This window comes from Mustela erminea, chromosome 3 (assembly GCF_009829155.1).
Source record: "Mustela erminea isolate mMusErm1 chromosome 3, mMusErm1.Pri, whole genome shotgun sequence".
In the NCBI taxonomy this organism is placed as follows: Eukaryota; Metazoa; Chordata; class Mammalia; order Carnivora; family Mustelidae; genus Mustela; species Mustela erminea.
This window is the reverse complement of record NC_045616.1, coordinates 51,807,313-52,384,028: the sequence shown is the minus strand read 5'-3', so window position 1 is coordinate 52,384,028 and position 576,716 is coordinate 51,807,313. Positions and strand designations below refer to the sequence as shown.

General features: G+C 37.5%; 2 protein-coding genes and 1 long non-coding RNA gene across 24 annotated transcripts; 2 read left to right on the top strand and 1 right to left on the bottom strand.

The window, feature by feature from the left end:
* Nucleotides 1-116,873: 116,873 nt before the first annotated feature.
* On the bottom strand, nucleotides 116,874-291,465 carry MEF2C (myocyte enhancer factor 2C). Of its 22 annotated transcripts, none has more exons than XM_032335773.1 (12): nucleotides 291,283-291,465; nucleotides 275,493-275,579; nucleotides 214,515-214,710; nucleotides 194,743-194,946; nucleotides 157,763-157,906; nucleotides 148,189-148,375; nucleotides 145,145-145,192; nucleotides 127,820-127,992; nucleotides 126,231-126,254; nucleotides 125,217-125,346; nucleotides 124,476-124,611; nucleotides 118,668-118,989 (listed from the first exon to the last, which is right to left on the bottom strand). In XM_032335773.1, exons 3-12 carry the CDS (start codon nucleotides 214,566-214,568, stop codon nucleotides 118,668-118,670), a joined length of 1,422 nt encoding a protein of 473 aa, XP_032191664.1. In that variant the 5' UTR covers nucleotides 214,569-214,710; nucleotides 275,493-275,579; nucleotides 291,283-291,465. The 22 variants fall into 22 exon arrangements, with proteins under 22 accessions (XP_032191670.1, XP_032191683.1, XP_032191686.1 ...); XM_032335774.1 differs by having other exon boundaries at nucleotides 214,515-214,707; XM_032335778.1 differs by lacking the exon at nucleotides 291,283-291,465 and adding an exon at nucleotides 277,944-277,960.
* Nucleotides 291,466-292,004: 539 nt separating this feature from the next.
* LOC116586162 lies at nucleotides 292,005-426,715 on the top strand. Its single transcript, XR_004283918.1, has 5 exons — nucleotides 292,005-292,169; nucleotides 292,564-292,625; nucleotides 414,599-414,741; nucleotides 424,574-424,662; nucleotides 425,646-426,715. It is a non-coding gene; the product is annotated as an uncharacterized LOC116586162 (long non-coding RNA).
* Nucleotides 309,613-310,416, top strand: LOC116586160 (UPF0235 protein C15orf40 homolog). Its single transcript, XM_032335796.1, has one exon. It carries the CDS (start codon nucleotides 309,626-309,628, stop codon nucleotides 310,088-310,090), a length of 465 nt encoding a protein of 154 aa, XP_032191687.1. The 5' UTR covers nucleotides 309,613-309,625; the 3' UTR covers nucleotides 310,091-310,416.
* Nucleotides 426,716-576,716: the final 150,001 nt, after the last annotated feature.

Below are 576,716 nucleotides of genomic sequence, written 5' to 3'. Positions count from 1 at the left end.
GAGTAACAGTAGGAATAATAATAATTATATCTTTTGAAGTTCAAAATACCTCTTAAGCAAAAAAAAAAAAAAAAAAGTAAAAGTTCTACTTGTTCTTTCAACCAAAATATAATTACATCTATGACAAAGTAAGAATCACCACCCCCATATTTATTTCCTAGGGCTGCCATAACCAATTACCACAAATCTGATAGCTTCAAACAACAGAAATATTTATTTTCTCACAATTCTGGAGGCAGAGTCTGAAATCAAGATGTCCATAAGGCTATGCTTCCTCTATAGGCCCCAGGAGGGAATCTGTTCCTCGTCCTTTCCTTCTGATGACTGTCAGCATTTCTTGATTTGTAGTTTCTCACTCCAATCGCTGGCTTCATCTTCTTGTGGCCCTCTCCTTTGGGGTTTTTCTCTTTTGTTTCTTTCGAGGACAGGTCATTGGATTTAGAGCCCTCTGGAATAATCTCAACATGACCTCATCTCAAGATCCTTTATTACATTTACAAGGCCCTTTTTTCCAAATAAGGTTACATTCACATGTTCCAAGGGTTATGTCTTAGACATATCTTTTTTTTCCTTAAGATTTTATTTATTTATTTGACAGAGAGAGAGATCACAAGTAGGCAGAGAGGCAGGCAGAGAGAGAGGAGGAAGAAGGCTCCCCACCGAGCAGAGAGCCCGATGTGGGGCTCGATCCCAGGACCCTGGGATCATGACCTGAGCTGAAGGCAGAGGCTTTAACCCACTGAGCCACCCAGGCACCCCTCAGACATATCTTTATGAGATCTAGAGTTAGCCTCATTGCACTCTCTTTCTCAAAACATTTCCATGATTTCCATTTGCTTTTAGGATTAAGATAAAGTTTATAAAGGGCCTAAAAATTCCTGAGTGGTTTGGCCCATTACTCATCTTGTGCTTCTCTCTCCTTTACTATCTGAATACCTGAAATGCTGGCCTTCTTTCAGTTTCTCCAGCTCCTCTTATCTGGGATCACTGTAAATGTTTTTGTCTTCTCTCAATAGAAAGCTCCCTCATACTCCACCCTACACAAACCAGCAGAGCCATTTTTTCACCCATACCTCACCCACAGACAAATTGTTTTATTATACTGAGTATCGGGTTATTTTCCATAAAAGAATATACTTTGTAATTATACTTTCATTAGTATGCCCATGTGATTAATGCCTATCTCCTCCTCTTGTCTGAAACTTCATAAAAGCACAGATCATACCTATTTATTTAATTTGTTTTTTTTTTTCCACTTGCTGATGTGTTTTCGGGATGGACCTAACACACACTAGGAAGACAACAAGTTTGTTTAATGAATTAAAGAGAGAACAGATTAGTGGCTCAATGAATATGTTTAGATATAATCCTCCTCTGACCCTTTGGGGTCATTCTAATAAAATGGATTAATTAGCACTGATACAATATTGCTCTAAGTTTCTATAAAGAAATAGTAAGATTACAATACACTGGACTGATACAGTAACTAACATTAAGTGGAGAATCGAGTCTTCAACACGAGGGGGGAAAAGAAACCACACTCGTATCGATCAAATTTTTTTTTTAAGATTTTATTTATTTATCTGACAGAGTGAGATCACAAGCAGACGGAGAGGCAGGCAGAGAGGGAGATAGAGGGAAGCAGGCTCCCCACTGAGCAGAGAGCCCGATGCGGGACTCGATCCCAGGACCCTGAGATCATGACCCGAGCCGAAGGCAGCGGCTTAATCCACTGAGCCATCCAGGAGCCCCCATATCGATCAAATTTACAAATAACTGTCCTAACTTCGTTTCTTAGTGTAGGCACAGGCCACTAGGCAAGTCTGTCACTAATCTGTCTCTACGAGGTCCCACTCTCTTGTAATCCACTATGAGAGAGCAAGCCGCTTCCTCCACTGTAGAAATAGTAACAGACTTCATATTAAATACAGTTCTCAGCTTTTGTATTTCTGTGGGAACTCCATTCTAACAATGGTGTTAGCTGAGAGAAGACAGGCTCACGTTAAATCCAAAGGCATGCAATATCCATGCTATAGCAGGGGCACCTTTTATTTTATGACTTAAATAAAAACATTTCTAAAATCACATATTCTATGATAACAAGATTCAAAAAGAGCCTAGGGTTATTGGAACACAGGAAATTCAAGCTTGAAAAGAATTTAGTTGGTTTAAAATTATTTGAAGATCATATGAAAGTAAGGAATTTCCTTTCAGCTTCAGTTTAATACCTACTATCACTATGGGGATACACGTAGCTAACAAAAAATCTTTCTACTACATGATTCATATTCCTACATAGAAAGTTGCCTAAACTCTATGTTCACTGAATGAAAGACTATGACTAAAGGATATTTAGTTATTCACTAGTTCATATGTAACAAAAATCCGACAGAATTTTCAAAGTTACAATAAACTAAAGCTGCATGTATTATAGCCCCTCTTAAAATGAGGAAATAAATCTACTAGTATATTATATATCATTACTTTTGCATCGTGAAAATTATTAGAATGATTTGTCTAGTCACTATGTGTATGCTACCAGTTATCTGATATATTTAACTCCAAATACTCTTAAAATGAAAGTCATTTAAAATGCTAAAATCAAAGAAGTAATCAGTGAAAGTTATTTTCACGTTAAAAATACACTGGAAGTTGAAATTTATTTAAAATTTAAAATATTAATATTTCCTTGCTAAAAATTCTATTTGTCAATGGAGCCCATGAGAGAAATCAGGAATTTATATCTTACTTCTGACCCCATTGATTAAAATGCCCTTTAAAATGTTGGTGTTTACTTCCTGACACTGCCTCAGGGAATTTCTGAACTCAGTTCCTCAATCAACAATTCTCACTTATATGTGCAACAGGCTCTTAGAAAACTATTAACTGCCTCTGAATATTGACTTTACTTTGTCAGTGGATACCAAGAAACTATTTCTGCACCAAACTTTTAATCTGCACTTGCATTAATCTAGTCTTAATATCAAGTCCATTTCATAAGAAGGAAATTAATTCATCATTGAAACCAAGCCTTTACATAATTTTGTTACTTTCTAAAAGCAGGACAGTGTAAAGATTAATAAAGCTTAATTAATAAAACTAATTAATAAAGTAAAATTAATTAATAAAAGCTTAATTCTGTCCAGCTGTATCGTTAACTTAGTTTTCATACAATGATTCCACCGACTTGAGAACCATGAGGAAGTCTCCAAGATATTAGCCATTATTAACAGATACATATTTTCGGGGCACCTGGGTGGCTCAGTGGGTTAAAGCTTTTGCTTTCAGCTCAGGTCATGATCCCAGGGTCCTGGGATGGAGCCCCACATCGGGCTCTCTGCTCAGCAAGGAGCCTGCTTCCCTTCCTCTCTCTGCCTGCCTCTCTGCCTACTTGTGATCTCTGTCAAATAAATAAATAAAATCTTTAAAATAAATAAATAAATAAACAGATAAATAAATAAATAAATAAATGTTTTCGAGTCAGTAACTTAAAGCACTAGAGGTACTCCACATCAAAACATGCTAAAATAAAGCCAAATGATTTCTCAATTAACTTATATTCCCAGATGTGTATAAATGAGAGTCAAATTAAGCTAGAAATACAAAAATGCTAACAGTGACACAAACTATGAAAGGAATATTCAGTATCTTTATCTTCTAATCTGGATCTTTTCCTCCCAGCTTCTAACCACAAGCATAGTTCAAAATTCATTTATCTATCTTTTCCAGAACTCACTAGTCACAAAGCTTTAACTAACTCTTTTCTGCATATGACTCCAGAGTTTAGAACTTCAACTCTCAGCTCATGTCTTTGTTCCAGTAAATTTTCTGTCTGCCTAATAAGCATTTTCATCACTCCAAATATAGACTGGTTTCTCCATATAACTTCTCTTCTAATGAATGGTACTACAATTTTTCTAATCATCCAAGCTCAAATTCTCCATATGTAACTTCTCTCCTTTCCTCACACCCCCTATATATTCGGCCCTCCAAGTGCTTTGTTTGAATTGGTGGCCCCCATAAACCAAGTGTTCATGAGTTGCTCAGTATTCACTGCATCCCACAGTGATTTTGGCACTGGGATATTAACAGGTGGAAAGTAAGTAAGGACTGAAGTACTCGCACATTGGGGGTTATTACTCTTGAAATGCTCTCTGTTGGAACCTTAAGGCACCTTGCAAAGAAGTTCAGCTACTCTCCTGGGGAGACCTTACAGAGAGAGATGTCCATTTGTTCTGGCCATTTAGATGAGATGCCAGGTGCTTCAGAAGGTGGGAAGCCATCTTGCAATTCTAATACCAGAAGATACCAGGTGAAGCAGAAGACAACTGGGCCCAGCCCAGATGGTACAATTAAGACAAGTTATTATTTTAGTCACTACATTTTGGGATACTTCTTGCCCAGCAATAGATTAAAGGAAGTGTTTTTATAAAGCCATCCTCAAAAACACCAGTTCCATAGGGATCTCTCTTCCCACTGAATGCTTACTGCACCTCCTGTACTGTTTTCTTGTTTCATCACATAATGTGTCATCTTGAACTATGGAACTTCTTTATGTTTATATTATATGTTCTCTTCTCCAGCATGACTCTAAGTATCTTCCTTTCTCAATCTAGAACATCATGGACCCAATAATTATCCACTGAAAGAGGAGAGAGAACAGAAAAGGACAGAGGGAGGAAAAAAGAGAAGGGGACTAAAGACAAAAAAGAAAGAAACAAGTGAAGTCAAATTGAACAAAACTGAACAGGAGGCCAAAGGCAAAGGACAGGGAGGAAATGTATTGACATTTTTGCACACTGAGCAAAGACAAAAGAAAAATTCTGCATAGATAACTATGACTATGAAATATAGGTCAAGGTAAATGCCTGGAACATTTTCTATTTTGCTTATAAGATGATGGGCAATAAAACAGAAATAACTGTCTTATAGAAACCTGGTTATTATGTGCTGACATTACTCCTTTTTCAGCACACGCTTTTATAAGTGAAGAGAATGCCATCAATGTAAGCACTATCAATATATTTCCACATATATTTCTCACATGCACTGGATTAAAGGAGACTGAGTTTGTGTTGAAGAGAAGTTACCAACAAAGTCTCACGTTAGGGATGTGGTGAGTGATTATAATTGATGACAGTTTTAGCACTGTAGTAATGAGAACAAGGTAGATTTTTACCATTTCCCACTCCTATCTTTATCACTAAAATAGATCCAGGGTATGCCATTTTCTCTTCTTATTAGTCTTTGTCATAAGAATATGGCATCGGAATGTTAATGCCTGAAAGAATCCAAGGAAAACAAAGTTTTATAGCTTCTAGTCTCTAGTGTGTGGTAGGGCTGCGAGCTAAGAAAAAAAATTCAAGTACTTCAGAAATTTAGTCAAAATTGTAAGATTTTTTAAAAACTTTTTTTTAGAACAAGTATCATTTATAGAAGAACTAAATTATGAACATTAAATTATAATTTTTAGTAAATAGTCTTGAATCTCTTATTTGTTTTGCAAGAAAGCTTCTTTAACAGTAATGAGCCAGAGAAACCTCACTTACAATGCTGTCATATGTCTCTGTTTTAAACAAAAAGGGAAAGTGGTTGGATCATATTTATGGCAGGTCTAAATTAGAATGAAAATAAATTTTGGCCAAGTCAGCTCGTGTAGAAAGCATCTTGGTTACTCAGATTAATTAAGCTGAAACAGAGTAGAAGATGTAAGTTCCTTCTGTTCCCATGGGGTTCCTCTGTTTATCTGCCAAATTCATGAAGTCTTTACAATTTTCCTACTGAAGTAACATTTTAAAAAATTTAGTGCCACAGAGAGGCCTGTTAGGGCAATGCCAAGAGCACTGATTTAGAGCCAAACGAGTCCAAACAATTTTTCTATTCACTCCCTCCTCTGTGGTCATCAGAAGTCCAGTTAACTTTTCTGAGCCTCAGTTTCCTTAACTACAAAAGTGGGCATGATCATGGGTAATGGGAATATGGATATTACAATAAATAATGTGAGAAATGCTCTGTGAACTCTACTGCACTGATTTTCAGAAGGCGGTTCCTGAACCAGCAGCAACAACATTCTTTGGGAACTTACTAGAAATGACAACTCTTAGGTCTCATCCCATATCTGCTGAACCAAAAATGCTGAAGTGGGGGCCCAGCAACTTCGGTTGCAACAAACCCCTCAGAAGATTCTGATGGTACTGATGTCTAAGAAGCACTTCCACTCACCAGTTTAGGCAAGAGTCTTAATGACCTAAGTCAGTGCATTGTTTTCCTTACCTGTAAATTGTGCCTACCTTATAGAATTGATGTGAAAATTTACTAAGTTAATATTTGTAAAGTGTTAAAAACAGTGCTGGGCAAGTGGCAAACATAAGAGTTAGCCATTATCCCATACTCTATTCACTGCTCTAGGCTCTGGGACCAAAGTAAACAAGATAGACAGAGTTCCTGTTCTCATGGGAAAGATAGAGGATGTGAGAAAACGAATAGGCAATGTCATTTCAAAAAGTGCTAAGAACACAGAGGACATGGGGAGATGGAGAAGAGAAGGGAGTTGAAGGAAATTAGAGGGGGAGATGAACCATGAGAGACTATGGACTCTGAAAAACAACCTAAGGATGGGGCACCTGGGTGGCTCAGTGGGTTAAGCCGCTGCCTTCGGCTCGGGTCATGATCTCGGGGTCCTGGGATCGAGGTCTCTGCCTGCCTCTCTGTCTACTTGTGATTTCTCTCTGTCAAATAAATAAATAAAATCTTTAAAGAACAAAAACAAAAACAAAAAAACAACCTGAGGGTTTTGAAGGGGCGGGGCGTGGGAGGTTGGGGGAACCAGGTGGTGGGTATTATGGAGGGCATGCATTGCATGGAACACTGGGTGTGGTGCAAAAACAATGAATTCTGTTACCCTGAAAAGAATTTTTTTTTTAAAAAGTGCTAAGAAATGCTTTAGATTTTGTGATAGTGAAGACTGAATTGGAAGGGGGGTTAAGGGAGGTTGTTTTAGTTAGGCTGAGAAGGAAAACTCTAAGGAGATGACATCTGAGCTGAGACCTAAATGAAGACAAAGAGGCAGCCACATGGGAATTTGGGGAAAGAGCATCAGGGAGGCCACAGAAATGTAAAGGCTGTGGGGCATGAACATATTGCCTTGTTTAAGGAACAGAAAAAAGGATGGCATATGGAACAATAATGGGACAGAAAGTGGAGCGTGACATGGTCCAAAAGGTAGACAACAGTTATGGTATATGAGGCCTTGTTGAGCATTTAAAGAATTTGGGTTTCACGCTCAGTGCTATTGGAAACCTTCTGGCATGTTTTAAGCAACGCAGTGGCATGATCTTATTTTTAAAGACAATTTTAGCTGCTCTGTTGAAAATGGACTATGGAGCAGGCGTAAGTGGAAGCATCAGGAAAAGTCAGGAGGCTCCTGCAGTAATACTGAGAAGAGCTGATGGAGGCTGGACCGAGTTGCAATGGTAGAAGTGGGGAAAGGTGATCAGAATGGAGATCCACTTTTGAGGTAGACTAAACAGGACTTGCCAACGAACTGGATATGGTCAGGGGAGGAAAAGAGGAAACATGGATGAGTCTAATTACTAAATCTATTAGGCCCGGTTTACAAGGACCTTTCAAATATCTAAAAATTTAGTCCTAAGTCAAAGAAGAAGTACTGCAAAGAGCATTTTAGCTCAATTCTGCTACTAATTATTTGTGTGATCCTGAACATGTCTGGATTCCTCAGCATCTCAGGTCACAGTCTTTGAATCAGGATTTCAGAACATCTCTAACTCTGGGTAAGTAAAATGAAGTTCACTCTTCCTGCAGTCCCTAACAAAATACTACAAGTCAAATCCACTGGCTGCTTCCCCAGCTCATGATTTCCACATAGAATATGATGTGTTGAACCCTTGACACTCTCTCTTCTCTTCAGCCTTCACAGATCCATTTCTCCTTCTTTATCCTGGATTGTGTCTTCTCTTTTTTCTAACCAGATTTTATCTTTTCTCTTCCCAATCCCAGTATGTGATTTTATAGGTTTCCCTTTCCAGCCTCTTTCTCATCTTACATACATAGCTTTAACTACCCTTAAAGGTTAACGATTTCCCCAATCTACTGACCCAGGCCTATGCATTGATAGACTTACTGGGTATTCACATCCAGGAGTTTCACAGTCACTTCAACTCAATCATGTGTCTTCCTCCTGTTTTACCTACTTTGGTAAATAGAATCAAGAATCATTCAGTGACTAAAATTATAATAGTAATAACAAATTGTTCAAAATAAAATGGCAAACTTTCATTTTGAATCTTCTAGAGTCTTCCCCACAGTTAGTATGTCACTGTCACTTCCTCTGCATTCTCACTGCTTTCGCCTAAGTTCAGACTGTTACCATCTCTCACCTGGACTATTTCATCAGCATTTTACCTTCTCTGTCCACCTCCACATTACAGTCACAGTAATATTTCTAAAATACAATTCATCTGATTGTCTCAATCTCCTGCTTATAATCCTTCAGTGGCCTACACACTATGAGGTCAAACCCATTAGAATGGCTTTAAGAGTCTTTCATGATCTGGCCCTGTGTTAATCCATTCAGCTGCTATATCAAAACACCACACACTAGGGAGCGTTAAAAACAACAGACATTGCTCACAGTTCTGGGGCCTGGATGTCTGATATCAGGGGTTCAGCATGATTCGTGGGGGCCTTTTCCAGGTCGTACACTTCTTGTGTCCCCACAAGTACAGAACTCTGTGGGGCTCTTTTATAAGGGCACTAATCCCAAACATGAGTGTTCTACCCTTGTGACCCTTGTGACCTAATTACTTACCAAAAGCCCCACCTTCTAATATCATCTCCTTGGGGATTAGGACTTCAATATATAAATGTGGGGACTTGTGATGGTTAATATTATGTGTTAACTTGACAAGGTAAGAGATGCCCACATAGCTAGTAAAACATTATTTCTGGATGTATCTGTAAAGGCATTTCTGAAAAAGATAACCACCTGAACTGGTGAACTGAGTAAAGCAGATGGATGTAGGTGGGTGCAGTAATTTGGAGGGTCCAAATAGAACAAAAAGGTGGAGGAGGGGCTAATTTGCTCTCTCTGCTTGAGCTAAGACATCTGTCTTCCGCCTTCAGATGTTGGCATTCCTGGCTTTCAGACTTTTGGACTCAAATCAGGACATACACCACCATGTCTACTGGTGCCATGATCTTTGACTTCCCAGTCTCCAGAACCCTGAAAAATATCTGTTGCATATAAACTACCCAGCTTGTGACATCTTTGTATAGTAGTCTAAAGCACTCAGACGTAAAATTGATACCAAGTATGGGGTGCTGCTGTATTGAATACCAAAAATGTGAAAGCAGTTTTGGAAGTGGGTAACAGGTAGAGAGACATGTTCTTCAGTGCATGCTAGAAAAAAACCTACAATGCTGTGAAAAAACTGCTAAAAGCACATCTGGTGAAGGTCTTAGGAGAAGAAGAGGACATTGAGAACAGCCTCAATCTTCTTAGGGCATATCTAAATGGTCATAAACAGAATGTTGTTAGAAATATGGACGGGGGGCGCCTGGGTGGCTCAGTGGGTTAAGCCACTGCCTTCGGCTCAGGTCATGATCTCAGGGTCCTGGGATCGAGTCCCGCATCGGGCTCTCTGCTCAGCAGGGAGCCTGCTTCCCTCTCTCTCTCTCTCTGCCTGCCTCTCCATCTACTTGTGATTTCTCTCTGTCAAATAAATAAATAATAAATTTAAAAAAAAAAAGAAAAAAAAGAAATATGGACGGTAAAAGCCAGTTTGATGAGGTCTCAGATGGAAATGAGTTCCACATATTCTGGCATCACATTCCTCAGCCCCCAGGTACAGCTCCAGTAGGTCCTAGAATGTACAGCAAAGCCCAAGCCATGGCCATCTCCACCTAGATTTTAAAGAATGGAGCCACCCACAGGAGTGGCATCATCAGTTGAGCATCAGACTCTTGGTTTTGGCTCCAGTCTGAGCTCAGGGTTTTGAGATCAAGCCCCACATCAAGCTCCAAGCTCAGCAGAGAGTCTGCTTGGATTTCTCACTCCATCTCTCACTACCCTCTCCCCTTGTACTCACACTCTGTCTGTCCCTCTCTCTCTCACTCTCTTCTCTAAAATAAATAAATAAATAGTTCTTAAAAATGGAGCCACCAAGCACCCAACTCTGGCAAAGGGCCATTGCTGGGGTAGTACTACCAGAGTCCCCACTAGGCCAATTCCCAGGAGAGCCTTGGGACCTGTCACCCCCATTATCCCAGACCAGTAAAACACTAGCATATGATTCTAACCTGGGAAAGTTGCATCATGAGCTGCACTCAGCAAAACTGCGAGGGTGGGAGCACCCAGAGGCTTGCCAGCCTACTTTTTACCCCAGTCTGTCTAGAAGACAGAGCACTGAGACAAGAATTGTTTTCAAGCCTTGAGATTTAATGTTGTTTGACCTATGAGGTTTAAGATTACCCTGGATTTGTTACTACTTCTTTCTTTTCTATTTCTCCCTTTTAGAATGGGAATGTATATCTTAACCCTATCCTACCACTATACTTTGGAAATATGTAATATGATTGATTTCACAGGTTCACAGCTGCAGAGTATTTACAGCCTTCCAAAAAAGCCTGCTCTAGTGCCGCAAAGCCCTGACCCCTAACTGACACTGTAACTGAGTCTTCAAAAGGTCATTCTGCTATTCTATCAAGCCAACTGCTTTAGGATGGAAGCAATATGATAGAACCAGAGAATTTCATCAATATGGGCCCAATGCTGCTCTTCTTCTGCTAGGAGTTCCTTGATCTGAAGTAATGCTATGTAGAATATCATGATGATAGATGAGGTATTCTATAAGTCCACAGATGGTAGTTTTGGCAGAAACATTATATCTGGAATAGGCAAGTCTTCAACCAGAGGAAGTATCTCTCGCAATAAGAACAAAATGCTAACCCTTCCACAAAAAAGCAGTCCAAGGTAATCAACTTGTCACCAGGTAGCAGACTGATTACTCTAGACAATGGTACCACACTGAGGGATCAGTGCTGATCTCTGTGGCTGACACACTGGGCACTCAGTGGTGGCCATAGTCAGGTTTGCCGTGGTGAGTGAAAGTCGATGTTGCTGAAGCCATGTATAACCTCCACTCCTGCCACCATGACCATCTGCCTGATAAGCCCTTGAGAGATGACAGGGGTGGTTAGGGAAGAAGAATGACTGGAATCCACAGAATGGGTCTTCCCATTCCTTTAGTTACTAAAATCCTCCTTTACTGAACGCCTGCATAGTTCAGCCGGTTAAGTGTCTCCCTTAACTCAGGTCAACTGCTCACTTCAGCAGCATATATATTTCAGCTCAGGTCACAATCCCAGGGTCCTGGGATGGAGTCCCTGCATCAGGCTCCCTGTTCAGCAGGGAGTCTGCTTCTCCCTCTGCCCCTCCCCACCCTGCTCATGCTCACTCTCTCTCTCTTGCTCACTCTCGCCCTCACAAAAATAAACAAATAAAATTTTTATTAAAATAAATAAAATAAAATCCTCCTCTACCAAGGTTACCTGTTGGTGAGCATTCACATGGAAGTGAGCATGTGAGCATTCACATGCAAGTATCTTCATGTTTTCTGTATAGTCTATTCACATACCTCTCTCCCAAATTTGTCACCACTGTTCCAATCAAGTTTCTTCCAAGTCCTTGACCATCCAGCCAATACAACAGTATAGTCACACACCTGGTCATTCCTCCTTCCAAGCAAAGTGAGCAACGAGATATACTAAAGTTCTGTCCACTGAGAGCATTTCTCTTCACCACTGTCCTTCAGGGATATTTCAAAAGGCGGCTGTAGTGCTACAGCTGCCCCCTTTCAGACGCTGCCTACTTATCATGCAGAACCATCTGTAAATTAGGCCTGGTCTTTTCTTCCTCTTTCGGTTGACTGTAAGGAACTCTCCATGAGACCACAGGTGCACACTGGAAAAGAAAAGGCAGTGTAGTTGTGGGACGGGGCGGGGAGAAGGACATTTAAGCCACTTCTTCATGTAACTTCCTATGTTTTCAGGGCCTGCTCAGGGCCTCATCATGTATAAACACTTCTTTGATAATGGGAGTGCTGCAGTGCATACTCAACTGCTTGGCTTGGTGGGCAGGATAACACCCAATTCATGATGGGCAGCTCAGGTTACATGATAACTTTGTGGCCTGTGGTCAAACATTCAGTCTCTCCTAAGCTCAGTAACAGGCCAGGAACTGTTTCTCAGAAAGAGAGCACTTAATAGAGGATGGCAGGGCCTTACTTCAAAAAAATCCTAAAGACCTACACTGTTATTAATTTACAGAAGCCTGTAAAACACTCCAAATAGCATCTCTATCTGCCACTGACCCTTCAAGTACTATTGAATCTGCTGGATCATATGGCCCAAATCACAGAGCAGCTTGTACAGCAGTCTGAACCTATTAGAGAGTTTTTTCTTGTTTGGAGATCTACTTAAAACCAGCAGTTTTCAGATTACTCAGTAAATGGGCCAGTGTAACACACTCAAATGAGGAATATGTTGCCTCCAAAATTCAGAGGGGCCAGATGTAACCACTTATCCTTCACCTAAGAAGGGATATCTCAACATACACCACTCCTGGTCCAAAATTTGTATTACTCAGGATCATCCAGAGAAAAAGAACAAGTAGGACATACAGAGAGAGAGATTAAGAGATATATTATAGCAATTGGTTTATGTGGGTTTTTTAAAAAGATTTTACTTATTTATTTATTTAACAGACAGAGATCACAAGTAGGCAGAGAGGCAGAAGCAGGCTCCCTGCCGAGCAGAGCCCGATGTGGGGCTTGATCCCAGGACCCTGGGATCATGACCTGAGCCGAAGGCAGAAGCTTAACCCACTGAGCCACCCAGGCGCCCCGGAATTGGTTTATGTGTTTATGGTGACCAAGACATTCCATGATCTGCTGCCTGTAAGCTGGAGAACTAGGAAAGCTGGTAGTATAATTCAATCCAAGTCCAAAAGCCTAAGAATCAAGGGGTCAATGGAGTAAGTTCTCAGCTGAGTCCAAAAGCCGAAGACAGGAGATCAACAGTTCAGTTCCAGCACAGACATCTTATTTACCCTTCCTTCATCTTTTTGTTCTATTTAGACTCCCAGTGAATTGGATGATGTCCATCCACACTGGAGAGGGTATCTACTTTATTCAGTTCACCAGTTTGAATATTAATCTCATCTGGAAACACCTTCAGAGACACACTCAGAAAATAAGGTGTACTAACTATCTAGACATTCCTCAGCCCAGTCAAGTTGACACATAAAATTAACCATCACTGGTCCCTTCTGACCTTTTCATCCTCCATAAATGGAATTTCAGCAAGACCAAACTATCTGCAGCTCTTGAAATAAACCATGCTATTTCTCATGGTCTTTCTTTCTTTCTTTTTTTTTTTTTTTAAGATTTTATTTACTTATTTGACACAGAGAGATGGATCAGAAGTAGGCAGAGAGGCAGGCAGAGAGAGGAAGGGAAGGGGGATCCCTGCTGAGCAGAGAGCCCGATGTGGGGCTCAATCCCAGAACCCTGGGATCATGACTTAAGCCGAAAGCAGAGACTTTCCAGTCTGAGATGAGACACCCAGGTGCCCCTCTCATGGTCTTTCTTAATACATCCTATTCCCTGTTTAGAATTCCCTGTTCCCTTATCTTTTTGGGTCTCCCTTAATTAGCTTCAAATACCAGCTCAACATCACCTGTCTGGAGGTCTCCCTAATGTACACCTCTAGGCAGGGTAAAGTAGCTACTCATGCTTCCAACAGTGCTGTGGCTTTTGAAAAGCTTTGCTTTTCCCAATGCACTGCTAATATAATCACATGTTGTCTGTATCAGTCATGAGACCAGGAAAAGTAAGGGAAAGTGTTTTATCTCTGCATCTCCAACATCCAGAACAGTACAGGTGGTGCTTAATATTCATTCATTCATTCAATAAATATTTATTGAATGCCGTATCTCATATAATTGAACAAAACAGACTAAGAGCCCTAACCCCATGGAGCTTACATTCTAGGGGGAGGGGGGACTGAGAGCACAGAGAAAATAAAAAATAGACATGTCAATTAAGTATCTAATATCTATTTCGGAAGTGATAAAGAGTTATGAAAAGTGAAGTGGAATAAAGGAAAAGGAGTGCCCTGAGGAGGCGGTGAAGAATAGGTTGCAGTACTGAATAGTAATAGCTAAGGATATTATTCACAATTGGTTAGTTATATTACAGTAGCAAACAACTCTCAAATCTCAGTAGCTTAAAACAACAAAGGTTTATTTCTAGCTCATGCAAAATATCCATTACAGGTTGGTGGGCATTCTGCCCATGTCATCTTCACTCAGGGATCCAGGCTAATAGAGACCCCACCATCTGAAAGGCTTGCAATTGCAAGGACACAGGGAAGTGAGCACTGTACACAAGAGAATGTACACAGGAGAATATACACAAGCTTTTAAAAACATCCACTTGGAAGTGACACATGTCACCTCTGCTCACATTTCTTTGGCCAGAACAAGTCAAATGCTCCTGTCTAACTTCAAGGGAGAAAGGAAGTGTGATCTGCCCAGTAGTAGAGGAGAGTTGGATATTAATGCATGGCAGTAGTGTCTATCAGAGTGTTCTGTTGAGAAGATGAGAGATGAGAGAGCTAAACAAGTAGAAACCTATGAGAAGAATGTTCCAGACAGAAGCAGCTAGTGAGAAAGAGCTAATTCAGAGCAAACCTGGGGTGTTTTACAAAAACCAAGGAAGCAGTGGAGATGGAGTGAAGTGCAAGAGGGACTAAGAGGTGAGACCATAGAGGTCATGGGGGGGGGTAGGGGTGCTATCACAGAGAGGGACGCCAAGGTAACTACCAACAGATGGGTCTGCCTGCTCTGAGAGTAAATCACAATCAACCCTTGGTTTAACTTGAACTGATTTTAGACGTGTTCTCATCTCAAACCAGCATAAAAAACACAAAATTACTTTTATCATTTTAGGTGGGATAATAACCATACATGGAGAATGAGGTAAGAAAAACTGACACAATGTGCATGAAATTGCTTCAAAGATATAAAATATTGTTATTTATTCATTATTTAAAATCCATATGGAGCACTTACTACATATTAAGTAAAATGCTCAGGATTCAAGTGAATAATAAACTGGTGGGTAACTATTGACCATCATTTGAGAGTGGAAGTTCAAAGCAAAATGATTTAATAAGGCAATGAGCTACAATGCAATAAAATTAAAGAATAAGAACAGTGGAATAAGTAAATTTACCCAGACGTCTCCTAGGAGGCAGGAAATTTATTTCTGTGATTTTTCCTACTTTTCCACTTCCATTTACTATTTACAAACCATACTCTATATAGTACCCATTTTTGAGGAGGGTAAAACTATAATAAATGCATTGGAAAACAATGCTCACAGCACTCACAGACCGGCTGGGGAAACATTTCTATAGATAAAGAAACTGTTTCTTTTTTTTTTTTTTAATATTTTATTTATTTATTTGACAGAGATCACAAGTAGGCAGAGAGGCAGGCAGAGAGAGAGAAGAGGAAGCAGGCTCCCTGCCAAGCAGAGAGCCCAATGCGGGGCTCAATCCCAGGACCCTGGAATCATGACCTGAGCTGAAGGCAGAGGCTTTAACCCACTGAGCCACCCAGGCGCCCCAAGAAACTGTTTCTTGACAAAATAGCAAAGACTGAGGATGAGTGTTCCTAGATTTTTCTTTTTGGACTTTTGGATTCTCTTTTGGACCACTCATATCATCTATTTTTCACTTCTTTGGAATTGTCTAGTATACTGAGGTTTAATTAACCTCTTTTCCATGATATTCTGAAATCTCCCCAAATTAGCTATTTCTTCAGTATTTGTTTTAATATTAACATTAGAAATACTATAATTTCTAGTACATATGTAATTAAGATCACCTGGAAGACAAAAAAAGACAAACTTGATTACCATAAAATTTCATTGATTTTCATATCCTTTAACAAGTACTTTGTATATGTATATATGTGTCCCCACATGTGCATCATGGTCCTCTTTAATATCTTTCTCAATTATATAGTTTCTCCCCTAAAAGTAAAGACAGCACAATATATGCTCTAATAGACAAACCACTTCATAAACTAGATTTCACCCTTGGCTTTCCATGAATAGTCTTGAGGGGTAACCTATAATCACATCTTTCTTCAAATGTACTGGTTTTAAATACTTATTAACAAAAATGGGTATAGGTAGAAGCACCCTTCTTTTGATTTGGGATGTTTTACTAATCTGATAGTTGACACTTTCAAATGGCTCAGCTTACAACATAAATTTTCTTTTTGAACTGTATACCTTAATTTCTTTAAACAAAAACTGTCTACTTCCTTGGTCTTTTGGTCATAGTGCCATCTCTGGGTAGTTATATTCTGCTGCTCCTTGTTTAATCTTCCTGTGCCCTTACTGCCAGTCCTTCCCTGCACCACAGTCAGTCTCATCCACCTGCCCTCCAACCAATACCTGTGAGCATGAATCTTCATGGATGGACAATGGAGAAAGATCCTCTTCAGATGGCTATACTCAAATGCCCCAAGAACATGTCCTAAGCATATCTTGATTATAACAAGACTAGATTACTGCATTACTTAATTGTCACAGAGACACAAATAGAAGAGCTAAATTATGCTACAGGTGATGCTTCTAATAAACTTAAAACAATCCTAAAATTTACATATATAATTTGTGAGAACACAAAAATCTGGTGTGTGCACTGCATATTTGAGCTTCATAAACATCTAGTTCTATTATCCTTCCTTAAAGATGAGGAAACTGGGACTCATAACTGAGACCTCCTAATCCACACTGTCTACCAGGCCAAACCCTCTTAAGGGGAGGATGAAAAAGAGGAGGGTTAGGTAAGCATGGCCCGGGCTGCAGTGCTGGAGGGACAGAGTAATTAGGTTGCCAAGACACAAATACCACCATTTGGCTCCAGACTTCCCTACTATCAAGTCAACAGAAAACAAATTTTCAAATTTAACTTACTTATAGGATTGCTGCTTTCCTGCTGATTACCAATGTCTACTAAGAAGGAAGAAAAGCTACTGCAAGTAAATTAGGAATCAAATGTCTATGTTGATGACAAGCTCTAATAAGACAAGTCAAATGATTTCATCATTCTCTTGACTGACCCTAATTTTTGCCTTTTGTAGAAATTCAACTGGGATTTTCCCCCATAGACAAATACAAATCAAAATTCCCAGAGCGCTTTACCAATGCATGTATTATTCAAGTTGAATTTAAGAGGAAATTAAGAATTAAGGTTACTTATTTAGATTGAAGACCATATTTCCACTTACTCAATGTAAAAGATAGTGACCAGGAAAACAAACAAAAAATGCCATAAGCACAAGCAAGAAATTGGCAAAGACAACAAAAGCACAAAAGACCATTCATTTATTTATTCATTCATTAATTCTTTTATTCTTTCAACAAATATTTACTCAGTATTCACCAAGGGTTAGGAACTGTGATAGAGAAAAAGATACATAAGCCATGGCTTCTGCTGCTGAAAAGCTCCATCTGGTAAGATGTACATCATTAAGTGAATAAATGACCAGAGAACACTTAGCAAATGCCACAACTAAGTTACAAACCAAGTTCCATGACTATATACGAGAATGGAACCATTAACTCCAGCTGAGGAGTTTGAGGAAAACTTCCTGAAGACAGGAACATTTTTAGCTACATCTGGAAGTTTACAGAAGTGACCATTTTAAGTGAATATGCTTGTTGAATGAGAGTAAATGAGTTTACAGTCAAGGATAAGAGAAAAGTAAGAATTTGTCTTTCCTCCTTGAAGAAGGTCTACACCCAGGAAGAAGTTTGCCATAGAATTTGTGTTGAGATTGGATTCAAAACCAGCAAGGAGAACAATAAGAAGAATTAACAATAAGAAAGCAGTTGAATGGATTAGGGCACAGAAATGTTCTAGATCAAAAGTCATCATAAAGTGGATTTGATCTTGAGGAAGAAAGTATCAACATCACACAGCTTCAAAAGTAGAAAGGCAAAGGGCAATTACCTGGAACCATGGAACTACAGAGCCCAAAGCCACTGATTTAATGTCTTAGCGTTGTTACAAACCTAAGCTAAAATGCATTGTCACACAAGAAGCTAAAGAGCTCTTGAGATTTTTTAAGACAATACCAAGTTCTAGGAAGCTTCTCCCTAAAAAGGGAGGACTTTAGAGGGTCCAGGGGGGTTGGCAGAAAACAGTGAAATCTTCACTCTCTCACATTTGAGTCTCCCCTTTTAATCCACTAATGCATAGCCTTCAAAGAAAATCATTCCACTGTTTCACTTAAAAGAAGCACCACTCTTCCAGTTATGGAATGAAAAAGTCCCAGGAATAAAAGGCACAGCATAAGGAATACAGTCAATGATATTCTAGTAGCAATGTATCTGGGAAGATGGTAGCTACACTTGTGATGATGTACACAGCAGGATGTATAAACTTGTTCAGTTACTTGTTGTATACTTGAAACTAATGTAACATTGTATGTCAACTATATTGAATTTTAAATATTTTAATAATAAAAAATAAAAATAGCACCACTAATTTTTAATTTAAGTACATCACTGAGAAGAATATTACTTAAGAAGTCCCTAAATGTTCCAAACTGATCTTATAGAATCCTGTAACCCCAGCCCAGGTACCATTACAATTGTGACAGATATAAAATGAATCTGGAATGCTAGGCATTGGTGGACAATGATAGGTGGTATTTTTAAATTTCTGAAATTTAAAAAATAGAATGTTTCTTTCTCGATTATTTACATTTATTGATCAATTTTCAGAGTAATGACTGAGATCCCAAAAATGACCAATAAAGTAGGATTTTACAAAATCATTAACTCAGAGACTTTAATGTAATTAATTTTTTAATCCAGTTAATTTTTAATCCATTGTAGTAATTTACATATATATGCATATATGTATTCATTATATACTTATGTATTAGTTACTGCTGACATAGCAACAATATCCAGAATATTCTAAAAATAATCACTTTTTATTCTCTACCTTAACATAGTTTTTTAAAATTTTTTATTTATTTTTATAAGCATAGATGCAAAAACAGGATTTGTTAATATTTTAATGATTTTACTGTTTGAAGTAATAAGATGTATGTTGAAGAAGTCCTTGAAAAATAAAGTTGGGTAACCACTGATATGAAATGAACCAAAAAAATACTAGGTAGTCTCAAAACTAAAGAACAAGGCCTGAATAATCAGAAATAGCCAAGGGCCATGTTGGTGATTGTGCTATTATAAAGGATAGTTCTTTATAGTGGTTATATTTTAATACTTTGGAAATGGATCAAAAGTAGAGGTCAAAGTTCAAAGATCAGAGGTGAAGTAACATGGAAAACATAATAATGAGCTTTACTTTAATCACTTAATACATAAGTTTAAGTCTGATTTTCTTTAAACAAAGGACTATTATTTGAAGAACACCAAAAGACCCTGTCAAAGAGAAGATTATTTGAAGTTTAAGTTCTAAACTCTTTCAAGGGTTGGGGACTCTGCAAAAGTGAAATGAGGAGAAACCTTATTTTTAATATCTTTGAAAAGGAGATTCTGCCTTCAGAAGAGTTCTCCAGAGTTCACAGGTTGGAAATCCGACCCATTATAACTAGTTTTGCATCTGGAAATTTTAATAATCCTTAGGATGACATGATGAACTAGATGAACCCTTACGGGCACTTCCACACCTGCATGCCTATGATGTCCTTTCCAAAATAAACCCTTGAAGTACCACAAAGATCAGTTTGAAGTATCTGAGAACAGCTGAAATCTATGCCCTCCTTTCAATATCTTTTGGGATATTCTTGGGTAAAATAAATGTCTACTATAGGTTTATAAGTGTGATAATATGTGCAATTGAATTAGGGGCAGTTGAAAGATAAATATATATTGATCTATTATATAAAATATTTTAAGGTAATTTCTTAATGTCTCAAAGCTGTATAATGGCTAAAAATCTACTTCCACTTACATATTTTAAAAAATCACTGATCTAGGAACTTCTCTTTGATCATTTAAAATCTCTTGCTCTCTTAAATAGAATATTAAAGTATTTTTAAGCTCCCAAGAAACTCCTCGGTTCAGCCACTTTCAGCATAGGCTGAGCTGTATTTCAAATAGATGTACAGTAGCTATACTTTCTCAAAGAGGTATATAATAGATGTTTACATAAACATTACTAGAAAAAGCAAACACTTCACACAAGATGGAATGAGGAAAACGAAAGGTTTTATTTTAATATGTGTAATGAAATCTCACTGAAGAATTTTTATTTAACTGTATTACTGTCACTTTGTTTAGAGCAACTCTTAAGAGATGCCTTAAAGATCTCTTTCACTTACCCACAGACAGATAAGGCCTTGAATGTGATAACATATATATATTGGGATTGGAACTGGAATTGGAAGCTATGGCTAGATAAGTGGATAAAACATTTTTCAGACATAAACATTTTTACAGAAGTATTTATGAGTGAAAAGATGTGCTATCTGGGATTTGCTTTAAATCATACAATAAAAATGAATGTCATTAAACCCATTAACATTTAACTGATTCTATTATCCTATCTTACCATTAACAATTGTACATTTTAAATTTTTTCTTGGCATTCTGGGTAAATGAGAACAGCTGAAATCTATGGTCAGAGATCTGGGTAACAGATCCAGGTAATTAGAGCTGACCCATAAATAACCTAGATTTGCATAAAGTATAAATCTCTCGATGTGAATGTAAATTCTAAATATTATAAAGAAATGTTTGCCAAGTCCTTTGTTACATTTTCTAGATCAAAAAATAAAATCTTCTGGAGCTCCCTTCTACTTCCTAGAGAGGATGCTGTCTGGTTCATGAATTGCTTAAAAATGCCAATTAAATCTTCAATAAATAAACAAAAAACAGTAAAATAAAATCTTCTGATAGGTGTTTTGGCCAAAACTGATAGAAAGTTACTGTATTTCAAGTCCCTAAGACTACTGACCTTTCACAGAGCCGTGTACAACAGATCTCAAGTCACAGTACTAGCAAAAGACAGTTAACCATGCTCTTAGCCAAATTTCTTATCTTCTACCCACCCATATTGCTCCTCTCAGAACCCCCACGTCTCAACAAATAGCAACTCCAATGTTACAATTGTTCAGTGGAAGAATCTTAGAGTTATTCTGGGCTCCTGTAGTTTTCTCAGTTCTCTCAGCTAATCCATTAGCAAATGGGTCAGCTCTAATTACCTGGATCTGTTACCCAGATCTCTGACCACTTTTCACCACTAGAGTTGCTACCAGTTTGCTTCAAGCCAGGATCATGGCTTACCTTATTGCAACAGCCTCATAACTGTCTGCCATCTCTCCCCCAGGAAAAAAAAAAGAGAGTATTTTCAAAATATCATTGATAATGTTCTTTTAAAAGTATATAACAGGGGCGCCAGAGTGGCTCAGTTGATTGAGCATCCCACTCAACTTCAGGTCAGGTCATGATCTCAGAGTCATGGGATCTATCCCTACACCGAGCTCTGTACTCAGCAGGGAGTCTGCTTGTGATTCTGTCTCTCTCAAATAAATAAATCGTTTTATAAAAAAAGTAGATGTCAGACCACATCACTCTCCTGCTCAAAATCCTTCAAGATTCTTCAAGATCTTCTCTTTCTGGAGGCCAACTTCAAATGATCTTTCCTCCCATATTCCCACTTTTAAAAAAATTCACTGACAATGAATCAGCATTACAATATCTACAAATCACTGTATTTCTCAAGCAAGAGCCAAGTTGAAAATTCCAATGTGGAAAACTGGTTTGGGGTGGACTATGTTCCAAAAATCCACAAGAAAAGGAAAAAAATTACTGAACACTCAAAATTCCAAGTATATCCACCAATTCCAACACTCGTAGGGTTATAGAACTCAATTCTGTTCCTATATACACTTAAGAGAAAACTGACTTCATAAAGAACATTTTTTACATTAAGAGGCTACAAATAATTTTGATTGTTTTACCCCAAATCTGTCCTTCCCTCGATTCTCAAGGCATGAGTTGCCACCATGCAATGAACATATATGTCTATCCTGGCAAAGATCAAATTGGGGCGCCTGAATGGCTCAGTCAGTTAATTGTCTGTCTTCAGCTCAGGTCATGATCTCAGTGTCCTAGGATTGAGCAAGGCACCCTGCTGAGCCCGGAATCTGCTTTTTCTCCCTCTCGCTCTGCCCCTCCTCCCCTGCCTTGTGTGCTCTCACACATGTGCACATATCTCTCTTTCTCAAATAAATAAATAATTTTTTTTTTTTTAAAGATCAAACTTGATTTGGGTCGCCCTGAGGACAGGAAAGGTAGCATCAACATTTGCATGTTTCATAGTTCACAGTCTCAAACACTGAGCTTATACTAGATACATAATGATCAGCTTCTAGTCTAGGTTTTACCACTAGCTGAGTGATCTTGAATGTCAGCCAACGTCTCTGGCCCTATTTTTTCCTCTTCAAACAAAAAACAAATAGGATTGAGCTAGTTGACCTCTGGGACTGTATCCTACTCTAATATTCCAAAAGGCACAAATCTAAATACTAAAGTTTTGTTCATTCCATCAGAGGTTATCACACTTGTCAAATGTGTGCTTTGTTCAACGCTTGTTTTTAAAATTATACAGTTTATTTTTTATCATAATTTACAAGTATTATATAACTGATAGCCATTCTTCTCTGTTGACAAAAAATGGTGTTTGCTGATAGTAATGAAATGAATTTTGTTAGTCCTTACTCTGGTATTCTGAGTACTGGGGATGCCTTGGGAAGAATCTTTTAAGTATTTTCACCTGTCTTATAACTCTCTTATTCACTCTGTGATTGCTAAGGTCCTAACTGGCTTCTTAGATTTATGATGCTACTGGACATTGGCGATGGTGCTCAAGAATTTGTGTTATATCAATAGAATAAACATATCAGAAAGAAAAGGAAAGATTGTGAGTTCTGGATAATGAAAAATTTCTGTGTAATACAATTTCATATTTATATTTGAAAGGTTGTATCTCCTATTTAATGAATTCTAAACTTTTCAAATTATTAGTGAAGTCATAATGTGAACTATTCTTTTGAGGTTGCTGAAAATTTACAGACTGTGAGAATGTTGGACTTGATGACATGTCAAGTCATTCATATACACTATCCCCACTCTTTTGACTGGTTTCTGGAAACATTTTCTAGCTTCCAACCCCACGCCTCTGAGAGAATCACTTAAAACTAATTTTTTAATCAACCTAAAATCATGCCTAATGCTACAATAATGACATCACATATTTCTTATATTATCAAGTAAGCTAGGAAGGTTTTGAAGCCCGTGGGGTTAAAAAGTAGCTCATGGATGAATTAGACCTGAGGCTATCCACATGAAAAATCCAGACATAGCCCATTGACATTTACCATGTAACAATAGTTAATACTAAACACTTACCAAAGGCCAAGAACTGGGGTTTTTTTTGTTGTTTTTTAAAGGTTTTATTTATTTATTTGACAGAGGGAGACACAGGGAGAGAGGGAACACAAGAAGAGGGAGCAGGAGAGGGAGAAGCAGGCTTCCCGCTGAGCAGGGAGCCTGATGCAGGGCTGGATCCCAGGACCCTGGAATCATGACTCGGTAGGCACTTAACCGACTGAGCCACCCAGGTGCCCTGAACTGGTTTTTTGTTCTTTTTTTTTTTTTTTTTTTTAAGATTTTATTTATCGGGGTGCCTAGATGGCTCAGTCGTTAAGCATCTGCCTTTTGCTCAGGTCATGATCCCAGGGTCCTGGGATCAAACCTCTGGTTGGGCTCCCTGCTCAGAGGGAAGCCTGCTTTTCCCTCTCCTGCTCCCTCTGCTTGTGTTCCCTCTCTTGCTATCCCTCTTAGTCAAATAAATTTTTAAAATCTTAATTTTTTTTTCAAAATAAAAAAGACTTTATTTGAGAGAGATAGTGAGTGGGAGAGACAGCATGAGCCAGGGGAAGGACAGAGGGGGAAACAGATTCTCCAGGGAGCAGGGAGCCCAATGTGGGGCTCAATCCCAAGATCTTAAGATCATTACCTAAGCTGAAGGCAGATGCTTAACTGACGGAGCCACCCAGGCGTGCCCAAGAATTGTTTTAAGAACAATTTTAAATAATGAAGAATACTGTAATGTTAAAGAAAATTAACATGTACAAAATTTAAAGCTCCATTTAAAGACTTTTTGAAAATACACTGAAATGTTGCCTTTGCAATTAATAGAATTACATGTTTTATACTTTTCTATATTTAATCAAAATTGACATGTATAATCACTTTTCCAGCTTTACGAAAATATAAAGGAAAAATAAAATTTGACATAATTTATACACATAAAAATAAATATAAAACAGCAATATTGGGGCACCTGGTGGCTCAGTCAGTTAAGCGTCTGACTTCAGCTCAGGTCATGATCTGGGAGTCCTGGGATCCAGCCCCATAACGGGCTGCCTGCTCAGCCCTCCCCACCATTCTAGCTCACTCTCTCTCTCAAATAAATAAAATCTTAAAAACAAATATTAATATTATAATTGTTAAAAGTACATGAGAACATGAAAGTATTTTACTAGTATTACTAAGTAAAAAATATTAAAATTTTGCTGACAGGGACGCCTGGGTGGCTCAGTTGGTTGGACAACTGCCTTCGGCTCAGGTCATGATCCTGGAGTCCCGGGATCGAGTCCCGCATTGGACTCCCAGCTCCATGGGGAGTCTGCTTCTCTCTCTGACCTTCTCCTCGTTCATGCTCTCTCTCACTGTCTCTCTCTCAAGTAAATAAATAAAATCTTTAAAAATAAATAAAATGAAATAAAATAAAATTTTACTGACAATGCTTCAAAAATTTATGCATCTATATGAAAATCTATACACAAATAAAATCTACCCTTTGTGTGAAAGTGGTGAGACTGTGTGCATGTGCGTGTATGTTTAACATTGTCTTTACAATGAACACTATTGAAATAAAAGGCCTAACCCAAGTTACTCATTCTCCTCACTAAGCTTTTCCTTACATACCTCAAGAGTGAATCACCTCCTCTACCAGCACACTGTTCTTTCCTTGCCCTACAGCTAACATATGATTCCAACAAATTAAAATCACAAATAATGAAATAAATATATTCTAGTATCTTATTTGATTAAAAGTAATTAATGCCATGTAAAGACAAATGAATCTTAAATGCATATTGCTAAGAGAAAAAATCCAGTTTGAAAAGGCTATATACTGTATAATTTCATTTATATGACATAAAAGGCAAAACTACTGAGATGATAAATAGATCAGCTGGTCACCAGGGGCTTTGGGCCAGGGAGGAGGATTAAGTAAAGAAGAGATTTTTTTTTTTTTTTAGGTTGGTTATGCTATCTATATGATACTGACATGGCAAATATATGGTATGCGCTTGTCAAAACCCACAGAACTTTGAAGCACAAAGAATGAACCTTAATACATGCAAATGTTAAAAAATCATCTAGAAGGAATGCAGACTGTGACAAAATTATCTAATCAAATCACAAATGTATAAAACAACCTCAATGAAGAGGATGGGAGGAAAAAGTTGCTGACCTAAAATTCAGAAATGAGTGAATTCTATAACTGCACATAAGTACTGTGCTCTAGTTGATAAAGTTATTAAAACTACTATACATGTATACTGGAATTGGAAAATTAAACAAAAGGATGGTAAATGGTAGTAGCCAGGTTTCCACTTTTGGAGTGAGCGATTATATACAGATAAGCAGAGAAAAAACTAGAATGATCTATGTGTTAATGGATTAACATTAAAGTCAGCATAAATTTGTTTAACTTAATATACATACAAATGGATTTATTTAGAAATATTATAGAGACTTTTATATACAAGGGTTAACATGTACACATAAATTTTCTTGCTTTTTCAGCTGAGAGGTTCTAGAAGCAAAGACATCCCAGGTGCAACAAGCACACCTAGTCCCCAGAACTTAATTTTCCAATAAAAGGAACCAGAGTTCCTTAAAGAAATGGCTGATTCTAGAACTCAAGTAGGAAATAAATAAGATGAGCCTGAAGCATCTTGCAGTGAAATAAAGTAAGAAAATATAACACACACACACACACACACACACACACACACACACACACACAGATAGGAATATGTCAAAGGAACATAGGAATCAAATTAAAAAGCTCCCAATGGCCAAAGCTGGAACAATTTGAGCAACCAAATAAAGTACTATTGAATTATAACTCCACCCAAGTATAAATTATTGAATAAATAAATGGGGGATAATAGACAAATTTCCCATGCAGAAAAACTCCAAATAACTTATGTAGATACTTTGCCCTCAAAGAGGTGGATTTAATAATTTAAAATCAAGTAATTAAATTTAAATTTAATTAATTAATTAAAGTTAATTAAATAACATTTAATAATTCTCCACTCCTTAAGTCTGGAGTGCAAGCACACATAGTGTCTTTCTTGCAAGTGGTACACTATGAAAGGGGGAGGGAAAATTAGCTCTATGGTTTAATTTTAATCCAAGCCAGCTTGTCAAAGTTAACATCAAGGTCAACAGTGATAGGTCGTGTTGACAGTACATAATTTTGATATTATGGGATGAAAAGGGTACTTTACGGTGTGGTCCTCCTTCCCAATACACACAACTACAGTCTAATTTAGAGAAAAACATCAGACCAATACAATTGAGGAACATTCTACAAAATACCTGACTAGTACTTCTCAAAGGTATTAAGGCCCTCCTCAAAACAAGGAAAGGGCACCTGGGTGGCTCAGTGGGTTAAGCCTCTGCCTTCATGATCTCAGGGTACTGGGATCGAGTCCCGCACAGGGCTCTCTGCTCAGCAGGGAGCCTGCTTCCCCTCTCTCTCTGCCTACCTGTGATCTCTCTCTGTCAAATAAATAAAATCTTAAAAAAAAAAAACAAAAAAAAAAACAAGGAAAGTATGAAAACCTGTCACAGCCAAAGGGAACCTAAGGAAACATGATAACTAAATTTAATGTGGTATTCTGGATAGGGTCCTGAGACAGAAAAAGGATATTAGGAAATTTGAATAAAGTTGGACATTAGTTAATACTAAGGTATCAGTTTTGGTTCATTACTTTGGCAAATGCAACATATTAACACAAGATGTTAATAACAGAGGGAATTGTGTGGGGTTTATGGGAAATCTCTGTACTATTTTCACAATTTTTCCATAAATCCATAACTACTCTAAAATTTAAAGCTTATTTTTTAAGAAGTGATTAACAGGGCACCTGGGTGGCTCAGTCCATTAAGCATCTGCCTTTGGCTCAGGTCATGATCCCAGGGTCCTGACTGAGTCCTGCATTGGGCTCCCTGCTCAGCAGGGGAGTCTCCTTCTCCCTCTCCCTTTACCCTCCCCCCTGCTCATGCTCTCTCTCTCTCTCTCAAATAAATAAAACCATTTTCAAAAAAGGAAGATGTGATTAGTAATTTCAGCCAACCATTCTGTCAGTTATTATACAGTTATTAATTTCTCATCAGTTTCTTACAAAGGTATTAAAAATTGAGAGAGAAAACATTTGGAAGCAAAACATAATCTGCAAAGCCTTAGCTCTATTCATAAAGACAACCAGTTGTGTCTGCACAAACTTTACTAAAGGATTATAAAATGAAAAAAGTAGTATTTTCCATGGGAAAGGAAAGAGACCAGATCTACTGCTTAATTGTGAATTTGAGGGCAAACAGGTTGATGGGAGAATTTCTACATGAAGTCTAGAGTAGTGAAAAGTAATGAAAATATTTATGTGTTACTGCAAATAATTCACTAAATCTATTTTAGATTTTGGCCTCTTGCGGTAACCTTAAAATGCATGGCTTGGATCAACCTCTTGCATCAAAATGGAAATAGGTGGCTGAGAAAAAGACTTCTGAACTTCACCCCTGACCTACTAAATCAGAATCTTAGGGTAAGAGGCCTGGTAATCTGCATTCTTAACAAGATTTCCCCCAGGTGATTTTAATGTAAAGCACTGGAGAACTGCTGCTTTAGTGAGTTGTGATAACCTACCCAGGGGGGAAAAATGCTTGTTTTTATCAGACATAGAACTACCTCAGACAATCAGGATGTAATTCAGCATCCTGGAAGAAATAAAGAGCAAAACACCTTCTGTAATTTCATGAGCACTGAAAAATAATTTAAAATAATAATATAGGTTAATTTGAGGTTAATTTAAGTTCACAGAGATAACAGGACATTCTACTTCAAGTTCACCATGAAAATAAATCATATTAATAAAGAAAATATAATTTTTACTAAGTTCTGACACATACGCCTTAAAATATTTAGTTCTAGTTTCAGTACATTGAAATTAACCACAAATTTGACTTGAATTCATCCATTCTTTAATTGTGATTACAAAAATATTTATTCCTTTAATGCTTTAATTCTAATGGTTGAATGGTTTAATTTTAGGGTCAGGTTGAGAAAAAAGTATGCTTGTAGTGGTATGTCTACATGTGCATTATTAATGAGCAGAGCACTCAGGGGACGTTCCTATAAAGGCAAACTGTTTCTAAAGAAAGTTCTAGTTACTTTTGGACTTTGTTTCATCTTATTATTTCTATATGCTATTGGCATATAAAATATGTTTAATTCATAAAAGTTTACTCTCTGTGATATCACTGAGTCTATTTACAATGAAGTAGTTGAAGGACTCAAATTTATCTAAAGAGCATTAATTTTGGAGACATATTTTTTGTTTTTATTTTTAAACCAATCCTCACAGTTTCTGCAAGCAGGTGAGGATAATTATACCAGTTTTAACAACAAAAAAACTATAAATCATAAGCTCCAAATTTCATAGGTATCCACTCAATCTTCTGATGATTCCCCAGAATATGCAAAATCTCCATGCCTCTGCTTTTTCTCACAGTGAACACACTCTTCTCATAATCAGAAGTACTTAAGTCCATAAAAGAATTAATTAGTGAACAATTTGTGTTAGTCTGGACCTCATGTTACCCTGAAAGAAAAAGCTTCCTGATTCTAACAGAAGGCTTCCAATGGATAGAAAGTGTAAGACAGGAACCATAAGTAGTTTGTCTTTATCTAAACATTGATCCAATCAACTTTATAACTTTTTATCTTAGTTAGAAAACTGCAGAAAAATATGTAACTGTTATCAACCTAGAAGAGAGACCAAAGTCTATCTTTTGACTGAACTGTAAGCTCCTTGAATTGCAGGGGATAGGTCTCATTTATTATTGAATTCAACAATACTTAATACAGTACCACATATGCAGAGCTCAATAAACGTTTGTGGATTTGAGATGATAAATTCATTTAATAAATCCTTATCCTTTCTATCTTCCTTGAAAACAACCAAAGAAGAGTTGACTCTTAAATTCTCTAAAAATAGGGCTCTCTTCACTTTAAAGCTGCCTAATTTTAAAATTTATAGTTATTTTTGTTTAATATAGTTTCTTAACATGACAAGAGTGATACATACTCATTTTTTAGAGCATTCCTCAGTAAGCAAATGTATTTTAATCAGTTTAAATTTTGGGGGTGCCTGGGTGGCTCAGTCCTTAAGCATCTACCTTCTGCTCAGGTCATGATTCCAGGATCCTGGGTCCGAGTCCCACATTGAGCTCCCTGCTCAGTGAGAAGCCTGCTTCTCCCTGTCCCACTCCCCTGCTTATGTTCCCTCTCTCGCTATGCCTCTCTGTCAAATAAATAAATAAAATATTTTAAAAAATAAAATCAGTTGAAATTTGATTCTAATTTGCTGAGTTTGAAATACAAATTTGTGTGTTTGACTAAATTCAACATTTCTATTGATTACGGAAATGAAATAGAAGCTGGAATTTCTGAAAAAAAAGAATTATGACCAAGGGAAAGATTTTTCATCCAGTGCCTAGAGGTTAAAAGGCTAGACTGGAATTATTCCAATTATAATAGTTAAGAAAAATCCTGTTTGCTATCTCCTATATTGCATAGTAATACCACATAAAAATACTTGGGGCGCCTGGGTGGCTCAGAGGGTTAAGCCTCTGCCTTCGGCTTAGGTCATGGTATCAGGATCCTAGGATCGAGTCCCGCATCGGGCTCTCTGCTTGGCAGGGTACCTGCTTCCCCCTCTCTATCTGCCTGCCTCTCTGCCTGCTTGTGATCTCTCTTTGTGTCAAATAAATAAATAAAATCTTAAAAAAAAAACATTTCACAGAGTGCAGATACAATAGTAGGTGCTAACAAAATATGCAAATGCAAACTATAGGCAGCAAACCTTTGGAACTAAATTTATTTGCTCATTTCAGAATATTTCTATCTCTGTAAAAAAAAAAATCTGAACTTAGGAGCTAGCAGACATCAACTTGAGGCACTGATAATAAAGTTATAAAGGTAAAACAGTGAGTAGTTCTGAGTTTAATAGTATCACTTTAGAAGTTTAATATAATTTTTCTAAAAATTGTCCTTTTACATTAAAATTCTGTTGTTTTTCATTCCTTATTATGTAAGTATACCATGTTCAAGAAGGGACCTCATCTGCATCCATTGTTGATGGTTAATGGTAATGTAAGCACAACCATTTTGTAAGAAAATTCTGCTGAGTCTCTCAAATTTTCAAATGCATATGCCCCTTGTTCCAAACATTCCACTTCTAGGCATTGACTTTTCATAACTAGTTTGTACACCTGCATAAATTTTAGGTGTTCAAATGTGCTATTCATTGCAACATTGTTTCTAATACTCAAGATCTAGCAATAATACATATTCCCATCAAGAGACATTTTGCTAAATATATGATGGAGCTGTGTGCTATGTGTTTACTAGTATTATTACTTTATTCTCTACTCTTGTCTGGATGCTGACTATTTATAACATAAACAATCTTAAAAGGCAAAAAATAATAATACATTATGAGGTATTCATTCTATGGAAATCTCTGCCATCCTAAGAGAATGGTATAAATCTATGTGTTTTGGGGTGCCTCGGTGGCCCAGTCAGTTAAGCGTCTGCCTATGGCTTAGGTCACGATCCCAGGGATCTGGTATCAAATCCTGTATCCAGCTCTTTGCTTGGTGAAAAGCCTGCTTCCCCCTCTGTCTGCCTCTCTCCCTGCTTGTGCTCTCTCTCTGACAAGTAAATATATAAAATCTTTAAAAAAAAAAATCTGTGCATATTAACTTGAAAATATATTGGTAATGGGCTGCTAAATGAGTCACAGAACACGCACAGTATGATTTATTCACATAAACAGAAAATTAAGCAACGCCTATCTATGGAGAAGGAAGGGGTAGAAGGAGGAAACAAGCTTCAAGATATATACCAAACTATTTCTGGTGACCCTCTGTGGTTTAGAATTGGAAAGGAGAAGGGGCAGTTTATCCAGATATTGACTTTTTATAAATTTCTGTAATTTTTTTCTTTTTCACAGGAATTTATTACTTGTTTTTTAAATAAAAAGAAGAAAAAAATTAAGGGGCTCTACTAATGTGTCAACCCACATTTGTCCTAAAACTAATCAGTTCTAGAAATTCAGAAGAAATTTTAAAATAATTACAGTCAGATTTTAAAAACAAAATATATGCCATTGCAACTGACAGGATATGTGGAAATCGTTTTATGAAACGGATTAAGGGGTGCCTGGGTGGCTCAGCGGGTTAAGCCTCTGCCTTCGGCTCAGGTTATGATCTCAGGGTCCAGGGATTGAGCCTCGCATTGGGCTCTCTGCTCAGCAGGGAGCCTGCTTCCCTCCATCTCTCTCTCTCTCTCTCTCTGCCTGCCTCTCTGTCTACTTGTGATTTCCCATCAAATAAATAAATAAAATCTTTTTTAAAAAAAAGAAATGGATTAAAAATTCTATATTATTACCTTACGTTCTATTACAATTACAGCACGGATGCAGTAATTGATACAAATAGAACATATTTAATCTCTCAGGTTTTATTAATAAAACTAAAAAATGACTAGTTAATAAGTACCCACAATATACAATTTACTTTGCTTAAATTTAAATTTGATTTCAAACAAACACAGTGGACAACAGACAAAAAGAGCTAATTGCAATTGAGCAGATACTTAAGTGCAGTTTCAGATACAAGGATAACTTCTGAGTTTGATTGATTTTTCATATATCTGACTGAGAAGTAATCGTTTTAACCTGCATTTTACCTCTCAGGAACTTCCTTAATGGCAGGATTATGCCTTATTCATACACCTACCTCCACCTAGCTCAGAGTCTGATACACAGAAGTACTCAATACTTCATTAAATGGATTTTTTCCTGTAACTTTAAGTTGAATTTTTTATCTCCTTCTCACATTAATTCTTATAAAAGGATATTTGATCCAAAATCTTATCTTATAGGTGAACACTGATTGACCTAAAAGTTTTAAATTCTGAATCCTGAAGTCACATCATTACAGCCAAATTATGAATTTGATTAAGTGAGGATAAAGGACCTCATCTCATACTAATGATGCTGTCACCTTGCACCCTATTCTCTGGCCACACTTGCCTTCTTCCTATTGCCCGCACACATCAAGCTCATTACCACAGTGGGGTCATTTCACTTGTTTTCCCTGCTTCCAGATGTCTAAATGGCTAGCTTCTTTACATCGTTGAAAACTAAACACAAATTTCACTTCCTCAGTAAAGGATCAACCAATTAAAAGCAGCTCTCATCAGTCCCAGCCCAACTCTGTCTCCCTTAGTCCCTCTTTTGTACATCACCCTATCTCACTATCTTCAAAGCATTATCCATTACCTGAAATTATCTTGTTCGTTTGTTTCTTTTCATGCTGACTCCCATTCTCCCTGACTGGATGTAAATTCTATAAAAACAAGGGCCTTTCCTGTATAGGTTCATCCTTGAATCCTCCATGCCTAGAACAGTGATCTATTCACAGAAGGCATTCAAAATTCCAAAATTTTGAAATTGGAAATTCAAAATTGAGGATGCATCATAGTAAATATGAAACTGCAAATATATGTCTGCACTGAGCCTTTCCTAGAGTCCCTGAATTATTCCTGTCATGGCTGATACTTGACATTTCCAAAGAATATACCTCAGTTCTTCTAGAAGCATTAGGAATTTATAATTAGAACACAGTACACAATTTTATCAGTTTTCTCATTTGTAAAACTGGTACATTAATATGCACCTACTTCAGAAGGTTATCATGAAACTTAAATAATAACCACAAATCCATGTTGATATATGAATTCAGGAGGCTTAGATTTCTCACTCCCTGGCCAACTACATGATTTAAATGTATACCCCAAAAAACATATCAATTATTCAAACTATATATATTTGGGGGTGGCTAGTTGAGTCAAAAGTGTGCTGGGTACCAAGAAGTATAAGACAAAATAAGTAGTAAGCTTCCTTTAATATATGGCCTCAAATATATAAATCTGAACTGCTGGGCAGCGTAGGCTTTAAGAAAGGCTTTAAGAAAGGTTTTAAGAAAGTCTGGGGATCCCCTCACTCAGGAAAACAGAAGTGGTTCATACTGGATAAGACTGAAGGTACACCAAAATCACTATCTCATTGTATTACCTATCTCATAGACTAAGTTTCTACCAACAGAAGAAACAATGAATACTGAGCCACTTCAAGATGAATGCCTTTTTAAAACTACATTTCCTAGATAATTCGAATAAAAGGATGATCTGGATCTTACTTTACTTGCATTATGTAGGCAAATCTGCAACTTTATAGTTTAAAAATAAATAAGTCAGAAAAATATTTTGATCTTGGCAATGTCAATCGAATGTGCCATCAAGCCCCAGAGGGAAGTAGGGAATGGTATTTAGAGCAAAATGGTAGACCAGGTTAAAAGGTGATTTGGTATCATAGGGCCTGGACAAGATGAATGTCAAAACAGTGTATCCTGGTAGTGTCCAACAGAAAAAAAATTAATGTCCATGCTCTGAAGACTCCACAGCCAAAATGGAATAGTCCATTTTAATTTTCAGAGGAATTTGGTGAACAAATGACTAGATATCCACCAAACCTTGGTACTAATGAAAAATACAGTGCATTCGGAGAAAATCAATATATAGTTTGCCTGAAGGTATCCCAAAGGAAACATTCAGTTATTGAGGTTTAAACTACGTTAGCCCCAGAATAATAAAATTCTTGAATTGCAGGCGTTTGCAAGAACAGCAAAGGGGTTAAAGACATTTTCTATTTTATCAAAGCTCTAAAACTGCTGTGCAGAGTTTTTATGCATTTCATATTTTTTCCTTGCTGCTTCTTCATGCAAAAGCCTTCACCAATTCCTCAGAGCACTGCTTCACTGTTTAGACCTACTTAATTTGCTCTTCAAATAAAATATCCTCATTCCCACTTCTACCTGGCCTCCACAGGTTCACACAGTCACTGAAGATTGGGTCGGGGGGCCTGGGAGCATATCTTGAGGAACAGATATTTGTCACAATGTCTCAGTACTATAGACAGTTACCAAACTCCTGGGGTCTTTTCGCTCCTTTCTGTTTCATTTTTGGAAAATGAGCACTTTTTTTTAGCCATGCCATATTTGGCTTTAATTTTCATTATGAATTTTTTTTTTAAGATTTTATTTATTAATTTGACAGAGAGAAATCACAAGTAGACGGAGAGGCAGCCAGAGAGAGAGAGGGAAGCTGGCTCTCTGCTGAGCAGAGAGCCCGATGCGGGACTCGATCCCAGGACTCTGAGATCATGACCTGAGCCGAAGGCAGCGGCTTAACCCACTGAGCCACCCAGGCGCCCCGATTCATTATGAATTTTTAGTTAAATAAAGAAAATGGGGAATTCTCTACTTTTAAAAATAAAATGAAAATGTCAAGATACACATATAAAGGGCTCAGACTATCTTTGCAGGAAAAGAAAACTGAACAATGGATTGGAAAATCAGCAACTCAGTCTGGACTCAATCATAAGACCAATTCAGATAATAATCTAATAGAATCCTAGAAGTCCATACTTATTAGATGATTCTTTTGTATTCGTTCAATAATCATGAGCTGAAGTCCTTCCTAGGGAGGAAAACAAATAGTTGGGAAATAAATCTGACAGGTGGTTTAATACGCACAGTATGCTATATTTCCCTTCTCTTACCAAATTATCAAACTATCCACAGTGAAAGGGATGATTGAAGATAAGCATTCATGGACAAACTAATTTCCTAAAAGCAATACTTAAATATTTTTAAATAGTGCCAATTTAATAATTTTCTTCTAGGGGCGCCTGGGTGGCTCAGGTCATGATCCCAGGGTCCTGGGATGGAGTCCTGCATCAGGCTCTCTGCTCAGCAGGGAGCCTGCTTCCTTCTCTCTCTCTCTCTCTCTCTCTCTCTCTCTGCCTGCTTCTCTGCTTACTTGTGATCTCTGTCAAATAAATAATAAAATAAAATCTTTAAAAGAAATAATTTTCTTCTAATTAAAAAAGTATTTGTGCATACTAACAAATACATTTTTGTTTTTTCCTACAAGTACAATTACACTTGCCATTAGTAAAAAAACCATTTAAAAAGGTGTTTACAAAGTTGGCTCATGATCCTCTTGTAGTTATCACTTACATAGTCTTAGGATCTATTGAATCAGTCAAGGTTGTCATATATAGAACTTATCACTAGGAAACTATTCATTATAATTGTCGTTGGCAGTGTGACTCTAAGCTACTTATTCCAATCTCTTATTTTTGAATTTTTTAAAATGTCCCAGTTAGATTTTATTACAAAAATTACTTATAATTTCCAAGCAAAATTTTTAGTTCATTTTTAATTTTTATGCAAAAAGAGTTTTAAGCAAAAACAAATAAACATATGGCACATTTAGTCATGGACTGTGACCACAAAGATAGAATGTTGTAACTACTCCAAGTATTGTTTGCACTATTTGCAAAACTAGACAGATGATGAGTTCTGAATATCAGCCCTGTGTTGGTCATTTGGCTTTGACCCAAAGAATTGAAAACATACCTAATGATCTGTTCATCAAACATCACTGAAAATGAAAATGCCTCTCCACCTTGGTCCCATCATTTAGACACATTTAAAGTTAACTAATCTATCCTCCAAGATGTCCACTACGCAATCATCTCCAGAAATTAAGGTAACTTTTTTTATACACAACACATTCTTAGTAGAGTGCTCTATGGCTGGGTAGAAATAGTTAACTTCATCAAGGGCTTTAAACCCAAGGAGTGAGAAAACATTTTCTATCCCCTGGTAGGTTTGATCAGTAAATCACCTTTAGATGACATAAAGAGTAAACTACTAAGACATACATGCCTGACATGAACTTTGTACTACTCTTTAGACACTATGACAGTGAAAAATAACACAAGACCCCCCAGTCTCACAAATCATTACAATTCATTTGAAAATCTTACTTGATATTAAATCCATCCACTGACTTGGTTTATTATTAGTGAATGAAATATAAAATATGCCAAGGGGTGGCCAGGTGGCTCAGCTGGTTGAGGGTCCAATTCCTGCTCTCCACTCAGGTGATGAACTCAGGGTCATGGGATTAAGCCCTGCATAGGGGTTCAGCACTTATTGTGGAGTCAGCTGGAGATTCTATTTCTCCCTCTGCCTCTCCCCCTACCTCCACTATAAATAAATAAATAATAAATAAATAAACAAAATATTTTTTTAAATGAAGATATGATGAATTCTTTGGCAGTTTCAAAAGAACTTCACTAAATACTAAGAAAGTTAATTAACAAGAGACTAAAATTACCATCATCAAAATATGCAACTTCTAACAGACTATCCAAGTTTCTGAATGGTTTCTTCATTGCATAAGAACTTACAATTTTACTTAGTCATTTGGGCTACATTTAGATATTTTATCCCAGTAAAATATATGACAAATTGAAGTTCATCAATGTTATGAAATATCAGCACTGAAAAATTATAAAAATGAACCCCGAAATAAACTTTAAAGCAGAAATTTAAATTTTAAAAAAGTCTACAACTGTATTTAAAAATATGGCATGAAATCTACATTAATACATTCCACAGAATTAAATAGCAAACTGGTTAAAAAGTTGTTGCTCCCATCAAATTAATGAATGAATATTACCTGTTACATATTTATGAGGTAACTATGTGTTGTGTAGAGAAAGCAGGCATTGAGAATAAATACCCCAGTGCTGGATGTGATACTTTCTAGCTGTATAACAACAGGTCAGCTGTTTAATTCTTAAGAGGCTGTGAGGAATAAATGAGATAATATGTGCAAAACCCGTCATTCAGAATTAGCTTTTAGTAATGAATAGTGCCTCTCTTTTTTGCAATTCCCTTTCCTTAAACTGTAATAGGTATTCCTTCCTTTTTTTAGATATTCAAAGATGACCAACATAGTTGGTGATTTTGGCAGCCATCTAGTTTTTAGAGCACTGTCCTGAATTCCTCACTGAATATCAAAATCCATGCATACACCTGGGCCATATCTATCCAAGATAAAGATTTTTATTCAGAGCATGTATAGACAAATACAAAGTTATGAAGACCTACTTATTAGTATTTCTTAGAATTAATGCTTTGATTTCTTTTTTTTTAAGATTTTATTTATTAATATGACAAAGAGACACAGCGAGAGAGGGAACACAAGCAGGGGGAGTAGGAGAGGGAGAAGAAGGCTTCCCTCTGAGCAGGGAACCCAACCAGAGGCTTGATCCCAGGACCCTGGTATCATGAGCTGAGCCGAAGGCAGACACTTAACAGTTGAGCCACCCAGGCGCCCCAATGCTTTGATTTCTGTCATTTTAATTTTTTACAAGTGTTCAATTTGTTTTTAAAATTCCATAAACAAAATTCAATGACAAATATAAAATATTGTGATTTTAATAATTTCTAGAAATATATTCATATGACTTAATATTTTCAGACTGTTACAAAAAAGTAAGTAAACTGTATTGAAAAACTCAGTAGTCTAAATTAAAATCATTTTAGAATTCAATATTTGACTTAAAATTCAAATATAAATAAAACTATTATAGAAATGTAGGTAAAGTTTCAAGTAAACCAATCTAAAAGAAACACTCAGATCCAAAAATATGGTGAACTCTAGGTCAATCTTATTTATTTACTACAAAAGTCCCTGGCTAGAACACTGAATTTGGAATAACTTCGTGGATGAAGTTCTCAGTGTCTGCTTATTTAAAAAAAAAAATGATGGATTTTTTCTGATCTTTCAGAGCCCCAATCATTTTTGCCCAAGCAATATTTTTCTAGTCTTTAAAATACTCTGTGGAATATAAAATAAGGTTAAAGGCAGCATTCTGTCTTTGAGGGCTTCCTTGGGCAAAAGAAGAAATATAAAAATGTTAGTTTTATATATTATGGCCTGAAGAAAGCCTAACAGCCAAAACATCACCTTTAACATGGTTTCTATTTCTGGGTAGTTTGTCAACCAACCCCTCCTTTATTCTTTGGTCTAAAAACTAGTATGGGATTCTCTCTCAATATTTTAAATGTATTCTGGCTCTTTGGGCCTCATTAGGAAGTCTGTCAATATTACTGACTTTTTTCCTACTCATTGTACAACAGCAAATGAACACTTAGTCAAGTTGCAAAAGAAACAGCACAATTGGCTATTTTATATATGTTTAAAATTTAAGAATAATTTTTAGGGTATGCATATTTTCAAACCATTAGCTTAAAGAGTAGTCTTTTTCATTAAATAAAAGGCTTGGTCATAACTATATAGATACTCATTAACTCACAATACACCCTAAACCTGGGACTGTTGTAAAAGAGAATGCACAAGCATCAATACAGCAAAAACTAGTTCTAGAACTACATCTCTTGAGCACAAAATGAGGTTTCAAGACAGATGACTGACTTTCTGAACTTAATGGTCATAAGGAAGGCTGAACTCTTTTCAGTGTGTACAGTTAGTTTATCCTGGAACTGTATCCTTATCCCTTGTACACCTTATCCTGGAAAGTTTAGTTGCCTAAGGGGTATAAATGTCACAGTAGCAACAAAATGTTTCATAGACTATGACTTAACCATTTAAATGAGCAATGATAAATTGAGTTGCACTACTTTTTTGGTCTGACTTAATTCTACCATTAATGTAATACAGTTTGATAATTACTATTACAGGCCTGTGTGTGTTGACCTTAATCAAAATGTACTATTTCTTCAAAGACTTCCTTTTTTTTAAAAGATTGATTGATTGATTGATTGATTTTAGATATGGGGGCTGTGAGTAGAAGGGGACAGGGCAGAGGGAGAGAGAATCTTAAGCAGACTCCATGCTGAGCACAGAGCCCAGTACAGGGCTGGATCTCACAACCCCGAGATCAGGACCTGAGCTGAAACCAAGACTCGAATGCACCACCATGGTGCCCCTCTCCAAAGACTGCTTTGAGAAATTAGCAGTTAAGAAATCAAATGACAACTGGAATTACTACACAAATAATAAGTTTCAGAGTGGACAAATTTGCTATCAGTTAATTCAACATGTAAGATTTGAAAAAATTAAACTATGATTGCAATTAAAATTGAAATTTGATACTTCTTAAAATCAATCTACTATTGTTATTACTTCTTCCTCTTTGTTGCCTTCATTGTTCATAAAATGTTTCTTGATGATTCTTTCACATATTCTAAAAAGCTAAGCAAAAATTCAATTAAAATGAATATTGTATGAATTATAATCCTTTAATTCTTTCCCATATTTATAAGGGATTTTTAGAGATTCCTAATAGATTATCATCATTCAGTAGTTAAAATGACAATGTATTTCACATTTAAATACTGTCACACATTAAAGTGTTAAGTAACTAAAATAAAAAACAATCTATGATATCCTTAGAACATATTTATACCTCTGTATAGCACTACTGCAAAAAAATACAATTCATTCTCATTCTTATGAAGAAGGGCTTCTCTAAGAAGACATGTTTTTTTTTTTTATTTAAATTCAATTAGCCAACATAGAGAACATCATTAGAGTTCAGTAATTCATCAGTTGCATGGAACAGCATTAGTTGCAGTGCTCATCAGAAGATGTATTTTTAAAAACCGAAAGCTATTATTGTTTATGGATAATTCATTTTAAAATTGGAATTATAATAAGACACTCCAAAGGTCAAAAAATAAACTTCTTAACATTTTAAAATAATAAACATAAAAGGTCAGTAACATTACACATAACAAAAAATTAACTTACATCTCAATTACAATAGTAAAATTTCAATGAGCAAATCTCTGCAAAACTTTTTAAACTTAGATGTGAACATTTCTACTTGTAGTATGAGCCCATAAAACTCCTGTCATGAAGGTCCAATTTAATCTAATCATTGGCTCTATCATCACTGCCCCACAGAGAACAAGACTGACCATAAGATTTTGTGCTTGATTTGCCTTGGTTCATGATTACTATCATAGGAGTAACAAACGAGGCAGGCCACACAAATAGAATTTCATATCGTGAAATGATTTCAAAGATAAAAGGATCAATTGCTTCCCAAGCTCTCCCTTACGGATCACCTGACATTTCACAATTAAAAACCTACCTAATAGGTTATTGTGAGAATTAAACAAGTTAAAATTTATAAAACACACAGAACAGCGAATTAATGTTTATAAACCAAAACAATTTTTATTCTTTTGATCTACACTGTGTTTTAAGAAATATTAAACCATATCAGTCATTTTCATCTCAGGAATTAGTTTCTTCCAATCTTATCCCCAGAGCAAAAATTAATAGTATAAAATTGGAGAAGACAAGAAAGCATTGGACATCTTTAAGGAGGAGTAAGTGTGTGGAAAGAAAAAACAACTGTGAAGAGAAAAGGCTCAGAACAAAGAGGATCTATTACTAAAACCCAAGTTACAAACGTCCCTTACTTCACAATTTTGTCCAGTATCAGGATACCTTCCATGCAGTCAGGCAATGTCAAACTGCAGCAATATAGCCTGCTCAGTTCTTCTGCAGAGCATGCAGAAGCATGAATTCAAGTGTGTGTTTAAATTCAGAGGCTTAGAGGGGTTAAAAAAAAAAAAAAACTTAGTATATATTTGACTCAAGCAATGCTTGAGTGACAAATGTGGGTTATGTGAATTTCAACTTTCTTTTGATCATCAAAGCCACCTCTCCTCACATACTTAGACATAAAGCAAAAACAAAACTGTCACTTATTTAACATTACAGTTAATATGTTTATACAATCTTAAGACCATATATGACAAATATAATTTCATGCCCACTTTCTTTCCATGAAATTAAAAATAAAAATATCACACATACACAAGCAATGAAACAAAAACAAACAAGAAGGACTACATCAAACCAGAAAGCATCTGTACAGGAAAGGTAATAACCAACAAAATGAAAGTAACCTACACAATAGGAGAAAATATTTGCAAACCACATATCTGTTAAGGGGCTAATATCCAAACTATATAAGGAATTCCTACAACTCAATAGCAAAAAACCTAATAGCACAATTTTTAAAAAGGCAAATATCCTAAATAGACATTCTTCCAAAGAAGACATACAAACCGCCAACAGGTACATGGAAAGGTACTCAGTACCACTAATTATCAGGAAAATGCAAATCAAAACCACGATAAGCTATTACCTCTCCCTATAAGATGGCTATTGTCAAAAACAAAGGTGGGGTGCCTGGATGACTCAGTTGTTAAGTATCTGCCTTCTGCTTGGGTCACGATCTCAGGGTCCTAGGATGGAGCCCCACATCAGACTCCCTGCTCAGTGGGAAGCCTGCTTCTCCCTTTCCCATTCCCTTTCCTTGTGTTCCCTCTCTTGTTCTCTCTCTCTCTCTCTCTCTCTGTGTGTGTGTGTCAAATAAATAAATAAATAAAATCTTAAAAAAAATAAAGGAAATCAGTTTGGACACAGGTGTGGAGAAAAGGGAATCCTTGTGCACTGTTAGCGGGAATGTTCACTGGTACAACTGCTATGGAAAACAGTATGGAGGTTCCTCAAAAAAAATTAAAAAAATAGGATATGGTCCAGCAATTCCACTTCTGGGTATATATATCCAAAGGAAATGAAATCGAGATCTTGAAGGGGTATCTGTACTCCCACGTTCACTGTAGTAATATGAACAATAACCAAGGTATGAAACAACCTTATGGACAGATAAATGGATATAGAATATGTGATATATATATCTAATGGAATATTATTCAGCATAAAAAAAGGAGGAAATCCTATCAATTGTGACAACATGGATGAACCCTGAGGGCATTAAGCTAAATGAAATAAGCAAGACACAGCAAGACAAATAGAAATATGATCTCACTTATATGTGGAATCTAAAAAAGTCAAACTCATTGAAACAAAGAGTAGAACAGTGGTTTCAAGGGGTTTGGGGTCAGGAAAATCAGGATGTCAGTCAAAGGGTAGAAACTTTCAGTTTAAGATGAACAAGCTCTGGGAATCTGATGTATACCATGGTGAGTATAGTTAGTAATGCTGTATTGTATACCTGGAAGTTTGCTAAGAGAGCAAATCTTAACTGTTCTCACCACACAGATGCAAAAAAAGAGAAATGTGACTATGTAAGGTTATGGATGTGTTAATTAACTTGATTGTGATAATTACTTCACAGTATATATGTATATTAAATCATCATGTTGTACACATTAAATATACACAATTTTTATTTTTCAATTATAACTCAATAAAGCTGGAAAAATTTTTCACACATAAAAATGGGTAATTTCTATTAAGAAATAAAAAAGTACTAAAATTATCATATAGATTTAATTTCTAAATGTATAAAGTTTATGTAATTTATAAATTATACCTACAAGATACCACAGCAACTGAATGCAAAATGAAATATATATTCAATTCATTTGGAAGATATTAGGTTTTTTTTTCTGTCAAATGCACTGTTTTTTCCTTAAACGACCTGATAATTTATGAATTCAAAGTGCTAAAGTTTTACTAACATGAAGCTTTTCTTAACTATTAAAAAATAAATAAATAATAAAATTCTCTAATAAGTTTTTATTTGTTTAAATATAAGTAATATCCTGGCCCTGATTATATAGCTATTCATTCCTCCTTTTGTCCCTTCCTTTCTTTACTTGCTTTAAGTAACCTTCCAAGCCTCAGTTTCTGGCTCTGAAAAATGAGGCTAATATAAACTACAAAGTTTTCCTGAAGATTAAATAAGACAATGTATGTAAAGCACCCAGCACAGTGTCTAATACAATAAGGTTTCTTTTCTTCTCACCTCTCTTTCCTTGTCAGTTCTAGAAGAGTCAGAGTAATTGTAATGGAGAGAAAGAAATGGTTGCTTACATCCTTGGTTTGTTCCCCAATTTAGGCACTGGTTAACAATATATCTGATGTTCGAAGTTTTCTTTATAATATGCGATCGGGAAAACCAAAGACATTTATTTATTCACCTAACTGCCTAATGCTGTCTCCATTCTACCAGGGAATGCTCTGTGCTACTGCTGCTGTGAAATTTGCCTTTGGCAGCCACAGTTACTCCAAGATGAAGGATCTGAACCGAAGCGCTACCTTTAGGACCACAGAGAAGCTGACATCTTCACAGAATATGTGAATCTAACTTAAACTCTGACGAAGTTATTAAGGACAAATAGAATTCAGGAGATGTCAGTAGAACAGACACATCAACCACTAATCTGCTAATGGAAGAAGAGACCGACTGGACATCAGACCTCTGCTGTGGCTTCTCTTGCGGTTGCAGGAGTCCACTGGATAGAGGGGAGGCATCAAACAGCATCTTCATCTGATTCTATGACCCTGTCCTGAAATTTTTCAATGATTCCTAAGTGTTTGGAAGTTGACAAGAAGATTACTGATGATGGTTTAAGCTAAAGTTTAGAGATTAGCTGATTCAAGGTCAGTAGAGAATCACTAACTACCTTGGCATTTTGAAAGCTGGTCAAGTACATGAGGTTGTGAGGGAGACTGCTTACAAATTAAACCCTAATTGTGAACTCCCTGTGTTCACAACAATGTTCATGAGATCCCTTGAGGCATAAATAAATACCTTTTGGAGGAAGGCTGTCCATAAATTTCCTTTAAGTCTCTGAAATACGAATTCAAAAAGAATAAACAATATGTACTCATTGAAGCCTAGCTTTTACCAAAGATACCCTCAACAATTGAGGCCCTTAATGATTTATGTTTAAATCCAATCTTGGCATATATTTGCCATTACATTTGAGAGAAAGTTGTGAAACAGCAGAAAAATGTTCCTAACTATAATCTGAGGAACTTTCTTATAAGCTAGGTAATTTCAATTTTAATTTTAGAACAGTTTCCAAACCTCAAGAAACTGCTAATTACATCTAGTTAGTGAAACTCAGGGAACAGGAGCCCAGTTTTTACCATATGTCTCTGTGTAACTTTTACTTTTTATTTATTTAATAAAAAATAGAACATACAGTGTAATATTAATGTAATATTAGTTTATTAGTTTCAAGTGTACAAATTAGTAATTCAACAATTCTCTACATTACTCAGTACTTCCCACAAGTATAGTCGCCACCTGTCTCTGAACATCATTATTACAACATTATTGACTATATTCCCTATGCTGTACTTTTCATCTCTGTGATATTTTATAACTGGAAATTTGTACCTCTTAATCCCCTTTATCTATTTCACCCATTCCTCCATCTTCCACCCCTCTGTCAACCACCAGTTTGTGCTTTGCATTTAAAAATCTGGTTTTTATTTGTTTATTCATTTGTTTTGTTTGTTAGACTCCACATATAAATGACATCATATGATATTTATCTTTCTCTAACTTATTTCACTAAGCATAAAACCTCCAAATTCCATCCATGTTGTTGCAAAAGGCAAGCTCCCATCTTTTTTATGGTCAAATAATATTCCAGTATATGTATACCACATCACCTTTATTCACTCATCTATTTATGGACTTTTGGGTTGCTTTCATATCTTGGCTATTATAAACAATGCTGCAATAGGGGATGTGTATCTTTTCAAATTAGTGTTTTCATTTTCTCTGGGCAAATGCCCAGTAGTGGAATTACGTTATTTCTTTTTTTGCTATTTTTAATTTTTTGAGGCAGGAGACCTGAATAGACATTTTTCCAAAGTTATCCAGAAGGCCAACAGACACATAAAGAGATGCTCAACATCACTAATCGTCAGAGAAACACAAATCAAAACCACAATGAGATGTCACCTTACACTTGTCAAAATGGCAAGAACTTTTAACTTGTAAAAGTATATGTATGCATGCCTATTTTTAAAAAGTTGGTTGAAACTGTTAAACAACAGATTCAAATCAGAGTGTGGATTCCCAAAACTACATTAAGCACACATAATTAGAAAACAAGATTTCTCAAAACTATGATATAGGCAGTTAAGAAATATCTTGAAAGGAAAACTTGAACTTGATAACTTCGGTAAGTTAAAAAACTCATAATACATTGAAATAGAAAAAGATCTTAACCTTTTTCTTTTTTTTTCAAAGATTTATTTATTTATTTGAGACAGAGAGTGCATGCAAGCAGAGAGAGGGGCAGAGGGAAGAATCTTCAAGCAGACTCTCTGAGCCTGTAGCCCAACTCGGAGCTCAATCTCACACCTGTGAAATCATGACCCATGGGATCATGACCTGACCCAAGAGTCAGACGCTTAACTGACTGGGCTACCAAGGTGTCCCAATCTTAATCTTTTTCTCGATCTCAAAAGAGATTATGTCAAAGTTTTTGTTGCTATTAAACCTAAATAGGATCATTAATCTTATGTAAACAACCAGACAAGTATATACACCTCTTCATAGACTTAGCGTAAGTATGCTTTCATTTGCCATTTTGAACACCACTTCCTCAAGTAAGCCTTGGCTGACCATCCAAACAAAAGTAAGCTCCATTACCCTATTTTATTTATCACAGCACTTATAAGTATCTGATTATTTTCTTCTATTTACTTGTTTATTGACTATCTCATCCCTTTAAAATGTAGATTCCAGGGGTACTTGGCTGGCTCAGCTGGTAGAGCACAAGACAATCTCAGAGTCATGAGCTCAAGCTCAAGTTTTTGCTTAAAAAATTGAAATTAAAATATAAATGAAATGTAGCTTCCATAATCAGAAGTAAAATCAGTAGGAGCAAGAACAGTACCAAACATGTAAGCTCTCAATAAATATTTACAGAATGAAAGAATAAGCTAACACTTTTTCTAAAAGAAATGTCTATGAACTTGAGCATGTACTGGATTACTTGGTAATCATTTTTAATTAAATGTTTATGAAGCATTACTTAAATTCCAATTACTTCTAAAATTATATGAACACTTTCCAACTAGTTTCTCCTCTCTTTCTCTCCTTATTTCAATGTAACATTTTTAAATGGGGCAAATTACAGATATTTTTGGGAGGATTCTTCTTAAACTGATACACACACTAAACAGTAAAATCTAAATTGCCTTCAAAAAAGAATTACTGAGCACAACTGTTTCCAGGTGTAAGCTAACCCATGGGAGACACCTGCTTACTTCTACCAATGTCAGAATCAGTACCTTGGCCTACTATTCTCTACTCTCTATAATGTGCCTTCAGCAGACTTCACACGTATTTTACAACTTTAATCCAATCACAAATTTCTACTGATGCCTTCCCAAATAGAATCATACTCCTATACCTGCCTACATAATTATCGAACCACAAACTCAACACTTTTCTCCTTGTCTTAATTCCTTCTTCTAGCCACTAAGGCCACTAAAATCATTTAAGGTTAAAATTTTTGAGTCAAAAAATCCTGTGTTGCCCTTTTAGAATGTTTCTAAATATGTCTGTTTTTCTCCATTCCCAGTTTCAGTTCTCATCACCTTCTCAGATTACTGCAACAGTCTCCAAGGCTTCCCTAAATCCATACTAGGCCCACTCTGGCCCACCTGAAAACTGATGACAGTGAACATTTCTCTAAATACCACTTTTGTCTGGGGCACCTCACTGCCTTAATCATTAGAGCACTCTTAATCTCAGTGTTGTGAGTTCAAGCCCCACACATGAACAGGGAGCCTACTTTAAAAATAAATAAATAAGAGGCACGTGGGTGGCTCAGTGGGTTGGGCCTCTGCCTTCAGCTCAGGTCATCCTCTCAGGGTCCTGGGATCAAGCCCCGCATGGGGCTCTCTGCTCAGCGGGGAGCCTGCTTCCCTCCCTCTCTCTGCCTGCCTCTCTGCCTACTTGTGATCTCTCTCTCTCTGTCAAATAAATAAAATCTTTTTTAAAAATAAATAAATAAATAAAGACTACTTTACTTTCCTCATTTTGTTTATGTGATCAGTTTTGCCTCATAAACACCTAATTCGTGTCCCTCCATTTTCACTACAACCACCCTAGTCCAAATCACCAACATCTCATATCTATTATTTCAGCTTCATTACAAGTTTCCCTTCCCTATCCTTCCTCCAATCCGTAGTACACATAGAATCATCTTTTAAAAATGTAAAGCCAAACATGCCACTCTCTTGCTTAAAAATATTTCAATAGCTTTTCACCACATTTTGTTCAAAGCCCAGTACCCTTCAAGGTCTGCAAGATCTTGTCCTCCTACCTCTCTAACCTCATCTTGGACCATTCTATATTGTTTTCTGTGTATTTCTGTAGTCTGGTCACACTGATCTTGCAGTTCTTCAAACATGGTAGGCTTCCCCCATCTATTGACCTTGACATGTATTGTCTCCTCTATCAAGTTCTGCTTACCCTCCTTCCCCTTAGTTCAGTCCTCTCTACTCCTTTAATTCAACTCAAACATCACTTCTTAAGGCAAATATCCCTAAAAGCACACCCCTGTTCTAGACTAGATAACCTGTCTTATGCTCTTTGTAGAACTAATTATAGCCATAATTAGTCAATTGTATAGCTACTTGTTCAAAGTCTAGCCTTTCTGCTAGAATACAATTTCATGAGGTTGGATAAGAATTGGTTTTAATTCACCACTATTCTCCCAGTGCTTAGCACAGTACTTTGCATATAGTAGATGCTCAATAAATATTTGTTGAATATATCAAAGAAGAAATCCACAATAACACCGTAAGTTTCATCATCGTCTCTCTCTCTCTAATGGCCAAGTTTCAAGAATGTAAGTAATCTGGCCTTATTCTACCTATCCACAAATATTACTCACCATTACTGAGTATAAAACCCTTCTTTCTCACTCTCAAAAATATGCTTTGTTCATTGATGCATTCAGGTCATCATAAATCATTTTGGTTTTCTGGGCCACAATGCTTTCCCTTCTGTCTTAATTCTGTAACTCTTTCAAAGCTCAAATACAAAGCTGCAAATATTACCTTCTTTACTAATCTTTCTTTTGGTATTGATAATGATTCATCTTTACTGTACATTCCTAATAATAGTATTAATGAGTATCCCAGAATTCAAGTCTTAACATTATTCACTAATTTTTCGTATTTATTAATCTAGTCTCTTCAACCAGATATTAGGTTTCTTAAAGTTAGCATCATTTCTTACACTTTTTTTTTTCCCGATTTTATTTATTTATTTGACAGACAGAGACACAGCGAGAGAGAGAACACAAGCAGGGGGAATGGAAGAGGGAGAAGCAGGCTTCCGCCCGCTGAGCTGAGAGCCTGATGCGGGGCTCCATCCGAGGTCCCTGGGATCATGACCTGAGGCAAAGGCAGATGCTTAACGACTGAGCCATCCAGGTGCTCTTCTTTTCTAATTTCAAATTAGAAGCATGAAAATGACCTAGATAAAACACATAACATGAATTCTCTGCTTTGCTTTATGATGAAGTCTGTCAACAACATGAGTCTGGATCCAGATTCCACAGTCAGTCACGATGTTCAAGACACATGACTTGCGAAGTATGTTTTATCTCCCAGGGAATCATTTGGTGGCTTTTTTGGCACCAATCTAAAATCCACTGTAGCTTCCAAAAATGCATTCGCAGACTAAAATAATACCTTAATAATACGAAAGAGTTAATGGGCTTAATCAAATGCAAATTGATTAAACTCCAAAATTCTAACATTTTTTCTTGGCAGTGCTCCCTGCTGCCTGTGGATCCACTGTAATTCAACAGTGTTTGGACGCCATTTACTACAGCCTCTGGCCACCCTTTAACCTCTTTTCCAGTAGCAACTTTGGGAGCCATCTTCTCAGACACCCCCTGTCCCCAAAATCAACCAACACAATTTTTTTTAAAGCTTTGCTCCTTATTGCCAGTCAACCGTCAGCAGCTTCCAGATTGGACAGAATTATTCCAGAGAGGAGGAGGCTGCCGTCAGCCGCCTGGCCAACATGCGTCTGCACGCCTCCTACACACCTACCTTTCTCGGGGCTTCTCTCTAGACCAGGATGATGTGGCTCCGGAGGGCATGGGCTACTTCCGCCCAGTCCGCTGAGAAGCGAGAGGGCCCAAGAGTCTCCCGAAGACGTAAAACCAGCGTGTTGGGGGCTGCTGCTGCTGCTCCGTCCTCTTTCCGGTAGTGCAGAAGCCGTCCGAAGAGGAGTGCGGTAAAACCCTGCACACCACGGAAGGGGCAGCTGTTCTGGAGAAGAACCCGAACCAGGTCCTTGGGGACCTGCCGGCCCTCGGTTCTACCTGCGCAGACGCCTTTCTCTGTGACTTTCTAAAGAACTACTTCCTGGGTCAGGAGGTGAACCTCATCTAGAACATGGCGACCACCTGTTTAACCTCAGAGAATAGGCTGGCCTGCAGGCTGGGCTGGGCCGGTTTGTCTTCGAAAGCCTCACCCTCAAGCATGACTAGGAACCTCCAGAGCCCAGCAGCCTTTAAGGGGCCCCTCTGGCAAACCCCTGATGCCTGGGCTTCTGCCTGAGCCACTAGGCAGCTCCCCCGCCCCCCACCCTTTTGATTTGAGAGAGAAAGAGAGAGTGCTAGAGAGCACAAGCAGGGGGAGTAGCAGAGGGAGAAGGAGAATCAGGCTCCCCAGGCTCCCCACTGAGCAGGGAGCCCCAAGTGGGGCCTCGGTCCTGAGCCAAAGGCAGATGCTTAACCCACCGGGCCACCCAGGCGCCCGGACTAGGCAGCTCTTTAACCACCCTGGAACCTTTGCCCAAACCATGGACCAAATGGAAACCAAAAAAGCTTTTTGCGGCGGTAGGGAAGGGGGAAAGAACATTCTTTCTTAATAGTATATAAATAGTAAAGGGCTGGGCTTTTTTGATGACTCACTTTTCTAACTACCTGGTCTTATGAATATGTTTAGTTGTTGCTTTATGAACTCAACAATCTACTACTGGTATTTTCTGAGAACCTTGGACCCTTATTGGTTAAGAGCCCAATAAACATTTCATTGATGGAAGTTTCACATATTACATGTTACTTGGAACCCATGTTGTGTGAAAATGTGAAAAGACAAATTTTCACTGATTATACCAAATATATTCCAATTTCTGCTCGAAATTATAATCAATGATTTAAATTCTCCATCTAACTATTGGATTGCAGGTTAGACACTCAGGTTAATTTTTAAGTCATAGGAGCACTGTTTAGTAACATAACCATATCTTTATTCATAATTCCCTAGTATTCTAAAGAAACTAATGGAAGTTTCAAAAATGGTCCTAACATAGTCAAGAAGAAGATCAGGTCCCAGGGAGACTGACTCACATCTAATTTTTCTATCATTAAAATTGTAAGCATTTCAGACCTTTTTACAAACAGCACACTTTTTTGAATTAGATATTTTAATCAAAATAAAATAAAAGTATTAAAATTTCTTGTAAAATATTTCTTTGGAATATGTTTTTAATAATTCTGTGCTCTAGAATTTAGTTCCCATGTGTCCAGTTAACTTGGTCCTGTTCTATGAACCATTTGATATTCCCTATATCAAAGATAAAATCTCAAATATATATGTAACTCTCCTACAACTGAACTTTGATATCTAGATTACAGGTTTCTTTGCGGTCATTACTAACCCCAAAACCAAACAGTGGTTTTGCCCTGTCCAGGAAGGATAATCTCATCAGAACTAGGCAGCTTCAAGAGGACTTCCACGTTGGGAAAACCAGTCTATCTAAACCAACTCCTTAGATGCACAGGCCAACAGCTATCTTAGAAAGATCAATCTCATATTTAAATGTACTCATTCTTTGATTAACAAATAGTCATTGAGCATCCATTTGTCCAACACTGTCCAGGTACAGAATATTCAGCAGTGAACAAGACCAATAAGTTTTCTGCTTACAAACCTTAAATTCAGAGTGTCTATGCAGGAGGGAAGTAGGGTGAGTATAAAAAGCAAATAAAGAATAATACTGGTTGTGAGGAAAATAAAATAAGTAATGGCGTGCCCGGGGGTCGCAGTGGGTTAAGTCTCTGCCTTTAGCTCAGGTCATGATCTCAGGGTCCTGGGATCGACCCCTGCATCGGGCTCTCTGCTCAGCGGGAGCTGAGCTTCTCCCTCTCTGTCTATGCCTGCTTCTCTGCCTACTTGCGATCTGTCAAATAAATAAATAAAATCATTAAGAAAAATTTGAAGTAAAAAAAATTTCAAATTAAAAAATATGCCACAGAAAAGGCACGTCAGGAACACACTTTCCTTACACAGTATATATACATACATATATTATACTAGGTAGATTATGTAACTAGATAAATAAGCTATACAGATAGAGATTCATAGCTACATATTTAATCCACACAATCCTTCTTAGACCAAACATTTCATGATCTAGTTCACTAGCCCACAGTGAATAAAGGAAATAGTATCACATTTTTTTAAATACTAGATTTCTCATAAAATCAAAATTTTATATGCTTAAAAGTAAGCAAGTTTTTTACTGTAAATGCTTTATAAGCCAGTTTCTAAAGATAATTAAACAGAATCAGTAAAATGTTTTAAATAAACTCAAAATATTTGTTCAATTTCACTTCAGAATACACACACACACACACACACACACACACACTCTACTCACTCATCTGTCTTGAGGTTTATGCAAATTCCAACTAAATTCGCTGTATAAATATATACAAAGCAAAATAGTACAATAAGCATAATTACTCATGATAAACACAAAATTTTATATAAATGATCCATTCCTATTTTCTATATGGTTTGTACACTTTCTAAAATGTATTTAGAATCACCTTTTTGGGGGCCAATTCTCTACTCACACAAATGTGATAGATAATATAAGCTTCTAAAAAATAATTTATTACTGTTACATTAAATATCAACCCACATTCCAAAAAATAATGTTACATTTCAAAATACACTAGTAAAGTCCACTTTTATTATTAATGCATCCATGCACATTTGTATACAAGGCTTCATAAATATACCACTGTATTAAAAAAATACCCTCTTAAAGACATTTAAATTGGGAAAAATGTTTTTTAAGAAGCATACAGTTAATCTGTGATCATGACAGGTATGTGTAGACTAGAGAATTAATGAAAAGCAAAGCATCTTAAACTAACAGGTTTTTAATGTTATCGATTTGATTTTTCAAGAAATATATGTCATTTACTTTCAAAATGAAATGACAGCAATACTTTCTACAGCCTATCAATTGTATTTAGAATAAGATACTCATAACTTTCAAACACAGCTTTTACTAGCCATCACTCGTCATTAAATGTAACTGTATATTCAAGAGCTTTCTAATAATAGCCTTTAATTAAACCAAGGACTGTTAGAGGGTTTCCGTTGCCCTTTGAAGTTCTTAATTATTACTTGTATCCAGCCTTTTATGGTACACTTAAGGTTAAATTAAATAATTTAAATATACCTTGAAGAGAAATATGAAGATTTTGCCTGTTTTAATTAAATCTCTGAATTTCAGGATTTGAAAATAATAACATATGTTTTGATTTTTTTCATGGCCGATGGTAAAATGCTTGCTATATTAAACAACAACAAAAAAATGGTAGCTTTTTATGGGACTAATCGCTAAGCAGATGCATGTAAATGAGCTATTTTCTATGCATGGTTTCCAAAAGTGCTAATTAAATAGTTGGTATTCAAGGCTATGCTCGCTCATTGTTTAGTGACACACAAATCCAGCGATGTGTGCCAGCAGACATTTTAAGTTGAATGTTTTCTCCTCTACGGCCTTTGTCATGAAATGGTGGCACCATGATGAGAACACTAGTGTAAGCAAAACATTGAAATATGCTTTAATAATGTTTTAACCATGTAGTGACACTAGTCTAGTTTTCTAATGAATTTTTAATTTCTTTTTTCTTATAAGGGTGGTATGAGTTATCGCTGATGCATATTAAATCATATACATGAGTCATTTTCTCTAAATTTGCATAAAATGGCTAAATGCTAATGCACCAAATGGAGCTTACTATATGTGGTACAGCAAATATTCCCTTGAAGATTTTCTGCAATCAATCTCCTGTATTTCATTAGCAACCAGATAAGGTGTGGTCTGCAGAATAAAAAAGAAAAGTGTGTAGCTCATGAACTTATGAGGCTTCAGATGATTTCTACATAGTGATTAAAGTGGATTCTGCAATTAGAATTTATGTAGGTAAAACGCGCGCACACACACACACACACACACACCCCATGCTTCTTTTAAAGGCACAGTACAAGAGTTCTGAATACACACTTGCGATGTTAAACAATGAAAAGGTACCATTCAGTTATTGTGATTTTCTATAGCTATAATTAAATGAAGGAAAGCCATACTTTACATTTAGTGTCATTTGATTGCATAACCCTTACTCAAATTTTATAACTCAAGATTACAATTTTCCTACTATGATTATAAAAGAACCTAAAAAAATACACATCGGTGTATTATTTTTTCCTGCTAACTTCTCCCTTTTTCTTTTGTCAAGGAGTGGTGAGGAATTTTCTACACTAATGTTCAACATTTAAACATAATTTCCTCTGTCACCAAAATACCCTTATTGAACTGGTATTAAAATCACATGCCATAAAAATCGCATCATGGTGATAGTATTATTGGCCAGACCAGAGATGTTTCCTTGAGGAATAGACTTGTTGTTTACTCTACTTATCAACCTTTTTCTCATCTCTCCATATTTTCACCATCTGGAATATTTTTTAATCTGGTGCAGAAAAAAATTGGGGAAGGGGATGGCTATTTAAAAATAAATGTATGCTTTACCCTACAGTTATTTTGAATTAGTCTTGATAAATAATTAAGGAATGCATAATATATTATTTAGATGCCATGGTCTTAAGAATTTGAGTGGTATTTCAAGTACAATTATAGTCATTTATTTATCAGTAGAAAATTTACATAATCACACTTCAAAATCCAGTGGACTGGAGAGATATCAGAAAGACACCCATGAATGTGGTAATGACTCTGAGCATTAGATTAAGTTAATAATGTATTGATGCACATGATATTCTAATATCTAGCACTGCAGTATTTGATCACTAAAAATGATAAAAGCATAAAATTTTTCTCTTTTCAAACTACATTTTATATAGAAGTGTTCTTCATAGTATAAAAAGCAATTTGAAAAATCAAAATTGAATTAGACACTCTCTAATAAAATGGATCTAGTGAAGTTGAACTTAAATAAAGCCAAATTTATTTTCTAAGATTTTTTTAAAGATTATTTATTTATTTATTTGACACAGAGAGAGAGAGAGATCACAAGTAGGCAGAGTAGCAGGCAGAGAGAGAGGGGGGAAGCAGGCTCCCTGCTGAGCAGAGAGCCTGATGTGGGACTCCATACCAAGGCCCTGAGATCATGACTTGAACTGAAGGCAGAGCTTAACCCACTGAGCCACCCAGGCACCCCCCAAATATCTATTTCTATTGGCCAAGAAAATAATTTTGTCTTAATAATAATTATTGGTTAGGGACGCCTGGGCGGCGCAGTGGGTTAAGCCTCTGCCTTCAGCTCAGGTCATGGTCTCAGGGTCCTGGAATCAAGCCCCACACTGAGCCTTCTGCTTGGCAGGGAGCCTGCTTCCCCCTCCCCCTCTGTCTGCCTCTCTGCCTACTTGTGACTTCTCTATCAAATAAATAAATAAAATCTTTAAAAATAATAATAATTATTATTATTATTGGTTAGCATAAATTACTGTTTGTTCTATTTTGAACTGACAATATAGACCTTAAGGCTGGTGTCCAGAAAAATGACAGAAATTCAAGTCTTCTCTCTTATCAGTGAACACCGCATGCAAATGGAGGTATTACCTATTGGAAAGGTAACACAGATTCTGTTAGCTCAGTCATGCTATGGATTCTTCCTTAGTAGCTAGTCCATCTGAGACAAATTTGGCAGAAATATATGCAGTATTTGTACTATGATGTTTGAATCACTAGAGTCCCATGTCATATCTGCAAACTCAGATTTTAGACTATAATTGAGCATGAAACTTAAGTGTGAAAATCTAAGCTACCCAGCAATTCTAACTTTATTTGGGGACAGCTAAACTTGTTATTTTTTGTATTAATCTAAGTACCTACAAATTGTCATATGAATTAGTTTATAAAACAATGCAAATATGAATTCATCCAATTAATCCCTATTTCCTTGCTGTCTAGATATTTTCACTACCAGAATCACACAAGAGGCATGTAGTACAGACCTTAAAGATGAAGACCTATCAAATTATTTTTCTTCCAGTCTTTTCAAAGCCACTTTTCATGAATTTGTCATGGTGATAACTTTATATTTAAAGCTCCTAAATAGTTTTCAAACTATTCCAGACTGCTCAACATCCCCAACTTCAGATTCTTGTCAGCCACTACTAACTTAACTTAGTACATAGATCATATAGTTCAAGAATAATTCAATACATTAAAATGATACATATTGAGCAGCTTCTATGTACAAACTATGTGCTTTCTAAAAATAAGGCCTAAAATCCATTATTAGAGCTCCTCTCAAAGACTGTTAAATTCATGTGACAGTATCAGGTACCCTCATAATGCTCACTGAATTAAAAATAAGGACTAAGTACACTTTTATTATTACTACACAAGAAATCTAGTCCTGACAGGAAGTAAGTGCATAGATTCTGAATTTCAATGATATTAAATCTATTATTGTCCTCATGAAGGCATTACCTCCAAATAAATTATAGTAAGTTTTTTTTCATTAGATCAGGGTCGATAAATGCATAAATTAATTACATTTGAAATATTTACTCAGGGAAAATATTTCTTAATCATACTTACTGAAATTCTTCAAATCCAGTACATTTCACTCATATTTATATATGTGTGCATATGATTATATATGTAGATTATATTTTTTCCCCTAAAAGGCAAAGATTTGAGAGATATTCTGGGTAATATTCTATAAATCATTTTTGTGGACTGATTCAGAGAAAGTGTTTATTATTATAATTATTATTATTTGCACATATTCCTTTTCCGAAGAGGTTCATTTACAAGTTTTCACCAATTGTTATAGTGATTAGCATCTATAGTTATTTCCAGTCTCCCACTAGCAATTATATAAGATATAAACATTTTAACCTTGTCAAATTTGAATCCAAAACTAAAAAAATAAAGTAAAATAAAATAAAATAATTCCAAGACCCAGGTTGTAGTTAAAATTCTCCTGATAGCTTGTTTTCCCAGGGCCAGTGACTATTAAAAGAAACTCTGAGAACACAAGGTATCCGTCAGACAGCTACTTAGTGACAGAACCAAATGAATATTGTTAGGTGAGTGTTTTAATAACGCAGCGTTTTCGAAGCATTTTCCCAAGATTATTTCTAATTGGCCCTGTCATAAAGTAGTCGAAAACTGCCTTAAAACAGTAATCAGTTTGAAACCAGTTGAGCAAGCCTATGACAGGAAGTTGTTAATAATATGCTTCGAAATTTACCTGTGAAATACTGAGCTTGACTACTTCTGTAAGAGAACTAAATGTAAACGGCCTTTGTAATGCAAATCGACCAGTAGCAAAAAGCCACCACCGTGGGAATCCCACAACCTCACCTGAGCTTGCTACAGACCTTGGTGCACCCTTTAGGGAATGAAATCAAACCTGCTTTACATGTAGGTAAGTGTCCTTTAGTGTCCCTAAAGCACAGCCCGTGGGCTATGGCGCATACATGTACACCAGGAAGCCTGTGCCCTCGTCCCGGTGCTCGTGCCCACCCAGCAGCAAGATCGCCCGCAACTTCCCAGGACCAGTGACCATCACCTGAAGCGAGGACCAGAGTGGCTCCTCCTGTTTCCGTCCTCCTCGCGCTGCTCCAAGACCCTCCTTTTTCCCCAACCTCACCCGAGGGCCGCAGAGCTGGACCTGCGCTGGACGAGGTGGATTTAGCCCGGTTAGAGTTAAGATGGTATCATTAGCTGCGCACAGCGTGACTTCCCACTAATCCTCTCTGCAACTTACAACAAGTTTAAATGTCCATGCATGATGTTATTAACTGGCTTTAGTAAGTGCTTAAGACCCAGATCTCTTTTTAAAGTAATCTCTGAACAAGTTCTACTGTATCCACCCAACAGGGAGATTAATATTTCCTACAAATCTGATAGGGGAAAGATGCGCGCTGAGTCCCGAATGGGTCTGGGGCAGAAGTGGAAGTTGATCCAGGGAAAGGCCCAGAGCCGTGTGGTCACCAACCCTGGTCCTGATTCTGAAAACTTTCTTCTCTAAGAGCTTCCCAGGGTGTGGGGTGAAGGCTGTTGGGGGGGAGGGTGAGGAAGGGGAGAGGGGAGGTGCTCTTTCCGTTAGCTTTTCACTAGGTTAAAAAATGGGGGGCGGGGGGAGCACGTGATATTGATCATAGCCACGGAAGATTCCTGGACAGAACTTGAGAAACAGTATCAGCAAAAGCAAGCCCCTTAAACACAAGTTGCCTGCTAGCTTGAGGAAGGGGCCCTGCGAAGGAGGTGGCCGCAGCTAGATCCCTCGCTCCAACCGACGTCCTGGCGTGACTAAACCCCGACGCCACCCCCATGCACCAGCCCAACTCAGATTCCTAAGCAACCGCAATCCGGAGCTGACGCAGAAGCAGGACCGAGGTCACCAGTGTGAGGGGCCGATGGGCGAGCAAATGAAAAACAAAACAAAACAAAACAAAACAGAGCAGCCCTAGCGGATGCAACTCAGCATGCCAGGCAGAAGAAGGCTGCCGGCCCCCCCTCTACGCTTCTCAAACCTTGGAGGGCGGGCGCGGGAACTTGAGCTCGCGCGAACTTAGGAGGCCTCCTAGCAGCCTACCTGGGCCGCAGCGCGCCCCCCGCGGCTCCGCCGCGCGCCAGTTAGGGGCGCGCGCCAGCCCCGGGAGCGCGCGCGCCGGCGCACCAGCTCCAGCCTCTCTGGCAGCTCTGGCAGCCGGTCTCCCGGGAAACACCAATCAGATGCCCGCTTCAGGAAAGGACTGCGAGCAGCCACAGCTGCAGGAGGACTCTGGCTGTTGGCGGTCACCGGGAGGCGTCGTGCTGCCCGGCGGCAAGCCTGCCGCCTTTGCCGCTGCCACTGCCTAGCCCAGCCAGTTCCGCAGCCAGTCACAGGGCCTGCTGTCTCCTCTGTGCACCGCCCACGCCAAGCACCTTGCAATGCGACTGCTAAGCCGGGCTATTTTTAGATCTCAAGAATGCGTTGTGCGGGAGCTCAGCTAAACCTCAGTCAAACCACCAAACACAGTGATGTGCTTCTCTTTGAACAAATATGGCTCTGAACTCCATATTTCCCTGAATAAAGTCGATTATCTTCACTTTTTAAAGTCCTACCCCCTGTGGTCTGGCAGTTGGCTGTAAAGCGGAAAGCCACATGCTCCCACCTCAAAGATGGTCATCACCTTTCTAAGGAAGTGCACTAACTCTCACGGCCCTGATTGAGGGCAAGCAGACATTCTTTGGGAGAAATCATAACTGTATACTTTCCATTTCCATTCACCATCTTTAGAATTAATTCCACTATAAAGTCGAACGATTCCCAAAAGGGGTGAGGTAGGTTCTCTAAGCAGATGAGTATGAAGGTTTCTGCTGATTTCTGTACTAGTTTAACTTGTGCTAAGAAACCGACGAACACAAAAACAGGATAACAAAGCCATCCATTAAAATCTGGAGACACTGAAGAACTACCTTACATGCCCCATCACTGTAGAACCCGTTTAGCCGTCTCCAAGTACTAACGTTAAAACAATTGGGACAGTATTATAGATGTCTTTTTCCTCATCAACTTCTAAAGGACATCTTGTCTCTGTTGCCCACCTCCTCCACCCCCAGCATCCATCCAAATGCAGCATCATATATAAGGTGTGTTTTACTTACCCTAACATATTAGGGAAAAGCTAAGTCATAGCAAGACAGAGTGGGAAAGGGGTATGAATATTCTTAAGCCACAAGGGCATTTCCAGAGGTATAAACCCATTGGGGGGGGAGGGGGCTAGATATACAGTTATACACTTTTTCATACATATTCTAGCTACATTAGAAAGTAAAACCTTTGGCTTTATCTCTCCATCTCTAAAAATTCAAAATTCTCAAAATGCTAAATGCTCTTATACCATTTAAATGTAGTCTACAAATAGGAAGGACATTTACGAACGTGAAATATATTTATCCTTATCTCTTATTCAAGTAGTTTCTTAATTTTCATCAAAGACTACACAGAATCAAATTATAATTCATATTTTTCCAAATGAGAAAATCATTTTAATTTAAAAACTAAACAGACTACTGGTAGAAATGTATTGTTTAAGAAGACTTAAAGAAAAGCCACTTTGAGAAAATAATTCATTTTGAATGTAAATAGTGCTTTTATCTCATTAGTATGCACTTTAATGGTAACTTCACTAGGGGGCTGATACTGGTGGATATGTCCACTCACATCCTGCAAGGATATTGCAGGAGTTTTCCTATGTATCTTTTTTACCTCTACCCAGTTTCCACTTTTGTTGTTGTTTTGGATTTTTCTGTATGACTTTGTTTTTTTGTTATATCCTTCATAATTCTGTTATTGAGTGACTTTTCATTGTTAATTTTCTAGTAGAAAGTAGGACAAGGAAAATTAGTTGGTTATATCTTTATATTTTCTTTCACAGGTGTCACTTTATTGGCCAATTTTTAAGTATTTCATGAAAAGATTCTAGATGTCAAAACCTGCAGTTAATGTTCCTGTTTAGAAATACACAAAATAATACCTTTGACGTTGGCAACTCAGATGTATTATTCAGCAAAACAGCAATTACTCATTGTTTTGCACTTACATTTTAAGAACTATGCGACACTTGGTGACACAATAACAAAATTGCAAAGTCAATTATATTTAAAATAGACATCCCAATAAAACATATACAACCAACTCCTTTTACTCTTTTTGAACTGTTTTGTTTTCTCTTCCTGACTGTTTACAGTTAAATCATAACGTGAATGTTAAATCCAAATATAATAACTGATTCACACACATCATGAGAAAAGGAAAGTTAGAAAATGGAGAGGAAGGGTAACACAAAGGGAGGTGTATTCCTGAGAGTACCAGAATCCAACTAGGGAGTTGCCAGAATGTTGCATATTTTTGGAAATGTACATCTATGATGTTCTTTTGCAATGTCAATCATAGTGGCAAACTCTGAAAGAGCAGTGTCTGCCAAAATTTCAAGCAAAATTTAGGTTGGATGCATACTAATAATTCTAAGCAGAGCTAAAGCAATAAAACCCAAGTAGAGTCAAGATCTTTATATCTAAGAAAGGAGGGCTTCAGGTGGGAGTAGTTGTTTGTTTTATTCTATTTTAAATTGCACAAGAAGCATTTTTGAAACTTGAACTTCCCAGTAATGAATTCTGCTTCTCAACCCAGCCTGCAGCCTGAACTGAAGTTCCCATCAGAAAATTAAAATGTTTGTCTGGATAAAATAACTTCTAAATGAACTCTCTATTTCTTTTCGTTTCTTTTTGTATTTTCTGCAATGTAGCCCCTCGCAATGATATTAGTTCTAGTGTGGGAAAATATTATAATTGAGATCTGGTAAGTTATTTGCAGACTTCAAGTTTTTCTTTACACTGTGCTGACATTTAGTACAGCCCTGGTGAGGAAAACAATACTACCATTCATAGCTCTAGACGTAGATTTCAATCGACTTAAGCGGGCACAATGAAACTTGGTCATTCACTGGTTACCCATATTGTGTTCTCAAATTTTCTCTCAGCAAAAGTATAATGACTCAGTATTGTATGGTTGCATAGACAAGGGCTCGGAACAAGAGACACTAGTTTTGTCTGACGGTGTGAGAAAGTCGTGAAGGGATCTTTTCTTCCAGATGGTGTTAAATTCAGCTGCCTTTTTAACATTGGCCTTGCACAGCAATCTGCTGCTCCCCTTTCACAAAGACTGCGCTTGGTTCCCACTAGTTAACATGCATACTCACGCAACCTGCAACTTCACTCCAACTGTTTTACAATGCAGTGGTATGCTAAATAAACTTGATCCGGTTTCTGCCAATGTTAAAACTAGCTTTCAAAGAACTACTTAACTGATATTTACACTTCTTTTGACTTATATGTACATGCCTTTGGAATATTTCAGATTTCAAAGAAATATCACCTTATTATAAGGTCATTGTAGAGATTACCTTGGACATCCTTCAGACCCATGCTCAGATACAATACCTCTCTTCAACACACACAAATAAAACAAAATGTCAGAAGTTTGATGTGCAATAGAAAAAAGAAAAATTGGGACATGTTGCAGCAGGAATAGTGGAACAGCAAAAAATAAAATGAAAATAATAACATTGAAATGTATTTTTATTGATCGATAAGTCATGTAACATTAGTATGGTACAAAGCAAGTTTGATATGACAATGGCAAACACATAATTATAATATTGTTTATTTTCCTTAGATGCTATATTTAACACATTTACATAAAAGACCAAGATGTAAGCAAAAGCTTCAGTAATTTGACTCCATTGAGTGCTTTCAGTAAACAATAGGTTTCCCTAGCAAACATCTTATTGCCTTAATTGAACCTCCTTGAGAAAGAAAACCACACACTTTGTAATGTAAATGTTAATTGTAGTAGACAATGGTCCTAGGTAAATAGCACCCCTGGACATGAAGTAAATGAAAGGAATACAGGCACTTAACAATGAAAGGTTGTTTGCACAAACAGTGCTTCAAATGTAAATAAACAAGGGTCTTCTCAACGGTCACTACAGTAGTAAAACTTTGGCACGTGTTCAGCAGCCATAATGAGAATTTACGTTAATAAAGTCTCTCAGAGTTTCTAACTGAAACTAACAGTGGGTTTACAGGGTTCTCCAGTCAAGAATCTTATAAGGTGCTGAAGCTACAAAGGAAAATGTAATGCTTTTGAAGAAAAATTCTGTATTTGGAATTTGAGATTGTCAGTAATCCAGGCCACATGGAAGAGAACAGGCCCTTTTAGGCATTTTCTTACTGCGATGTTTGTATTTACGTTTAATGCCTATACAAATGTTTGCTTTGACATGTGGGAAAATGTAAGAACTTTTATGAAAAGATTGCAGTGGGGACCTCCAAAGCCCCAAAGTTCCTGCTAAGTATAGTCATTTTTAGATTCAATAAAAATGGCTGTATAGAATGCATCCCACTGGGACCATACCAAAACAACCTTTTATCATATTACTACTGTAATTAGCTTTCTGTAGGCTGATGATTTTATAGTTTTACTTCAAGTGGGTGTCTACTAGCATAATTGGGCCAAGATCTTAGATATATCATGTTACGGGGTAAACAGCCTGATGAAGTGATGATAATGTCCATTATAGAGTATGTGTCGTCTAGATATAATCCACCCAAAACAAAAGCCAAAAGGTGGTCACAAGGCCAAAAGTACAGACTGAGAATCTGACGTGGAGAGCAGGCAGAAATGAGACTTTTGGTGAGCTGCTTTCCACTAGCTTTTCTTAAATACTGAAAATCTTAACCAAAGAAGAAAGCTGAACTTAAGTATGGCCAAATTAAACAGCGGTTTTAAAATTAACAGAAACAGACAGTATGCAGCAGCTACAGACCAGTTGGTGCTACCATTTGGGAGGCTGCAGATGGCTGTGGGTGGGAAATGCCTCTACTTTCTTAGGCGATGGAGATGAGTATGGTGTGTGCACTTGATGTTTTTTTCATACCCCCACCCCCCAACAGGGCTGTCTGTCATAGGCTGCCGGCCCGCTTTACCACTTGCCCCCGAGCGTGGGAATCGGAGCGTCCTGCCGTTCACATCTCCTGCATTCCGTTTATCGGAATCAATTAGGCAAGACAGACCCTCAGATTCCCCACCCCCTTTCCATTTTTGTCAGGTCTATATACGTCCTAATTATTTCAGTTTGGGATGCCAGAGCTGTTTCCTGGATAGACCTGATCATCCTTAAACAAAAAGAGAGGAGGCGCACACGTGGGTTGTGGCGTAAATGTCACTTTCATTTCCAATGCTAGGCGCAGAGTAAGACAGAACATTTTTTTAACACTTTGACAAGAGGGGAGGCGATCTCGTCTCCATCATGTCTTTCTGCTTCAGTAGCTTCCTCAAGGAAACCCTCTTGGAACAGAGAAGCATCTGTCCTTGTATTTTGAATAGAAGAATAAAAATCAGCCTTTGCTTTTTTTTTTTTTTTTTTTTGCATTTTCTCTGCTAGCTGTATGTCCTCAGAGATACAAATTATTAACCTTCCATTATAAACTTTTCTGAAAGTCTAGTTTAATATAATTTGATATACAACCCCAATACATACAATCCTCAAGCATAATCTTCAAATTTTTCAGGGGTGGGGAACCTCAGAAGGAAATAGCCTACGTCTATGTATTATGAAATCATTTTTAAACTAGATACCAGGCATCTCTACAACAGCTTTCTAAGGAAAAAAAAAAAAAAACCATAAAACAACCACCCTCATATAAACTTTTGTCTTAAAGTAGGACAAACTACACATGCATCTTTACTTATTAGCACCATACAAATCTCCTTTGCATTTGTAACAACCCCTCTCAAAGTATCTGGCACCTTCATAGTGTGGTATCTGTGTGTCACTTAATTTCCTCTAATCCCACCTTTAGTCATAAGGAAAAAGAACAAAAGCAAAAACAAAAACAAAGTTAGATTCAATAAGTATTCCTGACCTTTCTGGTTTTTACTGTCTCTTGGCTGTAGTCTTTCATTCTCACATGCTCCCCGGCGATCTTGAAGGAGTTTTTACTTTCGGTTATCTAGCTTTATGAAGACCAATACACTCATACAGCTAGATAACCAAAGATAACAACTCGCTTCCCTCACACGCCTCTGTCTTCCTCTGGCCAGACTCCAGATCCCGATCTCTCTGGCAGCACCGAAGAGTAGTCCTCCAGGACACTTGTACATAAGATTCCTTCTTGCATGTAAATATGACCTGGTTTCTGTTTGTGTGTGCAGCTAAAACATCCAAACGAGATCTGTTGCTTTCAAAGTTTATTCCGAACTTTTTTTTTTTCCTTTCAGCAAGTAATCTCCGGCAGCGTTAGCCAACAATTCATCTATTAATATCAGAAAATAAAACCAGCTATTAAGGTGCAGCAAGCGGTTACGAGTGAGCAGCAGCATCCGTCCCTCCACAGGCCTCTATTTGCATTGTAAATTGCTTCATTCTCACGCAAGACTCTTTAGCCTCCCTCTATAGAGATGTACAAAGCCAACGGCAATTTCCAGCGCAGGTTAAGGAGGAAGGAAAAAAAAACATCCCATCCTATAGAAGAGGTGACAGCTGATTCAAGGATCTGCTCCTGATCCTTTTGGGTTAGGCACCGTGAGCTTTTTACCAAGCGGTGGCAGCTTGATTGCACATATCTCGTGCGTGTGTGTTTTAGGGGGAAGATCCTCGATTTCACAGGGCTTCTAGGCTGGGGAGGAGAAGATGCCGTCTTGCTGGTGTGCTGCTGCCCCCGGTCTGAAAGAAGGAGAAAAGGGCCATCATTGGAGGGACTTTCACTGCCAAAATGTGGACCAGCCCGGCAAGGTCAAAGGTTCGAGACCGCGGGAGACCAAGGTAATGATGATGTCATGAGAAATCTCAAGTACACGGTTATTGATATGCATCAGTGATCAGCCAACTGCCCCACGCCTCCTGCCCGAGCAGCGGCTGCGGCGGCAGCGGCGGCGGCAGCCTTGCAACAAGCCCTATTTTCTCAATCAACATCTCTTCCGCTAGCACTACCGACCGCTCCAGGAAAAGCAACCCGCGGCCTTTTACCTCCTCGGTGCTAGTGTAGATCGCTCTAATATCCAAAGACTGGAAGAAATCTCTCTCTAAGGACAGATAAAAGCATTTCAGATCTGGGGAACGTCTTTGCCTGCATTTCTCTTCTGGCAGATTGCATGGGCAGACAGATGGAGGGCACTTTGCTATTGCTTAAAGCAGGGCCTTGCTTTCTGGGGCCGGGAATCAGATCTGTATTACGCAGTGAGTCGATGTGTGATTACATTGACAATTTGCTCTGGTGGTGTGTTTTTAATGGCTTCACGGCTCAGGCATGTTTTGTATCTATGTGCCATGGCGATAGGGCAGCGTATTTGGTTTGCTCTGTAAGTTCAAACGGAATGCTCTAAGCAGGCCGACTTCATCCTGATTTTTTAAAAAATGACTCTGCATGGGGTGTGTGCCTTCGAAGGTAGCACAGGTAAACACTGCAGCATTAGTTTCTACTGTTGTACGCAACTCTACTGTAATAAAAACGCTGAGCCTTTGTTTATCATTTCAAAAATCAGTTTTCATAAAGAAGGACAAAACGTACTAGTCTTCTTTATGAAATTATGAAAAAAGTATCCTTACCTCATGAAAACGACCAAACACCTGAGTGTTAAGAGCATAACTTTACCCCACCTTTCCCTTCCCCACCCCCACCTTTCTTCTATCTAGAGGGGGATATTATTTTATTAATTAGCCTTGTTCCTTTTCTTAGGACTTTTCAAAGTGTAAATATGTCACTTTGAAGAGCTCTTTTCTTCTTCTCCTTCATTAATGGGTGATCTATGTCTAATGCATCTATGATACGTAAAGTTCTAATCCCCAGCTGCCCCTCCACAGAATAGCTAAGGTGCAGTCCACGTAAGCTGCATATTCACCATGGGTGAACTTTATGGATGGTTTCCCAAAATTGGGAGTCATGTTTGGTGCTGTTGCTATTCTTTAAAATATATGCTACACGTGAATGGCATAAATCTTCATATTCATTTCACACATCACTAGTTTATCACAATACTCTCATTTCTTTAGGTGGACTATTTTGCCCAATGACTAAACACCTTCAGAATTAATATATTCTCTTTCATTAATTCAGTAATTTATTCTTATAAGACATGAGTGTGAATACGCTTACCAAGTTACATACAGAACACATATATGTAAATCTTATAAAAAAGACTGACAAGAGAACCAAAATTGCTAAGAAAAGCCCCCAATCTACAGTTCATACAATAATATCACACCAATTAAAGATACAATTTAGAAACACAGATGCCAACTTTCCCTTAGATTTTTTATTCACTTTTTTGGGTGAGCATTTGTGTTCTGATTATTTAAAAAAGACTCATCTACTTTTCTTATCAAATCTTGGTATAAGAAGAATGATCAGAAATGGCTGCATTGGGTTACATATAAAATGTACGTGCAGACTACAAACTAATTCAGAGAAACCACACCTCCCATGAGTTACTGTTCCTTCTTGAACTACGAGGTCACAACATAAACTAATGGACAGAACTGAACACATGACTGAGGCACATGCTACTCGGACATTATGTAAAACCGTAATGAGCTTTGCTGCATTGGAAGATTGAGAGTATTTTGGCCTTGCTTTCCAAGACCTAGAAGCAGAATCATTAGTGATTTGGCATGTACTACATAAAGCAAGCATATGATCAGGTGAATTCAATTCTTTAAGTCTAAACCCTAAGAAATGCCAGATATTTTTAGAATATTTTTTTGCTTTATATACATCTGGGTGGGGGTTGGTGAAAGTGGAGAGATGTGATACATGTATGTCTGTGTACGTGTGTCACGCCATATTTGTGTGAATTCGCATATTAATGTGGCTATATTCCCACATTTAACAATTAAATGCATTTTTAGAACCCAAGTGACTATCATGAAAGCCAAGACACTGAACATTTGAAGTGCTTCTACAATTAGAAGCTACAGAAAATACTGTCATAGAATAGTATCTTCTAAAGCAATGCCACATAGTCATATCACCTGACTCCAGGACTGGCCCTCATACATGTCACATATACCGTAGATTCATTGTGAGAGCCCCCAAAAGTGAAAATAGCCAACATAAAGATTAATTGGGCAGTCTGTTCACTAGCCATAGAGCCAATTAACACTTTACCCCTCCAACCCTTTTCAAGGTATGGAGAAATAAAAGATACACAGCACGGCTTAACACTGAAACACTGATTATTTGAATATTGCCAAGGTCCATGGCATGGTTTATCATATACATTTCAAGGACTTTATTATATAATCACTTAGGATGTGAGCCAGTTGAAACAATTGGGCTGATTTCTACCAATGCCTGCCATACATTGTTATGAGCAACTATTAACACCTACATGTTTTTATTTCAGATATTTTTGTTTTTCAGAAAGCCATTTCTGAGATACAGAATACCCTTTCTGAAATCTGCATATTGAAGGATATACTGAATTCAAATGGCTTGCTTGCTCATTCTCTAATAAATTCCCATTAATGGCTCATAGATTAGGACGTGATTGTCATGCTTGTTTTCTAATCTTTTTATAGGTCTCCAGATGGCTGAAACATGAATTGAAACATCCTGGTTTTCTTGGGAATAAACAATCTCTGCTTAAGTTAGAAGTGAAAAGTTATGATTTTCCACATATTTGGATCAGAATTATGCTATTCCATAAATGCAAATAATCAGGTTTGCCACTCATATATATTTAGAACACCTCTCTGAGTCCTATTCAGACTACTGCAGAGTGTATAAAGAATTGGCCTATCACTAAATCCTTTTTTAATACTGAGTTTGTAGATTCTTATGTAAGTAAACCACAGTTCACTAATACAGTCAAGACTACCATTTTCTACATAAAAGCCATTTAATTTACAGCAGTCTGTATAGTTCAGGCAAGGTACTTGACTGGCTTACTTTCTAGTAAAAGTGTCCTGGTATGTCTTCTGTATCCTGAAATTCATTTTTATAGGCATTTACAGGTTATGTTTGCATTATTGTTGATATATAGTATACAAAGGCTACACACAGGAAAAAAACCTGCACATATGGAAACTTAGATTTTTCTGGAATCGTATCTGTTGGATGAACTGGGACAGATGCAATACACAGGAGGCCTACCACCCAGCAAATGATATTCTATTTTGGCTTTGTATATCATTTTGATTTTTACCAAATATAAAATTTTAAATTACCTTTGGTTGGTTGTATTGTCTATTCATTTTATGCTTCTTTGTAGTCTCATCTGAAAAATAGTCAAGAAAACAAATAATCACAGTTTTAATATATACATATATCTATATAATCATGTTTAGATTTGGCTTCATTTTAAAGTATTGCAATTACCATGATCCTTTAAAATGCCAAGAGATTACAGAAAGCCCCAGTACAATGTATGCTGAGCTTCAGCACCCACAGGGTTAAATATGCTAATTTGCATTTAAATGGAGACATGCATGATAATAGGAATGCAAATATGCAGAATCTGGAGGGGTTTGGGAAATTAATTTTTTCTTTCTTCTTTTCTTTTATTTTTAGCTTGGAAGGAAGAGGGACCCTTAAAAAACATTAGGGATTTGAACACTGTAACCTGCCATACAAAAGACGAGGGAGAGTTCTTCCATGTAAGAATTTCAAGACTGGAACAAAGTCGTATTTTCTAAATGTTTAAGGAACTGGATTTCTAGGCCTTTCAAACAATGGGAATCCCTAGATAAATATCTAATCCATTAGAAAGATGCAAATAGTTTACTGTAAGGCCACAGCACGGTGAGATGTGCATTCATATCTATGGCTCCTGATTGGCTATTTCCTTCAGTAAATCAATGAATAATGTAAAACCTGATTGCTGTAAAGTGGTGGATTTTTTAATTCCCTTCCCCCATTCCTCCATGACTCGATATTCAAGAAGTCTTACTCTCTCAAAAATAGGTTGCTTTTCTTTTATGATTTTTTAAATGCTTATTGTTATTTTGGAGTAGTGGGGTGGGGCTACTGGTTTTGCAAAATGAAAGTACTGTGCTGGTTCAATTATGCTGACTATGGGGAGCTCCGTTTCCGAGACAGCGCCCTAATTACTGGTGGCAAGGTGGAGAAGGAGGGTGCTGGGAAGAGCTGGGCACCAGGAGAGGGAGGAAACTGGATCCGACCCTGCCATTCTGGGCCCAACGCAGCCACAGCCCCAAAAAAAGCCCCGGGCCATGGCCGTGACTTGACAGGGCCTCCGGTCTAACTTCTGATCAATACCATTGCTGCCCTGACCCCTCAAGACAGTCCCCCATTCAAGCAGCGCCGGTACATTTGCAAGAGAAAACGCGGCAGACACTAATGCAAATACAGCGCGTGGGTTCCCACCTCCCGGTGTTCCCTCAGACAATTCCAGGCCACGGAAGGAAGATCTTGCCTCCCTCAGCGGGGTCTGGGCTCCAAGCAAACTGCAGAGACCGGCTCCCCTCAGATACCAGAAGCATCTGAAGCTGAAATGTTCCAAGTCCCAATAACTAACCGCGATGGCTGTATCTTGATGAATCTGAACTTGGGATAACCCTGTAAAGCGGCCTCTCGCCTCCTAGAATCCAAAAGGCTAGAGAAAAGGGAAGTGGAAATCCACTACATCTAGTTAGCTAATGTACGTTAAGTTTCCACCAGAACCCAGTCAGATCGTCACTTCATTGCCAGATGATTGCAACTTTGAGGTGGTTAAAAGAAGCATTCAAAATGCAAATCTTGAATCCAGGAACGCAAAATACAATTGTATTTAGCCTCTCGTTTATAAGAAAAAAGTGCCGCGAAACAACAACACAAAACTAAATACAAAATCCCCCTTTTCCACGCTAAATTTTCCTGGCATCTCTCTGCAACTGGGGGTCAAACCGCTGGATAATTAACAGTTCTGGCTCAGACGACTCCAGAGATCAACAGGTTTAGCATCCGAGACTCAACAATCAATTAGCTGTAGCAAAGCCCCGGACTGGCCCTCGGAGCGGCCCGCAACGGGGCTCTGCGGTCACCGGCTCGGGGACGAGGTGAGGAGCGCCGGCGCGGGGTTTGCAGCGGTCACTGCTGGCCCGGTGCCGCCGACCGAGTTGCCGCCTGCGGGCCGCCACGATACTCACTTGCTCTCCTCCTGCGCCAGGCGGTGTTGCCCCCCAAATCCAGCTGGGCAGGAATCGAGGCGCCGGCCAGAAGACAAGATCCAGAGTCACAGAGCGGCCGCAGTACACAAACAGGCTCCTTTCGGCGTCTCAAAAAAAGAAAAAAAAAAAAATTCAGATCATTCCTCTCCACAGCACATTTAAAACTGCCGCTCAATTCCACACGGTGATTCTTGCTTGATTGCGTCTAAAATAGTTTAAACGGATCTTCCCTTCTGGGGAGAGAGAGAGAAGGGCGCAAAACACGAAAGAGGAAAAAAGCCAACTTTTCCCCCCCACGCCAGGCACTTGCTCCCTGAGCCTCGGAGTGGAGAGTGAAGTGGTGTGTGCGAGGCTTGGCAAGTTTTTGGGGGGGCTGTCCAAGGTCTAGTCCAGCCCCCTCTGCCGAGGAGGACGTGCTCTGAAACTCAACCAATTTCCCCACTGCTTTTGTTACTGATGAACTGAAGCCCTATTGTTCATCCATTGCCACGGTCTTTTCAGTCCCCACACTACGTTCTGCGTTGCCAGAGATAATGAATTTGCACCCAAACCTCTCATAGTCCCCTCCTGACAGACGGAACAAATTAGAAATGTCTCGTCTGAAGGAAGGCAATGGCTACATTTTCCTATTGTAGGATGTAAAGAACACATTTCTTTGGAAACTTCTCTTGCCTTTTCTACCTTTTATTTTCTCTTCCCTCTTTTTCTCTTTTCCTTCAGTTTTTTTCTCTTGATTTCTTTAGACTCTCTCCTGTTCTTCTTTTTCTTCTTCTTCTTTTTTTTTTTAAGAGATTAGGCCCGTCTTGTTTTTCCAATGCACCATTTTATGTAACTTGTGGATCTTTTCTACCTTCCTCCTCTCCTCTCCTTTTTTCCTTTAAGAACTCCCTTTGCAATTTTATTTACAAACTTGGAGAATGACCTTTTGACTTGCAGACTTTTTTTTAAAAAAAGAAAGGTCTTTTGGTTCAAGTCCCCTTCCTTACTCCTCCTCCTCTTTTTGTTGTGGTCGTCAAATGTGTTTGGCTAAAGACAAGCAATACGTTATAAGGATTTTTATTCTTTAAACTCCAGAGCTATTCAAAACGTACCAGGGACGCCCTATAGGGTTTTTTATTTGAGGGGGTAAGAAAAAGCGTGTGAGTGTGTGTGTGTGTGCGTGTGTTCCAGGCAAAGAGGCAGAGAGATGTGGGAGGGTGGGGGTGGGAGTGTGCAGGGAGAGAAGGGTGGGGGCCTTGAGGGACAGTGGGCTTCCTGGAACACGAGCCGGGAGGCTGTCAGGGGTGTAGGCGCAAGAGGGAGGGTGCAAGAATCCGTCTCGCCGAGGGCGGCTTGCACCCCTGGGCCTGCTCGCGCTCCCAGCCGGCCGCAACCTGGGCGCGGGTGTCTGCGCGCGCGGGCGCTTGTGCCGAGCCTGCGCGCGTGCGACCGGGGGCGGAACGGGGGCTATAAAAATTCAGGCGAGTGGCCCGTATGTAAATGCGGCCCGGGGGGAGCGGGGAGGTGGTAATGAGAGCCGCGGGCGCTCAGTCCCGCCGGCGGCCCCCAGCTTTCCCGCCAAGTGCAGCGGGAGGACAGACAGCCATGCGTGTCCTTGGCGGGAGGGCCCCCGCCCGCGCGCGCGCCCGCCCCCCGCGCACACGCATACACTCCCCTCGCAGGCGTGGGGCCCGGTGGCCACGAGCATGTCAGGAAAACAAAGCTAGGGTTGCGAGGTGGAACGAAGAAACCGCAGCCTTGGCGGCTAAGGGCAGGACTGGGAAGCCAACACCGCGGCCTCCGGCCCCCCTTCCTTGGCAACCCGCGGCTCGGCCCTCCGCCCCGGACTCCGCATGGCCCCGGCCCAGAAGAGGCCGAGGATCATTTCTTAGCTACCTAGGAGTGGGTGGCGAGCAGAAGCGGGGGCGGCTGTGCATTGGGAGGTGCCAGCGGCTCCCGCCCGGTGCGCAGGCACGCACACGCCGGCGCGCGGGGCTGGGTGGGGGGCGGGGGTGGGGAATAGTCTGAAGGCCTCCCTGCCGCGTAGCCGGGAGTCGCTACCTCTTCGCTGAGGCTGCTGAGCTCCGAGGTAAAAACACACCAGGCTGAATCCGCCAGGCAGCGCCCCGGGCTGCGACCAAGGAATGGCTCACACCTCAAAAGACCTCCTCCCACACGGTGTAAGAGGAAGGGCCTGGCTATTCAGAGAGAGCCTTCTCTGATAGACATACCCCGCCTTCCCAAATGGGTGAAACTCGAACTCCGGCCCAGGAGCTCTGGCCTAGATGGCCCTGAAAATAAGTCCCAGAGGTGGCCTTGGAGAAACACCGATCTCGCTCTCATCTCGCTCGCAGCATCTCCATCTCACACAGACACACACACACACGCACGAGACACCTCTCACATTGTAACACGGGTTTATAGCATGGCAGTTAATGAAGCCGACGGGCTTAATGAGTGCACAGGTAAACAGGTACCAAAACCGAGAAGCTCCCACCAGTCGGCTGGGCGATTTACCGCTCCCTACTGGAAACACGTGTAGCTTATCGTGTTTTAGGAATGATTTGCTGTTGTCTGCGGTCTCCCCCTCTTCTTGTAGAGAGAAGCCAAACAAACAAACAAACAAACAATCATGTTCCATTGTCAGAGTCGTCTCTCTGATAGCTACCCGAGCACTGGTCTAAAACATTTGGGGATCTGATTTGGTTTGGTCTCTGTTGATTTTGGTTTGTTGTTTTTGAGTGTTTTGTTTTTCTGGGGGAAGCAAAAGAACATGTATTTGGTGGCGCTGGAGGCGCAGGACAAGAGCTGGTGTGTACGGCCGGAAGGCTGGCGAGGCTGAAAGCCAGGCGGTGGCGAAAGAAGACGGCGGCTTGTCCTCCCCCGGGTCGGTATACGGGGCCCCCTGGCCTCTTCGGCCTGGTTTTGGCCGTTGCCGCTGCCGCCGCCCGCGCTAGCGGGCTCCGCCGGCTGCCGCTCCGTGTTTTCCCCCATCCCGGCTTCACGTTCAAGGTTTAGCTGCGAGGTCACGTCCATTGACGTCAGCTCCCTGTCTCCCTCTACGTCCGGCTACATTTACATACATCAAGGAAATTAGGGCATTAAAAAAATATGCAAATCCTGCGCGGAGAGGAGCCGGTGCATTCCTGGCGCGATCGCCTTTTATTGAAGCTTTTAATTAAAGGGGCCAGTTGGCGAGCCCCTGAAACAACCGCCAAAACCCCCAAAAGAGAAAAATAAACGCTGTAGCCTTCGGGAACGGTTGTTTCGGCTCCTGTTCTGTGGGCGGCTGAGGACCGCCGGCTGCCCGGCTCGGAGAAGAACAGGTTAGAGGAGGCAGCTCCAGCCCATGCATAATCAGGGCTCCGCGGCGCCTCCATTCTTTCCTCCTCCTCCTCCTCCTCCTCCTCCTTTCCTCCTCCTCCACCTCTCCTCCTCCTCCTCCTCCTCCTCCTCCTCCTGCTCCCGCTCCTGTTGGTTCCAGCGTGTATTATTTTTAATACTGATGCATATGTAAAGATATATTTGCATTTTTTTAATTCGCGAAAAGTTCAGGTTGTATCGTTTTATTGATTTCCTCCTTCCTTTTTTTGCTATCTTGTTATGTCTGTCTCTCTTGTCCCTTTCTGTCTGTATTTTTTGGCAAGTGTCTGCTGCTGTCTCTTGCTAGATAATATGCACAGTTGCTTCCCTGCTTCTGTGTATTTAAGGCTCCAAATATGCACATCTGTCATGTATGTAATGCCAGCTGTATAACCTCTTGGTTTGATTATAAAAGAAAAGACACTTTTTCCCCCCCCCCCTGACATACCCCCTTGGTTAGCTGTAATGTCCATCGCTCAAGGCTCAAAGTTTGATTATCTAATTAACTTCATATTAGCAAAAACTCAGTTCGGGCCAGCGCATTTGAGATAATGTATGTATAAAGGGAAGTGACTCCAAAGATATCTAAAGAATTTTTGTGCTGATTAACTGAGAGTTGCGGCATTTGCTACCTATTGCCTTATAGCATTTCTTATCGCAAAAAAAAAAATCCATTTTAAAATGTGTAGACACAGCAACGGACAGCCTTCTGCAAGGAAGACATTTTCAACCATGTTCTATGTTGTACCTTAACTGCTGCACTCAAAATTTACTGAGTTTCATTTTTACCTTATGTGACTGGAAACAGGCACATTATCTCGATTGAAAAGCATCCTTAATTCCTGTCTTTGAAATGAAAACAAATAAACAAAACAATTGACTATATTAAGCCAGTTGATTTACCCTAAACTGTGTAGGCCTTGAGTTAGATATCAAGCTATGGTAATCTTGTTTATAGGGTCAGATTTCCCTTTGGCAATACATCTATTCAACACAATGGCTTTTGGAAAATATATATGTATGAAGTCCACTTTTAAAATTCCCCCAAAGCTATCATTTTTAAAAGACTGATTCCATAATTGCATAGCCACAAAGAACAGCAAGTATGCACACATGCAGCTTATTCAATTAAACAAGTCCAAGTACATGCACAGGTAATTAGTTTTCTTATGAATGACTTACCTGCACAGATACTCAGGGCAAGATTCACCCCTCCCCAATGCCTTTCATGTATAAATATTCACATGTATTTTCTCCCATTTTAAACCTACAGCTGTATGCCATCTTTCATGCTGGACTATCCAGCATCCATTTTTAGCACCCTTAATTCTTATGGCATTTCCAGCCCTACCTCTGGCTGTAGTTTTCCCAAGCCTACACCAAAGTGCTCATATGATATGTCACCCAATAAAAAGTGGTCAGATGGCTACACGTAAAACATTAAAAAACGGAAACACACTCATCCTTTACGTTTGCCCTTACCTTGCCATACTTAGCAAGATTACCTTTCCTAAAGTACATTTTCAGCACATTTTATGAGTAGTTGCAGGATTTCACAACTGGCTGCAGAATTGCCGGTTTCTGGGGGGCACCTGGCTGAGCGAAACAATTCGGCAGGTTAAATGTCTCTTCGAGTTTGGCTGCAATTCAGTCGTGCGTGGCGGTTTGTTCCTGCCTAGACTCTGGAACATACCTGCCTGTCTTTATGCAGGGATCAGGACAAACACTCCCGCCACCATTCAGGGCGTAGAGTGGCGGTGCATATATTTAGATGGTACTAGCAAGGAATGTGTGCATGTACGGATGTCTGTGCATGCATGTGTGTACAGACGTGTGTGTGCGTGCGCGCGCGCGCTGTGTGACAAGGGACACAGAGAGGTACACCTCTTATCTCTGATCTCTCAGTAATCTCCTTTTCTGTTTCTAATCTCCCTTATTGGCTCATGGTAGTAACCTGAAGCATCTCAACCATCACCGTCACTGCCGTGTGCGCGCTGTGGCTTACCCCGGGGGCCGGTGGCTCGGTGGCTCGCTGGTTCAGTGGGTGTTGTGGCGGAGGGTGGGTAGCGCCGCTGCCGCCGCCGCCGCGGGTCCGGGTGCTCTGTCCCAGCCCGGCAGCCGAGCGCGCGGTGCCGGAGCCCCCTCCCACCCCGCCCTCACCCCCATCCTCCCCTCCTCTACCCTCTGCGCCTCCCCCCACTCCGCCCCGCATTACCATATGGAGGCCGAGTCCCTGCGAATCACAGCAGCAGCGGGCGGCATTTGAATAAGCCCCGCAACCCTGGGCAGACCCCAACTCCTCAACAAGATGCGTGCCCTGCATCAAAGGCCACCACTCCAGCCGGTAACCTGGCAGCGACCGACACCTCCCCGAAGTGTCCTGGGTGCGCGGGAGAGAGGTTCTGGGCCTCCCACTTGCTACTTTTATATTAACTTGACTGATAGGATCAGACAATAAATGGGGGAGAGAGGTGGAGAACGGGAGAGATACACACACGCACAGAGGAAGGGGAGCAGAATGGGGGGGGCGGAGAAGAGATGGGAAAGGAAAGAGGAAAGGCACTGCGGTGTGTGTTGGGGGGGGTGGCGCCACAAGGGAAAGGAAGACAGAGACTGAGGAAGTGGGGAGAGAGCAGAGAGGGGAGCCCAAAGGTTTGGGTGAAAAAGGGTAAAATAGGGAGGCAGTGGGGAAAAGACGGGAGGGGGAGAGATACCCAAATATCTGATTTTGGACTTTCCAAGCTAAAAATATCACCTCACTGAACTTCACAACCTCCAATTAGACACGTGTTTCTCCCCCCTCCCACATCAATGAATGATTAATTTGCTGTCTCAATCAGAAATAATTATTTAGAATTGTATAACAGATATAGGATTTAACATAAAGTCGCCAATTTTGTGAAACATAACAAAAGGCATGACATTTAAAGATGATGTTGGCCACCTCAAGGTAAAAATAAAGGCTTGCCTTGAACACTCAGGCATTTGCCCAGCCATGTCCCCCAAAACAGTGAGACCAAGGCCCAGAGTCAGGAACAAGACGTGTTTCGAAATATTTTGAATTTTAAGTAAGAATTTTTCTTTCATTCCCTTTGATATTTGATTGATACATTTTTCTTCTTCACCAACTGATCGTGTTTACCAAAATATATAGATCAAATGTGGGGTTTAAAAAATTTTTCCTGCAAAATATCCCCATGTTTTAAATGAAGATTTTGGCTTTTAAACGTTAGTTTAAATACAAAGCCAGTTTTGCAGCCTAACTCAGTAACTCGAAGTTCTGAATTTAGCATTTTCAGTGCGGTCCCCCCTCCCTATCTTCAAATCAGAACAGTGATTTCCCTGTATCAAACAATCAGAATTATAATAAAATCTCCAGTTACCTACTGGATGCACCCATTGTAAATATCCCTCTCAGTATTCATAAGCCAAACCTCCTTTTGAGACACACACAAAAAGAACGCTTCTGATTAATAATCTCTTACGCGGCACACCGAGGCCGAAGGCTGGGAGCCGCAGGACGCCAGAGAAGGGCGCAGAATTCTCAATACCTACAATTTCAATACAGATTCCAAAGGCGTGCTAACTGCTAAGTTTCCGAAAGGGGATGATATTTGGCAAGCAATGCTTTGGGAGAAGCCAACCACATCGAAATACCGAGTCCTTCCTGAGCCAGGGGAGAGGGGCGGTCGCGATTACCCGGCATTTCTGCGTGCAGACGTGCGCACAAGATGGTATGTAGCTCACGCAAGTGGCCAGGCCCAGGTTTCCTTCTTTTCCTAATTGTTTGGAGGCAAGAAGTTGAAACCAATCCACTCTTTGTGTGGCCAGCTCCCTCGAAGCTGGGATTTCAACCTCATTTTTAAAGCCACCGTGGAGCCGGGGTTGGAGCCTCGGTTGAATCCCCCAGCTCGGGATTTTACCAGGATACTCCCTGTGCCCGGCCGCTGCCCACGGCACGTGAAGAGAAGAGAAAGGAGGGAGAGTTTGTGGCTTCGAGCAGCTTCCGTCGGGGGCCCCGCTTTCGCCCCAACAGACCCCTCTCTTCCTTCTCTCCCCCAAGGCGCTCCCGTAGGCCGGCCATTGTCGCTACGGTCATGGCCAGGTGAGAGAGGGGACAGTCCCAGATGGGTAGCGGCCCTCTCTCGGGAGCTCTGGTGGGTCTGTGGACCTGCCTGGCGCGGAAGGCTGAGTGGCGCTGGGGGCCAGCGCGGGACTCCTGGCTCCGGCCAGCAGGGGAATAGCGACACCTACTGGCCGCGTGGGCACGGCATCGGGGCCGTCGGGGCGGCCCTGAGCTGGGGGTGCCCGGCAGCGTTGGATTTGGGAGGCCACAAGAATCTGCACCCAAGGCTCGGCCTGCCCCTCTAGGCCTCGCCTGCCTCCGGGAAGGCAAAGCCTGAGCTTCTAGAGACTCAAGGGGATTGTAGGATGGGACTGAACACTCAGGCGGGCACACAGGCTCCACCCCCCTGAGGTTCTTTCTTCTGGATACCGAAGGGACCTGCAGTGCAGTTGACTACGGTCTCCTGGTTTTATGAGAGACTCAGGCAGAGGCTGGAGAACCTGACCTCTTCGGATTCATGACCCAGGCCTCTTCTCCACCACCCCTATTTCAGTGCTGACTAAAGATGGTATCTTTGCAAATTAGGAGCCTAGGAGAGTTCATTTTCCTCCCTTAAGAGGGGAAATGTGCGAGTCAAGGACACAGACTCACACAGTCAGTGGCAGGCTCCCGGAACGCAGACCTGCCGAGCCTTCCTCCACGCCAGCCTCTTGCACCTTGAGAGCACCCTCACCGCTCCCGGGGATTGAGATTGGGTGGTTTTTCTTTAAGAATTACGATCTTCTTAATTACGCCGGAAGTAAAAGCAAATTTGGGGTGGTGGAGATATTTTCGAGACCTAAGGGTATTTATAGATCTTGCTACACATAAATAAATGTAAATGCTTCGATTGTTGGCTTTGGTGGGAAAGGGTGGGAGAGGATGCCAAGGGATGGCGGGGACTGAGGAAACCCTAGTAAGTATGAGGATGGGAAGATGCCAATTCACGTACTGCAGATTTACTTTCTCTTATCAATGTTTTCTGTTCCAGCAAATGGTCTTTTCTTATGAAAAGGAGGTGGTCCCAGCAGAGGGTGGAGGAAGGGGGTATCTTAGCCACTTCTCTCTTAGATACTGCTTGTTTCCTGCCTTTGGTTCTGAGCCTCACCTGGGCCTAAGAAACATGATTTAGTGTGATTCGGGTGTTAACTCACCTAAGTATTAAAATATATATTTCTTTTCCTAGAGAGACTGGGGTATTTGAACTAATATGCATCCTAGAATTTTTCTATTTAAAATATCGCTCATTAAAATTGCAGAATTAAAAAAAAAAACTTCCATAGAAAGTTCAAGTTCATCCTGAAAATTATTTTACTTAGCTTTAGATACTTGTTGAAACTAGGGTTTCTAAAGTGTTTTGAGGGGTGCCTGGCTGGCTCAGTTGTAGCACCTGTGACTCTTGATCTCAGGATCCTAAGTTCAAGCCCCATATTGGGTGTGGAGACTACTTTAAAAATAAATAAATAAATGAAGTTGAATAAAGTTTAAAATTTTAAAATAATAAAGTGTTTTGAGGAAAAGGGGGAAGAAGTCTTGTTAGGGCTAGATTTTTGTCTGCATTCTCTACCATTGCAAAGTTTTACTAATTCTGATTTATTTAAATAAGATTGGGATTTCTTAGTGCCTCTAATGGGAAGAGATTTAGATTTAATCTCTTTTTTTTATTTGAAAAACTCTAAAATGCTCAAGAAGGTCACTTTTCAACTGTTTGCAATATTTTCTTCTTATTTTTTATCCTGCAAATGTATCTGAATGTGTTCTGAAAACATATGAATTCACATCCCAGAGCAGGCCCTTAGCAGTTTGTATAATGTATGAACAAACCTGTATTACTAATAATGAATAAAATAGAACTATATTCTAAAGGTATTTCTCTCAATGAATTCTGCACCCCACTGCACATATCAAAGTCAACTTTCTTCTCCTAAAATGGAAACCTTCATAGGAAAAGAAAATGATCACAAGAAAAATTAAATTACACTGGGCACACGACAAGCACCCATCAACCAAATCCACTTCAGAGGTAGCTCTGGGTATTGAACGCATCATGAAAAATGTAGGGGTTGAAATGTTTCCCTTTCTTGGGAAGAATTAGGTTTCTAGAATGCAGCTTTATTTGTGACTTGAAAATCTTAGCTAGAATGAGTTCTCATTGTTGCTTGATATTCTTCAGTTTTATTGAATCTAAAAATCATTGGCTTATCATTAAGGAAAATAGAAAAATAGGACTTAAGTGTCAAAATGGTGGAAATTCTCTGTATACATAATTACAATCAAAGCATAAGCATATTAAACCCTAATTATATCGAGAACAGAAAATTAGGCCAGCGAAATTGTTTCTTATTCCACAACATGAATATCTACATAATAATATATATTACATATAAATATAAATTCTATATTCTATATATATGGAGATATATATATATATATATATATATATATATATATATATCCATCCATGGTTGTTACAGTGATGTGTGTGTGAACTAAAGGTGGAGACGAGGCTTTTCATTCTATTTAGGTCTTCCTTATATTTCTCTTTTAACTCCTCTTTCTTAGCTAGAAAATTAAGGAATGAAGACAGGCTAAGCTATCATTAGACTGTATCTATGTTCCTTTGTCACACCTGCCCTCCTCAGGGCTCGCCTAGGGAGGATGTGTGTGTGTGTGTGTGTGTGTGCACTTCCTTTCCTGCTTGTTGAGGAGCATGAAGGAAGAAAGGGATGCACAGATGAGAACATTGCTCAGAAAGGCACATCACTGTATGTGAAAAAGAGATGGATACATTAGAAACCCAGCTAAATCCCAGCTAGTTGGTTATCTGGGGAGGGGAGGCTTATGTGTTGTAGCTGGCAGGCTGATTGCAAAAATCGTTTGGGGAGAAAGGAGAGGCTCCCTGCCTCTGGAGTGGCCTCCCTTTCAGCTACGGTGAAATCCGCAGGGGCTCAATGACGTTTGGCTCCAGGGAGTAGAGCTCCAAGGACACCTGTGTGCATCTGGTGGGAGACAGGTGTTGTGTTTGTGTGTGTGTGTGTGTGAAGAAGGAGGTGCTTCATCAAAAATTCATCTGAAACTATATTGGTCCTAAAATTCTGCCATGTCATCAATTGGGGTCAGGCGCCAAGGTCAGTAACATATCCCAGGTTCACTCATGGACCGCGGTAACATTATTGCTTTTGATGATACGAATATGGCTTCTTTCATGTCTTTGGTTCTTTATGGTACCTCCTTAGAATGGGGCGAGGCTCCAGCCTCCCCCTCCTCCCTCCTTCATCCCCACAAACAAAACCATTCTACCACTTGAGCCATCTGCCGCAGGTGTAATGGATGGCAGGGGGCCGACCTAACCACACTTTAGTCTCTTCTAGGTCGTCACCGCTCTGCACTAAACAAATGAGTCCTGTTTCGCCACTAGGGTGCCGAGGTGGATGGTGGATGCCGGCCCCCGCCCCTGGCAGCGTTCAGCGCTTAGAAACCAAAGCCAGCTGACAACACACGAAACACACAGGCACAGAGAAAACGCCGAGCCAACGCGTGCTCCCTCTGCCCCCCTCCCTCTGCTCTCTGCACACATGGAGGACACGTACACAATCTTTACACGTTTAACAGCCCTCGCGACTCTGAATTCTTGGTTACTTATGATGGCCTTCCCGACCGCACATAGCCCCTGGTGTGTCTGTATGTGTGCGCACGAGAAGGTGCGTGTGTTTAAAACGCTTATTGGTAGGTAATCAGCACCTGATCAGGCATAGTAATCCAATAATCTTTTGAACACATACAATTTTTCGTTAAAGGTAATTTTTTTTAAACAGGGAAAAAAAAAGAAAGAAAACTATCAATGTCTTGCGCAAATCTCTGGTTCCCAATTTAGGTTCCAGGGAACCGCAGAGCTGCGCAGCCCCCGCCTTGCCAAACTTTCCCTTTCCGAGATTTGAACGAGGCGCAGATTGTCCCTTCATGGCAGAGCAGGATCTCATTTGCACGCGAATGTGTAAAAGAGGGGAGCTGTGGGAACGCGCAGCACAGAGAGGGAAATCGGGTAGCTGGCAGCCTCTCATAGTCGCTTGGAACCCTGGTAGGACGCACAGGGTGCCCCAGGGCAAGAACCCGGGGTTCAGCCTCCGAAGCGCACAGAATCCTCTTGGCCCCCGCCGTCGGGCTGGAACCCTGCCCGCCGCCCCCACCCTCCGCCCGCCCGCTCTCACCCCACCCCCATTTTCATCATTATTTGAGTAGCCCCAGGTAATGGTACCCATCTCTCCGGCCTGGGGCACGGGCGAAGGCTGGACCCTGCCAGGAATCGAACTCCGCTGTCCCCAGAGTACTTACCTCGAGCGAGGCCCTGGCAAATGGTGGCCCAGAAGCGTCAAGTTTCCTCTCCCAGCCGTTGTGCCGGATTCCCCTCCTGCCTGCAGCTCCTCTCGGCAGGCTCGTGTCTCTCTCTCTCTGTCACACACGAGGATTACTTGTGACTTTTAGAAGCAAAAGCTTGCTTATTCAGAAGAGAAAGGGAGGGGGAAGAGGGAAGGGAGGCGGGAGGGAGGAGAGGGGAGCGAGAAATAGGGAGGACGAGGAGGAGGTGGAGAATCAGAGGTAGTGAAGGCTTAGGTAGAGGAGGAGGAAGAGGAGGAGGAGGTGGAGGGATGGGAGGGGTCGGGTGGAGTAACCGAAGATGGGCTGGGACGGGGCGGCGAGGAATAAATTGCTCCCCACCCAGCTGCAGTGCGACGCCCCCAGCGTCCCGGGGGAGCCGGTGCGTCAGATCGCGGCTGGCCAAGGCGGGGCAGTACAAAAGCGCCGCGGGACCCCCTTCTCAGGCTTCTACCCAAGCCGACCGAGCGCCAGAGGCCGCTCCGCGTTTAAGCTCGGACTGTGGAGGGCTCGCCTCCGCCCGGACAGGGGTGGCTATCTAGGGATTCCAAGCTCCACGGAACTTTGATTTCCTTGCCGGGCACCTAGCCATCTTCGCCTGCGTCTCAGACAAGAGCTGGAAGCCCGCGCAGTCCCCGCGCGTCCTCACCCAGATCTCCGGCGCCCACCTTAGCCAGAGCCCCTGGTGCGGGCGACGCTCGCACGGGCTGCTTCCCCACCGCCCAGGCTCTGCCTCAGTCCCGCGTCTCTGTTCACATTTGGGGCACCCCCTCCGCTTGTTTTACGGAGAGGGGTGTGTGTGTGTGTGTGTGTGTGTGTGTGTGTGTGGCGCGCGTACACACTCCAGGCTAGGAAGAAGGTGAAATCCCGGCACGAAAAAGTAGCTTCGGTCTCCTGCAGCTTGGAGCCCACGACCAAGTCCGATCATATCCAGTATTTGAGATTCAGCAGCAAGGACCAAAGCGGGAGCTCACTGGATCATTTCAACCGAGTTTCTCATACAGCAAGGATTGTCTGTTACTATTATTAAACACGAAAATAGGCTTTAAAAATAAAGGAAAATTGCATAGAAAGAAGGGGGACGTTTTAGCAATAGTCAGGAACCAAAAGTTGTTGAAAGGGTGTTCTGGGACAAGAGCATCTATAATGGGTAAAGGTGGAAGTCTCAGACTGGTACAAAACCGTTTTATTACGTGACGGGATTAAAAAATAGGAGCATGCTTTTCGGCACAGACGACCCATTAGTTCTGTTAAATGCATTAAGCCCGCCCAATGGAATGATTACATGGCAGCATTTAATGTACAAACACAGGAATACTACAGAGGGTGTGCACAAGTGTTTATAGAATTCTCTGTGTATATACATACACATTTATAAAGAGAAAAGTTTGAACACCAGCACCCTAAACTAATTTAAAAAAGTGTATTTTCTCAAAGTATTCTTTAAAGAAAGTAATTATCCTCCACCATTTCTTTGCTGACCTGTAGACGCGACATTACAGTTACAGAACAGGCTACCAGGATCGACATAATTCTGCTTATATTTATCGTGAATGGCGCCTCATAAAATGCCAGAGGGGGAGGGGAAACCTTGAGGGGCGGGGAAAAGAAGGCTTTTATTAACAATTATATTCTACCATAGCAGTTTAATTTAAATAATAGCAATGATGTCACGGTAACCACCCTCCTTCTCCCACTGCAGTGAGACCGCTGGATGGTTGGGTGAACAATGCGTTTGTATAGTTAGTTAAGGGATTATTATTGCTATAGATCTATCTGCAGCATACAAAAATCTCTGAATGTTAAACTGCTCGATATTTGGCGTGTTTTAGAACCCATTTACCTGCCAAATCTTGTTCCAGAATAAGGATGATAAAATGTTGCTAGTTTGTTCCCACCATACTTTTGAAAGAAAATGGAGTAAACGAAGTGGCTCTTGAAAAACTGTTCTTTGTAGGCAAATGAAAATATTTCCCCTCAGCAAAAGGAGCCGGTGTGCAGTCTGAGTTTTAAAAATTCTTTTGCAGAGCGGTGATAGGAGAGGAAGTAGGAAGTACTCAGACCCCAGCCCAGCCTGCTCAAGTGGGTCGCTATGCTGCCAGCGCACACCGCATACATCAGCACCCCAGCTGTCGCGCACCGGCACGGTTTGGAGCTTGGTTTCTGAGGATGAGAGTACACTCTCCATGGATCAGCCGTGCATTTAGAAGTGGGTATTTGTATAAGGGCAACGTTCAGGCTGTAGCACAATGGTATGATGGAGAAAGAACTCATTTTTGCATTATTTAACAATTGCTTAATAATTAAAGTGCTCTGCTTGTTGAAGACAATTTTAGGGAATTTGCTTCTTTCTTTGAAATTATTAGCCACTGTTTGCTACTAATCCTGAGGCCTCAGGATTAGGGTCTCTGGAGGAGGGGGGAGCGGGTTCAACAAAGTACAGGTCTGAGATACGGAACAATTAATGTAAAAGAAAGTAATGGATTATCTGTTAGGTAGAAGATGACAGAGGAAATTTTGGTTATGCTTAAATAAGGCTTAACATTGTGTAAAAGTTTTCTTCTTTATATTTTAAGCAGTCAACTTTATAAATTACTTTTCTTTTTTCCCTACTAAATCTTTTCTGACGACCTTGAAGATTTCATCATACTTACTAGCAAAATGCCCCCAAGTGCCTGAATTCAACACCCAATAGCCACCGATGGCCCAACGATGTAAGGCCTGCCCCTTTCAAAGGTTTGGGACCCTTTAAGAGGACTCGAGGAAAACCCCAAAAGGAAACTGGTTCACTCGTGACCACACTGATGAGTTTGCTGTATGTTTATCAATTTTCTAACTACCATGCGGTTAGACCCGAAAGGTAACTTGAAAACACAACCTGATTCTGGGCAAAATCATTTTGTCCTTTTGGCATGAGATCATAGTTGTATCTCCAAGTTCCTCCCAGGAACAGCCGGCTGCGTGTCAGGGCTGGTCCCTTCCCAGATCACTACAGGATCTTCAGCTTGCAGATGAGATCCAGCAAAGACAATTCCTGAAGAAACTCCTGTGCCTTTCAAAAAAAGAGTGGGGGTGGGGGTGCTGTTTCCTGATTTTGCTAACAGCTCTTGTGGTAACAATCAGGGGCTTCTGCAGCACCAAGGAAAGCAAGAATTCACTACTAAATATTTTTGACCATGGCATGTTTAATGGAGCCAGGTTAAACTTTGTTCTAAAAATTTCCCTACAGATATTACTCTTCTCCCTGATTATTTTCACTAGATTAAAAAAAAAATCTCATTTATAGGTAGTCATGGCTGAGGTTATGCTACAATTAACACAGAGGCCATGGGACCTCCAGGGTCTGGTAAATATCACTGTAAAGGATTGGCCAGCTTTACCTGGCAGTTTGACCTCCGTATATGAGAGGTACTCTAGAGAAAGATTTTTATTTGTGTGCTTGGAACGCAAGTCTTTGTGAGTTTTCAGTTGGAACTCATGAGTCCAAATTAAGGAGTTGGGATATTTGCCCAAAACTCCTGTAAATAACCATTTGGACACCCAGCCCCTGGCCACTGTCTTCACAGTTACTGTCATAACTCTACCAGCCTTTGCTTTTAACCTTCACATCATCTTTAATGATATGAATTAGTCCTTTTGGTACCGAACACGGAGATTCAGATTTAACCTTGGAGCTGGTCACTTAAACATTATTTGCCATTTCATCATTCCCGGTGAAGTCCAATGCCCCAAATCTAGCATTTGGCTCTTTAAGGGGCAAACCCTCCTGAAGGTTTTTTTATAGTTCAAACCAGCCGTTGGCGTTAAATTCATTGAAGACAACTATTTAGGGTTCACAAGTAAACTGAAGGTTTGGAGAGGGAGATGCCACCTTTCCTAAATTTTCTTTCGTTTCTGTCTAGCAAAATGGAGTCTGTCATTCATTATATGCAATCCCCTTCTACAGCGTACCAAAATTGGTAGAATGTTTTCAAAATTCTATTGAGCAGGAGTCCTTATCAAGAATCCCGAACTGGCTGGCTTTGGTTTTTAGAGACCTGCTCCCGCCGAAATGGCTTTCAGGTGAAACTACCGACATGAAGGCGGGGCTCCCTGTCACCTGCGAGGGTATTTTACTTAGAATCCCCTGATATTCCGCCCTGTCTTACACTCAGCCTCACTCACAGGGGGATCTGTAAGCTAATAAAAGGCAAATAGTCATAGGTTGGACGCCCACAGTTTTTAACCAGAGGGGCTTGACCAGAAAACAGAGCGAGCAGAGGCAACCTCCCGCAGGCCCCTCGCGCCGGGACTTCAGCCAGCCCCCGCGGAGGCTGCGGAGGACCACCTCAGGTGAGCCGCTCTGGAAGGGGAGCTGGAGGCTGGGCACAGAGCCCCCAGGCCTGCCTCGGGCCCTTCTCTGGGAATGCTTTGACCAGGGCCGCCATTCCGCTTGGTCTTTTCCTGCAAAAAAACACCTGCTGCCACGGATCAAGTCCACCTGACACCAGATGTAGTCAAAAGAAAAAGGAAAAGAAAAGAGAAAACCCCACCCTTCTTAATTCCGTTTGGTAAGAGCCCCGGCTGCCAAATCCATTACATAATGTCAGCTCAAGCTGACACCTGTGTGGGTGCTGAGCTGGATCGGGTTCTGGCGGCGGATCGGGCCTGAAACGTTGGCTTGGCAGCGCCGGGCCAAAGGCCAAGGGGAAGAGGAACGAATTTGGGGCTGGAGGGCGGCGCCTTGGTGTGCGGCGGGGAGGGGGGAGAGTGGGCACTGTGTCCCGGAGGGAAGACTTCAAGGGTGACTCCCCATTACCTCGCGGACATAAAAATCAAAGCCGCGGTTTCTCGGTTCCAGAGTCCTCTCAAGGGACATCGGGTGTCCCTCGCAGCTCCAGGCTACAGTGGGCTCCTGAGGGCGCCCCCTCGAACCGTATTAAGGGCGGGCTACTCACCTGCTGCGGGCCCTCCGGGAGCCCTCACTAACGGGCCTTCTGGATGCTATTGATGCTGACCTTGGAGGTACCCACAGCGAGGCGTGACGGTATGCCCCTTCCCACTGAGGGCGTACCAGTGGCTTTATTAATCGGCCATTATTACAGCAACCCACGAGAAGCCCAATGCACAATGAGGGCACGTCAGGTATTTTTTGCCTGTAACTGAGCAGTTTGGATAAACGGTGGCTAATGCACTGCATCTCGCTCTCCCAAAGACCTGACTGTCCAGATCTTTGGGGTCTGCACCAATGACTGTGAAAAAAGGTCGGCCCTCCAAACTGCTAGGATACCCACAGTCCTCCCCAAACCTTCTACTCCCACGCTAAGGCAAAAGACCTCCGACCGCGTAAACTCCTCTATCAAAATCCGTATTTATATTTCCGAGATTTTTCTCCAAAAGAATTATGAGCTCCTCAGGTGACCCTTCCACACCCACCAGAACACCGTATCAAAGGAACTTGTCGTGGAGGTTTAAAAATATCATACATTTGGACAGCGCTATTGGAATAAACCTGGGCTCGGTTGCATGCAATTCTTAGGGATTTAGTTGAGGCCCTGAAGACATGACTCAATCTCCTCAGTCCCTAGCGGAAAATATTTTGAGGGCTTTAATTGGGAAAGGAAAAAAAAAAAAAAAAAAAAAAAAGCTAGACGTCAAGCTCTGTGTGTATCTTTAAAACAAAACAAAACAAACCACCACCAACAAAAAAAACCCACGCACACTCAGCAAGAGGTAAGGACCTTCCCTGGCCATTGGCAGACATCCCCTTCTCGCGGGTTAAAATCACGAGGGTCGATTTGATTTCCTAATGTCCTTCTCAACCACCCACCCCACCCCTTCCCCCAGATCACATCCATAGGCATGAGAAACGGCGTCGTTCCTGTTTCTTTGCTCTAACCATTTCAAAGCCATCTGGGCATTTTTACGTACTCCGAACTCTAAATAAATATTCTTTTATATACGTGTGCGCCTAGGACGGTGTGGACCTGGGCCCCTCTCCCCCGTGGCTACCGAGTTGGAGAAATCCGCCCGGGGGACCAGTGTGCTAAAGGGGCCAGAACCCGCGCTGCCCAGCCTCCGAAAGCTGGAGCGCAGAGCCGGGCCCCGCCGAACTTGCGCTAGCAGAGAACGTATCTTCACAGCAATTTAGCAAGCCCCACAGAACAAAAGTTAAAGCGTGACGGCACTATACCTTGCCCCGGGTTACTCAGGCGCCTGTCTCCCATTTTGGACATGCTGGAAGTGTTGGGTTTGGGGAGGTTTGCTTTGGCTGGGTTTGGGTTGCCTATATAAGCCCTGCCGGAGTACTGTACCGAAGAACGCGCCTTGATGGACTCGGGTGTTAATTAACGCGCGGCTAATTTGAGCTTAAGGAGCGGGGGGCGGCCGGCCGCGCCGCGAGCTGCGAGGGGCCAGTGACCTCTAGTGGACACCAGGGGATATGCAGCTCGAGCGAGTCTGCACGCGGGGCTCGGGAGCGGAGAAAACTTAAGCGTGCGCGGATGCCTGGCATCTCCTCTGAGCTCAGCGACAAGGAGGTACACGAGTCCCCGGTTTAAGGGGAAAAGGACCTTCAGCAAATGATGTTGACGAAGGGCTTTACCTCTTCCCATGTATCTGAAATGTAACACCAACCCAGTTTTTCGGTTTGGGGTTTTTTGTTTTGTTTTGTTTTTTAAACACAAGTCGTTGTTTACAGGTCTCTTCGGACAGGGAGGGAGAGCCTGTGCAAAGGGTTTTGAGAAGTGAGCTTCAAGAACTTTAGCTTCGGAACCTAAAGGAAAGCAGAGCTTTCGAAGCTCCGGGGTCTTTAGCTGGTCAGGGGAGGGAATCAGAATGTGCTTCAGAAAACAAAGTTCATCCGTACTCCCATGACCTGTTTTTGCTTTAAAGAATAAAAACTAAGGAAGACGCTTATTTGGCTAACAAGAGGAAAGCAAGAGAACAAATGATGTGTTGAACAGTCCAGATGCCTTTGAGTTCACACTCCTCAGGCAAATAGGAGACAAACACCACCAAAATAGTAGTTACGATAACACAAAAAGAGCCTTTTCACATATTAGAAGTAAAGAGAAAGGCCAGGAGAATAAAATGCCCTGTTTTTGTGTAACCTCCGTTTATTTAATCAGTTAGCTAAAGTAGTGCAGAAGTTTTGGGAAAGATGGTCCCAGCATCGTGGGGGTCAAAAGCAAAACATGGACCATAGTAATTTAACACCAAATGCTCGTTTTTAGGAATAAATATAATTCTGCATTTTATTCTTCCTCCTTCGCACACCTCAGTGGAACGCGGAAGCTGTCGAGGCCCTAATAAAATCCCACGACCCGCCGTCCGGAGCACAGAGCTCCGCCGTCTGACAGTGACTGAGGAAAGAAACCATGTGAACCAAACGTGCCGGCCCGGGCCCTGGCTCCTGGGTCCCGCCCTCAGGGCATTTCCTAGTCTCCCTTCCCCGCAGACGCTAATCCCCCCCCACCAGGGCCGTGGGGCGAAGCTCAGATTAGGAGCTGCTTGGAACAGGAACGTGGAGGTGACCCCCCTCCCCAGAGGTCTCCTTCAGCACGTCACCTGCCTCCTCCCTTTGTGCCAGGCTGTTTAGCAGGTGCCCGGATCTGTGGTTCAGGGCTGCGGGGTGAATACGGGGAACCAGAGGCATTTCCTCTTCCCACACCGGGAGCACCACCGGCTTGGGCATGGTTTCACATGGCCCGGGACTGAGGATCTGCGCCTGGAGAGCAGTAGTCGGGGTGCGCGGGCACGTACCGCAGGACGCGCGACTGGGGCCTGTGTCAGGGGACAGCCACGTCTGAGAAGGACAGCGGGGGCAGGGGGACTGTCTCCTCTGGTGGCAGAATAAAGTTTGAACCGTGGCGGAAGGAAGAGCAGAACTGGGCGCTGGCCGAGGGAGGAGGACTGTGTTATTTCGCGGGATTCCCTCCTCTCCGCTTTGCGCGTTCGGAAATGTCCTGGAAGTAAGGTGCGGAGGCCAGAAGGCTGCGGAAGGAGGAAGGCCTCGCCCTCCTACCCCCTTCTCAAGGCTGTGGCCCTGTTTCCGAGAGGACTCTGGGCCAGGGGGGCTCGGCTCTGCCGAGAGAGGGAGCTCCCACCCCCTCCTTTCTCGGACAAGAGACGTTGGGTTCCCAGTGAACTGGTCCCTGTGAATGGGACGGTCCAGAGTCGGAAGCAAGCCACAGGGTGCGGCTGTGTCTACCTCCCGAGCAAGGCTGTCAGATTGCATTGCGGGGGAGTGGGGTGGGGGGTACTGTACCCCAGCAGGGCGCGGAATGAGCGTTGGAAATGAACCCATGGGGACCGAAGGTTTCACAGAGCTGTATTTCACTGCAGACCAAAGAGGAAGGATTGAGAACTGCTTAAGTGAAGTATGAGCGTTTTAAGTCCCAAATATAAAATAGAAGTTACAACAAAAAAAGCAATAATAAAATAATAGATATTAATAGGTAAAAGCGAGTTGTAATGGTTTTAAAGATGCTCTCATCAGTAAATAACCAGGAAACAAAACAATTTTCAATTTTGAAACGCCCAGACGTGACCCGCATAGCAACAGGGCATCCGATGGTAGGCATTTTCCTTAACCTCCCCTCCACCGCAGAAGGAGCTCCCTGTAAGCTAGGAGTAGGAAACCCCATCAATTTAGGAATAAAAAACAAAACAAAACAAAACAAAAAACTTGTAGCGCCCAACCAAGGATCGACTCACGTTCCTGCCCTTTTTCCTTAAAATCCGTGCCCCCAGGAAGTGGCACAAATCATTCTTGGCACCACTTGGGGCGACTGTGCACACCTGGGTCCAGAGGTAGAGAATCCGTGCCTAGGTTCGAGCAGTTTCCAAACCGGACTCCTACCTGTTTGGGGTCCTTGGAAGCCTGAATCCTTACCTTTGACCACGTAGCACCCCTTTTGCCCTACCATCAAAGGCAAAATGAGTACTTTTCTTCACCCTGTAAGCTAGGACTTACCAAGGGCAACCCTGAGCCCATCGGGCCCCCAGGGACCCCTCTCAGGTCCGAGGGTCCCAATTTCACCTTTGTTGGTGGCGCTCACAGCAGCCTTCCTCAGGCAACTTAAAAGTGGGCGCCGATGAGGAGGAGCCCCACATTTGTCCTGGAGAGTCAAAATAGCGAGCTTTTGGCGCTTGGCAGGCCCTGGCACCCCAGGCCACTATCCCAGTTCTGGCACGTCTCCACCAGGGTAGCGGCGACAGGGCCGGTTTCCCTGTTGACAATATTCCGCAACCTGGCGGAAGGAAGAGGTCTCCTTCTTCTCAAATTGTTCATGTTCAGGACCTTTTCCCAGTAAGATTTAGAAAAGTCTGAACTCAAAGAGTTGGCCCCTAGACCTCTGAGAACTTGGCCAACGAGTGGCCACCATCTCCCTCCTCACATCCCGCCCCCCCCCAACACTCCACGGCGGCTGCTTGTGGGGGTGTAAAGACTCAAAGGCCGGGTGACACCCTCCTACCCAATTCCCGGGCGTCTTCGGGCCGCTCCTCTGAGAATCGGACCGATCACCTTTCCCAAACAGTTTATTTGGAAAATTTGCCAAAAAATAAAAATAAATCTGGAGTTCGAGAGAATTGGTGACCTGCGGCCCTGGAGTCGGTGTCGCAAGCTCAGGGTTCCCAAGGCCTGGCAAGTTCTGGGGCCCGGCTTGGTCGGCGACCGGTGGCCCCCAGCCCGCAGCCGCGTAGGAGCTTTGCTCAAGGATGGTGCTGGATCTTTCTCCCGGATCCCGGCTGTTACATTCCTATTTTTTTGGCGGGGGTGGGGGGGTTGGAGTTATAGATTTTATGTTTGAAGCAGTTTAGAAAATAAATCTGCAATTATTTAAGCCATTCCATATATATTTTTTTAAGGACCTGAAAAGCCTCGTTCTCTTTTTTTCTCCTGTCTTTTTCCTATTTTCTTTTTTCTCAAATTGCAACATTTTAGCGCTTGGGTGAAGAGTAGGGAAGAGGGAGGAAGACCAGCCCGGAGACTGAGGAGTGGGACCCAATGTCTGCCAGTGAATTTTTCACTACCTATTTTAGCCTCAATGTCTCATTCCACCTTAACGACGACCACCACGAGGGTGATCATCTGAGCGGTAACAAAAGTCTATTTTGCTGGTCCTCCTTGCAGTTGGGGGAAATCTTGGGAATCAAACCGCATGAACTTGGATTCCTGTCCTGAAACTTTTGAAGGAGGCAGGAGGGTACCGAATGCCTCGCTCAGCTTTTGGGGATGGCCCCTTGGGAACCTCTGTGAACTGCCTCAGAAACTCAGAAAGCATTTCACCCCCATCGTGGCGCTGCTTGCCGCACTGACCCTCCAACTTGGTCCCGTTCCATTTCCTCCGCGTGCTTTTTTCAGTCCATCCCTGGAGTTCGGGGCGGAGCGGAACTCCTCCGCGCGGTTCAAAGACGCGCCGGGGGAGACTGAGCTTTGGGCTGAGCCTCGGGGTAGACGAGGACAGCGGAGCTTGGGAGGGGAGCGGAGGATCAACACTCCTGCGCGCTCGGGCACCAGGGTCGAGAGGAGGGTGGGGCGGGTGTCCTGCACAGGCGAGGTCCTGAAGATCGGTGTTCTACCCGCCGCTGCTGACGTGGCCGAGTGATAATCTCCCCCTGGCCTCAGTTTCCCCATTTGTTTCAGAAGAACTTTAAGGAGTCTTATCTTTTCAAAGTGATTCTTCATACCGCCCTTTATCTCTTGGACGCTCGCACCGTCCAAAACATGGGAAATGTCTCTCTCTCTCTCTCGGGTTAATTTAAAAGAACCACAAAACTACGAGGAAGACAGAATTTACCTGCTCATCTACTTCTTTTGATGGGGAAAAAAAATGTATTTTTTAACTTAACTTTTATCTGTTGATTTTTTAAAAAGGAGATCTGGAAAGTATTTGGCTTATGAGTTAAGTAATTCAGTTAGCATTTATTTCATGATTTTAAAGCACAGGGGATTGACCTAAAGGTTTTAGATATTTTTCTCTCATGAAGTCTCCCAGCAACCATGTAAGATAGCTTTGCTTCTCTCTCTCCTTCCCTGTCCTTCCAGTTTGAAAACTGCAGTGCAGACAGCTGCGGGACTTTCACAAAGGTACACAGCTCGCACGTGGCAGACACAGAGTTCCAGCACCTCTCCTGGACCCTAGGTAGAAGCTCTTAGGAAAGGTCACCAAGGTTTTCAGGTGAGGCCATGTTTCCCCAGCCCTCCCCAGTACGCTTCAACCTGTGGTTCTTGGTTGTCCATTAAAAGGGAAAGCTGTGGCTAAAAAGCAGTGGAAGCAGTGGATAGCTGAGATGGCTTGCCTTCCAGTAAAGACAGCTAGAAACAGACTGGCATCCTACCCTGCTGCATTAGTGCTCTTCACAGGCAGAGCCAGACCTTGTGAGAGTTCATTCTGGCATCCTGGGTCTCTTCGTGGTCATTTCCACAGACGTTTGCAAGAAACCCAAACATTTTGCCACTTTCCTCGATGGTTTAATTTTAGAATTTGAGGTTAGAATTGTGGAAGATGTATTGGAATGATATAGAGAGGGAAAAACAAGTGCCAGGAATAAAGTTTATAAAGGAGGTAGTTAGTCCCACAAAGTTTGATGTAATAATGGCAACACATAGAGGAGCTTAAATGATAGCTCAATAAAATTTCATGCTTTTTTTGGGAAAAAGAGTTACTTTTAATTTTATTAGTTCTGATAGAGAACGTCTTTGTATTCAGAGATTTTTTGGTATTTAATATATCTGTATTTTTATATATCTCATTTAAGACAAATGAGATAAAACTATGAAGAGATTCACTCTCTGTTCATTATGACATGTGATAAAGGAAATTTTAAAAATTTTAAATAAATGTGTCAAAATATGCATGCAGAGTATTCATTTGCAGGTGATTATGTACTTATTTGAATAAAGTCACTTCCTACAATGTATTTGGATTCTTTTTCTTTTCCTCCTCTTCCTCCTTTTTTTTCTCCTTTTCCATCTCTTTTTCATCCTTTTTTTCTCCTCCTCCTCCTCTTCTCCGCTTCTTCTCCTCCGCATCTTCCCACCCCTGTTGTCCTTAGAATAGATTTCTGAGACACATGAGAAAATGAGCTGCTTTATTTTTCCTTCCAATGGCATTTTTGAAAAGAGAAAAAGAAATATTATCTTCTGATATGCCCACTTGAATACCATTCCTCATCATTGCAAGTATTTAGGACAGTATGTGGAATTCCAAAGAAGGTCTCCTATGGTCCCTGTTTTTTAAGATGTTGCTTTACAGTCACAATGGATTTACTATTAGGGTAACATTAAATTAAAATAGTTGCTACCATAATATTAAAAATTAACTTTTCAAAGCTACCATCGTGATGTGTTCAGTACTGCAGCCATTTTAAAAATTAAGGATAAAGCACAATGTCTAGTAAGACACACGTGGGCACAATCATAACGTTTGTGCACAGGGATGATGCAATGTGTCCTAGCTCTAGGAAAAAATGTTCCTCTGCTTGTTGTCTCCCACGTCGTATTGAAGTAAGGAAACGTTTGTACTTTCATGTAAAATACTCTAGAACCACAATTTAGGAGCCTAAAATAACTTTGTCTTCACGTGTTGAGCTTCCCTGTTTTTCTCCTTCATCTACCAAACTTAGCTCTCCTTTCTTCTAGTCTTTGAGAGTCCTGCTTTTTGTCTTCCAAGGCAATGATTAGATCACGTGGTAGAATGAATCCATGCTCATGTATTGATGATTAGCAATGTGTTAATGTCCAAATCAGCTCCCTAGTTCAGATGTAAATTCTAATAAGTGTGTTTGGAGGGAATATGCCTGCTTTTTCTTTTCTAACTTCAAGTCATGGCTGCATAATCACACCACAGAGACCCACTCTTTAAATTTTGGCCAGTCTTTATGCTTAAACTCATCACTGTAAATATGAAGAAAGCCCAACAGGGAAAGAACATACCTCTCTGGGATCTAAGACTGCTGAGTGAAAAATGGCAAAGACAGAATTAGGATTTAGAAACTGGTTTAGAAGATCCATTTCTAACTCCTACTCATTAATTTTTAAAGAGCATTCAGTGACGATTTAAATGATGGGGCTTGTGTTAGAAACTAGACTTCTCCTATACGAAAACCATGTTCACCTTTCTGTCCCTAGAGCATGTTCCTCACGCCCTTTGTAGTTGCTGGTTTCTGCCCTGGAACCTGGCCCCCAGAAATGAACACGGCTCTATCTTTCTCATTGCTTCCTCAGGAAGCATCTCCAGGACAAATCCACCACCCCACCAGTCTTTATCTGCCATCTTCTCTTCTCAAATAGAACCTGTAACATTCTGAACAAAAATATGTTCTGTATTTGTTTATACTTTTTTTGGTCTGCTTTCCATTCCTAGGATACGGACTCAAAGAGGTCAGAGATTTTGCCCCCCTTACTCATCACATGACAGGTACTCAGTAAATAGTAAGTAATTATGAAATATGTTTACCTGTAATATGGTTCATGTTTCTGATGTCTCTATCATTATCCACCTTTCATGAACACCTACCAAAAAAGTGCCTGTTCTGCTTTGCTTATCGAAAAACACAAGGAATTTTCTCACCAGAAACTGAAATGGAGTGGGGGAAAGGCAGAGTCCAGTTTAGAAATTAAAACAGAGGAGTAGCTCCTTGGAAAGAATGCTTGTTATGTAGGCCATGCCTCCAGAAGCAATTTTTTAGAGGCTAGCCATTACATGTAAGGATTATAGAAAATACCAAGAATATATTATCCATTAAATACTTGCATTCATTTGTCCATTAATTGAGTAGATATCCCTAGAATGGCTCTTTGGTTGGTGCTCTGCATACAAAGACAATGGACATGGTTCCTTCCTGATGGGTTAGAACAGCATAGTAATAGTCACCATCCTTTTTAGGCAAAACTGAGAAGTCAAGGAACACTAACTGCATGACATCTAGTCTTTTCTCCATTTGCTTTCAATTCTCTCACCTTCTTCAGGCACCCTTTGTATCTGGCTCTCCCTGTTCTTCAATCATTTGTAGAAAAGTATCTGATAAACTTTCATACTAAGGTGTAAAAGATATACATTAGCTATCTCCTAGAGATATTTACATTGTATCTAATTAGAAAGTTAAAAAAAAAACTCTCTAATCACAAACTTTCTAAACTGGAAAGGAGAGAGAATTATTTTTAAAGCCAGTGTCCTTGAAATCTTGCTACCTAGGATACTACTGCTTACTTTGCTTATTTGTAAACTTTGAGAACTTAACATTGAACAAAGGAGTTTTTCTGTAAGCTCTAACAGGTAAGACTGCATGGATATTTCTAAAACCAAGTAAAACCTTCCTCAAAACTTTTAACATTTGGGGCAAGGATATTTTTAGTATGAGATGTTGTAAAAAGTTGCTTCTGGGGAGACCTGGGTGGCTCAATGGGTTAAGCCTCTGCCTTCGGCTCAGGTCATGATCTCAGGGTCCTCGGATGAGCCCTGCATCACAACTGGCACATCTGGCTCTCTGCTCAGCAGGGAGCCTGCTTCCCCCTCTCTCTACCTGCCTCTCTGCCTACTTGTGATCTCTCTCTCCCTCTGTCAAATAAATAAAATCTTAAAAGAAAAAAAAAAGTTGCTTCTGCTAGGGGACCCTGGGTAGCTCAGTTGGTTGAGTGACCGACTCTTGATTTCGGCTCAGGTCATATCTTAGGGTCGTGGGATCAAGCCCCCGTTAGGCTCCATGCTCAGTGTGGCATCTGCTTGAGATTCTCTCTCCCCCTCTGCCCCTCCATAACCCCCAAATGAATAAGTGAATCATTGGGGGAAAAAAAGTTGCTTCTGTTGAAACAAACCCACTGCAAAAACAGACAAAGAAAGAGAAATGTTGTTTAGATGTTTCTATACCTTGAGCAAAGATATATTATGGAGAATTAATAGCTAATTTTTACTAAATTAATTTGTGAACATGCAATTAAAATATCACAGAGACCCTTCACTGAGGAAAATAAGAGATTTGGAAATACCACCCAAATATATTTAAAATGATAACTTTGAGCCCTGTCTTAGTCGCTTTAGGTTGATATAACAAAGTCTCATAAATAAGGTGGCCTTATTGCTATAAGGCAGAAGAGGCAAAAGATGTCTCTGGGGTCTCTTTCATAAAATCTCTTTCATATGGTGCTAACTTCCTTCATGAGAGTTCTGCCTTATGACCTCTTTACCTCCTAAAGGCCCACCTCCAAATCCCATCACATTGAGGATTAGGTTTCGAGGTAGGAATTTTGGGGGTGGGGGTGGGCACTCAAAGATTAAGACGATTAAGATGATAGCAGGCCTATTCCCCTTTTCTTTTTCTTTCTTTCTTTCTTTCTTTTTTTTTTTTTTTTTAAAGATTTTGTTTATTTATTTGACAGACAAAGATCACAAGTAGGCAGAGAGGCAGGTAGAGAGAGAGCAGAAAGCAGGCTCCCCGGTGAGCAGAGAGCCCGATGCGGGAGGAGGGGGGGCCTCAATCTTAGGACCCTGAGATCATGACCTGAGCTGAAAGCAGAGGCTTTAACCCACTGAGCCACCCAGGTGCCCCTCCCCTTTTCTTTAAATAATAGCTCTCTTCCTATCAGGATGATATCCTGACACCTCTCATTTGGGAAGATTGGTGATAGTAACTTCTCTGTTCCATTAATGTCTTTGTCAGTCTTAAAATAGTGTCTGTAACAGCACGCCTGATACATTTTATTTTTCAGAACATGAGTTTGCAGAGAAACAGAACGAAAACTTCTTTCTGAGAAGACCAAACAGATTATTCCTTTGTATGTTTCCTTCAAAAGGCTTACATGTGATATACACAAAACCTTTTAAGTGTCTGGAAACTTGGGGGTTACAAGCTCTTTGTTTGATTCAGACTTTGAAGACCAGCAAGATGAACAAAGCAGAGTGGGCGGGGGCTGGAGAGGGAGAGAAAGAAAGACGTTTGGGCCTCAGCAGGTGGGACGGGGCAGTCGGGGGCAATTGAAAAAATTGTTTGTGAGGGATAGGTAATTCTGGGGGGGGGGCTATTTAGTTGCAGCCCTGTCCCCTTGGCCCGACTAGAAAACTAGTTAGTGACAACAGCAGGGCCTGTCTTAAGCCTAGGAACTTGAATTATTCATCAGTCAAACGTAAATTACCATTTAGAGGCAGGTGACACACATGTTTTCTCGAACAATTATTATCACTAATCATCATTTTCCACAGTAATTTGTGTGCTCTCATTATTAGCCCTTGATTTCTATGTAAATCCCTTTCATAAAACTGCCACAAGATGGAAGTTTTTTTTATTGGCTCTCTTTACCTCTTGATATGTTTCTTGGCATTTTTGCACTCCTCATCTGGCACTTGATGGTTGGGTTTTCAGATCCGGCTGACTGTTGACATGCCCAAATAAAACATTCTTTCATTGAGCATATTGCGTTTGTAGGGGAGGCCACCTTCTTTCACCTTCTGCCATATTGTACCCATATTTTTTTATATAAATTGTCCAAACATTGACTCTCACATTTTCCCCTTTTTGATTTTCATTGTGCACCATATTTGACACTTTAACTACTTTTACTAGTTGTCCATGCCTTGTCACAAAGACCGAAACTGACACAGGCTTTGCCTAAACACTTGCCTGGAATCAGTACGTTTGCCATACGGATTTCCCCTTCAAATCCTGTAAAGCATCTTGGATATTTTCCTGTTTCTCTTTTATTACAATTATATGGGTTCTGGGATTAAACTACTTGCAAAGTTTGTAACATTTATTTCAAATGTCCTTGATTCAATTTTCAAACGAACTTCAGAAAGAGCTCTTGAAATTAGCTAGTTCATGGCAGCACGGGTCCCTGTCTGACTCATGAGGGGAACCATGGAGAGCTGCTTATAATTCTTCGGGCTTATAAAACTCCACCCTGATCTACTGTAATAGCTAAAATGCTTACCTTTAGAATGAACCTCATTATACTTCGATAAGGGGAGGGGCAGTCACCCCAGAAAGGATTCTCAGCTTTTACAGCTTAAGGGTGACAGACTCAGACCATCTCAGTCACATTCTGGCTTTCGGGTTTACCAGCTGGGGCACTTTGTTGCGATTTACCTAGCCTCCCTGTACTTCCTTGTTTCGTACCTGCAGAAGATGTTCACCGATTGGGCCTATCTCAGAGTCCTCACTGAGGCTTCAGTGAGTTCACACATGTAAAGCACTTAGCGTCTGGCATAAAATAAGCACTTATATAGTGTCAGCGGTGATTATAACAGTAATAATAGTTTTATTATTATGGTGGCATGAATTTGCTTCTTGCAGCATTAGAGGGAAATGGATACACATGTATATACCACCCAGAAGTTGGGTAAGAATGGCCTAAAGCACAGCAGTTCCTAAGGCATCAGGACAGATCTCCAAGAGAAAGTGCTGGGTGGCTTCAACACCATGACATCACTGCCCCCAAGGGCTTTGTGCCTGGCTGGTGACAAGTGTTTAGGACAAATATTTTGCCCAAGCTCCCCCATGAAGCGTTGCCTATTACAGATTTGGAGGAAAGGGAGGTTTAGTGAAGGGCTTAGTGAGTTTTACTAAAAGACATTTTGTGCCCTAATCAGTTATGTTATTCATTACTCTGTCCCGGGATCAATGCTGTAATTCCCCACTACAAATAGACATCTCCAATTGGCTTCCTACACTAAGGAAAAAAGAAAAAAATACTGTCCAGTTTCGGCTACCTTGAGGCGAGTCACACCAGGCTCTTGCCTGCTGCATTTTTTTAGTGCACAAATCCTGTATTTCAACTTACTGTTGAGTCTTGTCATTTTGGTAGGAAGCTGTAACGGCAGTCTCGTACATGGTCTTGAGGGTGTCTTTGCATAAAATACAATTTCCTTCCGCAAGGAAGAGAAGTAGCTGCAAGGTTAGTGATATTGAGAATGTAAAGTGAGGGTTTTAACTTCAAGACCTATCCAAACAGTGATCTGTGTCACCACACAATGTGTGTGCACACACACGCAGACTTCCGAGATCCAGGCAGAGGCAAACACAGCATAACATTCCACATTGTTATGGAGCTTCCAGAAACGTGAAGCCTAGGGACTCAATATTACATCATTGTAAAACAGTGTCACAATATCCAGCCTGCCCCTCCCCCTTTTGACATTTCTGAAGAAGAAAAGGAGGCTCCTGCTGTTCACCCAGCCTGAACTGAACGAGAGGAACGAATGTACATGAGGTGTGCCCAAAGGGATTCACAAAGCGGGCTTAGAATAACTTCTCTGCCTCCACTTGGCACCATTAGTTTTTTTCTACATAAAGTAAACACAGCAGAAAAACACGTCATCCCAGGAATGCAGTGTTTCGCAGACCCCTAAATCACCACCATCACAATTTATAAATTTTTTTAAAGATTTTATTTATTTATTTGACAAAGATCGCAAGTAGGCAGAGAGACAGGCAGAGGGAGAGGAAGGGAAACAGGCTCCCTGCTGAGCTGAGACCCTGATGCGGGGCTGGGATCATGACCTGAGCAGAAGGCAGAGGCTTTAACCCACTGAGCCACCCAGGTGCCCCTCACCATCACAATTTACAATTCCATTCTGGCCTGCTGAATTGAGAAAAAAACAAAAGCCCGAAAAAACAAAAACAAAAACAAAAACAAAACAAAACAAAAAAACCCTGGAACTAACTTATTAGAAATGGTACATAAATACAAAACCTAACGTAAGAAACAATAACAATATACGGCAGGTACGTTTTCCTAAATCAGAGGCCTTTGTTTTTGGAAAAGCTTCTTTGTTTAATCGATGCAAAAGAAAAGAGCTTGTAGTATTTTGTACGCTAAACAGCTTGGGGTTTGTAGTTTTTGTGTTTGTAGTTTTTGTGTTTCCTTGCTTGCTTCACTTAGTGGTATAATATATTTTATCTTCATCTAGAGATCCACATTGATTATCTTGCTTATATTACAACCCACGTGTTACCACTCCTGCCACCACACAAACCACTTGGTTCAGCTGGCAGAGGACAGCGGTGCACCAGCCAAAATCTCCGGTTGGATTCCTGTCCATTAGGGACTGGTTGGCTTGGCTCTTTGCCACAGCACCTGATGAGATTTCTAACCCTTTAGGACATTCTAGTTTCAAAATACTTTGACAACAGGGTTTATACTTTAGAAAGACTATTTTATTTTCCAAAGCACCTAAAATACCAGGGTTCTGCACTCTGTATTTAATAACTATTTGCTTAGTGAAGGGAAAAACACAGAGAGCATCGCAGCCATCTCTCAGTCATGTCCTTTGGCTATAAATGACCGAAAGACCATCCTTCCTTGCTCAGTCACCACTTCCTCCATAAAGAAAAAATACATGGTCAAAGTCTAAATGAATTGACCTACAGTTACCTGAGGATCTGTAGAAGTTACATCAAACTCTTCATTACCATGGCCCTATTTCCTGAATATATGTATTTTGTAATGGAAGAATAAGAAACGCACCAGCCCACTATTCAAAAATCCTTGTTGTTCACCATTGCAGGATGCTGATCTGTGGGGGAAAATGCAAATGAACCCATGATGATGTATCATTGTTTCTTCCTCTTATTCTTATTTAATCTTCACATTTCTTTGGAGTAAGAGTACAAAATTATAAGCTATCTAGACTGTACCTGGTCTTTTAAGACTACTGAAGATTCTAACTTGCTTTGATTAATTTTTTTTTAGTCAACTTAAAGAGCTCTGACTTCTTTCTGATTATAAATGTAAGTTCTTGTTGGTATAGCAGACTTATATTATTAAATTAGCTAGAATTCTTTCAGACAAGTCATGTCTCCAGAGGGGCTTGTATAAAACAAGGTACAATATACAGAAAACTGGGCAGTGCCTGTCTCTCCTAGTCAGTAGAGCATGTAAATCTTGATCTTGGGGCTCCACATTGGATATGGAGGTTACTTGAAAATAAAATCTAAAAAAAAAAACCAAAAAAAAAAAAACCCCAGGAGACTGGTTTTGTAAGTGAAATACAATCCCTCATACCTAAATAATTCAGGTCATGAGTAAAGTGTTAGTAAGGAGAAATATGTTTCTATGGAATTATTCATAATGAGAGGAGAAATCAGATCTCACAAAAATATATAGCCCTTAAATACTTATGTGTAATTAAGTTTATTTGGAAATCCTGCATAAACTAACTAAGAATGGGACATTACTAGCCACTCAAATTATAAGAAATTATACTAAGATGATGTATTTATAAAAATTCAAGACTATAGGGGTTCCTGGGTGGCTCAGTTGGTTAAGTGTCACCCTTCAGCTCAGGTCATGATCTCAGTGTCCTGGGATGGAGCCCAAGTCAGGCTCCCTGTTCAGTGGGGAAGCCTGCTTCTCCCTCTTCCTCTGCCCCTTGCTGCCGCCCCCCGCCCCCCTTGTGTTCTCTCTCTCAAATAAGTAAATAAAATCTTTAAAAAAAGAATACGAGACTATAAATATAATGAGAAAATGCGATGGCATTTCTCCCCAAAATTTTAACTTAATTATATTTTATTTCTATGCAACTAAAAATAAAAACTATTCTATCGGAAATCATTCATTTTGAGTATAAATTACGTTAGTATACTCTTCTTTGGTTGAGCTTAAGTTCTTATGTTTTAAGGAGTTGGTTAAAGCCAGAAAATATCATCTTTTTATTATTTGTTTATTTTTTTTTTTAAAGTAAGTTCTATGCCCAACTTGGGACTGGAACTCATGAACCCGATATCAAAAGTCCCCTGCTCTACCTGCTGAGCCAGCCTGGTGTCCCTAACACCTACTTAAAGTTTACTTTTTAGTTTTGAGTATAAGATATTTCAAATGTACAGAAAAATGCAAACAAAATAACAAAAATCCTTGTAACCACCATCCACATTTGAAAAATTTTTGCATAATCTCTCTTCTCTCTCTCTTTTAAAGAATAGAAATACAGGGGCACCTGGGTGGCTAAGTTGGTTAAGCACCTGACTCTTGATTTCACCTCAGGTCATGATCTAGGGTCCTGGGATCAAGTCCCACACTGGGCTCCCTGCTCAGCGGGGAGTCATCTTCTTCCTCTTCCATTCCCTCTCCCCCTGTTCTCTCTCTCTCTCTCTCTCTCTCACACATACACACACTCTCTCTCTCTCTCAATTAATAAAGAAATCTTTTAAAAAAATACAAAATTGTAAATTAGCTGTACCTCCATCCACTAATCCCTTTTCGTCTTTCTTTCCAGAAGAAATCACTATCCAGAAGTTAGTATGTTATTTCTTCTATTCATTATGAAAATCTTTCATTACATATTTGTATATTCAGAAATACGCTTTTCCCCCAAAAATTATGTTCTTAAGATCCTTCCATGCTGGTCCATGCAAACTAACTGTCCATCAGTAGAGGGAATCAAGAATCATTCTTACAAGGCATGGTAGTGGGAGTCAAAATGAACAAACTCCATTTAAATGTTAAGTATATTAATCATATTAAGTATCTTAAGCATATTAAGTATCTTAAACTAATTTAAGGAACTAAAAAGTTACAGAATACTTTGTGTTACTATTATCATTCATTTCCTAATTCAATAAATATTTGTCGACAGTTGATTCTATGTCAGGTACCTGTGTAGCAGCTTAGGATGTCACCATGAACAAAACAGATAAAACCCCATTTTGGCTAAGTTGCCATGTGGGGCATGTACCAGTTAGATCATCCTGTGGCTGCTGTCAGGGAAAGAAAGAAGTATCAGACCCAGTGATGGTCAGGGTGGAACTCTAAATTTCAAAATAGTATCGATACCCTCTCCAATTTTTCTGATCACTTCCCAGGAGTCAGCCAAAGGAAGATGAACCCTTCCTGTGGGCAGCTGCTGTCAGCGACCAACCTGCCTGATGAATGTGTGGGGAGTTGAACCTGATAGAGTCCGAAATCCTTTTGGGTTGATTTTTGCAAAGGCTGTACAAGCCGAATGTTTGCGAGTGGTTAGGTACATGGAATATTCATTGAATACCGTGGACTTTGACGTATTGTTGAGTGATCTTAATTTTAAAAAGACATAATTAATTTACAGTCAGGATGCTTTATTTTTATTTATTTTTTTTTTAAAAGATTTTATTTATTTGACAGACAGAGATCACAAGTAGGCAGAGAGAGCGGGAAGCAGGGTTCCCGCCGAGCAGAGAGCCCGATGCAGGACTGGATCCCAGAACCCTGGGATCATTACCCGAGCCGAAGGCAGAGGCTTTAACCCACTGAGCCACCCAGGCGCCCCAGTCAGGATGCTTTAATATCTAGTTCGTTACTCCTAGCGGCTGGTTCCAGATAAGGAAAACATGCATTTACTATGTCCACTTGCTTTCCAGAAACTTTCAGCTCATTTGGAAATATATTTATTTTTTACAAAGGTGCTGTGAATATGTATAACTCATAGTGCATTAAAAGAATCCAGTAAGTACTGAGCGCCTGATTGATCTGTATATATACATATATATATATATATATACTCAAATACACATGTGTAGCATATATGCACATACACATATATTTATATACGCACAAATACAATATATACACATATAACTATATATAAAAACTATAAATATATGTGCATATGAATATACAGTTATATGTGTAAGGAATTTTCAAATCCTGACATCTCTAAATATAGATATTATTATTTCCATTTACAAATGAGAAAACCAGCTCAAAGATTTTAAGTCATTTTTTTATAGCTCATGGTTGGCCAGGGAGGCAATTCAAACTCAGATTTGTTTTCTCCAAAGTTTATAATCTTTTGAACATATCATGCTACTGCTTTACCAATGTCCACAATACTGTAAATGAGGCAAAAAAGATTTAAGACACTTCTTCACACATAATAAATTACATCATTTTCCCAAGATAGTATTTATTATGTATTTATTATAATAAATAATATTTATTATGTAATAAAAACAGCACAAGACCAAGACTGGAGACTATTTTAATCTGTATGACAGTTTATAAAAACAGAAAGAGTGTTGGTGGTTTTGTGTGTCTGTGGGAGCCTTGCCTGTACCCCTTTTTTCCACATGCACTTTCACGTCCCCTCTTTCAGGACGGAGGAGCACCGAGAAATAATTCAGGAATCATTCTGATGTTACCCAGGAAAAATGGAGTAGTGAGCCAGCGACCCTATCACTTCCGTCCAAATATCTGCTTTGCAGAATGAGAGTTTCTTCGGCTCCTTCTGCTTGTCCTCCACCTTGGACAGGCTGCTTGGGGGTGCACAGTCCTTGCGGTGGTGCTGGACAAAAGGGGATGGGAAATAGTTTGTTCTCCTAGAGTTTATATTCTGAGACAGATATCCATGTTGACAAAATCAAGGCCTCTTTTCTGTTACTTTATTGTATCAATCTGATTCATGTCCCTGAGCTCTTTAAACTAATTCTTCATGTGTGTGGATGTGTGCAGTTGTGTGTGTGTAAATACTGCATGTTGATCCGTTGTACATCTGAGTTTGGTTAAATGCATTAAAAAAAATAGGCCTTAGTACCTTACGAAAAAAAATTTTTTAATGTTCATTTGATTTTAAGATTTTATTTATTATTTGACAGAGAGAGAGACAGCGAGAGGGTGAACGCAAGCAGGGGGAGTGGGAGAGGGAGAAGCAGGCTGCCCACTGAGCAGGGAGCTCGATCCCAGGACCTTGGGATCATGATCTGAGCTGAAGACAGACACTTAATGACTGAACCACCCAGGCGCCCTTTATGATAAATATTTAATGTTTTAAATGTTTAATTTTTAGGATCTTTAAAAAATATATATATATATATATTTAAGATTTTACTTTTGGGTAATCTCTACACCCAACATGGGGCTCGAACTTAACAACTGTGAGATCAAAAGTCACATTCTCCAACAATGGAGCCAGCCAGGGGCCCCAAGGATTATTATTTTTTTAATAAATAAGAGAAGAATGCAGTGTCGTTTTCACTATAGCTTCAGAGTACTTAAGTAGATAAGTCTAGCACTTAATTTCGTTAAGTGCACCTCACAATGCACCTGGGCCCTTTCTTTTCATTTGTGCTGACCTCTATTTAACCCTCAAGGGATGGGAAGATGGATGATAAATTTTATGGGGAAGTGGTTTAATATTACTGGTTGCATTGACTATCACTTTTGGTTCTACATGTATTGCAGCTTCAAATAGTTTCCCCGGGGGAAAAACAAATGAATTCTCTTTTTGGACAGTCTAGAGACAGAAGATAAACATTCTAGCTTTCTTATACTCTTTTCTGAGGTTTAACGTTATATTGAACAAGATTTGGTAAGAATATGGTATAAGACTCTCCGTAGCAAAATACTAAGTCGTTTAATATTCTGGAATACATAATGCCTTTGTCTTTGAACTAGTCCATTTATTTGATGTGTGTTGTTACATTACCTACCTCATCAGTTACAATGTAATCATACTAATCTACCTCAGACTGAACTAAAGCTTACCTTCCTTTACCCACAAATATTGTGAATCTTTGTGAATGACCATTGTGGAGGGTATGCTCAAGGCACTTAAGAGAATAAATAATTTTCAGCCTCTCATCTTGATTTGAATTGAGGCTTGATGGAAGCATGCGGATTATTTGCGGAGAAGTAGGCCCCACTAGACCTGGACAGGAAGCACTGTGGAGTGAAGTCTCTTACAATCCATTCTTACATAATATTCTGAATTTAAGATTTCTTTTCATATGAGGATATCTTAATGCTTTTTAAAAATATGTATATATTTTTTAAGACTTTACTTATTTATTTTGACAGAGAGAGAGATCACAAGTAAGCAGAGAGGCAGGCAGAGAGAGAGGGGGAAGCAGGCTCCCCGCTAGGCAGAGAGCCCAACTCCGGGCTCGATCGCAGGACCCTGAGATCACGACCTGAGCCGAAGGCAGACGCTTAACGCACTAAGCCACCCAGGCGCCCCACAAATAATATTTTTTGTGGGGCGCCTGGGTGGCTCAGTCGGTTAAGCAGCTGCCTTTGGCTTAGGTCATGATCCCAGAGTCCTGGGATCTGGTCTCACATCAGTATCCCTGCTTATTGAAGAGTCTGCTTCTCCCTCTGCCCGCTGCTCCCCTTGCCTGTGGTTTCCCTTTCTTTGTCCAAAACAACAACAACAACAACAACAACAACAACAAAACAAAAAACCCACCCATTTCCCCCCCTTTATTTGTTGTGAGAAGAGAGAGACCCTGAGCAAAGGGGAAGGGCAGAGGGAGAAGGAGAAGCAGCAGACTCCTTGCTGAGCAGAGAGCCTGACACAAGGCTCCATCCCAGGACCCTCGGATCATGACCCGAGCCGAAGGCAGATGCTTAACACACTGAGCCACCCAGGGGCCCCCACATAAAAACTTTTTAAAAGGTGAGATAAAATTTACCAAATAGAGTGCACATCTTTTTTTTTTTCCTATACAGATCTTATGTATGCCATTAGATGCATTTTGACAAAGTACCCCAATCAAGATAAAGAACATTTCTATCACCCCAGAAATTTTGTTGTGCCCCTTCCAGTCAATTTCCACCTTGCACAGTCTACCACTGTTCTGATTTCTGTGGATGTAGATGAGTTCTTTCTATTCTCAGGCTGCAGTACAAATAAAATTACACAACACGCTCTCTTCTGTGCTCGACATAATCCTTGCACACATTTTAAGGAGTAAGGTTTTGATAACTATGAATACGATGAACACCAATGTTGCTTATATTCTTTTTTTAAAAAAATTTAGAAAGATTTTATTTATTTATTTGACAGACAGAGATCACAAGTAGGCAGAGAGGCAGGCAGAGAGAGAGGGGAAGCAGGCTCCCCACTGAGCAGAGAGCCCGATGTGGGGCTCGGTCCCAGGACCCTGGGATCATGACCCGACCTGAAGGCAGAGGCTTTAACCCACTGAGCCACCCGGGCACCCCTGTTGCTTATATTCTTGTTTATCTAACTAGCCATATGTAATTTTCTATATGCAGACATTCAGTGTAATCTGTTTCCTATTTCTTGGTTCTGTATTTCACAGTAACTTTCTCTTCTATTCCTAGGTTTCATAAAACACGTTGTTAAAGGCAGGAAGAAAACTGGGTTTTATTAAGGTAGGTGAACTTTCAAAGGCTGTTGTATATGTTCTCACATGGTTGTCAGTATCTTTAAAGAGAATCCTGGAGATGATGCACTGTGTGGAAAAAGTAAACCATTTTTTCTGAATCCTTTCTTAATAATTGAACTCAGAGGACTCAGAGTTAGGACATCACTCACTGAGAGTTTAGGAGGAGAGGTAGCAGGAAGTGTTATCCTTTATTGTCAGTAGAACTCTGAAATAGAGAACATGTTTTTTGACTTGGCTGAGCCATTTCTTTAACCTGTTTTAATGGTAGAATTTTGTGCATGCAAAGAATGTAAACCAGGTTAGTAAATGCAGAGAACAAGAAGGTAGGGAATTGTGGAAAAGTTGTATTGTTTTTTTTTTGTTTGTTTGTTTTTGTTTTTTTAAAGATTTTATTTATTTCATTTGACAGAGATCACAAGTAGGCAGAGAGGCAGGCAGGGAGAGAGGAGGAAGCAGGTTCCCTGCTGAGCAGAGAGCCGGATGCGGGGCTTGATCCCAGGACCCTGGGATCATGACCCGAGCCGAAGGCAGAGGCTTTAACCCACTGAGCCACCCAGGTGCCCCAAAAGTTGTATTGTTTTGACCTTTCCACATTTTACTTGGAAATTTAGCTGACGAATTAGAAACTACCCCCAAAATGATATACTCTCCATGCTATTTCAGCTCGTTGTTATGGACACCGAAGTTGGTTAGGATAGCATGTTTTCTGCATCCTAGTACTACAGCTGGGTTGTTTACGTGTGTGAGCAGCTTACAATGACAATGAACAAGGCAGCTGTCAGTTCGACAGAAATCTAGCCTAGGTGTCTAGATTTTTTATTGTGAAAATTAGATGGCTCAGTAGGATATACAGAGTTTGATTAGGCAGAGTAAATTAAATATTATGGAATGAATTAAAATAAAGGTAGGCAATGACTCAGAAAATGACAGAGAAAATCCGAGTATTGTTAGAAGAGGATATTTGTGGTTTCACTATGGGAAACTGCTTGCTTTAGTAAGGCTTTTTGCTTACTTGCTTACTGTGGTCAATAGAAGCAAAGTCCTCATCTGAAGGTTTTGTTCCTGTCCTCTAGCTGAAGACGACAGTTGCAGAATCCTAAAGGCAAGCTCACCAGTACTGAAATTTGCTTTGTGCATGGCCATTTCCCACAGGCCTTTTTAGCTAAAGGAGAGATTTCTAAAAATCTGTTCTCTTGGCATTTATATCTGTTTGGAAAGCTTTTTTTCTAAACTAAAACTTTCTTCTTTTGAGTAAGTAAGCATATTTATATAGTTCAAGAATAAAAATAATATTAATAAGTATGTTCGGTCAAGTCTTGCTCTGGTCCTGTTCACTGCCCCTCCCCAATTCCTCATTATCTTGGAAACTTGATTGGTTTCTTTGTATATGTTTCCGGTGTTTCTTTATGAAATTATAAGAACATTCATTGTTTTTGCCTACATTTTTACCTGAAAGATAGCATATTATATACATAGTTCCATTATTATTGTTTTATCTAATAATATTTTCCAGAAAATGTCTGTGTCAGTACCTAGAGAGTGTTTCATTTTGTTTCTTTTAAACTGCTGCATAGTATTTCATTGTGTTGATATACCACGAACAGTTTAAACATTCCTTTATGAATGGACACCTTCTTGATATTTTAATCATAGTTATTGCACATATAAACTTTTAAATACAAACAGGTTTGCACATTCAAACAGGGTTCTTGTTTGTAAAGAGAAGCAAGCATATACCGTTTTGAATATTTATGGAATAAATGCTCGAGGACTTGGTCTCTTACAAAAACTACTTCTGGAAAGTTTCTCTGTGTTGATATATTTAGCATTGCTAGTGGGAATATTTAGGATGCATACTGAGAGCACGGCTTTCTTTGTAAGTAGATCATGTTCTTTGGGCATCAGCAAAGTAGGAGCATACCACATCGCCTTTTGGGAAAGAACGTGATGTTGCTAAGAAATAGAAAAGCCTGTTGCAGTCATCACAGGAAAAGTCAGAACTTTGTTACCTTCCTTTACCATTACTTTAGAGAGCAGAGTCATGTTTATTTTGAGTAACTTGTCGGGGAGTAGGGATTCTGATCTTTTCAGTGGTTAGCAACTATAAACATCTTAATTGGGCTTCCGAGCAACCCTGTGAGTATAGTGATAGGTGAGAAAATCAAGACTTAGGTAACTCGACAAATGCTTCTTAGCTTGGGATGGATAAAGCTGGTCTGATTCTCCATCAGGAGACTGGATGACCTCGGGAAAATTTGCACTGAGGGTCTCTGAGCAGGTAGATCTTGTAGGTCAAGCCCATGGCAGAAATGAACTCAATACTTCCCTCCCACACCAGCTTCAGCTTCTGTTTTCTCAAGTTGCCTGGGGTCACTGTGACCTTCCCCCCCCCCCCCCGCTGTCAGTGCTCTCTTCAAGGAAGGGAGGGCAGGGCAAGGGAAAAGACACAGACCCAGCAGTTCTGGTGGTAGAGTGTTGGGTCAAGGGTTTCTTAACTACTTTCTGCTCAATGTGGACTTGCCCCACTGGTTGTTCATGTTTCCACCCTTTCTGCCTGGTTCTTGCACGCGTTACCAGATTTAAGAGGTGATTGTCATTGCCATTTGGCCTAGAATAGAAGTTGGCTGCTGGGGTTGAGAATTTCAGAGCTGGAGATTCTTCCTCAATTCTGAGCCTATCAAGACTGGGTGTGATGGAGCTAGTGGTCAGACGAGGCTACCGCTAAAACCAGGAGCTACTCTAGGGCCAGAAACCATGAATATCTCCTTTGTGTTTTCCTAAGTGTAACCTCTGCCTGGGAGAGGAGAGGTGAAAAGAAGAACTGTATTTTTGCTGATAGAGACATTTGCTCTCAGGAAGCAAGAAGCGTGGGAGTTCAAGGGAAATAACCACAGGAAAGCCAGCTTGGCTTTCTTCTTTCATCACTGAATCTTGCTTCGAAGTTGATCTGTGAGGGTATGCGCAGCAAAGATGCCGTAGGAACACGCACACAGAATGCCAAAAGTACTTGATTCACAAAATGAAAGCTCACATACTCTGTGAGAACAATTTTCCTTTATCAGATTCAATAACTGTATTTAATCGAGCCTTTCAAACATCTCTGAAATGAAAGAACCACATAGGAATGGGGCCTGGGGGCACCCCATGTAGTCCTCTAGCTTTTGGTTAGGACGGTTCACGTCTGTGTTCTGCTCCCTTAGGTCTCCCCCGCCCCATAACCAGGCTCGGGTACCACCTGGCCTTTTCACAACCTTCCCCTTTCTCCTTGACTCTGCTGGCCTCTCACGCCCGCTCTTGTCTTTTAATTACCAACATTGTGAAAGATTTTTTCACACTTGCTGCCTGAAATTTCACCTCTGCTAGCAACCTCTCTCTCCCACACCACTTTATTGAAATGATTCTCAGATAATACCCAAGGCCAAAATCCCTTTCTCCATTTTCCTCCCTTGTGACCCCTATAAAACATCTGACACTGTTGCTTTTTTTTTTTTTTTTTTTTTAACCTTGAAACCTCTTCTGCCTCTTCTGGCCTTGACAACACACTTTGGTTTTTCCTTCTGTCTGAATGATCCTTGATTTCTTCACAGGTCCTTTCTTCCCTGTAGGCCTCCCCTCTTTCACATTCCCTTCTAAGCCTACTTCTTCCCTCACCCTTGACCTTCTCCTTGACAAGTTCATTTCATGGTTGTGGTGTTCACGATCACCTCCCTGTTAATAACACCCAAAGCTTTACCTTTAGCATTAACTGGTATCCTCAGTTCAAGTCTACATTTACAACATTCTCATATTCTACTTAAATATACAATTCAAGCCCATCATGTTGAGAAGTGACTTAGCTACCTTCCTCACATAGAATAAGCTCTTCTCCATTTCCTATCTGGACATTACTGTGATCCTAATCATTTAAGCTTAAAGCTGTAAACTTTTAACAATTCTATCATCACTCCTGCCAATAATCTCATCATTTGCTGAATTTTGACAGTTCCATCTCTTCTAAATCTTTCACTTAATTGCTTAAACCCCAGAGTTCTTAACTTGCAATGATATAATCAGATCCCAGCCAACTCTTCCAGGCTTGTCTCTTTTTGTGCCTCTGGCTGTTGGTTTGAAACCTTGGGAGCTTCCTGGGTGAAATCTGAAACTGGCTCCTGTACATGGAGGCAAGAAGAGACCGAAGAAAGAGGCAGGTGACTCCAGATTGGGAGATGGCAGGCTTAGGAAGCAAGGGAACTTACAGATGAGCCTGGTCTTTAGTGGCTACAAGACTAGTAAATCTCCACACCAGCCTGCCAGTCTTATAAGTTTTTTTAGAGGCCTTAACCGAGTTCAGTCCTGGAAACCATTCGGCTGGTCGCAATAATACATTGCTTTCTCAAGGTTGCATCCTTGAAAATGGCTCCCCCTGTGGGAACGGTCGGGGGGGGGGGTGCGGGGAGGAGTGTACCATGTACAGACAGGGGGAGGGGTGAGGAGGCTTCAGCTGTCCGGGTCCAGCTTGCAGGTCAGCTAGCAGTTACGTCCTCTTGATGATCTTCTCCAACACCTGTACATGGCTCTGCCTTATCTAAACAGGTTGGAACACCATTCCTGCACATTTTTCTCTTGTTTTCCCATCCCTGTACCTTGATACCTATTAGTTCCTCCTTGTAGAATGCCCTCATCCAGGACTAGTCATAAGAGGAGGGGCTCAGTATGAAATGAAAATGTCCCTTTTTCAACAAAGCAGGAAAAAGAGGGCTTTAAAGTTACCAGAATCAAAGCTTTCTACTTTTTTCTGTGTATCTCCTCTGCTCACACCCAATCAGACTTCACTTTCAAAATAAACTCAAAGATGAAATTATCAAGATGGTAACAGTAGAGAGTGAAACTAAGTGTGGGGCCGCGCATGTGACTGCAGAGGTCACATGCCCACTAATCAGTCCTGCCGTCATCCACCTGGGCCTTTCTCCATCCTCCCCTATACCCTCCAAAGACAAGTCCAAGGCTGTCTCTGCTGGGCAGATTAGGAACTGTCCACGTTCTGCTCTGCTTCAAAGATCTCTTTAGCGGCTTTCTCCTAGCACTTTGCAGAAGTCTCCGAGAACCATTTCTACTTCCTATTAGTCCTTTAATCTCCTACTAGTTTATAAGTTTCTTAAGAGAAGGGCTACATCTTGATGCATCCCTGTAGCATCAGTATTCAGTAATGTGAACTACACATAATAAGTGCTTAATAAGTGTTTGCTAACAATGAATAAAAAGAACAGAGAGATGAGCACTGCTATCTGGAAGCCACATGCAATGCTTCCTTTTTCCCTCAAAGCAGGAATCACCTCGTGCACTAGTTCAAGTTCTCCAGGTGGCTGGCCAGTGCCTTCATGTTTTCCTCTTCAGCTCCTAAATTAGTCCTCATGGTGCTCCTTTTAAGGACATTCCCTTTGGACATTATCATTGGATTTGGTAATACATATATTTTTTAGTTTCTTAAAACATATGCATTTACTCATTTTTTCTAGTATTTGGATAAAAGCCCATGTGTTTGGTTCGGTTTTTGGGTTTGTTTTTGTTTTTGTTTTGGTTAAATAAATTATTTTGATGAAGAAAAAATAAATCTGAAAATACTTTGTACACATCACTAAAAAATAACTTATTGTATGGTAGTGCTTTTCAGAATGACTTTGGGAAAATTCTCTGTGTTCAAGCAAGTTACCCAAGGTCTTCACGGAACTACTTTGATAAAGAAGTTGAACCACTTGATAAGAACCTTGAACTGCTACACTGGCTGAGTACATGTAGCATCCCAAGAAAAGAAATCAAGTTTATACCTTTCTTCCCTCCAAACACAAATATCCCCCTTTTGTAAATGTATTTTGAGCTGGAAATTCAAAATGCTCACTTGCACTTGTGGGAGAAGCTGCTTTTAACCAACACTATTAAGTGGAAAATATTTAAACAGCAAAACATTAATTAAAAAAATGCACCACAGACACTGCATCACTAAGAAAGCCAGTAACTTTACTGAATTGTCTGCAAAATACAAATTATACCTTATTTCCAGCAGGAGAAACTTTTGAAAATTCCCCACTTTTATTCACTACAGACAGCTGAATGAAGTCCCTTGAGATACACAGATGTGGTTTAACTTAGTTATAACATCTTGTCATCTAGTGGCGACAAAGTCCAGCTTATGCCGCTGTGAGCCTCTATTTGAATATTTGTTGCAAATGCTTGTATGCCCTCATTTACAAGCTATTTTAATTACTGTCATGTAATGGAAACAAGTCCCCAGAAAAAGAAAAGGAAGAAAAATGATACAGCAAACCATCTGAAGCAATCCAAGTCCTATGCCTACAGCGACCCAGGTCTGCGAGAGAACACTAGTACTGCGTTCAAACCACAACGGAATCCGTCACTTAGCTGACCTCTCTGAATTAAACTGAGGTATGAATCAATTTGAGGTATGACTAGGGAAGGCAAAATGCAATACCCGATTATGAAAATAACCAAAATGGACAAATTGAATGTAGAAGATATGTGGCTTGGATTGCTCCACATCTTTGGTTAAAACATATTAAGAAAAGCCTTTAATTACATCTGTAGTCCGAAGCATTCTAACAGACACCAGTATTCCGTCAATCTTCAAAAGATCTGTAGTGGCAGGAAATTAACGCCATGTAAGTGACGACATCACAGCAGATGGCACAAATGGGAACAGATGAAGTCTGCCATGCTCAGTTAACAGCCTTTACTGAGGGTTCAAGTGGCTGCTTCTTTAAAAAAAAAAAAAAAAAAAAAAGACAATTTTTTTTTTTTTTTTTTTTTAAAGAAAGAAATTACAAAGCATTTACCCTCTGGAAAAATGAACAAAAGCAAAAAGGGGGCAAAAAAAAAAAAAAACCACTAGCTCTAAATTAAAAGATGGGTATGTTAAGAAAAACAAATACATCAAAAGTGTGAGAGGGCAGACATTCTTTTAAAAAGTGTATTGGAATTCTTTCCTTTTCTCACTTTAGTCAACCTTAAAATGATCCGAGGATGATAGGTATTTTCATATTCATCATTACAAAATGCTAAATTCCACCTTTGGGAAAAAAATAAGCCATTTTACTAAAAAACACAATTTTAAAAAAGATTGAAATGACCAGCCTTCCCCTCACCAATGCATACAATATACAGGTTGTGCAGCTTCCCTATATTGCATCAGTGTTACCAGTATTTAAGCTTAATATTACCAAAAATCTTTCAAAATAGGATTAGCTATAACAATATTTGTAGCTGTGTAAAATGCTACTTAGGATTCTTTTACTTGCAATGAAGAATGTTGCCTAAAATGTTACTCTAGGATGGGTTATGTAAAATCATATACCCTCAGGGCTCTGCCCTAAACTCCTGAATACAAAGGATTTACTGTGATAAAAACCCAAAACCATACTAGCTTTGCAAATACAATAAATGGTAAGTTACAGATAAGGTAGAAGGGTAAAGAGAGACAGTGATTGTTTACAGAAAGTGACTCATCACAATCAAAATTGTGCTTTTCCTCGTTAAATCATCTTTAAAAAACTCTCAGATTATCCCTTCGCTATCTTGCCACCACTTTATATGAATTCGGTAGTGGGAACAAGAGATGACTGGCATCCGTTTTCAAGTGATTCTGTTCTTTTCATGTTCTTATAAAACTATTGTCAGAACTGCTATAAATAGCCAAGGCTTCTGCTGGTACTTTAGATTACTTTATCTTCAGCATTATAAATTCACTTTTCCTTTGTTGCTGAGGCAAATTGCAGGTAAAAAATTAATATGGCTATTTCTTCATAGTTTCACATAATGACCCTTTCCCACCCACTGGTAAATTTCTGTTGATATTGATAAAGTGTTTTGAAATGACAAAGAACATTTGTGACATGTTTGCATATTTTATACACATCAAGTTATAAGGATGGTTCTAAGGATGGAATCAAGTCTACGGTGAGGAAAATGATTTTCTTAGATTCCCCCCGCCACGTGTGAATAAGTGTGTGTGTGTGATTGTGTGTGTGTTTTCAAGGATGATTCTTTGTTTTTCCTCTAAATAAATGATTTTCTTTCATGTTCCATGAATATCTTAAGGAGTGGGATATATGGAAAGGTTGAAAGATGTTTTTTTCTTTTGTTTTTAATATAGAAAACATTCGTACAAGGCAGGCTAGCATCCTATATGGATATGACCAAAGGTGCGATGTGGTCTAATTGTGGATTTCAGATCAAGTTAAGAAAATACAGCTTAGTCAGTAAGGTCTCTTGGCTTTTGCCACCCAGCGGCAGCCTTTTACAGTGAGAAACACATAGCAACTATGCAAGTGAAAGAAAAGGATGGATAAGAAATGTCCTAGACGTGCTATAGCAGTGTCGATCTTACTGTCTGTATCTTTGTTGCTGTGTATGTCAATGCACATGAGTGGAGATGAATCGACAGATCTTCACATTCCAAGAGAAGGAAAATCATTCCTAGATTGAAATCTCTTTTAAAACAATATATATCAACTTTTTTTTATGGCACTCACTTTTTAAAGGGTCTGAAAATTAATCCCTTATAGACAAATATTAGACAAGAGTCATCGCTATTTTTTGAAAAATTAAAAAAAAAAGGGACATAGAGAGGTTCTTTAATGGGATTTCTTGAAATGGCTATTAAATCTCTTTATTGAAGAAAAAATAGATGACATACATGCTTTATGCAGAAGTGACATTTGGGGGTCCTGACACACCGGGATTGTTCAACAGTCCTATATTGCTGACAAGATTGTTGAGGGTCAGTTAAAATAATTAAAAATGGATGACGAAGCAACTATCCCTTTACCTGCTTCCTTCTTGTCTAGCACCCAGTCTTTCACATTTTTCTTCTGTGGGAATTTATGACTTGTGCGTTGAGTAAACGCCATATCACTGGTTTCTAGGGCCATATTTGCAGGACATGTGCCCCAACACAGCTTCTCTATTCCGGGCATGTTTCTAAAAAGTGTCTCAGATTCTAGGCTGAAAAACCAACCAGATAATTTAGGATCCGGGCAAGTTAGGGTACGCACTTACTGAATTCCAAGATGCATGGTGAAATGGTGAGATCGGAAAGGGGCCCTGCATTTGATAATAATGCAAAAACAAAAACAAAAAAATAGCATGAAAGAAACTCATTAGTATATACAATGGATGTCAGTTGACCCAGTAGATTGCTAATGTATTAAAAACAATTTAGGGTGTTGCAATGTGATATGTTCTAATCCCACAGGTTATCCTTTTGACAGCTGACCTTGAACTTATAAAACGTATGCAGAGTAAAAGAAAACAGAAAGAAAATAGTTACTCAAGTGTGCAACTGCACAAATATACCCCCCTCCCGCTATTAAGATAACAAAACTTCTGCTATTACCATAATATTATATATATTAGAAAGCTATACACAAGCATGTTAATTTCACAGATTTTTTAAAAGATTCTTAATATTTTATATAATTAGAAATACACATTTCAAAAACAAAACTTCTACAAAGAGAAAACAGTTATCTTGGTTAGCAAAGCATGGAGTTCCTCATGGCTTAGGGTAGTGCTTTCTATACAAAAAGTCCTTTTTGGTTTTTTACAGGACTGTTTAAAATATTAGCGAAGCTATCAAGGGGGAAAAAAACACATTTTGGCTTAAGTAAACTACAAAAAGCCACAAATGCTTTGCAAACTCTGTCTTACCTTTTATATGAAAATAAGCAAAATGTAATGTACATATTTTTATATTTTTATTTAATAAGAGATGCAGACCCAGATTTATTTATTTAATTAAATACGTTAGCCCTCAAACTCCACATTTTTTTTTTTTTTAAATAGGTATGGTCCTCTTTTAATGGTCGTTGATCCTTTTTAATGAGTGCCATACGCCAATGATATGCGTGCAGGTTTGTGAGCGCGTTCTCGGGATGTTAGGTGACCTGGTGCGTTCCTAACATTTACCAATGGCCACCCTTTGCCGGGTCTGTCCAAAACATCTATACATTTTTCTATATGTTGCATAACAGCTGCTCTCTCTTTCAGTAAAGATCTGCCGCTTTTGGCAAATGTTTCCTTTTGTCTATTTACATGTAAATAACGTTGAACCTGCAACATGACACTATCTATTGTAACATACATTTTGCAAAGGAGCACAACAGTGAAAAGAAGTTAGCCTTAAAATCTATTTTGTACAAGTGTTCTGTTGTACAACTCAAGTGCTAAGCTTATCTCAGCATTTCTGTTTATCTTTATACTGTATCACTGAGGCAATTTAAAAGTACTTTTACAAAACAGAGTACCTGACTTTTTTTTTTTTTTCCACACACAGCACATATAATGCATATCGACCCCCCTTCCCCATTAAGGTATAGCACACACACACACTGCAAGAAAAAAAAAAAACTATTAAGTAATAATCTGATCATGTTGCCCATCCTTCAGAGAGTCGCATGCGCTTGACTGAGGGACTTTCCCTTTCGTCCGGCGAAGGTCTGGTGAGTCCAATGGGGGAGTGGAATTCATTCCGGTGATCCTCTCGGTCGCTCCCGTCGTACGAACTGCTACAGCTGCTCAAGCTGTCAACAGGAGATCTCCCCGCCTCGTGGCGCGTGTGTTGTGGGTATCTCGAAGGGGTGGTGGTACGGTCTCTAGGAGGAGAAACAGGTTCTGACTTGATGTTGAGGCTTTGAGTAGAAGGCAGGGAGAGATTTGAACTCTGAGATAAATGAGTGCTAGTGCAAGCTCTGTAGGAGGAAAGGAAACCCAGTTACAGACGGAGGAGGCCTGGAGCCCCCAGGAACTCACAATCACATCAAACATCAGCTTCAAGACTCGCACAGACACCGGAGCATGCCCAGAGGGAGCAGAGCGTGCTCGGAAGCACTGGGGTGGGGGTGAGGGGCAGCGCCTGCTCAGAGCCACTGAGAATGCCTGGGAGTAATTACAGTATTTAACGGGGCCAGGCCTCGTGAATCATACCTCGAGTCTCTGACAGGCTCCCTACACATGCAGGTTACTGCCTCAGAGAGGCTTAACATGACACGCTAGAAAAAAGCATTTTCTGTGTCCGTGGAATTTCTCCCTAGACTAGTTCCGAAATCTAACCTAAGATTTAAGATACAACATGTAGCTTTTGAATGAGACGTCTCTGACTGAGTAACGCCTGTGTGTGGAAATTACTGCAAAAAGCCTGTGACGGATATAAATGGTTCCCTCCACGTAATAAGTGCGAACACATGAAGATGTACAGTCTTCAGAGCGAGGAATGAGAGTTCAAATTTCGAGTGAATAAATCCCCTAAAATGCTACACTTAACTGTATCTGGCGAAAGACTGGAGGGGGCGAAAGATGGGGAAGGAGGCTGAAGATTATTGGCCAAAAATTGAGTGTTGGTTTAAAAACACTTAGACTTCCTACCCCACTAACATTGCTCAAGGGCTGGCCCTTCTTCATCCTTTCTGTTACGTGGGACGCAAGGAGCGTCTATTTTCCACAAGAACCTCAACTTCATCACTGCCATCCTCTCCCTGCCGCCGTGTGTAGTAGGATATCGCTCAGCCTGTAGTTATAATTGGTATGAGCTGAGAAATGTGGATTTGTCTAAGGAAAAGCTTTTGTAAAGAAGGATCTAGTGTGCTTTTATTGTGTTTATAAGCCTTAATCCTCATTTATTCCAGGAGAGTATAACTTTCCCTTCTTCCCAAATGAGGAAGAATTCGGACACTTGGCACTCTGGAGGGAAAAGCATTAAGCCCTTGGGTGTCAGCTGGCAATCGCAATGACTTTGATCAGGATAAACTGGGAGAACACTGCCGACATCAATTTTAAGATGCTTGTCCTGCTCCTGCATTCTGATCGCACTGACATCCGTGGCTACAGTCAGCGTTACTTGCCCACGTTGTCAAGAGAGCACAGATATCTCCCTTAGTAGTCACGGTGAAGAATAATCCATACAGATACACCCATTCTAGACAAAGGAAAGTGAGCCTACCTACCCAGGGACGTGATTATGTTACTTTCAAATGGAGAGAATTAGGTGGCATTAAAAAGTCATTACGAGCAGTGAGAAAATGGGGATATATTTCAGAGGAAAAAGTGGAATAACTTGGGGTTGGCTTTTTGGGAGATGCAATTCAGGCTCAAGATGCATAGAGATATAAAATTAGTCAAAATGAGTTTATCTTTGAGTGATGTTTTATACAAAAGCACCACCTACTGGCAAAGAATTACTTTCCTTCTCTTAATAGATGAGCTAATGCCTAGAATGACCTAAAGGAGAATTATTTGTTTCCCTAATAAGCCTTTCTTTCTCCAGCTTTTATGTTATAGGATCAAAACAGTCCTAGCCTTTATATCGAGTTACCACATTCAGTGGTATGATTTTTCAATCGCCTGTTTATACTTGTCATTATTTACTTATAATTTTTACTTGACACTGCATCGGTTTATTAATTTTCTAAGAGTTTAATTAAATAATCTTTAAATCAAGAAGATATTAAGCCAGGGCTGTGGGGGGAGGGAACACCTGTATATCAAAAGGATCCATGATGGTGGACTGTTTTATCTGGGTTCAAAGTTACTTAATGATTCATTTTGATGTCAGAGGAAATCATCTTTTGATTTCTGGAAGAAAGAATTTTCCTGGCTCTCGATAAGAAAGGCTGTTTCACTAAAATTTAATTAAATGCTTCTACTATGAATCACACAACTCTTTAATAACGAACGTCAATTAGGAGCCTGTAAACAAAGTGGCGTCTCAACCAATACTTTGACTGCCCTTTGACATTTAGATTGCTTTTTCACAGGCAGGGAGACGTGGACAATTAGTAAAAAACTTTGGTGAGATGGACAAGTAGAAGCAGTTGATCTGGATGGATTAATTGATGCAAAAAATAGTGTAATCAAAATGCTGTTTCCCTTAATGCAGCTTTTAGAAACTGCATTATCTACGTATTTACGGTATCTTCCATTGTGAACTGGCTTGTACTGGTTTTGCGGCTTCTCTTCCCCATGGGAGATAACAACACTCACTGCTTGCTTATCCCTTCCTGTAAACAAATAAGCGAGCCCCTCGGTTTCCTTTCTAGTGGCATTTCCTGTGACACTGAAAGCACATATGAAGCATTTTGAGTAGTTCTGGGGACGCTAAACGCAGTCCTGAGATGTACGTGATGACTGAGACTCAGCTTCATTCTACTGTGGTGGAGGATTCCAAACAGAATGAAGTGTTATTGGCTAGTCTCTGTTATCAAATTATTATCTTGGAAAGAAAAAAAGCATTAAAAATCCCTTAGCTGTATACATGCTAGATTCAGATATAAGCATGTTGGTCTGCTTGTTCTTGAGAGCAAAATTTTTATAGACCCAGAGAATTGTGAAATACTCCATGTGTGTGGGTGAGAAAGAGGTGGGTGGGGAGACAGAAGCCAGATATGCAAGTTGCCCATCTCCACTCCTGCTGCAAGTTTTCATGTACTACAGATGCCTTCCAACTGGGAAAACACCTACCCTTCCCCATAATTGCTCAGAAATGAAACATGACTGGATAGTTTTATTCAAATTTCTTACTGCCTCCGCCTGGAAATTAGACTATCAAACTATATTTAACTTAACCTTTTAAAAGTTGTCTTTAAACACCCACATCAACAAAGATGGTGTATAGAAATGCTTCCAGAAAACAGGCTGCCCTTTTTTAAGGCGCTATGAGAAAAACGCTTAAAAATTTGAGGGTCATTTGCTCAAATATTCGTATCCAAAGGACTGTCACTAACCCCTGATGGCAAGTTCCTTCTGCCTGTCATTTCTGCTTCCTGCAACAAATCAATGAATGCCATTTATCTGACTTGGTTAGATAAAATCAAATACTATAGAGAGTTAAAAGTACTGCTTTTAAGAATTGAAGGTATTTCCATCAACAAAACATGAAGGGCTCTTTTATCCTCTTAATTTTGGGAAAGAACTATGGTGACCATCGTGGGCTGCTGGGAATACATGCTTTGGAAGAGCTGAAATATATTTTACTCTACTCTGAACACTATATCTCTACAGAGGAACGTGAACCCCTCACATAAGAACATGAGGAAACTGTAGCCTAAAAAAAATACTGATTTTTTTGAATTAATTCACACTGTAGGGAATTAAGAAACCTCATATAATTTATTTTACATAAATTTTACAACTTGGGATTTTCAAAAATAGTTTAACATTTAATTGTGTGAACAAGGGCTAGTCCCTCTGAAGGAACCTTTTTTTTTTTTGCAAAAGCTACCCTGTGTGTGTGTGTGTGTGAGTGTGTGTGTTTGTGTGTGTGTGTGTGAGAGAGAGAGAGAGGAAGGAAGAAAGGAAGGAAGGAAGGAGGCTGGCCAAAACCAGAAGGTGTGGAAGGGGTATCCTATCTATTTGAGGGATAAGGGAAGTGATTAAAAGTGCAATAAAAACTCATAGACCAAGTTCAGAGTCAAATACTGCACCATGAAAACCGTTGTTGAAAGAAACCGGAACTAAACAAAATGCTTCATCCCTGGCTGTGGTAATTTGGTTCCTCTGTAGGCCAGTTCTCTCCCTTCTCATTTACTGAAGCTTTTATTAAGGGAAGCAGAAAATTAGATTCTTCCCATGTAATAGAAGTGACTTTTAAGATTACAGTATAGTTAAAATACATACATTAATATGTAAAATGCAAATTGTCGGGTGTTTCAAAAAAACAAAAGAAAGCCACATTCAGATAAAATAATATGGCTTTTGACATCGATAATTTCTAAGGAAATCCAGTCCTCTAATGGATGAATTTTGTGAAACATGACATGTGAACAGCTGCCTTGATCCTTGCCAAGAAGCACGTACAGTGGATTCACTGCTTAGCCCCAGCGGTGCGACACCGCATGTATGTACTTCAAGACTGCCTGGATGGTATCGTGTACTCAGTCATAATTATCTCAAAAAGTTATTGCAGTAAATGTCTACTTGCATAGTTAACAATTCTGAGAAAATTTAAATGTCCTAAAAGGAGAAACTCTGTTGCTGATCAGTATTTAATATATCTAAATAGTTAACAATCTTTTAAGAAAGCACAGCAATAATATCATGTAAATTTATTTTATTGTTTACATGGAAGATTAGATTTTCAACAGTAATGATCAGTGAGCAGGATGCACATAAGCAAATAGTGAATGGGGGAAACTCTATTACTAGAGCACTCATCTATGTGAAATCAATTCCACAAGAAAGCTAGGAGGGCAGGGAGGATATGAGATGAAGTTGTGATGTCAGAGATTTTTATTCTAATCAGTGTTTTATTCTCATTATTTCTTTAGCGCAGAGCTAGCTAACCATTCTAACCACATGGCTCGGCAGAAAAGTAAAAACGAGGTAGGCATATAGAGTGTTTCTAAAATATAAGCTCTTATCTTTCAATATTTTATATCTTCCTAGTATTTTCTTGTGAAGATTAACTGCAGTGATGGAGTTATTAGTTAAACTTAAAGTCAGATCTTTGATTCACGTTTTAAGCTTAAAAAAACTATCTGTTTTACAAGGAGTGTGAATTATGAATTCAGGGCTTTTTAAAGGTTAGAACATTTCCATACATAAATGACAGGAGTCATTTCTATGATAAAGACATTTCTCAAAATTACCACAAGGGGGCAGAAATACACATATTCTGATTTCAGAAAACAACAGAAATTATTTTTATACCCAAATTTAGGTAATTAGTGTATGTGCATATACACATATATTTATATTTGTGCAATATCTATAAATATATAGCCATATGGTGAGTACACTATACATATATGAAATCGATGGTATAGGAGATCCTGTAGTACTAGGTTAAGGTTAGCATAAATTAGATGGTGTATGCTGAGTGATAAGGGTTCACAAATATATCTAAAATTTAAAGAACTTATAAGTATCTTCTTATGTCCCACGTGAGCTATATGAAAAGTCAACTAAATGAAAGTTTTTCATTGATCAAAGTGAAAACCAATATAGCCTAAAACAATAGGGAAGTAATGTATCTCATTATCACAGAGCTCCCCTTCTCTCAAAAAACAAGGAAAGGCATATCTAACCGACTTAAAAGATACTGATCTGATAATTACTTTCCCATTCTGATAAAGTAGAATTTTACATCCTTCAATGGGACACTAGAGCACAGTATCTAGAGACTGCTGTTGTCATCCAAGAACACATTCTCAAAGTGTTTTATAATAGAAATAACATTGCTTACCCCAGCTGACTGAGGGCGGATGGCGGCATGTTATGTAGGTGTTGCTGTTGCCAGCCAGTTACTGACCCAAGATGGAGAGCGCTGGCGGTGTTAAACCCAGACAGAGATGACAGGTCTGCACTACTCAGAGAGTACTCTAGACCAATAAATAAAACAATGAGGGAAAACACTTAATTTGAAAATTATCAAATGGTAAATACACATTTCCAATTCAAAAATACTCTTATTAGTATCATGTAATGATTATTATAAACTCTCTTACTCTCGGGGTAGAAGGAGATAAAGCATCGGGAGCAATTTCAATTTAAAAGAGATGTCTCGTTTACCAAAAAATAAATATTCCACAAAAGCTTTAAAGTAGCACAGCTTGCAATTTTAGTTTACTAGAACTACAATCTGGCATTACAGTATATACATCTTTGATGATCTAGAAATGTTTTTTAAACAATCCTGAGAAAGTGAGCTTTCTATTATATCCAAGAAATAATGGCTCATTTTCCTTGAAATTGGTCTTTTATATTGAATTCAGGTCAGGTCAATAAAACTTTCAGTCACTTAAGAAAGAAAAAATATGGATATTCACTTTGTCTTAGTAACATATAGGTAATGGTATAGTCTGTGGATGCCACAGGTACTAAATGAAGTTTCCTAATAGACTAAAGAGTGACATCTTTTTTTTTTAATCTTGCTTTTTAACAAAAAGTATTTAATGCACTATTTGAACATGGTAAAGCTACTCACCGGTACCATATGTTGTTGAAATGGCTGATGGATATCCTCCCATCCCTTGTCCTGGTAAAGTAGGAGTTGCTACGGAAACCACTGGGGTAGCCAATGACTGAGCAGACTGGGAGTTATTTATCCTTTGATTCTTTTAAAGTAAATAAAGAGACATTATTGATAGAATTTTTTTAAGTTAAAAATATTAGATTTCAGTATTAATTTTGTGTATAAAGAAATAACTTGGTACAAGTCTCATGAAATTAATCATTTAACATGTGTCTCTATGAACTCTGCCAACCCTATCATTTACAATCCTTCAAGAGACCAGCTGTTGCCATAGTAACCCATTACATCAGTATCTCCTAGGCAACTGAACTAGTAACAAGTACCATAAGCTTTATTATGGGTAAAAACAGACTATGTTGAAAACTGATGAAATATGTATACTGTACTCCATTGTTTCAGTTTTTATTCAAATGCAAATTAAAAAAAAAATTAAAATCAACCATGGTGGTTTTTATGCTCAGTTCTATACACAGCAGAGCAGATGGGCAGAATTTCATGCTACATTCTGACCAGCAGGTGGTGCTCTGACCACTTTTTTCAGATTCTTCTAAACTTCCCTCAGAACTAAATGGCAAAGCCCCTAACATGTATATTTAACTCCTTACAGCAAGCAGATTAAAGATTCACATACATTTAAAAATCATGACAGTTTGAATTCTTAGAAAAATAAGTATCTTCATGGTTTAAATAAGGAAATTATTTTTGTTAGAATTTTACAATAAATCAAGTCCTAAAATAAACTGAAAACATGGTCTTCTCTTGCAAAGGTTGAGACAGAAAAATAAATAACCTGACATTCTTCTCAGGTGTGTGATACCTGAAATTAATGGCATTTAAATATGATTCATTTGGACACACTATGGTAACTTCTGAAATCTTCCCATTTTACTAGAGCCACTCCACCTAAAAGTCACCTTGGGTTTCTCCTTGCAGGTGCCATTTAAGGGAAGTACTCTTACTACTTACCAAAAGCAGGTCGACATCCTCAGACTGAGAGCATGGGGAAGGAGTTTTATTAATTAGTGTCTGTAAATATTTATAATTGGGCAAAATCTTTTCAACAAAAGGCAAAGCATCTTCTGATAGACACAACAGTTTAAACAATTTTAAAACCTAGACTCTACAGATAACTCCTTACAAAGACATTCTTTGTTTCCCTTAATGAGCTGTTTGTCTCCAATGTGAAGACAATCTATCCAGTTTTCTGCACAGGTCAGTGTCTCAACCTTCATTATTTCAGCACCACGTTTTGAAAAAAAAAAGAAAAAAGATTATATTTTGAAACCCCACTTGCTGGAGGAGGTGGGGGGGTGCTGCACCTGGCTGCTGGTGAGAGGCTGGTTGTAGGACCACTCACAGGATCCCTATCCCTGGGAGAACATCAGTTTTAAGGAACTTAGAATAAATCTGCGGATAGAGACAGGCTGCCATGCATGGCCCACACCGCTTGGCTATGGCCCTGTGGGAGGTTTTATTTATTAGACCCAGTCTTTCCGAAGGGAATGTTGCATATTATGTGATTTTTTTTTTTTTGGTTGATATTCAAAATTAATCTGCACTGTGCCATAATAAACTAATCAGCTTGCAGGACTGTTTTACCCTGAAGCTTGCCACAGAGCACAGAATGAAAAAAAAGAAATGTGTTTGCAGAATGATCTAAATTTGTCTACTGAATCTTGGTTTTAAATGTTCTCGCTCTTAAGCAAAGCTAATTTGGAGAACACTGATGTAAGTCTCTTTGTTATTGAATTTGGTCCCACAGTTATTATCTTCGTCTTAGCCCTGCAGACCCAGGAGAAAGGAAAATGAGAGAGTCCAGGGATATTATTTATACTTCTTAATTATTTTTTTATTTATTTTTTCTTACAGGGCCAACTTTTTTTTTTAATGTAAAATACAACCTTTGTTCTCAGAATGCCTAGGATTTTAAAACTATTTGCTTTTCGGAGGTAGTTATTTGCATGAAGGGCATATATGGAAAGATGAACTGAGGCATTGTACAGGCATGTGCTATAGTAATCGTTGCAATATACCTAAGAAAAGAATGGCCAGCTACTAACATGAGAACATTCATTTAGAAATTATGGAAAAGATTTTTGGTTGTCAGCACCTTGAGGACATAACTAGTTCAGTATTATAAAAATCTGTTATGAAATTCCCTATTTTGTGAGTTTGATTCTACCGTTGGTCAAACTGTATGCACCATAAGCAGAGTAGTAAGTCATGATTTTTTTCTAATTATAAATTGCAGGTCTTAAAAAAAGGAAATGCTTTTTTTTTTGGTCCCAGAACACGAGTTTTATAGGGGAGTTTATTGGATGTTGGTTTTTTTGTTTTTGTTTTTGATTTTTTTTTTTTTTTTTTAACATGGAAAAGGGAAATGTGAACCAGTTACCAGAAATAATGGCTAAATACAAACAGGGCTCTAGCAATAGCATCAGTAGATTAATTTTCTGGGAGCCCCTAAGTAATTCAAAAATGTTAGAAAGATACAAAAACAGCAAAACATATACAAAACATGATCAACATTTATTTAAAACGTAGTCTCGCATTACCACTGATGGCATCGTATTCTTGCTGCCTGGTGGAATAAGAACTCGGAGATCTGGTTTACGGTTATTCATCCCTAAGTTCATGGGAGGAGGAGATTTTGCTTGCATATTCTTGTTCAAGTTACCAGGTGAGACCAGCAGACCTGGTGAGTTTCGGGGATTGCCATATCCGTTCCCTGTTAACACAAAACAATGAAAGTATTCAGGAAGAAATCTAGATTCAAGTACGTTTCTAGAGAAGACACTATGAGAGATTAAAAATCAAAGCTTAACAGGGTAAGACATACAACAAAGTCTGTAGGATGACTAACAGCCTCCATGTGAAGACTAACCCAGTCAGTTAGTTTTTAAATATTCTCTGAAGGAAGACGAAAGATGTTTTAACGAGAAGAGCTAATATATACCAACTCGCTCAGAAATCGACATATACTTTTATTCTATGAAAAAAAAAATTCAGGAAGAAAGTCAGACTGGTTGTTCAGGGCCTAAGAAAAGCACAGAATCGGTTCTGCACTTCAACTGACTAGCTTGGCAAAGGTCTGACTGGCGTGACTCACTCTTTCAGTTCAATGGTTTGGGTTTTATTTTGTGTGTCTGTGTGTCCTCAAGTGAAGAAAGGGCATACCAGTAAGACTATAATTTCTAGGAGCTGCAGGAGAGGTAGCCTCTTCCACAGTTTGCTGCTGAGTTCCCCTTTCCTTGGAGTGGTTTCTCCTTATGGTTTTCCTCTGGTCTGCCCTCCTCCCAAGTTCAGCCTATGACCCTGAAGTCTTGTTCTCCTTCAAAAGCAGGACTCCTTCTTAAGAGCTGAAATGAAGGCATGTTGCCTCCACTGTGGTGCCGATTCACCACGGCACAAGAAGAGTCATCTAATATGGACATTGAAAGGGTTCCTGTAGATAGGTAGCTGATGTTTAACCCGCCACTAACAGAACCGGCTATCTGAAGGATGCCATTTCTCATAATGCAAAATACATTGCTCCATGACAGGAAGAGCTATGGAGGGAGTTGGTACAACCATAGCTGAGGCAGAACATCATCTGTTGGTTTTTTTCTGCTGCCTCTCACTGCAGAGGAATAGAGACCTGCTCTCCAATTTGACAATCCTTGCTGGAAAACTAGACAGTTGTTTTCTGAAGTTCTCTAAAGGAGACAGTCAAACCTCACTGTTATGGTCAGTCATCATTATCATTATCTTAAAACACAAGTGTCTATTACCCCAGGACGAATGATACTGTGTGCTACCCTGTGGGGAGGCAAGGACTTGGCCCCAGTCCTCAAACGCCCTGCAATTCCTTTGTGGTAATCCAATACACACATGTGAAATGTCCAAACCAGGACAATGCGGCCTCGGGGCAGGTGCCTACAGAGAGGTGCCATCCAGACTAAGTGTTAGTGAGCTCCTAGGAGGGAAGAGATTATCCAGTGAAGATTCACCTAAGAGTCAGGAGTTGATGTGGGCCTTGAAAAAAGAGAAGAGATAGTAAGACATGCTGAGCTTATGATTGGGCTCGGGGAAAGGGCTGAGGTGGGAATTTACAGAGCACAATCAGGGACACTGTGAGCAAACTGGCTAGTAGGGAACTCATGAAAAGAGAGGAGAGTCGAAGACCTTAGAAGGACATGGAGAACTTGACTTCCAGGCTGATACATCTTGGATTTAAATGGTAGAAATGCAAACCCAAGAGGGTCACAGAGCAGAGGCCGTACACAGGCCTCTAAGGGGACAGAGAGATATACTGGCATTGGGATATCCTGTAATTTGGAAGGTCTGGGAGTATGAAGCAGTCTGGAAACTATGGTGATGGCCTGAGCTAAAGATGAGGAGGGAGTGGGAAGGCAAAGCACAGGTATATTTCAGGAAATATTTATGGAAACATCTTTTGAATTAAAATACATTTGAGGCAAACTGTGTAGAGCACATTTGTTCTTCATATCCCATTCATTTACCTGTCTCATTTTATGCATGAATAAACAGGCTGACTATATAACAAATAACTACAAGATTAAATCTGTCAATTGGGTCATCCGTAAAATTCTCTAAGTTACTGGGAGAAAAATAAAAATAAACGAACCCCCTCACCCCCAAAACATGTGTCAAGGACACAGTAGTTTCTTAGGAAATGTTGGCTGAATTTGAATATAAATTACTCTTCTATAATAAAACTTCACTGAAAGTCACTAAATTCTCTACAGCTGGCTAAATATGTCAAAAGCCAAAATTTTCTTTTCCAGTTAATTTGGACAGTTTTTGGTGGCAAAATTTGCTATGTGAAACAAATACATTTACCGAGTATCACTAGGAGAGGTACAAAGGATTTGCTTACTTAGAAAAATGCTTGAAAAAATAAATTTATATTTAATGTGTCTTAACTGAATCATTCTTGTGAATATGTTAAGGCTCTTGTTTTAATTAATAGATTCTACTGGATAGAAAGAGGCTGAGAAAACCAAGACAAAATTTGCCCTATACTTTCCTGTCAGCTGAAGTTCAGTCTGATACACTCAATACATATGTCACTTATCTCCTAAGCCTGCGTGAGATCTGGTTTAAATAAACAATTAAATGGAAAATTAGGTGGGTAATTTCAAAAGAAGGGGGGAAAGAGTCAGTTAAGCAGTGCAGTGAAGCTTGAATAGATCAGAGGAAACTAAAACTCTTGCTTGGTAGATGCCAATACTGGTTTGCATGGAGGAGTTATTTTGCTAAAAGGAAGTAAAACCGCTTTGTGAAATGTGTTGTCCTGTGATATGACAAGCACTGGGCCAGTGTGTGAAAATGGAAATGCTTCACGGATGCTCTGAGAAAAGGGGTTTTTTTGAAAATTAAAAAAAAAAATTTCTACAGTAAACTCTCTGAGAAATTCCAACAAAACCTACATCTTTCTGCCCACATTTTTAAACAATGATCTAGGGCAGCAGGAAAAAAAAAAAACAGTAAACATACATTATAGTTTTTCATCCAATAAATGTCTCAAAACTAAAAAAAAAAAAGGATTTGAAAGCATTCTCTTTTTCTCTTGGAATATTTCCTGTTATTTGGAAATTATGCCATTTTAGAAGATTAGTCACATATTTTAAGGTGTTTCCATATTGAACATAAAATATTTTGAACCACGATGACACTTCTTAAATTCATATTTTTAGAGCATAAAGTTATTTTTAAGAACAAATAAATTCTGCCTTTTACCGGTGAATTTCTGCTGTTTTTAGCATATTGTGCCAGCTAGCATTTTGGAGCCGTATAATAACCATTTCTGTTTCCAGCCACCAAGTTGTTATTCTTTTGGCATAATATAGATTCAGGAATGCAAGACTGTGGATCCTAAACCAGTGATATAGAAACCTATCATTTGAAAATCAATGATGAATACATGCGTGTGGTTTACTGCTAAGAAGAGCCTGCATTTAAACTGGCTTTGAAACCGCGGGCCTCCTCCTCACTTAGAACGCTGTGGCCTGCGTTGAGGCTGTTGTCCTACCTTAAGATAAATTCACCCAAGAGAATGGTCTCATTCAAAGTCAGGGGTCAGGGGGTGGGAAATGCCAGCTCTCAATAACCTTCTAATATACATATTCAACCTTTCTTCATGCTGTGTTTTAAAGTTACCCTCTGCCTGGACCATGATCAATTCAGATGTGACTTTATGCAGATGTCACAGTCCTCTGACCACTTAAAAGCACAAAAATTATAAAGCATGAGTGAATGGATTTCCTGATTATAGATTATAAGAAATGAAGAACAGACCGACTTTAGAGTCAGTTTGTTTTATAGTTTGATTTGATTAAAAATATTGTTTCACATAAAATAAAACAATTTAAGCATTCACAATATAATTTGTAGGAAGGATAACAGAATCGACCTGGATTGGTTACAAGTTTCTAAACATTCATATTAAAACTAGTGTAAATATACAAAACTTGAAATGTGGTGTTAGGAGAAAAAAATTTTTTTTCTCCCCAGTTAACTTGAAAACACTTGCTGCCTTTTTTTTTTTTTTTTTTATTGACTCCTATTTTAAGAAGTTGTAAATTCAAAGAACATATTCCTGGCTTAAGATGTTGTGAGAAGGACATTTTGCCTTGTCTCACAGAGCGCAATTGAGCATGTAGCTAGCTCTCTCTGAGCCCAAAGTTCTAAAACTTCCTCTTACTTGGATGTTTAGACATGAATCTCTTCACCTTCCCCCTAGGACTTCCATTATAAATACAAGCATACAAAACTAATAAGCACAAGACAGATACTAGTCTTTATGAACCACAGCTAATTTTTTTCACGGGCAACATTTTTTCTTCAGTCTCCTGAATTGTTCTCTTTGACTATCCCCGCTTCCTCTTCCAGCTCCCTGTCCAATCAGATACCAAATCTCTTTTTCTTCAGAAATGCCTCCCTCCATCCCCGCTGCCACCATCCTAAGGAAGGCTTTCATCGCCATTCGACTTGGTCTTTTATCAGGGTCCCTGGTCTCCAGTGGTAGGGTTCTTCACCAGACCGTACGACTGGCTTCACGAAAACCGTGAGCTCCTTAAAGCTGTATGCAGACTTCTGTGCACGTGTGTGACAATAAATCTAATGTACAGTCTCAAGAATTTCTCTAGTATTTTTTCTAAAGGGCTGTTTCTGTTATGTTACTTTTTCAGACCATACTTAACACTGTTGGGTTAGTGCCCTGCTTGGCTCTCAGAACTGCGCATAGTCTGACCCCCCTCTGTTTCACCTAATTCCCAATATCTACAATATCTACAGCCAAGCTCACAGCCCTCTGGATACGCCTGTGTCTTTGCTTTAGCAGTGTTTGCTCTCTTCTTGTTTTTGTTTTTTTAAAATATTTTATTTATTTGAGAGAGAGAGAGAGAGCAGGGGCGGGGGGTGGTGAGAGGGGGAGAGGGAGGGGGAGAAGCAGACTCCCTGCTGAGCAGGGAACCCAATGTGGGGCTTGATCCCAGGATCCCGGGATCATCACCTGAGCCAAAGGCAGACACTTAACTGAAGAGCCATCCAAGCACCCTGCTCTCCTGTTTAATTCAAATTCTTTTTTTTAGAAGATTTTATTTATTTGACAGAGAGAGAGAGGAGAGAGAGAGAGATCACAAGTAGCAGAGAGGCAGGCAGAGAGGGAGGGGGAAGCAGGCGCCCTGCTGAGCAGAGAGCCCCATGTGGGGCTCGATCCCAGGACCCTGAGATCATGACCTGAGCCAAAGGCAGAGGCTTAACACACTGAGCCACCTAGGTGCCCCTCAAATTCATTTTTAAGAATCAGTGAACACCTCAACTCTTTCATGAGAGTTCAGACAACTTTTCAGACAACTCATCCCACCTTGAACACACAGTCCCTTCTATCTCGTTGCAATTCGAAGCAGTGATACATGCAGAGGACTAGCTCTTTAAATGTTTCAGATGCTTGCAAAATGGATATACAGACTATGCTGGAAAAATTAGGAATTACTACTCAGGAATGGCACCAAAAGTTAAGTTACTGAGGGAACGTGAGATGAAAACTGAAAGTGTAATATGTTACTTGCTAATTTCAAATATCGAGGGTCTCTCTTCTACGCGCTACTTGAGAACATTTCTTATTTTAGATAATGATTACACACTGATGACCAAGTACACCATTGAGACAAACTGCTCATCAACCATATGATATTAAAGTCAGGAAATCACGCAAGTGCCCAACTACTAAATTTGTTTAGAGAGAGTTAATTGAAGCTTCTTTTTCACTTGTTGCACCTGTTAATCATTTCACAGCACATTACCTTAGCTAACTGCAAGTGGTAGAATCAAATAAAGTAGGAATTTTCCCTGATGAAAAAGAAAACTCTGAGGCACAGCCTCTTTTCTTCTTTACTGACGAGTGTTTACGCTTCCTGCCACAGGTTTTCTCTATACATCTCAACCATAATTTACTCATATGGAACATTCCACCAAGAGTCGGGCTGTGTGATATCCCAAGAAAAAGAATGCCAGAAGGGTGGTAAGTAAGAACGAGCAGGATTTTACTAGGTGGTCCAGAGAGAGAGACTTCCCAGAGACAGGGGATACATGAAAGATCTCAGAGTCATGACTGTATTGGGGAAGGACGAGTATTCCCATGAGAATGGAATACCAGTGGTTTTAGAGTATGCAGTTTTCAGAAGCTGGAGAAGCAAGTTTGACTAACACAGACCTCTCAGATCATGTTAACGTTACACCCTAGTCTTTACGCTAAACGTTTATTCAACTTCCTACACTAGAAATTAAGCAAAGTTAGAGTTTGTGAGTGGTAAGTGACATCCTTAACTGTGCTTTAGGAAAAGGGTGTCCATGGAAGTGGTAGATCAGAGGTTAGACTGCTATAGAAAAGCTAGTTAGGATGCATCTGCCACAGACCACCTGAGGAAGGAGGCGGCAGAGACAGGAAGACCTAGAAGGTAGAAGGAGTGAAGGAGTGATGGTCAAAGGAGGATTAAGTAGATAAATCCAAGTTCTGGTCTTGAGGTCTCCATTAGAGTTCCTCCAACCACACTGAGCCGTAGCTTTCTTAACCCTAAGCCATCATTTCATCGGTGGGAGAGAAGCATAAATGCAATCTGAATCAGAGCCTCTCATATACTTGTCTGAGACAGCCTTCCCCAACATGACCATGCAATAATATTAACAATATCAAACACTTTCTAGAGTACTATTTATCAGTAGAACCCACAACATCAAGCATACATTTTGAGGACCTTGAATAGTACCAGGCCCTTAGTGACCGCTATAGAATTGTTGGCTATTATACATGGATATAAAGCACCTTGAATCCTTGCATTGAGACCCTTGTCAGGTACGAATAGGATCCCTGTGTTACATAATGAAAAGCTTAACAACAGAGAGGTCCAGCATCTTGCTCAATGTCAAACAGATCTCAGAGGATGGAGCCATGATTTGAACCCAGCAGCGTGTCCAGATGCCATGCTCTGAAGGACGGCAGTTGACCTGCTCCCTGAGAACTGGCACACTCCGGAATTCTGAAAACCCCCTGTGTCAAATCTCATTCTAAAATTATAGGAATGTGAAGGAAGAGAGGAAAGGAGTAGAGGGTGAGACCAGGGATGTGAGAGACCCAAAGGGCCATCCTAAGCCAGAGGTGATGGGGTTTCTTCAGGAACACAGTCAGCGTGGCCGGCAGAAACGGCATTTCTGGTTGAGAAAAGGCTGAACTTAGACAAAGAGGCACAGAATGGTGATGTTCTAAACCGTATTTCTGGTCTCTGGGATAGATAAATATTTACAAATAGGAAATATTGGGTTCAGCAACACTAAATGCCAGAGCAACTGTTTAACTTTCAGTGTGCTATTTCGAGTGGATGATTAAATATGCTCTTAAAAGTAGATTCTGTAATATTTTAGTCGATAGCCTCTCCTGTAATGGAGGGTAAAGATGTTTACCTACCTATTGTCAATTTAAGAGAACAGCTTCCATCAGAGCCACTTAACACGATGGTGAAATGCTCAGTGTTTTAGAGTATCTGTTATTAGTTGTTACCTGGAGAATAATTTCTAATACATAGGTGTATAAACTGATTTTGTTTTGTAATTTGTTAATGGTATCTTATTTTTTGGAATTTGGGGCAAACTGCCACAGGAGAGCACCCAGTTGAACCTCTGATATATTGATTTTCTGTTTTTACTTTGGCAAAAGGTTTAACCAACTTAGGTTTTTTATTTCTTTCATTGGAACAATTTGAAAACATTTATAGCATACTTTCTCGTTAAACTAGAGGTGTCACATACATAATAATGCCCACTACCGTCAGTTAATTTTATATCTGAGTTAGTTTACGATAAGTTAGTTTCCAGTATTAGGACACTGTTTTGTATCTCAAACATACATCTTTTCACAGTCATTTGAAATCACTTTAAAATTGTATATAGTAAACTTGTTCCTCCTACCCTACTGGAAGCAATGCACTTTAAATAGTTTTTAGTAGAAAAATACTATGACCTTCTAGAATTCAGTTATATTCACTGAGGCTTGAATGTCTCAACCTTGTTAAAAGTGCAGAAACTATGTTATTTAGCTATTGTGAATCATGATCTTTTTTTTTTTTCTTTTGAGGGAAAAGGAGATCTTTTTCATGGGATGGCTCTAAGGCAAAAGGCAACCACAAAACATGTGGAGGTCAGAAATCTGGGAATGATGAAAACTTTAATATGCCTACTGTGGAATAGAGGCAGAGCAGATTTTCTGGTTCTTATTCTGGTAAAGACTCCTGATTACAGATTCTTAAACATAAAATCAAGTCTCCACTCTATCTGAGGGTTTCTTAGGGAAATAATACAATAATATATAATGTTAGACTATGAAGAAACTCCTGTGAAACCTCAGTGTCTTTTGTGGTGTATTCTTAGAAAAATACTCCAGGAATACACAAAAGCCAAGACTATTCTTGGCTGTACCAGTTAGAGGGCAGTAGACATTCTACAAAGAGCTTGCCTCTTCTACTTGACCATGTCACCCTGATGCTGAATCAGACCTTCACGGAGTTCATATCTACCCAACTTGTCCTTGATATTTCTTGGACCTGTTTTGTTTTATATCTTTTGTGAAATTAACAGTCTATCTGCCAACTAGACCCTGAACGTTGAACATTCAGCGTATACAATAGGCTCTGGATTGTGAGGCAGTTAAGAAAAGACATTTTACTTATTACTGACTTGTTTTTTCAAAGATTGAGAGTCTGTGTCACAAAGTAGGTTTGTTTTGGCAAACGAGTCTTTCATTTGTCCTAGCAGTCATGTGGGTCAGGCATTATCATCCTAATTTTTGACAGATAAGGAAACTGAGGTTCAGGGAGCTTCTGTGACTTGTCAGTAAGTGGGACAGTTTTGATTTGAATCCAAAACACAAGCTGCTTCTACTACTTTATTACAAAAGCCAGATGTTTCAGATTTAGAATGCATCCTTGTATTTCTTTGAATAAAAGCTCCATTTGCAAATAAGGAGGAATTTGACAACCTGATGTTTTCAATGCACAAAGGCACTCAAAATATCATTCTACTTTGAGTACTGATTTACTGAAGGGATAGTTTTTAATTGCACCATAAAAATGATACTGAACCTTGCTATCTTAAAAAAAAATTCCACTTAACAATGAATGATAGATTTATGACTCACTTAATTGTTCACTTCTTGAGATTTTGGGGCTGTCTCTTTGCTAAAAATGAGGGGGTGTCTTCATTATTGACACAATCGTTCATTCTCTCAGTCATTTTTATAAACAAAAATATTGAGACAGTACAAATTAGAGAGAACGTGACAGAAGAGAAGGAATAATTACTTGTGGTTTTAACATTTACACAACTGCTGCAAACACATCAGAAGATGATAATGTTCAAAGTGAAATGTGTTGCACTGTACTGCATCGCACTTCTGCTCTGCCTCGGGTTGATTCCTATACTCTATTTATCCCCACCCTTGAGGGTAGGGGCCGCAGCAGACATCTCTGTGAAGCCTACTAGTGCTCTACTTGCTTATTACACCTTTAATAAATATTACTAGGAGGGCATTAAGCTTCATTTTTTCCTTAGGAAATCAAGAATATAGATAATTATAATACTGACAATGCGAACATTTATTAATAAGCACTTACTCTGGTGAAAGAAACTGTGCAAGGTGCTGCCTTCTATCATTACTCATTTAATTTTCACAACAATCCTAAAAATGGGAATTCACGGCCTTTCCAAGGGCAATAATGTCATCCCTAGAATAACTTATATGTCATGTGTTTTCACTGGTTATTTTATTTTTCTAAATATCTGCCTCTGGATTATTTCTCCAAATTACTGCTTGTGCAAAAATTTTGCACCATGATTTTCTAGCTATCTCCAAGTTGCTTAGTGTTAAACTGAAAGTTCCTTTTTTCATGATTGTCATGTAAATTAATGTAATCATGTTTATGTAAATTGACCATAGATTTAGATTTGCTATTATTACTACATTAATAATAACCTATATTAATACAGCAGGCTGTTTTCTCCCCCACACTAATCAGTTCTTTACCATAACTGGAGGTTGTACATGGAGTGTAAGGTCAAGAAATTGTGAAAGGAGGGCATAGTGTTTAGCAAAACAGCTAACACGTAAATATTAAATTCAGTTAAAGCGATTAAAATGGAACAATAATAAGTAAACCCGGTGAATATTAAAGCATCCCATGGTCACAGCCATAGATTATAAATTAAAATTGTTTCTCCAGATTTTGGTACAATATAGTTTCCTTTAGTTGAAGATAAACTAAAGGGATATATTTTATTTACTCTTTCAAATATGAGACGTCATCATGACTTTAGTACTCTTTGGACTGAGATTTGAGTGAACACACCATGCAAGTCCAACTGTAAAATTTAAGTGACTGGCAAATGTTTGTCTAAAAACAGCAAATTATACTCTTGGCCAACAGCCTTGAAGCCCCAAAAAGTCCCTGGTAGGTAAAAAGTTTTATTTCCAAAAGAGGGGCTTTTTTAACCACATCCCTTCTTCAGCATCTACTGTCTATTGATGCACAATTTCATATCAGTAATGATTTTGAAAAGACCTGTTCTTTCTGTATTCTCTCCAAATAAAATCTTACGGTGATGCTAGAAGCAAGAAGAGAAACCACTTGTGTATGAGGAAAAAGAACTGCGAAGAGAAATAAAGAAAGTGCTGAGTAAAACTAATATTTTAGGAGAAAATATTAAACTGCTTGTATTAACATTAAAACAACCACAGTTTTGTTGGTCACACTCTCAAGTTAAGTCCATGGGATATGAGCAAAGAGACAAATTCTCACATTGCTTTACTGACTGTAATAGGAAGATGGGGATACAAAAGATATAAATTGTGAGGTCAGAAATACACAAGGCACTCTAAAGTCTGCTCAAACACTCCTGAGGGAGCTGTAATTTGAGATTTTGTTTTCCCCTGTGGAAATCAAACTCCTTAAGAATTAAGTTAAACTACAGGGGTCAAAACAGATTTTATTATACCTTGACCTAGCCTGTAACATTCTTCATTTACCTTCTCTTTGACCTGCCTCTCCTACTTCAATGTTGACCCCTAGGAAATGGCATCACAAGGTATTTATAATTTTCCAGGCTCTTGTGTATGGAAAGCAGACACTGATTTTTTTTTTTTTTTTGGCAATGGCTAATTATCATATGCTGTAGATCATCCAACTAAGAGGACTAAGTTTTTTTTTTTTCCTTTAATAAATCTAGATAATAACTTTGGTTTGGGTTAAAAATATCACTGTTACTTAATTTCATGGATAATAATAAAGCAATACTGATGGATCTCTATGTTTTGGGTGAACTCTCAAGGTAAAACTGCAAATGAATTCAAAATTTTTATTTAGAATAATTCAAACTAACAGAATAATACTTTCACCAAAACAAGAATCCGACTATTAATTTGGATTCTTTTCCACATGCTGCTTAACAGTATTTAAAAAAGCAGTAGCAAGTTGTATTTTATGCTAACAAAAATAGTTTTCTTGTCTCAGAGCAACTAAGCCATATCCATCTCTCTTTCTTGAATATTACACTGTCTGAATCTGTATATTGTTAGGTAACAAAAATGTAAACTTGTTAAAGCCAATCCTTTTAGATGGAATTTTTAACTACTTTACTGATACTTTAAATCAGTGAATGAGAACTGCAGAGAAGTCTTTCTGGCTGATAAGAAAGTCAGCCAAGAAACTTTTGATAAGTATCCTCAAAAACAAATACTTGCAAAACAATGGCACTGGTACAGAATAATTTAATATTGTATATCCTTTTCCTCTCCTCAGTTCTATTTTATAATATGCTAAATTTTTCTTTTCCAGTACTAAATGAATTATAAAAAAAAAGTCATGTAAGTGAAGTTCTATGATTATATAATCACGAAACGTTGCACGGAAAGCCTGTATCTTATCCGCAATGTGAGTACTGAGTTCAAAGGTTCAAAGTCACAGCCCAAGGTCGTGCTAGATGGAGTCCTTTCAGAGCCTGGAAGCTAGCGCTCCTTCTTTAAGTCACTGCTCAGTGATTTACCCGCAGCAGTACGCTGCCACCAAGTTTCCATGTATTTAGCTGATATAAATTAAGCATTCCAGAAGTGACAAAGCTTGACAACCAAACGCATAAAATAGTAAACAATTAACAATCAAAATAAGGAAACAGCTGTTAGTTTCTTTTTTATAAAATTATACCTAATTTACAATAAATGCCAATTAAAATTATTAACCAATATACATAAATCTCCTTTGCCTTATTGTCACATAGCTATGTAGATTGTAAAATTCTCTTAAATTTTCAAAGAGATTCCTAAAATGTTTTCCTTTCTTCGCCTCTCCATCCTTCCCTTTCTTTCTCTTCTTTGTCTCAGTCACGAATCCTTGAGCATACTGGCACTTCGTACTCCATAAAAAAGCAGCTACGTTATCAACGTGAAAACAAAGAGTTCTAATAGGATAGTGAAAAATCCAAAACAAGGCATAGCTCCGAGACTGGATGGGAAAGATGCTATACTTTATCATCAAGTGGAGCTGAAAAAGAGAGGGCCTACCTTTTATTTCTATTAAGTCTAATGATTACAAAAATCCACTTGAAATTGATCTTCAATTATCAATAACCACTAAGATTAGCATGTTAAAAGCTTTAATTACACAGCTATGACAAAATGTAATTTAAAAAGCGGGGACTTTCGATTTTGGCTGTTGAGAGGAAGGGACTAAGCACTGGATGAATAACTGTGAACTGAAACTTAGAAATGTCACCACTGCTAATGTCTTATAATGACTTGCTGTATACGTCCCTTAAATCAAGAGTACAACCTCATCCTGTTATTTTTTTGTTACTTTTTGCCTTCATCTTTGAAACCGCTTCAATTTAAGTGATAAGAGATTTATTGTTTTAAGAGGTGGTTTGTGATGGTCTGATGTATCAACCCACATTTCATTTACTGCTGTGTATCAGTTCTTCAGGATTTTAATTAAGTATGTTGGAAAAGTTAGTAAAGCTTTATTGGCCAATGTTTCTCAGTCATTTAACCGGATAATTTACTATTCTTTGTACGACTATCAAAAGAATATATTATTTTTGTGAATTATAAATCGAGGGTCTATTTTTTATATTTAAAATTACATTATTTCTTTGAAGTATTCTTTCTTTTCTCACATCAACATTATTAAAAATTCATGACGAGTAGATTAATTTTTCCTTTATTCAGCTAACAAACATAAACTGAGTATCTGCCATGTACTCTCTCTTATGTCTTGAGCTGGGAATATAACCTGTAAGAAAGACACAGTCCGCCCCTAGAGGGCTGAGTGTCCAGGAGAAAGATGTGTGCCCAGACAATGCAATAACAATGCAATGAGATAAGTGATGTGGGAGCAGGCTTCCATGGGCGAAAAAAGAAGAGATGCATAATTCCCCCTGAATGGCTGTACTGAATTCTGAGGGATGACAAGGAGGGCTCAGGAGCAGGAAGAAGCTGAGGGAAAGGAGCACTAGGAATGCATATGTAAAGGCAAGTGGCCTCAATACTGTTTGCAAAGTGGCAGCGCAATGAAGAGGTTAAGAGCATGAATGTTGGAGCCAGACCGCCTGGGTTCCACGTTGGGCAATTAACCTCTCTCTGTCTCAGTTTCCCCGTCTATGGAAAGGGTATAATATGCATATCTACTTTAAAGAACCATTATGAGAATAAATGAGTTCCTTTTTGTAAAGCACATAGTAAGGGCAATTTAAATGTTTGTGTTATTAGAGTGCAGGGTTCTTGCTGGCAGCAGGAGAAAAGAAGGTTTAAGAGTAGAGAGGAAGGCTGGGCCAGAGATAAGAGGCTCCTGGGTAATTCTGAGAGAGATGGGAAGCCATGTCTGGACTTAAGGCACATGAAGGATGACCTACAATTAGTGTAGGCCTTTGAGAAAGGCTAATCAGTCATGGGGAGACTGGAGGGGAACGCAATGTGAAGCAGGGAGACAAATCAGGGGGCTCTGGAAACAGTCCTGGAGCGTTGCTAGGAACCGGAACCAGGGCAATGGGATGGGAATGGAGAGAAAGGAGTGGATTTAAGAAGTACCTTGGAGGCAGAGTTGGTAAGACTTGATGATCCACTGGATGATGGGATTAGGGAGAACTATATAGTTCAAGGCTGGATGGGAAAGTTGCTTTACTATATCACTGAGCTGAACTGAAAAAGAGAATCCTTATCTCTTTGGTCTCTTGGTATTTATAAGTACACACTAATTGTTAAATTCACTTCCTTTCTGCATGGTTGTACCCGCCCCCCCTTTTTTTCTTTTTACTATTGAGAGGATCTGATTTTGAAAAAAATACAAAGATCGAAAAGTATTTAATTGTGTGTACATGGCCACAGACTTTCTAACTTGATCAGAGACGTTGAATTTCAATGACAATATTCGAAATTTGGAAGCTATCTTTTGGCCATTTTGCCTTAGTTTTCTTTTCTGAAAATGCAGAGACATTCTGGCTGGCCTCGCTTCCCCTGGTGTTATGTGATTCTCTGACATCAGCATAGATATATTCAGCTTTGACACATGATACTGGCGGGTTTGAGAAAGAAGGGGAAGACGGCTGAGCCTGCAGCAGGACCTGACAGCGAAGCTTGCTTCTACTAAGTGGCATCTGCAACAGGTGTTCTGTGGAGCCAGAGTTAGAAAGGGCTTCCTCTTCTATTTTTAAAAAGTAAGGAACTAACTCTCTCACAAATATATAGACACTGGAAAAGTTATATGTTCATGGCTACGAGATATATTCCTCTGGATATAATGTTTATTATCATCAAGGTGGACCAACTGAGTGTCTTTCTTTTTGTTTCCTTCTATTTTTGAAATAGAAGGTTTTTTTTTTTTTAAGATTTTATTTATTTATTTGACAGAGAGAGAGATCACAAGTAGGCAGAGAGGCAGGCAGAGAGAAAGGGGGAAGCAGGCTCCCCATTGAGCAGAGAGCCTGATGTGGGGCTCGATCCCTGGATACTGAGATCATGACCCAAGATGAAGGCAGAGGCTCAACCCAATGAGCCACCCAGGCATCCCTGAAGTAGAAGGTTCTTATGTCTGTGGTAGAGGTCTTGATGCAGGAAGATACATTTGCTAAGCTTGTAAGATTTTTTTAGTTCAATGACGCTATAGCCGGATATGTGGCTAACTTTTACACTTACAAGACCGTCTTCTCTGTCCCTGGAGGGCCATTAAACTTAGCGGGCTGTCAGAGAATTGACAATGACAGCATAACTGAACAACCAAACACTTCTTATTTTCAACAGAGAATCCTAAAGCATTCTAGCTATTAAGCAGAAACAAGAGTCTATTTCCATTAGGGCTGAGTAACCCATCCCCCCCCATTTTTTTTTTTTTTTTTACTACATATGATAACTTTTTTCACCACTACCAGCTGTTCCTATAAAAGCACTGAGATACTGGATAAAATATCATAACATCAAAACCATTTTTTAAAGTTATCTTTTTCTTGGTCTTTGTGACAATCCAGTTCTCAGTCCCTACCATTCTCTCTAACCGTAGTTATGGCAGAGACTTGAATCTGAGCAACACTGGTCTGGCTTTGATCTGGTTTTGTAATTTTCAGGCTGCAAGCCTCAGAGTATGTTTCGAGGGAAAAAATGAGCACTTTGTTTCAATGTCCAGAAAAATAGTATATTGAGTTTACTCATTAATTTGACTTTACCTAATTTTTAAAAGGTTGATAAAATAGGAAGCTAGTACCATTGATAGTGTTTGTTAATTCACTGTGTAGTCCAAATTCTTTTTCTTTATGACTCACTGAATTAGTGAAGAGCCAGTATCAAAAGGAGAAACATTTCCCCCAAATGGATATATTTATAAAAATGTTTTTGTATGCTGATTTTATCTTCTTTCTTATAATTAGCAGACTATTATATTTGACCTTGGCAAAATATTTTAATTAGTTGTCCATGGATATTTTAATAAGCTTGAATTTTTTTTTTTTGACATTTCAAACATAACCTTGTGTCATTCAGGCCTGTCTCCTACTATTTTAAATGTGTATCATGTTCCAGCGGCAGGAATTACCATGGTTACTTGTTAAGCCAATAGTGAACTGTGGTTTGCATTAAAAACTACTGTGCTGTCTTACGTCTGCTCTGAAAATGACATCAATATCTCAATAATCACAATAATATGAATTAATATGGAACCCTGGGGAAGTGTGCCTATAACATGATTGGATGTAGTGGAAGAAATCCTTAAGAGTTTATATGCATATATACATACATATATATATATATATATTTAAAGATTTTATTTATTTGTTTGACAGACAGAGAGAGAGAGAGAGAGAGAGAGATCACAAGTAGCAGAGAGGTGAGTAGAGGGGGAGGAGGAAGCAGGCTCCCCGCCGAGCAGAGAGCCCGATGCGGGGCTCGATCCCAGGACCCTGAGATCACGACCTGAGCCAAAGGCAGAGGCTTAACCCACTGAGCCACCCAGGTGCCCCAAGACTTAAAATATATTTAAATGGCTTTTTGGGAGTACACCATATTCATATTCTTTAAGAGCTAATTTTAATGTCAAAATTGGTTTTATTTTATTAACAATATTGTTGAATGGTTATACTCTCACTCCCTCCTTTTTATTTTTTTTAATTTAAAAAATTTTTAAAGATTTTTTAAATCTTTAAGGGAGGGTCAGCGGCAGAGGGAGAAGCACCCAATGCAGGGTTCGATGCGGAGCTCGATCCCCAAACCCGAGAATCAGGACCTGCACCAAAGGCAGATGCTAACCTGCTGAGCCACCCAGGTGCCCCTCCCTGCCACCTTTTAACTTATTTACTATTTTCTTACTTATTTACTTACTTATTATTTATTTTTAATTAAAATTCAATTAGTTAACACGTAAGGTATGATTCATTTCAGAGGAATACCCTCTCCTTTTCAACATGCATTCTACCAGGAGTTTGGTACTTCTTTGGGTGGAGAGAGATTCACATTTACTGTGAAATGATTCACAGAGAACTCAATAGGCAAGTCTTGCTAAAGGTACTTTTGTATCCAGAGATTGTGTCTAGGATTAAATGGGTTTGATCAGAGCCTTCACTTCTGGTTATGTGGACTAGCTGAAGTCTGATTAAGAGAAGTTCTAGTTAATAGTTTTCTTCTAAGTTACTAATCCATCCATTCCTGCTTCATAAAAATGTTTGAGAAGTTCTGGGGGCCATTTTCCATACAGCTCACACATCTCCCTACTTGGTTCAAAAGACTTACTTCCTGCAAATCGCCCAGCAAAGAAACCCTGAACAATGATCCATGCTGTGGCCCAGAAATCCCCGCTCACCTGCACTGGTGCCTGCACCGGATGTGAGGTCTCCACCCATCAGACCACCTACGGATTAAAGAGAAAGATCAGAAGAAGGAAAGGCCACAGGTCCACAGAACAACACACTTTACCTTTAGCAATCCCAGTATTCTGGCTCTCCCAAGGGTCCTGAATTTGTAAAATATTACCTAAGTTGGATGGCTGACATTTGTTTTATTATGACATGCTGAGCTCAAACATTAAGCCTACATTCAATCACTGACATTTTGCAGAATCTTCCGTTCTAAGAAAGGTTACATTTAAAAAATCCAGGGTTTAAATGGTCTCTGAATTTTCATTTTTGGATGTTTTATAGAAAGTGGAAAAAAAAAGGAGTAAGGTTGACTGTGTGTTGAAGTAAACTTACACTTGATGTTTAATTCTTTGTAAATGTATTTTTATATAATTAATTTTGTAAAATGCTAATTGTCCAGAACTTTGGTCATTTCATGAGTCTACTCACAGCGAATGACCTCACTGACTACCTGAATTTTCCTTACTGACACAACAGAGAAGATTTCATTTGCTACAAATTTAGAAAGGTATGCTTCTTCTCTGCTAACTTAAATTTGGCAATGTTAAAATATGACAGCTGGGAGAGTTCACTAAGATACTCGGTATAATAATTACTGTTAGTTTTAAGGAATATGATTTAGCCAAAAGAATAGAATATCAGCTGGATTCTTTTTTTTTCCCTCCCTCCCTCCCTTTGTTCGTTCCTTCCTTTCTACCTTTCTTCTTTCCTCCTTCCCCTTCTTTCTTTTTCTTTAGAGAGGAAGGTAGGGGACAGAAGGAAAGGGAGAGAGAGAGTCTCAAGCAGGCCCACACCCAGTGCAGAGCCCAAGGTGGGCCTCTATCTCACAAACCTTAGCCTGTGACCTGAGCTGAACTCAAGAGTCAGATGCTTAACCGACTGAGCCATCCAGATGTCCCTCGGCTGGATTATTTTCTAACTGATCCTAAGTGACAGTCTATAATTCTTAGTTGGTTCTGGTTTTGGAGTTTGAAGAATATGTTCATTACTTTTATTTTATTTTATTTTTAATATTTATTTATTTGACAGAGAGAGACACAGCGAGAGAGGGAACACAAGCAGAGGGAGAGGGAGAAGCAGGCCTCCCGCCAAGCAGGGAGCCTGATGCGGGGCTGGATCCCAGGACCCTGGGATCATGACCTGAGCCAAAGGCAGATGCCTAATGACTGAGCCACCCAGGTGCCCCTGTTCATTACTTTTAAAGAAATGTTTGTTATTTCCAATCAAATAATATTTTGGAGATAAAGGATGAAATTTTTTAAAAATAAACAAGCATGAATTTATCATGCAGGGAATTCAACTGTGTTTGAATGTGATCTGAAAGGAATAACATATGGTATTGAAAATTCTTATGAAAAATTTCAGTCATATTCAAAAGCAGAGAGAATGGCATAATGGCATCCTTTATACACATCTCTCGGACTCAAGATTTATCAAGATTTTATCATTTGGTTGATTTTGATTATATTTTCTATATGAAGTTTCTGTACTAAATAGGAATAAGGTTTAGTTTAGTTTTGTTTTTTTAAGATTTTATTTATTTGACAGAGAGAGACACAGTGAAAGAGGAAACACAAGTAGGGAGAATTGGGAAAGGGAAAAGCAGGCTTCCCATTGAGCAGGGAGCCTGATGCAGGGCTCAATCCCAGGACACTAGGATCATGACCTGAGCTGAAGGCAAATGCTTAATGACTGAGCCACCAAGGCACCCCACATGTTTAGTTTTAATTACAAGGCAGATATTGAAGTATTCTCAAGGAAAAATTATTTTGTGAATAAATTAAATTGCCTTTAATATAGTTATGTGTGCCTAAGACATACTAAAAATTTCCTATGGAGTGCTTTTTAAAAAAGTAAAATGTAATATACAATGCTTTGCTATCTATGATTTAGAAATATAATTATTTTTGGTGCTTCTTTTGGAGATATAAGGGGGTTGTTTGGTTATAGTCAGTATACATTTATTTAGTTCCAACTGTGAAGTTGGCAATCCAGGAGGACTGTCTTCCCTCCAAGATTCTTTAAATCCAGTGGGGAAATAGACACAAATTCAACATAGCACATCATATACTGTATTTTGCTTGATCTGAGTATGAAGAATGGTTGAACTTTTCCTGAGCAATAATTTCTTTTCTCTGGGACACCGCACATTGTACAACAGTGGGGATTTCTTAGAAATACTGAGACTAATTTGTGGCAGGTATATATGTTCTTATGATGTCCTCTTAATTTCATTTCTAAGTTTTGTTTTTATTTCACACTTCTTAAGTTACACTATTTTATTACATTTCTTTTCTGCTTTCAGTCCTCTGTGGTATAAGTTTCTGTATAAATAAATAAAAACCAACCACACTAAGAAATAACTAAATGGCACAAATGCTATCAGAGGACACAGGGGAAGATTTTATGGAAAAGGTGATAATCTGGCTAAGAGGAAGATGGGAAATGGCATCTTAGGCAGGAGGAGAGTAGTAGCAAAAAAATGAAGACTTTCTTTCTCCAAGGATGTTTGACTTTTTGTTAGGCTGTTTGAGAAATATAGTTGAAATATAGCCACATGAGAGGTAGGTGGGAGTCTAAATGGAAAAATAGCAGATTATGGGAGATTTCAAAATCAGGCTGATGGGGTTGAAGACCAAAAAGAAGGTGGATTTTTTTTTTTAAGATTTTATGTATTTATTTGACAGAGAGAAATCACAAGTAGATGGAGAGGCAGGCAGAGAGAGAGAGAGGGAAGCAGGCTTCCTGCTGAGCAGAGAGCCTGATGTGGGACTCGATCCCAGGACCCTGAGATCATGACCTGAGCCGAAGGCAGTGGCTTAACCCACTGAGCCACCCAGGTGCCCCAAGAAGGTGGATCTTAAGCAACGAGGAAACATAACAAATGGAAAACTGGAAAAGTCTACATCTTGGTGATAAAATACCCTTTGTGCCAAGAGTGGCTCCTTCCCGATTTGTTAACATTGCATGCATATGAGGACATACATACCTGTGTTACCTGCACTTGGAGGTCGATGTGTTACACCAGGAGACATACTGTTTCTCTGCAGAGAAGGGTGGGCCAGTGGCAAAAGGTTGGGGTTTCCCAGTGAGCTGACGGGGTTGCTGTATACCAAACTATTGTGGCTGGACACTGGGATGGAGACTGGCATCTCAAAGTTGGGAGGTGGAACAGCCTGTAGGAGCAGAGAAAAACGTGGGTAAAAGGAAGAAAAGAAACAGAAGTCCTCATGTACAGACAGCCTTTAGTTTTCCAAGAAAAATTTCAAATTCCAAGCTGCTTGGTGTCTAGAAGACCATTAAGGAGAGCTCTCAAGATGTTCAGATCATAAATTGATTTCTTTAATGTGCTTAGAACTCTTCCTTCGCAACTATTAGAAAACGTTTCACTTTTGTTTAAAACAAAGCCCCATTTCATTAGACTCCATTGTCTTCGAATTCCATTCTATTAAGTAATAATTGTTCATTTGTGATGTCTGAATCTGGTGCCAGAAATGACTGCAAGATCAAAGGTACATGATTGTGATGACTTCACAGAGAAAGAGGAGGATTAAAATGCAAACCAGAGTCTTCAGTTTAATTGCTTATTGAAGCATATTTATGCAGAAGTTTAATGATATAAAATCATCTCCAAGCATGTGAATAGCACCTGTACTTTAATTATTATTTTTAAAAGTCTGTCTTTTGAGAGTAATGCTAAAGATAATAGGCATTTCAAGAAACAGAATTCAACAGAGCATGTATCATTCAATAGTTCATATTTTAAAATGATAGTTCAGAATATAGGTTACACTTTACATTTTGGGGGATACATGGACACTGACAAACAACAAGATTTCTATCTCAAAGGAGAAAGCTGGCAAATATTTAGTGAAATGAAGTCGTGCGGGTACCTCATTAGAGTAATTAGGTCCCAATTATTGATATTTTGGTATTATTTTAGCAATTTAAGCAAAATCATGCTTATTTCCCTGCTTGTACTAACCAATCATACTTACAACTCCCCCCTTTTAAAAAAATGTTTTAACATTATAAATGAAAATACTGCTTGCACATATTGCCAGAGGACTTATGGTGTCAGAGCATACAGCATTCTTACTATAAAATGGATACATATGTGTGTGTGTGTGTGTGTGTGTGTATCTAATAGATCTGTTAGAGACAGGGTTTACATAGAACATTCCCTCAGGATTTCAGATAAGCCAGTGTGTAAGTTTAAATGCCTATGTGCATGTGACTCAAAGGTTTTCATTTTTATTTTTATCTTTTTTTTTTTTTCCTTCAGTGATCTTAACATCAACTTTCCTTTCCTCGTTGATTGACTAGCCTGTATCCTGTGTCATGCTCTGCAAAAGCTCTTTATCCTGGTGGTGATTTCAATATTACTCTCTATTCAGGCTTATGTTTTCTTACTCTTTATTTTTCCTATTTTCTTTTCTTCCATGATCTGGACATATTGATACGTACAGAAGCAAATATTTCATAACTCTTTTACAAATGTCTTTGATTCCTCACTGTTTTACAGCAAGATAAAAATGCTAAAGTGCTTTATTAAAACAGTCAGTCTTTATTAAGACTTTATCTATTTTAAGCAGAGTAACAAACAATAACTTTGGATCAACATCATGATACAATGAAACATAAATGTTGGATAAGACGTCAAAGAATGAATTTCCAGAGGCTCAAATTTTCAGAGTCTTTTAAACAACAAAAAGTATTAGTTTATGTTGTAAAATAAATGTCTGTAGACTGAATGAAATATTGCATTGTAGTAAAAGACCAAATAAGAATTACTTAGAATACCTAAGAAAACAAAGGTAAACAACTGTGGGAGGTTCTATTTGCCCCTCCAGATCCGCTCTCCAACCTCTTCATTGCTCTGGGCCTGGCAGGCTGAGTCTCCAGGCTGTATCCACCTGGCTCCTCCTGCCCTCTGGCTTCAGCTGGGCCAGGGGAGGCACCGGCAGAAGTACAGAGAGTAGGAGAGAAGTCAGGGTATTTGGCTACTATAGCATCCTCCCTGGGGAGCCACAGGTTGGCAGAGGCTGTATTCTGCTCATGAAGGTCATGCCTCATTTGGTGTCATGTCTTCTATATTCTCAGATCTTGCTGTGCCGCTGGTATCTTTTGTGTCCTCTTACTCCTTTAGGCCTGGTTAAAAGCTGGTAACAGCTTCCAGGTTGCAAGCTGTAATATACTTCACCATTCCTTTGGGTTTCACTGAACTCTAACCTATCTACCAACAGTTCTTCTACTAAACTCCCTTCAATGACCATGTTTCTCCCCAAAGCCATTATAGTGACTCTTTAGATCTAGAATAGTGGTACTCTACAAGGGTGAACTCCCTCCCTAGGGAACACTTTGGAAATCTGTGGTACAGTTTTGGGGTATCACAATAATTGGGGGTGTGGCTGGTATTTTCTGGGTAGGTAGGCAGGTGTTCTATATGCCGTCATATGTGGGACAGTTCAACACAACAAAGAATCATCTCTTGTCCTATTCAATTTTGAAAAGCCACCACTGGACAATTCATCTGTGTGAAAAAACCCATTGATAATGATGTGAATCAGAACTAACTCTGTTCTACAAACACAAGGTATTTTCATACATTGAAACATGGATTTTACTATATACTGAAATTTCCAGAAGTGCAATTACTGTGTGCATTGAGGGAATATTCTACTTTCTTATGTAAGGAACTTCATTAAAAATTGTTCACCATCTTGGAAAATCGTATCACCAATGGCAATTCTGTTTTGTAATTTTGGTTTTAAATATGGCATGCTGTTTTCTTTCAACTCATTCCATTAAAAAGTGTTCCTCCAACCATTCACTGAAAATCCTCTTGTCATGGTCCCTATTAACCTTCAGGGTGAGAAATCCAATGGGAGCTCCTCAATCCTTAACTTGGACACAGCTGTCACTCCTTCTTGATAAAACTTTTTTCCTTTCAAAACTCTGGACTCCCTCCTACCTCGATGGCTGCTCCTTTTCAGCTTTTGTTGCAGGTTCTCATTTCTCCCTGATCTTTGAATTTAAGAGTGGCATGGCTCTTTATCTGTGGCTCCGATCTCTCTCCTTATTCAGCCTTGCATATCCAACAGCAATCTCAATATTTCTACTTGAATGTCTAATAGACATCTCCAAAATCAGCTCCAATCTAGCTCCACTCATAGCTTTCTTCATCTCCAACTGATGACAATGCTTTCAATGGCATAGAATAAAATCCTTGGGAGTTCCCCCTGAAGAATCTTCACTGTTTCCCACACCTAGTCTACCCAGAAATCCTATTGGCTTAACTTCCATATATATCCACTCTCCAAACACCTCTCATTCGAATGGCCACCACTCTGATTCCAGCACCATCACCTCTTGCCTTGATAACTGCAGTCACCTCCTACAAGTTGCCTACTTCTAGCCTTGCCTTCCTTTTTATTTTCAATCTAGCAATCAAACTGATCCTTTAAAAGCACAGATCATGGGGCGCCTGGGTGGCTCAGTGGGTTAAGCCGCTGCCTTCGGCTCAGGTCATGATCTCAGGGTCCTGGGATCGAGTCCCGCATCGGGCTCTCTGCTCAGCAGGGAGCCTGCTTCCTCCTCTCTCTCTCTGCCTGCCTCTCTTCCTACCTGTGATCTCTCTCTGTCAAATAAATAAATAAAATCTTTAAAAAAAAAAAATAAAAAAAAAATAAAAGCACAGATCAGATGATGACACCCCTCTATTCCAAACCCTGTGAGAAGCTTCGACCTTGCTTAGAGAAAAGCCCAACTTCTTCCAATGTTCCATAAGGCCTCATAAATCCCAGCTTTCACGAGGCTTCATGATCTGATTTCCTACTGTCCTCTTCCTCACTCGCTCATTCTCGCCTCATTTCCATGGCTAACTCCAGCACTTCCTTCAATTTTCTGCTCAAAATCTGGCCTTCTCAAGGAAGCCCACCCTGTCTACCTTATTTAATTGTGCAGTTTGTCCTATCTCCATCCTTCTCCTGATCTCTTTCTCTTGCTTTTCTTTCCTTTGTAACATCACTTATGATGTTGGCCAAATAATGTTCCCTTTCATCAAGCTGCTAGAGCTCTTTTGTTGTCAGGAAATGCAGCACTTCATCTAATTTTTATCATATGAATTGAATATTTTTCATCAAAGAAGTTTTAGGAAGACACTGTACTAATATGAAAATACAAGCTTACAATTTACTGTATATTATTTACTGAGCAGGCGCCACACTATTTAATTCACATACATTATGTGAGCCAACCCTTTCAACATCCCTTCACTATGGATATAATCCTTTCCTTTTTAAATCTGTGAGATTAAGTGCCCCAAGGTCATCCAACTAGTAAGTGACTGAGTCTGTTGCTTTTTCCATTAAATCACTGTGTAACACAGTATAAGTTTTTGGACAGAAATAAAATACTGCAGTCAGAAATCATACTGTGATGTGAGTATGGGCTTCATGTTAGCAGCTTATTATTGTGAATCATGAAAATAATGAACTAAAAGGGTTCTCATGACATGTAGCTGAGGAACCATGTTAGAGGGAGCTCTGTGCTCCTAACTGCCAGGGTGTGACTGAGGTCTCGGGGAAAAAATAAGCCTTCAAGACCCCTTTCTTCCGTATTTACTCAGGTTTGGTATTTTAAAGCTATCTTTTAGCTACAAGTGTTTTTTATCTGTACTCATTATTACTACTTATAAATGTTTAACTATGACTGAATACTTAAGGATCTGCTATAAAACTATTTCTCCCCTGAATATTCTATGGAGTGTTGACTGTGTCTCAGTAGACAGCAAAGCCCATTTCCTCTGACTGCATGTACATCTAAAGTAAGAAAAATTATCAATAATTATTTCATAAAATCTGGACCACCCTAATAACTGGTTCAGTGAAAATCTCTCTACTCCTCTCTTCCTCTGACCATCATCCCAAATAATTATTCAGTTTCCAGCATTCTGGGCTGTAAACAATTTGGTAAGTATGAAATTCTCTTGTGATTGGTTAAATAGCAATTAGATATAACTCTGATACCAAAGCATATTTAAAAAATCACATTTAGGTGCGCCTGGGTGGCTCAGTGGGTTAAAGCCTCTGCCTTCGGCTCAGGTCGTGATCCCAGGGTCCTGGGATCAAGCCCCACATCAGGCTCTCCGCTTGGCAGGGAGCCTGCTTCCTCCTCTCTCTCTGCTTGTCTCCCTGCCTACTTGTGATCTGTCTGTCAAATAAATAAATAAAATCTTAAAAAAAATTTAAAAAATCGCATTTATAAAATATGCTAATATCTTTTGCATTCTATCTTTTGTTTTGTTTCTTTATCTGTATTAGGAACTGGCTAAATAATTTTAAAGTCGAATTATAAGTTTAAAAATGACCAACTGAGGAGGTAGCTCAGAGACTCAGAAAGAACAGGCTTTATATCAGAAATCTCAGTTGCAATCCTGTTGTGCAATAAATTGCCATTTAAACGGGCAAGTCATTTAATGTCCCTTGACCTGATCTGAGATATGAGCTGTTTGCAAACATAAAGAGATTAACCAGCTCTAAACATTTTAGGGAATGCAAAGGCTACAAAAGTGCATAAATGTTTAGAGGAATTTAGCATTGTTTGTTTTCTTCTTGATTTTTAAAAATTAGGGAACTTAAAAGCATCTTTTTAAAATATTTTTGTCTAAAAATTGGAAGCCAGAGAGTAGTTAAGAGCTCCCGACTTGCATATATCTCAGGGCCGGGCTCCAAATTTTAGAACATTCAAGACAGGTAGGAAGAGGGAATTTGGGGTGACTGAATAAAATGCTGTAGGCAGGACTACTATGTAATTTTCAGGGCCCAGGCTAAAATGAAAATGTGTGGCCCCTGTTAAAAAATTATGAAGAGGGGCGCCTGGGTGGCTCAGTCATTAAGTGTCTACCTTCGGCTCAGGTCATGATCCCAGGGTCCTGGGATCGAGCCCCCTCATCCGGCTCCCTGCCTCTCGGAAGACCTGCTTCTCCCTCTCTCACTACCCCTGCTTGTGTTCCTGCTCTTACTACCTCGCTCTCTGTCAAATAAATAAAGAAAACCTTAAAAAAAATTATGAAGAATTTCAAGATGGCGATGGCCAAGCCTACAAGAGCAGGGCCCTGTGTAACTGCACAGGTCACATGCCCGCAATGCCAGCCCTTCTTTCCCATACACAAGCAAAAGAGCTAAAAAGCTTTTAGTGTCTACCCTTGAACGAACTGATCATGGTTACTGAAGTGAGTCATCGTGGTCAGGAAAGTATCTGAACTCTTACCCAAAACCCACTATTTTCCTAAACTTACCACAAGGAAAAGTCCAATAAAAAGTTAAATAAAATATTTTTAATAAAATATTTTTAAGTTAATAGGCCCTCTTTCATTTAATGTGAATGACTGAACTGAATCCCCTTTTTGGGCCACTAATGATACTCCCTTTCAATCAACCATCACCAGGCTGCTAAGAACCGACTGAGAAAAGAAATCACACGACTCCAGTTGCTGATATCCGAATTTCCTCAAGGTTGTCTGACAACCCTGGCCTGTACTCGCTCTTTCCTTTCCCATCCCCAATTTCTCACAAGGTCTACACCTTCATCATTCTTGGTCTTCTCTCCAGCACCTACTCCCTCACCTTAATACCTATAGAAGCTAAGTTCAATAGGAAACACAGAAATCACTAGGTGGTCACATAGGTAACTTCTACCGTCTTAACTAGGTCATGGGTCTACCTACAACTCTGTCCTGCTCTGGCCCCCACCTCCTTCCCTTCTTTGAGTAGCTCACCATTGTGGCCCCATTTCACCAGTGCCTTTGATCTTTTCTTTCCTGCAAGCATTCCTCCTCAGTAGATAAATAATCTCCAGAGCTTTTCCTTTTAACTCTTTCCTTAATTCTATGTACAGCAGTATTTCTCTCTCCTCACAGGCTGTTATTTGAAGAAAACACATTTCCACTTCCTCCCTTCCCGTTCACTTTCAACTGGTCTTGCAACCACGCCTCCTTCCCTCAGCCCATTTCCTAATTCCTGGTTCCTCAAATGGAACTGTTTTTTTCTTGCTGTGAGGCCCAGCATGAACCGTGGCAAACCCCACATGAGGAAATGCTGGTCAACAAGATTCCAAATCATCCGTGAATTATTTCATGTAATTGAGGAATATGGGCATAAATTAAATTGTAACAGGTGATTGCAATATTAAATTTTCTATTTTAAAAGGGAAACTCTTCAAACTGGGTCTCTGAATTAGAAAAACAGTCTTGTAATGTTTTTAAAGAGGTGGAGACACTCTCTACATACAAAGGGCAGAGTGTCCTTGCCCTGCTGCAAATGTTTTAGCAGCTGTGGAAACTTTCAACAAAATTTACTTCCAGCAACTGAAAGCGATGTGCGAAAACTGGGCTTTTCATGGTGGAGCCTGAAGCACTTACTACAGAGACGAAGACTCAGAGGCACAGCTAGGAGCTGTGTAGTCCTTCTCACAGCCCGTCCTATAAACTCTCATGTGGTTTTTCATCCACCGCCACACACCACTGCACCTCTTAAGGAATCATGTATCCTGATTTTGAACTCTTTGTAGGACAGGATGAAATACTGTAAGGGAGTCCAGGTTATGCATCACACCTCCTTCTCCTAAAGCATGGGGAAAAGATCCAGTGTGCAAATACAGGCATTCTCCCAGAGCCTCCGGGGGTTAAAGCTTCACACGCATTTAGGATCACGGCCATGGAGCGTGATCTGCAGTATTGCATATACTGCCCTTCCTTAACTGGACAGGGGATTCCTTCCGTTTGAGACACCTACAGTCTCATCTTCACAAACATTTATGCCTAGCAGCTCTAAACCAGTGTATTCTATAGTAAGTGAAATTCAGCCCATAAGAATTAAAAATTGGCCCAAAGGAGAGGTTTCTTTGGGCAAGGGTTTCCTTCTTCTGGGCAGGATAAAATCTCAATGGGCATTTTATTGTTTAAGAATTCCGTATGCATAATGATGTATGCATCGCTGTGTCTGATAGGAAATGTTTTATTTTTGATCAAGTGCCCACTGTGGATGTGTTGTAGGTAACACTTGGTTTTATGAAACCTTTAAGAATTCGAGCCACTTAGCTAAGTGGCTCATACACGAATACTGGGTATTAGTAATTCTGATTCCACAAAAGCTCTATTGCTGACATTATTTCATTTAACAAAAGAAGCAGACATATTTATGAGGATAGAAAGTTTAATATTCATACATTTTATTAATGAGTTTTATTTTATTTTTTTATATAAATGAGTTTTAAAGTGTTCGATTTAATTCAACACAAGTTGGTTGTGCACTTCCTACGTGTAGGGCATTAATTTATCCTGTGAGTGCAAATGTGGACGTGGCCTAGAGCTCTCGTCCCCAAATATCTGCGCTTGTAATTTGCTGAGGCATATTTTCACTTGAGTTGAGGGTGTTTTGCTAACTTATGAAAAATGTTCTTTTTTGAGAAAGGAATTAATTACCTCCTGAGGAGCTGGTACACAATGAGGGTTTCAGACTCTAACATTATTCAGAAAGCACGTGAACCTCTGAGTTGCATCACTCGATGTCACAAAATTAACATCACTTGACTGATGACAGAGTATAAAAAAAGGTATGTACTTTTCCCCTCTCTATGTGGGCAAACAAAATAATACATGCGGAGTTATTTCTCTTAAATATCTGGCAAGGCATATGATTGATTGTTAGACATCCTTTGACTTGGTTAAGACAAAAACTTAGCCAAATGTTAAAGCATGGGAAACGTTGGTGTAGGCAAAGCGAATCTTCTGATAAAGCTTTCAAATCACCCCAGCACACAGATACGTTGAAATCTTACCATTAGGTTTTCATGCAGTCTGTTTCCCTGCAGCGAGCATTAGCTTTAACCCTTCAGTGCTGCTGTTGGATGTCATGTGTAGGGAGAGGGCAGAAGCTTTATTCAGAAACAAGCTTCCCTTTGGATGATGATCGTGGGAGAACTGTGGTTCTACTCATGTACCTGGGCTCAGGACGGATATGTGTATATGCTACAGTAAATCTTCCGGCTCGTTCAGGAGAGTCCAGCCTTTTACCAGCGCAGGTGCTTTGTGAAGCGTGTTAAAGACACCCTGTAAATTCAGGGTGTGTCTCTTCTGCCTGTATACCTTCTGCCTCCGGATGAACTTCTTGAGGGCAACTCTTAGATGACCTAAGTTCAGCACCCCTTAGGGTTTGCTTTCTAAACGCACTACCAGTGGGATGAGATGGCTATTTTATCGGTTTGACTTTCTAGGGCTTCGTAGAGAAAGTCATCACTGAAAGGGTTAAGGGATGTTACTGCAGCAGGTTATCAGCGGACCAGCCATCTACCTTCGGTACTTACAGGAATTTTATGACTCTTGATCATATTATCAAATTCTTCATTAATTTTTTTGTATTTTTCTTCAGTGCGTGGGGTGAGTGCATAAGAGGAGTCGGGATCGGGGCTTTCACAGCCTTTGTTTTCTTTCTTGTTCAAGGCCTGCCAGGTTCAGAGAAATATCAAGAGTAAAAAAAATGAAGGGTGTTCCGAGTACTTACACACAATCTTTGCCTGCTGATCATTAGATCAATATCTTCGTTAATTTTCCTGTACTTGTCCTCAGACTCAGGGCTGTGACCTACTGAATCGTCTGCATCGGGATCTGGGCTGTCACAGCCATTAAGGCCCTTCTTTCTCAACGTCTGAAATACATAATTTGGAAAGTTCAAACCTAGACAGAGGCTGTAAGAGACATTCAGGGGTGTTAGAGAAGTTCAAGCTGTCCAGTATTTCAGGTTGTTATTACATACGCTTTTTTTTAACATTAGGGTAAAGAAACCACAGAGGAAACCCCCCCGGGAGTGATTTCAATAGCATACCCATTACTAGGTACAGAAAAATAAAAGGGCAATATTCCCTTTACAACGAAATTCAATCAATGAACAAAGACGGAACAAGGGCTGAAATTTCATGGTACGAAAGTCTTATGTGCTTCAAATATCTAACGACAGACACTTATAGAGGAATACAAGTAAGGTGGCAAATTGCAACACCATCTTCCCACAGGAAAGTTAGAAGTCAGGGCGTTACACAATGATTTCGGAATTCGCGACTGCGACAAAAGCAGAAATGGAAACGGATCTCTAGTTTGAGTTTAACATAATGCTTGGTGCTCCTGGTGTCCTGGCACCCCTTTGGATGTGTGCGTGACAGCAAAAGGCTGTAAGAGAACCCAGGTGATATTCTTGCAAAGCACCCATTAACAACGTCCAGACACTGTGATCATAATGAGAATCGCCTTTGTCCAGTCTGGTTAGAAGTCTGTACTTGGGAAAATCCGTATCGAGACTGATAATACCAAGAAGCTATCTGCCTAAACACAGGCTGAAGGAAAAGTCAAAATGGCTGAGCTTAACTTTCTGTAAGCTGAGCAAGGAAGCCAGAGAACACTGAAAATAGGCAACCACGTCAATAACTACCCAAGTAGCAAAAGTTCCTTCTGGTTCCAGCTGAGTAGGATCACCCTGAGACTGTCTGCTGACACATGAAAGTGAAAAGTCAGTGCCTTTTCCTGAACCTCCTGTCTCCTGAACATAGGACTGGTCTAGTCTCAGTTGTCACAGAAGTATAAACACGAGTGTAACAATGTAACAGAAAAAGTATGAGTCAGGAGTACTGAGTTTTACTTTCCCCCTTTTTTTTCTTTTTCTCCCCTTTAACGGATGGTTGTCAAATTAATCGTACACCATCTGATTTACAGAGTTAACGTTATCTTTCAGATATCATAAAACTTCTGATTAATCACACGGCTTGCCATGTCAATTATTAAGAGACTAGCAACATTTCTGATTTTTCTTGGTACTACCACCGTTGTTTCTAAAGGGCTGGGTACCTATGTGTCTCTCATTAATGGAAAGCTCAGCAGAGCTCATCTTTATTAAAGACAGAATTCACGTACAAATAAAGCAAAAGCTGAGATAACACTCCATCTTTAATTCATGCAATTGGGGAAAATAAATAAAACAACATGAGTTAGAAAGGGGGTGTCAGTCTTAACAATTTAAACTCCTTGGCTCTTATCGATGTGTAACAAATGTAACATTTAAAATTAGTTTCTGAGGCATGGAAGATTTTCACTTAAAATCAAACTAAGAGAGCTACCACTTCTAATACATCTATGATACACGGCAGCTCTGTAAATATTTATTAATGTTATAGTGGTATAATATAACAAATAAACATATGGTTACAGCTTATTATGTGGTATAATGTTTGAATATTAAAAATGAATATTTTGACACAAGAGGATAATATATACATTTACAATCTTGGGGAATTTATAATTGGTGGGGCCACCTGTCCCCCTACCATGGATCTATGCCATCATTTTTACCCAGAATAAGTAACTGGGGGGGGGGTTCTTAAAATAATACTACAAAGAATGTTACAATACTTTACAATAATAATTTTATTCACTAACTTAATTTTCTGTTTTAGGCTGTTTTGTTAACATTATCTCAACCGTGAGATTATTCTTCCAAGTGATAACTATTTGCTGTATTATGATGTGTTTCTGCTTTGATCTCCACATATCCTTGAGAATAATTCCTGAGTGTCTTGCATCATAATCCACATATTTTTCATAAAAATTCACTTATGTAGAGAAAGATGTCAGATCAAGAAAATATTATCGATGATTTTCAAAATTTACCTGCCTATATTTCTACAAGGCATGATAGGAATATTCTTACATAAACCCTTAATTTAAAGTCTTATCTTATATAACGTTAATTTATAGTCTAATCTAGACAGTAGATTTTTCAATGTGCACCCAGATCTTTTAGCCAATTAATCATATTGTAAAAATTATAGTTGTTTTGATGTGCAGATTTTTGACAACAGAACGCAAGGGCTAGGAGAGGCCTATCAACTGTCATTACAATCCATCTGGCACCTACATGTGTGCTAAATATTCTTAGGAAGCTTTCGAGGGTAGATACTGTGTTTGGTTTATAAAAATTCAAACATCAATTACAGTTTATTGAAAGATCTCCACAAATGTTAACTCATTATCTCTCACAAGTCTTCCATGAACATTTTAGGGAAACTTTATGCCAAGTCTCAAACCAGCGTGGGCAAGCAAGAAGGTCCACATGTCTGGCCTCTTGCCGGGGGCAATATGGGCCACCTTCCCCTGCCCAGGCTTTCCCACACTTGTACAGGGAGGGATGAGGAATAGATTACTCTCACTCACATACAACTACAGCAGCAGGGTGAATGCTGAAATAAATTAAGGTAGAAAAATTTAAGAGTTGGGCTGAGAAAGCTTTAAGTATGAAAATATGGCTAAAATGTTGTTATTTCTAGTGGTCAGATTTTAGAGTGGGAATGCTTATAAGTCAATAAAGCAATTACCAGTTTTTGGATTAAAAAATCATTAAACCGAGAGCTCATTTTGTACCTAAAGAATTATATAAACTGTTAAGCAAACAAAGCAAATGGCATGAAGTCACAAAGGAAACAGCAGTGAGGGGGGCGGGAAACAGTGGCTCATTTTCTCCTTATAAATTCTTCTTGTATCTGACTACATTATCTTCCAATGAAATCACCAGTATTTAAGTAATGAAATATCTCTCACACTGAAACGTATAGTTTTATTTCAAGTTGAACTGTATTACTTTAAAAAGGGGGGCATTTTGAGATATATGAATACAAAACCCAAGGGCAAATTAATAGTGAGTTGCAAATTCCTATAATCACATAACTAGAACATTGAAAAAATTGTTCAAAAATATTATCCTCAGCTGAAAGCTTGTAGAACACATTTTTGCCAAGAACAGATGATTATGGTAGAAATATAAGGCCCTGAAGATGGATGTGATGGCATAAACTTGTATACTATCGTGTGCATGTGGAACTCTTATCTTTATTATATTAAAAATCTACAGTTCTTTAAGGATGACAAAGGAATTACTGTTAGATCAGCCAAGTCTGTCTTTATCATAACGATAAACAGTATAAATTAAAGGGACTGTTAGGGGGCGCCTGGGTGGCTCAGCAGGTTAAAGCCTCTGCCTTTGGCTCAGATCATGACCACAGGGTCCTGGGATCGAGCCCCACTTCGGGCTTTCTGCTCAGCAGTGAGTCTGCTTCTCCCTCTCTCTCTCTGCCTGCCTCTCTGCCTACTTGTGACCTCTATCAAATAAATAAAGAAAATCCTTAAAAAAAAAAAAGGGACTGTAAGCTGATATATAAGTATTATTGCTTCAGGCCTTTTTCTAGAAAAAAAATAAAAATCTCTGCCCCTGGCCTTTGCAAGCTTCTCTGATGTTTTACGAATGTTGCTGGTCAGGGAATGCAAGCACTTAAATCATTATTTTTTTTTGCAGGGGCTGGAAGTCCTGGCTGCATATATTGTAAGTGTCTCTCAGCTGACTGTGTTGTGAAAAGATTGATTCTATATGTCAAGAGGAGGCAAGAGATCTACTGAAACCAGCTTCTCCTGCTCCGTATCTAAAGAAACTCTTCCCTCAGAGAACTCTGTAAATCTTGAGTGAGTCTGTATACCGAATTCAACTTTCAATGTGAGAGTGACACTTTGGGGGTAGATCAATTGACGGCACAGGCTTCTGGGATGTTTTCACAAGGCAGCGATTGTCGTGCAGTGAGCTGAGCGCAGCCGTTTCTTAGAGAAGTAATTAGATTGACAGAAGGTGACATACTCCAAACAATAAATGGAAAAGGGAGTCCAGACAGGTAATCCAAAAACCACGTGGACTCTCCCCTCCCAGACATGTGGACATATGGACCCTGCATTACTACATTTGTTCATCAGGAAAACTTGAAATACATATAAACTGACGATGATAGGTGACAGGTGCTTCAAAAATTCTAATGAAATAGATGTAGGGAACAGATTCTATTTCGTTACTGAAAGGAATATAAATGAAAAAGAATGCCACATGGAGCTCTCATTTTTTGTCCTAGGCATTATGTTATCATCTACAAAATCCCTTCTGTATACAATAGTTAAAACTGGTTTCCCTTTCTTAATTATTTCTTGTTAGTAAAAAAAGAAATAACTAAATTATTGGCCTTTTTTCAATTAAATGAAGCTACATATTTTATGTTACTGCTATTTACATAAAATTAAGCTTCTTTTAGAGAACCACGATCACAGATTAAAGCTTCCAACATTCAACCTCTTTCCAAGTCGGCAGTCTTAGTCCTCAAGAATATCTATTTTCAGGGTGCTCTGCATGGCTCAGACCTCTGCTTTTGGCTCAGGTCATGATCTCAGGGTCCTGGGTTCAAGCCCTGCATCAGACTCCCCACTCAGTGGGAAGCCTGCTTCTCCCTCTGCCTCTGCCTGCTGCTTCCCATGCTTGTGCGCTCATGTTCTCTCTCTGTCAAATAAATAAATAAAATCTTAAGAAAAAAAAGAATATTCTCATCATTTCTTTTTCTGTACCTACCCACGGTACAGCAGCAGCTTCAATTTTATTTTTTTGCAAAAAACCCATAAACACCCATTAGTTTTTCTTTAACTCCAAATAATCAATCTTTCTTGCACAGCTACGTTACCCTTGCTTCAGAGGGCTGATGTGTCAGGAACACATGGAAGAATTATCTCTATTAGTTTCATGAATGTCATGTTCGCACAAAAGCCAAGGGAAAAAAAAGGTCTCAACTTAGAAAAGGTAGTTTCCTTCTCTTTAATACTAAATCATTTTTTGTGCTTGTCTTTCACAGCTTTATGAAAATAAACGTCTACTCCCAACAAGCTGAATAATCTTTAGAAAGCAGTAAATCCACACAGGAAAAGAAGATGCCATTGAAAGGGATACTGTCTGTAAGTGAAGTTTCTGAGAGTATTTCGTAAACATCCTCCCAAGGTTGTGTGCTTCTACCCAGCTACTGTTTTGGTCCCTCCAGGCTGGGAAGTGGCTGCCCTAGGGAACGACTTCTTTCACTTAAAATATAGTCAGCAAACAATTACCGAAAACCTATTATACACGGATACTGTTTGGTGCAGTCAGGTTTTAGAAAATCAGGCAATGCAAAGTGAAATGAAAAACCCCTGAAATGGCCTATAATATTGTATGCAGTTTGTGTGTGTGTGTGTGTGTGTGTGTGTGTGTGTGTGTGATTTCTAGCACAGATTACTTAGGCTGGGGGAAGATCAGGTGCCAAGAAATTTCTCCATAGGTTTTAATTACCAAAACTGTAAGGATCGTCTGCACTATCTTTCCTGTTCCATAGTTCTCCTTTGTTCTTAATACAGAAATGAAAAGACAATTAAAATACTGCAAATTTACTACAATCGGTAGGTAGATTTTTAATTAGACAAGCAAATCATATCTAGTACAGACTATAAAAAATTAAATTTTACCCCAAATTATTCATTTGTGGTGAAAATTTTAATGAAAATAGAAAATATAAACCTTAACACTGTATTCCTCCAGGTTATTAATGCTTATTCTAACCAGATATTAAGTCCTACAGAGGAAAGGCTGGGAAGAGCTGGGGATTCTCATTGTTTCATTTTATTCCTTTTCTCAAAAGATAATCTTAATATTGAACTTGACATTTTTTTCACTGAACAATTTTTCATCTTTAAATAATGGAAATTAAAGACATCAGTTAAAGATTTGAAGACTTTTTATGTATAGAACATAAAGAAACACCCACCCATGACTTTTAGTGGGAATTATTTCATATCAACATTCAGATGGTGATCGTTCCCAAAATTATAGGTATTCTAATCCTGGACTAGACCACCAAGGATCATCTGGTTCTTCCTCATGTCTTCCAGAGGGGAGGAATAACAGTGCATCCACAACTGGCCTTCCATACCTCGTGTCTTTGCTCAAGCTGGGCTCCTGAATGAGCCCACCAATATCTCTTTCCTGGACTTGGGACAGTCCTCCTTCAAGGCAGAGCTAATACATCATCTCCTCTTTGTACATTTCTCTGATCACTAGGGTGGAATTGATTTCTCCCTCTTCATGTACTCATTTATTGTATACATTTTTTTCTATTAGAGTGTTTATCACCCATTATTACTTATGTGTCTCCCTTGTCAGCTCATGAGGCAAGTAACAAAGCACTTTCCTTCATTCACTTTTGCAATTTCAATATAGGACAGAGCCAACACACTTGCAAAGTGCTCAATACATGCTTGCTGAATGAACAGAAAACACATTTTTTTACTTTAAGTTAGTTTATGCTGAGGTTTCAATACTGGAACAAAGCTATCTGGCTGGTTGGAGGCAGAAATGGTAGTGGGGTCCAGACCTCTTGATATACATTTACTAAGGGCTACTTACTTTGCGTCAGGTGTTGTCTGTGGTCCTTTGGATACAAAGATGCATTCCCAGAGATAGGATTAAGAATTTCTGTTTGTATGTTTTTTCCCATGAGTGAACTCCTGGAGGTGAGGGATTGTTTACTAACCATCATGTATGACCAGGACTTAGCCCAGGGTCTGGCACATGGCAGAAGCTTAAGAAACATCTACAGCATTAATGAGAGATTTAATGGATGGACAAGCACAACAGGAAAGAATGCTGAGATGCTAGAGGGAGATAGAAGAGTCTTAGTATTTTTGTAACTGTAATTTTTCACCGTTGAATGTTATTGTTTTACATGCTGTTAAAACTCAGTTATTATTTTGTTCTTTTTAGGTAACTATTACAAATTGACCATTTTTGAATGTATCATTTTAAAGTTAGAAAACAATGCAGTATGAAACTGGTTAAAACTCAGGAGATTTATATCATTGAATACTTAAAAATTGGGGTACTGGTCTAGAAAGGGATTGTCAGAAGTAATGAGGCATTCATGAAATCTTTAAGGTCAAAAAGCCATGATCATATAATCTCAGCCATGATGTGAACAGCAGGAAAGAGGGCACAGGATTTAGCGCGGAAGAAGGAAAAAGGGAGTGGTATTTTAGGCAGACTGTATAAAGGTAGAAAATGAAAAACAGAAACCTTGTAGTCAAGCACATGGGGAAACTTTTGTGGATGTGAGTCAGATATTATAAATCTGAAATAAGCATGTTTTAAAATTCTTGGTCAAAGTTCATCTTTTTTCCCCATTTTTGGATGCTGGTCTACTGTTCCACTATTCTCCTGGGCTTTGACATTGGTCTTATTCCGGGCCAACCTTAGCCTGGAGGATTCATGGAAAATCAGGGTGATTCTAAGGCCAATCAGATGATTCAGGCTGCCTCAGGATAGGTCAGTGGGTTGATGTTTTTGTTAAGAATTCTTCCACCACACCTCTTCTGGAACCTGGACAGAGCATGCATCATGAGGCTGGCCGGGAACAGGACTGAGATGGGAAAGTTTGGCACACTTAGCCATGAAAACGCTCCCTGACATTCTGAATCCAGGAGAGATCTGAAGTAAAATACTAAGCAGGGAACATTTAATACATAATGATCGAAATGCATGCTAAAATATGCAGTTAGTCCTGATAATCTCTATAAAGCAAGCTAAAAAAAAAATAAAAGATGAGATGAAAAATAAAAAGCTGGAATATGAATGACCAAGCTGGAAGTGGGTTTGAAGGATGAATGATGTTAGTGACTTCTTATATAAGGAAGGAAAAGATAGGACAGAACTAATAAATTAAACAAAGGTTGAGAAAGAGAGGAGAGGAGTAAATTAACAAAGATCACGAAGCAGGATTTTTGAGTCTACAATATAAATGTAACTTCACCTACTAACCTTTTTCCACTATAGCATTTTACTTGCAAATAGGTTACAGGGACCGAAAAAGGCAGCTTATCGGGAGCACTCATTCTTAAAAATAACACACTGAAGCATCTTTTTAAAACCACGAAAGCCTTATTTTAACAAAAGAAGATGTAGATGGAAAGGATAGGTTAAATCATTATTTTTGTTTCCGCGTGGGCTCTTATCTAGTTGTAAATGCCTTTTTACTGAAGTTGGGTCAGTGCCCGGTCAGTCATGAAGCGGGAATATATTCCCACCATATTCACCACCTCTATTTATCATCAGCTCAGCACTATCATTCTCAGTCACCACGCTTCCTCATTTCGACTGGATTCCCTGGATCTCTTCTCATTTCTTTTCTTGACTGTAACCTATCCCCTTATCCATTCCCCTCCCGTCTTTCCTTTCCTAGCTAACATCGCATCATACCCTAGCGGTTCAAGCCGGAAACCCAGAAGTCACCCTTGACTCCGCCATCTCTGGACTCTCTTACTATTTTTTTTTAATTCGTCCCCCACACTTAATCTGTTTGTCTTCTGATCTCACCTTCCAGCCGGTCATCCTTCCCACTTTCAGCAGGGTCTCATTACCACGCAAATCTAATTTTATCACCGTTCTCCATATAAACGCGGGTGGCTCCAGGTGGCCACAACCACTAATTTTCTTTCCCCAGCCTCGCTGCCTCCCATCTCCCCCAGCACTCTGGGTTTCATCAGGGGGGAGATTCCTGCCATTTCCCAAGTCGGGTAGGTCCTGCACCGATGCTGTTTTGGTATGTGTCATTCATTCCTGTCTAGAAGACTGTGTTTGCCCTGCTCTCCGTTACACAAACCTTAGTCATCCCAGGTTACCTCTTACCCAATGCCAACACTTGCTCCGTGAAGCTCTTTCCATGCTCTTCTGGGCACTTCAGGATTCCCTTCTCTATCTGTGACTCTTTTTGTGTGTTTAATAACAGGTGGTATATTTTATTCCAATTTCATCTTCTCACATGTCTGCTTTACCACTAGACAGTGAGCTCTGTAAGGACTGGGTATCTCTGGTTCTCACCATGGGGCCAGATTAATACACGTGGGCTCAGTAAAGGTTCTCAGTTCTCATTAACCCTTCCCTGGATCAATGAATAAGCAAACAAATTTGACAGTCATACTTTCTAACACCGAGAGACTCACTGAAATGAGCTGGGTGGTCTCCTAAGATGACAGCATTATTTATTTGTTTTAATAAGATTAAGTAAGCAAATTCAATGAACACAAGTTCTGGTAAGTTAAAGCAAGCTCTAGGATCACTTTGTGGTTGTGACAACAGAACATCCCTGCACGAATGGACTCAGAGAAGGTGATACAGACTATTTTACACAGGCTATGAATGGTTGGTTTTTTGTGTGTTTACAATTGCCCAGAGACCTGTATGTGCGGGGCCGTTTCCTTCCAGCTCCCGAGTCTTCTGGGACTATCCCTGCTCTCACTTACCACCAGAAGGACACAAACATGTTGAAAAAATAATGCAAGGGGATGCTTTTGCACATTCTCTTCTCTATTTTTTAGGTTTTCCTTCAGAAACAAAGGCATCACCTTTGATGTCATTTGAAGAATCTGTTAGTTGGGATCTATGGTTTATCACTAGTTTATCTGAAAAGGAGGGTGTACACAGAGCCTCCAGTAAGGGAACAAAATAAGATGCGAGGTTCACGATTGAGTGACTCATACCATGACAATTTTGAGCATACCTGAGAATTGTACTTGAGCCACCCAAATCCTCCTCTCTGAGACAGCCAGGGACACCCAGATGAAGGTTAAACTGCTTCCTTTCCTAAGACCTCTCTGCTACCCTGGGCCTCTTCCAGGCTGCAGAGAAGGAAAGAGCTCTGGTGGCCGCCTTGACCCTAGTATCCCTTCTCTTCTGGCCTTTGGATGGATGGGGAAACCCTCTCTTTGTTATTTGCTCTACGTAATTTTGCTTATTTGATAGTGACTGGACACCAATGACAGGAGAGGGCCTCTTCTTTGCCTTCAGGCTGGTATACCCTGTGAGTACGCCCTGTGAAAACTAGCCTCTGGGCTAATTCTGAGCATTTTGCCCGAGTCTGAGCCCGAACCATCCGATTGAGTGGTATTGACAACTGTATTAGCGCACGCTGTTCAATACCCATATTCCTCTGACATGGCAACCTGAGGTATCAGGGCGTCAGAGCATCATCGCTGGGATTGTGTGAGAGCAATACGTACACCACAGCTACTGTGGCTGCATTAGCATCAACCTCCACAAGAGCAGAAACTGTCTTTTTCACCTCTGTTACCTATAGGAACTTGAATGTGCCCGCCGCACCGATGATACCCAACAGATACTGCTGTTGCTAATAAAAGAATAATGGAATCCAAGGCTGCAGTGACAGCGGTTCTTATTTAAGACGGAATCACGGTGGAAGCTGAAAACACCCAGGGGGCATTTGCTAGATTTGTGCTCAGAGTACACACTGCTTCTGCCCCTACGACCCATTCTCTCTAGCCCCACCTTCTGCCAGCTTCACAAACAAATTTAAATTACAAAAAGAAAGAATCCTGTGAGCTGGAGAGGTAAGAGAATGAAGGTCTCTCTTTTGTGCTTCTCCGGAACTTTGTAATGAACATTTATTTCATAATGTTGCTCTCTGTATTATTGCTTTTGTCTCATTTTCTAGATTATAAGATCCCTTTAGACTAGACCTATCTCTTGAAAGCTTCCCATCCTTAGCAACTAGTGCGGTATCTGACAGTAGAACATTGCAACAAACTTGTTGGCTCTTCTGGACAGCCAAGGAAAGCCTGATGATATATAATAAGGAGTCTCAGAAATCGTAAGCCAAAGTTAGTGGGGATCCAAGCTTTCCTTTTTCTTTATCACCGAACCTTTTCTCTCTTTTTTCTTTTTCTTTTTTTTTTTTTTTTAAAGATTTTATTTATTTATTTGACAGAGAGAGATCACAAGTAGGCAGAGAGGCAGGCAGAGAGAGAGAGGAGGAAGCAGGCTCCCTGCCGAGCAGAGAGCCCGATGCAGGACTTGATCCCAGGACCCTGAGATCATGACCTGAGCTGAAGGCAGCAGCTTAACCCACTGAGCCACCCAGGCGCCCTTCTCTCTTTTTTCAACACGAGTAATGTTTGGTAGGTCTGCCAATGACTAGCAACCCAGGTCTCTAGCCTTAGTACTTGTCTCTTTTAATGTAAAATCCCTCAAGTTCGGGTTAATGCAGTATTAATATTAATTAATTAATATTTCGTTGGCTGATACATTGGAAAACTTTCTGTTTAATAAAGAGTGCCCAAGGTATAATGGGTGAGATGGTCCCTGACGAGGGGCTGGGCCAGTTAGACCAGTAGATGGAAGAACACTACAGGGCTCTATCAGACCTAGTGTATGAACAGGAAGCCAGGCCAGCAATCCTGGCTGGAAGTGAATATCTGGGAAAGAAAGACTTCTACTAGGTTCGGAGGGTTGTCCTAGAGTAGAGTCTGTTGTACTGGATGTTAGGTTCATCGGATGTGGTCCGTTGTTCAGGGAACATATGTCTATCCACACTCAGAACAGGCAATGAGAAAGTCCTTTACACCACATCTCCAAAATGCACAGCAGAACACTTACAATGCCCTTTGCTTTCTTTTCTGCAAGTAAGTTTATATTGGTGATACGTTTTATCTCTTCCCCCACATTAAAAATTACTTTCAGTGAAGGACAGGATCCGATTTATTTATCGTCTACATAAATAGACGATATGTATGTTATTACCACAAATCTTACATGTGATACATATTACATATTACCTGTATGTAATATTACCTTACATATTACTTGTATGTTATTACCACAAATCTTACATGTGAATTGTTAGTAAGTTGTGAATTTTATGCTCAGTTGTATTGGGTAGGTGTCCTGTGGAAGAAAGTCTGTTACAACTCTACCTTTTTTTTTTTTTTTTTTAAGATTTTATTTATTTATTTGACAGACAGAAATCACAAGCAGGCAGAGAGGGAGGCAGAGAGAGAGAGAGAGGGGGAAGCAGGCTTCCTGCTAAGCAGAGAGCCTGATACAGGGCTCCATCCCAGGACCCTGGGCAGAGAGAGGGTTAACCCACTGAGATACCCAGGGGCCCCACAACTCTACATTTTAATAATCAAGGAGCATCAGGTAAATAAAAGGTGCTTAAAAATAAAAGGGCTTCAAATTCCTTAGGTAGTTGCTCAGTTTCAGTTCTCCATTTGGGACGTTTGCTGTATTTACAGAGCACATGGACACTAGTCCAGTCACTGTCTGCAGTTAGACTAGCCCTTCTTGTGATCTTAACACAGCTGTGCTCTCTGTAGGGTGACTGTGTGTGTGCCTGCCTGTTTCCACATGACTGAGCCCCCTGGGGCAGGAGCCATGCCTTTGACCTATGCCTCGGACCAAGGAGAGCAAAGACCCTCAGAATTTCATAAATTAATGGGAATTTGGGGTTCATTAATCACAGAGCCACTATTTGCTTTCCTAGCAATGTAGTTATTTCCAGCCGGTACCAGAAACATAACCAGAGCACCTATAGGACAAATATTAAAAGTACCAGTAGCATTTTAGCAGTAGGACCCTTTCCTTGACTTGTCACAGGGACTTGCCCTCAGGTTTCCTGACTTACTTGTTATTACGGGTTGCTGTCTCCTAACTCACAATGGAGGTTCTACTATTTTATAATATTGATATAAAGGGCCTGTTCTCACTGAAGACGAAAACAGACTTTGCTCCAAAGAAGACATAGAGAATGTCCACAGACACTTGGAAAGATGCTTAACATCACTCATTGCCAGGAAAATGCAAATTAAAGCCACAATCGGATATCATCTCACACCTGTCAGAATGACTAAAATAAAAAACACAAGTAACAATAAGTGCTGGCAAGGATATGGGGAAAAAGGAATCCCTATGCACTACTGGTGGGAATGCAAACCAGTGCAGCCAATGTGTAAAACAGTATGGAGGTTCCTCAAAAAGTTAAAAATAGAACTACCATATGTTTCAGGAATTCCACCACTGGGTATCTATACAAAGAAAACAAAAACATTAATTTGAAAAGATACAGGTACCCCTATGTTTACTACAGCATTGATTACAATAGCCAAATTATGGAAGTAGCTCATGTCCACTGATAGATGAAAGGATAAAGAAGACGTGGTCTCTATATGTATATGATAGAATATTTCTCAGCCATAAATAAATGTTGTTGCCATTTGCAACAACACGGATGGATACAGAGTATATAATGTTAAGTGAAATAAGTCAAAGAAGGATAAATCCTTGTCACTCACATGTGGAATTTGAGAAACAAAACAATAAACAAGGAAAAAAAAGAAACAAACCAAAAAACACTCTTAACTATAAAGAACAAATTGATAGTTACCAGAGGGGAGGTGAGTGGGGGGAGTAGGTAAAACAGGTGATGGGGATTAAGAGTACGCTTATATTAAAATAAAAAGAGTTCACTTACCATGATGAACACTGAGTAATGTATAGAATTGTTGAGTCACTATATTGTACTAATATACTGAAACTAACTGAAACTAATATAACACTGGATTTTTTTTTTTTTGGAAGATTTTATTTATTTGACAGAGAGAGAGAGATAGTGAGAGAGGGAATACAAACTGGGGGAGTAGAAGAGGGAGAATCAGGCTTCTCAAAGAGCATGGAGCTGGATGAGGTGGGGGGTTCAATCCCAGGACCCCGGGATCATGACTTGAGCCAGAGGCAGACACTTAAAGACCGACCCACCCAGGTGTCCTAACACTGTGTGGTAACTATGCTAGAATTAAAAAGAATAAAGGGTCCTTTTTCATTAGCATAGGCAATAATGAATTGAGTATGGTCATTAAAAATAAACAGGACAAAAATTATCTACAAAAAAGATTCAGGGGGCGCCTGGGTGGCTCAGTGGGTTAAAGCCTCTGCCTTCAGCTCAGGTCATGATCCCAGGGTCCTGGGATGGAGCCCTGCATCAGGCTCTCTGCTCAACAGGGAGCCTGCTTCCTCCTCTCTCTCTCTGCCTGCCTCTCTGCCTACTTGTGATCTCTCTCTGTCAAATAAATAAATAAAATCTTTAAAAAAAAAAGATTCTGAAAATACCTAATATGCAGTCCATCATAGCAAATAGGGATCGTTCTTCCTAGATGAAATACTTTGAAAGAAAATGTAATTCATAAAAAATGTTTTGAAAAGGCTAGTATTATCAATACCAAATGCTGATGAAAGCCTACACAGGCTAATCTTCCTCATTATTTTATATGTAGGTTTAAATGTTTCTAAATTTATGTTTCTGAATTAATTTAACCAATAATTAAAATCAAACTCATTTCAAGTTATTTTCCTTATGCGATGAGTGTTATCCATATATGAATCCATGGTCCCCAAATCTTAGAGCAACTCGTTCACAAAATCGCATTTCCCATGCCTTCATAGATTATACAGATAAGTAACATTCTTAGGTTTTGCATTCAGTCACTTTGGATTTCATATGATGCTATAAAAGCTAGAGAGAGCACTAGGAAATTAAAACAAAGCTATGGAGAGTACATGCTTACTAAAAGTAAGGACAAGGAGGAGAGAGAGGAAGGATAAAACGATGATAGATGACGGATAGATATAGATGAATGGATATGGGGAGGAAGAGAATGAGAATGAGAGAGGGAAGCTGAGGGTCTGATGAAGGACAGAGGGAAAAAATAATCCAGTGAGCACATCAACTGACCCCCCAGCAGGTAAGCTGGCCTCTCTTCATGCCTGCACTCAGCACTTTATGATCTAACATAAAGCTTTACCACAGGCCATCGGCAATCTTGCTCATCCCAATATCCACTCCTGGCAGCGGCTGGACACCTGTTGTCTAACTCAGTGGGCCAAGCGGCATCTGCCAGCCCCACAGACCGCTCTGTCCTTTGGCCTGGGACAGCCTTCTCTGGGGAGTCTCTGCGGCTTTGGCCCCTCATCCCCGTGGCATTACCTGCTTTTGTAGTCATGTAGGCTTTAATAATGTCAGGCGTTATCACAGGAAAGTACTGCAACCTGATTTTTAAGTTTGGTATTTCAATTTCCATACCTTATGAATTCCCAGGGATTTTGTTAGTTCAGTGGTGAACTTAGATTTTTCATTTGCGCAATAATTTCTTCCATATTATTCATTAGGTAATTACAAAAACAACATTTCCCCTTCTATGGCATGAAAAGGAAATTAAACCAGTCTTCCCACACTATCAAAATATTAATTTTCCCCTTAACTGAATCTGTTTCTCAACAAGTAACACCTCCCATTAATGGAGCATTTCCTATGTGCCAGGGACTGAGTCTGCAGCTTTGCATGGATCTCTTTTTAAACCCTCGTAACTACTCTTCCCCATGACCGCCACAGATGAAGAAAAGTAGGTGCAAGGTGGTACAAGCACTTGCTAAAGTCCACAAAGTTAGTCAGCGGTAGAACCGAGTTAATGAACTCATATACGAGCCTCCTGGGTTTCGTTTGTCAGTTATTCCCCTATTCTGCCTCTGCAAATCATCCGATTACAAAGATAGCCTAAATTATGCCAGTGTTTTCTTTGAATACTCTGTTCTCAGATGAAATTGGTGAAATGTTGACAAATCTTATTTTTCTCATAAAGGGATATATTTGTAATAGGATTCACTTTTTTTTAAGATTTCATTTATTTATTTATTCATATTTATTCATTCATTTATTTATTTGACAGAGAGAGAGCCGGGAGGGAAGAAACACAAGCAGGGGGAGGGAGTAGGAGAGGGAGAAGCAGGCTCCCTGTAGAGCAGGGAGCCGGGATGTGGGGCTTGATCAAAGGACCCTGGGATCATGACCTGAGCCGAAAGCAGATGCTTAAGGACTGAGCCACCCCAGTGCCCAGGATCCACTTTCTGATGAATAATTTTATCTAAAATGTTTTTTCTGTTGTGCTATTGCAATAGCCACTGAAGAGAGGGGAAGGCCCCTTCCATAATATGTACGTTGCAGCTACCTAGTTAAAATAAAGTGTAGGTTGTTGAAAACCTAAGGCAAAGAAAGGCGGTTTAATTTTTTCCAGTCCTACATTTTTAGGACCAGGAAGGAGGTCCTTTGCCATAGCATTTAGGCTGTATCTGCCTGGGTAAAATGAAGTGTAGGTTTGTCCCAATTATTGAAATAATACTAGCAAATACTTTAAGTCTCTGTTAGTAAGAGGAAATGTTTGTCATATTTATTTTGGTGCCCAAGCTAACCGCCCAGCTCTTCCCTTCAATTTGCTTGTATAGATAAGGGATGCCAAAGCTGGTAACATTTTTGCTGGGCTTGTGGGGGTAGGTAGGGGAAAAGAGAAGAAATACATGCTTCTATGGAGGGACTACTGTTTCCCTCTGGCCAATACTATGGGATCATGAAGAAATCGTGTATGAGCTATAAAAATTCTCCTTTTAAAAGGTGGGTACAGAAGCTCTTCCCTTTCTTTGGTTTTCAAAATGATACGGATAATACTGTGTCACTTTGTAGCCCAGAAGGGAGAAAAAGTGAAGGAAATGACTGTAAAAGTTCCCAGTTTTTTTCAACAGTTACGAAGAAGACATAGCAAGATGGGATCTTCTTAAGTGAAAATTTCCCAAAGTCCCAAGGAAAAGGGAAAAACTGCAGGAGAGCTTCAAGAACCGCAAGACTTGGGTTTTTGCATCTTGTCAGAAAATCCACACTGTTAGTAAAAGCTGAGGGAAGGCCTGGCACAAACCTGACTCAGCAGAGAAATGCCACCCACAGTCAGCGACGCGGCTTCCGCAGTGGCTGAGCTGCCCTGTTTTCTCTGGAGGCTTCCCCAGCCTGGCCAATGCATGAATCTCTTAGATGGGAAACTGAGTTTTTTGAAAATTGAAATTAAAGTTGTATAACATTTAAAAGAAGTTTACAATTATGACACTTGGTTTTTTACATGGCTTTAAAGTCAATTTTCTGTTGAATAAATAATATTAACCACACATTAACCAGCTAATAGTTTTAAAATGCCCCAAACAGCCATCACCATCATTCTGAATAGAATCCCACTTCTTTTTAAAGACCACGGTTAAAAGATGAGGGGAAACGGTACCATTAAAAGAGGAAGCAAACCAGAGTTCAGAGGCTGTTTCCATGAGGTAATGCACACTATTGACTAATGGCCAGAGGAATCCAATCTATACTGAGATGAAGTATGAAGTTAAGGCAGGTGGCTGGGAGAAGTTAGAAGCCCCCTGCCCCCAACTTCCGCCTCCACCTTCTTGCGTTACTTTATTGCTGAAGCCAAAGGGACAGATAGAAATCAATGAGTCTGTTGGTCTGACACAGGAACCTGTGCACAGTGAGATGGAAGTTATATATGTGAGTTCATCTGCTGAAAATTGCCAGTCTCACATTAACTACATGTGTAACGTGTACATTCTGTGTGTATGTGTGTGAGTGAGCAAGTGTGTGTGTTTGTGTGTGTGCCCACACAAGCATGAGGCTAAGAATTTTGAAAGGATCTTCAGAATTATTTCTGGATCGATATAGTTCTCTATCGCTATTTTTACCTTTTTTCCCTCCAGAAGGAAATATTTCGATTTCGTAATTTAGACCCCAGAAAGGTTAGGTTGTTTCATTGTGGTATGTCTGCAAACTGAATGACAGCTTCTAATAGAAAAAAAATTTATTAAATTTTTCTCTAATATAAATACAATCTCTCATACTTGTATGAACTCAGTTGTGGAATGCTCTGAGTTTCCCTTTTTTCTAATGTTGAGCAGCAAATACTTTGATCTCCATAGCCAGACATCAGGTGCAGAGTTCAGAACTAAAAATTTGCTGTACCTCCTATCAGTAAAAGTAGGGCTCTGATGGTCATCCTTCCTCAAACCACAGTTCATCTTTGCTAAATCTTCAGAGTATAAAATAGGTGTGGTGCAGAACAGAATCAAACAAACATCAGTGGTTCAGAAATGATATCCTTTCCCCAGTAGCAATATACATTGTGGGTATGTGACTGGAATATTTAAAACACCTGTTCACTTGGAACCAAGCCAAATGTATAATGTGTTAGTGTGTGCTTGGCTCACTTCCAAGAGCATGTATCCTTACTGCCATCAAAATGCCGAGGGAGCTAGGGCAAAGACACAAGTTAGAAGCAATGTAAGATAGATATATTTTATTGTTAACAATATCATCACACTAGACACTGTTGGCTGGCTAGTATTTTAATAAAAATCAATTATTTGTTTTTGCATCAGAGAAGAAACTGGCAGTGTAGGAATACTTGTCTTAGCTTTGCTAATTACTTTCATTGCCTTAAAATCTTAATCAACCTCCTCCTCCTCCTCCTCCTCCTTCCCTCCCTCTTTCTCCCTACCCTCCCTTTCATTGTCTAACTGTGCTCTTCCCTGGGTACATAGTAGTTCGAGGGGGGAACACCCGGGAATAAATTATATCCTAACTATATACCAGAGTTCACCAACAGAACCTGGGCAAGCCCCTCTGACAGAGTTCTGCCTAGTTTTTTTTTTAATCAATTCTGTTCTGACTTAATAAAATCCAAGTTTTTGCTTTTCTCTACCTTTTCCTTAGTTCTAAATTCTGTATACCGAATCTTATCTCTAAAGAATCTCATAACCTCATTATGCAAGAAATAGTTACACATAATGTAACAGTTTATAAAATGTGATGTTTTGTTTGAATATAATCAGAAAATACTCTGAAGATTTCGATATCCAAGATGTGTATGTGTGTGTGTGTGAAAGTAAAATGTTAAAAATTTTGCCAAATTTACACTTGTAGGAAGGAGAAGCAGGAAAGGAAAGAACATGTTTATGAGCATCATGTGTCCAACATGTGATAATGGATATAGATGTACATGGTGTACATTGATTCTTACGAAAAGACCAAAAGTGAGATCTATCATCACTACTTTACTGCTTAGAAAGCAGAGATCTGGTGGAGGTTTAGAAATCTGCTCCAAAGCACAGAATTTGTGAAAGTTGTAGAAACCAGGTTTGTCAAAAGCTAAAACCTGTTTGTCCCTTTTCCTATAACACACTGTCTTGTGATGAAAAGCCTGGGCTTTTATTTTATTTTATTTATTTATTTATTTATTTATTTATTTATTTAAATATTTTATTTATTTATTTGACAGAGAGAGAGAGAGAGATTACGAGTAGGCAGAGAAGAGAGAGAGAGGAGGAAGCAGGCTTCCTGCTGAGCAGAGAGCCCGATGCGGGGCTCGATCCCAGGACCCTGAGATCATGACCTGAGCCGAAGGCAGAGGCTTAACCCACTGAGCCACCCAGGCGCCCTGAAAAGCCTGGGCTTTTAGATTATCAACCTGAACGTGTGAGAGTTGAGTTTTTATATTTGGAAGTATTGTATCCAGAATCCTGACCATTTACTAGTTACTGAAAAGGCACATACCCATTGGAAACTTCTGAATTTATAGATTTTGATTTCTTCTTCAATTTAATGTAAAGCAAATTATATAGTTTAAACATACCTCCTGAGATGTCCATAATTTGGTCTTTTAACATATATGACAAATAGTCCTTAGCCAGAGAAATGCATGTGCATATTATCAGCACACTGAAATTGTATGCATATTTCAAAACAACTGGTTTTATATTATGATTATTATCATAGGTATTTATAGAATGGTGTAAATGGTTTAAAATACGTAAATATAATGAAAAGCTTCAGGATTTTTAGTATGCACACACATACATGTTACTATAACAAAATAACTTGGTGTTTCCATTTTTTAGAACTAAATTGCTCCCATTTAGAGATACTTATTCTTAATTTTCCAGTAGAATTTTCCTTAAGCATTGATTGCCATTATGCTATTCTACTGCTTGAAGCCACCCAGTATCTTTCTTATACCTATTGTACTGCATCTAATTCCCCATCAAACATTTAGAGCATCTGATTTGTCTGTCCCCCTCTTCTCCATTTACCTTGCTGTCTTAGTTATAACTGCTGCTGTGTGTGAACATTCTATTCCTTTCAAGCTTTTCATGGCCTTGAACATTTCTTCTTGTGATCTTTGCATAATTGGTCTTTACTTATTTATTTTCTTAGATTTTATTTATTTATTTGAGAGAGAGTGAGAGTGAAGGAGATTACAGAGGGAGAGAGAGAAGAAGCAGGCTCCCTGCTCAGCGGGGCTCGATCCCAGGACCCTGAGACCATGACCTGAGCTGAAGGCAGACGCTTAAATTACTGAGCCACCCAGGTGCCCCATAATTGGTCTTTTGAAAGATTTACCCACATCCTCTTCAATTTATAGCCATCTCTCTGATCTTCGTTTGTTTGAGACTAAAAATACTCATCACTCACCTCTTCTGACTTTTTAAAAAATTTTTATTTGAGAGACAGAGAGAAAAGGAGAAGGAGCAGATGGGGAGGAGATGAGAATCTGAGGCAGACTCCCTGCTCACCACACAGCCCAACATGGGGCTCCATTCCACCACGGTGAGATCATGACCTGAGCAGAAACTGAAAGTCAGAGCTCAACCAGCTGCGCTACCCCGCTGCCCCTCTCCTGACTTTTAAAATTCCACTTCCTAGAGGCTATTACTTGATTTCAAGTATCAGGGTATCATTGTCATCATCAGAGTCATCACCAAGAACCTGACTATGGGCCATACCCTATTCCAAGCATTTTATAAATGTTCAATAATTTACTTCTCAGGTGCTATTATTAACCCTATTTACAAAGGACGTAAGAAACAGACAGCCTAAATAACTTGTCTGGGAAAATACAACCAGTCAGGAGGGGAGAGTGGATAAAAACTCATGCAGTCTAGATCCAGGCTGATGCTCTCACTGCTATTCTGTTTCCCCCAAATATCTTACAGCACTTCTCATGTTGTTTTGTCCTGTTGATTCGCATGTGTATTTTCTATCTCAGCTAGATTGTTTTGTGATGTCACTTACTGTATCTTACAAACTTCCATCTCTCTTACGTCATTATGAACTTCTCTACATCCTAGGAACCTAGTAATTATTGCTAGAATAAAAATACCCACAGATAAAACTGGAAGTAAATTTCTAAAATATACATATTGGCAGGTTACTTTTAAATTCGAAGGTAAAAATGGAATCAAACTCTTGCATGCTTCAATAATTCACAAAATAAATCTAATGTCATTTGCTGTTGCTAATGAAATGGCCAAATTAATTTCTTGGTTACTGAGTTTAATAGTTTTTAGCTGTCCTTATAAGCATTTAATGCATAAAACAAACATACTTTCTCTTGTTTAAACCAATCTGCTTGCATTATTTTGGCTTCTATTATTGATAAATAATACTGTAAACATTTCAAATCCCCAATGATTAGGAGGCAGTCAAATCAATATTGGCTACATAATGCATAAAGGATGGATGCAAATTTTATAGCAAAGGAATTAATTATTAATTTATATCTGTTTACTGTAACGAAAATTCATTGTCAGCTTTTTCTGAAGTTTAACAATGCTGAGCCAAAAATCAATAAATTATATATGAAAATATCACCATTTAACATTAAAATACTGCTAAAACAATCATATTATTTAATGTTTATGAATGCTATACAATCTGTTATATGTAGTGATCCATGCACTATTCTCTCTACATGATAGTCTAGCATATCATATCATATCATATCGCTATTATATCTAGCAGTATTAAATGACTTTTTAGCAATCAAAAATAGCAAATATTTTCCATATTACACAAGTTTTGCTGAAGAGTCAGAAATGAATATATCAGAGGTAGTTATTTGCAAAACTGAATTTATCCTGCATAGCACCAATGACTCAACAATGGAAATTTTGTTTAAAATGTGTGCAAATAAAAGGCTTTGTCCCTGGAATGTAGCTCTAAGTGGTTCACTATCTAGGTTGAAAATGTCTATGCAGGGTTGTATGTCCTATTTTTCCATGCCTGCAGTAAAGATACAATATGGGAATTCAGCTTGGTAATTACTAATACACCACACAGACACAATTACACCCTGTATGCTGCATGAAGGAATCACTTGTGGTCTGCATCTATTACAAAGAGCAGTAGGGGGCCACCATACAAGACGACAAAATGCTTTATAAGACGGAAGGAGACCAGAAGAGTCGATGTACACAGATACAAGGACCTTGATTCTTCTAGCAATGATTTAAGGCTCTTTCCATCAATTATCGTCCTTTGTCTCAAGAGTCTTATCACTAGCATCATTACAGGAACTGAACATAACAATGCTCAGGCCTGTATAACCCCATGAACTGTGCTGACATTTCCACACCCTGTTGCTATGTTTGACCTGATTATTCAGATTACTTAAGCAAAAAAAAAAAAAAAAAAAAAAGTTACCATTACAAAAGTGGTCTATGTACTTTTTAAAAAATGACTTACTTAAAATTCCATTTTTCTAAATTCCTAGCCATCCTACTTTTGAAATTTTACTTTTGAAGGTAGTTTCTACTCTGATTAAAAAAACAAAAGAAAAAAATCTGCTTGGGTGAAAATTCTAATTGCAAGAAAGAAACTAAATATTGGTCTCTTAAGAGGATATACGCTTAAGAAAATTCCTGTATCTAAGGGAGTTAAACCAAGTCAGCTGTTTTCTTTAGCTACATGAGTCACAGGAATAACTTTCTGTGAAACTTTAAAGTTTTGAGTTTAATTGCAAGCAGTAAGCAATTTTTATTGTAACAGTTTTCTCCTAATTATTACATGATGTACATTATTTTACAATACTTTCATTTAAGATGCTTTTTAAAAATATATCTAACAATTATGAATTTTTAAGACCTTAAGAAAGTCAGTTATGGCAGCTTGTCAGGTTCTGTGAAACAAAGCCTTGTCTTTCAGAAAATGTTTACAACCTATGAGAAAAAAAAATGTATCCTGGGGCTAAAATGTTTATTGGCACCTCCAAGTCTGAAGAGAGAGTCAGGCCTGTGGTTTTTTGAGGGCACTTTATCATCGCCCGCATTCTCAAAGGTTTCTCTGAATGAATAGAACTGGATTACTCAGCCTTCTATTCCACGCCTATTCCTCTCCATTTTCCTTGGCACGACTGAGAGCCAGGCTATTTTTAGTTAGGCAGTTTTCTATTTTTAGACAACTACCAGTTAGAAGACATTTGTTAGGAAAAAATTTAAACACACACACACACACACACACACACACACACACACACACACACACAAAGGGAGGAGGGAAAGAAGCTTCTCTTCACATATTGTAAAGCAGCCTTCAACCTGTAACTCCAGGCATTTCAGCTGCTTTCAATCTTGGAAAAATAAAGAAAAATTCAGAGTTCAGGGTTTTAAAAATAAACCTACCCTCTGGCAAACAGACCAAAATACAACAAGCTGTTACTATGTGAAACAGTGACTACAAAAACAAAGAACATTCTCCAATGATTAAACTGCGAGAAAAGTTGTAGAACGATTAGGTTATAAGAATGTTACACAGGCATGTAACAATTTTCCAGCCTCTCAGCCAGATGTATCATGTTTTAGAATTCACAGAGAGGGGGGAAAAACCTCATCTGTAAAGTTAAACCAAGGATGTGGGATGTAATCTTAAGGTTTCCATTCTTAGCACCAGAGAACCTTTTATCAAACTTAAAGGCAATTATATTCACTGCATTTTCCTAACATTTGTATTCTATAGATTTTCTCTAAAATTATAACCACATGTTTACAGAGAAGCCATATATTAAAAAATTCAATGCCAACCAGAAACCAAAATATAAGCTGCTACACAGTATACATGTACAAGTATAAGGGTGTGTGTGTGTGTGTGTGTGTGTGTCTATACACTATTACCTTTATTAGTCTCGCTTTTATTTTAATTGGGAATGAATGACTTTGCAGATTGATTTAGCTTATCAGCTTATCTACTTAACAGTCAAAGTCATAGTTTCACCTATAACCACTATGAGATGTCTTCAAGTACTCGCAGTTGCAATTACTTTCTGGCCTCAGATACCACACTGCACTCTATGTGCTTTGGTTCAGACTGCTGGGAGGATTGTCACAGAGGCATCACCAATAATTAGCACAATGTTTGGAACATGGTCTTCATGTTCATCAATATCTGCTGAATGAAAGAACAAATCCTGAGTACGTTTTCCCCACATTGGACAACTGGCCCTGGAGGGTGCTGGGCACATCATTACCACTACCATATTTCCCACTCACCTTGCACATAGAGAATATTTCACAAATATTTGGGGAAAAGAAAATTCACAGGCCTTTGTTCTGTAAATTTATAGAAAACAATTTATACAAAATACCATTATTTAGATAAGAATGGTATACTTAGGGCACTGGGTGGCTCAGTGGGTAAAAGCCTCTGCCTTCGGCTCAGGCCATGATCACAGGGTCCTGGGATGGAGCCCCACATGGGGCTCTGCTCAGCAGGGAGCCTGCTTCTGTCTCTCTGCCTGCCTCTCTGCCTACTTGTGATCTCTGTCTGTCAAATAAATAAATAAAATCTTAAAAAAAAAAGAATGGTATACTTACATACTTATTAATATAAAATGTTAGACATTTATTCTCAGATTAAGAACTTGCTGCTTCTCTCTCCTTTGGTTAAACAAGTTTTTATCACCTAAACTTTCCCCTTGATGTTGAAAATAAAAACACCTTATGTAACAACAGTTTACAATGGACTCTGACATCTTTTATAGCCTGTAATCATCACAGCAGCATGTGAGGAAGTCTGGGTCAGGGTCGACAATACTGACTCAGAGCAGGAACCTGAAGTCAAGATGGTTAAATAACTTGCCCCAGGTTAGAGAACTAGTGTGTGATGTTGCTGTAACTAGAACTTAATTTCTCTCGAAATCTGTGGGGCTTTTGAAGTTCTAATTCTTAAATGTAAAATTTAAAATGTGAACTCTCACGACATTGTTCCAACAACATTCTTCAGGAAAATCACTCTGCAGCTTTCTTCCCCCTACCCCCAACCATGGTATTCATTCAGAACCACCACATTTTAAGGAGACCCCAGGCATGAAGCCCAGATGAAGATAAAATTCTCACAGTTCCATTGAGGAAAAATCAGAAGAAGCCGTGTGCCTGTGTGCTCTTTCTTTCCTCAAGTGCAAGTCCAGAATTGACCTAGCTTGTTTCTCTTTCCTTGAGAATCTTCTTTACTGTCCCTTCCTCCATTGTCTCTTATCCCTTAGGTCAATCCCAGCCTTGGTGTTCCCTCTCACCTCACTCCACAAAAATCACATTTATCTTAACAAATATTCTCCTGGGAATAAACACTGACTGAGTGGCTCAGCTTTCCTGACTGGGTTTCTGTATCCTGACCCAGACCCTGACACACAACTGGCATGGAGTAAATGTCTGCTGAGGAACAAAAGACAAAATGGCTGCACGCATCCTCTCCAGGGGACAGGCCCTTTTTTAGGTGTATCCATCAGCCGTCATGCAATCATGTCATGAACAAGAGCACTGGATTTGTCAATTCCATCCTTGACAGCAGTGCTGCCCAGGGGAAGGTGATGAATATTTCTATACCTGTCCTGACCAGTATGGGATCCCCTGATCACATGTGGCAATCAAGTACTTGCAATGTGGCTAGTGAGACTAGGAGCCGAACTTTTATTTATTTATTTATTTAAAAAAAATTTTAATTAATTTATTTTAGAGAGTGAGAGTGCTCACACTAGATGGGGGAGAAGTATGGGGGAAGGCTAGGGAGGGAAAAAGAATCTCAAGCAGACTCCTTGCTGAGCTTGGAGCCCAATGCAAGGCTTGATCTCACCACCGGAGATCATGACTTGAGCAGAAACCACGAGTCAGACACTCAACTGACTGCGCCACCCAGGGGCACCTAGAAGCTGAACTTTAGTTTTATTTTTTCAAAGATTTTATTTATTTATTTGACAGAGAGAAAGAGACATCGAGAGAGGAGATCTGGCAGGGAAAGTGGGAGAGGAAGAAGCAGGCTTCCTGCAGAGTAGGGAGCTGGATGCGAGGCTCAATCCCAGGGCCTTGGGATCATGACCTGAGCTGAAGGCAGGTGCTTAACCGACTGAGCCACCCAGGCGCCCTGGAGCTGAACTTTTAAATTTTATTTCATTTCAATTAACTTACATTTAAGTAGCCACATGTTGCTAGTGGCTACCTTATTGATGAATGCAGATCTATATCATTTCATTCTGAAATCTGGTTATACTATCCAAAAAGAATTCACGTGACAGAAATGATTGGGTTTGTAATTGTCAGGCCATAGGCACTAAATATATCACTTATTTACAGATGTGTGTAGTAACTCTGAAAGGAGTTCTGTTTCTGCAACAACAGAGAGTAGAGTTGGTTTTTTGTTGGTAGCTCATTCTCAGGGTAATTCTGACCTTACTTTTTCCTCTCCAAAATGGTTTTATTGAGGTTACACTGATGGCATTTTTTATGACTCTAGAGTCATTTGCATGCAACTTCGAAAAATAAGTTTTTCTCTAATTCAGAAATTCTAGAATAAAAGATACCATCACCAATTCATGTATCAGTTTATTTCGTAATCACGGTTTCTCAGATGTGAGAAAAAACCCCAAATACCCATTGTACAGTTTACTGTTTACAGTATTTCTTATCCTAAAACAGTAGCTCTAAATAGTTACTGAGTTTATTTACTAAAACATAAAGATAAGAGATTTAATTGATATGAAGAGGCTTTCAGAATCTAATTAACCTCCCAGCTAGTCATTAACTCTATGACCTTTAGAAATAATTGACAGGAAATTTTTTTGGCCTTATAAAGAAACTTCCATCGGGTGGCTAAATTTCAGGGTAACAGAGACTATAGTAAATGCCGTGGAGACATGACTGGATAATATGCAAAATAGCTATTAGTAAAATGAGATGGATTTCCAATAATATAATCTATCCACCCAATCTGTTGTACACATTTGCAGCACTTGCCTAATTACAGTCCTTTTAGTGATCAAGTCTAAAGTCTTTTCCTAGAACGTTCTATGAATTATTTGGCTGTGAGAATAAGGAGGAAAGCATGGCAGCCACTTTCTCTGCACCCATAGCACACATGCAAACCAATCATATCACACATGCCCACCCGCGGTCTGCTTTCAGAATCAGAATCTTCCTCAACACGTGTTCCAGCCACTACCAACTGACAGGCACTCACAAGGGCCGGGACCAGGCCAGGAGATGCAGTGTTCACACACAAAGTGTGACTCAACTGAGTAGTGACAGGCCTTTCACATAATACTTCCGAAAACCTAACGCCCTTGCTTTCAAGAATTAGTTTCACCAAATATCACTTAAAAAAAAGCTACTATATGATACGATTCTAGATCTCAGTAAAGCTACAAAAAAGAAATGTTTAAAAATGTACTTTCAGGGGCGCCTGGGTGGCTCAGTGGGTTAAGCCGCTGCCTTCGGCTCAGGTCATGATCTCAGGGTCCTGGGATCGAGTCCCGCATCGGGCTCTTTGCTCGGCAGGGAGCCTGCTTCCCTCTCTCTCTCTGCCTGCCTCTCCGTCTACTTGTGATTTCTCTCTGTCAAATAAATAAATAAAATCTTTAAAAAAAAAAATGTACTTTCAGATTCCATGCTGGAGAAAACAGATGTTTGGAAAGGAAAGTCTTGATCTTTGTTGCTCAAAGTTTAGTCCACAACTAGCAGAATCAGCAACAGCATCACCTGGGAATTGGTCAAAAAAACAGATCTTTGGCCCTGCCGCATACCAGTGAGTCCGAATCAGCCTTTAAGCAAGAGTCCCAGTGATTCAGACTGGACCAGAAGCTATTCATTTGAGACCCACTGATCCCTCTTGTCAGATCCTGGCCAACCAACAGGTTGCTTCTCTCTTCCTCAGGAATCAATGTAGATTGATCTTTTTCTTTCCACCATTACTACAGGTAGTATTTCTATGTGGTCTACTGTGCCTATTTTTTTCTTACACAACAACAACTTTATTCATCCCAGGTTCACTTGAAAGATTCTCACCTTTATTTTTATTAGAACATATTTGACTTCAACAAGGAAAACTTGGTAAAGTTTAATTTTATTTATACTATAATGATCACCAGTAAGTTCTTTTATAAATATATATGTATATATGCATATGTATATATACACAAATATATGTGTGTGTGTGTGTGTATAATATTTATTGAATGTCTACAATGTGCCATTCATTGAGATGGCTGTTGGAGTTAACAGCGATAAATAAAACATCATTATGTCTTTCAGGGAAGCGAGACAGACTTAGAATAATAAAGTTTAAAAAATTCAGTGAGGGGGCACCTGGGTGGCTCAGTGGGTTAAAGCCTCTGCCTTCAGCTCAGGTCATGATCCCAGGATCCTATGATCAAGCCCCGTGTCGGGCTCTCTGCTCAGCAGGGATCCTGTTTCCCTCTCTCTCTCTGCCTGCCTCTCTGCCTACTTGTGATCTCTGTCAAATAAATAAATAAAATCTTTTAAAAAACTCAGTGAGGTAACTGAAATTATAAATATTATTTGATTAAAAGACTTATCATCTTGTATTCCGACTGTAGGCAGGACTCTGGAATTGTTCCTAAAACTTCACTTTTGAGTATTCCACAGTGATATATTCAGTAGCCAGTCCTGAGGAAGTAAGGATGTTCTGTTCTTTGAAAGCTGATTTGATACTTTTAAGGCCAAACAATGCTACCTTTACTGAGGTGATAACCAATTATGATTCAAATATGTTGTCCAACATCAAATTCCACATGCCATGAAATCTGTACATATCACTAAAAATTGACTATAAAGATCCAGGCTTGGGGTGCCTGGGTGGCTCAGTGGGTTAAAGCCTCTGCCTTCGGCTCAGGTCATGATCCCAGGTTCGTGGGATGGAGCCCTGCATATGGCTCTCTGCTCAGTTGGAAACCTGCTTCCTCCTCTCCCTCTCTGCCTACTTGTGATCTCTGTCTGTCAAATAAATAAATAAAATCTTTAAATTAAAAAAAAAAAATCCAGGCTAAATATTTTTCCCCTTTCACTTTCAGATACTGGGTGGCATGGGGGGGGGGCTCCAAAACACGAGAACTTTGGTTTGTTCCAGTTCAAGAATGATCATGTGAAATTCTGATGATAAAGTGCTGGTGATTAGTAATGACAAAGAGGTTACATTAGTGAGAAAAGGGCTGTATTTTGAAACCTACTGTATTTTCTACTATTAAATACTTTTCTGCCGGCTGTTAGTACCAATGCCCATACACCATTAGAGCTGTGCAATAACAGAGGAGAGGAAATTCAGTTTTATTGCCTTGTGCATATAACTCGAGTAATCTAACATGCACTTTATTTGTTCAGCAATGATGGTCTTAATAAATGAGATGTGAAGCAGCTTTTCATGTTCACAAAACACATGTAAATTAAGTTAAAATCTTGTTTTAAAAAGAAACACATTTTTACATATCAAATTTGATATATAAAAATCCACTTGGTCGTCATGACAAATGTGAAGATACTTTTAGGCCCATTTCTTCTCTTAGACTTTGGGGAATAAAGATAAATGTGATTTATAGGTACTAGTAAAAGTCTTCTAAAGAGATATAAACAAAAATGAACATTACAACTTAGTAGAAATTTGCAAAACATTGTTTTCACAAAATCATTTTTTCCCCTTTTTCTTGGAAGCCTCGACACCAAAGGTTTAAATCCTTTATGGAATATACTAATCCTTTCTTCATTTTTTCACTGCTATCTATTGAAAAGCAATTATATACTTGGTTTAACAGAGGACAGGATAGAGCTACTGAGTTACCTGCAGTAAGAACTATTTTAATTATATTTTATAGTACCCTAAGAAAAAATTTTTAATGGACTTTAAGAATATTATTTCTCTAAGTTCCTTCATAAAGAAAAAACCTGCTTTTCTGAAGAAATGAAATTACTAATTATAAAGTTAAATACTGGTTCATGTTGCCTCAAGTAAATTTAAAATAGTAACAAGAAAGGTCTACCCCCTTTCCGTTCACAAGCTTCACATTTAAAAAAACAGCACACATTGCCTAGCTCCCTGTCAGGCTGGACAATTTGCAAGTGCTTTCTGACCAGGTAGTAAGTCTACCGATTGACTCTGTGGTTATTGGTTTAGGGGTAAAATATGTTTTTAGTTTTACACTGAGTGTTTAGCCCCAAATTGGTGTCTCTCATAATGAACATTCATGCTCGGGATTCTAAAATCTCATGGTGACACAGCTCTTTACTTCTAAAATGCACTCCTCAAATTTTATATTGAAGAACTAATCTTGGTGTTAACTTGAGAACGCAATTAGTTTAAAATGCCTCTCTTTTCACATTTCAATCTAGACCAGCCCTGTTGCATGGAACTTTCTGTGACAATCAATGCATGTTATATCTTCCCTGTCTTATCTGGCAGTCACTAGTTGCATGAGTTACTGAGACCTTGAAATGTGGCTAGCGCGAGTGGGGAACTGGACTGGACATCTTATCTAGTTTCAATTCATTTAAATGTTTATTGTCATATATGGCTAGTGGTCACTGTATTAGCATAGATCTGGATTTAGTTTCTGGATTGTGCTTTGGTAAAATTTGCCAAATTTTAATGAAGTTTCATTGGAGCTATAAAAGCATTTTTCACATTTTAGGTTTGTAATATTATGCTATATGATAATCACTTGGACATACACTGTTATTAACTGTTTTATTAAACTGTCTCCCCCTGTTTATTTATTCTACAAATATATTCTGAGGGCCTGATAGTCTCTAGGCCTCACATGAAGTTCTAGTGATAAAATGGTAAACAAAATGTACACAGTCCCTTCCCTTCAGGAGTTTAAAATCTACTGTGGAACAGGAACCAGATAATATGGTGCCTTTTTTTTTTTTTTAAGATTTTATTTATTTATTTGACAGACAGAGAGATATCACAAGTAGGCAGAGAGGCAGGCAGAGAGAGAGGGGGGAAGCAGGCTCCTTGCTGAGCAGAGAGCCAGATGTGGGGCTTGATCCCAGGACCCTTAGATCTGACCTAAGCCGAAGGCAGAGGCTTAACCCCTTGAGCCATGCAGGTGCCCCATAATATGGTGCTTTGATGGAGGAAACATAGTTCTAACTCTAATACAGAAAAAAAGGCTACCACGAGGTAAATAGTACAGTTCAAGGATGGCTTTCCAAAAGTATAAATTGGGACCTTCCTTGAAGGAAGGAGTGTTAAAGACAAAACAAATCAGGTTTGGAGAAGCTGAGGAAAATAAACATGTTTTGGTGGTTCAAATATAGGATGGCGGTGGTAGGGGGAGGGAAATAGAAAAGAGGGAGGCTGGAGAAGAAGATAAAAACAGGGGACCAGAACATGCATGGCCTTGTGCGCAATCTTAAGGACCAAGAGTCCTTGAGGGCCTTGTTTATGTTTGTATCTCTAGGCATTCCAAGGCACATACTACATGGCAGGAATTCAACCAATCTTTGTTCATTGAATGCATAAGGAAATAAAAATAAAACAAATAACCAGACAAATAAATGAATGCACTTTTACACTTAAGTACCCATGATGCATATCAAGAAGAGCACCTGTTATGAGGAGCACCGGATGTGGTATGTAAGTGACAAATCACTAAATTCTACTCCTGAAACTAATATTACACTATATGTTAACGAACTGGAATTTAAATAAATACTTGAAATGAAGAAAAAAAAAAAGAAGCCCATGGAAAGAGCCATGTTACTTCATTGCAAAAAAAAAAAAAAGTACTGATATGTAATATACATCTATAAAGCACGCATACAAATAATTTTATCTCCCCCATCATATTTTTTTTTAAGCAGGCCCCAACTTATAACCCTGAGATCAAGACCCGAGCTGAGAACAGGAGTCAGAAGCTCAACTGACTGAGCCCCTTAGGCGTCCCTTATATATCCATATTTTGTAATATAGAGTGGAAAATTGGAACCTACTCAGTTAGTTTAGATACAATGAAAGCTCAAGTGAAATAAACAGATTTTCTTATTTTACATATATTTCCAAATTTGATAATACATGGCTTATAAAAAAGTCCATTTCCACTATTTGTTGCATTTGGTTTTCAACAAAAATTATAGCTCTCAATTTTCACCAAGCTACGCAAAAGTTGTTAGCTTACTGATAACCTCCAGGAGCATTGTGAAACAATAAAATTTATAAGCTATTTCCAGTTCTAATTCAGGCCTTAATTATTACCATGCAAGGAAACATTTTGGTGGAACGACTGTTCTTAGAATTCTTTAAATCCAAACAAGATTCAGATGATGGAAAATAAAATTTCATGTAAATATCATCTCTTTCTCTCCTATCTTCCTTTCTCCCTTTCTCTCTTACACACACACACACACACACACACACCCTCCACACACACACACACACACACACACTCTTCTTGCTAATTTGTGCATTTAAAAAAAAAAAAAAGTAATCCTTTGCTGAAACAACTGTAAATCCAAGATTTCTTTTGCAGGGGTTATGTCCATCTTTTTTTTTTTTTTTTTTTTTTTTTTTAGTTTTTTGCAGATATCCTTTATTTCTTTTTTCTTTTTTTTTTTTAATTTTTTATTTTTTATAAACATGTATTTTTATCCCCAGGGGTACAGGTCTGTGAATCAGCACTCACCAAAGCACATACCCTCCCCAGGTTATATCCATCTTTTTTGATTTCCTAGGGAGCAACAGAGGGCCCTGTGTTTTATTCCCCTTCCACGCTTAGTCATTGACTACTGGCCCAGACTGGATGAAAACAGAATCACTGAATCACTGAAGGGTGACATCCTCCCTCCTGGCCAGGTGCTAAGTGGCACTCTCTTAGGGGTTTTTGGTTAGAAAATGTGTTTGATATGGAGGTAACCTGTCTGGGACTTCTGCCACTCCAAGGACCACCTGCAATGATCTGGGGATCAATGACTTGTTTGAATGACTTTTGATCAATTGTTTAGCTTATATCTTCCTTTGAGTTGCCTGTATTACATTAATGAGGGCTCCTTAGCCCTCCAACTGTTCCTGAGCTGCTTTTTATATACGTTCTATAACCTTAACAAGAATGCCTGTCTTCTGCTGTTTCAGAATCCCTTGTACAGTGCTGACTATAAGCTGACACTTGCTAAATCATTGTTAAGAGAAGGATGGCCCGAAAGCGTGTTCTGTGGGCCTTGCATTCTTCAGGTCATCTTGAATTGCTCAACACCACATCTTCCAGGAATAGAGCCTAACATCAACTGTATGGTAGAATGGCAGAAGGGAACCAGGAGTGGAGCTAAGACAGTTGGAAGAGACGAAGGGGAGAGTTCCCTTAATATCATCAGAATCCCTACTTAATTTCAACAGCCTTATAAGCCAGCATTTTGAGTAAATATCCAGTCTACTTGTCATATAGTAAAATAAAATGGACTTTCTTCAAAGAAAGCGCTTTTAATACAGTAACTGTTTTTGTTTTTTTAAAGCAATGGATTAAAAATTTAACACATTTACTAAATCTGGCATATTTATATATTGTATCTAAACAGATATTCAAGCTGCATTATAATATAATAATAAAAAAACCTATCTCAGTCTGTCTATTAAGTCTTTGTCTTTGTGCCATTGTAACAGTAGTGCTAATTATCAAGCAAAGACATGATAATTACGCAGAGCTTTTTTGCTAAAAGAAGGAATCTTTTTCAACACCCACGCACTGCACAATTTCCTATGACCCTGTAACACTACTCTAGTATGGCCCAGAAATTTGTATTTTGGTCTAAATGCTGGGAATCATATTATTTCTCTCTCTGTGCCAATCTTTTTTTCTTGTGAGTAAACTGTTTTTGAAAGGTTAAGGGAGAGGGATAATGGTCCAAATGGGAAATATAAAACTAATGACCCTTCATGAAACATATTATGCTCCTCATTAAACTTACGCAGTTAGATGTATTCCATTAAATTAAAATAAATAGGATTTAAAATTTTACCCGGGAGTAGTAAACTACCTTCACTCTCAACTTTGTGTTAGGTTCATTCTAAGGATGGATTCCTCAAATCCCTGATGTATCCCAGTTTCTTAGCCTCCAAAACAATTTACATCTTTTTTTTTTTTTTTTTTAAGGAGGGGAGGGGCAGTGGGAGAGGGAGAGAGAATCAAGCAGGCTTCACACCCAGCATAAAGCCTGATGCAGGGCTTGATCTTACAACCATGAAATCATGACCTGAGTTGAGATCAAGAGTCGGATGCTTAACTGACTGAATCAGTCAGACACCCCCAACACAAATTATGTCTCAGGGCTGCAGAAGTTTTCAAACTTAGTGTATGAAAGAATTACTTGGGAAACTTATAAATGCAGTTTTCCATCCAGATGCCGTCTTCTCCGCCAAGTATTTCAAGAATAGCGATTTCAATGAGCTGCACTTAGAAAAATACTCTACGTGGGGGTGATGTAAATTTTATTAGGCTTAGGGAGCCCTCTTAATTCTTCCTCATTTATCTCTATTATTACTAAAATGGAAAAGCGAAATAGATGAAGAATGTGTGATTCAGGTAGTTGAGCAGGACCGATTTATAACATGTTCTGTTCATCCAAAGAATCAAGCCATCCCTAGGTTTGGTCCAGGACCCCCAGACTATCTTTTTGAGAGATTCAGAGCTTTAGTGAATTAAACGCAAGATAATAGAGCTGCTGCTTTACTCTCTTTTAAAAGTATTGCTTTTTAAAGAATTGTGTTGCAAAGGACTTTCGAACTCAATGCCTTCATTTTTAAGATGAGGACACTTCAGCCCAGAGAAGTAGCTAACTTGTCACACAGTAAGAGTGTACAAGACAAGGTTTCAAATGCAAGCCCTCTGACTTGTAACCCAGTGCTCTTCTCATGGCCTTTAAAGAAGTCTGGCTCAGATACCCATCTGTCCAAGATTATGAAAGTCCTGAGAATGTGAAGTTCTCTGTTAAATCACACAGTATATTCCTGACTAAAGCTCTCAGAAAAATGAATTTTCTAGATTTTTAAGCTTCTTTAAGAAAGCGAAGTTTAAAAGCACATTTTTCAAATACTTTACTATGGTTCTACTGCATTTTACATCATGTTAAGGACTGGAGCAGTTTAGGTCTAATGACAAATTCTAGCTCAACTCTGATACCCTGAAGTATCATTGTAATGGTTTTGGTAATGAGATGGAGTCTTGAGTATTGAGTTGTTTTGTGTTTGGAACTTACGTTAAATGTGTGTGAGTGCACAGGCACACAAACTCACATACACGAACACACACACAGAAGCACCTATGAGATTTGACGTTGACCAGTTCTGTTCATATTCGTGTTTGTTTATGAATTTTCACAGTTATAGGTATACGTGGATAAAATTTTTTCCAAAATTTTTTTCAGGAAAGTTTTCAGGTAAGTTTTATAAATGGCCTTAAATTTCAACATCAAGGCACACAATTAAAATCATGTCAATGAAAAACTAAAGTGACATTCAGTAATGCAAATCTGCAAGTATTTTATACATATACCACATTAAGTTTATTCACTTTCGTTTTCTGAAATTATTTGCTTGGCTTTGTTAGGCAAAAAAAAAAAAAGGCGATCAGTTCAATACTTTTATCGTTTTATATTGTTTATTTTTTAAGTAGGCTCTATACCCTGTGTGGAGTGCAAAGTGGGGTTTGAGATCAAGACCTGAGAGTCGAATGCTTAACCGACTGAGCCACCCAGGTGCCCCAGCTCAATACTTTTAAAAAACTTCCAAATAAAGGCAAAGACATGAGAATCAGTCTTAGGCAATTATAAGACTGGTCAAATTAGTGCTAAATTATTTTCATAATATGAAACAGTCTAAAAGTAATGACAAAAATAACCTATACTCTGGTAAACTGACCCTGAAAACATACTTTTGAAAAATTTATTAGTTTTCTTTTAACTCTGGGAAAGCAATCATAATCACCATCACTAATCATGAGGAGATAGACAAGTGAAGGAGACAGACAGATAGGGACAGTCCTCACTGAATGTATTTTTTGATTCAGTATTCACTGTTTATGAAGGGTATTATAAGGCAATAATATTTAAATAGGATATGTGCAGGAAGTGTTTAAAACTGTATGGCAATGCTACTTATGCTAATGAATCAAAAACATTTTTGTGTTTTAATGTGATGCTTATTTATTTCTGGCACAATAAAACGTTTTAAATCTAACTTTCATAAAACACCAAGCTAACATTTAGAAATTCATTTTCATCAGATTTCTGATTCTGCGTATATTAACAATGCTACACTAAATGATATAATTGGGGGGAAAACATTTCTAGCAGAATAATTGTCTTTACCCTTTCAGTAAGAATGCATTAGGAAGAATGAATTAGAAGAGACAAAGTGAGAAATTGAAGTATAAGGCTGGGTGAGTTCATTTTTAAATATTTTTTTTCTTTGACTATGCTGTGACACTAGTCTATACCTAAAAGAAATCACCAAAAGTCAGTAAAGCCCTGTGTTGGCCACAATTCCCAAGTCTTATTCCTGATACGGCTGTGTGGAGGATGAGGTCAATACGTTGACAGTGGTGCCTGTTTTCTAGCAAGGACCAGGTATCTACATTGTCCTTATCACCATATAGCTCTAACTTGCATTTTGCAGGAATAGAAAGGGTGGGGTAATGTTGGAGTGATAACCGGGGGACATCCGTGGGGAACAGGAACATCTTAGGAAAAGGAACCGGTATGTGTGCGTGCACGTGTGTGCGTGGAAGGGGGAGGTCCAACCATCACACCACTCAGCTGGGGGTGGGGATGAGGGTGGGGTTCGCCAACCACGCATGCGCTCTCACCTCCACGATGTCTGAGTTTGTCCGGCTCTCATGCGGCTCATTGTACTCCGTGTACTTGAGCAACACCTTGTCCATGTCGGTGCTCGCGTACTGGAACAGCTTGTTGGTGCTGTTGAAGATGATCAGCGCGATCTCACAGTCACAGAGCACGCTCAGCTCGTAAGCCTTCTTCATCAACCCAAATTTCCTCTTTGTAAATGTCACCTGGAAAAAAAAACCAGGCAGTTTTGGTGTTTTTTTTTTTAAAGGAAAAGAAAAAGTCTTTTTTTTTTTTTTTCTTTTTAACAGTACTATTTTTTTTCCTTTGTGAAACAAAGTGTGTCGTTGTCAGAGCCCTTGGGCACTAACACATTTGGAAAGAAAGCAAATAAATCTAAAACTAATTTCTGCTTAGAATTTGAAAAGTGTGATTTCCAGCTTGTTGCTGAATGTGAAACTGTAAATGCCAGATTTAATGTAGGGCATTTTAATGAAGGTGACCAGAGAACTATTCATGTTTTCTGGAGCAATTTAAGATTTGAGAAAATTAATTTCAGCATGGTTAACATCTTTCCCAATTATAAGTTTGGAGCTCATTTTTTGACCATGTGAAGACTGGACATGCATACCATTTTCGATGCGTGTTCAGAAATTCTTGGTGTGTGTGTCCAAAACTTTTAAGAATTTGTTTTGTTTAACTGAAAACATTCGAAGGGATAAGACTGCTTTCAGACAGTGCTGTATTATGTTTTCTAGAAATGCAGCAGAAAGTTGGGAAGTACTTTTGTCAAAATACCGTTAGGGTTCTGTTTTCAATCTTTTGTGTATCTTTCCTCCCTTCTCAGGCCTGAAAATGTATTATTATCTTTTCCTTTTTTTTCTTTTAATCTAATCTATTACCAAGTCCCATAATTCCTTCCCTTGAAATGTTTCTCAGGTTCACACTTTCTTGTCTACTTCCCAGGCGGCTTTATCATTCCCGTCCTTATCAGTTTCCTGTCCTAGATGATCTCCCTGTCTGAAATCATTCCTTCCTCAATTCATCTCCAATCTTTAAAATTCACTCTTGACAATGCCTTTCTCCTGATGAGCTGTCTACAACAGCTCTGACTTTGAATACTTCCTATCTGGCAAGGATACCAAATGCAAATAAAAATTTCACTATTCCCAATTTCATTCCTTTCTTGATTACACTCTAGTTTGTCCACCAAAAACCATGGACATTGTTAACTGTAAGCTTTTAAATGGCCCAGCATTTTCCAGCAGGTGTTCTCTGGAATATCATTTCTATAAAATACTCTTCAGGACAAAACTTCAGTAGCTTAATACATGTGGGAAATGAGGCACATTGATATATTAAAGGCTGGAAAAATTTTTAAATTTTGTTTAACCTGCCAAACCATTTCCTGAAAGAATGTTTGTTTCTTTGCTTATTTATTTATTTAGAGGAGCATTTACTATCAGTTTTCAAAGCTAGGTTCTTTGAGTCATATACTCTGGGAAATGCTGACTAACTTAATTTAGTTGATTTTTATTTTTTATTATGTATTTATTTATTTTTAAAGATTTTATTTATTTATTTGACAGACAGAGATCACAAGTAGGCAGAGAGGCAGGCAGAGAGAGAGGGGGAAGCAGGCTCCCTGCTGAGCAGAGAGCCCGATGCGGGGCTCAATCCCAGGACCCTGGGATCATGACCTGAGCTGAAGGCAGAGGCTTTATCCCACTGAGCCACCCAGGCGCCCCTCCTTTGTTGATTTTTAAATGGACAACTTAAATTTTTTTTTCTCACCTTCAAATCTAACCCATCTTGCAGAGGCCAGCCCTATTTTATCTAATACGTATTTGTGTGTAATCCCCAAATCTAGATTCCCACTCCTCAATTTTTTTTTTTTTTTGTCTTGAGACACCCAAAGGATGTCCTCCAGTCCTACATCTATCTGAATGTCCTAGGAATCTCTTAAACCTCCACAGCTTAAACTCATCATCATCCTTGAAGCTGCTCCCCCTCCTGGCTTGGCCATCTCACAATAAACTCAGTTACCCAAACTAGAGACCTCAGAGTGAACTTTGAATCCTACCCCATCCCACCCACAAACCTAAATATAAACGTATTGACAGGAACTGTGGGTGAACAGACAGAAAACCCTGATCTTTTGGTCTCCTCAATCCTCCACACTTTGTTAATACTGTTTTATCTATCATCCTTTATTTTTCCCTAATAGCACTTCTCACATTTCATAATTTGTATATTTTTGTGTGTGATCATTTGATGTCTGTCTCTTCCTCTACAGTGCATGTTTCACGAGATCTTATGCCATTTTTATTTTGCTCACAGTGTATGCCCAGTGCTTGGACCAGCAGACACATATGGGCACAAGTTAATGATCTGTAGTATAAAAATGAAATAGGGAGAACTATTAAGTGAAGTTTCTAGAAGTATCAAATTGATCTATATTATCTAAAATTATGGGGCGCCTGGGTGGCTCAGTGGGTTAAAGCCTCTGCCTTCGGCTCAGGTCATCCCAGGGTCCTGGGATCGAGCCCCACATCGGGCTCTCTGCTCAGCGGGGAGCCTGCTTCCCCCACACCCCCCTGCCTCGCCGCCTGCCTCTCTGCCTACTTGTGATCTCTGTCGAATAAATAAATAAAACCTTTAAAAAAATAAATAAAATTATGTGAAAGCTTTTCCCATGACATTTTAAAAAATCAAATCTTCAGTAGACTTTTAAAAAGATAAATCTATGCTCAATAATGATTATATTGCTTTATCACATTTGCATTAAAGGCAGGATGGTAAAAAGGGGAGAACATGGGGCCTGGTTAAAAGGATCCCAGATTTGAATGCTGAACCTGTTATGTGCTAGTCGTGAGAAATTCATTTAAGTTCTTTAGTTGGATTTTTCTGAGTTTGATTTTTCATCTAAAATAGAGAGGACGCCTATTCTTAGTGTTGCTGTGAAGACTGCACAAAATAACATCAGTGTACGGTAGTGAGCATACCGCTTAACACTGAAGCTCAATAAACCTAGTTCCCATCCCTCACTTGGCTGATGTACAGAAAAAGGACTTACAAAATATGTCTATGTTGGTGGCTATGAAGAGTCTACTGATTAAGGCTATTTGAGGATCTCATTATTCCTAATACAAAGAGAAAGCAGAAATCTGGAATCCCCTCTGATCATTCTTTGGAAAATACGGTATTTATCAGCCCACATCAGCTAGTCAATCTCCACTCAGATACATTATTTACATTTCAACTTTGGACAATTTTTCTTTGTAATAATTGCCAATGTCCCACTTTTTGTTTTATGATTATTGATTGTCTTTCTAAGGTACTTCTACTAAATATACCTAGTGTTTTATTTTCATATCTGATTATCACACTACTTTAGAAGCTTTTTTATTCTAGTTTATTCAGATGAGTTATGATTGGTATTAATAATGAGTTAAGACTACCTCTTTGGAATAGATAAAGAATCATAATAATTACATAGATTTATATAAAATGTCTTTTAATATTTATTTTAGAAGCAATTTAGTTACCCAGATGTATTTGCACATTGGTATTTTATTTAGTGAAACAGTGTAAGAGTAGATTCAATAGAGAAGGCACTGGCCCAAAATACTTTCATATATCTAAAACCACTTTTAATCAGACTTTCATGACCACAAACTGTAGGTGGAATGTCTCAATACAGTATGGTTTCTGTTGTACTCAACCTCAGAATTTAGTACGTTACAACACTCACCATCAAAGTACATTTCAGCACAGAAATATCATTAAAGCTACTATTTGTGTTTACTTTTAGTTACTCCTCAACTTTTGTGTAACCAAATAGGCTTCTGGATAATGCATACTTATTTAATAATACCTGTCAAAAAAGTCAGCACATATAGCTCCTTCTCATTAAAACTGCAAACTGAAATGGTGCTGACTGTATTAAAGCATTTAAGAAAATATCTTCAAAATCTACTCTTAATTGCTCTAAATTTAATGCTGTATTATGTTCATATTCCTCATAGCATACTCAAAATGTATTTTAGAATGCTTTTTTCTCATTGTGCATGGTTAGATAAAACTGTTTTTAAGCATTAAGCTTTCTAAAGAGACCTGGGATATTACTCTTCGTTTAAAATATGCCACTCAATGACAAAGATTGCAGCTCAGAGCTTTTATACTTAAATATAATAATGTATTGTAATGATTAAATTTTTTATAACTTGACAATAATTTGTAATGGGAACAAGTCCATTTCTATTAAAATAACATTATTTTTAACCTTAGGTGAGACGGAAAACTCTTTTCATAGTAGTAGGCAAAGAGATGCTCTTTTCCAGTGCTTACATCAATCATGGTGCACTGACAAGAGAATAAAGCCAGTATTGTTTAGTGGACACTGTAATTCGACATTAGTTTTCAGAATTAAAGAGACTTAATATGTAATATATGCACGGAAAGCAAACACTGACGGTTTTAATTTTCTTTCCTTTACTTCTTGAATCAGACCCAAATATAATGATGATGTTGCAGTAAGAGGTTTCAGTATTGAGTTTTAGAGTAACTTCAAGTTTTAACTCCTAGCATAAGGACAGGCATCACACATTTATACATTTTACATTAGGTATCTTACATTTATAATTACTTTAGAACTTACTAGGTATGAATCAGGAATTGGAATCAGAATTTGAAATTGAGAAAGGCACATTATTAAATATACCTCCATACAACTGAGTTATAAAAAATTTGGTAAATCTGTTCATAGAAACAAATATAACTCGAGCGGTTTTTATTGAGCATTTTCTATATGCCAAATGAGAAGCACTATTTATTGACCATTCTCCCTGTCAGACATTTGTGCTAGGTGCTGGGGCTTCTATTACATATATATCTCCCTTGTTCATGTCTCCTCCTCATGGCTGGAGAACAAAATAGTCATTTAATTCATTAAGGCTAAAAGCAAGTTGCTTTATTTGAAGCAAAGTTTATTACTTAGTTAATAGTGTTATATTTTCAGTCATGTGTTATGATCTGAAATTGTACTTTTATCTAGAGTTGGAGGTGAATTCAGTTTTTGTTTTCTGACCAACCTTTTCTCTAGACTGAACAAGAAAAATAACAGTAGATGTTAACTGAATCAAGATGAATATGAAATGAAACCTACCATATTGGTTACTTCTTATCCTGTACTCAGTGAAAGCTGATTGTGGTATTACGTCCCACCCCCTTTCCATCTGGTTGCTGGCAGACTCCCAATCAAGCAGCAAGGCTTAAATTAGTTTAAATGCCAATTTCTTCTACGAAGCTTTCATTGTTATATTTGGAAAAAAACTCATTCCTCCCTCACTGTCATTCTCTAAAACTTTTTACAAACCTTTACTATGAGACTTTTTCTAATATTATAGAGTTGGTTGTTTATGAGTCTGCCTCTCCTATTGGCTTTCAAGTTCCCCAAAGACCCCATCTGTGGCTTCACCCAGACTGACCAGTGGACACTCAATGAACATTTGCTGAAACAGTGAATTATGGAATGGAAATAGTCTATTTTAAAGTCTGAATATTTGGTTTGTGGCCAAATTTGATGAAAAAGATGAGGTTCTAAAAAATGGTGGCATGAAGTCAAAGAACTTCGCCTTTTTTTTGTAGAAATTAAGATAACCTTGATTTTATAACTTTTGAACTAAAATAACTTTTGTAAAGATTAAGCTCATTTAGATTTTTTAACTATTATTCAGCAGTATCTTCTGTAGGGATTTTGTTGTTTTGTTTGCTTACTTTTAAATTAGCTGTTTCAAGGTCTGAGTACTTAAGGCTTTAGAGGGAGAAACCAATTTTCAATTATGCTGACTTTTTAAAAAAAGATTTTATTTATGTTATTTGTCAGAGAAAGAAAGAACACAAGCAGGCAGAGTGGCAGGCAGAGGCAGAGAGAGAAGCAGGCTCTCCGCTGAGCAAGGAGCCTGATGTGGGACTCAATCCCAGGACCCTAGGATCATGACCTGAGCCGAAAGCAGTGGCTTAACCAACTGAGCCACACAGGCGTCCCTATGTTGACTTTTTAGAAAACTTGAGTCACATAGGGTTTCAACAAAAATTTGCTACCAAGAGAAAAAATAGTCTTGGGGCACCTGGGTAGCTCAGTGGGTTAAACCTCTGACTTTGGCTCAGGTCATGATCTCAGGGTCCTGGGATTGAGTCCCACATCAGGCTCTCTGCTCAGCAGGGAGCCTGTTTCCCGCACTCTCTCTGCCTACTGATCTCTCTGTGTGTCAAATAAATAAAATCTTTTAAAAAAATAGTCTTAATGGCACAATATAATTTTCTGCTAAATGTACTTTTTTAACCTTTTTGATCATTTAATCTCTCAAAAATAAGAGACTTTGGATATATGTATTTGTTTTAATTAAAAGTTTACATGTTAGTAACATGAATCTTGAGAGAGAGTGACTATACCATTTTGGAATCTGTAATAAAGTAGCTAAAGAATGGAGAGAAATATATATGTACATATGCTCTAGATTTCAAGAAAAAAGACATTTCAAAAAGTTCCGAGAAAAGTGGGCTTTATTTCTTGCCTAGATGACTCATCATGAAGGATGATAAAGTGTGAAGATAAAAATTTAATTTTATAGTCACAAGATACAGAGATAAAGGGGCAGGATCTAAGAGTTCAAAATGACTGCATTCTTTGAGCAAGAATTTATTGAACCTTCCAGTTCAGATTGTCAAAGAACATGTATTCGGCAAAGTATTTGATAAAATCCTCATCTCAATATTACAGAATTGAGACTGGCTAGTAGTAATTTAGAGGATTTAAATATGAATTGATTGATCAGTGTTAAGTTTAAGGGGAAAGTCTCTAGTAAAGGGCCATAGAGTTCAGTAACTCTTCTGTCTCGGACATTTCTATCACTGGTTTAAATGAAGATGCTTATCAGACCAGTGTATTAACATAAATTTGGTAGAGTCTCTATCTGTAACTCTTGCTACGGACTAGAAAGCTGGTCACAAATAGCATGATGATACAGGTAATTTTAGAGTCTCCGTTTATATTTAAAAAATACAATTCTACAGGTTTGGGTTGGAAGAAAATTAATGTGGTGGCTGATTTGGGGACAAAGATCTAAAGTTATAGTGGAAATTAATAATTCTAATGATCTTTTGTTAGTACTAATTAATCTTAGGCACAGTATTTAGTTCTGAGCATTGCATTTTAAGATGATACTGACAAAATCAGTGTCTATTGGATAGCAAACAGGTTGATGTAGGATCTAAAAACATTTTGCATTAGAAATCACTGAGGGAGGGACACCTGGGTGGCTCAGTGGGTTAAAGTCTCTGCCTTGCTCAAGTCATGATATCGGGGTCCTGGGATGGAGCCCCACATAGGGCTTTCTGCTCAGCGGGGAGCCTGCTTCCTCCTCTCTCTCTCTGCCTGCCTCTCTGCCTACTTGTGATCTTTGTCTGTCAAATAAATAAATAAAATCTTAAAAAAAAAAAAGAAATTACTGAGGCAATCTGGAATGTTTAATACAGAAAAATATGGTTAAAAGTGATATGCTGAACACTTTCCAAGATCTGAAGACTTGTGGTACGCGAAGAGGCAGATGAGTTACTCCGTTTTATTCTACAGACCAGAACTAGAAAGCACTGCTGAAAATCTTTTATTTTTTTAAAGATTTATTTATTTATTTGAGAGAGCGAGTGTGCACGCAAGTATGTGTATGTGTGTGCTGGGGCGGGGGGGGGGGCGGGGGGAGCAGAGGAAGAGAATCTTAACAGCAGATTCATGGCTGAGCCTGGAGCCTGCCACAGGGGGCTGGATCCCACAACTCAGAAGGAGAAACCAAGAGCCCGATGCTCAACCAACTGAGCCATCCAGGCGCCCCTGCCGAAAATCTTTTGAAGAGGCTGAAAACAGGGGAAAATCTAGTGAGGAGAATTGCCAAAGAGTGGATCTAGGCTCATAAAGTAGGAAGCAGTTCATTCCTGAACATGTTCAAGTACAGCTGTTTATCGAGGAAGGTGTAGGTGTTCCTGAATTAACAGGAAGCTGGACTAGAGTAACCTTTAACATATTTATTTCAGATTTTAGATGTTCAGATTCAATGCCTAGGTAGCACAGGCTTCTAGATCAAGGGGAAGATCTGAGTGAATGGTAATATGGCTCAAAACGAGAATCTATTTTTGCAGTTTCATTCTATAGGATGCCTTAAGTTTTGGTTACTCAGTCTCAGAAGTACGGCATCATAATCACCTCTGATTTCTATATTCCAAGAAATAAAACACTGTCACTTTTTGTAGCTAGTTAAGCTACAAAGACTGTAAAGAATTTGAGTTATAATATTAAATTCTGGGCAGTGCTGAAAATGCATAGAAAAGTAACGGTAGATATAATTCATCTTATTAAAATGTTTTTAAAGAAGCAGTGTGGCATAGAAACAAAAACATGGGAATTAAAAATCAAGTCTAGGATCTGCCACTTACGAGCTGTGTGCTCTTGGGTAAATTGTCTAACTTCTCTGAATCCCGGTTTCCTCCCCTGTAAAATGAAGGTTATACGAAGCATCTTACAGAGTCTTGGGAGTTAATCTAAGGCTGTAATAAAAGTGTAAGTGACTTGTTGACTGAAACACTATACAAGGCAGATAGTATTTTTTTCTCTGATGCACTGGGCTCAGTTATTTCTTGTCACATACTGTAAAAGATTGCTGTCCTAGAACCTGACAACTTGTGTTAACCATTATTATTTCTAGACTAGAGTTTCTCTCTCAGCTAGACCTTGAACTTCCCTTGACAGCCCAGAACATCTCTTTTCCAATCTTGTACTCTGAGGTCCCAGGACAATACTTGGCTAAATATTTGATGAATGAATGCATGGATAGATGGGTGGAGGAATTACACATTTTTTGCAATCCAAAATGAATGACTAAAAATAACTTTCTATGCATGATCTAACTATGTTAATAGAAAATTTGCCGCTGAGACAGCAAAATTTCATATTGTTATTTTCCTTTTTTGTCATAGTAATTTACTGGGAAAACACGCATTTGGTAAAACTGAATAGTAGAGAAATTAAAATTTGTGTGTGGATTTGTTTCTTATAATTGCTTTTAGATAAGTGTTGACTTTATCTGGTGACTTTTTTCTAATAAGTTCAAAGACCTTATAATAAGTTATCTCACTACATTTGACAGTGTCTCTTTCAAGTTAGGATATGGTACAGTTCATCATCCCATTTCTTAGATGACACTGTACACAAAGACATGAATTGCCATATCCAAGGTCACAAAGCTAGTTCCTGGATGAATTAGAAATAGAACCCTCTTCACACAAAATTCATTCTCCATTCCATTAGTCAGTGTTCCTTCTTTTAGATAACTAGGCATTTCAGGGGCTGACATTCAGCACAGCATGGATCCCATCAACCGTTGGCTGAGCAGCATACATACATTAAGAATTGTCAGCAGTTCTGATGAGTACAAGCAAAGTAGTGCATAACTTATTAATTAAGGTAACGATAGCTCTCTAGGTTAACGTAAAAAATATTAACAATACAAAAATTGAGAAGAAGTTGGCTTCTACATTCTGACAATAAATCAAAGCTCTTTTTGTGTGGACACTGTAGCCAATTCTGCCCTCAAGACCTCCAGTCATTCCCACTAAAGCCAGCGGGAACCACATGTATACACTAGTGGGCATGCAGTAGTTCTATATTTACGAATGTTTATTTAAATTTCACAAAATGAGAAACATTTTGGTTGGTAAAAAATACAGGTCTGTTTACAGGCGGAATAAAAAAAGGTGGGACTCCGACTTACACACAGGTAATGTAAATATCAAGTTCTAAAAACAGAGGACAAGTCCTGTACCATTTCCTACGGGGCAGGGAGATTAGTTTGACTACTGTGTAACAGAAAGGACATTTAATAATGAGCCTCCACACCACATGTGTGTCTGCTCCGTTCACCCCCAATCTCGGCTTTGTTCATAAAGTTACCTTAGGAGAACTTTCCTGCCATAGTAACTGTGGGAGTACTTGCACCTTACAGGAAAGTTCCAAATAAATGAAAGAAAAGACCTTTGGAAAGAGCAGCTTCTCACATCTACAAGAATAACCGAGTCCTAACTCAAAAAACAACTTGCAACGCATTACTGAGGGAAGCAACCATTTTTTAATCTATGGGTCCCTAACACTTCTTTCCATCACTCAGAATACGGTCAACAGAATCCTAATTGAACTGCTCAATGAATGGAGAACTTTTTACTCATTTCTTTAACTCATAAAGTAATTATTAGTTTCTTTGTTTTACAATGTATTTGGGACAAATGTATCCAAGGAATTCTACTTTCAAAGTTTTGAGGTTTTCTCTCTCTCTCTCTTTTTTTGTCCAACTAGAGTCATGATAAATATAACCCTCATCCTATGAAAATATTTTAGATCCATTCCTCCTTACCCCCAGCATAGATAATCTCTCAGTTTCCTCCTGGTTAAGGAAACAGAGTGACTAATGAAGGACAAGACGGACAGTTCATAGATACAATGCAGTCTCTAATCCACAGCCATACAGTCTTCCTATGTGTTTAATGGGTTAGGGATGGAGTCAAGAGTCTGCAGCGACAATCTCTAATTGAAAAAAAGGGAAATGCCCTCTTAAATGCTCTTTTTCTTCCCCTGGCTTGTTCCTGACAGTAAGTAATGGTACAACTGTTCTAAACTATTCCTCTTCAATTTTATTTTGTTTAATTCAGTCTGTCATTAGAAAGGCTTGCGAGCTTTAGGCTTGATGATTACTCTCGGTGGGAGGAAGCAATGCCACTGCAGACTTGTGTTCTAGACAAGCGCTCCTTTATACAATGACGGGGCCTACCATCGTAAATGAAAGGCTCTTTAAAGAGCAGTGAGGGACTCTTTTAAGCAGACTGCTACCATGTGCTTGTAACCCTCCAGCATAACTTGCGAGGATGAGACAGCAGTGTGTTCTGCTGCAAAGAGGACTATTGTCCTCGTTAGCCTCAAGCAAATTGAGCCGTGTTTCACTGCAATGTAGCAGGATTTCCAAAGGGGTTTCAAGCAGTAGTTCCTAAAACTCTGAACAGAATAAAAAGATTAAAATAGCGAATGTAGTGTGTGGAATTCAGAACTCTACCAACCCCTCACCTAAGTCAACCTCTTACCCCCCAAATAAAACTCTTAAATTTTGTGCACTGTACACTTCTTGGGCAAAAATATTGAACAATGAGTTATATTAAAGTTAAGTAATTGAATGCATATGAATAAACCTGAGTGTTTACTCACAAACTCACAGGGTTTGCATTTTAAAACTTATAGTAGCTGATTTCTGATATATCTGTCCGTAGGAGGAAAAGGAAGAAAGATGGTCTACAATTATTAAACTTACCAGGATTTAAAAGATTTCATTGTAGCCCATTTTTAAGCCTAAGAGTATTCTGGGTTTTAAAAAGAGGGGGCTATAATGCAGTATGTTTTTAATTTTTTATATGAGCCATTCAGGTCTCCTTGGTTCGTTAAAAGGCTGATTTATTTAAATTCGATCTGTGGATGCAGTCACAAAATAAATACCTCTGTTTCTTTATACCTCATATACCTAAAATGTATCATTTGAATCTGAGAAGAATCAAATAAACCAGACTAATATTTTGGGGGCAAAAACATGTTTACTAGTTTAACAAAGCCAAAATGTACCTAAGGTAAAGGTCAAAGACTACTTCATTCCCTGCTGAGCAAATGCTCAGGAAGCACATTTGTCTACGTTTCCTGTCATAACAGGAAGAGTGTAACTTCTTCCTTTCCACGATGGCTTCAGTTTTACCTCCTAACTCCAATATTTTCTCCCTCAGGGCCTTCCAAATCAATCCTCGCAAGACAGAAGGCAGGAGGCTGTCTCCGTTGTAGTTTCCAAACAGTTGCGTTTGTTGAAATGTTATTTAAATGTTAGTGATTTCTTAAGCTAAACTGTTCCAACTTAAAATTAAAAGTCAAAATTCCAAACATTTACAGTGGTTCTCTTATTCTTATTAGTGGTTCAACTTATTTCAAAAGAAATGCAAGTATACCTATTCCATATTATGGAATTTCATTTACTTCAAATTAATTATGTTATTTTTCTTTTTCAACCAAAGCTATCATTCTGGAGTGAGGAGGGGGCATTGCCATACCTTCTTCAATTAGAGTCTGTGAGGATGTAAACTTTAAAAATACTATTATAATAATAATTTTTAAAGGAGCTCATTTTGAACGAATAAATTACAATGTTAGAGGAGGTCTAGACGGCAAAGGACACAGTTTTTGAAAAAAATTAGCAACATGTTCTTTAATCTACAGTTTGGAAAAACCTCTTGGTTTATGTGGTCTATTTATAATGTTAATATTTTTAGGGTTGGTTTCTCAGTAATACAATGTCACAGCGTTTGTGCATTTGCAAAGCAAAAGGTGACTTGTCACAGACAGAATGGGGTGTGCGAGCATTTGCAGAGGTGGAAGGTCCATTCAATCCCAACTTTCTACTTAAAACCATTGAGATACAATAAATACAAGCATCAGGATTTTTCTAAATCATGGTTTTAAATGGAAATGGTATGAGATACTCAAATCAGAACTGAAACAACAAAACATCTTGAAGCCCTCAAGTACATGGAGGAAACTATTACCTTTTGCCTTGTGCAACTTTTGGCCTCTCTTAGATTCCTTATCAAAGGAAAGTCAATGAATGAGTTTGAGAGCATCTAAGACAGTACTTCTCTGGTAGTAAAGGAATAGATCTATCTATTCAATACAAATATAAACTATTCCACATGTACGGGATGCATAGTAAGGGTGTGGTGTGCTATCTCTAAGATTCAACCATATAGAAGGGAGACCATTTGTGAATTGTTTTTAAATTGCTAGGAATAGAATAGAAACGAATGACCTGATGTCACAGCTGTTAAATGTACATCTGAGCACTCTAGCTACTGCTTTCTTTGATTTGGAAACTCTCAAAAGTGTATTTTTTTTCCTTTTGGTTTCCTTTCTCAGTCTCTTCAATCACTAGTAATTCCAGCTCTCTGAACAAAACTTTTTCCTTTGATTTTTTTTTTAAAGATTTTATTTATTTATTTGACAGACAGATCACAAGTAGGCAGAGAGAGAGGGGGAAGCAGGCTCCCTGCTGAGAAGAGAGCCCAATGCAGGGCTTCATCCCAGGACTCTGGGATCATGTCCTGAGCGGAAGGCAGAGGCTTTAACCCACTGAGTCACCCAGGCACCCCTTCCCTTTGGTGATTTTAAGATAAATGAAAGAATGATCTAACTTATGTGCATGGGGAACCTTTAAGTAGGCATCCACAGGATGCATCAATAGACCCTATAATTCAATTCTGAAAGGTACTACTATGTGCTAATATGTTACTATGATACACCCTGATTTTATATATTAAAACCAAGTTTAGGGGAGGCAGTTAGCTGTTAAGAAATGACACTAATAATCATCATTATGAAGTATTTGTGGATTTTATTTTAGATTTAAATCAACACTTTGGTGATTTTTTTGAACTTTTTATTCACCTAATTTAAAACAAGGTTCCAGACATTCATTGAGAAACATGGATAACTCTCTGATAGTATCTTAAGTATAATTGCCTCTCTAATAATACATACTTACTTGGTATGCATACAAACAACTAATGATTCTGGAAATTCTGTTTGTGCAAATGATAAAAGAAAATGTATATGTCTAGATTACTCTGTTCTTTGACTCTTGGTTCAGGATTCATCACAAAGTTACTTCTTGAAGCAATTTATTTGTCTTTCTAAATTATCTTGTTCCTTACATTTAACGAGTAGGTTAGTAGGTTGTTACTCTCAAGTTTAGAACTATAATTAGCCTTTTATTTACTGGTATTCTGGATATCACCTTGAAGGAACACTACAGTAAAAATTCCCCCTGAAATTTCAGCTTAAATTCTAAGAACTGCCTAAAATAGTGGAAAACAGGAGAAGTAAGGAGTAACATTCGTTTCTTTTTAAAACAGAGTCATTTGAGGAAATAAGTAAATCTTTTATTCAGTTTACTTTAAAAAATATCAGATTTAGTTTAAAAACATCCATTTGTAGAAACTGTTCATATGTTGTATCTACACTGAACATATTTCTCCAGGATTTTTTTCTTGAGCCCATTTAAGGCAATTTATAAGTTGTACAGAGAAACTGACATAGGGACATAAGAAAAGAGAAAAAGTGAGAAAATTTAACAGCTACGATCTCTGAATTCTTTTTAGTCATAAGGGGATTCTCTTGTTCTATTAACAGGAGAATGCTGCTAATTGTCTTTCATTTGTGCTCCAGTTATTGCACTGATAATTACATGAAATTTTGTTTGCTGGCAAAAACCATTAGTGTGCCAGAACTGATAGAAGAGAGCTTAAGACATTTAAAAATCTTTTTCCCTTAACTTCTTATATTAGACCTTGAGTTATTTGGCAAATATTTTTTCCCTTATAATTATTCAAACATTTAAATGCCTTTTTATAACAAGTCACACAAATGCATTTGCATTCACCTCTCTTATCCTTTCAAAGTGGAGAAGCTGAAAATTTAAAATAGAACCATACATGTATAAACATGTTTAGGTTAAGCAAGCCTAATTTTTATATTACTTTATTCTTGATACAACTGACATCACAGATTTCTAAGTCTATTCTGTTTGTAAAAAGAGTCATACAAAGACAAAAGTCATTAAAAAAATCTGGCTTTTTCAGGGGCGTATTTACCGGGACCATATGAAGGAGGGTAATATTATTGCCTGATTGCTGAAGGTACTTCAGGGGGGTAGAAACAAAGAACGCAGATGGAGACATTGAAATTGTAGTGTTAGAATAAGCTGGAAGCTGAAGTGATAAAAACGGTGGTAAGTAGTTCAAAATAACTTCGTCAGTAGCATACATTTGAAAAGTCCCACAAGCATAGAGCTTCGAAAGCTACTGCTTTCCATCCTTGTCACAAGCCCTGCTCTACAAATGTTTGTGATTCTCCTTCTGGTCCAGGAGCCATCCTCTGCCATCAGCTGCTCCTGCTCCGAAAGGATTCTCTCACTCCCTGTGAGCTTCCAAAGCCTCCTTTGTGTTCCTGCTCTGCTCTGTTCCACTTTTCCTTCCAGCTCCCTGATAGCTTTTAAAGGTAAAACCTTCTTGAAATGAAGGTTCAGGTATGACTCTAGTGTGTGACACAGCGCAGGAGCTGTTTTGATGGAAGTCACATTAACTTTTAACAGCTAATGGTTTAAAGAGCCTGAATCTTAATAGGAACAGCTAATAGATACATTTATTGGGCATTTATTGTATGTTAGATGCTTTACATTTATCCCCTAATTTGATTATCCCAGTGACCTGAGGAGCTGGGTACAATTTTTTAACCCTCACTCTACTGATGAGGGAACTGATAAGGCTCAAAGGGGTTAAGGCACTCGCTGGAGGTTAATACAGCTAGTAGGTGGCAGAACTGGGAGCAGAACTAGGTTTGTGTGTGTCTAAAAACCATCCTCTTCACCATTATGTTATACTGGATGCAATATGACGTAATTGGGAAAAGCAAAGACACAAAACCATGCTCTTAGCCATTATATTACACAGGATGCAGCATGACATAATTGAGAAAAGCATGTTTTGTTTTACTTTTTTAATCTGAAAGATGTGGGCTCCAAATCTTGGCTACCACCTCCTATTACTATCTGACTTCAAAGCTTTGCCTGATCTGAGCCCTGCCTAGCATCTAATCTTTTCTCTCATCTCTCTAAAGTCATACACATCAGACTCAAGTTCCACGAGCTTTCCCTTGGCTCCTTAGCAAGCTCTTTCCGTTCTTAAGGAGCTCTGCAAATATTGTTCCATCTGGAATGTTGTCACCTGCCTAACTCTGACTCATGTCTTCATTCCCATCTTTCAGCATTTCCTCAGAGAGACCTTTCATCTAATCCCCAATCTAAATAAAGCAGCTCTTGTCATAATTTGATAGCACTTTGATAATTTCACTCGTAGCACGTTATTTACAACATTTGTATTATATATTTGCACATTTCATTTCTGTGTCATTCCACTAAGCCGGGGATCCACAAAATCTGGCCCAGTACAGCTTGTTCCATTTTTGTCAGTAAAGTTTTATTCAGATTGGCTCACAAGGTCAAAAATATTGCTTTCTGGCCCTTTATAGGAGAAGTTTGTTGACTTCTGTGGCAGATGACAAACTGTATAAGATTTGTCTGGTTTACCCTGAATATTTAATGTCAGGCACGCTGCAATCTAATACTATTTGTTGATTTAATAAATAAATGAGATATTCAACTATAAATGGGGTTAATAAGAATGAAATGAAAGAATACATATGTAATTCTTGGTGCATGTTGTTTTTATTAAGCTGACTGAAAATTTCTTTAAGATTAATTAAAAATTTATGATTTTATTTATTTTTACATACTGGCTTAAGAGATCCATCCAGTTTAAGTGAGAAATTGAGAAATAAGTAGTTTTCATAAACTCAGAAACTCTGGACAAATTTTGAAAAAAAAAGAGCTGTTAATTTTTTTCCTTCTCTTAAACTATTATATGTATACACCTGGAGTTTCTGAATTTTAGTTGTTCTCCCTACTTCCATTATGAAAGGCAGAGGAAGGATAAAATTCAATTTAAATAGTTAGCTGCTCTGTTTTATAGCAATGTTAATTCTTAATGATATTCAACTTACACATCAGCTTTATAATATTTCATTTCACACTTTTATGTCTCTCTTTCTTATTCTGTAAAAACACATCCTGTTTTCTGTATAGCTAAATAAACACCTGCAAAAGCAGAGCAGGTTTTTACTACTTCTTAAGAAAAGATGACAGTGAACCATTGTGTGAGGTTCTATTAGGGAGTCTGCAGTGGGGGAAGCTTCAAAAAGAGCAAAACAGTTACCATTTTTCTTTTCAACACGTGAACACATAGTTTAAAGGAAGCCCAGGGCCAGGGGTGCCTCCACACTTGGGATGATTTGTTACTGCAGATTTGGTAGTGTTGATTATAGAAGTGACCTACATCTTTCAGGCTCTCATGACTGCTCTTGTAGTAGGTGAGTGGTACACATAACAAACATGTATAAGTAAGATGGATGTTGGAGACTGTCAATAGCCACCTAAAATCATCACAAAATACACACTAAAACATGGCAGTTTTCAATTTTACCAATTTGATTTAAGAGTATGAGTGAAGGGCCTGCTGAACCTACAATGTGGAGAAGACTACATAGATCCTATATTTCTATAGAATAAAATCAAGAAATTCATCATCAGGATTAAAAAATCATAACTGAACTGGATTTAAACAATTTTTCTTCTAAAACTTAAGACTTCTGACATGGATGAGAGTAACAGCAACTGTAGACACAGCCACATTTAAATTAAGAAAAGACGTTCAATTGTTAGTTCAAAAGAATGTGCTAAAATTCTTGCATCTTGTGTGAATTTTATGTTCCTTTATAAAGCATAATGAAAACTCCATGAATTCAACCTACAAAAATTTTCTTCTCTCTTTGTAAGCAAAAGGAAGATACAATGAATTTCATGAAACTAAAAATTACCTGGCATTATTAATGAAATGTAGGTACAAATTCATATAATTTCTGACTATACTCCAAATGGATTTTAGTCCAAATAACAGTCTAAAGAGTCAATGGTACATGGTGTTCAATATTTCAATCTTAATTTCAAGTTGTAAGCCAGCTAAAAAATACTGTGGTTTTATATTGACAGAATTGCTATTTTTGGCTTGACCCATAGCAATAAACATGTAGGAAAACAATGAAGAAATCCATCATAAACCTTTATTTATCCTTTAGCTCAGTTTTCAGCCAAAAATAGTTCAAGTCATATATACCTTAAATACAATAATTTAAATTTACAAAAATTTAAATCTAAAAAGTTTCTTTATCTCTTAATGACATACTGGCTTTGATGGCATAATGAACAACTTCTATTCATTATAATTTACACAGGTAACAACTAAGTGTCCATCAATGGATGAACAAATAAAGAAGTGGTTACACGCGCGCGCACACACACACACACACACACAGGAATATTATTCAGCCATAAAAAAAGAGGAAATCCTACCAGTTGCAACAACATGTATGAATCTTGAAGGCATTATGCTAAGTGAGGTAAGTCAGACAAAGAAAGAAAAGACTGTATGATCTCATTTATATGTAGAATCTAAAAAACAAACTCACCAAAAGAGATCAGATTTGCAATTATCAGAAGAGGAGTATGGGAGGAAGGAGAAACAGATAAAGGTGGTCAAAAGGTACAAACTTCCAGTTACAAGATGAGTAAGTACTAAGGATGTAATAATGTACAACACGGCGACTATAGTTAATACCACTGTATGATATAAAGGAATGTTACTAAAAGAGTAAATCCTAGGAGTCCTTATCACAAGGAGAATTTTTTTTCCTTTTTCTTCTTTATTTTCTTTTTATTGTATCTATATGAGATGAAGGATGTTAGCTGAACCTATTGTGGTAATCATTTCACAAAAATATATATAAATCAAACCAACACAGTGTATGTGTTAAAATTATACAGTGATGTATGTCAGTTACTTCTCAATAAAACTGGAAAAAATATTAAAAAAACTTAAACCATGAATTAGTTCTAGTCTCACTTGCAGTTCCAATAAGACAGAAAGGGACAACTGGAGAGCTAGACTGTCTTTATTTGGGGTATTGTCTGGTGAGGACATATTGGAAGTTATCCTCTTAGCTTTCCCCAGAGTAAATGGTCAACAGGTAAAACATTCTTCTCTCCATGGTCAAGGAATGCCTGTTTTCCAGGTTCCATTATCCATTTGTAATGGCTGGAATCTGGCTTTACCATAATTTCTCCCATTATTTGTAATTTAACATCAGAATGCATACCAACCACCCAACTCTCCTTATATCACATAACTAAATGCACTCTCCCCAAGAGTGAAGAAAAATAGTCAAATCATAGATATTTATGATATACATGTCTTTGCTGAATAGAGAGCATTTGGATATATAAATTCTTTAGGATAGATTAATGGGATCATACAGCATTATCAATGGAGTTGTAGAAAAAAACTGTAACATCATTTGCCTCTTTGTTTATCAAATTCATGGTTTAAAGATAATGGCATGAATTAACTAATAGTTTTTTGCCTATATGTGTATTATTATATATTTATATAAATATACTTATATATATTATATATATATGTTTTAAGTTACTAATATTTTGTGAGAGTGTTTATTGTTGTCAGTGCAATACTAAATATTGTGGATACATTTCAAAGTCTCTTTTACTGTGAATACAATGAAAGCCGTTTTTATAAGCCTATATTCTAAACCTTTAAATGGATGACCACAAAAGGCCTCATTCCTATGCATTTAAGAATATCTTTGTTTGATGATGCATGCAGTGTAGCAATGTTATGCTTATTAACTCTTAATCATTAAGGTATTCGTATTACAGAAATACAATTCCCATTTAAAATTTATGTTGAAATAAAAAGTGAACAATCATTAATATGTAAACTATTTGTCTAACAGACAAGGTGATTTTTTTCCCCCTTTACACATGTTAGAATATTAGCATTTAAACTGGCCACATTTAATTCACTGAAACTTCTCTTAATGGATGTTTCTAAGTTCAAATGTTTTCAGTATCTTTAAAATACCTGGAGAAAATGTAATAAATAGTCTATGTAAATGATGGTACAGGAAAAAGTTTACCCCACTCACCTGTCTGTTACGTTCATCCATAATCCTCGTAATCTGAATCTTTTTTCTCCCCATAGTCCCCGTTTTTCTTCTCTCTCTCGTCCCTGAAATTATGTATTTTTTCCTTCCTTTTCTTTCTCTTTCCTGTTTCCTCCAAACAAATCTCCTTCTTCAGCACTTGCACTGCTCAGTTCCCAAATTCCTGCATTCGTTCCTGCTGGAAGAAAGAGAAGAATTAAATACCACTTTAACAGAAAGGCGTTTTCATAAGAGCAATCATAGTCTAATTTAAAAAGGAACTATATGAAAGTAAGCCAATCAAATGAATGAAAATAAGTACTAAAAGCACATGGTCTATCCCATGTAGGAGGATATCAAAAAGGAACGGTTTGTTTTTATAATTAAAATAATCTCATAAGTAATTTAACAAGTCATTTAAATGACAAAAACTATACTTCAAAGCCTAACACCTGAAATGTATCTTTTGCAATGAGTTCCTTAATATTTTTTAATGAAATTAGGTGACTATTTTCACCCTTCCATTATGAAAAATTACCTAAATCAGAGAGTTAATGAACCTTTATGTACCTGTGTATGCTAAGTAGGGCAGCTAATTCATTTCTGAAGGGAAAACAATCTCGTGTTTTGACAGCAGAGGTGATAACGTCCCCTCGTTATGCAAATAGGATGGACTATTATGAAAGTGCTATTTGATATATGTAAATGTCAACTAATTTAAATCTAAATCCTTTAATCTTATTTTTAAAAAGTCACTGCTATGAGAACACTGTAAAAATAATATGGGATATTTAATCTTACATAATAAGCAGCTATCAGCAGTGAGATCTCCTTTTCCTCTTGAAAGCCCTTAAGCTATATCTTGAATATAAGCATCAAAAAAGATAATCATTCACAGAAAAGAAATGGTGCAAAAAATTAGAGTATTACTCCATTTATAATGATACTTTTTTTTTATAACTACACTTTTTATAATAAGTCATCAGTTCTCTAAATTTAAATATTTTAAAAAGACATATCATATATCTTTGGGGAGTAACATACAAAATTACAGAAGCCCAGTATTATATACTAGATACCTTTAGGTCATGAATTAAAACTAAAGAAATGATCATCAATAATATAAAATAAACCCAGAGAACCCGAGTATTAAAAGTATATATTTTACTTTGTTTTAAATTATATCTGAAAACACTTGAACATAATGAAAATGAATTGCCGTGAAATGTGGAAGTTAACAAGAAAGCATTCCACATTGGATTCTAGATTTGCAAGCAACTGCTTCAATTATTCTATCCAGTTTTATGTCAAAGAATGCAACTACTTTATACATTGCTCAGAATTTCCCTGTTTAGCTGGTGTCTGATGAGGGACCTGAGAAATTCCCACATGTATTATGTAATGCTAAGCCAATGTCCTGGCTATTTAATAGATTATTTGGCTCTAATTCAAAGTTACTGGAACAGGAAAGCTGTTACACACTTGGTCTGATCATCTGCTGTCTTTTGATTTCTTTAATTTAATTTCTAAATTCTTTATCACCTTGAGTAAATTTCTTTAAATTAAAATTTTCTGTGATTATCTAATTGCAGAAGCTATTATGATATAATTAGTTCTGGTGGATTAAGCGCTGCTTAAATACTAAGACCATCCATTCTCTTTTGCCCAATGCCTTTCTATGAAACTGCAGCTTAGTTGTGCCCTTGGGAATACTATATATGTTGAGTAACATCATGACCACACAGTGCTCATCAAAAATTACTACCCCAGCGGCAATTTTGAATGTTGGAAGTAGTTCAAAAGTTTTAAAGAGTTATATAAGTAACACACATTTGACAAATACACATGAAAAAATTAGCTATAATAAGACATTAAAATCACATTAAAATATGAAGCCTTCACAAAGCACAGTTGCATTATATATTCACCGTTGCCACACACTGTCCATCTATTTATTTTTAGAAACCATCTTAAATATCACTCAACTGGGCAACTTTCCTGTGTTTCCTAAAGTCTTACCTTAGAAGCAAGCGGCCCGTTAGAATGGCATTTCCCATGCATGTGCAAGACCCCACAGAGACAGACAGGCTTCCTCTATCACAAAAAAGCCAACCCATGAATCCACAAACGCATATGGGACAATTTCCTTTCTTTTCATTTGGCTGAGGCCAGTGGCACTATCGGCTTACAGGACTATGCCTGCCTAAGCGCTTATTCACTTTAAGGTGGAAGGTCAGGGTGAACAGATTAGAGTGTGGTGACAGGGCGGGGAAGACAAGAACTTCGACAGATCCTGGTTTCAAAATACAAATAACCAAACAAGCAGAGAAGCATCCCTCGAGAAAAGTCTCTTCAGAAAGGCAGAGAGAGAACTCATGAGCCAAACTTAGAAGAGTTCCTACACCTCACCACCCCGTATTTCACAACTTTGAAAGAAGAAACACTTTTTAAAAAGAGCAGAGCAAGGATTTTTTTTTTAAATTCTTAAAGAAAAAAGGATGGGAAATATTTTGCCTGAAAAAATTTGTATGCGTATATCAAATATATATATATAATATAGTCGGTGAAAATACCATTCGATGTATTTTCCTTCTTGAAATATGCAAGCTAATGTAAAGAGAAACAAGTTTAAATTTCAGTAAAATTAAAATATTTTCTTGTTTTCCATAAAAATGAATATTTCTTGAAGTGCTGCCTTCTGAGCATTTTTAAAATGCAAAACTTGATATTATTATGTACATATGCAGACTACTACGCGGTGATGATGCGATTTTTTTCATGAAGTGAAATATGTCATGAAACGTGCCTTAGAACATTTGATTATGGATCACCACATTTCAAGGCTGTCAGTAAAAACTCAAAGAGTTAGGAAGGTCAATAATAGCTCAGTAGTTGTTTTCTTGGTGTAACTACTTCTCTAAGCTGATTTTTATGCCAAAATTATATTGTAAGGTCAGTTTCAAGTATTAATTTGTAGGAGGCCTAGAAAAGCTGAAAAGGAGATTAAAAAACTTCAGTAGTTTTAAAAATTGTTTTGTATGCACATGAAGAAAAGAATAGGTAAACTACATGTAGTAGAATTTCAAGTTATGCTGAGAACTTTCATTATGTACAATCAACCATAAGCTTAAAATAATTCCAGCAGCCTTGCCGCTACTTCTTTCCACATGAAAGCAGCATTCTTGGAAAATGACAGAGCTACACAGAAACAATCAGTAATTAAAAAAAGAAAAAGAAATGCTCTACCACAGTTACACTCTATAGAGTTACAGTCTTCTGCATTTTTTTTTTCTTTTTGTCAACCTAAATTTAAGAAAAATAAAATCAGGCTGCTTACTAAAAAGGGGAACTTCATTATGGCAGGCTTCTGTTCACTTTGAGTTTGGCTATGCAGACAGATGAAGGCAAAGTGGTTTTGAGACCCAAGTTGAGAAGAATTTCTTGTGGACAGATGCTCAAGATCCTTCTCCTACCCCAGCTCTCTCTTTACAAACAAGTTCCCTTGAGTGACACATACCTCCTCCCCCCTTCCCTGCCTCACTCTTTCTTGCTCCCTTCCTTTCTCTCCCTCCCTCCCTCCCTCCCACAAATCCCTCCCCGTAACACAGAAGAATCTTGACAGAATGGCAGGAAACACGCACAGACTGGTCAGGGAAGGATATGATGTCAGCAACCACGAACAATAAAAGGTGTAAAGGTGCTTCCTTCCCTAAACTGTTCCAGAAGTGTAAAATGGGAACCAAAACTCTTCACTTCCTTCTCTGAGCAGAACTGTCTGAGTGTGCTGTGCTGCACACCATACACAGAGAGGCCTTCGAGAGGTTCAGATAAGGGACAATGACAGAAATCCAGACATGGGGACTCAGTTTTTTATTTCTATTTTTAAAACACCTAAGAAAAATCCATTTCAGTTCTAGGTTAATATTTTGTTAAGATTTCTTTAAGAAATAAAAATAAGACAAACAAGTTCCCTTTGGTGAAGTAGGGGATATATCATAATTACCTTTGTCATGCCTCACAGAAATCATCTGACATAGCTAATGCAGCCATATAATCTTAATTTACCCTTTGAGGCAAAGGAAGAATTCTATACAGGCAAAGAGGCAATTTGATAAATTATATTTTTAGTTAAAAAAAAAAAAGGAATTACAAAAACTGTTCCCCCAAAATATATCAGTGTTTGTAAGACACATTGGTTACATCTTTGTACCCATAGTTTAAAAAAAGATACAGTGGGTGGGGAGAATAGATGCCTATGTTATTGAAGGTCTCCAAGTTCTTTTAAAAAATTCAGAGTAAGAACTAAAGAAATGAACAAAAACTTTCAGTATATAGTGAAACTATTTATTTCAATCTCATCACTATTAGGTTCCTTCTAACATGGAAATGGCAGTCTACCATAAGGTTTCTGTAGGAAGAAAACCACATATCAAGTGGATCTGAGTCATCTTCAGATTTCAATCATCTTCCCACAACACTTTGATTTAGAAATTAAACACAACCTTCAGTTATGTGTTTTGATCATAGAGTGAGACTGCCATGCCACATTAAAAGATGTGGGAAGAAATTAATTCTCTTCTGCTAAACTTATCTTCGCAAAGCATGTATTTTGCTACGATAAGCACAATGCAGTTGCTTAAATAAAAACAGCCCATGAATGATGATAAAACATTAAAATATGTGATGTCAATTTGCAAAGAAAGATTTCTGGTATTCTTTTACTCATATTAGCAAATAACTTTTTCACTGATTCACATTTTGACAACACTAGCATCTTCATATAATGTTTTAAAAAAACTCAAGGCTCAAAACCAAGCATACTATATCACATAGGAAATTATACTGTTAAATAAATACAAACTGGATTCTGAGGAAGGTACAAAAATGATCTTAAGCTGCAAGCTTGGTATTACTAATTCAGATAATTAAATGATTCAATATTATTTTAAGTGGAAAACTCGGCTCATTCTGGTACATCTAGATACATTTAACTTTCTACCTCACGACATATTTGAAAGACATATGAGACATGTAATTATATTTTGGTTGAAAGGAACAAGTAGAACTTTTACTTTTTTTTTTTGCTTAAGAGGTATTTTGAACTTCAAAAGATATAATTATTATTATTCCTATTGTTACTCAACTACGTGATGTCTTACAAATTGGGAAATATTTCCTTGGTCCTGAAAGTCATTCTTCTACTTCCGTTTAAGTTTATGATATTCTATATAACATGTTATATTACCTTAGCTATGAATGCAAGCTGAGTTCGTTTTAGATACAGAGCCAAAACTTACCCTCCTAAAGATAATAAAAAAACAACCATTATTTACCACTGGATAAGTACCATCATGCCAAACACAAAATTATTTTCTCAATTTACTTCAATTTAGTGTCAATATGATGGACTTTTAAGTTATCTTCAAGTCTCTGTAACACAGTATCACACACAAATAATAATGCCATTTGTCTGTTCCTCATACATGTCATGCTCCTTCCTACCACAGGACCTTTGCATTTGCAATCCCCTCAGCCTGCTCCTCCTTCCCCTCTGTGTCTCCTTAACTTCTTTTCCTTTCCATCTCAGCTCTAATTTCACCTCCTCAGGAGCACTCCATCTTTTCATGGCTGCAACAAATCCCCCATGAGGACTCATGGCACCATGTCTTCCTTTGCAGCACTTGTCATAATTGAAATTGCCTGTCTTCTTCAACATCTGTGAGCCAACTCCGTTTTGTCTTGCTTTCATATTCCCACTTTCGTATTTCCAGTATCTAACCCACTGCCAGGCCTATAGTAGGAGCTTATAACTTAGTTGATTAATGATTTTAAGATTTTCATCTCTCAGGTGTGTATTTTCTTCAGTTGTTATTTTTAATGACTACTCCTGAGAACATTTTCTTACATATAAAAGCAGGCCCATAACCTCACTTAATCTTTTGTCATATTTATATACATCTCATATATGGAAGAAGAGTAATTTATACTGAGGAGTGGAAGTAGAAAGAATTTTCGAGTTAGGAAGCTCAGGTCTGAACTTCAGCTTGTTGTTGCCTACAATGAGCTGGGAACAAACTTTTTTTAAAAAAGATTTTATCTATTTATTTAACAGAGAGAGAGAGAGAGAGAGAGCAAGCGCATAGTAGGGTGAGGCGGGGAAGGGAGAAGCAGGCTCTCTGCCCGGTGCAGGGCTTGATCCCAGGACCCTGGGATCATGACCTGAGCTGAAGGCAGATGCTTAACCAACTGAGCCGCCCAGGCACCCCCAGACTTTTCTTTTTTTAAGATTTATTTATTTATTTATTTGAGAGAGAGAGCGCGAGCGAGCAAGCATGATTGGGGGAGGGACAGAAGAAGAGGAAAAGAATCTCAAGCAGACTTCCTGTTGAGCATGGAGCCCAACATGGGGCTTGATCCCATGACCCTGAGACCAAGACCCAAGCAGAAATCAAGAATAGAATACTTAACTGAGTGAGCCATCCAGGAACGCCAGGAACAAACTTCCTGGTGTGCAGGGGATGGCTATGGTCATTCAAGGTGGTATTATATGTGAAGTGGGTCCATAGCAGTACTGGGAACAAGACCTACTACTTGTAAGACTGCTTCAGTTTTGAGACAGAAAATAAAAACCATATTATACCATGAGGCTACCAAGTGAATCATTGTCCTTAGATATACCATGAAGCCTTTGCAAAGCTAATGATGAGCAAGTTCTAACAGGTAATGCTTCATTTATTCGTTAACAATAATCATTACATGAAGGAAAAATTTACAGTGTTATAAAAATTAAGAAGTTTCTCTTAAGTATCAGTCATGGAAGAGCTTCAGGCTGCAAAAGTAGAAATAACTAGGGAAATATATCAATTTTCCCAATGACCATGGCTGCTGAAAACTCTACATTAATGCTTCTAGTCCTACTTTAATATCTTTCCCCAAGGACAAAAGGAGATGAAATGTATGTCAGAAATATAATAAGGCTAAAAAGGAACTCGTTTTGAAAACCTCTGCAATTAATTTAATAAGTGGGCTTAACCTGCTATTATCACTGACATAAATCATTTTATTTACACAGTTCTGGAAATTAGGAGGCACCCACCTTTAAACAACTGTGTTGCATTATAAACAATTTACTAAACACGGGGGAAGCACAGCTTCCCTGTCATGGTTTTCCATGGTATATTTTGTCTTGGACATTTTTTTTCACAAGGCAGCTTAAACAGCATTCTCCATTCCCCATGCCAAAATAAACTCCAAATGGTCTAAATATGTCCAGAGCCTTGTGTTATTGAACCACACCGCAGTTTTTTTGTCTTTCCTCATCATATTAAGTAATTAATCCGGGGTTCTACCATACCTTTGTTTTCCCGATTTTTCACAACAGTACAGCCACCACGTTTTCTTTCCAAGGCCACTTTGTGATGTGGCAGAGCTTACCACAAAGGTAAAATAGGCACTGTCTCATCACAGATCAGAGCTACCAGTCAGCATCACAGATTGTGTTCTGTTCCCCAGCTGTAACCTCTCTGTAAAGAGTATGCAGCTGGATTTTTTGTTGTTGTTGTTATTGAACAAAGCAAGTAAAGCACTATACAACACCAGTATCAGCGAAACAGAATTGTCAGCCCTCAAATCAAGCCAGGCTTGAAAGGGGAGATGCTGCTGTTCCATATCACCATCTTATTACAACAAAATCTGAATTCCCAGACATCTCATAATCATGTCAGAAAAAAATTTTATGTTCATTGTTTTCTCAAGCCTTCATGTATCATATTTCATGATTAAAATGGAAATATTCTATAAATCTCTTTCTCAAAAACTTGTATGCACTGGGCACAGTTTTTAGCCTAACTGATACATTGGTGTGTGTGTGTGTGTATGGGTGTGTGCAGAGAGAACATTTTCCTGTGAAGCTGCAGCAAATGGAAAGACCACATTTTGGTCTTTCATAATGCGATGATAAAACAGTAAGAATATGTTTTAAGACACATGAGTAGTCATGAGTATTATCACTGGTAAGTAATCACAGTATTACTAAGATTGTGATATGAATGGTCAAAAGGACATTCTAAGTCAAGGCTTTGTTTTTCTTCTGTATTCAAATAATACATTAAACAACTGAATATCAAGTCCTTGAAAATAATTTGCTTCTGTTGTTATTTATTTTCCCTCTTTATTTAATATTTAAAGATGGGCTTTAAATGGAAAGACATACCACTGTCCTCCTGCCAATGTTTTTGTTATACATTAAGAAGAATATGTGTCATAAATCACCCACTGTTTACACTGCATGTCATTTACTTTTGTCTCTAGTTGAACTTCAGAGCCTTCCATCTGATATACATAATATTCAAAATGCTGTAATAATGTCTCTCAAAATATAGATATTTGATATTGCTGTTACATGTGGCTCAACATGGAAACCAGTGATTCATCAATTTTTCTATTCTCTTCATCTCTTTTACAGCATCCTAATCAACCTAATTAAGGCTTTGTTCATCTGAAACCTCTGATGACAATTTGTTTAACTCTATCCCACTGTGGTCTTCTTATAAGGAGAATTAAATCTGATCTTCTGACAGCAATCATTAAATGATCCCAACTGGCCCCAATTAAGCCACATGGCTCACGGGCTTCCATACAGTCAAGTGCCAAGTCCTCTGCTTCATTTGCACATCATTCTTTACCTTGGTTTATTTTCTTAAAGCCAATTAAGTATGTGTCTTATCAAGTGGAACTAAATTTCCTTGTGTACACTCGCTCAAGACACAGTGCATCCGCTGACTTTGCAGTCACACTGAAGTGTCACACAGGGTTCCTAAAGCCATGCTCTCTAGCTGTAGTACTATTGATGAAGAACCCAAAACAACCCACAACCCACCTTAGATTTACTTACTCATGCTGAAATTGACCTATCTACCTTCTCAAAATAATACATATATTCAAACACTTCTGGCTAACATAAATCAATAATAACTTTCCATTTGGCTTATTTACAGTGATCTTTTAGTGGATTTAGTATCTGCATTTAGTAGGGTTTAATACTTTTTTTTAACATTTAAATTATCTCTGAGACCTTCTAAAAGAGCAGTACCAAAGTAAGACTTCTGAAGTTAACCTTTCTTACCCTTAATTTCTGCTCTAATTTTTTCACATATACTCAATTGTAAGTTCTGTAATGATGTTCGCAGGCCTTCCTCTGAATGCAGGTAGCCTCAGGATTTAGAGCTCATTGATTGTGTGCTACTCCAGGGAAACGGCTGATTAAAAACAGCCTCATGAGGAGGAGTAGCTCCTGTTCACATCTGGCTCATCTTATTCTAAACTCTAATACCTGTATGGAAATATGACCCCTAGGTTTGGCTTTGGAGAACCGCACTCGCAGAGTCCTTTACCTTCGATGTCAGGCCAGAAACACAATTAAATTCATCTCAGTATGACTGGAGTTTGACACAGTTTCTGAAGGCCTTAATCAATTATCCTGACTACTTTTCTGAGAATATAAACAAATGTGCTGTATTTTTACATCTATTCTAATTATAGCTCTCACTGATCATCTGTTGGTATCCATGCAGGCTATCTGTCACAGTTCTCAGAGCAGATGGATTAGAACATATCTGTTCATCCTAATCATATATTAAAAACTGACATTAGGATAGCAAACTGAAATGGATGCTATGCCCCTTATTGGACATTAACCTTGATGGAACATGTAATTCTTTTCATTCCTTAACCAACAGATGTAACTACAAAGAAAAAAGAAAATATAATAGAATCTTTCACATACTGACATTTGGAAATACCTAGAAAAAGTGGTACGTGCCTTTTCTTTACGACAGCTAAATAGATAGTCATCCACTCAATAAACACCCGTTCTTCTCTGCAGAAGAATTCAAAATATTTTTTATAAAATGCTGATTATTTAGAAACCACTAACAACCTAACAACTGATTGATTTTTTAAAATGTATGATAACTACACTAAAAACTACACTAAAATTTCAGCAAAGCAAAACAGATGCTAGGGTGTTGTATTATGAAATATTTCTCACTGTATTATAGTAATCGCCAATAAGGTTTGATGTTAATTTTAGAGCATGCTTCTGCTAAAAAGGGCAAACCCTGCAACAGATTTAGTACAAAGAAGCTGAAAATATCCTGTGGAAAAAAAAAAAATCTGTAGTGAAATCAGCCAGCCCAAATCCTGCCATTACTCAGCACTGCAGTGACGTGCAGATGTTTGTAGTGGTTTGAGAAGCCAGCAGGGGTGGAAACTCTACGTACTCGACTTCAACATGATTGCAATTGAACCTCATCAAAGTAAGAGCTCATAATTTGTCACAGAAAACAGCCAATTAACATATGTTAGAAAAAGGCTTCATAAAGATAATATATGATTAAAGACCCAGCGCAGCTGCTGAAAATCAAAACTATGCATTTAAAAAAGAAATCTCAGCCTGAGCTTCCGTATGGTTAAACTGATAATGGCTACTATGATTTTTTTTTAAAGTAGAAAAATATAATTACAGTGCTTCTCGTAAGTTTGGGGTTATGGCAAGGGAGAACTGGGCACTGTGGTATTATTTACTATGCCTTACTTAGTTCTATAAATAGTTGAAGCCCTTGCCAAAAACTCTGTAGTTACTTTGTTATAGTGCTATTTTAAAACACAGACCTTCATTGTGAGCTAAATGGCCTTCAGGATGCACTTTGTAGTTAGAGCAATCCTCTCAAAACTATATCCTCCCTTTATCTGTGCAAAACTCCAGGACAAGAGGAGTCTGCACTACAGCCCTGCTTGCTGTAAAACACACTAGTGCTGTGTAACGCACAGTTTTAACGCTTCAGGACTTTTCTCAGGGTTGCTGGTCAGGAATGCTGTCGGTTAAAAGTGAGAAATGAAACGCTGGCAGACGTATGCAGTACAGATCTCCTAGCACGATCGCGTCCTACCTGCTATGGCTCTGGAGCAGATGAACGACACGCAACTGTATGTACGTGGTGCATCCTCGTCAGAGATCTAAATTAAATTTCAACTTGGACCATGTGTGCAGATCAAATCTTGGCGACACTGATGTCATCGGAGACTGTGAGCCAAGTTCATGATGCTTAATCTTACAGAGATAACAATGAAAAAGTCTGATCTTGAGTTACAGAGACATAAAGGTGTCAAGCATGATGCTAGGTACCTGGGACACCACTGTGAACAAAACAAAGTAGGTCTTGGTGTTCCCGAAACCTGCATTTTGAAGGGAGAGAGAGGCAATAAACAAGCATGCTAATATGATGATTATAGATCTAGAAGGGCTAGAAACAAAATGCCACAGGAGAACAGGCAAGGAGGTGCCGGAGCAGGAAAGGGCAGAAGTGGGCAGTGCTGTCACGGAAGATGACAGCTGAGAAGATGACATCCGAGGACAAATCTAAAACACGGATGGAGCCAGGCAGTATTTGGAAGATGACGACTCCAGTCTGAATATTCCATGAATACTCTGCCTGTCACGGTTGCTGCAAATGGCTAATCCAGCGTTTCCCAAACCTCAATTTCTTTATCTACAGAATGGGAATAATAACACTTCTATTCTTGGAGAAGTCTGTGAGGCTCAAATAAAAACCAGCACCCTGTTTATAGAAATTCAAATGGGGACAATTCAATTTCATAAATTAATTGTGTAAACTTATTCACTTCAGTATTGTGTAAGTTCATAGAAATTATAAATACTTTGAAGCACGGATAATAGAGTATAATGCAAAAAGTTTCTAAACTGATAGGAATTGAATCCAAAGGTGTGTCTTCCCTTGAAACATGGACACTTCATTAAATCAATGTCCACTGACTGAAATAGTTCTTGGGCATAAAAATTCCTTTTCCAGTGTTAAATATACATAGCACTATGAACAATCTGACAAATACAATGTAAAACTTTTTCAAATGTGAAATATAGATTTACATATTTTATATTATACCTTCTTTCTTTTAGAAATAAACAATCTTACAACATTACTAATGTACCTGAGTCACGGGGGTAGGTTGATTTATTTCCTCTCTCACAGGACCCAACTCCCAAGCAATCAGCACAGTTTTGATTAAGATCTCAGCGATATTTGAAAATCCCAGTGTCTCACTGTATGGGAAATGTTCACATATCTTTGGACATACCCATCTAATGAGAGTAAGCTACGTAGCCTCAAGCCAAACAGATTAATTTCCAACTTGGAATGAACAGACAAATTGAATCATCTAGTATTTTTTAAATTAAAGCATTTTTAAGAGGAAAAATACAAAATTTAAGGATTGTGACTGTTAATAAATCAGAATTTAAAGCAAAAGGCAATAGACACTTTTAATTATAAATAGTAATGCCTAATGAAAAACCAGTATTTTAAGTAAGGAGAGGGGTCAAAATTTCCTATGCAACTAAACTTTATTTAAGAAATAATGGGTATACACTTTCAGTTCTCGCTCCCCTGTGATTTCTGGGTGGGGAGGGGTAGCAGCATAAATTTGATCCTTTACTGCACTAATTTCTTTGTATTTCCTACTTGGTGAACATATTTTTAAGTTTTAAAATAGGGTAAGTTGTACAATTTACCATGAAGCCTAAATTAATGTTGATCTATTTTCATTTATAGTTGATCTAATGCCTCAAAAAAGAATCAGAAATTTGAAAAGTTTTTATTTTAATCAAAATGGTTTAATCAGCATAGTGTTTGATTCTATTCTCAATGTTAACCAATATTTCACACTGCATACTCATCTTCCTTCCTATCTTATAAAATGACCTTTGGAGAACACTCACCTCCCCCTCCAAAAGCCAGCCATAATCGCATGCAAAGCAGGCATGTAAATTTGAGTTTCTTCTCTCTCTCCATAGACTTCCCCACTTCATTTTTTCATTTCATCACCTTCCTTTATCTCTTTTTCCACATGTTTAAAACTGAGGGGATATGGAAAGTGAAACTGTCAAAGAGCTAGGAATAGAGGTGTTCTCAGATGAACAGAATGTTTCCTCCATACACCCGGGCAGGGTAAGTGTGCTGCAGAGGGCCGGTCGTGGGCCTGGGGTAAGCTAAGTCGCTTCCTATGCTGGAGGCCTGGCAGGAGGCTCCTTATCTCAGCATGTCTACACATTCTGTCCCAGGCTATTTTCAAGGATAGCTCAAGTCATCCTTGGCAGATACTAATACATGGAAAGGATTACAGTACTTCCCCTGTAAAACAGACCATGCTATCACAGATCAGAAGTTTACTGAAATGAGGCTTTTTAATCCTGAGTCTCTAAAAGCTAGGATCTAAAAGAAAGCACCCATCAGTGGAAGCAATCCCACGACTCTCCTCAGAAACCCCAGTATGGATTCCAAAGGTCAGTAGTTCTAAGGATTATAACAAACTATTCTTAAAAAAAAAAAAGAAAAAAAAAAAGGTCAGGAAATTAAAAAAAATGAAGAGAGAAGTTTCTTTGGTGCAGGACTTTTCATATTCTTCAGTGTGCTAGATGACAGAATCTGTATATCCAGAATATGTTTTGGGAAATGCTAGCTTTATAGAAAGGGATCTTCCCTCTGACTGCAGAACACACTACGGTGCTGAACCAACATTCTGCTCAGTGCCTGGCTCAAGGAGAACAAAAAAGGATTATTGAATAATTGATAAAACGATGGAAAACTATTCTTTTAGTTTTACAAATAACAAATATGATATAAAGTGCAGAAAACTGTTCTTTTAAATTAAAAAATTCTAATAAAATATTGAGCAATTAGTGCAATATATTTCCAAAGCACCAAGAAGTGGTAGAGTATAGTTAAAGAAAGCTCTATTTGTAATCATATTCTTGGAGGGGTTCGACTACCCACGAGCTGCTTGTCTTTGGGCCAGTCAACGGCTTTCAGTCTCATTTTCCTCAGATACATAAAGGGAACGAGGTTCAATTTCTAAAGACCCTTTTTAAGTCCCTAATTTGGTGAATTAGGTGTAAGACAATTCACAGAAATTTGGTGAAGGTGTAAGACAAAATGACGTCAAAATGCTTCTCCAAAGGATATAGTTCTAGAGAAAAAATAAACTGACAAAGATGTTAAATTGCCTGGGTAAATAGAATTGTTTTTTCCATATTTTTGGCTTTAAAAAGTTGGTTCACCTCAAGCAATATAAACAATTAAGACTAAGGTTACATTATGCACTTTGAGTCACTAATCGTATTTAGAAATTTAATAAATAACTGAATTATAAAATACTTCCTTTAGCACCAAAAGCTTTGCAAATACTAACTCCAATCCTCACAGTAGCCTATGAGGAAGGCTATTTTAATAATTTCTATTTTACAAAATAAAAAAAGCTGGAAGACAGAGAGGTTAAGTTACTTGCCCAGGGTCACACAACTCCTGTTAGGCTGTAAGTAATTATAGACTATATAAATCTGGTCCCAGACTCGTACTTGAACCACATACTCTGCTAATGCAGCAAGGTACTATTCACAAGAGTGCTTTCAAGTTAAAATTCTATGCAGAAAATGGGATGTTCAGAGCATTTTAGAGGAATCTAAGAGTACTTTTAAAATAAGTGTTCTTGGGGCGCCTGGGTGGCTCAGTGGATTAAAGCCTCTGCCTTCAACTCAGGTCGAGATCTCAGTGTCCTCAGCCCGGCTCTCTGCTCAACAGGGAGCCTGCTTCCTCCTCTCTCTCTGCCTGCCTCTCTGCCTCCTTGTGATCTCTGTCTGTCAAATAAATAAATAAGATCTTAAAAAAAAAAAATAAGTGTTCTTTTGGGGTGCCTGGGTGGCTCAGTTGGTTAGGCATCTGCCTTTGGTTCAGGTCATGATCCTAGGGTTCTTGGATTGAGCCCCGCCTCAGGCTCCCTGCTCATCAGGGAGCCTGCTTCTCTCTCTCCTTCTTGCTCATGCTCTCTCTTAATATCTCTCTCTTTCTCTCTCTCTCTAAAAAATAAATAAAATCTTTATTTAAAAAGTCAGTGTTCTTTAATTCACCTAACATTTTCTTATTCTTTTTTTTTTTTAAACATTTTCTTATTCTTGATGGCAAAAAATAACTCCCTGTGCCAAGTAGGGGAAAAGAATGACACTTGAGTGAGTTAGTTGTTATTAGCATATCATCTGCATCAGTAGGTTCCCCCTCTCCTTTTCTACAAATGAATATGGCTGCTCACAAGGGAAACCAGGTGAATGCCTATGAATAAGCTTATCTACATCATGAGTCCTGGGCAAAAACATGAAGACGGGTGTCTTCCTGAGGATGGGTCAGGAGAATCAACTTCATTCATGATTAAGACAAGTATTACAGATATCTTGTCTTCAGGCTTAAGGCACTCATCGTCATCTTGCTCTCCTTTACAGTACCTTGGGTAAGTCTCAAACCCAGATCCAATTCATTCTGACATTACCTTGGTCATTAACCCCTATTCTCTTTTCTGCTGCTCCTCTGGTTCTTCCATCTCTTTATGCTTCTCCTTCATTTCTTCAGATTATGGTCTACTACAATATTCTTCTCTATGCAGTGCAGTTTCCACTTCAGAATTTTATACATTTACCCACTTCTTTAGAATGCTTTGTGTTTGAGACCTCTGGCTGTAACTATGCAATTCACACTCTTTAAATATATTACTTTAGAAGTAATTTTATGTATATCAGCTTTATAAGACACACACCTAATAAAATATACTATTAATTGTATAAAAACAGTTGACATAATTGGCAATATATTTATAATTGTTGAAGAAAAATCACACACTTTGGTGTATTACAGAAGTTCACATCAGTTTTTCCACAGTGTATCACATAGCCTTGCTCTGTCGTCAGAGGCCTACATAGTGTGAGGAAGTAATAGTTTGTACATTTTCAGCATGTATCAGACTGTCCTCCTACTTTTGTAGGGAGAGCCCTGTGGTACAAATATAGGTACACATATATTCATTTAAGTATTTATATATGTTATTGTACCAGCTGATGAGCACACTGGGTCAGAGCCATTCAAAAACTCCATGACTGACAATGACCCATTATATTCAAGCCTGAATTCAATTTAAGATGCTGGGCTGTTGACTGTGCAAAATGAAAGCTCAACATGACTGTTTCTATAGCCCATGCACTTGAACAGGGCGTTTGGTAAACAGGAAATCTCTGAAAATTCTAATTCAGTAAGAAAGGACCTGTTGGCAAATATTGCCTTTCACAGTGAAGAGATGTCTGGAATATTTTTTATATCAGAGTCTCTCATGCCTTTGGGTGACTCTGGTAATAAAAGAGTTCTGAGAAGTACAGAGGTGACATCATTTTTACATGCTAGAAAAGTATAACACTGTCATCAAGTAAGTAGTTAACATACCAAATCACTATTTAGTCACTTTACAGATGATTCCAACAATCAAAATCACATAAAAATGGTTAGTTCATATATTTTATGAATTAGGAAACAATGATGAATATAGCACAATTTCTATTCAGATCCTTAGAAAAAAGGATAACTATTTAATAAATGTTTCTCTAAACTTATTAAGCAGAATTTCAGGTTGAGCTTGGAAATATCACTTTCTTAAACTAGATCTTTAGGAGATCCACTTTAAAATTTATCTAAATTTTGCCATGTTAAAAAAGAGCAAAATGATCCATTTGGGGTAGAGGAATTGAAATAGGTATCTATATTTCCATTCAACTAAGGTAAGAGTAGAAATGTCAGACATTAAAACTGGCAGAGGCCATGCAAGGTCATACATTTTCTCTTCCTTTAGATAATACCATCCCCAAATTATTTCACAAGGATTCCACCTCTACTATTTTTAAGGCCTTCCGGAAAAGGAGCAACATAACCTTCCTCAGTAACCTATTTTGATATTTCACAACTCTCACTCAGGAAGTTCTGACTTATAGCTAATCCCTCACAGAATACTTTATGCCCACTCCTCTTGTTCTACCCACTGTACAGAGAACAACATTTGATCATCATGTTCTCATTTCAGACACTTCAAGATTGTATATTGAATTATACCTGTTTTTGTTATCCTGCCCTTGTTTTACTTTCTGTTTTCCCCCCATATTTGCAGCTCTTCAAGTCATATCCGCCTTTAACTCTACAGTCCAAAAATACACATAGTACTCAAAATAAGCTCTTGTTGTATATTCCCATCAAGTACATATTTTTAATTATATACAAACTACCTAAATTTTGAAGCCAAAGCTTACCTTTTCATGTATGGCCATTTTGCATTATTTTCCCTTGCCAGATTTTTTTTCTCTTCTCTATTTTGTACGTAGAGGTTTTTTTGTATTTTTTGTATTTCCTTAAGCTTCATAATTGCTTGCCACTTCATTTTTTTTTTTTTTTTTTAAAGAGAACACAAGCAGGGGGAGTTGGAGAGGGAGAAGCAGGCCTCCCACTGAGCACGGAGCCTGAAGTGGGGCTCGATCCCAGCACCCTGGGATCACGACCTGGGCCCAAGGCAGCCGCCTAACGACTGAGACACCCAGGCGCCCCATGCTTGCCACTTCTGTAGTTAACTAATTTTTACCAAGATCAGGCTGGCTTCAGATCCTATCTTTCAAGGGCCAGACTTCACACACTTTACATAGGACTCATTAAAGTTTTTAAATTTAGTGGATAAATTATTTCACTATTCCTTCACTTACTGTGAAGGTTTAGAGGATCTTTAAATCTGTGTGGTTTAGAGGATATTTTTCCATTTTACAAATGAGTATGTTGTACAGGACAAAAACCAAAAGCCTTGGAAGCTGAGATTATGCCTATTTCTTCTCCTTCACACTGTATACTATAGCTTAAAATATCCTCCTAGGACCAGTTTTTAATGATGCTGTGTTGGTTCATACTCATACCCAGGGTATTACAGAATGTATACAAAATGTTTAACAACTCATTGTGATTTTTTTCTTCTGTATTTTAACTCTGCAAGTTAGTTACTAACAGTGGTTCCCTGGGCCATCCTTTGCTTTCTTTTAAAAAAATTATCATTCATAGTTACCTTCCAGTTTTTATCTAGAAGTTCTTAGGAATAGTACCCTCATAGCCCTGCAATGGCATTATGTTAAAAGAATTTCTACTACTAAAATTATCTTAGCTTTAGTAAGACCTGCCAAGGAATTCCATATTTCTTCGTTTCTTAGTATCATTTGATTCCACAGGTCATAGATACATATGTGACACTTCTATGCATGTGGACATGAGAGCATGAGTTCATTTTGTTGCTTAATAACTATAAAAGATAAAGCAAAGAAACATTTCATTCATTCCTTCTTTCTAAAGGTTTTCAGGTTTTATTATTATTATTTTTTAGTGCATTAGTATGTACTGTGTTTTAGGCAGTATTTTAAGGGATAAATCAAAGAATAAAAATAAAACACATAGGGACGCCTGGGTGGCTCAGTGGGTTAAAGCCTCTGCCTTCGGCTCGGGTCATGATCTCGGGGTCCTGGGATCGAGTCCCATGTCGAGCTCTCTGCTCAGTGGGGAGCCTGCTTCCCTCTCTCCCTGCCTGCCTCTCTGCCTACTTGTAATCTCCCTCTTTGTGTCAAATAAATGAATAAAATCTTTAAAAAAAATAAAAATAAAACATTAAAAAATCACACCCTTGTGGAATTTACAATATTCCTGGCATTATCTATATTTACTTTCACCTCTACATGAATAAACAGGCTACACTTTATTTTATCCTTTGTTGTTGTTCTTATTCATGGGTGAACTGAATGAATTTGTAAATACCATACCTTAATTTCTATTCTCTTTATCAAATTTTAAGCCATCACTATTTCTTAGAACTTCCACTTCCATACTGTTTTTAATTTCTTCTTTTCTTATAATGCTTTTAAATTTCCATTCCTTTGGGTCTTTCTTTTGCCAACCGGATACTCCCCTCTTTTTTTAAATGTTTTTTAAATACCAGGTGAAGTGGTATTTGATCATTTGCACAATCTTCCATCCTACATTTTACATTTTCTAAGAATACTTTAAAAATATTTCCAACTCCTTTGAAAAATGCTCCATTAACAGTCATCTTTTTCTACTGAAGAATTCTTTGGATCTTTAATTCCTGCCAGTGATTTGATCCTAAGAAATTATGAATCTTTGGTTAATCACCAGGTTTGATAAAAAATATAAACTAATTAATGAGTAAAATTGTCTTAGTTTTACTGAAAGAGAAAAAATTCTAGTAAATCAAGAATGCCAACTCACTTTTCTGTTTCCTGACTCTATGTCTGGGTAGTCTGTGACTGCAATATTTAGATGTTTCTATTATATGAGGATGAGAGCAAGTGATCAATGATACCCTATGGTGTAATAAAAGATAACAGATTAAAAACAGTGCAATTACAAAAATCAACCATATGGAAAAATTTAAAGACACGCAGTGAGAAAAATCCTTCACTGAGAATTTATGAATATAGCATCACCCATCAAAATTATAGTAAATAAGGAAGTGGGAGATATGGTGATGATTTATTTGTTACAAATTTAGTTTTCATTAATACACTGAAAAAAATTTCTCAGGAGGAGAAAATAGTGAGATAAGAAAGAAAACAGCTTTGGTGTGTGGCTAGATATATGCCAACATGCCAGCTTCTATGTAAATTTTCCATGTATTTATGAGAGCTTAAATAATTTTATATATATATATATATATATATATTTTTTTTTTTTTTTTTTTTTTTTTTGATAGAAAGAGACACACAGAGAGAGGTAACACAAGTAGGGGGAGTGGGAGAGGGAGAAACAGGCTTCCCACATAGCAGGGAGCCTGATGTGGGCCTTGATCCCCGGACCCTGGGCTCATGTCCTGAGCTGAAGGCAGATGCTTAACAACTGAACCACCCAGACATCTAAATAATATTTTTTAAAGGTGATATTCTTGGTTAGGATCTCAGTGGCTTTTGAAGAGAAGCAACTTTCGTCTTCTAGAAGTCTTGAAATTAGGGATGGGTGTCATCCCACAGGGTAATGCCTTGTTAATGTTTTCCTATCTCATTTCCTTTTAGATGCAGGGCTTTGTGTTGTCTTGGTGTGTGTGTGTGTGTGTGTGTGTGTGTGTGTGTGTTAAACTTTTGTTTTGTTTTTTTAATCATGGCATGAAAAGCATTTCCTATTTGGGTTTTTGTTCCATTAGTTATTTGCTTTCCCCCAAAAGTTATTTGAAGCTTAAGCACTGAAACATAGACATATTCTATCACTTAAAATACTATGCATGTCATTTAAATTCTATTTGAAATCATCAGTGGTATACCAATGGATTGTTAGAATTGAAGTTTAAAATTCTACTGAGACATTATAAAAAAAATGATACCAATTTTTAGGTAGACAATGTGTGCTACACAATCACATTTAAATAATTTAATAGTTCTGAAATTCAAGTTTTGTGTCTCATTCAATTTTTTCTAAGACTCACTTTCTCCACTACCAAGTAAGACACATTAACTAGGTAACATACATGTTTCTTCTATGTCTAAAGAGAGATTTTATGAACTACTGAAACTAGTATCTATGATTTTCTTTAATCCATAAAATTATCATGGTGGGAGATTCTATTTGACTGGCAACATGGGAAAAAAAGATTTCTAGAATAAAATTTGGAATTCTGGCAAGAGTCTTAATTTATGTTTGATATTTAACATCTCTGAAACAATTTTTAGTCATCTTAGCGAGAATGTTAACATTGAATGAACATGTCCCAGGAACATTATTTCTATTATTTCAGTAGGAATTCTCACTTGGATAAGTTTGTAATCATGTGTCCTATTACATTTCAGTTCAGGAAAAAATCAAGGGAGAGAAAACATGAAAATTCCCCAGCTTTTTACAGCAAGTAAGTAGCAAAACTAGGTTTTGAGACAAGGGAGCATAATGCCAGATTCCAGGTTCTTCTTCCTCTGTTAAGCTGTCGCACTCTTAGGAGGCATTATAAAATTTTAAGGAACTATTTTCATCATTAAATTTTCAAGTTCTATGTGAAAGTCCTAAATTACTTGACAGGGAATATGTCTAATTCAATGCATTGAGGATCTGAGCTTTTATCTAAAAATACATTTCAACCTTTGGTTCTTACTGGATTAGAGAAGAGTGTTTCATTTTGTTTCTGTTTGGCTTTTCTACTTTATCTTGAAAATTGGACTTAAAATATATTGCTATTTGTAGTTGAAACATAATGCATCAAAAATACTAAATTTTTCTCTGACTTAAATTGTATTTTTTAAAAAGATTTTTATTTATTTGATAGAGATCACAAGTAGGCAGAGAGGCAGGCAGAGAGAGAGAGAAGGGAAGCAGGCTCCCCACTGAGCAGAAAGCCTGATGTGGGGCTTGATCCCAGGACCCCGGGATCATGACCTGAGCCAAAGGCAGAGGCTTTAACCCACTGAGCCAGCCAGGTACCCCTAAATTGTATTTCTTAATGTGCTTGTATTTAAAGTTATTTCAAGGACAATTTAAATAGTGTTACAGGCTACTAGCAGCCTTTTATACTTACAATTTATAGTCAAAGAAAAGATACCTCTTATTTTCCATTTGGCGTATGCCTTAGTAATGTAAACATAATAAGGAATTCTCATTATATAGATCAACCTGACAATGAACTGGAAATAGGTGCTGGTAAAGATTAAATTTATAGGTGAATTAATGAAAAGTGCAGTATGCTCTAATTTACTGAACCTGCCTTACCCCATAAATTTCTGTGTCCTTCTTATCAAATGGTTCCTAAGGTTCTATATATGAAAATAATTCACTTTGTGCACTTAAAATGACCCATTAATTGGAAGCAGATTTAATACTCTATATACTTGCGATACTCAAAAATGTCAATGACCGGTGAATTTGTTTAATTCCAGAAATTAACTAATTCGGATTGCTTGTAAAAGTTTAAACTAGAATGAACATTATAAATAAAAAACACTGAATTGAAATGTCAATGGCTTCCATAAATGCTCTTATCAACAGCTGGTTTAAATTGCCAAAAAAAAAAAAAAAAAAACCCAGAAACAATTCAGGAAGGAATAGTTTTTAAAAATGGAACCGCATTATGGAAAAAATGCTCTACCTTTAAAGTCATTGTTAATTTCCTGTATTGAAATATGACATAGAAGCAAGTATAAGAAATTATGACCTTCTTAGAGGCTTTTAAATAAGCCCAATCTCAGGGATGCCCCAATTGGTTAAGTGTCTGCCTTCGGCTCAGGTCATGATTCTGGGGTCCTGGGATCAAGTCCCGCCTTGAGTCCTGCATCAGAGTCCTTGTTCAAAAGGAAGTCTGCTTCTCCCTCTGCCTGCCACTCTCCCTGCTTGTGCTCTCTCTCTCTGACAAATCAAAAATTAATTAATTAATTAATTAAGTCCAGTCTCCATTACATGAAACTTCCTTATCAGGGGCATTCAGTACACATTATGACTACATATGAGATTAAGCTAGGCAGTAGAATGTTTTAATAACATAACAACTTAACTATTTGTCTTGGTCTATTTCTAGTCATTTACCTGAATTTTCTATGCACATCAATTCCCTTCTTGTGTGACAAACTCATCTCATGTAGGAAGTAAGAAATGATGCACTTGAATTTTCTACTGCAAAATCTCAGAAGATGTGATAAACAGATGTGTTTTATCTTAAATGATCTAAATAAATCCTAAATAGTAATAATAGTAATTGTGCTGAGTTTTTATGACATATATAATACAGAATTTTCTTTAATGTTGAGTTTTCAACCTGTTATCTTCTTTACATATGCTTTCTACTTTTCAGAACTTCAATTATGAGTGATCCAATAAAATTTGACTACAGATTTATACCTATAATAAAAAATAGAATCAACTTCAACCCTTTATGAAAGTGCTACCAAATATACAGCAGTCCTCATAATGACAGAAAAATGACAGCGACAATGTCTGTGAGTAAACTGTCGTAAAAAGAAAATCACCAAGGGATGAGTTAAAAAATATTTTTGTTAGGATATAAGAAAATTAAGTGGTAGAATTCCAAAGATAACTCTCTTTGTGCTTATACTATCATTCAAATAGTTTATCCCTGCAAGGAGATTACCTGTAATGCTGCCAAGGTCACTGCCAAGTTGTATTAATGGCCATGTTCAGTATATGTCAGCCACATGAGTTAGAGCTGCCTTCTTCTTCTTTTTCTGCTGCATAATGACCTACCTCTTAATGCACACTGACAAACTGAGGTGAGTGAATATGTTTTTCCAAAATATAGACGGAAGAGTTCCAGTCCACCACTCTTCATTTTAATTGTACCAAACATGTGGAATGTAAAGTCTGGCAGGAAAGAGGTTATTTTTTAAATATTCTATTCTGAAAATTGAACCAGTTTTGAAAATGGCACTTTGAGTGTTATAGGGAATTATTTGTGGCTACATTGTGAATTTTCTTTCAAATGCACATTTGCTTACATTGCTGTAAAGGCACAAAATATTTTTTAAATGTAGGAATGACATTTTTTTAATCTAGAAAATGTCATTGGAACACAGAGTTAGTAACAGAATGATTTAGTATTCAATAGTTAAGCTCTATTGCAGATTTGTAATTTTCATTTATCAATATTATTCATCATTTACAGAAGAAATGTGAGAGTGTAGGCATATTGGCTTCTGAATACATCTACTGACTAGAGTGTAGCAGACATATTTATGTACTTAGAGTAAAAATAGATTAACACATCTCCTTTACAGGGCTTATATTTAAATAGAATAAATCACATCCTCAAAGAATAAATGATATTCTAGTATGTTAAAATAAGACTTGCTCATGAGAGACATCTCTATTAAAAATTTACCACTTTAGTCCTGGAATACCAATTTAGTCCTGGTCTTGAGATTAGCAATATATTAAAAATATCTGAGGAATTAGCAATTTCAGTTCTTGATTTGATTTCAGAACTTGGTGCTGATTTCTTTGTTTCACTTATATACTTTAATTCATCAAAACATTATTGAAATAATTGGGAAAGAAAGAAGACATGAAGAAGCACTCCACTGCTTACATCAGCTGACCTGAACAGTATTTCATAACTATATTTAGAAAAAGATAAAAAGAGCTGAATACAGCTACAATTCTCCATGCCAACTTCCTCTATTACCACTTTTTTTTTTTCATTTAGTAGCTCATCTTTAAACAATGACGTTAAAAAAAAGGAGAGAGGGAATAATTCCAGGACCTCTAGATAGAATTTTAACATACTGCTTAGATGCATAATTAGTTAGGAGACTAGAACAGACACCAATCTAGATTTCACTTAAGATCACTATTTCTAGGGGTGCCTGGGTGGTTCAGTCAGTTAAATGGCTGTCTTTGGCTCTGGTCATGATCTCAAGGTTCTGGGACTGAGCCCCACATCCAGCTCCACGCTCAGTGGAAAGCTTACTTCTCCCTCTCCCTCTGCCTGCAACTTGCCCTGCTGTGCTGCCTGTCAAATAAAATCTACACAACACAACAAAATCACTATTTCTAGTTTATCTCATTTATACTCACACAATTTTTGGTAGTGACTTAGATCACAAATGCATCATAAGGGAGCTTCTCAAATTTGAAGTTGAACAATATAAACAACTATTACCTAAATTTGAAAAATTAGATTCAAATATATTGCTTTTATAAGGTACATGAGTAAAAATTGGCAATACACAGAATGTAAATAAATTTATTCTGCAAACTTAAAATTTGCGGGGTGAAGCAACTAAAATTCACATATAATACCTGAGTTGTGACTTATAATCTTATTATTAAAACTTCTACAAAGATTATATAGAATAATTTCCTATTTAAAAAATGTTCCCCAAAAGCAAATAGCAGAAAGTGACAGAATCTGCATGAGTTAAAAACTTACTAATGATGTGTATTTGCAAATCCAAAGCTATAGTGGCCAAAAAGTTTAGTAAAAAACAATAAACCGGGGCGCCTGGGTGGCTCAGTGGGTTAAGCTGCTGCCTTCGGCTCAGGTCATGATCTCAGGGTCCTGGGATCGAGTCCCGCATTGGGCTCTCTGCTCAGTGGGGAGCCTGCTTCCCTCTTTTTCTCTCTCTGCCTGCTTTTCCGACTACTTGTGATTTCTCTCTGTCAAATAAATAAATAAAATCTTTAAAAAAAAAAAAAAGAAAAAAGAAAACAATAAACCTACTTCTAGAAGTGTGATTGAATGAATAAAATTTCCCAGTTACGCAGTATCTCTTACTTTGTAGAAAACTGGGTAGTCTTATGTGGATGAAAACCATCTCATTCAAAAAAGTTACACACATTTACATCTTTCTACCTAGTAATAATAATAGGCAATACGATAAATACCTTTATTATTTAATTCTTATTGTAGTTATTTTAGTCCTGATAAGGTAGATAAACTGAGACACATTTTAAAAACATAAGCAGTGTAACTTCTTATTCCCTGCTTTTAAGTAGTGGTCACTTAGGTAATGCCATTCAAAAAAGAAAAAAAAAAAAAAAAGGCCATGAATTCATCCCCTACACTGATGGCTGAGGTAAAATGATGAGAAAAAATAAAGTTCAGACTTTGGTGAAAAACTGACATACCTAAGGATAAAAATTCTGTTGACTACTGTTCTTTCTCTGTGAAAGAGTTTAAAGGATTCCCTATGTCAGTGGGCTGGTCATTTAGAATTCTAGGTGGGCCATGTGAGTGCATTCTGATTCCTCAAATGGAAAAAAAATTCTTCAGTTTGGCGAAGTTTTTCTTAAAAGAATCATTGTTCTAAGCACTTTAAATACCTTTAGTTTACTTGCTTCTAATTTGAAAATAAAAGGCATTCATACATTCACATGCTCCAACTGCCTAAATCTTAAGATTCACGTCTCTCAGAGCCAGCCCCACATGATTTTTAGCTATTCTACTGAATTCTATGGGAAACCTCTCATTTATTGTATAAGAATTGTGAGACTTGTTTGTTTAGGAAAAAAAAAAAGGTTATACACACATGATAAAATACACTGAAAATAAGTGTCAGTAGTGCAAAAGGGTAGTGCAAAAGCTGTCTAAAGCTTAATTTAAAAATCTACAATAAAGTTTTATCACGTTTATTTACTTGACTTTTGTCTAAATGCTTAACTTTATAACAATGGGATTAATGATTGACCACTATTAAGGTTCAGTTTTCTCTGATGTTTCAGGGAGATGAATCTGCAAATTCCTGCAGGAAATTATCTAATGTTAATCAATGTTTTCAAAAGTCAGAAAATTCCAGAATTTGGTAAATCTGGTATTCCCTAGTTCTATTTTTAATTTAAAAATATGAATCGAAACAACTAAAATTCCATGAGAATTTTTTTAAACTTTGAAAAGATACAATCCAATAGTGAAGTCACCTTTAATGACTTTAACTCGAGGGTAACATAGGTGATTATAAAATCTATTTCCTAGATATTCTCCCCTAAAAGCAAAAACCAGAAACCTTTCAATACAAAATTTCTTGGTTGTAAATGTTTAAAAAGGCTAATGATCGTTAATCCTTGTTAATCTTGTTCTGTGTCAGGTACTGTTGTAGTCTTATTGTAGCATTATTACATACATTTTACATATAGGAAAATTTAGGCAAAGAAGTCTTTTCTTGCCTATGGCTTTGGGATTGAAACCTATGCATCTGACTCCAACGTCTGCCTTTCACGTCATACTAGAAAAAAAAAAATACCAGCGTTTTAATAAAAAATGTTGGCTACTTTGATTGCTTTAAGAACACAACAAATGAACAGTAACTGCCGAATCAGATGAGAGAACGGAGGAATACAGAAGCACCACAGGCCTTACAAGGCCACTGTTCTTCAGTAGCACCAGGATGTCTAGGCCACCCTACATTCTAACACGGAGTAGCAAATAAAACTTCCAGACCTCTTGTGCTCACTCTGACTTTGGTGATCTATTTGACATACACTTAACACACATACACAATATATGTTTATATATGTATATATTTGTGTATATATATATTTGTATGGATGGATATTTGTATGTTTATATGTGTATATTTGTGTGTGTATGTATGTGACCCACATATCATTAAAAACTCCCATATAATGAATTTTTAAATGAAGAATACATATATTTTTAAATGAAGAACCTTGCTTTGTCTCATTATTAGAATAATGACAGGACTTTGCGTTTTGTCTTCCAGTAACATTCACGTATTTTGATATCTGTCAACCTGTCTTAAGCAGTATTGGATATAGATTTAGGTGAACACCTTTTGGCTGAGATTTGGCTAACTCTTCTATTAACTTTTAGCTTCTACATGCTAACATTCTATAAACCAGCAATGTTAATTATTTCATATTTTGATTGTAAAAATTCAGTATTTAGTAATGTATACTATTCTATCTTATTAAATTAAAATAATTTATACATTTATAGTTAAGTAAATAGACCATAATACTTACCCTAGGTTCTTGAAATTATAAAATGTATTTTTGCCATCTCAAAAAGATATTACCATTTTAATTGTACTAAAAATGCACAGGAATGATTATTATTTGAAGCTTTATAATGTAACCAATGTATACAGACTCACTCCATAAGTGTTTTAGATGCAAAATAAACAAGCAAACTATCATTGTAGTTACATTTCCATAATGACAAATGGAAATTTTAAATGACTAAAAGTGACTGTATATGGAAGTACTTCATTCAGAATTCTCTACATTCATTATTACTATGATAGCAAATGAAAGGTTACTCGTATCTCCTCAGGCATGATAACACAATTAAAACCATTTTGTGGGGTGTATGGGTGGCTCAGTCATTGGGCATCTGCCTTCAGCTCAGGTCATGATTCCAGGGTCCTGGGATTGAGCCCCGTATTGGGCTCCCTGCTTGGTGGGAAGCCTGCTTCTCCCTCTCCCACTCTCCCTGCTTGTATTCCCTCTCTTGCTATGTCTCTCTTTGTCAAATAAATAAATAAAAATCTTTTTAAAAATTTTGGAATTGTATATTGAAGTGTGTGTTCAACATCCACCAGCAAAGGGGAAAATTTATATTAAAATAACCATACCCTTGGGGTGCCTGGGTGGCTTAGTGGGTTAAAGCCTCTGCCTTCGGCTCGGGTTATGATCCCAGGGTGCTGGGATGGAGCCCTACATTGGGCTCTCTCCTCTGCAGGGAGCCTGCTTCCTCCCGTCTCTCTCTCTGCCTGACTCTCTGCCTACTTGTGATCTCTGTCTGTCAAATAAATAAATAAATAAAATCTTTAAAACAACAACAACAAAAAAACCATACCCTTTTATTACGTATTCTAAGAATATAAAACTGAAAAACCTAATTTAAAAAAAAAGGATTTTATTTATTTATTTGACAGAGAAAGACATAATGAGAGAGGGAACACAAGTGGGGAGATTGGGAGATGGAGAAGCAGGCTTCTTGCAGAGCAGGGAGCCCGATGCGGGGCTCAATCCCAGGATCCTGGGATCGTGACCTGAATGGAAGGCAGAAGCTTAATAACTGAGCCACCAAGGCGCCCCTGAAAAAGTTAATTTTAAGGCTATTTCTATTTCTACTAATAAACATAAAGAAGAATATGTATCTAAAAGTACCAGTGGTAAAAATAAATAAATAGAAGTACCAGCAGAAGAGATGAAAGTTGAATTGAGGAAGCACATGAAATAAAATGACAGAAGTTCATCAGAATTATAGTCGATTCCTACAGAAGAATATTCAAGATAACATTCAATTTACTGAAGCACTGCCTTCTGGTTGTATTAATCCTCATTTGAAATAATATATCATACAATAAGCAAAACTTTTAACAAGGATTTTTATCACAACTATTATATTTTCCAGGTGACAATTTTTAAAAGATATTTTATTTATTGACAGAGAGAGAGACAGTGAGAGGGGGAACACAAGCAGGGGGAGTGGGTGAGGGAGAAGCAGGTGTCCCACTGAGCAGGGAGCCCGATGTGGGGTTTGATACGGGGCTTGATTCCAGGACCCCAAGATCATGATCTGAGCTGAAGGCAGAGGCATAACGACTGAGCCACCCAGGTGCCCCATCCAAGTGACAATTAAAATGTTACATACGTGGCTCTTAAGAATGTCGTATGAAAATGTAGCTCTAGCTGAGGTGGGTACCTAACAGATAATGAGGTCTTCTAGGCTGGATTGGTACACCCTTGAGAAAGAGTCAATTATCAGACATCTGAGAACACTTGGTAGCCAATACCTAAAGGACCACTAAGAAGAAATGTTCTGTTTGATATATAATGCCTAGATATTCAATAAATTAAAAACAGTAATAAATCATTATACTTAAAAGGATACAGATAATCAGAAACTGCCATAAATGAAATTTATGCAAAATATAAAGGACTATCATTTTAGATCATATTATTGAAACAACTATATCATAGAGATTGGCTAGTGAATAGTAAAAAGTCATGATTAGACTATCATATTATTTTTCTTATTCCTATCACATACTGATGCTAACTAGTGGAATAGGTAAAAGACTTGAGTTAGCTTTTGTTAGATGTTCAGTTAGTTTTGTTAGATGTTAGATGTTAGATGTTAACGGTTTTTTAAAAGTTAGAAAGTCTTCCAATGTACTTTTTCTTCATATATTTAAAGGAATAAATAAAAGATCAACCTAGTAAGATGCTTATCACACAAAAAATCCAACTTAAACATGAATGAATTAAATAAAACTTAAACTCCAAACAGGGCCGAAAAGATACCCTAGGTCTTTTAATGAATCCTAAATGTGTCTTTCAACACTGTTTTATCAGTTACAACAGTATTAGCTCATGACTTCCACTCATGACATACAAAAGAATGACAAAAATTCATAATTTTACATTAGGGGGAAAATCTGAGATAGAACTATAATACTACAATTTAAGAAAGATATAAAATCATTATTTACATATTACCTGCAAAAGAAATGAAATAAAGTCACTGATCACAGCTTTTTGTAGCTATAAATAAGAACAATGTTTTCTAATCAGAAACCAAAGGTTTAATCTGTGTGACTTCTAAACTTCGGTTTTCCCAACTGTAAATGTGTATTAGCTTATAATAAATAGATATTATTACCACGGGGTCATAGAATACTGGGCAATAGCACCTCACAACAGGAACTGAATGCCTACCCAAAGGGAAGATCTTTAGTAATGACCCACATTGTTTGGCCGGTCAGGTGGTATAGCAAATCTAGTGCAAAAAGTAATTTGTTAATTGAGAGATTTTAAATCCATTAGGGACTATATCCTGAATACAAAGGCCAATAAAACCTAATCCCTGCCTTCCAAAGAATTTAAATCTTACTAAACTGGGAAAGATACTTTAAATATCAGCTCTAACATAAGACAGATATTAATAAATACTATAACTAGGTACATACCTCCAAAAGTCAGATGTGGGTAAGATAACCTCAATGGGAAAGGTCTCGTTGGTGGAAGTATTTTATGAAATGTTTTTCCTAGATATCTTTCATTTTAGTTAGGGACAATTATTACCCTTCTTTCAGCTGTTCCAATTTAATCTGATGAACATTTATAGGACATCTATTATGCGTTAATAGACTCATTGAGACAAAAGAGAAAACAAAGGTATATAGGAGTATGCTGTAATCCCCAAGCTCAAAGAGTTTATAGTCTAATGCAGGTTAAGAATCAGTTACATTTGTATAGTATTTCTTTTTTTTTTTTTTTTTAAGATTTTATTTATTTGGCAGGCAGAGATCACAAGTAGGCAGAGAGGCAGGCAGAGAGAGAGAGAGAGAGGAGGAGGAGGAAGCAGGCTCCCTACTGAGCAGAGAGCCCGATGCAGGGCTCGATCCCAGAACCCTGGGATCATGAGCTCCAAAGCAGAGGCTTTAACCCACTGAGCCACACAGGCACCCCTAGTATTTCCATTTTTTTTTTTTTAAAGATTTATTTATTTATTTATTTGACAGAGAGATCACAAGTAGACAGAGAGGCAGGCAGAGAGAGAGAGAAGCAGGCTCCCCGCTGAGCAGAGAGCTCGACATGGGACTCGATCCCAGGACCCCGAGATCATGACCCGAGCCGAAGGCAGCGGCTCAACCCACTGAGCTACCCAGGCGCTCCTTAGTATTTCCATTTTATGATGCATTCTATGTACCTCATTTCCTCAAACCTTTGAGGCCATGATTGCTAAAGACACAGAAGTTGACATTTTTTGTATTTTGATAAGAAAGAAGGACTACAATGAACCCTAATTGTCTTCAGCTGAGTCTTTAGAGTTTCACTTTTCTGTTTCTGAGAACACATTCTAATTTTAGTACGTATGTAAATGAAATGACCCATTCTAGAAATGTTTACGTGTGGTTTACTCTCCAAAGTGGCTCTATGTGCAAAAAGGGAGGTGAGCGGCAGGGTGCGAGCACCCTGGAAAGTGAAGAAACCTAAAGGACAGACACAAATTTATAAAGGAGCTTGTATTTATAAAGGATTTCTATTTTATTTTTAAATCACCATTATTAAAATTTTGGAATTTGAAAGTGTCTTAATGAATGCTTTACAGAATATGTAGAGAAACATTTAAAACTACAGTCTATATTCAAGTTTATTTTGTTAAATAATCTGAGCATACTTTTAATTCTCAAAACAAATCACTTCATTTTTTAAAAAGCATCATTAACATTTTTTTTTAAAGATTTTATTTATTTATTTGACAGAGAGAGATCACAGGTAGGTAGAGAGGCTGGCAGAGAGAGAGAGAGAGGGAAGCAGGCTCCCAGCTGAGCAGAGAGCCCGACGTGGGACTCGATCCCAGGACCCTGAGATCATGACCTGAGCCGAAGGCAGCAGCTTAACCCACTGAGCCACCCAGGCGCCCCACATCATTAACATTTTAAGGACAGTACTACCTATAGTAATAAGAGGACACATTTCCTTTTAATAATGTTGGATTTTTTTTCCCATAACTCTTCACAGACTCTTTTTCTAAGATGGAAGAATAAAATAATTGAGCTGATAGGTAGCTTAAAAGGTAGTGAATAAAATAATGCACTTCATGTTGTATGAATTTTCATTCCCTTCTTTCACATTTCCTGTAAAGTAGCTGAACATGTGCACAGATTATGGCCCAAGTCTAGATAGCGCAGAGGAAAATCTCAAAGGAGGATTTTTAAAAACAAGAAAGTTAAGTACCACCAAAACTCTTTCCGTTAAATTCATTAAGTATTGTTTTTAGACTCATAAAACTATTCAGCAAAGTGTTCTCTTTCTATGAACTCAATCTCAACAAACATAGACATTTCCTGATCATGAAATCCATTTTGTGAATGTCTAATTCAAATAAACCCAATGCATATATCTCCACTTCCCTCAGTATGCAAAGCACCTTAAGACCAGAGCTTCAAAGAGATTCTAAATTTAAGTTCTTTACCATTTTTTTTCTTAATTCAAGTCAATTCATATGTAGTATCTACCTCAATATGTTGAAGGAACTTTCCCACTCATATCAAGGGACCCTACAATGAACAAGACTCCACAGAGATTATAATTCAGAAGGAAAAGAGTGGCAGAATTCATTTGCTCATTCGTTTAATAACTATGTATTAGCCATGGCCCTGGCAGAGTCCAGATTTTGGGCATGTGGGCAATAAAACTCAAAGTCAGCCTGAGGCATCCCTGGAAGAGGCAGCCCAGTAAGAGTTTATTAGGAGTGATAGCAGGCAGCATAGGGCAGCAGCAAAGATAAGGAGTCCGGACTCAAATGCCGGAGTCCTAAGCCTTGTTTAGTCAAATTCTTCTCAAGCACTCTCATCTATACGCACATCCTTGCTTTGTTTTGTTTTATTTTGTTTTAAATAAAGATTTTATTTATTTATTTGAGAGAGAGAGAGCGAGCGCACAAGCAGAGGGAGTGGCAGAGGGAGAAGCAGTTTCCCACGGAGCAGGGAGCTGGATGCAGGGCTCAATCCCAGGACCCTGGGATCATGACCTGAGCCAAAGGCAGATGCTCAACTGCTCAAAGGACTGAGCCACCCAGGCACCCCGGCATATCCTTATTTATCCCGTTGTGTCCTCTTCTTTAGCTCTTGCTCAGTTATCCTTGGGGAATTCTAGTATGTTCCACATGGTAACTGGCCTTAACTAATCAAAGTTTAGAGTGATATTTATTATATACCTGCATTAAGGAACAGGAAAAGCTATTTTTTTTAAAGATTTTTATTTATTTATTTGACAGAGAGAGAGATCACAAGTAGGCAGAGAGGCAGGTGGAGAGAGAGGAGGAAGCAGGCTCCCCGCCAAGCAGAGAGCCCGATGTGGGGCTTGATCCCAGGACCCCAGGACCATGACCCAAGCCGAAGGCAGAGGCTTTAACCCACTGAGCCACCCAGGCGCCCCAGAAAAAGCTATTTTAAAAAGAAATTATAAACTAAGAATACTGCATTCTTTATGCAGTAATCTTCAAACGCCAATAAACACGTTAATCGTTTAAACACCACGTTGAAATATTTTCTCAAGAAAGTGGCGGTGGGAACTCTGCACTTTGAAGGAACACTGCATATGATTCTGAGGTCTGTACATGGCAGACTTTATTATTTATTTATTTATTTGAGGGATAGCGAGAGACTGCTTGAGCAGCAGGGAGGGGTACAGGGAGAGGGAGAAGCAGGCTCCTGGTTGAGCAGGAAGCCAGATATGGGTTCCATCCCCAGGACCCTGGGATGATGATCTGAGTCTGTGCCCTTAAGGACTGAGCCACCCAGGTGCCCTAGCAGACTACATTTTAAAACTTAGAAATTGTTTGCATTATTTCCACAGAAATTCCTGCTCCTCATCAAGAGTGCTTTGGCTCAGGGCGCCTGGGTGGCTCAGTGGGCTGAAGCCTCTGCCTTTGGCTCAGGTCATGATCCCAGGGTCCTGCCTGCCGCCCCACCCCCCCACCCCGCATCTGGCTCTGTGCTCAGCAGGGAGCCTGCTTCCTTTCCTCTCTCTCTGCCTGCCTCTCTGCCTATTTGTGATATCTGTCTGTCAAATAAATAAATAAAATCTCTCTCTCTCTTTTTTTTTTTTTAAAGAGTGCTTTGGCAAAGCATTACTGGTTAAGGACAGTTGAACAGTATAATTTAGTTATCTGTATTACAACACCTATATGACTTCTTACTATTTTTAAAAATTTTATTGCAACTGCACAGGGCATTTTTGTGGGCTCATGTGAGAAGCTAATAACCATTTAAAAATGTTTCCATGAAAAATAAAATCTAGATTTTCCAGTATTAAAGCAGATTTTGGGTACACAAATTAGTCATAGGCTGTGGATGTGACTGTATTATTGGGTGCATAGTGCTATGCTACAGTCTACTCAAAAGACAAGATATGTAGCGACAAGCAATGACATACTGAAGCTCTTCCTTTAAGATTCAGCTCAAGAGTTTTCTCCTCTGTGAATTATTTCCAGAATCCCCATGCTATAACAATTGAGCCTTTTATTTCCTGTTTTATCAGAAAATGTAGAACTAGCATACAAGAAATATCAAGGAGAATGTCATTTAACATACGAGAGTTCCTATATTCTATAGGAACTATATGCAATATTCTACAGAAGAAAACATTTGTTTTTTCACTCTCTTGCATAATATCCCAGTTCAATTCAGAGAAGACAGAATATTATGTCTCTACTGTTTCTTCACTAGGCTGATATAATTACTTGTAGATATCGCAAAGTGCTGGAAAAGAAAAACTTTTTTTGCCGATATGGCATTGGTATAAAACTCATGGCTATGAAGGCCTCAGCCAGAAATGGTATTTAGGAAGAAGTCTAAAAATTTGAGGATTTTTTTTGGATGGGAATAAATTTAGTAGTGTTCAACAAGAGATATAGTTCATTTTTTTTTCTTTGAGAACAGAACAAATATGTTGGATACTACAAGGGACAATACTTTCCTTACACAACTGAATGAAGTTCTCGAGTGCATTCTACAATAAAATTTTAAAAAATCTTATAGGTCTTATCTTTTCATTAAATACTTTCTCCAAGGAGGGAAGAGTAAAAATTTCCTTTATGTGATGGAAATAAGTTATATTTTTATGGCCAGTTCAACATTCAAATAATGAACAGAAACACCAGTGAAATGCTATGCTCTGCAAGTAAGAAAAAAAGCAGCAGTTTCTTCTATGTAATGGAAATATACTGCATTTTACAGTAGATTCAACATTCTAATAATGATAAGTGCCAATGAAGTGAATGGAGTACCTTCTAATTTTCTTCCACATCCCTCAAGGCTGGAAAAAGAACAACCCTGCCACTTCTAATGTGAACAGGTGACTAAATGAATGAAACTATTACTTTGTAGGGTTTTTTCTTTCTTCTTTTAATGGTAAGGTAGTTCTCAAGTAACCTTCTCCTCATTACCAGGAAGCCATGCCTGCTGGCCACTATGCTAGATAGGTCCATTTCCTGTTTCCTCGAACATTTCCCCTCTCTAGAATCATAAAACAAAATAAACTGTGTTTTGTTGTTGTTGTTGTTTAGAAAGTATAAACTTTTCCATCTTAAAAAAATGCCATATTCCAGAGCATAACTTTCAGACACAATCTTAGATTATGTCTGTATACCAATGGCGGCCTGAATGGGGTGGACAGACTGAGCAGAGCACTGCAGTCCTGATCTGGAAGTGTCAGCCTTACCACGTGCGTGATATTAAGAGGATCCACAGCAATCCTGCAAGACTACATTTTAAGTAGAGCTTCCAATATGCTGTGGTTGGCATGACCTAATTTTGACTCAAAAGGTAAATTTTTTCCTCCTCTGGGTTTTACTGACTACACATTGGAAAAAAAAATATGTTATTAAAGGTATTCTTATTCTTCCCTTTCTTAAGGAAATTTAGGGAATTCAACAACTTCTGGCCTCTGGCTAATTTACACATGTCTTTTTCCAGCTTCGCCTACATCTTGACCCCTCATGCCAAATAGTTTAGACAGTCTATTTATAAAGTTCATCACTTCCCCTGTTATTTCATCTTTAGAAATGCCAATAATTTAGAAACTGGAATGATACAGCTGGTCTCATAAACTGGGAAAGGGAAGATTCTATGGAAGAAATAATGTTCCTGTTGTAATTTAAGAAATTAATTTTATTTATTTTCTTTTCAATTTTATGGTTAAGAGGGAAAATAATGCTAATATTCTGTATCTACTTAACTTTGTGTTCAAAGATAATTCAAAGTTCTAAAGATTTTTGAATGTTAACAGTATTCTTCAACTCTGCACATTTGAATCACTTCAGTTATTTTTTAAAAAGTCCTGATACCTAGACCCATCCCAGACCAATGAAATCATAATCACTGAAGCTCGTTATCCAAAATTTTTTTTTAAAAAGCTCTCCAAGAAGTCAAATGTAAAGGCAGATCTGAAATCCACTGTATTAAATGTTCCTAGAAATGTAACACCACAATACAGCTACGTTGTAGCATTATCTTATTTGAATGTAGCATGTTCTTGAAATTTACTAGTTTTATCTCTTTATGAGCTGATTCCCATGAAAGAGCTTCTCAACTATTTCATGATGCGAGAGAAAAACTCATCTGGATAACCTCAGTGACTCTCAAGAGTTGCAATCATAGAAAACTCTGACTTTCTGAGATAAAATAGTTTTGAGAAACATGCCCCGTTCCTGCAAAACCAGCGTTGGGAGACTTTCACGGGCTTCCAATCACTTGTTTTCACCTAGATCCTACTGAAACTTTGGAGGATTTCCAATTGCATTAAAAAAAATTAATCTCACCTTATGATATTTACTGACTTGTAAATCTCTAATAACACGCTAATTGAATTCAATGCTGTATACTTAATTTACTCAAGGTGATAATTTTCTAATTGTATGTGTGATGTTAATGTATTATCTATTTGAGATCAAACTCCGTACATTTTATGACTTTCAGAAAGTCAACCCCTTAGATCAAAGGTCTCAATTTTCATAACTAATTTAATTCTCTACCCTAGTCACCGGGAAATGATACAATCAAGCCGTGCAGCTCTGTTCCCCCCTCCTTCCTCCCAATATGAAATTGGGCTTATTTTCGTGAAGAATCTGGTTTGTGGAGGTAATGCGGTCTAGCAGCTGCAATGAGAAGTTTGTTTATAGATTTGGAATTTTATTCCATTATATAACCAAGACCACCATCTAAACTTCCTTACATAAAATTGCATGTGGCTCATTTTACAGTAAGGCTTCTTGTGAAATGATGCAACATTCTTCTAATGTAACTTGTGGAACCAGTGTATTTATTTTCTTGTCAATCTTCCCTTTTCTGCCTTCTGACATACACAGAGAAACTGGTGTGAGTGTGTGTGTGTGTGTGCGCACGCATGTGTGTGTTATATGTTGTTTGGCAACACAGAAAAACTAAGTCCCATCTCCTGGATTCTTCTAAGACCGTGGTTTGCTACGTCTTAAAGGTTTGTTCTCTTTTATTACAATCCCTTCAATAGAGCACTTCAAAAATACCTAAAGCTTGGATGCCTGGGTGGCTCAGGGTTGAAGCCTCTGCCTCAGGCTCAGGTCATGATCCTGAGGTCCTGGGATGGAGTCCTGCATCGGGCTCTCTGCTCAGCGGGGAGCCTGCTTCTCCCCCTGCCTCTGCCTCTCTCTCCCTGCCCTTCATGAATAAATAAAAAAAAAACTTAAGAAAAAATGAAGTACCTAAGGTTTTTTTTTCCTAGGGGTAAGGCATCCCTGAAGTACTTTTATTTATCTGTTCTTGCTTTTTTAGAATAAGGAAAAAAAGATAAATATCACTTGAAGTTTTCTTTAAATCAATTTAAGTAAAAGATAAATGTTGAATCTTCACTGTATAAAGTATCTGTGTGATGGTACCTCATGGCTGATGCTCTTCTCCCTCATTCATGACTTAGTTCCATCCCTTGTCAAAACAGTGAATTGCAGGGGAGGGCCTGGATCAGACCATCCTTCCTTTCAGCTGTGTCTAGGAAATAGGGCACGAGTGGGAGTGGAGCAGGAGCAAGTCCTCCAAGTTACCTCAAGATCCATAACCGTGAGGTTTTCTGTCATGCCAGAGAATGGAATGGGGATTAGCTAGGTTCTTCCCACTACCATCCTCATAGCTTTCATCAGCTGTCCTCAATAGAAACAGAACCTAAATTCCTGGACAAGGCCTGGGCACCTTCTCCAAATGGGGAGGCAAAAAGAATATGGTAGGTCATACAAAAAATTCATAACATTGTTATGTTTTCAGAGGGGAGAGAATTTTAAAAATTCCCTTTTCCAGGGTATTTTCAGGATTTGACTCCTCATTTGAAACTCACCTTAGGTGTCCTTTTCTTCTACTGAATACTGGCCTGACCAAGAAGTCATCTCTCAAAAAAAAGCTGAACATTTTATCTCTGAAACATCCCTTCCACATACCGGCATTGTAGCATTTATCACATTACACTCATAATGGCAACTTCACATGTTCATCTCCCTCATCAGACTGAGTTCCTCAAAGGCCGAGACTCCATCTTTCCCTTTTGTATCCCTAACACCTCGCAAGCCACCTCCCATGACACACTTGCTGAATGTACAGGCAGATTAATTAATTAATTTGTAGTTGATGTTCAAGGGGAAATGTTGAAAAGAGCAGCAGACATTTTATGGACAGAGTTATATGCTTATTTGTTTCTTTAACTTCTGGCATGCATGGAGTTTTATGACTAAGTTCAAAATTCACATTTATCTTCTTCTCAATAGTGTCTCTTACTCACGCCTCACATCGAAATCACCCAGGCAGCTTTGAAAAACAGCAATGACCACACAGCACACCAAGATAATCCAGACCTGGAGATGGGACCCAGGTATACGTATTTGCAAAAAAAAAATCTCCCCAAATGCTCATCAGCCAGGATTGAGAATCCCTGCACTAAATTAACTGTATAAAGGACACCCAATGTTTTATACCGAGGACTCTGTCACTTAACATATACGCAAGATCAATTTCAACTCAGTTTTTGAATGGCTTCTGTTTGTAAGAAATTGTTAGCTGATTTTAATCCTTGTTTGATCAAAAATTTTTAAAAGGCCTTTGAAATGCAATATCAATTATATCACAATCTTCTTCCGGAAATATTGCTAATAACCTTATGTAATTATCTTTTATAGAATTATCCAACAGCTAAGACTTCCTCCTCAGGTTTGGGTAATCCGGGCCTTTATAGTGAATACTTGTTTCCTGTATATTTCGAACTCAAATGGATACTAAATATAAATACGTTGTTTCATTAAGTCTTAAGAGTGTGCTTTACAGTTCAAAGTTTCTAGGAGGGAATTCAAATAACTGTAGTCAAAATAACATTAGGAAGTAGGCATAACTAGCTCAGTGGTTTCATTACTAAGAGAGGGATGAATACTGAGCACTACCAGTGGCACTTAACATTGCATAAAACACACAAACCTTTCCCTTTCAGTGGGCACAATAATGACAGGAAGGTTATTTATCACTGTAACCAATTAATTCCAAATCACCCATCTAATTCCCAAATCTTCAAGTCATATTTCTAATAAAAGCATTTTAAAATACAGAAAACACAGGTTATTCTGGTGTTTGTACTGTAATCCAAATAGCATTTGATTCTCTTCAACAGTGAAATAAAGCGGTACCAAATGCAGTTACTAAAATACATTGGAAATTTGGCAAGGAAACGATGTCTGAAAAGATATGGAAGCTATTAATTTTGAAGTCTAAAGTGTATACATTTGGTGAATCTGAGTCCAGTTTGACCTCTGACCTCTTTATCCTCATATCTAGTCAAGAGCATGGTAATATTTCTTTGAAAAAATAAGAAAACTGCTTATTAGAGAAAAGGAAATTAGTATTATTCCTCACAACAAAAATTCTAAAACTGATCCCTTTACATTTTTCAGAATGTATTTTACTGAACACAGAAATATTTAGCCAAAACTCAAAGCCATGCATTGGATAAATAAACTTGGTATAACATTTTTTAGTTTTCAAATAGAATAGAAGTTGTTCTAATGTGTCAGTATTTATTTCATATCTCTATCTGGTTTTAAAGTATTGTTTGTTTTCTGTTTCAACTACAAATAAGTTAAAAGGTATGCTCTAATTCAAATTCTCCAAAATACCTATCTGCACTAATATGATTCCTGCAAGTAAAGATTAAAAATCAAAACAGCTCAAAAACTGAGAAGCAAACTGGAGGTGGGTAACATAAAACTAGATGCTCACATTTCACTGGAAAAAATCAGATTTTCACCAATAAGAATAAAACATTGTTTGTGAAAAAAAGATCTATCAAATAATTGACAAGCTACATTTTTTTCCTTCCAGGTTAACAATATATGTATCATAGACAAAGAATTAATTTGCTTCTTTAATACAGTACCAACATATCTCATAAATGTAGTTTATGAACATTTCAATCTGGGATTCCTGAATACTTTTCCCCAAGATGCCATGCAAAATTAAGTATCTATAGTTAGGTCTTTTTTTTTTTTTCTTACCTAATTGCTGAGATCATGTATGTGAGATTTTGGCTTACTGGATAAAAGAGTGGACTTTGGAGGCTGATTATCTGGGTGAAGCTCTAGCTCTGCCATTAACAAAGTGGATAACTTGAGGTAAATGGCTTAGATTTTTGGTTTTTGTTTGTTTTGTTTGCCTCAGTTTCTCCATCTACAAAATGAGGATAGCAACGGTGCCTATCTCATAAATGAGTTAATGTATATAACGCCTCAAGGCCTTAGAACATGCCCAAATACACAATAAAACTCTAAGAACATGTTAGCTGTGATCATCACTACCTAAAAATAGTTGTAATTAGATTACTTCCAAATTAATAATAGATGCCTTTTACACATATAAAAGTTATTAGAATTATTAATGATACCTTTAGTGGTGATGCTGGGTAAAAGCGGAATTCCTAAGTCACAGCTGAAAGTATCAATATATTTATAGAAGATCAGTCTTACTTCCAACCACCAAGCCAGCATGAATTGAAAACCAACTGGTCAACATATGTTGATGCAGATGGAAAAAGGATACAACTGTCTTTAAATTCCCCAAAGAAAGCTGACTGGAGAGCCTTCTGGTCACTGTAGTCCAACCTATCATTACCCGTGCAGAGAGACTCTTTGAAGGGTTTCTTAGTCTATGAATAATACATATTTTGGGGACAACTTCACAAAAATAATCTGTCTTTACCCCCAAAAGACCTATGACTAAGCAAATGCAAAGAAAGAATTATCTCCCAACCACAAAAGAGGGTGGCACCCATGTCAGAAATTGAGGCAACTGGCAAAATTAAAAAAAAATTTTTTTGAATTAAAAAAAGAATAGAAACAACAAAAAAAAAAGTTTTTGAGATAAACTGGCCCTACAGTTCACTTCCTAGAGAACCAGGAAAAATTTGATTTTCAAAACCACATTTCCCTTAATTTTTAAATATAAAATTAGGGAAAAAATCAGATTCTTTTTCTTTTTAAGATTTTATTTTTAACAAATCTCTATACCTAATGTGGGGCTTGAACCCACAACCCCGAGAACAAGGGTCACATGCTCTACAGACTAAGCCAGCCAGGTGCCCCCAGATTATTTCTTTATGAGGCATATTAAGTAAAAGAGCCTACCTTTTCAGAAGATCTGGTATTTAAAAGTATTTCACAGGGCAAACCATATTCTAAATGTTCTTTAGTTCTGTGAATCTCATTAAAAGGAGCAAGCCTTTTTCATTCCCAATGAAATTTAGGATTGTATTTACACTTTGAGCGATAGAGGACTTTAAGGATTAGTCATTCAGAATACATATAATTAAGTTTGCTCATGGAGTTTTGTCTCCAAATGATCGTATGTATAATCAAATTGTAGCAAAAGAAAAGATTCTGGTTGTTCTCTAATCCCTGACTTCTGTCCTAATACTGGCAAGTTAGTTAGCGAGGCCAAATCTACCATCTTGTAATATGCAACAGCAATTCTTCCCAGCCCCACTTACTGATGGCTCTGGGAAGAGAAGAGGCTCTGACAACCCATGGGAATTGACCAAACATTCTTTTAGTTAACCACCCGTGATTTCTGGTGTACAGTAGCGTTTTTATCCCAATGGCAAACATTCAGGATTACCAAAACCAAAATAATTCAAGTACCAAGACTAGGCAAAAAGTAAAGTTATCTGACATAAAAAAGTCATGGATAAATTAAAATGCTGCCAGGAAAACATGAACTCCAGAACTGTTCTTTATCACTCGTCTTAAATATATGTGCCCTGTTCATATCTTGAAAACATTACAAAATCAACATAAGATAGATAAGATTACATTGCTATATTTGAAATATAATGAACCAGGATTACTCTTTCTTTAGGTATTATGGAAACTTCCTACAACAATCATTTAATACAACTCTAGACAGAAAATTTATTTAGCAATTAATCAAGATGATGTGACAACAGAACCAATGAGTTCTAAGTAAATTATTTTCTTGCTAAATGTGCAAAGTGTTTGCAAAAAAGCTTCTTAATTTATATTGCTTGCATTGTCCATGTGACAATGTATCCGTTTCGTAATCAGAAAATTTTGACACAAATTATGCTTTAAAATATTTTTCATAAATTCTCTTTATGCAGAAATCTAAGAACTAATTTTCCTATATAAATATGTATAATTAATGCTTAATTTGTATAAGTGATCACTTGTTAATGTAGCTTCTGTATTTTCATTTTTAGCTCAAGTGAATTATAACTTTGATTAAAAAATATTTAATTCTCCTGAACTCTGAACTGCTCTTCATATCAAAAATTGTTTAAAAAATCTAAAATTGGCACTTAGGTTCATTTTTAAATCTTCAGTTCTGGGAGATATATAAATAGCATGATCTGTATACAAAAAGTAAATGTGTCCATTATCTATCCGCATGTGATTATATATATATATGTATATACATATATATATATATATATATATGTAGTAGATACTTACAACACATATATACCTAAAAGTTCAAATTGTGCTAACTCATTTATTTCAGAAATGAATGCAGGTTTCCACTGCTTGGATTTTTTTATTTGTATAAAACTAGAGAAATTGTTTTCTATGAAGACAACAACTGAATTTTTATTTAAAATGGTGGATAGGAATAGAGACACCTAATAAATAAAAATTAAGTTCAGAAATATTCACCTACCTATTTAGAATGATGTGAATATCTTCAAGAGAAAAATGTCACAGTATTTTGAGATTATACAGTTTAATGTGTCTCTATACAGAATAAGAATAATTCAATAGTTTAACTGCTTTTGGTCTAATTTAACAATGTCAAACACTTAAGGAAACCAGTATTATCTTTCAAGTCAAATAATTGGTATTTATGACGCTAAACAGTGTATCACAATATTCTTGAAATAAATCTTGATTAGAGTAGAAAAGCAGGTTTGTTTTTAGTATAAGGTATGTATGTAATGACTATGAAGTAAATTTGATAATTGGAAATCTGTTTTTTTGTAAAAATCTTTGTTTTATTTTAAACATTTCTATAGAAGTTTACCCTTAAATTTAAATAGAATACATTCCGTTCATCATTAAAGAGGTTTATGAATTCTAACCATTTTATTTTCAATAAAAAGTAAATATTTGGTCAAAAATATGTTTAGAAGAATGCTTTTGGTCTATGACTATTATAAAAGTTTCTTAGAAATCTCTTAAAGGCTGAGTACAATAAAACTAGGGCAATGCATATATTCTCAGTTACTCTTAAAAAAAACCTGTAAAAGTGACTATAGTGGCATGTTCTGACACATTCTTTTCATAAACCGAACCCTGTTAGTGACAGCAGAACAGATTGTGTGCATCTGCTGGGAATGAGCCAGATGACAGTGGAAAAACGCACATGGATACCTTGGCACAGCAAATAAAAAACGGAGAAAAAAAGACCTGGAAGAGAAAGTGCTCAACTTTAATTGAAACATTCTTTCCAACATGATGAACTTCATCCAACCACCTCTTGTAGCTTGTCAATTTTACATATAAGAATGTGTTTTTAAAGGGTCCTTTGTAAGTTAGAGCTGTTTTGTCCTTTTTTAACAGCAAATATTGACTCAGGTTTTAGATTATTTCTTCAAATTATGGCAAATGTAATAAGCATTAGGGTAGAAAAGAGGCCAAACCACTCTACCACAGTCTGGTACAAGAATGTTAAACTTCTAAAAACCCTTTCAGGTTGAAGTCAAATTTTAAATATCTAGGTTAAGTTTTGAATTATGTGGGTATTACACTGCCAAGTGCTAGAGATGCCACAATCCGAATTTCTGCAAATGTGACTATTGTAAATGCTGCTTACACTCACTAGTGCTACAATATTTTATTCTATGCTGATCAACCACAGTATTGTTTAAACAGTTGGCTCAATGGCACTAGAGGTCCATCCATAAAAACAAATGTGCTTCTATAAATCATATCAGGAAGTTCTCTTGGATGTTCTGATTACAATGAAAATTTATTCTATACAGTATACAATGCAAATTTTAAACTGGAGACGAAGTTGTTTAATAGATTAGTAGTCTGACTGAAGCAGCTGCAGTCAAAAAAAAAAAATCTGGTGATTAACAGCCATTTTCCAGTAATCATAACCCTGGAAAGGGCTACTAAGCAGGGGGAGGGGGTTGCAGATGGGAATAATTCTCTAAGCCCATGTGCCTTAGAGGGCTCCATCATCTTCATGCAGACTTATTATTATTATTATTATTTTTAAATTAAAGCTTTTAGAGGCATCCTTGATTGCAGAGTTGGGAGCTGTCCATGCTGTTTTACCATAGGGAAGTCCACTCTGCAAGTATTCCTTGCACTGAGCACTCTTTAGCCCTACATTAAAACAGGACTAGAAAAGAAAGCTGAAATGCAAGGTGCACACTAGAGGGGCATTATTTGAGTGTGAGAATAATTCTAAGTGGTTAATACTCCACAGGCTGTCTAAACTGGGCAAGCCTTGTCGACATTACCTGTCATCCAAAATATGAATTTCTTCCAGAAATTAAGTGAATATAAAAGCTGAGCAAAGAAGTGGTAAACAGACGCTGAGACCAGAAATAGTCCCATTTCATCCACATCCAACCCAAATTTGTTTACTTTTGTTATTAGAACGTGTAATTCTCGGTAAAATCTGCATTTTCTGTACTACTTTATATTTCTTCTCACATGTAGAAAAATACTCAAGTTCATTTGTTCATCCTCTCAAAGTTGATAAACTATAATTAAAATAAATAATCTCTTAAATTTGGAACAAGAAAGCATGATAGGAATGTCATTTACTTATTTTTAACTATTCGATTAAAAATATATTTTATCTTTACAAATAAATACAGGTCATTAATTTATTCAGTGATTGTCTCTAGAATACCTATTATAGGCAAGAGTGACTGTGAAGGAACAGAAAGTTGAGTAAAATGATCCTTATTCTTCATTAATTAATTCTGTCTCCACATGCAATCAAAACTGGGTAATAAAAAATTAGATAATAAAAAAATAAAGAATACTAATGTAGCCCTCAAAAGTGGATAATACTAATGTAAAAACCACAAAAAACCCATGACAAAAAAAACCCCCAAAAAACAAAAACCTTTAGAATTCTTGGTGAGGCGGTCTTTACAGTTAAAACCACCTAATAACTCTATGTACATCAAACTCATTATCCAAACTGAGTTTTTATCAAAACTAAGCCATGATCTATCTGGAATTCAGAACTTTCAATAAATGACCTTTAAAACTCATAGATGAAATGTTATGTTTCTTGGGTCCCATTTCCGGTTCTAAAAATAATATGATATTTAACAACATCTGATCTGTGAAAGGTTTTGAGTTTCTTGGAGAAAAAACTATATTGTTCTTAGTAGCCATTAACATTGACCCAAAAGCATCAGAATTAGACTTGTCTTCAAAGTGACCTGATTTTAATGTTATGAAAGTATTATCAGAAAAAAAGTTCAAAATAATTATCCCGTCAAGCATTTCTAAGTGGTCATAATTGGAAGGAAGATAAAATGATTAAAACATAGCATAGTGCTATGATAATTTGCTAATTACTGACCACTTACATTGTGCTTTTAAATGTATCATCCTGTTTCATTCTAACAACTCTAAAAGGTGGGTAGTATTATCATCCCCATTTTACAGATGCTGAAACTGAGGCTTTCTGGTGGATAAATAACCTTCCTAAATCCATTAACCAATAAATGGGAGGCTGGATTTTGAACCCACTTTGGTTCTTACTCTTAACCATTACTCTCTATCACTTTAGGACCTTCTTCTTAAGGAGCACATATGTGTATATGTGTGTAATTAAACAAATGATATTAATATGGCACTGGGTCTTCAAACTTTTTATGTTTGAGAATCAAGAGACCCAATTTTCTCTTTCTCTTTCATTCATCTCTATCTTTCTGTCTCTTACTCTCTCTGCTCTCCTCCACTTAAACCTCCCCTGCCCCGCCCTTTACACACACACACACACACTCACATCTTGGAGTTCGGCCCAACACTTCACAAACATTATGAAAGCCGTAATTTGGTTCAACGAGTCCGATAACTGTAACACCTCCTGAGACTTTATAACACTGTGCATCTTTGCTATAGATATACCATCCACTGACTCTAAAGCTGTCGGCAGTTTCTTACAAAGGTGTCATCATGTAGCCTTTGCTGTTTCAAGATCAGTGTTTAGACATGACATAGCATTGAGCTTGATGAACCACATCAATCTCTCAAGTTTAAGGAGACATTCTACAATCTCATGTGTAGTCAAATCCAGTTGAAAGTATACTTGCTTTATCACAATACCAAATGTTTTGAAGCAAGAAGAGAACTCAGGAGAGAATCCTCCCCCCCCCCAAAAAAAATTGAGGGGGGAAAAAAAGGATGAAGTCAAGAATTCTTTAAGTTTTGAAGCTATAAAATGGGAGTAGGAAAAAAAAATTACATAGAGCTCACACTAACTCAAGAAAGATCTAACAGTCCTAAAAAAGACAATGACCATTCATTTCAACCAAAGGTCCATAGGAAAATAAGCAACGGGACTGAGCAGCTTACCCGGTCCTTTACAAATCTATTAATGTCATCATAGAAATTTCTTTTTGGTTTATGTAAAGGGAGAAAAACTGAAATGTGAAAGAAAAAAGTCATCATTTTCCCCCCTTTAACCTATATAACCTATACAAGACTCTGAGACATCTTCGGATAAATACTAGAAATGATTAAATGGACAAACTTTTTTTTAGATAAGCAAGTTGTTAGTCTTCACTTAGTTAAGAAAAATAATCCTAATGGAATTAGGACTGGATTTATATGTTTTTAACATATGAATGGTTGAAGAAGGGTGAAAAGACCTCCTTTCTCAACCATAGAACCCTTACTACAAGGCCACCCAAAACTCAACGAAACTCCTCATATGTAAATAGAAATCAGTCTCCTTAAAAAAGTACTTGGTAAGTTACTGGTTGTCAGTTTAAAATTTTAAATTTTTTTGCCCAGAGATTTACCTACTATGGAAATCTCCAAAAGATTCATATTTTAATCAGGTACAGTTTTATAATTTAAATGGCAAAACAATCCATTTTCTATTTAAAATCTTTTATTCAGTACACATATCAAACAATTGAACTTTACAATATGTCTAACAATATTTATTGAGTGGTGGTGATTCAAATTACCCTACAGTTCAGTATAATTCCCAAGAAGATAAAGAAGTCTCATACCATATCCTAAATGAAATAGTTTTAAAAGTAGAAACTGGATTTTTAAATAGAGTGTCTAATTTTGTAAACAATGAATGTCAGAAAATTACCAACTCCTAAGTATATATTATCACATGCAAAAAAAAAAAAAAAAAGTTTAACATATTTTCTTCTTGCTAAGGAGCCTTTAAAGTGTGCCAGGTGTAGGGCCTTTGCTCATAACACCTTTGGCAAGAATAGGTCATTGTGATCATGCTCTTATGAGCTACCTTTTACATTTTAAGATAATTTCTTGATACTTTTTTTAGGAAACATTTGCAGACACAGAAAAATAGCTGCTAGGTATCTAAAATTAATTTAAATGATCTCTTATCTATTTTAAAGAGAAATAAAATTAAATTACATATAACTGTCTGACTTGGTTACTTTTATACAGGCAATTAATAATTGGTTGTGTGGGTTAATGACTAAACTAACATTTATGTACTATTTGTATACTATTAAATCAATTTAGTTTAAAAATAAAGTTGGAACAAATATTTTATTACATAGTACCATTTTCTACTTAAGACTTCATACATTTCTACAAGAGGAAGCTAGTTTTAGAGAGGTGTTCTGGCCATAATCTGTCTACTTTATACAAATAAGAATTCTGCTACTAACTGAAAAGAACCATGGCTGCTAAAAATTATTTTTAATAAGATATTTAAAAATCACATTGGCATCGGTTGAAAATGTAATTGGTAATTAAAGACAGTTATAACAATTTTTTTTATTTTACAAGGAGAAGTATGAGTTTTCAGACTAAAGTTTCAAATGCAAAGAATATTAATGCAAATATTTAAAAGTTGATTTATTTTTGTATGTAAAAAGCACATTACTTACATTGTACTTTTGAAACGAACATAAACCAAATCTGAAAACTAAAACCCATATTCTCCCTCTTTGTACTCTGTATTTTGACCTAGTAATCATTAAAACTGTGAGTGTTTATCAATAAAAATTACTGTAGTGCCACATACTGTGGTAGAACATTGCTATTTCCTCAGATAAGTACAAAAAAACACCCCACGTTAATTTGCATCACAAAATGACCTAACATATCTGGAATATAATGCACAGGCCTTATTGAAAAGAAACCATTATATTTTTCTCTGCAAAACAAGAAAATACAGATATCTGACTGGGCCTGTGTGTGCTGGAGGAGGGGTTGGGAAGAGGTCTCATTTTCTATCTTACACCTATTGTTTTATGCATTCTACACTGCAATATGGGAAGAGAAAGGAAACATACTGAATCCACTTTGCAGTTAATGTCTTAGTGATTTAAGAGGCAGAATTTTCAAGTTAAAGAGGGGAAACGTTCTGCTTTTCCTTTCCCAAAGCGATTGCCCAGGAAGAAGGCCCTCTGTTCCTTAGCCTACGCAAGGGGAAAAAAGGACATTACTTCGGGCTGAAATCATTCCGAGACAGAAGAGGGGAAGTTTATGATGTGGCACTGTGCACTGTATCTGGTCTGCAGCCAGGAAGTTTTCATTCTGTAGCTCTGTTGCCAGTACCTGCCCTGCATATTCAGAAATAAAAATATACCAGGGCTCTACTTCAGAAACTGTGGATGTTACAGAGAATTAAAAGAGTTTATTTTTCTTTCTTTATCCTGAGTGTAATTACTGTTTTTAAAAAGAGCGAGCTGAAACTATAGTAACTGGAGGTTTTTTTTTTTTTCCTCTTTAAACTCCTCAAACTACCTTCCCACAAAGCCATTTAAGTTAAATGGTACATTTACAGACTCACCTACATGAAGGATATAACTTAAAACATCTGCTTAGACATGTACCTTCTGTTCAGATATAAAGAACGTGGCAAAATAATTGAAAAATATAAGGCCATTATTTTCTTAAAATGTGTGTCTTCTGTGTATGTGTGTGTGTGTTCATTCATTAAAGAGATTTTTGACTGCAATTAGGTAGTCGGTCCTATAAAGGCTTCCTTGTGTGACCATGATTTCTAAAAATAAAATGCTCCAGTGAATATTTCTGCTAAATAATCACATCTTCAAAATTACTTTAAAGAAATCCCAGTGCCTCATGTTACATTAAGCAATAATACTGGTCTTCCATAATAAGCCTTGGTTGCACACCTTATGCATGGTCAACAATTAATTAGGAGGTTAAAAGAAAATCATGTTTACTCTATTAAATAGTAGACTAATTTTCCTGTCTGTCTCCACTTATTTACATTAGTAAATCTACTTTTTAATTTTGCAAATAAATAAGCATATCTAAGCCAAAGCTGCCTATCTTCGGGGTTCAGAAAAAGATGCATTCTCGTGCTATCATTCTAACTTGCTGAAAATCATAGATGTGTAAAAAAAAAAAAGAGAGGTAGCTATAGCTATTTTAAAAAACACTTCTCATTCTATCAAAAGACCATATCTATCATGTTTTAAATCCTATATGCTAGAGACCCACAGTATCTGAGAACAATTTTTATGAATTCTTCATGTGCATCTTATCTATGACAACAAGAAACAAGAGGAAAACCAGACCATGCTCAGGATGCTCTTTGGAAAAAGCAGGTTCTTACCAGGGACTGCCTCAGAGATCAGTTTCTCCAGTCTCTAAAAACAAGTTTAAGGTACTTCATTTAAATCATTACGAGAAGATCTGCACTGTCATTCTACATGAATCGCAACCACTCGCAGGATGAACAACATTGCTCCATTCATTTAAAATTTACAACATTAAGAATTAATAAAGTCTGTATAACATCTGCATTATTAAAGAGTAATGATTCCTGCAGAAATCTGCCCGTAATAGGTTTACTGTTTTTATCGCTTGTAATGTCACCAATTTTCTTTATAATGTCCTCAAAAGATTCTCTTCCTATGTACTTTGAACTTTGTTTACACTGGGTATATTTTAAAAATAAATATACAGATTTAACTTGGGTAATATAATGACAATGGACAAAAAATACATTATGGTGATGACAAATGAATATTACTGATACTATCACCTGACCAAAATATGAATTTATATAACGGGTATAATTTCCATACTTAATAGTAACATGACTTTTCTTTTTGCAGTTAATGTTCAAATATAAGAGAGAATACTATATTGGATAATCTTTTTATAATATTTTTTACACCAGTATTCTTTGTTATAGAATTTTAATTATTTTTCGTGCACAGACAAAAACAACTAACACAAGAACACTGATGTTATCTACTTATTCTTGAAAGAGAGAGGTAAGGAATGAGTACTTCTAGCTCCTGTTACTTCTTTTACGCCTCAATATATCTGTGAAATAGTTACTATTAAATTCTTGTTTTGAGCAAAATTAATTTCAGTGCACTTTACAGAAGTTACTTAATATTAAAACTATAAACTTTCATAGACTTTTTTCAACATTCAGTGTGAGAAAGGTTATCAATAACAACTGCTTAAAAAAAACTAGCAGTTTCTTTGCTCACTAACTACATCAGACTATTAGAAATTATTTTCTTTCTCATGCTGTTATTCACTTACACACTGCATATTTGCTTCAATTCTCCAAGGGAAGAAATCTAGCTCTTGTGGGAAAAGTCCACCCCTTTCTCCATGTTTGCTTCCTTAAATGAAAGGAACACACCCCCTTACATTCTTTGAAATGTGTCCAACATGCACAGAATTGCACTGTATTATTGACCAAATTAGCAAATCTTAAATGAGAGTCAAATATTGTTAAAATGATATGTGTTTTGAATCAGGAGAACTAAACGATACACACACAGGTAACAGAAATGAACTATGTTCACTCTAGTATCTACATTTGGATGCTGAGACCCCTTGTAAGTGTCAGTGGAAGAAATGTGTCACTGTTTTTGTGCACATGTATGTTGTAGGACAACTAAGGAAGAGGCCCACAAATTTTACAGGTTTTTGAGTGTATCCTTTGAATTTTAAACCCATTAGAGGAATGCCTCCTCCCTTTCATAAATATTTTAAAGAAAAAATATTCAGAAACTAAAGTATCCATCTAAAATACGTACAAGCAGAAAGCTGTCTTTGTCACAGGACAGAAGTATCGAAAGTCTATGCCCATGATGTTAACGACAGAAAACTCACACCAAAGTTGGTATCCACTAACTTCTACCTCATTAAAACAACCTGCTGATCATGAGAAGTTACATTCTAACGAGTCTTCCTTCTATTGTATAGACTAATACCCTCACCAGGCACGTTTTTTGTTATTTTCTAATAAAGTGATAGACTCCATATTTGTGGGAAATCTATGCATTTATCTTTACTTTTATTTTTCCTAAACTCTTTTTCTTTATTCCATTTCACATAGAAATCTGTAGATATAAAGACATAAAGTTGGCAAATTTTTATATCTTTTAAAATATTTTAATGTTTAAATAGGATGGTTAGTCCCCTTGCAATATGTTCTTTAGGCATTCCCCGACAAACTCAGCTATACAGTTTCCAGGCCTACAAAATGGAAGCTCTACTATTCTGCTTATGTTTTCACTTAGAATAAGTGAATATAAACAGTGAATATATAAACTGGAACTGAAGGTAATAAACTTATTAAAACTTAGTAAGATACTGTTATGGTCAAAGAAAAGCTGCAATGTGTGCCACAAATCCACTCAGATGAAACATCTCATTCAATAGAATTTCTTATCTTATAATAATGCACAGAAAATTAAACACATAAATATTAATTTTATGTATCACAGAAAATGTAGGCAATGAAAATGCAATGTTTACATTTATGGGTGACTCATTAGTGTTTTATTGTGTGAAACACTAGGAGGCATCAGTTGGGTAAAAAAGGACTTCAATTTTTAAAGAAGCAAGAAATTACTGTAGAGTGGATGTGTAAGAAGTTGGGGTTTTCAAAATGTTATTATGTAAACCAAAACTTGATTCTCTGAAATAAACTCTCAAAACATCATATTTTGTTGTAAAGAATAATCTGTACATCACATTCATGAAATACATATAATTTGACCAATAAACACCTATCAAGATATATTTTAAATGTATAGATTCATAACTATGTAATTACACATTTTTATGAAGAATATATTTGGGAACAGAATAACATAATGGCTATTGACTACTATGCATTTTCTGCTCAGTTATTCAATACCATGAGTGTAGGTTTTATTTCTGGCAAATTCTGTTTTGTGCTCTCTAGAACGCCCCTGAAAATGCCTACTGCATTTAAACCTTATGATAGCTGCTTCACATAAGCAGCCAGAACTTGATGTGTGTTCATAAAGAAGTGATGGAACTTAAAAATTTAAGCGATGAAGGTATATATATATGTACATATATATATAGATGTATACATATACACACACACACACAAAGGGTATGTTTTCTCTTACTTCCCTACTGAAAGCCTGTCACTTGAAAACTGAGTTTTCTATTGTTTGAATGGCTCTTCATAACGATGAAGCAACAGGGTTGTGGTATACTTATCTGGCAATCATTTGAAATTGGAGAGTCTTGCCATTCCTCAACAATCAGCTTTTATCTTTGACCTATCAAAATAACATGTGAACTGCGTAATCCGCCTTTTGTAAGGTGCACAGACTCTGTTGTTGCTCCTGGTTTTGTGAATTGCCTCTGTAATCTGGTTTGATTTCCTAAAGATGACAGATCTCGGTGAACAGTCAGGCTTTACTGAGTGCAGGGCAGTCCACGCGCCCATGAGATTAAGGTACAGTGCTGAGGTCGGGGATCTTAATCACCTATCCTTCCACATGCAGCACACAGAGTGAACATCAGTGATTAAATCTTTTCATTGTGTCCAGGCAATCACTATATTCATAAAATGAATATGTGCATTTTTATAAATTTTAGATATTAATCTGCCTGGTGTGTTCTCTGAGGATGTGCTTTTGAAAGAAAGTAGAACTTTAGTGATAATCCCTCTAAAGTCCATTCTGTAACCCTTAATTGCATAGGAAATTCTCCCATATTGTTTTGAATCATGTCCCTGAAGCCAGGTTTCTCTGTTTAATAACTATTTTTTTTTTGGTGATTATGTAGCACAAGTGCTATTGCACAGATATTTCCCCATTTTTGTTACTTTCTGAGATTTCAAAGACTCAAAATATACCGCATGCAGCATTGGGAAATAAAACCACAAAACATTCTACAATAAACAGAAGAAACTTTTGAAATATAATGTTAACATATGCCAAGGAGTTATTTAGCTTAGCATTTTATAAAAGAAATTTAATACAGTAAATCATTTATTGGAAAGATATAGTTGTACTGTTATTCAATCTATTGACTCAGTATAAAAGTGAGGGCCAAGGAAGAAATACATAGAAATCTGAAAAATATAAAACATGATGACTTTTCAGTATCCAATTTTGAATCAACAAACAGTCCATTTCACTATAGGAATAAACCATTTCAAATTCTGAAAACTGAGTATGTTTATAAAGAAGAAAAGAGGCAAGGTGCAGTAAGGTCCTTGTTATTTAAATTTCATGTATTTAATGTTACATGCTTCTATTTTGAAAAGTTAATGATATATGTGATTGTATACTTTCAAAGTATGAACAGCTCTGGAAAGGTAAAAAATTGACTTTTTAATAGAAGGTGCTCATTGTTTTTTAAACCTAAGAAACCAATTAATATTTAATAAAAGTTAGGTCTTTAATATTGTCTTTGACATGCATACACGGAAGTCAGAATGTAAATCGCGTAATTAATGAGTAAAGGAAAATACTGTTTTTTTGTAAGAAGTCTGGAAAATGTGTCACAAATACTCCAAAGCTTTGTGAATTACATTATCAAATAACCGTAAATTTTTATAAAGTTTAGTAAAACTTGAAGAAAAGATAACTGCCAACTATTGTCTCCTTAACATGACTGGGGAATCATATTTTAAACATTGAATTTAAAGTGTGCTTTGATGAAAACTTTTAAAATTGACTTTGTAGTCTACTATATAGCCAAATGTACTTTCCAACAAATAAATTGAGATTTTTGATTTAGAGATTATTTTTCCTCTTGAGATGGGATATTAGATAGGCATATCTCATTTTACCTGTCATGTTCTGAATCTACTTGCTTTAAACTACTTCTTTTAATTTAGTAATTTTTATGCATACACGGGGAGACAAAATATGGTTTATTAACTGCATTATATTTAACTGAAACTGATGGAAAAACAAAAATACTGCTTGTGTCAGATTGGTACATACTAAGCATTTTCAAAGACTAGCCAAAACTGGTATTATATTAAAAGTGAAGTAAGATGTTTCAGTTTCAAATTGGAGAATTGGAGATTGTTAATCTATTTAAAGCTAAACTTAGTATGCAATACAGAGGTTAAACGGGGTTCACAGGTGGTCACATTTCCATGTCCCTCCAAGTCTCTAGGGAATGGAGTTATTATACTCTATATAAACATCTTTACCCTGCAACCACAATTCCACTGCAAGGTGCCAGTGAAAAAGAGGCTGGTCACTTTTTTGGACTGATATAATGAGGTGGCTGGAGTTCCCTTTATAGCACTTAGAGAATATATGCAGTCACTAACCATTTCACAAGACAGTGACTATTAGAGTTAGTATCAGATTCACAATAGTAAAATGCAGTTTGTGTCAAAGCAATTCTCCACTGAGGACCAGTTAAAGAACTGGCAGAGAGCCTGATTCTACCTATTATACTGTCAGCATTTACATATAAAGGTATTTTATACAAAAGACACACATTCCTACATTGTGATGAAAAGAGCTTTTTCCAAAAAATGGTAACTTCTGGACCTAGAATAGTTGGAAATGTTTCAGATATAAAATTTCCTTTAAGAATTAATAGCCATATTCTGGGAAGAAGATAACATTAGTATTAAATTTAAATCCTTGCCTAGCATTTAAATAATACAATAAACAATATGTTCTGTCTATATATACACTGCCTTTGTGCCAAACTTTATCACTGAGTTTGGTAACTTTCACCCAAAGTCCAAAGAGAAGGCAATTAAAGTGCCTTAACCTCGTTTCTTTTTAAATAGCTATGAATTTGACTTGACCTGAACAGCAATGCATATACTGAACCCCAATACGAACTGTGAAATGTAGACTACCGTGGCCAGGATATTACTTTTTGCCCACACCAACTGAGAAGCCCTCTATCAAGCCAGCACTTTGGTAAGGGAAGGAGATGCACAAAGGTATACTCTGACAGACAGCCATGCTTTAGCTCAAACTAATCCCAAGAATTAGTGGCTCAGAAGCATAACCCAAAGCAAATCAGAGTCACTGGGGGGGACTCACAGGAGCATCTTTCCACAGTAAACTAGCGGCTAAATCTTAAGGCATGTACTTCAAGGTCACAGAACATTCTGTGAAATATTAAAATCGACCAGGCTCCACACACTCCACCATATCAAACATGCTAATGACGTGAACTAACTTCATGAAACTTTAAACACACTGGTGTGGCAAGAACGAGTCAGGAGTGATTTCAATAACTGATGGCAAACGGATAAGACTATCTAAAAAAGTTACTTTCAGCAACAGAGCAGGAAATCACGGAATTAAGGGGAAAAAAAATAAAAAAGAATGCACAACAAACCTCAACTTCAGCCTTCAAAAAGGCACAGGAATAGACCTAGTGCGGTGGAATATATTGATGCAGATTTCAGAGACAATACCCAGGCTATTTCCATTTCCTCGAGAAATGTCAGAGGTACTTACATGAAGGAAGACCCGATCAGATTAGTCCTTGGGATATTTTCCTTTCTTAAGAGAGAGAGAGAGAGAAAAAAAAAAAAAAGAAAAAAAACACAACAATAATCTTTACTTCGTCCAGCCTTGAAGTGTTTTTCCACCTGATTCAAACATGCAGCCACGGCGACCCACACAGAACCTTCAAAGTCAATCCAATAGCAGCCTGAAGATGTCTGGGTGTACGCGTGTGCTCAAGTGTCTGTGACTGTGAGCAGAACGAGCAGAGAGCTGGAGACGAAGTGTGTGCGCGCGCGGAGGGAGCGCGCGCGGGGGAGGCGCGCTCGGGGCCGCGCATCCGCGCGCGCCGAGGCCGCTCGGAAGAGGAGGAGGAGGAGAAGGAGGAGGAGGAGAGGAGGAGGAAAAGAAGGAGGAAGAGGAGGAGGAGGAGGACGAGGAGGAGGAGGAGGAGAAAGTAGCTCTCAGCAGCCGGCCAGATTAAAAGTAACCAGACTCGTCCAGAAAACTGCGTCCAGGAAGGAAGTGACAGAAGACGAATGGGAAAAGGAGAGCCGCTCGCAGCCTTTGAAACATCGCGTAAAAAAGGCGGGGGGGGGGGCGGGGGCAGTGGTGGAAGGATATTGAGAGGGGAGGCGGGGGTGGCAGGGAAAACGGAGCAGACGGGCTTGGGGTTCTAAGCGGCACGTCCTAAGAAGTGCCTCTTGCCTTCTTTTTTCCCTTTATTTTGTCCTTGCCCTTGCCTTTGCCTCCGCCTCGCGCTGCCTTTTCCTCTCCGTCTCTCTCTCTCCCTCACAATCCCAAACCGTTGACTCTCTCCTCGCGAGCTAGAGAAATCATCAGTTTCACTCTCGCAAAAGGGGGGCGGGACTAGACCTCGGAGCATTTTAATAAAACAAACATACAGCAGTTCCCTCCTCACCCCTCCAGTCTCAACTAGATTGATAAATTACTCCACTACACTACTTTAATTATGTATATGGTATGCAGAATAAATCACTGAACATCAGTACCTCAATCAAGCACTTTTAAATGATAATTGCATCTTGGTGAATCAATCTTTCCATTCCTGACATTTTGCTAATTTTAGTTTTACGGTGGGGTAATGGCACATGCCATACGCAAACCTAATGACAATTCTTTATTGCGCGAAATGAAGACAACATCGCGAGCGGCGGCTCCCTGCTCTCCCCACGCTGCGGCTGAGAACGCTCGGAGAACCATCTCCGGCTGCAGCGCGCTCGCTCCCCGGGGACTCTGTGAGCCAGCCAGCAGGAAAGTCCTTCTAAAGTCGGGATCTTTCCTCTGACCAATAGGAGCGCGACCCTAATAGTTGCTCATGCGACTTTTCCCCCCGTTTGGAGACGCGTTAACCACTTCTTTCTTCCACCGGTCCGAGCGCTCCTGTTACTCACGCGTAAAAGCCACCGTCCAGGATGCCTGCAGCACTCGATTCCAGCGCGCTTTTCCTGCATGCCCACAATACGCGGTTTTCGGTCCAGAAAGGTTGGAGGGCCAGAAAGCGTGCCGAAATACTAACTATGTGTTAGTAATGTACAAAGCAATAAAAATAATTACCAGTTCTGAAATCTCGACTTCATCGCGGGGCCATGAACTTTCTAATCAGTTTAGAAATATTTACCGAGGCGGCAGCTTCCTCGGAGATTTCCCCCTCCCTCCTCCTACTTCTATCTCTTCCACACCTTACTGGATTTTATCCAGAGCATTAACATGTAAACCAAACCAACTTCCCAAATGCATTAGGCTACCCTATCCGATAGCTGATGACTTCACTTATCCTGAAGAGTTTCAGCTGCACAGGAAGCAGAAATAGAGACTGATAAGGAAGATACTTATGTTAAGGTTTAAGCCCAGTAAACACTTGACCTGACCAGGGGGTGGGGGTGGGGGGAAGATAGGTTAATATTCAAGATTCAGGAAAGGTTTCTAGGGGTTAGGCACCTTCCCTCTCTAGCCAATTACACCACACCCAGTAAAGCCAAAGATACAATACATCAACTAGTACACAAACCATGAAAAGACAAGATTGCACGCCAGTGGAACTATAGATCATATAAACTGTGTGAATCAAATTAAAAATCTTTAATATTGTGAAAGGAAGAAGAGAAAATACATTCAGGAAATAAAAACGTTGAACGGACAGGAGTAGACAATAGGTGCATACTGAAATATCTAGCTAATTAAAGATATTTCCTCACTTTAAAAAAATTCCTTTCAGCACTATGTGTTTAACCCAATGACTAGTTGCATTTCCTGTGAAGTTCTGCACCATGCCTCTAGACTATTTTAATGTGTGAGGACAGTGTGATTCAAAAAGCCTCCCTGCTTCATTGTAGGGGCTATTTGATGTGAGTAGCTTTTCTTAGAAGAGTGGGGTCAACATTTAGGTGTCTGCCCCAAGGCTTCACTTGAAAGGAGAAGGTTGATTTTACAGGCAAGTACAACCAGATCTGAACAATCTTCAGGCTTCTGGTTCATCACCACTGTGACTATCAGCACAGCTAAGATGAATCTCTTGCTTTTATTATAGGAAAGCGTGGCAAACTGTCACAAAGCAAAAGTCATCTGAAATAATAATATTTCTTGCAGATTAGTATCTACAGTATATTTGTTTGCCTGTTTGTTTTTCATCTGGTGAGTTTGCTACTACCATGAATTCATTTTAATAATATGGCGGAGATAGTCTGTATCAGGTTTTCATTTAAGGTACAACTTCTAAAAAAAAGAATCCAAAAATTTAAAGGTGCATAGTTATTTTGAATACTAAGATATGTCTATATATGGTGGGAAAATGAAATTAATTTTTTTCTAGATTCACAAATGCCTTGACAAAGCAAAACATTTGCAGGAACATATAAGTTTATTGCCATAATGCCTGAAATTAATGTAATGAATTGTAAAAGCCTATTTTACATGAGTGAATAGACATAGGCAATACATGACTCAATCATATGATTTTTGATGGATTATAGATTATTTCTATTTACCACAGTACACCTCAGTTTTAGATGATTTTCCCTCAAAAATAAATTATTTTACCTTTTAACATCTTAACGCATTATTTAATAATAAACATTAATAACAAACTCATAATTATCAATGAGAGTACAAGCATTCAGGAATATGTATAACCCCACACTGTGGATACCTGGAAATAATTTGGATCCGAAATGTATCACAGTTAGCCTTTTAAAATATAAGATATTCCCCTCAGCAGATTTAGCTTCTTAATTATGTGTGACCTAAGTTAATATTAGCATTAGTTTCCTTCCCATGAGCCTTCATATTTGAAGCAGAACAGAAGAGGTTGTGCAGAAATATACAATAGAAAGTCACCGAGATTTAAAATTATTCATCGGTAATTCACAAAGTGGTTAATACAAAATGTGCTTTGTATTCTTTAAATACTCTGGATTTTTTTTTTTTTTTTTTTTTTTTTTTTACCAAAATCATCCTGATCTTTACCACCTAATGGTACTTGGTTATATTATGTTTTCTGGTGTAGGGAGGAGCTTGTACTAGGTATTAGGAGGCCTATATTCTCTGGTTCAAGATTTGTGCCTAAGTACTGAGTGTGTCTTTTCAGGGCTTCAGTTTGCTTGTTCATTAAATGAGTTACGTGAATTCTCCAATCTATTCCAGTTCTATGACTAGAAAATAGAAAATTCTCACACCCTTTAAGCCAGCTGGACACTAGGGACCTACCATGTTAAATAAAAGGTGACAAACTGCTTAAGAGAAAATGATGTCTGGGATTGACATACTATTTAAATAAACTTTTTTCCCCAGTCACCAAATATTTCCTTCATTAAATAATTGTCATAAGTGCTTTATTATGTATGTAAATATATATTTACTTGACCCCCCCAAAAAGAATTGTTTAGCAATGTATTTAATTGAAGTTCCACAGAAATTACAGAGAGCATACTCCTTAGGACTTGACTCTAAGGAAAGCTAATTTCTAATTTCTGTTCAAGGTTGTATACCATCTTACTCCACCCTCCTCTCTTTACTACTTGCCTACATTAAATCAGCAGTCTACTAAAACCCTGTTCACTGGGTATGCCTGCTTTTAAGCTTGGCCCACGCTGGGTGTAGCTCTTGAAGTAAGCTTTAAAAAATTATTTTAAAGTAAGCTGGGGCGGTTGCCACAGCAACCCACCCTAAGATGAAGAGAGCCTATAGATTAATCTACCCCTCAAGATTATTCAACTGTATAGTATTTGTTCTTCAGCCAGAATACTTTCAACACAAACATGATAATCGAATATAGAAGTTCAGAAAATATAAAAAGTAGGAAGATATAAATTCCAATAGCATTAAAAATGTTATCTTTTTATAGTTACAATAGAGATGACATACATAACTTCCCCTGAAATGGATTAACTGTAAAAGAGACTTGCAAAGGTAGGCCCTGCAAGGTGATATGTGAGCTTTAAGCAAAATGGCATGGTATTGCTTTTAATATAAAGCATATAATGGTTGCCATCACGCTTTATTACTTTTGTGTGTCTACATTATAGATACCAAATGACAAGGAGTTTGGCAGTTTTACCTTTATGAATTAGCTTGGTGGTAAATGATATAACAAATGTTAAGCACTCACCACATACACATACAGTCATTTGCCTTCCATTCTTTACTTCATCTCTTCATAGAAGTTACTTCACAGTTTTCAACTCTTCTTTGGCACCTTAAAATGTGTAAGTACAACAAGGTAACAGTTAAAAACATTTTTTTAAAAGAAAGCTGATATTAAAGTACATTCAAGTAAATTTATTTCTAAAACTTCTAATCTGAAGTAACACCAGTATTAATTCTGATTTTAAAACAAATGAATGTATGTTAAAAACAAAATAATTAAAATGATCATTAATTGTGAAAATACTTATAGCCTTTAATATAAATAGTGCCAAATATCTAAATTTCAAAAATTCTTTAGGTACAGCTTTAGCCTATGCACAGTATACACCATATGGACTACTTGTGATTGAGAATCTGCAATATGCAAAGGATTTGTTATTCCAAGCCAAGGTTTAATCATATCCTTTATCTCATATCTAAAGAGCCTATATTTATCTTTATTTTTTGTACCTTTAATTTTGTATCTGATTAAGAATTACAAAGGCGAAAGTCAAATCTACCATATCCCAAGCTAAGAAAATTCGTCAAGTAGGGATAACGAAGCTTCAACTGAAGTTGCTGAAAGGGCTTATTGTGTATGGCGCCCAAAGGGCAGTTTTAAATACTTCAGGATTAGTGGTGTGGATTCAGTACCCTTTATGAATTCTATTACCTACCAATAATACCTTACGCTAGCCAGCAGCGTTGAACTATACTGAGCACAGACAAATGCTCCTGTGTTCTAATCTCCGTTTGAAACCAGCTTTCTATGACTTCAAGCATACAAATGAACTTTTCCCTGGCTTCAGAATGAGTCTATTCCTCCCAACCCTGAGACTTATCAGACCAGGGTGGTCAATATCCATTTACCCATTTGTTTTAGCAAGAAGACTTTTCATAGTGAAGACTCATTAAGATTTATAAAGCCTCTATATTTGGGTTGACATTCCTAAGACTTATTTTTATTTTTAAATTGCTTCAGGCAAGGAGAAATGAGTTTTGGCCACTTTTATTTTAGGGGTGTTAGCTGAGCTTAGTCTTTGAGGCTCAGGCCTACAGTGAGTTCGTCTAAACTTAGTGGCGGGTAGTATCTGGTGACCTAGTCAATACCCTTTCTCCCAGCTCTGCTTGGTATTACAGTCTGTTAAGTGGGAATCATAATACACATCTCCCAGGGCCTTTTCCCCTTACAGAAATGCAATCTTCATGGAATAATGTCTGAAAGATATGCAAAGGCTTTTAACAATGCCACTACAAATTATGATACATTTCTTCCTTTTCCTGGATCAGTATGCCCAAATAAGGCTAGATCAGTAATTTCCTTGCAAATGTGTGGCTGATTAAAAAGTATCCATATGCATGGCTAAATTTAATGGACTTTACCTTCACTTAGAAAATCGTTGAATGTTCATCGGAACATTGATTCTATCCCATTTCTCGAAATATCACAGAAACCTTCAAGTCAAAGAATGGATTGTTACACTTCCCCTTTTAACTGTTTGGTGTTTTTTTTTTTTTCCCCCCTAGATACCTCTCTACGTGTGTGCCCTTTAATTTTTAAAGATCTCTACCCGGGATCGGGGTGGGGGTGGGGGTTAAAAATCTCCGTCCTGCGTTTCGGTGCCCACTTCTTTGTCTGGGAAGCCAAGGGCTGGAATTCAGTTCGGACGGCCCCTTAAGAGACCCAGACAGGGGACGCCTGTGGTTTCAGCAGCTTACTCTGCTGAGTTATTGATTGCAGGCAGCAACAATCCCTCCCGGTGATTTGTGTGGAAAGTGAATCCGCGCTGGCTGGGCGTTCACAGAGGCGCAACAGCCGCAACGCCGTCCAATTATTGCCGGTCGTCCCCTCCAACACCGCTCTCCACCTATATACTCCTTTCTCTGCCCATCGCCACTTCCCCCCACCCACTTTTCTCAGAGCGGACCGACCTACCTACTCCTTCTCAGCCCGTCTTCTCTTCCCCCCACCCACTTTCCTCAGAGCGGACGGAGCCGAGGGGGCGGGGGCTCCCTCCCGGGAGCGTTTCTAGAGCTCGGAGGCAGCTAGTAGGGGGTGAGTGCGCCACGTGCGTGCGCCACGGGCGAGGAGGAGGCGGGCTCGGGGCCCTCCAGGGGCCTGTGGGCCTGGGTGCGCGGAAGGGGGCGGGCTGCCTTGGCGGGGAGTGTGCCGGGTTGCGTCTTGAGGGGGATGTCACGGCTCGGGGGAAAGCGGCTGGTGGTTTGGCGAAGAGGCCGCGTGGTGGGCTGTGGAGAATGGGAGGAGGGCGCAGCGGTGGTGGGTGGGCCCTGGAGAAGCTCGGTGGCGGTGTCGGGGAGTTGCCCTGCTCGTCTGGTTTGGGGCTCTCAGGGATATTTCCCCTAGGCTGGCGGGCGACGACCCCAGAGGGCTGGGGAGGGGGGCAGTTCCGAGCGAGGCGCCCAGTGAACCCACCTACGCACGGTGCACAAAGCGCTGGCACGCGGTCGGCGTCCGGCGGCCCTTGGAGCCGCCGGGGCTCTGAGCGCTTTGCGCGCCTGGGGGAGAAGGAGTGGCGGGCGCAGGTCCGGCCGCCGCCCCTGTCCCGCCGCCAGTCAGCCCTGTTTTTCACCTGACAGACCAATAGGAAAGGACGCGGTCCCGGAGCTGGATTTTACAGCCCAATCTCTCAGGGTCTACACGATTATTAAAAAAAAAAAAAAAACTAACAGCCAACTGCTGCGTCTGCTAGTTAAGCTGCCTCGGTGGATAGGTGCGCGTCTTGGCTCGGGAAAGGCCCCAAGTTACACGACAAATGGGAGACTGGGGGAGAAAAGACACCCCCCCCCCAAAAAACTTCCTTTCCCTTTCCCTCCCCTTTATTTGCTGGCACGTGAGAACAATACTGGGGTCTCTCGCAAAAAATGCCATCACGAAATGCAAATGCCTGGGCTGTTCTTTGATTGAACTGTGGAGCTGTACCAAACGCTCCAAGAGTGGTGAAAAGATCAATGCTCCAAAGACATTGTAAAGTACTCGGCTGAATAAATCAAAGGTGTAAAATGTTTATATTGTTGTGCTCTTGAAGCTATAAGCTGCCTCCAGTATGGGAGCCGCTAGCCGCCTGTGGCTCATGAAGTTTAAGCTTATTAGAATTACATAAAATTCAAAATTCAGGTTCCCAGTTATACTGGCCACATTTCAAGTGCTCAATAGCCACAGGCGGCTAGTGGCTACCTTATTTGACTGCGAGATGTTGAACATTGCCATCATTGCGTAAAGTTCTATTGGAATGTGCTGTTCTAGAGTTTTAAATGAATGCCGGTTAAAAAAAAAAAAGAAGAAGAAGAAGAAAGAGAGAAAAAGAAAGAAAGAATCTGTTTTATGATACCAGCCAATTTTTAGGACACTCTTGGCATTTGCATTTCCTGGCACTAGTGTGGAAAGTTTTAAAGTCAGAATTTCCGCATCTTCTTGCTGATAGAGGTCTTGGGGAACATTTAACACAAGCACCTAATTTTTTACAGGGTAGACAAATGGGGCCCAGAGAAATTAACAGATGTACCCCTAAATCACGCCATGAATTTAGAAAGAAGTGAAGGTCACCAGGCAGGGTCTATCTACTATACTTTGTGCCAGACCAGGGCACCTTACCTGAGACTGACTAGGCAAATTCGCCCTATAGAAAAGGTGATCTGACAGATTTGACAGGAGCACCGTTTTACAAGAGAAAATACTTCTAAGCATTCTTCTAGGTAGAAATTCTAGTGAAGAATAAGGTGTGTAGGAACACTGTCTCCTAAACTAAAAATGTATTACTGGTAGTTTCATAGATTGAAATCATGTCTTCTTCAAGAGACTGGTTGGGATAACATTGTTCTTATTTATACTTAAAAAAATCTGAGGAAATGGAATTATCCTTTTAAAGTAAGAGCTAATAAACACTCTTAAGGTCAGGGAGGAAAAGTATTGTGTAAGGTGGAAATTGTTAGTAAAGCATAGACTTTCCCAAATTCGATGAAGATACTATCAGGTGCATGTTATGGAACCTCCCTTTGCCTAAGTTTCCTCATCTGTAAAGTGTGGAACATAAAGTGCTACTCTTAAAACTTTGTTATGGGGATTAAATGAGCCACCCAACAAAGCACAGGTCTGGGAAATTGGTAAACTGTAGTAAAAGACATTCTTATTCTTCTGCTTCTACACCATTACATACTACACTACATACATTTCTACTTCTACACCGTTAATTTCCATACATTTCTACTTCTACACCATTAAGTTCCATATTCATCCATACAAGGGCTGACACTGTAGAAAAAGTTGGAGAAGTAGATTGTCAAGAGAGGTGGGAATTGGTTTAGGATGAGAACTGTTTTATTTTTAAGAGAGGTGATCTTTTCAAACCTAAAATTCCCTGACTGAATGGATGTAGGTTGTCTTATTTCCCTTTCACAGACATGGCATCTCTAGTATACTTCCAGACTTTTATTGTCTTAATTTATTATTTTTTTTGTCTTGAGGGGTGCTTCTTTATACTTGTTAGCTGCTTGGTTGTTGAAAAGGCACTGGAAACTCCCAAGTCCATCCTCTTTCACCCTGGTTGACCTTTGGAATGCTGTTGTCAGCCAAGAAGACATTGATATCTTCAGTCTCCTGCTAGCTTGAATTCTTTAGGGCAGAGCCTGCTCAGATTATCTCCTTATGTCATTCCAAATGTCTGATGGCCATCTATGGCAATGGGGCTGGGCCAAGGCCTGCCAGGAAGGGGGAGCCCATGGAATGCCTAATGGAGCATTCTGTTCAAGAGGGACCCAGACGTTCTCTGTTGGATGCATGATCAACATTACAACTATGTCTAGGGGACTGTTTGCTGCTTCTTGGAAAACAGAAGCCATAGACATTTTGTGTTTTTGGTTTTAATAAAGTCCCACTTGGGACATATGTGATTTCTATTGATTTTAATTTGTGTAAGTATGTATTACAGGGAAAAATGGATTCAGAAAGTATTTACAAACAATTTATATCTGGTATACCTGCTATCTGTCCTCATTAAGAATACCAAAATAAGACAAATCTAGAAAGGAGAGAATAAAGCCACCACACTGCAAAATGTACCTTGTTTTCTTTATCTCTCTAGGTAATTTTCCAAATGATGGTGTTTTACATAGTTGAGAACTTACGAAATTACTTCTAAATATTTTGTATATAACCTAGAATTATAAACCAAGGAAAATAATACAAATTTTATTTTTTCAGGAAGGCAAGATCATGCATAGATTTATGTTTCCCATACTTACTAAATTTGAAAACAAGGAGATACGTAATTATATCCATATGCTAATTTACCAGGAAAAGAGAGAATTGATTTTCATTGTTTGGGATGAAGTCTCTCTAAATTGTTTTGCAATATGGTGAGAATTAAAAGTAAAATACAGTAAAACTTTTAAATTTGTCAGGCATTAAAACCGGTTTGATTTATCAGTATATACTACTTCACTTAGTCAAAGATTCAAACCAAGGAAGTCTGATTTTGTATAGATGATTTCCTTTTTTTACTAAATTTGTAGTTTGATATTTATATGTGAATAATATTCATATTTATAATACAAGGATATTTGTAGTATATGTGTAAAAATAATACTATCTTATTAGAATGAGAGTTGAAATAAATTTAAAGTGTGTAATATTTAATGGCCACTTACTGTTAGTCTTGTACTAATTGCTTTAATTAATTATATTATCTGCTTTGTAAACTTTTTTTTCTTTTTATCCAAACAACAACCATTCAGACAGGAACTACAATTCTCTTCATTTTACAGATTTTAAAAACTAAAACTTAGAGAGGTGACATTACCTACTTGGGGTCTAATAGCCCCTAGTGCCAGACAAAGGACATGAATCTGGGTTAGTTTGTTTCTAGTGATGCTCTTAGCTGTGATGCTGTATTGTGTCCTTAGACTCATAAGTTTTGCTCAGTTATAGGGATCATGAGATCAGGAGGTGATGTAATCAATATTTTTTTACCCCCACCAGAAAATATTTTAGAAATACATGTCTAAACATGTGTCATCCTCTTCCGGTAGACAGCTTAGGAAGTTACTCGCTTATTTCAGTAATAATGTCTTCGCACAGGTCTCTATAGAAATCTCCTTAGGCATTTGCTATTCAGTCTTAACTGTTTGTTGACAAATCATTATCATTAAGGATGAATTTGTTGGTGAAACTAAATCCAGACCAAATGTAGTGAACAAGGTGCTTGATGGAAACTATGATGTGATTATAAAGCAGCAGATTATTTGATATCTGGCTCATAAATTGACACTAATTGCAGATACAGAAGGGGGATTTCAAGGGTATTCCTCCTGTGAAAGTGTAGCCTTTAAGTAGACATTTTGGCAATAACATCATAAAAGTTTTAAAAAGTTAGTTTCATCGATTAGAAGTTACATATCATATGTGAACGTCATGGGAAATACCTTTGCAAGGAATGTACAAGGGACAGGGAAGGGTAAATCAGAGTTGCTGAATTAGAATCCAGGCTCAGACTTAATAACCATTTGACCTTAATTTTCAAAATGCCCTTGTTATAAAATAGAAAACGTTTCAGGACCTCTATAGGATGACAGTTTTCCTGAGAGGAAGATGTAAGATTGTACTTCTGTAGTCACCTGGTTCCTGGCATGTAGAAAATGCTCAGTAGGGGCGCCTGGGTAGCTCAGTGGGTTAAAGCCTCTGCCTTCGGCTCAGGTCATGATCCCACAGTTCTGGGATCGAGCCCCCCATCAGGCTCTCTGTTCGGCGGGGAGCCTTCTTCCTCCTCTCTCTCTCTCTCTGCCTGCCTCTCCACCTACTTGTGATCTCTGTCAAATAAATCAATAAAATCTTAAAAAAAAAAAAAAGAGAATGCTCAGTAAATGTCCACTAACATACTATTTCATTTTTAAGGACTACCGCATGCTCCTGGAAAATACCTCAATTTCTCATTATCTAACAATATCTTAGAAGTTGTTTCCTTTTCTATCAGCTTTCATGCTTCAAAGCAGTTTTTATTTTATATATAGCTTTTTATATTTGAAATAAATATAAAATATTTAGGATAATATGTTGATTAAACCAATGTATATTATACCAAGAATCTTACATTCTGGGGTTGTCAATTTATATTATCCTTGTCAGTGTTCCATATTCTTTTCAGAGAAACATTTTTTTTGTGTTCATATTTTATTTTGTCAGACTTACAAAAGTAATTATATATCCATTTGCTCAGAATAAGGCTCCAAGATATTATTTTTTGGTTCTATCAGACATCTTCTAAATTGCTTATTGATTGCATAATCTTACACTTAAATTTAAGGAACTGTCACATAAATATACAGAATTAGCAGGTTTTATTAAATCTGAGTTTTTAAGTCTTTTAAAATCAATATTATCTGTGTGGTATTGGCAAAATTGTAAGGTTGCTAAAGCTTGTCTTTGTATCACCAGCCTCCCTAGACTCACCTTCAGCTTGTCCTTCTTTCACTCTGGCATGCTCCACTCACCCAGCAGCAATTTTTAAAATCAATAATAGCTCTTTATTGAGTATCTCTGTCTCCTCACAGCCTTTCACTGATGTGACCCACAAGGTCCTTTCATTCCTCAGCACTCATTTTATGTTCCAGAATTCTCGTGGACTGTGTTCTATCAGAGGAGCCCACCACTCCAACAGTTTACTTCATGATGCAGTATCAATGTGTTACTCCTTTAAATGAACTTCTTTTCAGAAGTTTTCTGAAAGGAGTTCATCCTCCAAAGGAGTATCTATGATTACACAACTTCCATAAATTCCCTGGTCTGTTGGTGGGGAGATGCTTCAGGGAGGAGATTTTCATCATGTCTCCGGTCCCTCTTGCTTGGCCGATGTGTAAGTTAGCCCTAGGTGCTAGCCAGTAAGTAGAAAGCCTGGCTCTTACTTGAAGAAAGTTTACTATTTTTGAAGAGGTTGTGATTGGAAGATGAGCTCTCTATCAGCCAAGTATCGTGATGCTCCTTGAAAATTTATCTACCTATCTTTTAAAAAATATATAATAACACTTTGGTACCTGTTGTTCTGGTCTCTTTTTCTATTCCCGTCTTGCATAGGAGGTACACAGTTGCTGCATGTCCCTTGTGCCATTGCTACCATGTTGTCACTTGGTCTCACCCTGTGTGAACTCCCTTCTGCCTCCAAAAGCCATCAGAGGTGTAATTAGTGATTATTTCTTCAGAAATGTCTTTAAAGGGATGTAAGAGTCCTATGACAAGGATGGGTATTGCTTCCTGGATGAAGGTTAGAATTTGGAAAGGTTGGGGAGAGGTTTGAGGTTGGAGGGAACACTACATTCTGCCCTTTATGACCTCTGTGAAATCACAGACAAAGCGTCTTCCTGTGTGCAAAGATAGGGTCCATGAATCAAATATTTCCCAACTTTGTATGACATTAAACCTGTAAATATGGAGCCTCCATATCAAATACAGTATACTTTATAATATATTCTGAAGAAATTCAGAGATGAGGAAATATGATTCTAAGTAAAAGATCTTGAACGCTGCTTAAAGACGGGTAAAGTAGGAAACATTCTACAATTTTCTTATGCCTTTCGGTCCCTTTAGCAATAGTGATATAGCTATCAATAGATTGAATCCTGTCTTTTCCATTTCCTTCCCCTTTACCTTCTTTCTTCCTTCATCTTTTCTGCTTCATCTTCTCATCTTCAGTTGTAAATTTTTTATTTTCAGTTATAAAGCCAGTACAACCATAAACACACACACACACCCCACTGGTTATTAACAATTAGATTTCTTCTTTCATGCTTTGTAAAGTTACATTTTCTCTTTCAGAACCATAAGATAGTAGTAATTTTCTATTTATTTGAATCCCTTCAAAATAAAATACTGCTAACAAGGGAAGTTCTTTCTTTCTTTTTTTTTTTAAGATTTTATTTATTTATTTGACAGAGAGATCACAAGTAGGCAGAGAGGCAGGCAGAGAGATGGGGAGAAGCAGGCTCCCTGCTGAGCAGAGAGCCCGATGAGGGGCTCCATCCCAGGACCCTGAGATCATGACCTGAGCCGAAGGCAGAGGCTTTAACCCACTGAGCTACCCAGGCGCCCCAAGGGAAGTTATTTCTAAACAATTGATATATGCTATAGATAATATGGTCATAGAAGAGTTTCTATGATTTTTTTTGTTATTAATCACTATAATCACTCTGATTACAATGATGATTAACTTACATCGAGTAACGCATGTGCTTGCAATGTTTATCTGCTTTCAAAGGATTTATGTTCATCCATCTAGTCTGTTTCACATATTCTCACCTTATCCTTTTGTAGCTGTGAGACTCTCTTTTGGTAGCCTATGGCCACAAAACAACTCATGCACAGGAGAATAAAGCCTGTGGTTTCTCCTACATTATTGCTGGACCATAGCCTTCTAAACTCCCCGGGTCAGTGATGATCGAGTATTCTAAAACTTGAGTGTGTGTGTGTGTGTGTGTGTGTATACACACATACATATGTATATATACATACTTCTCGTAAACAGCACTCTTATTTTTTAATGAATTTTCTCAAGAGCCAATTCAAGCCATTGTTCATATTTAAAGCTGTTTTATTTAGTGCCTGAAACTCAAGTAGAACTTGAGAATGATTTTTGGTTTATCTCTAGTGTTGGGTGAACCTTACCCTTTGCCAATCTACATAGAAATAATTAAACAGACTATTTAAGTGCAATTATATCTGACAATAAATAAAAATGCACGCAGAACTTCTGTAGCTATATCCATAGGCTTCCTTTGGTCTCCTAGGACCTGATATCGCTGGGTGCTGGTTTTCTTGCTATTGCAGAGCAAGAGAACCAACCTTCTTGAAGGAGTCCCTCAACTTTAGTGAGGACTGGAATCTAGCACAGAATCTAGCACTGAAAACAGTTTTTATCAGAGGGCCTCAGAGTCACTCAGATTCTTAGGCCCCATCTCAGCTCCCCTGAACAACAGCCTCAGAAATCTCATTAAAAACTAGCTTCTTGGGTGTTTCTTATGTATCTTTTGCTTTCAAGCTATTGCCTTAGGGTAAGGGTGATCATAAGATCTGTGAAGACTTCTAATTCCTTAACCTTACATTTGCTACATTATTCGTTCCCACGCTCTCAACTAATCCTTAGTTTCATGGAACTTCTAAATCAGTGAACTCCTTTCAAAATAGTAACAATGAGAGGTCAGAATGATATGAATCTTTCCATTGCTTGTCTTGGCTCGTACTGTAAACAATCAAAAAGGACATGCCACATATATTCTGCCCATTGTGATTAGAAGACAGATTAAGCAATACAGGGACTCAGTTCTTCATCCTTATGGATCTGAGGGTCAGTCCTTATTTTTTCTTGGGTGAACTCTGCTCCTGGATCCCCGTATCTCAGCAAAACCTGTGAAATGGGTTTTGGATCCCGTGGCATCTACCATCAGTGACAACGGAGAGGAGCACACATTCATGCTTCTGTGGCTGCCAGCAGCTTATGAACCTAGATTCCTGGCAACCAAGACCAGTCCCATGCACAATACTTGAGAAATGTGGCTTTTCCCTAAAAAGACTTTCAATTAATACAAATATTCCTTATGACCTTGATAATTACCTCTGCGTTGCTGATCAATCATATAAGGCCTTCACAACATTGTCATCCCAGGCGACAAGGGGATCCATATTCCCAGCCTTTTAACCTCTCTGTGTAGCCAGCTGCTACTATTAACCTCTCTTGGATCCAGATATTTTTAACACTTCAGATTAGGGGGTTCTTTGATGAGCCTGTTGCTTGTTCCAACATCTTTCTGACACGAGCAAACATGTTCTCAAGCTGGCTTACAGCAGCAAGTGTGGAGAATATTTTTTTTTTGAAAAATATTAATAAAAACATTAAATGACTAGTAGGTTTTTTGTATGCGGCAACTCCACCTTATAAAGTTAGTGAAAAGTTCCAAGCTATGTGTGACAAAGTAACTTTGAAGATAAGACCTTTTATGTTTTGTTACCAGGGTACCCAAGTAGGAAAAATATGGCTAGCTGGTCAGTAGTGTATTGTAAAGTGATTTTGTTTTCCACACTCATCTCATAGGCTAAAAACTGGTGTTAGTTTAATTATTTGGAATGCTGCCAATATGGTGGGCTTCTTATAGCAGTAGGGAGGGGGCAGGGCAGGCCATTGGAGACCGGAACCCATCAACATTATCTAGAATCCTTTTGGGACCTCACATGAAGGAACAGAAACACCTTCTACTGGATAAACACTTTCCAGAATGGCCTTTCCTCTGATTTATGCATAGCCCAGCAAAGAGTCACATCCCTTCAGTATCCTCCCAGAGATTACATGACTTGGTTTCCAGTCATAAAGTTACTGAGCAGTGAAAGAGAGATTATGACCCATAGTTGCCTACTTCTACTCTGCTGCTCTTCTGACAGTACTCTTCAGCTCTAATGAGAAAACATTAAAAACCTTTCAAAGGCAGATGAGAAATAAGTCATTCAGTTTCACTAACACCCCTTTGAGATGCAGGGAGATGACTGAATTTTTTGCACATTTTGCCTTGACACCCCTGTCTTTCACAATTACTAGAAATGGATATTATTTACTGATTATTTTGCTTACAATCGATTTGCATACTGTTATTGCATATTGTTAAGTGGTTTGCCGATTAATAATGTTGATTTTGACTAAATGTAATAGAATAAGCAAATATGTTTGTAAATTTAGATATCTTGTATAATTTAGTTGCTAAATGGTATCATAGAGCTGTTGGAGATTATTCTACCGGAATTCCTTGCAGGGAAATCCTGTCTCCAATTTCCTCCCATATTCTATATTAGTGTTTAAGGTCTCCCTCCTTAAAAAATTCATTTGCTTGTTTGGGTTTTAAAACAAACTTCTCACAGGCAAATATAGCTCTAAAGCTCAGGGTTAAAATAAATCCTTTTAAATTCAGAACATGGTAGTTACCTTCTAAATGATTTCTTTTCTAGAGGGTCAGAGAAGAATAAAGTATTTAGGTTGAATATATTTTCATGACCTTGATTGAATCAATATGATATGCAGCATTAACAACAAATTATATTATAGCAATATAAAATATTAATATAATTAATAATTATTTTAATAAATACCAGATACTTAAATTAATACAGGATTGTTGAGTCATAGAATTTCTGAGCTGTTAGGAAACACTTGCTGGTGAGGTCTCTGGGGTCCCCAGGGGTTTTGTAATTAACACACACACACACACACACACACACAGAGACACTTGTTAGTTGTTGAGTTGGTTATGTGAACTATTTAGTATATTCTGTACTTAGGTAATGTATGTATGCTTATGCTTTGGTATATTTTGTATTTTTAATTGTTTTCTAATATTTCAAAAAAATTTGCAACCTGAATTTGTCATTTATCTTCTAAACATCTATATTGCCATTGATTAATTTTTCTTTCTGCTGTTTCATAAGCACCATAAATGTTTTCAGTTTGGAAATCAGGTTAAATAGTAAAGAGAATCTAAAAAAGAGTTTGTACCATAGATATTTTAATATGTTTGTGTTCTTTTTTTTTAAAGCTACATTTTAATATGCTTTGATAAAACTGTATTTCTCTAAGAAGGTATTAACTGCAAACAATTCCCCAGTGCAATGTCTCGCATTAATTTTCCATGTGCTCTCTTTTACTTATAGTTTCATTGTCCACATGTTTAAAGTCTAACAGAAAAAAAAAAATCACTGGATGTGAAGTTGGGAGACAGAGCCAAGTCTACATCTACATCGTCATGCTGGTGACCTTGGGTAAATTTTATTTTTGTGCTTCCATTTCATTTTTTTAAAAAATGAGTAGTTGAAAGCATCAAAGACTCTTTCCCACAATTCAAACACTCCATGAGCTCAAAAGAAGATTTGATTGAAAGAAATGTGTGGGCTTCATTACCTGGCTGCCCAGTATTTTCATGGTCACACACTTGTTACATACATCTGAAGTTTCTTTAAGGAAATTAACTCTTTGTAAGTATGAGCTACGGGTATCAAGACAAGTGGGGTAAGTGGAAAAGAAAGGAGAAATAAGTTAATGACAAAGGAGGGATTGTGGGTGGCAGAAATGATTCCCTTTTCACTTCTTTATAGCTATAGTCTAGTTATTCCTACTTGAAGACCTTACTGGCACCAGGTATTATCAACAGGGATGAGTAATATGTAATTTTTATCTTTACTGGGTTACATTTGGCCCATAGACAGTTGACAGCTGTCAGTCAGGTGGCTGGTCAATGAGGAGATACATTTAAAGCTGCCAAAGTATTTTTGTGTCTTTAATTACTTACAAGTAAACCATTTTAGCTGGAAGCTTCATTGTCCTGAAATTAAATAGATTGGTATTCACAATATAATTTGTTGAAATTAGTTGCTGGGAGAATCAGAATTTTCTCTATGTGTCTATGGGTAAACAAAATGTTTTTCAAATGTTTTTCTGAAACAGGAGAATAATTAATTTTTCTCCACTATAAATAAGCCATTCTTAAGCTATGAAGATACATTGCAAATAAGGCTTAAAATTTAAAAGTATGTTTTTAAATTAAACTTTTAGGACACATATGAGTCATTGCAACATCATCATAATTTCTGACTAAGACTTATTAAAAGAAATCATTTCCATACATTGAGGGAGTTGGCATAGGTATTTTTGTGAAACAAAGTTGAAGGTTTATGGGAAAGTACAAAATGTAGCTGCAAGTTGTACTAGGAATTAAAGCTTCTCTCCATAATTACAAGAAAAAAACATGAAATTTTGGATTAAGCCCACAATTCAGGCCATGGTTAAGATGACAAATTTTGGTTATTTATGAATATTTAGGCTATACCTAACATTATCTCTAATAGGTTCAGTCACACATAAATAATTCACAAGAGTGATGAAAAATAGTTTGGAAGAAGCTTTTGTGTGGCTCATATTGAGTGTTAATGACAAACTGTATAATAATTATAGCCGATAGTAATGCACATAAAGAATTCACAAATGTAATTTTAAAAGTTGACTTAAGAGTGTGTGTTCAGGTTTGTAGTACTTATTTCTAAAAAATGACTGCTCTGATTCTTTAGGAATATAGTACTTAACAGACTAGATAAATAACAAAATTATCAAGTGCATGTAGTACATAATTATTCTTTAAGAGACTAATGAAGCTATCTAAAAAATGCAATATTGGATCATGGTTACTTAGGTACCAGAAGCAATATATGAAGATGACAGAATATCACATAAAAATAGCAGTTTGAAACCATAATATATCATTTAAAAAAGTAGAATATACTTTAATTTTCTGAATGATATTCTATATGTAGTAATTTATAATGAAAATCAGATTTGGGTTTTAATTATGTTTTAAAAATATTAGTTTTCTTGTTGTCTAGATCATTTCTGGTAATTTTTTAAGCCACAAATAGTTCATAATTTTAAACAATAATTAAGTCAGAGTATGATACTTATAAATTTGTGGTTTATTCATATCATCATTGATTTAATAATTGTTTTAGATGTAGTAGTCATTAAAAAAAGTCAGATCTTATTATTTTCCTACTATACAGCCATGTGTGAAGCATGTAGTTTGAAAATTATTTATGAGATTATCATGAAAAAACAATTACCTCATAATATTAGTAATTTATATTGGTAGGAGCCTTTCTCTTCTTAAGTACCAATTGTACCCCCCACAGCCCAGAAAATTGATTTTAGGGCTAATAATTTATAGCATTCTTGATCGGTGTATGCTGTGTGTCTTTTACATTCATTAGCCCATGTTGTTTGTGAATATGGAATTTGGTTGTTAAAATGGTTTCATATGTTTACTATGTATAGTCTTTAGCTTTGAACTCCTTACTTGCTTAAATAAATGTTTTCAATTTGTATAATACAACAATTTGTAGAGAAATGCTGTGAAGCATAGTTAAAAGAATGAGTCCTTGAAATAGAATCACTTTTTTAAAAATATATCCTGACATGTGGTCTTATTTTTCCATGTTTTGTATTAATTAAAATCCTACTCTGAAAAAAAAAATTTTGCCTAAACTTTCGAATTCACAAAATAAAAATAGCAAATATATAAGTGTACTAATTTTGGAAATCAGTGACGTAAAAACATGCTTTAGTACTGTCTTGGTTGTTTATTCCAAAGATTTTTCTCCAAAGAAACTCTTTGTAAGATAATGAGAAAATGTTGCTACTTTTAATTATTAAATATTCTGTGCAATACATGTTTTAAAAAATGTATTATAAATAAAACTAATTTTATATTCTTTCTAATCATATTCCTGTCACATGCACATATAAAAAATGCTAGCACATGAAATGTTTGAAAAGAGCATGTACCATTTCACATTTTTATTTGATTTATTAAAAAAACATTTTATTCAGAATAGATTATGACAGAATTAGATAAAAAGAGAGGAAATGATATTTGTGTGTTTATTTTAATAGTCTAATATCATATATGTAATTAATTCTTCATCTTTCAGATGTTAGAGTTACTAATGAAAGAGACCAACATTCAAATATAAAGTCTTTCCTATAAAACTCTTTTTTTTAAATGTAAAAAATTGTCAAATGGTAACAGCTCTACTTTCTACACCAGGCAAACCTACTGTTGAGTTAGTTGGCTCTGATTCCAATGGTCTCATCAGCTTTCTGAATGTAGGTTCCTCAGCAGTGCCTCTTCCAAGATAACAAAATCAACTTTTAAAGATTAAAAAATATATTTTGGCAATTGAAACTCACCAGTGCCTTTCTGCTTCTCCAGGAAGTTGTACCCTTCAGCACCTGCTGAGGGCTTTGTTGTCCAAACCCTGACAGGTAAAAAAATTCCTGTAGAATAAAGCCAGACCAGCTGGCTTTGAAGAGAAACCCCCCAGTTTGGGCTGCGTTTGTCTCTTCTCCTTTTCTATGAAGACCCAGGCTTTCCCCCCTTGATCGTCAAGCCGTAAGATGCGTGATCCCTGTGCACAAGTGTCTGGCAGGCCGAGGTGCACCTGTTCCTGTCACTCTGGGGTAAATTTAGCTGTAAAGGTATCACTGACAACCAGACCTTTGTCAGTGCTGGCAAAAGAACACAGAATTGCTTCCCTCCCCTCCCCCTGCCAAGCCCCTATGCTGCTAGTTCAAATGGAAAATATCAAATTGGAAGCCTATCCAAAAATCATTCCTAAAAAATGAGATTGCTTTCATATGGTAAAAAAGTAAGTTTCCTCATTTCACGCAGACTTTAAAATTACATTTCCAAGAATAATCCTGGAACAAGACAAGTTTTTGTTCAATTAATTGTGGCTGGAAACTTTTTAATGGAAACATAGCACACACTTACTTCATTTCAGATTATTAAATTGTGTTAAGCGTTAAAGTTAGTTGCCATTCTTTGCTGTAACTCATTTGTTCTTTTCGATCCAGAGAAATATTAGAAGGTTAAAACTTATCACATAGGAGGGATTAATCATGCTACCAAAATTAGACAGCCTGTAGTTCTGAGAGACTGTCAAAATTGTGTGCTCGTAGCCCTTAAACTATTGAGAATCTAGGACCCCACTACTACATCTAAGATGACAGTTAATGTCTGTGGAAACCCTGGATGTTTAGGAGCTGGTGAAGCTAGAATTCTCTTACTCTTTAAGGTAAGGACATTTATCATGTGTGTGAATTTTTTTAGATTAATTTCTTTATTGACAGTTTGAGAACAACTCCTTCTGAAGGGAAATAGAGAGGCAGGCAGTGTTCATTGATATGTCTGACATAAATATAGTTGTTAAGTTATATAAAGTAGCCCAAGGAGTAAAGTATTTAACCAAAGCATTCTGAGCTTCTGCTTTGATAATTATGATCTCCTATGTGGTATTAGAAAGAGTTGTGCAAAGTACCTGTTCTACCATATTATTTCTGTTTACAAGGTTTGAGTATGATGAGAAAAAGAAATCTGGGTCAAAATAAAAAATGCTTTGTAAAATAAACAAAGTTCCTATTTACTTACTATGTATAAACAGCCACTCACCAAGCCTCATTTCTCCGCAGGGCACCACTTTCAGATAAAAACATAGACCTGAATGGCATCATCCAGTATCCAAGGAAACCATGTAAGTACCTCTCTCACTGTGTACTTCTCTTATTCAGAGTTTAAAAGCTAGCTGAGTACCGAATAAGTGAGTGTTTTTATTTAATAATTATACGGGAGGTACTTTTTAGGAGCTTGCTAAAAAGAAGCAGGTTCTTGATTGTTACGTGCGTCATAACAAAACCCTTATGTTTTCATCATATTTCATAAAATTATGTGTTTAGTCCCAACCTCTCCATCAATTCTCATTCTTCGGTACAAAACAGCTACTCAAAGTCATAATGAATTGAGAGTTTCAAACTTTTCCAAGACCCATTAGTGTCTGAGAAACAATGTTTCAGAGGCCTTATGCCAAGAGTAGTGACCTAATTGTAATAAAACCTTTTTCAACTTTAAAAATTAAGAAAAAATTGATTGGAAAATAATACTTTGTTGGTAAACATTTATAGCAGTTTATGTGGTTTTAGACTTTCTTAGGGAGTAAGCAAGTGAGCAAAAAGTTGAAGTTATGGATGCAAGGAATCTTGAAAGCAAGTGTAATTTTTAAGATGTGAAAGTCTGTTTGCAGAAAGGGTTGAAAAGTTGGCATATTGTGTTCTTTCTTTTTTCCTCCCAAACTCATTAGCTTGTAGCTGATTTCTATAGCTAATTTTAAGGTTCTAATTAATTTTTGGAACCATGGAATCTGTTGAATCTACTGTAGAAATTATTTGCAAACAATACTATTCTGGACAAAGATCCACTTTACAAATGTTTGGACTATTGTATTAAGAACTCCTTTACTTGGACTTTATTATTTTTTTTTCTCATTTTTTTCTCATTTAAGGTCAAATTATTTTCGATACCAAATAATTATTTATTATTGTTTACTTTTTCATGAAAATACTTCAAACTCTATACTCATATAATTGTAGATAGCTTTTTTTCCTTTTTTACTATCTGGATCAACTATATGGTTTATCTAGTCTTTTAAATATAGACATACTACTGCTCATCAAGATTTTCAGGAGTTGCACTTAAATGCATCCGGTTTAGCCCTGTTTAGAAGTTTTTCATATGCTTTTCATTTACTTTGTTGCTTTGTTTTCTGTCTTTCCTTTGCAGCATGGTTCCTTGCTAAGCATAAACGGTAGAGATGATCTCACTCAGTTTCTTTGCTGAATTAGACAGACCCTTCCTATTCAGTATCTCACTGTAGGAGCATTTTACTTTCCCATACAAGAATGCAGTATTATTTATGCCTTTCTATGTTTCTGTCTTTTTACATATGTTACAAAATGCATCTTTCTAAATTGAGAGATGAAAAGTTGTGTTAGACTAAGGAATCTGTTAGTACTTTGGAAGAGTGTAAGAGCCTCCTCTCCGGGTGGGAAGACCTAACTAGGAAGTGAGTTTTCTTATGCCAGTTAACAAACTTCACAAGTGTGGAGTTTGAGGCCTGAGGTACAGCTCTCTAAATAGGAATTCCTTGCCACAGAATAAATGTTGGGCCATTGCTGGGTAAGCTTGAAAGCAGCAGGGTTAGAACAGGTCTTTATAAAGAACAAAAGTGTGAATCAAAGGGGAAGAAGACTGGCTAATGCCATAATTCCCTATCTTGAGCAGATAGGATCTTCTGAATTCTGTTCTCCTTGTGGCAGAGGAAAAAGAAAATCTACACTGCAGTGTTTGTGACACAATTTTAAATATTTGCATGAGAATATAGATTTTCCAGAAATGCAATTTAAATTTTATAAGTTTAATTCTGTCTCTTATACTAAAGGAAAATGACATGACAGAAATAAATTGATATATGCACATATACATTCCTCAGTGTTGATTTCTCTAACAAAGACCATCATTACTTGATCAAACTTTATGAGACAGTAGACATTGTTCTATATCTGCCCCATCCAGTATGGTAACCAGTAGACACATGTGGCGGGTGAGCATTTAAAATATGGCTAGTATGACAGAGAAACTGAATTTTGAATATAATTTAAATTTAATTGATTTAAATTTACATAGATCACATGTGACTAATTGGCAGTTATGCAGGTATTTTGCTTTTATCAGAAGTTATATGTAACAAATCATTGACCACTACATTAAAAACTAATGTTGTACTGCAAAACAGTGGCTAACTAAACATAATAAAAAATAATAAAAAAGAAATTAAAGTACAAAGCAGTTTCTAATTATTTGATATTCTATCATACAGTAACAATTTTTATATTTTCTTTAATGTTTGAATTATTGCAGTGGAATTTCTTTATAACTCTTTCTTAGAGATGAATGCTTTTAATACTGTCGATGGGAAGACCTTATAATTTTGTTTTATAAGCCTGGGGTAGCAACTTTTAAAATGGACATTATAAACAAGACTGCATCTAAAAACAATGACACTCCAGTGAAAGTTGTAAAAATGATAATAAATATATATATATTTTAAAGATTTTATTTATTCATTTGACAGAGATAGATCACAAGTAGGCAGAGAGGCAGGCAGAGAGAGAGAGAGGGAAGCAGGCTCCCTGCTGAGCAGAGAGCCTGATGTGGGACTCGATCCCAGGACCCTGAGATCATGACCTGAGCCGAAGGCAGCGGCTTAACCCACTGAGCCACCCAGGTGCCCCGATAATAAATATTTTGAAAAGTTCATTTACAATTTCTCTAATGCATCTTGCAATACAAAATGTAACCAACCTACAAAAATGCTCACTAGCCTTGAGTCCCTAAAGCTAATTTTGCTGCCAAAGCACATATCACATTTTAAATCATATTTTAAAGCCATGATCCCATGGCCTTTTTAGGCATTTAGTGAAAATGGGCATTAGGATATATTATGATATCTTAAGAATATTACTAGTACAGTAATATTATAGACAGAATTATTAGCTAAAAATATACTGAGAATTAAAATTTACTTCGACTTTTTTTTTAGAGTCAGCAAATCAGCTCATTTCTTGAGTAAGAAATATAGGCTATAGCTTATTTATAAGATACTGAACTAGAGACCATGAGGGATTTTTTAAAGTGGAAAGTGTAACATTCATCTTTTTAGGAGATCCATTTATTGGCTTTGTACATATTCTCTTGAATGGGTAGGGCTCAGATAAGAGGAGAGGGGAGACTTCTTTCGGCAGAACCTCGGACAAGCTACTCACAGTGTCCCTCCTACTGCAGAACAACTAGATTCTGGTTGTAATGTATTTCTGATGAATTATTTGAATGGGGAAAAAATATTTGGACATTTCCCTGACCTCAAAACCAAAAAAAGTTAAATGTGTGTGTGGAAGGTGGAGTTGTGACAGTGAGTAAGCAGGAAGTGTAGGAATGGCAAGATTGAATTGGTTGAATTGTATAGCAGGGGTGCTGTTGGAAGGGCAGCAGTCATGTGCTTTTAAAAGAACAGGAAGACATAATAACTGCACCTGTAGATCTAGGTTTTTGGTCTCCTTTGATGTCTTTTTGTGTCTTCAGTTAGGTAGTCAACCACTTGTATACTGCTAGGTCTATTTTCAGAAGGAAGTTCTATCCTTGCTAAAAAGCCAGTGTTCTGTGTGGAGAAAATATAGTCTTCCATTAAGGGGATGCTACAAATCACAGTCCTCAGTGCCCTCATAAAGCATCATCTCTGATATCTCCACGTCTAAGAAATAGTTTTTATCATGGCCTGTGACTTCTGAGTCCTAAATCACAGCCTTAATTTCTTACGTATTTATAGATGTATTTCTAATGTATTTAACTAAATTTTTATTATGAGAATTTGAAACATACTAAAAACTAGAGAGAATGGTATAACGAACTTTCATACAGCTACAACCTACCTTCAACAACTGTCATCTCATGGACAATTTTGTTTCAACATATCCCTTATTTCCACTTCCTACCCCCACCCCAAATTATTTGGAAGCCAATTCCAGGCATGACTTCATTTCATTCAGCAGATATCTTTATACTATTAGGAATTTTTTTTTTTTGGACTTGTTTTTTATTTTTATTATTTTTTTATTTTTTATTTTTATTTTTTTAAAAGATTTTATTTATTCATTTGACAGACAGAGATCACAAGTAGGCAGAGAAGCAGGCAGAGAGAGAAGAGGAAGGAGGCTCCCTGCTGAGCAGAGATCCCAATGTGGGGTTCTAGGGTCCCAGGACCCTGGGATCATGACCAGAGCCAAAGGCAGAGGCTTTAACCCACTGAGCTACCCAGGCACCCCTAGGACTTGTTTTTTAACTGAAAAAATGAATCACACCTAAGAAATGAGCCATACGTAACAGTCAATATTTTCTTATTATTTTTATCAAATATGCACAACCAGTATTCAGATTTTCCATATTGTCTCTTACGTTTTTACAATTACTTTTTACGATTTGAAACAGAAAACAAATAAGACCCATACATTGCAATTGGTTATTTCTCTTCTCTTTTATTCTAGAGGTTTCCCCTCCATCTATTTTTCTTTGTTAAGGAAACTGGATTATTTGGGTGGTAGAGCTCTCTATACTTTGTATTTGCTGATGCCTTCCTGTAGAGTTGTTTAGTAAGCTCCTCTGACCTATATCTTTTCTACTAATTGGTAATTAAGATTAGGAACTTGACCAAATGCATTTGGAGGAGGCTGAGCAAGACTACTGGTTCTCTCTCTTTTTGTGATGTTAGCAGATATTGATCATTGTTTAGATCTATTTATTCCTTAGAGTTAAGGAATACCCAGCCTTGGGAAGTTTCCTCACACATTTGTCCAGATCAGTACTCTGCTAAATTCGCAAGCGGGACTCTGCAGGTCTCAGGACATCTTTCTCTCTACAGCAGCCCTTTGCCAGGTGCCCTGTCCTGTGAATGATAGCTACCATCTTACCCTTGCACACTTTCAGACCTGCTTCTTCAACTCAAGGAGTTTGCCTCTCTTGAGTTACCCTCCCTGTGATTCTGCTAAGAAACCCTCAAGACTGTAAGCAGGACAAGCAAAAGATTGACGTCCTTGGCTTCTCATTTCTTAGGGATTTCTTTGTTGCCTGATGTCCATGTCTTAAAAACAAGACTTTCTAAATATTTTTTGTCATTGTTATTGTTACTGTTTTAGGAAGGAGGGTACACATAGACCCTCTTAGTCCATTTTGGCTAGAATAGAAAGTCTCCTTAGTTGTTCCAAAAAAAAAAAAAAAGTTCAGCTGTAGCTTATTAATCCAAACACCATCTTAATGCAAAACTCAATATTTAAAGCAAACTAAAAAAGATGTAGGAGTGTGTGTGTTTGTGTGTGTGTCCCTGTCCTTTGGAATACTGTAGACTTAAAATCATGAGTGCAACTTTCAGGACCTCTTTTTTATAATTTTTTAAATTTTTGATTGACTGATACATAGTTATATAGTTAGAATTAGTTTCAAGAGTACAATATAATGATTTACCAGTTTTATTCATCATTCAGTGCTTATCATGAGTGTACTCTTAATAACCTTTATTTATTTCACCCAACCCTCTACCTACCTCCCCTCTGGAAGCTACCAGTTTGTTCTCTCTATTTGGCTCTTTTTTTTTTTTTTGGTCTCTTTTTTTCCCTTTGTTTTGTTTCTTGAATTCCACATATAAGTGAAATTTTATGATAATTGTCATTGTCTGACTTGTTTTACTTGGCATTATGCCCTCTAGATCCACCCATGTTGTTGAAAATGGCAAGATCTCATTTGTTTTCATGGCTGAATAATATTTATTGGATGTATATATCTCATCTTCTTTATCCATTCATTTATCAATGGACATAATTTGGGTTGCTTTCCTAATTGGGCTATTAAAATGATGCTGCAGTAAACATAAGGGTGTATATTATCTTTTTAAATTAGTGTTTTTTATTTTCTGTGGGTAGATATCCAGTAGTGGAATTACTGCATGGTATGGTAGTTCTGTTTTTAATTTTTTGAGATAACTCCATATTGTTTTCCACAGTGGCTGCACAACTTGCATTCCTACCAGCAGTTCACAAGGGTTCCTTTTTCTCTAAATCTTCATCAATACTTGATGTTACTTGTGTTTTTGATTTTAGCTATTCTGACAAGTATGAGGTGATACCTCATTGTGGTTATGATTTGCATTTCTCTGATGATAAGTGATGCTGAGCACCTTTTCATGTGTTTGTTGGCCTTTTATATATCTTCTTTGAAAAAATATCTATGTCGGTCTTTGCCCATTTTTATATTGGATTATTTGGGGATTTTTTGGTGTTACATTGTAGGAGTTCTTTGTAGATTTTGAATATTAACCCCTTATCACCCCTTATCAGATACATCATTTTTAAATATTTTCTCCAATGGCTAGGTCACCTTGTCCTTTTGTTGATGGTTTCCTTTGTGTGCAAAACAACTTTCAGGACCTCTTGATGACATTTTCCCTCCCAGCTAATTCTGCTTTTCCTACAAGATGAGTCTTATTTTGTGTTTTATTTAGAGGTAATTTTGTGATTCATTCATCATTCCTTTAATGAACATTTTTTAGTACCTACTGTGTATTGTATAAAGTATTGGAGTTATAGTAATGAATCAAATACTGTTTATCCCCTTAAAAATCTTAGTTTATTTCCTCACTGAAACTGGTACATGAATGCTCATAACATCTCTATTAGTAATAACCCTAACTGGAAATGTCCTTCAATGGTTAAACAGAATATGATATATCCATGGTACGGAATTCTACTCAGCAATAAAGAGGAATGAACTCTTGATAGGGGAACAAGTTGGCTGAGCCTCAAGGAGATTTTGCTGTGTGAAAAAAGTTTATCTTAAAAGATTACCTTATTGCTTGTTTCCATTTATACAACATTCATAAAATAATGTAAGTATAGCATTGGAGGACCGATTAATGGTTGCCAGGGGTGAGAGGGCAAGGGAGAGAGTAAGTGTGGACATAAAAGGGTAGCACTAGGGTGTCTTGTAAAGGTACAGTTAGGTGTCTTGATTGTGATAGTGGTTACTCAAAGCTACATGTGTGATAAAGTTGCATACAGCTATACACACACACAAACACAAATAAGTACATTACAACAGCTGAAATATGAATAAACTCTATGCATTATACCAATATCACTTACCTGGTTTTAATATTGTAATTATGCAAGATCTTAACAGTGGGGGTGGAGATAGGGGCTGGGGAAAGGGTACACTGATAGTACATTTCCTTGCACTTTCTTGAGAATTTTTAAGTATTTCAAAATAAATTTTTTTTTTTCTGAAAAGTCTTGCAATTTCATGAAGGATACAAAGAACTAAATAACCAATTACAATACACTGTAATAATACTCAGTTAAGGGGAAGTAATAGAGTATATATGTGGAGGAATACCTTGTTCCCATTCCTAAGTCAAGAGACAATGGCTCTACTACTTCCTTGTCTCCTAAAGGGTCCCAGTAAGGTCCCTGTTTGAGGGGCATGTGTTAGCAGTAATGGAATTGTGGATTGCTTGTGATTGATCCCCCCTGACCTCCAGCACCCATGGTGATGTGCCCTGCTCATTAAGGCCTTAGTAATGTACCAACCGTACAAGGGAGACATTTTATAAAAATGAGCATGGATAAAGTAAAAAGGAGTGTGATTTCTCACAACACATTCAACTGTAAGTTCAAAGACTCATTCCAGACTTAAATACCAATAATTTTGGATTATGCAAAGCTTTGGTTCTTCTCAAGCCCAATCCTGCCATCAGCACCATCAGCCAAAGCTTTACTCTGACCACTGAGAAATAGTTTTGGTATGTAAAATGAACACATAGCTGCTGTGGCCATTATGCATGCATTGTCACTTGTTACTATAACTTAAATTCAGTGACAGATTGTCACATATTTTGAGTTTTCTGAAGTTATAAAAGTTTTTTACCCCTTGGAACTAAGTAGAAAATACATTATTTCTGATATGTTGGTGGGACATATTTTGGTTTTGTTGGTCGTTAGTAAGAAGCACTAAGAAAGTGACTCAATATTAATTAATGTCCTTGTCACATTGTGACAATTCAGTTGTCTTAGGATTTTTACCAGGCTGTGTATAAGTTTCACAAAACTACGAATAGGTGGGTTTACCACATGTAAGATGGAAATATTTTCATTTTGTTTGTTGTTGTTGTTGTTGCAGAAATTCACACCCCTTCTCCGTGTCAGGAAGGCCTATTTGGGGCTGCCCTTGGACTAAGGAGGGGGTCTAAGTCTGCAACTGTGGGTTATGGAATAGTCCCTGGGCAGAAGATGTTCATGGAGTATTTAATCTATCTGAGTCTTCCTGAATTAGAATCTCAGGGTGTATGTATAAACAGCTCTGGTTTGCCTCATTTACCTTTATCAACATAGCAGTCAGTTTGAAATTACCTACATCTATTTGGTGAAATTCACAGTTCTTTTGAACTCATCCTTCTTTTTAAAAAACTGATGCAATGGTAGAGTCTTGGTCCATTTTTTTTTTAATTTTGCTGACATAAAAATTATTTATGTATTTTTATTTTTAAAAAATATTTTATTTATTTGACAGAGACAGAGAGAGAAAGGGAGGGAGCACAAGCAGGGGGAGTGGCAGGAAGAGGTAGAAGGAGAAGCAGACTCCTTGATGATCAAGGAGCCCACTGTGGGCTTAGTCCCATGACCCTGGGATCCTGACCTGAGCCAAAGGCAGATGCTTAACTGACTGAGCCACCCAGGCATCCTGAAATAATATATTTTAGATTGAATAGGTCATTTTTTTTTTTTCAGGTCATTTATCATTGATCAGATCCTGAGACTTCATTATTTTTGTTGTTATAGCCAAATGTGTACTACTTTTCATTTTAACATTTTATTAATATTTACTTTCTGAAATAAAAACTTTTTATTTGTAAAAAAAAATTTTTTTTTATTTGTGTGTTAAATCCTTTAACACTTTTAAGAAAACGTACAAGTCTGTATCAATAGCACAGTTGATTTAGAACATTTCTTGCCTCCTGGCAATCTGTGACTGTGTGGTCCTAATTTTATTGTATGACCGTGATCTTTTTTGTATCCTGTCCTATCTCTGTAGATCTGAGAAAGTTCTTACTTATTTCTTATTTTTATTCATTTACTTAAAATGCATTTATTACTAGGACTCTTAAGGTTACATAATAGTCCACATATTCTATGCTTTTCCTACAACCTTAAGATCATACTGTGTTAGTCTAAATCTATAATGCTATTAAATAATATTATAAGCATTTCTTGGAGAGGAATGGGGATTAACAGGAAGCAGTGGATTTTTCATGAATTTGGCAAGCTATTTGGGAAGTTTTTTTTTGTTTTGTTTTGTTTTTTTTTAAGTAGCTTAAATATACCTGAAGCATTAATTTTGGAATAAGAGTTATGTAGGAACCAATATTATTCCTCCACTTTATAAGGAGAGAGACACTGCCATCATCTCCCTTCCTTGCCTTGTATCTGCATGAACAAGTTGAACTGAATGGATGGGTACTCCCAAGCCCATGGGTTCCTGGACCAAATCCAACAACAATAGGAAGCATTTGCAGAGCCTTTGACTTTTTCGTCCTCAGTGGGCACATCTGGTGACTCAGCTACCAGTGTTGGACTCCATATTACTGCTAATTCTCAACTTGAATCTGTGAGGTCCACAAGATCTGGGAGGTCATGACCCTGAGCTTGGTCCCAGGGGCCCATACTCACAGAAATTATACTCTTTGTCTCTTTATGGGACTAGGTTTCTGCCAGGTCTTCTTGGATCTTTGAGTGTTGTCTTTATGTCCTTACTCCATGCTGTGGTGTCTCGCAGGATATGATCAGCTCTGATAATGACCACCTCTGCCTGATTTCTAGGTATTCAGATAGTTGCTTTTACCTCTGATATGATACCATATTACTTTTAGCTGCATATATGACTTCAGTGCTCACTGTGCTCTTTGAATGTTGTGCCTGTCTATCTCACTGACTCTTGGTTGACAGCCATGGATGAGGTCACCTCTGTTTTATGATCTCAAATGTGAGTACTGGCCTGCTATTGGTATACATGCATTGTGCTTCACATCTGTAACAGGGAGAGGGGTCACTGACATCGTGAGTCTCCCCACGCTCTAGAAGGGGTTCATTCACATTCTTTCCTCTTTATTTATTTATTTATTTATTTATTTCCTCCTTCCTCTCCTTCCGTCCTTCCTTTTCTATCTTTCTTTCTTTTTTTAAAGATTTATTTATTTATTTATTTATTTGAGGGAGAGACAAAGTGAGAGACAAAGCAGGAGTAGAGGAAGGGAGGGGCAGAAAGAGCCCCTTCTGGAGGACAGGGAAAAGCAGACTCCCCACTGAGCAGGGAGTTCAATGCAGGGCAGGCCCATCCCAGGACTCAGATCATGACCTGAGCCTAAGGCAAACCTTAACCAACTAAGCCACCCAGGCACCCCTCATTCACTTTCTTATATGCTATTTAGCTCTTAGTTTTAAAAAGGTTTTTTTTTTTGGTAACTTACAATAAGACCTTTAAAGTAAGGGGCAGAACCAAGGCAAGTAATAAAGAGGGTGTGGGATAAAACTGAACCAAAAAACCTAGGCCCTCCCTAAGAAGCCTGCAATGGAGTAAATTAAACTTTAGGCCCAAGTGTTCTGCCAATCAGAGAAAAACGAAGGCATGGAAACTGATGCCACTTTCTGTTAGATCAGTGGCAGAAAGGTTCAGTTCATCTAGAGAGATGCTCTTGTTTTCCTAGCTGTGTATTTTGGGGAGGAATTGAGTAGTTCATTATATCACATTTTTCTATCAGATAATCATATTAAAACACCACTGCATGTTGCTGAACATTATCCTTTCTTTCTAGCATAAAGTACTTTAAAAAGTTATTTTTTAAAATGACTTTAGGCTAGTACTGCCCAATTATTTTCTAGTATCCTGAGTAAAAAGTAAAAAGACATATATGAAAATAGTAACATATATTTCCACTCAGGATATTCAAAAAATATTATCTCAATAGGTAATCAATATAAAATTTTTTTCTGTGTTGATTGCATTCTTTTTTCTTTTTAAACCAAGTCCTCGAAGTCCAGTTTGTATTTTACACTTGTAACACAGCTCACCTTGGATTAGTCACATTTCGAGTGCTCAAGAGCCACATGTGGGTGGGTGGGGTAGCAGTAAGAGGGGCAAATTTCGTTTGTTGTAATATCCTTGTGATACTTTCAGTATTGAGATTTCTCAGCAACAGTTATCACCAGGGACCTTGAAAGGAAAATTCGTCCATGTTTTTTGTATTGGGTGGCCATGAATCTGGAAGTTAGCATTTTATGTCCCTGAAACTAATCTGATGAGAAGAACAAATAACTTCAGTCATTATCAAGAAAGTGAGCAACTTACTTTGAAAACTTTTGGATGCTTATTTTCAATTCTTAAATCACTAGTAAATACACTTATTTATATTATCTTGGAAATTTTCTTGATCTCTTTTTATGCCACCTGCTTCTTTACAACTTCTATGATTTCACCAGCTTTTTCTCCTAGGGTTCCAATGAGAATGAGTTTGTAATTTTTCAGAGATACTCATGACTTTCTATTTGACATACAGTTGCTGGTTAATTTCTTTGTTATCCCCTTGATGAAAACTGAGATTTGTTGACTCTCCTCCCCCCCACCAATTAGTGCCTCGTGTGGACTACAATGTAGCCAATAATGCTTATTGAATGAAAAAAAAAATACATATATATATATATATATATATATATATATATATATATATGTATATGTATGCCTTTTCCTCTGATCTGGAAAGCAGGTGCATGCTTTTGACTCTTTTGGTATATTTGTAGTTACTAGCATAGTGTAGGGTATGCAGTTAGTGCTTAATAAATTCTTGCTGACTGGATTCGTGACTTATAATTTGGCTTTCCTAGTCTTGGGTCAAATCTGTATCTATGAAACTGTTAAATATATCCTTGGAAAGAACATCATTGTTTTTATCTGGAGGAAGAAATACAAATACATACATCCACTACTGTTGTATAATACACAATTTTTGCCAGAAGAAAAGTATGACTGTTTAGGTCTCACACGTTATGATGAAAGAACCTAGTTTGTGGATTTTGGAATCATTCATTCTCTCATTCAGCAAACAATTACTAAACACCTATTATGATTATGACATTGTGTTGGACATGGGATAAAAATGGTAAGCTTTGATACTCAAGCTGCTCACATTTTAGCTGGAAAGTCAGAGAGACCTCTTGAAAACATTTGTAAGTTTAGAGAAAGCTAGCTATTAATTGGAAAAAGATTCAGCCATCCTACTTGTCACTCTGTTTTTCCTTCGTTGGTGTTGGTTAGTCAGTATTTTTAGAATAAATGTGTAGATAGTGGTTTGTTTTTAAAGAAGTTACATTATTTGGCATTTATTACATTTTATTTATTTCCTTGATTGATTAATTGCAGTTAAATTACCTTAGCATGCTAGAAGAGATTTTATAGATTTTGACATATGATTAAATAGCATAAAGCATAACTAATGTGGTTTTAGTGGCATGCTATGTATTAAAGCATAAAATTTAAACACACACTTCATCAGGAATTTTTGCAGTTATAGTGAATTCAAAAGATTCAGATATTGGAACTCTACCTCCTCATTAGGGAGGGGCAGGAATTTTATAATTGAGATTATTATAGAAGAGTGTCCTGACATAACTGATTGACTTTAGTGATGTGCCTTGAAAGTTCAAATTCAAGGTGTGCACTTATTTCAGTCAGCTTATTCTGAATGTTTAAATAAGAAATACTATTTCTGGGTATTCTGAATAACTCGTTGTACATTTATTCCTAATAGTGAGCATTTGGACTAATGATGGATTACTAATGAGCATGTAAATGTACCACCTGATTACATTAATATATGATCTTCCATGACGAGGTCTGAAATGAACATTCTAATATGTATTTCTTTTCCCCAAATGGCACTGTGGCGTATACTGAACAGGACTGAGACAAGGGTGTTTTTCTTAAGAGCCACTGATTTAGTCAATTATCAAAAATCACATTATAATAAATGCTGTTCTAAGAATTTTGATTAACCTTTAAATAAATGTTACTTTGAAAAAAACTGCCAAATGTGTTAATGATAAATTGTGAAGTGGTAGTAATTGCAAGTGGCTTTATGGATAATATAGTTAATTGATACCACCCTCTCAAACATATATAGCACATCAGCTGTTATGAGGCTGGGTGATAGTAATGGTGTCTACAGCATTTTTGATGCATTGAGGATGACATGAGTAAAATGGAAACTTAGAGTGCTCACCAGGGTCATTCTCTCATGCACATCTGATGCCCATGGTCAAGTAAATTTTTAATGACACATAGTCACTACACACCTTTCAGCCTTCTGGAGAGGTAAGTGTACATTGATCTGTCCTAATTAGCCTTGCAGAGTACTTCAGACATCCCTGCATGAACACTATTATTTAATAAAATGGGAGCTATTTTTTTCACAAGCTCAGCACTTGTTCCTTGGATGGCTATATTGTTGTTGTTATTTTTTTAAACTCAAGTCTCATGTTCATTCTTGTCTTTGTCTGACAACGTAGTATTAATGTAGCTGCATAAAAAAGTAAGCAAAATCAAGAAATGGGTCTGATTATGAAAGTTCATTGCTATTATAAGAAACCCATAGAGCGTACATCCATTCCTTCCCTAATGTATAGGGTGCTGACTGCATAAAATTGCTTGGAAAGACATTAAGGATATACAGGCAATTCTGTTGAGGTGTGCAATGGGATGCTTTTATGTTTGGAAATAAAGGTGGTTCTGGAATATCTGATTTGCAAAATAAAAGGTAGCCAAAGCAATTTTTTAAAAAGATTTTACTTATTTATTTGATAGAGTGCAAGAGAGAGCACAGGAGAGGGAGAAGCAGACTCTCTGCCGAGCTGAGAGCCAGATGTGGGGCTGGAACCCAGGACCCTGGGCTCATGACTTGAGCCGAAGGCAGACACTTAACTGACTGAGCCCCCAGGCATCCTGCCAAAGCAATTTTTAATTGCTCTAGATTGGAACACTTATGTAGGGACATCAACCTTTTTTTTTTTTTTAAGAGTTTCGTTTTTATCTGAGTTTGGAGCCTGTAACATCTTGAGTTTGTTCGTAGATGGAGTAAATCAAGTATTATTTATTTAGCTAATAGGATTTGGACGTAGGGGAATTTTTACTATGGATTCTTTTTCTATTTGCAAAGTTACTCAGTTACAAATGGGATACAGACCAGATGGTGTTAAATCCCGTTCCAGGGATGACGTCTACAGCCAGAACTTCTTAGAAGCATGAATATCACTTGATCACATGGTTCACTGGTTACTGGACTTATTTGCTCTTAAGAAAATGAATAAGAAAAAAAAATGAATAAGAGTAGGTTCCTGTTGTTCTGTAGGGCTGGCCGTTGATGACAATGGTCTAGAGTTGCCTTTGTGTTCATGGAAATCATACATTTCTTTCTGCTGTTTCAGGGCATCGAGTTGGCTCTCAGGCTCCACAAATGCCTCCTTTACCTGCTTGCTCATAGCTGAAGCTGCATTAGGAGAGATTAAAATCTTTGGATTTTGCAAATATCTCTAGAAATGGTAATACTTTGTTTAAATCAGATCCATAGAAATCAGTATGAATGAGCTTACCAGCTCTTTCTGGATAACAAGGTTTGAAAGTGGGAAGGGTAAAGAAATATGAGGACACTGGATAATGAGGGAGTAAAAGGATCTGCTTTGTGGGCATGAAGGGGGCAAGAGGGGTGAGAAGAAAGGCTCTGAGGAGAGACGCTTAGAACAGCAGAGCATAAGATGTACTTTCTTTACAATATAGGGAAACCTCTAAAAATGGCAGGCGTTCTAAATATAATTTTAAAACAGAATATGTTTTCAATTTTATTTAGGTATGAAATTAGTAATTTCATTTTTAGATATTCTCCTTGAATTACTTTGTTCATTTGTTCAGGAAGCATTTATTGAACAGCTCCTATGGTCTAAATAATGTGTTGGGAAAAGACAGGATTCCCATCCATAATGTTTTATTAGTCTCTCTGCTTTTGGGCATAGGTAATAGAAAACCCAATTCCAAATGGCTTTAGTACAGGGGAAATTTGTTAGTTCACACTACTGAAAGTCCAGGGACAGAGTGGAATTCAAGAACATTGTAATCCAGTAGTTTTGACTCAGTTTCCCTTCCATTCTTTTTCCTTACTCTCTCTGTGGGTCAGCTTCATCAGTGGCTAGTAGCAAGATGGCTATCAAGTCAAAGGGGCTATTTCAGAGCCTTTTTGGAGGGCTAAAAGAATGTTCTCAGGATCTTCAAAGAAACTCTTATTGAATTTTATTAGCACAAGAGACCAAGATTATACAGGTATTTAGAGGACTGGTGGATGAAGATATGTAGGGGTTCAGTGAAAGCATTGGGGGGGGTAGACCCTCTAGACTGATAGAGATGGAGGATTCAGAGTGGAATTCCTTGAAGAGATGATTACCCAAACTAAATCCAAGAGGATGAGAAGGAATGAGGAGGTGGGGAGGGCATGTAGGGAATGAGAAAAGTGGGTTCAAAGACGTAAGCAAGAAGTTACACTGCACAAAATCAGCTACATTTACTCATTCTTCAGGTCTCGGCTTCACCTTATCTTCCCACAGGTTTAATGGAGCCTTGCATGGCCTCACACTTTCCTGTATTTATGCCATCTTAACATTCACCCACTCCATTGTTATTTATTCAGCTGCCTGCTCTTCCTCCCTAGACCTTGTGAGGACAGGGTCCATTGTCTGTCTAATTGCCCCTTTATTCCTGGCTTCCAGCACATCATCAACAGTTAACAAATACTCATTAAATGTATGAATGAATGTGGGATTTATTATTATTTTCTTAAATGATAGCATTTAGACCTGTTCCTTCCTACATTGATCAAAATGATAATAATTTTCATGGTCCTGATTAGACTTCTTATAAATAGTCATAAAAGGTAGACAATAAAATGAAGTCTTGAGGATTTTGAGTTTTTGTCTCTCATGATCTTGAATAGAATTTTCTTGAGCATAATTACGTGTTTTCATATACTATAAAATCCCAAAGCAGGATGAGACCTTAAAAGTCATTAATACTCTTATTTGTTGGATGGATAAGTTTGTTTATTGGAAGACTGAGTCTTTGCTCATTACATCCTTCAAAAGATTAACCTCATATGTATAATACTCCAGCATAGGTGAGTTTTGATTTTTCTTCAACTTTTGAAATTTCTTTTCTTTTTTATAAAAGATTATTTATTTATTTATTTGAGAGAGAGAGAGCTGCGGAGAGGCAGAGGGAGAGAGAGAAGCCGGCTCCCCACTGATCAGGGAGCCTGATGCAGGCTTGATCCCAGGACCCTGCGATCATGACCAGAGCCGAAGGCAGTACCTTAACTGACTGAGCTACCCAGGCACCCTGATTTTTGAACTTTATAGTTAAATGATTAACACATGATTTTATTGACATTAGTCAGAAATTATCTTTCTCTTTGCTCTGCTATGTGTAATATATTAATCATAGGCCCTGGGAGTTGGGAAAAGATTTTGATAGAATCCACTACAATGCATTTTTTACTGAAGTTTTAAATTAAGCCTCATACTGAAATGAATTAATGAAAAGATGTTTCTGGATAGAGTTGTTATGGTACCTGTTGCTTATTATCATCAGTATTATAATTTGCAAATACAAAACATACTGAATACTGAATATGAAATGTTTAACTTGAAGAAAATTAATAGAAGAATAGAAGAAAATATAACGATGTCTCTTGATGAAATCCAGTCCAAAATTCTGTTTATGATATTCAGGATATTTCTGGGGCAGCATGGTAGGCAAGTCTACATGTTTTCCCAGAGTACATCATAAGACCATCTTACACCATCTTTCTGAACACCGTTTAGGTTTATATACCCTTATGAGCTTAAAATCTCTTAATTTAATGTATTCTTTGGATGTCATCTAGAGAGAATGGTTTTTTGTTCTTTTTTAAAAATTAATATATAATTTAGGTCTCTGCCCAGCTTCCCCGCGGGGATGCTGCGGCTGGGCTGCTGGCTGAGGCCGCTAGTGTGGAGGCGTGGGCTCCAAGCCTCTGCCCGGCTCTCCTTAAGGGCCGAGATGCCCAAGAAAGCCGGTGCGACGAACAAGGGTAAGAGCCAGAGCAAGGAGCCAGAGAGACCACTTCCTCCCTTAGGTCCTGTGGCAGTTGATCCTAAAGGTTGTGTCACCATAGCCATCCATGCCAAACCCGGGTCCAAACAAAACGCTGTCACAGACGTGACAGCGGAAGCGGTGAGAGTGGCCATAGCAGCCCCTCCGTCGGAAGGAGAGGCTAATGCCGAGCTCTGTCGGTACCTTTCTAAGGTCTTGGAGCTCAGGAAGAGTGACGTGGTTTTGGATAAGGGCGGTAAATCTCGTGAAAAAGTCGTGAAGCTGTTAGCGTCCACAACGGCAGAGGAGATCTTGGAGAAATTAAAGCAGCAAGTTGAAAAACAATAAAAGCAAGTTATGAGAAGTACATCCTTGAGAAGCGCTTTAATTGCTATTCGTGAAGAGGCTGTTCAGTAGGAAAATGTACCTCAGTGCACTGAAGAACATGAAAAAAAAATTTAAGAACAGGACTCAGAAGAGAAGTAGGAATTTTAAAAGTGCTGTATGTTCAGTGTAGGTTCTGACGTCCAAAGAGTTTGGAACACATCAGTCCGATTTCATCGCATTACACAATGACAGAGCTGGAAGACACCTTCAGGATGACCTGTCACCCCTCTGATCCCGTGATGGGGCTTCCACTCTCCAGAAGTTCAGAGACTTGTTCGGGATCACACCATGAGCCAGAACCACGGTCCCTTGACTCCTGGCCACATTTTATGCCAATCGTAAATGATGAACAGGTTTCCACAGCACCTCTAGGGTTCTGAGGATTGCCTTGTCTGGAGTTTACAAGTGACAGAAAAAAACCTGTCATACTGCTTTGTGGTCTGTCTTTATATTTTAAAAGGCTTATCTACATACAAAAATGCCTTTTTTGTCTTTTGAAAACTGTGGAGTGAAAAACTAAGAGTTATCAGGACTTGTAATTTACTATTAATTATTTTGGGGAAGTCACTGAATTTTTGTCCTCATTGGAGGGTGTAGTCTTCAAATCTGGTAGTTCCTGTGAATCTCCAAGGAGCCTTAAAAGAAGAGGGCCTGGAAGCTACTTTCCATATCTGTAAAAGCCCATCAGGAATCTCTCCTACATTAAAGCTTCAAAAGCTAGTAATAAATGCCTTGTTTTTAAATATCCAATGCAAAAACAGTGATTTGGTCAGGTAAATAACAAATTCATTACCTTTGCTGATCAGAATCAAAGCAGTTTTGTGCTTTTGTCTAAGTACCGGAGAAAATATATTGGTAGACAAAATGTTTAAAAATACAAAATCCCCAAGGACTACTAATAAAAATTATCTTGTAAAAAAAAATTAATATATAATTTATTATTAGCCCCAGGGGTACAGGTCTGTGAATCGCCAGGTTTACACACTTCACAGCACTCACCATAGCACGTATCATCCCCAATGTCCATAACCTCACCACCCTCTCCTCCCTGGCAACCCTCAGTAGGCAGAATGGTTTTATTAAGGTCTTATTATTGAGCTTATTTAGCTTTCTTCAAGTCAAAAAAACTGTTCAAAACATGGATATCATCATTTCATAATTATGAATTATGAATTTTTATACATTTTTAAGCCTTACCTATTATACATTCAGGACACTTTCTAAGGAAAAACTTTCAGTAGTTTGTTGAGCATCACACAGCTTTACACCCTAAGATTTCTGTTTCCTGGAAGAAATTATGAGGCAAGGTAAACATGAGAGTAATAATAAAAATTGCAAAAATGATACCACTTCATTTAAAGTTTAGTATCTAGTGTCATCATTAAAGATTGCACTTTCCTTTAGATAAAGAAATGTTATTTCTGTAATAAGTTTTTATTGTCATTAAGAATCAGCTTTTTTGGGGTGCCTGGGTGGCTCAGTGGGTTAAAGCCTCTGCCTTCAGCTCAGGTCATGATCCCAGGGTCCTGAGATTGAGCCCCGCATTGGGCTTTCTGCTCAGCAGGAAGCCTGCTTACTCCTCTCTCTGTCTGCTTCTCTGCCTACTTGTGACCTCTGTCTGTCAAATAAATAAATAAAATCTTAAAAAAAAAATCAACTTTTTAAAGGTAAGTCGTGATTAAGCAGTATGTTTGAAATAGAGTATTAAGCAGTATATGTAAGAAATAGATCTAATTTTTGTTTCCTGTGTAATCATCTTGCATGAAACGTAGAAAGCATATTTCTCTAATTTAAGGGAACAAAGGGGATGTGTAACTCGAGCCATTACGAGGTATGGTTGTTTGAGACATCCATGCTTTATGAGCTTGGGAAGGAGAAGAAAATAACCTGATTGAGAAGCATTTCGGAGGTTCTGCTATTTAGAGTGGAATTGTAGGACTGGAAGAAGTCTTTAGAAAGTGTCTGGTCCATGACTTTCCTTCTCAGGGAAGGAGGCTTGGGCTTGGCAAGGTGAAGGGACGTGCTCTGAGCCCTGCATAACTAATGAGTCTGCGGAAGGGATGGGGCTCATGCTGGCATCTCTTGCTCCTCACACTTATGGATGTGTGTCCCACCGTGTGCCGCTCTCTTGTATCCTTGAGGAACTCAACCAGACTCGAGAAGCAACATCCTTTTTGCATGAATTCATTAAAAGAAGTACTACACTGGCTTTTCAGAGTTACAGAGTGGAGATGTGTTGACTTCAGAAAACGAAGGAGTTAAGCCCCCCAAATTTGAAATTAAAGCTACTCCTCATTTAAAAAAAAAAAAAAAAAAACAACAGTGTCTCCTTGGAAAACTTTTCCTAAGTTCACCAGACGCTCAGGCTCCTCCGGGAAAGAAAGCAGGTCGAGGCTGTTCGGTGGGCTGTGCATTGTGCTGTTCTTCTCCCAGAGCTCGGGAGATTGGCATTGCTAGGCAGTCGTGTCACAGCCCCAAGTCATTTAATGCCTCCTCTTGTGAGGCCAGGATTCCACGCCCAAGTGCATTTAGTAGGTCAGTACAGTAATTTTAAATGTCTTTCTTTCAATCTTTTGCCATCTTCAATTATACCTTTCCACCCTACTATTTGTGTAATTTTCTTCTGTCTGAAGTCTCTTTACTGTTGTTCTCTATTGCACAGCATGACAAATTACCCATCAAACCATATCTTTTCAGCCCAGAAATGCGCAATAACACAGAGTCATGGCATTATCGCATGTTGTGCACTTTATTTCCTCACAGTTCATTCAAGTGTGTCACTTTATTTTCCTGGCTTCCTTTTGTCATCATGGAGATTAACCATTTTATCCTTCCTAAACTTTAGAAACAATTAGAATTTCATTATAGTGGAAGGAAGCTGAGAGTGAATGCTTGCTCAGTACTATATGGAGTATACTTTTCATATTATCGGTGGTAAAATTAAAGTCATGAATCCTGAGTCCTTTTCGAAGGAGAGACTTTAGGGGTTATTATACAGCTGAGTAACCCTGGCTCTGGACAAGAGAATTATTTGAGCCCGTGGCCACCAGACACATTAACGGTTAAGAAGCCATTTAGTGTGACATTGAATACCTGATTCTTCTGTTCTCCTGAGAATTACAAAATTCCCTGGGGCCCATGCATTTTGTACACAAAATCTTCGCCCCCACCCTTAACTTTGGCTAAATACCAATAGTGTACAGTGTGCAACGAGATACAATAGGCATTGCAAGTATGTGTTAGAAAATCAATTGGAATTGATGCTCTAATCAGCAGGGCTGCAGCTGGTATGTAGACACATCACTGGAAATGGTGATTAAGATCGTATTCAGAAGCATTAAAAAAACCCCACAACACTTAGATCACTGTTCTGATAGATTTCTATTTTACTGGGGGTAGTGGATGACTTGGGCAGCTAGTGATACTTCTAGATTCTGCTAGATTCATTTATAAGATGTTTTTATAATCAATATATTTTGAATGTTGCATTTATAGTTTATTTTCCATTACATATTTGTAGGATATAGGATACTGGTTGTTGGTAAACAAAAATTTCCAAGTTCTTTTGCCCCAGTTAACGTATAGCCTGCCAGATACTAAATACAAGCTGCCCCAGAGAAAGGAAAGGGGTGTGGTGACAGTTTTAGCTTTAGTCCGGAAAATACATTTAGTGAGGAGACTGAGAGGGCAAGCGGGGAGCAGGAAGGAGGGAGAAAGGACGATGGAGGGAAAGACACAGAGACAGACTGAGAGACAGAAAGAGCAAGAGGGAGGGAGGGAGAGGATGGCAATGAATGTGAGATGATCTGGAGGAGAAAAGCCAGTCGGAATCATGGGATGGTAAAGGAGGTTTTCAGAATTTAAAGAAATGGAACAATAGCTTTCTTACCCAGGCATTTCCTACCCATGAGCAAGTAATTAGCTAAAAATATTAGCTAAACTATTCTTCTGGGGGAAACCTAAGGATGAAAAGAGGCTTGAACTAGAGAGGGTTAGTTGCTTTCATAAAATTCTGCATTTTCTAATCTAGATTCACATTTTCCTGTGAACACCTTTAAGTTGTGCTGAAAGTATAGTGATTGAAAGTTCAGCCGTATACATAATTTTTATAAATAGAGTGTTTTTATATGTAGAGAATAAGCTGGGTGTTTAAAATAAATCTAGGAACAGAGGTCTTGCCTTTTTATCTCTACATTGTCTTTGACGTTCGGCAAAGCTCTGGTCTAGAAATATCAAAGCCCAACTAGATGATGGAAGAAGGGGACCAAAACTGTGGAATGTGAGTGTCTTTTAGAAATAGTGGCTATCAGAGAAAAGGCAAGCTATTGATACTATCCAGAGCTTGGGATTTCATGAAGGCAAACTGCTATTGAGAGAAAAAGGCTGGTACTTTAAGCATTTGATGGTAGCTTTTTTAAACCATAAAACACATCAAGCCTTCCCCATAAGATTTTAAGTAGCAGCCAGTTTGAAAAAAAAAAAAAAAAAAAGGGAAAGTGAGGGAGTGAGGGAATTCTGGGGAATGGAAGAGGAAATAGCAACAAAAAATTAAAACTGCAGAGAACTTCCTAGTTTTCAGACTACCTTTAAATATATTTTTCCCTATGTTCGTCATAAACTGCCTGCAGATAAATCAAGGCAGGAGATATTAAAAAGTGTTTTTAATAGGTGGAGAAAACAAGACTCAATAGCAAAGGAACTTACTTGAAGTCACATAAGCTGTTGGACAAAGCAGTGCTTGAACTGAGGTCTCTAGAACTCTGCCTACCAGAGGGCAACCATGAGCCAGCTGTATGGGGCTACTGAGCACTTGAAATGTGCGTAGTCCTATTGGAGCTGTGCCGTGCGTATAAAACATATATCAGATTTCAAAAACTTACTACAACAGAAAAGAAATATTTTACATTTGTGGACATGTTGGGTTAAATATATTATTAAAATTAATCTGTATCTACTTTTCAGTATGGCTCCTAGAAAATTTAAAATTACTTATGTAGCTTGTATTTGTAGCTTGAGTTATATTTCTATTGCTATTCTAAGCCCCTACTCTGATATTCTTCCAGAAAATAAAGGGAAGGAAAACAGGAGGGAGAACTGGCTATCACAGAGTTTGAAGGATTCATTCTTCAATGATAAAAGTGTCTTAATTTTATTTATCATTTCAATTGAAATCAACTCAATAAAAAAATCATTGAGTATCTACTATTTGTAAGGGTGGTTGTACAAATTACGTTCAGCATATTTTGAGGAGAAAGGCAAAGGATCATAACAGGGAGAGAATGTCTTTTTTTAAAATGTTTTTATTTTTTATTAACATATAATGTGTTATTAGCCCCAGGGGTACAGGTCTGTGAATTGCTAGGTTTACACACTTCACATTTCATAGCACTCACCATAGCACATATCTTCCCCAATGTCAATAGCTTTTTTTTTTTTTTTAAGATTTTATTTATTTATTTGACAGACAGAGATCACAAGCAGGCAGAGAGGCAGGCAGAGAGAGAGGGGGAGGCAGGCTCCCTGCTGAGCAAAAAGCCCGATGCAGGGCTTGATCCCAGGACCCTGGGATCATGACCTGAGCCGAAGGCAGAAGCTTTAACCCACTGAGCCACCCAGGCATCCCGGGAGAGAATGTCTTTTCTGGAATTCTCTGAGCAGATCCACATGAGAGCAAGCGTACAAAAGATTCACTAGATTTTGTCATATCTGTTCTAAAGGAACCATAACTGGTGTAGATGTGAAGAACCTGAGATTGTTTTGGCTGGGTGAGTACGCTGGTCTCCTATACCCAAGGACACTTTGGCAGGTACACAGAGGGGCGGATATGCAGTCTGTCCTACCGCTCGTTCAAGCGGACTCCGTACGAGCAGAGGAGGACCTTGACTGAGGACAAATGAGTGAAACATATTAAGGAAGAGGTATATGAAAAACACAAGCTCAGAGTAGGAAAAAAGGAAATGTTGAAAAACTAATGAACCGTAAGATCTCTATAATAGTCTCTTAATAGGTACATTGTTGAGTAACACTGGTGTGTGCCAGGTTAGTTATAACTTGTTATATCCGATTTCATGAGCCGTATGGCAGTGCACACCTAGTTCTTGAGGAAAGGACTGAACCTACTGTTGTCACTTAGAACACACCCTAGTAATTACTGCTACAGATTCCAGTCTCAGAAAATATTAATATTTTTACAGGAACAGTTTTCAAAACCTGGAGTGCAACAAAGGAAAATCGAGCAATGATTGCAAATTTTCAAGGTTTGTGCGGAAGGGGGAAAATACGTTTGTGCGATATTTTTAATGAAATTCCACTTTTAAAATTCTAGATCTATTTGAAATCTGTCATTTTAAAATTAATAACTGTTTTCCCTTTAACGCAGTCTGTGTAAAGAAACCCAATCCACTTCTGAACAGTTCCCTGCCTTCCCAGATACATGGAAATTCACTACTGTTGCTGACAAACAAAATGCCACAAGATTTGTCATACAAATCACATTATAAGAGGTTCCAAAAACTTGACAACGTTGACAGTTGTTTTCAGCAAATGGCTGCTTTACTCTGTACTGTCAATGTTGATGTCCTTGTGCACATGTAAAAGAGCAATGTGATTAAGGCAAGCTTGTCCACGCTATATCTGAGCCAAGTTTTCCGTCTCCGCGTGGCACTGAAAGATTGCTCAGCTGTTGCAGATAAGGCAGGAATAGCTAGCAGATTTCTGCCATTTAAAAAAAAAAAAACATTCTCTGGGCATGCATTTCTGTAGGAATTTACCAACATCTGCTGCTGACCTAAAGTTTTCTATAGAAGTGGCATATTTAATTTATACAAGTAATTCACAATGGTATTGGTCAAGCCTGATTTCCTTGAGAAATAATGAGTTGCGTTCACCAAGAAGAAATGGCTTGAAGTTTAATAACATGTATTTTCTCTAAATTGTCATTGGAGCTTCAGCCTTCATACTTTTTTGGCCCATCTTACATTTATTTTCTGCATGTTCTCTAAATTATATTTCGGCAGAGAAACTTTTTAGAAGGAAGAATAAAGAGCTAAGAGGTTTTGGTGATTCCACAGAAGGCCTACATTTCACACTTATCTTTTTTTTAGAGGCTCTCTGAAAATGTTTGATTTTTGGGAAGCTAATTTATTCTGGGAGAATTTTGTAGTTGAATTTTAGTGTGATTTAAAATTGTCGTGTGTGCTATCCTCAAAAGAACATATAGGATTTAGGTATTTCCCATTGTCAGAGTAACTTGATAACCTCTTATTACTTTGATTTTGGACAACATTTGTTTACCATTTTGTTTGCCACTGCTCAATTTTGAAATTCGTTCTCTGTATGTTTACATTCTCTTAATTCAGTTGTTTTTGAAATATGAAGGCTCCTCAGGTAAAAAGCCAGAACTTAAGTTAGTCCTGACAGTTCAGACCTGTCTCATAATGCATTTGTTATTTGATTCATCTATTCTTATTCTTGGTCACCTTCTAGTACAGCTGCGTGCTTTAACTGTCTGACTTGTCTTTGAAAATCTTAAGCCACATTCTTTGGAACAGTTGCTTCATGTTGGTTGAAATTCTCTGTGGCACTTTTTTCCATTCACAGGAGCCAACAGCCACCATAGCAGACACATAGTTTCCAAGAACTTAGGCATGGTTCATGATTCCTGAATCTCAACAATTTCTTATAAGAATCAGAATAGCGTGTAGAGTGTCTGAAACCTTTGTATTGTAAATTATAATGAAAAAGCATACATTTATAGTGTAAGGTTAAGTTAACATACATCGTTTTCATATGTTTTCATTCTTGAACCTAGTAAAGGCATACAATTTGAAAACCCACCAATAATGTAAAATTAACCCAGTGGCCCGAGCAAGTAATTAGCTAAAAATATTAGCAAAAAATTATTTTAGGAAAAATTAAGGATAAAAAGATTTGAACTAAAAGGTTGGTGGCTTCTGAAACAACTCCTTATTTTCTAATCTAGATCCACGTTTTCCTGTGAATACCGTTAGATTGTACTAAAAATATAACAATCGAAAGTTCAAGTTTTAAGTTCCAAATTACTGCCTTTCAGATCCAGTGAGGCATCTAAAAAATGGGTCAAGGTAACAATGCATAATTTGAAAAGTTAGCAAAAAGTTGCTAATGGAAATAAAGTGAAAACCAATATAAGTGTATAATCTTTAATGCCTGTCTTATTTCCATTGTCAATAAATATATTAGGAAGCCGAAATCCGTGTGAAATATTTGTCACAGCTAGCGCCTTTATTTTTATGTAGCCACGGGAGAAGAAAAGAGAAATTTCCCATAGAGTGTTTAGATCCTTTGATTAAGCAACTGACTAAAAAAACATGAGTGGCTTATAAAAAAAAGAGTTGGAGTAAATACAGAGAAGCAAAATATGTATCAATAGAGAACAGCATGCAGGCAGGAAAAACATGGTCATGCCCTTTTTTTTGCCTGCTGATTTTCATTTTCATAAATTTTAATTTCATATACTTTCACTAGGTTTATATTGATAATGACTTTTTATACCTGGATAACGGCTTTTGTACTGTAAATAAGATAGCAACATCTTATTTAGGAGATTTGAGAAGCTCTGGTCTTGGCCTCTTTTTTAAATTTTGACTTTATTTTCAATTCCAGAAGTGCATCATTTGTCTAGAACCCAGATCTTCTGGCTGCCATTATCTTCCCAAAGGCTTTGGTTTAATCCATTTATACTTTTGTCATCGATAGACAAAAGCAGAGAGTGTGACGGAAACAAGACCATTATTTGTGTGTCCAGGGTAAAAAGAAATTCGTTTTTCTCAGTAAAGACTTGTAATCACGCTCTTTAGTACACATTTTGAGCCACCTCCTCACACAATAGCTGACAGGAGAGAAGTGAAGATAAGTTGCTCTTCATGGACTTCTGTGAGCTATCAGAAATATATCATGCAAGTAGCTCAAACAATTGCATTTCCCATTACCCTATCACTCCTCAAGGCCATAAAACTCCAATTTGCAAGGTGACTGGATTTTCCTGCTGGATGAAGGAAGATGTGACTGTTTCACATTTGCTTTTGAACTTTCTCATGATACTGAGAATTTCATGAGACAAAAGTGATGTTATCAATCATGTTATAAATACTTACATGAAAGTTTTATTATGTTTTTCTGGGGTTGCAAGATTAAATCCCTTTTACTGAATATTTCCGGCATTTGGGGATATTTTACTGGTAGGTTGGATTCTTCGTCATTTGGGTATGCTGCAAGATCAGTCAGTGTTTGGATTGAATTTAGGTTTAAAATAAATGGTTGCCCTAGGACTGGAGAGGATTTCTGTCTAGGGCGTGAGTCCTCCACAAGAGGCCTAGGGAGAGGCCTGGGCTGTATTTCCGGGGAGTGGGGATATACAAAGACCAGTAAAGAGGGAGGATAGAGCATAACTAAGTACATCACAAAAATTTTAACTTGCATGTTTGTTTTGTGGATGGATTATCAAATATGATTAAGAAACTACCATGGTCTATTGTCCCCTACATGATAAAGTCCAGTTCCTCAGTGTGGCACAGAAAGATTCCATCCTCCATCTACTTCATAGGCTTGTCTACACTACTTCCTTGTAGCTACAACAAGCTATAAACTAGTAAGTATTAACCGTGTTTTGACCATAGCTGGAATGTCTTCTGACACAGAAGATCTATCCACCTTTGGAATGTGTATCCACTCTTTCAAGGTACAGTTCAAATGACATCTTTATGGTGAAATGTTCTCTTACCATCCATAGAAGTCAGGAGATCTTTCTGCTTTATCCCTATTTTTCACACTTATTCATGTTGTATTGCATTGTATAGTGCTTGAAGATATGTTTATCTTCCAAGCTAGACTATGAACCTTTTGATATAAGGATATCATATTTATTTTCATGGTCCTTGGATCTTGCCTAGGACCTGGCCAATGATAGATGCCATATAAATATTTGTTAATAGATATGTAGCTTTGTACAACATCTGCGCCCCAGCCTCTAATTGTTGGTGAGAGCTCACCTATCATCAGAATCTCTCATACCAGACGAGTCGGGAAATCTATCTACAAATGAAAACACTCTCCATGCAAATCATTGACATTCAAGAGCCCTTACAAGGTTCATTTACCTTAAATAATGTGCTTATTTTCATGTGCAGTTCATTTTGTGGAGCCAGCATCATTGCTTTTAGCATAACGCTTCATAAGGAAGAACTAATTTGGATACATGACAATTCATAAAGAAATAGCAGAACCACCTGCCCACCATTTTTATTTAAAAGTATTCATTGCAGTTGAGGGGCACCTGGGTGGCTCAGTGGGTTAAGCCTCTGCCGCCGGCCCAGGTCATGATCTCAGGGTCCTGGGATTGAGCCCTATGTCAGGCTTGCTGCTTGGCAGGGAGCCTGCTTCCCTCCCCCCTTCTCTCTGCCTGCCTCTCTGCCTAATTGTGATCTCTCTCTCTTGGTCAAATAAATAAATAAAATCTTAAAAAAAAATTCATTGTGATTGAAATCTAGAGTTCATAGAGAAAATTAATTGTAAAGCCTAAAATACTAATTAATAGTTTACATAACAACTGGACAGTATTTCAAACATTCAGACCATAGTAAGGAATTAAGAAATAACCCAAAGTGCATAGTAATTCAAGGGGAAAAAGTCCACAATGTCAGTAATGGTAGAAGAACCCTTAATACTTCTACTCATATAGACCTACTGATTTGTATTTTACTGCTCTAACAAACTTTGGTTTGTTCCCCACCATTAGCAGATGAGAAAGGGCAAATCAGTCAAATTTGGGATTATAGGACTTCTAAGTTCAGGAAAATGAAAGAAATGAGAAATGCTAGCTGATGATCTCATTCTGGAATATCAGTGAAAGCCTTAAATAAAAAAGAAAAGAAAAAAAGAAGAAGTAGAAGAGTGGCTCCTGGGGGGCTCAGTGGGTTGGACAGTCAGCTCTTGGTTTTGGCTCAGGTCCTGATCTCAGAATTGTGGGATGGAGCTCGGAGTCAGGACTCAGCACTGAGTACAAGTCTGCTTGTCCCCCTCCCTCACTTTTTGCCCCTTCCCCCTCTACTTGCTAACCCTCGTGTGCGTGCACATGTGCACACATTCTCTCTCTCTCTCACACAAATAAATAAATAAAGTCTTTTAAAAAAGTAGGATATGAAGAAAGCTTAATTGTTTGGGGAATGATCCAGTACAATTCTAGCTAATCTAGCCTAACCTCAAATTTAGGCATAATCTTGTTAGGTGGTTCCTTCTCTATTCTCTCATATACCAACCCATTTCTCCCCCTCTCACGAGATCCTTTCCCTGTCTTTGTTCTGTTAAATACACACTATACAATTTCCCAAAACCTTAGTGTGGGCCTTTAGAGGTGAGCACATATGAAAATTCAAGCACAGGGTCAATGTATGAACTAAATGTTTGAATACTTCACTACCAAAGCATACACACACACACACACCACGACCACCACCACATAACACCATATAAAAACTTCTGCTTCTGAATCTCTGTCGCTCCCACCAGTTCCTCACGGAGATCTCAGACATGCTCAGTCTTTACCTGGCTTCTCAATGTACCTGCTGTTTAGGTGCCTCCAACACTTGTCCTGCCCAAACACAGCATCTGCTGGTCTCAGGGCATGCTGTTCTAATGCTAATTCTGGAAAACTTGACTATGGAACGTAACCATTAGCAACTCTGGATTTTGTAGCTGACTCACTGGAAATCTCCAGAGAAACAGAGTGACAATGACCTTCGGAGCTCAGTAGAGTAGCAGAGATTGTCACAGAAACCATGGAATTTTCACAACAGCGTTGTCCTTTAGGCTATGGATTACAATGGAGACAATCTCCCCATCCAAAGAATGACTCTTCTCTAAAAAATGCCATCTTGTGAGTTTTTTTGCTTGTCTTGCTGGCTGTCATAAACCTCCACAGACATAATTCTTCAGCATGGATATGTGGTTCTGTGCTGTGCCACCCAAATGAAGAGTATGCCTGGGGCTTTAATTTGTGTAGTGTTGCCTTGCTGACTATGAATTTTGAACTACTATTGTTACCACCTTCCACTTAGTGATAATTTACTATTCTTATTCTATTCCACACTTGTGTTTTAGATCAAATTCTTATGGTACAATATAGGCACTTTTATGTGCATTCCTGCTTGCTTAGATAAAATTACAACACATGGCTTAATTAGTAAGATGTGTACATTCGTGAAGGAAGGCACACTTTCCATCGATTTCTTTCCCGTTCTCGACAAATTGCATCATGAAAATGTTTTGGAGAAGGATTGGTGCCATTTACTGAGCTGTGTTTATTATTTAGCACTTCTATGAAGTGAACAATTAATAATTGAATAATTCTAACAAAACGCTACCATTCATTTTGGTGGTAAATATCATCTCTATAATCCAGTAACTTCCACCCTAACGATTATCACAACTATGTGACTAGATGGCCACCTGAGGATAAATTTTGAAGCCCTTTGTGAACTAAACATTATTCTCATTATTTGTCAACTGTTTTAAATTCTCCTATTCATTTTTTGGGGTCTTGCGAGCTTGTGGTCTAAAGTGGAAAAACCCATTTCAGGATTAACATGCTAAACTGCTATAGTTAATGTTTAATTGGAATTATTGGTCAGTTTGGTGAAGATAAGTCTGAGGAAATAGGATAGAGAGGTGTCTCCTGGAAGAGACAACAAAAGGTAGAGAGAGAGAGAGAGGGCCTGAAAATAATAGCTGGAAGCTCTGAATTATCTATTATTTATTTTATCTAAGTTTGAGAAAAAAAATCACTGAACACTAGTTATATAATTAATTTATTAAATCATGCTGGAGCAATCTCTATTTCTTATTAAAGGTCTTGTATTCTCAGGGTACTTTATTTGAACTTACATATTCATTAATTTTTAAAATTATAAAAATGTTATGGTTTCTTTATTTAATTCCCTGAAAATAGGTGACCTCTAATGTTCCTGTCAGCCCTAACTCCTTATGATTCCTTCTTCATATTTTTTTCCTAGGAAATTTCTCAGGATATTTGTCTCTGTTCTCATTTGGGTAGTGGTGCCAAGGTGGTGGCTTATCTCTGAGGTTGTCAGTTTGGGGACAGTCTTGGTGGAGGGAGCTGATCCAACCAAGATAACCATTTAGTAAAGTTTTTTGGGGGCACGGGCATAAGTTCAAGATTTCTTAATTATATTTGGCTCAGCATTGGCTTGTACATAGATTTTCTTGCCTTTCTCTTTATTGTATTTCTAAGTTTTTATAGATAACAGAAAACACTGACACCTTTAAGAGGGATTTATTATAGACTCACTTATGTTTCCTGTTGTATTTCTGAAAACCTGTGTCAGAAAATACACTGTCTAGAACTAGGCAGTCAGGAGATTTTTAATTTCAAAGAATTCTGTGAATATTTGTAGATAGATATGTATATATATATATTTTTATATTAGAGTAACTATTAGAGTTCTTAGAGTAACTCAGAATTTCTCTAATGTCTGTGCAACTTCCAATAAACATTTTAAATAATGGAAATTCCTATTTAAGATGAGGAAATTTTGAAAAATTTCTAGGAAAAAATGGATTGGCTTTATAAAACTTATTGATTTAATTGAAGTAAAGCATGTCATATGTAGTAGCAAATTTGTTATGCTTTTTTATTGATTTAAATAAAAGGGTATAGTTTTAAGAAATCAACCTGTTAGATCTGAGGTACCTCAAAGTAGAATCCATGAAAGTTGCATCTCTTAAAAATTCAGTAATTGGGATAGAATGGAAAAGAAAAAGAAGGTGTTATTAAAGGGATATATCTTCTGTAAAATTACTGGTAAGGCTGATGAATTCTCATCAATAAAATCTTTATAATGTTTTTTAGCAGTGAGCATTTAAACTATAAAATTGGCACAGTGTGACTTCTTAAATATTAAATACTGTCAAAGATATCAGAAATTGTGGATATTTAACTTTTTAATCATAAGTGTTCTCTGATGAGTGCATAGAATCGGCTCTGATATTTTGCAGAATTAATAATTATGTATGGGGGGAAAAAGTCACAAAAATGAAGCAAACATTGAACTCTTAACAGAAATTAAAAATGTTTAGTCCAAACTTTTTTCTTTGGTTCTGCTGCTTTAATTCTATGGTGAAAGCCAATGAGAAAATACATTTTTGTACAAAAACATTAACTTTCAACAAAATTCCTTCAGACCATGTCAGGTGCATAAAGTGAAGTAAAGCTTCATGCTTTCCAGTCATATGCCAGTAAATATAGGTTCCCTAGAAGGAAGACAGAGAACAAGTTTTCAAAGAAGTGAGCTTTTGCCTGCAGTGGTTTAGATGACTCACTCTGTCACAGGGGATAATTTCACTGCGACCATTGAGATTTTTGTTATTTTCTTTCTGGGAGAAGGAATAGATGGGTTTATTTTAAGTACAAGGCAAAGGGATTGTTAGTGGGAATTTTGCACAGAACGACCCAAGATGTAAGCTGGACAGGATCATTCATATTCGTAAGATATGTTACTTCAAAATATGAGTATAATTACCCTTGAAATGTTACTTTGGAGTGTTTTTTTTTAAGCTTTTTCTTCTTTTTTTCTTAGAGGGTTAAGGAAACACTTAAAATAATGACTGGGGCTGGTGGTATTTATAGGCTAGAATTGTCTGGAAGTCCTTTTTTTTCATTCTCACATAAATGGATGACCGTATGTAAAATAACCATTATATACTCTCAGTATTTTAAAACTGACTTTCATGTTTGGAATGCTCCTGACATCACCTCCAAAGATCAGTTCTGCTCTCCTTGGAAGGCATAGAAAGCTAAGCTTCGTCATTTGCTCCTGACTTCCCGTCAAGAAGCTCACCTCAGGCTAATGAATGCAGAGAGACAGGTCTGTACTGTGCCAAAGTTGTATGTCAATGGCTCAGGATCATTTGGGGTCCCACTGGCACCTCTCAGAGCATTCCTGTGTTTACAGCCCCCAGAATATCTTGGGCAATGCTTGTTTCCCTAGCTCTGACCTGTTGCTAAGAGTCAAGCCACTGTGTAAAAAGAAGTGCCTCATTTTCACAGGAGCTGCTCCTCAGAGAAAATGGCCATGAGTTCTCTTTTCCTATGACCACAGTGCTGTGGGTTTGCTCTCTAGAAAAATGTACTGATATAGTTGCAGCTGGGGGCCGGGGGAACACTGCTTGATTGACCATTGTGGAATGCATACTAAATAAAAACCACTCCGATTTGTAAAAAGCAATCTTAGATGCTTTTCAGGTTACTCAGATGTTCAAACAAGTATAACCAACCACCAATATAAGAAATTCAGCTCAAAGCTGTTAGCATATTATATAGTCTATGACTTTTCAACTCAGGGAATGATACTCATTTCTCTCTCTGTCCCATTCAGAACAACTTCTCCTTTATTGCATTTAGAACAGTGTAACTGAAAGGCAATAAGGAAAGGCAATATCATAGAGTGGTTCACATTACGCTGAATTTTATTGTAGTCTGACATTGTGAGTGAACCTTTGGAATCCTTGAACGCAGCATAAAGGCAAAACCTGCTTTTAATGGACTGAAGAAAAATACTCCGACATAGTGATGGGTGGGGTGACTTCTAGAAATCGTGACTTGAAAACATTTTCTGAACGAGTGCTATTTTTGTTGTCCCAATTCACAGAATGATATTAAAACAGCTTGCCATTGGCCAGAGCTACCAGTTTTTAAAGACATAAGATGATCTACAACTCCTCCAAACTCCATCTAAAAAAAAAAACCAAAACAAACCAAAAAACCCGTATCTTCTGTTCTTTTCTGATTCTTCTCCTAAATAATTATGTCAAAAATATTAGAATTTAGGTGCTGTCAGATTTTCCTCTTTAATCTGCTTATTTACTTATTGTAAAAGGGACCTGTCAGTGGTATTTATAATTATGAAATTTATATTTTTTCATAGAAAGCAACAAATTATTTTATTATCTCCATTGTTCTCTGCTCTTAAAATATGTGGAATTTCATTAGGCTTGAATTATTTTACAGAGCTAGTGTAGATTTATCTTTCAACTACTGTGGGAATTTTGATCAGAATAGTAGGGAGCTCATCAACATGGGGCTTCTCTGTAATCTTATGGTTCAAATCAGAAATGAATCTTATGGTTCTTGGAATCTTCTCTGGAATCTTATGGTTCAAATCAGAAATGAACATTTAATTAATATGATGGATACGTTAGGCTGAGAGACACAAATTTTTAGAGGATGTCAGGAAAAGAATCTCCCTTTTTGTTAATATAAACTATTTTTTTCCCTCTTCCCTTTCTACCGCTGCTATGTCCCTGTCCTTCACTTTTCCCCAGTTAACCTCTTCTGTTGTTGTACCTGGCACATAGTAGGTGCAGAGTAAATATTTGTGTGTGTGAATGAATGAATGAAGGATGTTCAGGATACAAGGGCTTCTTGGTTCACTTGAGTCATCTGGCTCGTAACAGTGCTTAGTGTATAAACTGGACGTGTTGTTGACAACTTTCTTTGCTCTTTGTGTGCATAAGCTAAGAATAAACAGCAGTGAAGGGAAGGGAGTGCTTCATTCATTGGAGGATTACACCATCATAAACTCACCAGAGTGTACCACACAGAGCCAGTGATCACAGAAGACAGGGAACCCAGGCCCCATCATTAAATATAGAAGCCTGTCTTCACTGTTTTTATCCAAACAGACTCCCTGTATTTTGGAAATTTCCACCACACTTCCTTTTGAATTACTTCTTTTCTCAAGATCCCAAGACAAGCTTTACAGAAGTAGGCTTGGTCCGGGAAGCTGGAAACGCAATGGCTATACATTCCCTTGTCCCCCTGCAGAGACTGTGGTGTTAATGCTTTTTGGCTTTTATGTCCCTGACAAATTTTTCTATTCTGGTTAAGATTTTTTGGGTCTCTCTTCTGTGAAAAGTGGTCTGTCTCTTAAGTGAAAGCACCTCCCATAAGAGAAGGCTCAGTTTGCAGTCAAGAGAATAAGCAGACAGGGAACTCCGACTTTCAAAGGATTGAGTTGCAACAAGTAAATGATTCCTCTTTCTCTAGAACAAGAAAAAAAACATACACCTCAAGTCTGTATTTTTAATTGAACACCAACCATCTAAGGAAACTCAGGTAGAACTGATGAAATTATTTGTGTTTTGCCAGAAACATTTCACACCCAAAGGCTCAGTATTATTATTTTTTTTGTCACTAGTGAATTGTGTGTGTGAGAGAAAGAAAGAGTGAATGAATGTTAAGTACTATCTTCATGTTCGGTTGTTTAAAGTATGCAACATTTAATCCTTCATAAAGTACTGGAAATAATTTTAATATTTTATAGTTTTTAAATAGTTAATATTTAATACATTTTTAATTAAATTAAAATATTTTAAACACTGAAAATAGTTTTTTAATTGTTCTACTAATTTGTTTTTAAATATTACCAAAAATTTACAAAAACAAGAAAATAGGTGAGGATAATGGTAAAGCCACTGTGAAGGAAGAAATGTGTTGCTGTGGCCAAAGTACAAGTGTGATAACCCGATCATGTGGGTTCACAGTCCTCTGAACAATCTTCCCATCCCTGAGTCATGTCCAGTGGCCAATTGGTTTGTTTCAAAGGTCTTTATATTCCTTACTCTCCTCTAATGCTTTATACTAACCTAAGGTAGCTTGAGAAGGTTTCTATTCCTTGTCACCTAAAGAAGCCAAGCATACTCATGTTATGAAGGTAATATATGCACTCATATATTTTGTGGAAGTTGCTTATAAACCATAAGCCAGTGTTCAAATATGAGGCGGGATCGGAGAAAGTTAGGATATAAATTAGCCCCTAATGTAAAGTCTTACTGAGGAAAAAACTCATTTGGTGGTCAACTCGCATTTCTGTTGGTGTAGGTATTCCCTGACTTTTTGAAGTAGTCTAGAGGTGATCAGGACTTGCATATCCCAATAACTCCTTACTTGCCTGACTACTCATCTTTTGGCAACTTAAGCTTTTGGCAGAAAATGCAGTCGCAAAACTTCTGGGGAATTTATATAGTAGGTTTTTAAACAGAGTCATATTGATTATTATTTAACATAAATTATTAACAAATTTAGATCTCTTTTCCTATCTCAGAACAGATTGGAAGGAAGAAGTGAAATAATATTAGACACAGGCATAGCAGTAGAAAAGTCCTAACTGAAGATCTGGAACTGAAGGAGAAAGCAGCCAGCTTTAAGGGCAAAAAGGGCACACACGTATGTAATACAACGGTGGAGACTCACAACAAGGACGTGAGACAAAAATTTTAAATTTGTATTCTAAAACATTTTTATGAAAACAAGGACATTTAGAAAACATTTAGAAACTAATAAAAATTGTCAAAATGAATAAATACATTTAGTATGTTTATATACTCAACAAATATTTATTTGGAAAACACATGTCTGGAGCCATCTCATTAATGAGTTGGTATTGCGTTTTGAATTGAAGGCCGTCTCCATCCATTTTTTCAAAAGGTGACCTTCTTATTTCACTTACAGCCTCTCTGGACTTAGTTCTCAGAGGTTTTGACATAAATCAAAAACATTCCTTGGTAGATTGTAATATCTTAGGACACTCATCAAAAGCACAAGCGTTGATACCTGAGATACCTAGAAAACTGTACCTTTCTTCAGTTCTCCCTTAAACGCTGATCTAGTCACTAGTATACTGATTATGTAAACTCTGCAGGTAAGTCTATGCAGGTGAAATTCTATTAGGGCTGATGCCACTAACATCCAAAGAGAGAGTTTGTGGACCCTCTGGACATGCCCCCCCCCCCATCTGTTTCTTTGATATTGAAAACAATTCAATCTATAAGTAATGTTTTATGGTAAATGCTTCATTTTATTCCTTCCATGTGACAACTACCCTCTGTAATGAAAGTGTTTGTTTAGTTCTTGAAGGCTAAGATGGGAAGTAGAACTCATCTAAGGAGACCCCCAGCTTTCAGCGTGCCATTGTTCGATCATGAAGGCATACTTGGTCTCTGCTCTCCCCACTCTGACACACCCATCGTTTGTACTCGGGGAATGTACCTTCAGTACCAAGTTACACCTGAAAACACCAGAATGCCACCAACGTGTGGAGCTGGTAGACAACTAGGATGAGAGGGATCAGAATGAGACACACAGCCTCTCTCCTTTCCCTTTCTTCGGGTCTGGGCATGGATTGCCAGTTGCCAATTAGTTACAAAGAGGCTGGATTGAATCCACTTCATTGTCTGCTCTTAAGCTGGGAATTTGTTTTCTATGAAGGTCATTGTTATAACAAAACTCAACTAAATTATAGCAAAAATTGGACTGATCCATGTAGAATATTGTAAGGAAAATCAACCCATGATCCTGAAAAAATATTAGGCCACTGCATATTCAGTTCTGCAGTTTGCATAATCTTAGCGGGCTTTGCAGAGTTGCAGATCTGCCGTCTACTGACTGTATGAAAATTTGCCATCCAGATGCTTGCCGCCAACAAACTGATGTTGCTCCGTGTTACCCAGCTTGGACTCGGAGACCGAAGCCCAAAAAGCATGTTGACTTTTTATGGTAAAAAAGTGCATCAGGAGGGCAGCTACATACTAGATTACCCTCCCAAGTTTGACCCCTGTCCTTAGTTTTTTATTGCCTGAACTGGCACCAAAGAAACTCCTTGAAAATAACACATTCCTTGTCCATTCAGTGGTTAATGATGCTTAAAAAAAAATCAGTTTGTGACTGTGACCTAAATTATGCCAGAAGCTGTAAAACCATGGTTTCTTTAAATTCAAATATGACCCCATGCTTTAAAACCACTACACTGACCCTATAGTACTGTTGCTGAGTGTGCGTGTCCTCACTTAAACACACACACACACACGCACGTTCACACACACATCTCACACACACACACATGCACACACACACACAATGCTTGGCATTAAATGACTCGATAAAAGAAATGGTACTTTTCAGACTTCCATGTTAAAGAAAAGGCTCATGAAAGAGATGTAAGTGAGCTTTAAGCCAAACATTTGTTTGGCTTTGCTGCAGCAGGCTGCAGGAATGTAAACTTTTTTTTTTTTTCTTCAATGACTTCAGCTCTTAATTTGAAAGCTAGGATTTTTAGGAGTGAGCAAGAGACTATATTTGGCCAAAAAATTCTGCTGGCTTTACTTAGCCACTCTGCACATTCAAAACAATACTTCTTTATCAAAAAAACAATAGTCTGTTTTATTCACAGCACATGTAGAAGTTGGAACATCGACTGAATTCCACTTTCTTCTCTCGCAGTGTGTCTGTAACCAGCTAATGAGCTGCAACAGAGCCTGGCCTTCATTTTCAGCAAATTAAGTTCATCCCTCATAGGAATTGTGGTCTGGCTGTGGCACCGCTTCTAGGTATGGGTGGGATTCGTTTCTTCTACCAGCTGTGGGTTAGCCACATGGGTACGTGCTGTCGCACCACACAACAGTATTTTCCCTATAATAACCAGTCTAAGTAGCCTTTTACCCCACAAAAGTAGATCCCATTTAATTTACTTTGTGTTTATAGCACTCCCTCTCAAACCGCATCGTTGGCACAGACCGATATTTATACAACTTTTTATTTTAAACTATTTATTTAGAGTTGAGACTTCAGTAGCACTCCCTGTCAGATTCATTGAGCATGCTTAAATTCAGGATACTGAAAATGTAAATGGGGAAGAGCGATGTGTGTTCGTGGGATTCTTTTCACCAGTGCATGGACACCCACACAACTCTCACTGAAGCAAAGGAAGGTTACATGTGTTGATAAAATCTGCGATACAGATTGCTGGTAGGACACTTTATGTTGATGGGTGATTAAAAATAATTGCTCTTGCCTATTGTGTCTCCGTATTTCTCTGACAATATAGATGATCAAATCAGTTATGTAAGAGGCATCTAAAATTCTCTATTCCAGAAGTAGCGTCGTGGGGGCATCTCTTTTCCTACATGATGCTATATTCCATCGCTCAGTGATCCTAATGGAAGTCTCTAGTCAAACAGGTACTTGTCACAGAGGAGGAAAATAAAATTCCTGATTTTTTTATCTGATGTCTGCTTCGGGACTTTACCCAAGTTATATATTTCTTAAATAAAGCTTTTAGTTTCTTAACTTTTAAGTGAGGGAAGAGATGTCAATTTCAAATTGACATTTAACCACATCAAATAAAGTGGCGTATGGTCAAATTTTCTGTCTGCAGTGGACATTTCATACTGTTAATGGCACTGAACCTTCATTTTCGGTGAGGTCCGTCCTGCATGTTCTTAAGTCCTATATTATTTTGTAATCTAAAAATACAAGTAAAGTCTTGCTCACATCTTTGATCCTTTTTTACTTTCTTCTTTTGATGAATACTTACCTGTTTTCAAGATCCAGCTCATACATGGTTTCTTCAATGAAAAATGTCTCATCTTCTCAATTCTTTGAGAAGTGCAAGGGAGTCAAAGCTCCATTGCAGTGGGGGTAATCTTTGGAGATGTTCACCAGACCAGTGCCTTTGTCCTCCTAGTACTTCCTATAACCCCCTACCCTTCCTCTGCATCCAGGAATTTAGGCTACTTTAGGAGAAGGGACAAAAAGTAAAACAAGTCACAATAAAGGAGTCAACTTTTTGTAACTCAAAATTAAGGTCCCCCTTTAGAAAACAGAGTTGAAAGAAGGGGTCGTTTCTGTTCTGTTGTGCCATCCTCAGCCCTGGGTTGGATAAGAATTCACTGAAGCAAGCTGAAAAGAGAAGAGAGCTTTGGTGGTGGTGCCTAAGCCCAGAGAGTGCCTGGAGTGGTGAAGAAGCCGAGAAGTACTAGAAAGGTGTGGACAGTAGCTGGGAGAGAGTGGGACTGATGAGGTCTTGCTCCAGGGATGAGGAGGATGGCCCAGGTCCACACAGAGGTGGTGGGGGCTTCCCCACAGAGTCCAGTGAGCAGGTGTGATACAGTGAGACCTGGGTTCCTCATATCCACCTTGTTCTCCAGACTCCCTGGCACTTTTCACGTCTCTCAGTACTTAGAGGCAACCCAAGGGAGAGCGAGCTGGAGGAGGTCCTAATTTTTGCTACTGTTTGAATAGGGGCTTCACATCAAATATAAATTGTTATGGAAAAATAATGAAATGGTAGCGTTTTTGTTCTGTGTTTGGTGGCTCCGGGTTTGTATGAGTCGAAGGAGTTATGCCTTCCTTGTTGTCATACTCGTCTATCAGAGAGTATGACACAGAGTAGGCACAGGAGAAATGGTTGGTAGCAAAATGAATTAGTATTGTAGGGCCAGAGTTGCATGCCAACTGCTCCATATCTTTGATCTGGTTTCTCTACTGGGTCAGGGAAAAAAAAAAAAAAAAAAAAAAAATCCTGCCTTGTTTTTGCCTGCTGCATGCCAGCTTGTCCTGTTTACTCCTGTGGTTTCCCAAATTCCCAAACAATGCGGCATTGCCTGAAATTACACTTCAGTGTTTTCTGGAGCGTTTCTCCTGCCCACCCTACTTGCAGTGACTCCACTTCAGTTTCTTGGATGCCAGCTGCTGTGATAGCTCACTGTCACTAAACCTCTCCATGCGTCCACCCCAGAGGAGTTAAGTGGGACCACATCAATGCTGGGGAACTGGCTGTCTTCCAAAGCTGCACTGTGGGTCATTCTGTCTCATGCTTTGGTGAGGTCTATTTTCTCCGTGGCCTTTCAGTGGGGAGAGGGGCCTGGGATAGGGCAGAGCCCAGAAAATAGAAACAGAATGCCCGGCGTGGGCGGAAAACATCCCCTTTCCCATTCAGGGGATGTTCTACTTACACATTCCCTGCTAGTCTAATTTTTCCAGAATTTGGTTTGCTTCTTTCTGGCACCTGTAAACCAGATGGGATATCCACTGACAGTAATATGGAGTTGTGTAGGACGAGGGGGGCTGTTCTGCTTCCTTCTTCAGCCCTTGTAAAGTCATCCACCATTTCCCTAATGCAGTGCTTAAACCTCAGGATCCACGTCTTGTAAGTGACCTAGAAAGTTCTCAAGCAGTTTTAAACCTTAACACATTCAGTAGCAGTGTCACAGTGATGCCTTTTACATGTGTGTCTGAAAACATGAAAGTATAAACTGCCCTCTCTTTGTTTCTACTTCTGTCATAAATCAGTTCCTATCAGGGGCGCCTGGATGGCTCAGTGTGTTAAGCCTCTGCCTTTGGCTCAGGTCATGATCTCAGGGTCCTGGGATTGAGCCTCGCATCAGACTCTCTGCTCAGTAAGGAGCCTGCTTCCCCCTCTCTCTGCCTGAATCTCTGCCTACTTCTGATTTCTCTCTCTGTCAAATAAATAAATAAAATCTGTTAAAAAAAAAATCAGCTCCTATCATTTTGTTTTGGTTGTAAGTAGCCAAAAACTCGATTCAAGTTGTCTTAACAAGAATGTATGAGCCTAGGGGCACCTGGGTGTTTCAGTGGGTTAAGCGTCTGCCTTTGGCTCAGGTCATGATCCTGGGTCCTGGGATCGAGTGCCGCATCGGGCTCCTTGCTCAGCGGGGAGTCTGCTTTTACCTCTCCCTCTCCCTATATCTGTAGAGAAAAATAGTACAAAATGATGTAGGAGTCTGAGTTGCCTTGTCTAGAGCATATCTAGAAAAGTAGAGAGGGCCTCGGAGAAAGGAATGACCAGTTTAGAGTTGAGTAACTCTCTGCCAAATAAATAAATAAAATCTTAAAAAAAAAAAAGTAAGGGCCTCATAACTGAAAGGTGGCTCCATTTTGTCAAGAAAGCCTGATCTTTTTCTGTCTCTGCACTCTGCCTTCCAGTGACTTCTTCACAGTCATGAGATGACTACTGGTTGCTGGCAAAACCAGAGCTGCCTGTTTTCACATTCATGTCTTGCAGAGAGACATGGGAGCCATTAAGGAACCTCCTTTTCCAGAAGCCCTCAGCAAATATATTCTTAAATCGTCATCTCCCCAATTTTCAGATACATATGATACACATGCAACATGTCCCTGTCCTCATCCTTCATTTATCACCTCTAACATCTATCTGGTTCACACAGATAAAGGCAATAAGGACAACAGAATGTTTCGACATGGGTTGGATGGAACGGCAATGAAGAATATACTCTCAGTGACACAGGCTCCAGCTGCCTGCAATTAATCACTCTCACTTTATTAATCAATCAATTGAAGCTGATTGGGATGGTGAAAAGAATCTAGTGAAGCTGCGTTCAAGCTCCAACAGGGCTGTTTACTAGATGTGTGATCGCAGGCAATTTGTTTCATCTCCCCAAAACCCAGTGTTCAAATGACATGCTTGTAAAAGCATGCTGATGGTGTCTACATTCTTCAAATGCCAGGTATTATTATTATTTTTTTAAAGATTTTATTTATTTATTTGAAAGAGAGAGATCACAAGCAGGCAGAGAGGCAGGCAGAGAGAGAGGGGGAAGCAGGCTCTCCACTGAGCAGAGAGCCCAATGTGGGACTCGATCCCAGGACCCTGAGATCATGACCTGAGCCTAAGGCAGAGGTTTAAGCCACTGAGCCACCCAGGGGCCTGCCAGATATTATTATTATTAATTATTATTTTTGTTTTAAGTAAAACAAGAAAACTGGTCTCCCTCTTAAAAGATCTATATTGAAAGGTTTCATAGGTATCAGAGTCCTCATTCATTCAAAAATTAAAGTTTATGTACAATTTGAAGTGGGCAAGACGCTGTGCTAGGAATATGGTGTTTAAAATGAATATGAATATTAATTATATCTGTAGAGAAAAATAGTATAAAATGATGTAGGAGTCTGAGTTGCCTTGTCTAGAGCATATCTAGAAAAGTAGAGAGGGCCTCGGAGAAAGGAATGACCAGTTTAGAGTTGAGTAACGTTTGCAAAATAGGAGGGACTCAAAGGGTATTTAGTTAGAAGATGCAGGTGCCAAAGAAGATAAATGAGATCTGGATTGAAGGCCCTGGCAGTGAGAAAGGAGACAATGGGTAAGTATAAGAACTACTTCAAGTGAAGAACAAAGAAGACTTGCCAATTTAGTGATTAAAGGTTTTTGAAATGATGGCAATGGAAAATGGAATGTCATTGATGCTGAAGGTTTGGATGTGACTGATCTCAGAAAAGGTATGAAGATGGCATGGGGGAGGGGATGGAGATTAGGGTACCAGAAACTGTGCTAACCAAGTTACAGAAAGCCCTTAATTTCATGTAAACTGTCTTAATTAATTCCCCCCAAATAACCATGCCAGTTACTAGTATTCCTTTTTTTTTAAAATAGATGATTGAACTAAAAATGAATGGTATATATTTTTTGTTTTTGTTTTTTTTTTTCCTTTAAACTGGTAATTCTAACTAATACATACACAGAAAAACCAAAAAGGAAACCCAAGTGGTTATTTGGTCAGTTAGATTAACATAGTTATTCTGTGTGGACAATTCAGGTCAAAAAGACCACTCCACTTTCCTCACCAGATACCATGCTGTGATGGTGTATGTGTGAAAGAATGTATGGTTTGAGAGGGAATTATTTTTACTATAGAAACTTTTGTCTTTGTGTTGGTTACTTAACATTGGCTTCATTCACACTTAGATGTGCCTGGAAAATGTAGTTCCGTTATGTTGTCTGTAACTATTCTGGTTCTCTTATAAATTTAAGGTCCTCTGTGGTTTAAAATAAGGTCCACTCCAGTAATTAAAATTATCCCTTTAGGTAATGCTGCTGCTTCAGGAAACCATGCTTTGTCTCCCAAATTTCTTAACCTTCTGTCCACTCCCAGGCACCCCTTCTAGTTGGTGAATGGATGTGTGGTGGAAGGGTAAGGTGTTCACAGCCTTGACGCACCTGGGTGGCGCTACTGGTCAAGCATCCGACCCTTGGTTTTGGCACAGATCTTGATGTCAGGGTTATGAGATTGAGTCTCACCTGGCGCTCCATGCTAAGCATGGGATCTTCATGGGATTCTCTTTTCCCTTTGCCCTTCCTCCTGTATGCATGTGTGAGCGCTCACACACTCTTTCAAATGAGTCAATCAATCAATCAATCAATCTTTAAAAAGAAAAGACTTTCACAGTCTAGGAATGGCTGGGGAAGAACTGGTATCTTTGTGTGTAGAATCCTCTTGTTCCTCTGACTTTCGGGGTCATGTCCCTTGTCTCCTGTCTTGCTGGCACTTAGCTGATGTGGGCACCTTTTGTCTTGGTTGCCTCATTAATTCCCTATGGGTTTAGGGTGAGGTGCTGTGGAAAAGCCTGGTTTCTACCCAGGCCACAGTGAAACAAAGCAGAGTCTAGGAAAGCCATTCCTCAAAAATAATAGGTGAACTCTCAGGAAGTCGCTATGGGGGGCCACCCCAGGGTGCGGGGAAAGCTGCATTCTAGTTGATAAGAGAATTGGAAGTTGTTCTTTCCTTGGGCTTTCTGTACCTAACTAAGGGTGAAGCCAGAAAGGGGAATAGGGAGGCAGTCTCAGATGATTTTCCACACTCTATCATTCTCGGGCCCCTGAAACAGAAGAGGTAGACTTGACTTCCCTTCCTCATTGTCGTAAGCCTTCTACCAGAAAGCAGCCAGCAGCGTGGCCTGGAGAGCTTAGGTGGAAAGTACCCTGTCTTCATAATGAAAATTCTAAATTGAGTCCTCCAGGCTGGGGGTCCTTGAAATGCTAAGTAGGAACTAAAAAAATTAGCAAATCAATGCACTCTCCACAAAGACTTGCTTGCAAACTAAGTTCTTATCCTTTCCTGGTCTAAGGTAGGTAAGTTTTCTAGCTCTGCTTTGAAGGTGAGAAGCTACAAAGACGTGTGATTTAGGCAACGTCCTGAAATGCCTTGGTTTAATATTTGCAGAATAGCATCCCTAGTATAGTTACATGGATAAGATCAAAAGTCCAGAAATCTGTGTAGCTGAATATGCAGTTTATACTGTCTAGTTTCTGGTGAAATTAACACAAGAATCACTTTCTAATCCATTTTGTCTAGCAAGTAAGAAAGGTGGAAAGCTGGTTTTATTGTGAGCTGAAAGTGGGTAAAAACTAGTAGATTATATTTAGAATACAGCCTGTTAAAAAAATATAATTACAGCCACTGTGACAAAAATCAGGCAAACACTTCTTTTATCAATAAATAACGAATTAACAAAAAGGTGACTTGTACAGTGTAATGTTCTTAGGCTGTTTTTAAAACTGGCAGTTTTAGAGATTGTTTTCTAAGTGTTTTATCAGAAAAAAAAGGTTTAGTGAATTCTATTTTATGAATGCTACAGTTTAGAGTTCTGTTTTATGTGATAGCAAAATAAACTCACTTCTTTTATACTTTTCCCCCCATTAGATTTCACTATTTGTAGCAGGCCTTGTCAAATAGAGGTAAAAATTAAATTATGGTAACATGAAAAGTATACTTAGAAAATCATGTGAATTCTTTAATAGAAACTCTACATTTGCTTTACTCGAAGGAATATTTCCTTCATGGTGCAAACTGATAATTAGAAGTATTGAATTAGATATTTGTAAAAGAATAGTGGAAATTACCCATTATTGCCCTGCATTATATCTCTTAGTTTGGGTATTCTATGCCAATTATGAGCCAAAATTTCCCCCAACTTCCAAACTCATCATAAAAGAAACACATATAATGGACCACATTTCCTAAAATAATCTCTGAAATTATGGACACATTTATTCGTGTTAATGTGAGGTTTGCATTTTAATTTAGATGATGGCACTGTGGATTGCTTTTCTGAATGACTTCATTGAAGGACAGTTTGTAAGAAGAGATAAAAGGCAATTATAACATGAGCCCTTCTTCTCTCCTCTCTTGTATGCTCCGAACGGCTGAAGTCCAGAAACTTTTTCTTTATTGCACTTGTCTAACCTTAGTGTTTAAAAGTTTTTTATTCAAATATGTATACATACATCCATTACATATAATGGATGGAAGAATTATGGCAGTACTTGTTAATTCCCTCCTCTTCAGTAATTATAGGTATATCTGTTACTCATATAGAAGTGTGGGTCTGTAACTGCCGGGGTCTTGTTTCTTAAGAGGTGCCAGTTCCTCTTTTCTTCTTATGAACTTAGAAGTATAATGTGATATTCTCACTCATGTAATATTATCATAGGGTTTTTTTTCCCCTGCTGTTTTTGGTGACTTAATCTTAAAAATAAAAATTTAAAGATGATAAAAAAAATACCTTCTTTTGCGTGTAGTAACTAAGGCAACTCCGGAATTGCAATTGCCCTTGAGGAATTTGATACATATTTTAATAGTGGGCAAAGGAAGAAACATATTTACATATGATGCTTATAACTGCTTTCATTTCAGGACTGTAATTTGTCATCATTTTTGGAAATTTTAATTTTTTATTTCTAGAAAAGGGGGTCCAGTTATCCTGTGCACACATAGTAATTATTGCTTCTCATGGAAGATGTGTCTTAAACCTGAGGTTTCTAGCAACCATGCCGGGGAACTGATGACATTTCTCTAACTCTTCCCACCCAGCCCTACCCTGTGAGTTGGTATACAGTTTATTATCTAAAACTACACTTATGTATCATCGTCAAAACCTTTTTCTTAAATATATGAGAAATTCTACATTTTCACATAGTTATGCCTTCACTTTGTAAAGTTTTATCTTAAAAGCAGCCCTAATGAAATGTGAAAATGAACATCTCCTTTTTTTCTTCATTGTTATTGAAAAGTAATTGACAGACATCACTGTCTAAGTTTAAGGCATACAGAATGATGGTTTGATTTACATATATTGTGAAATGATTGCCACAATAGGTTCAGCTAACATCTGTCAGCTCATATAGATACAGTAAAAAGAAAAGAAAGAAAAAAGGGAAAAAAATTTTTTCTTCATTTGATAAGAACTCTCAGGATTTACTCTCTTAAAAACTTTCCTGAATATCATAAAGTAGTGTTAGCTATAGTCATCATGTTGTATGTTACATCCTTAGTCCTTATTTATCTCATAACTGGAAGTTTATACTTTTTGACCACCTTCCTCCAATTCCCCTTCTCCCTTCCTTCCAATTCTGGTAACCACGAATCTGATGTTTTTTCCTATGAGCTTGGTGTTTTTTATTTTTGTTTTCTACATTGGACATATGAGTGAGATTATACAGTATTTGTTTTTCTCTGTCAGACTTATTTCATTTAACATAGTGCCTTTAACATCACTTTTATGACTGAATAATATTCCATTATATATATAATATATATATTCCATTACATATTTTGATGTGTGTGTGTGTGTGTGTGTGTGTGTGTGTATCACAATTTTTCTATCCACTCTTTTCTTGGCTACTGTAAATAATGCTGCTGTGAACATAGAGGTGCGGGTATCTTTTCAAGTTAGTGTTTTTGTTTCCTTTGGACCTATTTCTGGAAGTGGAATTGTGAGATGATATGAGAGTTCTATTATTAATTTTTTGAAGACCCTCTATGCTCTTTTCCATAGTAGCTGTACCAATTTATAATCCAGCAGCATGTACAAAATTTCTCTTTTCTCCACATCCTCGCCAGCATTTCTCGTCTCTTGTCTTTTTGATGATGGCCATTCTAACAGGTATGAGGTGATACCTCATTGTGGTTTTAATTTGCATTTCACTAATGACTAGTTATATTGAACATCTTTTCATGTGCCTGTTGGCCTTTCCTATATCTTTCTTGGAGAAATGTCTATTTAAGTCCATTCCCCATTTTTAAATTGGGTTATTTGGTTCTTTTGTTTCTGAGTTATATGAGTTCTTTATATATTTTGGATATTAACTCCTTATTACATATACAGTTTGCAGATACTTTTTTCCCATTCCACAGGTTGTCTAAAATCTCCTTTTTTTTTTTTTAAATATATCATCCTTTATGTGGCCTAAGAGGGAATTAGTTAACATGATTTTTAATTTGTCTCAAGGCCCGTGGAAAGAAACTGGCTTTCTAGAATGTACATAGTTGAAGATTGTACAGAAATAAATATCTCCCCCTTGGAATTTAAATTGTATCTAGTAGTACTATTTTTATACCTCTTACTAGGAAATGAAATACCTCTAAATTTAGTGCTTTGGAATTTTATTTCCACTAAAAATTTCTTCAGATATGTGAGCACCATAGTAACAGCTTTGCAAGCTGATTCTTCATTACAGTTCCCCGATAAGAGCTTCACTCAAGACAGTTCCTTTGGGATGACTGAGACTAAAAATCAATTCTGATAACATTAGAACAACTTTAAAGATGGGGGGAAAAAACAATCAGAGAAAGCATGCATGCTGTGGATAAACAGAGCTTCCCTTAAAAAAAAATTTTTTTTTTTGATCGAAAGCTAAAATGCATTTAAAAAAAAAACTTTTCACTCCTCATGTTATTTTATATCTAGGTAAGACTTTTAACCCCTTAGGAAAAAAATGAGTCTTTTACCAGAGATAAGAAAAATTCAGCTGAATTTATTTATGTTGTAGGTACAGGTCTTTATGCTTTAAAATGACAATGTTTTCACAAAACCTCATAAGTAATAGGGGATGTGTAAAGGTGACTGCAATGAGTCTATTTTAATAAAAAGTTAATAATTCATTATTTTCAAGAAAATCATTGCATTTTAAAAAAACATGTAGTACACTAGACTGAGCTCAGATCATCTTAGAAGGAAGTCTGTCAAAATAAATCAGGCTGATAACTGATTAGCAGAACGTGTAGTCTGTCATTTTTAAATATGTGACCAATTTCTTCACATAAATCTTACCTTTAAAATCTTCAAGGGGAAAATTTATTTTGGACACATTGGCCATGAATATCAGTTGACATTTATACAGTGCACACAGAATTTATTCTGTGGGTTAGGATGTCGGCCATAATTTTGGGCTGATAGTTTGTAAAGGGAAGATTCCATTTTGTACTGTTTATAAAATGTGACTCTGCAATTCCATGCTCCAAGACTAACAAAGTCTATCCAAGTATAGTCAAGCGGTGCAGTTTAACTTATTGCATTCATTAAACTAGGCTTAGATTGTCCTAATTATATGTTATCAACAATTAAGAAATGGATCACATGCCATAGACCGGCTAAAACATTCTGTGTTCTTGGCCGGATGCCAGCGGAGGTGCCAAGTTCCATTCTACCTTGTCATCAGCTGCATCTCTTCTTTTGCAGTACTAGCAGCAGCTGTGCTAGACAAAATAATCTAATTTCTCACATGTACTTTTCCTTTAGGAAACAGCTCACACTGAATTGCATTTCTGGTGTGACTAGTGCTACACCTGAGTGAGTTTGTGCTGAAAACGTATTTTATGCAAATAAAATTTTTTAACCGATATAATCTTTCGTGACTTTCAAGTGCATTTGTCCTATCAAAATAATGGTCTTACTTTTCATGCTGAAATTATTACCAAATGGATTCTGTGGGCAGCAAAGTACTCTTTGCTTATTCGGCAATGATTTTCCTATACCTCAAATTACATAATTTTATAGGTGCTCTGTTTCAAAGGAAAACAATCTTTATTGATCCAGGCAGTCAGAGTTAATCATGGATCTCTGATCTCAAAACTCCTGGCAAAATCCTTTTATTCAGAACACCCGTGCTCTAGACGCTCAACACTTCACAGATCCTTGTGGGATGATGGGTTTTTCAAACAGTCTGATTGTTCAATCTAGTGTGGCTTCTGAAAGTGGAGATTCAGCAAGGCTTTCCCCTGAGCAGAGGCAGGCCCAGCCAATTTTATGAAGAGCTAAATTTGACCCAGCTTTTCCTTCAAATTGTCATCCTTGTTCCTGGTAACTTAGAAATGGATTTCAGAAGTTGTTCTTTCCATGTGTTTGATAGAAGACTCTGGAGAGGCAGGTGTGTATGGATGGCAGCAGGAGCAGAGGGCAGTGGGGCCAGGATGCCATGCTAGGTCAATAAACCCTAACAGCCTGAGGTCCTTTGCTCCTTGAACAGATTCCATGAGTGACAATCATGGAAAGCTAGTTCTTGGTAGAAGAAACAACTTTTAAGTTCACCACAGAGCTTACGTGTGAGTTGACGTGTATTTTTGGGTTACCAAGTAAATTGGTTATTAGAAGCTTGACTTCAGGAGCGCCTGGGTGGCTTGGTCAGTTAAGCATCTGACTCTTGGTTTTGGCTCAGGTCATGATCCCTGGGCCTTGAGATGGAGCTCCACATTGGGCTCTGCGCTCAGGGAGTATGTTTCTCTCCCTCTCCCTCTGCCCCCTCGCCCCCTTGCTTGTGCGTGTGTGTGCGACATGCTCTCTCCCTCTTTCTCTCTCTCAAATAAATAAATCAATATTGAAAAAAAAAAAGTTTTCCTTCATCCTACACAAATCAAGGTTTAGAGATCATTCTAGTCCTTAGAGAATATATCAAAGAGATTCAAAAGACTCAGGCAAGGTCTTTATTTTATGTACAACTTGTCCTGTGCCATTTTGTAATGGCATCTGCTGAGATAATTTCCTAGTGGGGAATTTAACTTTTCAAATTTTACTTTGCACTAGGAAATCTTTTATAAGTCACAGAAATATGCCAAGAAATTCTTTTGCCAAAACCACCTCCCAGAATAATAATTTCCTTTGATTTTACAAAAGACTTCCCTCTTTTTTTCCTTTAGTAGATCATCTATTTAGGGATTCAGGTGAGAGCTCTCAGGAGAGAATCTATTCTGTTCGATCTGTATAATATACTAGTTCTCTTTGCTCAAAAACCAACCAAATTGTCTTATTATCTTCTTGCATCTTCTCTCTCTCATCTCTCTGCTCTTGGTTTAGTACTGTGTACCGGGCCATAACATAAGAAATGCAACTTTAAATAATCAGGTTTTTTCTGGCCATTGGGTAGAACACAGTCTTGGTGAGATAACGTATTGGTAGTGGGTTTGCCTGTTTTGGTCACCATGACCTCACCAGCACCCAGAAGGGGTCTGGCCCAGAAGGTTCTTAGTAACAAATACTTGTTGACTGAGGCTTTCAATTGGCTGCTTTCTTTATATATAACCTGTCATCTATAGACGCATCTTTCACTCTTGTGAAAAAAAAATTGTGATTTTTTTTTCATTTTAGAGAGTTCCTTAAAGATATTCAGCCTTTTTTTTTTTTTTTTTTTTTGGAGTGGCTGAATTTCCCTTTCTTCTTCAGACTTACTTTCCTCTTGGTCTTTTGTTAGAAACAACTTTTCCCTCCCTCCTGTACTTCTTTATCCTCTACTGCTTTTCTTACATCTTTTCTCTTTTGAAAGGGACTCTCTTGCTTTCGTTTGTCAGATTTTTTTCCTCCTTTTATTCTCTTTCATGTTACCACGTAGGCTGGGCTAAGTTACTGGGACAGCTGGTCTCTGTGACCTCCTCCACATTGTGCTGACCACATCACCAACTGGCAGGGTGTGGCACCTTAAGGCCTTCCAGGAGTCTTGCTACCAAATGGAAATAATGGATCATTTTCGAGTTGTAATTTATGATCTCTGTGAGAGAATTCCAGTAATCTTAAGCATTTTAAGGCACATGTACTATATATATTACTTAAATGATTAGTAAAATTCTGAATCTTCAAATCAGTCTGTTTCACCTGGAAGCTGCGTGTGAATACACGATTCAGATAACTGTCATTGGTTAATAACAGCATCCGGAAGAAGCTCTTCCACTTGGAAGTATATGCTTCTAGCAGGAAGCTATTCTTAATAGAAGACTTTCTTTTCTTTTCTTTTAAAAACTGAAAAGAATTTTCTTATTATATTCTTACTGTCTTTTGACTCATATAGCTACCGAACTAAGCCAAATCCTATTCTCCCACTGGCTTACTCCTCAACTACATATATACACAGGTATATACATATGCTCACTCTGTATTGGGAAAAAGTGGTGTTTTTCTGGTTTTTGTTTGTTTGTTTTTGGCTTATTTGTATCGTTAGGAGGGTATCTATTTTTCCCTATTGTGAGAGTAGGGGTTAGTTTGGTTTTTCTTCTGAATGTGTGGGACTAGAACCAGAGTACAGTTGATCAATGCTGAGAAACACTTCTCTGTTTTTGTTTTGATTTGAGAGCCCAGTGGGCTGTTTTTGCCACTTCCATTCTTCTCCGTTTCATCACAACCTTCTTTCCAGCCTCTGTGCAATAAAAACATGTGTGGATAGTTACTGGTACTTCCATGGGGAGAAGGCTGACTGCTTAGGGGAATGCACAGGACAAAGAGAGGTCCTTTACACTCCGTAGCCTGCAGGACAAATCACTTGAAATCCTCTTAGATTTTAGAGGGGAATATCCTGAGCTATTCTGAAATCTCAAAAGGACTAACAAAGTTCATTCCATTTGTCATTGAAATGTGACAGTGATATAGAACAAAACCTTTCCGCAGTGGGGGCTGGCTGCACCGAATTCCTTTTGCAACAAGGAAATTAGGTCAGAAGAAATTTAGGTCAACACCTTACAGAAATGCCCCCATGCCTGAAAGGAGCCAGGAGAACTTAAAATGTTACAAACAGAAAGGTCATTGTTTTTATATTTAATTTGAAAAATGGTACCTTCCAAATCTTAGTGTGATATAAACTCAGTTATGATTCAGCAAAGAAAATTACCTCTTGCATCACTAGCGCTGATCCTGATAAATCAAGGGGCAATCCCGAGGCACTTCTAACTAAACCCAGCCCAGTCGACCCAGTTTAATCATGCAATTCAAGAAATATTTATCAAGTGTTCATTACGGTCAACGAACCTATTAGGTAATTTAAAGGTTATAAAGATTAATAAGCACCCTCCTCCCACCAACTCCATCTTTGCCCTTAAGAAGCTTATAGGCTAAAGAGGAGTAGAAGGTTAGGGGTACATGAGAGTGCAATATAACCTATAATTCACTGATTCTCTCGTCATACGGTAAATGAGCTCTTCTGTGCCAAAACCCTTGAAAAATGACATACAAGAGTTAAAGCAAATTGATCCTGGATGAATAAGAGGAAGAGATTGGGTCAGTTTGGGGTGGGCAGGAAGGAATAATTTCTTGAGAAAAGGGCAGTTTAAGTGAACTTTAAGTGGGTCTGATTTCAACAGATGGTGATCTGTGAGAGATGCCTGAGCCGGAGCAGCACACAGGGTTCTGGGGGCATGGGCAAGGAGAGGCAGTTTAGGACGAGAGAACAGTATGTGCAAACACAAATAGGTAGAAAAGAAATGTGCTGTGTCTGAGCGACAACTCATGATCCATTTTCACAACGCTGAGCACAGAAAACTGAAATTGAAGTTGTTAGCAATGTAAATCACAATCTTATTTAGATGTACCTGGAATGCCAGACTGGGGAGTCTTAGGCTTTAGAGTATTCAGAGTCTTAGAGTATTCATAGGGCGAACCATTCTCTGTGCCGGGATTCTGGTGACTTTGATGGCTCTTCTGACCAATTGCATGGCTGTTTGAATAAAGTCGAGCAATGTTACACCATAAATCTTGACCCATCTACATGTTCTTCACGTCCCTAGATATAAGGTTACTTGATCAACATTTTATACTATAAATGTAGAGCATATATTTTAAAAAAGAAACAAGCAGGACTTTACTAAATCTCCTTTTAAAAAGTATCTTAACTGAAGTCTAATTTGGTATTTGGCCAGTTTAAACGAACACACACCAAAAAAATGAATGAGAATTATAAAAAATGAGCATGTTTTTAAATTTTCATTGGTTATGTGGCCACCTTCTCACTACATACATCAGTTAGCAAAGTCTGCTTTCAGCAGTGGAAACTTCATTATCACATCTAATTCTGGTTTGGTAGCACATTAAAGTTTCAAACAGTTAATGACTCTGGTTTTCTTTCTGTTCAGCTTTACCTTTCATAAAAGTACCGGCAGGAGGAAAGAAATGACAGTAAGACTGAATTATGAACTTTAAAAAGTTGAGAACAAGTACCTACTTGTACTGTGAAAGCTGCTCTCTCTGTTCTTGATTAACTGTCTGCAATAGGTCAGTGGTGAGAACTGTGTGCCGTGGCGATGACTGTTGTAGCAGACGGGCAGGTGGGGGAACCAAAGAGAGGAATTTCTTTTAGGCTTCTCTTTAATACAAGGATTATACAAACTCTGCTTTAGTAAAATGGCTTATTTCCTAGACTTGCTTCCAATATCATCTGTAGATCGTAATTAGCTTTGTGTGTCTGTTTGTGCTGGGGCAGGGGAAGGGAGAGGGAGAGGCTGTAGGTATGTGTGTCTGTGAAAATGTGTGTGTGTGTGTGTATTTATAAATATGTTTGTGTGTTTCATTGTATATATATGAGATTTATCTATATGCACAGTGTCATCTATATTACACTCACGTATATACATACACACCCACACAGGGGTTTAGATATTGATCTCCTATTGTATTTTCTCCATTGAGGTAAGTACTAAGATCCCTCTGTTTTAGATGAATTTTTTTTTAAAGAATTTATTTATTTATTTGACAGAGAGAGATTACAAGTAGGCAGAGAGGCAGGCAGAGAGTGAGAGGAGGAAGCAGGCTCCCCGCTGAGCAGAGAGCCCGATGCGGGACTCGATCCCGGGACCCTGAGATCATGACCTGAGCCGAAGGCAGAGGCTTAACCCACTGAGCCACCCAGGCGCCCTGTTTTAGATGAATTTGAAGTCAGAGAAGTTAAAAAGTTAAATTTTAAAAGAAGTTGAATTTTAAGTTAGGTGATTTGCCCAAAGCAAAAAAACTGGGAAGTAGTGGAATTTCAACATGGGCCTGACTGAACTCCATAGTCCAGAACACACATTTACTCCTCTCTTTTTCTTTTCTCCCCTTACTCCTTGCCTCCTCCTCATTCTTCCCTTTCTAGTTTTACTGAAGAATCAAATGGGTCACAAACAAAATATAATAAAGTAAGTAAAAGTGACTTAAATCCATTAAAAAATATATCACATAGCCAAAGGGAAGACCAGGGTAAGAAAGAAAACACAGTGAGACTAGATGTGAATTTAATGACAATGATGACTGATTTCCTGGTTGCCAAGCTGAAGAAAGAAACTAGAACAGCCATTCATCTCATAGACCGGTTACTCAGAAGTGATGAAAACAATGTCACCATTTATACAGCTTATTTTTTATGATGGTCTTTGGTTATGGTATTTGGTACAAGCCTCTGATGATCTGGCTCACTTTTTTACTTTATCCTTCTTTATCCTTCTAATCTCATTAATAGGTTCGTGCATGGTGCCCATACAGATATCTTGGCACAGAGAAACAAAATATTGAGGAATGGGTCCATACCTCAGACCTAGTGTTCATGCTTCCTAGAGAGACAAGCAGTCATCTCTAAGAATTGACCATCGAGCCAGGGGCCTGATCTAGGACACTGTGTTGAGAATCTTTGTATCATAGGTATGCCACCGGGCACGTATGTGTGTGGGTGCCTCTGCCTGTGTGGGTCTCACAACACTCTTTTTTTTGTCTTTTCTCTCTCTTTCTGTCATTAATTATTACTATTCTCACTGTAGCTCATGAGAAAGCTTTTCTACATACCTGCCGTTATTCCATGATTCTATACAGTTTTTCTCTAGACCTTTGCATATTCGGGGAATGGAGTGTTTGTATCAGGAATCAGCAAATCACAAATGAATGCCGTTTTGTGGTTTCATTACATGGGATGACTCACAGAGATGAGTGTTTTCAAGAAAACTTTGCAGACTGAAGATCTGCTATACGGAGTAGAAAACTAAGGTAAGACCTTCAGCCTAATCCCAGCTGCAAATGTTCTTAGGCTTGCTTTTAGTCTGTAAAGAGAACAGTGGACTTTAGGTTAATTTTGTTTGATGATTGCAATACATTTCCAAGGGACTATGATAGATAATTTTCTCTCTTGTCTGCCTTCATATACATATTCTATAGAGAATAATAATTATAGAAAAATTGCATTCCCTATTTATTAAGTCCAATTTAATAAAAACTTGCTGTCTAGAAAAAATACTAAAAATGAATTTTACTGGACTGATTTGTTTTTACAGAAATCGTGTCAGTCCAATAGAACTGAAAGAGAGATCAAAATATTCTTAACACCCATTCTAAATCTAACATTCTTCAGTAAATCAGAGAATCAGGCTCCATAAAAACCACTAAGCAAACTAGGTCACAGATAACAAGGTAGCAATTAAAATGACTATATCAATAATTTGGTTATATTATTTCCTAATATTTCACTCTGTAGGATATTTTATATAGGACCCCCTTTTAATACTCTGTTTTAAAGAGAAAACTATTTTTTAACATAAAAAAACTATTTATAGAATCATTTAAAATATGTTGAATGGAAAAAAAGCATCATTAAGAAAGAGGTGGGGAAAATTACCAGCAAACTCTCATTTAGAAATCTCTTCAACTAAATTATAGTTGATGTGGTAAATAACAAATTTAATATGTTACCTTACGAATATCATTTGGAACATTCTAGTTTCCCTTATCTCTGTTCTAGGAAATATGCTTCCTCCAAGAGATGATTTCCTGCTGCATTTTGCATCAATGCTTTTTCCACTGTGTCTTCCTTTCTTAAGCCTAGATTAACCTATTAATTTAAAAAGCCGTATCTTTCATGGTGTGCTTGGAAACCAAATCTGAGTAACCAGACACTTGCACAAGTGATTTTATCAAGTGTGTTCTGTTTATTTAACCGCCCCACTTGCTCCTTATTATTAAATTCTTATGCCCCACCCCAAGACAACACCATTTATTTTGTATTGTCCTACCATACGTTAAAATGGGTTGTTTATAACTTTTCCACTTCTTTTGATCTTTTGGAGCCACGTCCCCTGAACTTCATGGGCATCTGTTTGACTACAGGATGGAAGTCAACAGGCGAGAGGGTTTCAAAAGCATGAAAGAGCTGAGTAAGATTTCACTGATTCAGCATTTGTCGTCCTTGTACTAGGGTTCACTGGCATGTTTTTTCTAAAAGGAAGGTATTAGGGAAAGTGTATCCTGTCAGATTCCATGCTGCATGCGGGAGCATACAGGTTTGGCCCTTGTTCTTGGGGAGTTCACTTTCTTTTGGGAACGAAAAGAGATACCTGGGTCTCTAAGATCTGAAGGAAGTGAGGTGACAGTGGTAGGCACAGTGTGCAGTCAGCAGAGAGAAGAAACGCCTCACCTGGCCAGGAGTTGAGCATGGTGGGAGGTGGGGTAGTCAGGGACAGCTTTCTGGATGAGACCAAGCCTGGGTCTTAGAGGCCGATTGGCAGTTAGCCAGGTTAAAGGAAGGAGGGAGTTATGTGGGGGAAGGAAGGGCATCCTCCCTGGAGCGGTGAGGTCAAGATAAAAGGTAAAGGAAGTTTACCTTCTTTAAGGAAGTAGAAGTCCTTTCTTCTTCTATTACTTAGTAAAGTTGTTTTATTTGAGAAAGAATCCAGTGAATAGTGAATAATTTAGGAGTATCATGTTAGCTTCTCTTGCCTTTCTTTGTTTTTGTCTTTTCCATTGAAAAAGAAAGGATGCGATAGTGTATCATCAAAATTTCTTCAGATTATGATATATATATGCATATATATATATCATATACATATGTATATATATATCATATATATATAATGGAATATTATTAAGTCATAAAAAGAGGAAATCCTGCCATTTGCAATCCTTAACATGGATGAACCTTAAAGGCATTATGCTAAGTGAAGTAAGTCAGACAGAGAAAGACAAATACCTTATGATCTCACTTATATGTGGAATCTAAAAAACAAAAATAAGAAAAAACCCCACCAAACTCATAGAAAAAGAGATCAGATTTGTGGTTGTTGTTAGAGGCGGGGTGGGGGGAGAGGAAGTTGAAAGAAGGTGGTCAAAAGGTACAAACTCCACTTAAAAACATAAATAAGCACTAGGCATGTAATATACAACATGGTGACTATAGCTAACACTGCTGTAGGATGTACAGAAAAGTTGTTAAGGGAGTAAATCCTAAGAGTTATCATCACAAGGAATTTTTTTTTTCTTTTTATTGTATTTGTATGAAATGATGGACATTAGCTGAACGTATTGTGGCAAGCATTTCATGATACATGTAAATCAAACCTTAGACTTACACAGTGGTCTAGATCAATTATTTCTCAATAAAACTGGAAAAAAGCTTAAATGTATAAAAAACTTCTTCAGGTCTCTTATGCTATGTGATTTATATATTTAATTAAGATAAGGGAACAAACCCTTACAATGTTTGCTATTAATAAATGGATATTATCTTTGGGAAAAGAATAAAACTGCATTTCTTTTTAGACACAATTTATAAATCAGAATATTAGACTAGTACAGATTTTTCCCTTCATAGAATCTGATTAAAATCCGTTTCACTGCACAGAGATTTGTTTTCACAGCAATTGTCCACAAAGGCATTTTTCTGCATACCAGGCAAATGTTGTGGCCCTATCATATTCAGAATTTGAGATTCTTTTTAAAAATGACAGTAGAAGCGGTGCCTGGGTGGCTCAGTGGGTAAAGTGTCTGCCTTCAGCTCAGGTCATGATCTCAGGGTCCTGGGATTGAGCCCTGCATGGGGCTATCTTCTCAGTGGGGAACTTGCTTCCACCTCTCTCTTTGCCTGCCTCTCTGCCTACTTGTGATCTCTCTCTGGCTGTCAAATAAATAAATAAAATCTTTTTTAAAAAGTGAGAGTAGAAGATTCTGTCACTACTAACAAATGATAAATTTCTATTGAGAAAACTTCACACATTTGGGGTGCTGTTATTTATGCTATTTTTAAGCTGTGGGAGAAATTGAAGAATTTTTACCATATATTTTTGTCCAAGGTATAGAGTTGTAATTTTTGTACTATAGGTAGGACTGTGATTAACAGCAACCAACTGAGAGGAACGCCCAAAGTTCCAGGGCTTGTGTGTTGTTAATTCCATGTTGTCACCCATGCCTTAGGATCCTTCTGCTCTGCTGTTGTAACAGAGGATGTTCTATACAAACATGACCACGTTAGGCAGAAAGAATATGTGAAGGGAAAGGAAAAATGTGTGTACTAACCCAAGCAGCCCCACCCAGTAACATTTGATTACCTTTTATTGGCAGAACTTAGTCATATAGCCACCTACCTGTGATGGAGACTGGGAAATAGAGCTTTTAGGTGATCGCTGTTGGAACCCCCAACTAAATTGGTTTTGTTAGTAAGGAATAAAGAGTAAATGTAATTGAGTAAGTAACTAGTCATGTCAGCTACAAGTCTCAAAGTAAATTAAAAAAAACCCAAAACCCAAAAAAACCCCCAACAAATTTGCCTCAGAGTTTCAAAATAAAACAATTAGAAGTCTAAGCCAACAAAAAGAATAGAATATCTAAGAGGGAAGATAGGCTATTGCTTAACTATACTATGTTGTGATGATCTCTTCATATTTCTTGGCTGAATTCGTTTGAGTACCATGAAGTAGAGAAACAAAACCTGGAGGAGTAGTTAGGAGAAAGGGATTCTACTCTAAAATCTGCTACTCTATTTCTTTCAGTAGATTTGTCTTTTAGAGTTCCAGACTATATTAGTAAGTACGGACTTTTTCTTACAACACCCTGAAACACTTTGTTCAAACGATGGCCCCTGTAAAGAGCTAAGAGCAGCACTGTTTGGACTGAAGAATATATGGTGGTGGTAGATCAGAAATCCCACTTGATTTTCTTCCTCAAGCCTCCTTGGGAAGAGATGGCTCCTGAGCCTCTTCCTATGATTCCATATGTCATTTGTAAAGCAGGGAACCACACCTTAGTTGCCCTGAGAAGCCATGTAGCACCACTCGGATACATCATACGTCTAGGCTCTGTTGTAACTGAACATAAAATGTACTTTTAAAACATTGTCTTTTTGTGTTTTTAACAGATGAATTAAATTTCCTTGTTTCATCTATTTATTTCTATCAGTCTTGGTTTTGTAAAACTTCCTAGTACATTCTTTTCAATATGTGGAAATGGTGTGAAGCTCCTGGGAAATTCTCAGAAGTTTGCAATTTGAATTTTTGCATTTTTTCCCTAGTTTGTTTGGCCTCCTACATGGATTTTTAGTCTTTTTTTCTTTTCCCCATCTGCCCAATACTTAATTCACATTTACAACATCACACATGGGGGGAGTAGTAATATTTTTGCTTTAAAGGTCACCATAACAGGAGGTCAGTGAAAAACCAAACATGGCTTTAAAAACATGTGAACAGAAAGACACCCACAAGACTGGGCATGTGGATTGAGTGCTAGATGGGTGGTCAACCCAGCTCAGACAAGCCAGCAATAGTCCAACCACATAACAGACCAGGAAACTCCAAAGTTGCTAACTAAGAAGCTGGTTTTATGTTATTTAATTTTTTTTCCCAAGAATTCTATTTCCAGTCACTACTATCAAGGGGTAGAAAATATGCTGATTTCTTGTGTTACTGCATATTGGCCTTTTATATAAGGTGATTTTATGAAGATATAAAATGCATTTACATTTTGGAGTTTTATGAACAGAAAGCAATACTGAACATTTTCCTAGTATACCACTTGAAGCCATCATAAATATTCACTAATTTTTGCATAATATATATTTAGAAATTTAAACTTTTAGTGAACTAGTGGTTAGTATAGTTTTATTAATTTAGTCTTTAATATTCTGAGTTGACTCTTAGACTTATAAAATCTTACCATTTTAAATTTGTTGAATCAGGAGCTAATGGAATATTTCCTTTTGGGGAGGGAATCACAAGTTTTAGAGTTAATCATACTTAAAACTTCCCAAAATTGATTTGGAAATTGGAATTTATAAAGTTTCTGAATTACTAAACTTTTGCATCAATTGACATGAGAAAATGTTGTGACAGTTGGCTTTTAATCATTAAATAAAAACCCAAGCATGCTTGTTTAGTTATTAGAAGCCATTATTTAGGCTGTTTGGCATTCACATCAAATTGATTTATTTTGGTCATTCACCCTTAAGATGGAGTTAGAGACAATGCTTTTTTCACATGCAGAAAGTCAGAGTATGGGATAAAAAGAATGTCTGTTACTTTTTCTTTTTAAATTATAATAGAATATCTCTGGCTTAGATCTTTTTTTTTTTTTTTCTTATTTCCAGACACATATATAGTAACTCCTTGACATATGTGATGGAATTATTATTAGAGAAACATGAGCAATCCAAAAGTGCATTTATCAAAAATAATTTTCCCATAAGAAATCATGGCAAAAGACTTCATGATACAATTTTCAAAGTTGGGTAGCTGCCTATTAATTTTCTATATGTGGCAGACCGACCCAAAACACCAGGGACTGCATTCCTTCACATCTGGGTATGCCCAAAAGAGAAGATTCTTTTCCACCCCTTCTCCTGCCCTTACCTTATTATGCCCTGCAGAGCACCGGCCAATAAACATAGCCATAGGAAAAGATTTCCCGGACTTTTTTTTTTTTTTTTTTTTTTTTGGTCTCCTACCAAACTTCCCAGGAAGCAAGACAACTAGGATGTAGTTTTTCTGCTGTGATTCAAGGCTAAATAAAAAATGATTGAAATTCCAAAAGCAGGTTTTGCAGTGTGGATATTTCAAGCACAGTGCAAACTCCATCAGCCAGGTATATTACTACCAAACTACCAAATGGGAAGTCTTGAGTTAGCATCAGGTTTACAGTGCACTGGCTGGTTTACTACTTGCAGTGAGGGCATGTAGTTTAGACTGAAATTATGGCTGGGTAGCAGGATAAACTATGTAACTAAAGAAACCAAGAAGTATGATCTACTGGATTTTTTAGCAGCTGTCCCAGCTTGCCCCAAACTGGCCCTGATGTCTTCCCTCCCAAGCAGGCTCATTTCTCAAGATTCCCTATCTCATCTGAACCTATATGATAACCCCTCAACTCCTTCTGCTGTGTCCTTTACACTTGGGCCAGAATGACTTTTCTACAAACCTTATCTGATCCAGCCACTGACCTGGCAAAATTTCTGAATTGACTTCTCATGACCTTCAGGGTAAAAATCTAAATCTGGTGTAAGAGGCTGTTGACCATCAAGGCCTGCCTGCTTGTCCAGCTTCATTTCTCTCTATACCTTCATGCACCCTCCATACTGCAGCTACATCAAAAGCCTGAAGTTTTCTATAAACACCACCAGGCTCATGTTTTCAGGCTCTAATATCCGTGTTTCCTGCCGCGTGGATTTCCCTTCCCCATTGTGGGGCCTTGGCATAACTCTTACCCATCCTTCAAAACTTACTTAAGTTTGACCTCTTCTGGGATGCCTCCTGGAGAGTCATCCTTGGAGCATCCTCTCATATCTGTAGCATCTTCCAACATAGCACCTACCTCAGATATTTGTCATTGTCTGTGAATTCATTGGAGCTCCCTGAAGGTAATATGCGTTCTTTGTATATTAATATTTACAATGTGTATTGTAGAATCTACTCTCAGTAGAAGCTCACTAAGAGTTTGTTGAAGGAGTGAATGGTCAGAAACTATACAGTTAGGCTTAAGTCTCTCAGTAAGTTTGGAATGGGTTGTTCAATAGTTTGTTTCTTGGGAGACGTCAAGCCAAGATCACAATTTGTATCCAGATGGACTATATTTCTTGTGGTGTATGTGAACTGTAAAAACTAAGGAGGATGTATCAACCTAAGTTGATCTCTCAGATAAACAGGTCTTAAGAAGATTCAATTTAATGATAGTGGTAGTGGTGAAGATGGGGTACCATTAGTAGCAATGATGGATGTTAAAAACGAAGATGTGATTGTGGCGTTATAGAAGAACTAATTAAAATATTTCCTATTCAGTCATATTCAGGAATAATAAAAATTATGGAGGAAGTGCCAAGGCTTTAGTCTTTGTTCTTTAAAAAAAAATAATCAAGTGAGAAAAGAAAGATACCAAGTAACTGGGCGGGGTGGTATTTGGTTAATGATTCTTCCTGACATTTATACATTTGTATAAATTGTGTGAATTTCCAATAAGGAGAAAGCATTCATTGTTATTGTTTATCTAATCTTTTTATTACAGGTTCTCTAAACATGAGTATGCCTTTAGGGAAAGATAGAGGAGCATGGAAACCACATGAAAAAACAGATGGAATCTGAAGTGTTGACAAAGTTCAAATGAATATCATACCCCGCTGCAGGGATTTCTTGTTTGATTTCTCAGTCGTGTTAGCTAATTGTTTCTTCCAACACCCAAGTCCTTATAGGACTTAACCCTCTGAACCTCTGAGGACTCCTCATTTTCTACCTCATAAATCCTGGGCCTGATTCACAGAGGCAACTCAGCCGACTCTCTTCCAATCTGCCTCATCTGTATTTTCTTCTGAATCAGTTATTACAGCCTTTAGCAACTTACCATTGAGTCCCAAGAAATGACCCCTCATCATGGTCAATAAATATTATCCTACAACCGAAACAAATTCAACTTTGGTTCAGTTATTTCATTTTCTCGTTGACTCTAATTTCTAGTCACCCTACCAGGTGCTTAATAGTTTAGAGGTAGAGAGGAGCATCTGAGTAAATATTTGTAGGCCAATACCATATGTGTCACTACAGACGTATGGCTAGGAAATGGAATTGATATGAATAAGGATGTGATGAGTTCAGGAAAAAAGGGGTGGACTCACAGAAGTGAATGTCTTAGCAAGGATTCAAAGAATAAGCTGAAGTTTTGCAGGCAAATGAGATGGCGAAGGCATTCTAGGGAGAAAGGATAGCATGGTTAAAAGCTCAGAGGCATGAAACAATGTGGTAGAATTTGAGGCACTGGAGCATAAGGTTAACAAAAGAGGAGAATTTAAAAAGGAGAATGAAGAAGTAGCTAGGAGGCAGATCATAAAGATTGTCCCAGATTAAGTTACTTGAATTTAACATTGAAACTTACTAGAACCTAGTAGAGCATTCAATGTAGGTGTGTGCCATGATCATATTAGATTTATTTTAGAAATCACTGTAGATGGGCATGAGGACATGAGTCTAGAGGCAGGAAGCCCGGTGGCGCTCAAGCGACCTGACAAAGGCCTTCATTAGTGCCATTGCTGGTGTTTTTTGTCTATGTGTTTGCCTTTCTTCTTAGCTGTGAACTGCTCAGTAACAAGGATGTGGTCTTCTTCAGCTTTGTTTCTCCAGTGCCTAATATCATACCTGACATGCAGTAAATTAGTATGGCAGAAAAAAAAAATAACAAAATTTCTAAAAGTATTGTCCTAATTATTCCATTGGAATTGGCGAGTATCTTATTGTATGAATAGAATTCATTATGAAGATAAAACTTTTTGTGTTAGAATTGCTGCGGTGATTTCATTGTGAGTTTTAATCATGACATTAAGAGGATATTTTGTATATCTTTGACAATTTACCCTAACATCAGCCTTTAGAATAATAATGATCCAATATTTCTCTCTGAGCCAAACATGCACTTGAGGTTTCTTTCCCTCTGCAGTGGCAATAAATTGATACAAATTAATAAATATTTTTCATTCCATTCCTGTTGGGTAAAATAACAGTGCACAACAAGTTTGTTTGAATAACTAGAACATGTTAAGTTCAAACCTTCCTAGGATTAACTCTTTTTCCAAACTCTGGTTGAAATTTTAGGTGAGTTCCATAGATTTTGCGTTCACTTTTATATGATAAAAGAAGTAGTCTTGTTACATGTAGTCATAGTAACAATCCCATTTCAGGAAAGTAAACCTCTAATTTCATGTAAAGTTAAAAACTTCCCCATTTGGGGACTGCTGCAGATGAGGAGATATCCTGGCATCTCCCTAACGACCAGCCCTGAAATTTCACCTTTCCTTGTTGGGTGTGTGGGGAGAGGAGAGGCATGGGCCAGGTATGCTGGCATTCTGTGTTGGCTTGTGGTGGGGGAGCACTCCAGGCTGTGAGTTCCTCAGAGGTTCTTCCTCAAGAATCATGCAATCAGGGATGCCTGGGTGGCTCAGTGGGTTAAGCCTCTGCCTTCGGCTCAGGTCATGATCCGAGGGTCCTGGGATCAAGTCCCACATTGGGCTCCTTGCTCTTCAGGGAGCCTGCTTCTCTCTCTGCCTCTGCCTGCCACTCTGCCTGCTTGTGTTCGCGTGCTCTCTCTCTCTCTCTCAAACAAATAAATAAATAAGATCTTAAAAAAAAATAAAAAGAATCATGCAATCACCTCTCCTTGGCTTGAATGCTTTAACGGTTTCTCAACTTTGGCATCAATTAGGATTTCACAGCTTTTCTATACTAAGCGTGCTTCATCCCTACAAAAAAATCCTTTCAAAAGAACCTCTTATCTCCAGCTCCCATCCAAAGGCCCCATCTTTGGTCCCCAGAAACATGAAACTCTGCCCTATTGTGAGGAATACAGCTGGCTCTGGGTACAGCCATATCTCTTTGGTTTGCCACCAAGCAGACAGCTCCAAGGAGTCTTTTGCCTGACATTTCTCAAGGGTGGACAAAATACTTGTCTTCTCTGTCCTCCAGACTTTAAGGAATAAATATCAACCTCTCCGAGAAGTGCTCTCAAATCCTCACTTATAGGTGAGGGAGATGGAAAATTGCTATAGCCTTCAACAACTTTCTTCAGAGAAATTCTTTTGTCCCTTCTAGTTTCCTCATTTTTAATTCTTTGAGACGCTTGAGGAAGATGTGAATCACTAAGAGGTTGTAGTCCACCCCCTCTCAAGTCTTGTATAGGAGATCTAGAACCTTAATTTGGAATGTGGAAGAAATGCCACCTATTGTTTTGGTCTTAATTTGGGATGGCCTTCCCAAAACTTAGATAGAAGGGATTCCCCCTGCCCCCAATACCCTGTTACGCAGACAAGTATAAGATGTATATAAACCATGACAACTAACCAGAATAAAACTGATTTGCTTGCGGGGATTTAAATGCTTAAACTTGGCATAGAGAAAGCTAACAATGTTGACTATCATTTTAAAGACATAAAAGCACTTAGAAATCAGTTAATTCAACAAAAATTGCCTACCATTTCCTAAATGCTGGTATGATCCTAGATGCTGGATGTGCAAAGACTAAACATATGGTTCTTTTACTCGTGTAATTAAATATCTAGTGGGAGACTTACATGATGAAATATGTCCAACAGTAATCACAATACAATTCAGCATCACAATAGAAGGATCTACAAAACCCTAAGGGAGCACAGAAGAGGAGTATGTGAAGTTAAGGAAAGCTTCACATGGGACCTTTGAAATGGATCTTGAATAATGATAGGGTTTCCATAGGGAGACAGGAAGGGAGGGAATTCCAGATACATGGTGGTTTGTAAGACAGGGAGAGTTCAGATGGTGTGGTGTGGGAACATTGAAGAAGAGGAGCAACTGGGACAGAGGTTGGTGTGATTGTGAGATTCGAATTTGAGAACTGAAAGACTCTGTTATATGTCAGAGTTTCAGCTCTTCCTGCAGATAATGACAAGTTATAATCATTGTTTTGCTTTTTAAATGCTTATTTTAAAATATTGCACACATTGGGGTGCCTGGGTGGCCCAGTTGGTTGAGTGACCAACTCTTGGTTTCAGCTCAGGTCATGGGGAGTCTGCTTGTGATTCTCTCCCTCTGCCCCTCCTCCCACTCACTCTCTCACTCTCTCTAAAATTAAAAAAAAAAACTTTAAAAATTATACATATAGCATATATCAATATATATAAAGGTGATCATATACATACTGTTTTTTTCCTTTTCCTTTTTCAACTTGGTCCCCCTCCAACTCCTCTCTCCTCTCCCCCACTCTCTAATCCATATCTTTCCCTCCCCAACTCATGTTAACACTTATTTTGTAACCCTTGTTTTCTCTACCATCATATAATCATATTCAAGTATACAGTATGTGATACATACATCCAGTTTCCACACATAGCTTTTTTGGTCATTGTTTGCTTTATGAAAGAATACTTTGCACATTTTTCTGTATCTTGTGTTCTTTTTTTAAAAAAAGATTTTATTTATTTACTTGAGAGAGAGAGAGGATGATCTGAGGGAAAGGCTAATGGAGATGGAGAGGCAGACTCCCCACTGAGCAGGGAGCCTGATGCAGGACTTAATCCCAGGACTGTGGGATCATGACCTGAACTGGAGGCAGACCCTTAACTGCCTGAGCCACCCCTGTATCTTGCTATTTTTATTAAACTATTCTTAGAGGAAATTTCTCCAAGCCCAAAGTACTAACTTATTGCAGGTTTTGGTTTTGTTTTGCAAGTTTTTAATTAGGGACTGACATGATCAGAATTTTATATCAGAGATACGGTGTTAGAGTGGACAATTAAAAAGAGGCTAGAAACTGGAGAAGGGCAGTAAATTGAGACCTTAAGCAGGTAACAAATGATGGGGCCTAAGCCAATGCAGTCATAGTTTTGGCAAGGACATATCTTTAGAACATACAACCCTCCAAAAGTGAATGACCATATAACACATATAAGCTCAATAAACTGTCAATGGCCACTATTATCTAAATCTAAAATTTTTTGACATTAGATCCTCCAAGTATGTTGCTTAAAGAAACATAGGTTCAATATATTTACCACCAGCTTAGTTGGAGTTTTTAGAGAGGAGCATTATTTCTCCACATGCATCCATATTTTTCTATTTCCTCCCTTATTCTGCATATGTTTTCTGCAAAATATTCCTGATCTCAATCTTGTTTTGAAACCCAAATGGCTAAATTCATTGTTAGTTTGGGTTTAGAATTCATGGCTTCATTGTCTCTAACAATACTTTCCATATTCCAGTAACACTAGAAACTTTCCTAGGTTTCTCAGTATTGGATGTGATTACACTACTTCTTACCCATATTGCAATTAATTCAATCATGTGATACGTTACTAATGCCAACTAGTGGCCTTAGCATATTAAAATATACATTTTCACAAGTTCGATATATACAAATGTCTTATTGACATCAAAATTGGGTAAATATTTCATTGGAATATCCAATGTATGATTACCAGTCCTGTTAAAAAATTGTGGTTATTCTGCAAATATATGCCCCATTTATCATAACCATGATGAAGACAAGATGAACTACTCCAACCTCCTGAACCCAATTGTAGTTAGGAGGTAGGATGTAGGATTCTAATAATTTGTTTTAAAATTTAAAAAAATGTAACTATTTCAGAAAAATACATAGACTAGTAGAATACCCATTTTTATAACTGACAATAGTTAAAATTTTGTCATCTCTGTTCTCCGTTAATTACCAGTGTCAGTCTCATTCTTTTATGAACCTGGTGTGTATCTTTTTAGTTCATTTTTATCTCATGTATCTATATGTACCATAAATAACTTAAGCTTTTTTGTTTTGAAGTGTTTAACCTTAGTTACATCAATACATCTATCATTTTTTACCTTTCTTTTTCACTCAGTACTATTTTTTTAAAGAAAGACTTCTATATAGTTAAATCTGTATTGGTAGTACAAGTAGTACGACCGGGGTTATGCATGTTCACGTCTCTATGGACATATATTTGAAAGTTGTCCTTTACCAATGTTACGGCCTGAATGTTTGTGTCCCCTTTCCTTTCAAATTGTATGTTGAAGACCTTACCTCCAATGTGATGATGTTGGGAGGTGGGGCCTTTGGAGGTAGTTAAGGTTAGATTAATTAATGAGGGTGGGGTCCTCATTATGGGATTAGTGCCCTTTTAGAAAGAGGAAGAGGTAAAAGAGCTCTTGTTTTTCCCTGGAGAACAAAGAGATCATGTGAGCACACAGCTAGATGCTGGCTGCTTGTAAACCAGAAGAGGGCTCTTAACAACAACTGAATCCTGGTATGTCATTCCCTCCCCCAACCCCGGTTTATTGAGATATAATTGACATATAACATTGTATAAGTTTATTTTTTAATTTTTTAAAAAGACTTTTTATTAATCTATTTGACAGAGAGAGAGAGGGAGCATAAGCAGGCAAGGGAGTGGGAGAGGGAGAAGCAGGCTTCTTGCTGAGCAGGGAGCCTGATGTGGGGCTCCATCCTAGGACCCTGGGATCATGACCTGAGCTGAAGACAGAAGCCTAACAACTGAACCATCCAGGCACCCCCATTGTGAAAGTTTAAGCTGTGTGTTGTATTGATTTGATATACTTGTATATTGGAAAATGATTACCACATTGGCATGAGTTAACACTTTCATTACCCTACATAAAATGGTATCTTACTATTATTTAAATTTACATTTTCTGATTACTGATGAATGAATTTAATATTTGTGGATTTAAAATTCTAAATAGAAACATTGATCTGAATTGATGTAAGATGAAATGAAAATTGAAATTTTCTAGAGAATGGGTCCACAAAGTTGTCACACCATCATTTATCCTAATAACATTTAGATTTGTCAGTTTGCTAGGTGGTAAGTATTATTAAGTCAAACTTGTACAGTCAAAATTTAATACAGCAGTAATTTAATACAGCAGTAAATATTTTAGAACTCAGCTTAGGGGAGAGAACATGTATTCAAGGCAGAGGGCTATTTGTCATGAAATAGCAAGATCATAATCAGTTTTAAGGGTAACTGAGAAAAGTAAAGGCATGAGAAGGGATTAATTTTGTTTCTTCTTTTGAGCAATTTGTTTGAGTTTATATAAGTTCTTAATCAGCCATACCTTCCAAATTTGAATAACTCCTTGTGTGGTTATAAATGAGAATGAAAAATACTGGTCTCAAGTGGTAACTGAGGCCATCTGCATGAAGTCTTTGCTTTCCTGCTTACCACACAATTGATGGAAACAGGGATTGGGGGAAAAAATATGACCATTTTAAAATAGTCTACATCCTATGCAGAATCCCTTGGATGTACAGAAATAAGGTATGATTTGAAATGACATTTAAACTACCCTTTAAATAATAATTAATTTTCTTTTAAAATGAAACTTTTGTTTTAAGAGAATAAATTTTTGCTCCCATGAAATAAAAAGAGCCTGGGGAGCATATAGGAAGTGCAGGGTGGTCCATATAAAATAATGGATCACTGTAATGTAAAATGGGACCCATTTTTTCATGGGACCTGTACAAAATTTGTTGATTTCCAGAATAGAATATTTCTCCCATAATTGAAAAACCTAACTTTTGTAGGGGGAGGCTGGTGATTTTTGGTCGATTTTGAATTTTGAAGAAACATCATGAATGAGAAAGAAGTAAAAGAAGGAAGGGAGAAAGAAGGGAAGGGAGGAAGAATAAATTCTGGGATTTGGGGCACTGGAATGCCTTAGGTTCAAACTCTGGTTCTATCATTAACTTTTTGAGTAAGTCACTTAAACACCCTAAGTTCTGTTTCCTTCATATAAAAAGGAGAGATACCAATACATATCTTATAGAGTTCCTATGAAATGAAATAAAGGAGTTTATAAATTGAGTAACTTAAGTCCACCTCACATAGTAGCTCACTCTTTTCTAAATTTCTCATCTTAGGAGCTTAAAAATACTTTTTCCACACCTATAGAATTAAAATGAAATATTTTTCTTTTTCTTTCCTCTTTTTTAAAGGAAATATTTTTCACTGGATAAATTATTTTGTACAAATTCTGGTGCCAGGTTGCCTGGGTGGCTCAATCGTTAAGTGTTTGCCTTCTACTTGGGTCATGGTCTCAGGGTCCTGGGATCCAGCCCCGCATAGGGCTTCTTGCTCAGCAGGGAACCTGCTTCTCCTTCTTCAACTCCCCCTGCTTGTGTTCCCTCTCTTTCTAGCTCTCTCTCTGTCAAATAAATAAACAAAATATTTTAATTAAAAAAAAAATTCTTTGCCATATCTAACTAGCTCAAAATACTAGTCTACAATCAATTCATTAATAAAACTATTTTGCAAAATATATTCTATTCTACGCAGTTTCAATTTGGCAGCATTTCTCCAGTGTGTTCCCCTGAAGGTAGATAGTCTCATGGAATCTCCCTTATAAAGGTTTTCCTAATTTCATACATTAGGCATATACTATACTTTATCTTATTTCCCTTTCCAGAAGCCCTCTAGTCAGAGAAGCTAATTTTATTTAAGCCTGTGTTTTTCTACTTTATTTGACCATGGAAGGTCCTAGTATAACTTTTTCTGATTTCTCCTTACCTTATATTTTCATAGTTAAGAGAGTCATTCAGCTGGTTCAATAGATACTTATTAAGCATCAATTATGTACCAGGAACTGTCCCAAGACTGGTATACAGCAGTACATACAATATTTAATGTTTCTGCTTTCTTGGACCTCATGATCTAAAACAGAGAAAAAGTCAATAAACAAATAATATATGTTAGTTAGTGATGAATGTTATGAAGGAAGGATAAGGATATATAGAGTTATGGGGATAAGACATTATTTTGTATGGGATGGTCAATGAAATCTTCTCACCTAGTATCTAATTTGAGTAAAGAACTTGAGGACATGATGGAGAAACCCAGCTAGACATTTTGAGGGAGCATCTTTTAGGCAAAGGAAAATATGATTGCAATGAGGTAGGGGGGTGGTACTTGAAATATTTGAGGACTATTCAGGAGTCTAATGTTAGCTGTATCATAATTAATAGAATTAGAGAATGATAGAGAATTTGTGTAGTAGGTCAGAGGAGATGATTTGGGTCTTGTATGCTGTGGTTAAGACTTTGGATCTCATTCTGAGTGATTTCAGAAACAAATTGTTTGTTGTCAACAGAGTTTTGACATGATCTATTTTATGATTTTTTTTCCCCCTTAAGATTTTGTTTATTTATTTGAGAAAGAGAGAGAATGAGCATGAGTTGGAGGAAGGGCTGAGGGAGAAGCAGACTCCCAGCTGAGCAGGGAGCCTGATGTGGGGCTCTATCTGAGGATCCTGGGATCATGCCTTGAGCTGAAAGCAACACTTAACCAACTGAGCCACCTAGGTCCTCTTGACATGATTTATGTTTTGTAAATATTATTGAATACTGTATTGAGAAGAGACTGAAAGAGTGGCATGGTTAGAAATATAGAGACTTGGGCGTCTGGTGGCTCAGTTTGTTAGGTGTCTGATTCTTGATTTTGGCTCAGGTCATGATCTCTGGGTCCTGAGATTGAACCCTGCACTGGGCTCTGCACTCATCACACACAGTCTTCCTGGGATTCTCTCTTTTTCCCTCTACCCCTCTCCCCACTCTCTCTCTTTTTCTCTCTCTCTCAAATAAGTAAATAAATAAAATCTTAAGAAAAAGAAACACAGAGACTCATTCAGAAGCCCATTGCAGTAGTGTAGGTGACAGATGTTAGTGATTTCAACTATGGTGTTAGAAGTATTAAGAAGTAGTTGGTTAAGAATATATATTGAAGGTAGGTCTTGTAGGATTTACTGATGGATTGAATGTGGAGTGTGAGAGAAAAAGAGGAGCCTATGATGACACTAAGTTTTTTGACATAAACAACTGAAATCATGGAGGTGCACTTTATTGAAATGAACCCTAGGGGAAGTATAGATTTTGGGGGTGGACGAGGAGCCAAGATTGCATTTGAGAATGCTAAATTTAAGATGTCTTTCAGGCATTCAAGTGAACATGTGAAGTAGGCTTTAGATATATGAGACTGAAGTTTAAGAGAGAGGATAGTGATAGCGATTAAAATTAGAGCCATTGACATATAGATGATATCTAAAGCTATTGAATGAGATTACCTAGATGGTAAGTGCCAATAGTGGATGGAAGCAGAGTGTTGAAGACAACCCTGGGACATAACCCATGATTCAAGTTTAGAAGGATAAGTACCTACCAGTCGGAGAGGAGGAGAATGAAAGGCAAATGGTATCTCAAGAATCAAGTGAAGAAAATGTTTTAAAACCATACTGGCCATTGGCTTTGACAACATGGAGATCACTGGAGACATTAACAAAAGCAATTAGAGTTTTAGGCATGTGTGTCAAGAAATAATAGAGAGGGAAGAAGTGGCTTCAGGAAGTAGAGACAAATTTTAAAGATTTCATGTAAAGAGAGCAGACGAGTGGAGATACAGCTGGAGGGAGCTATGGTATCAAGGTTTTTTTTTCCAAGTTGATAGATATTAATGCATAACTGTAAGTGGGTGGGAAGAATTTGATAGTGTAATACATTGATGGTGCAGGAAAAAGAAGGGGAAATTGTACATTAAACAGGGTTAACTCACTTTAAGTAGGTGAGAAAGGATGATGCAATCCAAAAATGGCTGGGTTGGTATCAGATGGAATTCATATTGCCATTTAAGATATGTTTTGGATGAATGCATTCATTCATTTATCAAATAATTAGGACATGTTTATGTCTTAGGTACTTTTTCCAGGAATTGAGGATAGTGGTGACAACAGTGACATATTCCTGCATTTTATTTCTAATGAGATATGAGAGAATAAAGGAAATAAATGCTTAAATTATATAGTATGGTATATTGTACAAGGGACATGGATGAGTTTTAAAGTAAAATATTCATTGAATGTGTAAATATATTAATTTGTAGGGATATGTTTTGTTATGACCATATTATAATCTAATTTTTGAAATTAATGAAATTATTAAATGATTGAATTTCAATTATTAAATTATTAAATTATATTAATTATTAAATTATATTATAATATATTTTATATTATATATAATTATATAATTATATATAATTATATTTATATATTATATATTATAATCTAATTTCTTGAAATTATTGAATTATTGAATTATTGAAATTCAAGAGAGAAAAAATTTATAGTGAGCTTAGGGCAGCCGGAGAAGTGTCCAGTCTACATTCAATGCATAGATGACTTATGCTTACAAATGGCCTCCTTTGTCCTGTATTTCCCTTTATCACAGGACACTGTTAAAATCTCAAAGAGAACTGAAAGCCTTATACCTTTTGAGTTCAGAGTTGAAATAAAGGAAGAATTTGTGAAAAGTAGGAATAGTTTAGGAGACTCTTTTTTTTTTTAGATTTTTATTTATTTATTTATTTATTTATTTGACAGAGATCACAAGTAGGCAGAGAGGCTGGCAGAGAGAGAGAGAGAGGGGAAGCAGGCTCGAAGGAGCCTGATGTGGGGCTCAATCCCAGGACCCTGGGATCATGACCTGAACTGAAGACAGAGGCCCAAACCCCCAAGCCACCCAAGCGCCCCAGTTTAGGAGGCCTTTGGACAGGTTTTCAAAATAACAAATGTGAAGTTCCAACCTGACTAGCTGTTTAAGGTTTTGTTTTTTCTTCACTTTTTAATAAATAAAAGATTTGTTTGCATTAAAAATGAAAACAGTTTATGTATACATTTGTGAGGTCAGAACACCCAGCAAAGTCTAGGAAAAGTGAGAATTCTGCATATTGGAACAGAAATACCTGTAAGTCAGGAGCCAAAAATCTTGGATTTTGTACCCAGCTCTACAATTATCTATGTATGTGACTTTTTACAAATTCTTACATTTGTACAGATTCTCTTAAATTCATTGAGTTTTAATTTTCCTATCTGAAGACTATAGGTAAAGGTACCTGCCTTATCTAACTGAAAAGGCTGTTAAATTCTCTTAACCACAAAAGTCAGTATGTTATATACACATTTCAAAATATATGAAGGAATTGAGTCTTTGGTCAAACAACTTGTCCAGGAGCACATAGCACATTCATTAAAACAAATGTTGAACCCAGGCTTCTCAGAATCTCTAAACTGTTTTCATGTTCTGTGGTACCAATAAGCATGAGCCCCCAACTGTGATCAAGAAGACTTGACAAGTCTTGGTAAATACCTTTTGTTCTCATGTCTGCTTTTGCATTCATTGTGGGTTGGGGTCAGAAGAGGAGTAAAAAACATCTCTTCAAACAATCTAACCATGTGGCCAACATTTTCATTCTCCTCTGGAAACTGCCTTGCCTTGAATTGCTTCATTCACCTGCTTTGTAGGCCACATATGACGGGGGACTAACATAGTGTTTGATTACCAATTTCCCCATAAGCTAAATGGAAGAGCTGAGTAATAAGTATTTTCTATACTCTTTTTCTATTATGCAAACATCTCTGAGTTAGGCAGGGTATAAGTTAGGGCATTGTGGTGCACTTAAAGTTTGCAATATGCATTTACAAATTAGCTTGCTGCCGAAGTGGCTTGTATTCGTAACACATCTAATGCTCTTCTGCTGAGCAGCAGTGTTACAGATGAACTTGAAAGACAGAAGTAGTATTTTTATGCAAATATGCCATAAAATGTCTCTGCTAAATAAGCAATTCCTTCTGTAGCAAGGTTTATTTGCAGTGATATAATTTAGAAGCGTCCCCGATGACAACCTTTTGAGCCATATTAGTTAAATGCTAGAACGTCCACAGTGTTAAATCCACAGCAATATATTATAATGGGAAAAATGCCTGAGCAGCAGGGAGCCTTTAATACAGAACTCCATAGGCCACTTAAATAGTGTAATCTGGCTTTCAAGTGGAGCATTCTAAAGAATCTCTATGAACCTTGCTTTGGGGTTTCAGAGAATCAGAATGATATTGAGGACAAAGCTCTGTTCTGGATCTACCTGTCACTGAAACGCTCATGCTGCTCTTCTACAAAGCCAGGTGGGATCATTTTTCTAGGAAACATCAATTACTTCTGCTTTTGCTCAGAAATGGCACAGTTATTTTTAGATATATTTTCCACTGGTCTACAAAGTATTACAATCGCCATAACATATTGGGTAGTATCATAATGGTGTAAGGATTCCTGAGCAAAATATGCCTCCCCATGATATTGCCTAACTTACCTTTTGAAAAATAACAGGATTACATGTTTTATAACTCCCTGTACAACTAGCAAGGTGTCAGTGTGGATGGAAATTGAATGAGTTAGAATTTTACAGATTTCCAATATACTTAAAATCACAGATTTTTTTCCCTCTGAGGGTCAGTTTGTGAAATTTATGGTTTGAAATAGTGTTATTTGAATAAAATGAACCAGGTTCTTCTAGGGGCTAATCAAATCCTGGATAGTAAATGAGTTACCTTTGGAGGTTGCATTAGCACAGCAGTAGCTTAATAAATTATACTCTGCTGATTTGACTTCCACTGGTACTTAATTTATAACTGGAGATGATCCTGGTGTATGGAGAATCTAGCTAATCATGAACTAGTTACTTGTTCTGATGAAGTACATATATCCAGCCAAGATGTTTGAACTAGAGTTTTGTATAAAATGTAAACAAATGGAGTCTTCTGAGGGTAAACTTCTTGACTGAAGAATTAATACCTAAATCATCCCTCGTTCTTGGAATCTCTTCAATTTATCTTCCATGATAATATCTATGATATATAGAAAACAAATTGTTGTGTCATTATTGTCTCTTAAGCAAAAATTTCCCCAGGTGCTCCCTCAGCTGTCTTCAACCTACTGGGTACAATTTCAAACCAGATATTATAATGTAACTCTAATGACTAATGTATAACTAATAACTATAATACAATAAAAACTCTATTATAAATGAAAGTCTTTGAAAGTTCATCTCTCCATCCATATATTCAGTCACCCACCAATCTGTTAATCAATTTGTTTTGTTCTTTCAATCAATACAGAATTCTCACTTTCATATTTTTGTTGTTTCTGAGGTTTCAAAAAAATTCAAACCAAAAGAGATATAGACCATAAAAACTATTAAATCTCATCTTAGCAGAGATATCTGCTACTGATTACCTGCCTCAGTCAGCTAGACTTGGTCAGCTCACGCTGCTGGGTGTTTAGCTAAGGTTGGCATTAAATTACTGTTCTATCCTAAAGATTGTTGTTGGCAAGCCCATGTAGGTAATCCGCATTCATATTGTGTCTGAATATACTCTATCTAACCTTTGGATAAACAGAAGATTTTGGTTTCCAGTCCTGTCAGTGTTTTAGCTGTTAAATATACACATAGCATCTCTATCTGAAAACTGTAGAATTTATGTTCAGAATTCAACACCAACAAACAAGGATGGAGTTTTCATGTCAAACTAAAAATATCTCTTACACATTTTGGCAGGGAGATAGTGACATTTAAGTCACTTTTTATTTGTCTTTTTAGTAGGACCTTCTAACCTTTATCCCTAACTCAATCTGACTTCCTTGGTGTCTCTATTTTTAATGGAAAAGCCACCGTAATAAATGTAAAATTAATTCCAGTTCTCCAAAGTAAGTTGTGAAATGTATTTAATCAAGTTTATGGATGCAGTTCACTGAATCAATTCTCTGATTCACTTCAGTTCACTGAGTGGGGGATATTAAAGTCTTTTTAGTTTTATTTAAGTGCATCAGCATATACGAGTCAAAGGTCTGCTTCCAAGATTCTAAAGATGGTGCCAGGAGAAAGTAAATGTTGATACCAATTGCTCTTTAATTTCAGGAGACAGTTTTCCTTTCGGCTGATGTGAGACAGCTCATGTTCACTAATGGGTCTGGCTTAGACCCTTCGAGAGATGTTTATTATCATTGTCTGGACTTAGGAAATGATGCGAGACACTTGATTTCATTGTTCCATCCAGTTCTCGTGCTGCAGAGTAACATCTGATCATTTGATGTGGTCGTCTCAGGCAAAGGACAGACACAGTGGGAAAAGAAAAAGATTTTATCTCATCTACCCATGTGATATGTGAACTTCGACTTCAAGAGTACATTTTATTCTTCATGCTATCATTCTGAGTTGTGTTCCTTCACTCTGAACGAACCTTATAAAAACTTTTTAAGTTTAGGTGATCTGAGGGGGAAATACCCTTCAATTTGCCAATTGATTGAGCAGATACTGAAGGAGACTCATGGAGGTGTTTTGGGTATGTTATTATTATTATTTTTTTATTAAGGGAAATTATACAGAGATGTAGATGTTACAAGCCTGCTGATATAGTGTGGAAGAGTGGCATTCTGTGTTCAGCATGGATCTTCATGTGTCAGTTTATATCAAAACTCCAGGGTATCCACCAAAGATGTTTAACAATTCACTGCTTCTGGAGGCCAAATAATTTTCCAGAGGATTAATACCTCAAACATCTTAAATTGGTGACTCAGGCTATTTAGAGATGCAGATCTTATTTCTGTTAGCTGTTGATTTTCAAAGACATGTTCTTTCTGGCTCTGGATAATTCTTCAAGGAAAACTAACATGTATGGAAGGCTTATGGAAGACTTACACATAATCTTTAAAAAGTTAGGCCATTTAGAAACATGATTATTTGCATTTTTTCTTTTTTGAAAGCTTAACCCTAATTTATTGTTCATCAGAGAGAAGGGCTTTGGGATTTATAATTTTTTTCTTTTCCTTGAAAACTGAAACATACTCCTGTTTTTAGCATATAGCTTCGAAGGTAATGAGGAACACACCAGTACATTAAAGCAAATGTGTGTCAAATCCCCAGGGAAAACAGATGTCATGCGTGCAGTATTTCCTCCAGACATCTGAAATCCAGTGTCATTGTTCTTTCAATCTGCTTTCTAAGTAAATGAAACAATGGGGAGTATACATAAATCCTTCTATATTAGAATTTAAGAAATATTTCAAATGGAGAAGTTCAAAGTTTGCATTTGATAAATCAGAATATAAAGAGCTTAAAATTAAGAAACCCAGAATTGGAAATCTGTAGATTCCAACAGGTTTATTCCACAACTGTACATTTTTCCACTGATTTTCATAATCTGTGATGATGTATAAGCCTGAAACTCATCTCTAGGTAAAGTTCATCATTTTGGGGGCATTTTAAGCAATATGTTTGAATGTCAAAGACTGTAAACTTAATGTGGTTTTCCTAATGTTACATAAGAGTTATTAGTTGTTATAAATTAAAAAGACTTGGCAGTTGGCAATAAATTTGGACCTTTGTAAAATACAGGCTTAAGAAAATCATTCATACTATCTTAACAAAAATGTGTTCATGTCTGTGGTGTGCGTGTGTGTGTGCGTGTGTGTTCATTGACTTCTGTGTGTGTTGGATAGAAAAAATATATAAATGACCACACAAAGGTAGATTTACACCTTCTCTAGCCTCATTTAACTTTAGATATTGAAAACTTTTAATGTGTAGGCTCATTTCTGCCCAGTTTTGAGCTAAAGGCAAGGAAATATAAGCTACATCTTTGCCCATGGTGGAAATTGGCAGTAGCCTTGTTGTTCTTTCTGATAATTGGACTGGCTAGAGCCTGAGCAGTCTACTGCGTACCAAGCTGCAGCCGTATCTCCTGACCTCATTGTGCCTTCTCATGACTGTGCTTACTTTACAGTGTCCTTCAGCTCTATTTGCTGGAACAGGGTTGTGCATAAACCCCAGACCCCTTGGCCAAATGCTTACCTGTTGGATAGCTTTTGCCATTTCTCTACCAGTCTCTACTGCAAAGTGTGAGCTATAGCACACTTATAACATACCAGCTATGTAGACTCCTGTACAAACACACCAGTCAGGATTACTTCTGGATTGTGATGCTCTCTGAGGCATAACATTTTGGTTCTTTGATGGTTGGACCTACAGCTAAATTAATTTTCTTAGGCTTGGCTCAACACAATTCAGTTTACTTCATTTTTCGTGTTAGCCCACCATTGAGATCTCAGCATGCCTTTGGCAAGGCTATACAGGTGTGACAAAAACTACATTCAATAGGAGAGTTTGCAAATATTTTGCTTCCAAAGCAAGATTATTGCTGGGGTTATTTGGATCATTATTCCTCTCTAAAGCCATCATTCTCCATGTCGAGTTTAGTTGAGATGTACTACTCAGAATACCATTTGACAGCGAATATTTGATCTTTACTATTTAGGTACTGACAAGATCAGATAATGGGTGAGGAGCAGGTGTTTCTCCAGCAGCAGGAAAGAAAGCATTAAGTATTTCATGATACTACATCTCTAATTAAAACAGCAGAGATTTTAACAAGTTTTTGCTGTTTTTCTCTCTCAAAGTAAGTCAGGTGTTATCTAATCTAAAATGCCTAGGCCTGCATGTCTTCTACATGTGCACGTCTCTTATCTGGACAAAGACCGATTACATAATTTTCATTAGTAACCTACTGACATTGTAGCAGAATCACTTATATTTTAAGGTGCTAATAATCCTTAGTACTTAAAATGATTCGTTTTTGTTTGGAATATATATGAAAGAAGTAATTGTCTAAAGACTATAAAATTACTTCTTTTTTAAAAAATAGTAAAATTAGAATTCTTTGCTTTTAATGTAAGTTGCTAGTGATCAACACATTTATTTAAGTGGAGACATCTCTTTCACTGTAGAGGTTTATGTGATGTTTATATCTAATAGTGAAAACCCAACAAAAGTGAAAAAGCATATCTAATGATGTTGTAAGTGAAAGATAGTTTCTGAAATCCATTTATATGCGTCCCTTCCAAAAAAACACTGGAAAAAATCTAGTTTGAGAGATAATACTTATATTTTAAACTGTTCAATTTTCTGTGGAGATAAAGCTATGAAATAAATAATCCTTCTAATTTGGAGTCATGTATTTGACACCTCTGATGAAGTCTATTGGTCAATGCTCAATTAACATGAGCCCTCAGATGTGCTGTCCAGTGAGCATTGAAAATAAGTAATTTAATAGTTTATTTTTTCCTGCAGAGGTTTTGGTTATTTATCACTAATCCTGGAGAGTGGGAGTATGTGCTCTTTTTAAGCAATGTGTACTTCTTAAGTTTGGACAAATTTGGTTCAGGTAAAATAAGAGCCTAAAAGAGCAATTCCCTATAATTCAAATGTTGACCTCCACTTGAAAAGTCCAAAGACATACAAGTTTTATGCTTCTTTTTATAAGAATTCCATATTGGAATTTTATCATAACTTTGCCTATGGTCTCCCTGTCACTGACTAATTTTGGGGATCTGCCCTACTGCGATTTATGGATTCTCCTGGTATGCTGGTGGTTTTGAATTCTTACTTGTCATTTATGAGTTTCATCTTTCTTCAACTAACCTATGAACTCTGTTCCCCTCTATATAGTTATGTTGCCAGTGTAGGGTAGAGAATGTAATGTGTGAGTTGGCATTATGACGGTGATGATTCTCTACACTCACCATGTGAGTGATTTTTATATTCTAGGAAAACCAGATTGGAAAAGGTGAGTTTATTTGATCAAAGCAGTAGACTTCCATTCTCCAAAGTGTCCACCCCACCCTGTTCCCCATCCCAGGCACCAGAAGTTGAATAGGCTTAAGCCAAGTGGAGAGGAAGCTGGGAAGAGTATCCTCTCTTTATCAAGTTATTTCATTCTTCGTGTGACCTCTAGTTCTACTCAGTCTTCTGTAGTTTTTTATACAGAAGTGATATTCTGTTTTATTTTACCTTTTTATTGTTGATATTGCTTATCACAATTCTTCCCTGAGAGATACCCTAGACATAGAGAATGCAGCACAATGGAACCTCCCTTAATTTTCTCTGAGGTTGTTGTGTTTGTCCACTTGACTGAGGGGATCTGTCTAAGAGGTTTTGTGTAGAGAGGGGACTGGCATAGGAGTGGGGAGAGCTAAAACAGAATCAGGCTCCGTATTATCTTTTTTCTCTGTTGTTGTTCCACCCTGATGATCTTTCCCGCCTGGGTTATATCTATCTGCAGAGCAGCTGACACTCATCCCTACAGATGTGTTTCTGTTTGAAATTGGATGTAGAGGAGGATGGAAGGGTATAAAATGAGAGAAGGTTAGTGAAAGGAGGAGTTTTTTATATGTGAATTGTTAGAATGTTGTCATACTAGCTTTTTTTTACTTCGATTTACTGAATTTTCCAGTCAGAAAGTATATCAAGGAAGCAGTTTAACAATTTAATCTACAGAACTATTTCTTTTCTTTTCTTTCTTCCTTCCTTTCTTTCTTTCTTTCTTTCTTTCTTTCATTCCTGTGTGTTTTGTGGTTTTGGTTTTTCGTTTTTCATTTTTGTTTTTTGTCTTTTGGGTGTTTTGTTGTTGTCATTGCCTCTAGATTGAGCAAGAAATCCTATACCTTAGAAAAAAGAACATAGAGATACTATGTTGAGGACTGGAGACACCCATAGTCTCTTAACTCAGGCAGTATCCACATGAAACCAGTGAATTAGCTATCTAATTTAGTTGCCTCTCTTAGCTATTTGTTATTTAAACATAGTGCAGAAAGCATCCTGGGTAATTGTGGGTCTTAGCTATATATATATTCTTTTCAGTATATGTGAAGAACTTTTAGACATTTCGATCTATGTTCCAAAGAGACTTCTCCTTAAAGCTGAGCTGTCCTCTAAAATGAGACAAAAATGTACCCCAAAAACAAGCTGCAGAGCATATATTCTTCTCATATTTATTCACCTAAATTTTTCTTGGAACTCATTTAAGGCAACAACAAAATTAGGCATAAGAGGAAAGAGGATTGTAGGCAGAACAAATGTTTGGAATTTTATGGTGACTTCAAAATCCAGAAATCTTGGAGATATGATTTTTAATTTGTTGAATGTATTATCACTTTGATATAATGTGTCAATGCTTTGCATTATTTTCATTAAATAGTTTAGCATGGTTTTACACTATAATTTAATAAATACATCTATTATGAGTTTTCATTCCCCAAATTGTCTTGGTCGTTAGCATGGTTGTACACTTATAGAAAGGTCTTATGATTCACCTACTCTTTAGGAAAGGTTTTGTTTTCAGACTATTGGCTGCTTACCTAGGAACTATCCAGTCTTGTTGATATCCTAGCAAAACACACCCTGTTGGGTCTTATTGCTTAAATATTCCCACTTCTAAAATTACCACCACACCACTGGGGGTGAATGAATACACGATTACAATTTCAATTTGACAGCTTTAAAGGAAATGGCATAGGGATTTAATTAGACCCTCTCCATGTGCTTCATTGATTCTCAGATGGGTTTTCATTCTAGCATAAGCAGATGTGAGTTCTAACATAGAAGTTAGATTTTCTTGTACCTTGCTTGGGTTATTCAAACCAATGAACAGCCAACAGTTGTCTGAAAATCCAAATTCCAAAAGCAAAGTGGTTTGGAAATGCTGAGAGATAGCTTTATCCTTCACTTTCTTCCCTTTATAAAATAGATTGAAGTCATCAGGGAAGTAATGATTTTTTTATGGCTCTTGATCTTATGCTATATAATGCAGAGGGAAATTAGGCTACAGTGAAATATTTTCATTTGGGGCAACAACGGAAACTTCCTGACATTATTAGAAGAGAAATGTCATAGTTATTTCTTTTTTTTTTGAGCTAAACAAAATGCCCAACTGAGAAAGATATGAAAGCCATTGTTAAAATTAGTTACTGAAGATTTTAAGAGGGAAACTTATTGTAACCCTTAGAAGACTTTTGTTTGTTTGTTTTTTATTTCTTTTCAGCGTAACAGTATTCATTGTTTTTGCACCACACCCAGTGCTCCATGCAATACGTGCCCTCCCTAATACCCACCACCTGGTTCCCCCAACCTCCCAGCCCCTCCATGTTTGTTTGTTTTTTAAAGATTTTATTTATTTATTTGACACAGAGAGAGAGGTCACAAGTAGGCAGAGCAGCAGGCAGAGATAGAGGGGTAAACGGGCTCCCTGCTGAGCAGAGAGCCTGATGCGGGAATTGATCCCAGGACCCTGGGATCATGACCTGAGCCGAAGGCAGAGGCTTAACTCACTGAACCTCCCAGGTGCCCCTGAAGACTTTTTTTGAAATGTATTTTTTTCTTAAAATGAAGATTAATATGCATCTTTATTTTAGAATCCTAGAAATCCCAATGTATTTCAACAAATACATTGTTAAATTTTCTAAAAACGGAATTTGAACATGTATTAACAGTAGCAAGAACATAATTGAAGTGGCCATAATTGAGATGGCCTGCCACCACCAACTGTCCCACTGGCTGCACCATGGAGAGAGCCATCATAGCTTCCACGGTGGATCAGTTGAGAAATATAATATAGGTAACTGTCTAGTTTCCTGAAGTCATCAGGCAGTCCACACCAGGGCCTGAACAAAGGCATAACTGTGAATCCTTTGTGAGGTCTTGAACTCATTTTCACCAAGCCTTTTAGTCATCCTTCTAGCCTCCCACCTTATGTTTTATCTTCTTCATGTGAACCCCAATATCCTTGTTTCTGCCTTTTTGAAGGCTTCCTCTGCATCAGCTTTTCTTCTCTCTTTGCTCTAGCCTCACTGTGGTAGGTAATGCTGGGTCCCAACAGGCTCGAGGCTGCAAACAGCTAGGTATAATTTCTCACCCGTGGCGCTCCACAGAGTTTGTCCATTGGTTTATTCCCAGAGGGAAACCCAGTGAGAAAGTGGGGTCATTTGTTTTTCTGTAGGAACTCTTGTGTATTATTGTGTTGAGATGGAAAAGATACAAAGGGGAGAGAGAAAATTATCAGACAGAACTGATGTCTACCTACAAGCAAGTTATATGTGTGCATATATATCATATTTGGTTGAATGTGTGCAGGGCTAGGATAGAGAGTTAGCCAGGCCTGAAACAAGTATCATCCACATCCTTGTGTTGGCTGGAGGAATCTGTCAGAGGAAAGCTGTCTTAGATTAATTCCCGTAGGCATCTGTCAGTTTCCTGGACATCATTTATGAGGAAGCTATGTGTTGTCATGAAGAAAGAGTGGACAGGGAGTTAGCAAACGTGTGTCCCAGTCCTGACCCTGTACTGACCAGCACGTGACAGGTCATTTTACTTTCCCAGACATTATCTTCCTCCTCTATAAATTTAGAGAATGACATGAAATTTATTGCACAAGACTTCCAATTCTCAAAATGATATATGATTCTAACTTATTAAAGACTTCCTTGACTGCTTAAATACTGTATTTTAACGCAAGAATTCCCAGGTCTGCTACAAAAACCAAATAGACATTGTTTCTATTTGCAGTGGCCAGAGGATTACAGAGAACAACCTGAAATACTGTGGTAGAATTAGGGCTCTGCTTTCTCAAAACTCCTCTGAGACTTGGGTTTAATTTTCAGGTTCTGGCAAAGCTGCCCAGAACCACAGTATTCTGTCATGTTCAGGGAGAGGGAGGTAGTCTCTTCTCCCCTGAGAAAAGTATTTTGCTGGAAAACAGAAAGTACTGGGTTCTACTCATGGTTCTGTCACTAATCACCTAGGCAACCTTGGGCAAATTCAATGACTCTCTTCTTCTTCTTTTTTAAAATTATTTATTTATTTATTTGAGAGAAAGAGAGTGAGAGCACAGAGGGAGAGGGAGAGAGAGAGAAACAGACTCCCTGCTGAGCAGAGAGCCCAATGCAGAGCTGGTCCCAGGACCCCAGAATCATGATCTGAAGGCAGACACTTTACTGACTGAGCTACCCAGGCGTCCCCCAATGACTCTCTTCTTGAACCTTATTTTTCTTGTCTGTTAAGTGAGCCAGATGTTCTAGAAAAAAATTCAAGTCTCCTTATATTGCCAGAATGCTCAATTACAGCCCCAGTTAGAATTACTTGATTGACCCAAGAGTTAAGAAAATGGTTTAGGTTGGAAGCCTCCCTTTAATGTGTCAAAACAGGTCAAATTACAACTTTTCAGTGAAAAGAAATTTATTTTGCTATCACCACTTTTAACCACATGTAATCACTTATCTTTCATGAAAACTTTAATTGTCATGTTGTAGATCTAGTCTTAAGGTCTCTAATGTGATTTGAATTACTTGGAACACCCCTCTCCCCCAACACACACACACACACACACACACACACACACACACACACACAGTGTTCTTACTTATAAATAACAAGTGAATTCTCTCCCCCACAAGGGTGCTAAATTTAGTCTGGAGAAGCATTCCACATGCTTTTAAACATAGAACTAGTGCCTAATAGCTAAGATCACTACCATGGTACAGAATTTTTCCTTTTCTGTTTTTCTTCATTTAAGTTTTACTGTATCAGGGCATATACTGGTCTTGTATAAAGTTTTACTCTTCTTATGTTTGGCCTTGTATTTATCTGTTGGAATACCTTATTTTCTCAAGTATAATGATCCACTGATCATTTAAGTTTCACTATTGATTAAATAATACATTTGCAAAAAAGAAAACAAAATTACCATATTAAAAGTATACCTTGATTAAAAGTTGTTTCCTAATTTTGGAAACCATAACTGTGAAAAGTAGGCATCTTGAATCACAGAAGTATGATTAATCACTCAAGTAGGGAATAAGCATATTTGAAATATTATCCAGAACTCCATGGCTTTTCTGAGAAGCTCCTTCTAGTCACTGGATCTTCCCTTTGAACTCTGGATGTCCTAGATACCAACAAGCAGTACTGCATCGTAGGCAGTGTCTTGGCATTTATATCCTGAACTTCAGTGATACATTTTTCTGATTAAGTACACTTGTGTGACCCTACCCTCTGAAAACTGCTTGTGGAAATACTGAAATAATCATTCAATTTCCCATGTTACAGATCCCTAGCATGTTACAGATCCCTAGATCTTACTGCATTATTCGAAGAAGCTGCTTCTTTCCTATAAGAAGTGAAACCAGAGCTCTTAGAGCTAGGTTGAAAAATTATGGGATGGCAGAAAATAAATTAAGAAAAATTGTGATTTTTGCCAATTCACTAGCAGAAACTTATCGGTATGCTGTTGGAGAAAATTAAATGGTAATGTTGTAAGTATAAAATTAAACTTCATAATCTATATCTTGGATAAAATGACCAGAGAAAGACTTTGAATCTATATTGTACTAAAAGGACCATACTGTAGATTTGAATTCAAGCTCTGGATAGTTTGAAAGTAATATTGTAAATTTGAAAAGTGTAAGATTAGCTTAATATTATAAATGGTGGTGAGTGTTCTAATTGCTAACAAATAGCTTTATTTTCTATCATAGGTAAATTTTCCTGTGAATTCAAGGTACACACTGGAGGAGCTTTGTGTCTTGGCCTTACCTAAATGATATGAAAATTATATTTACAGGCTATCTAGATACAAGAAAAACCTCTATAATTTTTTTCTGAATTTCAGATGTTAGTTAACCTGCATGGGTTTCTAAAACAAATTATTGGATAAATGGGAACAGGTTAAATTTTGTACTGTGGGAGGAGAGGGGCATCTCTGGGTAGTAGTTACGCAGTATCTCCTGTTTCTTTACTCCTATTTAATTTTAAATATTCAGGCATGGATATGGGTACTTTCCTCATTCTCCTTTGTACTCTCTGTCCTTTAACTGCTCTTCCTTTCCCCTGGCCATAAAAGTTTCCTCTGGGATTCAGCTAAACATTATTCTTTGACAGGGTCCCCAAAGTAAAGTCTGGTGCTGTCTAAGCTGATTCAACTCAGCAGATTCACTGGATGATTATTGTGAGTGGGATGTTTTAGAGAAAGGCTTTTCCTTTTCCTATCCTCTTCAGATCCAACTGTTCTGGCCCCTATTATATTAGGAGCTCATTAGAAGCCCACAATTTATCTTTCACAACTAATCTTACGTGATAATGACTTTATGCACTACCCCTGCCAGATAACTTCTGCCTTTAAATGGTGGTTGCCAATGCCTTTAAACTAAAGTCTTGAGGTCTTAGTCACCAGGATCAAGTCAAGGCCAGCTGAAGGTGCTCAGTGCTTCTCAAATTATACCGGGGGAAAGGTTTTCTGTTCACTCAGAAGAATGAAGAACTGAAGTCAAGAGCTAAAGTTAGCTTTGTTTTGTATTTTTAAATCTAATAAATGATAAAAGAAGAAAGTGCTTTTTAAAATGAGTTTTCCTTTCTTTCTTTTTTTTCTATTACTAATTTCACCTTCTCTCTAGTCTTTTGAAATTATTATTGTTATCAAATGTCCACATTGAACTTACCACAAATTTCACCCTCGGTGCAATAAAAAATGCTCAGAAATGACTGCCTATCAAATTAAACTTATAAGTTAAGATTACATTTGTGTAACCCTATCAGTCTTCTCAAGCTGCAAATAATAATAAATACAGGAACACCATTTTTTTTTTTCTATAAATATTTATCAGCATGCTGTGTTGAAAATTAGGTAGGGTAGAGCGCTTGGGTGGTTCAGTGCATTGGGTGTCTGCCTTTGGCTCAGGTCACGATCCCAAGGTCCTGAGATTGGGTCTTGAGATTGAGTCCTGCCTGGGGGTCCTTCTCCTTGCGGACCCTGTTCCTCCCTCTCCCTCAGCCTGTCGCTCTGCCTGCTTGTGCTCTCTCTGTCAAATAAATAAATAAAACCTTTTTTTTTTTTTAAAGAAAATTAGATGGGATAAAATATTGGCATTTAGTTGAACTGATCTAGTTAATTTATGTACTATAATATGTGTAAATCATTCCACTTACAGCCATTTAGTTGACACAACAAATTTTAAAATTGAGAATGAGAGATTCATCAATAAGAATTGGGGAAGTACTGACTATTTATCTGTTAAACATTGTTGTCATTTAACTGACTGGAGATTTGTTTAAGAGTTTGGAGAATTTCCTTCCATGCATGAAATGAGCTGGTGGTGTGTTTTAACTGCTCCTTTCTAAATCATGAATTACTCTATATGATTTACAAAGTCTAAAATAATACCACCACTCTTTAAAATCCCAGTGCTTTGCTCTTTGGTGTTCAAGCAACAACTGAGGCAACTAGAGCTGGTTTATTTTTATTTGTTTTCTAGAAGTGTCTGGGGGAAATCATTGATTTTATTTATAAGACTGTGTTTATCTATTTAAAAAATTAAATCTGAACTCCTATAAATGGATTTCTCCTCTAAACATAAATATTTCTTATAGTTTGCCCTTAAAAATTATGTGAAAGATTCTTATAGGTAAAGTAGCAAGTAAGCTAAAAAGAAACCCCAGAAATCTCCTTGAAACATTTTCCTTTCATTGTGGGAACTGAGTTTACCTTACAATTGCCCAAGTAAATGCTTGAATATTTTCCTAAATCAACATGGTTATGAGTTGTCTTACTGGGAATAATAGCACTTTTTGTTACCCTTATTTTTTTTTTAAGTCCTTTTATATTTGTGGGAAATTTTAACTTCTTGGTAAAAGGTATTTTCATTGGAATAAAAATGGGACTTTCAGATGTCTGTCATTTTCTAAAATGCTTTCAAGTTTGACTTTTCTATGTATATCAAGAGAGTAAGTCCCTCTGAATAGAATGTACTAATAATAAATTTAGGATTTCAAGAATCAACCTACATTACAGTTACAAAAACTATACCTGTTATTGACATCACAGTTAGCTTTTGTGCAAATTTCATTTGTGACAACTATTTATTATACTTATCAAATTGCAGGAAAAAGGCTGTGACACTGAAGTTTTTTAAATAGCGACAGGCACTGAATGTAGATGGCATTGGACCAATAGATACTATGATAAAATAGTGCAGAGAGGTCAAGGCAGTTGTAGAAAATAAAAGGAAGTTAAAGTATTCATGGCTAATCAGCAGCTCGTTTTTAAAAAGAGTATGACACTTCTGTGGGAAGCCCGAGGAGGGTGCTGTAGTAGACAGATTTCCAGTATGGCTCCCAAGATTCCCCCCTCCTGGTGTTTAACCCCCATCTTTGGAGTAGGAACAAGACTTGTGAATATGATGGGCTATCACTCTGGTGAGTATGTTACATTATATGGCAGAAGGGATTTAGCAGGTATAGTTAAGGTCTCTAATCATTTCACTTTGATTTAATCAAGGGAGAAGATAATCCTTGGTGAACCTGACCTACGCAGGTGAGCTCTTAAAAAGAGGTCAGAGAGATTTGAAGCATTAGAGAGATTCTTTTGCTGGGCTTGAAGAAATAAGCTTCTATGTGGTGAGAAGATCTATGGCTAGGGGCAGGGGCAGTAGGGGACAGTTCAGAGCTAAAAGTAGTCCTTAGCGAACAGGTTAGCAAGAAAATAGGGTTATTGGTTGTACAACTGCAAGGAAATGAGTTCAGCCACCAACCACTGAGTTTGGAAGAGGACTCTAGAGGCAAAAATGGGATTATAAGCCCTGCTAACATCTTGATTTTAGCCCGATGACATCCTTAGCACAGGACCCAGCTAAGCAGATTTTAAACTTCTGAGCAAGAAAACTGTGAGATCATAAATTTGTATTGTTTTAGGCTAGTAAGTTTGTGTTTATCTTTTATGTAACAGTAGAAAAGAAATATATGTAAGAAGGAAACTTTTAAGCTTCACTTAAAAACTTAGAAGATCTATCAAAATGGCAACAATAAAGCCGGAGTAGAGAATCTTAGAATGGGATGTGTTCCTTCTAGTTTGCCATAGTCCCTTTACTCCCAGTGACCTCTCTGACCCTGAGATAGGAGCATCAGTTGCAATTCACCATTGCACTTGCTCTGTTGTTATTCTTACAGAAAGTTGCAAATGTTATTCTTAAACTTTTTTTTCTGTACTCATTTCTCTATCAAAAGTGGAAAATGAAAGATGGCGCTCAGAGGGCTCCTTATTTCTCAAGCCCAGTCTGCTTGCTTCATTTCTGGTTTTCTGGATATTTGCTATTGTGACCCCTGGAGATTAAAGAAGTAATTGATTGGAAGCTCCTAGTGTGACCTGGACCAGATGCATAGCAAATGTTAGTTTCCTTCCATCTAGCCTTTCTTGCAGTTGTTTTGAAACATTTGAGCCCAGAACATTCCCCGTGATTGTAAGTAGAATGCCACAACAAAATGTTGAAATCAAGCAGGAAAGACCAGAATTACATTTCTAGTAAAGCAGAGCATATAAAGAGGGAAGACAGTATGATAACCATGTAGGTGACCCCAATTTTCCCTTTCTATCTCTACTAAAATCAATGGAATTTCTCCCCAGAGCCAGGAAAGGGAGAAAACCATCCCCTATTGCAGTGTTCGGTTTCTGTTGGCTATATATCCCTGGCCTCTGGGTGAGGTTAACTGTGCAAAGGAAAGTCACACTTTCAGAACAGTTAGATATTTTTTCTCACTAAACCACATTCAAGACACTAATTCCATTTCTTTACTGGCTATAGATAGGTGAATTAGCAAGAAACCATTCCTGCATTGTCTTCTAGTTTTCAAATGAAGCCTAATTAAAGAAATATATAGTTTTTATTGAGCTGCAAGAAAAAGGGACATGGGGCACAATTAAGTTCGCATCAATAATTAAAGCCATAAAATTATTAATGTAGCAAATATTACACATTAATAAGAAATATATTTTGTCACCAACTGCTGCATAAAATCTCTTTCTTAATCTATAATCCAAAAGAAGAAATAGAGAAGGAATATACAAGAAACATTATGTTTTAGCCATAAGTTTATTGCTGCTGAAAGTAAGACGTTTGCCGTATTTCAGTACTATAATTTCAAAATGCGATTGTTCTGAATCAGTCAAAAAAAAAAAAAGGAAATAATTGTGAAAATAATGGCTTGTATATAGCATGAAGTCTTACTAAGTAGATGAAAATATTTATCAGTCTGCCCAATATTTTCCTCTGTCAAAGGACTGTGAGTCCAATGTGCAGACCGGGGAGAGGCCTCTTCTGCCTTTGCTCTATATCTCTTCTCTGGATGAGCTTAAATCATTCTGTTCCTACCCTCTTTGGAGAGAGATTTGATGTCAAAGTCAACTTTCTGATTCATGGATCACCTACTGAAAAAATTCTTTTCTTAGCCATTAGAAGTCCTTTGGAGAGTGTTAAGGAAGGGATATTTATCTGCGCCCCTCCCCACCGATCTGCCCATACTGTCCGTCTTATATCACAGCCCTATCACCTGCTTCTGCAATCAGCTCTTTACTTGCATGTATCCCATAGGCTTATACAACATAGGCACCAGTAACAAATACTTAAGGAATAAATGAACAAGGTAGCAAGAGAATTGTTCTGTCCCGATCAAGATTAAGACTGCTTTTGTTTGGTGCATGGTTTATAAGCATCTCAACCAGATTCTATAATTGAATTAAATATTGAAAAAAATAGTAAATACCTTTGATGAGCAAGTTTTGGGGAGTGATATACGGTGAAGGAGGTTACGTTTTCTGTCTTTTAAACCAAGAGGGGAAAGGTGATATGTAAGTAGATTGTACAAACTGCTACAGAGAGGCACTAACAAAATGAAATAGGAGGTTCAAATGTGGAAGGGAACAATTAGTTTAAAGAGTTAGGAAAGATTCATGGAAAAAGTGACCTTTAGAATATGTGGTAATAAATGGGAAAGGGTTTTAAAGAGCAAAGATTCTGGGTAGCTTCATGGTTAGATGTGGAAAGAAGGAGAATGAGCAGAGGGAGAGTATAGCACATGTTTGGGGATAGCATATGTGGCTGAAACAAGTTTCCAAGAAAGACCTGGTAAATGAGGTTTCAAGGGGTAGGTTAGAACTCTGCTGAGGTGGCCTTGGAGTGGTAGTCTGGGAGGTTAGTGATCAAGCTCTGTGCATCATCACTCCCTATGGAACGTTCTGTGTTTTCACACCTGGCACTATGCCAGCTTAGTTTTGTGTCCTTTTTAAGTGATTTGCAGTCCCACCAGCAACTAGTTCTCCTAGGTTGGATCCTCTGGCTCCAATTTATTTTGTATCTTTCATGGTCCTTTGCGTATAGGAAATAATAAGTACCAATTCAGTGTTTTTGTTTTTGTTTTTAAATTTGATTGCTGAATAGTTTGGCCTATCTCAACTACAAGGTATTCAGTAAGTTCTACACCTCATCTTAATTTTCCCAAGAACGTTGTGAAGTAAGAGTGCTTATTTTACAAAGGATCAAGACAAGGTGCAGAGAGTAAGATAATTGTTCAGTTGCTTCCAGTGAGACCAGAACCCACATATGCCGATTTTAAATCACGGGCTTTTTCCTTTGTCCTACATTGTTGTAGTATCTGAAATATGGAAGCTTTATTAACACTTTTATATGATCAACCAGAAGGAAAGAGAAAAAAGATGCATTTCTGGGATAAATAAAAAAGAAACTGATGAGAAGTCGTCTTCCCAAACAAATCCCAACTTTCACTTGGATCCAAGTATTCAGTGTGACCCAGTTAATATTTCTCATAGATTTTATTTTTGCCTGTATTTTTATATCATATCTCTTCCTGAATTTCCGGTCAAAAACGTAGTAAAATTCTTTTTTTCCCCAACAATATTGGGCCATCACAGTCATAATTATTATCTGCCAAGTACCTACTATATGGTAGGCATCACGGGATAGCTGCTTTCCACACATCGTGTTTATTCCTCTTGGCATTCTGCAAACCCATTTTATAGAGATATTGCTGAACTAACTTTCCAATCTGGTTCTGCTTTCAGATTCTGAGGTCTCTCCTTCTGTCTCCAAAGCTACTGGTTTCTAGCCAGGGGCATGCTTACTGGGTCTATTCTTCTGCTTCTTTCCCAACATGGTTCAGATCAAGCTCTAATACTGTAGCCCTAGGCAACGTCTCTGAAGTAGTTTCCTTTGTTGTCCATCTTCCAAGTCTCCATTGTTTGCCTGAATCTAGTCTAATTAGAGAAGTTACTGAGAGACAGTAGCGTAAAATGTCCTTTTTTATCTTGTAGAGGTATCTTTTATCTTTTACCCATACGTCAGTTAAATCCTATACAATTAGAAGTCAGTAGTGTGTATATATAAGAATTATGAATTCTAGAAGGTTGGTAAAGGGAGAAAGATAAAGAGAGTAGAGTTGAGCCTTGAAAACTGGTAAAATTTGGGTGACTAAGAAGAAATGAGCATTTGGTGAGGATATTAGCACCGTGAGAAAAGGTACTGGTCTGTGAATATGTTTGTTTATTAAAATACTTCTGACTCATCTTTGAATTCTCTCTTGGTTCTTTCTAATGACCTGTCAAAAAACTATTTTGAGCCCCTCCACATGGCTGTGGTACGGAAAGTTCTGTAGCTCAGAGTAAGACCTAATATAGCATAAATGCAGTTTAATGCCAGAAATCAAGCAAAGTGCCTTTAAGGCCTAAACGATAGTTATGGACAATCAAGGAGAGAACTTTGCCAGACAGTCATTCTAACCTAAAGCACCAAACTCCATCTGGTTTGAACTACTAATTCAATGTGTGGGTGGAGGTGTGAAATTTAAAATCTTTTGAAGAGAGTAGGGCAGTTTTTAACCTCAAAAGAGTGTGATTTCTGTTGTAAAACTTGAAAAAAAAATGTGGTAACACCACAAACATATACATCACCCCCAGTCTGAATCTGCCTTGATCATATGACCATGATTTTTTTTTTTCCTACCCCTGATAAATATCTCTCTAAATCACCTGGGTTAAATCAGCTATGAAAATGTTGAATTGCTTCAAAGGTTTTCACTTACATCAGGTGGTTTTCTGTAAGGCAGTGGAACATCCAGAGATTGCGGATTTGCTAATTCTCAAAGACCCCCACTCCCGATCCCTTTTCTAGGCTGCTTGTGGATGGCACCTATAAGTCCTTCATACTGACTCATCTCACGTCATTTACTTCAGCATCTAAAGCAGTGCCGGCCGGTTAGGATTCCAAGCTGGTGTGCATTCAAGGTTGAGAAGCATTGATTTAGAGTCTTATTATTTAAGAAGGTGGATATAGTGGGTTTTAGTTATGATATAAATATCATAATGGACAAAGCTCATCAAGTTGAACCAATATCAACCCTTTTAGGGAGAATGAGAAATGTTCCCAGTGGGGTACCTATTCTATGCTAAAAGGAGAAGGCTTTCAGGAACTGGCCTAAAGACTCTTAGAAAATTAGAACTTGAGTCTTCTGTGTCCAGATCCTGTGACCTTTCTATCAAGTTATTTAATATCTATGATTATGTATGATTTGCTTAAATAGCATAGCCTTGGGAGAGATTTTCTTTGCCCAATCCAAAACAGTCTTTCTCTAGCAAATTACCCTGTTTTATAATACTTTTACACAACAATACACTATCTGAACATGGCAAGTAGTTTCCAAGAGAGCAGGGATGTTTGCTGTCTTTTTTTTTTTTTAAGATTTTATTTATTTATTGGACAGACAGAGATCATAAATAGGCAGAGAGGCACGCAGAGAGAGAGGAAGGGAAGCAGGCTCCCTGCTGAACAGATGTGGGGCTCGATTCCAGGACCCTGGGATCATGACCTGAGCCGAAGGCAGAGAGGCTTTAACCCACTGAGCCACCCAGGTGCCCCAGATGTTCACTGTCTTGATCCCTGCCGTACCCCTAGCATTTAGAGCAGTGATTTGTGTATACTTGTTGAATGAACAAATGAATGAATCAGTGAGAATTTTGCATTCCTACAAATATGTCAATTCCATCATGTATTATATGTCTAGATGGAGGTGGAACAGGGGGACACTTTTAATAGGATAGGGGGTTTCTCAGAGCAACACCTGCATTTGAGGCAGAAAATCAATTTCTGCCCTGGATGACATTTTCAAAAGAAGTGTATCTGGTAGCATGGAATCTTCTATCTGACAGGGTTTATGTCAAAATCCTAGGATGTTTAGATGAGTGGCCCACATTCCATAGAAAGATGTGCTGTTCGAAGATGCCCTGAACTATACCTGCAATGTCCTCCTAGTTCTAACGTATTATTATTTTTTTTTTTGCCCGCACAAATATGAGCGTGACTATGGTTATATGAGTATACTTACGTTTAGCAAGAAAATCTGCATATCAATGCATGTATGCATAGACATTTTATAAGCTTGGTGGGGAAGAAATACAGAATGTGGATTCCCCAAATTAGCTAGTATTTATAGTATTTTTGGTAATAGGGTGGAGGATCCCTGTCTGGTATGTTCTCAAATATTTGAAACACAGCCATTGTTTAAAGCTAAAATTCACAATGTGATGGAGACAATATCAGAAAAAAATGTAGACTATTAATCACAACTTATGCAAAACATGTTAAGTAAATGAACCCAACCACTTGTTATGTACACATCATTGTGCTAAGGAATGCTTTTCCTCATCATATTTGATACTGAGGAGAATTATTACCAAAGCGGTTTAGCTTATTCATTCCCATGTTTGGAATTAAGCATTTTTAATACTTATCTACTTCCCATTGTCTGCCTGGGACAAGCCTTGTCTTGTCAGTGAAGTACTTAGCTTGAGACCAGAATTAAGATAGGGTCGTCAGAGTCTTGCTGTGAACTCAGAAAGATAAAGAAGGGGAAGCTGGCCCCTGCCAGGGAGTGGAGGCTGGGGGGTGGGAGTGGGGGAGGGAAGGGGAGGAGGAGAAAGGAGCAAATAGGGTTTTACGCATAGGCAGAGCAAGGTAACTGTTTTGTGCCATTTAGCAGCCTAGGAAGAATTTGTATTTCTTTCATTCCACTTCTCCTTCTCCCCCTCATCCAGACACACATACACCTTCCTTAATAAGGAGACAAGCCGGGGCACCTGGGTGGCTCAGTGGGTTAAGCCGCTGCCTTCGGCTCAGGTCATGATCTCAGGGTCCTGGGATTGAGTCCCGCTTTGAGCTCTCTGCTCAGCAGGGAGCCTGCTTCCTCCTCTCTCTGCCTGCCTCTCTGCCTACTTGTGATCTCTCTCTCTGTCAAATAAATAAATAAAATCTTTAAAAAAAAAAATAAGGAGACAAGCCTTTCCTTTTATAACTAGAGAAGAGAATACTGCAGGTAGAAGGAAATTATTGATTGATGTCCTCATACATTTGGAAATAACTGGTAATGGATCTTTTCCTGAGCTGGAAAATGAAGGGAGTTAATAAATTTGGGGCTTTTACTGTGTACCCAGTTCTGTCTTAGAAAAATTAAATATACTTTCAAAGTTTCATTTAATATAAAATTTAAATGAGAGCTTGGTAGGTAGATGATCTCAGGCTCCTGAGATTAGGTAGACAATAGGAAACCCTCCTTAATGGGAGGCCAGTTTTTTTGCAGACAAAATATGTCCACTTCAGAATTTTCCTTGGGGCTGGATTTTTTTCAGAATGGGGAACACAGGATTAAGAAAGTGCATAGGTTTCTATCTCTGACTCCTAGGTGAGTTTATAGTTTAAAAACATTTTAAAAAACTAAAACTAAAACTGTTAAAAATAAGTTAAAGTAATGAGTATGTCATCAATAAGTTAATGACTATTGCAATTATAAATTAATAGAGGTGGCTCCTTTTGACCTGCCCCAGATGTCGTGTCAATTGATTAAATGTTCTGAGACAATGAAATGGAAAAAGACAACTTTATTATAATGCTTCGGGCAGGGAATATTTTTATTTTGCTATTAGGAGCACATCCGCATGTCAATGACCAATTCCATTTGGAAAAAAGACACTTTTGGGGGTATGTACAATTAGGAAAAATCTCCAAGGTGAATCTTGGGTCTGAACTAACCACTTCTGTTATTTTTAGTTGCCATTAGGCATCATGAAAGATAGCATTTTGAGGCTTTATTTTGACTCAGGGCAAGAGATTTTGGTTCCATCTCTCATAGGTATCATGTGCTGGCCAGGCCCTGGCATCCTTGGTAGACAGTGCTAGGAACAGCGGGTCTCCACACTTCCACAGATAGGGAATAAATTGGAAAAGGTGTCAAGGTACTCGCCGATTTTCAGCTGCATTTTCCTGCTAGCCATTCTGAGGGTGCCAGGGATGCTGTCTTCTTGCGACTGATGTGGCAGCTGGGGCTGCCTTCTGGGACAGCTGTTTGAGCCTCAAATTCTCTGAGGTGATGGGATGAAGCTGAGAGGAAAAAGGATCATCTTCCCAGAAAAAATGTCTTACTTTAAAAAATAATAGAACCTATTTCATAATCTCTAGATAGGAGATAAGAAACCCTGGATGAAGAAGAGGTATATTTGATATTTGGGAATAGTTGATGATAAAATAAAATTGACCACCTGTCTATAATGTGATCAGGTGTACAAAAACTGGTTGTTTGGCAGGTAGTACTACATCCCGAATCACTAGAAAGACGGTCTGTTGAGGGGGCCTATAGGTGCCTAATCTCATACCTCATAGCCTGTTAGGTCAGGAATTTGTTATAGAGTCTAAACAGCTTTGCAAGGGTCCATGGCTCTGTTCTTCCTTCAAGAAACAGGCAGCACTTTCTTTGTGTCCCCAGAGACCATGATTAATGTAACATTTAGCACATCTGTTTCAAGTCAAACCATTGTCTTTCTCTGAGTTTCTCCTCTGGATTTCTCTTCTCATCATTTCTTATTTTTATTATTTTCCTCTATTACCTTTTTCTTCTTATAACATGTCCCTTTTAAAATGTGAAAGATCTAAATAGAGCATAATGTTTAAAAGTATTTATAATGCTGGTCATGAGAAAGGAGTAGAGAAAGTCATGGCTTTTGAATGTCGTACTCTTTAAAATACAGACTAAGTCAATGCCAGTTTTAGCGACCAAATTTATTACTGGATCATACAACTAGGATGATTTATTCTCACTTATATTTACAGGCTTGGAAACCAAGGACATCACTCATTCACAAATACATTATGTCTCAGACATTGTTTTGATTCCAGAGTGGGAATATGGTGGTCCTTACTGTCTTAGAGTTCATGGTCAATGGGGAATGTGAATGCTAATCAGGCAGTTACAAGACAGATGTATTTGTTTTGTGATAAGAGGAAGAATAGGATGGTAAGAAAGCATATGCCAATGGTCAAGGGAGGCTTTCTGGAAGAAGTGTTAACCTAATTTGAAGAATTCAAGAACTCCTCTAAAGAGTGGTGGTTAGAGGAGATGTAGCTGATAGCGTATATATACAGTCCTTCAATTCTGTCCCCACAATGTCTGCCATATTTTGTTATAACATTAAAATAGGATCAGCAGGGGCACCTGGGTGGCTCAGTGGGTTAAAGCCTCTGCCTTCGGCTCTGGTCATGGTCCCAGGGTCCTGGGATCAAGCCCCGCATCGGGCTCTCTGCTCAGCAGGAAGCCTGCTTCCCCCTCTGTCTCTCTGCCTGCCTCTCTGCCTACTTGTGATCTCCATCTGTCAAATAAACAAACAAAAAAAAAATCTAAAAAAAAAAAAAAAAAGGATCAGCAGGGTCGCCAGGGAGGCTCAGTCATTGAGTGTTTGTCTTTGGCTCGGGTTATGATCCCAGGGTCCTGGGATGGAGCCCTGCATTGGGCTCCCTGCTTGGTGGGAAGTCAGCTTCTCCCTCTCCCACTCCCGCTGCCCACTCCCTCTCCCACTTGTGTTACCTCTCTCACTCTCTCTCTCTCTGTCAAATAAAAATTCTAAAAAAGTAAAAATAAAATAAAATAGGAACAGCGGTAAGACACCAAGTGATAAGAGACAATCAGATCTCCTGGGTCTCACCTACTTTAAATTCTGCCTTTTAAAAAATTATGTTTGGATATTTGCTATTTCATCTTATTTATAATTTTGAAAAGTACTTATCATTCATACCTCATTACAGCAGCTGTATTGTTCTTTTAGGGGTAAATCAGTTCCTTTTCAAGAAATATTTAGGATGGTTAATAAACAATTTGCTATTACTTTTATTATTATTTGTGCTAGTATGAAGAATCCTTAGGAGATCTTTGAAAAATTGTTTTCATCTAGAGATAACAATGTAGAAGAGTAAATTGTTTGGCAAAGTATTTGAAGCATATGGGCAGAGATACAAGTATTTACTGCATTTATAAGTTTCATTATGACTCTATAAAATGCAGCAACATTTGTCAGTAAATCAAAGCTTATAAAAGTGGCAATTGTAAATGCAGTTGGTTGCAATATCAAGAGAATGGGGATTAGGAATGTAACTGAAATTCCTTTTATGATAAATTATCTAGCTCCTGGCTACCGTGTATGAGCTCTATTAACTGCCTATAAATTGTTCATCATAAAATCTAGTTCATTCTTGTTAATTAGGCCAAAGCTTTTATGAAGATTTTTTTCTCCTCTCTCTGAAAGCCTAGGCTGACAAGAGAGTAGCAACACGAGAATTCTGAGGAAGAAAGGGCCCTTCTGCTAAGCATGATGCTATGTTTCTTAAAAACTGATAATTAAAAAAAGAAATTTCTCAATCAAGATTACTTTGGCTTTTTAAAGAGGCAAAATGGAATCATTCTATTGTAGTCACAGAAACAGGTTAAATACAGCCAAAATAATTGCATCTTCTAACTTCAAATTCTCTCAATCAATAATACACAAGAAAGATGGTGTATGTATAAAGAGGACTAGATGTATCCATTAGAAATGATTAATACCAAGCAAGTTCCAGAAAGACAAATAGACATATCAATTTTTTTCTGGCACATCATTCCACATCATTTTATTATGAATTTTTTCCACCATGAAATTGAACTTTTACGTAAAATTATCTTTGAAGAAATCTTGTATTTATTACTCACCTCCAATTTTTTTTCTGTTGCATTTTGTTTTCTGTGGAACTCACATAAGGGATCTACTGGCAGTGAATGTTATGTTTATATTATCTGATATTTTGCATTGCTAACTGGCTCCCTTGATACCATTTAAGGTGCATTCCTAATCAGCTCTCACGTTTCACACTTGCAATCTCTGGATTTTATGAAGAGTAGACAACGCCGTGCCCCAGTTCTGGACGCCAAAGTGGTTGTGACTTCAGGAAGTCCCAATAGTCAGAGCCACAGGCAGAGTCAAGCTGTGTGATTGCTCCCCTGAGATGTAGTTAGCAAGCCTCTCTGACAGAGGCCAGAGGCAAGGAACAGTCAAAGACTAGAAAAGTTGAGTCTGTTTGCACACACTCCTGTGCTTAACACCCATTAAGGTGCAATTAAGAATGGTCAGAAGCATTATTATATTTGGAAACCCCAAATAACAGCTCAAATTGGGGGACAGGGGGAAAATCAGTTCAAACCAAGGAAAAGTCATTTTTATATACTAAAAAATGGGATTTTTGCTTAAGTTGCCGTTTTCCCTTATAAATGCTAACATTAGTTAACAGTTAAAGAAATTGTAGAACAATTAGGTAAAGTATGTTTCATTTCTAAGATCTTCTGGACACATCGGGTTTGTCTCACTTCTTTGCAATTCACAGGACCCAAGCTTTATATTTTGACCTAGTCCAGGTTCAGGGTGATATTGGCGGCTCCACAAGACTGTGGTGCAGATAAGAGCTCATGTAAGTTAATTCTAAATTAGATGTTTAGGAAGACAATGCAGTCCTTTGCACTGAGTAATAATAGTAAGGGCTCTGCAGGGGGCTTTCTTGGATGGACAGTGGTTTGAATTGGTAACTTTAGTACTAGGCTACAGTGATGCCCCAGGGTTCTTCCCAATGAATGCCTTGAGGGGAATAAACTGCAACAGGCTCAGTCTTTTTTTTTTTTTTCCCTGATAATTATAGACTGCTTAAACTCTGCCTAACTCAGTTTTAATCGAAATAATTATTTTTTTCCTTTTTGAAAGACTGAAAAGAGAAGCCTTTAAACATAGCAGTTATATTAACAAATTGTTTTGAAAACTCTTTTCTAAAAACAAACGAAAAACCGTTTAGTTTTTATTATCATCACCTTTGTATTATCACCACCACCATTCTTTTGATTATCATCAAATGCCAAATTATGGTGCATGGATAGTGGTCTCAGTTTTCACTGGAGGATCAGACTCTTCTAAGACTGTCTTGAACCTTTGAATAGGCAAATAGAAGTTAATATATATCAGATTTGAGAAGAGAAAAGTTATGGACTGAGTATTTGTGTCCCTCGCCTGCCCCCAACTTTATAATTCATATACTGAAGCCCTAACGGCTCCCTGCCCCCGCCCCTCCCCCCACCTCCCGCATATGATGGTATTAGGAGGTGGGGCCTTTGGGATATCATTTGGTTTAGATAAGGTCATAAGTATGGAGCTCCCATGATGGCACTAGTATCCTTATGAGAAGAGGAAGAGACACCAGAGCTTCCTCACTTGGCCATGTAAAGATATAGCAAGATTGCAGCTTTCTGCAAGCCAGGAAGACCGCTCTCACCAAAAGCCAGATCTGGGGGTACTTTGCTATTGGACATCCCAATCTTCAGAACTGTGATAACTAAATGTCTGTTGTTTGAGTCACCCAGTCTGTTATTTTGTTCTAGTAGCCTGAGCTGACTAATACACTTAGCTTATGACAAGATCTCTTGCAACCATAAAGACTGTAGTGTAGCAATGATGCGAACATGTAATGGTTAAGAGCCTGGGCATGTAGGGAGAGAAGAATTGTGGAGAAGGCACATTTTTTTTTTTAACCATTTTCTCTCTCTCTCTCTTCAATATTAGAACTAGCCAAGGGTTTCACCTAAATGCAAGGGGGCTGGGAAATGGACTCCCTGACTCCAGCCCCTTTCTAGCAGCAACTCTGTGCTATTGATGAAACACCCATCTTTGGTGGAAAGCTGATTGGTCTGTGGCACAACGTTGTGTTCGTTACTTACTTTAAGCGGAGAAAATGGTTTTTACAGCTATAGACTCTTTGCATTCTAAGGCCACTTTAAGTTATGAGCCAATTTTTTTTTTTTTTTTGGAGCCAATTTTTTAAGGCCTAAACATTGAATCAATTCAGTCTACTAGCCAATTAATGGGATAGAGGCAATCCACTTGGTTGTTTGACTGAATTTACAACTGTTTGGCTGAATGGGATGTTTAATTTGGTATAAAAAGTTTGTGTGGTAGTCCTATGTAGATATAATCACATTGCAGCTGGTGTAAAATTTGTCTTCATCACTAAATTTATTTTTCTAGATACTGTTACCTTCTTTAATTTACTTTCCCAAATTCCCTGTAGAATGCTCCATTGTCCTATGTTATTCAGAATGTTTCTTTCAGAGCTTAGCTGAGAATATACTGACCAGGTTTGTCTCAGCATCTTTTCAACACAAGCTAGTTTGCATGTTTTATTTTTGTTGTGAATACCAGATGAGGTCAATCCCACAGATCTGTTTTAAAAAAATGTCTTACAATACTGTGTTGATGGTCAGACTATTAATTATTTTGAAAAGATGTCTTTAAAAACCAATTATATTTAAAAAGATGTCTTTACTACAGATTTTTAAAGGGAATTTTAAAATTTTATCCCTACTTTATTTCTTAAGCTTTCAATCTGTATTTTTCTAACTTAGATTTTAGGGTGTTATCTCAGGCTTACATTAATGCCTAGCAATATGCTTTTATAAAGCCAGACTCAATTTGGCAAACGTCTCTACAGTTAGAGAAATTTGGAGTTGAACATTTAACATTGATTATGCACTTACATTTAAAATGCAGGAATTCAATAAAATGATCCACTGACAAATACAATGAGTGCCTTTTTGTAAAGGTTGCACAAAGAAGTGAGTAATTATCTCCAAGGAATTTACACTCTGGGCTTAATCATAGCATCTGGCTCAGAATTTGGTAGAGAGGACAGGACATATGTAAAAAATGTTAACTGGCAATCAAAGATAGCCCGTGATAAGAGCTTTATGGGTAGGGTGGGAAACCAGTTGTGTAGGAGATCAGAGGAGAGAGTCACCAAGTTCTGAAGCAGCTGGAAAGGAAACATAGATGCCATGAGCCTGTAGGATGGATCCAAAGGGAGGATGTTGTTTAGATAAGTTGGGAGATAAGAGGGTAGACGTCTCAAAAAGAGCTACATGTCAACGAAATTGTAGAACCTGGAAACTGTATAATATTTTTAAGTAACAGAGAATAGGTTTTTTTCTACAGGATACTGAGGGTTATTAGTAGATGGAAGTAGTTTAAACATTAGAAAGATGGGTTGTTACCAGACTATGGAGAGCTCTAAATGTCCACTTGGTAAGTGTGGCCTTTCTTTTATATTCCCCGGGGGGTCCCCTGGGAGATTTTTGAAATTATCTATTTGTTGATAAGCACCTTGGATCCTAAATTTGTCCCCAGCTTCAGATTTAATCTCCCAAGCCAGCATTTTGGGAAGTTGTTATAATTTAGGGCCCAGTGATAGTCGGTCATTGCCTGGACTCCAACTTCTGTTTCATCTCCAACATACAGAGTAGAGAAGAAATGAACTGCTACACGGAGATTTCTTTCTTCTACTTTATCAACACAGAGTGGTGTACATTCACTTTTTCTTTTTGGGACATGTGTTCCAAGACACAGCAGAGTCCTATTACAGAACTGAAACCAAGGCATGTCAGGAGTATATAGGTATCTATCCTCTGAACTTTGAAGGAAATTGTTTGCTGCTAACATAAAAATGAGACTGCTTACAAATCGCTCGCTTTAAAAAAATGACCTCTACATTGTGAGGTACTCTGCCTGTTGGACAAATACAAAAAGAATCGATTCAGACATACTTCTTGACTGAAAGAGCATCAATGAAAAAGCACCTGCAGAGCTTGTTAGACTTCTGAGTTACATGTATGGTTTACAATTGCAGCCATGTGGCAAATGAAACAAGTTGACCATATTAATATGGAGTTTATCTACACCATCTGCTCTCATATTGACATCCACTTTCTTCGACATAGCACCCTATTTATGTTCTGTTATTTCTTCTTTTCCTTCTTCATTTCAAATCATCCCCACTGATATCTGCACCATTTCATATATATTAAAAAAAGAGGCTTTCAGTGAAGGAGTGGTAGATGGCAGAGATAAGTGGTCCAAGGGCTCAGTAGAAAAAAGTCATAATTCATGGATCCAGAAAACTGTAAAAAGGTGAGTCTTCAGGTAAGAAAGCATATAGAGGAAGCATGAAAGAGAAGTGAGAGTTTAATTTAGGCTTAATAAAAGAATCAAAGGAAATGGCCAGCCGGAGGGAGGAGAATGAGGACCATACTTGTACAGGGTACTAGCAGAGCGGTTCACAGAGATTAAGATGCTGTTAATGTGATTCTAGAAAGATACTTCAAATTGTTGGCAATACATTCCAACAGCAGTAACTCCAAGCAGGCTTCTGGAATCAGGAGCCAACAGGTGAGGTTTCTTTTAACTTTATTCTTGAATTGCAGTCAAGACTAACTTGTATAAGCCCCATTTTTTTTGATGTTGTAGTTTGTTTCCAAAGCACTATTCCCGTTCATTTTTTCACTTATCCTCGCAAGGTAGCTGTGAGTTAGCTTCTGAGCAAATCTCCTGGCACCCAACTCTTAGCTAATTCCATTAGAAAACACTGACTTTGTGTGTGGAAGGTGAAAAAACATTCTATTAAATGGTTGCTAGATTTTTAGAACTATGGCTAAATTTCAAGAATGGCTTGGAGTTCCAAAGAATAGAAAGATAAAGAAAAGAGCAAATGTAGATATTCAGTCTAAGTCAACAGAATTAACCTGGGCATTATTCGAGAGTTTGTTCCCTGAAGCCGTGGTTCAATGATGCAGAAATAGACACTTACCTCTGACAAAGAAAAAGCACGGATACTGGCATGGGAGGACATGGTTCCTTTTCTTTCAATCCCAGATCAAATTTAAACCTGTGATTTTGGAGCTTACTCATCAGAGGAGAAATATCATGAGCTATTTGCTCTCTCTGCTGTAACACAGCTCTGGCAAGCCTGGAAGTTGTGTTGAGATCGTCAAATCTATAGTCAAGGACCATCTTTGTGAATCATGAAACCATATGCCACTGGTTGTCTGAAATGGGGGGAAAAAAAAAACCAACAGAAACAACAAAAAAACCCCAATCCTACACCAATGAAACCAGCGATGTGCTCAGACGGTGCCAAGGGCCGTTTGACCAACTTACACCTTTTCAATCTATGCATTTAAAAATTTGTTGCTACTGCTTGAACCATGTAAAATACCAGAACTCCTGTAGTGCTAACAAGGAATAAAGATCTTACACCAGATGGTGCCTCTTGTCTCCATCTATCTCTAGCCCAAACAATCTGCCAGAGTTTTGAAGAAAAATACGATGTGATCATGTTGCAAAGTATATGAAGAAACAGTATGAAAAGTAATCTGGCTCAAGCAATGGAATCCAGAAAGAAGGAGATTATTATGATTCTGAGCCTGTGGATGAGGGGGTATTGTTATCCCTGAATTTTAGTCCTTAAGACAAATGGTCTAGCCAGGCGTAGCTGGAAGGTGAGCGCCTCACTAAAATGTCTCTTTGCTTCTCTGCAACATATTGACATCAGCGAATAAAGCTGAAATTTCAGGAATTCATCAGGATATATTTCTCATATAACATAAAAAGAACAGTTTGACTTTTATAAAACTTGCTAGATGTAAAGGGATTGTGCACTGAAGAACTTAATTATTTAGCAATTTTTTTTTTTCTATATTGCCTTTCGGGACTGAATTTGGACATCTTAGTGACGAGAACTTTGATACAGTTTTTATGTCCCTTTTGTAAAATATTGTTAAAATTTTCTTTAATAAGCTTGGCTGGGATTTTTGTTTTGCTTGGTTTTTTAGTCCTTATTCTGCTTTTCTATAATACTTTTGTGGCCACAGTATTTTCAAGTATCCTGCTTTTTTGTAGTTCGATGAAGGTATTGGTGCTTCTTTTCCATAAAATCTTTGACAATTTTTTTCTAGCACAGGAGTCTAAAGGGCTTTATGATCAGAGAATATTTTGTGGGAGAGAAAGAACCTTTTCAGGTGTTTTCTAGATGCAACTCTTCTGAACAGACAATTGAGTTTTAGGTTGACTTTTGGCACTTGCAGTGGAGTGATATATATGGTAAGCCTAGAAAATAATGGTGATTTGATAGAATGTAGTTCACTGGTGCTCTCAGAGAGTGATCTTCATACTGATTCTGATCAGCAAATGTGTAATAAAGGTCTCCGATGAGACAGATATAGAAATTGAGAGCCACCATTTAGAAATTTCTATAGCAATCTGACATAGTTGGGGCCTCCAAGCATGTGATCAATTTTCCAGAAGTTCATTTTAGTTTACAAAATATTAGTTCAGAGATGGGTTGGAGGAAATAAAAACCATGTTCACTAACTGTGTTCAGACTGTTTAAGAGGCTTCACTTTAGAGTCCATAATTCTGTCATATTATGTAAGATGGATTGCAATAGAGACAATGGATCCACCTATGAAGATGAGGTTATAGCAATAATCTAGTTATGCATTAATCATAACTCAGGAGCTTTAATGCTAGCTGTGAAAGGAACAGAAAGCAAAACAAACTTAGGAGAAGGGATGGGGTGTTAGTCCTGAATTGAATGGGCCATGTAATAAGAAGACATGTGCAGTCCCAAACCTGGTATCGGCCTGGTTGGTGCTGTTAGCGGTTCACATAAGATAGCCTCATTGAATAAAGAACTTCAGAAACACTAGGAATTCTGGCTTTTTAATTGTGAGCTGGTGCTGGCAAAACATCTATTTAGAAATATGCAGCGAACAAGGAAAGACTGTGGACCTCAACTGAAGAGTTCAGTATTAGAAATTTAGAACAGATGGGAAATTCTTCCTGATAGTTGTACTTAGGAAAGGAAGTTCTCCTCTTCACATTTTCTGATGTTTGAGATAACACCAATGCAAATTTTCTTTTTCCTTTCAAGGTAGAATGTAATACATGGAAATGGATGAAGGACACGTGCTTGGAGCTCTCCTGCCTTTGCAGGATGTGTTGGCATATTGCAAACACTTGAAAAATGCCAGAGCTATGTTAGCTCATTAAAAAAGTAACAAAGTCTACTTAATGATGATGTATCAATGAGGTACCAAGTTTTGTTTTTTTTTTTTTGGTATGTCAGATTTGAATTTCATCAAAGTAATAAAATTAAAAATGAGTAGTGATTATACCTTTTCAGGATATCTGCATAAAACTTTTCTTTTTTCCCCTTTAATTTCCTAATAGGGTTGTAATGATGTTTTTAGTGCTAACAATAGTATCATTATGATTTCTGATTCATAATTTTACTATTATCAGTGATATTGTTGATTTTAATTAATTAATTAGTTTTAAGATTTTATTTATTTACTTGACAGAAGGAGAAACAGTGAGAGAGGAACACAAGCAGGAAGAGTGAGAGAGGGGGAAGCAGGCTTCCCGCCGAGCAGGGACCCCAATGCAAGGCTCGAACCCAGGATCCTGAGATCAGGACCTGAGCCGAAGGCAGACGCTTAATGACTGAGCTACCCACGTGCCCCGTGCCCCGTTAATTTTATTTTAAACTTTTTGTCTGTTTATAGGATTTTTACAGACTGTGAAAGTGATCCATACGGACAGCTCTTTATATTGTTGCTTCAATGGAAATCCTATTACAGAGTTATGGCTAAGGGAAAGGGTGGCAACTCATCTAATTCACAACACATACGCATCCACAGACACCCACAAACAAACAATCCACCCACACACACCTATAAACACACGTAACTACCAGGTAGTCTCTTTTGACTCCTTGGTGCAGATAGCAAAGAAAATGTTGGGCGTTGGGTGAAGATTCATCTCTCTAGGTCTAGGAGACTAGACCGCTCTCCTGAAGTCTAGGAGACTCTGGCATTGACCCAAAATACAGTATGGATTGTTTGTTTTTATCTCATAGGTGTGTTAGTGTCACAGCTAGACAGAAGTTCTTTTCGTTTTATCTTCTATCGTCCAATACCCAACCCATTCCCATTTTAGACCTTCTGCCAAGGGAGAGGGACAATTCCATTTGCTATGGACTCTGAGAGTGCTTGCTTCGGCAGCACATATGCTATGGACTCTGAGGGAATGAGGAGTAGAATGATACGTCTCCCTGAGCTTTGGGAAGTATGGTGCTTGCTGGTAAACCCGGCCTTACACAGATGGGAGAGGCCAAGACAATGTGTGCTAAATAATTACCTCCCTTAGCTCCCTTGTGTGTAAAAACATGTAGGCAAAATAATAATTTCCGTTTTATTTTTTCCTTCTTCTTTCTTGACCATCCTTCTAAGACTTCACATTGCCTTTCCTTTTCATGTCTTTGTGTTCTTCCCTCTGTATGGGCATCATTTGAAGGGCAAAGAGCGGCTGCTTACACGTTGCATGTCATTTGGGCTGTCGTCTCGTGTGCAGGGTATTTCAATGTGATTGCATCTCTATTCAGCTACTGACATAAGTGGCAATGTTGCAGACAGGGATATTTGCTATTGAAACAAACAAAGCATGTGGTGTTATAGATTTGTATGCAAAACCTTCACAACAAAACTAAGTAGCTATTTACTTTAAATATGCCAATTAACTGTTACTAATGTACAGTGCAATTCTAGGTTAAGGATGATTGATAGTAACATGCAGTGAAATGTTCTTAAACTACAGTCAGGAAATGTAAATGTACAAAATGGAAAGAACCAGCAGCTGACAGCACTAGTTACATGTTTCAAAACAACACTTTCAAATTGTTCCTTTATTGTTCTTTCATCCTTTCTCTATGCTGCACTTCTACAGCCTGATAGCCAACACTTAAAAGAAAGTTTCGGAAAAGAGAAAATGCTTTAGTACAAAGTAAACATCATGGGCTTAATCTCATTTGGTTCACTCAGGCAGAACTCTTAGGAACCACAGTGGGAGTTTTGCTTGACTGAAGAGAATAGTATTGTCTCTTTTAAATGTCTGACATTGAATCTGTTGCTATTACAAAACTAATTAAAAGGAGAGATGACTTCTCTGTTAGTTGCTATGCCCTGTCTCCACAGACACTCACTTCTTCATTTGCTCTAGACCAACAGTATCCAAAAGAAAAACAAAGAAAGCCCCAGGTGCTAGCCACATATATATTTTAAAATTTTCTAGAAACTAAACTTAAGAAGTGAAAAGAAACAGATGACATTAATTTAATTTTATTTTTTTAAGATTATTTATTTATTTATTTGACAGAGATTACAAGTAGACAGAGAGGCAGACAGAGAGAGGAAGGGAAGCAGGCTCCCCGCTGAGCAGAGATTTCCCAATGTGGGGCTCAATCCCAGTATCCTGGGATCATGACCTGAGCCCAAGGTAGAGGCTTTAACCCACTGAGCCACCCAGGCGCCCCACCTGGATGGCTCAGTTGATTAGGCATCTCTTTTTGTTTTTTTTAAGATTTTTTTTTATTAGATGACATTCATTTTAATAATATTTTATTGAACCCAATATTTCCAAACTATAAGCATTTTAACACAGAATCAACATAAAATACGAATAAGGTATTTTTGCATTATTTTCTTCATACTGGGTTTTTGAAATTTGGTGTGTGTTCGGTGCTTATAGTTTTAGCCAACTCAAAAGAAGCACATCTTAAGGTTTTGATAGCTTTCCTTGGCCAGAGTGTACTGTATGGGATAGCACAACTCTATATATCACCGTTTAAGGAGCAGTTTAGAGTCTGTGATTAAAATGATTATTTTGGACAGTCAGGAAAAGCTGGATATGAATCCTGTATCAACACAATGATGTAATTGCTGTTCAATTCTGTCAATCACTGTGAAAACCTGCCCGTTGTTGGAAAAAGATTAGTTAAATTCATAAACTCAGTCAGCTGATTGGTGATTTTATAAAGCTATCTGGCTGTTAAATGTTACAATATTTGTGCTGGATACCATATAAATTCTTATCGTAAAATCCCAAAATATAAAGAGTGAATTACTTAAAAAAATAAAAATATGTTGAGGGTATTTTGATATACATCATTTAAATACTAGTTGAATATTTTCATGATGCATTTTTCTTCACAACAGTAAAAGTGTGAATTGTAAGAAAAATGATCAATAAGGCAGCTATTGTCCAGTGAACCCTCTAGGAAAGAAAACTAGATCTACTTAACTCCAGTTAATTATTTATTAACACTAACCATAAACTAAAAAACATGATTAGGCAAACATGATTAGGCAGAAATGGGACCTCAAACAAAGGAAGTGATAATAAAAGAGGAGCTTTTGGGGGGAAAAGAATAGATTTTTCCAGAATCAGACAAATGGTATTAATTTAGTGTTTTCTGTATGTAACATAATAGTAAAGGCAATGACAAGAAGAACAACACAGTTATGTCACAGGTGTTCAGGTTTAGGGAAGACATTTATGTGAGGAGAAGCCTCCGAAACAAACCGTAATGAAATAAGTGCTATAATTAAGGTAGGTAGTAGAAGTACTGAGATATTCTGTAATTGTGGTGTTTTTAAACAACCATGGAGAATTGTGGAAAGGCACCCGTTTCTACTCCTCTCCTGCTTTGCTCTGTACCCCTCACCTCTATTGGCTGCATTTCCCAGATTTCAGGGTCAGCTGACTCTCTACTAGTTTCAACCAGCAGGAGATCCACTGGAAAAGTAAAGGCTGGAGAAAGGGGCAAACCAGGTTATTTTCCCTGTTTCTCTGTCCTTCGGGGGATATTTCTGGAAATGTCTCAAGTAATGTCTTGTCTATAGCTGCCACTCCTGCTCTACATCTCTGTCACAGTTCCAAATTCCTCTAGGTGACCCTAACCCCTGGCCTTAGTATCACAGGCTCCTGCTTTTTCTTCTCTAGCCTAGAAGACCTGATGACTTCCTGCTATTTCCAATCTCTGGATTGCCTCACCAGACTTTCTGCATCCGTGTAAGCAACTCTCTGTATTAAAACTACTCCCGGGTGGCTCAGTAGGTTAAGTCTCTGTCTTCGGCTCAGGTCATGATCTCAGGGTCCTGGGATCGAGCCCCACTTCGGGATCTTTGCTCAGTGGGAAGCCTGCTTCCCCTTCTCTCTCTGCCTGCTGCTCTGCCAACTTCTGATCTCTATCAAATAAATAAGATCTTTAAAAACATAAAAAATTAAAAAATAAAAATAAAACTACTCTCTTCCACTGTTTTAAATACCTAGAGACCCACCTTCCTCTAGTTGAACTGTGACTGATACAGAATAAAACAAAGATCTTGGAAACAAAGATGTGCCAATTGCCAAATGAATTATTAAGCAGATTGCATAGACGCAACCCAAAAGTAGGCAGTGATCACTAAGAGCCAATGTGAGTTTCTTAGCAGCGATCATGACCAATTCATTTTGCTTATTTAATTGGTGGTTAAAGAAATACTGGCATTAGTACATGAGCAGTGCCTTTGAAGTGATCTCTCATGATGTCCTTGTGGTTAATAGACACATGTGTGTTGGATGATACAGATTTAGTCAGGTTTATAGGCTGTACTGGAAAATACCTAGAGGGAACCATGGCTGCTTTTCAATATTTGAAGAGGGATTAGATTAAATCTTTGAAACACTAGAGGCTAGAGCCAGGATCAATGTTTGAAGTTCAGGGAATCTGATTTTGGCTCAGTAAATGGAAGTGCATTCTAAGAATTAGACTTCTTCAGAAATGGAATAGAAGCTCTGTGAGGAAAATAATTTCTGTCCCTGGTTGTATCCACACAGATTTTTTACCAGATTTTTTTTTTAAAGGGATCCTTGCATTGAACTTGAAATATATTATTCTTAAATTCTCTTCCAACCCTGAAAGCTGAACAACTTATGGATATGGTCATCCATACTTGATACTAACGTGGTTCCAAATGCAATTTTGTCATTTTAGGAGACTTCGGAAGGAGCCCCCAAACCTGCACTGCCTCTGGCTAATAATCATTGTTAATATGAATAGTCCTTGTCCTGGTGAAAAACAATTAATCAAACTTTCTGGTTTATAGAAGCAGGGATAAAATACTTTTCTCTCATTTTGAGAAAATCAACGTGCAGAGGAAGGGGCACAAAGCAGGCACAAATACGACATAAACATCAATGGCTGTATTTAGAATATAAAGATATGCATACAGGAGATTTTGAACGTCTTAGTGAGGAATGACATCAGTCTTGTGTGAGTTAGTTGTCAGGACTTGAAACTTGACTTCGTAAGAAAGCTTTGTAGAAGATGAAAATTTTAACAGGTGTTTTTATCACCTGCTCTGACAGAAAACAGTTGAACTTCAGCTATAATCAATCAGTCAATCAACCAATCATTCAACAACTTTTCATCAAGCACCTGCTATATGTCTAGCATCAGAGATAGCCAAGGACAAAATTTTTAAGCAGGAGTAGTTGTTTTCTTATCTCTTTTACTTTATCTTCTTATCCCTTACCCACTGCATGATGTCAAGCATTTGAAAGATTTCCAATGACCTCTAGGTCTCTTGAGAAAATATTTTGCAATAAGACAGAAAATACATCCCAAGTAACATAACTTGTTGAATAGAGATATGAATAAGTGAGTACATGAGTTCACTTCTATTAAGGATTTTATTTGTTTCTGATGAACATCTTTAGAGTACCTGTTACAAACAAAGCACTGAATGAATTACATATTGTTCCCACTTTCGAAAGTTTCTGGGACCATAATGATAAACCCATGCATACGGAGCTAACTGTAATACAGAAGTGCTGTGCTATGGTAACACAGAGGGCACGATTAATTTATTAATTCTACTGCTGTGGGGCTTGGGCAAGAGGAAGGAGTTGATGTGGGAGAAGCTTCATAAAAGGGACAGCATATAAACTGAGACTAAGAAAAAAAAATACCTCTTTCTGCAGAGAGGAATAAGGGGAAGAATCCTATAAGCAGCAAAAAAACCAAAAACAAAACAAAAAAACCCTCCACAGTTTAAGTGGAGGCTTAAAGTTACTTGTTTTTTAACAGCTCTTAGGACTTCACTGGCATTAACCAGGGGTCAAAGAACCCTTGTGGGAATTGAGGGAGATATTGTCTCTAATAGACTCTTCATTGAAAGCTCTTATTCTTCAGTGTAGGGCTAGCCTGGACAATTTTTCTGCTATATACTAATATAGTTTATTAGTAGTGGCTAATAATTACTCTTAGTGGCCTGATAAATTCAAAGAATAATGCACATTGAGTTTTCAGGTTTGAATAAGAATATTCAGTTTAAGCCTTAAACGTTAATTCTTTATTTCAAAACCAACATCTGCTAGCTCGTTTTTCAACAAGCAAGGTATTCATTTTGTAGAAGTAAAGTTATGTACAACATGACACACAATAATATTAATGTGCTCCTAATAAGACTTTTTTCTTTAAAAACATATATTTATAACCTTATGTTCTCCTAACATTCTGATATTTTAGCACGTGCCAACTCGTAGGGCAGCTGGCAAAGCAAGGCCACCTCCTTCATCCCTAGATTTGCCTTTCCTCTTTTGGGCAGAAGCATTGAAAAGAACAACTTTCAGGCCAAAAGCAACCGGTCAAGAGGCTGGATACTCAGTAGATTTGCTACCAAAAAATCTACCTGGAGGATTAAACTCCAGGAGGCATAGCCTAAAGAATTTCTGTAATAAACCAGAAGCAAATTGCTGAAAGGAAACACTTAGAGAAAAAGATTACTTTCAGCTAGGAAGGTGTTTTAGTCAGAATTTTCCTAAGATTATGAAATTTGCAATTAATTTACAGTCAAGTTTTAATTTAGCTCCTAATTTTACTAGTTAAAATCTTGTTCTCCTTTGGATTGGATCTACGGATTTTTCCATTCCAGAGTGAGTGTCACTTTTAAGGGGTGGTTTAAAAACCAATAATGTGATCCATATTCTGCTAAAACTTTTAGTATAAGTGCTTTACTCAGATGTATTTTTTTCTTTCTTAAAAAATCTGATTTTAATTGCTAAACTCATTTTTAAAAATCAATTCAATAAAAAAAATTCTTCTATGGTTTCCATTTTTTTTTTTTCTTTCTTAAACCCAAGGGAAAATGTGGATGAACAACAAAAAAAGTACTTTGTGTAGCGTCTTCTTTAATGTCTCATTTTGGTGATGTATGAAATCAAAACCAAATTGTTTGAACCAGCAAGAAGGCTAAGTTTGAATTATCCAGAGTGCTTGTGTTTTGTCGCCGTTTCTTGTGATGATTTTATTTTGTTCCTCTGGTATGAACCACCATATTAACATATACTAAGTAAGAGACAATTTTTAAATAGGCATGTTTTGGTTACTAAATCTACCTCTAGTTTTGTCTGTGTCAAAAATTATTCTGGAATTTCTAGTAAGAATGCTTAAGACAGGATGAGTAGAAACAGCAGCTAAAAGGGACCTAAATTAGATGAACAGGAGTTTATTTGGTAAATAAAGTCCATCTTTTATGATTGTGCTCTTTAGGGGAGAAAGTAATTTGAGTACCTTATGATGAAAAAGTATTTGGACAATTTAATCAAACCCAGCAAAGAACCTGAGTCACTTATCTGCATATTAAGTGTGTATATTATAATGCAGTCAAATGGACTGGATTCTAGAACTAACTGAAATCATCTGTCATATGGTCACTACCAGTAAATGACTGGAAGAGACGGAATGGTTCAGAATCATTCACTGTAGAGTGTTTTTAAGGAGAGATTTCTTTCTGCCATCGAGTATTACTTAACACCTTTTTAGTTATAACAGCAGTCCATGTCAGACTACCTTAATTAAAACATTAAAACTTATTTTAAGGATACTTCACATAACACAAGGGGAGAAAATACAATAACTGGGGCTCAAGACAGGCCATAGCTAGGAGTCCTGATGGTAGTTCTTGCTCTCTCTCTCTCTCACTCTCTTTCCTCAAGCCCTGATTCTCTGGTTCTAGGTGCACTTCTGTTTCAGTCTTCTCTCTGCCTCTCCTAGCCCATGACTCCCAAATTTACATGTCCTTTGTTTAGCAAAGTGGTCCTCAGAAAAGATTTGGAGGAATGAAAATCAATCAGATGGACTTTGGTTTAGGAAAGGTGTTGACCCCTAGTTACATAGAAGGTGGCATCTCGTGTACAAATGTAGTTGCCAGGTTTTCATCTCCAAGGGAAGCAGGGGAATGTTGACTTCTAGAAGAGGAGTTGTAATAAGTGACAGACCTCTCAAAGGTAACCCATGAAAAATATAATCAGTTGAATTATCTTAAAGACACACCTACACGCACACATAGATACAGCCTATAATTTTTCTGTTACTGTAATGTACTCACTGAAACTTTACTGTGTAAGACATTTTAAAATATTTTGGCAGCAATAAATTTTAGGAAATTTAGTACAGAGAGGTAACATATATAGGGGAAAGAAGAAAAATTGGGGGGCATGACAGATTTGGGTTCATTTTTTGGTCCCTCCATGTAGTAAGGGAGCTGGAGGTAATTATTACAGCTCCACAATCTCAGTTTGCATCCCTGTGAACTGGGGAGAACAATACCTACAGGAGTTCTGCTAATTAGCAGTAGTATACGTGCGATAGCAAGAACAGTGGCTAATCTGTGCCAAAGTCAATAAAAGGAGCTGTCCTGATTATGTTTATATTTAGTGTAATTTGCAGTCCTATCAACAGCAGCTTGAAGTCAAATGAAGTACGTATATGTTATTGGTTCAAAAGAGGCTGCTTTGAAGCAGCTCTTGGAAAACTTAAAAACGGAAAAAACGGGGAAAAAAACAGGGAAATTAGTATTTTTTTCTTCAGATTAAAAAAAAGCAACTCAGAATGAGGGAGCTCAGAAAGAGGGAGGTGAGTAAAGTCATTTTAAAGTTGTCTTTCCCAAATTGTCTTTATTACTCCTTCCACAAAATGGTCAAATCTGCCCAATACTTAAGGTGTTAGGTAATATTTTCTTTTCTTTTTTTTTTTTTTAAAGATTTTATTTATTCATTTGAGAGAGAGAAAGCACGAGCTAGGGGAGGGGTAGAAACAGAGGGAGAATCAGACTCCCCACGGAGCAGGGAGCCTGACTCCTGCTTCGTCCTGTGACTCTCAGATCGTGACCTGAGCTGAAGGCAGACATTTAACTGACTGAGCCACCAGGTGCCCCCTGAGTTTTTCTTAAATTAACTTTATATCAGTTGACCATTTAAAATGTTTTAACCTCATCTTTGTAATCCTATTATTGAAATTAAGATTTGATATCCTTGTTATATGTATTTTTTCTAATAGTCACGATCATGAATGTGTAACTATTCATACAAAGAAATGCTCATCTTTTTAACCATGTAAAACGAGCCTATTGGAAACACTGACTTCACAAGTGTAGCAGACCTAAATCTGAATGGAGACTTTATCATATTTAAAGTAATAGGTATGTCAATTTGGGACGCCTGGGTGCCTCAGTGGGTTAAGCCGCTGCCTTCGGCTCAGGTCATGATCCCAGGGTCATGGGATCGAGTCCCGCATCGGGCTCCTTGCTTGGCAGGGAACCTGCTTCTCTTGCTGTCTCTGCCTGCCTCTCTGCCTGCTTGTGTGTACTCACTTGCGCTCTCTCTCTCACTGGCAAATAAATAAAATCTTTAAAAAAAAATAAAGTAATAGGTATGTCAATTAAAAAAAGGGAGTTGGTCAGTCTGAGGACAGAGCAGGAGTGAGACACCTCAGCGAATGTCAGCTGACACAGGATGTCCTACCAGGCCTAAGTGATCAGCTGGATCCTTTGACAAGTTTTTCCTTGTCTCCTCCTTTGGAGACAGACATTTTAGGCTGTCAGAGACAGCCATTTAACTTCTTTGTGATTTAGTTTGTTCATTTTGTAAAATAGGGATATAATGTAGTGTCCAAAGTATTGACATGAAAAACAGTAAAATAATGTCCCTCATAAATGGTACTTTTACTCTGAACCATGTTGGGTAGTCAACAGGATTTACCAAGCTATTTGAGTTCTTTTTCTCCCGGAAAATTAAACAAATTAGCAAGAAGGTCTTACATGTCCATCTTAGGAGCTTTGTTAGACAGCAAACAACAGCCATATTAACTTTAATTAACTCTGATAGATGATTAACTTGCAAGGTTTTGTTTTTTTCTTTTTCTTAAAGAGAGAGAGAGAGCACACACACAAGTAGGGGGAGCAGCAGGCAGAGGGAGAACCAGGCCTCCTGCTGAGCAGGGAGCCTGATGCGGGGCTTGATCCCAGGACCCTGGAATCATGACCTGAGCTGAAGGCAGACACTTAACAACTGAGCCACCCAAGTGCCCCAATTAACTTGCAAATTTTAAGGAAGACCCTGCTCAATGGTAAATTCACCCAAAGTAAATTCTACTCTGAGGTGGACTCCTGGGGGCTAATTGTTTTCTGTAAGCATTAGGCTTCAAAGGCTTCCAACTCTTTTCCTGTATGTATTTTGAACAACTATTTACTGAAATCCAGCTAGAAATATGATGTTACCACTAAGAAAAATACAATAAAGAGATTCCTGGATGTCAAAGACTTTATCATCTACCTAAGAGATTCACAAGTACATATATGAATTTTTTTATAAATTCGTACCAGTACTTCTGCATTTATTACTTCACAGTAATCCCGTGTTACAGTTGCAAAATTGAGTTGTAGAGATTAAAATGACTGGCAGAAAGTGTATCATGAATGTTTAATAGTAGAACTAAGACTAGAGTTCAAAGTTCAGGATTCTTTGCCCTGTAGATTCAAACCACAGGAGAGTCTCTAACAATACAGATACCAGGGTCTCTCCCACAGATATTCCAGATTCAGCAATTTCTGGCATGGACCCGGGAATCTACATATTAGTAAAACCCCAGGTGATTCTGATACAGAGCTTCGGCTTTGATAAGCACTGCATTGGATCATACACTGTTTCCAAAGAGTAACCTGAGAGCAATTTCAAAACAACACACCAGCATGTTTACAATGCTATATTTTGAAGGATGTCGGGACTCCAGGGGTGAAGATGCAGACTGGGGAATGGATGACATCTTTGTGCAGGCTGGTGCTTGCTAGGCACACAGAGGAGACATTTTGGTTATCCGGGATTCCTTCAATGACTTGGACAATGTCTGCTGATTACTACTGTCAGCTCACACAAGAAATCCCAGGAACATTTGCCCTGGAATTCTTATCCTTTTCTTTTTTTCTTTTTTTTTCAAATAAAAACTGGACTCAAAATGTCTTAAATTAGGAAAGAATTCAGCATCAAATGTTTCTTTTTTGCCCTTATATGGATTTTTCTGAAAGCTCTGTCTAAAATACCATGTTCTTTCTATGTCATATTTATTGTGAACAAAGGCAACAGGATTCTGCCCTTGGATGCCTTTCAGGGGAAGAGACAGAACAAAACAACAAAACACTTTATGTTTCTTTTCAACGGCACAGATTTTTATCATGTTAGGGTCAGGGTTGAGTTCAAAATGTTGCTCATTTGGGAGTGAAGAATTTCTGTTTCTCAGATGATATGAAAAATCATAGAGTCAACAAAGTAGAGGAAAACATAGCTACTTTGCAATAATTGTAGATTGGAAAACTGTACAGATTTCATTATATTTGAGTGGACATTTAAGCATGAATACTTATCTTTAATTCATCTCTAAACCCCAAAGTGGAGGCCTATGACTGTGGCAGGCAGGATTTGTTTAGAAGCCTGACTTTCAACATAGACATCTCTGTTTACTGGGAGCCAGTATGGGATTCCCCCTCAGGGACATGGAAAGTGGCAGGAAGTGACCTTTCAATTGGGCCATTGTCTAAGGAAATGTTCCAGTCATCTTTCCCCCAGCTCAGTTGGATTCGAATAATCAACACATTTGTGCAGGAAGGAGGGAGCCCCAGTCAGGGCCAGTCCTCTCCAAAGAGCCCTTCCTCATTGGTTATTCCCGTTTGCCTAGCATTTGTCTAGCTTTGGAAAATCTCTGTGATTCAGCATTTACAGTGAATGGTTATTCCTGTTCCCCAAATCATTCACTCACTTTGTAGCATACCTAAGACTACCACTATTATAAGGCAGAGCCATTTGTCCTCTATGGCCTGTGCCATCTCTTAACCTATTCCTTAATTTTAACACACGTGTGTCTTCTCTCCTAAGTAGAATGTATATTTCTGGAGGATATACATCATTCTTCTAATTTTGAAATGTTTTCATTTTTATGTTTTATTAAATTTTTAATTCCAGTGTCGTGAACATACAGTGTTGTATTAGTTTCAGGTGTACAATATAGTGATTCAACAATTCCATAGATCATTACTCAGTGCTCATCATAAGTGTATTCTTAATCTCCTTCACCTATTTCACCTGTTCCCGCTACTCCCCTCTATATGCTTTATTTTAAAGGAGTGTCCTCCGTTCAAATGATGTTTTTTTCCAACAAAGCATTTTTTACTTGAAGCATACTTGAAGCATACATGGTTCTAAAAGATACATATAAAGCCTTCCATCCAAGAAAAGTAGGAGACACACTTCCTTTAAGTACACACAGAAGAATCCCCTGGTTAAACCACATGAAAGGACACATAATGAATATTTCAAATTTAAGAAGACTGAAATCATACCAAGTATATTTCCGACCACAGTGGTATAAAACTAAGGGTCAATAGTAAAACAGAGTTGGAAAATCTGCAATGCAAATATTAAATATTTAATGTAAATATTAAACACTCTACTGCACAAGCAGTGGGCCAAATAAGAAAGCAAATGGCTAATCGAAGTATGTCTCTATGGTCATACCATCCTGAATGTGCCCTGTCTCATCTGACATCGTTTTTATTTTTTTATTTTGTTTTATTTTATTTTATTTTTTTAAGATTTTATTTATTTGACAGAGATCACAAGTAGGCAGAGAGGCAGGCAGAGAGAGAGAGAGGAGGAAGCAGGCTCCCCACCGAGCAGAGAGCCCGATGCTGGCCTTGATCCCAGAACCCTGGGATCATGACCCGAGCGGAAGGCAGAGGCTTTAACCCACTGAGCCCCCCAAGTGCCCCCTCTGACATCGTTTTTAATTCAGAGCTTCATGCATAGTTATCTCTCAGCAAATTAACAAATAAGTACATTTGCAGTGTTAGTGATTATGATCAATGTCTTCTTTTTCCCTCTGCCTTATGCTCCAGGAGACCTTTCAAGAGACTTGTCTTTGAAATGAGATCTGGTGTCAGTCTTGTGTCTTTACTTCTGGCATTAGCGCCATTGTGTACTTTATATATGCAGTCACCTATTCACAAAAGTGAATGAACTAAGGAAGAGCCAGAGCTGCTGGTCAAAATTATGAAGAAGGCGAGATTTATTTTGAGTATCTTCTACTTCTACCCAAGGTTGTTGACTCACTCTAGGTGGCCACTGCTTTACCAGTGTAAAGCCTTACTGTATTTACTGAAATACTCACTAACCTTAGGGACACACCTCATCCAAAATTTTCCTTACCTGTCATTTGTCAAAATTTACCTATACTAGGGGCACCTGGGTGGCTCAGTGGGTTAAAGCCTCTGCCTTCGGCTCAGGTCATGATCCCAGGGTCCTGGGATCGAGCCCCACATCGGGCTCTCTGCTCAGTGGGGAGCCTGCTTCCTCCTCTCTCTCTCTCTCTCTGCCTGCCTCTCTGCCTACTGGTGATCTCTGTCAAATAAATAAATAAAATCTTAAAAAAAAATTTACCTGTACTATATTTCAAATGCCCTCTTATCTTGCTGTCTGCTAGGTGATAGTGCTTAGGAATGGTTGAATGAAATGAACAATCTTTGTTAATTTAAGAACTAGCTAATATAGTAATTCTTCTCAAGAATCAAAATACCTTGGGGCACCTGGGTGGCTCAGTGGGTTAAGGCCTCTGCCTTCTGGTTCAGGTCATGATCCCAGGGTCCTGGGATCAAGTCCTGCATCGGGCTCTCTGCTCAGCAAGGAGCCTGCTTCCCCCCTCTCTCTGCCTGCCTCTCTGCCTATTTGTGATCTCTGTCTGTCAAATAAGTAAATAAAAAATAATCTTAAAAAAAAAAGAATCAAAATACATGAACTCTGCTCCAGATCACATGTCAAAAAGGAAATGCAAATAAAAACAACAATGGGAATACACACACTTATTAGAATGGCCAAAATCCAGAACACTGACAACACCAAATGCTGGTGAGGTTGTGGAGCAACAAGAACTCTCATTCGTTGGTTGTGGGAAAGCAAAATGTTGTATCGCTTTGGAAGACGAGTTGTCAGTTTCATCCAAAACTAAGCATACTCCAACCATGTGATCCAGCAATTGTGCTGCTTGGTAATGTACCCCCAAAAGTTAAAAGTTTACATCCATACGAAAACCAGCCCATGGAGGCTGGAAGCCACGAAGGTGTCCTTGAGCAGGTAAATGAACTATGGTTTATCCAGACAATAAAATACTATTCAGCACTAAAAAGAAATGAGCTGCCAATCTCATTCCAATGGAGGAAAATTAAGGGCATACTACTAAGTGAAAGAAGGCATTCTGAAAAGCTATATACTGTATGACTCAAACTCTGACATTCTGTAAAAGGTAAAACTGTGGAGACAGTAAAAAGATCAGTGGTTGCTAGGGGCTGGTGGGAGGGAATAGGGAGAACACAGAAGAGTTTCAGGGCATTGAAACTTCTCTGTATGATACTGTAATGGTAGATATAAGTCATTATGTATTTGTCCAAACCCACAGAATGTTGAGCTCCAAGAATGAACCCTAACATAAGCTATGGACTTTGGGTGATTATAATGAGTCAGTGCAGGTTCATCAGTTGTATCAAATATGCCACTCTGTTGGGGCTCTTGATAATGTGGGAGGCTGTGCAAGTGTGGGGGTATGGGGTGTACAGGAAATCTCTGTACCCTCTGTTCCATATCGCTGAGAACCCACAACTGCTCTGGAACATGAAATCTATTAAAAAAGCACTGGGTGTGGTACATGAACAATGAATCTTGGAACACTGAAAAAATAAAATAAAATATTTTAAAAATGCCCTCAGTTTAAAGGCTCTTTAGGAGTCATGCTAAGTATATCAATTTGTTCCTCAAATCTCTTAAATGTATTCCTTCTTTTCTATTTGCATGGTTGCTGTCCTGATTTTGGTAAAAGATCAAATTGGGGGTTTTTTTGCCTTCTCTTCTCTCTCAGCAGCCCATCCTATATAATCTGTTGTCAAATTAATCTTCAAAACATCTCTTTTATCATGTCACTCTTTGGCTGAAATTGCCCTCCTTGACCTCCACTGTTTACATTGCCTGGACGGCAGACATAAACACATAAGCAACCTTTTTCTCCTTCGTGGAAGACATTAATAATCAATCATGCTCTGTTTCTCTTAGAGCCAGTGGCCTCAGAATTCTCAACACAGAGTTCTAATGAACCGCTGTCAATTGTTAAGAGATAGTTTTGATCAAACTTCTTTGTCACACTTGGACTACGACAAGAAATCCAGAGTGAAAAGCCCACGCCCAATGAAGTCAATGTAAGCTGATCCCACTCTATCTTCCAGTGGATAAAGGCTTGAAATTTTTCTGCTCTGCTTTAGCAAAATTCAGAGCCCAAGTGTCTGGTAAACATGCTCTTTTCTGCTCTGCGCCTCTGTTTCTGAGCTTACTTAACATGGCCAAGGAATTACAGCTGATGTGTAGCAGCACTAAGATATCTACCTGGCTATCTGCTGTCTAACCATGGGAAATTCATACTTTATCCTCAAGTACAGCCTTCTGCCTGGAAGATGCTCTCCCTCTCCCAAGACTAATTGACAAGTTTCGAATTTTAGTGAATAATATAAAAAATTGAAGGAAAGTGATAATATCATGATGCTTCAAAGGAAGAAATGTGGTTGGTTTATTATAAGTAATCATATGATGCACAGAGATTGGATTGGTATTTTATCAGTAGAAATATGAAGCAATCATAATGGACTGTAGGGGTATAATAGAGAAGGGAAGAGAGACTCTTGGAGAATATAATATTGTAGTTCTGAGGAAAGTAAGGGGCAAGGGCTCCAAACCTAGAATAGGTTATCACAGAGGAAAAAAGGAAAAAGGAAAGATGGGTAGCCTGTTTTAAGTGAAAACATGCTAAAGAAAAGGCATAATGAGAAAATGGCTGATATGAAATGACCTTCTCAGTTTAACTGAAAAGAATGTAGTTCATACCACACATCTTCAACACTAATAAAACTGCTGTTCCCTAAACTGTTTGCTGAATGGCAGTGGCTAAGAAGCCAGAGCAAGCTAAGGAAAAGTTGGGAGCCATGAACATTGCATTTGGTGGGAGAGAGCCTTTCAATTTTAATCTTTAGGCATTTGCATTTATGAGGGAAACTTGAGATGAACCAGCAGTTGTCAAATGTACCACAAACCCTCAAAGTCCTCCTGTATAGGATTGGTCCTGGAAACAGATCTTACTGGGGAGGAAAAGGTGAGGACATGCTGCTTCTTCTCAGTGCCCCATAGTTTTAATTGAGCCTCAAGTGAATTTCCTTAGAAGTCAATGGCTGCTCCATGTCCCAGAAGGGACAGGGGAAGTGTGTAAAACGAGATGAGAGGTGGGACCGTTATTCCCAGAACTCTTCTGACTTCTTTTTAGACCCTGGTCAAGGATAGAGCTGTTTGTTGCAATAAAATACCCAGTAGCAGGAAGTTGAAAAGGAGGTTATACTAAAAAAAGACCCCCAAAACAAAACAAAACAAAACAAAAACCCATGCTAATTTTAGCTCCATTCAAAATCTACGGAAAAAAAAAATCAATGTTTACAAAATTAAGATTAATGGGCTGCCAAAATTCAACTCATTAGTTAACAACAATGTAGTGATGAAGTTTGTGCAGGCTGGATTTAAAGAAAATTAAGACTATATCATTGGGAATGCCCGTTCTCTTGCATTTGGCTTAATGATTATGGACTTTTCTACTAAGAGTACTGGTAGCCAAAGAGTGAGTCTAAAAATCTCTAAGAGTTTACCCACTTCACTTGACATGGAGGGGGTCTTGTCAGAATATTTTGAGTGCTGAAGATCATGGTTATTACAGCTTAAAAGCTTTTGCAGATATTGATCTAGACATTAGAGTGACCCTCCTTGTGTAGATAAAATACTCCCAGAGACTTGAAGGAAGTATACCAGGAAAAGGCAGACACTGAGAATTCTTTTCTTTTTGACAAATAGGGTACTCTTTTCTTCCTTCAGGAAGTGATGTGTTGAGGAGACGGCTCTGGAAGCCCATAGGATGGGGACTCCCTGGGTGTGCTTGTGTATAAAGGTCTTGCTTTATACAGTGTTTGCTATGCTAGAAGTGGGCATATGGTAGGCTGGCCAGGGCAGAGGGGGTGATAATTGGAGAACATAATGAGAGGACTGAGCCTGTTTATAACACTAAGCTGAGATAACACAGGCAGAAATTCCTAGCTCAAAGTCTGGCACAAAATAGGAGTAAAATGTTCATTTGGTGTTTGTATTGTTGTAGTCACATTTATTTATTTTTGTTCATCTTTTAGAGTTCCTTTATTGCTTCTTCAGGGTATCTGAATTTACCCTTCTGACTGGTGATCAATGCATCAGAAAAAATGACATTTTATTTCATGTAGGTCTTATAACTAACATTGGCATGCAAAAGCTCTGTGATTTCAGAAAAGAGTGGTAAACGTTTGTCTTTGAAAAGTCTCTTAGAGTTCTATGGAATGTAAATCTGGGTTTCCTTGAGTCTATTCCTCTGCCTGATATCTGGACAGGGGCCTTTAGAATCCTCTGGCTTAATAATGTTTACGTGAAGAAACTTTTCTCCCAAGTTGCAGAACTAATTAATGGCAGAGAAGGGCTTAGGGGCCAGCTCTTTTGATTTCTGGGCCAATATTCCTTTTCTTAATAGAAGATTAGAGATTTTTTTATTTCTTGTCTAAGTCTTCTGAATAGCCTTCTGAAGCTATGTAAACTGTAAGCTGACTAAAACCCAAGTTTTCCAGAAGGGACACCTGTCCTTACAAGGTGGTGGGAGAGTGACAGTAGGATTGTGTTTTCATTGCAGTCTTTCCTGGCCCATTTGCTGACTGTCGCAGTCTAGTCCAGAAGGATGGTTGGGATTAATGGATCTATAACTAGTCCCTCCCTGGGCTGTCATATAACCACAGGTGCGGTTTTCCTTTTACTGCAGATCAGCTGCCAAGAGACTGCTCCAAGTGAAAACACATTCCCCTGAGGCATTAGGGAAGATGGAGAGGGCAGTTTAAGATTCCAGAGAGCAGAATCAGAGTTCTCTGAGTGGATTCTAACCATACTTTTGTGTTTGCCCATCCTCAATCGGCCCATGCTTCTGAGACTGCTAAATGCAGGATGTGAAAGAAAGAGTATTTCCTACACTTACCCCCAGTGTATGTTTACACATATTTGGGAGGAGAGCGAGTGATGCTGGTCTCATGAAATTTCTATATATTAAGGAGAGATTGGAGGGTTTAGTTGAGAGAAAGGGGAATACATTACTGGAGTAGGGGAAGAGAATAAATAAGAACCAGAGCTAAAAATAATTTCAGGTTGTTAATCATGATAAAGCTGATTAATTTAAAAGAAGTTAAAAGTGCAGATAAGATCCTGGGTAGCTACATTATCACAGAATCTTTGAGACCACAGTTTCCAGTCACTAGATGTTACCAGAAGAGTTAATTAGCCCAAACAGTAGCTGCTAGTTCTTTAGCTGTCTTCAACTTGAAGTTGGTTTTATTTTTTTTTTTTAATAAGTTTTAAAGCTAATTAGGATACACCTGGGATTCATGGCTAAAGTCAGTAGAAGTTTCCCCCGGGGGTTACTTTTTATATACCAACATTTAAAAAAAGGTAAAAATGTCAGATGAAAAACAGGATCTTTTAGATTCGCACACAGAAAAAATGGCATAACCATTTCAACTCAGCAGACCACAAGGCCAAACAAGCTTTGGCTAGAATTGAATGCTGTGTGCTTCTGTTCAGAGAAGAGGATGCTTCCCAGATGTGTCTGGGGGACTACCTGCCTCACTCTTATTTATCGTTAGCTCTAACACAGGATGTGGTGCCACTGGTTGGTAGTCTGGAAATGGCCTGTTTATTTGTATAGATCTGTAGAAGAGACTCAATAGTTGTAAAGGATGGAAGGGGGCAAAGCAGCTTGGAACTCACAACAAAAGGAAACCAGTACAAAAAATTTAGATAAAACAACTTGTGACCATGGGATCTGCTCCTTGTGTCTACTGAACACATACCAAATGGAGTTTCTAGTTTCAAAGAAAAGCCAGTTCTTCCTCCCCACCTTGTGGCCCATGGTTGTTGAACATCCAGACACCTATCTATCTATCTATCTATTTAAAGTTCAGGGAACCTTGGTATGCTTCCCAATGCTAGGACTGGTTCCTTTATGAGTTTCATAAAGAAGACAGTTTTCTCCCAGAGCTGCATAGGCTAGTGTTCCCCTGTTTCTACGAGACCTTCTGGATAATGTTCCTCACATTAAAGCCCCGTAACAGGCTGGAGAAACAGGTTTCTCCAAATATTCAGTGGGGACAGTGTTACTGCTCAGTTCCTGCTTCTGTTGAAAAGTTACCCTGCAGGTGACAATCTCCTGAGAAGAGATATACCTGAGGTGAGTCTAGGCCCTCCATGGGACTTCCTGTCTGCTATCTCCAAGATGCAAAAGCTGATTTCCAGTTGAATACTCTTGAACACTAAAACTTTCATACTGTCAATTACTAATTTTGTCTAACAGAGTCAGGGGCTGAGGAAACTTGGGAGAAATACTTTATGCTTTTCCTATATTCAGGAAACGAATAAACAAATAAGCCCCAGTGCCCAGCACCTAGAGGAACATTAAATGAAGAATACCGATGGGCACAGAGAGCTAAGAATTGAGGCTTATGAGTGACAGAGCTTGTGAGTGACAGAATCAGAACTTGGGTCTCTTCTAGTTTCATGGTCTTCCCACACCCCTATGAGGTGCCACGTGGCCTCCCATGTTGCCATGCGGTAGTCAGGAAGGAAAAACTCTAGGCAGTGTGGGATGGTAGTGTACTGTTGAAAAGCTTTGCCTTGTATAAGCACATTTGGCTCATATATAGTTGACTTTCTCCAAGGGAAAGTTTGGGGGAGGCCAGGGTGTATTTATCAGCTCTGTCTTTTCCTCCCTTGCCTTCCCGTCCCCAGAAGCAGGGCATGCGGTTGCTCCCTGGCACAGGGAATGCTTGGATATGGGGGACCACCCAGGCTGTACACCCGTGACCACTGCAGAAGTCACCACAGCAGTGGCCGGGAGAATGGGCTGGCTTTGAAGTTCAGAGATGGGAGGACCAGGGCTATTTCTGGTTTGGCCTGAGGTAGCTCACACTTTGTGTAACACTGCCCCCAGTATCTGCAAACAGGGAGACACCATGCTCCATTGATGACATCAAAAGAAATTAAAAAAAAAAAACAAAAAACCCTGTAAGTCACAAAAAATAATCTTTTGTGTGTAGCAGTTCTGCTGTTGGTGGAGGTGATGGTGGCAGAGGGTAGGGAGTTAGTCATTGATTGCGTGTTTGTGAATATTAGAGCTCTGTACCACCTGAAGTTGAGCAATTTATTTCCCAGTCTGACACTTCAGAAATGCTGGCCAGTCTTCACATGATGCAGCAATGGAAAGCTTTATACATTTCCAAAAGTGAGTACAGAAATCTGCCTCAAAGTGTAGCTAAATGACACTGTGTGGACCTGTGGCAATTTTAATGTAATTGACAGGATTAAGTTCCCACCATTTGCTAACGCTGTGACCCTGGGAAAGTCCTAACCTCCCTGCCTCAATGCCCTATCTGTAAAATGGAGCTAATGCTGCCTACATCAGCAGGTTCTTGTGAGGATTAAATGACATATTGTGTGTAAAGTCCTCAACATGTTGACTAGCTTGTACAACTAATCAAGAAATGCTTATTCTTATTACTTGTTAGGCAGGTGGCTTTATTATTATATGAAGCTTTTTGTGAGAGTGGCTCTTAAAATGTGGAAGTCATTGGAAGTCCAGCCAAGCTTGAGACCGACCAAAGGGATATGGTTTGGCTCCATTATCTAAGCTCTGAGCCAAGCCGTCAAAAAGGATTGAACACATATTAGAAGAAAAAATATATTAAGTGATGAGGTGGGTGTGACTGAGACCATAAAGAATCAATGCCACAATATTATTATTGGTTTGGCTCTTCATCATCTATAAACATTGAGCCTGGTTTGAGTGGTTCGGTTTCAGACTCATTGACAGATTCTTCATTTTACTTTTAAACTCTTGGGCATATTAGGGAAAAGATTTATACATTTTTGTGCTCTATTTTAAAGTATCACTATGCATGGCTCATGCATACATCTCTATCTTTGTCTTGTATTTGTAAAGCATGGCCAGGTTTTTGATCTAATAAGCATTGTGCTTTCCACACCAGATTCAGTTTGAGACTGAAGTAGATGACAAGTAATGAAGTGATTTGGTTTATCACATTGTATCAGGAACCTAGAGAGTGGAAACTTTGCCCCTATTCTTCTGCTCCCAGGATCTGTGCTCCCCGAGGTTAGAGGTGACCATGAGCAAAGATGTCTTCTTACTTATTTGGGTTAAGACACATGATACTCCCACGAAAGAAATCGCGAAACATTCCTTTGGGAAGAAGCATTGTGTTTGTGTTACTTAGAACGTGAACCTCTTCTAGGGCTATGCCTGTCTTCTTTGTGCCAATAAGTCGGAAGCCAGTTAGGAAAAAGAGAAGTAACACGATCTACACCTTGTAGGAAACGGAGGCAGTGACTCTGATGAATAATGCAATCTAACAGGTTGGAGGGGGAAAGAAAATGAAGGCTTAGTAGCACATTGAGAAATTTTGGAGGGAAAAAAGGTATAGGAATATTTCCCTAGAATATTTAGTTTTCTTTTTAATGGCTTTAGTCAAATTTTTCTAGTTTTTACTGCATATCCTTTGCTATCCAGAGGGTTTATGCCTTATGTCTGTGAATTGATTTTTGTGAGGGCAACATCTATTTGTATTTGTGTTTGTTCAGTGCCTAAGTTCAGTACCTGGTATTTACTTAAATTTGTAATAACTTACTGGTATGAGAACTTCTTGACTAATTACAAATAAATACTCTCCGAGTTATTGCAGGAGTCTGATCATACCCTGCCCCTCCATCCTTGAATTCCAAACAGACTGAAACAACTGAGGTGTGCACAATTCTTTGTTTCCTCAACTCATGCTTCTCAACATGCTTTAAAATCATTCTTTACAAGCATAAAGCTTATCTAACCATCTTTTTCCTTTCGTAAGATTTACAGTTTTCTTCGAATCTTTTTTTTTTTTATTTTATTTTTAGAGGTGATTTAACATATAAGATAACTTGTAAGTATCAGGCCAACTCATTTGTCTTGTTTCAGTTTAGACAAATGCTAGCACCAAGTTCTCTTGCTGCCAAAGCATAGATTTCATGCTGTTCATAGTCGTTCCTACGGAGGGGACAATATGCACTCGATTGCCAACACTCCACTGGGACTCTGACAAAGGAATTTTATTGTGCTCACTTTTAGTTGGATACAGTGAAACCCTTGCCCGGGCATGGCGGTGGCTACTGCTCATGTCCCAGAATTGCTGTGTGGTCAGGTCAGGGCTTTTTTTCTTAATACTCTCTGGATCAGACTTTCTTGTGGGTTTGTGTGTGGGAGGCAAGGCAGACACTGTGTGTCAAAGACAGGCCCTCAGCCTCTTGTGTAGGGAAATTACTGCCACATGAAAGTAGGGCAAGAAGCCAGGGGCTGTCCCAAAGTCTTTGCTTTGGATAATTTGTCTTCTCTCCTGTGAACAAGAGCACTTATGCTGGGGCTAGAGAACTGTGTTCCTGGAACAGGAGCTCCCTACTGCCAGCCTCTCACGAGTTGAAATCCAAGCATCTTTGGATGCCACATTGTCGTGTATTGTAACCAGATTGCCTAAAGGAATTCAACCATTGAAAAGGTCGCCTAGCGTAGCTGTGTGTTTAAGGTTACCAACCTAAGTCAGGAGTAAATGTTTCCATCAAATCTAATCATCCCTTCTTGGGCACACAGAATCATCTTAGTAGGAATTGTAGCTAATACTACGAATTCAGTGTGAATTGAAAAGAACTCAGAAATGGTTGTGAGTGTCTATCAAAGGATGGTAAAAGTATAAATTTATATCAAAAATACCCCATGCATGTTGTGAAGACTGACCAAATCAGAGATCTTTGATTCCACTTTTAAACTCATTGACTATTTATATATGAAAATAATCACCCCTTTAGTTGAAAATCACAACTTTTAGTTTGGGAATTTAAGAGTCCTCTGATGAAAGCTAAAAGAATCTCTTTAATAATCAGGCGGGGTGTCTGGGCGGCTCAGTTGCTTAAGCATCTGAATCTTTATTTCGGCTCAGGTTATGATCTCAGGGTTGTGGGATTGAGCACTTTGGACTCTGGCTCAGGAAGGACTCCGCTTGAAGAGGACTTCTGTCCCTCTCCCTCTGCCCCACTCCCCACTAGTGTGCCTGTAGGCTCACTCTCTGGTCCTCTCTCTCTCAAATAAAGAAATAAATAAATCTAAAAAAAAAAAAAAGGAAAAGAAATCTGGCAAATCTCATTGTCTTTGTGACCAACGCTTCTATCCTTAGGTGATTAGATTTTAAGAAGATAAAGGAGCAACAATAATCAGAAAGACTGCATTACTAGAAGCATCTTGAAATTAAGAGGGAGCTATGTAGAGGATTTCTGCTGCTAGTAGAGAATAATTTCCTCTGCCTTTGCATTATTCATCTCATGTAAATTTTGAGAAAGTTCATCACTGTGATTATTATTTCATTTACTACATTTTATATGTTTATAGCACAATTGCCACAGTAGGATCTTTTTTCTTTCCAGATTAACATAAATGTGTGTATTCTGGATGGAAAAGGGAACCTTCTTAGAAGCGGGTACTTGACACACAGCACCCTATCTCACTGCATTCAGAGCTTACTGCACTATGACCATCTCTACCATGAGATCTAGAGGTGGGCTTTTCAGGCCTGATATCTATACCATGTTCTTACTTATATAACTACAACAGTTAATACCTACTGCAAACACCAGGTAGCATACAGATGGTTTAATATGCTCACAACTACCCTGTGAGATGGGAATATTAACCCTAAATTTTGTGACTGAGATTCTTGGGTTCATTGACTTCCTCAAATTTATACAACTACTAGAATGGAAGGGCCAGGATTCCAAACCGGGGTTCTTTGATGGGAGAATCCGTGTCCTTTTTACAATCACACTCAATGCAGGGAATTCAGCCTCCTTGAAAGAAATTCTGGACTTAGAAGCAGCCAAAATGAGGTTATGCCTAGGATGCCTAGGATGACTTTGTGTGACAGTATCCTGAAACTGCTTTCTGGGCTGTCTTGGAACTCTCCTGGCTGGGTTAGTTTTATAGATTCACTCAACTTCAGCATTGGGAAGAGGCTTCAAAGTCATCCAGCCCAACTCCCAGGAGGCTGTCGAGCCTGTGCTGGATGCTGTCTAGGTTCTCTTGAGGCAGGCTAGTCCATTCTTTCTTGGGACAGCACAAACTCATAGGAAGCTCTTTATCTTCGGCCAGAATAAGCTGCAGAATAAGCCTACTCCATCTTCTGTGTTACAGTCATTCAAATATTGAAAGGAATTCCAAATTCCCTCTATTTTTGTTTTTTTTTTCTGAGCAGTCCCGGTGCTTTCAACTGCACTCTGTAGAATATGGTTGTATTTCTTTTTTGACCCCATATTCTCTTCCGTGAATACTGTGCAGTCTTACAAGGTAGCATTAAGAACTAAGCACCACGGCATCAGGACTGATTTAACCAGCGCAGACTGGATTAGGACTGTCATCTAGGAATTTTACATTCGTCAGCCACTCAAAGTATTGTGATTTAATTCTAGCTGAGCCTCCTTCACAATATCTCTTCATCCCAAGAGATGTGGGTCTCAGCCTCTGTCCAAACTCAGGAATTCTGAAATCTTGCCATAGCTTCAGAAAGGAATCCTTAGAAAAGAGGGTCAAAGTGCATATGTTGGTTTCCAGGAAAATAGGCAAGGAGATGGAGAGGCCATTGTTAGCAAAGGAGGTATTTGTCATGTACTCTGACTCTCTAAACTTGTGCCTGAGTCTTAATGGCGATAAGGCGTGGAGTGACAGGTCAGAAGTAATTGAACAGAAATTGTATTTTCTCTAATGTCTAAGAGATACTAAGAGACAGAAGGCAGTGCTTCTTCTAACAGGCTGTGATTCCAATGTAAGGGTCAGTGATTTTGCTCCTCTGTTAGTTCTTGCAGTACTCTGGGACATAATTCACCATGGCCAGAGTGGATTTGCTGTACGCAGGAGTCATCCTTCTAACCTGCCATGTCCATAGGTATGTGAGGATCTAGGGTGAAAGCTGAGAGAATAATATCCCGCCGATTCATACTCAGAAGGTGGGGAATATTTTGTGTCTCTTAGTGCACATGTGTGGGTATTACTGACACACAATGGATTTTCTCTTTGTTTTGTGAATATGTGAGATGATACAGAATGGTTTTCAAAAGTGTAAGTTGAATACACGAGTAGTATATTATGTTCCATTTCAATTGGTAGAATAGGTATAAAATTTGTGTAAAAAGATAATCAGATATTTATTTGTTGAATTCAGTTTAGATACTCCTAATGGATGGCTCTAGGATATTATGTGCTCTCTGAATCAGATTTGAATTAGTGACCTAGTTTGTAAAACCCCCTGTTCCATGTTCATCAAGGGTATCACTGTATTTAAATTTCTAGTACATTTAAAGGTAAAACAAATCATATTTTCATTTTAAAGGATTGTTTTAATCTTATATGATAGCACATATTTCAACAATTTAAGAATAGTGGAAGAAAAAGTCTTAAAAGTAAAGTGTTTTAAGACATCTGCATATGAGATGTAAACATTTTCTCATCTGCTTGTGTGTGTGTGTGTAAACTTGATCTCCTCGAAGCTGTGTTTAGAAATGAGATAGGATAGGAAGGCATAGAAGCACCTGTGTTGTATTGACAAATTTCAATGGGCATTTTATGTGAGGGTGAAATAATTGGGCCCATTAAAAAAATTGATATGTTTCTATCCTGAAAAAAGCCTGCAATATTTCCATATCTGGACTTTCCAAAAATGGCCATATTTCCCACCTTCTCAGTGCAAATCAAACTCGTATATATTCTGTGCACAAGCACCCATGCACAGAAAAATTCTGAAAGAGAAAATTCTTGAAAGACCCAGAACAAAGAAAGAGAAGAGGAGTCCTTTAACCATAAAGCTGTAATTTATTAAGTGTCTTTAGAATTCATGTAAGGGGCCCTCTCTCTTTTTTTCTTCTCTTGTAGGTCTCTAAGTCCACTGATGACAGGAAAATCTTCAGTGGTTCCAGAGACAAGCTGCTGGAAATCCTGCACATTTATCTTCCAGGAGGAAGTGAGCTGGTTAGGATAGAGGTCCCTTCTGGAAGAACCTCCCCCAAAACTTTAAAGGACTCCAAATTAAGCCATGTCCATTTCTGGGACCCTAAAGTGGCTCATGAAAGTCAGGGGCCACTTGCTTAATGTTAGGTGATTTCAAAAGCCTTAAGATTCTAAGGGGAGAGTAAAGATGGGGAAGGTGAGGCTGAATAAATTGTGAGAATCTATCAAATAACAGGGCATCTCTTTAATTCCAAGCATCATGTTCTATCTCACTTTGTATCTTTCAATTAAAAAAAGGAAAACGTGTCTTCTTTAAAAACATATTTTTTCCTCTATTAATATTCAGTACTTAATATATGAATACAGATCCATCATTCTTTAGCTCTAGGTAGATCACAACCTAATTTACAAATTCAAAAGCGTAAGTAAGATCAACTCAATTGCTCAAGGCCATGTATTTGCAAGCTAAAAGCATGCATTGAACATTTCCTGTCCTTGGACTGGTGTACTGGGCAATGCTGCTTTTCTCTAAGAATTTGTTCATCTATTGGCTTTAACACAATTTTGCTTATCAGTTGAAAACGTTTCACCTATACCCACTCATGTAATATAAAGTATAAAATTAAATCAATGATCTAGAAAATTCAGGGCAAAGTAGTTTAAATCATTTTGATCTTCCTAAAGATTTTGATTTCTTTTTCACCTGAAAAAATAGGTGATTACTCAATAGCCTTAGCTCAAAAATATATCTGACAGGTTATTTTTATTTGTTTGGTTTTCAGAAATCATATTCATGCTTTCTACCCTCTGTAGTTTTTAGCAAAATGAATCAAAGCCACTCTGTACCCAAAGATAACACCACTGTTGTCTTTTTTTTTTTTTTTTTTTTTAACATTGCAGGGCTTTACCTCGAGAGCTACGCAGTAAATTTACAGGGAAAGAAAAATTTTATTAAATTATAACTGAGAGGAGCTGATTTTTTTACATAGCAAACAAAAAATTCCTTCATGAAAGGCTATAAAACCCATATTATTTACCAGAGAGACCTTTCCTGTCTCCCAGGTAAACACTTACAGTGTGTAGACTTGTGTAAATACATATTTAGGAGTGGCTAAATATGGCGAAGTATTTTTAAAGGTGTATTTACAAAACTGAATACATATATTGGCATTTTGGTATGTGTATGTATGCTGCTCTGCTGTCTATTCAAAATTCTAGCAGGACTCTGGTAGATACACCTTGGATATAGGGACTGAATTTCAAAACATTCATCTTTAATCAAAATGACTAAGGACAGGTCCTTAAATCACTTCAAAAGGGTGAAAATTTTCAACTAATGGAGTTCAGGTCTTTCTTGCCAGTTTGACTGGAGGAAAATTGTTTCAGAAAAGCAGGCATCAGTCTCAGAAGCAAATCTCCCCTTCTGAACATCTTTGTGCATAAAAGAACTATCATTTCACATTCAGCTCAGAATAGTACTGAATACTTAAAGATAGACTCCATATGATGGATGGGTCAACCATGAAATTAAGTTAAGGGGAAAATGTCATTAAGATATTTTAAAAATACTTTAAACCCATTATTTTTACAATACTTTAAAACACATGAAAATGTAAGTGATAAAATCTGCTTGTTGCTGATTCAATAGCGGGAAGCTCCCTATGATAACATGGTTAACTCCGTCTCGAGGATTCCTGATATCCATGTTCCTTCTTTGCTTCTTGGGAAACATGTTGTTTGTGAGGAAAAGAAGGTGCTAGTAGCAGAGGTGGTAGATACATGAAATAGCACTACCTCTGCTTCTGTTGTCTGTAGCAACTCAGAATGAATAAGGATTTTATATTTGTGTAAAAGCCTTTTTTAAGCTAGAGAAGCTGACAGTCTAAATAACTCTAGAGTTTGGGCTATCTCAGGGGCCTTTGGCTAAGGAGTCTAAACAATGCTTCTATTTCATTTCTAATGCAACACACGACTATTTCTAAATGCTCTCAATATCCTGCCATGGAATAGTTGAAAATCTTATTATGGTAAACTGTATGGGGACAAAGATTATTCAATCAGTGAAATGATTTCTCCAATAAAACTTGCAAAAGGCTGTTTTTTAACTTTACAAAAATATACATCATATGTGGATATTTTTCCCAAGGTACCAACAACACAGATTTTGGTTAAACCTGCAGGTTTCTAAAATTTTAAATTTAGAAAGAAAGAGAACTTTTATTGTATTTTTTTAAACTTTATTTTATTTTTTTAGTGTGAAAACCTATTTTAAAATATTATGACAGTACTATAAGGCCTCTGGAATGTAGAAGCTTCTAATATATGTGCTGACACAATTTTAGCTTTAACTGTGAATGGGTGCACTCTATACATACCACTTATATGCCAGTATTTTAGACTTGGAAAACAAACTTTTCTGGCAAAAGACAATCCTTGTTTCAGAATTTTAAAAAATATATGAGCAGGCACCAACACCTCTGCATTACAATTTTTATTAGTTTTATCCCATCTTTAATGTTATTCTGTGGCTAAGTATCTCATTTCCATGTAAACTTCCATTAGGAACACAAATTGCTGACACCACATCTACTGACAGAAATGCCACAACATAAATTACGCCAAGAAAATGCTGCTTTGGGTGGGGGGCATGGCAGGGGGAACTAAGCTAGATAAAAAGCCACTGTGCTACTGCCCAGCCTGCAGCCCTGTCCCGCTGACCACTGATAAAATTTATCACAGGGCCACATATGGGAAGGCAGCTTAAAGAAGAGACATCTGTGGTAAAACATGTAACAGCAAAACAGCTAATGGAGCATTATTACTTTATTGGAAAGCGGTATCTCTGGATGCTTCACTTTTCTAGCTTTAGCAAGTGTATGAATTGTTCTTCTACATGCAGAAGAGCTGATATGAGGAAAAAAATGGTTATTAGAACACTGAATGATGGCATTAGCCTTTCCAGGACTCATTGGTTCACCACTCTGCCCAGTACACTTAACCAGCAAAGAGTGAAGGAGTTCAAACAAAATTAAAAACCAATCTGAATATTAATTTTTTTTTAAAAGATTTTATTCATTTACTTGAAAGAAAGAGAGAGAGAGAGAGAGCACAAGCAGAGGGAGGTGAGGGCGAAGCCGACTCCCTGCTGACCAGGGAGCCTGATGCTGGGCTCAATCCCAGGACTCCTGGATCAAGACCTGAGCCTGAGCCCAAGGCAGACACTTAACCACCTGAACCACCCAGGCACCCCTTAATCTTCATTCTTAAAGGAATGTTGATCTACAATGCTAATGGTGTCATTGTAAAGAAGCAGTCTTGTAAATTCCGGCTAATCATTGTTATAATTCAGTCCTGGTGTTAGTAGAACGTAGAAATAACCCAATTCCACTAGGAAAAGGAATCTCGTTTACCAAGATAGCTAAAAACTTTGTCCTTGGATGGGGCTTATTCTTTTGGGGTTTAAAAGAGTAAGATTGGCATGTCCTGGACAGTCACAATTGGATAGCTAGAATGGTTCCAAAGCAAAATGAGTAGCCGGTGTGGCGCTTTTAAATGCCAGTGAAGTCGGCATTTAAAAGACCTGAGGGAGGCCCGTTGTAGCATTTGCGGCTGGAATGAGGGAGGGTGACGTCACCAAGATGGCGCCAGAGGGTCCCTGACTTCACGCCTCCTCCCAAGAAGAACAAGCAACAACTATTTATGAACTAGGCCCCACTGCGAGAATCCCAGAAGTTGGGGGTGAGGCTGAAGCACCTCCTGCACCACAGAGACCCAGACACCCTGCATTAGAAAGGTAAGAGAAGCGGCTACCCAGGGATGGCAGTGCTCCTGCCGCAGGCAGGTGGGTGCGGCACCAGGCTGAGAGGCCTCCCCTGAGCCCCTGGGTAAACGACTAGTGTAGCAGAGGGATTTTGTTCCTACCGTTCTCTGTTCCCCATAAGCAATGTCTTAAAACGTCCGTAACTGCACATGCCAGGACCCGCTGTATTTTGCCCCTCCTGCACCACAGGCGTCTCCACCTCTCAGCTTTGACCATTCCTACCTGTGTTTTGACGAAGTCAGGGATTTTGGATAGGCTGCCTTCAATCAGTGTGAGAGAAGCTGCCTTGCTACCTAATGGGGCCATGTTATGCTTAATCTGATAATAACTGCAAAGCACATTGGTAAGAGAGCGAAGTTTTCTTTTTCTTTCTTTACTTTTTTTTTAAGATTTTACTTATTTATTTGACAGAGACAGAGATCACAAGTAGGCAGAGAGGCAGGCAGAGAGAGAGGAGGAAGCAGGCTCCCTCATTCCAGCCGCAAATGCTACAACAGGCCTCCCTCGGGTCTTTTAAATGCTGATGCGGGGCTCGATCCCAGGTTCCCCGACTCATGATCTGAGCCGAAAGCAGAGGCTTTAACCCACTGAACCACCCAGGCGCCCCGAGAACAAACTTTTCATCTTTTATTGTCAACCTGATCGCTTCTCGGCCTTTTGGCTAAGATCAAGTGTATTGTCAACCTGAAGCAGGGAACCTCACATCAATCTCTTTTCTTTTTTGTCAAGTGTTAATGCCATGTTTATAAAACCCCTTTAGGTAGCTGCTTATGTATCTAGCCTCTATGGTTTCTTGGGTTAATATTCCATGTTTACTACCTGTAGTTTAAAGCAGTCCTTTATTTTTCCTAAATACATCTCATTCAAACTGTAAGGGAAATTATTTTAATATCTAAACCACCAGGATTTGATGACGACTAATAGCTACTGTTTATTGAATGCCTAATACATGCTAGGCACGGTTTAGGAGCTTTCTCTGTATTAACTTATTTAGTTCTCAAAAAACTCTAAGAGAATAATTATTATTTTCTTCATTTTATGAAAATGGAGTTTGATGTTTAGAGAAGTTGTTCCTTCATTCCAGTTCACACAGCTGATAGATTGATTCACTGGAATATAGTGGTTTGGGTGTTATGTGTAGATGATGGATTTTTTTCAAGATTACAAACTTACAGACCGCATAAAATAGACTATTTTACTTTGTTTTTCATGGACGCAGTAAATAGCATACAGTATTATCCATAACAGTGTGTGGAGGTATGGACTATTTGTTGCCTTTTACTGTTAACAGAGGAACATCCATAAAGTCCCTTAACCTCTTTGGACCTCAAGTGCCTCAAATATGAAAAGTAATCTTTTAACAGTATGAAGACAGAGGGATAGATTGGTCTCTATAGCTTCTTTCTGGGTTTTGAGATGCTTCTGACAAAATAACAAAGAATGAAAGTCATATCAGTCAGGATACAGAATTAAGCCACCCTGAATCTACCTGTCTCTGACATTGGTCTTGCTGCTGTAACCAACAATATAATGTAGTTGGTTGAAAAAACAGGTGCTTTAAATAAATTGACAAAGTAAGCTAGAAGAAAAGGGAAATAGGTAATGAACCATTATGAAGGCATTAGCATCAGCTGATTCTGTAGTCTTAGTGTGCTCACTAAGTGTCTTCAAGAGTCTCTGTTTAGAAAATGGAAGAAGATATTGATGATAGAACATTTAGCTTTTTTGAGCCAAAGTGGATTATTAATTGTCATTACTGAGTGAGGAATGTAGACTTGAGGATACCTGGTTTCTAGTTGCATATACCGTTTCTGGAAGAAAAAAAAAAAGAGACTTCATGCCAACTTTTATTACAAAAACTAAAGCTAATTTAGGATATTGCAGAAAGGTTCTGATAGGTAAGATTGATGGTTATTACTGAGAAAGCAAAAAGGAGATTGCTCCTTCACTAACATAAGAGGGAGATGAGACTAGGAGGCAAGAAAGCTAGATAGCAATTCCTCTTTTATCAAGACTAACATGGAAACTTGTTTTTTCAATTCTCTTCTTTTTTGTGTTCTTTTATACTCCTTGTAACTTGGCCTGAGACCCAGGACTTCAGTTTTTTATCAGCCAGAAGAGAAAGAGAATTGGGAATAGAATGGAAACAAGTATGTTCAGTGAGGGTTCCTGATTCTAGAATGAAAATGGTGTGGGAGGTTATTTTTATCTGGTCCTAGTAATAACCCTTGGAATAAAGGAAGAGTGAATTTTCTGTGCTGTAGGTAGTGGGAGTTCATATAAGGCAGATATCTACTGGGTAATTGTGTTTGAATCTAATGGTAATTGTCTGAATCAAAGGATTTATGTACAGCTCGCACTGGATCACATAACCACAGTGACAGTTATGTGTACTTCACATTATGAGGGAACAGGTTAGGACAAATAGAAAGGAGTGGAGAAGAGGCTAAAAATAAAGAAGAAAGTACAAAAAACACTTAGTAGTAGAAAAATAAAAAGAAAGATATCACAGAGGTGTTTCCTAGTTATTATGTTAGCACTTTTCTATTACTTCATGGCTTTCCTTCTTTCTTTAGACCAAATCTTGTGAGTATCCCAGTTAAACTACACTCTGGAAATAGAAAGCAGGAAAGCCTTCTTTTCTCCTAGCCTGCCTCCCACACTTTTAATATTCTGTGAATTTGACCCATTTATCACCTGGAAGGTATGGTTTCTTATTGGGAAACTTACAGAATCTTTTATGTAAGCAGACTACAGTCAGCATAGGGGAGCCCTCACATCATCAGTTTCACTCTTCCTTTAATTTAGGAAAGATAACCTTTGAAAATCCAGTGTCTAATGCTAAAATAAGGCCTGCAGCCAAGCACAGGGCTACAACTGCTAAAATGTCTCTTGTCAGTGGAGGAGGGCACTATAATCTCTTTCCGAGGTGGCAGGATAGACTTCATGTTTAGTAGAACAGTGAGGTTTGGAGGAGTGCCTCAGGAATCTCAGGGTTGTCCTAGGGACAATGTAACCTCATTTTGACATGGCCAATGTAACATATTAGAATATTGGAAACAAACTTATTTTGTTCCAAAATCTTGGCTAGTCTAAGTAGTATTATGCCTTTCGTGGTTAAAACCAAATTAATGTCTTTCCCAATTTCATGTTCGTTGTGTTCAGCATTACTTCAAGTCTTCGTTTGGAGGGGGGACAATTGAGTGTCTTTGGCTAGTCAACCTGGCAATAAAGTTCATGAAACTATCACTGGGAAATTCCGTTATGGAAAATAAGCAGTTTGGCCAAAGAAAAATCTTGAGGCAACCATACACACTATTGGTTTTCTTTTCCGGATATGATTTTTTTTTTTTAAATGAAGAAACAGAAAACAGACTACCAAATTTTGAATATTGTAATTGAATGATGATTTCCTAAACTTTCCAAAAACTTCTGGCCTCTCATAATTTAAATAATTTTACTTAAATATCTTTTTTTTTTTTTTAAACTCCAACGATCACTCTGTTTCTAAATCTGGTTTAAAAAGAGATTTTCTAATTATAATTATGCTCTCAGTCATACCATGTTAAAACTTACTTATAGTAGAGTAGTAAATCCTGTGAATAGCAAATACTTTAATGTGGTTTCTCATCCGACAATGGTTTATAATAAGATGCTAGCAGATGATGAATGTGGCTATGCAATATTCCCCAAATATTTGGAAATGAAAAGAAAATTATGGAGGAATTTCTTCTCTTCCACACGAATCAGTGGTATTTCACCCATATTAAGAAATTTCAACTTTGTGACAATTTATCATTTAACTAATTTCCTATGGTGGCATAAGTTGACCAAATGGGTCCTGGCTTCCTAAAGATGTTTCTGGAAGGACAACACTCTAAACAGACAATGCATACAGGTAATAGGTACTTCATAAAGACCTACTAACAATTAAAACTCATTGTTCAAGATTCCAGTTATTTTGATGGATCCATTGGAAAAACTGTGTTGGAATGATTTTTGGAGTAGCTCCAGGCAGGGTTTCACTTGTTTTAGGTTTAAGAAGCAACGATAGTGTACTGTTTTCGAAACTCATGGAGATGGTACATTGGAAAAAAATTTTTTTTCATGTTGTTATCACTGCCATTTGAACACATTGGATTTTTAAAAGCATTTCTCCACAAGCCATTTGTTATCTCAAAAGTCAGTCTGCAATTTGGGTAGTATTCACCACATAGTTTGAACCTGATAAGCAGAGACAATCTGCCCAGACAAAACTATCTTTGAAAATCAGTGATATTGCTAGAAGGAGTTATCTGCACTCCCAATCTATATTCCTTCACCTCCCACTCAAGTCCTCAACCAATTTCAATTTCTGGCTCTACTACTTCCTGGCTGTGTAACCTTGGAAAAATTGTCTCTTCTTTGTGTCTCCATTTTCTCATCTTGATAAAAGCATACTAGCAGTACCTACTAGATGATGTTATTATGATAATTGAATGAGCGTGTGTAAAGACATACACATGTGTATATGTATGTATATACCTACATATGTATTTTTATATATACTAAGAGTCTATCTTCTTTGTCACCAAACAATCTCTGCAAGGAGAATAGACACCTCTTAAATCCTTGCCTTGCTTGACTTCTCGCTCTCTCTCTTTTTTTTTTTTTTCCTTGCTTGATTTCTCAACCATATTGGACACTTTTAAGCACTTCCTCTTTCTTTTCTCACTCTTCTTGTTTCCATCAAGTTTTCTCTGCAATCAATTCTATAGTCCTTTTTGAGTGCTCCTTTTTTTCCTCATTCCCTAAATGTTAGGCTTTGTCAGGGCTCGACCTTTGTCACTTAGTTCTTCTTGGTCTATCCATTTCCCTTGGCTAATCTTTCTTGGTTTTAGGATTTGAGTTATTACAGAACCTATAATCTGATTACTTCCAAATTTCTGTTTCTAGCCTAGACGTCAGTAGTGAGCATCAGACTTTTATATCCACCAGCCTACTAGGCATCCCTCATGAACTTCACACTCAACATGTTGAAAATTGGACTTGTCATCTTCCTTGTCTCAGGTGCCCCCCCAACCCATTAAATGGTACCATCCTTTACCCAGCTGCTCATTAAACTTGAGGGTTATGTTTGTTTCTTTCATTCTTCCCTCTGCTCACCACATATGATATTAGGTCTTACATATTTTTCATCTTAAATATTTCCTTAATCTTTATCTCAGCTACCTGTCCTCTAATTTGCCTCTTGCCTGACCTACGCCAACACTGTTACCATTGCTCTCCCTACCTCTAGTCTTGTCTTCAATTCTCTATATCCAAGATAGTGGATGATTTTACAGAACAAACCTAACTAACTACCTACTTCAGCTTAAATACTCAGTTTCCTTGACATGCTGTATAAGGCTGTGTGTGAACAAGCCTTTGCTTATCTCCAGTTTTCACACCTCAGTAGAATCCATGCCTTCCTACCTCTGGCATTTTGTACATGCTGTTTCTCCTGCCTGAAATAGCAGAAATTGGGTTTTTCCCCAATTTCCCCACCCTTCTCTGTCTCTGTTGATAATTATACTTTAGATCTTATTTCTTCTAGGAAGCAAAACATTGATTCTTCCAAATAATTTCTCTTGACATTTCTCATAACCCCTTTACTTTTATTATTATTATTATAACGTGTATTATATTGTTTTGCAATTGTTTGTTTACCTCTCTGCCCCTATTGGATTTAAATTTCAACAGGATCATGTCCATATTTTTCTTTTTTTTTTTTTTAAAGACAATTATTTATTTGAGAGAGTGAGAGAGAGAGAACAGAGGTGAGGGGTAGGAGAGAGAGTCCCAATTAAACTACTCCGAGATCAGAGCCCAACATGGGGCTCAATCCCATGATCCTGAGATCACAACCTGAGCTGAAACCAATAGTTGGATGATTAATCGACTGTGCCACTCAGGCGCCCCTCATGTCCATATTTTTCAAGGTTATATCCTTAACATGTAGCTTAATGTTGGGCATTTAGAATGTAAAGGATAAAAATATATGTGTATGTATAATAAGCTGTGACTTTCAAACAAGATTAGTAAGAAATGGGTCAAAGCTCATAATTTGGCTTTTTAAAAAAAGAGAAAATAAAGAATTTTATTAGAACATCAGTGTAAATAAACAAAGAGTAATCTAAGAGTAAGATTTTAAGGCCCAGAATTTTGTGATCTTGGGATGATGCCCCATTTGATGCCATTATAACATAATTTAATATGGGGTCAGTCTCAGGATAAATGTCTAGGCATTGGGAAGCAATCCAAGTCTTGTCAGGTAATAGTTATACATGTTGTATTTTATTCAGCCAATTTATTTTAGTAAGCATAGGTCTAAAGCCTTCACATCGTAGTTTAAGGGGAGAATTTTTCTCAGTTCTCTGACTTTTTTTCATATTGTTTCTTTTGCATTTTGTGTCCTAATTTTTTTCAGTCTATGTTTTAAAATGGTTATTCACCCTTTTTCCTGCTACTTCACAAGGTAAAAACTCATTTATTTGATAACTTCCCGATTCCATAATCTTTCATTTTCATTTAGACTAAGAGTTCTCACATGACAGCTTTGAATTTGTAGTAGTAGTATTCTGTTTGGTTGGCGTATTATTTTAGTTGGTCTTGTTCTCAGAACCCTCCCCCCATTTCTAACTATCAACAAATATATAATAGCATCTTTACTATAGCATTTTAAAAGATACTCAATTCAGTGACTCCTTTACTGAGCTATTTCTTTTATCTTCCCCTTCTACTGAACTAAATTATTAAAACACCTATTTTTAACATAATATTTTCAAGAGAACTACTTAAAAAAAAAGTTTACAAACTAAGATTTTCCTCACTTGCACAGATGGTTTCACCCTCAAAGACTTTTTTTTTTTGAGGGGGGGTCAGGTTTTTCACCTAAAAATTTTAATGGGAAATAAAGGATTGGTCAGTTCTGTTAGATATATTCCATAATTTAAGAAAGAAATTTTAAGGTTGTGGACATAAAGCTTATACATAATCCCTGATATGTATACATATATATGTGTATACACACACACACACACACACACACACACACACACACACACACACTCTGTATTTACTATTCATTTACTTGAGAGAGAGCATGCATAAGGCAGGGAAGAGACAGATGCAAAAGGAGAAGCAGATTCCCCACTGAGCAGGGAATTCAGTGTGGGGCTTGATCCCAAGATCCTGGGATCATGACATGAACTAAAGGCAGACGCTAAACCATGTGAATAACCCTTGCACCACTGTACTTACTATTCTTTATCTATACTATATTTATGGTACATGGTATACATACATGATGAATATTTATACTGTATATATCATATAAACTATAAATAGCATGAATGTACATATATATAGTATAGTAGCCCAGATTTATAAATACTGATGAATCAATATTCTTAATAAATAGTGTTGTTCCCTTAGGAAATTGGCAATAAAATAGTATCAGCAAAAAAAAAAATTGTAATTTATATTATGTTTAGAGGATACGAAGCTGCTGAGTTCAGTATAGTAAAGAAACAGAATTTTCAGTTTAATGTATATTAAAATTTCTTTCCAATGAAAGAAAATGTACAATGAAAATACATTGAATTGTAAGTCTCCATCTCTATCCTGTGTCATGCTGCTTAGTACTGTTCTTAATTCATATAGTATTACTTGGCATTTCTTGGATATATCATATTTTTTGTAGCTTGATAGCTTTGTAAATGAGGGTTTTGTTACCTGATGAACTCCTACTCATACCCCAAGATTTTCCTTCAGAGTTTTAATTTGTGAAGTGATACCTTTTGGCTCCCATAATTCTTTGCACATACCTGTATTATTTTCCTACCACGTTGTGTCACTTTCCTAGTTTGCTTTTCTGCCTTTCCCAGTAGGGCCAAGGTACTATACACAGAGAACCTGGGTAAAAATGTCTGGGACTCGGGAGAAAACATATATTGGCTATAAGTCCTGAAAAATTAATGACTATTAAAATGCCCATAAAAATAATCTCAAGCAAATGTAACACAACTCATATGTAGTTATGTGATTATATTAAATGTGAAATGTGAGTGCATTTTAATGTTTTATATGAGGTTAGGTGGATTTAGAAAACTCTGAGTGATTATTAGTAAGTTGGCTCTCTTGGCCCCATTTACATTTGGGGAGAAAGAATTTTGTTTTACTCACTTTTATGATGCCAAAGGCTAGTGGCAGTGACTGGTATATAGCATATATCTAAATACCAGTGATGAATTTTCTGAAAATTCATTATAAGCAGTCTCTAAGTATTACCTGGTTGAATAAAAGTTTAGTTAAACGAATATTGCCCAAGAGACAGTGTATCATAGTGATTAAGAGCATGACACTGAAGTTCCCCAAACCTGGATTTGAATTGTGGTCCTGTCATTTATTGGAGGAGTGGTTTAGGGTGAGTCCTGTGTCTCTCTAAACATAAATTGTCCCCCCATCAGGGGTGATAATAGTAGTAACTATCTCTTGATTTTCACAAGGATTAAATTAGATAACATATATTGAACACTTAGCATGGTGCACGGCATCAGAAAAAGTTCTAATAAAAATTGAGTTATTATTACTATAAGCTAAGCAAAAGTAACTTTAACATAAATGACTACATCTATCATATTTAAATCTTTAAATTGTTTTCGCTCTTGTTAGCTCAATTTCAGTAGAGTAGACATAAAAGAGGTCACAATGAACAATTTTCTCTAAATTCTCAATTCTTACAAGCAACAGATTGTAAAAAATGCTGGAAAAAGTCAGATTTTGAGGCTCTATGTAAATTAAAAAAAAGGGTGGGTGATAAAAGCTTTCTTATTCTCGAGATAACATGCATGAAAACAATTTGTGATTCAGGATAGCAATACGGGTATGTCTTTAAGCCAACTAACTCTTTGCGACACATTGTCCTTGCTTTCTAAAGTAGGCCTCATCTCACTTTTAATGTGTGAAAGGAGAGATTATTCAACACAGTGGTAGACACATTTTTGTTCTCAAGAACACTGCGATATCATTAATCTTCTGGCACGCCTGCAAAGGCGGGTTATGTGAATGCTAGTCTTTTGCAAGGCTATAAATAAAGTTTAAAGAGAGAAAGAGACAGAAAGAAAAGATGTTTTCCTGAAGCTTCTATTGCCACAGTACGGACCACATTAAGGGTGCAATAACTTACCAGTAATAACACTTTTAAAATCCTCTTTATGGGTTTTCAACATCTGTCTAGAAAAATCCAGCCTAAAAATAGAATCTGATCTTGTAACACAGCTTTCTCAAATTGGGCTATCCTAAACACTCTCTTCATTGAATAGTCACATATGACTATTTTAGAGCCATATTTCTGGGAATAGCAATGCTTTATCATGTATATCACATGCTTAGCACTTCAGAAGATACGTTCATGTATTAGGGTGTGTGTGAAGTGGTTCCTCATGGATGGAAAAGCTTCAGTAAAAATAATTTTTTTTTCCTTTTTTGCTTTTGAAATGTAAAGCAAAGAAAAAGGACATGCAAAGTATCCCTCGTTTTTTATGTTCGGAATTTCATTCTATTTCTAGTCTAATAGACCCAGATTTCATCATTATCCATGTATAAAGGTTGAGTCACATTTGTTTTTATTTGAAAGCACTCAGGAATAATGCTTGCATGCTAACTGTGTTAGAGCATGCTTATGGATTATTATTACACATAATATGGACTTTATTTTTCCATCAAACTGGAATAGCTGGTGGCAATTTTTGGTTCTAGCAGAAACCATCTTTCTCATAGTTCTTCAGTGGCAAAACTCCTGCTGACTTCATGAGAAGATCAGGTACAAAGCAATTAATATGCCACAGATTGTTGTTTAGAGCTGTTTTTAGTTCTAACCCATAGATCCTAAAAATAAAAAAAATTTAAAAAAATTACAAAATAAACCCAACTGGCTTGTACTCTAGTTATGTCTTAACTCTATACCCTTAGAAGATTTTTTTCATAATGCTTTGGAATTTGGGGTTTCCAAACAGCTTGTATGTGACAAACCAAAGACACTACAATTAGAACTGTTTTTTTTTCCTCAGTTTGCAGGGTATATGTGTTGCTAATTAAGAACCAACATCTTTTGTCAGTTTTTCAGGTTCAGTAAAGTTTTAGATTTGGGACAGTTAGTGGGCACTACACACTCATAGCCAGGCTTCTCAAAGCTTTTTGCGATGCCCTCTGAATTTTAGAGGCCTCATCTGGGGGCTCGTGATGAGAGTCTCCTCTCTACTGATCTCTGCATGTGGCTCCTCTCTCAAACAGCCCACATCTGGGAAGCTCATTACGTTCTGTAACAGATTAGTATGGAACAGGCAGTTTGAATTCTTCATCCAAGATGTACACAAGTGGAGTTTCTATGCCGTTTACTGAAAGAGCTAGAAAACAGACCTGGATCTTCTCTTTGAGACAGAAAGTAGAATCCTTAGGAGCCAGCATGGCCTTTGGATATCTGGTCTTGACTGCCGTGAAGACCCTTATGTTAGTTAACTATCTTTAGTAGGGCTTCAAAACTCACTGCAAATGTGGATTTAGGGAGTATATTGTATCCCTAATTGGCAGAAGAAAATGAGAAGGAAAGGAAAATAAAGGGAATAGTAATGAACATATGTGAAGTTCTGATTATACATGGTTAAATGCATAATTATTTCATTTATTACTTAAAATATTTTCATGAAGTATATGTTACTTTCCTTATTGGCCGGTAAGGAAAAACACACTATTGAGACAGGTTAGGTAACTGGTCTGTGTCCTCACAATTACTAAGCAGTAGAGATAGGATTTGAATCCAAATTGTTCCATTTCTAAAGTTCACATTTTTTACTCAACAAGGATCAACAGGATTGGCCCAGGATCAAATGGTGAATGCAGCAGATTTCATTTGCTTTGTTCCTCCCTTCCCCTTCAATAAACTTCTCTCCGTTTTGGCAGTTCCTTTTCATAGCTGCTATCTCATTCTCATAGGTTTTTTTGTTTTTTTTTTTCTTTCCCCATATCCTTTTCCATTCCCAAGAAAAATGTTAACTGAAAATGATATTAGCTAATTATACTTCCTTAAGAGATATCTGCATTTTGGTAAAAACCTAATACACTAAAATGCCTTTGAGACAATAAAGAATGTACCTCAGATACCCTGACTGCTGGAGAATGTTGGGGGACATATATGGGCTAAGGGGCTATCTTCTCAGAAGGTGGCATGAAGCCTAGGGAAACTCAGTGTTTCCCTCTTAAATATTTTTATGCACATAAAATCAGTCTAAAATGAACTCCAAGAGCAGATGTGAAGGCAAAATAATTTATATTATAATTTAAGGGGAGAAATGTGCTCAGGATGGAGCAGAATAACTCCTTTGCTTGGTCATCAGGGTGTTCCATGAGATTCTGAACTGATTACATAAATCTTTAATTCTCTTCCCTCATTTCCACTTAATTGCATTCCACTGGAAAGACAGAGTGGCAAGACGAAGTGTCAGAACAGTTACCTAGGATTACTTTTTTCTCACTGTCCTTGAATAGAGCTATTCCTACTCAAGAAGCTGAGATCTGTTGGCCCATAATAGGATAGTTACAGGTCAGCTTGAGATGACCTCTTCTTTGCTGGTGATGATTCAGAGCTGGTGATTTTTTAAAAACCAATATTTGCAGATGTGGAATGTTAGGTAAGGGAGTCTTATTGTAAACCTGGTTAGTTTTCAAGTGTGTAGAGAAAAAAATGTCAAGAAGGAGTAACACAGCAGAAAAAAATTATTGTCCATATCCTCACTACTCTAGTACACCAATTGGTATGTTTCATAAACCTTCAAACACTTTTTTCCCATGAATATTTAGGAACATAATTGTAATCATAACTCATATTTTAAAAGTTTGCTTTCTTTCTCCTAATATTATGATGTAGTCATTTTCTATACTACTAAGCATTCTTTGTTATTTAGGCTGATTTTTTTTTTTTCCCCCAGAGAGGATGGGGCTCTCCATTTTTGAATGGCATAGATGATATTCTGTTGTACATCTAAATGTATGAATTACCTCTTTATAGGCATTGCATAAATGCTAATATAGTCCATCTACAGTTTTTAAATGTTGCTTAGTTATATAGATGCTGCATTGTAGCTCTCAGGGGATTGTTAAGATCATCACATTTTTTAAGTGTATCACAATCCTGCCATTTAATTATACTTAAAAAGTGGTTTATCAACATTAGTGTCTAGGAAGAACAAACATAATTGTCATAGAACAAGTAAATAATCATTGAGCTTAGATACTTTTTGAAGGTTGTTTAGATTCCTGCTGTACGTATTTTCCGAGAATTTCTTTTATACTGAAGAATGTCATTGGGCTTTTTGCAGCTGTTGTGGCCTGGCTTTACCCCGTTAGAGGCGATCTGTGGGAAGAGAAGGAGACAAATTGTGACACTGTCTTTTATCAAAGGACCACACAGTTGTTCGCCACTTTGACTCCATGATGGATAGTTATCTTGAAGTTTGACGGATGTAAGGCTGAAAGTTTAGAGGAAAACACAGCAGAAGCCCAGTAGCTCCTTGCTGTTGACACTTAACCTGATAACATGGGGTTAATCAATCTTCTCTGTTGTTTTTAGCTTCAATTTTCTTTTCTTCAAGCTTCATTTTTTCCCACCTCTTCAGACTGGTCTGCCAAAAAAAAAAAAAAAAAAGTCTGGATGGAGAAAAGACAAAAGTAACTCTTTCCACATTCTTGATTTCATCAAACAACCTTCTGTTGTCCTCAACGCATGTATTGGAGACAGAAAAACACATACTCATTTTATGTGCATAATGTGCGTATATATTTGTTTCAGAGTTTTAACTTGAATGATTAGAGAAGGAAATTAGATCTTGGTGTGATCAAAAGGTGAATAATCTTTATCTTGAAGAAAGACTTTGTCCTTAAAATCTCTCTCTCTTTTTTTTTTTTTTTTTTTTTTTGAGAACAGCACATGACTAGTGCTTGATCATTCTGCTTTCTAGTCAGGGGTGCCTGGCTGGCTCAGTCTGTGGAGCTTGCAACGCTTGATCTTGGGGTTTTATGTTCAAGACCCACACTGGGTGTAGAGAATACTTAAAAATAAAATCTTAAAAAAGAAAAAAAAGTACTTTCCATGTTTCCTCATTATTTCTTTTAGTTTAATGATAAGCAGCTATTAGATACCCCATTGAAATAATGACTTATTTCAATATCTAAATATGGTGAATTTGTACTTGATTGGAAGAGTTTGATAAATTGTTAAAAGATCTGCTTGTTCTGCCATGCCTGAATTCCTTAAGCAAAGAAGGATAGAGGGGAAAAGTCCCTGTGCTTTTCATGAAATTGTATTATCCAAATTAGTGCATGGGGTGAAAGAGTCAGAATTCTTTTTTTAGCTTTGTTGAGATATAACTCACACACAATAAAATCACCAGCTGTAAGACTGCAATTTGATGAATTTTGACAAATGAACACAGTCATATCACCGCTACTACAATCATGATACAGAACATTTTTGTTACCCTCCCGAAAGTTCCACTGTGGTCCTTTGTAGTCAGTATTTTCACCACTTCCCCTAGTCCCTGGCACTCACTGATATACTCAGATCCTTTCACGAATGTACATGTTCTCCGTGCAGGGGCCACACTCATCCTCTTTAAGATTGTTCTTACCGCAGTAGGTGTGCTGCCGGAGCACTTGCCAGTTTCAAAAGTAAGCTATGAGTACATGTTAGTTTGTACGCTTTTACAGTGTTCATGTATTAAATCTCTTAAGACTTTATTTCTAATAGTCAATTAGAACTATACCGTCAGCTCCTTTTGGAAAAGAAAACTCAGTAAATCCCCACTATTGTACTATGCTTGGCACAACACTGTGCTCGAGATCCTGTCCTAGTCTCATGTCTAACTCATACCTCTTTTGGAATCACCGAGGTGTTAATTGATAATTAACTTTTTTTTTTAAGTCATCTAGTATTTTGTTACCTTAAGAATACTTCTGTTGGGGGCACCTGGGTGGCTCAGTGGGTTGGAACCTCTGCCTTCGGCTCAGGTCATGATCCCAGGGTCCTGGGATCGAGCCCCACATCAGGCTCTCTGCTCAGCAGGAAGCCTGCTTCCTCCTCTCTCTCTGCCTACTTGTGATCTCTGTCTGTCAAATAAATAAATAAAATCTTAAAAAAAAAAAAAAGAATACTTCTGTTGCTGAGCTTTTGAAACACAAAGTTGATTGACTCTATGCCTCATTTAACCACTTAGTACTTTATTGTTCCAATTTTAGTATATGTGCTGCCGAAGCGAGCACAGTACTTTATTGTTCTAATATAACTAAGTCTCTAACAGTTGTGGAAATACATTTTTAAGTGTGGAAGAGAAAAGCAAGGCAATTTAATTTACTCTTCTGGTTTGGCAAATTACTAAAAGGAGGAAACCGTAAGTGCTTGAAAATTGCTGTATATACCCTTAGTTGTCATTTTTTCCCCATTTTAAGTGAAGAGATATTAGGTATAAGAAATTATTCCTTGTGTCCAAATACAAAGCATTCTTACTATTGGGCACTATCAATACACATATGGTGTGTGGATAATTTTAGCTGTAATGGATATACCATTTCAGTTATTAGATTGAAGGTTTTTTTTTTTTTAAACTAAAATGGGTGAGCATAAATGAAGGTAAAATATATGTATGTGCCAGAAAAGTTGAAAATGAATGGGATCTGCTATAAATATGTTGTCCTTATATCTCAAAGTCTGATGGTATCATTTGTTATTCATAGTCATTTGCATTTGGTTGTTTTAGAGAGGTTTTCTACAAAGATAATATGAAAATATTAATATACCAGTATTAAAATACTAATAAAACATGGATATGTTATGGTATGGACTGCACAACAAATAAAAAAAATGCATTACACACAGGTCTCAAATTATTTAGTTAAAGATGTGGAGCACCTGTAGAATGGAAGTAATTATTTTTTTTTTTGAAGAAAATTTGTTAACTTCTATACATTTTTAATTTTACCTCTATTTAGCTCTTTTTATAAGCTACATCTTCTGAAGAACCCATAGAAAACTATATTTTCTCCTTGGCAAGCACAAATAGAAGATGTCCATTAAACCAGATTGAGAACCTATATTACCTTTTCGGGAGTTACATGGAAAAGGGGTGAAATTTAATTTACATTGTTTTTTGTTTACGTATTCTAAAAAAGTTTGTTCCCTGAACCTCAAATCTCTAGATGCAAGGTTCCTAGTGACTTAAGACTAATAAGCTCAAAGTGTCTGAGAACCCCAGAGAAAGCCTACTCCTATTATCTTCCCATTAAAAAGCAAGAGCCCCCAAGGGATATGGTTTTATGCAGATAAATGTTGGATAAATATCTGATCTTCTGGGCATATCTGAGCCCACATTATGAATCTTGCACAGTTCTGTCAACTCTGGTTAGGGACCAAAGAATACTTTGGTATTTAGTATTTCATTTGCATGCCTGTCTTTTCCAGAGTCTCTTTGTCTCGTGTTAAGCACATCTAAACTCAGTGGCACTTGTAATCAAGCTCAGTGTTGTAAAGGAATGAAAAAGCTGGAAAGTTGAATGTAACTGCTAATATTTCATGCAACACTTGCCCTTTATAATAGCACTCGGCCACCCAGATCAACAGGATGGATGTGAGCTGTGTCTGCTCTGCTACCCTGTCTGTCCTAAACCAGGGGGGTGTGCCTGTGGTTTACTGCTGCCACATGGCTGGCATTGTTATTTCATAACCCAGAGCCCTTTCTTATTTCCTTCTTCGCTCCTGAAATCTTCACTCCTGCATGTTTTCTTTCCTTTTACTCTGACTCTCTAACAGCTGAACTACATAAATGCCAAGTAGCAACATGAATTCCTAAACAGAAGCTGCCATAAAACAACACTGCTCCAACCAAGAAACACACATGTAGAGGCCCATGACTGACAGGGCTCAAAAGGCAGGTTTTAGTAAATGACAAGTGTGAAGTTCTTATTGTTGCTGTAGTCGATGGAAGTTCATATTTACACAAAAAAAATTCATTCACATTTCAGAACAATTCAGTGTAACTGGCAGCTTGGGAAAGAAAAGACTTAAAATCTCTTAAAGATGAAGAAGACAGGAGTAGTACAGAATCCAAAGCATTCTCTCACTTTGGAATATGTTAGCATCTTTTGATTGGGTTTAAAACTAGGATTTTGGAAAAGCAGCAGGAAAAGTTGAAATTATAAATTATTTTTGTTAGGAAAAGAGAGAATAAGAATGAAAAGAAGAGCTGTTCATCTTTTATTTATTCTAAGCATAATTCCATTCAGTGTTAATTAAGTAAAAGTCTAAGGAAGTACATTATCCTTTTGTATATACTCTTTGTCATTACTACAGAAAGATCTGTGGTTATCTAGAAATACAGGAAGGAAATATGTGATGTAAATCCTTTGTGATCAGTGTTATAGTGATTGCTAATAAGATGCCATGAAATACATCATTTGAACATTGCTTTTCATCAGTTAGAATAATGTTATAAGGTGTCTTAAGAAGGCACAGGACATTATTCTGCATGTATCCTATAATAAATAAAGGGTAGAAATATTCTGGCTTCTGCTCTGCTTTCTTCCACTACTGGTTAAGAAACCACTCAAATAACAACAACAACACAAAACTTAATAAACTGGGAGGATCTCAGAAAGTACCATATCCAAACCTTTCATTTTATAGTTGAGAAAATAGGCTCAAAGAGAATAAATACCGGGCACCTGGGTGGCTCAGTGGATTGAAGCCTCTGCTTTCCGCTCAGGTCATGATCCCAGGGTCCCGCGATCAAGCCCCACATCAGGCTCTCTGCTCAGCAGGGAGCCTGCTTCCCACCCCCCTCTCTCTGTCTACTTGTGAGCTCTCTCATAATCTTTAAAAAAAAAAAAAAAGAATAAATACCTATTCCTTTAGTAGGACACCCTCACTAGTTGTCCATCAAATTACTTCTTCACCTCTTACAGTTGGGTCAGGCCTTGTGACTAAGTTCTACTTGATGAAGTGTGATGTGGTTTTCTACCAGACTAGGCCCATCAGAACTCCCAGATCAATTCTGTAGGCTCCTTACCTTCTACTGACCCAGAGCAAAGGAAGGACTCAGAGGCCCTCTGATGTAGTATATCTTCAAGAGAAGGAAGTCTAGATTTCTGAATCCTTGGGGAAAGCTGTTCCATGAGTGAATTGTCAACTTCTCAGGCCGATGGAGTTTTGAAGTATACCTAATAAATTTACTAGTGTTGGTTTAACAAGAAAGTACATAGCAGAGTGAGCTTCCTTTTTTTTTTTTTTTTTTTTTTTTGTCAAGGAAATTAAATCAGAAACTTAAAAGTAGCTATCGTGGTCAGAGAAGGAATACTTCTGCCATTGGCCTAATTATCAACATTTTCTTAGAATGACAAGTTTCATTCCTCATCTCTGTCTGTTAGCACCACTTCTTCAAGTGTTCCTTTTTTTCTCGTCTCAATATGATAACATTATACCAGACCTCTCGTCATTTGAACTTTGGTTATAACAAGGACTTTTTTTTTTTTTTTAAGATTTTATTCATTTATTTGACAGAGAGAAAGAGAGATCACAAGTAGGCAAAGAGGCAGGCAGAGAGAGAGCGGGGGAAGCAGGCTCCCCAATGAGCAGAGAGCCCGATGAAGGGCTTGATCCCAGGACCCTGGGATCATGATTTGAGCCGAAGGCAGAGGCTTAACCCACTGAGCTACCCAGGCGTCCCTAACAAGGACCTTTTAACTAGTCTCTGAGTCCTTAGTATACTTGTCTTCTAATTCTTAACATGTACTGACATAAGAATGATCCTGCTCAGAAAACCTCTATTGCTTCTTAATTTTCTAAAGCTGAAGTAAGGAGTTGGGTCCTTGGGATGCATATAACTTTTAGATAGCTTTTGCTTAGCTGATGAGATGTACTTTTTTTTTTTTTCTTTAAACTTTGTTGTCAGTACTTTAAAATTGAGATAGTAAAAAATCTCCAGGTTTCTGGCTTTTCTTGATAAATAATGGTCTAGCAGAGTAGGTCCCATTCTCACATGAAGCCAGCAGCTAGAGTAAGGCATGCACTTTATTTTATTTTTTTAATATTTTATTTATTTGAGAGAGAGTGAAAACAAGCAGGGCAGAGGGAGAGGGACAAGCTGACTTCCGGCTCAGCGGGGAGCCTGATGCGGGGCTCGATCCCTGGGCCCTGAGAGCATGACCTGAGCTGAAAGCAGACGCCCAACCAACTGAGCCACCCAGGCACCCAGGCAGGCACTTTAGAGTTTTCCCTCATCCCCACCTGTATTAGTCAGGATTCTCCAGAGAAACAGAACTAATAGGGTGTGTGGGTGTATATGTATATATGTATGTATGTATGTATATATATACACATCCCACTGGTTCTGTTTCTCGCTGTTAAGTGTGGGTGTATATGTGTGTGTATAAAGAGATTTATTATAAGGAACTGGCTTATATGATTAAGGAGGCTGGTAAGTCCTAAGATCTGCAGTCAGCAGGCTGAAGACCCTGGAAAGCTGATATTTCAGTTTGAATCCTAATGCAGGAAAAACCCAATGACCCAGTTCCAAGGCAGTCACACAGCAGTTCCATTCCTCAGTCTTTTTGGTCTATTCAGGCCTTCATCTGATTGGGTGAAGCTCCCTCACTTTAGGAAGGACAGTCTGCCTTACTCAGTCGATTCACATGTTAATCTCTTTCAGTAACACCCCACAAACACACACAGAATAATGTTTGACCAAATATCTGGGCACCCTGTGGCCCACTGAAGTTGACACAGAATTCAACTTCAAAGCATGCCATGACTTACCCTAACTCTTTGGCTTACTTCTGTTACCTGCTGCACCTCTGTAGGCATTTAGGTGTGAGGATGGAATATAAATTCCATCCATGAAGACAGGGATTTGTTTTCCACTGCACCATCTCTAGCACTTAGCACTTCTCATAGTCATTCCGTATGTATTTACTGATTAAATCAATGTATTAATGTGACTGCTATTCTATAATACGTTTGGATGTTCTAGTCAGACATCCCAAATTCTCTACTATTGTGCCTCGATGTACTTTTCCAACCTGATCTCCCATAAAGGAGGAGTAAGCAAATCGGGTCAAAGAATATTCTGGTAAAGGCCATGCACTCTCCTGCTTCTGTCATTTTTTTCTTTTGCCTGCAGGACCATGAAGGTTCCACTGATTTTTACCTTATTTACTAAGTTCACCCCTTTTATTTCTCTTCGGTGAAGTCTTCTTGACCATGCAGACCATAGTGATATCTCCCTTCTTTGAAATACCATGGTACTTTCCATTTGGGTCACTCTTACTGCATTTTAGTCATATACTGTTTAATATGGCTATTTAACTTTCAAATGAGTATTCAAATTCCAAGGACAAGTGACAGTTACTTTTAATTCCTTGTACAAGGCAACATCCTCAATGAAAATGGAACATGTACTAAATAAGTGTAGCAATTAAGATAGTATGTGAATTTAGGGAGAATCTAATCTGTTCACCATGTTAATTTTATTGGACCAATATTTGTTGTTTTCCCACTATGCGCCCCTGTAGTAGTATGATAAGAGCTTTGTGTGCATTATCTCATTTAGTGTCAAAGCAATCACTGAAGAAGTTACTATCATTAGCCCCATTTTGTGGTTGAGAAACAGAGGCTTCTAGAGGTTAGGTGATTTTCTTATGGTCCCAAAGCCAAGACATGACTGAGTTGGAATTCAAAATTTAGGTAGTATGACTTCAGAGCCCAAGATTTTACTTAAATGTCATGATTAACTGTCATCCCTGACTTCCATCGAGTTCATAAATATGGAAGAAGATAAAGAAGTCTAAATTTCAGTGACAGCAATAAAAACAGCAAAGCAAGAAAGAGTAGGCTGTTTACAAAGTGAATAGTCAGTGTTGCTAAATGAGTGGAAGGGAGTAAAAGTCAAAGCCAGGAAATTATCCACACCCAAAATAATATGCATTACAGGAGATATTAAAAAAAAAAAAACCCAGCATGCAATCATCAGCACAGAAGTTGGGATACAATAGAAGATAGCAGAGACTGGGTGGGGGGAACTCCTAATTACAGGGAATAAGCTATTACTGTCTTAGATAATTGTGTATTCTAGGTACAGTTTCTTTTGCATTAGTTCTCAAAGATTCTGTAATCACTTCTATAGATTAAAAAAGCCAAACATATTGAGGCAGAATGCTATTTTCTGAGATAATGCAGTATTCAGTATCTGGCACTCAAAAAATTGTAGGTACTCAAAAAATTTTTGTTTAAGAAAGGAAGGAGGAGGGAAGAAAACCAGTGACCTCAAAGGAAAATGAAGATAATAATATCAGTGTTTTTTTTGTTTTTTTGTTTTTTTTTAAATTTCCTCAGATATAAAAGGAACGTATGAGAAGAGTCTGGGTTTAAATTCATAGGGGTCCTATTACTGACAGTCTGAACATTAAAGAATCTAAATGTTGGCTCCTTGATATTTGATAGTATCTGGCTGGCTGGATGTGACTGATATTTTGCTCTTTCACAAATACTTTATTTTATTCATCCAGCTCCAAAATCGATATTTGACCTAATGTGGACATGTGTGGGAAGGAATGTTATTATGTGGGCTGGCAGATGAAAGCTAGAAAGTTCAGAGTTATGTTATACAGTGTTTTTAAAGGGCACTCCCCCCCCCCCAATGTAATATCCCAGGAATGCTGGTTTTTTTTAGTCTTGGGGGAGGAGTGATGTCTCTAGCTAATTACTGTCATTTTAAAACTTCTTGGCAAATTTCCCTCTCTTTTAACATCTTGTCCTATAAAATGATGCACTTAAGAGATTGAAGAGGTAAATATCATAGTTCCTTCTTCCCTGATTAATAGGCTATAGCACTGTTAGGTATGACAACAGTAGTATGTTTGGTAGTAAGGCCACAGGGTTTGGGGTGGTTAGGCTGTCTGACCTTTTGAGCAGTAAAAAACCAGGTCTTAACTGGTTTTAGTTACTACAGCTGCATCTCCATCTTACTAGATAGAAAAATGAATTAAAGTGCTGTGTTCAAGACCAGATTATATTTTACATTATTCAAAACCATGATGACAAATTTCAAGCTCTCTGTTTTTTTTTTGTGTGTGTGTGTGTGTGTGTGTGTATCTACATAGGTATATACTTACATATATATACAATTAAGTATATACATATATGTATATGTTATGAAAATCTGTTTTGTTTCTACTTGATTTTGAATATGGAAAATTGTAGTATTAGTTTTTACAACAAAGTAGGGTGAGATTGGGTGGGCAGTTTGTGGTCTTCTTCAGACAGTGGATACATAGTAATAGCTTTTTAAAATAATAGTTCCTTCAATATGCTGAATGATATTTAGTTAATTAAATTTCAACACCACTTCACCCCCCATAATTCCGAAAGTGTTCTGGCTCCCAGAGAATCTCTTTGACTCTTTCAGGCAGACAGCAAACTTAAAGCTGTTTTCATAATAATAGTAAGATGTCACTGCCTTTTTCATAGTCAACATTATGAAGCATTTGCATTGATGCAATAGTGAGAAAACTGCTGAAATCTTAGCAGAAAGGCAGGGGCACCAAATTGTAGATACTGTATATAGATACTTCTGCATACTTGCAAGAAAAATAGATCGATATCTCTTTAATAATGCTCTTGATGAAGCATCTTAAATTACTAATTTTATTATTATCTCCACCCTTGAGTACATATGTTTATGATGTTTTGTGTGACAAAATAGGTACACATGAAGCATTTCTGCCATATTCTTTAAGTATCATGATTGTCTTTAGGAAACTATTTGTGCTTTGAGTTGCAAGTTAATGGAACACCACTGGTCTTTGAAAGAATGAGTGAAAAACACAATTATGATTATTTTGGGTTTTTGGCAGTTATTTTCTAATAAATGTCAATCAATAACAACATTTATGGTCAATGACAAAATATGAGATTTCAAGTAAAAATTAGAGTTTTGGAAAATTTGCACTCACTACCATGAACTTGGAAGTTTCTTAATACTTAGACTTTTCTGATGTCCTCAGCAGTGATAATAATTGGTATCAAGCAGTTCTTCAGACTTGCTTCTTTATCTTTTTCAGTACTATCTTCTTCAAGGCCAGGTTACTTAAATACCCTGGAAGTTCACTTAGAGTGACAGAAACTTTGCTGCCATGTAGCTCTTCTAATCCTGTCATTTGGAACATAGTAGTGCCTGTATAGAGATGACATTTTTTAGATGTTGTATAATGAAGTGTGTCAGTATTTGGAGATATTAATAACTCACTGGACCAAGATTTTCAAAATGACCAGTGTATCATGTTACAAAATTTTTTATGGTTAACAGAGCCATTCAAATTGCAACATAGATCAATTAATTTTAACAAAACAGAGTGGAATAAGTTCATTGATAACTCTTATTAAGGTTCCACGTTGTAACTAACCATTAAGAAATTGCCACTTGTTGAGTCTGGGTGTAGAAGCAAAGGATATTCTTAACTATGTAAAAATGTTATGAAAACATACCTCCCATTTCCAAATACCTGTCCATAGTTAGAAACAGACACACCTGCCTGAGGCTAGGTTTTATTCATTTTTAACCAGAAGAACATGTCACAAGAGATTGCATGCAGAGTTGAGATTTGAAACTCCACTTGTCTTTTACAAAGCCAGAAAAATTTGTTCTCCTGGGCAGGTGCTAGGCAGGATTACATTCCTTTTTCTTTGTCCATATTAGGATTTGATTGACCTAACTAATGAACGTGTTAACATTACTATTATAATTTATAAGGCATTATTGTTTATTAGTCAACACACTTTAATCCTTGGCTGTTTGCCTTTTCTTGTAAAACAGCATCCTGCAGATTTTTCAAAAACATGTTTCAGTTATTTGTCGACATGGCAGGAATAATTACTGCCTGGTCAATTATGTACATTCGTCTACTATTGTCTAAGTCTTAAGGTTTATGAAACTGAAGTTCTTTCAAATGAACATAATTGTAGAAGATCGATGTTGGAAAGATCCATTGGGGTCATTTAGACTAACTTAGCTCATGGTGTCCCTATCATGATCACCTTGATTATTCTTGATTACCTCCAGCAATGAGGAATTGTCTCCCCAATTCATTTTTGTATATAAATGGGATTGTACAATTTGTGCTGTTTTGTGATTGGCTTTTTTTCTCTCAGTATGATATCTGTGAGATTCATTGATGCTGTTGTGGTTATCAGTAATTCATTTGTTTTTATTGCTGAGTTTGTGTTCCATTGTATTATACTATTTATTCTTCTGTTACACAGTTGAGTTAGTTTCTAGTTTTGGCTAAAATTTTTCAGGTATTTTTGTTGACCTATGTTTTCATTGCTCTCAGATAAAACCCTAAGAGTAGAATTTGCTGGACCAAAGACGAGATATTTGTTTAGTTTTATAAGAATCTGTCAAAAAATTTTCCAAAGTGATATTATACTGTTTTACCTGTGTTACAGCAGTGTATAGTGCCCTTTTCTTCACCTCCACATCAGTGTTTGACATGGTCAGTCTTATTAATTTTAGCCACTCTAAGAATGGCTGTAAGTGTAGTTTTCCGAGATCAGACGAGATTGGGCGCGTTCAGGGTGGTATGGCCATAGACTGTAAGTGTAGTTTTAATTTGCATCTCCTTGATGATGTGTTTTCGTGTGTATATTGGTCATGCATATATCAGTCTTTTTGAAATGTTTGTTCAAGTCTTTGGCCTACATGGTAAACTTGGGTTGTTTGTTTTTTAATTATTGAGTTATTGTAGGGAGCCCTTGTATATTCTGGTTACAAACCCTTTGTCAGATATATATTTTTTGTGAATATTTTCTTCTAGCTTGTGGTTGCTTATTCAATTTCTAAATTTTTTTCTTTTGATGAGCAGATGTTTTTAATTTTGATGAAGCCTGATTTATAAATTTGTCTTTTATGATTGTTGCTTTTTGTGTCCCTTCTAAGAAATCTTCTACACTTAAGTTTCAAAGATATTCTCTTATGTTTTCTTTAAAAACTCTGTAATTTCAGCATTTTCATTTAAACCTATGATCCATTTCAAAATAACTTTATATATGGTGTGAGGTAAGAGTTGAGGTTCATTTTTTTTCCCATATGCATATCAAATTCTAGCATGATTAGTTACAAAAATTTTCCTTTCCCCCATTGGATTGCTTTGCTAACTTTGAAAAATCTTTATAAAATTGTGTTTACTTTAGGACTCTCTTCTGCTTCATTAATTTATTTGTACATCCTTATGCCAATACTCTACCATTTTATTACTATAGCTTTAGAGTGGGTATTAGAACCAAGTGATGTAATCCTCCAGTTTCATTCTTCACTTTTAAGTTGTTTTGGCATTTGTAGACATTTGTATTTTTGCATAGATATATAAATTTACATGAATTTGATTTTAATAAGAAGCCTTCTGGGGTTATGATTGGGATAGGGTTAAATTTATAATTCTGGGAAAATTGCACATTCAAATATTGAATCTTCTATCCCATTGATATATTACATCTTCTTTATGTCTTCCTTAATTTCTTAGCAATGTTTTATAGTTTTCAGGATGCAGATTTTGTACATCTTATGGTGAAATTAAATTCTAGGTACTTTATTCTATTGCAGATGGAACTGTTTTGTTACTAATTTTCCAATTGTTTGCTGCTATTATGTAGAAATGTAATATATATACATATATATATATTCATTCATTTTGAGACTTGTTAAATTCACTTGTTAGTTCCAGTACTTTTCCCCCCTGTTGATTATTTAGCATTATCTATGTAAATATTCATGTCATCTGTAAGTAGTGATAGTCTTACTCCTTCCTCTCCTATTTTCACTCCCCTACATCCTCATCCCAACCATTTCATCTTATTACAGGATATGCTCTCTAGTCTGGAAGTTGTGAGTGGACATTTTTGCCTTGTTCTGAATCTTCAGGGGAAAACATCCAGTGTTTCACTGTTAAATATGATGTCAGCTGTAATTTTCCCATAGATACTCTTTATCACATTGAGCCATTATTTTTTAGACATAAATTACCCCTAAATTGTCTTTCTTACTTGTTCCTTAAGTTGGTCCTAAACATCTCTTAGAAAACTTAAATTCATGGTCAGTTTTTTGACATTGAAAATCTTTTTTTAAGATTATATTTATTTATTTGAGAGAGAGCAGAGTAAGAGAGAGAGCAGGAGTGGGGGTAGGGAGTGGGGAGATGCTGGGGAGAGTCAGAGGCAGAGGGAGAAGCAGACTCACCACCAAGCAGGGAGTCTGATGCCAGGGCTTGATCCCAGGACCCTGACGTCATGGCCTCAGCCGAAGACAGGGGCTTAACTGACTGAGCCACCTAGGCACCGTACTATAAAAATAATTTTTAAAACTAGGTGTCAAGAAATTAGAAAATACGTTGGCCTTATCTTGTAAGATTTAGTATTTTATGACCCAGGTATTTGACTTCTACACATGCTTGAATTTTTATAATGAAGTGTCGTAAAAGCAAAAAAATTAAAAGAAAAAAAACCCCCAGACCTCCAAATAACCATCAGTGGAAGAATAAATAAAATATATCATGTAGTCACATAATAGGATATTATACAGCAGGAAGTATGAATTGGTGTACAACTACACACCGTAGCATGCAAAAATTTGTTAAGAAGATAATCTTAAGTGAAAAACATGTCTCCAAAGATTCAGACAGGGTGAGTCTGTTTACAAAGTCTGAAGTTAAGTAAAAGTGAACTGTGTACTGTTCTGGCAAACACACGTGTGTGATAAAGCTACGGGATGAGCATGACACAATTCAGGGTCAGCGTGATTTCAGTGGGGCAAGGGAGAAAGAGGAGCATCCCAACAGATGTAAATATTGCTAGTATTTCATTTCTTGGCTTGAAGAGCGAGTCCATTGATTTTATTATATAAGAAATTGCAATAAGTAACAAAATTTAGAAGGGCCATGCATAAATAAATGGTGATAGTGCTTTATGAACTATTATGCTTAATCCCATTCTGTGTACCTCAGGTCCAAAAACTAATAAGCAAACAAAGAAAAACAAGGTTACCATAATTGGGATAAGTATATTTTCTGAAATGGAGACTCTGATGGGAAAAGTCTTTCTCTGACTTTTTTTTAAAAAAGAAAATCTTTTATACTGTGTTGTAATAACAAAGTTTCAATGTTTTTAAAAGCAAAAGAAGGAGCATAGAAATTGACCTCTCTCCTTTAGCAACTGACTAAAAAATGCTTTAAAACATAGAGCAGTTCTTTAGATGAATATGTATATTTGTAAGTATGTATACACACATATATGCATAGAAATCATTTAGCTGGTGGTTGTTGTTTTTTTTTTTTTTTTTGCTTCCTTTTTATAAAAAAAAGTTGATGTAAGACTGATGAAGTTTCCATACCACACAAAGCAGGATGAGATGGCTCATATGTTGGGTGACAAGCAAACACCCTCAAGAATTCCGAGCTTAGTGCTTTGAACAGTTAAAGTGAATGGGATCGGGCATATAAAATGTTGTGAACTGTTGAATTATGATTGTGTGGGACTCCCACATTGGACTATAATAAAAAGTTAAAATTAATTATGTTTTTTCAAAATGCTATCAAGCTTATATCTTTAATTTCTGAACCTTACTTTTTAGTTCGACTGGTAACTGTTAAAATATTTAAAACAAATATTTTTCTAGCACCGGAGGTGGATTGTATTAAAATAGAGATCTTTTTAAAACAATAGTTTCCTTGTCTTAAAAATACACAGCTTGCATGAGTAACTACTGTAAACATCTAGTATTTTGGAGCATATCTGTGCTTTCTGAACAAAGAGAGAACAACTTATAAGAAAGGTAAAGGGCAGAGGGTCTCAGTAGTGCTTTACATTGAATGGCTAAAACACTGGAAAGAGAAAAGAGAAAAACTAGGGCACTGATAGAGATCACAGTTCAAATTTGCCTTCCATGCAGTGGTGGGATAATCAATTTGCTAGAATAATGGCCCAGGTGAGAAAGAGCCATGCTGTCTCCTGACAGATTCCTGCAGGGTTTGTCATGTTGCAGGCCGTATAATCTATGCCTGAGCTTATATAAAACTTTGAACTTTGTTTTCCTGAATGGATCAAAGCACTGAAATCCTGACGGAGATAAAAATAAGGTAGTTCTAAATTCATCTTATATATTAGCAGCCATTAAAAGAAAGCTTTAGAACCCAGGAATGCTTCTTTCCCCTGAGTAGTTTGATGCGGGCTTTGGAGATTGTGACTGTGACTTAAATGTTACAATGTATACAGATAATTCATCTAATTGTATCCAAGAGACACAGAGACAACTTGATAGAGACCTGTGGAATAATTTAATGGATTTCCTTTACTGAAAAATTTGGGTTGAATTTAATAACTTATTAATTTTTAATCAATAGTTTATTAATTTTTAAAGTAATATTTATGATATTAGTTGGCTTTTTGGATCTCTAGTTCAGATTTTTAATTATAAGCTTACTGTTTCCCAGGGGGAAAATACCACCTAAACAAGGTAAATTCATATTTAATAAGATACCTACCAGAGTTTAGAGGGCAGTGATTTACAGAAAGCATTTGTACTTTAAAAAAAATCATTTTCACTTATTCTATAAATTAATAACATCAAGAAAATAGTACAATAAAATAGCACCTGATGGAAATACATTATTTCTAGAATTCTTGCATACCAAAACCAAAAAAGTGTTCTTGTAGTGAAAAGAGCATCAAATACCAAGAGATGTGGTAATATATATTTTCTCTTTCCAAATGGTAGAATTTTCATTGATTCAAACTCATATAACACTATGAATTTGAGGTAGCAAAACATTTATGGTGGCATTTAAGATTCATATTAACAATATCTACAAAGATTGTCCTCCATATGCTATATTCTCCTTTTATATATTGCAAGCCTAATTATATGGTGATTTATAATGGTGCAATTCTTTAAAGTGATTTTTCAACCCAATTTTTCAGCCAAGCTAGCCTCTAATTTGTAGAGTCCCTCTCCTTCCTGTATCCATGGCTCCTGCACAAAACACCATTTCTCATTAAAGGTTCCCATTCCCTTCGGCAGTCAGGATAAAATCTCTAATCAAGCTCGAGGAAAGAGCCACAGTTCAAAGATGTCATTGGGTCCCCAGGCTGGTCTTGTGTGACTGGCTAAAGGTTCTCAGGCTTCACATTCAGTCTGTGAAGAGAACTGTCAGGGTCGAATACTCCAATCAGCAGTCAAATAAAGCCCATTAAATGCACAAAAAAGGAGAGTGAGAGTTTTACAAAAGAGGACATAAAACTTCAACACTTGTTTCAGACTCTTACCATTTTAGCAACCGCTCCCTGTGAACTTTCCGATGAACACATCAGGATGTGCTGACCTCAGAATCCCATGGCTTTTAGAAACACCCGGTTTTTACACCTGGCGACCTCTTCTTTTCACAATGTTTTATTCTGCATCATTCTCCCACCTTCTTTCTCCTCCTTCTGCTGTCTTTTCCTCTAAGTAGTACAAAGTTTATGCATGTAGACATGGGGTAAAGTGATCTTAATTGACATGTTCCTATAGGATTGATGCTTTCAGAGACTATCTTTCTGAAAATTCATATCATTTTTGAGACTGCAAAAAGACAAACTCTTTCCAAAGACCTCAGGAGAACAATATAAAACAGGCTTTTATTTTGATTTGGGACAACATTCAACAAAGATGTATATTGCAGATGTCAAATCCAATATTTTGCTCCTGATAAGTATGCAGGACTCCCAGGAGCCTGTCTTGTAGGAGGAAAGAATAACAGGCTTAAGTCCCATGATGCAAATGTGAGAAAAGAATTTTGCCCGTAATTTTAGCTTAACATTTGGGGAAGGAAGTTTCAATTTAATCTTAGAAAGTAGATTCTGTCTGCTGTCTTTTTACAAAACAGCAGTACCATTATGAATTACATTTGACTTCGTAATGTCCACGGTGAAGCTTCTTGTTCTTGATAGGACCACATAAAAACAAGAGTTTGCGTATTAGCACATTTAAATTTTACACTTCTGAGTGACAATTGATGCCTTTTTATAGATAAAGCATGCCCACAGTTCACGGGTGTATAATTCATTCTTATGTTCACTATCAACACATACTTTGTCAGAGTGGTCTTGACTACACAAATTGGCCAGATTACATGTTTCTCACAAGACAAAATATTAAGGCTATCTTTGTCCACATGTTTCTTTAAAAAAAAAAGGTGGGGGGGAAGAATTCTAAAATGCTTCAGTAAATAGCCCAGAATTATTCATCCCACAATGACATCAGGAAACCATTTGACCCTTGCTGTCATGCTTTCTGAGTCAGAATCTTCAATGAAGGTATTCCTTTGTAAATCAGCAGTCCATCTATTATCCATAGTATCTGGATGAGTCAAATGGCTTGTTTACGACATGTTTAATGTTTTGTGAATCCTGCCTCCTGATTCACTTCAAGTACTTTATAATTATATTCCTTGGAAACAGATGCTTTTAATATTCAGCTTGAGTGTTTTATAAGCTATACAAATATTTTGTTTGTGGTATTTTCTGGTGCTCACAGCCAAAATATGCTAGTCAACTTTTCAGAAGATCATTTTATTATGCAGGAACCTGGGGCAATACAGCTTCTGAAGATTTTTTCCCCCCAAATGGGATCTGTCAACTTCATAATGTGTTCTACTGCAAAGGACCAGTTCCTAGCATTTTCATTCTTTGAATCAATTATAAAAATATTTTGTCAGATCCTGACCAGCCATTTCATAAAGTGATAATGTGGCTCTTGTCCTTGTGGCTCTTGTCCTGGTTCCCCCTTCCTTCTGTTGTTGGGCTGGAGAGTTTTTCTCAAGCCATCTAAGGAAGAAGGCCCAATTAAAACCACTCATTCTTGCACCACTAAAACCCCACACAATGATTTGAAAAAATACCCCTAATTTGAAGCTGTTAATACAACTGTAATTTTATTTCTCGAACATTGCCTGTTGTAGGGTACTGCCAATCTATGAAAACAAACCAATAATAGCACCATTTGAGAACCACCCAGGGTCAATTGTCCTCTTTTCTTTTTTCTAAATAACCTATTAAAAGACCCCTAGCAGCTGTAACAATAACTAAAGAACTAGCAGTGCCAATTATGCCTGGGTAGTAGTAGTGGTAGCACAGCACCAGTCCCAGAAATACTCCAAACCAATAGTCTAGCAATTTTCCATGCCCAGGGTACTCAATCGGAGAAATAGGTTGGCTGTTTTTGGAGGTAGAAATGTGAGGTTTTTATATCTATGATTTTTCAGGATGTGAAATTTTAAAGACCATTTATGTATAATGCCATAAGCCTTATAGTTTTGCACTGAAATTGAACTAAAAGTGAGCTGCTCAAAGGTTCAGAACATATTGACATGACAGGCATACGTTTAGATATCATTTGTGAGTTCCCAGGATTAATAGGTATTGAAGGTTTGAAAACAAGAATGCCGCTAGTTTTGAAGTAATGAAACAACTGTTTTTCCCCCTTCTTCCTTGATCAGGGTATCTATCTGCTGGTATCATTGTTTATATTGCTTAGGTGTTATGTTTCATTCTCTTAAGTGTATATTCCATAGTGCTTTTCTCTGGTCCTTCGTGTGAATATCGGATCTACGTTATCAATTTCTCGAGGAAAGAAGCAATGAATGTCATTTGTTGCTTGGATACCCTTTAATATTTGATATGTTACAAGGCATATAATAGATACTAAATTAATTAAATAAATAATTCCATATCTATAAGGTTTTACATATTACTGGCTCCACATTATTTTACAATTTAGCTATTCTTTTTTTTTTTTTTCTTTTAAAGATTTTATTTGTCAGAGAGAGAGAGCAAGCACAAGCAGGGGTTGTGGCAGGCAGAGGGAGGGAAAAGCAGGCTCCCCGCTGATCAAGGAGCCTGATGTGGGGCTTGATCCCAAGACCCTGGGATCATGACCTGAGTCAAAGGCATATTTTTAACCTACTGAGCCACCCGGGCATCCCCAATTTAGCTATTCTTGCTATACATTCTGATATTCCCTACCATCTGTCTTTTTAGTACATTATCATAGAAAAATATATTACCTGGAATGGTTGTGCTGTGCATTATGCTGTCTAATCAAGTATTCTAATAAATATTTATTCTGAATATTATTCATGGATTAATAACTTTCAAGAGAGTTTTTTGCTATGACATGTATTTTAATGCTAAACCTAAATTAAACAAAGTTAAATGTTAATGCTTTAAGAGGTACCTCTTGGGTCTAGGTCAACCAAACTAGTAAAAACAAAAAAAATATCTGCTGGGAGAGATTTCTGGTTTGTAGAATGACAGATGAGTAAGCTTCTACTTATGTGAATTGGTTAAGATGATTAAGTTTTATTGAAGAGAAAACATTCAAAGGAATATGGTCACATTTTGTTTTTACATGAATTTACTTTGAAAAAGATTCTTAAGGTCAAGAATATCAACTTGATAATCATTGTTAATAATGTTCCTAGAGTAAGCAGGTAGCCAAAATGTAGGAGTTGCCCCATTCTCTTGTGTTCAATAAATCTTCTTTATGTATTTTTTAGTCCCTTTTCATGTCTCCCTCTCTTTTGCCCACCGCATCTCTCATTCACCTATAACTTCTGCTTCATGTTGGACAAGGCAAGGTGTGGGTCCATGTGCTCTGGTGACTCAGTTTCTAGGGGCAGACAGTGGTCTTTTTATTCTCAAGCCAGGAGGGAGCCTCTGTGTATACGTAGACACTCCCTTTGAGCCTGACTGCCTGTGACACAGTTTATCCTCTGGGAGAGGAGGTGCTTGAATCCCTTACATACTCAGTCTCCCATCCACAGTCAAACTGTCCCGAGTCTCCTGACTGGTAAGCAAGAATCAAACTGACTCGAGAAGTTGTCCAACAGGGCTACAAATTATCTTCAATATCTTTTCCTGACCATCCATCTGACTCCGGTGGGAACCTTTTATGAATGAAATTATCTCAGGAATTCCTATCTCTGAAAGTGGAAATAACAAGAGGGGTATTACAATGCAGACACACGCAGATATTATCTATAACATTGGCAGGCTAAGTCAAGGTTTTTCTTTCTTTAAAGCGTAGAGGGGGATGGATGTGTAATCTCATTCTGTCAAAAATGCTGAAGATTTTCATATATCACCGAGTTTCAAAACAAATTACGTGCATAGTAGTGCTACATTAAACTAACATCCAGCACTGAAACGTTTCTTCACCAAGTTGCGATGCTTTTTTATCTCTTGAAATAAGAAACACATTTAACTTGGTTTCTATGATCATCCTGAAAATAATACTCTCTTGTTTTGGCATGAAGTAGAAACATGCATTTTTAATCAAGAAGTATGCTTTTCATTGAGAGAGGGGAGAGGCGGCACCTCGTGCTGACTTTCAAGCGGTTTTGTAGAGTCGCGGAGGGCAGACATGGCCCGCTTCATCCACAGCTCAGCATATCAGCATACTCACCACTGACATCAGGGCTGGCAGGCTGGCTTCAGACGAATATTATGGAGTGAGGTTTCACTCATTTCAGTCAAGCCTCTTCTCCCACCTCAGGATGAAAAAGAGAAATGGCATTTCTTTTAAGCTTGGATGCCATGTTCAGACTTACCCCACAGGCTTTATTTTTGACTTTTACCTCCTGCACTGCTAATGGGAAACTGCCAATAGTGTTGACTCTCTCTCCTACCCCATCAAATTTTCTTTTTTAGCTAAATATGTACAAAAAGTTTTGTCGAAATGAGCCAAGTCCCAGCTCGGTATTCCCTGATACTACACAAAGTGAGTTGCAATAAATATAGCATTGAAAATCTGAAATTACTGAATGCACCCATTTCTGCAGTTAAATACCATGAAAGACATAAGGGAATTTACAGTATGCTTTAAAGGAGGGAAAAACACCTCCTCACAGTCTAATAAAATTTGGTAGCTCGGGGTCACTTCCTAATAGGTGCTATTTCCTCTATTTTAATAAAGGTATTTTAACACCTGAATTCTATGCCAGATATCATTGTCATTTTTTCCACTGACTGGCTCAACTAAATGCTGGTGGGGGCCAGACACTCTTCAAATACTGCTGCTGAATGCCAAACACAACTAACATGCATATGGAAGCAGCCAGGGAAAGCAGCACCCCCCCTAATTATAGCCAAGGGCTAGCAGTCCGGAGAGCTCACAGGAACTTCTGGGGTGGATGGGGGTCAGGAAGCTCCTCGACCACGGATCCCTGAATTGGCAGCTATCCTTTCCCACCCCATCAACACACAGTCATTTTTTGCCTGCCAAATCCTTGTCCAACCCCAATTCAAATCTATTTATACTCTCCTTTCCTATTTCTGGGCTCAGATGTTAGCCCATACGGTGTGTTGACCGGCACTAAATGTTACTGTGAGAGACCAGCGTTTGCCAGCTTCCTTAGTTGCTGACAGCAGGGAGACAAAAGTTCTGAATATCCGGAAAGACCTTAATCTTCCTAACATAATTCTGGCCTCAGTGTGGTGGTCGTGAGGTTCAACTTGACAGCGCTAATTCTCCTGAAATTGAAGAATTCAGCAGGTTAAGAGTTGGTGTGCACTGGGTCTCTTCGGCAGCAGTGATGGGTCCTCACAGTGGTTCTTAAGCTTGAGTGTGCTTGAGAATCACCTGGGGAATGTTTCAGGCATGCAGGTTCGGGTCCCATCAGCAGAGGTTCTCATTCAGTCAAAGAGAGAGAGGCCCAGGATTCTGTTTCCAGTAAACACTGCAGGTGATTGTGGTGCAGTTGTTCTGAGGTCCCCCCTGTAAGAAGCAATCCTAGGTCTATACTGCTCTCCCCCAAAGCACCAGACATGTGTCAAGAGTAAGGGGATTAGCAACCTGATTTAAACACTTTAGTGCTGGAGTGCTGCTTTAATTCAGATTTATTTAAAGCTGGAACACTGAACTTTGTTGTAGAAGCTTTATTTAAAATTCTGAGGTAGAATAACCTTCTTTTCTGAGTTCAATTTTAACAAGGAATGCTATTTGAAGACTGTGGTCCTCGGTTTGTGAGGTCTGAGCATAAAAAGAAAATAAAACCCTACAAGTTGGACCTTCTTATGTAAAACTAGACCTCATTCTTTTTAAGAGGTGTGACCTCAGATCATTAAAATTTTTCTGAAGAGAAGAAATCTGGGATAGATAGCTTTCCTGATAAAATGTGCAGTAGAAATTGTAAGCAGCTTATATAGTGCTCCATCCTTTATGCTGTTTTAAGGGAGTACTTAAATGAAAAGGAATGTTTTAAAGTTAACTCAGCTGAATTCTATGTAGAACAGAGTAAGCAATCCCCAGGGTGTGTAGCTTTTGATGTGTTCTATTGCTTCACTATTTATGGATAACTTAAGAAAACATTGCCACCTTCTCTTTCTGGGAGAGTAGGGTAGGTGGGCAATTCTGTGCTGTGCAACTGCAGGACAAAAGACATAGCACATCTGAATAAAAAGAAAATAAGCAAGTTTTATTCATATGGTGGCATTAAGGAAGAGTGAGTTCTTTGTTCCAGTTGTCGGTTTGGGGGTTTGGGTTTTCAGTGTAGAAAAGCACCAAAGTAAACACTTTTAAAAAGGAGGTAAATGTTGGCTGGATGGAGAGGAAGATATGTGAGGATGTGTGTAAGGCAAACAGAGCAGAATTACTGAAGAAAAGCTTGTTTAGATTAACAGTTAAACCTAATGGCTGCTTTAGGAACTTTGGTGAAAGCGAAATACTGAGTAGCATTTAGTGAAATGGCTTCTTTCAGAGAAAATAAGCGTCAGTATTAGTGAGGATATGAACTCAAATGATGGGAATTTTTTTGGGGGGATGCAAAATGCTAGATAGCTCTTAAGCAATCTGACATTACAGGAAAAAGGCTTTTTAAGAGAAACAGTACTCAAGTGTCTATACCCTTCCATAGCTGTTGGTGCAGTACGGTTCCCTCGTCTTTATGCTCACATACTCATTGAACGTACCAAACAATGGAAGGTACCCATCTATCAATACATGTATTTAGTACCTTGTCTGATGGAATTTGGTCAGAGACTAAGGTGCGCCTGGGTGAAGAAAGCTGTGAGATGAAACAATAGTATATTAACTAGCAACACAAATTTTGTACCCTTCCTTAGTATAGTAACATTGACGGGACTCATAAAACTGAAGACTTCTAAATATGTTTATGAACAGAAATGCCACCCACTCCCCACTCCTGGGTGTGGAAAGAAATGAAAATAAATGACCTCCAGACTTCTTAGGAATTCTCTAAGAAATATTTTTGGGTGATACACTGTGAAGGTGGTAAGTTTCTTTTACTTGATTATAATCCGGAGTCCGAAACATTTCCTTCACTCAATGTTAGTCCATACCATAAGGCACCATGCATACTACTGCCAGTAGGTTTTATCCCACAATTTATTGGTGTCAAGAAACTTTCCATTTGCAAAGGGAGTTTATGAAGTTGGCAGTTCCTGGTCATTGCTGTGATGCGTGTGGCACCTGATGTGTGGAGTATTCAGAATAATGAGCCTGCTCGGCAAGTTACTCTAACAGAACTCTGCTGTGGGCCATCACAGATATATCAAATATTTAAAGATGCCCATTTTCTCCTCCATTTAGTGTGTATTATAAGATAGTTGGATACTCTACTAAAAGCATATCTCTCTGCCTTCATAAAGAGTTCTGGAAAGAAAGCAAAAGACATTTAAAGCATCAAAGAGGCTGATGAATAGGGATGCCAGGATATTCAAATACATTTAGAGACAGTATTGTCAAGCTTGTTTTCTGAGCCATGATACTAAAGATAGTAGGAGCCAGCAAAGAAAAGAACTCTGTAGAAATGCAAATCTCTTCAATGTTGAATCTATTAATCCATTGCACACTTTCTTCTGAATCATACTTACTCAGATGTACAGGCAACAAAAAGTATTTAGAATATTTGCATAATTTCAAACACCCAGTTCATAAATTATTTATTGGTTGTGGTCAAATGAATGTTAGCTATTTCATAATTATCTTTTGTGTAAAAGGTTGCATGGTTTACAAAAATATTTCAATGGCAATTGAATATCTGTAGCTTGCTTAAACAGTGCAAAAAATAAATGGTACATAATTATGTAGCACTGATGTACATTTTTCTCATGTTCAAAATTTCTAAGAAAAATTACACTTAATTTGTAGATTTATTTTAAATGAACATCAGATATTTACAGTTAAAAAAAAAAATCAAGGCTTAAAAAAAATCATGGCTACATTCTAGGATTAGGCCAGAGCATTGACAAATAACATGACAATGTGTGATACAAATCAAGTAATCAGACAACTATATGTCTTAGAACTTAGAGTTACAAAGTCATAAAACCTTAGAAGAGGAAGCAGCTTCAAGAATCACCCGTTCAACATTTTACTTTTGACAGCTGAGAAAATCATGGCACATAGAACTTCATTTCCTTACTCGAGAGTAAAAAGACAGGATCCTAATCCAAACCATTTTCTCCAACACCACATCAACTGCACCATTTGAGCAATTGTATTCCTTTTCATGTGTACCCAGACATGGCTTCTTGGGTAGCAAAGCCTTGTAAACTAAGATCCCAAGCTATCTGTGCCATACACACCCAATAGATACATAATGGTGAAACAGGAACAGAGGAAATGAAGTAGAGGCTCCTATTTGAAAAGGGGAGAAGTTGAAGGCACCTGGTAGTCGTTGTCCATAACAATCCTGTACTCTTTCTGGGCACATGTCCTCCATTCCCTGTGTTCTGGGTTCAGGGACTTTTCCTTGACGTAGGATCCAATGCTTCTTGGAAAAATCCAGTGCTTCTCCAATCTGTTGCTTATGGCTACACACTCATGACCCTAAGCTTCAGCCCTCTCAGTGCTTGACTTTGTTCTCTGATTCATCCTTTTTTTTCCCCAGAAGAAATGGTGTATGTTTGCAGCTAAGTAAGCTTCCCAGTCTGTTTCAGCCTGCAGAGTTGGGGACATCTTTTAATTTGAACTGTTTCTGTCTTCAGTTGATTCAACTCCTTTAAACAACTTATGGGTTTTCTATATATCAAATTATAATTTACTCCATTAGATGAAAACCACATTCATAAATCTCTTCCAAACCAGTCCCTCTCTATTTGAGGCTGCCTGCTGTGGCACAATGCCCTGAAAATTTAAGTCATTTTATGCAGCTGACAGGACAGATAAATCTTTTAAGTCTTAACAAAGCCTATTATACCTTCATCTTTGATTTGATCTCGTTTTTGGTAGCACTCTGGATTTTACCTCTGCTTTGAGCTCATTTTTCACTTGAGTTTTTTTTTTCTTTTCTCTTTTTCCCTTTCCCTTTCCCTTTTTCTCTTTTCTTTTCCCTCCCCTCCTCTCCCATCCCCTTCTCTCCCTTCCCCTCCCCTGCCTTCTTTTTTTGTGGCCTGGGAAGACTGAAAGTAAGGAGTTTCATTTTCCGCATATGAAACGCTGGGTTTGAAATATCCTCTCTAAATTTTGCTTGGAAATTGACCAATTCTATCTTTAGATCATCTTTCTCTTGCAATACCTTATCCTAAGAGGGTAAAAGGAATCAACTGACACGTTCAACATGCTGTACAAAGAGATATCCGTAAGTTCCTCCAGTAAATTTTCTATCTTTAAAGTTATCACAGGCAACAGGCTCATTTACTTTTCCACTAATAAAAGGTTCCCCTTCGGGCACCAGGCTGGGTCAGTCAGAAGAACATGTGACTCTTGATCTCGTGGTTATAAGTTCAAGCCCTGAGTTGGATATAGAGATTACTTAAAAATAAAAAATCTTTTTAAAAAAATTTCCCCTTTCTCTAACCTTCAACTGCACTTTCTTCCTTCTTTTTCAGCTCTACTAATAGTCAATTTGCCACCTTTCAGTTCTCAACTCATTTCTCATCCCTAAGGTCAATGCCATAAATTTTAGGTTTGTTGTGTACAATTCTCTTTCCAGCATCAATTTCTGTATCATTTCCAAAACAAACTACTTGCCTTAAGTAGCTTAAACAACAATGCTTGTTATTTTTCACGATTTTATGGGTAATTCTTTTGCTTTATGTAGTATATCTGAGTTATTTAAACATCTGCTTTAAGAAGAGAGCTCAGTCAGTGACAGTCAAATCTAAGATGGTTTCCTCTAGGGTTTGTCATTTAGTAGTTTAGCCCAAGTTTCTTTATGGTAGAGTGTCTATGTGTTGCCTGCCTTTCATGGGGTAGAGTTCAAAAAAGGATATGCTTCAGTGTACAAATGTTTACCAGGCTTCTGCTTGCATCATAGCTGGCAGTGTCCCATTGGCTAAAGCCAGTGACAGAGCCGTTACGTAGAAGTATTGATCATCTGGGAAGTATGATTCAGTCTATGATAGGTTTGGAGAAAGAAGTGATGAATATTTGCCAATCAGTAATCTCATTTACCACAATTTCCAAATTGCCTTAGACTTTTTTTCCCCTCATTTCTTCTTGCCATGTATATTTTGATGATTTTAAGGTCTATTATCATTTTTCGCTGGAGCTGATTTAGGCTACCTTAGCAAAGAAGACGGAGTTTTTATGATAATAAAAAGTACCAGTCTGTGCTCGGGGCCAAGAAATCTTAGCTAATCCCCTCCTTTCCTACAGAAATAGACTAAAGCATATCATTGCTTAATTACTTTTTGATTGAGACTGAATTAAAAAAATTTAACAACAGAGCTTATAGGAAGTACTTGTTTGAAAACCAACTTCATTCCTACGCTAGCCGACATTAGTCACCTACACTTGCAGTCCCAGTTGCGTTGCATGGTTCTTTTGAGCCCAGACTTCTATTCAACTGGTGGTGTCCCATCTCAAGCATGTGATGTGTATCTTTCAGCTTTTATCCTCTGGAGTTTCTCCGAGTTATGACCTTACCTGAAATGAGCACTGCTGAGAAGTGTGGGTTATTTAAGTGTGGGATATTTATTGCTCTCAGGGGACAAACCCTGAACAATGAAAAAAAAAGAGGAACTGGTAGCTCCTTCAGGTGGACAGCATTAGAAGGCATTTTGCAAACTCCTCAGAAGTCCCAACAGAATTAGCCCTGAGAGATGCACAAACAGTAAGAACCTCTTCTGTTTGCATTTGTACTTCCCTGCCCCTCTCCTCACTCCCTCACTGTTGCTTCCTGGGCTGGCTTTCCAGTTAAACTGCATGTTCTCACATCCTTCTCTGAGGTTCAGTTTTCAGTGGAACCAGTTCAAGATACTTACTTTCTACAAATACATAAAAGGACCCAAATTAGGTGATTTTTGGGCATCTGGGTTGCTCAGTTGTTAAGTGTCTGCCTTTGTCTAAGGTCATGATCCCAGGGTCCTGGGATCGAGTCCCGTACCGGGCTCCCTGCTAAGTGGGGAGCCTGCTTCTTCCTCTCCCACTCGCCCTGCTTCTGTTCCTTCGCTTACTGTCTCTCTATATATAAAAAAAAAAAATCTTAAGAAAAAATAAGGTTTTTTTTTTTTTAGGTTTAACAATTTAAAAAACAATTCTATCCTTAAATATTTTCATTTCTATCATCATGATTATCATCATCTTTATCATAGTAACATAACTAAATATGAAAACATAATTAACGGTCATATGTAAAGGGTTTTCTAGAATTCCATAAATATAAGACTTAATTACCTTTTATTTAGGGGAAATCAAGAAATAAAGGAACAACACTGGGACATATGATGGAAGTTGGTGTCTGATTTTGATTGGGAGAAATGAAAAAGGGAAACATCAGTTATATAGAAATCGTTTTTACAATTAATTTCTCTATCTCCTGATCATGCCTATTTCCTAGTATTTTAGGAAAAAATAGGGCAACTCTAAAAGGATATTTAGATACTAAGTATTTAAAGCTCATTAATCATAATAAACTCGTTTAAAAAACTGAACTTCTAGGAGTTGCTAAGATGGTAAAACCTATGTTATAGAATGTTACGTCTTGTTGTAGCTAAATCTTTTTATGTTGTGGCTAAATTTCTTTACCTAATTCTCATCCAGGTAAATTCCCAGATGCATATCAAGATTTGGGTCTTTTTATAGTCTTGTCTTCTCCTGATATGAGATTAAAGAAAGCATAGCCTTAGAAGTTGAAATCATTTCTCTCTTGTGGCCTATTATCAGTCTAGGAAATATTATCATCTATAAATACAATATTATAAACTAACAGAGCTTCATTGTGATCTGTCTTCTGGGTCATCATAGTTTTAGAACCTTTGAATGAAAGATATGGTAGTACAAATGGTTAATTTTGACTGATACTCTTAAAAATCAACCTTTGTGCTATAAAGGAAGAATGTATGCGGTCTCAAGAATATTTAGTTAATATATTTAATACTGGGGGCACCTGGGTGGCTCAGTGGGTTAAGCCTCTGCCTTTGGCTCAGGTCATGATCTCAGGGTCCTGGGATGGAGCCCTGCGTCGGGCTCTCTGCTCAGCGGGGAGCCTGCTTCCCCCCCCCCCCCGCCTGCCTCTCTGCCTACTTGTGATCTCTCTCTCTTTGTCAAATAAATAAATAAAATCTTTAAAATATATATATATATTTAATACTGTATTTCTTTTGAACACCCTAAGTACTTTCTCATGATAGATACCTACTTGAACAAAAGGATATGGTTCATAGTCCCCTTGAAGTATGAGCCATATAAAAATCTAATCAAGTAAGTGAGAGGTAAAAATGTCACCACACTTCTAAAATTTGCTGTCAATATTTCACACCTGTATGGAAAGCAGATAGATGTCTAAGCAGCAGCTTGATAACATTCCGAACTGCAACCCTTAATTAACTCACCTTTTGAATTATCAGCTAGACTCCATTGCAACCCATGCAGCCTATTGGCAGGGAGCCTGACAACAAAATGCATGTTTAAAATACCAAGTAGGGAGAGGAATGCTATATTATTTGGCACAAATACTATCATCCACCTGTGCAGAGGGAATATGCTTTTCCACTTTGCTTATTATAGATGATATATTAGTTATATGCTCTTGGCAACATCCCAATAAATTATATAGTAATCTCTTTGCCTAAGGAATACTAGTGAAGCTATATTGCAGTGTACTCAGTATAGTGAGTTAATTAAATTAGATTAAAAATCAACAATATTTAAATCCTCTCAATAGACAATCTGAAATTTGTATAGAAAAGTCTACAGATCATGCAGTTTGTATTATGGGGTTAAAACTAATTTGGATACATTTGAGACTTGGAACAGAGAAAGCTCATGCCATGTAAGAATTGAATAATGCAAGTATTTGAGAATTTAGTCTGTCTCTTTGTAAATGAATGAGGAGGCTTCTCTATAAATACAGAGAGAAAGTAGTGGTCATTAAAGTTTTATGAGGCTGATTATTTTAAACAGCTTAGAATGATAAAATCACTCACTTGAGGCTGTGAACATCATGTAAGTCTTATAGTAATAGTTTTTCCATCAAAAGTGACTAGAATTTTTTTTTCTTTTCCTACCAGTACTCTTATGTTAATCAGTCTATTAAAGGAGATCTAAGATCATCTGTTGTATTGAGCAAGTATTTATTATGAGTATTAGAGATTTAGTCATTATATACCAAACAGTCTAATAACAAAATGTTTGTATTAGTATAAGTGAGTATAGTTAGAATGACACTAGAGAAAACTAGCAAGGTGTTATTTTGATAAGTTCATCTGAGAGGAGAAGGCGATAATGTAACTTGATATATTTTATAAGAAATCATACAAATTAAAACTATTTTCCTTCCATTCTCTCCCCTTTTGTTTCCTTATTTTTATAACAACAACAATAATAGTAATTATTAGCTATTTTCTGGTATCCTGGAACAAAGAGAAAATCCCTTCTTGGTTAGATGCTTAAAGACAAAAATTACTGAATTTAGAGGGGGGAAGCTTGGAGATCATAATAAAAATATGACCCAGTGAATCTGTGAGAAGCGAGTTAGGAATCTTCCTGTAATGAAAACTTGAGAAGTATTTGATTTTTTCTTCCTCCTAATTCAGTCATAAGCTCATACGGATCAATCAAATGATCAGTCAAATCTACAGATATGTGGTTTAAATCTAGTGCTTTAGACTGGGGCTACCTGGCCAGGCTTTTGGATTTTTTTTTTTCCCCAGTTGCTATGTCATATACTCTCCATGGGCTCAACACATTTCATGTAGCCTATATTTCACTATTTCTTTCTTCAGAGCACTAACAGATAACTGCCATTTTACAATGAAAAGATTGTTAAAATTTAAATATACCAGTATGGATATGATCAGTTCACAAATATGATTTACTTGATGTTTAAGAACATAGCATCTATTTTTATGGGAAATAATATATTACTGCTTTTAGGTCTGTATGTTAATCTGGAATTTAAAAGCATTATACTTCATTGAGTTTTCCTCTTTTTCACAAGAGGATTGACTGACTTTTTCCAAAAAGCCACATTGAGTTCTGAATCTTGTGCCTTTAAATGGCATTATACCCATGTTATGGTTTCTGAACCAAAGAATTTCTCTTTTCTGCTAACCTCTTGAGGTCACAGTGGTGGTTTGAAGTCTAAGCAGCAATTCTGTTCAAAGAGTAACTCACAGCAGGGTGTGTGCAGTAAGGGTATTCGTGATTCTAGTCTTCACATATATTCTACTTTACCTTTTAGAAAATTTGGTTTTGAGGCTACTACAAAGGCAACACCCTTAAAACACGTCATTTTCTATATCTCCCTGTACCAAAAGCCTTATACAATGACACTGGAGATACATTACTAGAATTTTCATTGCACAATTGCCATTTAAAAAATACCCAGTGGAGTCCTTGATCCCTCATGGGCTCTGGGCTCTAGAGTGCTTTGCATTCACCCTTGAGAAGGGGTTCAAGGGTTACTCTCTGGAGTGAGCTGGAAGATGATGTGCCCTTCAAACCAGGGATCATCCCTTCCATTTGGGCCTTTTTCTGAGTGGTGATGGGAATATGATAAGAGTTCTGTTTTGTTGAGTGGCATAAGATCTTGGACTCTTGGTCCTGACTGCCTGGACTTGAATCCTGATTCTTCTGCTTACTAACTGTGTGAATTTGGGCACGTCCTTTAAGCTCTCGGTACCTCAGTTTCTTTTTTTGTACTGGAATCATAGATGTGTTGTAAAAAGTGAGTTAATGTATATAAAGATCGGTGTCTGGCACATCATAAAGACAATATATGTATAACTGTTACCATTCTTCTTCTTCAAAAATGTCTCTATCCTTATTAGGATTTCATAGATAGTGGATAACAGATCTATTGCCATATCTGATTGGGTTCTTTGAAAGCTGTGACAGGAAAGAGAAAAGAAGAATAACTTTATTTGTTAAAGTTGTATTTACTGCTGATGTGCCAGGTCATGAAAAATATTTATATTAACTGTAGATTTAAAAAACTTAAAAAGCTTAACTGAAATGCGTTATTTTAGCAAACATTTATTGTGTTCACTGTGTATAAGACAACTGCTGTTGTAGGGGAGACATACCAAAATGACTCTGGTAGAATTTATTGTCAAGGAACTTAGAGAAAAGTAGGAGGGTATGAGGTATAAGAATAACTATAACATAAATGGGCAATTGTAAATGCCTTCAGCAAGGACTCTCCTTTACCTTGGATTTGCAAAGGATGAAGAGGGAGGGGGAGACAGAGAAAGACTATGAATTGGTTGGAGTAGCCCTGTTTCTGAGGTTGATTGCTCATCCTTTACCCTCCACTTAGATATCCTCTGAGTCCACTGTCATTTCCTATTTCTCTCTTTCAGGCTCTTGAGCCCTTGCCATTATCTTGAACCTGGCTTTTTTTTTTTTTTTTTTTAAACTCTGCCTTACACCCTGAACGTTTTACACCATCCTGTATCCTTTGTGTGTGGTGTACTGCTTTTGTACTGCATTGACAACACAGCTATCTCAGTGTGGGTTGGCTTTATGATGTGGCCAGTATCTCCAAATAGAAACAGGGATGGGAGTCTGTTTGGGGGGAAAGTGTTTTTCCTGAGCTCCCTGTCACTTGTTTCTTTGCCTCTGAAGATTTTTGGATCATTTCTTTGGGAAAATAATGTCAGGATCATAGGGAAAATGGATGAAAGGGAAACGCTTAGAAGAAAGTAAACCTGTTAGAAGGTTCTTGAAGAAATCCAGTGAGGCAGACTTACCTCCGGCTTGAACCAAGGTGTGAATGGCAGGTGAAAAAGGATGATGGAGTACAGAGAACAGATGCCACAGTACTGCAGAAGAAAATGTGCCAGGATTCACCAACTAGTTGTGTATAAAAAAGAGAGAAAGTGAAAAATAAATGAGATCTTGCGCTGAGGATCACTAGGGGGGAAAGTTATGTTATTAAAAGAATAAGGAAAATAGGACATTAACAGAATAAGAAAAATAGGTGTAGCTTTTAAAAGAAAAAAGTGGTTTACTTTTGGAACGTATCTGATGAACCATATGGAGACTACTATTAAGTATTTGCAAATGAGGATCTGTAACTTCAGAGGGAAGTCAGGCTGGAAGTATATATTTGACAATTAATTTAAATATTAGTTCAAATTAATATTAGATGAAATTGTCAAGGAAGAGAGTTTGCCAAGGAAAGGGTTCTTTGGTTAACACAATAAATTTAGGGAATAGGAGGATGGCAAGGGCGTCTGGGTGGCTCAGTCAGTTAAGCGTCTCCTTCAGCTCAGGTCATAATCCCAGGGTCCAGGGATTGAGTCCCATTTCTGACTCTCTGCTCCACCGGGAGCCTGCTTCTCCCTCTGCCTCTGCCTCTCTCTCTCTCTCTTTTTCTGTCTCTCATGTATAAATAAATAAAATATTAAAAATAAATAAGTAAAGTAAAAAAAAGGATAACAGTAGCAGGAGAGAGAAACAGATACAGAGACAGGTTGAATAACACAAGAATTAGGAGGATGACCAAGGAAGTTATATTCAACTTGGTCATGACAAAAAGTTAATTTTCCCCCTGTATCAGTCAGGACTGTCCAGAAAAGCAGAATTATTAGGATGTGTGCATGTATATACAAAGATATTTATTATAAGAATCTGGCTCAGACAGTTATGGAGGCTGGCAAGTCCAAAATCTGTGTAGAGTGGGCTAACAGGCTGGAGACCCAGGGCAGGCTGTGTTCCATTTTGAGTCTGAAGGTCATTTAATGTAGAATCAGAATGGCTGATTTTAGAGATAGTCTCAAGTAGTTTGTTGGGAGATTCTCTCTTGATGGTCTTTTGTTCTATTCAGACCTTCAGCTGATCAGGTGAGGCCCACCCACATCCTGAAGGACAATCTGCTTTATTCAAAGTCTACCAGTTTAAATGCTGATTGCATCTAAAAACACCCTTACAGAAACAGATTGATGTTTGACCAAATATCTAGGTACCTCATGACCCAGCCACGTTAACATGTACATGTAGTCATCACATGTACAGCCCTTGTCAGCTTGCCAATCATGTACATCTCCTAAAATGATACTTAATCTCCAATTAAAGATGATAAAGTCATACTCCTGCCTAACATGATACAACTCTCCTGTGTACAACCTAAAATGCACCTAATCTTCCCCCAGAAGAGGATGCAAAGTTCATGAATGGTGTTTACCATTCTCCTTGATACCCTGTAATTTAATAACCATGGTATAAAATCAATATATCTTATGTTACATTATACACACACGTACAAACATATAACAAAATAAGGAGGAAATGCTCATTATAATTATAGTCGTCATTTTGGTCATGTGGTTGTAGCTGTTATTTATTTTTTAATCACACTTTTTTGTGTGTTTTTGTTTTTTAAGTAAATGCTACTCCTAATGTGGGGCTTGAACACATGACCCCAAGATCGAGAGTCACAAGCTTTACCAACTGAGCCAGCCAGGCATCCCAAAACTGGTCTTTTAACTATCTTCTTCCATTACTCATTCCGTATTCCCTTTGCCTTCAGGAAGCCTCTCATCAGGTCATGGTACTTTATCTGGTGAGGTGACGTAGACCTTCATTCTTGCAGGGTCTGGGCCATTAGTAGTCCTGCCTGATTTGGGTTGTAGTTTTACACTGATGTTAACCACAAGACATGATAATAGTAAGAGATGCCCTAGAAAAATCTCTTGTACTCCAGACATGCTCTTCCTTATCATGAGTGTGGAGTAGCAGTTCAGTTTTCCCTTGGCAGTCAGTATCAATCATCCTAGCCAGTACATTAGTGCCCTTTTTTTGCCTGTTGATTCATTCATAAGGAGTCCAAGGTATCTGAGGGGCAGATACTTCCAGTTCAATAGAATCATTGTTGTGTCTCTTGGTGGAAGGATTCCCTCTTTTAGAACTAAGAACTGGGCCAGCAGAGCTTAAGTTTTTGGGGTCAGGAAGAAAAAAATTTTCTAATGAGTCACTAGGGGTAATAGTGAATGATGTCACTCACATTTCCACCCTTTGATTCTTGGATCTGTGGCTGTGGGAGAAACTGCATCAGCTGTGGGAGATGCAGATTCAGAACATATATAGCCTCCAGAAGAACCTTGTTCCAGACTTGCAATGTATTACTGCTAGTCGACAATGTAACTGAGTCTTCAGAGGCCATTCCACTGTTCTATCAAGCCAGCTGCTTTAAGATGGTGGAGAACGTGGTAAAACCAGTGAACTCCATGAGGCTGGGCCCACTGCCACAATTGATTTGCTATGTGAAGGAAGTTCCTTGATCAGAAGCAATGCTGTGTGGCATAGTGTGACCATAGATAAGGCATTGTACAAGTCCAATAGTGGCAGTTTTCACAGAAGTGTTGTGTGCAGAGAAGGCAAATTTGTATCCACAGTAAGGGTCCTTTCTAATAAGAACACAAGGCTATGCATTCCGTGGTGGAAGCAGTCCAGCGTAATCAACCTGCCACCAGGTAGCTGGCTGCCCACCCACGGGATCATAGATTATTGGATTCTCAGTATTCATCTCTGCCACAACTCTGATGTACATTTCTAAACACTTCACTGTTTTTGAAAAGCTGATATGGTATACTGCCTCAAGTTTCATCTTGAAAATAAAGCCTCCAGGTCCAGAATGTTTCTAGAGTAACTTAACACTTTCTAGTTTTAAGTTAGATACTGAGGACCTTATGAACTCTTTCAGGCCATTAGGTTTCTTAGTACTCTTCATCAGCGATTTGTTAGATAGTGTCTAAAAAGGTTATATATAATTACAGTGACAAGGAAAGTATTCTCGTTCAAAGAGCAGAGGTTCTATGGCTCATTTCATTAATAGATAAATTAATATATGACACTACTTGACACTGTTGATAAGAAAGAATTCAGATATTTATCTTAAGCTAAAATTCCATTGGGGAAATTTTAACACTGGGGCATGTTAAGACTTATATATTCAAATTTATGTAAACGTCCATATACTATGCACACTAGGGTGGAGCAGTTCTAAGGACAATAACACGGACTCTTGCCAGTGTTCTTGGTCAGGTGATTTTTCATGTGCAGTTTTGAAGAATTGTGTTCATATAAGTGTTTGTGTAAGCAGTACCATGGGTTTTTATAAGATATGCATTACTTTGCACATTTAAAGTTGAAATGAACCTGGTGATTTCTTGATTATTAGTGGTTTTTAATTAAGTTGCGTGAATGGACAGGAAAGATACAAAAATAATACTAATTTAAAAAAACAACTTAAAAATACTTTAAAAAGTCTAGAACAAAGCCTGCCAACTTTTTCTCTTGTTCTTTCAGTTAGTAGTAAAACTATAAATTGTCTACATAATAGTGGAAGGTAGATAAAATTTCCTGTTGCCCTTTTTTTTTTTTTTAAGGAAAAAGGACAAAAAAAGAAGGGGCATGAGAATTCTTCCAAAGGCATAGATGTACACTGCATATCTCCTGTCACTACCACCATTTTCCTTCTGAAGTTGACTAGTCCAGAAAATGTTTTTGAGCAAAGGATTCTTTTCAGTAGTGCCTTTCCCACACCATGTTCTGTTTCAGTTTTGAAACTCATTTGAGTCAGAGTTGGAAACGACTGTAATTAATTTGCATATCTTATAAAAGAGAACACAAGAAAATTAAAAATGGCCCCACAAAAGAGAATATTTAAATCATGACTTTTAGGGAATTTAGAAGGATGATTGGGGGCAGTTCTTACTGAGTATCCCTCAGCAGGATATATGTGATTGCCCCGTCTTTCACCCAGCTGGTCTTCATCATGTGTTTTAGAGTTAGTGTCTTCCTAAAGTGACATCTTTGAAGAAACTCTTATAGACTGCTGAAGAACTGACAGTTTCAACAAATGTCAAAGTCAAATTTCAAAGAACTCTCTACTTTAAGCTGTCCTAAAGCAAGTTGTGAATTTTACTGATGCATATGCATCACACACACACACACACACACACACATACACATACATACAGAAAATCAGACCTTTATATCAGGAATAGTTGTTGATCTAAATTATTTCTAATGACAAGTAGAAATGGTTTTCTTGTTCTTGTTTTTACTGTGTGTTTTTTAAAAAATTATTCCCAATTTCTTTGACTTCTAAAAGCTATTGAAATTTTCTTCACAAAAATGTTAAATAATACCAGGTAAAAAATAAATAAAATAACCATGACATCTGTGATCCAAAGCTTCAGAAAGGTTTTCAATGTTAATATACTATTTAAGGCATTAACATTGCTTGTCCTTTTAAATATTTGCTTATGATTTAGATATTTGCTTATAAAAAAGTATTTAAAATAGAAAAAATTATTTAGGTTGATTTCAAGAATGTTGTATTGCAGTTGACCAGCCAGATTATGTAATAATCTGTGAGATACCCCTGTATCTATTGCATAATTTAGCTTCTGAGAAAACAGTTTGATGCTGACAATAGAAAACCATTTGTGTGGTGATTCTGTATGCCAGGATCTGTTTCTGGTACTGACCCATTTAATCATCCCCAGACTTGTATTATTCCCAATTTACAGATGAAGAAACTGAAGATTGTGTAGCTTTTATAGGGTTACTACTGGAACTGAAGTTCTAACTGAGGCAATCTGATACAGAGTCCGTGCTTTTATCTAGTATATTTTGCTACCAGATTTTATAGATGTGGTCCCTGCAGGCCACCTCATTGACTATGGTCTGTTTAACTGATTTTTGAGAGTAGAAAAAGAGGAAATCTGACAAGTACAAAAATTTGCCCAAAGTTTAGAAGTGTTCTGCCTTATAAAGAAAATGTTGAAAAGTCTTAGAAAAGGTTGCATTTCTTCTCTCAAAGCAGGTATATTCTGGTGAATTATCAAGTCACTCTGAACCCAATGCATCACCTCCACTGAGTCAGGATGTTAAGAGCATTAAGCAAACCAGTTGTCACTCTCAGCCCAGCTAAATGTTTGTTCAACCCTCTTCTTTCTGACTTCTCCTATCAAGAAGGACTGTGGGAAGGAAGTTGGAGAAATGTAACTTATTTGTCATTTCTGCCTAAGCAACACTTTAGCCCATTTTGTTCTGCAATTTGGGCAAAACTTAAGTTGTATGTCATATCTTAAAAATATTTAGAATGTTTTTTTCTTGCAAAATGAGCATGTGTCTGAGCAGTACAATGACTACTAGAGTCACACGTTGAAAGTTGGCAAGGATCTGTAAATAGTAACTAGATCCTAATGTCTTATAGAAGTTGTAGCAGGAAGTAAATGAAAGCATTTGTGGCTATTCACTGCCATAACCGCCACTTTCTTGAAGATATACTTAGTATTCTGCTTTGAAATCTTGGTTGAAATTATTCCAAGCTTGGAGAAAATTGAAGGAATTTATACCTGTTAGAGAGTCCTTTAATTAAGAATCTCTAATCAGAGGTAGGCCTTTAACTCACGTACCTGACCCTTTCTAGGTCTGAACTAGTTCTGGTAGATGGATTTGTAGAAAAATAGATTAACTCAAGGGTCAAACTTCCCTTGGCCATATATCTCGAAATTCTAGGAAATGAAAAGTTCAAGTCCATTTCAAGCTTAAATTATTTATACATTAAGTAATTAAATATGCAATCTATAATGTAGAGTAGAAAGGTGTTCATTTACATTGCTCTTTTATAAAATTCAATTTCTGAATAGAAAGTATACTTTCTTTTCCTGTGCCTAGGAAGAAGCATTACTGTAAACGAGTATGATGAATCACAAATTTCTTAAATGAAATGTGTTCGCTGATTAAGATTTTTGTTTGCTCTTATTTTATATTTTGATACAAATTTATTTATTCTGGTATATCTAATTTAAAAGTATTGTGTCAAGGGACTCCTAGGTCTTCATTCCTAAGAACTCAGTGTCTTACTATGTTCTTCCTATGTAACTACAAGCACCTTGTTAAAAATATATACCAAATATTAAAAGGTAGGCTATCTTGGAACAATTTAATATCAGACCAGATTGCAAATGAACGAGTCTTTGTACCAAGATAGTTTGGTCATCTGGATATGAATGACACTGAAAGGAAAGTATTAAAGCATTAAAAGGAAACATTAGTAGGCAAGACCTATTGAATTCTCAAGGCCGAGCACACAGCTCGCTTTAGTGTTAATGGCTCTTGTATGTTCGTATTGTTGGAGAAACAGAGTTCTGTTCATTTGTTGCTTTCAGTGTGGAATACCTTATACCAATAAATCAAAAATTTTTTTTTATCATGCCTCCTTTAAAATAATTCTTTAAATGGACACTTATTATCTAAAACATATAATTGTTTTCTGACAAGAGAGCATTTTACATGTTAAAAATTCTATATTGACAGGTTTAACACTAAAACAAGAATCATCAAAATAGAAGAGATTGCGCTTTTTGATTGCAGTGATTTCAAAATGAAAGCAATAGGGATGAACATTAATGGTTAATGTTTGGAGACTGCCAAATAATTCATATATCTGCATTGTTTATAGCCTAGAAAAATGCATGTGCACAGAAAGTGATTCTGTTATTAAATGTCAGTTTGCCCCTATCTTTACTTAGATTTGAAAATCTCTAAGTAATATATCTTTAGACAGCTTTAGTCAATGCTCAAAAAGAAGGAAGTACTTGATAAATATATATGCTGTACACAAGTCCAGAGGTTAGTTTAGAATAGTTATGTTATATTTGTTGGAGATAAAGTAGATGAGATGAGAGATAGTAGAGTCTTTCCAATGCAACTACTTTTTGCTAGTTTATTATTTGTCTTGTCGCTTTCCTTTATAAGAAGGGTCTGGCTCTTAATTTATACATACTGTCTTTTTCCAAGAAGGTCTAAATTTGTTTTTATGGTCATTTCCTGTGTTATCAGATTTTCTCAATAAAAATCTTAGATTTGTATGTATAGAAAAATACCTAATATTATAATATGGATTGGCAATGAAAGCAATTAATTTTTCTTGAGCATCATAAGAGATATATGCAATTATACCAATGGCTCATGAGAGTGACATTTTTAAATTTCATAAGCCTATAATTTTAAATATAATTTTTGAAGTAATATTTAGTTATTATATGATAATGGATAGTTCTAATTTTGTATTTTAAAATTTCAGAGTATTTTAAAAAAACATTAATACCAATGCAATGCATACCGTGGTATGGTTTTACTTATAAATATTTCAATTTGTATCATACAGTTGATATTGGAAGATATATTTGCTTCAGCAATATTCAAATTTCCTTGTCTTATTAGATAACCTTTATAACTTTTTCACAATTGCACCACAGTTAGGTTTTAGTTCAGCTCATATGGCCGGATGGTATGCGTTCTTTCAGAATTTGCAAGAAGATTAAATTGGTCCTTTGTACTGTTGTTAAGATATGGTTAAGAGGAGAGAAAGTCCTTCTGCTATAATAAAATACCTTTAAATTTAACAATATGGAATATTGGACATAAGAAAAAATTGTTTTATAAAAGATTGATCAGTAAACAGTACTAATTGCTTTTACTGAGATAGCAATCCTCAACTACTGTTTTCTGGAGATTTGACAGAAATACGATTCGATGGATAAATAAACCACAAACTGCTTCATTTTGTTGATATTTAGTTTTTTGGAAAACGTTTGATTTGAAAAGATAGAAATTCATATTTGAGGATTATCTCTGGCTTTTAATTATCTCAGACTTTTATTGATATTATGGGGGTAACATAAGAAATTATTTATGGGTTTTTTTTCCTGTGCGAAACCCAAACACTGGCACACAAAGCTGAAATAGGAAAAATACTAGAACACAAGCAGGGACTTTTCTCAAAATTAACAAAATAAATCTGATCAGCAACTATAGTGATGGAAAGAGCTGGTCTTCTTGATGACTAGTAAGAAAAAGGAACCTAGGGGATGAGGATTATTGTCAGATTTAAAACATACTTTAAGAGAGCAAGATCTTTTGAGTTTGGTTTCCTAACATATTGGCCTTGAGTGACAGACTTGGCCTTAGGGGCTCAACTGTTACAGCTCCATCACTGTGTTGAAATTGTTTGGAACTTCTAGGGGGACATTTGAGAACCTTAGGAAAGAAGATCTCAAAGCACACATGTGAGCTCTACAGTGAATCATTAAGATTTCACTATTTCAACTCTTCATTATCACTTTTTTGACCTGATCATGAAGAATAATTTGTTTTCCCAAATGAATTATTCAAGTGTTTATTTTAAAAATCTGTATATTTCCTTTCAAATGATTCTCCAAAGAAAGCTATAAAGGAAGAATCACAAAATACTATAGTTTTCCTGAATTATTTGTACCTGAGCAACATGACTTAGTCACACAAACAATGTCTGTTAGGTTTTCAGAAGTCTTCATGGTTTGTCTTTTTTTCCCTTCCGATAAAACTTTCAATGTGACATTTGTCTCTGAAAAGACATTGAACTAACAATTTTAAATTGATCAGTATGTACATAGCTACTTTTTTTTTTTTTCAGATTTTATTTATTTATTTCACAGAGTGAGAGAGAGCACAAGTAGGCAGAGCAGCAGATAGAGGGAGAAGGAGCAGCAGATTCCCTGCTCAGTAGAGAGCCTGATGTGGGACGTGATCCCAGAATCCTGGGATCATGACCTGAGCCAAAGGTAGAAGTTTGACTGAGCCACCCAGGAATCCCTAAAAAGGGCAATTTTTAAAAACAATTTTATTTATTTATTTTAGAGAGAGATATAGAGCTTGAACAGGGAGGGGGCAGAGGGAGGAAGAGAGAGAATCCCAAGCAGACTGTGCTGAGTGCAGAGTCCAACACAGGGTTCAATCCGAGATCATCACCTGAGCTGAAATCAAGAGTCGTACACTTAATGACTGAGCCACCCACATGCCCCAAGAGGCAAATTTTTTTTTTTTTAAGATTTTATTTATTTGACAGACAGAGATCACAAGTAGGCAGAGAGAGAGGAGGAAGCAGGCTCCCCGCTGAGCAGAGAGCCCGATATGGGGCTCCATCCCAGGACCTTGGAATCATGACCTGAGCCGAAGGCAGAGGCTTTAACCCACTGAGCCACCCAGGTGCCCCGAGGCAAATGTTTTTAAACCCAAACTTTTCTGAACAGTTTGGACCAAAATATGTTATTCATTTTTATTGATTATCTATAGAGTGGGTGTGAAGAATAAGGAATTGTAGTTGTTATTCAGAAACTTTTTTTCTTTCCTAGAAAATTTTCCTATGTATGACATAAACTATTGGAAAAACAAAATTTCAATGAAAGAGAAGAAATAATTTGCCTTAGGCCACATCTGGGTACAGCTGTGTGTTATTGTTGTAGGGAAGCGCTCTTGTAAAATATTTTCATCTTGGCTAATTACACAGTATTTTTACTGCATATGTACTTATTTGTTTACATATATGAAGAAATAAGCTACCTCTCCTAAAAAAACTGTTCTTCATAGCAAAATATTATAATACCATTATTCAACTTTTTGAAACAGAAATTTGCTATAAAGTTGTTAGTTACATGTCTAATCTATGAAATTTATGAAATATTTATGTTGCTTAATGAATAGAAAAGGTTTACCAAAACATTTTCTATTGATTTTTATTTCATGTTTTATTTTGGATTATCTCCAATTACAAATTCATTTGTAAGTTTTATTTTATAAAACAATTTAATCATGGCATTTAACTTAATTCCATAATATGTGAAGGAAAAAGCACACTGATAGGACAATTACAACTTATGCTAAAGTATTTTAGGATCTAAGAAGAAATCCTAAGTCTTTATAGGTGTATAAAATGAGAGCTATTAAGAAATAACCCTGGATCTAAGAAAACCAAAGAACTTTACTATACTTATGATTGTTATGTATAATTTCAAAACTTAGTACAGCATTTAGAAGAGAGACAGCATATCAGCAAATCAATCTCAGTTTTGGTCTCACCATAGTAAAGGAAGAAGAATTGCAAAGAGCTATAGTGTACAACAACCAGGAAAAAACAAGGGAAAATTTCTTTCTTCTGCATTCACAGACTTGCCCAGTTTTATATGACTCAAAAGAAAAAAATAAAAAGAAAGAATAGCCCATGGTAATTTTAGTTTGCTGATCATAGTTTTAACTGTAGCGTGGTATAGGGTGTGGGGCCTGGAGGTGGGTAGCATCTGGTGGTTGTCTTTACCACAGTCAGCATTGGGGGCAGGGGTGGAGGACGCAGGATCATCCATAGACCCTGGAAGCTAGCCAGTTGTGGCCACTTGAATGACTACGTTTCAGAGTTTGTGAGGTACAAAGTGCTTCAAGCTTCGGAGAAAATGGAGACTTCAAGCTAAGTTCTCCAATCATTTCTTCAAGTATTTGCATTTAAAGACATTTTAGCTCTATGTTCAAAAGGGGGACATTTTCTAAAACTTGAAAAGTGGTTTAGTGTGAGTGAAACTGAGATATATAGTAAAGACCGCAGTATGCCTAGTTTAAAGTTATGGAAAAGAGAAATGAAAGAATCCAAACTGTGATCCTAACTACATTGAGTAGATATTATCTTACATAAAAGGAAATAAATTGCAGATGATTCTGGAACTCTGGAATACACTGGATTATAGAGTATCTGACAAATCTCTTACGTAGGTAAATGAGTTAAAACAAGAGATCATGGTGATTAATATTTCTGTTCATCATTGAAGAAAGGTCTTGCTGGGCTGAAAACAGAACTATCTGGCAGAAGAGGGTGTTGGTCTTCTTTAAGACAAAAGAATTCAGGGATGCCTGGGTGGCTTATTCCGTTAAGCGGCTGCCTTCGTCTCAGGTCATTGTATCAGTGTCCTGGGATCGAGTCCCGTATCGGGCTCCTTGCTCAGCAGAGAGTCTGCTTCTCCCTCTGCCTGCTGCTCCCCCCTGCTTGTGCACGTGCTCTCTCTCTCTCTCTCTCTCTCTGACAGATAAATATATAAGATCTTTAAAAAAAGACAACTGAACTCAATGTGGTGCTGCTGTTAAAAAACACACAGTGGACTTAATACCTCAAATGTAATGAATTGCATGGTATTTTAATTATCTATGTAAGTATTAGAGGCTATGAGTGAAAATGGTCTCTTTATAGACAAGCTGATTGGAATATGAAGAGAAAATTCAAAAAATCTAAAACTGATAGGTTTTTGATTAATTGATTATGACTTGTGATACTTGAAATAAGTAAAGTTGTCAAAGTCAAAGCCACTTTAGCTGCTTCTCCAACTGTATAAGTCATCAAAACAAAATCAACCCAAGACTGGATTACTACATGAGTGTATTCTAATGGTTATTGTTTATTTAATTGGCTTATTGTAATTAAAAGCTTGCCAAATAGCTCTTTTTAAAAGCATCTGGACATTTCCTTTACCCTTGGGTGATTCTATAATGGATGTTCTTTGTGGATAGGTGCTTATCTACAAATGACCATTCCTTAGCTTATAGATCAATACTAATGCAGAGAAAAAGGTTCTATTTCTTATTTATTTATTTATTTAAAAGATTTTATTTATTTTACAGAGATCACAAGTAGGCAGAGAGGCAGGCAGACAGAGAGAGGAAGGGAAGCAGGCTCTCTACTGAGCAGAGAGCCCAGTGCAGGGCTTGATCCCAGGACCCTGAGATCATGACCTGAGCCGAAGGCAAAGGTTTTAACCCACTGAGCCACCCAGGTGCCCCATCTATTTCTTCTTTATTTAGATGGACCTTTTATTTATTTATTTATTTATGTTTTATTTTTTAAAAGATTTTATTTATTTATTTGACAGACAGAGATCACAAGTAGGCAGAGAGGCAGGCGGGGGGCGGGGGGGAAGCAGGCTCCCTACTGAGCAGAGACCCTGGTATGGGGCTTGATCCCAGGACTCTGGGATCATGACCTGAGCCAAAGGCAAAGGCTTTAACCCACTGAGCCACCCAGGTGCCCCTAGATGGATCTTTTAAATTTCAATGTGAGGTGGCAAAATACTTGATTAATGTGCAGTTTGTATCTTTATAGAGAATGGGATCTCAGGGCAAAATAAGGAAACTGGGGGAATATTCAGGACCTTGAGGATAATAGTCAACTCAGCAATGGTGGAAGTTAGGGTGTGATGGTGGTGGGACTATACTTCAAGAATCATGTTCTATGAAAGGTGGAGAGACCACTGAGGAAAGAGAGATGAAGAGGGTGGGATTTTTTTTTTTTTTTTTAAATTCAAGTTAGTTAACATATAGTGTAGTATGGTTTTCAGGAGTAGAATTTATTGATTCATCACTTACATATAACACACAGTACTCATTCCATCAAGTGACCTCCTTAATGTTCATCAACCATTTAACCCATCCCCCCACCCACCTCCACTCCAACAAACCTTTATTCCCTATAGTTACAACCCTCTTATGGTTTGCCTCTCTCTCTATTTTTATCTTATTTTATTTTTCCTTCCCTTCCCCTCTGTTCATCTGTTTTTTTTCCCTCAAATTTCACATATGAGTGAAATTATATGATATTTGTCTTTCTCTGACTTATTTTGCTTAGCATAATACCCTCTGGTTCCATGCATGTTGTTGCATATGGCAAGATTTCATTCTTTTGATTGCCAAGTAATATTACATTATATATATATATATGTCTACACACACACATACACACACACACACCACCTCTTCCTTATCCATTCATCAGTCAGTGGACACTTGGGCTTTTCCCATAATTTGGCTATTATTGATGGTGCTGCTATAAATGTTGGGGTGCTTGTGAATTAGCACTTGAATCAACATTTTTGGATCCTTTAGATAAATACCTAAGAGTGCAATTGCTGGGTTATAGGGTAGTTCTATTTTTAACTTTTTGAGGAACCTCCATACTTTTTTCCAGAGTGTCTGCAGCAGTTTACATCCTACCAACAGAGCAAAATGGTTCCCTTTTCTTTGCATCCTCGCCAACATCTTTTGTTTCCTGAGTTGTTAATTTTAGTCATTTTGATAGGCATTAGGTGGTATCTCCTTGTGGTTTTGATTTGTATTTCCCTGATAATGAGTGATGTTGAGCATTTTTTTTCATGTGTCTGTTAACCATCTAGATGTCTTCTTTGGAAAAGTATCTATTCATGTCTTCTATCCATTTCTTAAAGGGATTATTTGTGTTTTTTTGGTGTCGAGTTTGATAAGTTCTTTATAGATTTTGGAAACTAGAGGGTGAGAATTTCTAAGAGTAATTTTCTTATGTACAAAGCCACAATAATTCCATAAATTTTTTATTGAACATGTACTATATATACCAAGAGACTCATAAGCAATATAATCAAAAGATCATTTAGACAGAGGTTATGACTTTAAAAGACTCTTCTTCTTGAGAAGGAATAAACTTATATGCAATTCAATAAATATAGTAGGCAAATGAACAAAGAAATAATGGAACAAATAAAGCAGTTTGAGAGAGGTAGGTAAGTTTCAGACAATGGTTAAAGTAGAAGAATGCGTTGTACATCTCCAGAAGGGGAAGGAAAGGGGCGAGGTGAATGAAGTATGATAGAAGAGGAGTCTGGCTAGGTATGAATCTGAAAAGATATAAAAAGGCTGGATTGCTAAGGGTGATATTCTTCATTTCTGAGGAGATTCAGTGGGCTTTATAGGAAATTGGAAACCATCAGAGAATTTTATTTATTTATTTATTTATAAAAGATTTTGTTTATTTATTTGTCAGAGAGAGGGAGCAAGTGAGTGAGCACACAAGCAGGGAGGAGCATCAGGCAGAGGGAGAGGAAGAAGCAGGCTCCCTGCTGAGCATGGAGTCCAGTGTAGAACTCCATCCCAGGACCCTGGGATCATGATCTGAGCCAAAGGCAGATGCTTAACCAACTGAGCCATCTAGGCATCCCCATCAGAGAAATTTTCACTTTTGGGTGACATGGTCAGAATTTTGTTTCAGGAGAATCACTCCTGTAGGCCATGTAGAAGGTGGGTGGAGACTGCTAACAGGGAGTTCTGTTAGGAAGTTAGGAAAGATCATGAGGCTATTTGCCAGACCAAATGGAGAGAAGTTGGAAAGAAAAGTTAAGAGTGAAATTATGGTGATAGACACAAAGATAGTTAACCATCACTTACAGGTTAAGGTTGAGAGCAGAGCTAGAAGAAGATCCCAAGATTTTTAACAAGGGAATTGGATGGGTAATGGTGACTAGTTTCTTATGTGTATAAGTAGCAAACTTTCTTCAGAGATGTATACTCTCTTTTGTTTTCTTCAGCCAGGATAACATCTCAAAGATATTCTGATGTAGCATGCTTTCTTGGGGAAATTTACTCTGATATACATTTGAAAGACAGTTGTAAAAAAAAAAAAATGCAGGTGAATTATTACAATTACACTGTAGTTTATCAACTTCTCCAATTTCTAAATCAACTGTCTTTCTATTTTCCCAGTCTCTCATTCTCTTGAGTAATGTAAATACCTATACCTACCAATAACGACCTACTTATAACTACTAATACCTACTGGCACTCTGCCTTTTGTGTCAGGCATTTTCCTTGTTAAGGATTTAGATGCCTAATGTGTCCTTAAGATGCTTTGGGGGAGAATAGGGCTCTGTAAACCGTATATTATTCCATTACAAATTATGAGTCAACAGAGTAGAATGTATTTTACAATTTATGGCTTCCTGTGAACATTAGAACAAATCTCTCAGGTCAGGGTTTGGTGGTGGAGTGTGGGAATTTTCCATGCCATTTAGCATTGAAGTCAATGACTTTTAGTTCAAGTTATCAGTTCAAAATGAATGGGGGCCATTTGCTATTCATTTTGTGAAGTGTGGACAGTGGTCTGATAACTGAACAAAGCTTTGGATAAATTGAGGAAAATCCTTCTCTAGGTAATACCTTGTATATTATAGAGACTAAAGAGAATAATGTTTTAGATAAAGGAGAAATGTGCATGTGAAGTCTATTGATGGAAAATTCTTTTGTATATGTTCTGGATCTAAATCTCTAACCACAATCAGTTCAGGGAAGACAAGATAGAATCATAATCATGTAGGCCTAGGAAAGGGGGAAAGGAGAAGAAAGAAAAGAAGGCCAGAACAAATGCCACAGGCAGCATAGCAATTAATTTACTGATCATAGAGTTTTACAGGAAAGCAAGATGCTCCAACCAAAGTTATAAAGTCAACTTTATAGAAAGGAATTAGAACATGCACACACACGTGCACACATACATTTCCCCACTATGGTGACATTAAGTCATTAAGTACTAAAAGGGAAAATAAAAAAGAAAGCTGAAAAAGCTGGAATAAGACTATTCTTTGCAAAGAAAATATTTTATTTTAAGCAGTAAAAAAAAGATATGTCCAAAGAAACGTTATTCTAGGAAACACCTACAGAAGGCATGTATTTAGAGATCTTCATTAGGGGAACTCTAACACTCTGAGTGTGTCCCTAGGATTTTTATTTCCAGAAATGAAGTGAAATATGAGCAGGCTTTTCACAAATATCTGAAATTCTGGATTTCAGACTATATGTTGAAGCATAATAGGCTCCACTCAGACATATTCTAGCAGAACGTCAACATAGAGTGTGAGATTTTACCCATAGTCAAGGCAAGACAGGACTTGACCCCTGACTTGGGGAAGGGGAAGAGTGTTTGCTTCCCTAATGTGGCAATAAAGGATTTGGCCAAGTTCACCTTGTTGGCAGAACTGTTACCCTGTAGAGGATTAAGTGCTTTTGATGGGGTCATGACTCTGAGCAATCTTTTGGGGCAGGAATGCTGAACAGTTTAAATTATAATATATTACTAGAACTCCAATAGGATGTCCTAAGATATATTACATACCTTGATGAAAGAGGACCTGAAAAATCATTTCATATCTGATTTAGAAGCTTCAAAAAATGACCAAAACTTATTCATATGTATGTCTTAACTTTGTAGTACCACAAAATTCAGATAATTTATTTTATTTTATTAGTAATAAGAAACCCAACCATTTGAAGATTAAGTAAAATACAAAAATTTACATTTTATGTTAATACATTAGATAATCCTTTGTAGCATATTCATTTGCTGTTGCTACATCATATGAAAATCTTCTTTTATATACATACTGTATAGCAAAAGAGAAAGAATTGGAATTGCATATTTTGTGATATTTTGGTAATTTTAGATTAAGTCTTCCAGGAATCACTAATTATTTGTCCAAAGCAAGAAAAAATTGAGATTACATGATCTTTATTTTGAAATATTCTGATTTTCCACTTGTTTACTTGTGCTTTTAAGACACAATTTGAAACCTGTATTACTTTTTTTTTAATATTCTTTCAATTATATGGATCATTCATTTAATACTCTCCCATTCAATTATATGGGATCATGAAGTGTAAATTTTTAATATACAACAAATATTTAATAAAACCATACAATATTTTTCAACTGTAAAATGCTAATGTATATCATTGATCATCAAATCAGCAATACACATCAACCTCAGGGTTAAGTGGTAGGCTGCATTGATGTATATATTAAAAGTCTTTCTTTTTAACTTCTGGATGTCCTGGTATGTATTTCTTAAAACCAGAGAATTAGTATGACAGATATAGTTCTTTATACATTTTTTTCAGTAATCCCATATAGTAAATTCATGTATAAAATTAAATACAGAAGCAGCAATGCTGTTGGCCATATGTGTGTGTGTGTGTGTGAGAGAGAGAGAGAGAGAGAGAGAGAGCGCTAGAGCTAGAGCTAGAGTGAAAGAGAGGGAGAGAGAGTGAGCCCTAAGGAACAGAGTTTGGTAAATGTTGCTTGTAGTGGTTGTATAGAGCAATATAAAGTTGTCCATTATCCAGTCAGTTAAAGAAGGATTCAAGGATGCTATAGAACCAGAGTCAGATAGATCTTTGGGAATAGACATGAGAAGTTGATAGTGTTTCCTGAAGGCCCACTCACTGGTGCTGTCTTTGTCAAGGGTTACTTTTGAAAGCCATCCTAGGGATGAACGGTGGCAATGAAAGAGGTGTAGTTATTGGGGATTTTGCACTGAGTCCAGCCTTTGGGGCCATGAGACCACAAGGAGGGTCTCTGCTCCTCTTTCTTGAACCATAAGGACACCTTTATAAGAGGTCCACTTAACATTTGGGTGATATGATGACAACAGGAGAGGGGGCAGTGGAGATGATGTTGTGATGATTTTCTTGCTCTTCACTGAGGCTAAAGAACACAAATTTCACATTAAGTATTCCAGAGAGCTGTAGAGGAGAGTCTAGTTTCTTTGTAGCAATAGTGAGTCTCCTTTAGATTCCAGCTAGGGTGGTACAGTCTAGAAAAAAGAAGTTAATATTTATATAAATTGATAATGAATTTAATAGCAGGATAGAGGTTGACTGGATGGATTTTCCAAGATTAGAATATGTAAGTAGAATTAGTGATTTGAGTTCAAGCTAGTAGCAACCATTGCTTTAGAGGCAAAATTAGCCTGTAAGTTTAGTCATCTGTTCCTGGCTCTTTAAGCCTGGGAAGCCCACCTAGGCAAAAGTCCTGCTGGTTCGTAAGAATAGATACTAATATAAATTACATTCTAGGTACCTTTACTTTCCTCAACTCATTCTGTGGCCTCCAAGTCCAGTATTTAGTTTCTGATCAAACTGAACTTTCTAAGTGCCTTACTTTTGGTCTCTAATGTCATTGTTTAAAAAAAACCTTTGAACTCTTTTTCTGGCCTTTTAAAATTATTTTTTAAAACTTACCTTTCCCATATGGCTTTTGGCCATCTCTCCTCTTCTGATTTGGTGTAGAGCACAGCTTCTAGGAAGCTAACCCTGGTCCCCAGCCACCTAGTAAGCAACCAGATGGTTTGTTTTCAGCTCTAGTAGGAAAGAAGTTGGAAAATCATGCGATATTTTATTCAGCATGGTCTAAAGGCATCTTGGTGGTGGAAAATAAACACATGAAAATGTGACCATTTGTGAAAATCATTGTAAAAGGGGTAAGTGATGTAAGTGATTAAGTTGAAAACCTGGGAGATTACCGTAGAGACTCTGCTCATTATATTACATAATTGCTGTGTATTGAAACAAGCTATATGTAGACTGTGTTTAGTTGTTGACTAATAATACTGCACTGTATTTTTTTATTTTTATTTTTTTATTTTGTTCATTTATTTGAGAGAGAGTGTAAGTGAGAGAGCAGCTGAGGGAGAAGGAATAGGGAGCCTGATATGGGGTTCAATCCCAGGACCCTGAGATCATGACCTTAGCTGAAGACAGCTGTTTAACCAACTGAGCCACCCAGGTGCCCCTGTTTTTTTTTTTTCCTTTTTTAAAAAGATTTATTTATTTCAGAGAGAGAGAGAGAGAGAGAGAATGCACGCACAAGAGTTGGGGGAGGGGCAGAGGAAGAGAGAATCCTTGCTGAGCAGGAAGTCCCAAACGGGGCTTGATCCCAGGACTCTGAGATCCTGACTAGAGCTGAAATTGAGAGCTGGCCTGTTTAGCAGACTGACTGAGCCATCCAGGGGCCCCTGCACTGTATTGTTTTAATCTTTTTTTTTTTTTTTTTAAGATTTTATTTATTTGAGAGAGAGAGTGAGAGAGAGCATGAAAGGGAAAAAGGTCAGAGGGAGAAACAAACTCCCCAAATTGCTGGGAGCACGATGCGGGACTTGATCCCGGGATTCCAGGATCATGACCTGAGCTGAAGGCAGTCGCTTAACCAACTGAGCCATCTGTATTGTTTTAATTCTAGGAGCCTGATACATCTTTTGGGTGTTTTGCTTTAAAAAAAAAAAAAAAAAAAGAATGAAATGAAAAGCTTCAGCTGAATAGCTCAGGAAGACAATGTCCTCTGGTAGGGACAGGAGAAAGTCTACTTATTGTAACTGTTTAAACTCAAAAGTTAGATGTCTGATAACAGGGCATTGTTTGGAGACTTTTGCAGTTCAGGTTCATGTTATCAAACTCTCTAAATTACACCAATATACAGCTGATAAGGAACCTTAATGGACCTTTCGTATCTATATGGTAACTAGGACATACACCATGTATGGTTATGCGATTGTTACCCATAAGACTTCATTCTGATAACTTAACTTCCTGTCAAGTGATGTATTGCAGAAACTTTCCAGCTTCTCATCTCTTTTACTCCAAGATTTTCTATGTGAAATGTCATTTTAAAAAGACTCACAAGCTTTAAACTTTTTGGGTTATTTTAATGGAGTTTATATAGATCACTATATTGTTATTCATTTATATATGTACAAATATACATATTGATAATATTATTATAGAATACATATATATATATGATTAGATTTATCCAGCATTGGGGTTTTTCAGAAAATTATAATAGAGACTGCAGGGGCTCACATATGAGCCAGTCATTACCTTTAGAACAAATAACTAGTATATCTGATTGTGGTTATAGTGCTATTTTTCAAATGTATCCATAAACTTTTGTGGTTACAAACATACGTTTTATTAAACTGTTACTGGATTAATTATAGTTTTCTTATATTGAACTTTCTTTTAATCAGTAGGTAGTGTAATATAAAAGTCTCTTATCTTGTGGGCAGAGCTGCTTGAAAATTTTTGCCACTAAAATGAAGTTCCAGTAGTTGAAACTTTTGGGAACAACTGCTGTCTTGTATAAAAATCCAAAAGAAACCAGTCCTTAATGTTGGAGAAATTTATTAGCTATTTGCATAAAATAGATGGAGAAATCTGCTACTTTTTTAAAATTATGAGATGTGTATAAAGCATTTGTTTTCATAATGGTGTATATGTCCCATGACCTCTGAAGTGAAGCTGAAATAATTCATTTCTCCAAAAAAATCTTACAAAGTAAATATACAAATTAAGGGGAAATGCAATTAAAATTTCAGCCTCTATTAGTTACTTTAGAAATACATGTTAGCTAAGAGCTGGTGTGTTATAAGGAGCTGCTGGTCTGCACATGCAAAGGAAAAATTATTATATTAAAAATTACAGTTTCTGAAACATTTGTTTCTCATCTGGCATCAAATAAAGTTTAATTGCAAGTTGTTTTATGTCATTTTCTCTTGGGGCTATGTTTTCAGAAAGATACACAGGAGGTTCATATGTACACACATCTCATTATTTCTCAGTAGTATTCATGTTTGTGCCACCTACTCGTGATTGGAAGTGCATACTCTAATATCTCTGAGTTAGGCTTGTACGGGGCTTTTATAACAATATAATTCTTATTTTGCTACATGGTTTTGTAGGCTGTTTCAAAATGAGATTCCAAATTGCCAAAAAAACAAACCGCCCAACCCAAAGCCCTTAATGACTCTCAACAGTTTTTTTTGACATATTTAAGTAAAATATTCTGTTCCCTTCAACAAAAAGGCGCAACATTTTGGGTTTGGGTTCGAGTTACATTTGGCCAGCAGCTGCTTATAAAATTGAGCAGCAGACAGTGCAATAAAAACAGATTATATGTGGATTCTATTTCTTTCTTGGACAGCCTACCTTGTAAATATTTGCTTTTGCCATCAGCATATGAGAGGAAAGCATTAGCCTCTGTCCACAATTTAGAAATGGCTTAAGAAATTATAGAATGATCATGCAGGGACCCCCACAAAATGCCCCTGTTGTTTTCTTCGATTATTGTCATAAAGATATTTAAAAATTCACTGTATTTGGCATTTAAAAGAATCTTGTTTAGATCCTTTCTTAATATACTGAACAGAAGGCAAAATGAGCTTTGCTTTAGGCCGTGTAGGCCCTCTGTTGAATTTATTTAATCGAGACTATAACTTGAACAAGAGAAAAGAGTATCTGAAAAATGTATATGATGCCATGATTCCCTATAAAAGACAGGGGCTTGGTGGGTATGAATTGTAGACAAGGGCAGCAACACTGTGTCCTATTTCCTGGGATTTTCTGATTACAGTTAAAACATGTCAGTGGCTTCCTGTTGCTCTTGGGGGTTTCTTCCTTCATAGAACTCACAAGGCTGAGAGGATCTGGCCCCTTCCCCGCTCTCTTCACTCCTTTCCCAGCGCACCCTCCCTGCTCTTTACCCTCCACCCACTCAGTCTTCCTTTCTGTTCTTCCTCCTGCCTGAGCTGTCTCCAACTGTAGGACTGGTGTGCAGGCTGTGTCCTCTACTTGGAAGGCCTCCTGTGCCGCCTCCTCTGCCCAGCTTCCTCCTGCCTAAGTCCCCCATCGTACTCTCTTTTTAGCACCCTTTGGCTTTCTTTTGTGGCACTTACCAATATCCTGTGATTTCATGAGGCTAGGAACTCTGTTTCTCCTTACTATGGTAATATGTCTGGCATATTGTAGGCGCCCAGATATTTGCTGAACGACTGAAGGAAGGACTCCTACTCTGTAGTGACACTCTCTGTTCCAGACACCAGTAGATTTAACAAAACAAACCTCACTTTCTAGTTAATAGTCTGCTTCCTTGCAGTTAAAGACTACATTAGTTGTTGCTGGGTGTGTATACCAGCCATTGTATTTGTCTCCCCAGGACATACAAGAGCAATATATTACTGATTTATGACGCCCAATGACATGCCTTACCTAAGAAAGGTGGCATACCATAACCAAATCTTTTCTACTTAAGCGTTCCATTTTGTATAAAATAATCATCACCAACCCCCTCTGAAGGCCATTTCTCTCAAGGTGATTTGGCAAACAATGATTCTATAGCAACAGGAAAGTATGGCATTGTTTGAGGAGACTTGCCTTCATTTCTCCAGGCAGCTATATTGCGCTAAATCCTTGGTGCCTCGAGGGGTTCTTTGCCAGCTAGAAACCAGTGATTATAACCTGATGCTGTGCACATGCTATCAGAAAAGTCCTGTCAATCCACTTCTCCTAAGTACTTACCTTGGTTAGTTAGCAAAAGGCATCTATTTAAAATAAATAAAGTGAAATGAAGCACTAATGCAATGATCTAATCTAGTGAAGAGAGATTACCTAAGTAATCGTTATTTAGGAAAGGGCTCATTCTGCTCTGGCTTAGAATGGACTTGCATTTCTACGTGTCACGCTGTCAGCCTTCCTTATTGTCACTGCAGTTATCAGCATGGTTCATGCATTTCTATCTTATCTCTTACCTCCCTCTCGGTGTTCTTATCCATTTGGAACCACTACCTAGGAGCTCTGGCCCTAGAGTGGACTGAGTGGCGGCTTTTCTGAAACCAGCTGGATACAATCAAGAGAACAGAACAGGAGCCCTCTGCCTTTCTCATTTTGGAGAAGGGTCTTGGGAACTTCTCTACTCCCAGGTCCCTAATTTTGTCAAAGGAGCCAATCACAGACCAGAGACAAAATTGTCTGTCAAAATATTTGTAAAAATTATTGTTGGTTAGTTGGTTTTACTGTTAAGTCAACCTTAACATCTTTAATTTCATATTCTAAGCAATAGGACACTTAATAGGCTTAAATGAAGAAAATGGACTGTTATATCACACTGAACGTCAAAGAAGAATGATTCTTTTATTGTCTGATTTAGTTTTCATATTGCTTGCTTCTGTGCTTGCAGAAAATGGAAACAAAGCTGTTTGTATGTTTAGAAAATTTCAAGATGGCCACTGTCATCTAAATTAGAATTTTGGCTTGTTTCCAGTTTGCATAGAGCCCTGGCCCTTTCTTTAATAACAATAGTAACAAATGCAAACCTAAAACAGTTTTGGTCTTGAGTTTGCATTCCATCCATCTTCTTTGAAATGTTAAAACATCTGGTTTTAGGGAAAAAAAAAATTAACTTCAACATGCTTGGAGAGAAAAAGGCAGCCCACAAAATAAATCAGGGTCAAGTGTTGTTATTTCACGGGTAATTATAAAGCAGTCCAATTTATTAGTAAATCTTGCATCATGCTTGCTTATAGCCACAACTGTTGCAATTGTTCTTAGACTCTCATTGGAAAGTGGCTAAATTATAAGGTTTAGGAAAATATGGGGCCAACTGTCATGGTCAAGAATGCTGTGTGGTCTTGTCATACCTTGCTTCCCTAAGTTTTCCTTCTTGCAAGTGAAATTTTGCCTTTGTTCAGTTCATTTTCCCAATTAATTCATGAATTTTTACCAACAGTTACTTGGAAATAAAAAGACGCCCACAATAAATTATTGAAAAGAAAATGCTTGCTAGTTTAATTGTAGAGCAGATGGTTGGCTCAAAGGGTCTTCTTACTGTGTTTCAATAGCACAGCAAGGAAGAGGGGGACAGGTTGCAGTGGCCCTGTTAAGCTAACACAAACAACTTGGAGGAGGGTGAGGCTCAGCATTTTGAGAAAGCCAACTACTTTGAGACTTTAATTACAGTTCAAGAAGACTCTTCAGTCTCTCTTTTTAAGCAAAAGGGCTGACAAGCGATCTTTAAACAAGTCTTTAAGGGAACATAGAGTGTGGCTGAAAACATGGAGTCCACAGTTTTCAGACCAGGCAAAACCAAGACTTAAAACAAGTAAGGAACAGCTTCACTTTTCTCCAGGGTCACTACAAATTTACAGTAGTTTTACACCACCAGGAAGTGCTCACTAATTCTCCGACTGTTGAATGTATGTCTTTCTCCAAAGAACCTGAAGTCTCAGTTTTTACAGCCTGTGAAATGGGTTCTTTCCTAGTGCTCTATATTCCTTTTTCTTCTGTTTTCACCAGGTCATCCAGATTAAGATACTCAGAAGAGATACCCAAATAGAAAAGAATTATTCCAATTGTGAAATCCCACAATTAGATTAGGACACCATATTTAATGGCTTTCTCTTTGAGAAATTTGTGTATGTAAATAAATTATTTGACCTTTTTTCTTTTTGTCAAATAAATCGAGCCTTAAGGACAATTTATCCCTATCATTTAAAAAATGGAATGTAAGCAGTAATCCATGTTATGCCAGATACCTAGATGGGAAATAAATCATTTGGTAAAATCCTGAAACCAAACCAAGCCAAACCTGGCTGCATTGTCCAGCTCTAAACTACTGTTTATATTAGGATAAGTTATCGTATAATTATATGGACAATTGACAAGAAAATCTAGAAATGAGTAAAACCTGAATAGATACTCCAAAATCTTTATATTAAAAATGTGTGTAGTTTACTAGTGGATATGGTCCTTGATCATCACCCAAAGCCTACATATTCATGTTGCACAGGGAATTCCAATAAACTTGGTTATCTCACTTTCTCTGTTGCAGTAATTGATATAAGTTGGGATTGGAAGAGAAAGACTGCTTGGGACAGGAAGATCAGTAGCAAAAAGAAGTGATAGTTGGCAATAAGGAACATGGCAGAAAAGCTCCTAATTAGAAAGACTTGCAACTGGATCTATTTAATGTGGAATCTTCAAAAGCTGACCCCTAAGGCTATTTACTGTTTCTCAAATATCCCTGGTAATAATAATTATGGGGGAGGCATATTAAGGCTCTAGTTCTTCTCTTGGAGATTCTGATTCAGTATGTTTGGGCTAGGACCCAGGAGTCCATACTTAACAGATAATACAGGCCTTCTTTAGCAATGTTTGGGAAACGGTGCCTCAAGAAAATATGAGTTTATATGTATTTGAGTAACTGATATACAAGTGATAGCCCTAAGACATTAGAGGCTAAGTCAGTTGACTCTTTCTCTGTTTAAATGGGTAAAAGATAGTTTAACCATATTATCTAAGTGTTTCTATCAACAATGGGATAGTTTCAGTAGGTATAAGATTCACTTCTCTGTTTGCTGATCATTCCCTGACAAATTGCTTATTGGATGAAGTGTGTAGAGGACCACCCTCTCGAGGATGACCAGTAGAAATTGTGAATATCATGATTTGATTAAGCTTGTGCTCCTCATATATAGCATTCTTCAACATTATCATCATCAAGTAGAAAGTAAGCATCTTAAAGAACATAATATGTTATTCAGGTGGAATTTCAGGTCTTTATCTGTAAAACTATGGAATTATTAAAAACATCTTTCAGGATTTTGCCCTCCTTTCAGTGGAGATTTCAACAGTGACTCCTTTGAGTCTCAAATCCTGCTGTCTTTCCAGGAGAATTCAGTATCCACTTGGATGACTTACCTTCTAACAACCTAGGCTTTCAATTTCTTGTCTTCAGTGCCAGTATGATGTTTATCTATAAGCCGTTTCAGCTATCCTATTCCATTACTGCACATCAGATCTTGTAACCTCAGACCTCTTTAGGGCATCAAATTCAACCATCTCACTCTGTAATGTTTGAATTTTATGTCCCCTTTTCTTCCATTTACATTTTTCTACCACACAGTTCCTGGGAAATGTGAGAACTTCTGATCCCTCTGGACAAGTCCACTTTGTTCTTCACATCTTTCCCAGCCTGACTTAGATGTACCGTGAGTATCCTTAACTGTCTTGCCCTCTTGTCCTTCTATCATAACATTTCTGAAGATTTGCAATGCTGGATAAATATAATTGGGCCAATCCTAGATCATTGCTGTTCTGCAGCTTGTGAAAATTAAACTTGTAGATGCCACTATATATTCATGACCTCTGAAATCAATGTCCCTCAACAGGGCCCAGTGACACGTCATTAGTTGGCTCCCTCTATTGCATTCACAGTGGTGCTTTCAACACTTCTTCGTGTTCCTTGAACCTCTGATCTTCCCTTCTCTTCTCTCACTCTCAGCAGATAATCTTGTCTCTAACTTCAAAGAAAAAATGTGAAGCATCATAAAGAAACTCTGTCCACCAACTTTCAACCATGACAGAGGTTCCTTCTGCTCTGATTAATGCCATTGCTCACAGGCTGGAGCATTTTTATCCTCTTCTTAGGTAGCCATATTTCTTTTTACTTTGGTCTCTCCTTATTGATCAGTTTTCACAGTTCAAATATTTCTCATATTAAAAAACAAAAACAAAAACCTCTGTACAAACCTTTTCTCTCTCAGAGCCCTTCCAGTTGACATATATCTCTTCCACGTTTCATGGTTAGAATGAGCCGTACACTCACCTGCCTTTATATCTTACCTCTGCTTATACCTGAACCTAAATAACTTGACTTCTGGTTTTAGGTCTCTGCTGAATTTTCCTTGCCAAGTTTACCATCTGTGTCTTCATTATTAAATCCAAGAGATATTTCTTAATGTATACTTGACTTGAGTTTTTAGGAACATTATGTACTATAGAACATAAACTCTTTTGAGCCATTCCTTTTGCTTGGCTTTAGAAACCTCGTATTCTTCTCGCTATTCCATTATTTCTTTTTTATCTCTTTTGTGGGACCTTTTACCTACCCATTAAATTTGGGTTTTTTTTGGTCTCCATCATTGGTCCTTTACTTTTCTCACTAGATATGCTCATTTATGCTATAGTTTCTACAGCATCTATGTTCTTTATGGATCTCAAACCAGCATCTCTGATCTCTATCCCTCCATTAAATCCAGTCCTTTGTAACCAGTTTCCTTCTGTGCATTGGTTCTCATGCACATGTTGGTCCACTGCCATGTTCTCATCCATACCACGATCATGTCTCACCTGGATTATTAAAACAATCTCCTAACAGCCTCGCAGCCTCCAGACTTGATAATCCCTTACCTATACTACAGTGAGGAATGTATGTATGTATGTATGTATGTATGTATGTATGTATTTTGAGGGGAGGGGTGAAGGGAGAAGGAGAGAGAGAGAATCTTAAGTAGACCCCATGCCCAGCCTGGAGCCCTATGAGGGGCTCGATCCAAGAACCTGAGATCATGACCTAAACTGAAATAAGAGACACTTAACTGACTGAGCCATCCAAGCGCCTCAGAGTGGAATTTTAAATACAAAGCTGATTCCCAACTCCTGCTGGAAAACTTCCAGAAGTTTCCTATTATACAAGGTAATAGACTATGGCTCATGAGGGTCCTACATGATCTCATTCAATCCAACCTAATTAGAGGTTTTTCCATGAGTTCTGTGCTTTAGTTGTATTAAACATATTTACTTTTCATGATTGAACTGGGTTTCATATCACTTTTAGGCCATTTTATACTGCATTTTCTTGGACTGGGGTATTTTGCTGTCCCCACTTCTACCTGCATGCTCTTTATATCTGAGCTTAGGTGTCTCTTTCACCAGGATTTCTTCTTGATCGCATTCAAATTAGACTAGACAGTTATGTGTTATGCTCCCATAGTAACTTATAGTTCTCCTCTTTTGGTACTTAACATCTTTGTACTTCTCATTAAATCAAAGGCTCCTTGAGAATAGGGACAGTATATCTTGGCCACCGCTGTGGCATAGTCCCTGGGACGAAGTAAGTGCTCAATGAAAAATAATTAGTATATGTGTAGATGTAGGAAGCTTTATACAGGACTGGAGGAAAGATACAACAAGTAAAAGCCTTTTAAGAAGAGATAGTAGTAGACCATTTTTGGGGGAGGGGGGCGGAGGTTCAAAAATAAAGTATTATTTCTTTCCTGGACTCTTTGCCCTGAGAGGTTTTTCTCATAGGGCTTTACCATTGGAATAAAATAACCATATAATACTTAAAGGCAATTTTATTGCAGTGTTCAAAATCTTGTGTTTACCTAGGATCATTGGGGGAAACAGCATTCTTCAACATGTAAATATAAGAGTACAGGATACTGCTAAATGTCACTCCCTTTCTGTTGCACACTCATTCAGACCCCCAGGGCACCAGACTACTAACTTAAATCTTATTTGTTTTAGGAGGTATACTCAGATGAAGTAGATCTGCTGAAATATTACAACAACTACTTTTGAGGGAACATTAAATTATCTTCAGTAATATTTTCCTTTTTCATATAATATTTGTTCTTGATAACAAAATACATAAGCATAATTGCATTTTACGAATACTAACTGATAAAATGGTATCGAAAGATTCATGGAAGTTAAGCAGATATTTTTTATTGGTCTCATATTGATACTTTTCTCTACTTCCCTTTTCCATAACTATGCTAAATTACATTTCTCTAACTTCAAACACCTTGATCATACCTCTCTCCATACCTTTCAATTCCTTCCTCCCAAGGGGGAGGGTAGAACATGTGTTTGAAAGAGTTTTATCCCTAACACAATCCATGTGACCTCCATGTCTTATAAAACGATTTCTGGTGGGAATGCTGGTGATTTTGAGGATCACATGTAATTTCCTGCTGAGCTGTTTAGCATGTGCAAATTACCATTTGACCTCCATAGTGACATATTTGTCATAGCAATTTTCACTTCTAGTGAAACGAGTTAAACTGCCTCAGTAAAAGTGATTTTAAGCAGTAATTCTTCATACAGACCTTTCACATGGATCTGCCACTATGTGTTTTACAGATTGATACCTGGGTTTCAGATATTTCTTTTCATGTTGTTTTTAATAAGAAGCACAATATTTCCATAACTCATATTTGGAATGGTTCCTGGTTGTGGAAGCAGATTATTAAAGCTGAGCATATGGAGGTCTTAAAGTAGAACCTTATGGGGGAAAAACAGTTGATGAAGTCTATTTTGCAGTACTGAAAAATTAAATGCTTACAAAATCTTACTAGAGGGAGATTTATTCTTTATAACTTTTAAAAATCCCAGATTAGTGAACTACCCATGTTGGGTAAGTTAATAATCACACTGAAAACTCTTTTGTCATGATTATTTTTAAAAAACTAGATTGTTCCTTTGCCTACATCCCCCCCCACCCTTCTGACAGTACTGTTTGCAAGCAGTCAATAGACTTTTTTTTTTTCCCCAGTGTAATATTAGTTTCAGGTGTACAAACTCGTGATTTAGCGCTTACATACAACACCCAGTGCTTATCATAAGTCAGTGGGCTTTTAAAAGACAGCCTTGAAGAGGAAGTTGAATTTCCAGTAATTTACTTTGAAGCTGAAATATTAAGAAAAAAGTTGAGATTAATTCTAACTAAATAGAGTAATGAAGTGAGAATATGATGGAAAGAACTTGTTTCTTGCATTGCCAAGAACTAGCACCCTCACAGGCTTTGCTCTTGATTCAGATTCAGTCACACATGTACATTCATTTCTCTTCTCTGTAGAACTTGCTGTTTTTTTGAAGGAATGTAATCAGAAAATTTTATGCTATTCAAATATACATAGTGATTGCCTCTATTTCTTCACAAATTTTCTTGGTAGCAAATGCCCACATTCCATTATGCCCTTGATATCTAAAGACAAATAGAATACTATGTCTTAAAGAACTCTAGGAGAAGAAAAGGAAAACACTTAAAAGAATGATTGCAGTAGTATATGAACCATGTACTCCTGGAAGTGTATTTAAGGTGCAGTGGGAATACTGACTAATTAGGCATTCATTAGATAGACACGGGCAGGAAGAAATAAAGGCATCTGCAAAAACAGGGAGCCATTAAGAATGCACTTGTTAAAAGAATTGTACTTCATTTGCTATGGTTAGATTTCAGGATGGATATGAGGGAGTGGCAATGATAACTCTGAAAAGACAAGCAGAACGTATTCTTATAGCCACTAAGAAACTGTTCACAGTTTTAAGCAGAGAAATAACACAATCAGGCTTGGTTTTGGAAAGAAGTCTGTGGCATGGAATATGGATTGAAGGATGCTCAAATCATATTAAGAACCCGTTAAAAGCTTTTTGTATCCAATGATGATGAGTGCTTTGAATTACCCTGAGGATAGAAAGGTGCGACATATTTGACAGATTTTTAAGGAAATCACAGCTGACTAGAGGTAAGAAGTTTTTGAATGTGGGAGAGAAGAGAGAGAAATCAGAGATGGCTTTTGAGTTTCTAATTGGGGCGGCTGGGCTTATCTTGGTGGTGTTAACCAAGAGAGGAGAAGTCATCCTGGAAAGAGAATAAAATGAATTCAGTTCCAGATTCGTTGATTTAAAGGAACCAGTAGACATGTCCAATAAACTATTACAAATATAAGCCTAGGGGTCAAAGACAAATGAAGTCTGGGGATAGATTATAAATCATCATCAGAAAAGACATTTAGAAGGATTAGATTACCAAGGGTGTGAGGAAAACATTTTGAACTTGATTAATTTGATGTTTCCATTTTCATTCATGGAATACTTTGATGAAGTCATTTTGCTGTATCCATTTAGTATGCAAGAGGATTAGAATTGATAATTTTTGAAAAGCTAACATTTAATAATTGTTTTTGAGGAGTTATTAAAAATATCCATGACATTTAAACCACAGAGTCAAAGAAGCTGTATCAAAGGACTTCTGAAACATCTATGTAAGAACCTTACCCCTCAGACAGTGTATAGAGTAAGAATAAGATCAAATCTTGAGAATTCCAGCATTGAGGAGGCAGGCACATGAGAAGTAGCAAAAAAGTAGAAGGAAAATAGAGTCAGAAATTTAGAAGATTCGAAGAAGTGTCTAATAATGTTAAGGTGGAGAAAATTTGGGAGGAAGAAGAGTTAGCTGATGATTCTGCAGATAGGAAGTTATTGCTAATATTTCCTGTATTCGGGGGTGTCCTTTGGGACAAAAGTCAAAGGATAATAGACTGAGGGAATAAAGGCAAGAGGTCCAAAAATCTGTTGCAGAAATTTTGTCATGTAAATGAGAAGGGATATGCAATAGTAGTATGAAAAGATTTAGGATCAAGGTGGGGGTCTTTTTTTTTTGTTTTTTTGGTTGTTTTTGTTTTTGCAGGGGTGTGGGGCAGAAAATGGCTTATGTGAAATAATTTGAGGTGGGGGGAGAGAAGCTAGGAGAGAGAGAGAGAGTTTGAGCATACAGGAAAAAGATGATTCTTTATAAGGTAGGAGGAAACTTGGTTACTACTGTAGGAGACAGGAAGGAACCAAATTTTTCCCTCTGAGACCGGAAAATTTTAGTAAAAGAAAGGTGCCAAAATAGGTAAGTGTATGTGTGTATGTATGTGGCAGTGGAGGGGGGCGGGGGCAGTTGGAGGAAACTGAACTTCATTTCAGATGGCTGTCATTTTTTCACTGAAGTCTAAGTTACTGAAGGTATTAACTGAGGTAAAAGGAGTAATAGTGGCTAAAAGGTAAGGCTATGGGTAAATGTTTACAAGAACTGCCCTAAGGGCTGTAAGTAAGAGCTGATCAGGGGACAGCAAGAATATATGGGGCAATGCTGAGGGGCTATGCAATATTTTAATTTATAAGGAACCAATCCTAGATCTGAGGAAAAGGAAGGAAGGGAGGGAGGGTGTGAGAGGGAGGAAGAAGGGGGAAGAGAGGAAGGAGAGAAGTACCAGTGTAGATAAATTTACAAATTTGTGTTTGAGGTGGGAGGGACTGAAGAGAAGGGAGATACTGAGTAAAGGGAGATTTAACAGCCTCTAATTTCTTGGCTTCGATGGAGGCAGCCAAGTTGAAGGGAGGAGCGAAGGGCCATTGATATGGGGGGCCTGATGATGGTTTTGAATAGCTACTTTAGCAGCTGGAAGGAGATTTGATTAGCAACATGTAAAGTTATTGAATTAGGATGCTAAAACACCTCAGACTGGAGAGTGCAAATGTAATGCCACCAATCTGCCATGTGTGTGTAATTTTAAGGATGATAAAGCAGATCTTTGTAGAAGTGGAGAAGGGTTGAGGTTTTTAAGGAGGCTATGAGGACAAAGTGGTAAGAAATGAGAAGGTTCTGGTGAGGAAGTGAAGAAGTAAGGATGATTTTTGGAGTTTAAAGAATTAAAATAAGGATGAAAGTGGTTAATTAAATATTTTTGATAAATCTTAACCTGTGAAAGCCCATTCCTTTTACTGTGACGCAGAAGTTTTTTTTCTTATATTAATGATTGATTTATATTTCAGTTATCCTTGAGGACAGAGTTCATGTGTTTTAGTTTCTCCAGTAGAACCTGGGAGAGTCATTTGCTAAAAGCAGATCCTTACTGATGGTTTTATGAGCAAATATTATCCCCAAATGATTTTTGCTATCTAATTATGTTCTAAGAAGAAACAATGAAAATAATATTGTATGTTGTGATTATTTTATTTTTTTAAATTTGTCTCCCTAGGATGGATAGTTGACAGGGGTGGGTTTTTGGAGAACTGATGTCATAACTGGACAGTTTAGATGAAAAGTTCATGTATAGGATTGTCTATAAAGGTCAAAGAAGGGACAGGTTGACCAAAGCTCAAGTATAGCTGGAATTAAAGCCTTAGGATAAAAACAAACAAAGAAAAAAACCCAAAAAGCCCTATAAGAAGACAGGCTAGCTAAATTCTTCTACAGCAAGATAATCACTTCATTTTATTTTATTTAAAAAATTTTTAATTGAAGTCTTGTTGATATATAAGATTATATTAGTTTCGGATGTGCAACATAGGGATTTGACAATTCTACACATTATGCTCACCATGGTGAGTGTGGTTACCTTCTGTCACCATTCAAAATTATTAAAATATTGTTGACTGTATTTGATATGCTGTACTTTTCATCCCCGTGACTTACTTATTTTATAACTGGAAGTTTGTACCTGTTCGTCTTCTTTATCTATTTCGCTGGTCCCTCACCCTCCTTGTCTTCTGGCAACGATAGTTTGTTCTGTGTGTTTAGTTTCATTTTCTGTTGTTTAATTGTTCATTTGTTTTGTTTTTCAGATTTCACATATAAGTGAAATCATGTGGTATTTATTTTTCTCTGTCTGACTATTTCACTTAGCATAATACCATTTAGGTTCATTCCTTTGCTGCACTTTGACTTTTATCTTGATGAAGTCTCAGTAGTTTACTTTTGCTTTTGTTTCCCTGGCCTCTGGAGACGTATCTATGAAGTTGCTATGGCCAATGTCAAAGATATTCCTTCCTTTGTTCTCCTCTAGGATTTTGATGGTTTCCTATCTCACATTAAGGTCTTTCATCCATTTTGAATTTGTTTTTGTGTATAGTCTAAGAAAGTGGTCCAGTTTCATTCTTTTGCATGTTGCTATCTGGTTTTCCCAATGCCATTTGTTGAAGAGACTGTCTTTTTTCCATTGGCTATTCTTTTCTGTTTTGTCAAAGATTAGTTGACCATATAGTGGTGAGTCCATTTCTGGGTTTTCTATTCCGTTGCATTGATCTATGTGTCTGTTTTGTACCAGTAACATACATAACAACATTGATCAGTACAGCTCAATGTCCACCAACTGATGAATGGATAAAGAAGTTGTGGTATGTGCGTGTGTATGTATCTATATATAATGAAATATTACTTGGGCATAAAAAGGAATGAAATCTTGCCATTTGCAATAATGGGGATAGAGATAGAGTGTATCATGCTAAGTGAAATAACTCAGTGAAAGATAAATATTATGATTTCACTCATGTAGAATTTAAGAAACAAAACAGATGAACATAAGGCAAAAAAACAGATGCAAACCATAAAGCAGACTTTTAACTATAAAGAAAAAACTGAGGTTGCTGGAGGGGAAGTGGTTGGGCAGATGGGGTAAATGGATGATGGGACTTAAGGAGGACACTTCTTGTGATACGCACTGATGTTGTATGTAAGTGATGAATCACTAAATTTTACTCTTGAAACTTGCATTACGCTATATGTTAACTAACTTGAATTTCGGTAAAAACTCAAACAAACAAACAACCCAAAAAACATTGAGTTGGAAATTTGAGGATGAAAAAAGGAATGAGGGGGTATCAAGTCAGATGTTAAATAAAATGATTTAGTATTTTGTAGTGCTTTTAAAATAATCAAATGAGACTAAATTCTCCTGAGTGAACTTGACCAGACATTCAGTTCTTCAGACCAAAATGAGCTTTACAGTTCCATGCACGACACTCAGCTCTAGATATTTCCTGGGATTCTGTAATTATGCAGCCATATACTCTTGGCTCAGTGGACCAAAAGAAGAAGCAAGATCACAAGTCCAGAATTTTTTATGACTTACTGCATCTCACTTGACAATTAATAAGTTCCCTTATATTCACTAAATTAGAGGAACATTTTTACCTTATAAGTGTTTGACATTATGAACAAAATAAGATCTTTTATGTTGTTTCCTTAAAAGAATGGTAAATACATGGTGTTGATACTAGTGAATGCCCTACTGCAGCCACTTAGGTTTTCTGGACTCTCCAGAGCCTTCTCTTCATTAATTTGATATTCAACCTGCACAAAGGTAAAGGGCTAACTGCTATAGGACTTAAATAAGGGAAGTGGCGGTAAAGAATCTAAACAATACATTGACTCTAATTAAGGCTGCTTCTAAACATGTGCTACAAAAGAAAAGACATATGGTGTGTTTTAAGAGATTATGTCTCTGATTTAAGGGTAAGCCTTTTTAAAAAAGAGAAATTTAAGTAAAAGTAGGCTTTGATGCACAGGATTTGTCATCGTTAAGTTTTGTTCCTTTAACCATGCATTTTTGGTGTGAGTTTCATAATTACATGATGAATTAAGTCCTTAAAGCTTGGTCAAATTTTAATTGTAAATATATGACTCCGAGAATTAACCAGATGCATACTTCTTATTTTCCTATTGCTAGACTTCTGTGAAATTTCAACAATGTTGTTGAACATTGAATGCTTTCAGCATTGATCGATACTGTAATCAAACACAGACAGCATATTTCAAGTATTGTAATTGCTTTTTGGTTTTAAAAAAGAAGTAACTAGCCATCTAATGAGTTTGAAAAACATGTGAGAGCAGATTTTTGTATAAATCTGACTTTGTTTTCAGTTGAACTTTGAAGTTAACTGCCCTCAAAATATTTATAAGTGTTATTTGGTTATGTTTAAGGTTTTTATAACCCAGGGTGGTGCAACTAGCATTCCATGTATTGATGGAGTGGACGTATCATCAAGATTTATTTCTTTATTCATTCAGTAGATCCATTTAGCACATGTTTATGAAGCACCTGTTGTATGCTGGGCGCTGGCATGTAGGATTCAGATTCATTATGAAGAAATGATACATCAGAAGGAATTTTGTAAAGCTTTGAAAAAAGAGCTTTGTGGTCGGAAAAGAGAAAAAAAAGGCAAGACTAATAATAGTAAAGAGGACTTACACTGTGTGGCAAAATAAGACCGGAAAGAAAATATTTGACTAGAGCACAGTCCCAAGAACACACTTCTTCATGATAGAGTTTTAATAAGTGTGTATTAAATAAGGAGTGAATAACTTTTCTTTCAAATTCTATATTGTAAAGACATACCATTGAAAATTCTACAGACACAAATCTCTTTTTCTCTTCTTAATTGACTGTCTTGACTAGACAAACACTGAAAAGGATAGCAATGGGAAGAGAGAAGTTGTAATGGGGAAAAATATATCAACAGAAGAAATTTTTTTTTTCTTTTAAAGATTTTATTTATTTATTTGACACGGGGTGGGGGAGAGAAAGAGAGAGAGAGAAAGTGAGGCACAAGCAGGGGGAGTGGGAGAAGGGGAAGCAGACTTCTGGCTGAGCAGGGAGCCCCATGTGGGGCTCGATACCAGGACCCCAGGATCATGACCTGAGCCAAAGGCAGACGCTTAACGACTGAGCCACTCAGGAGCCCCAAGAAAATATTTTTAGACAATAATAAAAAGTAAAAATTATTGTGGTATTTTCCAGATGTTTTAATCAAGCCATTTTATTATTTCACTTATTAAAATACTATGCTTTAGGCCTATATCTCAACAAAGAGGAAATGTTTGATAGTTTTTTTTACTTGTATAAAAGAGTACTTTTCAATTATCTCTATTTTTAATTTTTATTATTTTTACTAGTGTCAAGAAAACTAGTATGTGAAACACTATTGTTTTAAAAAATGGTTGATGGTGTATTAGTGATTAATAATATCTAGAGGAGCACCTAGGGGGCTCATTTCAGTTAGCATCTGACTCTTGATTTCAACTCAGGTCATTATCTCTGGGTCATGAGATCGAGTGCTGTGTCACACTCTGCCTTCAGCACATTGTCTTCTTTTTTTTTTTTTTTTTTTTTTTTTTTTTAAAGATTTTATTTATTTATTTGACAAAGAGAGATCACGAGTAGGCAGAGAGGCAGGCAGAGAGAGAGAGGAGGAAGCAGGCTCCTGCTGAGCAGAGAGCCCGATGTGGGACTCGATCCCAGGACCCTGAGATCATGACCTGAGCCGAAGGCAGCGGCTTAACCCACTGAGCCACCCAGGCGCCCAGCACATTGTCTTCTTGTCCCTCTCCCTCTGCTCTTCTCTCTCTCTCAAATAAATAAGATCTTTTTTTTTTTTTTTAAAGATTTTGTTTCTTTATTTTACACAGAGAGAGAGATCACAAGTAGGCAGAGAGGCAGGCAGAGAGAGGGGGAGGCAGGCTCCCTTCTGAGCAGAGAGCCCGATGCGGGGCTTGATCCCAGGACACTGAGATCATGACTTAAGCTGAATGCAGAGGCTTAACCCACTGAGCCACCCAGGCACCCCCAAATAAATAAAATCTTAAAAAAGTAATCTCTAGAGATTTCTCCTAAAGTGAATTACCTAAAAAGCTCAAATTGCTTTTTGTTGAGTCTCTCTCATGTTTAAATGATTTATCTTTACCTGGTTTGGGCACTTTCTAACTTTATAATCAGAACTGGTTTTATAATCTAGTTTCCAGTTTCCATTTGTTATATTCTACAATCTGATTTCTGTCTCAGGAAGCATTCACAGCAATATGTATACATCAAACAGTTGAAAAGAAAAACTGGACATGTTATTATGACAATTACCTTAATTTTAAAAATTGTGTTAAAATACACATAACAAAATTTACTCTTTAACCATTTCCAGAAGTGAGTGCTTTTGTGGCATTAAATATGTTCATATTGTTGTACAATCATCACTGCCATCCATTTCCAAAATTTTATGATATTCTTCACTAAAATATTGCATCCATTAAACACAGTTTCCCTATTCCTCCTTTATCCTGGTCCCTAGCACCCATCATTCTACTTTCGGTCTCTGTATATTTGACCTCATATGAATAGAATCATACAGTATTTGTCTTACTGTATCTGGTTCATTTCACTTGGCACAATGTCTTCAAGGTTGAAATGTCATCCACGTGGTATCTTATTGGTCTCAGAATTGCCTTCCCTGTTAAGGCTGAAAGTATTGTGTTTATCCATATTCTCAGTAATGCTTTGTTATTTTCTATTTGTTATTATTTTTTGATAATTGCCATACTAATGATTGTGAAGTGGTATCTCATTATAGCTTTTGATTGACATTTCCCTAATGATTAGTGATACTGAGCATCTTTTGGTATGCCTATTGGCCATTTTGTGTCTTTTTTGGACAAATATCTGTTCAAGTGCTTTCTCTTTTTAAAAATAATTATAGGGACACCTGGATGGCTCAGTTGGTTAAAAATAATTATAAGTTTTTGTTCTTGAGTTGTAAGAGTTTTTTATATATTCTGGCTCTCAATCCCTTATCAGATATATGATTCACAAATATTTTCTGTGGGCCTTGTTTTCACTCTGTTTTTAGGGCCTTTGATGCAAAAACACATTTTAATTAAGTCCAATTTATCAATTTTTCTTTTGTTGCTTGGGATTTTGGTGCAATATTCAAGAAATCTGTGCCAAAATCCAATGGCATACAGCTTTCCCTCCATATTTCTTTTAAGAGTTTTATGGTTTTACCTCTTATATTTGGGTCTTTGATCCATTTTGAATTAATTATTATATATAATGTAAGGTCTGTTGTCCATCTTCATTATTTTGCTTGTGGATTGCCAGATTTGCAACATCATTTGTTGTTGAAACGATGTCCTTTCCTCATTGAATAGTTCTGACACCATTTCTGAGCTCTTTACTTATGACAACTGCTTCTTTTTCTACAAGTGAATAATACTTGTTTTTATTAAGACTCTATTTTTCTTTTTTAAAGATTTTATTTATTTATTTAACACAGAGAGAGCACGAGCCCAAGCAGGGAGAGTGGCAGGCAGAGGGAGAAGGAGAAGCAGGCTCCCTGCAGAGCAGGGGAACCTGATGTGTGACTTGAACCCAGGACCCCAGGATCATGACCTGAGCTGAATGAAGGCAGTTGCTTAACCAACTGAGCCACCCAAGCACCCTAAGACTCTATTTTTTTTAAGAGCAGTTTAAGGTTCACAGCAAAACTAAAAGTACAGATATTTCTATACGCCCTGTCCCACTCAGAAAATTACTTTTTAATGAACTTTTTATTTGGGGATAATTTTAGATTTATAGAAAAGTTGGAAAGAGCTCTTATATAACCTTCACCTGGTTTTCCTTATTGCTACTATTTTGTATTACCATGATACATTTCTCAAAATGAAATCTGTTAATTAAACTCCATGCCACTCATATTTCACTAAGTTTTCTATTACTATTCCAGGATCTAATTAAGAATAACACATTGCATCTAGTTACCACATTTTCCCAGTCTCCTTTGATCTGTGATAATTTCTCAAATTTTCTTTATTGTCATGACTTTGAGAGTCTTGAGGACTATTGGCCGGGTATTGTATTGAATGTCTACAGTCTAGATTTGCCTGATGTACTTTTATCATGACTACACTGAAGTTATGTTTTCTAAAGAATATTACAGAGGTGAAGTACCCTTCTCATATCAAATCAAAGGGTGCATTAAACCCACATGACATCACTGATGATGTTAATCTTCATTGCTTATTACTGTAGTATTTGCCAAGTTTCTCCAATGTAAGGCTTCTCGTTTTCCTGTTCCATACTCTTTTCATTATAAGTGATCACTAATTCTAAGCCATACCCAAGAGGAAGGGAATTAAACTCTCCTCTCCTGGAGGAAAGAATTTACATATATTTAGAATCCTTTTTTAAAGGATTTGTCTCTTGTTCTCATCAATAAATTTATGAGTATTTATCTTATACTTTGGGCTATAATCCTGTGCTCCATCATTTATTTTTTTGATCAGATTGTTCCAGCTTTGGCCTTTGGGGTCCCTTTCCGGTTGGCTCCCGTGTCCTTTAGACACACCTTCCAGTCCTTTGTATTTTACAATAGTACTACAAGGTGTGCTAGAATTATCTTTTATTTTCCTTGCCCCAGCTATCGAATCAGCCATTTCTCCCAAGAACACCTTGTTCCTTTTTTTTTTTTTTTGAGAATGGTTTTTAAAAACCAAAATCTGACACAAATCTATATACATTGTTTTTTTAATTACAAGATAACTTATGTTGGCTTTCTATTTTTGTATGGCTAATGTTTTGTTAATTAAAATTTAGAAATGTGTTTGATATAAAGGGATTTATTTATATCATTTTCCGTGCACGGAGTTGATACTACCAATGTGGAATTAACATGGAATGAGCTCTGTATTACTTTTCCAGTATCAGTGATGAGTTGTTAGTGATTTATCCATACCCTTTGGCTGGAGAAATAGAAGTGGAAACCTTGAATTTATCAGGCCAGCTTCTTCTCAACAAAATCAAAGCCATTCAAGCAGTGTGATAAACATACATGTTCAGTGGTTTTGTTAAAGAATTTACCTTTATGATTTATTCACATTATAGAAATTATCTTAAAGTTATGTATAACTCCTGGAAAATTCACCATCAAGGGAATTCCAAATTTTCCAGAAAAACTTGCCATCATGACAGATCCCTAGAGAATAATTGCTCACTGGAGACTTTTTTACTCCTTTTGGTTGGAAAACATTCAATCAATTATTCTTTACTTTGCAAAAGGTAGACACAAGGGTAATATTTAAAAAACTTTTTATTCATTAGTATTTTTAAAAAGTCTTTGAAATATTGAAAAGTGTTTATTCATATCCTTTAGCTTTAGGAAAATTAACCAATTGCCTTTTATCCCATTTTAATTCTGTGCCTTCAAAAGAAATACAGTTATTTTTCTTTTTAATGAAAGTGGTAATGATGTACAACTTTGCAAATTTAACAGTCTTTATTAATAAAAAATTGAGAGGAAAAATAATTTTGTGATACATGTGTATCTTTTCATCTAAAATATAATACTCATTGTTAGTACATGTTATCTATTTTGTATATCTGTGAAACTTAACCTTTAATGATTTTTTAGATTTTTTAATGAAACAAAAATGAAATATACTTACTGTTGGTGTTACTAAAAACAGTATAGGATATAGCATTTGAGACATTATGATTCTTACTAGATACTATGAAAGGTCCAAATACCATGCTTTCTCCATACGAAGAAAATGAATGAAGACATTTTTTCCCCTAATTTTCATTGACTTAAGAATACTACATATTCTTATGGCCCTGAATATTGAGTAGAATTTTTTTTAGAGTGAATTCTTCACTCTAAAAAAAATTCTAGCCAAACGATTTTGATTAATTGAGACTGTCTAAAAATAAAAATCTGCCATGGTTACCATGGGTTTATCATTTCTCCTATGGACCACATTCAGCCCTCATTCTGTGCACAGAATTCTCATTATTGTCTCTCAGTCTGCACTGCTTTTTGCGTTGGAGTTTTAAATATACACAGTTGCTTTCAATTGAGAAATTAAACAAGATAAGAGAATTGAGAAATTAAACAAGAGCTGTTTATAGGACATGTATATATCCATTTTGATTGCTATAGTGTGTTTTGGCTTTGTAATACAAAGGTGGCCTTGAGGATTGAATACCATATGTGCAAAAGTGAAACTAGCAAGTCTTCATACATTCCCTATGTGGTTATCAGTTCTTTACATAAATAATTTCCTGCCCTGCAGGTACTTAAAATGTGCAGTAAGGATATCTTAGGAACATCTATTATTCAGTTTTAAGTAGCACACTACCAAATTTCGCCTTGAGTAAAAAAAACTCAATACCCATGTTAAGTAAGTGGGTTACTTACTTACTTAAGTAAGTAAAGGCAGTTCTCTGCCTTTACTTAAGGTAGGGATTAACATGGGTATTGCTTATGTAACGAGGTCTGTCCTTATATTTCTAGGTGTTTTTTGTTATTAAGAGTAGCTGACCCTATTATATATCTGTTTTGGTATAAACAAGCATATTTGTAAGGAAACTTTTATCCCCAGCCTGGCTTCTTATCCGTTATGATAACTATCTAAAATACCTCATTTGATACGCAGTCAAGGATAACCTAAAGAAGTAAATTGAAATTACATTTGTGTTACACTCCTTGGTGAGCTCTTCAATCTTATTACTCGATGTAGTTGTCAGCTGTAGTGTTCTTCTGAACTTTAGTTATGGTCAAAAAGATCAACCAACAAAGATATGAAACCTTGGACAAACCACTCAGGTTTTTCATTTCAATTAATTGTCCATTTCAATTAAGAAGAATAAGATCCCTAAATCCCATTTTAATTGAGAAACTGCCAGGGTAAGTAAAATCTTTCCCCTTGTCCCATCAAAAACTCAGGGTAAGTAGGAAAATTATTAATGAGATGTAATCCAGAAGAATGGTGGCATAAAAACAACAAAACTAAGTGAAACAGATAAAGATGGAAATGTACAGTCAGTGATATCCTGTCCTTAATCTAAACCAGTAATGTAATGATTCAGTAGTAATACTAGGGCAACTAACTCCATAGAGTGGGAGATCCACTATGGTCAGTTTGACAGATAAGGCAGCTGTAGGTATCTTCCCAATTTTGGTTCTATTAATGTGTGTAGTCTATTTTACCATGAAATGGAACTTTTCCTGTTGTTTTTGTTCTAGAAAGTAACAACAACAGTTTCAGGGCTGGTCTTAACATGATTGTATCATAATCAGCAGGGTTTTAAAAATTGTCTCAAAGGTTAATCTTGGTGATCATCACATTATACTCACTCTTATTCTTATCAGTTATATTTAGTGGCAGATTGCAAGCTTTCCTTATTATCTTGTTAAATCAAGAGGTGAAAGCCTTTCAAGGCTTCTCTTTTTAAACATCTTTTATTAATGCTAATATGCCAGATGGGAAAAATTAAAATGGTTCTGTTCTTCATGCTGCCACTACCCACAATTTTACCACATCATTTGCTGGTTAAGGAAGCATATGAAAATGATAGGTAGAGCACACAGTTGTAAAAGTTCAGAAATGATGGAATTTCTTGTCTAAGAAAAACCTTTCTTCATTTGACTAGGAAAAAAATGCCATCACTCTCTGAACATACCTAAGGAACATTGGGAAAGATGGAATTAATATACTTGGAACTCCTATACAGTGTAATATTTCCTACTTGCTCATGTTCGCTTCACTCTTAGGTTGCAGCCAAACACTGGCAAAAAGATTATACAAGAACAATCCCTCTTGGTCCATTGGGTTAATTGTCCAGAGCAACTGAATTCATTTAAATGTTGCTTCTTTCCCATTTCCTCACCCTTTGGGAAATTGGTGGCTCTAGTGAATGCCTACTTATTCTTCTGACAGGTCTTTGGAAGTATGTACAAAATGTTTCAGCAGGTTAGACCCATCTGTCTAGAAGAGTATTTTCAAATCTTCAAATTTCCCGTAGACAAATCCAGATAAGCTTTGGATCCTAAGCATTTCACAGAGTCTCAATGGTTATTCCACTTGGTCTTTTAAGATCTTTTAAGGCTTGACAAGCAACAGAGATGTGTGTGAAAAGTGGTTTTGTAATAGGGAGAAGCTTGAATTGATCTAACTTTTGCTTAAGTTCCTTCATTAAAAACTTAGGTTTGTAATATTTAATAAGAATTGGATGCACTTTGAAACCAGTTAGTTTCTAGTCACCCTAACTGATAATGTCTTTCTGGCTGAGAATTCTGGGTCCAGGAAATGTGCAGCTCTGTTCTGCTCTTCGTGGGGAAAAATTGCTTTTAGTGGAATCCCTGGTATGAGTTAAAAGCGAGTACAGTATTTTTCTTTCATTCTGCACTTAATTCAGTAAGTGCTCCCTGTTTTCTTCTCTCCTGACTCTGATTTGACTGCACAGTTTTCTATGCATCTCTTCCCCAGTATGTCTCCCACAGTCCAGATTTGTCCACAGATCAAAGAGCTAATGCTAAGAATTAATGGCTACATATGGTTGATACATTTGAAAATTGCCTTGGACTTTACTTGCCTGGAATGGCTTAGATCTGTAGCAGAAGAGTAGATGAAAGTCAGTGTCAATTTTTGGAAAGAGAATAATAGGACACTCAAAAGCACAATGAAACTAGCATCAAAATATGTATGTTCAAGGCCAGGATCTTAAATTTTATTAGTGTGCCATTTCTGGTGATTCACTTAATTTCTTTGAGCTTTAGTTTCTTTGCTGGGAGTCATTCATTCATACAACCTTGTATCCATTCACTAGAACAAATATTTTTTGAGGACGAATGATGTCTGAAACTATATTTTCTTTATAGAATTGTTGCTGTTGATATGGGAACCACATGAAATATAAAGTATATGTCAAATAATTGATGATCACATTGTTTCTGTAGCTTATTTACCAAAGAAATTTATAAAGAATTCTAATTCCTCTTCTGAGTAGGTTTTGCTTTTGTAACAACTTTCCTATATTTAGTTAATTTTGAAGTATCAATTGTATGTTTATGGAGGTATGCATCTGGAAAGATAACTAGGAAGTCATTTCAATCTATAAAGAAGAGAGTATGTTTGGAATTCAGTTTTCCAGTAATGAACAAACAAAAACAAAAATTACCTCACTATCACCACCGACATGGACGACGGCAACAACAGCAACATAACAAAACAGTGTCTATTTCTTGCCAGCAGCTAGGATGAGTTATTTCCATTTTTCCATATGTACAGGTCTTTCAGACTACATATGGAATCTAATGAATATGGAAATCACTTACCATTAATATAATTAAATGTTAAAGTAATATTGACCTATGCATAACTGCCAAAATTTAAGATTACAATGTTAGGACTTCTCTATTTAAGATATATCTGCATTTAACAAATTGTTCTCAGCAATTTGTATTTTCATAAAAACAACATACAGTGTTGTTCAACTTCTGCCCCTGTAATTTTCAGGCTGTTTTCCCATTGCCACAGTCTGCTAAACCTCTATTCCTTTTTAACAATTTCTGAGAAAGAAATCCACGCAATTGCTAGACCCATAATAAGACAGAGCCGTGTAAGGCAGAGACTGGTGGTGGGAGAGACACCACGATGGCAGGGCAGCTGACTTCATTTTAAAACAGGAAAAAGGCAGCACTCAGACACCAGACCAAATAAGCAGCACATGGTCAGTAAAAGCAGAGCAGCAGACCCTGAAACTGATAGCAAGGTACGAGTGTCCCGGATGTGGAACAGCTCTATCTTTTGTTCCACTTTTTTTTTTTTTAATTGTTTTTCTTTTTCTTTTCTTTTTTTTTTTTTAATCCCTTAGAGTTACAAAAATTGCCTAAAAAGGAATTATATTTCAGTTTCTGCAATTCATTTTCAAAAACAGCAAAAGAATATATTTGCTCCATAAAAATTGTATTAGCTGGCATTCACTAGTGCCAATTCTGGTCTGCTAGCTATCCCAATCATATTCCATGGCTCTTCATGTTTTATTTTAGGAGAATTCCAAAATCTGCTTGGAAAAAATATGCTCAAAGATTTATCTCACAAACATGATTTTTTTCCATGTTGTTATAAAGAAGGAGAATAAAGATATATAAAAGATTACTCATGTTTGAACTCGTTAGCAAAATTATTGAAGCCAATATATAGAAAAGTAGACTTTTTAGAGGAAAATTTGGCCCATCATAGCTGAATGTATCATGAAGTCTGGCTTGGTATAAGACTGCAGGGACATTAATGCACAAACTTCCTTATTTATTAGGACACTGTCAAGGAAATTGGATTAAAAACTAAAATGGGGGAAGTTGACTGATAGATTATCTTCCCATGAAAGCCTTGACCAAAAAGACCTTCATTTTATCCATAGAGAAGGTTCATTCAACCATTATATTGAGGGGCTATCAGGCACTCCTCAAAGTAAGGTGCTTTCTTTCTGTTCTTATTTTGCCCAGGTACATTCATCTTCTATATACTTTGGCAACCAGGAATTTGTCAATGTCAAGGAAAATACTCAATATGAGGAGTCTGTGCAATATGACTTAGTTTAGATCGAGGAGCATCCAACTCCATGCAGATAACCTAACACCAAATTAGAAAGCTGGTCAGAACCTGTTACCTTTTTTGAGTCTGGAAGGTTTAAAATGTTTCCCTTAGTAAAGAATGAAGTATAAAGATTACGGAAATTTAATAATGAACATTTTTAATAGTACTCTACATATTGCTCCTTAGATAATATTTTCACTGCAGTCAGTTAAGTTCTTACAGTATATACATTTTTGTTTTAAGATTTTATTTATTTGAGAGAGAAAATGAGAGCGAGAGAGAGAGAAAGAGCAGAGCAGGAGAAGCAGACTCCCTGGCAAGCAGAGACCCCAATGTGGGACTTGATCCCAGGACTCTAGGATCATGACCTGAGCTAAAGGCAGTCGCTTAACCAACTGAGCCATCCAGGCACCCTACCAGTATTTATGTTCTTAATCCTTGTGTGCTGACAAAGAAACTGGGTTCCAAAACCCTCAGAGAAAAGAAATTAGTTTCTTAAGACTACAGGTGGTAAAGGATGGACCCAGGACTCAAAGACAGAAGTTCTAATTCAAAATTCTGTGCTGTTTCCCATACTGCTGCCTTCCTTCCCAATAAACTAAGGCAAAGAAACTAAGTTCATAAACAACTATTCTGAAGATTAACTTATTTTTTCAAGAAGCAGAAAGTATAGTATAGGTCCTGGAAGACTCTGGCCGTATTTTCAGGATCTAAAAATTGAATTAGCCTAGACATACTTTGGCATATCTGGATATATTCTGAGACCCTTTTGGAAATGATATTTTGATTGTGAGGGCAGGGAATATCCTACTTTTGTTTCAGAAATTCTTAAGTGGCTAATGGTAACTTTTGTGTCACAAATACATTAAATTGGTGGACATATGTTAAATGTGGTTCACATTACTACAAATTAAAAGTGAGTATCACTTAAAAGTAAATATGTTAATGTCAAAAATAAGATTGTTTTTATGTATTGAAGTCATTTGTTCATTGTTGTCACCTAAAAGGTCAATTTTATAACTAAAGAGACTGTTATTAATGAAGGCAATGAATTGTTGAATAGGAAGCCTTTTGTTGGTCTGGTCTGGGTTTAAAGCGGCAGTTGCCCATTCTTGTGTTGTCTAAGGAGTAATTTCATCTGTGCAGTATATGTTGTTCCAAAGCAAATGGCAAAATTAAAGGTCAGGACAGTTTCCTTGTTGAAGAAGGACAAGGAAGGTTATTTCATGTATAGATTCAATTCAGTTTTTCAGAGTGACCTTGTCTCAATGCAAAATAGAAGACTGAAATACATGCACAGTACATAGAACTGAAACCCTCTCATACCACTTCCTGCTTATGTTTCAAGTATTAAATATATGGATAATTTCAAATTATCCATATCAATTTATATTTTCAAATGCCCTCACTACAGAATGGCTTTTATGGTAAGGACCCACCCAGCCAAACAAATGGAGTTGAGTTTAGACTTCTGACTAGGACAATACATGTGATTTAGCTTGCTGCAAGTTAAAAAAGACAAGTCTTAATTAAGATAAAAATAGTAAATTGCCTAAATATTGAACACATGTATGAGAATATATTAAATAAATGACTAATACATGGTTTTAAAATCTGGATAAATGTTTAAAATGTTTCTTCAATTAAAGCCTGCAAAAGATATAACCTATAAATACAACTGTTGGAACTGGCTTTATTTTTTGTTACTATGAATATGATGTATTTGATGTGCTGCTAATAGTTTATTCTGCCAACTACATTCACTTGATGAACCACATCCAGATTTTTAAATGGTGGGCCGCAGTGTAGATGCTCACCCCACTGCTGGGTGGGGACGGGTGGTGCAGAGTAGAAAGGAGATTGTCTTGCATTCCTGTCACACCCTCTCTCCCTTTCTCCTTTCCTTCTTTCTTCTCTCCTTCCCTCTTGCTTCTTCATTTCTAAAACCATTTATTGAGGCCTCCCCATGCTTTAAGTAATTTGCCAGAATCTGGTGAGAAAACGGTGAGCAAGATATTCACAGAATTGCCTGTGTGGCAAAGAAGAGATCAAACTGGTAACCTGGCAATATCAATTCAGTGGAATAGATTCTCTGATTGGGAATTAAAGGGTGCTGTGGGGTCCCCTGGTCAGTACCTTGAAGGAAGAAGAAAACCTCTTGGAGGAAATTACATGTAAGTGGAGAGCTAATTTATCATTCATTCCTCTACTTTAAGAATTTTTTATTTCTGCAAAATTAAGATGCCACTCAATCTTCTCCACCTTCAGTTTTCTTTTCAGTGTATCCCTACACATGCCTTGGGCTCTAGCTCATATTCACAATCAGCTGCATTCCCTAACCTTAATTCTTGTGCTTCAGTTGTATTTATTTCACCCGATTTTAGGTTATAGTTTGTTTCCATGCATTTCTGTAGGCAGAAGGCAAGGATTGATTCTTATTTTCCTTGTTGGTCCTCTACTTAAGAAATTCTGCTCCTCATAATAGCCCGGAGTGTAACACGGTGTCTAGCACAGAAGTGTCTGATGGAACTAAAATGATTTATGGATTTTTTAAATTCATTCACTCAAACAATTGATTAATTATCTACCATGTGCAGGAAAAAGAGATCAGAAGTGAACATTCATAATGAATAACACATTTAGTAGAGAAGATCAGACATATTCCACATAGGTTCAGTTAAAAAAATTGGTTTATACCAATCCATTCTGTCCAACAGCTATTTATTGAATGGCTACTGTGTGCCAGTCCCCACTGTCACAGCACTTGTACCCTAATGGGGAGATATTGACAAGTAAGCATATAAATGAGTATGATGATTTCAGGTAGTGATAAAAGTGCTAATAAAAAATTGAATAATGCAATCTGGTAGAAGATGTGTCAAAAGAATTAGGACAAACTGAGGCATCAGGGAAGCCCTTTGTGAATAGGTGCCGTTTGTTGTAAGATCTGAATGGTGAGGAGGACCCAGCTGTGGAAAGATCAGAGACAAGGGAATTCAGGTGAAGGTGACATCATATGCGAGGAATGCATTTGACCTGTTTGAGGAGAGTAAAGAAGTCTAGTGAGGCTGATGACCTGTGTCTAGGGAAGGAGCAGTTTTAGAGTAATGTTGGAAAAGAAGGAATAGGGCAGAACATTATAACATCTTACAGGTTATAATAAGGATTCTGGGTTTTATTTTAAATGCAATGAGAAATCACTGAAGAACTTTAAGTAGGTGAGTAACATGATATGATTGACACATTAAAAAGGAAACTTAAACAATTATCATATGATCTGTCTGATATGAGGAATTTGAGAGGCAGGGCGGGGGGTCGTGGTGGGGAAGGGAAGGAAAAAAATGTAACACGATGGGACCAAGGAGGGAGACAAACCACAAGAGACTCAATCTCAGGAAACAAACAGAGGGTTACTGGGGGGTAGTGGTGAGAGGGTAAGGATAGGGTGGCTGGGTTATGGACATTGGGGAGGGTATGTGCTATGGTGAGTGCTGTGAATTGCGTAAGACTGATGAATCATAGACCTGTACCCCTGAAACAAATAATACATTATATGTTAATAAAATTAAAGAAAGGAAACTTAAAGTTCTGTATGAAGAATGAATTTTACAAAGAGGAACATGAAGGCAGGGAGCCCTAGTTGGCAGCTATTACAGTGGCCCATGAAAAAGATGATGGTGCCTTGAACAGGAAAGGTGGGAAAGGAAAAAGAAATGGAAAAATCAGAGATTATTTTGTGGAGGTAGATGAGCAGGACTTCCTAGTAGCTGAGTACCAAAAAGAGGGTAATGGATGAATTCATCAATGACTCTTTGTGTCATGAGGAATTAAAATAGGAGGGAGTTACAAACATTGAGGTATGGAGGAGAAACTGAATTCTCAACCATAATAGTTCACAGTATGAATCCTTAGAGGTTCAGGGTAAGCTATTTCATTGCTTCAGTGCATCTACGGGGAAGCATATATTTACCCTCAGTAAGGTTATAGAGTATGATTAGGATTTTTGCTTTTGCATAGAATTATGTCAACTCAGTTCTATAAGACTTAACTCACATATATTAAAAACTTAAGTGTAATTTGTGCCATAAAGCAGATTTTTCAAAACATAGATTCCTTGGTGGAGAATATTTAAAGGTGGAAATCCTTGGTGGCAAAAATTTAGGACACTAATACTTAGATTTTGGATATTTTTGTGAATTAGTTAAGCTATGTCTTTTCTTTCTTTCTCATCTGATACACTTAGCAGTTGCTTTTCTCTATTCTCTTGACTTTTGTCTAAAGTAGCAAGAAATGCCAGTGACTGAATTAATCTTGGGTGGATTTGGGGAACTTCAAGACAAACAGCTTTTATAAGATGATATTTTATTCTCTACATTCCAATTTCCCATATTTTCAACATTAAATCTAAAAGTTTTCTTTTAAAAATTGACCTTTTAATGGAGAAGCAATAGGATTCCATAGACTATAATTGAAATATATGTTTTCTCCCATCAAAATTAGTATATCAGCTTTAAAAATCTTCCTACTGTATTTATGTATTTTTCAAGTGGGATGAAAATTAATAAGGAGGAGTGAATAGAACAACACAGTGGTGTTAGGTGGTAATGAAGATTCTGACACTGAATTCTAGTACATTGGCAACTCTGTCATCAGTTTACTATTTGATCCTATTCAAGTCACTTGAATTCTTTCTTCAATTTCACACTTGCAAAATGATGCAACGAAGAAGTCCTGATGAAATATGACAAATAATAGATCACACAAAAAAGAAAAAAAAGGAAAATGAACAATTTGAAATGCTAAATTAGGACTTTTTATTAAAGATTAAGAGTGGAATTGGGACAAAGCCTTGTATTTTCTTTTAACATGTTTCTCCATTACGATACTGATTTTTAATAATTTGTTTGATGTTTGTTGGCTACTTACTAGGTACCAGGCATTGATGGCATGAAAATTATGATTTTACTAAATCCTCTTTTTTATCTAAAGAATTTCAGTTTTGCTAAGGGAATTTTCTTTATTACTAAAATAGAATAATTTTATCCACATCCATTGACTTTTTATTTGGTCATGTTGGTCTTCTGTTTCCATGATATTCTCTTATATACTGTTAAAATGATTTGAGACTGATAGGTCTTGGTCAATAGCATTTGGAATTTCTACTCAGCTAAAAAAAAAAAAAAATTTATCATTCCAAAAGAAGAAGCAGTGAAATCATTATTAATATTAAGTGATGTTAGAATATAAGGAGCCATGTTGTCTTTTTTTTTTTTTTAAGATTTTATTTATTTATTTGACAGCGATCACAAGTAGACAGAGAGGCAGGCAGAGAGAGAGAGAGAGGGAAGCAGGCTCCCTGCTGAGCAGAGAGCCCGATGCGGGACTCGATCCCAGGACCCTGAGATCATGACCTGAGCCGAAGGTAGCGGCTTAACCCACTGAGCCACCCAGGCACCCAGCCATGTTGTCTTTGAAGTAGATTTCTTTCTAGACATGAAGAGTGCTGGTTTTCTAATGTTGGTCACAGTTCTTCTTGGAAATTCGGATTTTTCCCGTTTGTTTATTTGAAAATAAAGAGCCCATGTTTGTGCAAACTATTCTTCAAATGCAGTAATTTTATGGATGTATTTAGGGACCTTATTTAGAAAGTCTGCAGCTTAATATTCAATTTTATTTGTATTATTGGTATTTCTTTTAACTTCTCCCATGAAGTGTACTTTATTCCATGTGAGATGGGAAATTCAAATTATAAAGGCCTGTTGTTTTGCAACGAACTTGTTCATGAAAAAGCCAGGGCTTAGTAGATCATGGCCTTGGTCTGGTTGAATTCAGAGAGAAACACGGATCCCATTGGTTCAGGGCACAGTGACCATCAGAGTAAAATGGTTACCTCATAGAAGGATTTTCATCTTTAGACTGACTCCTGTCTGAATGCAAAAACATATCAAACATCCTGCACTTATGTAGTGCTTTAATTTTTATAAGCAATTTTTTATTCTACCAATATGTATCATGGCCCTACAGTAATTGGAAATAATAAAAATGGCACAGTACCCGTATTAGAAGAATGTATTATATATTGGTAGAGATAAATAAGTAAGGATAAAATATAATGACACATAGTAAATTCTACTAAATCATTCTGAATAGGAAAGATGAAGAGGAAAGGTGAGGATGCTACTAATTTTATCCTATTTTTGCTTTTTTGTAATTTTTTGAGATAAGTAAGGGAAGCATTGCTATCTGCACTTGATCGATGAGGAAACAGCGTCTCTTTTGGGTGAAGCACTTTGCTTGAGGCCACACATCTGTCTGTTGGCGTAGTTGGCATTTCTGATTCCTCCGGGGGTGCGCCTTGTACTCTGCAGTAGGGACCCAAATCACAGTTTACTATGCTGGCATGGAACAGCTCTGTTTCCTTAACTGATACACAGTTAATGCAAAGAAGATGTTGACAAAAGTTGTTCTGAGCTTTCTCTGATGTGAATTCAAATCACATTTTGTAGCGTATATTTCAGGTGGTCTCTAAATAAGGCATCCTTGGGTTTTTGCATTTATATGAAAAAGGGACTATGGTTTTTGGTATAGAAATTTAATGAGGTTTTATTCATATTTAAGTATTTGAATTATTATATTTGCTCTTATCATAAAGGCAGATTTGAGGCATGTGGCTTTTTGGCCAAAAACAATAAAAAAACTCAGTTCAGTCAAGTCATAGTTGGATTCAGTAAAGAAATAAGGTAACTGGCAAGTCTAGTTTCTCCTTTTCTGGAGAGAGCACAGAGATATTTTTAATCATTTTCTAATATAATAGTTCTTGTTGCCTCAAAAAGTTGGAAATGTATTTTCTCATTTTGTATTCTTAAAAGAGCACTTTGGATTAGATTCTACCCCTGAAGCCCACAATGAGTATGAATGAACTTAAATTACACAATGACTATTGTAAGGACCATGTTGGAAACCTCCTGGGTACTGGCAGCTCATACAATCCAAATTATGGAGAATATTTATTTCTAGGCTACTCTCTGATCAACTTTGAGAGTGTGAAAAGGAGCTAATTGTTTTAGTCTTTTCTGTATTGATTATGTTGGAAGTCTAATTGAATCAGATAGATATAATATATACATAAGGTGCTAAACCACTGGGATAATGCAGTTGGACTTATTGCAAACACTGGTATAATTAAGGATTTGTTAATGCTTGTATAATAAACCTCTATTATCAAGGACTTTTAACCAAGTATTAAAAATTCACTCTCAGCTGCAACTTGCCATTCATGGTCTCAGCTAGGAAGCAATTTTCTTTTTACAAATTTCCTAAAAAAAAAAAAAAAAAATTCTTCCTCTGTAAAGCTTTATACTGATTTTCCTTTCATAAAAAGTTTCAGGCGTGGATTCTTCTCCTAAATGGAAATTTCCTGATCTGAGAAGTAAAAGAGGAAATTGTTCATTCTATTCAGGTAGAAGAATTCTTTTTAAAAGTATATTTGGGAAAAAAAAGGGTATTTGCATTATTATTATTTTTAAAGGTTTTTATTTATTTATTTGAGAGGGAGAGAGACAGAGAGAGGGCGCCTGGGTGGCTCAGATGGTTAAGTGTCTGCCTTTGGCTCAGGTCATGATCCCAGGGTCCTGGGATGGAGTCCCATGTGGGCTGCCTGCTCAGTGGGGAGCCTGCTTCTCCCTCTCCCTCTGCCTGCTGCTCCCCTTGCTTGTGCTCTCTCTTGCTCTCTGTTAAATTTAAAAAAAAAAAAAAAAACTTTAAAAAAAAGAAAGAGAGAGAGTGCATTATTTTTTTTTAATTAAAAGAGGAATTTATGTTTTAAGAGGTTAAATAAAAAGGACTTATGAGGGCGTCTGGGTGGCTTAGTGGGTTAAGCTGCTGCCTTCGGCTCAGGTCGTGATCCCAGAGTCCTGGGATCGAGTACCGCATCAGGCTCTCTGCTCAGCAGGGAGTCTGCTTCCCTCTCTCTCTCTCTGCCTGCCTCTCCATCTACTTGTGATTTCTCTCTGTCAAATAAATAAGTAAATAAAATCTTTAAAAAAAACAAAGGACTTATGAAGAAAATTTAAAAATTTGTTCCTTTCTTAACCTCACTGCCTCGTAACTACTATTGTTAAATATTCTCCTATATGTTTCCCTGTATTTATACAAACAGCTACATTTTTTCCCCCCACCACATTTTAAAAAGTCAGATTTGGGGGCACCTGGATGGCTCAGTCGTTAGGCGTCTGCCTTCGGCTCGGGTCATGATCCCAGGGTCCTGGGATTGAGCCCCGCGTTGGGCTCTCTGCTCTGTGGGAAGCCTGCTTCTCCTTCTCCCACTCTCCCTGCTCGTTCCCTCTCTCACTGTGTCTCTCTCTGTCAAATAAACAAATTAAAAAAAAAAAAAGTCAGATTTGTCTTATGAGTCCTATCCCAGTAGTAGAGCCACGTATTTTTTTCTGCCAAGACCAATAGAAGAGCTGAGCAATACTCATTCTTCTAACCATTCCCTTGATAAATTATTTAGATATACATCATGATTTTAGAGTTGTTAAGTAATAGAAATAATAGCCTGCTATTTTGAACTATTTGCCCTTAAAAACCTTCCATCAAATCCATTCGTACACCAGCTTCTTCATGTGTTGGCAGAAGAGATCTTGAGGGCTGTGTGTGGTCCACGATGGATGCTCAGTAATCCTATCAGCAACAGACTGATTCTGAATGCTCCATTCTTCTGCAGAGAAAAATAGCCTCGCCTCGCCATCCCCTCCCTAACTTCAGTAGTTTCTACTGAACTCTGTGTCCCCAAAGTATCAGTTTTTGAATGTTTGGAACCCATGATGGGAATCTTTTCTGGGTTCTCCTCTCTACTCTTTGTGTGAAGAAGGAGAAATCACAGGCCCCAATTGAGTGCAGGTAGAAAAAAGTCTTGTTGAAGAAGAATAAGCCCATCATTTCAGAATTTTTAGGGTTTAATTCAGTGATGCTAGAATACATGGTAAGAGAAATGATAATATTTATCTCAACAAGTGAATGTTTTGATGATTTACTCGGATGATGTTTATGATTCATCCCTTTATGGTTAATTTATTGTTCTACTGCTGCAGGACAAGTGTTTTCTTCTCATTCCTGCATATGAACATTAAAATACATGAAATTAGTTTCACATATTCATAGTTCTCACAAGAAAATATATGCAATAATACATCAAAATTCTCAAGTTTAGGAAAGGCAAATTTGAAATTAGGATATTGGGGTTTATGGCCATACCACCCTGAATGGACTCCATCTTGTCTGAAATTAAGATATTGGGTACCATATTAAAGCCCCAGTGGATCAATACCTTCCTTTCCTTTGGGTAGTCATCATTTCACTTCTAGTTAATTTCAAATGGATAGAAAAATCTAGAAGAAGAAATTATATGGAGAGAGTCTGGCTGAAACATGCACCAAATGATCCTCAAGTTTTACTGAAGTAGTTCATTTAGTAAGGGGAATCCAGCTATCTTCCTCAGCACTCTGTTCCTCATTTGCCTTTCCCTGACATTTGTATGTGTGCTGAGTAGGTGAAAACTTCCATTTTCACCCTTCTTGGGTCATCTCAGAAATTTTCAGCTTTACTAAAAAGCTAAGCTTTTGGGCTTAAACAACTTGGTTGTGTCTAGACATATTTGGAGTAAGCACTAATAATTTTCATCAGTAAATGACTAAGGATATCTGTTTTTGTGACCTATATAGAACTTTGATGGCCTGAAAGAGTAGAAGTTTTTTCCAGCATACTTAATGTGTATCTGAGAGAATATCAAACAGAACTTTTCAAGTTGTGTTAGTTTGAGGAATTACCTTGGATGGGTCTGTATTCTTACAGTGTTAGTGAATGTACATTTTCCAGAGGTTTCTTACTAGTCTACTACATGTCAACTAAAATCTGTAGTCTTTCATTAGATGCTTTACTGAAAGACTTAATAATAGAGACTTCATTTAAATAGATTTGAATGCTTATAGTATTGATGTTTGAGCTACAGAAACTTAAGAGCCTAGGCAGTTCATAGGTTTAAATAATTCTTCCTTGTGGTCAAATGCTAGCTTAGTATAGATATAACTGATGGAGATGGCATGATAATGGGCATCAGAGTAAAGAATTCTACCTAGAATCACCAGGTTCTCTCTCCTTGAGTTACATATTGTTTTATAAAGACACCTTCCAATTCCTTCAACATTTGCAATTTGAGTATAGACTAGCCTTCTATTGACAAGTTTTAACAATAAATTAAAAATAATGAAATTACATGCATCTTTCTTACTTTGTAGATGAGACCATATTGAAAGAGTGTTATCAAGACATTGCTTTTCACATACATTCATTAGTAATTCAAAGATTTAGAAGCTGATGGTGATGTTAGTGTAATTAGCAGGAAAAAAATGGAAGAAATGCATGTTGCTATAGCAATATGTTCATCATGAATGATCTACAGCATAAACACCCAGATTAATTTACAAGATGCCAGGTAGAAAGCTGCATGGCTGACTAGGCTACTCTCAGATGCCACAGTATTTGTTTTTATTAAGTATAAACATTACAGTGGAGCTTTCAAGGTATGTGTGCTTGTCACTGTCAATCACACAGGGGTTGCATTCCCAAAGAGTTTTCAATTCACTTTAAATTTTTAACAAATGAAGAGAAATATTTTTTTCAGAGAATTAAAAAAGTATATACCAGCACAGATGACATTTTGATACTGAAAGAAGCTTAACAATCTCCTTGTTCATGGGCAGAGTGTGTTTCTGTTTTATCTGCACACTTGCTTTTTAATACCAGAGGTATAGAGGTTTTAATGTGCAAGTGGTTTTAAAAATACTGAAATTGGAAGCCATGGTGTCAGGAAACCTCTTAAGAAAGCACTTGTGGATATGGCCATAAGCTGGATGACATTTTAGCCCACCATAGTTTAAGTTATTACTAGAAACTCAAGGCAGAAAAGGCATCCTTACCTCATTGGGCAAGGAAATGTGATATGTGGGTATATATATAGGTGTGTGTTTATGAGCAAGTCTGAAAGATCCAGTTGCCAACTGCATGCTTGTTGGTGATGGTATTTTGGGTCCTGGAGCCAGACACATGGGATGATGCTAGGGAACTCATTCCTCAACTTGGCCAGCAGAGTGGTTCTACAGCCTTGACACAAACGTAGAGCTTGCTTGTGATCTGAATTTCTCATTCCCCATTGTCCGAATAGGCCAACTCCCGAGTTGGGTAAAAGTTAGAAGATGCTAGCATCATGTGGATAGGTTCAGAGAAGGGTTCAGGAGAGTGAAGCTACTAGAGGTAGTGAGGCTTGGGTGATCTTATCTGTATTCTCTTACCATTGACACTTATGGCTCATAGAGTAATTAGAGGTTGTATATAACCTGTGTGGATGGTGTGCAGTTGAAATTTTTAACCCTTTTTTCAGCATTTAAAGACAGCAGGAGAAGCTGTGATGTGGATGGCCATTGATTTTCCTCAAAACATTTTATGAAACATGGAGATGGCATATTCTAGTGGGACACAGATTATATGGTATCCACTTGGGATCAAAGTTAAGTCACCACATGCTTCTAGAGCACCTGATCTAAGTAAGACAGTCATTGTCCTTGGCCATCATACTACCAACTTGTAAGGATCTCCAGTACAGAATTCTTGATAGAGTGCCAACATGTCGAGGGCAGGACCTTCAGGGACATCAGAAGGAGTAGGAGAGTTGTGGTTGTATTTTTTTTCTCTAGTCTAGAGAAGGATTGGATTTCTGGTTAGTTCTGGGACTAACTCCCAACATCTGGTTAAACCGTGTTTGTTACGAGATTTGGCCAACAGAATTCTTAAACTTTAAGACAGGCCTGGTTTTCACCAATAGTATCTTTATGGGATTTAGCCTGGAGGCTAGAGGTTGCCAAACCCAGGTTTGGACCCTGTATTACTTAGGCTGGATAGACAGACTCTGTGTGGAGGAAATGAACAATAAACATTGTGTCCTTTGGGATTCCAACAAGGGAAACAATAAACTTGCATCAGTCATGGTTCCTATAAAGGGTGGGTTGCTTCAGGCTACTGCCAGGATAGAGCCTGTTTGTTGCAAGCAGTCAGCCCCTAAAAAGGAGTAACTTTCTTTTCTTGCCCCACCCTGTTAGGGAGTCATTTGCTGGCCACCAGTGAAGTTGGTGCTAATCTAATCAGGATGTTTTGCTCTAATTTCTGGTGTGGTTTTTTGTCTGGATTGAGGAGGAGGAAAGACTTTTCTTTAAAAAAAACAAAAACAAAACAAGCTACATTCCCAAATTGTTTATATGGGTATAAGTGTTATTTTTCCCAATACAAATTTTTGCGTCAGTAAAACTGGTTAGGTATTTAGACTTTTTATAATATTACTTAAGGTATATAGTACAGTGCTGTTTTGCTTGGCTCAGCACAATTTTCTTAAAAACAAACAAATAATAAGAATGGGGAGAAGTGGTACCAGGTGTTTTCTGGAATTTGTGGTTTTTTAAAAATTGCTATCCACCCTTGGTTTTTAGATCCCACTTACTCTGTTCTACTTTTCTTTTTTCCATATGATTTATTTACTGTTACTCTTTATTGTCTGTAGTTCCTCAAAAGTGTGTATGCCCACCCTCACTTCTTTCAAGTGCCTAGAATTGTATATAATATATAACTCTCAATAAATACTTGCTGAATATGTAAATAGAGATTCTGTTTGGTTCTTTTGTTGGTTGGGACATTTCCTTGGGCCAAATTCTGAATTTTTTTCCTTATTTGGCTTCATTCAGCTAAAAGGTACGAAAAGGAAAATAATATTTTATACATTTTTAATTCATTAGGGAAGCTTTACTTCAATAAGCTTTATATTTTCAGTAATACTCTACTCTTGTGTTATTTTGCCTGAAAATCAATAGAGGGTAAGATAGAGTATGTATAATTACCTGACGTTATTATATGTTTGAAGTTATTATGGGTTATAATATGCTCTGCTTTCTGGTTTCTTTCTAGTATACACTAACTGTAGGAATCACTGAATATTAATGAGAGAACAGCATATTTGTGTGTAACAGTGAGAATACATTATCTTCCCTCAGATGTTATCAACTAAAAATAATTATTTAACAGTCATCCATGGTTTGTTTCTGAGAATTATAAAATGAAAATGTTACCAAAGAGAAATAACATCGAAGTTCAAACCATAACTTAGTTTGTAATTAAAAGTCACAAGGGTAGGGGGATGGTTTAAATAGGTGATGGGGATTAAGGAGTACATTTGTTAGTATGAGCATGGGTTGATGTATGGAAGTGTTGAATTAACAAATTGTACACTTGAAACTGTTATAACACTGTATGTTTACTAACTGGAATTAAAATGAAAACTTAAAATAAAAAATAGAGGCACATGGGTGGTTCAGATGGTTAAGTGTCTGCCTTCGGCTCAGGTCATGATCCCAGAGTTTTGGGATCGAGCCCCATGTCGGTGTCTCTGTTGGGCAGGGAGTCTGCTTCTTTCTCCCCACCCTGCTTCTCCACTTGCTTGTGCTCTCTCTGTCTCTCTCTTTGTGTCAAATGAATACATAAAATCTTTTAAAAAATAATAAAAATAATAGGGCAAAAAAATCACAGGGCTGATTTTTCAAATTTAAAGGACTTAAATATTTTGTTTTATTTGGCACACAGTGGTATGGGTTCTACATAAGTAGATTTAGAAAGTGATCAATTGAGGCATGCATTTTTTAATTAAACATAAATATCATGCTTTATGATTAGTGTGCAACTGAAATTCTGTGCCACACATGTTTGTGTGCCATTATATATAGATTCTATAAACTCTTAGGGTGAAATCTAAACAAAACAAAACAAAACAAACAAAAAAAACCCAACTCTTTTTCAGATACTGAAACAGGCTCTTACACACCTGTTAATCCTCAAGGAGGTTAAAAAAACACACACTTACCAACTTGTTTAGTGAAAAAAGGGGGTGTATATGAAGCCCATGTGTGTCTATATCCAAAACTCCAAGTTCTTTCCCCTAGAATGTTGCTTATCGCTTACACTAGAGGTTTTTATAAGTGAGGAAAAAAATGCTCTCTATATTACAGGAGTCATACCTCACTGAATCTGTGGAATAAAAGGGATACGCATGATTAGATTTTATTGTTTATGTTCCTAATATGTCCTAACAGTGTAGTCAAGTACGGTCTTCTGATATGGTCTCTGTATCACTCAGGTGGCTAGATGGAGTTAGATTCTGGTACAGTAAGAATCGTGGATGAATTTGATTATCTATTTGGCTGAACCATTTTACCAGCTCATCTACAGCATAGTCTACACTGAAACTTACTTCCCATTCTTTCTGTTGTATCTATACTATCTTACCTAAAACAGATCTTAAAATGTAATTGTTGGTTACTAAAGAGCAGTGTGTTTACAGGACCTTGTAGAACAGCAACACTTAAGGTCTGCTATGAGGAAAGGGAGGTAGTTAAAGACATAGAACGGAAGCATTCAGGGAATTGGGAAGAAAAATCATAAAAGCACGCAAGATTGGTATCATGGAAACCAAGGAAAGGGGTGGTCAAGAAGAAAGGTGTGATCAAGAAGACCAAATGCTACAGAGGCCCTTGGATCAAATACTCTCTCAGCTATCCCAGCTGCTGTTTTATCTTATAAATTGGTGTTTAGATAATGGTATCATTTGGGGGCATCCTGAAAATGCACCAGAGATTGAAATCTCTTTAGTTTTGCATAAGTCCAAATGCTCTGCAGTTAAATTTAGCAAGGTAGATGCTAGACTGGTGATGATCAGGAAGACTAGAAAATGAACACTTTTGTGGTGTGTAACTCATCTCTGATGTCTTCATATAAATCTATATAATTTTTGGTGCAGTGAGGACAAACAAGCTTTTAGAGACAATGAGAGTTGGAAACATGACAATTATACACACATACATAGATGTATGTATGTGTGCGTATGTATGTATTGCTCTTAATTTGATGAAAACCAGTATTTTAATATGAAAGTCTTCAAAAAATATTTTGAAGGGACCTTAAAATAGAGATAATTTTTTTAGGTTTTATTGTGGTAAATGACAAACATCAATGTGCACCTGTATTTCAGTGCTATTATTATTGATGAGGTTGATTATCCTTCAATACATTTATTAAACATCGATAACATTTTTGGTGATTTTTATAATCCGTACACCTTTAGTGTAATGCAATATGCAACAAATGAAGTAGTCTTCTTATTTTCATGGTTGCATCTAGCTTGTTTTAAAAAACTGTATTGCCTAATTGAGAATGCACTTGAAATGATCCAGTGAAAACAAACCAGGTACTCTTAAATCCTGAAGTATAAAATAAATAACCTTTCAAAACTATATTCTGTCCTTTAAAACCTAAAATGTATGGTTTGCATCAAATAGCAGAGGAAATATTAAAATTTACTTGAGTGAGAATTTTGGTATTTGACTTGGTTGAAAACCTTTAGTATTTTGAAAAGTTGACCCATGTTTCCAATTTCTAGTACAATTTAATCTTAAGCCAAATCATAGTTCTTTATCATAGGGAACAGTAAGATTAATCTGAGTCTGAAAATCAAGCTAGAAACTTCTTAAAACTGTTCATAATAATTTTGAAGGGGGCTTAGCTGTTGTTTCTGTTTATTACCTGTGAAAACAAGAGAAAGTCTGACCCATGGAACTATGGTACTAGACATTAATATAGAGTCAACAGGGAGCTTTCTGTGACCATTGGATCTAAAATACTGCCTGCCAGCTCCACCCCTTTCTCAGGCATTCTCTAGGGCTTAACCCTCTCTTCTTCTCCATTATACTTAACACTGAATATACATAATTATTTGATTAGTTGCTCATTAGTCATACAAAGATTGTAAGCTCCATGAGGGCAGAAGATTTTTTGTTGTTCTTCCCTACTATATATCCCAGAGCCTAGCACAGTACCTAACAAAAATTAGGTATTCTATGAATGTTTTTGAATAAATGAATCAATGAATAGGTTCTTTTCCCAGAGTTAGGCATGTTAAATGGAGTAATAGTTTATCTAGCTTTAAAATTGTTCCATTCCTTTAATTAGCCATATAAGATGCTTTTTAAAGCCTTATTATTTTTATGTTATAAAACATAAAGGTGGGACGCCTGGGTGGCTCAGTTGGTTGGACGACTGCCTTCGGCTCAGGTCATGATCCTGGATTCCCAGGATCGAGTCCCGCATCGGGCTCCCAGCTCCATGGGGAGTCTGCTTCTCCCTCTGACCTCCTCGCTCGTGCTCTCTCTCACTGTCTCTCTCTCTCAAATAAATAAAAATAAAATCTTTAAAAAAAAAAAAAACATAAAGGTGTTTACTAAAGTTTTACTTTGTGTTCTGGGCTTCAGGTGTATGTGAATTTGCTGTGTAGTTGTCAACGAGTAAATGGAGATCACAACCACCTCACAGGCCAGGCACATTATGCTTATTAGAGTCTCTGATCTTTCCTTTCATTTCATGTGCCATGTATTGCTGGTCAGTTTTATAGATGACAGTACTGATATCCAGAGATGTTATTAGTAACCCATTTCACGTACTTCAGTCCTATACTTAGCAAATGACGAAACTAGGATTTGAGCCAGGTGGCTGACCCCATGTGTCTTTCCCTATTGAATCTCTAAATACCAGTTTACAAAGAACCAAATTAACAAATAGGTGTGAATCTTGCTAACCAGTGAGTTTCATTTAATGATACCTTATTGATAAACTGGCATGGAACCATCTTTAAAAAATGACATGGTAGCTAGTATCTGTATTTTTGCTTGTACTAAATAATACCAAATCTACACATGTTTCAGGTTTAAGTAAGAGTTTTAAATGTATTTTTTAATGGCAAATTCATTAGTTTATACCCTGGATAAGCATAATTCTAATAGATTTTTGCAAGTTAGTTGTAAATCTATAAAAAATGTAAAATAGTAGAAAACTATTAAGAACATATATTAGGGTATTGTTTTAAGATGGAGCTTGCTAATTGATTTATTCCTAAGTAGTTAGGAATCATAAGAGGGGATATAGATATTCAAATTATAGAATTCTTTAGCAGATATTCCAAGATATCATATTTTTAAGGAAGATGTAATTACAAATCTAAATGCCTATCTTTGTTTACCTCAGGTAGGAGACTGCCAGTTACCATTACTGTAGTTATTCTGCAGGAACAAAGCAGTTCATTCTTTAAACCTGGAAGCTGCTTATAGAAATCAGCCTTGACCACTTGCTAACATTTGTAGTATGTACAAATAATGATTTTGATCAGCAGGGTAGTGGCCCTGCAGTTTGTCCCCCATATATTCTCTACTCTTGATTCAGTTGGAACTGATCTGGTTCCCAGCCCCATTGATGGGACCAGATGAGTCTAAATTAGGATAGTTCCATCTTCCTGGACATAGTGATTGCTCCAGAAACCTTGGCTTATGCCAGTTAGTAGACTTTCTCACTGCCACAAATATGGATTGAGGGTGGGCAGAAGACCGAAGTCAGTCCAGTGATAACAAAGCTCAGGTTGCGGCAGATACTATCTCTCTTTCCTATGTGTTAATCAGAAAGTGTGTGAGCTGGGAGAAGTGGTAGCTATCTCCTTGCCAATCAGGAGGGCCAGAGCTCAGCAGGTGGAAATCCTAAAGAAGCAGTTCTGCCCCAATGAAATCTTTTTGTAGCTCTTTGAACCTCTTCATGCCTTACTTGTATGAGACTCATTACTTCAGCCATTTTTAGCTGGGTGTTCCAAAACTCAAAGCTAAAAGCCTCCTAAGTGTTATTGAAATGATCTCTGACCCACTTTGTCCCTCAGCCTCCTCAACAAATCAGGCGCCTAAGCCTTATGATTCTTTCTCCCTGATAGTTATCTGTTCCTACTGGCTTAAGGTCCTTCTGTTTTCCTATCTGCCCTAGCTTGCTAACAGGTCTCTCTTATTCTAATCTACTTAATAATTTAAAAATTTTCAAAGATTCCTACTGTTTTCAGATAATGCTTAAATTCTTCAGAAGTCGTCAGGAAACTTTGGCCTTCTTCTACTTTTAAAATTCGTCCTGAAATCTAACATAAATTAGTCTGGTGTTCTGAAAGTAATATATATTTTATTCTCTTGGAACCTTTGCCTGTTTATCTTCTGGAATACTTTGACCCCCTATATTCAGACAACTCAGCTAAAATACCATCTCTTTGGTAAAGAGTTTCCTGATTGCTTTTCTTTGACTTCCTGCATGACAAGTTGCTAATTCTTCAATGTTCTCATGGTACTTTATACACACACTCATCAATACTTCTTTCCACATTGTATTGTAATGATTTGTTTATGGTTTGATCTCCCTTCTAGACTGCGATTCATTGAGGGTCAGGTCTGGATGATGACATTGTTTTCTTCCCAGCTCAGCCTAAGGCTCTACACATAGTACACATTTAATAAATGTTTGCTGATTATGTGAATAAAGGACTGAATTAGTCTCCATGGTTATTATCTCAGAACATACTGTCAGAATACACATCCACAAGTACTGTCCTAAAAATGAAAACAGTTAAAAAGAATATGGTACCTAATGTCTCATATCTTATAGGTTATTCTTTATGGACTTTAAAACAACTGTACACAGGATTATTGCTTGTTAAGATCTCCTAAATTTAGATTCATTTTAAAAATTAAAATTTTCATCTTTTTTCCAGAAAGACTTCTCTTAGTTCAAACTGAAGCAGAGCCAAAAGACAACAGGAGGTTTAAGCTCTACTTGTCTGTATTTACTTGGTCTAAAATAGCACTGGACTTTTGTTATATGAGGTTTTCATATGATTTGAGTAAAAAAGTTTTAACCTGCTGCTTTGTTTGAACAGTGATGGCAAAAACTAAAAATAACAAGATTCCAAATGTGTGTATGGAAATTAAAACACAATTTTGGGCAATTGCTGTAAAAACTTCCACTCTCTTTATACACCTTAGACTTAGCTGGAGCCAGATCTGCCCACAAAAGAGACGTTTAACTGATAGGTCCTCTTTATGAAAGACCTTTTACAGGGGCCACATCTTGGGGGGTTTGGGTAAGGGAAGTGTGTGGTTCTGTCTGAATTTCATCCAGGACTTCTCTCCCCATCTGACCCTGGAAATTGCTACAATTTTAGCTTCCTGTGGTAGGCAGTAAAAAAACAAAAAACAAAACAAAAAAAATCCCCCAAAAAACAAAAACAAAAAAACCCAAAAACCTAAATCAGAAATGGTAGAAAGACACTTAACCAAGTACAGGGAGTATCCAAGCTTCCTGTGCTACAGCTGACTATATATTCATAAGCAACAAAACATACTTCTAACTTGTACCACTCATCAACCATAGAAATTCAGACTTCTCTGTGGATGAGCCCTGAAAATATCTTACTGCTAGAGAGAAACATTTTTATAGTTCATTTTTAAATGAAAGGGGAAAACTACATTTCTCTGTAGAACACTATTCAGAAAACATTTCTCTTAAGGAAATGTCTGAAATAAGGGGTTGTAGAACAACAGTGTGAATGGGACGTATGGGGTGAGTGAAGCCATTTGAATAAGTTTCCATAAAAAGAAAGGTCACAGTGATTCAGCCAACTAAGTAGGTCTGAACTAAGAATACACAAAACTGCCTGTTGGACTAAGATGGCTTTGATGGAAAATGACAAATGAGATTGACAGGGGCATCTGAACCCTTGCAGCTGTTTCATTTCATGCATTCTTCTCCAGGATGGCTACTGCTTGGATTTAAGAAGCTGCAGACAGCAGTCATTTAAGGAAATGGATACCATGGCGAAATCATCTTAGAATGCGATCTGGAGTGGAGGTTTCAGTTTGGCCAGAATATGCAGATCTCAGCCATTCATCAGCTTAGTCCCTATTCTTTGCACTGGTTTTCCCTAACACCCTTTACAGCTCTTCTTACCCCTTACTTGCATCTAAAGGGAGTTTCCTAAACCCAGGTTATTTAAATGTCCTACCCATATTAATAAAAAACAGTAGGTATTGGAATCCAAATATTTTTAATCATGGCTCTGCCCTTGTCTGACTTTGTGGTCCCGGGCAGGTTCTTTGGGGCTCTCATTTCCTCATCTGTAAAATGGGAATAAAAATAATGATAATACATAATTTACAGAATTATTATAAGACATACTAGACAACATGTGTAAATGACTAGGCACACTTCGAATTCTTAATTATGGCAAGTAATATTATATTGGTTTTCAAAGTTTATTTACCAGTTAGACCTTTTTATTCAAAGATAATCTTATATTGTGACACATACATATATATATATATCTCACATAGACATACACATATATATAGACATACGTACATATATATGTACACACATATGTATATACCAGTTAAAAGCAGTATATTCTAAACTGTGATTATATACAGTATAGTATATTACTATACTATTTATTTTATAATTTCATATCAAATTATCTTAAAGTCAAACAATCAGAAAAGTAAGCTTACAATGATGAAAATGAAAATTGGATAAAAGTGGTGATCATAGCAAACGGTTACTGGAGAAGTGCTAGTGAAGTAGGGAGTCAGGATTCCAACCCAGCCATTGTGACACGAGAGCCTTTGTCTTCAGGATCCCGTTGCCCCTGCAGCCACGCTCTTAGATATTTGGTATTATATCAAAACTATTGATAATATTTGTACAGAGACAAGTAGAGACAACCTGTCAAAAAACTTAAATAGTTTTCATAAAAATTCCAACGGCTGTTTAACTATATTAATGCATAAAATATAAAGGAGATTATTAGGGTACTTCATTGTCAACACAAAACTGCTAAAATTCCTAATGACTTTTTACCTCCTTTAAATGGTAAAGGTTCAGTTTGCATGAATTTGTGTGTGGGTTTCCTAGCCATTGATGAGCTCACTAGTTTATCCAAAACTGGATTTGAACACATGTTTAAAATGTTTATTTGAATCTTTAAATAAATACTTTAAATCTTTATTGTGTGATTAAAAAATATTTTCAAATATAGCTTGAAATGTAATGATAATCTGAATGCAGTTATTAAATTGCATGCTAAATATGTCCACAGGTAAAGTTAGGAATTTATTACTAATAATCTATATGGATCTTTAGCATAGTAATATGGTGACTCTTCATTACTTAGTTGATCTCATTATAAGTTCATTTGAGAGATATTTAGCTATTGGAGTTCAGCTATTTGAGAGATGTTTAGCTATTTCTTACTTGAGGTAATATATTTGAATCGCTGATCATGGGGTAGCCAGGAAACCTCTGTATTAAAAACTAAAATTTAGCATTCAGTGCCCAAATCATCACATATAGCATAGGAAAGTTTGCCTTAATAAAATTAACACTTTTTGTGACTGTATTCTACAGTGTCTTTCAAGATACTGGCAATTGCTCAATAAAAATGAAGATAATGGACATATTCTGTAGCAGGTCACTGGAAGAGGGAATGCATCCTAGTTTGGGAAAACGCGTTTTTTCCTTAATAACTACTGGCCTTAATGTGTCAAGAATACCTATATGTGCATCTATTTAGGCATGTTTTTATCATCTGTCTGTCTATTTCTTATTTGAACTCTCGTTCTGCATCTTTGAGCCCTGATTTATGCTCTCTTGACTATTTTGAATTATTTTATGTAATCTTTTTCTTGTTCTGTTATACGTTTCCCACCATTTCTCATTCTTATGACTCCGAATGCTTGTTACAAGTGATTTTCAAAATGGAATACCCATAAGAATCATCCAGGGAACTTTTCCCATCTGCTGAGGTTCTAATTGTGGGGTTGGGCTGAAGCCCCCAAATCTGTGTTTTCCAAATGTGTCCCGTTGATTCTGATGCAGGTGGTCTTTGGAGCTCACTTTTGAGAAATTCTGCTGGAGTGAATCTGTGAAAATGGCATGAAAAGGTAGTTTGCCATAATGAAGACATAGATATGTTGACTTTCCAACACTAGAAAATATGGAAAGGCTATGATTTTAAACCTTACAAGGATTAAAAAAAAAAGAGTAGTTTTTAATAGGGGGCAATTTTCTTCTAATTTATGCAATTTATAAAATGGAGAAGGGCAGAAAAAAACGGAGTATGATTGTGAGGATGGTTGCTATGAATTAGTTTTAAATGTAAATGTACCTTTTTATCCAAAGAGACTTAAAATTATTGGATGGTGGTTTAGTTCTGTTTCTGTTTGTGGGTATAATTTTTCTCTCCTCTTTATCTCTGTCGTTCTTCCCAGTGTTCTCCAGAATATTATCAATAGTGAATAGATTACCCCATTTTCCCCATAAAGGTAAAAATATGTATAGATGAGCAGCACCTAGTATTCAGTGAGGCTGTCTGGATTCTATATTTTGTAAAGTATTAATTTTATTAGGTTCTCAAAATTGGTATAAATTTAGAAATACAGTTTTCTTGAGATCAGTTACATATACATATATGTATATATACATATACATATATTTGTTTTAAAATTTTCTTTGATGTGAAGTTCTTTCTTTCTTCTTTCCACAGATTGTTTTATAGTTTTAAAGATCTCCAGTCCAGGGATGTCTGGGAGGCTCAGTCAGTTAAGCATCTGCGTTCTGTCAGGTCATGATCCCAGGGTCCTGGAATCAAGTCCCACATCAGGCTCCCTATGTTTCTCCCTCTACCTGCTGCTCCCTCTGCTTGTGCTCTTTCTCTCTCTGACAGATAAAATCTTAAAAAAAAAAAATCTCCAATCTGATAAGGAAGATTATATCTGTATCTCTATCTGTATCTATCTATCTATGTATAACAGTGTTCAGGTGAGGTCAAACTAAAATCACTGAAAAACATTTCTCAAATACCTGTATTTCCAAAGATCGTTGGTAGAAAGATTTATTTAGAATTAAGATAAAGCCAAAGGCTCGGTAACTGTAGAAATCAAAATATGTTTTTCTAAATAGAAAAAAAAATAATATATTATGCTTATTTCTTAGCCAGTTTTATTGCAGGTCAGTGAAATGATTAGAAAAAATTTAGAATTTATGAATTAGTTGAGATTCCAATTAATACACATCCAACAACCATCTCTCTTTTAATTATTTTTAAAATTGGAGTGTATACTTTGTCCTCTTAAATAGCAGAGAAAATGTTTAATAATATTGAAATCAAACTTACTAGGTTGAGTTCATTGTAGGAACATTTCTCTTGCCATAATTTAGTTAAATTATTTTTATAGAGACTGGATTTTCTTCACAACCACAATGCCTTTTTTTTTTTTTAATTGCCTTTTGGCTTTTATTCTGAGGCAGGCTCTTTTTTAATTTAAACATGATCTGTTGTATTTACTTTGAATGCCAATATATTGTGTATTACCCACCAAGTGACTCTTTCTTTCTGCTATTCAGAATTAAATAAACCAAGACGCAACACATGTCTTAAAACCACAATAGTTTATTTATAAGAAGAAAGACAGTCCATCAAACTTTCCACAGGAATTTAAAAAATCCATTGGGGACTCAAAGCCTTTACTTTCTTTCCATTCATATAATTTTGGTTTTGGCTTAACACTTAGCACAATATTCACTTCAAAAGAATATCCCTTGCGTTTAAAGTAAACAATCATTGTTCTACATAGACTTTTAATTTTTCCCCTTCTGCCCTTTGCCACTTTTCTTCTCTTTCCAGTTCTTTGCTAGCATTACATTCAGACTTTGCCAGATATAAAATCCCTTTTTAGTTTATATTTTGATATGGAGACTAACTCATGAAAGATCAAATTGTTACATTTTGCTTCATTTCCAATTACTTTTGACATCTATAGTTTCTTAACATTTTAAAATGATACTTTGATTATAGGGGATGAGATAGGACAAAATAACTGCAATTACAAATAGATTCTGGCTTTAGAAAGGAAAATTCAGTTTGAACATGATGCAAGGCGATGAGGTTTCATTTTGGGTTCAAATTCTTTGGGACTGGGTAAGCCAAAACATATGATCTAGGGTGGCCTCAGTCTCATCCAAAGTAGATCTTATAAAGTAACTTCAAATCTCACTGTGTGAGACATGGTTACTAATGACCAAGTGAGGTTCAAGAGCAAATATTCGTACACTGCCAAGTCCTATCTCTTGCTGTGCTCTCTAAAGAACAGGTTCATAAATTGTGGGTCCACCTATGCTTTGATCACTAAAGATGTCTGGAATACGTAAAGGTTCTCTCTTTTTCAGGCCCATTGGAGTCATAAACAATTGAAAATTTACTTCAGTTTCACAGTTACACTGGAAATCCTGAAATCTTGCACTTCATATTGAGAAGTCATACTCAGCCAACACAATATATGTGATATATATAACATCTTTTACCAAAACACAAGGACTTGCCAAATGAGCAAAGAGTTTGCTTTTATGATGAAAGTGTAAAAAAGTCATGAGTTTGCTTCCAAAAAAACCTTATTGACTATTGTGGAAGGTACTGTGCTAAGTGTTAGACAACATATATCTTGGCCCTTAGGCATTTCACAGCTCTGCAGCTCTTATTCTCCTCTGCAGGTAATAACCCAAGTCAATGGAACATGTACACGTGCTCCCTGTCTTAAGGTTCTGTTCCCAAAGGCCTTCTGTAGACAGAATCTTATTTCCATTGAAATGTATAATTTATAAATCTATGTATTATGGAATATGATTATAAAAATGCATACCTTGCCACTTTAATCATAAGTTTTAGTGTCCTGTATATTCACTCATGCATTTACTATGTGGAAGTCTTGTATGTATGGGACTTACTAATATTTTCCCAGTGTGCAATAAAAGATGTGAATAACCCAAATCCCATTGAAATAACAGGAGTTTTTAAAGAAAGAACTCACAGGGCACAGTAAGAAAGACTTCTCTGTGACTGCTATTCTATTTCCTCTAACTTTGTTTTCACTCTTTGTGCCTGCAACCAACACCTTTGTGTTTCTTGGGAAATTCAGGATGTTGCGTCCAGTTTTCTGTCCTATGTAGTGAAGCTCATTTAAGATTGTGGACTCTGAAGTCAGACAATGATTTCGCCACTTTCTAGCTAAGTCAACTTAGGCAAGAAAATTTACCTATTTGTGCTCTGTTTTTCTCACCTGAAAAATGGAGCTAGTACCCATCATTAATTGAATCTAAGCAGTACAAATTTTTGCAATTAACTACTCTGAAATGAAGTTGAGTCTTGTGGTCAATGGAATGTTATGATTTAATGGGTAACATTTCTCCCCCCCGCCCTTGGTGGTGCATAACATAATGGCATGTCTAAGCTTTGATAAAGTATGATTAATTGTATGGGTTGTATGGGTTGTGCCAAAGATTAAATGAGTTAATGCAAATAAAGCATTAGCAGAGTACCTGGCAATAAGCGTCAGTTTTCATATAATATGCCTGATGGAACATATTGCTTAAGGTTGAGTCTGTGAGAGGGGTATGTTGTATGTGTCCTTAGGAGAATCATATAATCAGACTTTGGTTTCTGTTATTATAAAACTCAATTTGGGGGGCAAAGGAATGATTATTGGCTTGTTCAGTAGATTCTAAGCTTCCTAAAAGCTAAAATCGAGTCTTTTATTTTTATCAACTATTAGACTTTTATGAATATGGTTATATTCAGGAGACACTTATAAAACATATGTCCCCTTACTCGTTTACTGACTTTCTTTTATATTGGCAAAATAAGTATGAAAGAGTTGTATAATGGGTAGTTGAAAAATAATTACTGGCTTAAATATGTGGTCCCCAATAAATAAACATGATTTCTCCACAGTCATGCTTTCCTAATCTTCTTACCAATGTGCTCCCTTTACCAAAAACATTTAAAATTTTCTTCCATTAGTTTGATAACTGTGAAACCATAGCCTTAAAAGGGAAATTGAATACCAAGTAGATTTACTTATGAATTCACTGAAGGTTTTCATTAGATCTTACACATAGAATCAGATCCATCTAATGATTCATGGGTGCTTACATTTGTTCTAAATCTTCAGCATATATGTACATTTATATTCCCTTCTTCTCTTTCTCTCAACTTCATCAAAGACCTGGGAATGCTGGGTAATCTCATGTTCCTTATTTTGCCGTACATATGGTATACCATTGCTTCTATTCCTACCATATGATTCTTCCAAGAAATTGCTGCAGTACAAAATTCTCCTTTCGGAGAAGGCAGCAATTCCACCAATTCATCCAAGAGAACACTAAAAAATGGGCTTTCTGAAGACCCCTACTGGAACCCAGGGGCAGTAAATTTCAGCAAGTGAGGGCCTATAATACGAAAGAGAGTACTTGAAGGCAATCCCAAGCTTGGAATAATGAAGAAAAATAGATTGGAGTGGGAGGTTTGACAATGAGGGTGAGAGAGTTTCAAATTTTTATATCAAGGGTTACCAAACTTTTTCAGGAAACTCCAGCTAGCAACAATTTAAGGTTTTGTTAGTCATTTGGTCTCTGAAGTGACAACTCAACTCTACCATTTAAATGAAAAGCAACCATAGACTATGTAAACAAATGAATGTGGCTGTGTTCCAATAAAACTTTATTTACAAAATTTATGGGAGGCAGAGGGTCAGACTTGGCCTTTGGGTCATAATTTTCAGACTCCCATTATATAGGATGAACTTGTCTCCATATTTTAATGTATTTATGAAAATCCAATGAGTACCTGAGTATTTGCTCAGTACTGTGATTTTTAAAAAATTCTAGCTTCTTTTGTAGAAGAGAGCATCCCTACTACTACAGGGAAGAGCCCAGCTTTTGTTTATCTTTTCACTTGGCCCACATTTGTATGTCTTCTTTTGTTCCCATGGTTGTCTCTTTTCCCCGTGACAAACATTTTCAGACAAGAGCTAGTCTGTATTTTCTCATGTATACATTTGAACCTTAGATAGATCTTGAGATAGTAAATTTCATATCTGATGAGTTCTTTGGAAAAGTTGGACTTAACGATGTGAGGAGAGACAGAGCATATGGTGTCATTGTGAAAAAGCATACTTTTCATATATAAGTTGGATTTCCTTCCTTTCCACCTGTACAGCTGCTAGGAGAAGACCAAGACTATGTGTCCTATGAGATACATAGAAGCTAAAAGTAGGTCTTAAATTGGAATACCCAGAACCCTGTATAACTCATTTTTCTTTCTCTTTGGCAGTGGTCTTTATTAATCATAATGAAGTAAGATTTGGATTTTCATACCTTTCTGAGATACTTTCATTTGCGTTAGACTTCACAGCATTTCACATGTGGCCCAGAATAGGTGGTCAACAAATGTTTGTTGAAATAATTAACACAGTTGTATTTTACAAGGCCTCTGAGGTTTGTGCTCACCTCTTTCATGTAACTGGATATGAATTCCCCTTTTTTTAAAAAGAGAAATCTTCAACATATTCACTGCACTATTTTGTTCCTTTGATTGGAGATGTAGAGGCAAATTGCATGGGGGATTTTTAAAAAATTACATCTGTAGAGAAGTTTTCAAGACTTTAGTTTTTCCACAGAATTATAAATCACAATTTCTCTCTTTGAAATAGCTATTGGCACTACTGCAAACTTCTTAGACAATATGACAATTCTTTAAAAGTAAAAAATACCTATTTTTATTCATGTAATATGCAGTTAAGTATTATGTATATTTTTGTTCTTTTTCTGCCTACTACTGTTTATGCATTAGATACTAGTATTGTTTCTATGATTAGATGCTTCTAAGGCATTTGTCTTAAATTAAATTTCCATATGTTTAAGGCAGTGACTTACTAACGCAGAATTTTGGCATTTGCATGTATTTTATTCCATTGCAAAATTCTATAGCATCTGTAATTATTTAATGATCAAAACAGTTACTTGATCTTGTCAATATTGCTATTTCTAACTAACATATGAGAATGGAGATGTCCTTTTTTTCTCTTTCACATATTAATTATCACACTAAATTGAAAAACAGAATAAAAAAAGTTTTCATTCTCAAATAATTATTGCTTGTCATCCCAACCTGAGAAGCATTGAGCTAAGTGGAGAAGTGTTACTTTTCTAAAGATAAAAACTCAATTTACACTTTCTATTTGGAATTCTTCTGATAAGAAACTCACCTGGAAATTAATACTAATTATAATTTCTACCCCTCTAGCAAGAGAGGAGCAACAGTCATAAGAGCTCTGGTCTACCAGACCTGGTAACTGAATTTTAGGTGAGACTATAAAACATGCCTGCTAAGGACCATAGAACAATTTCTGGAGGCTCAAGAGGGAGAGTAAAACCATATTTCATCGATCCTGAGTCAGCATCGTTCCACATCTTATTTTACATTGCTATACTGATGTCTTTTTTTTTTTTTTAAAGATTTTATTTATTTGACAGAGTGTGTGAGAGAGAGCATGAAAAGGGGGGAGGGGCAGAGGGAGAAGGAGAAGCAGACTCCCTGCTGAATAGGGAGCTCCATGCAGCGCTTCATCCCAGGACCCTGGGATCATGATCTGAGCTGAAGGCAGACATTTAACTGACTGAGCCACTCAGGTGCCCCCTGGTGATGTCTTTATTTTATTTTTTCCTTTTCTCTCTTTTTTTGGTATATGAATTATTTTCAGCATACAGTGTTATATTAGTACAGTATAATAATTCAACAATTCTGTGCATTATTCTGTACTCATCAGGAAGTGTACTCTATCCCTTTTATCTATTTTTCCCACCCTCCCTTAGTCTGGCAACCACCAATTTTTCCTCTGTATTTAAGAGTGCATTTTTGTTTGCCCCCTTTTTTCTGTTTATTCATTTGTTTTGATGCCTAAATTCCACATGATTGAAATCACATGGTATTTGTCTTTCTCTGTCTGACTTATTCCACTTAGCATTAGACCCTCGAAGTCCATCCATATTGTTATAAATGGCTGGATCTCATCCTTTTTTATGGCTGAGTAATAGTCTGTTGAACACTCATGTACCACATCTTTATCCATTTATCTATTGATGATACTTGGGTTGCTTCCATATCTTGACTATTATAAATAAAACTGCAGTAAACATAGGGTGCATATATCTTTTTGATTTAGTGTTTTCTTGTTCTTTGTGTAAATACTTACTAACTGGGTCATATGGTAATTCTATTTTTATTTTTTTGAGGAACCTCCATACTCTTTTCTCCAGTGACCACATCAGGCTGCATTCCTACCAGCAGTACATAAGAGCCCTTTTTTCTTCACATCCTTGTTAACACTTGTTATTTCTTGTGTTGTTGATTTTAGCCATTCTGACAGGTTTAAGGTGATACCTCATTGTGGTTTTGATTTGCATTTTCCTGATGATTAGTGATGTTGAGCATCTTTTCATATGTCTATTGGCCATGTGTATGTTTTCTTTGGAAAAATGTCTATTTAGGTTATCTGCCCATTTAAAAAATTAGATTGTTTATTATTTCAGTGTTGAGTTATATAAGTCCTTTTTATATTTTGGATATTAACCTCTTATTGGGTATATCATTTGCAAATATCTTCTCCCATTCAGTAGGTTGCCATTTTGTATTGTTGGAGAAAGTTTCCTTCACTGTGGAAAAGCTTTTTATATTGGTGTAGTTCCAATAGTTTAATTTGCTTTTGTTTTCTTTACCTGAGGAGACATATCTAGAAAAATGTTTCTACAGCTGATGTCAAAGAAATTACTGCTTGTGTTTTCTTTCAGGATTTTTATGGTTTCAAGTCTCACATTTAGGTCTTTAATCCATTTTTATTTTTATGTATGGTTTAATTTTATTTATTTTTATGTATGGTGTAAGAAACTGGTCCAGTTTCATTATTTTGCATGTAGCTTTTCAGTTTTCCTAGCACCATTTATTGAAGAGACTGTTTTTTCCCCATTGTATATTCTTGCCTCTTTTGTCCTAGATTAATTAATTGAGCATTAATTAATTAACAATTAAGGGTAGGTTTGTTTCTGGGCTCCCTATTTTGTTCCTTTGATTTATGAGCATGGAATATCTTCTCATCTCTGTGTCATCTTCATTTTCCTTCATCAGTATTTTATAGGAATAGTTTTTCACCTCCTTGGTTAAATTTATTCCTACGTATTTTATTCTTTTTGGTGTAGTTGTAAATTAGATTGTTTTCTTAATTTTTTCTTTCTGCTACTTAATTCTTATTGTACAGAAATGCAACAGATTTCCCTATATGAATTTTTTATCTGTGACTTTACTGAATTCATTTATCAGTTCTAGTAGTTGTTTTGGAAGAGTTTTTAGGGCTGTGTATATATACACATATAGTATCACATCATCTGCAAATAATGACAGTTTTACTTCTTTTTTATCAATTTGGATGCTTTTCCTTCTTTCATTCCTTCCTTCTTTTTTTTGGTCCAATTGCTGCAGCTGGAACTTCTAATACTATGTTGAATAAAAGTGTGAGAATGGACATCCTTATCTTGTTCTTGATCTTATGGGAAAAGCTCTAAGTTTTTCACCATTGAGGATGATATTAGCTGTGGGTTTTCTATATATGGCCTTTATTATGTGAGGTATGTTTCCTCTAAAACTTTGTTGAGAGTTTTTATTATGAATGGGTGTACTTTGTCAAATGCTTTTACTGCACCTGCTGAGATGATCATATGTTTTTTTTTTATCTTTTCTCTTGTTAATGTGATGTTTCATATTGATTGATTTTGAATATTGAACCACCCTTGTGTCCTTGGAATAAATCCCATTTGATGGTGGTGAATGATTTTTTTAAATGTATTGTTGGACTCCATTTGCTAATATTGAGTATTTCCCCATCTATATTCTTAGAGATATTGGCCTATATTGATGATGTCCATTATAATCAATAGAACTTTATATTAGATGAAATACAATATTTAAGGATAACAGTTGGCATTTATTGAGCATCAACTGTGTCTAAGCCGCTGTTCTAGGTATTTTACACAGGGTGTCTTATATAACCTTGTGATATCTTTAGGATGAGAAAGCAGATATTTAAAGAGGTGAACAACTTGCCTAAGTCACAAATCTGAATCTCTGACTCTGAGAGGTTGCTACTCTAAGATTCTCTGCTATATTGCTAACATGATAAAAGGGGGAAACAGAAATGGCTATGTGGGTATAGGGCTACCCTTAAGAACCAATGAAAGGAAATGCAATTAGGCCTCAGAAAAGATGGACCAGAAAGTAGAACTCTTTCAGGCTTCTCTTAGCTTTCTCTTTATTGTGTTACTGTACCCTGAATAGATGCTTTCTTCTTTCCTTCTGCAGGCTGGCTTTCTCTATTTTGTCATAAGGCAGAAATTTTCCCTTTACCGATCATCTAGCCCATTAAAATACCTTAGTATCCTCTAGGTATAGAAAAGAAAGGGAGTACTAAACTGAGAGTTTGGCTACACTGCTGTCAACTGGAAGGAGAGAATGAGGAACTGTTAGATCACGGAATGGGTAGACAGTCTCAAAGTTGTGCATTCAGTGTTGTGAATGCATACTCACAAAATGCATAGGAATGTGTGTAGTTGGATCTTAACTTTAGAACAAGCCAGTCTTCTTTTGGTTGCTGTCTAATGTGCAACTACCTGTTTGTTCAGGTTTGTCCTCTAGTTCATTTCACAACTTAAATATGCACACATGGCATCTTCACTATATCTCTTAATATTTGGAGTAGCATCTTCCAGTAAATAATATGGCACACAGTGCTATCTGTTTTGAGGAAGCAGCAGTCATTGTGAAGTTAGGAAAGCCATCATGGCTAATGTGAAACTTAAACCATGTTCTGAAAGGTATATAGAATTTAGATGTGCAGAAAAGGGGAGGCCACTTAAGGTAAAGGACAGCCTTATTTGCTGACAATGGTATAAAGAGGCTGAACATATCCAGGAAGAAAAATGGTGGTATTTTATGAAGATTTGAGAGTTTTTTGAAGTTAGTTGTAGAGATTAGAAGTTAGTTGTAAGAGATTGTGTAGAACTGTGACAAAGATCACATAACTGTTCAATAAATGCATTTCTTTTTGCTACTTGGCACATTTTTCAAACTCTTTTATAGGTATCTTGGGCATATGACTGATTCAGGCCAATGGAATATGGATGGGAAGCTTGACTCACAATAACCCACTGTGTAATCCTTTACTTTCTCTCTTTCCCATTTGCTGACTTGATTTTGTACTGATGTTGAAAATCACAGAACCTCTGACTGTCTTGCTCCTGAATGATTGCATGGAACAGAGGCCCTTCCCTGTGCACAACTGGAATTTACATGAGTGAGAAATAAATTCCTATTGGGACAAGCCACTGGAAAGCTGTTATGGGGCTAACTAATACAAGAACCTAATGGTCCAGTATAAGGTGTTTAACCTTTATCTCATAAAAGTAAGAAGGCTTTTGAGTAAAAAGCCAGGAGGATGAAATAAATGTTTTAATAAGATCAGTGTGGCAGAAGGAAGCAGGACAGCTAGAAGCAGGGGGAGATGATAGCCCGAGTTACTAGATAGAAGGCAATTATTCCAAAAACCAGACAAAAGAGAACCAAGGGGATCAAGCCACAGGAGGACAAAGAGAGAGAGTTCCATGCAATGGATTTCAAAGTTACCAAAAGTCTCAATAATACCAAGAGGCCAAATCTTAAGAAAAAGCCAATTTGATGGTGTGGAGACTAATGGTGATCTTTGAAATGCTACTGGCATGGAATAATAAAGGTGGAAAATAGATTGTGGTGGGTTAAGGAGGAAATACATAGTATCAGTCAAAAAAATTAAGCAAGCAATTTTGAAATAAGCTGTTAATTTTGCAATAAAACTTCAGTTTTGTAAGATTTCAAATTGATTAATACCCATATAGCTGCTAGTTGGTTTTCAACAAGGGTCTCTCTTGGACAGTGTTGGTTTCATTTTGCCTTACTCCATGATAATGAACGCTAGTGAATCATGGGGCCTCATTTTCCTCAGATGACCTTAGAATTCTTCTCAACACCATGCTCTAGGTAGTAATTCCCAATTCATTTGAGTTGGTTTGCTAATGGTGGTTTTTCATAATCTTAGAAATTTTGCCTTTTTAAGGGTTGTGGAAGGGAGACTGAGGAGAAATAATACAAATACTACTTTGCTATACATGACTGGGTTGTATTAGAAGTTTTTCAAACCCAAAGAGGTGAAAATTTATTATAATTCTGCACTCCGTTCTTACCTAACAAGCCATTTGCTTACATTGATTTTCTCCATAATTGGTATCATTATTATTCCATTGTCTTTAAATATTACGCTTTAGGGTCACTCAGTTCTTCATGATTGTCATCACTATTATTTAATGATAACATTTACATAGGCTCTTTTCCTCAAAGAATCCTTACACATGCCATACTTCGTATAGTTCAATAGATTAAAGGAAAACTATTTGAATTCTTCTTTCAGAATTTTTTTCCCCCTCCTCTCAGGGGTTTCTCTATCTGGGACTTAGTTTGAGCTGTGGGCTTTCTGCCAGCTGGAAGCTGGACTGATTTTCGTGAGTGGAGCCATAGCCCTTATATGTTAGTGTAGCATTACAGTGGTTTTCTGTTTCCCATTAGGCATTTAAGAAGCAGCACTCAAATGTGATCTGCGTTTTGTAACGTAAGTTCTGGATAACACTGGTAGCCCCAGGACCCGTTAATAGCAAGATGGGAAGCGCAATTAAGTGTTATTTTTTCAGAGGCATAGACCTGTGTGAAATTTTGATAGGGTGACCACCTTGATCCCTTGATCCCTGGGCCAAGGAAATCAGAAAATTCTCAAATTAGGTGGGATGGTGTGAAGATACTCAAAGACCAGGTAGGAGACAGAACATAACATCTTTTTTTTTGGTTTATAGCTGGACATTCCTAGTTATACTGACAAATATAATAATAATTATTAACATTTATTGAATATTATGCACCAGGCACTGTTTGTTTTAAATGTGTTTTATGTATTATCTCATAGACTGTTTTAAACAGGTATCAATTTATCTTAGATAAATTATTAAACTTTCCTAAAAAGAAAACATTTAAAAAATAAGTATAATGCTTAATAATTTGTGTAGAGCTTCACTGTTGACTGTAAATTATCCTTAACTCCTTGATCTAGCTCATTGATATCACCAGGCTCTTATAGCTCTTCACTCTGTCATTACTCTCTGTCAACTAGGCTCATTTTCTGTGTGTGTGTGTGTTTTATACACTAAATGTCAGAGTTAAGAAAATGAAATTGCCTAAAGCCAAAATTATCTTAATCAGAGAACTATGTTACTAATTTCATCGTCAAGAGAAATCTTTTGAGTTTTAGAGATATTTCTCAATTCTTGATTCCATATAGATTTTTATTTGAAAGGTAAACATTAAAAAATACATTGATTCTGATGCTTCTTAGATGATTTTGTAGAAAGAATAGGTATACAGGATTTGTTAAACCTTTTTGAAAACTGACATTTTTGTCTCATATGAAGAAAAGCAAAAATTCTGGATTTTCAATGAACCATCTATTTTGTTTATCTTTTAAGATATTTTCATTTTTTATTATTATGTTCAGTTAGCCAACATATAGTACATCTTTGGTTTTTGATGTAGTGTTCAGTGATTCATTAATTGCATATAATACCCAGTGCTTATCATAACATGCACCCTCCTTAATACCCATCACCTGGTTACCCCATTCCACCAACCCTCTCCCTTCTGTAACCCTCAGTTTGTTTCCCAGAGTCCAGAGTCTCTCATGGTTTGTCTCCTTCTCGGATATCTTCTCATTCAGTTTTCCCTCCCTTCCCCTGTGGTCCTCAGCACTATTCCTTATGTTCCACATGAGTGAAGCCATATGATAATCGTCTTTCTCTGCTTGACTTACTTCACTTAGCATAATCCAGTTCCATCCATGTCAGTGTAAATGGTGGGTATTCTTTCTTTCTTTCTTCTTTTTAAAGATTTTATTTGTTTATTTGACAGAGAGAGATCACAAGTAGGCAGAGAGAGAGAGAGAGGAGGAAGCAGGCTCCATGCTGAGTCCCGATGCGGGACTCAATCCCAGGACCCTGAGATCATGACCTGAGCCGAAGGCAGCGGCTTAACCCACTGAGCCACCCAGGCACCCGTATTCATCCTTTCTGATGGCTGAGTAATATTCCATTGTATATATGTGCCACATCTTTATCTGTTCATCTGTTGAGGAACGTCTTGGCTCCTTCCTAAGAATTGCAACACCTCTTATTTTCTGGTGCTGCCTTTTATATAGATTTTTCTCCAGGAATTAATAGAAATTATGCTTTTGTGGTATTTTTATGTGCATATATATGTTAATTTTTCTATTTTAGAAAGTATATATATACATATATACACATTTGCTTAATTAAGACATTTTTAAAAATGATACTGGTTTAAAGTTGGCCTTTAAAATAGTGTTGAAATGTGGGCACCTGGGTGGCTAAGTGGGTTAAAACCCCTGCCTTCGGCTCAGGTCATGATCCCAGGGTCCTGGGATCGAGCCCCACATCGGGCTCTCTGCTCAGTGGGGAGCCTGCTTCCTCCTCTCTCTCTCTGCCTGCCTCTCTGCCTACTTGTGATCTCATGTCTGTCAAATAAATAAATAAAATCTTTAAAAAATAGTGTTGAAATGACATATTAACCTTAAGAGAGTAACCTCTGTTTTAAATACATGTATAATTCTGAATGGGAGGTACTTATGAGTGCAGTGCTGAATTTCAAATTTCTAGGCACTATTTGAGAGAGAAGGTCCATTTCTGTCTCTAGTACCACTACCCCATTCCAAGATAAAGAAAGTCTTTTCTACCTGAGAAATAGTATCTTTTCCTGCTAATGTGGTGCAAATAAATGTGGATTCATCTACCATCCCTGGGAGTCAGATCTTCCAAATAGATTTTACGTTATCCTAAAAGTATGATGAGCTCCCTCCTCATGTTGATCAGGTTTAGTAAATATGGTTTGGGTAGTATTTTCCTAATTATGTGACGTGCCTTAGGGAATTGGACATCATAGACCAGTGCTTCTCTGACTTTAATATTTATGTGGATCCCTGGGAGAACTTGTTAAAACGCCAGTTCCAATTCAATTAAGTTTGGGGTGAGATCTAAGACTGTATTTATAGCAAGCTTCTAGGTTGTGCTAATGCAGTGGCTCCATTCTCCTCCTTGAGCAGGAAGGCTGTAGACACTGACAAGTGGGAAGAAGCACCTTATTTTGACTCTTGCTTGTAGTGGCCATCTTCCCCGACTCTACATTTTCCTCAATTCTGGACTCTCAGAATTTGGTAAACATCCTGATGCCCCAACTTAGGGCTCTCACACATGCTGTCTGAAAAAACCAAAACTATGTCCCAACTTGTCACCTAGCTCATGCCCATAGTTACATCTCATCTGAGCACCTTTTACTCAGGCAAAACATTCATTTTTTAAAAGACTGGGCAAGGTATTACTATAGCACATCAATGTCACCTTTAAAAATAATAATTTTGCTGGGGTGCCTGGGTTGCTCAGTTGGTTGAGTGACTGCCTTCAGCTCAGGTCATGATCCTGGAGTCCTCGGATTGAGTCCCGCATTGGACTCCCTGCTCAACGGGGAGTCTGCTTCTCCCTCTGTCTCTCTCCCCTCTTATGCTCTCTCTTTCAAGTAAATAAATAAAATCTTAAAAAAAAATAATTTTGCTTATATAGATTTGGGCAATGTTTGCTTTTTCTATTAGATGGTGAAGTCCATGACACAGTAAGGTCCTTAACACCAGAGCTTTTATCTGTTCTCAGAATGTCTATCAGGTTTGGGCAAACAAGGTCCTGACCTGAATGTAATTGCCAAAGGACTCTACCTTTAAACTGCCTTCCTTGGAATTTACTAAATCCCCCTTTAATATGTGGCACTCGCCCAGACTCATACCTAGCCTGGAGTGTGCACTGATGGGCCCTGTCCCTCTTTCTCCCTTTTGGGTACACTCTGAACCTATACCAGCCTAAACCTCAGTCAAGCAGATGCTGGAGTGGCTGAGGGACTTATACCAATGGGATCATCCTGGGACCCCAAGCCAAGCTGGTTCCAAAAGCGAGGCCTGGAAAATGGATCCCTCCCACTGGCCGGAGTAGAATTTCTTTTGTAGGATTGGTTATTTGGGACTTCCAGAGTAGTGCTGACACAGCTGATTCAAAATGATTCAAATTGTTTATATAGCTGGGGGCATTCAAAAAATTTTGCTGGGATTCCAAATACCCTAAGAGTGGGCCTGCTTATCTTAATCGTTGGTAAGTATTCTTAGGTAATTCAAAATGAAATGAATATCCCGTATGTTTTATATTCAAATGGGATCTAAATGCTAAAAAAATGAAATAGAGACACAGGTAGCTCTCATCTTGATCTTGGGCTCTCAAGGCCTTCCTGGCGACCAGAGGAGATAAGTGAAGTCATGATACAAGCCTCAAATATGGCAATATCTTAGGATGGATTTGTCAGGTGGTACTTTCATTTTTGACCACAAAAGAGCCCAACCTCACATTTCTCAGCATTTTCTTAACTCTTTTTCTGTTACACTGATACCACAATGTGTGCTCCATATGTGAAAGCAAAGTTAAATCAAAAGCTGCCTTTTCCCTCCAGAAGTCTGTACTTACTATATTGAGCTAAAACTGTGATATCAGAAGGTAAAACTACATGAGTAATACAATCTGACATGCTGAATCATAATTGGGCGCAAAACAAATACATCGCTTCTGAAAATGACGCTTGAAAACATCATTTTTAACCACCAAGCTACGCTACTAACATTACTTTGGAAATCCTTTCACTATTAATCTAACTTTAAACAGTGTGCTTTTCTATTTCGAGCACAATGGGATTCAAGGCTAAAAAGACGGGCATGTTTGGGATCACCTTTGTAACTAGGAGTTTGCTGAAAGACAAGGCATTTTAGTTGGAAGCTTCACAGTTAGGAACATGTGACGGAAAGCCCATCAGCCTCGAGCACATGCACCTACTTCTAGAGCCAGGGGTGCCATTTGCTCATGCTGCAACCTTGAGTGGGCAAGGCAAGCCAATTTGCTGGGCCTCAGTTTCTTCATTTGTAAATTGAGGCTAGGTTTAGTTATTGGAAGACCTCTTTCGGGTCAAAATTCTTTGGGCAAAAGTCATTCAGATAATCACTGGCTCTTCTCAGCCAGTGTAGGCTCAGCCTGGAGACTGTAGTCTGAGTAAACCAGGGAACCAGGGTGGGGTAGCTGATTAAATATAGCAATTCTGTGGGGCCTCTTCCTTCCATTAGGTATCTTTGCTTTGGAGGGCACTGACTTAGGGCTTCTAATGAAATGGGTTGGACTTAGATACTGGTTTAAATGTTGGTAAATTGAGTCATTTGACATTTCTGGTCAGTGATTTACTACGTATTTTGTTCCTAGGTACTATATTGTCTTAAAGATGAAGGGAGACCTCTGAGGCTTCTCTTTATCTTTCACGCCCATTACTATCATCCCACAGGGAGTCACCGTCATCATTACCCTGGAATTCCAGTATAGCTTCATGTTGTTGTCTTTGTGCTACTTTTGCTCCCCTCCCCCCTTCCCCCTAGAATTCATTCTCTAGACAGTAGTCAGAAGGATTCTTCTACGTCTTCTTTTTTCCTCCTCTCGGTATAATTGCTATCTGTTCTCTTTTCCAGTTCTATATCCTATATCCCAGGACGCCAACTTAAATCGATGGTGTCATACATAGGCTTCCTTACCTTTTGGCTTCTATTGACTTTGGTCAATTGGGTAGGCACCGATAAGAGATCGGTGGGGTTATTTATCACTTGGGTTATCTATCACCCAGGCTCTTTACTTTTTAGGGCACTATTTGGCAGAGACAGTGAGACTCCTGAAGGCCCATATCCTATTATATGGCCCTCTCTTTCAGTTACAGCTACAGATATAGCTCTGAGTTCTGGGGATTCCTTCCTTTCCTTGTCCTTTTGGTCCCAGGGATGATAATGCTTCTGCACTGTTGATAACTTCAGAACACTTCAAACTCCCCTGTTTTACCCCCTTTACACTGTTGTTATATTTACAAATAGTCCATTTATTAAATTCTCTTTAATTAAACCTTCTGAGTGTATCATCTACTTTCTGCCATGTCCTTAACTGATAGAGGGGAGAGAGAATTCACATACCATAAAAGTCACCATTTTAAAGTGTACAATTTAGTGGTTTTTAGTATATTCACAGGATTGTACACCTATCATCATCTAATTCCAGAACATTCTCATCATCCTAAAAAGAAATCTTGTAGCCACTAATAAGTACTCTTCATTTCTCCCTACCCTTACTTCCTGGCAACTACTAACCTACTTTCTATATCTATTCTGGTAGTTCATACACATGGAGTCATACAATATGTGACTGATATTTTTTCATTAAGCATAATGTTTAAGCTTTTATCCACATTGTAGCGTGTATCAGTACTTCATCCTTCTTTATGGCCTAATGATATTCCATTGTATGGATATACCACTGGTTGTTTACTCATTGATTGTTTTATTGATATTTAGGTTGCTTCTACTTTGGCTATAATGAATAATGCTGGTAGGAATTTTCATGTATAAGTTTTTGTATGAACATATGGTTTCACTTCTCTTGGGTATTTACCTATAGATGGAATTGCTGGATCATAATGATTAACTCTATGTTTAATTTTTTGAGAAACTATCAAATTGTTTTCTACAGTGGCTAAACCATTTTATTTTCTATTAGCAATGTGTGAGGATTACAATTTCTCCACATGCTTGTCAACACTTGTTTTTTTTCCTTTTTGTAAAAGAAAGAGTTTACTTTTATTTAATCTCAGCACCCAATATAGGGCTCAAACTCACAACCCCAAGATCAAGAGTCATAGGATCCATTGCCAGAGCCAGGAAGGCACTCCTATTTTCCTTTTTAAAAAATTATTATAAAAAATTACTATAGGTACCCTAGTGTTTTTAAAGTGTCTCTTTGTGATTTTGATTTGCATTTCCTTAATAACTAATGATGTTGAGTTTCTCTTCATGTACTTAATAGCCATTTGTATAACTTTTTGGAGAAATGTCTATTGAAATCTATGACTATTTTTAATTGGGTTATTTATCTTTTCATTGTTTAACTGTAGGAATTATCTTCTTACTGTTTGTTTTCTTTTTATCTTCTTATTGTTGAATTGCAGATATTTTCTCCCATTCTGTGGATAGTTTTTTCATTTTCTTGGCAACATTCTTTGACATAAACAAGTTTTCCATTTTGAAAAATTCCCGTTTATCTTTATTTTTTTCCATTAAAGCTCTAACATGTTAATCATAGTTATTTTGAATTTCCTGTTTAATAATTACAATAGGTGTTATATCTGAGTCTAGTACTGATGCTTATTTTGTCTCTTCAGACTCTATGATTTCTTGACTTTTAGCATGCCTTGTAACTTTTTGTTGAAAACCAGACATGATATATTGGGTAATGGGAACTGAAGTAAATAGGCCTGTAACATGAAGATTTATCTTAATCTGGCTAAGAGTTGGTCTGTATTTATGTTTGCTGTAGCTGTAGATGACAGTAGCTTCACATTTATCTAGTGTTCTTGTTTTATTTACCCTTTGACTTCTGTGTTTTCCTAAGTTCTCCTCAGAGAGAGTCAGCATCTTCTAGCTCTTTCAGCTATAATCCACTGTTGTTATACTGGAGCCCTGTTAATGTGGTAAGGTATGGAGGAGGATGGGATTAAATCTGATATTTTTTAATCTGAAGATTAAATCTTAGTTTGCCTGTATTTTAGGGCTATAACCTTTACTATTGGTATAGCTTTCTCCCCTCTACCTCCTATCCTTTTCTTGGGCTATAACATTCCTGATCTCTTTCCTTTAAGTTCTGACTCCTGTTTTCCATTCCCCCCCACCTTTTTTTTTTTCTTTTTCTATTTTCTTTAGGTAGAACAGAAGACTAGAGAGGGCAGGAGTTGGAGTTCCCTTTCTTCATCTAGGATGAGTCTCAGGCAATAGTGCTTTCCCCTGGATTACAGGCCTTTGTTACAGAGAAGTCTCTGGATGTGTTTCATAATGATGATTCTTCCCCTGCTCTTGCCAGAGAGGGATATTTCTTGGGTCTTTATTGTGAGAATTTGGTGGGGTTCCTGGTAGTAAAACCCACAAAAGTTTGGACCTCCTCCCTCCTCAAGATTGTGACCCCCTGGAGTATCTCATTTTCACATTAGTCCACTCAGCTTCCAGCAGTTTGTCAAAATTACCAGATAAGTGTTCCTACCAGTCTGTGGCTCCAGTTACTTCTGCTCTAGGCAAGTCGATTTTGGCTGTGACTTGGGATTTTCCTGTCTCTCTGAGTTTTTGGGTGGCATTGGGGCACTTTGCCCTGCCACTTTAGTTCTCTATGGTTCAAGAAGTCATGGCTTTTCAGTTTATTCAGTTCTTTATTTAAATAAGGAAATGAGTAGTGACTTCTAAGCTCTTCATATGTCTGAATTGAAACTAGAAGTCATGCGTTTATTTTTGAATCCTAAAATATACAATAATGGTGAACCTTGAAAAAAGTAACCAAAGAGTAGAATATGCAAACATGAGTAGATATTTTCTAGCTTAATTATGAAAGTGCGTGTAATAATTTGATCTGTTACAGCAAGCATAAACAGAAGTAGCAAACTAAGTGAAAATTTACTTTCTCCAAAAATTCACATGAGCTATAGGTCCAACTTTGGTAATCAGTGGATTTTTCTATTTCACTTCTCATTCATGAGAAATACTGCTTTGATGTTCATTTGACAAGAGAAAGAGATTTTTCATAGGAAGTAGCATAAAATTTGGCGATTCAGAATGTTTGTTATGGGATTTGTTTTTGTACAGATATTATTATTTTGCATGTAAAACAGTCTTCAAAAGACCACAATGATCCCAGTTTCGCTGAAAAGTCACATGTTGATGCAAACCTTATGTTCGCACAGTGGCTGCCTTTTAGTACATCAAACCCTAGTGAACATCATTAGATCAAATGACTGTAAAAGGTCTTAAGTGGAATGATTTTGATCTGCTCTACACATTTCCCACTGGATTTTTGTCCACATTACATAATCACTGTACATTTGGCACAGTATGTTGCCTTTGAAAGAGCTTCAAGATTAAGGAAGCATGAAGACAGAATTGGTCATAAAATCAGAAAGGAGTACTAGAAATATATATGCTGCAAAAACTAAAACCTTTCTTCCTCCTTCAGTGTAAACTAAAAGATCATACTGAGCTAAAGCTTTATGATTAAGGACTCAACTTAGATAAACATTAAAGGCTATTTCACATTATTTATCTTCTGATTCAGCTGAACATTAGTATTAAAAAATCTATTTAGTAAAGACTACTAAAATTCATACCCCTATACAGAAAATGGTCCTATTTATTCTAGGGTGGTCAGTAAGCATGAATATGAAAAAGCACTTGTCAATATACATATAATAGATTAATATGAAAGCATTTCTGCTTTAAGGAAGCATGTCAGTGAAGGAAGACCCTATGGATCTGGATAGACTTAAAGGGGATATTGACAACTGAAGAAATATAAAATGTACTTCTCCACACTGAAAAATGACTTGCATATATCTTCTAATACACAGCCTTTTCGTATCCCATATTCACTCTTTCAGTGTAAGTAGATATAACAAAGCAAGAGTGACATTAACTTCCAAGAGTTGGGATGTGCTCATAAGTCTCCTCTGGATTCACCACAAACTTTTGCTTTCGGTTTTATTCTTTTCCAATTGAATTGACTTCAGGTTTGAACATTTTGCTTCCTAAAATGGCATTACTCTTTTTGTTGTTGTTTAGCATCATTATTACAAATGTAGAGTTTAATTTAGGGCCCGTTTCCACCAAACCATGATCAGTAATATTATTTTCTTAGGTAAAGAGGTCTAAGCAAGCAAGTCATAATAAACATTTTAGAAAATAAGCCCTTGTTTGTTGGGAATAGCCTATGGGAATATTCAAAGATGTGCGAGAGCCAACTTTTATCAGTTCTTAAGAGCCAGTTGTTAAATTTTCATTTATTTAATTTATTTAATTGTTAGAAATTAAAATATGTAGGCTTATAATGAAGTTATAACTAAATTAAAGGTAATAAATACAAAAACATCATTTCCTAATTAACTTTTAACTGCATTGTACTATTATCTATGTTCTTGAGGTTTTTTTTTTTTTTGAAGATTTTATTTATTTATTTGACAGATCACAAGTAGGCAGAGAGGCAGGCAGAGAGAGAGGAAGAAGCAGGCTTCTCACTGAGCAGAGAGCCCAACATGGGGCTCAATCCCAGGACCCCGAGATCATGACCTGAGCTGAAGGCAGAGGCTTAACCCACTGAGCCACCTGGATGCCCCAAGGTTATTTTTATAGTAGAAATACTATACAATGGTGTGTTATTGGACATTTTCCCCCAACTCTCTATTCATTGATGTCACTTTGATAGCTTGAAATGGTAGGAGTGTTTACACCATGGAAATCATCAAATGCTAATAATTGGGGATTGCATTATTATTTTGTTTCTTTGTACAAGCTTAAAAAAGTGACGGAGAAAATGTTAACAATGCAGATTAAATCTAAGTGTTTTGTATGTATTCATTACATTAAGAGTAGGACAAAAATTGAAGAACTCTTTCCATTGTCTGATCACTATTATTTGATTTAGCAAGAAATTACTCACATATGTCAATGACAAGTGAGTGACATACTGATCTATGTCTTAATGGTATCACTTTCATCTTATTTTTATTTATTTATTTATTTTTAATTTTTAATTTTTTATAAACATATAATATATTTTTATCCCCAGGGGTACAGGTCTGTGAATCACCAGGTTTACACACTTCACAGCACTCACCATATAGCACATACCCTCCCCAATGTCCATAACCCCACCCCCCTCGCCCAACCCCCTCCCCCCAGCAACCCTCAGTTTGTTTTGTGAGATTAAGAGTCACTTACGGTTTGTCTCCCTCCCAATCCCATCTTGTTTCATTGATTCTTCTCCTACCCCCTTAACCCCCCATGTTGCATCACCACTTCCTCATATCAGGGAGATCATATGACAGTTGTCTTTCTCCGCATGACTTATTTCGCTAAGCATGATACCCTCTAGTTCCATCCACGTTGTCGCAAATGGCAAGATTTCATTTCTTTTGATGGCTGCATAGTATTCCATTGTGTATATATACCACATCTTCTTTATCCATTCATCTGTTGATGGACATCTAGGTTCTTTCCGTAGTTTGGCTCTTGTGGACATTGCTGCTATAAACATTTGGGTGTATGTGCCCCTTCGGATCACTATGTTTGTATCTTTAGGGTAAATACCCAGTAGTGCAATTGCTGGGTCATAGGGTAGTTCTATTTTCAACATTCTGAGGAACCTCCATGCTGTTTTCCAGAGTGGTTGCACCAGCTTGCATTCCCACCAACAGTGTAGGAGGGTTCCCCTTTCTCCGCATCCTCGCCAGCATCTGTCATTTCTTGACTTGTTCACTTTCATCTTATTATTGTAAATTGTGTACTACATAACCTTAACATTGGTGAAATTCATTTAAAACTTGTGTGCCTAGTTACGCACTCATTTTTCTTTCCCAGAGATGTAGAATGTTTACAGAAATGTAAACATTTCACAGTGTGCTACTAGGGATATATGGGAAACCCATTAAGGTTGAGCTACATCTGACCTGTTCTTTAGCATAGGTGGTAATTACCCCGATATGCAGTAAGGAAAAGAACTTTTCATGACACAAAACTAGTGAGCTATGTGAAATCAGCAAATTTATTGAGCTGCCAAATTCCTACCTACTTTTCCTAATGTAGCATGAACCTCATTTTTTCAGTGTAGAGTGTCCATGTTCTAAAAGTGGACACAACATTGGTTTTATCTTTTAACTCTCTCTACAAGTGCTGATTTGGTAAGAGAGTGATTTGGAAAAAGGAACAGGAATCTTTTTTTTCTCAGAATTTTGCAAGCCTTCTGAGCCATCAGTCAGGGACCCTTGTCTTTGGCAGCTGTCATTTATCTATTTAAAGATACATATTTGGGCAAGATGTATTTTTTAATTCCAGTAGCACATTTTTTTACACATTTTATATCAAAATTAAAAAGATTTTTTTAAAGATATTTTTCTTAAGTCGATGTGCAGCATTCTTCTCAGAGAAGAAAAAAGAAAGGAAAAAAAGAAACAGATTTAGAAGTCATTAGTTTGTTATACTAACAGTTAAATGCTGGTTTTCTCCGATGTTTTCTCTAATTCTGTATCTGAGCTGAGCGAAGGATAAAGATGGAGAAAGAAGCTTCAACCTAGGGCATACAGAATCGCTCTACTCACCCTTGTTGTTGTATTTAATTTAAGCCCCAAAAATCTAATATTAATAGAGAGGGTTCATTTTCTTTTCTTTCTAGATCACTGTCTTCACTGTGGAAACACTTTACATTCTGCCTTGAGTGTCCTAAACTGTAAAATGAAAAGCTATTTTAAAATGTTTTTTATCCCATCCTTGGAGGTTGGGGGGTGAGAAATCAGTTTCACATTAAGTTGTTGAACACTGATAGGCACTATTAGAAAAAGTGTTCTCAGTGGTGATTTCTTTTTAGAATTATACTGTAACAATTAGAGAGGTGTTAATATCCAGTTGGCTGTTTGTGGGCTAAGCTTTAGAATTAGTGTTCAGCCCTTTCTCTAGTTCAGTCTAGACATTTCAACAGTTTGTGATGGTGATGCCTTTTATGTATCAAAGTATCACAAACCTGATGGAATCGGAGCAGAGGGACTGCATATGTGTACCAGTACATGTTTTGTAATAGTGTTTAGATACCTATCCCACCAGATCAAGGAGTTGGGGCTATTGGGTGATACTAACAGGTAGGCATTTAAAATTTACTTTGAATAGGTGCCATACATAGGCACAATACAAATTATAAAAATATAAAATATGCAAAATTTCAACTCAGTGCTATTTCCTTATCTACCTAGGCCATGCCCTTTCTCCACAGAAGTGAATCAATTGTATCACCATTTTTTGGCATATAGAAGCAGGTGTGTGTGCTTGCATTTGTGTGTGTGTGTGTGTGTGTGTGTTAACACAAATTCAAGATGTGAATACATGTTATGAACGTAATTATACTCTTACTGAGCAATTACACTTCTAGAAATCTGTCCTACAGACATATTTGTATACATTAACATGAAAGTTTACAAGGCTATTTATTGCAGCATTGATAAATGCTATAATTAAAAGATCAGTAAAAAATTTCCATCAGTAAGACACAAGTTAAATACATTATGGTACATCCATACAATGTAATCATAAGCATTTGTGAGGGAAAAAAAGGGAGGAGAAACTTTCTCTACACTGAAATGGAAACATTTCAATGGGTATATATTGCTATGTGAAAAAAAAAATATTGCAGAACAGTGTGTCTAGATGCTAACTTTTGTGTTAAAAAAAAAAAAAAGAGGAAATAAGGCTTCTAAATTGAAAACCAAATTAGAAAAAAAACAGATTGTTTAAACATAGAGTTTGAGGCAGAAACAACTTTATCTTTTAATTTATCTTTAAGGGTAGTAGAAAGGAAGATACAAACTATTAAATTTATGGATCCCAAGCAAATAATTTTACTTAATTCCAGTTCCAAATAATGCAAAGTTAAAAACTGGGAACACAACTAGAAAAAAAAAGGTAAACTATGGAATGTCTACACGGTGCAATATAATTCATTAAAGTGAGATTTACATCATTAGAAAATGCTTTTTAAAATGTACAACTCATGTAAAGAAAAAAAAAAAAGCAAGCCAAGCATCATTTAATGAATTAGTATGATTAATACATTTGTTAAAGGACAGCAGAAAATACACAGAAAGGCTAACAGTAATCATCTTTGGGTGTGGAATTATGGGTGATTTTGTTTTCTTGATTAAATAATTCTTTATTTTCTGAAATTTCACTGCTGATTTCCTATTGTTGGAAGAGATAGAAAAATAAAGTTTATTTTAAAAGGTGATTGAAATCTTTCTGGGAGATGGTAATTGAAGAAAATAACTCAAACTTGGTGCCTTTGTTAGTTGGGAGAAGAGGAATATAATTCATTCTTGGCATGAAAGGTGACTCATTCTCCCCCTCCTTTTCCTCTTTTTCTTTGCTAGGTCAAACAATTTGAGTCTAAATAGGTAGCTCAGTAGCTTAGTAACAAGTAGTTGGCTTGTCAGTAATAAAGTAGTTAAAATATTTGTAACTATTATCCAACAAAATTATGTTGTCTTAGTAATATTTTTAATGTACTTCATAAAATATAACAAAATATTAATTTTGATTATTTTTTTAAAAGATTATTTATTTATTTATTTATTTGACAGACAGAGATCACAAATAGGCAAAGAGGCAGGCAGAGAAAGAGGGGGAGGCAGGCTCCCTGCTGAGCAGAGAGTCCCATGCAGGGCTCCAACCCAGGACCTTGGGATCAGGACCTGAGCCAAAGGCAGAGGCTTTAACCCACTGAGCCACCCAGGCGCCCCTGATTCTTTTAATATTTTTCACTCAGATGTGTTAAATCTTCCAGCTATAAAGCATTTTACATTTCTGCAAGGCTGAAACTGTTTGATTTAGGTAAGGTGAATATGGATGTGAGGGTCAGTTGCCCAAATTTTCAAGAAAAATGACTGTTGCAAAGTAAGATATTTTAGTGGTAGAAGAGAGAAAGAAATAATTGTTTAGCTTTATTATGAGCCTTTATTTAACCATTGTTTAATTGTATACTTCTGTTTATCTGAATCAGTTGTTTTCAAGTCATTGTCATTTTAGTTTCAAATGCATCCCTTTCTCTGTATTTGTAGAGCTCATGTGTGAACTGCTGTATTAGTCCTTCAATCTCTCCTCTCAAAATGAATTTATCTTTGATTCTTCATTCTTCTTCACTCCACACAACTAATCAGTAACTGAATATGAGAGTCTTTAATATTTGTCTTTCTTATTAGACTGTAGGCTCTGTGAAGAATAGAGACACTATCCATTCAGTGATGTATCCTTGGTGCCTGGTCAGAGTAAGCACTCAACATAGAGTTTTATATGTCTGAATCAACATCGCTGGTAGAGAACTCTTTTCCTTAGTGACCCTCTGTGAGGTTCATCAAAGTTCCCAAATCAGTCTTTAATCAGTTTTGGGAAATTACTGGCTCTTCAAATCATTGAAATCATTGTCTCTTCAAATATTTTTTGTGCTCCATATTCTATCTCTTTACTCTTGTGATGACTCCAATTATATATATGTTAGTGTATCTGACCATATCCTGTTATGTTATGTTTTCCTCTGTGTGTTTCAGTTTTTATTTTCTACTAGAAAATCTTATTTAGAATAGTATTTTCTATTAGAAAATCTACTTAGATTTTCTATTTCTATTTCTCATTTTCTTCTTCTGCTGTGTCCAACCTATTGTTATATCATCAATGAGTTATTAACTTCAATATTTTTATTTCTAGAATGTCCATTGGGATTTTAAATGGACATTTAAGTAGAATATCCATTGGGATCTCAATTCTTTATTGAAATGCTCCATATTTTCTTTCATTATAACCATTTCCCCATATTTTCTTTAAATAAATAAATGAGGGGTATATTAAAGTCTTTTTTTTTTCTGGCTTAAGTTTATGAACCATCTCTAGGTCTGTTTTTCTCTCTGCTATTTCAATGATTTACAATCAATTAATCATATTTTTAGCATGTCTCAAATTTTGATTGGACGCTAGACTTTGTGATTGAAAAACTTTAAAGGTTCTTGAAGCTATTTCCCTGCACAGAAATGTAATTTTGTGGGGGAAGAGGAGATGCGGGTAGAGTAGTTGTGGATTATTTGGACCTGTAGAGGGTTGGTTTTTGTAAGAACAGATCTAATTTAGTATGGTGCTTAGTATTAGGAGGTGGCTCTTTTGAGAATTTAATGAAAATGTGAATTGTTTAGCAAGCCCCCCTAAAGTGACAAAACTTGAATTCCATACTTTATCGCCCTCATATCAGGCGGCTATTGAAGTCCTGTTGCTCAGCTCTTTCGATTACTCAATATTGCTTACATCTGGGATGTGTGTTACTTTAAAGTGAGCTAATGCTTGATGAGTATTTGTATGCATATTTTGCAGCTTCCTCCTGTGTAGTCCCCTCTACTCTGGATTTTCCCTCCACATATCACCACTCCTTCAGTCCAAAATTCCAGCTCTTATGTGTTTCACCGATTAGCTATAAGAATCCTGTTTCCTGCTTAAGGTTTGCTCCTCACCCTGTGTCATCAAACTGAAAAGTGCTTTTAGGGGAAGAGCCAGAATAATGAGGACCTTACCTGATGTGTCTCTTTTCCTTTCAGGATAGGAATCCCTAAGTTTTACCAATTTGGTTGCTTCTGAATGTCTTCAAGTTATTGTTATATATTGTATTAGTTTCCTATGGCTTTGATAACAAAGTACCGAAACCTGGGTGGATTAAAACAACAGAAATTTATCTCTTAGTTTTGGTGGTACGTAGTCCAAAATCAAGGAGTTATCTAGGTCATGCTTCTTTGAAGGATTAGGGGAGAGTCCTTTCAGGCATCTAGCTTCTGGTATTAGCAATCCTTTCATTTTCATGGCTTGAGCATCTCTCACTGCAGGAAGGTAGCCATCTTGTCGCTGTGTGACTTCACCATCTTCCTTCTCTGTGTCTGTCTCTATGTTCAAATTTTCTTTTTACGAGGGCACTGTTCAGATTAGAGGGCAGTCTAATGATCTCATTTTAACTGGATTACCTGTGTAAAGATTCCATTAGAGTCATGAAAAAGACCCTGTAATAGTTACCTGGGGAAGAAAAGGAATGACAGAAAATTTAAGGGGTAAGTAAATATTGCGTCTTAATCTGAATGGTGGTTACATAGGTGTATACAATTACTAAAATTGTTGAGTTTAGGATAGCGTACTTTACACATCTTAGTGTGCAAGGGAGTAAAAGTGTTCTTAGTTTTCCGGTGGCCCTTTTCAGGAACAGCAGTTATCATCAGGGGTAAATCATCCCTGAATGCTGGGCTCATCTCCAGGCCTCTGCCTCTCTAGGATTCTGGCCTTGCAGTTTTATACTATTGAGTTAGATTTCTAGACCCACAAGCACAGTTTTCATTTCAAATTAAAAAAATAATTTTGTCCAGCTTTTCTAGTTGCCATGAATGTGGTAGGGTCTAAGTTACTTAGTTTTCCATTATGCAGGTTAGGCCTACCTCTATTCACTGGGAATCATTGTAACCATGGAGAACCTCCATAGATATTCAGATTTGATTTACTACATCTGACTTAGGATTCTTCTTGCTGATTTTGAAAATTGATTGAAAATTGGCTTAAATCTAAACTCTTTCCTGTGTCAGGGCCTTGCCAAGATTCCTTTTCCCCATCTAACCAGCATACTTTCTGAGTTCTCCTTAAGTTAGTTAAATGATCAGATTATTTGTTTCCACATGACTTCACCATGCTATCTTCTGGAAAAATCACACCTATCTCTGCTGCTTCCATTTACCTCACTGCTGCATTCATTTGACAACTTGAAGATACAGTAGTTTATCTTTATGATTAAATTGCCTCCTCTTTCAAAGAAATTTGTTGGTTTTATCCCTCCCCTCTCCTAACATACTTTGGTAGTTCTTTATAAATGTGTTCTCCTTTTTAATGGTTTGAACATGTTTCTAAGAATTATTCATGTGCGTGAGTTTTGTAGCAGCAACTGAATTATGAACTCTGCTCATAAAGAACTTTATTTCATCTCTTCTCTATTCCACGTATAACACAGAAAGCCCAGCCCAATACAATAGGTATTCTTGAAAGTCTGTGGACCACGTGATATCAGAACTATTTGCATTTCTTCTCTCTTGCTGAATTCAGGGAAATTATATTTAACCCTTAGCAGATACTCTAAATAGTATTCTGTAAGACTGAATAGCCAGGTTAATTTTGTATTTTGCAAGGACTTTAATAAAGTGAACACATCTACTTAGATCCTTCAGTTTCTGTACTTGCATCCTTTGATCCTTAGTGTTTATTTATGACTTTAGAGTTTCTAAGTCATTGGAGTTATATAAAAGTATTTTTAACCACATTCACAGCTGCCTTATAAAATGAGCAAATGAAGATATTATTAAGGTAAAAAGTAACTCCAGAGGGGAATAAAACCTTGAATCTGAAATGTCCAGATTAAAAAAACATTTTTATTGACTGAAGCCATTCATTTATTCACTAATTTAATATAATCTATTGAATGCCTATCAAGTGCTAGAAATGTTTTAAACACCGAGTTCTTGCCTGGATGGAACTTATTACCAGTGACAGGGACAAAAATATAAACCAAGTTAACAAATTAATTTCTAATAGTTGCCAATTAAGAAAAATAGATTAGTGTAAAGGATTTAAAAATGAAAGGGGAGTTAATCAAAGATAAGTTGGTCAGGGAAAGCCTTTCTAAGTTCATGATCTTTGAACACAGACATGAATAAAATGAAGAAGCAAGCTATTGGAAGATCAAGGGTTTATTCCAGACAAAGAGAACAGCAAGCATTAAGGTATTGAGGTAGGAATAAGCCTTGATGTATTCAGGAGGTGTAAGGAGGACACTGTGGATAAATTGTGGTGTGCAAGGAGGAACATAATAGGAAATGAGACTGGAAAAGTAGGTAAGAGCTGGATGATGAAGGCAAGTATTAGGAATTTTGATTGCATTCTGAGTATGTTGGAAAACCATGAGAAGAGTTTAGAAAGATTAATAATAAAATACGATATGATGGAGACTTTAAATTTTCTTTTGGCTCCTGTGTGGGGGAAAGAGTAGAAGTTACGAGGTAAGTTATGAGCCTATTATAGTGTTTGGAAGGGAGATAAAACATTTGGAAGAGAGTGGTAGCAGCGGAGCTGGTAAGATGTGATGAAGTTCAGATCATATTTTGAAAGGAGAACTGGAAAAGGAATAGCAGAAAAACAAATTTTCGAGGATGACACCGAGGTTTTTGTTTTATGCAACCAGACAAATCACAGTGCCATTTACAGAGCTGAGAAAAGTGGTAAGGACAAATTGAGATAGAATAAGAGTTCTGCTTTAGTTACATTACATTTAAGAATCTAAGATATCCAGTGGCAGTATTGAGTAGGTAGTGATGAAAAAATATGAATTACAGGAAAGAGATTGAGATTGGAGGTATAACTTAAGAGCTGGATGAGAAAAATTAGGGAGTGATTGTAGAGAAAAGGAGCAGGTTAAGCCTGACATATGTCAACATTTAAAGACTGACTACAAGCCAGAAAGAGATGAGACTGTAGTATCGTAATGTCATGAATTCAAATGAAAAAGTATTTTAAGAAGGGAGATATGATCACCTGTCTGAGTACTACAAAGAGGTGATGAAAGATGAAAATAATTCATTAATTATTGCCTTGGCAATACTAGAGAGGGTCCTAACTAACCCGAACAAAAGAGGTATCTATTGGAATTTAATAAATACTTAAATATTTAATTAAACATACACAATGTGTGTGTGTGTGTGTGTGTATGTATTTAATTATATATCCCCCCCCATACACACGCACAGAGTGGGTGGAGGCAGGAGTAGGGGGGAGAAAATTCCACTGTATGCTAATGAAAATGTTCCAGTAGAGATAGATATGTGATGTAGGAAAGAACGAGGTAAAGTGGAATGTGACTTAGGCACAGTTTAGAGAAGTTGGACTTAGAGAAGTTAGATTTTGTCAGAAATGAAGACATTTTATTCATTTCGTTAGGAGACAAGTCAAGTATGTATTATAGTATTTGAGGGAAAGTTGGTAGATTCTTAAAATTCATTAAAATTAATGCTCATTAACATTAGAGGTAGGATCATCATCTAAGAGTGAGTGACTGTAAGAGGTGTTGGAAGTTAAGGGAAAAGGTGTGAAATAGTTTGAGAGAATGGGAAAACGAATTAACTAGAAAAAATCAGAATGCCCAGCTTACTGAGGTCTACTTGATATTGTGATCATGTGTTTATGTAAAACCATTTACTGTAGCTTTGTGTTTGTAATTTCTTTTCTTTTCCTTCTTCTTCTTCTTCCTCTTCTTTTTTTTTTTTTTTTTTTTTACAAAATCCATATGTAATAGATTTAATTGAAGTTTTGCCAAGAGAGTACAGCAGAGGGAGGAGGAGCTTTGTAGGCAAAGAGGTAATTATAATGATGGGACCCATTGAAGTGGTGGAATCTAATCTCAGGGAAGTGAAGTCCTGAAGGCTTTTATAGACAGGAAAGTTATATGCATTTAGGGTTTCAGTGAGCTCAAAGAAATTTTGGAGTGGGGATACTTGAAGTTGAGACATTAGCGGTTATATAGTTATGATTTTAATACAGTGTATAGGATGGAACCATAAGGGTTGGTATCTGAGATAGAGGGTATGACAAGATAATTATCTACAGGACAAGTGGGCCAGAGTTTTGAATGGATCATCTATATGGGCGTTAAAATAACTAAGATTGATCATAAGAGTAGAGAAATACAGTGAGCCAGATATTAAGGCCAGTTCTGTCAATTAAATCTAGATCCCTTCTCTTTAACTACTCAAAGATATGACTCTAGAAAGTTTTCCTTACGTCTCCTGTTTCCTTTTCTGTAGAAAATTATTACCAGCATACAAACATGCTATTATTTTTACCATAATGAAAACCAAAAAGAAACAAAGAATCAACAAAGGAAATCTTTTAATTTCATAGCCTTTTCTAGGTACTTTCTCATTACTTTATTGTCCCTTACAGCAAAATTCCTAAAAATAGTTATCTATATTCACTATTTTCAATTAATCTTTTCCATTTCTCTCTTGAATCTATTCCAATCATGGCTTTATATAGATAAATCAATTAAATAGGAGGAAGGGACAAAACTTTGTTTGATGGCCTGAGTTGAACAGAGGTTGGGGTTTTGAGGGAGAGGGAATAGAAAATTTCTGGAAGCAGCAAGAGCTAAGGGAATACCCACTTCACTTTCAGGCTCTGTGTTTTTTTAGTACATGGGAAGTATCACTTGAAAGAGATGCAGATGAGGCAAAGCTCTCATGGGAAAGCTGGCTTTAGGTTAGAGTAGGATCATAAATGGAATGTTGGGATTTTGTGTTCAGAATATAGGAAATTCTACTGACAGGCCATGACTTTCAGGGGTACCTTAAAAGAGTGTGGAGTTGCATATGTGTGTGGGAAGACTGGGTTAGATTTAGAGACATACAGAAGAGTGTCTTGCTACTGATGAATGATCCAGGAGGATTGTGTTTTTATTGATGACTGAGGTACAGAGATGTAAGCCATGATAAAATAGGTCCAGAAGGTCTCTTAGGGGAAAGTGAATATCACTTATAACTATAGCATCTTTTTGGGGATTCATCTTTTAGAGTCAGTGTAGTGGTGAGGCTGGTAGTGATGTGGTGGTACATGCGGGGATGAGAACTGGTGTGTATCAAGAATATGGGCTTAGTAAAACACCAGAGGGCCTCTCATAAATGCAGTTGAAGATCACGTGTGGGCCAAGGGGATGCTTGTTCTAACCAAGAGCCACAGAGCATTGGAAATCTAACTAAAATCTGGATAACCATGAAATTCATAGAGGGTGCTGGGAAAGTACATGGAGCTTGGTGGACATTCTTTAAATCCTGCTGAGATGCTCTTATGCCATGGCACTTGGGAGCACCTTTTTGTTTGTCTTCAGGCCCTGCCACTTACTCCCTGGATGACATTAGCTTCTCTTTCCTCATGCATAAAATGGTGGCTCATAATGGAACTTAGTTTGTAGGATTATTATGAGAATAGACAAATATATGTAAAACAGTTAACAGAGTGCCAAGCAGCCTGGAAATACTAAAATATCTTGGATTGTTTATAATCATTGGGGAACCACATCACTGCTCTCTATTAGCAGACTTAGTAGGATCATTGCAATCTTAGAATTGGAAAGAGCTTAAAAGTAATTTAGCTTAAGGAAATGTACTCAGTTTCAAAACTATATTGATTTTTATTTTATATCTAAGTCATATGTTTACTAGAAGCACAGTCTGCAATGTTTAAGCATATAATTTGTTGATTTATAAGTGTACTAGACATGGAAACTCTGTGAGAGCTAAGACATTGCCAGTTTTGTTTGTTGCTATATTGCAAAGGCCATGAACAGTGTCTGGCACATACAGTAAGTACTTAATAGTTTAATGTACCATTTAATGCATGAGAGAATATAAATGATATTTTGGTTTGATCACTGTGCTAATATGGACAGCTTTGGAGTAATCCCTTGTTTAGGCAAGTTTAATTTGAGGTACTTCATGATAAGAGAGCCTATCCTTAATGATCCTTCAGGCAGTCGAGTGGCAAATCTGTGTTATCATGAGAAGGACTCAGCCCACCAGGGGGAAAAAAAACTCTACAATAAAAAAAATGATATTAATGATAATAGCTAACAAACCTATATAGTCTACAATACTTATAAATGTCTTAGTATATAGTAACACCATTAAAAGTAGTTTATGTGTATAAACTTAATTTTAAGAACAATCCTGAGGGAGATCCAATTACTATAATCATATTCACTATCATCATCATCATTATCATCACTATCAATAGCATCATCTCCATTTTATAGATGGATAAATGGAGGTAAAACAGGTGAAGTAAGTTGCCAAAGATCACCTTGTTAATTTGCTGATTTGTGTGATAGTTGTGATTTGAATCCAGAAAGTCTGGCTCCCTTTTCCTTGCAACAATATTGTACTTCCTGTCTGGTTCATGATTTAGCATGCAGGAAGGACATTATCACATAATCTTTTTGTTCTTCATCCGGAATGGGGAAGGTGAAAAGAAGAACTTCTGTTTTTTGAATTCTGAACATCCCTTTTATTTGGGGAAAATCCCCCACTACATTAAATCCTGGTAAGAATCTGTGTTTTGCCTTTGATTACTAGAGCTGAAGAGGTTGTCTTTCCTCCCACTCTCTGGGCTGTTGGAGCTCAAGAGTGTAGTCATGGCTCTGGGCCCCAGAACTAGTATAGTGAGGAAGTAATGTAAAAATCGAAGAGTGGTTGAGAAACTACTGGAGAATATGCTCTGTGGTTAAAAGTCCAGCGGCAGTGGTGACACTTGTGGACTTAAATCCAGATTGCTTTCATCTTTTAACCTTGGCCATGATTGCAGTTGGCTTTCGTAGGTCTCTGGACAGCTTTTGAGATGTGTTCTCAAATTTCCTTTCGATCCTGTGAACTATCTGATATCCTTCAATAAATTCATTTTCCATTCAAGTTAGGTAAAGTGCTTTTTGATATTTGATGCTTATACATCAAAACTCTGACACATTTAAGGAGGTAAGACATATACAGAGTTAGGAGAAAACAGTAATAACTAATTATGACATGAACCAAGAGAAAAATACAAAGTTATGAAAGTGCAAAATGGGACAGGATAATTAGGATTAATGGAGTAGTTGACATAGTTGACCTTAGAGTAGAATACTGAAAGATGGGCATGAGAAGACAAAGAGGAGAAAAGTAGGCTTAGGGAAGCAGTGAGAAGCCCATATTGGCTGGAGCATAAGATTTCTAAAGGAAAATAAGGGCAAATGAGGCTATACTAGGAAGCTTTCTCCTCCTTCTTTTTAAGCCTAACCTTTATACATCATTCATTCCCCTTCTGGATTCTGATATCTTGCTTTCTTCTTCCTATTCCCAGTGTTTGTCTACAGTGACAAAGATATGTTACTCCATCTTACAAATATTCATTCTTTGGTTTCCTGGCATCTTGAGAAGACAAATATATACATTTCCATTATGTTTTCTTTTCTCTCAGCTACTCCCTATTTCTTTTCTTTCACCACTTAACATCTTTATAGAGCAGGCAACATTTTATTTCTCCATCTCTTTTTTATTTTATTTTACTTCTTTTATTTTCTTAAAAGAAAAAATGTATGGGTACTGTTAAATCTTCCTATCCTCTCTTCTTCCCCCGAGATAACTGCTATCCTTAATTTGATGTATTTACATTTGTTATATAAATATATTAATAGAGTAATCATATAATATGTATATTTTTTAATTTTGTTTTTTCACTCAATATTTTTTTAGTATATCTTGTTTTCTTATGTAATAAATTAGGTCATTCATTTGACTGCTCAATATTTCTCTGCTGTATAAGAAACCACAATCTCAATTTGTTTTGCACTACTCACTTCTCAGTCTTGAATATCTTGAATATTGGCTTCCTATGTAGTTATCACTTGGTAACTGAAGTTATCACTTGAAACTGCTTTCTTGTAAGTCATCAAATCTAATAAATTAAAAGCAAATTCATAATTTTTAATCCATCCTACATTTGGTTCTGTTAATTACCTCAGTTTCCTTTAAATTCCCTCATATTGACTTTGTAAAAATACACCTTTCTCAATATCTTCGTTTCTTCCTCCTTTTGTTGTCTGAATGTAGGTGTTCCACAAAGGTCTAGCCTCAGTTTTCTTTTTCCTCTCTCCCTTGACACTCTCATTCATATCATGAATTCACTGCCCAAATGACTCTCAAATCTATATTTGGTTTGTTTCCAATTGTCCGCTGGACATTGCCAGCTGGGTGTCATGCTTGACCTAAATTTGCACTTTTTCCTCTCATATTTGTTCCTCTTTCTCTGCTTAATATTTAAATGGCAGTGGCACCATCTTAATAGTCTTTTAGGCTCAAAATCTTGGAATGATTTATAAGTCCCTTGGGCCTCATCAGTTGCCAGGACCTGCAAATTGCTGTTCCATTCATTCTGCCAAATTGGTTCTCACTGCCACTATCCTAGTTTAAACCCCATGACTCC

Bases quoted from the DNA above. Each gene is read 5' to 3' on its own strand.
- LOC116586160 (XM_032335796.1), top strand. From the start codon at position 309,626: ATGCTGCGGCTGGGCTGCTGGCTGAGGCCGCTAGTGTGGAGGCGTGGG.
- MEF2C (XM_032335795.1), bottom strand. From the start codon at position 214,568: ATGGGGAGAAAAAAGATTCAGATTACGAGGATTATGGATGAACGTAAC. The intron at 125,347-127,819 runs GTAATGCGAGAC...TTACTTTAAAAG, and splicing joins AGAATACGATGCCATCAGTG to AATCAAAGGATAAATAACTC. The intron at 118,990-124,475 runs GTAAGCAATGTT...TTCCTCCTACAG, and splicing joins TCCGCCCTCAGTCAGCTGGG to AGCTTGCACTAGCACTCATT.